At 35.3% G+C, this 433910-nt stretch overlaps 2 protein-coding genes and 2 long non-coding RNA genes across 7 annotated transcripts in view; 3 read left to right on the plus strand and 1 right to left on the minus strand.

Moving 5' to 3' along the window:
- Positions 1 to 1954, minus strand: part of LOC141397611 (uncharacterized) — a 9827-nt gene extending 7873 nt beyond the window's left edge. Inside the window, exon 1 of the long non-coding RNA XR_012411447.1 lies at positions 505 to 1954. This is a non-coding gene — a long non-coding RNA (uncharacterized lncRNA). The remainder of the gene's footprint in view (positions 1 to 504) is intronic.
- Positions 1955 to 31676: 29722 nt separating this feature from the next.
- LOC141397613 (uncharacterized) lies at positions 31677 to 106021 on the plus strand. Its single transcript, XR_012411448.1, has 2 exons — positions 31677 to 34263; positions 105454 to 106021. It is a non-coding gene; the product is annotated as an uncharacterized lncRNA (long non-coding RNA).
- A 223-nt stretch (positions 106022 to 106244) lies between these two features.
- Rim (Rab3 interacting molecule) lies at positions 106245 to 389032 on the plus strand. Of its 4 annotated transcripts, XM_073974149.1 has the most exons (23): positions 106245 to 107155; positions 112378 to 112582; positions 132747 to 132872; positions 133016 to 133423; positions 138886 to 139555; positions 247878 to 248980; positions 257878 to 258157; positions 258321 to 258665; positions 264499 to 265193; positions 270586 to 270723; positions 270855 to 270989; positions 271742 to 271930; positions 283421 to 283543; positions 289792 to 290130; positions 294815 to 295161; positions 296595 to 299479; positions 311268 to 311390; positions 311936 to 312110; positions 365881 to 366058; positions 366128 to 366298; positions 368205 to 368339; positions 374045 to 374488; positions 385692 to 386118. In XM_073974149.1, the coding sequence occupies exons 1-22, from the start codon at positions 107046 to 107048 to the stop codon at positions 374102 to 374104; spliced, it is 8940 nt and encodes a 2979-aa protein (XP_073830250.1). In that variant the 5' UTR covers positions 106245 to 107045; the 3' UTR covers positions 374105 to 374488; positions 385692 to 386118. The 4 variants fall into 4 exon arrangements, with proteins under 4 accessions (XP_073830250.1, XP_073830260.1, XP_073830271.1 ...); XM_073974159.1 differs by lacking the exon at positions 374045 to 374488 and having other exon boundaries at positions 296553 to 299479; positions 385692 to 389032; XM_073974170.1 differs by lacking the exon at positions 374045 to 374488 and having other exon boundaries at positions 385692 to 389032.
- A 22406-nt stretch (positions 389033 to 411438) lies between these two features.
- LOC141397633 (uncharacterized) lies at positions 411439 to 424275 on the plus strand. Its single transcript, XM_073974189.1, has 9 exons — positions 411439 to 411751; positions 419003 to 419460; positions 419522 to 419713; positions 422168 to 422515; positions 422583 to 422784; positions 422977 to 423102; positions 423161 to 423589; positions 423651 to 423887; positions 423953 to 424275. Exons 1-9 carry the CDS (start codon positions 411667 to 411669, stop codon positions 424123 to 424125), a joined length of 2250 nt encoding a protein of 749 aa, XP_073830290.1. The 5' UTR covers positions 411439 to 411666; the 3' UTR covers positions 424126 to 424275.
- The last annotated feature ends 9635 nt before the right edge of the window (positions 424276 to 433910 follow it).

Raw genomic sequence — 433910 nt, forward strand, 5'->3', positions numbered from 1 at the left:
ACATCTTATAGGTCATTAAAAAAATATTTATTTTATATTTTTAAATACACGTTCTTTAAGTAATATTTATTAAAGAAGCCACGTCCTATTGGTACTTGAAAAAAAATTTATTAAAAAATCCACATCTTATATGACCTTGAAAATTACTTATTAAAAAATCCACATCTTATAGGTCCTTAAAACAATATTTATTACAAATCCACGTCCTATTGGTCCATGAAAAAATATTTTAAAAAAAAACCCACGTCTTATAGGTCCTTGAAAAAATAATTTTTAAAAAAAGTTACGTCTTATATGTCCATAAAAAAATTTATTGAAAAATCCACGTCTTATAGGTCTTTGAAAAATATTTATTAAAAAATACATGTCTTGTAGGTCCTTGAAAAAATATTTTTTTAAAACATCCACCTCCAATTGCTCCTTGAAAAAAATATTTATTTAAAAATCTACTTTTTGTACCGTTCTGAATAAAATGTTGCTTAGAAATTATTGTTTTTTTATTACCTTTTTTAATCGTTACTGATATTAGTCAATCTTTTTTTCAATAATTTATTTTTCCTTTTTAATATTTTTATTTAATATTCGTCGTTTTTTTCTCTTTTGTATTCTTCCCAAATGGTTCTCTTATAAATTTCAATGCACAAACATTTGTAACTCTCTTTTAGTTATTATTAACAGCCGCTAACAATTCTCTCCCAATACAATCCACTTCGGTTTTCCGTTTCTCTCACATAACAATTCTCTTTGGTTTTATTTGCACAACGTTAACGTTTCAATACTCTTGAACGTATTTTTCTCTTGATTAATTTTCTTACACACTGTTTTCTATATTTTTTATTCTTTCTTTATCTCTTTTTCTACGAATTTATCTTCGATTTCTTTTTAGCTTTACGTTCTTTATTTTTACCATTAAAGATTTTTTGAGACACACATTTTTATAAAATCTAAATTTTTTTAACAATGAATTTTGTAGCCTCCAAGATGGAGTAATATATTTAGAAGTTTTAATGTATACTTTCAGGCGAATTAAAACACTAAGTTTAAGGGTTTTCAATCTTCTTAAAATACACTAAAATTGCACGTTTTGCTTTGCTTTTTTATAATTGACGTATAGGGATTTTTATCATTTGCTTAAGCATTTGCATTTGCATTTCTTTCAGCTTAAATTGTAGACAAAACTATTAACTAGAAAAATGTGTCCATGGACAAGACAAGGCTCTATATTTTTAAGATAATTGATATGTTTACGTTTCTGCTCAAATGTCAAGGGTTATGAAGATTTCCGTGTGTATTATGGTGTGTTTTTTTTCGTTTCGTTTGGCTTAATAAAAATACATCGGCATTTTTTCTGTTAAATAAACCTTGCAGCCTACGGCTATACTTTCATTTTGTGTAACTCGACTTTTTTTCACAATAGAATTCCTCCGTTTCCGTTCTATTTTAAAAATTTTACGAATATTACGATGTTTTTAGCACGCCACTGATATGTTGCAACATTGAATGTTTAATATTTACTCATTGAACATTTTATTGGTCCATAGAAAATTATGATGTTCGGTTATGGGCAAACTCTCAAATGTCAGTCAAAGCAGAACAACAAAAAAAGAGCACCTCTAGAGGAAGCTGTAAGGTTTTTGTAGTTTGTTGTTGCTGTTGTTTGCTGGCTATGTACTGTACCCCGTTGCCACCACCACTGTGGTATTTTGCATCCCACACCAGAAGAAAATTTTCCCTTACAAGAAAAGATTTATGTTTTATTTGTTGTACACGATTCGTTAAACATCATTCACATTCCATTATTTATTTTCTTTCGACTCGATTAGGTTTCGTTTGTTTTATTTTCCAAATTTCCGAATTAATTTTATTTTTGCAAATTTTATTCGCACTTTCACATTTGAGTTTTCGTTTTGTGTGATGTGAGTGTGTGTGGGGGGTTGAATGTTAAATTGTCAACATTAATATTTGATTAGAAGAGGGGTTAACTTTGATTTCATTTCATACGACTGCTCTCTCACTCGTGCCAAAATTGCTCTCTGTTTATATCACAGCCGCATCTAAATGTCATTTTTACAAATAGAGCCGCATAATTGCATAAGCGCAGGCGCTGAATTAATCTATTACATATGGAACAACTAATTATCAGAGACACCAACCAAGTATTTTAATAGCATTTGTAATAGATTATGTAAGAGTCATAATAGCCAACATATTCAAAGGGTTAACATTTCATTTATAGCAGCTGCGCCACTCTGTGCGGTATAGAAATACAGCAGCAAAGACAGACACCCGTCGCGACTAAGCTTATAATAAATAAATAAAATCTACATCTTTCCCATCTTCACATACAGATGGCGCTACATAATTTAGTCTAGAGTTGTTATATCTTGTGAACTAGTTCAGTACCGTAGTTCGTTTGCGTATGAGTTATTTCATGAAAACAAGGATAAAACTCATTCGCAGTTCATTCGTACAAACGGCCGTTGTCCACTGAACTATATTGTGAACTAGATTTTAACAGCTCTAATTTAGTCATAACGCATTATTGCCTTGAAATATCTAACGTGTAGTTTCAGAGAAACAAAAACCAAAACTGCTAAATTACTGTGGATACTGCTGAGAAATCTAAATACTATGTACATGGGCTTAAAAAACTATGAATAAATATACACCAGAGCCCTATTCCACGAAACAACTTGTCAACTTTTCACTTTGCACTTAGCAATACTTTTGACAATTCCGCAGAACCCTTATTTTCGATAAGTGATAAGTTGCTAATGATAAAGTGAGTTTGCTTAGTTTTCAAAAAATGTAGCTCTCTCTTTGATTCCTGTTCCACAAACGTTCTTTTTGCTAAGTGAAAAGTTTTTTTGATTTTGCAGATCAAATTGTGATAAGTTTGTCTTAAAGGGGTGTTTAAACTATCTATGAATGTCATATGAGATGTCAAATTTGCTTCCTGTGAATGTTGTACACATAGTGTGACCACTATGAAAATTTTCATCTATCAAAATGATGTGGCAACTCATATGTAAATTTTTCATTTAGGGAGCGCTCTATTCAGTCATGTATTTTCGTATGCATTTGAGAAATTTATTGTTAGAAGTAAACAATTTTACCAAAAATGCAGGAAATAGGTAAAGAAAACGAAAATGTGAGTGCGATTAAAGTTTTTAACAATATAAATTGTGTTATTTGCGTGATTTATATTTTGTATGCTAGTGTTAACGCAAAAACTAAAAGTGTTATGGACTTTGTCGAATGGATAAAAGAAGTGACAGCTCATATGACATTGATAGATAGTGTAAACACCCCTTAAATTTGCGAGGTAAACATTCTGTTTGCCAATGTACATTGTTAAAGCAAGTAAAGTTTTAAAAACGTTACGACGGGAGATTTTGTTCGGAAATAGTGAAAACACGGTTATGACAGGAAATTCTAAGGATTTTTCTGAATCAACCATTCTACTTCGAACTCTCACTCTCCGAAATTCCACCCTGCGAATAACCCCATTCCGAACTTCCACCCTGCGAACAACCTCACAAATCGATGTTTCTCGATTTTACACTTAGACTAAACTCTATTTGAGAGACTATTTTTATTTTATTATTTTTATTTTACTATATTATGGTGTAGACATAATATGGAGGGTATATTAGGTTTGTCATCTCCTTTGTAACTCATCGAAATAATCATTTGCGACCCTATAAGGTACACGTACATATTTTTGATCAGCGTAAAATTCTAAGTCGATTTAAGCATATCCGTCCATCCGTTCGTCCGTCTGTTGTAATCACGCTATCTTCCGAACGAGTTGAGATAGGGAGCTAAAATTTTGTACACACGTGTCTTAGATTAAGTTCGAAGATGAGCTATATCGGTCCATGTTTTGGTATAGCCCCCATATAGCAGTACCGTCCGATTTCAGCTATGTTAAGGGTTTTAGCCACATTTTCAAAACGAATTAGTTATAATTTGACGTTTAGGGTTCCTAGTGACCGAGAAACTTCTCCTCCAAAATTTACCGACATAGGTCGACCTTTTGTTATGGCCCCCACGGTGCTCTTGAATCAAATTTAAATGGAAGGTGCTTACACCTGGGAAGTTTTTGCGGATTCAGAAACTACAATGTTCATAGATGAGAAAAATCAAAAAACAAAAATAATCGCCGGAGCGCTTTTTAAATAAATCGCGATTCAAGTTGACATATTTAGGGGTTGTTTAGGTTTTTGCGATTTTGCTTGAAAACCACTTTCCTTTCAAAATGGCAATAAAAAAAATGTTGTAGCTATCAAAATTCTCTACAAGATTGGGCTTTATGATATTTTCGTAGGTTTTACAACTTTTGAGATATAGAAGTTGAAATTGGTACAATTCAAATTCAATTCAATTCTGTATCGTCTCCTTATAAAACAATGTTGTGACTGCAATTTCCCAACTTAAACTTATATTTCTAAAATAATGGTACAACCTAGGAAAAATTTCATAAGCCAGTCTTGTAGAGAATTTTCACAGCTATAAGATTTTCTCAGGTCCCATGCCGATAAGACTTGCCGTATTCAAGCAAAATCGGGAAACTCTAACAAAAAACCTAAAAATGTAAACTGAGCTTCTTTATCTCGAAAATGGTACAGCTTGAGAACAAATCATAAACGTCAATCCTGTAGAGAATTTTCTCAGCTACAACATTTTCTTTAGCTCCATTTCGATTGGACTTGCGGTTTCCAAGCAAAATCGTGAAAACCTAAAAAACACCTAAAAATGTGAATTTTGACCGCGATTTACTCAAACATCCCTACAGCGATTTTTTCATGTTTTTGGATTTTTCTCATCTATGAACATTGCTGTTTCAGAATTCACAAAAACTTCCCCTGTGTAAGCGGTTTTCATTAAAAGTTAGTTAAAGCGCCCTTCATGACATTGTTTTATAAGGGGGCGATACAGTGAGTGCATTGTCCCAATTTGAACTTCAATATCTCAAAAATCTTAAAATCTACGCAAATCCCGTAAAGGTGAATCTTATAGAAAATTTTCATAGCTACAACATTTTTTTCAGTCTCATTTTGGTAGGTCTTGCAGTTTCTAAGCAAAATCGTGAAAACCTAAACAACCACTACAAATGTCAACTAGAATCGCGATTTATTTAAAAAGCGCTCCGGCGATTTTTTTTTTGTTTTTTGATTTTTCTCATCTATGAACATTGTAGTTTCAGAAACCGCAAAAATTTCCCAGGTGTAAGCACCTACCGCCCGATTTCAGCTATTTTGGTGTTATTAGCTACATTTTCAGGCCGAATTATGCATAATTCAGTCAATCACCAAGAAAAGTCTCCACCAAAAAATATGGACATAGGTCCCATAAGAACGAATTAGTTACCTTGTGGAGAAAGAAAACTAATTACTCTATGTTAGCTCATGGTGGAGGGTATAAAAAGTTCGGCCCTGCCGAACTTAACGCTTTTTTACTTGTTTTATTTCGCTTCATTTTATTATATTTTGTTTTAATTTATTGTATTTTATTTTTATTTCACTTCATTTTATTTTGTTTTACTTTATTTTATTTATTTTTTTACTTTACTTTATTTTACTTTATTTCACTTAATTTTATTTTATTTCAATTAATTTTATTTTGTTTTATTTTAATTTATTTTATTTATTTATTTTTATTTTTATTTTCGAAAAATTTATTACAATTAAAAATCATAATAAAAAATTATAAAAAAGCACTAGCAACTAGGGCTATCGGCCTTACTTAATTTTATTTTACTTTATTTTAATTTAATTTATTTCATTTAATTTTATATAATTTTATTTTATTTTAATATATTTTATATTATTTTATTTTACTTTATTTTAATTTTATTTTATTTTATTTCACTTCATTTTATTTTGTTTTATTTTAATTTATTTTATTTTTTATTTTATTTTACTTACTTTTATTTTATTTGATCTTATTTTATTTTACTTTATTTTAATTTAATTTAATTTAATTTATTTCATTTTATTTTATTTTATTTTATTTTATTTATATCCTCAGCGTTTATGCTAATCGGTTAACAAATGGCTAAGTTATAGTGGTTTAAGTCTGAAAACCCCCACAAAAGAACTATAACTTTCTCATAATTTTGAAAATAATTATTGAACAAAACAAAAAAACATTTATTTTTGAAAATTATGAGAAATTCAGTTATAGTTTTTTTGTGGGGGTTTTCGGGTACCTCCCACACAAAATTTCGGAAAAGTTCAGTTAGGACCTGCTCTCGAATTGCTTTGATGTTTGTTGTAACAAATTGTGTTCACTGCCCCCTTACAAGTTACATTAGGGGCAAGTTCATACTTCCCGAGAAAATAGCCTGAAAGGTGCAAAAAAGCACCGATGACACCGTGTGTTGTGGTTGTTGCGCAAAATAACTGCCAATTCGGTCTAACATTTTGCCTTCGTAATATTTTGTCCAAACTTAGTTTAAATTTGAAGATAAGCCATATCGATCTAATCCTACAGGTACCCCCACAAACGTTCAAACATGTTCGGAAAAATGCTGCGCACGATTACACTTGATGGGAGTGACCAATTTGGTCCACACTTCTCACATCCTAATATATCTACCACCTATATAGATCAGGTTCGAATATGGACTATATTTGTCCACTCCTTCGGGTACCTCCCACACAACATTTTATTTATTTAAAAAGCGCTCCGGAAATTTTTTGCGCTCCGCACAAATTTTCCGAATAATTTCGAACTTTTATGGGGGAGGTACCGGAAGGAGTGGACCGATATAACCCATCATCTATGAACATTGCTGTTTCAGAATCTGCAAAAAACATCCCAGGTGTAAGCACCTCTCATTCAAAGTAGAGCACCGTGGTACATTTTCAGCACAGAACCTTCAGAACAATAAAGTTTTCATTTGAAATTTTCAAAAATAAAAATTATTTTGGAGAAAAAACGTCTAAACCATTTCGGAAATTTGTTTCTCTGCCTTCGCCATTTTTTTTATTCGTTTTTATTTTTCTATTTTAGATAAATTTGAGAAAATAATGAAGAAAAATTAATTTTTGTGCATCACATGAATTTTTCCTTATCATTAACGTAGTATAATTGTAGTCTCAGTCTTCATGGTTGCGAGATTATATACATAGGATAAGATACAAATGTGCTTTATCGTAATAATGATTTTAGACTCCACACAAGTTTGGACGATATTCGTTTTTGATAATAACTCTCGAACGGATCAATCCCTATGGTTCAAATTGTCGATCTAAAATAGGGCGGAAACTATTGAAAGGATTGACTCTCAAAATAATATCGAATTTCCAAAAACTCACACAGGCTGAGGGCACATACATATGGTAACATGGGGCGCCTTCGCCATAATATATTAATATAATGAAATATGTAAGGGGTGGGGCGCCTACGCCATGATAGGGGTGCGGTGGGTTAATGTTAGAAATTTGTCATGTTTAACTTAAATTCTTTATACCATAGGTATAAGACACTAGAATGTGAAATTAAAATCAAATATTATCCTAAACGTATCTTGTTTTAGTTATATTATGATTTTTGTACCTAAATTCAAGGTACCTACTTCAATTAACTAGAATCGGTTACTTTTTGTGAATTTTAAAATCATTTTTGATTATTCAATAGAAAACGTGTTCCTTTTTTGCATAATGTTCATATGTAAGGAAGAAGTATGGTAAATTACAGTTTTAGAGTCCGTTGGAGAATGTTCAATATCGATGGCGAAGCTGCCCCATGGGTGGGGAGGCTTCGCCACTTTTTAGACATATTGTAAATTCTCAAAAATAATATTTTAAAAACAAAATTATAATCATTTATACATCAAAACTTATAGTCAATATATGCTGATATTTGTACCAAAAATAATAGTTGAAAAAACTTTAACGATGTCGCTATGAGAACATTTTGAACAAAAACGTGGCGAAGGCGCCCCATGTTACCATATATGTCGGAAAAGGCGACTAAAACTTTTTTAATTATTTTCTAGAAAAAAAAAGCATGACTTTTTTAGTTCGTTTCCAATCGTTTACATGTTCACAAGTGGTCAATAGTATCAGCAAGAGTGGATTCCTTGTTGATTAATTTGCTTATTATTAGTGAATAATAATGTAAAATAATACAGTTAACTTAGGAAATATTAAAAGTCTAGTTCCGATAAGTTGCAATAACTAAGTCCAAAAATTATTAAAAGTCGAGAATTTCGCCGGAACACCTATCATGAAATTTTTCCGACTTATAGCATTTTGTCAGAAAAATGAATATCTCGACGAGCTGAGCCTCCCTCCGTCTGTCCATCTAAACCTAGTAATCACGGTACAGGTCGCAATTTCGATAGGATCGTCACAAAATGTTGGTGGTTAAAGGGGGGTCCGGATGGGAAGTTTGGTTATGGTCGGATAATATTGGATAATAGAGAAAAAACTTTTTTGGAGAAATAGTCAAGGTTTTATTCCAAAGCAAATACCTCAGCGTCTATAAGGGATATTTTTTCCTCTAGCGAGCATAAGACTTCTACAAGATGTTTCCACTTATTTCTATCATTACAATATGTTTTTATTTCATCAAAGGATATAATTAGTTTCTTGATGTCCGTGAGGATTGTTCGCCATGTTGTTATCGGTTTGCACCACCTTCTACTACCTTGGGGGTTCCATTCAAGCGCTACTCTGCAGATACTTTGCAGCGGTTTGCGTAGAGTGTGTCTGATTCATGTCCTCTTTTTATACCCTCAGCATTTATGCTAACGAGGGTATATATACTTTCATACAGGCAAAATATGCCTCATCGAAATAACGGTTTTAGACCCCAAGTATATTTGGACGAAATGTGTTTCAGAAAATTTGGAGTCGATTAAACAATGTCCGTCCGTCTTTCTGTCTGTCTGGCTGGTGCGCACGATAACTCTCGGACGGATGAGCCGATTTGGTCCAAAATTTGGCCTTCGTAATATTTTATCCAAACTTAGTTTAGGTTCGAAGATAAGTTATATCGGTCCACTCCTTCCGGTGCCTCCCCCACAAAAGTTTTAAAATGTTCGGAAAAATTGTGCGTATGATAACTCTGAAGTAGAGTATCTGATTTGGTCCGTACTTTGAACATCGTAATATTTCTAATAGACATAGATCAGGTTCGAATATAGACTGCATATGTCAACTCCTTTGGGTACCTCCCGCACAATATTTCAAAAAATGCAGTTTACGGCCTTGTCTCGAATCACTTTGATCTTTGTTGTAATAAATTGCATTCGCTGCCGCCATTACGACGGTACAAGGTTTTTAGGGCGCAAATCCATTCGTCCTGAGAAAATAGCCCTAAAGTTATAAAAACCCCTATAGAACCATGTAAAGTGGCTGAATGAAGCGCACGATAACTATCGATCGGATCAGCCGATTCGGTCCAAAATTTGGCTTCCGTAATATTTTTCCAAGCTTTGTTTAATTTCGGAGATGGGCACTATCGATGCGCAACTTCCGATAATATCTTACAAGCTTTTTTGAGCATTCAATCAGTTTTCCCAATTCGGAAAGAGGGTGGTTTTCAAAAACATCATCCATAACTAAGTTCAAATTGTGGCAAGCGCAAGATATACGTCTTTTAAAAGCCGAAACAACGTTGGGACCATTGTTGGTTACAAATACAGAATTTCCCAACTTGTCTTCAATATCAAACTTAGCAAGATAAACAACTGATTTTCAAAAAAAGTACTTTGCGTTAACCCGCTGAGTTGTTTTGTATTTGCTTCTCTCTCATGAACAAAACAAATGGCAAACAAACATCATATTTTTGTTCTGGTCTCTCCTTGACAAAACGGCAAAAAGTACAAGACTACAAAAACGAACCAAATAATTTTAGGAAAACTACAGTTGGTGAATTTTTTGGTCGGTTTTATATTCTTGTTCGATGTTTGTGTTTAGTATGGTCTCTTGCACGACTTCTAAAGGGAGCCCAAAAATTTAGCACGATCGTGGCACATAGTGCAGATCGCGTTTGGTCTTGTCGTGCAAAATCGTGCCTTGGAAAAAAGCACTGTCACGCACGGCCAAAAATTTATTCCGGCACGAAACGCACAAACACGGCGATTTTCGAGAAGGCACGAACACGCACTACTCACTGCACGACACGCGCCCACCTCTAGTGCAGACCTTGCCCATCGTACTATTTCCTCCAGTAATGTATCAGGTTGGAATTTGTACTGTATCGGTCCACTCCTTTGGGAAAAAGTGAAGTTTAAGAGTTCCTATCGCATCGTTTTTATTACTTTTTCTAGCGGCCTCATTTACAACGGTACACTTTTTTTCGGAGTGAGTCAATACTTCCTGAGATACTGACCCAAAAGCTCAAAGACCATGTAGGCCCAAACTGAAATGACTTTTGTGCAAATAACTCAAAAACTTTTTCAAAAATTTCATCCAAACCTAGTTTAACGTAATTTAATATTTCGAGTCCTTTTGGTTACTAAAAATGTTTGGTATATGTCAATGATTTGGTATAGCCCCACATTACGGTACCTACAGATTTGAAAGCAAATTCGTGATACAAAATCAATATATTTTTTATACGGCATAATTAATTAATGTGCTTGGTTTGGTTTTTTCGTCTGTCAGCACAGCTGACTGATACTTTCTTACTTGTTATTTTACAATTCAGCTATTTCAGTTGGATAATTATAAAGCTCTATCTTAAATATTGTATGCTTAACATTAATTAAGAATTGTATGCTTAACAAGAATATATGTATATACTTTATGGGGCCTGAGATGAATATTTTAATGTGTTACAAACGGAATGACAAAGTTATTAAGACGGAGGGTATAAAAATAACATTTCAATAGTTGTAATTATCGGTCATGTTCGAACATGTGGTCTTGTTTGAGTTATTCCAAGCATTGAAATCTATGTTCACATCGCCATATGGTTTTTTATGTCTTGTACGTCACAAACTCTCTTCCCAAAAATAAGTAAAAATACCCCTCAGTTTTGTTAAATTTAATTATACGCCACCTATGTAATGACGTATGTTTGTTTGCATTCTGTTGAATTCAATAACTTCGTAATGACATCAACAGTCATTACTTCACGCCAACTACTGCTGCTGCAGTTGGAGTCATTGTTTTATTTATGATCGTTTATTAAAGATACTTCGCCCACGATGGAATAACATTTCGTTTGTGTTATCCTTCACTGGCATGCCATACTAGAGGAAAGTTCAATGAGCAACTGTGTTGGTCGACAATAATAACAAAAACAACAAGAACCATACATTACACAAAACAAATTAGCAAATTCAAGGCGTGCAATATAACAACAATTTATACAGAAAAACAAGTAAGCAAAGGTTGTAATCGGTACGGGGACGACTATGTAATACCCTACACCACTACCTTTGTGCATAAGCTTTTCACTCGTAAACGTTTCGTTTAGGGAGATAATAAAGTTTTCGTCTATTTGGCTTTTATAACAAATGACTTAGGGCGAACTGAACAAAATACAGTCGAACTTCTCTATAACGTAGCACTTGGGGACCGGAGAATTACTACGTTATAGAGAAAATTCGTTATAGAGGAACAAAATGGCAAAATGGTTAATTTGATCTACATTCATGAGTAATAAAGGAACAAACGAGAATAAATGAATAAACATAAATTGAATTTTTATTTAGGATTGAAATAAGAAATGATTTTCAGTTGTTATTGATTTTGCCACTTTGATTTATCAATGTCCGTCCGTCCGTCTGTCTGTATGGCTGGCTGGTGCGCACGATAACTCTCGAACGGATCAATCGATTCGATCTAAAATTTGGCTTTCGTAATATTTTGTCTAAACTTAGTTTAAGTTCGAAGATGGGTTATATCGGTCCACTCCTTCTGGTACCTCCCCCACAAAAGTTCGAACGTGTTAAAAATTTGTACGTACGATAACTCTTGAAGGGAGTAACCGATTTGGTCCATACTTTATAAATAAATAAGAAAAACATATATTTTATAATAAAAACACATTTTATTTTCATATATCATAAATAAATAAAAATTATAAATAAATTAAATTGTCTTATTAAAAGATGTTTCTATCTCGACTTCTTCGTGCTCAATGCATGATTGTGTGTGGAGTTCGGCAGGTTCTAATAGTTCTATAACTTCACTGGAAAACATCTTGTGTGAAGTTTTCTTTAACGATCTTTCACTACTTATGAGTGGATCTGAAGTAAGAAGCAATCTTTGATAAATATCACGGTTGCATTCTTCCCTTAAAAATTTTCTTGAAAAATTCTGTCTGTATGACCGAAAATGTTTATTTCGAGCTTCTGCAGCCTCCTCCGACAATTGACCGATTGGCTGCAGTGCATTATCTATGATGGTCGCCCCATGTAATAGTAATTTATGCATTGTTGGAGTCATGGGTGGTGGGTAGCATTCTTGTTTTGCTTTCAACAAAAGGTCGTAACAAGGGTAATGCTTTGGGTTAGTTGCCCTTATTATTTCATATTGTCGTCTTGTTAGATCAGCTTCTACGAACATTTTGAGTGCTTGGAACGAGGTCAAAGGAGCAATTGTTTCATTGGTCTTGGAATAAGCTTTTCTATATTTACTAGCCTTTGTTGGTGATTTTCCTATTTCTTTGAGCAATTTTGAGGCAGTTCTTTTTCCATTCGTTTGCAATACGACTTGTGCGGCATGTATAATCATTTCATCATCAACATTTGATCGAAATTCCTCAGTTTTTCTTCTCTTGCTTCGTTCACTTGAATCCGAAAATGATTTGTTCGGACGACCTGGTTGATTAAGCGAATGCACTGGTATTTCAAAAGTGCCTTCCAGCCACTTCTGGTTGTTTTTCATAAAAACGTCTTCAGATTTATGAGCTTTTAGCCATCTCCTCTTAAATTCGTGTTTGATGTAGGAAAATTTATGCTTAAGGTTCTTTTTTCTTTCCACAGAGTCTCCGCAAGACAATAGCAAGTGGTTTTCTAAAAACTCCAATTTCTCATCCAAACTTGGTAAATTTTGTAGTTGCATTTGCTCAAACAGACATTTACGGGTCACTATTTTCACCCCCGACGAACTAGGTATCTCCATAGTTAACAAAAAACATAAAATAAAAAAAATGTTTTTTTAATTTTTTTTAACAAAATACTTTGAACTGCTGTATTTAAGAAATAGGCGGGATTCGGCGGCTATTGTTTTCTTTATAGAAAAGCTGAATGTGTAACGTATTCAATAAACAAAAAATATGACTTGGACGAATCCTGATCCATAACAAAATTGCTTTTGAAATTAAAAAAATTAAATTTTATTCTGTGAAAAAGAGGGTAATTCGCGGTGCCTTTGTGCCTAGCTAGTATTTAGAATTTTGGACTTTTGGCCGACTAATTACTAAATATCTACCTATGTGCGACGGTACAAGTTTCATCAGGGGCAAGTCCACACTTCCTGAGAAAATAGCCTGAAAGTTGCAAAAAAACTCTATGACACCAAGTGAGGTGGTTGGAGCGCAAGATAACTGTCGAACGGATCTGTCGATTCGGTCCAAAATTTGGCCTTAGTAATATTTTATCCAAACAGTTCGAAGATAAGCCACATCGGTCCACTCCTTCAGGTACCTCCCCCACAAAAGTTCAAAAATGTTCGGAAAAATTGTTCGTACGGTAACTCTTGAAGCGAGTGGCCGAATTGGTCCATACTTTACACATCCTAATATATCTACCAGATATAGATCAGGTTGAAATATGAACTTTATTTGTCCGCTCCATCCGGTACCTTCCACACAAATTTTCGGATAAGATCACTTTAAGATCTGCAATCGAATCACTTTGATTTTTGTTGAAGCAACTTGCATTCGTTGCCTCACAAACCCCCTATGACTGGAGATCACTTCCATAATGGTCAATGTCGATCCATTCCTTTAAGTATCTCCTCCGAAAAACTTTTGATCTTTAATCCTAATCAACATTTTTGTCGGTTCATACATCCAAAATTTTTAAAACCCCCTAAATATATGGCGAAAAACAAAAATTTTTTACAATCGATGAATCCGAGTTTCACCCTTTCAGAATTCGCGAACTGTTAACATATTCTATATAGTATGATATACATTCTTTAAACTGAAGTGTTTTAGGAAGAATCCCATAAGGTCGACCATTAAAATTAATTTACGTGGAAGCTGTGTTGGCATCAATGTAGAAAAATAGGTAAAAATGGGTTGAAGCCAACAAGTTTTTTTATGCTCCCTTCCGATTTTAGGCTTAACCTTACATTTTATAGACATATGCCCAAAGAAAGACTCAAAGAATACTTCATGGGCAATATGATACTTGTGTATCATTCTCCGATATATCCACCGCATCCACCTAAAATTTATGCTGACATTTTGAAGCCGGAATTTCGGGGTTTTTTGAATTGTTTTAATAATTCGGACGCGCAACAAGATAATATTCAAAACTCACATTAGGATTATAAAACTCGTGATTCTACGTCGTTTAATGCATATCTCATGTGGATTACGGTTAAAGTTCAAAAGTGTGGGTGAGAAGGTACTTAAAGAAATGGACCGAGTTGGTTCATTATGGAAGTGGATCTTATTTTGGGGGTCATATATTTTCAATAGATATCGCACCCACTAGTCATTTCAATGGGTCATCGTAATACTTTTGGACCAGTATGCCAGAGAGCATGGACTTGTCCACGAAAAACATAATATCGCTGTAAACAGGACCACAGCAAACAGCAACGGTATACATTTCCATAGGATCTTCGAACAGACCCTTAACTACACCTAGACACAAATGTTGGACTTTTGTGGGAGAGGTACCCTAAGGAGAGGACCGATATGGGCCGTTTTCAAATATGGACAAAATATCATAATATCGCCGATATATATATCAGGAAGAAATAATACGATGCGCAATGTTTGGACCAAATCGTTTGCTCTATTCAGCAGATATAGCGTGTAACATTTAAGTGACATTGTTTTAATTTTTGGGGGGAGGTTCCTAATTTTGTGGACCGGTTTTGCGCATCTACGAACTGAAACTGAAATATGACGGGCATTGGCAACATCATCCATTGTAAACTGTGGTGGTTCATCCTCGCCAGGAAGAGATCTAATGCGACGTAATACTCATCTCTTCGCCCTGTCACTCTCGGGGTGCTCGACAAACTGTCAATTGAAATAACTTGCTCACCTCTTCGGGCCAGTCAACGTAACGTCGCCAAACGTGACTGAGGTCCTATCTTCCCTTCTTTTAGAGTACCAAAATCAGTAGTATTCTTCCCCTCCGGTATCCGCATTAACCACCAACATTTCGGAATGATCCGATCAAAATTGCGACCTGTAGCGTGATTTCAAAAAATGGAAAGGTTAGATTTTAGGATGCGCGACCGTAATTCATCATCACAGCCGCTTCACTCGGAGGCCGTAGGTCCATTGTGTTCATCCTGAAAGTAGATAAAGGAATATATACGAAGGGTTCGTGATAGTAGAAGATAGTAGAGTAGAGAGTGTAGATTATAGAAATTGAAGAAAGTGAACATTTGTATTAGTGTTTGTTCTCACAATGAAAATCGATACATACACTTTTGGACGATTTCTGATTTAATAGTCCAGGATTTAAGTGATTTTAGCTCATATTAAATAGCAGAGCCTTCACTATCGCGAAGATCTCCGCTTAATAAGGCAAAAATAAAATAATTTCAGCATGAGCCAGGCTGGGATTTGAACCTGGGTCCCCGACAACCGAGTGTCAAGGTTAACGGCGTCTTAGCATTCTAAGCCACCATTAACTTGTCAAAAAAATGCAACAATGAGATTTATTACCGGCTATTGCGATATCTCCGTTATTTGGCCATCTACGCCAACCTACTTTGCATCATTGTAAAGAAGGGATTTTCTACTTTCATAGTCAAGATTTACTTTTGGAAAGTCCCCAACCAAAGCTGTGATATTTGTCATTATAATTAAAATCACAAAAATGAAAGGTGATACTTTCATTGCTTTTGCTATACACCTTATAGAAGCAGAGATGTTCGCTTTAAAATACGTTGATTTTTTTCTCCAAATAAGTGTTTTGCCCATTCCAATCCCTAAATATTACCCGACCATCATCAACATCAATAGGCTACTTCCCCTCCGGGACCCCCCATTAACCACCAAAATTTGGTGACGATCCGATCAAAATTGCGACCTGTAGCGTGATTACAAAGTTTAGATGGACAGACGTACAGACGGACGACTGGACGGACACACATAGCCAGATCGACTCAGCTCGTCGAGACATTCATGTTGGTATATATGGTAACTTTCAAATTTCCTTTTCAATACTATTGAAAAAAAAAAATTTTTTGCGAGCACATCCGCGATTTTTGGTTCTTACGTTAAGAAAAAAATTGTGGTTTCAAATATGTTCGCGTTCACAAAATTGTATGCTGCATCCAAAAGTTATAGGGGGTTTTGTTTCCTTATAAAGAAAAAATATTTCAAAATTCCCTTTGGGTTGTAACAAAAAAATGTATACATAAATCGTTAACAGAATTTGATATCTATCCGTAGATGCTAAAATATTTGCAAAATTTATTTTTATTTTCGCGGAAAATAAAAAAATAATGAAGAAATCCTGGGGTAAATTTTATTTATTCTAATTCAGAGTCCATAATAATCTCTAAAAAGTAAATTAAAAATGCGTACAGAATCTAGACAACGCATAGACAAATGTGAGACCAAAATTATAAAGATTGGGTTCATTGCATGCATATTACAGCAACAACAAAAGACGAAAACTTATTGTTGATATTTATTTCAAAAATATATATTTTGGTTTAATGCGAAAAATTGGAGAAATATTTTTGGGAGTTATTCTACTATTTCGCTAATTTTCCATACAAAACCTGAAGTATTAAGTAAGTAACCTGAAGTATTAAGTAAGTAAAAGTATTAAAAATACGTCAATATAAATTATTTTAGACAGATTCGTCAAGAACTGCGGATGTGCCACCACATTCTATTTTGGGATAAATAGGGATATTACTCCCGAATCTTTGTACTTTGTGACACATATTTTTGGCAAATATAATAGTCGCGTATAAAGGATTACATTTATGTAAAATAATCAAAGAAAATCGCGGTTCAATTCGCGGAATTGTCAAAATATATTTTTGCAGATTTTCCAACTTTCAAGGTATCTATATCCGGCGTTTTAGTGGATGGATTCGAACGCGGAAGGGCTTATTAGATCCGGCTTGTAAAAAAACTAAAATTACGCGGGGTTCAGGGGTACCTGTACGACAGTTGTAAATTTTAAAGCCAAAAAATAGGTTTTTTCAGAAAATTTACGCACCAAATTTTCGCCTTTGGACTCCTATTACTAGGAAGCTGTACGGAGCACACTCATGAGATATACATCGAACGACGTGGATTTGCGAGTTCTACAATCCTATACACAGATTTCGATTATTATCTAGTTGCACCCTCTAATTATAAGAAAAATTCGAAAAACACTGAAATCAAAATTTCAAAATGTCAGCATCGACTTTAGGAGGATGCAGTGTATATAAAGTCATACACTAGAATCATGTTGCCCAAGGGGTATTATTTAGTTCTTTTTTTGGGCATAGGTTTGAATTTTGCGTGGTTTGGCCAGAAATCAAGAAAGAACACAAAAAAACTTGTTTACTTCAACACATTTTTCCCATTTTTTTATATTACCACCAACGCAGCTTCCACGAAAATTATTTGTTATGGTCCATATTATGAGATCATGGCTAAAACACTTCAATTAATATAAATAAATTCATATTTTATAAAATATATTAACAGGTCGCGAATTATTAAATGGTGAACCTCAACTTCAACGATTGTAAAACATTTTTGAATATTACCATATGTATATGGGTCTACGACCATTATTTCGATGCGTTTTAAACTTTTGGCCAAAGTCAACTCATAACGCCCTCCTTACATAGTGGTGTAGGGTATAAAAACACAAATTATAAACAGCACAACTGCAAGCTCCTACTACTACTGCACTAATAATAAATGCAAGAACAACATTAAAGTTAAACAAACAACAAAAAACCACCAACACAAAGCAAGATTGTGTTGTGTGTGAGCAAGAACACACACACGAACATATGAAGGTTTCTTTTTTGTTGTTATTTCACTGAAACGGAAACAAAGAAAAGTCGGCAAAAAACATTTCAGGCAACTCTTAAAATGTGTTTAAAATAACAAACAAAGCATAAAAACCTACACACAGGCAAACACATGAACATTAATTGTATACAGAGCAAAGGATACCCAGACGCACACATACACACAAATACACTTCAACACATTATACAAGATTAGCAACAACAAAAAAGAAAAAAAAATTAAAGCAGTAGCCACCACAACACCAACAAAGAAAAGCAAAAATCAATAAAAAGCTCAATGACGTCAGTCTTGAGTATACACATTCATCGTGTGTCGTCGTCCGTGTCGTTGCCGTAGTCGTAGGACTACAACAAAATCCATAGCGCGCTCCTAGGATGCCTACATTAGTGTGTCTGTGGCTGTGTGTTATCTGTCAATGGGTTTCTTGTCACACGCATTCTTTTGAGACTGCTGGAGAAGCAGCATCCACAGAGTTTGCCTTAGACTAACTACTCTGGGCAAACACTGGCAGAGACAGCAACAACTATCATCAAAACAGGCATTCTTCCAGTGAAGAGGAAGCCCATAACAGCCATAGTACAGCATTAGAAATTTACACACACACACACCAAAATAAACTATAGATGTGTGTATGTATATCTTTCCCTACGGCAACAACACCACTTACACCTTTTTTAGGCACTTAGAAAAATTAACACAGACACACATCACACAGCGTCATGCCTTTACTCACTTGAGCATCATTATGAACGTTTTATTCACAGAGAGTGTAGAAAATTAACAGCAAAAATAATAAGAAACAAACACACGCACACACAGGACTATGACATATCTACACGTGCATGCATTAGCATCACAAAGAAGTTACCACTTCTTATTGTTTTTTTATGTGGGCTTAGGTGTTGTTGTCTCTCTTGCCTGACGCTATTCAAATAACACCTTTTGAAAGAGAAGAAGGCAAGAAACAGCAAAACTTAACAACACCTATGGGATTGGAATTTTGGATGAATTCAAATATTAAATGTTGCTCGTCGTCTTGATGCCATGTTTTTTATTTTTTTATTTTTTTGGTGACTGTGTGCGTTTGGGTCATACTGACATCAGCATTTGGTATAAAGAGAATAGCATCATGGTTTACATTACAAGATTAAACATCAATCTAGTTGTATTTTACCAGTTATTTTAAAGAGAGATTAACACTTTTTAGATTTAAAAGTACCACGACCTGGCAGAAGTGGATGAAAGATACCAAGCAACGGCCCTGGCCAGATTTAACATGGCCCCATTTACATCTCAAGTGGACACTGACATCCCGTGCTGTCACCTGGGGAGCTGCCTTTAACACCTGTTAAAGGTAGTGAGCTAACATGTGCCACGGGTTCAAGCACTTTAAAAACTTGGATTGGGCGTTGTACTAGAAACTCATCCCTCCAAGTTCGGCCTCTCCACCACGAGTTGTGTTAAAGTAAAACTGAACTGTTTCAGTTTTCTTTCGTTAATGAAGAAGACTAAAGACCAAATTCCAGCAATTTCGGTAAAACAATGTGGCTAACTTTCAAAATACCGAGATGCGGGAGGTGCCGTTCTATGGGGGCTCTATGAAGGCTTGGACCTGTACGTACAAATTTCGGGGGGAAAGATTTATATCACCAACGAAGACTAAATATCAAATTTTAGCAATTTCGGTGGAATATTGAGGCCACAAACTTTCAAAATACCGAAAATCGGGAGGTACAGTTCTATGGGGGGCAATATGAAGTCGTAAACCTATACATACAAATTTCATGTGGCAAGTTTTGCACCACCAACGAAGACTAAATACCAAATTTCAGCCATTACGGTGGAATATTTAGGCCACAACCTTCAAAATACCGACAAATTTAGAGGGGAAATTTGAATATCCCCAACGAAGACTAAATACCAAATTTCAGCCATTTCGGTGGGTTATTGTGGCCACAACCTTCAAACTAACAACAATCGGGAGGTACCGTTCTATGGGGGCAATATGAAAGCGTGGACCTATAGCTACAAATTTCAGGTGGAAAGCTTTACAAACCCAACGAGGAAGAGGTTGTGGCCAGAACCTTCAAACTACCGAAAAGCGGGAAGTACCGTTATATGGGGGCTATATGAAGGCGTTGAGCTATACCGACATATTTAAAGGGGAAAGTTGATAACCCTCAACGAAGACTAAATACCAAATTTCAGTCATTTCGATGGATTATTGTGGTCATAACAGGCAATGGGGAGGTACCTTTCTATAGGGGCTATATTAAGGCGTGGAACTGAACCACATTTCATATGGAACGTTTACTACCCTAAATGAAGACCAAATACCAAATTTCAGCCATTTTGGTGGATCATTGTGGCCACAATCTTCAAAATACCGGAAATAGGGAGGTACAGTTCTATGGGGGCTATACGAAGACGTGGACCTATACAAACAAATGAAGACGAAATATCAAATTTCAGCCATTTCGGTGGATTATTGTGGCCACAACCTTCAAAATACCGGAAATATGGAGGTACCGTTCTATGGGGGCTATACTAAGGCGTGGATCCATACCGACAAATTTCTGGGGGAAAGTATTATACCATCAACGAAGACTAAATACCAAATGTCTACCATTTTGGGAGGAATATTGAGGCCACAACCTTCAAAATACCGAAAATCGGGAGGTACCGTTCTACGGGGGCTATATTAGGGCGTGGACCTCTACCGACACATTTTTGGGGGAAAGTATTATACCATCAACGAAGACTAAATACCAAATGTCTACCATTTTGGGAGGAATATTAAGGCCACAACCTTCAAAATACCTAAAATCGGGATGTACCGTTCTATGGGGGCTATATGAGGGCGTGGGCCTATACCAACCAAATTCTAGGGAAAAGTTGTATACCCCCAAAGAAGAAAAAGTACCAAATTTCACCCATTGCAGTGTGATAATGAAGCTAGAACCTTGAAAATACCGAAAATCGGGTGGTACCGTTCTATGGGGGTTATATCAAAAGTGGACCGGCATATCCCATTTGCAATACCAAACATCCTAGAAGTAATAGGTTAGGTTTAATCTAGTAGAATAGGTGACGGCTTCACTCGGAGACCGTTGGTCCATTGTGTTCATCCTGTGTAGACTGTTGTTGAAGATTTAAAGATGATAGAGATGTGAGGATGTTGATGCAGTATGGCGAGATGAGGGTGATAGGTTAGAGATGATGGTGAAGTGAGTTGATGGTGTGGCGCAGATAGGATGGAGATTTAAAGTTTGATGGCAAGGTATGGATGCGAATGTGCTGGAAAAGTAGAAAGAGTCTGATTAGTATTAGTTGTTAAGGACCTTTGCCAAGCCATGATATATGTTTGGCAAAGTTGAGTAGGACGATGGGATCTATGTTAGACAGGAAGTTCAGAGTGTCTATCTCATATCGACAGTCTCTATCTCCTCCACATCTTCACATAGTCTGTAGTAGTTAATGCTACTGTCGTCCCATTTTGAAGTTAACGTCCTGTAAGGCTGCCTTCAAGCCCTTTCACTAATTCAGCTGCTTTCCTGATAGCAAGAATCTCCGCCTGAAAAACACTACAATTATCGTAGAGCTTGTATGAGTTTTTAATTAGTGGATTCTCGTAGTAGACGCCAGCGCCAGTACATTCTTCCATTTTGGAACCGTCTGTGTATATAGCCAGACCATTCAGAGGAGATATGCACTCAGCCCATGCGTCTCTGCTTGGGAAGTATGCTCCCACTGAAGACAAGGACGAGCTCTTGTCCTGCCCTTGATATTAAAATTATTCTTGGCGAGTTTAATGCCAAAACTGGAAAGAAGAATATTTATGGTTCAACATTCGGGAAATTCAGTCCCCGCAGTGAAACATCTGACAATAGATAGATACTGAAAGACTTCGCAGCGGCAACATATATGGTAGCTAGATGTATCAGATTTAAACATCTCGACATTCATAAGGGCAACTGGCTGTCTCCAGACCAAGAAATAAAATTGATCATGTTGTTACAGAAGAAGGAAGACATTCATCGAGCGTGTCGGATGCACGATCGCTCCGAAAAATGTTCCACTCATCTGGCCCAATTGTTTACTCAAAGCACTCCTTGTCCCGATAACATATCAACGCAATGGCAAAGTATTGTCCGCTCCATGCAAACAGTCGCAAAATCCAGAGACCTCCACCAAGGGTCCCATGGTATGACCAGGAGTGTCATGCCGCTACTGAAGAGAAAAATGGGCTACTCTGCAATCAGTAGCGATGCGCAGCACACGAGAGAGGTATCGGCAGAAAAGGGGAGAGGAGAAACGTCTTTCCCGGAGGAAATGGAAAAGCGGGAGTGTGAAAGAATCGAGATGTACAGGAGGAAGAATAAAGTCCAATAATTCTGCAAAAGAGTGAAACATCAACTTGATGGCTTTGGTACAGGCACATCCTCCTGTAGAGACCAGAAAGGTAATTTGGTAACTGATATAGATAATGTACTCATGATATGGAAATAGTATTTTTCCAAACTGTTTGTATCCAAAAGTAGGGAAGACGACGAAGATACCGCTGCTCCAATCCCAGAAGATAGCATTGAATGTATATCGCCCCACCAATATGAGGTAACGACAGCAATAAACCGGCTAAAGAATAATAAGGCAGCAGGAGGCGGTGACCTACCAGACGAGCTGTTCAAAACCGGAGGCGACACGTTGATAAGGTGTATGCATCAGCTAGTTAGAACTATCTGTTAGAAATATCGTGTACCTGACGATTGAAACCTGAGCATTCTGTGTCCCCTCCACAAGAAGGGAAATAAGACAGTGTGCTCAAAATAAAGAGACATAAGTCTGCTCCCTGTTGCTTATAAGATAGTGTCAGGGATATTGTGCGAACGACTAAACCCAATGGCCAACGAAGTAATTGGACCATACCAATGCGGCTTTAAACCTGCCAAATCCATCATTGCGGCAAATCCTGAAGAAGACCCAAGAGATGTAGATCGGCACCTACCATATTTTTCTATTATAAAAGCCTCGAAAAATGTACTTTAAGAAATCCATGTTTAGTTGGTCCTTGAAAACATATTTTTTAAAAAATCACCATTTTGAAAAAATATTCTTTAAAAAATCCACGTTTAGTTGGCCTTGACAAATATTCTTTAAAAAATTCACGTTTAGTTGGTCGTTGAAAAAATATTCTTTAAAAAATCCACGTTTAGTTGGTCGTTGAAAAATTAATTTTTAACAAAACAACGTTTGGTTGGTCCTAGAAAAATATTCTTTAACAAATACACGTTAAGGTGGTCCTTGAAAAAATATTCTTTTAAAAATCCACGTTTAGTTGGTCGTTGAAAAATATTCTTTAAAAAATCCACGTTTAGTTGGTCGTTGAAAAATATTCTTTAAAAAATCTACGTTTAGTTGGTCGTTGAAAAAATAGTCTTTAAAATGCATGTTTAGTTGGTCGTTGAAAAATATTCTTTAAAAAATCCACGTTTAGTTGGCCTTGACAAATATTCTTTAAAAAATCCACGTTTAGTTGGTCGTTGAAAAAATATTCTTTAAAAAATCCACGTTTAGTTGGTCGTTGAAAAATTAATTTTTAACAAAACCACGTTTGGTTGGTCCTTGAAAAATATTCTTTAACAAATACACGTTAAGGTGGTCCTTGAAAAAATATTCTTTAAAAGATCCACGTTTAGTTGGTCGTTGAAAAAATAGTCTCTAAAAAATCCAAGTTTATTTGATCGTTGAAAAAATATTCTTTAAAGAATTCATGTTTATTTGGTCGTTGAAAAAATGTTCTTTAAAAAATCCACGTTTAGTTGGTCGTTGAAAAAATATCCTTTAAAATATCTACGTTTACACGGTCGTTGAAAAATATTCTTTTAAAAATCCACGTTTAGTTGGTCGTTGAAAAATATTCTTTAAAAAATCCACGTTTAGTTGGTCGTTGAAAAAATAGTCTTTAAAATGCATGTTTAGTTGGTCGTTGAAAAATATTCTTTAAAAAATCCACGTTTAGTTGGTCGTTGAAAAAATAGTCTTTAAAATGCATGTTTAGTTGGTCGTTGAAAAATATTCTTTAAAAAATCCACGTTTAGTTGGCCTTGACAAATATTCTTTAAAAAATCCACGTTTAGTTGGTCGTTGAAAAAATAGTCTTTAAAATGCATGTTTAGTTGGTCGTTGAAAAATATTCTTTAAAAAATCCACGTTTGGTTGGTCGTTGAAAATATATTTTTTAAAAAGTCCAAGTTTAGTTGGTCCGTGAAAGAATAGTTTTTAAAAAATCCACGTTTGGTTGGTCGTTGAAAAATATTCTTTAAAAAATCCACGTTTGGTTTGTCGTTGACAAAATATTCTTTAAAAAATCCACGTTTGGTTTGTCGTTGAAAAAATATTCTTTAAAAAATCCATGTTTGGTTGGTCGTTAAAAAAATATTCTTTAAAAAATCCACGTTTGGTTGGTCGTTGAAAAAATGTTCTTTAAAAAATCCACGTTTAGTTGGTCGTTGAAAAATTAATTTTTAACAAAACCACGTTTGGTTGGTCCTTGAAAAATATTCTTTAACAAATACACGTTTAGTTGGTCGTTGAAAAAATATTCTTTAAAAAATCCACGTTTAGTTGGTCGTTGAAAAATTAATTTTTAACAAAACCACGTTTAGTTGGCCTTGACAAATATTCTTTAAAAAATCCACGTTTAGTTGGTCGTTGAAAAAATATTCTTTAAAAAATCCACGTTTAGTTGGTCGTTGAAAAATTAAGTTTTAACAAAACACGTTTGGTTGGTCCTTGAAAAATATTCTTTAACAAATACACGTTAAGGTGGTCCTTGAAAAAAAATTCTTTAAAAGATCCACGTTTAGCTGGTCGTTGAAAAAATTGTCTCTAAAATATCCAAGTTTATTTGATCGTTGAAAAAATATTCTTTAAAAAATCCACGTTTAGTTGGTCGTTGAAAAATATTCTTTAAAAAATCCACGTTTGGTTGGTCGTTGAAAAATATTCTTTAAAAAATCCACGTTTAGTTGGTCGTTGAAAAATATTCTTTAAAAAATCCACGTTTGGTTGGTCGTTGAAAAATATTCTTTAAAAAATCCACGTTTAGTTGGTCGTTGAAAAAATAGTCTTTAAAATGCATGTTTAGTTGGTCGTTGAAAAATATTCTTTAAAAAATCCACGTTTGGTTGGTCGTTGAAAAATATTCTTTAAAAAATCCACGTTTAGTTGGTCGTTGAAAAATATTCTTTAAAAAATCCACGTTTGGTTGGTCGTTGAAAAAATATTTTTTAAAAAGTCCAAGTTTAGTTGGTCTTTGAAAATGTAGTCTTTAAAAAATCCACGTTTAGTTGGTCCGTGAAAGAATAGTTTTTAAAAAATCCACGTTTGGTTGGTCGTTGAAAAAATATTCTTTAAAAAATCCACGTTTGGTTTGTCATTGAAAAAATATTCTTTAAAAAATCCACGTTTGGTTTGTCGTTGAAAAAATATTCTTTAAAAAATCCATGTTTGGTTGGTCGTTGAAAAAATATTCTTTAAAAAATCCACGTTTGGTTGGTCGTTGAAAAAATGTTCTTTAAAAAATCCACGTTTAGTTGGTCGTTGAAAAATTAATTTTTAACAAAACCACGTTTGGTTGGTCCTTGAAAAATATTCTTTAACAAATCCACGTTTAGTTGGTCGTTGAAAAAATATTCTTTAAAAAATCCACGTTTAGTTGGTCGTTGAAAAATTAATTTTTAACAAAACCACGTTTGGTTGGTCCTTGAAAAATATTCTTTAACAAATACACGTTAAGGTGGTCCTTGAAAAAATATTCTTTAAAAGATCCACGTTTAGTTGGTCGTTGAAAAAATAGTCTCTAAAAAATCAAAGTTTATTTGATCGTTGAAAAAATATTCTTTTAAAAATCCACGTTTAGTTGGTCGTTGAAAAATATTCTTTAAAAAATCCACGTTTAGTTGGTCGTTGAAAAATATTCTTTAAAAAATCCACGTTTAGTTGGTCGTTGAAAAAATAGTCTTTAAAATGCATGTTTAGTTGGTCGTTGAAAAATATTCTTTAAAAAATCCACGTTTGGTTGGTCGTTGAAAAAATAGTCTTTAAAATGCATGTTTAGTTGGTCGTTGAAAAAATAGTCTTTAAAATGCATGTTTAGTTGGTCGTTGAAAAATATTCTTTAAAAAATCCACGTTTGGTTGGTCGTTGAAAAATATTCTTTAAAAAATCCACGTTTGGATGGTCGTTGAAAAAATATTTTTTAAAAAGTCCAAGTTTAGTTGGTCTTTGAAAATGTAGTCTTTAAAAAATCCACGTTTAGTTGGTCCGTGAAAGAATAGTTTTTAAAAAATCCACGTTTGGTTGGTCGTTGAAAAAATATTCTTTAAAAAATCCACGTTTGGTTTGTCGTTGAAAAAATATTCTTTAAAAAATCCACGTTTGGTTTGTCGTTGAAAAAATATTCTTTAAAAAATCCACGTTTAGTTGGTCCGTGAAAGAATAGTTTTTAAAAAATCCACGTTTGGTTGGTCGTTGAAAAAATATTCTTTAAAAAATCCACGTTTGGTTTGTCGTTGAAAAAATATTCTTTAGAAAATCCACGTTTGGTTTGTCGTTGAAAAAATATTCTTTAAAAAATCCATGTTTGGTTGGTCGTTGAAAAAATATTCTTTAAAAAATCCACGTTTGGTTGGTCGTTGAAAAAATGTTCTTTAAAAAATCCACGTTTAGTTGGTCGTTGAAAAAATATTCTTTAAAATATCTACGTTTACACGGTCGTTGAAAAATATTCTTTTAAAAATCCACGTTTAGTTGGTCGTTGAAAAATATTCTTTAAAAAATCCACGTTTAGTTGGCCTTGACAAATATTCTTTAAAAAATCCACGTTTAGTTGGTCGTTGAAAAAATATTCTTTAAAAAATCCACGTTTAGTTGGTCGTTGAAAAATTAATTTTTAACAAAACCACGTTTGGTTGGTCCTTGAAAAATATTCTTTAAAAAATCCACGTTTAGTTGGTCGTTGAAAAATTAATTTTTAACAAAACCACGTTTGGTTGGTCCTTTAAAAATATTCTTTAAAAAATCCATGTTTGGTTGGCCGTTGAAAAAATATTCGTTAAAAAATCCACGTTTGGTTGGTCGTTGAAAAAATATTCGTTAAAAAATCCACGTTTGGTTGGTCGTTGAAAAAATATTCTTTAAAAAATCCACGTTTGGTTGGTCGTTGAAAAAATATTCTTTAAAAAATCCAAGTTTGGTTGGTCGCGTTTGGTTGGTCGTTGAAAAAATAATTTTTAAAAAATCCACGTTTGCTTGGTCCTTCAAAAAGTAATTTTTAGAAAATCCACGTGTGTTTGGTCCTTGAAAAAATTATTTTTAGAAAATCCACGTGTGTTTGGTCCTTGAAAAAATATTCTTTAAAAAATCCAAGTTTGTTTGTTCTTTGAAAAAGTAATTTTTAAAAAATCCACGCTTGCTTGGTCCTTGAAAAAATAATTTTTAAAAAATCCACGCTTGCTTGGTCCTTGAAAAAATAATTTTTAAAAAATCCACGCTTGCTTGGTCCTTGAAAAAATAATTTTTAAAAAATCCACGTTTGCTTGGTCCTTGAAAAAGTAATTTTTAGAAAATGCACGTGTGTTTGGTCCTTGAAAAAATTATTTTTAGAAAATCCACGTGTGTTTGGTCCTTGAAAAAATAATTTTTAAAAAATCCACGTTTGCTTGGTCCTTGAAAAATTAGTTTTTAAAAATAGCCACGTTTGTTTTGTCCTTGAAAAAATAGTTTTTTTAAAATCCACTTTTGTTTGATCCTTGAAAAAATAATTTTTAAAAAATCCACGTTTGTTTGTTCCTTGAAAAAATAATTTTTAAAAAATCCACGTTTGTTTGTTCCTTGAAAAAATAATTTTTAAAAAATCCACGTTTGTTTGTTTCTTGAAAAAATAATTTTTAAAAAATCCACGTTTGTTTGTTCCTTGAAAAAATAATTTTTAAAAAATCCACGTTTGTTTGTTCCTTGAAAAAATAATTTTTAAAAAATCCACGTTTGTTTGTTCCTTGAAAAAATAATTTTTAAAAAATCCAAGTTTGTTTAGAAAAAAAAAAAATTTAAAAAATCCACGTTTGTGTGTTCCTTGAAAAAATAATTTTTTAAAAAATCCACGTTTGTGTGTTCCTTGAAAAAATATTTTTTTAAAAAATCCACGTTTGTGTGTTCCTTGAAAAAATATTTTTTTAAAAAATCCACGTTTGTGTGTTCCTTGAAAAAATAATTTTTTAAAAAATCCACGTTTGTGTGTTCCTTGAAAAAATAATTTTTTAAAAAATCCACGTTTGTGTGTTCCTTGAAAAAATAATTTTTTAAAAAATTCACGTTTGTGTGTTCCTTGAAAAAACAATTTTTAAAAAATCCACGTTTGTTTGTTCCTTGAAAAAATAATTTTTAAAAAATCCACGTTTGTTTGTTCCTTGAAAAAATAATTTTTAAAAAATCCACGTTTGTTTGTTCCTTGAAAAAATAATTTTTAAAAAATCCACGTTTGTTTGTTCCTTGAAAAAATAATTTTTAAAAAATCCACGTTTGTTTGTTCCTTAAAAAAATAATTTTTAAAAAATCCACGTTTGTTTGTTACTTGAAAAAATAATTTTTAAAAAATCCACGTTTGTTTGTCCCTTGAAAAAATAATTTTTAAAAAATCCACGTTTATTTGTGTTGGAGTTATTGAATTTGTATGTTCCCCCTTCGCAACACACAACACAAGATATGCAACAACAAAACGATTGCACACACGGAATGTGCACACACAATGTAAATAGCCCTAGAATAAGTTCTCAACCTTAGCAAGTAAGCTGTAAATATTGTCATTCATGATCACTCTCAATAAAGCAACCACAACGAGATGAAGTGTGTCTCTTCATTTTACCGTCGGCAGCAAAAGAACAATAAATTAAATAGTTTCAACAATTTGTCCCTTGAAAAAATAATTTGTAAAAAATCCACGTTTGTTTGTTCCTTGAAAAAATAATTTGTAAAAAATCCACGTTTGTTTGTTCCTTGAAAAAATAATTTTTAAAAAATCAACGTTTGTTTGTTCCTTGAAAAAATAATTTTTAAAAAATCCACGTTTGTTTGTTCCTCGAAAAAATAGTTTTTAAAAAATCCATGTTTGTTTGTTCCTTGAAAAAATAATTTTTAAAAAATACACGTTTGGTTTTTCCTTGAAAAAATAATTTTTAAAAAATCCACGTTTGTTTGTTCCTTAAAAAATAATTTTTAAAAAATCCAAGTTTGTTTGTTCCTTGAAAAAATAATTTTTAAAAAATCCGCGTTTGTTTGTTCCTTGAAAAATAATTTCTAAAAAATCCGCGTTTGTTTGTTCCTTGAAAATAATTTGTAAAAAATCCGCGTTTGTTTGTTCCTTGAAAATAATTTGTAAAAAATCCACGTTTGTTTGTTCCTTGAAAAAATAATTTGTAAAAAATCCACGTTTGTTTGTTCCTTGAAAAAATAATTTTTAAAAAATCAAGGTTTGTTCGTTCCTTAAAAAAATAATTTGTAAAAAATCCACGTTTGTTTGTTCCTTGAAAAAATAATTTTTAAAAAATCCACGTTTGTTTGTTCCTTGAAAAAATGATTTTTAAAAAACCCACGTCTGTTTGTTCCTTGAAAAAATAATTTTTAAAAAATCCACGTTTGTTTGTTCCTTGAAAAAATAATTTTTAAAAAATCCACGTTTGTTTGTTCCTTGAAAAAATAATTTTTAAAAAATCCACGTTTGTTTGGAAAAGAAAAAAATTTTTAAAAAATCCACGTTTGTGTGTTCCTTGAAAAAATAATTTTTAAAAAATCCACGTTTGTGTGTTCCTTGAAAAAATAATTTTTAAAAAATCCACGTTTGTTTGTTCCTTGAAAAAATAATTTTTAAAAAATCCACGTTAGTTTGTTCCTTGAAAAAATAATTTTTAAAAAATCCACGTTTGTTTGTTCCTTGAAAAAATAATTTTTAAAAAATCCACGTTAGTTTGTTCCTTGAAAAAATAATTTTTAAAAAATCCACGTTTGTTTGTTCCTTGAAAAAATAATTTGTAAAAAATCCACGTTTGTTTGTTCCTTGAAAAAATAATTTGTAAAAAATCCACGTTTGTTTGTTCCTTGAAAAAATAATTTGTAAAAAATCCACGTTTGTTTGTTCCTTGAAAAAATAATTTTTAAAAAATCCACGTTTTTTTTGTTCCTTGAAAAAATAATTTTTAAAAAATCCACGTTTGTTTGTTCCTTGAAAAAATAATTTTTAAAAAATCCACGTTTGTTTGTTCCTTGAAAAAATAATTTTTAAAAAATCCACGTTTGTTTGTTCCTTGAAAAAATAATTTTTAAAAAATCCACGTTTGTTTGTTCCTTGAAAAAATAATTTTTAAAAAATCCACGTTTGTTTGTTCCTTGAAAAAATAATTTTTAAAAAATCCACGTTTGTTTGTTCCTTGAAAAAATAATTTTTAAAAAATCCACGTATGTTTGTTTCTTGAAAAAATAATTTGTATAAAATCCACGTTTGTTTGTTCCTTGAAAAAATAATTTTTAAAAAATCCACGTTTGTTTGGACATTGAAAAAATAATTTTTAAAAAATCCACGTTTGTTTGGACATTGAAAAAATAATTTTTTAAAATCAATGTTTGTTTGTTCCTTGAAAAAATAATTTTTAACAAATCCCCGTTTGTTTGTTCCTTGAAAAAATAATTTTTAAAAAATCCACGTTTGTTTGTTCCTTGAAAAAATAATTCTTAAAAAATTCACGTTTGTTTTATTCTTGAAAAAATAATTTTAAAAAATTCACGTGTGGTTGGTCCTTGATTATTGCCTAAAATATATCATGTGATTCACTTATTATAAGATTCCACTGTGTGTATTTTAAGAGTTTTTAACTTTGGTTCAATTCTGAAAATTATTGAAAATGTCAAAAATCCCTATGGGCTATAAATGGCATATATATTTTGTTTGTTGTTATTAAGGCGATCAAAAATGCACTACAATAACAATGGCTATTGAGAGTGAACTTTTGTTGTAGAGAGAACGAACCAAATTAAATGAAATCAAAAGTGCGACTAGGCCAAAACGAAAAATATGGTAATAGTTCATAAATGTCAATATTTCAATTGTAATGTGAGAAGGAAAACATGGTTATCTGTCCGATGTTGTTGGTGTTCTTGTGACTGCTGATGATGAGTGGACATGAGAGGATGATGATGACGACGATGATGATGGAAATAAAGCTAAACGAAAACGAAAGCTAAATCAAGTATGAAAAAATCAAGCAACATACATTAATGTGTGTGTGTGTGGGGATAATGTGGGGATATTCGTAGTGGTGAAAATGAGAAGAATTCCACAGTCATCGACTGTGACAGCATATGTGATTGGTGGTGAATTATGCGTACGGATGGATGGTGGCTTTCATCCAACACAAAAGGGGAGCTCTGGGATACTTAAAGTTAACAGCTCCACTATAAGGTTCAGTAGTCGTTGTCGTGTAGTGGTGTCGCCGTCGTCGTCGTCGTAGAGCGCGTAACACACAAATAAAATCTAAGAACCAGACACAAGGAAAAAATATAGAACAACAACAAAAAAAAATCTATAGAGAAAAAATTTTGAAGCACAAAAAAAAAAAATAAAGAAATACAGGAATATTGCAATATTAAAAAAGAATAATTAAACAAATAAAAAGGAAATTAATTTCATTTCTTGTTTATTCGTGAAAAGAAATTAAATTTTTGGAAAAATGAGAAAAGTCAAGAAAAAAATCCTGTGATACCTGTCAGAAGAAGAAAAAAAAGAATAGAAATTCACAAGGCAATGAGTGAAATGAATGCGTTCAGTGAAAAAATCTGTATACAATAATGGTCTCAGGCCAAACGTGAGGAGGCCAACAAATGTTGTTCTTGTGCGAATATACGAAATACACAGATTTTTCCCTGCAATAAAATTAATGTATGCTCCCTCCCTACGACGCCCCCTTAGTCCAATAGTGAAACTACAAAGTTTACCATATGAAATATAGTTAGAAGACAAAAAATTAAAAAAAAATACATCACGAAATCATCATTAATCGTTAATGAAATTTATAAAAAAATAAAAAATCCTACGACCAATAAAAAAAATTAGTGGAGATTTGAAAAATAATATTTTTTCGTGCCATTTGTAAAAATTTGTTTAAATGTGTGTATAACCATGAACATAAAGAGCAAGAATAAGCATTACGAGGAATCTATATGTAATACAGCAACAACAACAATATCAGTAAAAGGGCAATTAATTAGAGGAAAACGTAAAAAACGTATTTGTAAAGCTCAACGTTCTTGCTGAAATCTCTTTGTATATGGATGACACAACGAGAGAGAAATTGTGAGAGAGATTAATAATTCACCACATATGTTTAACATTCATTCCTCTCCCTAAGCGGTTATCATATGTTTGCTGAGAAGTTTGGCAATTTCCAGCAAAACCAAATAAAAGAAGAGGAGTCCTGGTCCAAAAATAATCTCTAAAAAAGTCACAGATTAAAGTTCAACTGGCTGTCAACAGTAATAAAAACAACAACAATACAGAAACTAAACTCACCACTACCGACCAACCTAACAGACATCATCTTTACATAGCCAGAACAGCCGCGGCAAACAAGTGCAGATTTACCCACACGCACAGTGGCAACATTTTCTTATCAGGCTCTCTCTATCTCTCTGACTTAGTCTCTCTAACTTTCGTTATTCATTGCAAAACTTAATAACAATCAACTCTCCTGGCCATTGACAGGCATTTCGAACACTGACAATAAGCCATAACACAAAAATGTGCGCGTAGGATTAGGCCAGGATAAAATTGGGCTAAAGAAAAAAAATTAAAATAAAATAAAAAATAACTCACCAAACAAAGTTGGATTTATAAAAAAGAAATAAACAAAAATAAATAGTGGCCAAATAAAAAAACAACAACTACAAGACAAATGAAAAATCTTGTAAAAAGTGTAAATATTATTTAAAAAATAAATAAAAAATGTAAATGAAAATCATGTAATTATTTAAAGAAAGAAAAAAAATAAAAATAAAATATTATGTGCCTCTAAACTAAATAAAAATAATAAAAATTAAATAAAAAACACTTAATATAAATTAAAAAATTAAACATCTTTAAACTCCCATTATCAAAAGAAAGAAAATCCAAAGAAAAATCTCTAGCAGCTGTAATTTGTTTCTATCACTCAAAACCACACACACTCAACTCTACAAACAAACCAACAAAAAAATTGGAGAGATTTTATTCAATAAATTATTAAACAGACAACAACTGACAGAAAGGCAAACTTCAAACCACCCTCAAACTCAATCAATAACAGAAGCAGGCAAACACGAATAAGAATAAAAAGACAGAGAAAGGAGACATAGTGGGGAAATATAACAACTTTTGATAACAAAAAAAAACACAAAGTTAAATATTATTTTTCTCTTGGTCTCTCGCTCTCTGCAAAATTCTACAACTTTCATTTGGAATAAAAAAAAACAAAAATAAAAAACCAAAAGCTTTGGCCTTTATCCCAACTCTTCAACTCCAACACAAAGCCACCAACAACAACAATAATCATATACCTACAAAAAGAAGAAAAATAAAAACCAAACCAACCAACAAAAAAGAAATCAAACTCATTATCGTACATTGTTGCATGCAACATGTTTTAATTAAAATAAAACAAAAATAATATAAACGAAAAATTCTCCCTCTCTTTCCACAAACAAAATAATATTAAAACATACATATTTAACAAAAATAATGTCTTTCATTTGCTGAATATTAAAAGAAAATAATTTAAAAAATTAACACATTAACATAAAAATACATCTAACAACTTAAAGTAAATCAACTACATACATAAAGTTTCAAAACAAAACAAAAAAGCCAAATGCAAATCTAAAAAAAATTCCTTCTCCTACTCCAGGATTATCATCATCTACTTTTCTTCTGCGGCATCTTAAATTAATAACAACGAATATTACAACAACGCTCTGTTTTTAGAAAACATTTCCAAAATAAAATACAACAAATATATAATTGTAAGTATTCAAATGTTATGGCGTATACTCAATATGTAAACAAAGTTATGAACAATAATTATACGTTCAGGGTTATAACAAAGACTTCCAATGAAGATAATTTTGACATGTTTCTCTATGATGATTCGAATTCAAATTAGTTCGAATTACCACAAAATCATTTTATTGAATACTATTTTTATTTGCTTAAAGAAAAACAAAATTGGTTCGAATAATAAAAAATAGAAGTTTAGTAAAAATGCCAACGAATTTTGTTTCAAAATGTTTTAGAAAGCATCAAAATTAAATTTCGAAAAACGATGTTTCATGTCCTGGCAATATATATTTTAAGAAAGCGATTTGCTCACAAATGTCCATTGTCAAAAAGAAACAAGTAAGATAGGGTTATAGTCGGACAGGACAAACCAACCCTACTCCACTACACCTGGGCACTATTTTTCAAGGAATTTCTTTTATATAATTGCGACATATTTTAGCCGCCCGGTCATACATACATAGGTTGATATACATGGTAACATACCGCCGTCATTACTGGAGACGTAAGGTATTATTTTCCTTATTTTATAATGATCCATCGGGGCTTTTTCGCTACATAGTATTGAAACGGTCAGCTGTGCCGACGGAGATATACCATCAGTCTCGGACACAAAGAAAATAAGTAAACTCAATACTTATAACATCTCTATGTTTTTTATACCCTCAGCCTTTAGGTTAAAGAGGGTATATCAGCAAAAATGTCTAAAATCGTCTTTTCCATTTCAAAAAAATCAAAAAAAAATTTTGATACTACATCTATGATTTTTGGTACATAGATTAAGAAAAAAATCGTCATTCCAAATCTGTTTTCGTTACCAACTTTGATTGTTGCGCGCAAAAGATATGACCGTTTTAATTATGCTAATTAGAAAAAAATTCTAAAAAATCGCGGCTTAATATAGTAAGCTGTTATATCCAATTGTCGTTAACTGAATTCGCACCCTTTGAGAATATGCAAAAAAAAATTCAAAAAGTTTCATCGGATTCGCGAAAAATTAAATTTGTTAAATAATTTCACGTATTTACAAACATATTATTGAAACAATAGCGCTTATACTTACAAAAAAAATATATAAAAAAATTATAGCAGCATCCGGACATTGTGAGGAATAAAATGAAACCTAAGTCGTGAAGTTTGGAGCTATAGTATTCGTGTTATTTGTAAAAATACAATGAAAATGTGACGAAAAAAAATAAAAATTATGTTATTCTAATTTTATTTTTTTATGGTTTTATAGGAAATGTTGAAGAAAAAATGATTGAGTTCTTCGTCATTTTCGTCCAAATTTCACGCAATAATGAACATATTCCGTTGCAACAACTTTTTCACTTATAGTTTTCCTATTGGCGAATATTTTTAGAACATTATATTAAATCACAAGGAATTCCAATTGTGGCATAACCTTAAAATAATGTTATATTGAATATTACAACATTTGAAACGCATAGAAACCGCGTAATAGTGGAAATCACAAGATGCGCATCCGATTTTCCAAAACAGCGAATCACTCCCTCTTATTTGATATACACTTTGTGAAATTCCATTTGACGACCACGATGTAGCATCAGTTGCATGTTAGGGTGCAAAAAACAGTAAAATGCCCATAATTTCCACGAAGTACATTTGCATTTTATGCGCATCCGATTTCAATGGACACCATTAAAAAATACATCATCCTATGTCATTTCAATGCGATCCATCAAGAACCGTGGATGTAGCATCGCACTCAGTTTTTAGAAAAAATCTATTATATCTCCGAATTCGCGAACGTTTTTCAATATCTGTTTTCGCACATTTTAAATATGCGTTTCGCTCTATTTATCTAAGTAGGAATAACACATCTAAAACGCGTCTAAATACGCGATATTTTCAAAAATATTTTTTGCATATTTTCGAAATTTGAGAGGTATCATATCCGCCGATCTAGTGGATGGATTTAGACGCGCAAAGGCTTGTTAGATTCAGAACGTAAAAAAACTAAATTCACGCGGGTTTCCACTGAAATCGAAAGGCATTTGTAAGTTTTGAATCCAAAAAACTGTTTTTTTAAAAAAAATTACGCACAAAAATTTCGACTTTAAGCTGAGATTGTTGTGAACCTTTGAAGGCTACACGCCCGAGTTATACATCAAAATATGCGTAATCGCGAGTACTGCAATCTCATAATCAGCTTTTAAACGAGTACAGTTGCGCGTTCCGATTAGAGCAAAAATTCAAAAAACCCAATTTTTCAGTCTTCAAAATGTCAGCATCCGTTTGAGATTGATGCGGTGGTTATATTAAAAAATCATACATTAGAAACTTCAACTCTGAAGTGTACTCTTTAACTTCTCCTTTGAGCATTAAGCTCTACATTGTGTTGAAAAGCCACTAATTAAAAATTGACTTAAAAAAACTCGTTTCCTTCAACGATTTTTTCCTCTTTTTTTACATTAATATGACCACTGCTTCCGCTCAAATTATAATTTTAAGAAATCCATCGGTGAATCGTGCTAAAACAGTTTATTTTACCTAAATGCGTTCAAAAGTTATGGTATATTACAACAATTCGCGAGTTACAATACCCCATACCTCAGTTTCAACATAAGTAAATTTTCTACAAAAAGGCCGATATACACTTTGATACGACCAAAAATGTGCCTCATCGAAATAATGGTTTAGACCCCAAGTATGTTTGTACGATATCCGTTTCAGACAATTTTGGGTAGATCTAGCAATGTCCGTCCGTCTGTCTGTCGGTATGTCTGGCTGGCTGGTGCGCACGATTACTCTCGAACGGATCAGTCGATTCGGTTAAAATGTTGGGTATCGGAATATTTTGTCCAGATTTGATTTAAGTTCGAAGATGGGCCATATAGATCCACTCTTTCAGGTACCCCCCCACAAATGTTCAAAAATTGTCGCAAAACTTGTGTGCACGATAACTCTCGAAGGGAGTAACCGAATTGAACCAAACTTTGCATATGACATACATCAGGTTCGAATATGGATTATATCGGTCCACTCCTTCAGGTACCTCCCACACAAAATTTGAAATAAGTGCAGCGAATCGTTATGAAATTTTTTGTAACAGGATGTTCGTGCGGCCCCCGTTAAGTCATTGTAATTTTTTCGAGAGCAAAGTCCATAGTTCCGAGATAATGGCGCATAACCTCAAAAAAAAAAAAAAAACGCTGCACTATGTCACGAGTTCAAATAAACGGTGGCCAAATATAAAAGGAGTTGGCGTTGTCAGATGAATTTTGGCATAAATACTTATAGTTCACTGACAATGTCGAGAGCAAAAAATTGGGAATTCTTAAGGTTCGGTATTTTGAATATTTTAGCTAAACTTCTCAACCAAATTGGTTGAATTTTGAGATGCGGGGTTTTCACTTTACAAAAAACTTTTCCGATAAAAGTTATGGACATAGGTCGTTTTGAGCCCATATAACGGTACCTCCCGATTTTCGGAATTTCGAAGATTTTACATATGTTTCACGCCCAAATACGCCGAAATTTTTCATTGAGGGTTCCCAATGGACCATAAAACTTTTCTGATAAAAATTATGTACATAGGTCCACGTTTTGATATAGCTCCAATAGAACGGTATCGCCCGATTTTAGGTATTTTCAAGGTTTTAGCCACATTAAACAACCAATGTAGATGATATTTTTGGTATTTAGTCTTCGCCAGGTCTTGCGAAATATTTTTAAAGAAAATTGATGGTATTGATTCACGTTTTGATATAACCCCCTTGGAACGGTACGGGTTTTTAAGGTTTTAGCCACATTATCCACCCAAAATTACAAAAATTTGGTGTTCAGTCTTCATATATTTTTGTGAGTTTATTGAATACATCAAAATTTTGTCTTCAAATAAGAGAATTTTACATAATTTTTTTGACCGATTAATGGTCAATAAACGGCACATTTTTTGTTAAAAGTCGAAATTTTGACTTTGTATTATTTTACTTGACGGTGTATTCTTTTTCGGGGACAAGTCCATACTTTTTGAGATAATGGCCCTGGAGCTCCAAAAAATCTGCCGGAACTAACTAAACTTGGTTGTGCCTAACATAACACTCGCGTACATACTTGGATTACGTCCAAATATGGAACGTACATCGTACCACTCCTTAGGGTATCTCCCACACAAAATTTGGAATATGTAAAGTTTAAGGTTTTTCATACCCTCAGCATTTATGCTAACATATACACTTTGGTTTTAGACCCCAAGTATGTTGGGACGAAATGTGTCTCAGACAATTTGGAGTCGATTTAGCAATGTCCGTCCGTCTGTCTGGCCTGTGCGCACGATAACTTTAGAAGATGGGTTATATCGGTCCACTCCTTCAGGTACTTACCCCACAAAAGTTCGAAAATGTTCGGAAAATTTGTGCGCACTATAATTCTTGAAGGGAGTAACCGATTTGGTCTGAAGCTTGCACATCGTAAAATTTCTACAAAACTTAGACGAGGTTCCAATATAGACTCAATCGATAAACTCTTTCGGGTACCTCCCACACAAAATTTCGGAAAAGTTCAGTTTAGGACCTGGGGCCTAATTCTCGCATACGTGATCGAGTTATTTCGATCGATATTTTCAGTATTTGGATTACGGCATCCGTTGTCGAATACACTTTCGAGTGGAATCTTGCGAGTTTTTGCCCGCCACACATTTGCTGTCGAAATTACTATTTTTGTGGCAAAAAACGAACTTTAATGGAACATTTTTGCAATAAAACTAATCAAAATCACATACTTATGACTTTTTCCAATAAAATGAGTAAAAAAATAGACAAAAGGTGACTTTTTCTTAAAAATTAAAAATATATTTTCCAATGCCAGAATGTGATTTTTATATTTTTACATAGTGGAATTTATTTCGGGTCACTATTACTTTTAATTTTTCACAATTTTCTATTATTTTATACAATTCTCATGCTTTCATTTCGTTTCAACGCGCACAACAACTTGTTTGTAATATTTTGTGTTTATCATATGTTTCGCCGTTCGATAACCGTATGTATCGATAACTTTTTTAAATAATTTCGATCGTATAAGGGAATCCAAAAATTTCGATCGTTCGTAATTTGTCTTCGAACAAAAACTCGTTCGATAACGGATGCGAGAATTAGGCCCCTGCTCTCGAATCGTTTTGATTTTTGTTGTAGCATCTTGTATTCACGGCCCCCATACGGCGGTACAAGTTTCATCAGGGGCAAAAGCCTACTTCCTGAGAAAATAGCCTGAAAGGCTCAAAAAACCCCTATGAAACCGTGTGTAGTGGTTGGAGCGTAAGATAACTCTCGAACGGATCTGCCGATTCGATCCAAAATTTGGCCTTCATAATATTTTGTTCAAACTTAGTTTAAGTTGCGGTACCTCCCCCATAAAAGTTCAAAAATGTTCGGAGAAATTGTTCGCACGATAACTCTTGAAGGGACCGACCGATTTGGTCGATACTTTACGCATCCTAATATAGCTACCAGATATAGATCAGGTTTGATTATGGACTATATTTGCCCATTCCTTCGGGTACCTCCCACACAAAATTTCGGATAAGTTCACTTTAAGACCTGCTCTTGACTAATTTTGATTTCTGTTGAAGCAACTTGCAATCGCTGTCTCATTTACAACGGTAAAAGTTTTTTTAGTGGCAAGTCCATACTTCTTGGGAAAACAGCCCGAAAGTTGTAAAAAAACCCTATTGCACCATATGTAGTAGTTGGAGAGCACAATAACTCTCCAACTGATAGACCGATTTGGTCCAAAATTTGGCCTTCGTTATTTTGTCCAAACTTAGTTTAACTTCTAAAATGGCCCATATCCGTCCTCTTCTTAGGATACCTCCCCCACAAAAGTTCAACATTTGTGTCCAACTGCAGTTTAGGTTCTGTTCGGAGATCCTTTGGAAATGTATACCGATGATGTACAGCCATATTATGTTTTCCGTGGACAAGTCCATGCTTCCTGGCATACTGGTCCAACAGGTGAAAACGTGAAATATCCCACTGAAATGACTAGTGGGCGCCATATCAATCGAAAAGATATGACTCTCAAAATAAGATCCACTTCCGTAATACACTATGTCGGACCATTCCCTCCTCCGCAAAACTTTTGAACTTTAATACTAATCTATATTTTTGTCGGCAAGTTCAAATGTCCAAAAAGTGCCACAAAATTCTGAAAATACCCTAAATACATTCGATCTGTCCGTAGATGAAAGGTCCAATTCACATAGGCTGAGGGTATATCTCCGTCGGGCCGACTGATACTTTTTTACTTGTTTTTTTAATTCTGGGCCAATTTCGGATTTGGATTCTCTAACTCATTTTTTGAGTTACCGACAAAAATCGGTAAAATGAAAACGCAAAATTATGAACGAAAATTCAAGTAAAAGTTGACATCACTCTTGCTATTGGTAGAATTTTATGACTACTATTTATTCATCACTAACTAACCGACAAACATCGTTAATTACCGAAATTATAAGCATTTTAATTTTACCGATTTTTGTCGGTAACTCAAAAATGAGTTGCAGAATCTCACTACTGATATGTGCATGGAAGTAATATTTCCATATCCCCAGTTTGGAACAATTCGGTCAGTCCTTTCTGGAAAATTCGGTCTGAAAAATTACGTCAAATTACCCAAACTCGGGCGATTATACCAAATTATCATATTTACATATCGCTTAAGTGTTCCATACGCCATTTGCCCGTTTTGAGATAATCGCATTTTAATGTTTTGCGTCACAACTGTGTGGAGCTGACTAAAGCAAATATTTATATTTTTGACTCGAAATATTAATAATAGTATATAGAACATATTTGCAAAAATTTAGAGGAATATGTATTGGAATATAAAAGTTATAGAGATTTTTTTAAAAAAAGAATTTTTGTCGATTTGTTCCATATCCGCACTTATGACACAAATGTGAAATATTGTAAATCACATGGAACAAAGTGACAAAAAAATGTTCCATATTTGCCTCAATAAATTAAATACTTCTAAATCGAAAATTAAAATTCTGATTTTTGAAATGTGTTTTTAAACTTCTAAGTTTTTAAAATATTAATTTCATAACTGAAAAAACTTTATGCTTTTCCGTCGAGGCGTGGATATCTCGGAAACTAGAGCAGATAGGAGAAATCCGACTAGAAATTCTTGGCCTCTAAGAACGCTATATTATACTAATTATACCTAAAAAAAGTACCTAATTATACCTGAAAACGTGAAATATCCTGAAATCTAGCGGTACCGTTATATGGTGGCTATATCGAAACGTGGACATTAGGGTTATGACTTTTTGACCTTTTTTCAAAAATGATTTCCTGCAGCAGGAATGAATGAACTTTTGCCTCAGCCGGGGCAGCCGGGCTCTGCTAAAAAGACAATAATAAATAAAAAACTTCACAGCAGAGCCCGACTGCCCCGGCTGAGGTTTAAACCTGGGCCCTCTCCAACAAACAGACAATGTTTTTGAGATCTCAGCGTTCTAAGCCACTGCCAATGTATCATATCAACAAACTAGTCGACATGATATCCAAAACTTCAAAAACTAAAAGCATTACAATTCGTGAAGGAAACCCCCCTTCGATTGTATATGTGTATGTATTGAGAAAATGATTCCTAGACAAGACACTAGGGTGACTTGATAAAGAAAAAGACTCCAATAAATACTAGAGTTGTGTAGTACCGGAACGAACTAGTTCATTGGAACTATTCCGAGACAGGAACGACCGGAACGATATCCGACTCGTTCGTTTATATAGTTCATTTCGTTCATCTCGTTCCTTTTGTTCATCTCTTTCCATTCGCTCATTTCGTTGTTTTTGTTCATCGGATTCAAACGTTCTTTCCTATTCCGTGTCTATTTTGTTTTGTTTGCTATTGACAACGCGTGTGTTTGTGTGTTATTAAATAGATCTTGCATTTAAATATCGACATGTGTAGGGAAATAAAATAGATTTTGAATAAAAAACAAGTGTGTGGTCCCGTAAAAATGCAAAACTTCTAAAATAAGAGAACTTAAAGATTTTGGAAAAAATCTTTAATTTACTCACATATCTTTAATATTATTCCTCAAATAATGAGACAAATAACTCGCCTTTATCAATTATAAAAATTAACAAGCAATGGTTACTACTCTTTAATAAAGCGCATAAATTCTATAAAATAAAAAAATATATAACACTAAAAGAACGGCAAAATAGAATAGATTGATGAAAATGAGCGATTTAAACAAAAATATTTGAGTTAAATGTCAAACGAGCGAAGGACTATATGGAACGAAGGAACGATATTAAGGAACTAGTTCCTTTTGGTAAAAGGAACGAGAAAGATCGAACCGCTCAGTGAACTAGATTGCCCAACTCTAATAAATACTTCATAATTACAAATTTGTAAAAATGTTTGTATAAATAGAAGTTATCAAAATCAGCCTTTTTCTTCTAGCCATTAGCATTCAAAATACGCCTGATGAGCCTGGCTTAACCACCAGGCGAAACGATCGTAGCGTAATGGTTGAGTGTGTGGTATTTCGCTAGAATTCATTTTTCAATACAAAAACTCCTTAGGCCATGTTAGCTCGATTAATCCAATTAATTAATTAAACTCTTTCATAAATAATGGCCTTCGTCCTATAAAGGCAATAATAAATAAAATAAAAATAGGTAAAAAAACTTTTTAAGTTAAACGGTTTTATGTTAAACATACATTGCAATGTTTAAGATAAATGTACTAAAAACCAAAAAATAATAAAATAGATACAGTCGTGGGAATTATAAACATATAGCATAGACTAGACTAAAATAAAACCGTGGGGCACGTCAATTGTCTACAATCGTTGATTAAAATTTTTGTTTTGTAATGTTACACTATAATTAGGCAGTCGTTCAACCGACAACGATGGACGTGTGATAAGTAGGGCTAGAATGTGGAAACAAGCTAGCAAGCTCGATTGTAAGCGAGTTTTAGGGTTTCATAGTGGTGAGCGAGTAGGACTTTATCGATTAAAGACAAACTACGAGCAGTGAAACGATCCCTCGCCAGCCAGCAGTGTGAATGTCCAACGATAAACTAGTTGAAACATCTCTTTTATTTACATGGAGTGTATAACTATTGGAATTTCCATGAGCAAGAAGATAGTAAGTAATTTCCTCACCGTCTGAGGGCCAACTGCCTAACGACGAATTAAACGATTCTTCTATCGCACATTAAGTCGATAATTTGTAGACAATTGACGTGCCCCACGGTTTTATTTTAGTCTAGTCTATGCTATATGTTTGTAATTCCCACGACTGTATCTATTTTATTATTTTTTGGTTTTTAGTACATTTATCTTAAACATTGCAATGTATGTTTAACATAAAACCGTTTAACTTAAAAAGTTTTTTACCTATTTTTATTTTCTAGTTTTTAGTTTTTATTTCGCATTCTGTTTAAATCATTTAGTGCTTCATTATTGCAAGGTTTCTTGCCCGTTAGTTTGTTGCAGTCCAACTGCTCTATACGTAGTCCCTGCAAAGATCTTACTCTACTAAGAGCCACGTAGGCTTGACCTTCTTCAAACAGTTTCGCACCTAAGTATACGACTGCGTGATCCACAGAGTTGGCCTGAATTTTATGTATTGTAGAAGCCCATGATACTATTAAAGGCAAAACACATCTGTGTGTATCGCTCACGTTGCTTTGTTAACCTGCTTCATATTCTTCAGGCGTTTTTGACGCCGTCATTTGTGTATATCGCTGACGTTTCTTTTTAACCTGGCCTCATATTGCTCAGGTGTTTTTGACGCTAATTGTTCCCGTCGTTTCTGTAATGGACTATTTTCATCACCTTCACTTTCTTTAGCTCGTTTTGCTTTATACTTTTCTTTCGCTTTTTGAAGCCTTCGTTTACGTTGTGTTGCAGTTTCTGTTTTATTTGTGTTTGTATTTTTTATATATTTTTACCATTTTGTTCCCACGAGTAATGGACTTTTAAACAGATTCAATTTCTAAATTTAAATCTTAATTATACGTCATTTAGTGGCCGCGCCCATCTTAAATATTGAGGTTGTATAGTGCACTGTATTCTTCTTGTCAAGCCCTTTTATTTGATACCCATATTGGTGGGATTGATAAACAATTTTTATCAGCCATTTGGTAGCGGCGGCCATCTTAGATTTCAATTTTGCATAGTAAATTGTATTCTACTTGTAGAGACCTTTCATTTGATACCCATGTTGATGGGATTGATAAAACCTAAGTTATCCGCCATTTTGTAGAGGCCACCATCTTGGATTTTAATTTTATATAGTACATTGTATTCTACTGGTTGAGCACTTTCATTTGATACCCATATTGATGGGATTCATAAAACCTACGTTATCCGCCATTTTGTAGCGGCCGCCATCTTGGATTTCAATTTTTTATAGTATATTGTATTCTGCTTGTTGAGCCCTTTCATTTGATACCCATATTGATGGGATTGATAAAACCTACGTTATCCGCCATTTTGTAGCGGCGGCCATCTTGAATTTATAATGATAATGAATAAACATAATTGTATTGTCACCAAAATCCAAAGTGTATACAAAATTCCAGATTAATCGGTTGACAGGAAGAGGGTGAAATTTGAATTACTAAATTTGATCCAAGAATAAATAATAAAACAAACGGGGTGAGCTAAATAAATTTTTTCAATTTCTGAACTGAAATCCAAACAAAACAGCAAAAAGATCATCAATATTAATTATTTTATTTTTTTTTTATTTTTAAGTTTTTGCCTTTTTAGGGGCGAAGGCCATTATTTGTGAGATTTAATGAATTTAATTAATCGAGCTTTTTATGACCTAAGAAGATTACATTGAACAAGTAAGAAAGTATCAGTCAGCTGAGCCGACAGAGATATACCCTCAGCATGTGCAAATTGAAACACTTTTTCAAAAAAAAACTTATGTATTTAGGGGGTTTCAAAATTTTAGTCGTATGAACCGACAAAAATGTTGATTAGGATTAAAGTTCAAAAATGTTGAGGAAAATGTACTTAAAGGAATGAACCGACATAGACCATGGGGGTGCCATAGGGAGTTTTTACACCCTACGGGATGTTTTCTCAAGAAGTATGGACTTGCCCCTGAAACAACTTTTACCATCGTGATTGAGGCAGCGAATGTAAGTTGCTTCAACCGAAATCAAAGTGATTCAATAGCAGGACTTAAAGTGAACTTATCAAAAATATTGTGTTGGAGGTACGGGATGGAGTGGACAACTATAGTCCATATTCGAACCTGATCTATATCTGGTAGACATTATGAGAATGTGTAAAGTATGGACCAAATCGGTCACTCCCATCAAGAGTTATCGTGCGCGCAATTTTTCCGAATATTTTTGAACTTTTGTGGGGTAGGTACCTGAAGGAGTGGACCGATATGACTTATCTACGAACTTAAACTAAGTTTGGAAACAATATTACGAAGGCCAAATTTTGGTCGAAATGACATTCCCGTTCGAGAAAATCCTGCGCTTTCACCCATACACATGGTGTCATAGGGTTTGTTTTTCAACTTTCAGGCTATTTTTTCAGGAAGTATGGACTTGCCCCTGAGGAAACTTGTACCTTCGTATAGAGGACAGTGAATACAAGATGTTACAACAAAAACCATGGCGATTCGAGAGCAGGTCCTAAACTGAACTTTTCCGAAATTTTGTGTGGGAGGTACTCGAAGGAGTTTACCGATTGAGTCCATATTGGAACCTCATCTAAGTCTGGTAGAAATTTCATAATGTGCAAAGTATGCACCAAATCGGTTACTCCCTTCAAGAGTTATCGTACGCACAAATTTTCTTTACATTTTCGAACTTTTGTGGGGGAGGTACCGGAAGGAGTGGACCGATATAATCCATCTTTGAACTTGAACTAAGTTTGGACAAAATATTACGAAAGCCAAATTTTGGACCGAATCGGCAGGTCCGTTCGAGAGTTATCATGCGCTCCAACCACTACACACGGTGCCATAGGGTTTTTTGTAACTTTCAGGCTATTTTCTCAGGAAGTATGGACTTGCTCATAATGAAACTTACAGCGTCGTATAGAGGACAGCGAATACAACTTGCGTAAACAAAAATCAAAGCGATTCGAGACCAGGTCCTAAACTGAACTTTTCCGAAATTTTGTGTGGGAGGTACCCGAAGGAGTGGACCGATTGAGTCCACATTGGAACCTCCTCTAAGCTTGGTAGAAATTACACGATGTGCAAAGTATGGACCAAATCGGTTATTCCCTGCAAGAGTTATCGGGCGCACAAGTTTTGCGACAATTTTTGAACATTTGTGGGGGAGGTGCCTGAAGGAGTGGACCTATATGGCCTATCTTCGAACTTAAATCGAATATGGACAAAATATTTCGATACCCAAAGTTTGAACCGAATCGATTGATCCGTTCGAGAGTTATCGTGCGCACCAGCCAGCCAGACAGACCGACAGACAGACAGACAGACGGACGGACATTGCTAGATCTACTCAAAATTGTCTGAAACGGATATCGTACAAACATACTTGGGGTCTAAAACCATTATTTCGATGAGGCACATTTTTGGTCGTATCAAAGTGTAAATACCCTCTTTAGCCTAAAGGCTGAGGGTATAAAAATTGATATCTAGCGAAGTCTTACACACACACACACATCAACCACTATGCGACGATCGTTTCGTTAGCTGGTTAGGCTAACATCATCAGGCATATTAGATGTTGTTGTTGTTGCTAGACAATTTTCGCCATTTGGAGCTCCTATTTATACATCCAAGATTGCAATTTTGCATTTGTGAAGTTCAAATTGAAGCTTTTCATTTCCAAAGACGACTCATTTGTCCCCCTTCTATTCCAGAAGTCAATTTTTTCAATTTGACCGATATTATAACCAAAGTATATGGCAACCCTTGAATTTAGAGGTATTTTCATAACTAGAAAAATTAAACTAAGACAATTTACTTTCGCTTAAAATATAACCATTTTTTGATATTTTTAAATACAATTGCTTCTTCAAAATTAGTCAGTTAGTTAAGAACCGCGAAAAATTTAAAGAATAAGTTGAGTTTCGAAAAATATGGAACGCTTAGAAGCGACTTGCATTATTAAATTTTTAAAACGATGTCATGAATTCTTTTATTTTTGTCGTTGGGCGCATCCACTGTGCGCTGGTCGCAGACAGCCTTTGTAGTTACAATTATTGTTTAGCTATTTTGAATTTAATCACTTTAGGCGCTAATTTGTTATACCCTCAACGACGACAATAACAACAACAGCAACAATGTAGCATTGCTTTACATTTTTATGTAAATTTAAAGAACAACACAAAACAAACCACCAACAACAACAATATTTTATTTAATTCATTTCGTTTTCTTCTTCTTTCATTTCACTTCAAGTGACCTTAGCCAACGTTGCGCTCTCCCATTCGTTTTTTTTTCGTTCAAAAGATGCCGTTTCATCAAAGAGAATATTTTATAAAAAACAACATAGTGAAAGTGTTCCACTTCAAAATTGTTGTTGTATTTTTTTCAAAAGAAAATAAAAATGATTTGTTGCAAATGTTGGCGTTTGTGTAAAGATCTTTGTTTGTTGTTGTTATATTGTTTGTTGGAAAAATCATCGCGAAATACAGGTACGAACGTCTGAATCTGTGCATAAAGTGTAGAAAAATCATTGATTAAAATCACAGCGTATGAAAAAGGTGTGCTTGAGAAATAGATGAAATTGTATGAACGTAATGGCAAAGGATGTAATGCTCGTTTCAAAAAAAAAAAAAAATCTGGCAGCAGGGTTTGTAATCTCTGCTCCATAATGTCACCGAAAATATCTTTCTAAAATACGCTGGAATACTGATGGAGCTTCTCTGAAGTTGTTATATGGCTGATTCAGAGAATTTCGGGTGCCTTCTCTGCATAAGCAGTCTCAGCATTTCATTATTGAACTCCCTGTGCACATTTTGATGTTCTATGCCATCAGTTCGATTTGGAAATTAAATCTTAAATAATTTCATTAAATTCACGGTTACGCGGATATCACTATTGAGTTTTTTAACCTTTTAGTAAAATGTTTAAACAATAACCGAATATTCAAATTTGGAAACACCCACGAAATTGGAGTAATGTTGTACATTAACTTTCGCTGGAACATGTGGGTTGTGGCCTTCGGCAATTGTCAATCATCACAAGGGGTAGGAGGCGGAAATGTTTTCGAAAAATTAAGTTAAAAAAATTATCATTGTCAAAGTTCATTCAATACGCTGTTGTGTATGGGAAAACAAGATTGTAGGATGGAGGACAACTTAGAAACTGTTTTACCAATGAAGTTGGTGGCAAAGGTGCGATGGCGCCCACCTAATGTGGGTGCAAGGTGATGAAACATTTTTGTACGCACTAACAAAATAACCCGCAAACCAAACATTTTCTCTTCTACAACGACTTTGAGAATTACTTGTTGTCGTTGTTGTAATTTAAAGTGAAAGAGAAGAAGAAGAAGAAAAAACGGCAACTGAATTGAAGGTTGTATTCTAACAAAAGGTTATTGCGGTATTTTTGTTACGATTTCTATTATTTTTTGTGGTTTAACTTGATGCCATCGCCTTTCCAAGGGGCCAGGAGGGCAATGCAATCAAGTAAATGTGGGCAAATAATGCCATCCATGTACCATGGCAAATCATTTGACATTTCATGAATGGCAAAAAGGAATGCATGTCAATAAACTGAGGTCAATAACAACATTGAAAAAGTTAACAACGGCAACAACAGCGGCAATTTGTACAGCCAAGGTAAATGCGTGAATATGTGAAAAGCATTTTTTAATTTAAAACGAAATGGTATGAATGCAATTCGAATTGCACTGAAACAGTGTTTCAATGTTTTTAAACATTAAAGAAGTGAGCAAAGGCTATAGTAGGGACGGGGACGACTATGTGATGCCCTACATCAGCATTAGGCAAAGGGTGCACGCACGCTCTTTGGGAGCGTACATTCATTCACGTATACGACATGTGGAGAGAACAAAACAATTTAGTCTCAACTGAGCAGGCAATGAAGAAGGTTGTGCGTCGCTTCTTTTGTTTTTTGTGTATGCGTTCCCTTAGCAAAACGACTATTAAGCATGTTATGTCTCCAATACTAAGGAAACAACGAAATGTGCGTTGGTATGGGTTGCCTGATGCTGCCCTACATCACTAAACCTTTGTATAATTAAACGGTAAACATTTCATTTAGGGAGATACTAAAGTTATCAGCCACCAAGATGGCTTAGGGCTAACCAGGGACGCAGTCAGAAATGCATCTCGATACCACCTGGGAGAGGGGGGTGATGTTTAAAGGACAAAATTTGATGTTTTATGAGCAAAATATACAAAACTTGTCTAAAAAATTACCATTTCGTGAGGAAATGGGTACAGCCAATTCAAACCAAACAAGTAAGAAAGTACCAGTCAGCTGTGTTGACGGAGATATATCCTCAGCGATTGACCAAAACAAAACAAAAAAAAAAGCAACAACAAAACCAAACCAAACACAATAATTATGCCATATATAGTAACCAAACTTCTTCATAAAGGACTCGAAATATTAAATTATGTTTGGAAGAAGTTTTTGAAAAAGTTTTAAAGCCATCTTTTACAATAGCCATTTTAGTATGTGCCGGCAGAATTTTGAAGCCTTTGGGACATTATCTCTAGAAGTATTGACTTGTTCCGCAAAAAAATTGCACCGTTCTAAATGAGGCCGCTAAAACAACCTAGTGTAAAGGAAACAAAACAATGCGAGAGGATTTCTAAAACTTCATTTTTTGCAAATTTTGTGTGGGAGGTACCCGCGGAAGTGGAACGGTATAGTCCATATTCCAAACTGATACATTACTGGATGAAATAATACGATGTGCAAAGCATGCACCAATCAGAAATTCCCTGTGAGGATTATCTTGCGGATTTGCCATTTTAATTGGTGCCGTCAGGGTTTCTCGAAGCTTTTAGGCCAATATCTCAGGATGTATGGACTTGCGCAAGAAAAATAAGTGTACCTTCGTAAAGGGAGCCGCAAGGACAACATTCTGAAAAAAATTTCAAAACAATCCGAAAAGAGCTAATAAGATTCTTTTCATCCAATGGAGTGGACCGATATAGTCCATATGCGAACCCGATCTATATCTGGAAGGAATAATACGATGTGCAAAGTTTGGACCAAATCGATTGCTCCCATCGAGAGTTATATTCACACCATTTTACAGAAAAATGTTGAACTTTTGCGAGGAAGATACCCGTAGGAGTGGACCGATATAGTCCATATTCCAACCTGATAGAAGACTAGATGAAATAATATGTGAGGAAGATACCCGTAGGAGTGGACCTGATAGAAGACTAGATGAAATAATATGATGTGGAAAGTCTGCACCAATCAGAAACTCCCTGCGAGAATTATCTTGCGGATTTGCCATTTTTATTGGTGCCGTCAAGGTTTCTCGAAGCGTTTAGGCCAAAATCTCAGGAAGTATGGATTTGCGCAAGAAAAAATATGTACCGTCGTATAGGAAGCCGCAAGGACAAAATACTAAAAAAAAGTTGCAAAACAATCCGAGATGAGCTCTTAAACTTCTCTTTATCCGAATTTTGTGTGGGAGGTACCCAAAGGAGTAGATCGATATAGTCCATATTCGAACCCAATATATATCTGGAAGGAGTAATACGATGTGCAAAGTTTGGACCAAATCGATTGCTCCCATCGAGAGTTATATTCACACCATTTTACAGAAAAATGTTGAGATTTTGGACCAATTTTGGACCAAATCGGTTCATCAGTTCGGGAGTTATCGTGCGCACCAGCCAGACAGACAGACGCCAGGCATGGCTAAATCGACTCCAAATTTTCTAAAACGAATTCCGTCCCGTTTTTCGATGAGGCAAATTTTTAGGCTGAGGGTATAACAAGTAAAAAAGTATCAGTCGGCTTTGCCAACAGAGATATACCCTCAGCCTGTGTGAATTGAAACTTTCATCCATTGGCAATATCGAATCTAATATCGTTTGTCAGATTTGTTTTTCCTTTTTGGAATTATGAACTTGGCGGCAAAACATATTTTTGGTTTGAAGCTCAAAAGTGTTGCGGAGGATGTACTGGAAGGAATAAACCGTCGTAGTCCGTCCATTTTTGAAGTGGATCTTATTTTGGGAGTCATTCCTTTCGATAGATATTGTGCCCACCAGTCATTTCAGTTGGTCATCGTATAACTTAGAGGTTTTGGGGCACAATGTCAGGAAGCATGGACTTGCCCATGAAAAACAGAATATCGCTTAAACAGGACCACAAGGAGTAGCATCGGCATAAACTTCCAAAGGATCTTCAAACAGATCCTAAACTGCACTTAAACAAAATTTTTTAATTTTTGTGGCGAAGGTACCCTGAGGAGAAGACCGAAATCGACCATTTCTGAAGTAAAACTACTAATGGACAAAATATTAGGAGATAGGCTGCCGTTCAAAAGATGTAGCGCCTATTATTTGAGTGACTTTTTTAACTATTGGGGAGGAGGTACCGGAAGGTGTGCACCGATATTGCCGATCTTTAAACTTAAACTCAGTTTGGAAAAATATTAAGAAGGCCAAATTTTGGACCGAACTGGCTGATCCGTTCGAGAGTTATCGCACGCATGGTGCCATAGGGGGTTTTACAGCTTTTGCTCAGAAAGTATGGACTTGCCCTTGAAAAAACGTGTACCGTCGTTATGGGGGCAGCGAATACAAGTTGTAACAACAAAGATAAAAGCGATTCGAAAGCAGGCCTGTATTTTTCGAAATGTTGTGTGGGATTTACCTAAAGGAGTCAACATATATAGTCCATTTAAATCTGATCTTTGTCACGAAGAAATATTACGATATGCAAAGTATGGACCAAATCCATTACTGCCTTCACAAGTTATCGTGCGACCAAATTGTCCGAACATTTTTGAACTTTTGTGGTGGAATTAAACTATGTTCGGACAAAATATTACGATGGCCAAATTTTAGAGCGAATCAGCAGATCCGTTCGAGAGTTATCGTGCGCTCAAACCACTACACATGGTACCATAGGGGATGTTTATACCTTTCGGGTCATTTTCTCAGGCGGCATGGTCTTGCCCCTGATAAAACTTGTACCGTTGTAATGGTGGCAGCGAGTACAAGTTGTTGCAACAAATTGATGTTGTTAGTTTAATTTATGGCGATGCCCCATTTACTACTTCGCCTGAGTCTAACTTCGTCTTATCGTCGTTGACTGCCAGGCCCACTTTGGTCGACTCTTTTTCAATTGTTGCAAAGGTCAATATCATCGGCGTAGACCAGTTACATTATATGTTTACTGTATATTGTGCTATTTTTATCTCTGACCGTATATGCATTCGCATCTCGTACGATTTTTTTTTTCGATAGGACTTGCGGTTTCCAAGCAATATCCAAAAACCTAAAAACCCATAAATATGTTACTTTTCATTTATTTAAAAATCCCTTCGTCGATTTATTTTAGTTTTCTCATCTATGAACATTGTTGATTCAGAATCTGCAAAAACTTCCCAGGTGTAAGCACCTTCCGTTTAATGTTAGTTAAGGCGCACTGTGCATGACATTGTTTTATAAAGAGGCAATACAGTCAGTGCATTGTCCCAATTTGAACTTCTACATCCAAAAATGGGAAAACCAAGGAAAAAGTTTTATAGGTCAATCTTGTAGAAAATTTTCACTGCTACAACATTTGTTCTAATCCTGTTGACAGACTTGCCGTTTCCAAGCAAAATCGTGAAAACCTAAAAAAAATCCCTAAAAATGTGAACTTTGATCGCAATTAATTTAAAAAGCGCTCCGGCGAATTTTTATTTTTCTTACTAGCAGACCCCGGTACGCGTTGCTGGCCCGTAATAAGTTTTAGTGACAACTTTTAATGGACTGTATGCTTGACAATTCAAAAATGGGTATTTTCTACCTCACTTCTTCCGTATATTGTCAAACCGAGGAGGATTTTAAATATGTATATATCAACCGATTTTGTGTGTAACATTTCTTTTCTCTTACGGACTTTGTCGAATGTTTTCGCCCATTGATGCTGTTTAGAATTTATTATCGTCCAAGTCCCCGTGTTTTTATCCTAAAGGGATCTAATCACAAAAGTAAAAAAAATGGTTATGTCGAATTATCCCGCTTATTGAGATTTATATGTTTTAGTTTTTGATGGCTGATGTACCGACCGCTGAACCTCACCATTTAAGGAAATTTGTAAATATATCGCTTTTCATGATCGGGGGCGCAACCAACGTTGTCGCGAAAATTAATTTGCAAGCCGATGCACTCATAAGTTTAGCAAATGTAGCAATTTTTAAACAATAGGGGACCACAGGACATTCCTGAAAATTGCATGAAATTAGCTTCAGTAGTTTTCATCCGTTTTCAAGATATAATAGCTTCGTTCCAGAACTTTTCTAATGATAAAAGTGTTACAAGAGGAAACTGTCGAAAATGAGTTCTATATACACATTTTTCCAAAATGTACGGGAACGGAAAAATGGTAGAAACGTAAAAAAAACTGGAACAAATGTCAAAGTCAGCAAATCAACCAATCAGAAGCCGGGAAACATGTTGCACATTTTTGCTCGCCCAAATTTGTCGTGTAAAACGTTTCTAAAGAGAAAGCTATTCAGCGCCATTTTGGTTCAAAAAGAAGTGAACATTTTGCACCTTTTTTGGTGTATGGGAACGCATTTTGGGGAAAAATGTGCAAAATGTGTTAAATGTGTAAAAACTTTTTAGTCCTGGAACGAAGCTAATATAATTAAAAAAGTGGACGTGGTTCGGTATTTTGGTTCCAAATATGTACCAAGGGTACACGCAACCCCATTGCCTCCTATAATTGCTGAATCTGGTATAATCATAAGTTTGGCTTATACATAGAGCGTTTAAAAGAAAGGCGTGGGGAAGGTACCCCACCTCCTCCAAAATGCAAAAACATACATAACAACGGCAAACCTTGAACTTTTGCTGTAAATTTCATGGAAATCGGTTCAGTAGAATTGAAGGTATAAAATATTAAAAAAAAAAATAAATAAAAAATATAAAAACAGGCGTGGTGGGATCTTTAGGCCCCTAAAAAGTACCTAGATTGTAGATTAATAAATTTCAATTTTTAAACCGATACATTCATAATTTCTGCAAATATGGCGTTTTTTTTAAATATCGCATAGGAGAAATACCTCGCCCCTCTGGAACTCAATAAACTATGTAGCCTGTTTTCGGGCCATTTAAATTTAAATGGTCTCCGAAAAGTGGGCGTGGTAAATTTTCTTTCCACGGTTCCCAAGCAAAATAATGAAAACCTAATAATGGCGATTTTTTGTTTTGATTTTTCATTGCTTTCTGAATCCGCAAGAACTTCCTAGGTGTAAGCATATACCATTTAAAGTTGGTTCAGGCGCAGCGTGATATATGTATAAGTGTGTTTTTCTTTATAGTTTTGGTTTGTTTATAAAGAACTACGGTTACCTTCCATGCTACAAAATTTCGCAACCCTGTTTGTTTAATTGATGCAAATAACTACGCTGTACGGGGTTTTGAAGTTTTTTATGCTACCATTCTAATCAGAAGTAATTTAATATCCCTTTCATTGATCGAATCGGATAAAGTCACCAAAAGCTATTCCTAAATGCGTTTGGTATTTCTTTCTTAATAAAAAATATTAATTTTTTGAAGAAATATCATGGTACAATAATACAGGTAGCATTATCATGCCAGCTGATGGTGTGTCAACTGCATTGAATTGATGTCAAATTTTGACACCTTATGTTACCAACAATTGCCGATGCGGCTACCTGTGTATTTGTACCATGAGAAATATGTATGTATAGGTAGCCAAAATGATCCATCTGTCCATTGCGAAATAATGAAAATATTATATAAAGTATCGAAATCATTCATTTCAATCGTTTCATTTCAATAGCACATTTCACATTTTTATTTGTTACTTCATTTTAGTTGACATAAGTCCAATATCTGGGGATATGTTTGTATATCTTGTTTCGTACACTTATGAATTATCTTTCCACAAAAAGTGTTGCTTCTAAAAGTCCCGTTATTTTTTATAATTTCCTTTCAAAAAGCCCAAATTTTTTACTGTTTGAAGTGTTTCATTGAAAGAGCACATTCTTTAATAATTTGAGTACGACTGCAAATTTTGAATGCTACTGTTACGATTCTTTAAAATTGGAACTAAGAAAAGCCATTCCAAGTTTAAAACGCTAAAATTAGTTAAACGATGTCTTTAATACGGGGAAATAAGACAATTTTAAAGGCTGTGGCCTTTAATTGTCTTTAAAACGTTAAAAAATTGGCATCAGTTGTCAGTTTCATGTTAGATTTATAAATATTTAATGAAAAGCGAATGATAGAAGACCAATGGTGCAAAATAAACTTGAGATTCTACTGAAATTTGGGTACAGTTCTTCTTGAAACTTCAAATTCCTATGAATCCTATTCCATAATAGGGCCCAATGTTGGCCTTAAGATAAGTTAACCATTACAATATTGGCCCAATTTTATTGCTTTGGGTCTGAGCCAGTATACTACTGGCTATAATGAATATTATATGGAAAAGCAAGTAGTCGTTTTCAGAAGCAAAAAAATCATTATTTGCAGGTTTCCGATGGTAAAACCTATTACTACTTGCATCTCCGGAAAAAGAAGAACTAAATAGACCATCAATATTGCGGAGTTGATCGCCTCATGCAATTGAAAGGTACAAAATATTACTGTACTAAATTTACGAATATTTCCAGTTTATGTCTGCTGCATAAATTCAAACTATTTTCTTTCTGTATTTAGGAAGGATGTGGTTTTTTCTTTATAGTATGTTGGCTCAGACGCAAAGCAAAAAAAAATCACCTAATATTTTAATGATCAACTTATCTTAATGCCAACATTGGACCCCATTATGAAGTAGGCGTCATAGAGTTATGTTTTATGCTTTAATAATAAAACACATTAATGTTGCTATTTGAATATTTTATTTAAAATTCATTATTTCGATTAAAGGCTTAATATTTAACCGATAAATAACATAACAACATTTAACCTTGAGATCTACTTAAGAACTAACTCTTTAAAAATAATAAATCTTATTTTATGTTGATGAGAAAATATAACAATAATGAATATAACAATATTATCGGTTATAAGAATTCAGGAGTAAAAGTTGGAGTAAATTGGGAGTAGAAGAAAATGATTATATTAGAGAGAGAGAGAGAGAGAGAGAGAGAAGTTAAATATAACAGTAAGTTTCTCAGAGAGCAATAATTAATAAGTTTGGATAATTGAGATATTAACTATGTTATTTAGTTTAAGAGTATTGAGTTAAGAAGAGTGGGGTATATGAATATGACTATAGGAATTTAAAGTTTCACGAAGGACTTTTTTCAAAATATAGGTCCATTTACCCGTCAAAAATTACAAAAATAGCACATATTTGGGTAACAAAAAATAAATTTTGGTTTCAAAAAATAGTTTTCACATGCATTCTAGAGTTGAAAATATTGGAAAAGCCTATAGGAGTACTTCTTTTATTTTTCTTGAAACTCCCAAGAAAATGTGCGGATTTTGCTTTATCTACATTCACATTGAAGGTTTTCCATTGAGGAAAATTATCGGTGGTTGAAATAAACCATTAGGCTTCTTAAGCGGAAATAGAGTTCAAATAAACCGCTTAAATTTAAAATGTGTGTAAATCGCGCAATTATCAAAATCATTTTGTCCGCATGTGATTTTCATGTACATCAAGACCATATATTTTAATTTGTATATATTTTTCGAAATATGATTTGGACGCTAAGATCTAGCATCGATTGTATCTTAGCATTAAAAAAACTTATAAAACATCGCTAATTTGTGCAAAGTGCATACAATTTTGTTCCGCATCCAGTTTCAGTGTCACCATGAAAATCTACATCGATATAAATCTATTTAAAGGCAATCATGAACCGTGGATGTAGCATTACACACTATTTTTGGGATAAACTGAATATAGCTCCTTTAATAGTGAAGTTTTTAAATCTCTGTTTCCGTAAAAACGAAGATGCTGCACTAATTTGTTCATTGCAGTGGAAAAGGCCAGCAGAATACGCGATTTAATGCGCGATATTTTCAAAAACAATTTTAGGTGATTTTCCTACATCGTATCCCGCGTTTTACTAGGTGGACTTTCACGAGTAATGATTTATTACATGCGCAACTTAAAAATCTAAAATTTGCAATCAAGTACGAAATCGAATGACAATTGTAAAAAATAGGCCAAAAAAATATGATTTTTACAAAATTGTTCGCACAAAATTTTCTTATTTGGATACAGATTTCTGTGAAGCTGTGTAGGCTACATTCACGACACATATATTAAGTAACTCAGTATCGCGATTTCTACAATCCTATATATGATTTTTTGGAAAAAGTGTTTGCGGAACGAAATTAGAAGAAAATTTCCAAAAAACACTAAAAATCTGGCTTCAAAATGTCAGCATCATTTAATGGTGGATGCAGATCAAATATTGAAAAGTTGTACATTGATGAGATGATCCCTATTTTGTTAGTTTCCACTTTTACTTTGACAGGAAAATCGGGAAAAGTGTGGTTTAATCACAAATCGGGAGAAAACAAAAAAATACACGTTGACTTCAAGGCATTTTTACCCATTTTTAGAATAAATACGGCCACAGCTTCCACGCAAATTAACTGTCAAGGCCAATATATTTTGCCAAGTCTAAAAACATTTCGTTTTATCCAAAAGTATTTAACCTGTATAATATACGACCACAATTCGCGAGTTATAAAAGGGTAAACCTTGGCTTCAAATATGTAAAATTTTCAAAAATATTGCCCATATATGCTTAATATGAATAAAGTTGTGTTTGTCAAAATAAGTATGTCTAGGACTGCAGTTGCTCCGAAGGCACGAATAGTAACATAACGGTATTTTTTGACGAACGAGCATACAAAATAATGGGATACTTTTATAGAGTGGGTGGAGTTGATCTTTATATTTCGTTTTTTAATAAAAAGTGAAAATCTCATAATTGAACAGATGCGATATATGTATATAGAAATATATAATGAAAATATATGAAAAAATTAATATTTCCGCCGGACACACATATTAACCAAAATATATGTGCCGTTATTTTCAATAACTACGAAACCACCTGTTGTAGTCAGTGTAGTTTTTCCATCCTCTTTAGGAAATTTACATTGCGTCATTTATACACAATTTAATTTACCCCGCCCCATCGTTGATATTAGGATGTCTGGCAGAATCAATTGCATACTACAAAAGTTCAATGATGACAAAAGACTACAAAGCAATCTAAGAGACACTAATTACAATGTGATCAATAGAATGGGGTCAATACGTCACAAACTGCAGGACATCACAAAAGCAATCGACTGGCAATTGATTGCAAAAGGGCCGCCGTCACCGTCATCGTATACAAACATACAGAGCATAGCAATAGCATGGTAAATAGAAAATGTTAACAACAAACGGGCGGTTGGTTCTATTGTTGTCTGTGGATTTATAATTTACGATAAAAGAAGGGATGATTCAATGGTGAAATTAATATTGTTGGTTGACTGTCTGCATTTTCTCGGCAGACTATTTTAATAGTTTTAACAACATCCCTTTTCAGATTTAATAACAACACTAATATATAATTGTTCCTCAAACATCCCAGAAGGGACAGGGGAGACTTCTCTCATATCAATGAGTGCACCCCGATTCATATTAGCTCAATGATATGAGACCTAGGGGTCTATTCTGTAACTTTTTAACAACTTTACTCATTGTTTATGTTACAATAATTTCATTTGTTTGTTTTATTGTTGTTACAAAAACAAAATAGATTTAAACAATGTCGATAGTTGTTAAAAGTTACAGAATAGGCCTACTACTGTTTACTGCCGAGTCCGAACGACGTGTCTAAGACACCACTTGTGGAGAAGTTTTACATGGCTGTAATACTCAGGAAATGTCGCCAACATTACTGAGGGGTATTTTGCCACCGTTGAAAAATACTTGATGTTGCCTGACGGAGGAATCGAACCCACGACCTTCAACGTGCAAAACGGGTGTGCATACCATTGCACCATAGTGGCACCCTCTAATAAATAGCCCATACAAAATAGACATTGAAGTATCAAAAAATTACACACAGCTGAATTTTGGTGGAGAGCTACGGTTTGCCATTAAAAGCAATGTCCTAAAAATCTCCATCAATCTCATGTGTGCAAAAACAGTTATTCGGGCTAAATGGTCAAAATTTAGAGATTTTTTAGGTTTTCGATTTTTTCTTGAAAACGGTTTGTAGACAGAAAAATTCTCTACAAGTTTTGTCTTTATAATTTTTTTCCTAGAAGGAACCATTCATGAGATATGTATAGCGTTTCTAAAAAACACCTTATTTATATGCACTTTTAAGGGAAAGAAATTATACCTAGCTTTTAAAATAAAATAAAAAAAAAAACAAGAAAGAAAGTATCATAGACATACTCTCAGCCTATGTGAATTGAAACGTTCATCAATATCGAATCTAATACCGGCTACGCAGATTTTGTGGTCCTGTTTGGAAATACATATGAACTTGAATGAATGGAACGACATAGTTCATTTTGGAAGTGGATCTTATTTTGGGAGTCATTTCTTTCTGGTGCAATGGTATGCACGCTAATGGTCGTGGGTTCGATTCCCAGGCCAGGCAAGATCAAATTTGCAACGGTGGCAAAATACCCCTCAGTGATGTTGGCGACATTTCCTGAGTATTTCAGCCTTGTAAAACTTCTCTACAATTGGTGTCTTAAGACACGCCGTTCGGACTCGGCAATAAACAGTAGGTCCCATATCATTGAGCTAATATGAATCGGGGTGCACTCATTGATATGAGAGAAGTCTCCCTTGTCCCATCTGGCATGTTTGTGGAACAATTACACTATGCAACACTGAAAATGCAAACAACTTCTTGTATGCATTTTTTGAAAGTACATATTTAGACTGCAAAAACCCTAGTAGGGTTTTGTCCTGTCAGATCCAGTTCGGATTTTATGGCCTCATCTAAACCGGGCTAAATCTACACTTTGCATTTATCAGGCCTGTATTTCAAAAACGAATAAGAATTTGGCCTTGCTGTCTTTAGCAATATTGTAGCCCTAAACTAGTAAAACTTATATTTTGAAAAAAAAAACACATAAGAAAAACTCCATATAGGGCCTCAAAATCTATAAAATATAGAAAATTTTACATCATTTCTGAACTTCTGGTCAGTATCGGCTAAACTATTGGGAGTTGAACCAAGTAACCGTTTGCAAAAATCTTCGAAATAAAGTTCTCAACAATTCTTTAGAACATTCTGAAACTCTAAAATGCTTACTTCATGTTGTTTCAGCGGTATTTTGCAGCATATCTTTTACAACACGTATTTCAAACACAGTTCACACCAACAGTTTATTCTCGCAAGGCGGATTTCACTACATTATTGACATTTTTATTAAATCGTCGTTGAAAAATGTACTGAAAACAAGGGGATAGAGGCATTTTACAACAATGACATGTTCTAAATAGTTGTGTACTACTTTCCAGGGAATATTTTCCCAAAAGAAAATATTCAGAAAAAATTAACGGTTTTGGAGATACGGTGCGAAATGTATAAAAATTATGGAATTTTTGCCTATATTTTGAAATTTGAGGCAATAAATGTAGTTTTTCGAGTTTTTTATTTCTCCAAATATTTTATTCGTGCCCTTATCTACAAATTTGCTTCAGAGGTCAGAAGAAGATTGGCATTGGTTTCAGAGATATAGCCCCGAATTTCTTTAAAAACTCAATATTTAACCATGTTTAGATGGGGCCATAAAATCCGAGTTGGATCTGACACAACAAAACCCAACTAGGGTTTCTTGTCGTTTGGGTCCGTACTTTCAAAAAAACCTCAGTTCGAATTGTTTGCACAAGATCACCTTAAAAATGTTGCACAGTGTTATACCCTCAGCCTTTAGGCTAACGAGGGTATTTACACTTTGATACGACCAAAAATGTGCTTCATCGAAATAATGGTTTTAGACCCCAAGTATGTTTGTACGATATCCGTTTCAGACAATTTTGAGTCGATCTAGCAATGTCCGTCGTCTGTCTGGCTGGTGCGCACGATAACTCTCGAACGGATCAATTCATTCGGTTCAAATTTTGGGTATCGAAATATTTTGTCCAGATTTGATTTATGTTCGAAGATGGGCCATATCGGTCCACTCCTTCAGGTACCTCCCCCACAAAAGTTCAAAAATGTTCGGAAAAATTGTCCGCACGATAACTCTTGAAGGGAGTAACCGAATTAGTCCACACTTTGCACATCGTGACATTTCTACCAGACAAAGATGAGGGTCCAATATGGACCCTATTGGTCCACTCTTTCGGGTACCTCCCACGCAAAATTTTTCTTAAGTGCAGTTTAAGGCCTGCTCTCGAATCGCTTTGATTTTTGTGGCAGCTACTTGTATTCACTACCCCCATTACGACGATATAATTTTTATCAGGAGCAAGTCCATACTTCCTCAGAAATCAGCACAAAAACTGCAAACAACCCGTATAATACCATGTGTCGTAGTTGGAGCGCACGATAACTCTCGAACGGATAAACGTATTTAATTCACATTTTGGGTCTGTCAATATTTTGTCCAAACTTAGTTTAAGTTCGAAGGTAGACCATATCGGTCCACTCCTTCCGGTACCTCCCCCACAAAGGTTCAACATTTTTCGCTAAGATTGTGGGCATGATAACTCTAGGAGGGAGTAACCGAATTGAGCCAAACTTTGATATTGATAATATTACTTTCAGGCATAGATCGGGTTCTAATATGGACTATATCGATCCACTCATTTGGGTACCTCCCACACAAAATTTGGAAAAAGTATAGTTTAACAACTCCTCTCTGATCTTATTAATTTGTGATGCAGCAGGTTGCACTTGCGGCCCCTGTTACTACGTTGTAATTTTTTTTTCGTGGGCAAGTGCATACTTCCTGAGATAATGACCCAAAAAGGTACAGAAAATCATACCGGCACTACCTAAACTGGCTAATGTGTAAAATAACCCTTTAAGAGAGAAATCGATTTAGCTCAAACTTTGTAAATTGAAAAGTAAAATTGTAATATATTTAAATTCAGAAAATTAAGTACTACATTTTTAATTATATGGTCTGTAAGGAAAATATCCATAGACTAATAAAGAAAAAAAATTATTTCCTAAAGATTTGTATTAGGTCCGAATATGTACTACATCGGATCACTCCTACAGGTACACCCTACCCAAAGTTTGGAAAAATGCACTCGTCTTGGATCATTCTGAATTTTGTTGCAACATGCAGTTTTTTGCGGCCCTTTTCATCCTGGAAAAATTTCCCATTAGCTAAAAAACCTGCAGAAGTATTGCGTTAACTTCTTCGGGTACGTAGCTGAGGGTATATCTCTGTCGGCTCAGCTGACTGATACTTTCTTACTTGTTTTTATTTTATTTCATTTCATTTTATTTTATTTTTTTATTTTATTTTATTTTATTTTATTTTATTTTATTTTATTTTATTTTATTTTATATTATTTTATTTCATTTTATTTTATTTTTTTTTTATTTTATTTTATTTTATTTTACTTTATTTTATTTTATTTTATTTTTTTATTTATATATTTTTATTTTATTTTCATTTTATTTTTGTTTTGTTTTTATTTTATTTTATTTTATTTTATTTTATTTTATTTTATTTTATTTTATTTTATTTTATTTTATTTTATTTTATTTTATTTTATTTTATTTTATTTTATTTTATTTTATATTATTTTATTTTATTTTATTTTATTTTATTTTATTTTATTTTATTTTATTTTATTTTATTTTATTTTATTTTATTTTATTTTATTTTATTTTATTTTATTTTATTTTGAATTAATTCTCTTTCGAGTTGAGCTATTCAGACCTAATAGGTACATTGAAAAATTAGGAATCCACCGAAGTCCCACACATTCAACCACTATGCTACGTTTCACGGGTGGTTAGACCGATCGGTTGTGGTTGAATGTGTGGGACTTCGGTGGATTCCTAATTTTTCAATGTACCTATTAGGTCTGAATAGCTCAACTCGAAAGAGAATTAATTCAAATATCACTCTAAAAATGACCTTCGCCTTAATAAGGCAAAACAAAAAAATGATTTCAGCATGAGCCAGGCTGGGATTCGAACCTGGGACCCCAACAACCAAGTGACACGGTTGCAGGCGTCTTAGCGTTCTAAGCCACCATCAACTTGTCATTCCGATGACAAATATTGATGATCAAAAACTTCTGATACAGAAGAACAAATAAAATAAAGGTGGAAAAAAAGCTGCCTTAGTATTTGTAATAAAGCATTGAAAAATAGGGTTACCAGCCAAGTCGGACTATAGGAAAGGTTTGGAATTAAATGACTAACATTAAAATAAATAAATAATTCGAATATACAAATTTCGAATGATTTGTGATATAAATGCTAGTCTCCAAGCTTAGCCTTCGTCCACCCACTAAAAAACACCATTCAATATGCCTGTTGATCGGTCTAACCACCCGTGAAACGTAGCATAGTGGTTGAATGTGTGGGACTTCGGTGGATTCCTAATTTTTCAATGTACCTATTAGGTCTGAATAGCTCAACTCGAAAGAGAATTAATTCAAATATCACTCTAAAAATGACCTTCGCCTTAATAAGGCAAAACAAAAAAATATTTTATTTTATTTTATTTTATTTTATTTTATTTTATTTTTATTTTATTTTCATTTTATTTTTATTTTGTTTTATTTTTATTTCATTTTATTTTATTTTATTTTATTTTATTTTTATTTTATTTTATTTTATTTTATTTTATTTTATTTTATTTTATTTTATTTTATTTTATTTTATTTTATTTTATTTTATTTTATTTTATTTTATTTTATTTTATTTGATTTTATTTTATTTTATTTTATTTTATTTTATTTTATTTTATTTTATTTTATTTTATTTTATTTTATTTTATTTTATTTTATTTTATTTTATTTTATTTTATTTTATTTTTATTTTATTTTATTTTATTTTATTTTATTCTATTTTATTTTATTTTATTTTTTTTTTATTTTATTTTAAAAATCCGTTTATGTTTTTTGTTCGACCTTTTCGTAATATTACATTACATTCATTTTAATATTATTTTATTTTATTTTATTTTATTTTTTATTTAATTTTATTTATTTTATTTTATTTTATTTTATTTTATTTTATTTTATTTTATTTTATTTTATTTTATTATACCCTACACCACTATGTGGGGAGGGTATTATAAGTTGGTTTTGGCCAAAAAGTTTGTAACGCATCGAAATAATGGTCGTAGACCCATACTTATATATATCAAAATGAATGTCTCGACGAGCTGAGTCGATCTGGCTATGTGTGTCCGTCCGTCTGTCCGTCTGTCCATCTAAACCTTGTAATCACGCTAGAGGCCGCAATTATGATCGGATCGTTACGAAATTTTGGATGTTGATGGAGGTCCCGGAGGGGAAGAAGCCTATTGATTTTGGTGATGGTCGCATAATATTTAGGGGTCGGAAAGGGCAAAAAACTTAGGTGGATAAAAAGACAACGTTTTTTTCCAAAGCCAATATCTCAGCTTCTGTATGGGGTATACCAAAAGCAAAACATGACAATGAAAGCAGAAAATATCACCTTTCTAATGATGTAAAGTAGGTGCTCGTAGGTGATCAAACAACGAAGATATTGCAAAAGTATCAAATAAAACCCCAATTTTCATTTTTGCGATTTTAATTATATTGACAAATATCACAGTTTTGGTTAAAAATTTTCCAAAAGCAAAGCATGACTATGAAAGTAGAAGATCCCGTCTTTACAGTGATGCAAACTAGGTCGGCGTAGATAACCAAATAACGGAGATATCGCAATAGTCGGTAATACATCCCATTTTTCTATTTTTTTGGAAATCACGCTACAGGTCGCAATATTGATCGGATCGTCACGAAAATTTTAGGGTTAATGGGGGTCTCACAGATGAAGAAGCATATTGATTTTGGTGATGGTCGGATAATATTTAGGGGTCGGAATGGGCAAACACTTATTTGGAGAAAAGTCAACATTTTATTTCAAAGCCAATATCTCTGCTTCCTTAAGAGGTATATCAAAAGCAAAACCTGGAGAGGAAAGTAGAAAATATCGCCTTTACAACGGTGTAAAGCAGGTTGTCGTAGGTGGTCAAATAGCAAAGATCTGGCAATAGCCGATAATGCATCCCATTTTCCGATTTTTTTGCAATCACGCTACAGGTCGCAATTTTGATCGGATGGTCACGAAATTTTGGGGGTTAATGGGGATCCCAAAAAGAAAGAAGCCTATTGATTTTGATGATGTTCGGATAATATTCAGGGATCGGAATGGGCAAACACTTATTTGGAGAAAGGTCAACGTTTTATTTCAAAGCGAATATCTCTGTTTCTTCTCTGGCAAGGAAAGTAGAAAATATCACCTTTACAACGATGTAAATTAGGTTGTCATGGCTGCTCAAACAACAGAGATGTCGCAATAGTCGGTAATGCATCCCATTTTCCGATTTGTTTGTAATCACGCTACAGTTCGCAATTTTAATCGGATCGTCACGAATTTTTTGGGAGTTGATGCGGGTCCCACATAGGAAGAAGCCTATTGAGTTTGGTGATAGCCGGATAATATTTAGGGGTCGGAATGGGGAAAAACTCATTTGGAGACAAATTCAAAGTTTTATTCTTTGTGAATATATTGGCTTCTAGTAGGGGTATTCCAACGACAAAGCCTGTCAATGGAAGAAGAAAATATTACCTTTACATTGGTGTAAAGCAGGTTGGCGAAGGTGGTCAAACAAGGGAGATACCACAGTAGTCGGTAATGCATCCAATTCTTCCATTTTTTTGCAATCAAGCTACAGGTCGTAATTTTGATCGGATGGTCACGAAATTTTGGTTGCTTATGGGGGTCCCAGAGACAAAGAGGCATATTATTGTTGGTGGTAGTCGGTTTATACTCCCTAAAAGAAATGTTTACCAGTGAAAAGCTTATGCACAGGGGTAGTGGTGTAGGGTATCACATGGTCGGCCCCGTCCCGACTATAGCCTTTGCTCACTTGTTTTATTTTATTTTATTTTATTTTATTTTATTTTATTTTATTTTATTTTATTTTATTTTATTTTATTTTATTTTATTTTATTTTATTTTATTTTATTTTATTTTATTTTATTTTATTTTATTTTATTTTATTTTATTTTATTTTATTTTATTTTATTTTATTTTATTTTATTTTATTTTATTTTATTTTATTTTATTTTATTTTATTTTATTTTATTTTATTTTATTTTATTTTATTTTATTTTATTTTATTTTATTTTATTTTATTTTATTTTATTTTATTTTATTTTATTTTATTTTATTTTATTTTATTTTATTTTATTTTATTTTATTTTATTTTACTTTATTTTATTTTATTTTATTTTATTTTATTTTATTTTATTTTATTTTATTTTATTTTATTTTATTTTATTTTATTTTATTTTATTTTATTTTATTTTATTTTATTTTATTTTATTTTATTTATTTTATTTTATTTTATTTTATTTTATTTTATTTTATTTTATTTTATTTTATTTTATTATATGTGCAAAGTATGGTCCAAATCGGTTCCTCCCTTCAAAAGTTATAGCGTGCACAAATTTTCTAAACATTTTCGAACTTTTATGGGGGAGGTACCCATATAACCCATCTTCGAACTTAAATTAAGTTTGGACAAAATATTGCGAAACCCAAATTTTGGACCGAATCGGTTGATCGGTTCGAGTGTTATCGTGTGCTCCCGCCAGCCAGTCAGACAGACAGACGGACGGACATTGCTCAATCTACTCCAAATTGTCTGAAACGGATTTCGCCCAAAACATACTCGTATTTGGGGTCTAAAACCATTATTTCGATGAGTCAAATTTTTGCTGTACGAAAGTGTATAACCCTCGTTGGTATAAATGCTAAGGGTATAAATAGCCCATTTAACCTACACGTGTAATCGAAAGCCCAACCGGAAAGACCCCCACGAAAACTTTCTGTTATTTTTTAATTTTTGTCAACAGTATGGGCTTGTTGCTCTTATTGCGGAAATGTATAATTTTCATGGGCGGCGGATTCGGTTCGCCGGTTACTTGACTCTTTGGAATTTTCGGGCCACAATGGACAGAAGATCACAAAGACTATTTACAGTAAAATACTGTACTTAACTGCACTTTGTGCGAAAGGTGTATGCAAGAGTGATCCTAAAAATTCGGGCATTCCAGGGCCCATATCGTGGGAAGAATTGGATTCTAAAAAAAATAAAAATTATGCTCTTGGACTACCCGTTATTAAAATTGCAGCACGTTTTGACAATACTGCCTCTATTATTTTGTCAACACGATCCAAGAAGTTACCTTAAACTGGATTAAAGGAAAATATTTTAAATTTTCGAGCCCACCCATCTGCCAAGTTTTAAGTTTTCGGATCATTACGTCAGGAAAGGACTTATATGGACTTGCTCACGAAAAATCTGGTATAGTTGTGATGAGGAACACAAGGATTACGTTCGAAAAAATACAAAACAATCCTAGAATGGGCTTTAACTGTTGTACGATATTGAACCTTCTGCAACTTCATATACGTTTGGAATCCATGAACAGACCCTGAAATGCTCTTAATAGTAAATTTTTGAACTTTTATGGAGAAGACACCCCAAAGAGTTGTCCAGTATAGACCTTCTAAGAACCTGATGTACGATTTTAATAAATATTGCAAAGTATCAGATGTTCAGACAGGACATGACTAAATCGACTTCAAATTGTCTGAAACATATGGGGCGTCCAAGTTTAGATACTCTTACATACACATGGGCATGCACATATAGAGTATCTTAGCACCATCCTCGTTGGTAACCCCTTTTCTTGGCATCTAAAAACCCAAAGTGACTTCATCTATACAAATTAAATTGTGGTCACATTGTCTTTCCTGTTTCATCACTTTGTTTTGCTAGTGAAATTTATTCATGACTTCATATTGTCATATCACGTCATACAAAATATATTTCATTCCCCGGTCCCTATCACGCTGGCCACGGGGCATGTAAATTGCAATATTTATTAGAGAAATTTCCCATATTTCATATAAACCGCCTACACGTAGGCGCAACAGTAGTTATTTACTCATACGGTCTTCGTAGGCTACGAAGAATGATGGCAAAAGTCACTATGAATTAGTAAAGTGTAGTAATATACACTGTTCACACACAACCACACTAACAAACTTGTATGGCGTATACATATGGATGACACTCATACGCCTCAGTGTCATATTAAAATATTACAACAATCATTGTTGAATGGATGGATGGTTGGATACCTAACATAAAGAATTGTTGTTATTGTTTCGACTAGTTGAGGGAAGAAGGAAAGGTTGGAGGTAATGAAAGGGACCCTTTGGACAGACAACAGCAATTTATCATATCTTATATGATTACTATGTGTCTGTATGTACATAAACATGTATGTAAATTGATAACCCGTTCGTTTTTTTGTTTTGCCAGTAAATGAAGAACAATTTTCATACTCCCACACTTCTCTGCAGCACCGCAGCAAGCGGCTGACCATCAAACATTAAAAATGAGATATCAAACCCCGAAGAGAAAGAAAAAAAAAATAAACGCAATATTATTATAGCATTTATGTGTATGGCTTTTCTATCGCAATGAAAATAACTACCAGAATGACGACAATGACAATGACGACGACAACGACGACTACAACATTGACTATGATACCAATGACAATGATGTTGCTCTGCAAAACAGACAGACAACAGCAATGGAAAAAAATTATAATTCATTTTTTCCCAGAAAAGGCAAAAAACATTGCGTCATTATTGTGAAATAATAACACATCATTACAATTACACTCTTCGGCGAAATTAAGTGTTGGATATTTTAGGCACTATCGTGAAAATGGATCGAGATTGTTATCTTAAGGGCATAGAAGGATTTTGACATACTTACTTGGTTACCATAGCTCGTTTGGTTTTGCAACTAGGCTCAAGAAAGACCAATAGAGTTTCGATGGGATAAACATAAACATTTCATAAACAAGCCTACACAGAAAAAAAATCCGGCGATAAAAAAAAATTGTCATATTGACAAAATTCGATAAAATTATTTGATCACAAAGTAAAAATACAACTAATAAAATATTTCACATATTAGCTAAAATATTTATCGATTTTTTATATTGAACTGATAAAATGGAATATGTGGAATATTTTGATAAATATTTTTGTCAATATGTGAAATATTTTATCAGTTGTATTTTTACTTTGTGATCAAATAATTTTATCGAATTTTGTCAATATGACATTTTTTTTATCGCCGGAAAATCGATAAATTTTTGATTGAATCTTTGAATTTTTTATCAAATGGCTAAATTTTTTTTCTGTGTATGTGAATTGAAACTTTCATCTATGGACAGATCGAATGTATTTAGGGTCTTTTCAGATTTTTAATGCCCTTTTTGGACATTTGAACTTGCCGACAAAAATGTGAGTTAGGATTTAAGATCAAAAGTGTTGCGAAGAAGGTACTTAAAGGAATTTGATAGATATCGCGCCGACTAGTCATTTCAGTGGGTCATCGTATAACTTTTGAACCAGTATACCAGGAAGCATGGACTAGTCTACGGAAAACATTATATCGCTGTAAAAAGGTCGACAACGAACAGCATCGGTATACATTTCCATAGGATCTTCGAACAGACCCTAAATTGCGCTTATACACAAATGTTGAACTTTTGTGGGTCGGGTACCCTAAGGAGAGGACGATATGGGTAATTTTTTAGTTGTTAAACTAAATTTGGATAAAATATTACGAGATCCAAATTTTCGACAAAATGAGTTGCGCCGTTCAGGTGATATTGTGAATATCATTTTAGTGACATTTTTTAAATATTGGGGGGGGGGGGGGGGGTGGGTGAAGTACAGCAAGTTGTGGACCGATATTGCCCATCTTCGAACTGAAACTAAGTTTGGAAAAAAATATGACAAAGGCCAAATTTTGGACCAAATCGGTTGATCAGTTCGAGAGCTGTCGTGCCACTACATATGGTGCCATTGCGGGTTTTTACAACTTTCGGGCTTTTTTCCGAACATTTATGAACTTTAATGGAACAGGTACCTGAAGGAGTGTACCGACATGGCTTATCTTCGAACTTAAACTATGTTTGGACAAAATAATACGAAGGCGAAATTTTGGACGAATCGGCAGATGCGTTCGTGAATTATCTTGCGCTCCAACCACTTCACATGGTATCATATGGATTTTTTGCACCTTTCACGTTATTTTCTCAGGAAGTATGAACTTCCTCCTGATGAAACTCTACCGCCGTATGGTGGGCAGTGAATACAAGTTGTTACAACAAAAATCAAAGCGATTCGAGAACAGGTCCCACACTGAACACTTCCGAAATTTTGTGTGAAAGTAACCCGAAGGAGTGGACCGATTGTGTCCATATTGGAAGCTCATCTAAGTCTGGTAGAAATTTTACGATGTACAAAGTACGGATCAAATCGGTTTCTCCCTTCAAGAGTTATCGTGCTCTCAATTTTTTCGAACATTTTCTAACTTTTGTGGGGAAGGTACCTGAAGGAGTGGACCGATATAACCCACTATCGAACCTCAACTAAGCTTGGACAAAATATTACTAACGCCAAATCTTGGACCAAATAGGTCCATCCGTTCGAGAGTTATCGTGCGCACCAGCCAACCAGACAGACAGATGGACGGACATTGCTAAATCGACTCCGGATTTTGCGAATTTTGTCCAAACATAGTTGGGGTCTAAAACCATTATTTCGATGATGTGCCCGTGTGAAAGTGTATATACCCTCGTTAGCATAAATGCTGAGGCTATAAAAATATCATACAATAGGAAGAGAAAGGAAAACTTTATCTCTGGCTTCTTTATACCCGTCATCATAGTCGAAAGAGTTTCTCGAGGGCATACAGATTTGGAACCTTAAAGCCTTGTAGTCGACTATACTTCTTGAATAAATAAGGTTCTTTGGAATATTTTCCAGAATTATACATACGGTAAAGCTCTAATACATAGTGGATTTTCCAATTTTTTGATAGTTTATAGTATTAGTAACTCACACCGTACCACCGAGTGCGTGTACCATTTTGCTCTATGAATAGCCTTGCTTCAACATTATTCATTCTCTGTGTGTAACTTACTCTTCCATGGATAAAGCATCCGGTTGATAATGCAACTACGCATTCGAACAGTGACTTTATCCGCGATTTGGGTAAAAACCACAGCCTTTGCGATTCTTCCACATGGGGGACAACACCAACTGCCAGGTGAGATCAATATATCTAGGATTAAGAATTTTTTGCTTCGGTCTTGCTTCTAACCCTCTGTTTTTGTAACTATTTTTTGTTCGTTCGTCTATATTCGTAATAATTTAGGCATCCATAGCTCAGCCCCCATATGACATACGGACCTAATTTTTCGTAGACGCGTTCCATATATAGTTAAGAATCCTCTTTTAAAAATCAAAGCTCAATATTTGCGCTGAGTTGAGTAAATCGATCTACAAAATTTGACAGTTCGTGTGAGAAGAATAAAAACTTTTACAAAAACAGGGGGTTAGCCACAAAAACTGCCGGTTGGAGAATAGGTTTTATTTCTTCCGAAGGTAGTCTTTGTGGCTCTTATTACAATGAAATATTTTTTTTCCTGGGCAAGTCTATACTTGCTGAGATAATGACCAAAAAGGTCTACAAATTCTGTGATAGCCAACTAAAATGTCCGATAAGTACGAGAACCTACGAATTGAGTATCCGATTTTGTAATATTTCCTTAAAGCAAGATACCTTCCCCACTAAAGTTTTTCATTTTTTGGTTAATTGTAATAAAAGCTTTGTACGAAAAGCGTTTTGAAATTTCCATCAATGGTAGTCTTTGTGACCCTGAATAAAATTGTCGTGGAAAAAATCTTAGTGTGACCAACTACAAAGGTTGGTGGGCTCGAGTGCTGGCATTGGTCCAACTTTGCACATCGTAAAATGTATCTCAATCTTAAATCAAAGATGGTTCATAGTGGATAACTTCTTCAAGTTATATCGACCGGAGTGACTACAAACTTAGGCAAAACTTTAGGTTCCAAAGTGAACTATCGACACATACCGTCCATAGGAAGTCTTTCCACAAATCTGTTTTTGAACTTAAGTCCAATTTGATTCCCCTTTTTGGATCAAGTTAAAATTTTTAAGAAAGGAATTCCTTCTGAGCATAACTTCAACAGTACAATTTTCTTCGAGGTTTATATTACTTAGTTACTTTACATAGTTGGCCCTAATAGCCGTACTGAGAAACAATTTCCATTCCTCTCTATTGGTTCCTTTACTTCTCCAATTTGGAATACCGTGTTTTTGATCTGGTCTTCCACTTTGTATACCCTACACCACCTTGTGGTATTTGTAACATGAAAGAGGAAACGAGATAGACCCATAGTTCCTTTTAGGGATATACATATAATCACTTTCTGAGACGATTTACGCATGTCTGTCTGTCCGTCTGTCCATGTATTTTTGTAAACAAAATACAGGTTGCATTTATTGTCCGATTCGCATGAAAATTGGGGAACACAGTTTTTTTGGCCAAAGGACGAACGCTATTTATTTTGGTAAAAATCGGTTCAGATTTGGATATAGTCCCCATATATATCTTCGCCCGATTTATGGCATTTCGTGCATGAAACACGCTGTATATGTCCGCTTTCAATGGAATTTGGAATGTGAGACGGAATTTAGTCTAGAAATAAGTGTGCTAAATTATATAGAAATCGGTTCAGATTTGAATATAGCCCCCAAATATATTTTCGCCCGATTTAAGGCATTTGTTGCACGAAACACACTGTATATGTCCGATTTCAATTAAACTTTGGAATGTGCGACGGTATTTAGACTAGAAATAAGTGTGTCAAATTATATAGAAATCGGTTCTTATTTGGATATAGCTCCCATATATATTTTCGGCCGATTTTAGGTATTTGATGCAAGAAACGCGATATATATTTCCGATTTCAATAAAATTTGGATTGTTTTCCGGGATTTGGCCTAGAAATAGGTGTGCCACATTATATCGAAATCGGTTCAGATTTGGGTATGGTTAGGTTAGGTTAGGTTAGGTTGAAAAAGAGGGGCGAATATAAGAATCGCCACATGCCCGTATGGGGCATACACTTAAGCCAGTATAGGCCTGTTGTGCGCTCTAATTTCGGAAGCCTAAGGGGAATAATTTTTTTATTGTTTAATTTATTAAAAAGAAAATAAATTTATCAGTTAAGAAATTCTGTGCCATTGACATAATCTCTTAAGTTTTTGAACTCGCTTGCCCTAATTTGGTGGAGTTCTGGTATAGTGTTATTTCCTAGAAATTGGTTTCTTAGCGTCGCGAAGGCTGGGCAATGACAGAGATAGTGTTCCAACGTTTCGTCGTCCTCTCCGCATGCTCTGCATTCGCTGCTTTCTGCACAACCGATTTTGTGCAGGTGTGCTTGTAGCCCTAGGTGTCCTGTAAGGATGCCTGTCAGTCTACTAATGTCTTTTTTACTCATTTGAAGGAGTTCCTTTGTTTTATCCTTGTCTGGGTTTCCCCAGAGGATTTTTGTATTTTTCCCTTTCTCTTCAGTATTCCAGAGGGATGTATGGGCGTTTTCTGCCCATGCTTTTAACTCTAGACGCGCCGCTTTTAAAGGCTTAGCATTATCTAGGCTTATCGTAGCTTGCTCTCTGGCTTGCCTTGCCAAGGAGTTGGCTATCTCGTTACCCCTAATCCCTTTATGTCCTGGTACCCATATAATGTTGACAGAACCATGGTGGGAGTAGTCGTTGATTGATTTTTTACACTGCAGGACAGTTTTTGATTTCACCGTCTTGCTTGTTATTGCTTTAATTGCTGCTTTACTGTCCGTTAGGATGTTTACAGTGATTGGCCTTGTGTTAGCTTTAAACCAGTTCAGACACTCTGTGATCGCTCGGATTTCGGCCTGTAGGATCGTATTATGATCCGGCAGTCGAAGGGAGATTCTAGTTTCCTGGTCTTCGATATATAGACCCAGACCCGTTCTCTCCCCATCTGTGAAACCACAGCTTCCAGTTGGCATCCGTTCCAGGGTTCCATCGATCCACATGTCCCTGTCTGGTATTAAAGATTTGGATATAGCTCTCACATATGTTTTAGGCAGATTTGAGGTATTTGATGCACGAAACACGCTATATTTGTCCGATTTCAATGAAATTTGGAATGTGTGACGGTGTTTGGTCTAGAAATATATGTGCCAAATTATATCGTAATCTGTTCACATTTGGATTTAGCTCCCATATATATTTTACCTATTCACAGTGGTGTAGAGTATCATATAGTCGGCCCCGCCCGACTTTGATCCTTTCCTTACTGGTTTACTTTATCGAAGCCTTCGGCCCGTATTTATATGCTTTTTTTTAGCAGGTTCATCATCGCTCATTCTTATGACACGGCCTAGCCAACGCAATCGTTGTATCTCGATACGTTAAACTATACTGATGTCGTTGTGTAGCTGATATAGCTCGAGTTTCCAAAAACTCTTAAAAAATTACTTCCAAAACATTATTTGTTACTAATGTCTATCAGTTACATACGTAATATTGCATAATACTGTTCGTCCCGAATAGCCCACAGTTCCCGTTCCATAGGTTGGACATTGGTAATGTCGGCTGCTTAGGCCTGTTTGTGTAGAGACTGGCCTTAGATGTACCTTATTTACTTTTGACTTTAAACTGTCGCTTCTTTAGATGACGTACTCGGCGATTTTTAATCTAAAAATTACTCTGGGAGAACCCTTTAAATTTACGTTGTGAACGTGACTTAACTTCCTCTACTACGTGGTGTCCCTCCCTTTAATTATCACCAGTACTTCTTTCAGAGGGGTGCGGCCGCTTTTCAGTATTTCCAAATGTACATCTTCGCCTTGCCGGATCTTTCCGCTTTTCCACCGACCAATTATCGGCGCTTTTCACCTTCAGTACACTGATATTTAAGGCGATCTTTTCAGATTCTGCACCCTATACATTCCTTGAAAATTTCAGGAAAATCGGTTCAGTAGTTTTTGCTGAAAAAAATTAAAATTGAAAATTGAAAAAAGTGGACGTGGTAAAATATTCTTTCCATAAAAACTTCTTTAACGTATGATTACTAACATTAATATCAATTAAATTGGCAACATTATTAAACAATCGTATGCATCGTAGACTATTCTAGGGAGATTGTGGGACCATCGTTGATAGGATTTAGATTTAGAAGAGCTTCATTGCTTACTGCTGCTTGGCGGCGTGGCGACGATAATCTGGAACGTTTTCGCTTTACTTACTTACTTAGCTGGCCCATTACAAAACATTTGTTCCATAGGGCGAACTAAGACAAGATCTCCATTCCTCTCTATTTGCTGCTTCGCACTCTGGAATACCGCGCCTTTTCATGTCATCATCCACTTGTTTGCGCCTTCTATTCCTTGGGCTGCCAATTCTGCGTGCACCGCCAAGCGGTCCGTATTTATACGCCTTTTTAGCGGGTTCATCATCGCTCATACTTATAATATGGCCTAGCCAACGCAATCGCTGCATCTCGATACGTTTAACAATATTGATGTCGTTGTATAGCAGATACAGTTCGTGGTTCATGCGACGTCGATATTCACCGTCAACGCAAATTGGTCCGTAGATCTTTCGAAGAATTTTTCTCTCAAACACATGTCTGCTTGCGCAAGTACCCAGGCTTCGGAGCCATACATCAGCACGGGTAGTATCAGTGTTTTGTAGAGCGTTATTTTTGTTTGACGAGATGTGGCTTTGTTTTTAAACTGCTTACTTAAACCAAAGTAGCATCTGTTGGCCAATACAATTCTTCTTTTTATTTCACAACTGATGTCGTTTGTTGTGTTTACGGAGGTGCCTAGGTAGACAAAGTCTTTTACTACCTCAATATTATAGGAACCAACTTCCACAGTCCGTCTGAGCTCAATGGACGCATTACGCGTCGACACCATCAACTTGGTCTTCTCTCCGTTTACCGCTAGACCCACTTTAGCAGATTATCCTTCGACCTTTATAAAGGTATCAGTTACTTCTTTTACTGATCGGCCCATGATGTCTATATCATCAGCATAAGCAAGTAACATGTGACTATTGGTGTAGATTGTGCCACTTCTTTTGACGTTTGCCTCTCGTATAACGTTTTCCAGCAGGATGTTGAAGAGATCACACGAAAGGCTGTCTCCTTGTCTGAAACCTCTTTTGGTACCAAACTCTTCGGAGAGGTTCTTTCCTATTTTAACTGAGGACGTCGTGTCAGTCAAAGTCAGTTTACGAGCTTTGCGGGGATACCAAATTCAGACATGGCTTGGAATACCTTTGAACGCAGCGGGCTGCCGAAGGCTGCTTTATAATCGACAAAAAGGTGGTAGGTGTCGATCTGCATCTCTTGGGTCTTCTCCAGGATTTGCCGCAGGGTAAATATCTTGTCAATGGTGGACTTGCCAGGTCTAAAGCCGCATTGGTACGGTCCAATTATCTCGTTGACCATAGGCTTTAGTTGTTCGCACAATATCCCTGACACGATCTTGTAGGCAATAGGGAATAGACTTATGCCCCTATAGTTGGAGCATACAGTCATATCTCCCTTCTTGTGGACTGGGCACAGGATACTCAGGTTCCAATCGTCGGGTACTCGTTCTTCCTGCCAAATGGTGCTAACTAGCTGATGAATACACCTTATCAGTGTGTCGCCTCCGGTTTTGAACAGCTCGGCTAGTAAGCCATTGGCTCCTGCTGCCTTATTATTCTTCAGCCGATTTATTGCTGTCTTTACCTCATCTTGGCTGGGCGGTATACATTCAATATCATCTTCTGGGATTAGGACTGTGGTATCTTCGTCGTCTTCGCTGCTATTGGATACCAACAGTTTTGAAAAATGTTCTTTCCATATCCTGAGTACACTATCTGTATCAGTTACCAAATTACCTTGCTGGTCTCTACAGGAGGATGTGCCTGTACCAAAGCCATCAGTTTGATGCTTGACTCTTTGGTGCCCTTATGAATATCGAGATGATTAAATCTGGTACTGCTAACTACCATGTTTTTTGCAGCTGCAAAGTCTATCAGGCTCATACCATTGTCAGATGTTTCACTGTGGAGACTGAATTTCCCGACTGTTGGGCCAAAGATATTCTCCTTTCCAATTTTGGCATTAAAATCGCCCAAAATGATTTTAATGTCATGGGCAGGGCAACGGTCATATGTTTCTTCTAAGCGCTCGTAAAATATATCTTTGGTCTGTTCGACCTTTTCTTCAGTGGGAGCATGAGCACAAATAAAGCTGATGTTGAAGAATTTAGCTTTTATTCGAATTGCAGCAAGTCTTTCATTCACTGGGGTGAAGCTGGATACCAGATGTTTTAGTCTCCGACTAACTACGAATCCGCAACCAAACTCATGCTTTACGTCATGGCAGCTATAATACAGTGCGTCACCTTTAGGTGTTGTTGTGACGCCTTTCCCAATCCATCGTATTTCCTGTATGGCAGTAATATCGGCCTTGTACTTTTCAAGTACGTCTGCCAACGCGAAGACTGCACCTTCTCTATACAGAGTGCGAACATTCCAGGTGCAGATTCGCAGATCATGGTCCTTAAAACGTTTGCGGGGTTCGTCAACTTTAGAGGGGTTTGTTTTTCTTTTATTTCGTTTTTTCATAGTAGGATGTTTTTTTTTAGGGGAGGGTTACTAACCCGACGCCCAAACCCAAGTTTTTAACGTTCTTATGGGTGAACGCGCGGCACATGTTAGCTCACTACCTTTAACGGGTGTTAAAGGCAGTTCCCCGTTTTCGCTTTACTATATCGAATTTCGGTCCATCAATTCGGTTTTACCAATTGAAAACGGTAAGTCTTATCGAAATGAGACTAGAGAAAATCTTATAGCTGTAAAAATTCTCTACAAGATTGGCTTTCGTAAGTTTTTCCTAGGTTGTACCATTTTTGAGATATATAAGTTGGAAAATTGAAGTCATGATATTGTTTTATAAGGTGGCGATACAGTCATTGTCCCAATTTAAACTTCTATATCTCATAAATTATAAAGCCTACGAAAATATCACAAAAGTCAATCTTGTAGAGAATTTTTACAGCTACAATATCTTCTTTAGTTCAATTTTGATAGTTTTTGCAGCAAAATCGTGAAAACTTCAAAAACCCTAAAAATGTAAACTTAAACCGCGAGTTATGGAAAAAGCGCTCCGGCGATTTTTTGTTTTGTTTTTTGTAATTTCAGGATCCGCAAAAAATTCCCAGGTGTTAGCTCCTTTCATTTAAAGTTTGGTTCAAGAGCACCGTTCTATATGTATATCTAAATCGATATAAATAAAAATCAAATGTCGTTCGTTGGTAATGACATCAGTTGAGAACGGCTGGATCGATTTGGATAATTCTTTTTTTGAAATGTTCGCCATAACACAACTTAAGTTTTTATGCTAAGAAAATTTCTGCTAGTCTGCTAGTTTAGAATAAATATTAAGATACACAAAACTCGGAATAAATCCTTTACTCCATGCCATAGTTATTGGGTTAACTAGCCACACAGACCAGTCCGAAATTTTTAGTTCTTATTTCTTACTTTACACGTAATGCTGCAAACGGTTTATATTCTAATGGTTTAGGTCTTGGAAATAAAAGAAGACATTCACTTATTCTTGGCCAAAGAAAGACATTTTAAAAACATTGCCCATAAGCCTATACACACTGCCCGTTAACTGTTGTAAAACAACCACACACATAGTTAAATTGTGTGGTGATTGCACCAAAATTCAATTCAATAGCCTTTCAAAACACACACAAAAAAACAAAGATTTACTTTTACCACGCAAATATGGTCATTTGTTCGAAACAAGAGCAACAAAAATGCCTTCATTAACAGCTGCCATAGAATTTTTGCTGCTCTGTATCTGATAGGTCAACGTTATAGAATAGAACTGGCTTCATTGTGGTTATTGTTGTTGCTGTTGTTTGTTTTTCATACTCCTTTGTTCAATTCATTGCCATTCATGAGTTTTGTATAGCATGTTTTCGTTTTTTTGGTTTCACATTTACGTGCCATGCAATGGCCTGCTGCTGCCTGCCTGGTGGTGTATTCGGGCAGTTATCCTTGATTCACATTTGCCCTATTCTTTATGTGGCACTTGTAACACCAACAATGGTGGAGGGTTTTAACAGAGTTACTCTGTGGTGGGGAGGGGTGGTTGGGGGTGTAGAGTACGAATTTCACCACAGCTGTTAACAGAAAATGTTAATAAACTAACATCATTTGTTGAGAAAGAGAGGCAGAGAAATTCTTAAGTTTTGGGGCTCTTTGTTATTCTCGTGAGTATTTTTTTGTTTTGGGGGATAGTGGTGAAAATCCCTTTGGGGGAGCATAGAAATGTCATTCTCTCTCTCTCTCTCTCCATTAAGCTTTCCTTTTTTCACTGTCACATCTCAAAAAATATTTGCCATTTCTTTGTGTGTATGTATTGCTGCCGCTGCTTATGTATTAAAGTTCACTTTTAATATCCTTCAACATATTTGACACATAAATAATAAACATGTGATTTCCATTTTGTTTTTTGTTCGTTTCGTTCAAAGGTCCCTTTTGATAAGAATCTTTCTTTTGTTTAAATTCTGCAATGGAAGTGCCTTTGTTGTTTCCATTTTGTCTCAATTTATTATTTATTTGAGTTTTTATGCTCGATTTTATTATGATTACGACGATAATTTGAATGATCTTTGCCTTGCCTGGTTGGTCTTTTATATTCCGCTTGTTAATTACTATTATTACTACCGGAAACGGATGTGACCTATTTAGAGAGAGCAAGTCTTAATTTCCCTTTTAAAGTTTGCAACATTTCATACATTGTTCTTTGGCCGTTGTTCGGAAATAATGACAAGATGAGATTGATGTTCATTAATGTAATGGTCTTTCAATATGGAAAGTAGGACAGTTAGTTAATCCACCTCATGTCCTTGGTTATATAGCTAAACAAGTAATAAGTTGATATATGTACGCCAGTCGTGTTAATAATGATATATTCTTACATTATAAGATGATGTAAAGGGAGTCCTTATAAACGAGCTAAAGGGATTCCTTATAGACGAAATACGTCTTTATAGAGGAGTTCAAAGGAATTTTTATAGATGGAGGGAGTATATATAGGCGACCAGAAGGGAATCATTATAGACTAATTCTCAGGGAATTTTTATTTATGAGCTGAAGGAAGTTGTTATGGACGGACTGAAGGGAGTCTTTATAGACGAATTGAATATAGCATTAATAGACGTGCTTAAGGGGGTCTGTATATATGGGCTAAATGGTGTCTTTATTGACGGCTGAAGGGAATCAATTTTTCTCAAGTGTAGTTTGACCATTTTTTCACATTTTTATATTTTTTCCAAACTTATTTAACTTCACTAACTTATTAACTTATTTAACTTCACTCGCTTCACTGTGGCAACAGAAGGTATACAAACTTTGTCAGAAATGCGACTCTTTGAAATAATGTCAGACAGGTTAGAGTCGATCTATATCGGTCCAAACTAGGATGAGTTCGTCGAGCAAACCCCAGTGAGTCCCGGAGATAACCCTGGAAATTAACAGGTTAGTCAATGAGCACAGGTGGCTAAATAGTATAACGAGTGGTTTTCCAAAGGCTGTGGTTAGCTCAGTCGCTGCCAGGGTCGACTCAAAGACCCACAAACCTTAAGTAATTCGAATCACGATGGAACTGTGCTTCAGAATTTTATTTATATAATTTCGTAAACATTAGTTTCAGATAGTATGGAGATTAGCTGATGTTGTAGTATATGTTGGTAAAGTTGGGGAAAAGCCTCGGGTGGAATCGCTTTGAATTGGTCGGTATCAAGTAGGCGGTAATCGGCTGATAGCAGATGGCGTTGGTCGTTGACAGTCAGTCGATAACACTCGGTTCGGCAATGGTGAGATCGGCAATCCTCGATCGGCAATACTCGGATTTAGCAATACTTGAGTCGGTAGTTCCCGTTGTTGCGGGTATCGCATGGCTCAGTATTATTCGGATTGCTGTCGGATCGGCAGTCTTCGGGTGTGGAGTTCGGCTCGGTAGTCGTCGGGTGTTGGGTTCGGCTCGGTAGCCTTCGAGTGTGGAGTTCGCTTCGCTAGTCTTCGGGTGTTGAGTTTGGTTTGGTAGTCTTCGGTTGTTGGGTTCGTCTCGGTAGTCTTCGGGTGTTGGGTTCGGTTCGTTCCTATTCAGATTGTTGCGAACGAGTCGCAAGGAGAAAACGAATCGACAGGAGCGAACGAATCAACAGGAGCGAACAAATCGCAAGGAGCGAACGGATCGAACAAATCGCAAGGTCGGTTGAATCAGATAGGACTGCGGACAATGCCACACGTCTTTTCTTTCACTTCGGTTAACGTCAGCACTCGACAAATGTGCGAATAGAGTTGTAATTATGCATGTAACAACATGCATAATGCAAGGGTAATATTGAAGAGGCGGCGGGTAATGTAGCGGTCACGTTACAATAGTCTGAACAATTGTAACATTGAAGCCAGATTAAGTGAATTGTGGGCAAAGGTTACGTCCCTCTATCCAACCGTGGTGAAAAGGAAGTCATGTTTGGCGACGTTGCGCTAACTGATCTAAAGAGGTACGCAAGTTATTTTAATCGACACTATGTCAACCATCCCCGGACTTACAGGGATAAGAAATGAGTACTACGTCGCATTAAATATCATCCTGATGTGGAGTAACCAATGGAGGAGATTGTAAATGCTATTGGGAACACCAAATCATCTAATGCGTTTGTGCCCATATTCCAAGCTGGATCAATCAGAAACTCCATGCGAGAATTATCTTGCGGATTTGCCATTTTGATTGTCAGGGTTTCTTGGAGCTGTTAAGGCATTATCTCAGGAGGTATTGATTAGCGCCCGAAAAAATTATATCCCTGTAAAGGGAGCCGCAAGGACGACCTGCTGAAAAATTTTTTAAAACGATCCGCGAGGTGCTCTTAAACTTCACTTTATCCGAATTTTGTGTGAGAGGTACAAGAAGGAGTGGACCGATATAGGCCGTATTCGAAAACAAACATACTTGAGGTCTAAAACCTTTATTTCGATGAGACACAGTTATGGTCGTTCAAAGTGTATATCGATGCTTACTTCCTCAACCTCGTATCTTAAAAAAAAAAATGCGATTTTGACTTTTTTATATCAAACGATTGCTATTTTTGTGTTTTATTACTGCAACCACTTATTATCTCAATATGTTGCGCGGTTCTCTAAATATGTACACAATATATTCCCGTATCTCAGTCACTCCTTCTTTTATAACTGCCTCAAACTCGTATCTTAATACCTTAGCAATAATGTCTGACTGACAATCAATGCCCGGGCGAAACGGCGGAAGCTAGGATCTTGAAATTATGGGTTAGGGTTAAGGCCTCGACACATAAGAAGCATGGCATTCTTGCGTAAGTCATATCTGGTAAAAGATTAAAGACCAAGTTCGACCTAATAAAAAGATTTCTGAATCACATTTGAATTAGGTCGAACTTGGTCTTTAGTCTTTTATCAGATATGACTTCAGCAAGAATGTCATGCTTCTTATGTGTCGAGGCCTTTAGTCCTGGCGTTGTTTGGCGTTGAGTGAACGGATAAAAGTGGAATACATACAAACATATGTTTCCAAAATACCCCAAAGGGACAAGGGGGGTTTCTCTCCTATTAATGAGTGCACGTCAATTAATATTGTCTCAATAATGTGGGAAATACTCCTTATCGCCGAGCCGTAATGGTGTGTCTTACGACACCACTTTCTAGTGAAGTTTTTCAAGACATTACATTACAAGACATTACACTGAGGGGATTTGCCACCGCCGAATCTGAGACAATCTGAGTGCAAATCGGAGGTGCTTCTCACTGAACCACGATGGTTCCCAATGCCTATGCAATAGTTACCACAAAAACAGACAATCTTTATGGTGGTAAGTGAACGATAAAAGTGAAATAATGATATTTATTGTGTATGTCACTGATTGTGTGTATGTTGGACGTAGATAGAAGACCAAAAAAGAGGATATACTTGTCTCGGCGTTTGTTGCTATCACATGCACTTTTGTTGTTACGGGCCCACAAACATTAGATTTGATTTACTGCCTCAAACTCGTATCTCAATAAATGCGTTTTATGCTTAAACTTAAAAAGATTAGCATATTACTCCTACTAATATGCATAGATGTACTTAATTCCCTAATAATTTTTTGTCTCTCCTGAAAAGTTGTATATTTTAAGATACGAAGTAAGGCATCGACATACCCTTTCTATCCTAAAGGCTGAGGGTATACAAATTAAGTTTACATTTTATTATGTCTGGATTCTTCGTCTTGCGTTGCCAACAGCAAATTATCCTGAAATGCCTAAATCAAACATAAATTTTTACCGTTATCTTTATAACCTGACATTCGACTAAAGATCGTGTTAATTATGCAAAAACTCCTTCTAATAAGGCTGATCATAGTGAGTATTAAGTAGCATCGTCTGTTGAATAATGACTATGTTGGAACAAATATTCGTTTTAATTGTAGGTACAACGGTTATTTTAGGAATATTTTACTAGAGTTTGGCAATCTAGTTCCTAGTTTAGTGTACTAGTTCCAAAACGTATGAGTAACGTCATACAAACTACCCTGTGATGGGGATGATGTGGGCCATTGGAACTGCGTAGTAAACTAGATCGTTCAATTGAACTAGATTGGCACAAGTCTACATTTTACACAAAATGTTTTTCAAATTTAAAGGTATCTGACATTTATAATTTGCCATAACTTGAGTTAGTTAAGTTTAGCTTAATACAATTGTAATGTAATTTTTTAAAAACTTTTTAACCGACGCAAATAACCGTTTTTTCGGTTAACCGAAAATGAAGTTTTTGGCAAAAACCGGTTTCGGTTTTGTAACTCACAACGGGATAACGGGTTAACCGGTTTCGAATTTGGACACCCTATTTGGGCACTAATTGTTGCAACTAATTGTAGAGGAGCCTGATATGCCGCATTCTTATCTTCGGTAGCAGCACGACACTCCTGGTCACGGGTTTCTTGGTGGAAACCCAGCTTTATGAATGTCGAGATGCTTAAATTTTGTGCTACTAACTACCAAGTTGTTTGTCAATTCCGAGGTCGATCACCCTCATTCCGCGTTCAGATATTTAATTGTGGAGACTGAATTTCCTGACTGTTTCACCAAAGAAATCATCATTTTCAATGTTGGCATTAATACGGCTAAGATCATTCCACTAAGTTCTTCATTTTACTCTAAGCCCTTCTAAAATATAGTATTTTTAGTTTGTTCGTCCTCTCCAGTCTCAAATAAAACTGATGTTGAAAAAATTAAGATTTAACTGAATTGTAGCAAGTCTTTCATTCACCGGGGTGAAGTTGAAGATTCGATGTTTTTACCTCCGACAAACTTTAAATCCGCAACCCATTAATGCACAAAGTTCCCTGACGACTTTTGTTCGTACTTTTTATTTGTTTTAGAAGAAGAGTAAGAGAAATAAACCATTTCAACAACAACTTTTATCATTTATAAATTAACTTAAGTTTTGCAGACCGTTATACACGCAGAGAAAAAAATATGATTGATCCAACAATATTCGAAGAGCAAAATATGTATTGTAAAGATATTGTTAAATTCCAAATGTAGTATTGTGATTCCAACAATTGGGTTTTGTTAAATCCAAAAATTGTTTTTTTCAACTGGACAATAGTTCTCCCTTTTTTTTCGACAATTGTTTCTCTTCTCTCGCTATTCGATGCCGTGTTGAAAAAAACAATTATGGTGAGTTTTGTTTGTATGACATGATGCCTTTATATTTGTTTTTGTGTGTATGTATACCAACAAGGAGACTCTTGTTTTTATTTGTTTCTGTTTTGTTTCATTCTTCTATCTTCATTGTGCTTTGAGGTTTGGTGTTATACCGGAGTTTGTTTAATTATTCCTTATGTCGTGGTGGGTGCTTGTGGCTTTTTGTTTGTCTTTGTTGTCAGCCAATGCAGGAAACTATGTATTGTGTTCATTAATGATTGCAATATTATACGCGACATTTATATCCAAGTTATGCGAAAAGTGTATATGAGAAGTATATGCACTCAAATCAAAAATTTCTGGGCTGGTTTTCTGGGTTGACAATACTTTTTGTAAACAAAATTAGATTATGATAGTTCCTACAATCGGTATTGTTAACGATTTTTACAATATTGCGGAAATTCGAAAGTTGTTTTTGTTTTCTATGTTTGGAACAAAAGATGGTATTTTTGGATTTGGATTACAATGTTTGAACAAAACAAATACATTTTTGGAACCAAAACAGATATTTTTGTTCCAACAAAAGCGAAAAATATTTTTTCTCTGCGTGTATCGGACGCTATGCACTGGGAACACTTATCGTGTGATATATTTTATTACTGCTCTTGGTTAGACGTTGTTTGTTGCATTTGAGACAAATGAATTTTTCTCTTTTGACTACAATAAGCACATCATCTTTGGGTTGGATTGAAGTTAATCGTGTGATATTTTACGTCGTAACGAGTATTATCGAGTTAACATATATTGAAAGCAATGAACTTCTGGAGGAAGGCTATCCATATATTTCCAAACATTGTGGCTATATACCGGCGGCAAGTTAGTAATTTTATACAATTTGGATAATATTTTATTAAAATCCATGCATTTACCACAAAATTCCCAGAAAATTGACGAAATTGGTCCACCATTTGCGTTAACGCATTATTGTCCTGTAAGCAGCCACTAACAAGTCCATCAAATAAACCGACGTTTGTGGGGATATATAGAATACCCGACTCCAGACGATTTTTTTTCACGACTCCGACTCCGGGTCGACTCCGGGAGTGAATTCCTATACCAATAAAAATGAATAAAATGTGCACAATTTTTAAATTTTTCCTATATTTTGGCCTATATAGGCTAATGTGTTAGTGTTTCTTTACATATTCATTAGAAAGGGCATTCGTTCGAATACATTCAAACATATCAATATTGTTTCTGCCGAATCTTACATTGAAAGATAGAAAAGTTAGAAAGTTTTTGTCGGTTTTCCTTTTTTTGGACGAGTATATACTGGACGGAATTCTTCCTCGTGAGATAATCTTTAAGCTTTCAAAGTAGGTGAAAATGAAGGGGCAATACAAATCACAAGGACTACATGCAATAACAATTATAAGCAATTCATGACTAAGTTTCAAACTGGATGTAAGCCAACATTTTAGTGTGCATAGCCTTAAAGGAGACCCCCAGTTGTAAAGCTAAATAAAAACATTTTTCATGATTTTTTTTTTTCGAGAATACTGCGTAACTTTTTGGCAGAATTTTTTCTTCATCTGAAAGAGAAAAATATTACGAAGCTTTGAGCTCGTCTACGAAACCCTGTTTTTATTAAAGCATTTTGCGATGCCAACTCTAGCTCGAAAACTAATAAACCAAATGTCATATATTTTTGTGACCGATTTCGAGAAAAACACAGTTTATATGCTGCATACAAAATAAAATAAATTGTTCCCATCCAACGCTTATACCAAAGCAATATTTTTCCGATCGACTTAAAAATTTGATCACATATTCTACCCCTTAAATGCAGCGCCCACATTTTGAACTTTGGTGTGGAGTGGGTAATTTTATATAGTTAATCTATTAATTGTATATTAATTGTATATGTGCAAAATTTACCGAAATACATAAACATACGGTCTTTTTTGAGAAAGTAACGGGTAAAACTGATAAAGGACAATGAAAACGTGACAATATCGATTTCTTGGATATGGGAAAGCTACACATAATTTTCGGTGGAACATTTTTGTAGAAAATTGCATTTTGTTTTACTTTTTGAGTTCAAGAACAAAAAGGACATGGAAGAAACTTTGCAACATATTCGACAGAAATGACCCTCACCCCATTTAACTGAAAACATGTCATCTAAAATTGATGAAACTATATCTCTAAACAGAGATATAAAGCTATTTTCTCAATGATTGATGGGGATCAATCAAAAATTCATTATATCATAACTCAGAAATTGCAGCTATTGGATCCTTTGGTGTTCTCAATTGGGCTTTCATTCTGAAAAGGAATTTTTCCACCCCCAGATCTTGACTTCCATTTTATATCACAGGGTATTCAGTAAGATTTCCCATAGAGACCACCATGTTTTTAATAGAAGACAAGGATGACTTCTCAAAAAAAGAAGATGAGAATACCAATAGACCTTTGTGAGAAGACCAGTAAGAAAGAGGTTAAAGGTCCAGTCTTAATACTATTATCATAGAACTGTACTTTTGTTTGCAAAAATGAAAAGAACCAATTTTATCAACAAAATAGGGATGAATAGACTACACATCAGAGGATAGTAAATATCCTGTGAATGGTCTTTAACTTAGTATAATATAGCATTTGCATTTTTCTTTTAAAATAAATAATGATTTTTAAAAGAAATTTCTTGCTCCAAATTTAATGTTATATTTCTATAACGTGGACAAAATTTTGCCCGGAGTCGAGTTATTTTTTCGACTCAGATTCCGACTCCAGCAAAATTGCTCGACTCCGACTCGTAGACTCCGATTCCGACTCCGAAACCCTGATCCTAACACCAATAAAAACATAAATTTCATCCATACCCACTTTTAACTCATCATATTTCTGAAGAGCATATGGTAAATTTCAAATTTCTGTTGCAATTCCATTGGAAGAAATGTTAAAAAATTTTTTGCGAGCACATCCGCAATTTTTGGAACATAGATTAAGAAAAAAAGTCGTGGTTTCAAATCTGTTCGCGTTCACAAAATTGGATGCTGCGCTCCAAAGTTATGGGGGGTTTTATTCCCTTATAAAGAACAAATATTTAAAAAATCCATTTTTGCTGTAATAAGAAAACGTATATATAAAGCGTTAACAGCATTTAATATCTATCCGTAGATGCCTAAATATTTACTAAATGTATTTCTATTTTCGCGGAAAATCAAGAAATACTGAAAAAATCTTGGTGTAAATTTAATTTATTCTAATTTAGAGTCAAAATAAAGCTCGAAAAAATAAATTAAAAATACGTACAGATTCTAGAAAACGCGTAGAAAAATATAAGACCAAAATTTTAACAATAGGATTTATAACTGCCATATTACAGCAACAACAAAAGACGAAAACTTATTGTTGGAATATTATTTCAAAAATATATTTTTTTGTTTAATACGAAAAATAGAAAAAACATATTTGGGAGTTATTCTACTATTTCGCTAAATTTCGATACAAGGACTGACGGACTTCGCTGAAACTTCTTCAAGGAAAATGCGATGACAAACCCGAAAGTGTATTTGCTTACTTTGATAAACTATAGGATTATGAAATAGAAAGTAATATTGAAATTACAACCAAAGAAAAAACATAAAAGTTAAAAAACATATAATTCGCGAATTCGTTAAAATCAGTTAAGGCGCATGCGTTTTTCAGATACAGCGAGTTCATCTCTATCAATATGTAACGATTTTACCACTTTTCATTCAGCGGCCAAAGTGTGCCGTCAGCTGCATCTTACTGTTCAAAAAACCTTTATGCGGGTAAAAATTGCGCGATGTGCATAAGATTATAAGGCGCATCCGATTTCAGTGACCGCCTATAAATAATACGTCATTATAACAAATTTTAAACAAATTCGTCAAGAACCGCGGATGTGCTACCAAATTCTATTTTATACGAAATACGAATATTACTCCAGAATCTCGGTAATTTATGCCACACGGTTTTGGAAAATAATATAATCGTGTATGAAAGATTCCATTTATGTAAAAATAACCAAAGAAAATCGCGGTTCAATGCGCGGAATCATCGAAATATAATTTTGCAGAATTTCCTACTTTCAAGGTATCTATAACCGCCGTTTTAGTGGATGGATTTGAACGCGGAAGGGTTCATTAGATCCGGCGCGTAAAAAAACTAAAATCACGCGGGGTTCAAGGATACCTGAGTCACAGTTTTAAATTTTGAAGCCAAAAAATAAGTTTTTAAAGAAATTTTACGCACCAAAATTTCAACTTTGGACTCTTATTACTAGGGAGCTGTATGAAGCACACTCATGAGATATACATCAAACGACGTGGAATCACTAGTTCTACAATCCAATAAATAGTTTGGGAAATTATCTGATTGCGCCCTCCAATTATAAGAAAAATTCAAAAAACCCAGATTTCAAAACTTCAAAATGTCAGCATCGATTTTAGGGGGATGCAGTGTATATATCGAAAAGTCATACATTAGAACCATGTTGCCCAAGGGGTATTCTTCAATTCTTTCTTTGAGCTCAGGTCTGAATTTTTCGTGGTTTGACCAGAAATCAAGAAAGAACACAAAAAAACTTGTAAACTTCAACACACTTTTACCCATTTTTTAATATTACCACCAACACAGCTTCCACATAAATTATTTGTTATGGTTCATTTTATGCGAACCCGGCTAAAACACTTCAATTAATATAAATATATTCATATTATATAAAATATATTGACAGTTCGCGACTTATTAAATGGTGAACCTCAACTTCAACGATTGTAAAACATTTTTGAATATTACCATATACATTCGATTTTATAATAATATGCCCGAGAATGTCTTATGTAAAAATAGTTCAAAGAATTTTATTGGGGTCTTTGTGGACTGGGCTTACTGGGTGAGGCCCATATCCATCCCCTTTCAATTCGGTAACATGGATCTACTATACTAAACGTTTCGATACCGGTTCACTGTCATCTATATACAACATATCATCTTTATATTCTACTTCTATATCTGTGCCAGCAGAGAAGTGGCTTCATGTTCGTATTCACTGACAATGCAAGGAACTACAATAATATTGGTCGTGATTATATCACCATTCCATGCAAGATCGTTGTTGATATAGTCAATGTAAAAATTAAAGCATAGATTTAGTAACCTGGCTGCATAGCATCCGTTTTATCGGACGCTTTAAAAAATATTCATTTTCTCTCTATTAATACAAATTAAATATCAAACAAAGGCAGAAATCTTTAACTTGGGGAGGATACGAAATAATAACGCGCCAAAAACTAAAATGTACTGACTTTTATAAAATTTAATACACATTTACTAACCTGCCTATTAGATTAATTGGTTCGATTTTTTAATATTTTTCACTTTTTTGCAATAAACAAGCACTATAATATTGAAATTTGGGGAGAATCACTTCATAATTATAAATTTTTGTTATGTTGTCAATCATCCTAAACAGTTTTATACCAAACATCAACCTAAATAAAGTATTGGAGCAAGAAATAAGAACGACCGTTTAAACGGACGCTATGCAATAATGGGCTAACCCGGCGCGCTCAATCTAAGCTTTTATCGTTCTTATCGGTGGAAGTGTAGCACATTTAGCTCACTACCTTCAATAAGTGTTCCCCAGTCGACACCACGGGAAGAGTGAGTTTATATTTTTGAGATGAAAGTGGAACCAAGATAAGTCCTTGGCGTTGCCATTTTAAAAACGTTCAGGGCCGTTGCTGGGTATTTTACATACATTACGTCATCTGGGAACATATATCAGGATGTATTTGATTCTGTTAGGAAAAACATGATTACAAAGACTATCCGCTTTAAAATTTGAAAACAATGCGAGAGGTTATCCGCTTTAAAATTGCAACACGATTCAAAAAGTGGTTTGAAATTAGAAGATTAAAGCGGGAAAGCCATGAACTGTTTTCAGAGAGTCAATTATCTAGATACTTATTGGGTCCATCAGCAACTATAGTTTGTCAGCAATCTTCGGTATCAATTTGAAAACCATGCACGGGCAGCCCTTATACTACATTTACTTTAATGAGAGAGATACTTTATTGAAACTTCTTGTGCGTTTCGAAGAGATATTATTAGCCTGGTGCAGAGATTGGCACATAAAGTATCGAATATTGGAAAAATGGAATCCCAAGTTGAAAAAAAATCTTGCAGCCTTCGGAAGGGATAAATATGATATTGACATATATTATACTGATATGTCAATATCATATTTATCTCTTCTGAAGGCTGCAAGATTTTTTTCATAATAATCTTGAAAATTATGCAAAAACAAAGAAAAAAACATCTGGTGATAGAAATCTTCTGTGCATTGTATTCTTATTAGACTGCACATTTTTTTCCTGATTGGTAAAAATTCTGATCCAAAGCATTGGGGCAAAATGTCATGACAAAAAATTGGTGAAAGCGTGTGTCACTCCCTGGTAAATGTCATCGGTGACTCACCTAAATTTTCATCGATTATATGTCACTTGCAGCCATGATTCAACTCATGATTTGTCATCGAACATTTTGCTGGGATTTGAAGCTTGTTGTCGAAATAACCCACTACCTTCGAATATTGCCCATATGACCGAACATCCTCGATTAGAGATGTGCTCAATATTTCAGCAAAAATTTTTAACACATATTTCTCTTTGCAAAAATTACATTAGATTCCTAAGGACTTATTATTAAATAGTTATTGTTTTTTTTTGTAGAGGTATTAAATTCTTCAATATATTTTGATCTGAAAATTCCAAGATTGAAACATAATTCCCAAATACTCAGTATGGGAAAAGAAAATCCAATGTAGAGTTTTGAAAATCTAGTTCCTTTGAACGTCCTAGTTCACAATATAGTTCAGTGGACACCGGTCGTTAATAACGAACTGCGAATGAGTTATATTATCTTTGTTCTCATGAAATAACTCATACGCAAACGAACTATGGTACTGAACTGGTTTACTACATTTAACAACTATAATCCAAAGAAATATGGCATTAGCGAATTGGGCCGTATATGTGCTGACAATGATCATACGACTACCTTATATGCATGCCTTTACTTAAGAATCCCGCTCATAAAGGCAAAGAAAATCCTATTATTGGATATAAATAACAATTCAAAACTTCATCTCCAAATTAAACTTTCAAACTATAACAAAAACTCTAACTTATATATAAAGTGAATACTTAATATATAGCATGCATATATATGTGTGTGTGTTTTGCCTGCTGACATATGTGTGGCACACAAAAATATTTTCATGCCACACCATACCACAATGTTGCAATGCAGTTTTATTTATTATTTATGCATGAACTAGCAGGCAAATACATGTTGAGTAAGTTGTGTGAAAAAATAACACGAAGACAACAGCAGCAACAACAACCACACTCAAGAAACCATATACTACAACAACAACGTTCTATGCATACTTAATATGAAAGCAATTTGCCTCATGCTTTACTTGTCATTTCCCAAGCTGATGGTTGTAGTGAGTGTTGTGGCTCCCACTGTTTGTCACAATGATGTTTCATTTTCACAACGACGTTTTCATGAAGTAAAGACGGCGATGAAGAAGAAACACGCTGGAAAAAGGTCAATTACCCATAGTTTAAATTTCTAAGTTTTTTGTCATCTCCTCCCAAACCATTTCCTAACTACTAACCCCTTTTTGCCAGGAATCTTTATTTTTTTGGCTTCGTTCGCTCGTTCGTTTGGTCATAATTTTGCATGTTTGGCTTATTATGTTTGACTGCTGCTGTTGCTTCGCTGTTCCACGCCAAAGATGATGGCTATGAGTAACAAGCAAAAACTAAGAAGTGGAATAGCAATACACCAGAGTATTGTCAGGGCTATCATAAATATCGATTGACATCTTATGGCTGCTGGCATCATTTTGCCAACAGTCGTCGGTTATAAACTTCAGCTGCTGATGGGGCTGATCTTATTTATCAGTATTCTTAATGTTCGTGTTGTTGTTGTTTGGTTTGGTTTTATTGCTTCGTTATTGGGAACCATGTTCCACTATTATTAGTTTTTTGTTTCTTTTTTTCTCAAAAGATTTATTTTCGTTTTTGTTCCATGAGTTTCTTGGGATACTTTAGAAATTATATAATTTTCTTGTCTTAAGATTTGAATGGATTTTAGCCTTTGTCTTCGTTGTCAAGAAGACAACAGTTTAATTGTGCATCAAATGAAACTCGAGCACATCAGAAGGCCTTTTGCACGAAAAGCTGACAAAGTGGTTAGTTTTTTTTTTGTATAATTTTTTGAGTTCTTTGGTGTGAAAAGAAAGTACATGGCTAAGATAGTGATAATTACCCTATATAATTGGAGGTTTTCTGGAGCATTCTTCTTCTTTTTTTATAATATTGAATGCTGTTAAACAAGTAGATTAGAAATGTAAAGACTTCAAAACAGGGACGTAATCAAGGGGGGGGGGGCTCCCAAAAATGAAAAATGTTAATACACTTTTTCAACATTCTTCTTCAAAAATGTCACATTGGCTCTAGGGGGAAACCAAAATCCGCCCCAACAAAAAACAACGTGGATTTTTAACGAATATTTTTTGAGGGATTATCAGACCTACAAACGTGGATTTTCAAAGAATATTTTTTGAGGGATTATCAGACCTACAAACGTGGATTTTCAAAGCATATTTTTTGAGGGATTATCAGACCTACAAACGTGGATTTTTAAAGAATATTTTTTGAGGTATTATCAGACCTACAAACGTGGATTTTCAAAGCATATTTTTTGAGGGATTATCAGACCTACAAACGTGGATTTTCAAAGAATATTTTTTGAGGGATTATCAGACCTACAAACGTGGATTTTCAAAGCATATTTTTTGAGGGATTATCAGACCTACAAACGTGGATTTTTAAAGAATATTTTTTGAGGGATATCAGACCAACAAACTTGGATTTTTAAAGAATATTTTCTGAGGGATTATCAGATCAACAAACGTGGATTTTTAAAGAATATTTTTTGAGGGATTATCAGACCAACAAACGTGGAAATTTAAAGAATATTTTTTGAGGGATTATTAGACCAACAAACGTGAATAATCTCTCAAAAAATAGAATATTTTTTGAGGGATTATCAGACCAACAAACGTGGATTTTTATAGAATATTTTTTGAGGGATTATCAGACCTACAAACGTGGATTTTCAAAGAATATTTTTTGAGGGATTATCAGACCTACAAACGTGGATTTTCAAAGAATATTTTTTGAGGGATTATAAGACCTACAAACGTGGATTTTTAAAGAATATTTTTTGAGGGATATCCGACCAACAAACTTGAATTTTTAAAGAATATTTTTTGAGAGATTATCAGACCAATAAACGTGGATTTTTAAAGAATATTTTTTGAGAGATTATCAGACCAGCAAACGTGGATTTTTTAAGAATAAATTTTCAGAGATTATCAGACCAGCAAACGTGGATTTTTAAAGAATATATTTTCAGAGATTATCAGACCAATAAACGTGGATTTTTAAAGAATATTTTTTGAGAGATTATCAGACCAATAAACGTGGATTTTTTAAGAATATTTTTTGAGAGATTATCAGACCAATAAACGTGGGTTTTTAAAGAATATTTTTTGAGAGATTATCAGACCAATAAACGTGGATTTTTAAAGAATATTTTTTGAGAGATTATCAGACCAATAAACGTGGATTTTTAAAGAATATTTTTTGAGAGATTATCAGACCAATAAACGTGGATTTTTAAAGAATATTTTTTGAGAGATTATCAGACCAATAAACGTGGATTTTTAAAGAATATTTTTTGAGAGATTATCAGACCAATAAACGTGGATTTTTAAAGAATATTTTTTGAGAGATTATCAGACCAATAAACGTGGATTTTTAAAGAATATTTTTTGAGAGATTATCAGACCAATAAACGTGGATTTTTAAAGAATATTTTTTGAGAGATTATCAGACCAATAAACGTGGATTTTTAAAGAATATTTTTTGAGAGATTATCAGACCAATAAACGTGGATTTTTAAAGAATATTTTTTGAGAGATTATCAGACCAATAAACGTGGATTTTTAAAGAATATTTTTTGAGAGATTATCAGACCAATAAACGTGGATTTTTAAAGAATATTTTTTGAGAGATTATCAGACCAATAAACGTGGATTTTTAAAGAATATTTTTTGAGAGATTATCAGACCAATAAACGTGGATTTTTAAAGAATATTTTTTGAGAGATTATCAGACCAATAAACGTGGATTTTTAAAGAATATTTTTTGAGAGATTATCAGACCAATAAACGTGGATTTTTAAAGAATATTTTTTGAGAGATTATCAGACCAATAAACGTGGATTTTTAAAGAATATTTTTTGAGAGATTATCAGACCAATAAACGTGGATTTTTAAAGAATATTTTTTGAGAGATTATCAGACCAATAAACGTGGATTTTTAAAGAATATTTTTTGAGAGATTATCAGACCAATAAACGTGGATTTTTAAAGAATATTTTTTGAGAGATTATCAGACCAATAAACGTGGATTTTTAAAGAATATTTTTTGAGAGATTATCAGACCAATAAACGTGGATTTTTAAAGAATATTTTTTGAGAGATTATCAGACCAATAAACGTGGATTTTTAAAGAATATTTTTTGAGAGATTATCAGACCAATAAACGTGGATTTTTAAAGAATATTTTTTGAGAGATTATCAGACCAATAAACGTGGATTTTTAAAGAATATTTTTTGAGAGATTATCAGACCAATAAACGTGGATTTTTAAAGAATATTTTTTGAGAGATTATCAGACCAATAAACGTGGATTTTTAAAGAATATTTTTTGAGAGATTATCAGACCAATAAACGTGGATTTTTAAAGAATATTTTTTGAGAGATTATCAGACCAATAAACGTGGATTTTTAAAGAATATTTTTTGAGAGATTATCAGACCAATAAACGTGGATTTTTAAAGAATATTTTTTGAGAGATTATCAGACCAATAAACGTGGATTTTTAAAGAATATTTTTTGAGAGATTATCAGACCAATAAACGTGGATTTTTAAAGAATATTTTTTGAGAGATTATCAGACCAATAAACGTGGATTTTTAAAGAATATTTTTTGAGAGATTATCAGACCAATAAACGTGGATTTTTAAAGAATATTTTTTGAGAGATTATCAGACCAATAAACGTGGATTTTTAAAGAATATTTTTTGAGAGATTATCAGACCAATAAACGTGGATTTTTAAAGAATATTTTTTGAGAGATTATCAGACCAATAAACGTGGATTTTTAAAGAATATTTTTTGAGAGATTATCAGACCAATAAACGTGGATTTTTAAAGAATATTTTTTGAGAGATTATCAGACCAATAAACGTGGATTTTTAAAGAATATTTTTTGAGAGATTATCAGACCAATAAACGTGGATTTTTAAAGAATATTTTTTGAGAGATTATCAGACCAATAAACGTGGATTTTTAAAGAATATTTTTTGAGAGATTATCAGACCAATAAACGTGGATTTTTAAAGAATATTTTTTGAGAGATTATCAGACCAATAAACGTGGATTTTTAAAGAATATTTTTTGAGAGATTATCAGACCAATAAACGTGGATTTTTAAAGAATATTTTTTGAGAGATTATCAGACCAATAAACGTGGATTTTTAAAGAATATTTTTTGAGAGATTATCAGACCAATAAACGTGGATTTTTAAAGAATATTTTTTGAGAGATTATCAGACCAATAAACGTGGATTTTTAAAGAATATTTTTTGAGAGATTATCAGACCAATAAACGTGGATTTTTAAAGAATATTTTTTGAGAGATTATCAGACCAATAAACGTGGATTTTTAAAGAATATTTTTTGAGAGATTATCAGACCAATAAACGTGGATTTTTAAAGAATATTTTTTGAGAGATTATCAGACCAATAAACGTGGATTTTTAAAGAATATTTTTTGAGAGATTATCAGACCAATAAACGTGGATTTTTAAAGAATATTTTTTGAGAGATTATCAGACCAATAAACGTGGATTTTTAAAGAATATTTTTTGAGAGATTATCAGACCAATAAACGTGGATTTTTAAAGAATATTTTTTGAGAGATTATCAGACCAATAAACGTGGATTTTTAAAGAATATTTTTTGAGAGATTATCAGACCAATAAACGTGGATTTTTAAAGAATATTTTTTGAGAGATTATCAGACCAATAAACGTGGATTTTTAAAGAATATTTTTTGAGAGATTATCAGACCAATAAACGTGGATTTTTAAAGAATATTTTTTGAGAGATTATCAGACCAATAAACGTGGATTTTTAAAGAATATTTTTTGAGAGATTATCAGACCAATAAACGTGGATTTTTAAAGAATATTTTTTGAGAGATTATCAGACCAATAAACGTGGATTTTTAAAGAATATTTTTTGAGAGATTATCAGACCAATAAACGTGGATTTTTAAAGAATATTTTTTGAGAGATTATCAGACCAATAAACGTGGATTTTTAAAGAATATTTTTTGAGAGATTATCAGACCAATAAACGTGGATTTTTAAAGAATATTTTTTGAGAGATTATCAGACCAATAAACGTGGATTTTTAAAGAATATTTTTTGAGAGATTATCAGACCAATAAACGTGGATTTTTAAAGAATATTTTTTGAGAGATTATCAGACCAATAAACGTGGATTTTTAAAGAATATTTTTTGAGAGATTATCAGACCAATAAACGTGGATTTTTAAAGAATATTTTTTGAGAGATTATCAGACCAATAAACGTGGATTTTTAAAGAATATTTTTGGGGGTTATAGGACCACAAACGTGGATTTTTAAAGAATATTTTTGAGGGATTATAGGACCACAAACGTGGGTTTTTAAAGAATATTTTTGGGGGTTATAGGACCACAAACGTGGATTTTTAAAGAATATTTTTGAGGGATTATAGGACCACAAACGTGGATTTTTAAAGAATATTTTTTGAGGGATTATCAGCCCAACAAACGTGGATTTTTAAAGAATATTTTCTGAGGGATTATCAGACAATCAAACGTGGATTTTTAAAGCACATTTTTTGAGGGATTATCAGACAATCAAACGTGGATTTTTAAAGCACATTTTTTGATCGATTATCAGACCAACAAACTTGAATTTTAAAAGAATATTTTTTGAGGGATTATCAGACCAACAAACGTGGATTTTTAAAGAATATTTTTGAGGGATTATCAGACAAACAAACGTGGATTTTTAAAGAATATTTTTTGAGGGATTATCAGACCAACAAACGTGGATTTTTAAAGAATATTTTTGAGGGATTATCAGACCAACAAACGTAGATTTTTAAAAAATATTTTTTGAGGGATTATCAGACCAACAAACGTGGATTTCTAAAGAATATTTTTTTTAAGGATTAGCAGACCAAAAAACGTGAATTTATAATGAATATTTTTTTTAAGGATTAGCAGACCAACAAACTTGGATTTCTAAAGAATATTTTTTTTAAGGATTAGCAGACCAACAAACGTGAATTTATAAAGAATATTTTTTTTAAGGATTAGCAGACCAACAAACGTGAATTTATAAAGAATATTTTTTGATCGATTATCAGACCAACAAACTTGAATTTTAAAAGAATATTTTTTGAGGGATTATCAGACCAACAAACGTGGATTTTTAAAGAATATTTTTGAGGGATTATCAGACAAACAAACGTGGATTTTTAAAGAATATTTTTTGAGGGATTATCAGACCAACAAACGTGGATTTTTAAAGAATATTTTTTGATCGATTATCAGACCAACAAACTTGAATTTTAAAACAATATTTGTTGAGGGATTATCAGACCAACAAACGTGGATTTTTAAAGAATATTTTTGAGGGATTATCAGACAAACAAACGTGGATTTTTAAAGAATATTTTTTGAGGGATTATCAGACCAACAAACGTGGATTTTTAAAGAATATTTTTGAGGGATTATCAGACCAACAAACGTGGATTTTTAAAGAATATTTTTGAGGGATTATCAGACCAACAAACGTAGATTTTTAAAAAATATTTTTTGAGGGATTATCAGACCAACAAACGTGGATTTCTAAAGAATATTTATACCCTCAGCCTTTAGGCTAAAGAGGGTATTTACACTTTGATACGACCAAAAATGTGCCTCATAGAAATAATGGTTTTAGACCCCAAGTATGTTTGTACGATATCCGTTTCAGACAATTTTGAGTAGATCTAGCAATGTCCGTCTGTCTGTCTGTCTGTCTGTCTGTCGGTCTGTCTGGCTGGCTGGTGCGCACAATAACTCTCGAACGGATCAATCGATTCGGTTCAAATTATGGGTATCGAAATATTTTGTCCAGATTCGATTTAAGTTCGAAGATGGGCCATATAGGTCCACTCCTTCAGGTACCTCCCCCACAAATCTTCAAAAATTGTCGCAAAACTTGTGCGCACGATAACTCTTGTAGGGAATAACCGATTTAGTCCATACTTTGCACATCGTGTAATTTCTACCAAACTTAGATGAGGTTCCAATATGGACTCAATCGGTCCACTTCTTCGGGTACCTCCCACACAAAATTTCGGAAAAGTTCAGTTTAGGGCCTGGTCTCGAATCATTTTGATTTTTGTTTACGCAAGTTGTATTCGCTGTCCTCTATACGACGCTGTAAGTTTCATTAGGGGCAAGTCCATACTTCCTGAGAAAATAGCCTGAAAGTTACAAAAAACCCTATGACACCGTGTGTAGTGGTTGGAGCGCAAGATAACTCTCGAACGGATTTGCCGATTCGGTCCAAAATTTGGCTTTCGTAATATTTTGTCCAAACTTAGTTCAAGATCAAAGATGGATTATATCGGTCCACTCCTTCCGGTACCTCCCCCACAAAAGTTCGAAAATGTTCTGAAAATTTGTGCGTACGATAACTCTTGAAGGGAGTAACCGATTTGGTCCATACTTTGCACATTATGAAATTTCTATCAGACTTAGATGAAGTTCCAATATGGACTCAATCAGTAAACTCCTTCGAGTACCTCCCACACAAAATTTCGGAAAAGTTCAGTTTAGGACCTGCTCTCGAATCGCCTTGGTTTTTGTTGTAACATCTTGTATTCACTGTCCCCTATATGAAGGTACAAGTTTCCTCAGGGGCAAGTCCATGCTTCCTGAAAAAATAGCTTGAAAGTTGAAAACCAAACCCTATGACTCCATGTTTATGGGTGGAAGCGCAAGATAATTCTCGAACGGAAATGCCGATTCCGGCCAAAACTTGGCCTTCGTAATATTGATTCCAAACATACTTCAAGTTAGTAGATAAGCCATATCGGCCCACTCCTTCAGGTACCTACCCCACAAAAGTTCAAAAATATTCGGAACAATCGTGCGCAAGATAATTCTTGATGGGAGCGACCGATTTGGTCCACACTTTACACATTCTCATAATATCTACCAGATATAGATCAGGTTCGAATATGGACTATATTTGTACACTCCATCCCGTACCTCCCACACAAAATTTGGGATAAGTCCACTTTAAGACCTGCTGTTGAATCACTTTGATTTTTGTTGAAGCAACTTACATTTTTCATTTTTCAGGGGCAAGTCCATACTTCTTGAGAAAACAGCCCGAAGGATGTAAAAACCCCCTATGGCACCCCCATGGTCCATGTCGGTCCATTCCTTTAAGTACCTTTTCCGCAAAAATTTTGAACTTTAATCCTAATCAACATTTTTGTCGGTTCATACGACCAAAATTTTAAAACCCCCAAAATACATAAGTTTTTTGTGAAAAAGTGTTTCAATTTGCACAGGCTGAGGGTATATCTCTGTCGGCAAAGCCGACTGATACTTTTTTACTTGTTTTTTTAAGGATTAGCAGACCAACAAACGTGGATTTTAAAAGAATATTTTTTGAGTGGTTATCAGACCAAGAAACGTGGATTTTTAAAGAATATTTTTGAGGGATTAGAGGACCAGCAAACGTGGATTTTTAAAGAATATTTTTGAGGGATTATAGGACCAGCAAACGTGGATTTTTAAAGAATATTTTTGAGGGATTATAGGTCCAGCAAACGTGGATTTTTAAAGAATATTTTTGAGGGATTATAGGACCAGCAAACGTGGATTTTTAAAGAATATTTTTGAGGGATTATAGGACCAGCAAACGTGGATTTTTAAAGAATATTTTTGAGGGATTATAGGACCAACAAACGTGAATTTTTAAGGGGGGTGAACCAAAATTTTGGGGGGTGGAAAATTCCAATTGGGGATGAAAGCCCTTGGTGAGTATATACAGAACCCCGAAGGACAGATTCGCCGTGAGTCGAACTTTCGCGATATGGACATACAGAACCCTGAAAAGCAGATCCGCCGTGAGTCGAACCTTTGTGTTATGACGGGTTGAATTCTGGGATGGTGACCCATTATTGCAAGCGTAAAAAGTTACGTAACTGAATTTCAAGTGGTTTAAGGGTGCTACTGGGTCAGTATCTGCTAAGTCAAATCGTTTTAAGACGATTTCTGTAGAACATTTAGTGTCTTACTTTTATCCTGCTTTATTGTTTATGTCCTTTTTGTTGAAGAAGGTATAAAAATATACTTTAAAGAAATGGAAAGATACAATTTCAGGGTTAAAATATTAAAAAAAAAACCTCAGCCGATTTGGCTAGGGCATATCACGAAAATAATCTTACGCCGACATAGCACATACTGTCCCAGTAGCACCCTTAAACCACTTGAAATTCAGTTACGTAACTTTTTACGCTTGCAATAATGGGTCACCATCCCAGAATTCAACCCGTCATAACACAAAGGTTCGACTCACGGCGGATCTGCCCTTCAGGGTTCTGTATGTCCACACCAAGGGCTTTCACCTCCAAAAAGAATTTTCCACCCCCCAGGTCATGATCATAATTTTTTTTCACGCACAGAAATGTATCCTCACAAACGTTAAGAAACGGTTCAAAAATACGGTTTTTTTGTTCCAGCACCATAACCGCTTAAAACGTCTAATGCATATTAGTCATATCTGTTTGACAATTTTAATAGCTTTCTAATGATATACATATACGGTTATTCGGTTCATAAAAACCGGATAAAAATTCGGTTTTAATATCAGAATAACCGGTTCCATAATTCGGATATCCGGATATTTATTCCAAAAAATAATGAAATTAACGTGCTTAGCAAAACAAGATAAACTGTTTTAATGACTCCGAGAATTCTAGGTCATCAATAGGTTAACAATAATACATATATTTGAATAAATAGATAGAGGGCTGTCTGAGCAAGATTCGGGTAAAAGTGAAAAACGACCGCTTAAACAAGATCTTATCGATTTTATGTCTTTGGGAACCGTACCTAAAATCTTCCGAGCGACATTTTTGTAGAATATTCCGAAGCGGAAAAATGTCATCTTGTGCCACTTTTATTGCGGTTCTTGAAATAAAGGACGAAAAGCACATTGAAGGAAGCATGTTAGAAGGTCGAAATGTTCTACGAAAAAATCCTCATTTGATTTGACTGAAGACATGTCATCTTAAATACAAGCTTAAACAACAGCGAACATAGATATAACGCTCATTCCAGATGGCTTTTAGGGTCTCCAGCAAAATATTCATCACGCCATATCGCGAAAGTTCGACTCACGGCGAATCTGTCCTTCGGGGTTTTGTATATACTCACCAAGGGTTTTCATCTCAAATAGGAATTTTCCACCCCCCAGACTTTGAGCTCCATTTTGTTGCACAGTGTTATCTGACCAACAAACGAGGATTTTTAAAGAATATGTTTTGAGGGATTATCAGACCAATAAACTTGGATTTTTAAAGAATATTTTTGGGGATTTTCAGACCAAAGCCTATTTTTTGAGGTATTATCAAACCAACAAACTTGAATTTTTAAAGAATATTTTTTGGGGAATTATCAGACCAAAGAATATTTTTTGAGGGATTATCAGACCAACAAACGTGGATTTTTAAAAAAATATTTTTTGAGGGATTATCAGACCAAGAAACGTGTATTTTTAAAGAATATTTTTGAGAGATTATCAGACCAAAAAACGGGGAATTTTTAAAGAATATTTTTGAGAGATTATCAGACCAAAAAACGGGAAATTTTTAAAGATTATTTTTGAGAGATTATCAGACCAAAAAACGGGGAATTTTTAAAGAATATTTTTTTATGATTAGGAGACCTACAAGAGGACATCCCTTTGTGTGTCTTTTCACCATCTTCCTGGAGAAGAGTATACGAGAGATGGATGTAAAAAAACAAAGCAAATAAAAAATAGTTCAATCTGCTACTTTTGGGCTATTTGGTCGACTTTTGTGAATGAATAAAAAGTTAATTTAAATTCATTATTTTTCCCAACGTTTCGTCGGCTTGTTTCCAAAAGTAGCAGATAGTACATAATTACCATTGGTCAACAACAACAAATACAAAAAATAGTTCAATTCGACCGGGCCGAACTTTTATGTTGACAATTTTTGATGGACAAATATTGTGACCACTGGGAATCTCAAATGTCAAATAACAGGTAGTTCGGTCGACAAATGTAGCTAAAATCCTAAAAATACCTTAAATCCGAAGGAACCGTTATATGGGAGCTATACTAAAACATGAAGCTATGTTGAAAATTTTTGATGCAGAACTTTTGTAACCACTGGTAACCTCAAATGTCAAATACTATCTTTTATTTCGGTCAAAAAATGTGGTTAAATCTATAAATAAGCCCCCATATGACTGGCCTACCAATTTTAGATTTGTAGAACGTTTAACTCAACTTTTTTACAGATTTTTATATATGTATATTTTTGGGAAATAGATAACACCATCCCAATAATTTCTGGACATCACATTTCTGGACATTCAAGTAATCCGTAAATTGTATATAGGAACGAATGTTAGTTATTTATTTCCAAACTTAATGTAACAACTTGTAATCACTGCCCTCCAAACGACGGTACAAGTTTTATCAGGGACAAGTCCATACTTCCCGAGAAAATAGCCTGAAAGGTGCAAAAAACCCTATATCACCGCGTGTAATGGTTGGAGCGCAGTATAACTCTCGAACGGATTTGCCGATCCAAAATTTGACCTTTTTAATATTTTGTCCAAACTTAGTTTAAGTTCGAAGATAGGCCATATCGGTCCACTCCTTCATGTACATCCCCCACAAAAGTGTTCTGAAAAATGGTGCGCACAATAACTCTTGAAGGGATTGACCTGTTTGATCCATACTTTACACATCCTAATATGTCTACCAGATATAGATTAGATTCGAATATGGACTATATTTTTCCACTCCATTGGGTACCTCCCACACAAAACTAAGTTCACGTTAACACCTGCTCTTTGTTGAAGCAACTTGCATTCGCTGCCTCCATTACGACGGTAAAAGTTTTTTCAAGGGCAAATCCATACTTCTTGAGAAAACAGCCCGGAAGGTGTAAAAAACCCTATGGACCATATATATTGGCTGGAGAGCACGAACTGGACAACCGATTTGGTCCAAATTTTGGCCTTCTTCATATTTTTTCCAAACTTAGTTTCAGTTCGGAGATATTTAAATAATGGTAATAAAATGCTATGCACGATATCTCTTGAACGGGCTGAGGGTATATCTCTGTCGGGAAAGCTGACTGTTACTTTTTACTTGTTCCTAAGCAAATCCATGCTTTCGGCCATAATGACACAAAAGCCAAAAAAATCCTACAGTGATCAACAAAAATGGCTTTTTGGCACTATAACTATCGTAAGGAGTGACATCTAAAATTAGATCCAGCTCACAGGCGGACTATGTTGGTGTATTCATTTAGGCACTTACATCGCAAAATTACAACACTTTTGCGCTTTAATCCAGTTTAAGGCCATTTCTCGTATCACATGGGTATATACCCTTTCCTATGCGATCCGATAAATGTCTACGTCTCTTCTAAAAATTGTATCCCTACTGAACGTGTGACATTAATTTTTAATGATATTAAAAAAATATATTTTCTAACTATAATTAATTAATTTCATTTTTCCTCTCTTTGCAGATTCACCAAACATATGGGGAATTATTTTTTACCGCAACTGCAAACATTATTTAATATTTTAAAATAAACATTTGCATACAAAATATAACTTTTTCAAATATAAACTCTGCAGCAATGCAAACAACAACAAAAAACGAAACTCAAATACAATAACAAAAAAATCAGTGAAAAGAAAGAGAAAAAAACCCAACAACAAATCAACAGCAAAGGAACTTTAGTTACAAAACAAACAAACAAAAAACGTCATAAAATCCTGCAGGCAATAAAACCGACCGAATAACTACCAACATTCCGAAATCCCATAGCATTCTGTAAATATGGAGGAAACTGCAACCGAACAACTATTCAACGAAAACAAAATTAATTAAAAAAAACTACAACTAATAAATAATAAAACAGAAAAAAAATACAAAAAGGCCACAACAAACAACAACAGTCGCTAAACAAAACTATAAAACAAATATTTTTCTAATATAACAAAAAACTCTATAAAACATAAATTCCATAAATTTAGTCTGTGATTAAACTGAATTCGAATTAAAATTTAATTAAAAATAATAACAAAAAAGATTAAAAATAATACAACTACAACTCAATATATTGGACAAAAGGAAAAAAATTAATAAAAAAAAATCTATAATAAATAATAACTATATACACACATATAAAAAAGAATGAACTATACATTAACTTAAACTAACAAAAGAAAAAACTAGTTTAAATTTAAACAAAAATTAAAAGCTTTAAATACAACATTAAAATATTATATTATTATTTATTTAATATTGAAAATATTAAAAAAAATATACTAAACCAAAAACAAAAAAGAAACTCTTCCATTATTATTTAATATTTAAAAATTAAAAAATATACATACAAGTTATATAATAATAAGAAGAAGCAGAAGGAACATACGATTTCATAAACAACTAATCAATAATCTAACGCACTTAACTTATATAAGTAAGCAAATATATTCTTTTTTTTTATAAAAATAATAAATAAACAAAATAAAACCCAATAAGAAAATAAAAAGAACTACTAATCAACGAAGTAACTAAAGGAGGAAAATCTTAGAAATATATTTATTTTTTCCAAAGATAAAGCTTTAAGCCTTACCATAAAAAAACACAAAACAACACGACAAAAAGCATAAAGAGAAAAGAAAGTAAATGACTCACAACATCTACAATAAAAATAATAAATTTTTAATAAACAAAACATTTAGTTATTGTATAATATCCGAATAGTTACAAGCAAATCTTAAAAAATATACGTAATTAAAAACCAAAAATATATCTTCTCTCCATTTGCCATTGCAAAAATACCACATATATACAACAAAACAACAGTGTCCAAGCAAAATGTCCTTAACAACAAAAACAACAACAATAATAATAAAACAAACATTTGGCTTATAGTTAAAATTATCACCAATAATTGAATTGAAAAGTGGTTAAACAAATTCATAAAATCAATTCACTACAACAACAACATAAGAACAATAAACAGCAGCAACAACAACATATACATTACATTACATTTATCCTGAGATATCGATATTGTGAGAGATCAAATCGTTTCGCACCAACATGGATGACATGCCAGATTTATCTCACCTAACGCCTCACGAACGCATGCAAATCGAAAATGTTCTGAGGCGCCAAAAACAAGAGGAGGAACAGCAAAATGAAATTATGCGGTATGTGTAGATTTATTAACAAGTCTAAAATATCGGTCATTGTGATTTGCCGTAATTAATATATTTTGAACTTTAATGGCATCCCAGCAAGAACTGTCATTGCAAACAAGTACATAATCGGTTTATATAGAACGTGTTAGTAGTCGTAACCACTCACAAGTCAACCAATAAGTCATTACTTTAACAAGGGCATGTGATTCCAAATAAGTAGTTATTCTATGACCACCAGAAGTAGACAAATAAGCTGAAACAAGTAAAAAAATTTCAGTCGGCTTTGCCGACAGAGATATACCCTCAGCCTGTGTATATTTAAGCAATTTCCTAAAAACGTATGTATTTAGGTGTTTTTAAAAATGTTGGGCGTTTGAACCGACAAAAATGTTGATTAGGATTAAAGATCAAAAGTTTTGTTGAAGAGATACTAAAAGGAATGGATCTACATTGACCATTATTGGAGTGGATCTCCAGCCACTACATATGGTGCCATAGGGGGTTTTTCCACCCTTCGGGTTGTTTGCTCAAGGCCAAGTTTTGGACCGAATCAGCAGATCCGTTCAAGAGTTATCTTGCGCACCAACCACCTCACACGGTATCATAGGTGTTTTTTGCAACTTTCATGCTATTTTATCAGGAAGTAAGAACTTGCCGCTAATGAAACTTGTACCGTCGTATAGGGGGCAGTGAATAAAAGTTGCTAAAAGAAAAATCAAAGCGATTCGAGAGATGGCCCTAAACTGAACTTTTCCGAAATTTTGTGTGGGAGGTACCCGAAGGATTGGACTGATTGAGCCCATATTGAAACCTTATCTAAGTCTGATAAAAAGTTCACGATGTGCAAAGTATGGACCAAATCGGTTACTCCCTTCAAGAGTTATCGTGCGCACAAATTTTCCGAACATTTTCGAACTTTTGTGTGGGAGGTACCGGAAGGAGTGGACCGATATAGCCCATCTTCGAACTTAAACTAAGTTTGGGCAAAAAATTACGAAAGCCAAAATTTGAACCAGGATTTATCTTGGTCCCTCTTTCATCTCAAGTGGACACTGACCTCCCCGTGGTGTCACCTGGGGAACTGCCTTTAACACCCGTTAAAGGTAGTGAGCTAACATGTGCCGCGCGTTCTCCCATAAGAACGTTAAAAACTTGGGTTTGGGCGTCGGGCTAGTAACCTCCCCTAGAAAAAACAGCATACTATGAAAAAACGAAAGAAAAGAAAAACAACCCCCTCTAAAGTTGACGAACCCCGCAAACGTTTTAAGGACGAATCTGCACCTAGGATGTTCGCACTCTCTATAGAGAAGGTGCAGTCTTCGCATTGGCAGACGTACTTGAAAAGTACAAGGCCGATATTACTGCCATACAGGAAATACGATGGATTGGGAAAGGCGTCACAACAACACCTAAAGGTGACGCACTGTATTATAGCTGCCATGACGTAAAGCATGAGTTTGGTTGCGGATTTGTAGTTAGTCCGAGACTAAAACATCTGGTATCCAACTTCACTCCAGTGAATGAAAGACTTGCTGCAATTCGAATAAAAGCTAAATTCTTCAACATCAGCTTTATTTGCGCTCATGCTCCCACTGAAGAAAAGGACGAACAGACCAAAGATATATTATACGAGCGCCTAGAAGAAACTTATGACCGTTGCCCTGCCCATGACCATAAAATTATACTAGGCGATTTTAATGCCAAAATTGGAAAGGAGATTATCTTTTACCCAGCAGTCGGGAAATTCAGTCACCACAGTGAAACATCTGACAATGGTATGAGGCTGATAGACTTTGCAGCTGCAAGAAACATGGTAGTTAGCAGTACCAGATTTAAGCATCTCGACATTCATAAGGCACCTGGCTGTCGCCAGATCAAAGGACAAGAAATCAAATTGATCACGTTGTGATAGATGGAAGACATGCATCAAGCGTGTTGGATGTACGATTGTTCCGAGGTGCAAACATAGACTCGGACCACTACCTTGTTGCAGCAAAGGTACGTACCAGATTAAACGTAGCAAACAAAGTGCGAACAAACACAACACGGAAGTTAGACATCGGTAAGCTGCAATCACAACAGATAGCCACAGCATATTCCACTCAACTGGCCCAACTGCTTAATCTAAGCACTCCTCGTCCCGATAACATATCAGGACAATAGCAAAACATTGTCCACTCCATGCAAACAGCCGAAAAATCAGTACTTGGATACCAGAGACTTCCACCAAGGAATCCATGGTATGACCAGGAGTGTCGTGCTGCTACCGAAGAGAAAAATGCGGCATATAGGGCTACTTTACAATCAGTATCAACGCGTAGCGCACGAGAGAGGTATCGGGAGAAAAGGAGAGAGGAGAAACGTCTTTTCCGCAGGAAAAAAAGAGAGATGGAAAAGCGGGAGTGTGAACAAATCGAGATTTAAAGGAGACAGAATGAAGTAATATTCTACCAAAGAGTGAAACATCGATCTGATGGCTTTGGAACTGGCACATCCTCCTGTAGAGACCAGCAAGGTAATCTGGTAACTGATACAGATAGTGTGCTAAGGATATGGAAAGAGTATTTTTCCAAACTGTTGGTATCCAATAGTAGCGAAGTCGACGAAGATAACACAGATCCAATCCTAGAAGATGGTATTGAATGTATACCACCCGGCCAAGAAGAGGTAAAGACAGCAATCAAGAATAATAAGGCAGCAGGAGCTGATGTCCTGCCAGCCGCGCTGTTTAAAACCGGAGGCGACACGCTGATAAGGTGTATGCATCAGCTAGTTAGCTCTATCTGGCAGGAAGAACGCGTACCCGACGATTGGAACCAGAGCATCCTGTGCATAAGAAAGGAGATAAGACTTTATGCTCCAACTATAGGGGCATAAGTCTTCTCCCTATCGCCTACAAGATAGTGTCAGGGATATTGTGCGAACCACTAAAGCCAATGGTCAACGAAATAAATGGACCATACCAATGCGGCTTCAGACCTGGCAAGTCCACCATTGACCAGGTACTTACCCTGCGAAAAATCCTGGAGAAGACCCAAAAGATGCAGATCGACACCTACCACCTTTTTGTCGATTATAAAGCAGCCTTCGACGTTCAAAGGTATTCCAAGCAATGTATGAATTTGGTATCCCCGCAAAGCTCATTCGGCTTTGTAAAATGACTAACTGACACAAGATCTTCTGTTAAAATCGGAAAGAACCTCTCCGAAGAGTTTTGTACCAAAAGAGGTTTCAAGCAAGGTGACAGCCTTTCGTGTGATATTTTCAACATCCTGCTAGAAAAGGTTATACGAGAGGCCAACGTCAAAAGAAGTGGCACAATCTACACCAATAGCCACATGTTACTTGCTTATGCTGATGATATAGACATCATGGGACGATCAGTAAAAGAAGTAACCGATACCTTTATGAAGGTCGAATGAGAATCTCCTAAAGTGGGTCTGGCGGTAAACGGTGAGAAGACCAAGCTGATGGTGAAGGGAGTAACTCCTGCTATGGTGACATTTGCGGTATTAATCCTAAAAAAATACTTAAATAGCTGTTTCATGAATGAAACTCATAGTGAAGTTTTATGTAGAATTTTTAATCTTTGACACTTTTCACCTAGAACCAAGTTTCATATTACTTTCATGTATTAACTAGAAAAAAGAAAGAAAAAAAAATTTCATAAAAAAATTGGGAAACATTTACATATTTTTTCAGCAAAATTGATACTGCTATTTTTATGATATATAATGTAAATAGACATTTCCTTTCTTTGATGGCCCATAGTGAAATTTGACGAATATTATTTTTGTCTTTGACGTCATCTCTCTAAAATTATGTTTTGTGGGACAATTTTGAATAAACTCAGATGAAGTCCGACTTAAACCCTAAAACGTGTTTTTCATTTTTAGAGATTTCTGGCACATTCACAATTTTGTAGAATATTTAGATTTGATATGATTGCATTTTAAAGGAGTTTTTGAACGATTTTCGAAAAAAGGACCAAAAAGACCCCTTTGATGAACCGCATGAGGGTTAAAATTTTTAACAAAAATATTGCCTACATCCTCCTCTATGAAGTTGCCAAAGACGCTATATACCTAAAATGCAATGATTCCATAATATCTTAACTCGAATATTTACAAAAGACTAGAAATGTGCGGTACTTGCCCCGCCTACTTTGGTTACTTTCCCTAAACTTTCTGTAAACTTTAAAAACACCGATACATGTGTCTCATACTTTTAGCTCTACTTTCATAATCTAAACGGTTTTTCCCATCATTTTGAAAAAAAATGAATTTTGTTGCACAGTGTTATAAAATAACTGAAGAGCACGATAACTTACGTATTGAGTATACGATTTGGCCGAAACATTGAACATCGTAAAATTTCTTTCAAGGGTACATCAAGTTCCAAAAACTGTTTACATCGGACAACAATTTCGGGTACCTCGATTACAAAAGATTAAAACTTAAAGTTTTGTTCAAGGATCGTTTTGGAAGTTTTGCAGAAGGTGGTCCTTGTTATCCTGTTTGCAGCAATATGATGTTTTTTGTGGACACATGATTCATGCTTCCTAACATTATGGCTAAAAAATTATAAAAAAAACCTACGTTGACCAATTAAAATGTCTGATTGATAACTATCGAAAGGTATGACTCCCAAAAACAGATTCAGTTCCATAACGGACTCTGACGGTCCATTCCTTCAAGTACCTCCGAAATGTCCAACCTTTGCACTTTAATCCACTTTATGGATTTAATAGTTGCGATCATAACTTCAACACAATATTCTTTTGCTACGGCAAATTAATACTTGCTGAGATATGGGCCCGAAATATGCTTGATTTAACTGAATTTTTGTGTTGGAGGCGTATGAAGAAGTGGGCTGGCCTTCATAAATTTGGTTGTATTTACTTTAATTGAGCAGTGTAATCAATCACCGAAAATTGATTTTATAATAACCAGGGAAATCCTCTGGGCAAAAAATTGTCATAATAGGTCCATCTTTTGGTGGTTGCCCCCAAAAAAAGAACTTTAATTTAACACTTATTGTAATAAATAATCCAAAGTCATTATAGGAATTGGCTTTTTCGGTAGTTTGGGTAGGTGGTGGTGGTAAAAGTGGTCTTACACATTCTTCTCAACCATTTAATATACTTCTTTAATACTAGAAATTTACTTTTAATGATACATAAGTTTGTGTAAATTTTTAATAGCATCATTATATTTTTTCATTTATTTTAGACGAAAACAAGATGAGGTCATATCACTGGAAATGCAAATCCGACAGCGTTCAGAACAGCAGAAAAAAGCTGGCATCGAACTTGAGGCAACATGTCATATTTGTCTTAAGACCAAGTTTGCTGATGGTGTTGGACACATTTGTCATTATTGCAATACAAGATGCTGTGCAAGATGCGGCGGCAAAGTGACACTGCGCAGCAATAAGGTAAGTTCAGAATTAAAAATTAATCAATTTTGATATAACATTATAAAAGTGTTGAAGGTTAAATTTTTTTAAAAGGTTGTAAATATTATTGCCTTTAAGTAATAAATGAATTTAAAGCATCACCATGTGTCATGATTTGATTTAAATAACCGTTTATTAATAACCTGCTACTTACATATATATTTTTAATTTTTTTTTTAAATAATATCAATAGTTAGTTATTTTTTTCATTTCGTGCTATGTCACAAAAAAGTGTCCTTCGCAAGGACTTACAGGTCCATAGTAAGTTTTGCCAAAAAATGTGGAGAGAACACAGAATTACATGGTGGCTTTTTAGTCCTTTATGATGTGGGCTAGAATCTCTATTGTGTTGTGTGTTGTTTTAAAATAACCTTCAGGATATATTACTTTCTTGTTGTTCACAACGAAAAAAACACAAAACAGGACATACACACAATCACACACTTACTTGCCCACTTACAATATGCATATTTATACACTTACATTTGTTACGTATGAAGTGTGTGTATGTGCCTGGTTTTGTTGTGTATGGATATAAATAAGGCTAAGAGAAAGAACAAAAAAATCCCACAATGGAGATAATTGAGTAGATAAAGTTACGCAGTTAACAATTTTTCAAAAAAATAGCCCAACACCAGCAGGAAAAAGAACAACAACAAGAACAACGATAGCTGCAAACGAAGATTGCCACAAACAAAACTGGCTGACAATCATTGTTGTCGAGTATCTCGAGGATTTGCGTAGACTCATGATAGGATATTTGGCGTCAATTCGAACATATTTCAAATTTCTGTTTCATTGCGTAGTCACATGGCAAAGAAATCAGTATTTGGCTTAAGTGCCCCCCACACACACATACATACATATTTATATTTACATATAGTCATATATCATTGCTGTATTTGTTTTTGTTGCAATAGGTTTAAATCTTAAGTTTCGTTTTGTGAAGTAAACGAAAACATTACACAAAGGGATGATAAAAAAGTTCAAGAAAGGCAGAGAAAGGAAAGTTGTAAACATTTTTGAGTCCAGTTTCCTAAAGTGGGCCAGTTTTGACACGTACTAAAAATATTAGACCAAATATTTTTGATCCTTAAAAAAACCTTAAAAAATAACTTTAAATAACACTATGCAACACTGAAAATGCAAACAACTTTTAGTAAGCATTTTTTGAAAGTACATATTGAGGCCACAAAAACCCTAGTAGTGTTTTGTCCTGTCAGATGCAGTTCGGATTTTATGGCCTCATCTAAACCGGGCTAAAACCACAGTTTTTTGCATTTATCGGGCCTTTATCTCAAAAATGATTAGGAATTTGGCTTTGCTGTCTTTGGCAATATTGTAGCCCTAAACCAGAACTTATCTTTTGAACAGACCACATAAGAAGAACTCCATCTAGAGCATCAAAATTGATAAAATATAGAACATTTTACATAATTGCTGAAATTCTTGTCAGTATCAGCTAAACTGTTGGCAGTTCAACCAAGTAATCTTTTGCAAAAATCTTTCAAATAAAGTTCTCAACAATTCTTCAGAACATTCTGAAACTCTAAAATGCTTACTTCATGTTGTTTCAGAGGTATTTTGCTCTATATCTTTTACAACACGTATTTCAAACACAGTTCACACCAACAGTTTATTCTCGCATTTCGGATTTCACACATTATTAATATATTTATTAAATTGTCCTTAAAAAAAATATACTGAAAACAACGTGATAGAGGCATTTCACAACAATGGCATGTTCTGAAGAGTTGTAAATTACAGTCCAGGGAATATTCTTCCATAAGAAAACATTAAGAAAAAATTAACGGTTTTGGATATATGGTCCAATTAGGGTTTTTGTCGTTTGGATCTGTACTTTCGGAAAATCCTAAGCTCAAATTGTTTGAACAAGATTACCTTAAAAATGTTGCACAGTGTAAGTAAAGGTTCTGTTTTACAGATATTCTTATATCCTCAGGCTATGATTTAAATAGAATCAATGAAAAAGTCGTTATGTCCGACAAGGGTGAACTTTATCTTCAAATATATGACCAGATTTTTTACTTTTTACAATTATCGTCAAGCTTATATGAGTTTTTAATTAGTGGATTCTCGCGGTAGACGCCAGCGCCAGTACCTTCTTCCATCTTGGACCCGTCTGTGTAAATTGCCAGACCGTCCAGAGGAGATATGCACTCAGCCCATGCGTCTCTGCTTGGGAAGATAACAGTTAAGGAGTCAAACTTGAATGAGGTAGGCATATAATCGCTTGCGCAACCACTGTCACCTAACTCAGTCGACTACCAACTAGTTTTAGGACATTCGAGTGTCCAAAGTGTGAACCACGCCAACACCCTGACTCCTGGAATCTAAAAGCAGTTCTCGCCGCCTGAAACTGGATTAGGATGTCCAGAGGTTGGAGATCCAGGATGACGTTTAAAGCAGCTTGAGGAGTGCTTTTAATCGATCCGGTAATCAGTAGTGACGCGGTTATTTGTACACTTGATAATTTGGAAAGTAACGCTTTGTTCCCAAGAGCTTGACACCAGACCAGTCCACCATAGGTAAGTATGGGCAGGACCACGGTTACATACAGCCAGTGTATGATCTGAGGTCTCAATCCCCAGTTCTTACAGGAATAGAGTGGCATGAGTCCTTTCTTCGTTCGCTCCTCTACGTTTCTTTTCCATGACAAGCGATGGTCCAGAATAGTGCCGAGGTATTTAGCTTCCGTAGAAAGTTCCAGGGCCACCCCGTCCAGGACTGGAGGCTCGAAATTGGGAATATTGCGTTTCTTAGTGAATAGTTCAAGCTCTGTTTTTTTCAGGTTTACTCCCAGACCGTTGTTCTGGGCCCAGTTTGCAAGTTGTACTAAGGCTCTTTGCATGAGCTCAGACAGGGTTGGCAGGAATTTGCCACTTATCAGCACAACCACATCATCAGCACAAGCAACCACCTTGATGTTCAGCCGGTCGAAGCACACAAGTATATCATTTATTACCAGAAGCCATAGCAGGGTGTGAGAGAACTGCTCCCTGCGGAGTTCCTCTGTTAAAAGATTTCCTCATAAATCCATTCCACAAGGATGGAGGAAATGCTTGTGTTGCTGAGAGCATTGTGAATTGATTTAAGCTTCACGTTATTGAAAGCCCACTCTATATCGAGGAAGGCCGGATAGGTGATTGGACAAGAGTCCACATAGCTCGTCAGAAGTGTTTTGGTTAGGGAATCTACAGCTCTCTCAACCTCTTCGACAGTATGGAGAGTGTTACTTCCACTTCCACATAGTTTTGAGGCCGTCAGAGCTTCGAATTTACCCCAATCCGTCCTCCTGGGATTTCTATGAGGGTTCTGTGTTACCCCAAGTATAGAGATTTGAAATAGTATCATCCTGTGATCCGAAAAGGAGCACTTTTCTTATACTTTCCAATTCTCTACATCGGAGTCGTCCATGTTGGTCAGGGTTATGCCAATGACTTCCCCCCTTAATTTATTTTGAAACGTGGGAGTGTTACCCCTATTACAGATTCTTAGATTATTTTTAAAATAAAATTGAAAATGCACTCACCTCTGGCGTTTGTGTCACTGCTTCCACAGTGGATGTGGTGGGCATTGGCATCACATCCAAGGACGACCCAGCCTATGCTCCCTAGTTCATCCACTAGATCCTGAATGACCTTGCCTGGTGGTTCGGGGTCTTCGTAAGGCAGGTAAATTAGGTTAATATTATTTTTAGCAACTATACATGTCCTCACCTTGTCCCCATTTGAGGCATCGAAAACTGAATAGTTCTTGCCGCTAAGCCCACTCATCTTATTTTTATATAAATAAGGTTCCTGGACTAGGGCTATATCGATTTCTTGAGTCGAGAGGTTTTTCAGTAGTTCAGCAGCAGCAGCTTTGCAATGATGCAGGTTTATCTGAACAAAGCTAAGCTTTTGCCGCTTCCTACCTACTGGTGCTTTGGTGGGATTCGGAAACATAATCGTCCTAATCCAAAATTCAGCACCCCTCCTCGACTCCTTAGAAAGTCCTCTCCGGACTTGTCCGTGGCGAATTTTATGACCAGTCCGTCGTTCTTCTTAAAGGAAGGAGCTTACACCTGGGAAGTTTTTGCGGATTCTGAAACTGCAGTGTTCATAGATGAGAAAAATCAAAAAACTAAAAAAAATCGCCGGAGGGCTTTTTAAATAAATCGCGGACAAAGTTCACACTTTTAGGGGATTTTTAAGTTTTAACGATTTTGGGTGAAAATCGCAAGTCCTATGGAAGTGAAGCTAAAGAAAATCTTGTAGCAGTGAAAATTCTGTACATGATTGACCTTCGTGATATTTTCGTAGGTTTTACCGTTTTTGAGATATAGAAGTTCAAATTGGGACAATGCACTGACTGTATCGCCTCCTTACAAAACAATGCTATGACTACAATTTCCCAACTTAAACTTATATATCTCAAAATTGGTAAAACCTAGGAAAAAATTACGAAAGTCAGTCTTGTAAAGAATTTTCACAGCTATAAGATTTTCTCTGGTTCCATTTCGATAAGACTTGCCATTCCCAAGCAAAATCGTGAAAACCTAACAAAAAAACCTAAAAATGAGACCTAAACTTCAATATCTCAAAAATGGTAAAACCTATGAACAAATTTTTTCTTTAGCCCCATTTAGATGGGACTTACCGTTCTTAAGCAAAATAGTGAAAATCCAAGAAACCCCTAAAAATGTGGACTTTGCGATTTTCTCTTGTTTTTTGATTTTTGTCATTTACAAACATAGCTATTTCAGAATCCGCAAAAAACTTCCTAGGTATAAGCGGCTTTCATTTAAAGATAGTTATAGCACACGTGCATGATATTGGTTGGTTGGTAAGGAGACGATACTGTCAGTGGGACCTTTTCACACGTCCGTGAAGTTAAGAACTGTCCCTCATCGGAGGGTTAAAATATTTGATCGTAGGATTTTTAGAGCTTTTTTATTACTGTGCCAGGAAGCAAAGACATGGCCACAGAAGTTCATTCGGTTAAAATGTCAAAAAGATCCTCTAGACATGCACTTAACATTTTTGAACTTTTGTGGGGGACGCACCCGAGGGTACTGTCAGATATATACATTCTTTGATCGTGATGTGCGTTTGAAAAAAATTGGATATCCAATTCGTTAGTTATCGTGTTCGCCAGCAGTTTTAGATGAGTTTAGATGAGGCAGGATGTAAATTAGATCCGTTAATATGTTCAAGAGTTATCATCAGCCATCCACAGAGAGTTGAACGTAACGAACAGCCTAAAGGCTGAAATACTTGTTTCTTTCAGACAATTTTTAAGTGTTCTCTTTAAAATTGGAAACTAATAAATATAAAATAAATCTCCCCATCGATCACGGGCAGTGGGTTAATTACTACAACAGCTTACAATAAAACACCAACAATGAGTGGCACATGTAAATATTTTCGATATTGCATTGAAAATGTTGCCAAAAAAATAAGAAGAATGAACGACGAACGAAATGAGTCCATAATGTTTTGTTCATCATTCAATTTCTTATCTCATTTCCTTCGACACAGAATTATATTCAATTCATTGTTGTTTAAACAAGAAGGAGAAGGCGAAGAAGAAGAGGAAGATGATGACGAAGTACAGGAAGAAGAAGCTGAACAACAACAGTTATTGGCTCTTTGATAGCAAATGACCTAATTTCAATGCATTGTTGTTGTTTTCTGTTCTCGAACAACGAACAAAAGTTCATACTCCCAAACCAATATTATTTCAGTCCATGTCAAGTCACTCACCTCCCTACACCCCTTTGCTTTATCATCCAACTTTTATTTAAATATCAATGCCAATTTTATGGTAATGTTAAGAAACCTCATTGAAAATTGGCCAGTTCAAAAATGTAGCTCGTTTTTTTCTTCTCAGCGAAAACAAACAAAAAATACATGAAATAAGAAATGAAGCTGAAATTGCAAATGAATTTTAGATGTCGATACTACGTATTGAAATGAAAAATTTGTCGATTCCTATTGTTTTTTTTTTTTCGTTCATAAAAGGTGGTCAATCTGAACTTCTTCTGCGCATTTCATTATTTATTATCAAGAAGTGGGAATGTTTTAAATCATAAAGAGAAATGAAGAATTAATGAACAAATAACTGATTGCGTGGGTTAAAATGCAATAACTGATTGGCTGAGAATTTTCATTGAAGAACTATAAAGGCTATAATCGTGGATTACAATCCAGTATGTATACATTTAATAACATATAAACAATTAACAAATAATATATAGTAACCAATTAAATAATAAGTAATATCTCAGAAAAAATTTGGAAGCAGTGTGAGTCGTATAACCTTTTACAAGGTAATCTTAATAAGATACTTTCTGCCTTACCGGAAAGTTGGAAATTTCTGTACCATTGGGAACTCCAAATGCAAAGTCACAGCCAATTCGGCCTAAAAAATTTTTGTTGATGATCATTTGGCTTAAGGTCATTAAAAAGCTGTTCTGTAACTTAATTTTTTAAATTATTTTTTATTTTTAACTTTTTTGTAACGAACATTTTTTTGACCATTGAGAACCCCGTAACCTCATTACAGTCAATTTAGGCCAAAAATGTAGATACAATCTTTAAAATGCCTGAAATCGGGTGGCATCGCTATATGGGGGCTATACCAAAACCTTGATCTATGTCCACAATTTTTGGTGGGGAAGTTTCTGTATCATTGGCAACTCTAAATGCCAAGTTACAGCCAATTCGGCCTCGAAATGAAGATAAAATCCTTAAAACACTTGAAATCGGGTGGTACCGTTATATTAGGGCTATACCAAAACCTGGACCACAATTTTTGGTGCAGAAGTTTCGGTACCATTGGGAACTCCAAATGACAAGTTACAGCCAATTCGGCCTAAAAATTATGATAAAATCCTTAAAACACTTAAAATCGGGTGGTACCGCTATATGGGGGCCTATGTCCACAACCTGGACCTATGTCCACAATTTTTGGTGCAGAAGTTTCTGTACCATTGGGAACTCCATATGCCAAGTTACAGCCAATTCGGCCTAAAAATGGAGGTAAAATCCTTAAAACACTTGAAATCGGGTGGTACCGTTATATGGGGGTATACCAAAACCTGGACCTATGCCCACAATTTTTGGTGGGGAAGTTTCTGTACCACTTGGAACCACAAATGCCAATTTACAGCCAATTTGGGCTGTATTGTCGTCCAAATCTGAAAAGTGTGGAACGTTTCAGTTCGATTGGACAACTGCAACTTTGTTAAAAATGAGTTACCAAATTTGAACTAAATCGGGTGGTACCGCTATATGGGGGCTATAGGAAAAACCGGACCCATATAGGTTTCGATTTCATATTCATGTATTGTCATCCAAATCTGAAAAGTGTGCAAAGTTTCACTTCAATTGGTCAACTGCAACTGTGTTAAAAATGAGTTACTAGATTTGAACTAAACGACACCAAAGCAAGTTAAATAAAACACTGTAAAAAAACAACAACAAAACCAAACAAAACACAATAATTATGCCGTAAATTACATATATTGATTTTGTATCACGAGTTTGCTTTAAAATCTGTGCACACACTAATGTGGGGCAATACCAAATCATTGACATTGTGATTGTACTGAGCAAAAAGTCAACTATACCATATCGTCGGTGTCATGCTTAAGTGTTCCATACGCCATTTTTTACTTTTTGAGATACAGGTGGTTTCTAGGGTTTTCCGGTATGCTCTTTCTGAATTTCTAGTCGGCTTTCTCCTATCTGCTCTAGTTTCCGAGATATCCACGCCTCGACGGGAAAGCATCAACTTTTTTCAGTTATGAAATTAATATTTTAAAAACTTACAAGTTTAAAACACATTTCAAAAATCAGAATTTAAATTTTCGATTTAGAAGTATTTAATTTATTGAGGCAAAGATGGAAAATTTTTTTGTCACTTTGTTCCATGTGATTTACAATATTTCACATTTGTGTCATAAGTGCGGATAGGGAACAAATCGACAAAAATTCTTTTTTTGAAAAAAATCTCTATAACTTTTATATTCCAATATATATTCCTCTAAATTTTTGCAAATATGTTCTATATACTATTATTAATATTTCAAGTCAAAAATATAGATATTTGCTTTAGCCAGCTCCACACAGTTGTGACGCAAAACATTAAAATGCGATTATCTCAAAACAGGCAAATGGCGTATGGAACTTAAGCATGCCACCGACGATATGTATACGGTGAAAATCGAGCCCCCGGATTTTGACTTGATTTTTTTTTCAAGGATTTTTAGATATTTTGGCATATAACAACCAAACCACTGAGATTTTCGATCCAACACAAAGACAACAATTGTAGCCAAGACATAATAAAGAACTCTCTAGTACATCGCAAAAACATTGGAACGCTCCTTCGGACAGTTATGGCCTCGAGAAGGTGCACATTTTTCGGAAAATATCGATAAATGACACTGTGCTACAAAATGGGACTCAAATTCAGTGGGTGGAAATCCCTTTTGGAGATGAACACCCTTGGTGAGTGTACTAAGAACCCAAAAGGAAATTTTCACCATAGGTCAAGTTTCCGAGATATTGCGTGATTAATGGTTTAATTTTGGCCCCTTAATTTGTGAGAAAATAGCTTTATATCTCTCTAAAACGTTATTGTAGCTTCATTTTGACATTACATGTCTTCAGTCAAATCGAATGGCGAATATTTTTGTAGAATATTTCATCCCTCTAATTCCATTCCTTTTATGTTCTTTTTCGTCCTTTATTTTTTGAACCGTAGTAAAAGTACCACAAGACGAGATTTTACAGCATCCAAATATTCTACAAAAATGTTGTTCAGAAAATTTAAGGTATGGTTCTCATTGATGACCAATCGATATTTCCCCGTTTTTATGGTCCTTTTCGACATTTACCCGGTTTTTTGTTCAGAAAACTATGTTTTGTTTTTATGTATATTCGTTATTGGTCTGTGGTGCTTCTGAAATACTTACCATAAATAGCTCTTGTAATGACGAACACGTTAATAACAAATTTTATTAAAGGATAGATCCGGTTATCCAAATTTTTGAACCGGATATTCTGATATTAAAACCGATTTTGGAACCCGTTTTAAGTAACCGATTAACCGTATATGTATATCATAAGAAAGCTAATAAAATGGTCAATCAAATGACAGCAAGTAGCTGATTACAACTTTGTTGGTTCCGAAGCTAGAACAAAAAAACCGCTTTCCTAAACAGATTTTAATGTAAAATATCAAGTTCTTAATATTTCGTAGAGTAGATCTCTTGATTGCTACCTATTTCCACCTTGGCTCTTGGTTTCCGTTAATTGGAAATTTTTTCCGAAGCGAAATGTGTAAAAACTTTCTGCCCATCCCTGCAACCTTCTGAGATATATCAATATTTTTATGAGTGGTCAATTTGATATTAGTGAAAAATTGTATACTGTATTTTCTTTTATTTAATGACTGTCTTGCAGCTTCATTTTAACATAGAGGGAGTAGAAATAGGTTGACGAGTGTACAAGTACTTATGAGGGCATATGAATGAAGAACTACAATTTTGGTCCATATCGGATTTGGATATAGCCCCCATATATATCTTTCACCGATTTTGCTATAAATTGGTCTAATTCAATTCCAAGGATTTTTAAAAAAATACTTTTCAAAGGACCCTATATAAGCGTGGATTTTTTTTAAAAAAATATTTTTTTCGAAGGACCCTACATAAGCGGTGATTTTTAAAAAATATTTTTTCCAAGGACCCTACATAAGAGTGGGTTTTTTAAAAATATTTTTTCCAAAGACCCTACATAAGCGTGGATTTTTAAAAAAATATTTTTTCCAGGAACCGTGGAAGCGTGGATTTTTAAAAAATATTTTTTCCAGGAAACGTGGAAGCGTGGATTTTTAAAAAATATTTTTTCAGGAACCGTGGAAGCGTGGATTTTTAAAAAATATTTTTTCCAGGAAACGTGGAAGCGTGGATTTTTAAAAAAATATTTTTCCAGGAACCGTGGAAGCGTGGATTTAAAAAAAAAAAATTTTCAAAGGACCCTACCGTAGATTTTTAAAAAATATTTTTTCCAAGGAAACTACCGTTGATTTTTAAAAAATATTATTTCCAAGGACCCTACCTTAGATTTTTAAAAAATATTTTTTCCAAGGACCCTACCGTAGATTTTTAAAAAATATTTTTCCAAGGACCCTACATAAGCACGGATTTTAAAAAAAATATTTTTTACAAGGACCCTACCTACATAAGCGTGGATTTTTAAAAAATATTTTTTTCAGGGACCCTACATAAGCGTAGATTTTTAGAAAATATTTTTTTTTCTATGGACCCTACATAAGCGTCGATTTTTAAGAAATATTTTTTCCAAGGACCCTATATAAACGTGGATTTAAAAAATATGTTTTTCCAAGGACCCTACATAAGCGTGGATTTTCAAAAAAGATTTTTTCCACGGATTTTAAAAAAATATTTTTCCAAGGACCCTACCGCGGATTTTTAAAAAATATCAGTTTTACCGATTGTGACAAAAATCGGTTCAGATTTGGATAAAGTCCCCACATACATATGTATATCTTTCACTGATTTTGCTATGAATTGGTAATTTTTTCATGAATAGCCTTTAAATTTAAGATGGGATATTTTCTTAAGCCCCTGTTCAGTTTTAACGATTTTGACATATATCAAGGAAAGATGAACCGATTTTTGTTAAGATCGGTAAACTACTCGGGGGCCTACGAAATTATCACATATTAAATTTGAAGGCTTTTCTATTAAAATTGACCGAGTTATAGCAAAATCCGGGAAAGATATATATGGGGGGCTATATCCAAATCTGAACCGATTTTTGCGAAGATCGGTAAAACTACTTAGGTTCCAAAGAAAATATCACTTATTAAACTTTAAGGATATTGGATTAAAATTAGCAGAATTATAGCAAAATCGGCAAAATCTATATATATAAAAATGGTGTAAAAAATGTATAGTAATTCATAAAATGAGAACGGCTAGGCCGATTTCTGTAAAATTTTTTGTCAGTTATTCGTATTTTCGAGGAGAAGGTCTTTACGGAAGAAAACTTTGGAAAATCTCTCTGGAAAAGTCGGAAAATTGGAAAAATCGACAATTGAGTTTTTGTATGAAATTTTATTCCTTAATAGCGAAACGAAGTTCGCCGGGTCCGCTAGTATATATATATATATGGCGAATAACAAAATTCCTTTACAATTCCATTTGAAAAAAATTAAAAATTTTTTTACGAGCACATCTACGATTTTTGGTACAGAGGTAAAGGAAAAAATCCGGTTTCAAATCTGCTCGCGTTCACGAAATTGGCCAATGCGCGCAAAAGTTATAGCGGTTTTTATTCTCATATAAAGAAAAAATATTTAAAAATATCTCTTTTGTTGTTATGAGAAAATGTATGCATAAATCGTTAACAGTAGTCCATATCTATTCGTAGATGTTTAAATAGTTATTAAATTTATTATTATTTTCGCGGAAAGTCAACAAATAGTAAAAAAATTTTGAAGTAAATCCAAATTATCCTGTCCCAGAATCCGTACAAACCCTCAAAAATAAATTAAAGAATATATGCGGAATCTAGACAATGCGTAGAAAAATATGATACCAAATTTATAGAGATTGGGTACATAAATTGCATATTATAGCAACAACAAAAGAGAAAAACTTATTGTTGGAAAATATTGTTGCAAATATTTTTTTGGTTTGATTCTAAAAATTAGAAAAAAATATTTGGGAGTTCTCCAACTATTTTGCTAAAATCCCATAGAATAATGAATGTATACAGTTAAAACTTCATCAAAACATATGGTTTACCATCGCGAGAGTTTAACTGATTACTGTGATAACTTATAAGGGTAGGAAATTAAGAGTAATATTGAAATTACAATCATTCAATTAATATTATAATTAAAAAGCCTGTTATTCGCGAATTAGTTAAAGTCGGTTGATGCGCATCCGTTTCTGGATACAGCGAATCAATCTCTGTCAAAATTTATGCATATTTCGATGTTTCACTCAGGGGCCATTGTGTGCCACCAGTTGCATCATACACTGCAAAAAACCTTAAAGTTGGTAAAAGTCGCGCAATGTGCATACGATTTTGATGCGCATCCGGTTTCGTCAGCGCCTATCAAAAATACGTCCAAATATACCAATTTTAATTAGATTCTTCAAGAACCGCGGATGTGCCTCCACATTCTATTTTTGGTAAAAAACCCATATTACACGCGAATCTCTGTAATTTATGACACGCGTTTTCGCAAATATTATAATCGTGTATAAAGGATTCCATTTACGTAAAAAAATTTCAAGAAAATCGCGGTTTAGTACGCGGATTTGTCGAAATAATTTTTGCTGCTTTTCCTATTTTCAGGGTATCTATATCCGCGGTTTTAGTGGATGGATTCGATCGCGGAAGGTCTCATTAGATCCGTCGCGTAAAAAAACTAAATTCACGCGGGGTACAAAGGAAATTGAATGGCACTTGTAAATTTTAAACGCAAAAAATAGGTTTTTTAAAAAAAATCACGCATCAAATATTGGCCTTTAGACTCCAATTACTAGGATGCTGTAAGGAGCACACTCATGAGATATGCATTAAACGACGTACAATCACGAGTTTTATAATCCTAATGTGAGTTTTGAATATTATCTTGTTGCGCGTCCGAATTATTAAAACAATTCAAAAAACCCCGAAATTCCGGCTTCAAAATGTCAGCATCAATTTTAGGTGGATGCAGTGGATATATCGAAAAATGATACACTAGTATCATATTGCCCATGAAGTATTCTTTGAGTCTTTCTTTGGGCATATGTCTATAAAATGTAAGGTAAAGCCTAAAATCGGAAGGGAGCATAAAAAAACTTGTTGGCTTCAACCCATTTTTACCTATTTTTCTACATTGATGCCAACACAGCTTCCACGTAAATTAATTTTAATGGTCGACCTTATGGGATTCCTCCTAAAACACTTCAGTTTAAAGAATGTATATCATACTATATAGAATATGTTAACAGTTCGCGAATTCTGAAAGGGTGAAACTCGGATTCATCGATTGTAAAAAATTTTTGTTTTTCGCCATATATATATATATATATATATATATATATATATATATATATATATCGTTAATCGGGGTACAAAGGAAATTGAATGGCACTTGTAAATTTTAAACGCAAAAAATAGGTTTTTTAAAAAAAAATCACGCATCAAATATTGGCCTTTAGACTCCAATTACTAGGATGCTGTAAGGAGCACACTCATGAGATATGCATTAAACGACGTACAATCACGAGTTTTATAATCCTAATGTGAGTTTTGAATATTATCTTGTTGCGCGTCCGAATTATTAAAACAATTCAAAAAACCCCGAAATTCCGGCTTCAAAATGTCAGCATCAATTTTAGGTGGATGCAGTGGATATATCGAAAAATGATACACTAGTATCATATTGCCCATGAAGTATTCTTTGAGTCTTTCTTTGGGCATATGTCTATAAAATGTAAGGTAAAGCCTAAAATCGGAAGGGAGCATAAAAAAACTTGTTGGCTTCAACCCATTTTTACCTATTTTTCTACATTGATGCCAACACAGCTTCCACGTAAATTAATTTTAATGGTCGACCTTATGGGATTCCTCCTAAAACACTTCAGTTTAAAGAATGTATATCATACTATATAGAATATGTTAACAGTTCGCGAATTCTGAAAGGGTGAAACTCGGATTCATCGATTGTAAAAAATTTTTGTTTTTCGCCATATATATATATATATATATATATATATATATATATATATATATATATGGGGGATATATCATCATCTTTCTACGAATACCAAACCTTGTTACATGTTGTTCCCTAAAAGTTCTACTCCACTAAATTTGAAATTTCACTAAAATTTAGTACGTGAGGAAAAATAGAATACCTCGGTACGAGTAAACTCTATGGTAATATGTTAAAACGTTTCTTACAAGCAATAATTCTACCTTCCCAACAAAAAAACAACGAACACAATATCTATTCTAATTTCCAAGAAATAGCTATTTCTATCTCCAGAAATTTGCAAAATTATTTATTTTCTAAAATGGGGAAAATGTTGTCTTTAGAAGCACGCCACGCCTACACCTTCCAATATTTTGACCTATTTTGTTGGTTTTTAACGTCCACAGTTGGTCCGTGTCCCCTGGACGTGCTGTGTGTTGATACCATAAACAAAGCCCTATCGCCATTCACTGCCCATTTGGCATGAACTTTTCCATCTAAATATATACACGATAGTCGCTTTCTTTGAACCCTCGTTTGGTATTTAAAGTCGCGAAGAGTTCCTTCTCATTTTAACAGCTGATCTTGTGTCAGTTAATGTTATGCTGCATATATGTATAAGTTTAGCAGGAATGAAAATACTCAGGTTTGGAAAACATTTCAACTTATGGGATTGGCGAAAGAGAGTTTGTGGTATGTCGGGTTTTCAGTTGTCTTCTACATGATTGAGCGTAAAAAGTGAACATTTATTCTATAGTAGATTTGCCAGGTCTAAAACCGTATTGATATTACCTGATTTTTATACCCTCATCCTTTAGGCTAGAGAAGGTATATAATATACACTTTGATACGACCAAAAATGTGTAAAATAACGGCTTTAGATCCCAATTATGTTTAGCAGAAATTCATTTCTGACAATTTGGAGACGATTAAGCCATCTCCGTCTGTCTACCTGTCTGGCTGCCTGGTGCGCACTATAACTCTCGAACGGATCTACCGATTCGAACCAAATGTTGGGTATCGTAATATTTTGCCCAAACTTAGTTTAATTTCGAAGATGGACCATATCGGTCCACTCCTTCGGGTACCTCCACCACCAAGGGTCAAAATTTTTGTGTACCTCCCACAAAAAATTCGAATAAAGTGAAATTTAAGAGCTCCTCTCCGATCGTTTTCAATTTTTTTCAAGTGGTTTTCTTTGCGGCTCCCTTTACGCTGATACAATTTTTTTCTTGCGCAAGTCCATACTTCCTGAGATAAGCTCCAAGAAATCCTGACGGCAGCAACCAAAATTGCAAATCCATAAGATAATCCTCGCAGGGAGTTTCTGATTGCTGCAGCCTTTGCACATCGTATTATTTAATCCCGTCATGTATCAGATTGGAATATGGACTATATTGGTCGACTTTTTTTGGTACCTCCCACACTAAATTCGAAAAAGTGCACCTTAGGAGCTCCTCTAGCATCGTTTTCATTCTTTTTTCTGTAGGTTGTTAAGCGGCCTAATTTACAACGGTACAATTTTTTTTCTGGAGTAAGTAAATACTTCCTCGTCCAAAAGCTCCAAAATCCTGCCGGCAGATACTAAAATGGCTAAAAAACTAGTAGCAGGTTTCTTGGGTTTGTGAAGGCCTGGCAATGACAGATATAGTGTTCCAACGTCTCGTCGTCCTCTCTACATGCCCTGCATTCACTGCTTTCTGCACAATCTATTTTGTGCACGTGCGCTTGTAGTCCCAGGTATATATAGATCGGGTTCGAATATGGACTATAACGGTCCACACCTTCGGGTACCGCCCACACAAAATTCGGATAAACTGAAGTTTAAGAGCTCCTCTCGAATCGTTTCGATTTTTTTCAGTGGGCTGTCCTTGCGGCTCAGGTGACGTAGGGGATGGAAGATACCAAGCAACGGTCCTGACCGGTTTTAACATGGCAAAGCCCAGGATTTATCTTGGTCCCTCTTTCATCTCAAGTGGACACTGACCTCCCCGTGGTGTCACCTGGGGAACTGCCTTTAACACCCGTTAAAGGTAGTGAGCTAACATGTGCCGCGCGTTCACCCATAAGAACGCTAAAAACTTGGGTTTGGGCGTCGGGTTAGTAACCCTCCCCAAGAAAAAACAGCCTACTATGAAAAAACGAAAGAAAAGAAAAACAAACCCCTCTAAAGTTGACGAACCCCGCAAACGTTTTAAGGACCATGATCTGCGAATCTGCACCTGGAATGTTCGCACTCTTTATACAGAAGGTGCAGTCTTCGCATTGGCAGACGTACTTGAAAAGTACAAGGCCGATATTACTGCCATACAGGAAATACGATGGATTGGGAAAGGCGTCACAACAACACCTAAAGGTGACGCACTGTATTATAGCTGCCATGACGTAAAGCATGAGTTTGGTTGTGGATTCGTAGTTAGTCGGAGACTAAAACATCTGGTATCCAGCTTCACCCCAGTGAATGAAAGACTTGCTGCAATTCGAATAAAAGCTAAATTCTTCAACATCAGCTTTATTTGCGCTCATGCTCCCACTGAAGAAAAGGACGAACAGACCAAAGATATATTTTACGAGCGCTTAGAAGAAACATATGACCGTTGCCCTGCCCATGACATTAAAATCATTCTAGAAGATTTTAATGCCAAAATTGGAAAGGAGAATATCTTTGGCCCAACAGTCGGGAAATTCAGTCTCCACAGTGAAACATCTGACAATGGTATGAGGCTGATAGACTTTGCAGCTGCAAAAAACATGGTAGTTAGCAGTACCAGTTTTAATCATCTCGATATTCATAAGGGCACCTGGCTGTCTCCAGATCAGAAAACAAGAAACCAAATTGATCATGTTGTGATAGATGGAAGACATTCATCGAGCGTGTTGGATGTAAGATCGTTCCGAGGCGCAAACATTGATTCGGACCACTACCTTGTTGCAGCAAAGGTACGCACCAGCTTAAACGTAGCAAACAAAGTACGAACAGACACAACACGAAAGTTAGACATCGGTAAGCTGCAATCACAACAGATAGCCACAGCATATTCCACTCAACTAGCCCAATTGCTTAATCAAAGCACTCCTCATCCCGATAACATATCAGCGCAATAGCAAAGCATTGCCCACTCCATGCAAACAGCCGCAAAATCCGTACTTGGATACCAGGGACCTCCACCAAGGAATCCATGGTATGATCAGGATTGTCGTGCTGCCACCGAAGAGAAAAATGCGGCATATAGGGCTACTTTACAATCCGTAGCAACGCGTAGCGCACGAGAGAGATACAGGGTGAAAAGGAGAGAGGAGAAGCGAGAGTGTGCAAGTCCACCATTGACCAGATATTTACCCTGCGGCAAATCCTGGAGAAGACCCAAGAGATGCAGATCGACAGGTATTCCAAGCCATGTCTGAACTTGGTATTCCCGCAAAGCTCATCCGGCTTTGTAAAATGACTTTAACTGACACGAGGTCCTCAGTTAAAATAGGAAAGAACCTCTCCGAAGAGTTTGGTACCAAAAGAGGTTTCAGACAAGCAGACAGCCTTTCGTGTGACCTCTTCAACATCCTGCTAGAAAAGGTTATACGAGAGGCAAACGTCAAAAGAAGTGGCACAATCTACACCAATAGTCACATGTTACTTGCTTATGCTGATGATATAGACATCATGGGCCGATCAGTAAAAGAAGTATCTGATACCTTTATAAAGGTCGAAGGAGAATCTGCTAAAGTGGGTCTGGCGGTAAACGGTGAGAAGACCAAGTTGATGGTGTCGACGCGCAATGCGTCCATTGAGCTCGGGCCTACTGTGGAAGTTGGTTCCTATAATATTAAGGTAGTAAAAGACTTCGTCTACCTCGGCACCTCCGTAAACACAACAAACGACATCAGTTGTGAAATAAAAAGAAGAATTGTATTGGCCAACAGATGCTACTTTGGTTTAAGTAAGCAGTTTAAAAACAAAGCCACATCTCGTCAAACAAAAATAACGCTCTACAAAACACTGATACTACCCGTGCTGATGTATGGCTCCGAAGCCTGGGTACTTGCGCAAGCAGACATGGCAGTGCTTGGTGTGTTTGAGAGAAAAATTCTTCGAAAGATCTACGGACCAATCTGCGTTGACGGTGAATATCGACGTCGCATGAACCACGAACTGTATCTGCTGTACAACGACATCAATATAGTTAAACGTATCGAGATGCAGCGATTGCGTTGGCTAGGCCATATCATAAGAATGAGCGATGATGAACCCGCTAAAAAGGCGTATGATTACATGCCACATATCGGTGCACGCAGAATTGGCAGGCCAAGGAATAGATGGCGCAAACAAGTGGATGATGAGATGAAAAGGCGCGGTATTCCAGAGTGCAAAGCAACAAATAGAGAGGAATGGATCTCTTCTTAGTTCGGCCTATAGAACAAATGTTCTGTAATGGGCCAGCTAAGTAAATAAGTAAGTCATTGCGGCTCCCTGTACGACGTTACAATTTCTTTCTTGCGCAAGTCCATACATCCTGAGATATTGGCCAAAAGCTCCATGAAACCCCGACGGCACCAACCAAAATGGCAAACCCGCAAGATAATTCTCGCAGGGAGTTTCTGATTAGTACAGACTTTGCACATCATATTATTTCATCCAGTCATGTATCAAGTTGGAATATGGACTATATCGATCCACTCCTTCGGGTACCTCCCACACAAAATTCGAAAAAAGTGAAGTTTAAGAACTCATCTTGCATCGTTATTTACAACCGTAAAAATTTTTCCGGGTTAAGTTAATACTTGCTGAGGTAATGGCCCAAAAACTCCAAATCCCTGCCGGCACACAATAAGATGGCTATTGTGCAAGATAACTCTAAAACTTTTTCAAAAATTTCTTCCAAACTTAGTTTAACGTAATTTAATATTTCCGTCCCTTATGAATAAATTTGGTACATTTTATACAATCGGCATTACTATTGTGTTTGGTTTGATTTTGCTGTTCTTTTTTTTTGTCAGTAGCTGAGGATATATCTCAAATTCACAAGAGCCTTTATTGAGCGATTGACCATTTTTCTGGATCTTGCGAGAAAAATCCATTTTTGGGCCCAGGAGTTCATGATATATCAAATGATAGTTAGTGAAAGAAATGCCGCAGGGTGCCTCAGTCTCACGGAATATAACTTGGCGATCTTGTATTATTCTTCCACGCACGGCTTTATTTTTTTCCGGCCTTCGTTTTTTGGCGAGTGTCGGCCACGATTGAGTTCAGGTCACTGTAAACAAACCAACGCATGGTCGTATGTCAAACTATCCTGAGTTGGTTTAGGCTAAAAACGGTCAATTTTTCCAAAAAAAAAAAGACAAATGACGCCTGGCGACACTGCTTGCTGCCTAGGCCAGAATGTTTTCCAGTTCCCCTCGTATACCACAATTCCAATCATTACCTTATATACATATACGCTACCGGAGTTTGAGCTAAAGTGATTTTATTCAACAGCTAACCATTAGCGGATACAATCACCAACACTGCGTGCAGAACTTCGCTAGCCATGTCTTGGTCTTTCCTGGTATATTCTATTATAGCCAAAATAGTAGATATCGTATGAACATATAACAACTTTTGAATGCGTATCTATTTTTGAAATGTTTGACTCCAGCAAAAATACAACATCCTGCCTTTGTAGTATTGTGCGACTTAAAACCTTCTCCTATTTGTTATTTTCAATTCCAATTTATTGGCATAAATTCAATTGAATTGCTCAACTGGTCATAACTCGTACATTGGATTTTTAATTGTTTTAGTTCGTTTTTTTTTTGTCTTTGCTCATGTTGGCCTCGCTGGAGCTATTCTCTCTGGTCGTTAAAATGCTTCACACATCACTGTCAAAGTTGTTTTAAATTGCCAACTATCTTCTTGGGAACAAACATGCTTAACTTACCCTAACACGCCCTTCCTTCCCCTTGGTTCTACAATGCAGGTTTATTTGGCATTGTGTCAAACTCTGTGAACAGCAGCAAACTCAATATCCATTCGAGTAAAGTCCTTTAAATCAATTGCTTGGACGACTATTGTCATGCCCGACATATCGCCTGGCAGTCAGTTCCTGTTGGCATTTATCAAGAAGGGGTTTGGCGTTAGCTGAGCTTTTTTGTTTTTGTCCACTGGGCAACAACAGCAGCAATTAAATGAATTGAAATCGAAACTAACCCAAAAGCAAGTCATTGAACTTTTGCCAATTGTTTTGTCGTTTTGCTGTTGTTTGTATTAATTTGTTTTGTCCCCCTCGTTGTTTCCGTTTCCGGTGTTTGTGTGTGTGTGAGTTTGTGCTTTTTGATATTCATGTTTCACTTTGTTGTTTTCTCGTTTTAGGTCATTTGGGTTTGCATTCTGTGCCGTAAAAAACAGGAATTACTATCCAAGACTGGCCAATGGATCAATAAGGCAACCATACAACAGGATGGTTTCATACGACGCAATGAACCGGATGGCAGCAGTGTAAGTACAATAAATTTTGCTTTAGAACTTCTTTTTCATGGCAAGCAACAATAACAAAAACAAATGAAAACGAACATTAATTTATGCAAACTCCTTTTTTTGTTTTTGCCTCTTCATTCTGTTTGTCTTTTTGATTGTTTTAGGATATTTCCCAACAGGCTGTGGTTGATCCTCATGATACGCTCGATAAACGACCAAAATTGGAGCGTACCCGTAGTGCTGCCGAAAAAGAAAATTTGCCTTTACAACGTTCGGGTAGCATGCTGAAGCGACAATATTCCCAACAAGAACAAACAACGAATCAAAGGGACATGATGGGTCCCAATATGGGTATGGACATCATGAGTCCGGGCCAAAGGCAACGTATGCAACCGATGACGCCACAACAAATGCAACATCAACAACAACAGCAGCAGCAACAACAACAAATGTCACAACAGGGCCAGTACAGAGGTCAACAAAGTCATTATGGTGGTGGTGGTAGTGGTACGGGTACAAGCGGCCAGCCTGGCATGCATCATCAAAAGGATGAGGATCCGAGATTATATCAGGTGGGTTTTTTTTTATTTTATTTTACTACAAAAGGAACAACAACTAAACTAATATAATTTGGAATGGAAACACCTTAAGAAGGTACTTTATTTAATGGATGACCTATCCGAAGGTTTTATATTCTGTGGAAGACCCTCGAAGACTTTTGGATAGGATACCACTAAGGAGGTCTTCGGTTCGTTAGAAGAACACTATGGAGGTATTTTCTCCGACAGAAGACTTCCTAGGAGGTTTCATTTCTTCGAAAGACCAATAACTAGCTCTAATATTTGACAGGAAACCACTAATGAGGACTTCAATCCAAAGACGAACACAAAGTAGGTCTTCGATTCAACAAATGACCGCTACATAGGTTTTATATTCGAAAGAAGACCCCTAAGAAGGTGCTCCATCACATAGGTGCTAAGAGGTCTTAGAAGTTTTCTATTCTACAGAAGACCACTTGGAAGGTCTTCTGTTTGATTGAAGAACACTTAGAAGGTCTTCCGTTGCACTGAAGACCTCTAACAAGGTCTTCTGTTTGATTGAAGACCACTTAGGAAGTCTTCTGTTCGATTGAATACGACTTAGGAGGTATTTCGTTCGACAGAAGAACTATGTAGGTCTTCTATACGATAGAGAACAACTAAGGATGTCTTCTGTTCGATTGAAGGCCACTAAGGAGGTTTACTCTTTGACAGAAGACAACTACACAGAAAAAAACCGGCAATAAAAAAATCTTCATATTTACGAAATTCGATACAATTATTTGATAAAATACAATATAACTGATAAAATATTTCACATATAGACTAAAATATTTATCGATTTTTTATATGGAATATGTGGTATATTTTGATAAATATTTTTGTCAATATGTGAAATATTTTATCAGGTGTATTTTTACTTTGTGCTCAAATAATTTTATCGAATTTTGTCAATATGACAATTTTTTTATCGCCGAAAATCGATAAATTTTAGATTGAATCTTTGAATTTTTTTATCAAATGGCTAAAAATTTTTTCCGTGTAAGGAGGCTTTCTGTTCGATAGAAGACCACTACGAAGGTCTTCTGTACGATTGAAGACCACCAAGGAGGTCTTCCGTTTGATTGAACTAAGAAGATCTTCTGTTCGATAGAAGACCACTAAGTCTTCTGTTCGATAGAAGACCACTAAGTCTTCTGTTCGATAGAAGACCACTAAGTCTTCTGTTCGATAGAAGACCACTAAGGAGGTTTTCTGTTCGATTGAAGACCACTAAGAAGATCTTGTGGTCGACAGAAGACCACTAAGGAGGTCATCTGATCGATAGAAGACCACTGAGGAGGTTGTCCGTTCTACAGAAGACCACCAAGAAGGTTTTCTGTTCGATTGAAGACAACTAAGAAGATCTTCTGGTCGACAAAAGACATCTAAGGAGGTATTATGTTCGACAGAAGACCACTAAGGAAGACGTCTGTTCGATAGAAGACCACTAAGGAGGTTTTCTGATCGATTGAATACAACTAAGAAGGTCTTTTGTTCGACAGAAGAAAACAAAAGAGATCATTAAAGAGGTGTTCAATTCGATATGAGACCACTAAAGAAGTGTCCTCTTCGACAGAAGAAACCTAAGAAGGTCTTCTGTTCGACAGAATATCACTAAGGAGGTGATCTCTTCGATAGAAGACCACTAAGTAGGTGTTCCGTTCTATCGAAGACAAGTAAGAAGGTCTTCTGTTCGACAGAAGGTCACTAAGGAGGTCTTCTGTTCGACAGAATACCACTAATGAGGTCTTCTGTTCGACAGAATACCACTAAGGAGGCCTTCTATTCGCCAGACGGCGAAGGTCTTCTGTTCGATCGAAGACCACTAAGGCAGTTTTCTGTTCGATTGAAGGCAACTAAGAAGATCTTCTGGTCGACAGAAGACATCTAAGGAGGTCTTCTGTTCGACAGAATACCACTTAGGAGGTCATCTGCTCGATAGAAGGCCACTAAGGAGGTGTTCTGTTCTATCGAAGACAAGTAATAAGGTCTTCTGTTCGACAGAAGACCACTAAGGAGGACGTCTGATCGACAGAATACCACTAAGGAGGTTTCCTGTTCGACAGAATACCAATAAAGAGGTATTCTATTCGCCAGAAGACCACTAAGGAGGTCTTCTGTTCGATAGAAGACCATTTAGAAGGTGTTCTATTTGACAGAAGACAACTAAAAAGTCTTTTGTTCGACAGGAGACCACTGAGGAGGTGATCTCTTCGATAGAAGACCACTAAGAAGGTGTTCCGTTCTATCGAAGACAAGTAAGAAGGTCTTCTGTTCGACAGAATTCCACTAAGGAGGTCTTCTGTTCGCAGAATACCACTAATTAGGTCTTCTGTTCTATTGAAGACGACTTAAGAGATCTTTCGTTCGACAGAAGACCACTAAGGAGATCTTCTGTTCCAACGAAGACCACTAAGGATAACTTTAATCCACAGAAGTCCTCATCAGGGGATTCAATTCCACAAAAGGCCACTAAGTAGGTCTTCTATACGATAGGTATGGACCACTAAGAAGGGTTTCCCTTCGAAAGACAGAAGACCACTAAGGAGGACGTCTGATCGACAGAATACCACTAAGGAGGTTTCCTGTTCGACAGAATACCAATAAAGAGGTATTCTATTCGCCAGAAGACCACTAAGGAGGTCTTCTGTTCGATAGAATACCACTAAGGAAGTTTTCTGTTCAATTGAAGGCAACTAAGAAGATCTTCTGGACGGCAGAAGACATCTAAGGAGGTCTTCTGTTCTAGAGAATACCACTAAGGAGGTCTTCTGTTCGATAGAAGACCACTAAGGAAGTTTGCTGTTCTATTGAAGGCAACTAAGAAGATCTTCTGGTCGACAGAAGACATCTAAGGAGGTCTTTTGTTCGACAGAATACCACTAAGGAGGTCTTCTGTTCGACTGAATACCACTAAGGAGGCCTTCTATAAGCCAGAAGACCACTAAGGTGGTCTTCTGTTCGACAGAATTCCACTAAGGAGGTCTTCTGTTCGACAGAATACCACTAATTAGGTCTTCTGTTCTATTGAAGACGACTTAAGAGTTCTTTCGTTCGACAGAAGACCACTAAGGAGATCTTCTGTTCCAACGAAGACCACTAAGGAGAACTTTAATCCACAGAGGTCCTCTTCAGGGGATTAAATTCCACAAAAGGCCACTAAGTAGGTCTTCTATACGATAGGTATGGACCACTAAGGAGGTCTTCTGTTCTAGAGAATACCACTAAGGAGGTCTTCTGTTCGATAGAAGACCACTAAGGAAGTTTGCTGTTCTATTGAAGGCAACTAAGAAGATCTTCTGGTCGACAGAAGACATCTAAGGAGGTATTTTGTTCGACAGAATACCACTAAGGAGGTCTTCTGTTCGACTGAATACCACTAAGGAGGCCTTCTATAAGCCAGAAGACCACTAAGGTGGTCTTCTGTTCGACAGAATTCCACTAAGGAGGTCTTCTGTTCGACAGAATACCACTAATTAGGTCTTCTGTTCTATTGAAGACGACTTAAGAGATCTTTCGTTCGACAGAAGACCACTAAGGAGATCTTCTGTTCCAACGAAGACCACTAAGGATAACTTTAATCCACAGAAGTCCTCATCAGGGGATTCAATTCCACAAAAGGCCACTAAGTAGGTCTTCTATACGATAGGTATGGACCACTAAGAAGGGTTTCCCTTCGAAAGACAGAAGACCACTAAGGAGGACGTCTGATCGACAGAATACCACTAAGGAGGTTTCCTGTTCGACAGAATACCAATAAAGAGGTATTCTATTCGCCAGAAGACCACTAAGGAGGTCTTCTGTTCGATAGAATACCACTAAGGAAGTTTTCTGTTCAATTGAAGGCAACTAAGAAGATCTTCTGGACGGCAGAAGACATCTAAGGAGGTCTTCTGTTCTAGAGAATACCACTAAGGAGGTCTTCTGTTCGATAGAAGACCACTAAGGAAGTTTGCTGTTCTATTGAAGGCAACTAAGAAGATCTTCTGTTCGACAGAAGACATCTAAGGAGGTCTTTTGTTCGACAGAATACCTCTAAGGAGGTCTTCTGTTCGACTGAATACCACTAAGGAGGCCTTCTGTTCGACAGAATACCACTAATTAGGTCTTCTGTTCTATTGAAGACGACTTAAGAGTTCTTTCGTTCGACAGAAGACCACTAAGGAGATCTTCTGTTCCAACGAAGACCACTAAGGAGAACTTTAATCCACAGAGGTCCTCTTCAGGGGATTCAATTCCACAAAAGGCCACTAAGTAGGTCTTCTATACGATAGGTATGGACCACTAAGAAGGGTTTCCCTTCGAAAGAAGACCACTAAGGTGGTTTTCTCTTTTATAGAAGACCACTTACAAGGTCTTCTCTTCGATTGAAGACCACTAAGGAAGTCTTCTGTTCGATAGAAGACCACTTAGAAGGTGTTAGAAGGTGTTCTATTTGACAGAAGACAACTAAAAAGTCTTTTGTTCGACAGGAGACCACTAAGGAGGTCCTCTGATCGACGGAAGACTACTAAAATGGTCTTCTGTTCGACTGAAGGCCACTAAGGAGGTCTTTTGTTCGATTGAAGACCACTAAGGAGGTTTCCTGTTCGATAGAAGATCTTTACGGATGTCCTGTGTTCGATTGAAGGCCACTAAGGATGTCTTTCTTCCGACAGAAAACCACTATGGAGGTCTTCCAATCCACAGAAGACCACTAAAGAGGTCTTCTCTTCGACAGAAGACCACTGAGGAGGTCTTACGTTTAACACTAAGGAGGTCTTCTCTTCGACAAAAGACCACTAAGCAGAAGACTACTAAGACCTCTAAAGGAAGTCTTCCGTTCTACAAAAGACCACTAAAGAGGCCTACTGTTCGACAGAAGGTCATAAGGAGGTCTTCTGTTAGATAGAAGATCACTAAGGAGGTCTTTTGTTTGATTGAAGGCAACTAAGGAGGTCGTCCGTTCGGCAGAAGATCACCAAGGAGGTCTTCTGTTCGACAGAAGACCACTAAGGAGGTCTTCTCTTCGATAGAAACCCAATAAGTAGGTCTTCCTTTCGACAGAAAACCACAAGAGAAGGTATTCTATTCGATAGAAATTTACAAATGATCGAGGATCATTGAGAATGACTTTGTATTATATAAAAGACCACTAAGGAGTTCTTATATTGTATAGAAAGTCACTTAAGAAGTCTTCTATTCGATCGAATAAAGGTCTTCTAAGGGGGTATTCTTTCTACACTACACCACTAAAGAAGTCTTCTTTTATATAGAATATAAACAGATCCTCTATTCAATAAAATACCATTAAGGGGGTCTGCTCTTTTGTAGATTATATATTCTACGCTATATGGGACTATTGAGAAAGTCTTCTATTTAAGAGAAATCCTCTATGGTGGTCTGCTATATGAGGTAAAATATTCTTTAGAAAATCGTTAACGTTCGATTTTTTTGTTCTTTAATAATTTCAGGGTGAAATTGATGGTCTCATGAAACAACATCCGCATTTGGCTCATCCCAGTCAGAGACAGCAACAACAGTATCAATATCAGCAGCAACAACAACAACAGCAACATCAGCAGCAACAGCAACAATATCGTATGCAACAGCAATCACAACAACAACAGCAACAGCATCAAATGCGTGCACAACAACAGCAACAAGGCCCAACAAACTCTTCCTCCTCCTCCGTTACCTATGCAACACTACAACATCCGCAACAAAGGCTTCCAACATCCTCATCATCCGCAGCAGTAGCACAACAGCAACAACAACAACATCATCCAACACATCCCCACCATCATTATGGTGGTGGTGGTAGTGTAGGTTCATCATCAATCACCGGCCAACATGCTCCCACATCTGGTGTCATTTCCTCTAACGCCGCCCTTGCCTCCGTCTCGACCTCTGCAACATCCTCTCAGGGTTATCAAAAGCCTCCGCCAATACAACGTAATCTAACCATAAGTGGTGGACATGCCATGGATCCATCAACATATAATGCTCGCCGTCACCTAAGCGTTAGTCAGTATGCCACACAACAGCAAAGAAGTTTTAGTAGTTATGAAGATGAAATACAACAACAACAACAACATTCGCAATATCCAACAACGACGGGTCTATCATCATACGATTTGGAAGGTAAGTTAGATCGTTGTACCATTTTGCAAGGATTGAATTGTGTATTTGTTTTACTTAACCAACCAACCCCCTGTCTCTAACTCCACCATACCAAACAAAACAAACAACCAAAAAACACCTGTTTAACATTTTTTGTTTTATTATTTGTTTATTGTCCTTAAAAGTGTGTATGCATAAGTCCTCTCTTTACAAAAAAAAAAAAGATATGAACTACCTATCTTTCTGTCTCTCTCCTTCTCTGTATACTGTATATGGCTAACTAACTGTATTAACCAAAAGATCCTTGAAAACACTAAATTAATTTAATTGTTTTATTTTTTTCGAGAGAGAAGTTCTCTCTATTTAGTTTAAATTACATTTTTTATCTTCAATATCCCTAATATTTGCAAATAAACATAGAATTTGGAATGTGAAGAACATATCTAACCCTGTCTTTACGTAACATAATAATTCAAAAATATTTGTTGGGAATTTTATAAATATTGAATTAATTAAAAATTAAACTGAAACTTAAGTTAAATTTAAGATTTTGTAGGATTTTAATTTTTTTCCTTCTTATATTTAAGAATATATTTTTCGTTAGTTTTTACATATTTAATATAAAAAGTATTCGAAATATTTTATGTATACTAATGTTTTTTTTTTAAATATAAAAATGTTTTATTAAAATATCTTATACATATTATTATTTTATTTCTAAATAAGGAAGATAAGGAAAACCTTAGACTAGATACTAAAGGAAATCTCACAAGGAGTTGTGGTTAGATTAAAATATAAGTATACTAGCGCTCTCTTAGCCACTAATATAAATAATATAAAACTTGAAAATCTCATATTTACAAAAACCACTTACTTCTAAATTTAACCTTTTTCTGATTATGTCATTCTATACTTTTTTGCAAGAGATGTCAAGAATTACTTATGTTTATATTTAATCAGAGCTGGGGTATTTATAAAAAAGGAAGGTTAGGTTAGGTTGAAAAGAGGGGTGATGCAGGATCACCAAATGTCCGTGCGGACATACACTTAAGCCAATAAGGAGGCCTGTTTTGCGCTCTAATTTGGTGTCAGGATGAGGTTGTATAAGCCTATGCAACACTGCAAATGCAAACAACTTCTAATACATTTTTGAAAGTACATATTGAGTCTACTAAAACCATAGTAGGGTTTTGTCCTGTCAGATCCAGTTCGGATTTTATGGCCTCATCTAAACCGGACTAAAACTATTTTTTTCATTTATCGGGCATTTATCTCAGAAACGACTTGGAATTTGGCCTTGCTGTCTTTGGCAATATTGTAGCCCTAAATAGGCCAATTAAGAAAAACTCCATCTAGAGCATCAAAATCGATAAAATTGAAAAAAATTTACATAATTGCAGAAATTCTGGTCAGTATCAGCTAAAATATTGGGAGTTGAACCAAGTAACCTTTTGCAAGAATCTTCCAAATAAAGTTCTCAACAATACTTCAGAACATTCTGAAACTCTAAAATGCTTACTCCATGTTGTTTCAGCGGTATTTTGCTTCGTATCTTTTACATAGCGTATTTCAAACACAGTTCACACCAAGAGTTTGTTCTCTCATTTCGGATTTGACCACATTATCGACATATTTATTAAATAGTCGTTGAAAAATATACAGAAAAAAAAACATTATAGAACCATCTTACAGCAATGACATGTTCTGAAGAGTTGTGTATTACATTCCAGCAAATATTTTTCCAAAAGAAAACATTAAGAAAGAATTAACGGTTTTGGAGATATGGGCGAAATGTATACAAGTTATGGAAATTTTTCATATTTTATAAAATTTGAGGCAATAAATATAGTTTTTCGAATTCATTATTTCTACAAATATTTTAGTGTTGCCCTTGTATACAAATTTGCTTCAGAGGTGAGATGAAGATTCACATAGGTTTCAGAGATATAGTCCAGTAAAGCGATTCTGTAACTTTTTTTAATAACGAGCAGACATCGGTAGTTTACAAAAATATTCGGTTTAGTTAACGATTGTGCTATTCTGTAACTTTACGTTAACCATTGTAGTACATGCCGACGAATATCGATGGAAAGGCAAATTGTCAAATATTATATTTTGATATTTATTAATGTATTTTTGAATTAAAATACAAATGCAGGCATAAAACGCATCAGGGAGGGAAAAAGGTCCGCAAGTATCCCAACAATGCGTAACATAAGTGTACTTTCAATTTCTAAAGCGTCAAGGGTATGTATGTATGTACTTCTAGGAGGTAAATAAATCTCATAGATTTTCGTGGTTATATTCCAGAATATGAATAAACATGTTATTCGAATCCACGTAATAGCTCGGCAAAGCGTTATATGTTTGATGTGGGCAGGACAGAGTAATCAGAATCATTAATCAAAAGTCCACTTTGAAGTGAGTTGTGTTTTTATGCATGGTCAGTAGTGCGATTCTGTAACTTTTTTTAATAACGAACCGACATCGGTAGTTAACGAATATATTCGGTTGAGTTAACGAATGTGCTATTCTGTAACTTTATGTTAACGATTGTAGAAATCGTTAACTCATACCGACGAAAATCGATAGGAATGAAATGTCAAATATTATATTTTAATATTTATTAAAATATATTTTGAAGCTGAAAACATTATTTCGTCGCGAGTACAAAACATAAAGCGTTTAAGAAGGAAACAATTCAGATTTTTGAAGGAATTTGGCTCAAATGTGTGTCTTTTGGATGAATACGGATGCCAGTAAAGAAGGATTTCTTAAGATGTTTTGGAACAACTTTACTTTACCCTGAAACCTCGGATTTTTTTGGAAACAAAAATTTTGATAGATCTTGTCTTCCTGATTACGGCAATATATATTTTTCGGCTGGGACGTACCCGGTTATCCGGTTATTTGATCCGTAAGTTTAAATAAAAACCCCACCCGTAGAACCGGTTATTTTGAACCGATTTACTTGATATGGGTATCATATGAAAGCTTATGAAAATGCCTATCGAATGGTATACGGGTTTATACCCGTCATGTAACCAGTTCAACAGATATATCCAAAAAACCGTTTTTAAAACCGGTTATTTTATAAAAATGTTAAATCGTTAAAAATAACCAAGTTTTTCCTGTATTTTAAAGTTTTCCTAGACAGACGGCCTTCGGCCGGGGCTTAAGATTTTCATCCCTGGGGTATGTCCAAAAGCCGGCTACGCAATCCAAAGTTTTCCTACATCCAAGTTTTTCCTATATTTTAAAGTTTTTCTAGACTGCCGGCCTTCGGCCGGGGCTTAAGATTTTCACCCCTGGGGTATGTCCAAAAACCGGCTACGCGATCCAAAGTTTTCCTACATCCAAGTTTTTCCTATATTTTAAAATTTTTCTGGGCAGCCGGCTTTCGGCCGGGGCTTAAGATTTTCACCTCTGGTGTATGCCCAAAAACCGGCTACGCGATCCTAAGTTTTACTAAATTAATTTTATTCCATTACATTAACATGGCATTCTATTGTAAAAATTTAGTTTTTTATAGAAAGAATAATGTAAATAGTTGAAGACCAATATCTCCGGCTCCATATATGGTACCGCTGCGAATAGTATCGCGTTGGAAAGGTTACAGTGCAGGCTACAAACTATGTGATGTACTTCATAATCGGTTATTTTTTATGTTTTTAAATTTTTTTATAAAATAACCGGTTTTTTGGATATATCTGTCGAACCGATTAAATGAAGGGTATAAACCCGTATACCATTCGATAGTCATTTTCATAAGCTTTCATATGATACCCATGTCAAGTATATCGGTTCAAAATAACCGGTTATACGGTGGGTTTTTAATTCAAATTTACGGATCAAATAACCGGATAACCGGGTACGTCCCAGCCGAAAAATATATATTGCCGTAATCAGGAAGACAAGATCTATCTATAACAAAAATTTCAGCGTTATCCGAGCCTTAAGGGTAAAGTAAAGTTAAGCCGATGTTTTTATTGTGTGTGTGATTTAAAAGTAATAAAAGTGATAAAACCATCATTAATCTTTTTTAAAAGCGCAGTTGTATTTTTTTAATTAAAAGTTGGGATCATATTTTGGGTTGTGGTGCTCTGTATGGAAATTCAGCTTTGATATTTGACATGACTTAAGCCCCTTCAGTGATCGTGGATCCACGTTACCGTCATTTGAGTTTATATATTCACATATTCAATTCACGCCCACATTAAATGAAATTTCTCATAGCGGAGAGTATGAAAAGTTCGAAAATCCAAGCTTATACGCCATTTTTAGCATTCTGATTGTTAGTGATGCTGAGTTAAAATCTATAAGATTATCACAGAACAAAGTAGGTTATAGTAATACTATTCACGTGTTGGCCTCAATGCTAAATTAAAGCCAACGAAAGCCTCCTAGAAAGATAGTGTTACGGACATTGGTATAGGTCTTACATAGCAGTACCACACTTGAGTTCTTTTGAAGCATTAGCTAACGTTTTTCCTCTTTAGTAAGTAAAACAAAGGTTAGCGTAGTCTTCATATGTAGGATAGCATGGGGCAGCTTCGCCACTGTTGCGTCTTCGCCAACGCCGATTTAATTGATGCTACATGAAGGTGGTCTAAAGGAAATTTATGAGTTAATCGAAGATCAAAGAGAACTTTGATGATCTTTATGCAGTTTCAATAAAATCGGCGCTGGCGAAAGCACAACAGTCGCGAAGCTGACCCACGTTATCATACATAATTAACCCTTATGTAAACGCTTTAAGATGATTTTTATCAATAAGGCAAAATTTACCTTGTGTACACTCCTCATTAACATAACATATGCTCATATAAAAACGACGTTTTTAAAAGAAATCAACAAAATATTGCAATAATGTACTGTCGTTAAGACTTAACAACAATTTTTTTTTGGTTGTTAACTTAACAATAATTTTCGGTAATTAACGACAAAATTTACCGACAAAAATTGTTAAAATTGGTATACAGAATAGCACTTACCGAAAATTATCGTTAACTATCGACATTTGTCGTTAATTCTGTCGTTAAGGAGTTACAGAATCGCACTACAGATCAAGAAATTTTTAACACCGCAATAAAACGAAGAGTTAATTTTGCCGTATGAATATTGAGCTTTGAAATTTGACATGACTTACAATGATGTACGTGGATCCACGTTACCGTCATTTGAGTTTGTATATTCACATATTCAATTCACGTCCACATTAAAACATTAAATGGAATTTCTCATAGCTGAGAGTATGAAAAGTTCGGAAATCCGAACATATACGCAATTTTTAGCAATCTGATTATTAGTGATGCTGAGTTTAAATCTATAATACTACCACTGAACAAAGTAGGTTATGGGAATACTATACACGTTTTGTCCTCGTAGAAAAACAATGTTAAGGGCATTGGTATATGTCTTATATAACAGTAACACACTTGAGTTCTTTTGAAGCTTTAGCTACCGTTTTTCCTCCTTCATAATAATGATAGGGTAGCATAGGGCAGCTTCGCCAATGTTGCGCCTTCGTCAGCGCCGATTTAATTGATGCTACATGAAGATCTACAACTTTCTCTTTGGTGATCTTTATGCAGCTTCAATAAAATCGGCGCTGGCGAAAGCACAACCGTGGCGGAGCGGCCCCATGTTATCCTACATAGTAAACCCTTATGTAAATGCATTAAGAAGATTTTTCTTAATGAGGCGGAATTTACCTTGTGTACCTCGACAAAAATCGTTAAAATTTGTATACAGAATAGCACCTACCGAAAATTATCGTTAACTACCAACATTCGTTGTTAATTCTGTCGTTAAGGAGTTACATAATCGCACTACAGAATTGCTTTAAAAAGTCAATATTTAACCCTGTTTAGATGGGGCCATAAAATCCAAGCTGGATCGGACACAACAAAACCCAACTATGTTTTTTGTCGTTTAGGTCTGTATTTTCAAAAAATCCTCAGCTCAAATTTTTGGCAGAAGATTACTTTAAAAATGTTCCACAGTGTAATTAAGTATATTCATTAGTTAAATTCCTGATTATTTTATTGACGTTAGTCTAGGATTTCTTTCATATTGACATAGTCTCTTAATTTTTTGAGCTCGATTGTTCGGAATTTGTCGAGTCCTTGTATTATGTCGCTCCCTAGTAGCTGGGTTCTCGAGGTAGTGTTCCAACGTTTCGTCGTCCTCTCCGCATGCTCTGCATTCACTGTTTTCTGCACAACCTATTTTGTGCAGATGTGCTTGTAACCTCAGGTGTCCTGTAAGGATGCCCGTCAGTCTACTGATGCCTTTTTTACTTCGTAAAAGTAGTCCCTTTGTTTTGTCCTCGTCTGGGTTCCACCATAGAATTTTTATGTTTTTTCCCTTCTCTTCTCTACTCCATGCCCTTAGCTCTATACCCGTCGCTTTTAAGGGCTTGGCATTTTCTAGGCCCACTGTAGGTTGCTCCCAGGCTTGTTTTGCCAAGGAGTTTGCTATTTCATTACCCCTAATCCCTATATGCCCTGGTACCCATATAATGTTTACAGTGCCATGTTGGGAGTAGTTGTTTATAGACTGTATACATTCCAAGACAGTTCTAGATTTCACTGTCTTGGTTCTTATAGCCATGATGGCTGCTTTGCTGTCCGTAAGGATGTTTGCAATAGTTAGCTTTGTGTGAGTGTCAAACTAGTTCAGACACTCTGTTACATACTTAGATGGCTTTTATTTTAAATAGAACGTCTTGTTCCATAAGCCAAACTAAGAATAGATTTCCAAACGCATCGAACTTTTCCTTTACTTCTCCAATTTTGGATGCCATGTTTTGTGATATCTTCTTCAACTTGGTCTTTCCATCGGAGTTTTGGCCTTCCCTTGGGGCGTATACCGTCGAGTGGCTCGTATTCAAATCCCTTTTTGGCGGGGACATCTTTATCCATCCTGCTGACATGGCCAAGCCAACGCAATCGTTGTAGTTCGATACGTTTTACTATATCGATGTCGGTCGGCTGGTATAGCTCGTGGTTTGTACGACGTCGGTATTCACCGTCAACGCATATTGGTCCATAACTCCTTCGAAGAATTTTTCTCTCAAACACACCAAGTTCTGCCTCATCTGCTTTCGCAAGTACCCATGCTTCAGATCCATACATTAGTACGGGTATTATCAGTGTCTGGTAGAGTGTAAGTTTTGTTTGACGAGAGGTGGTTTTGCTTTTAAACTGTTTACTTAGACCAAAGTAGCATCTGTTGGCCAATATTATTCTTCTTTTGATTTCAAAACTGATGTTGTTCGTTTTATTTATGGCGGAGCCGAAGTAAGTAAAGTTATAGCACTAACTTTATCTTATCGCCGTTGACTGCCAGACCCACTTTGGCAGACACTTTTTCAATTTTCGCAAACAGCTGATCTTGTATTAGCCAATGTCATCCTACATAATCTTATAAGTTTTGCAGGGATACCAAACTCAGACATGGCTTGGAACACCTTTAATCAAATTGGGTTGTCGAAGGCGGCCTTATAGTCAACGAACAGGTGTTATGTGTCGATCTGTCTTTCGTGGGTCTTCTCCAGTATTTGGCGCAGTGTGAAGATTTGGTCAATTGTCGATTTACCAGGTCTAAAACCGTATTGGTATGACCCGATTATGTTATTGACCATGGGTTTTAAACGTTCACACAGTACACTCGACAGCACTTTGTATGCGATTGGGAGCAGACTTATGCCTCTGTAGTTTGTACACGCCGTCTTGTCTCCTTTCTTGTGTACGAGACATAGGAGGCTGAGGTTCCAATCGTTGGGTATGCTCTCTTCCTGCCAAATCTCGGTAATTTACTGATGGATATTTCTTATCAGCATGTCGCCACCGGTCTTGAACAGTTTGGCGGGCAGCTGATCAGCTTCTGCTGCTTTATTGTTTTTCAGCCGATGAATTGCTGTCATGACCTCGCTTTGGCTAGGTGGAAGACATTCAACGTCGTCATTTGCGATTGGTTCTGCTGTATTTTCATCGCCGCCCATATTCGATACTAAGAGCTTCATGAAATTCTCCTTCCAGATCCTCAGTACGCTATCTGTATCAGTTACCATATTCCCTTCATTATCTTTGCAGGAGAATGTGCCTGCACCATACCCTTTAGTCTGGTGTTTTACACTCTGGTAAAATTTTCGGACTTCATTCTGACTCCTCAACTTCTCGAGTTCATCACGCTCACATTTTTCTTGCTCTTTCTTTTTTTTCTGAAAATACGCTTCTCCTCTTTTCCCGATGCAGGGTTGCTCTGTATGCCGCGTTATTTTCTTCGGTAGCCTTACGACACTCCTGATCGTACCCAAGTGGTTTTTGGTACCCAAGCACAGATTTTGCGGCAGTTTGGAGTGAATGGGCAATTCTTTGTTACTGCGCTTCCACATTATCGGGACAAGGAGTGCTGTCTTCCAGCATGTGAGTCAGTTGAGCGGAATAAGCTTGTGCTATCTGTTGTGTTGCAGCTTCACTATCATGTTTTTTGCCGCTGCAAAATCGATCAGCCTCATTCCGTTGTCGGATGTTACCTCATGAAGGCTGAACTTTCCGATCGTGGGACCAAAGATATTTTCTCTCCCAATTTTAGCATTAAAGTCTCCTGTAACAATCTTAATGTCATGGCAGCGGTCATATGCTCTTTCTAGGCGCTCGTAGAATATATCCTTGGTCTGTTAATTTTTCTCTTCTGTCTGGGCATAGCACAGCTTCATCCGTATAAACAAATTTGTTTCTAAAGCCCTAGTCGGTGCGCTCTTCATTGTCCCGCTAATGCTTAGGCAACATGTTCTTTGGACTTTTTGCAATATCTTAACATTGCATTTTTTGTCCATAGCTGTCCATCATACCACAGACGCGTATGTAAGGATTGGTCTAATTACGCCTCTGTATAGCTCCTAGGATTAAAGCCCCATTTTGAGCTTATTGCCAGTCTCCATGTTCAACATCTTTGGGCCTTATTGGCCCTTTCTTGAATATGGTATTTCCATTTAAGTTTCCTATCCAAAATTACTCCTAGGTATTTAACTGTGCGAGAGAACTGGTTCCTCGAAGTTTCCCACATTCGTTTTTCTAGTGAAAATACACATTCCCTTTTTTCCACGTTGACGTTCAGACCTCTCGGTCTGGCCCAGTTGTATGCAATTTTGAGAGCCGTTTCTGTTCTTCTGCAAAGTATTATAACGTCGTCTGCGCAACGGACTGTGTCAAATCCTTCTTCGGTTAAGGTCCTTAAGAGACTGTTTGTTGTAGTAACCCACAAAAGAGGTGATAGTACCCCTCTTTGTGGCGTTTCTTGTCCGACTTTGTTAAAATCGCCTTCGATATCAATGCATACAGCAAGTGCATACATCTTCATTTCAAAGGTTCTTTCTATATGGTGTACTGCCTTTAACGTATGTGTGTTGTTTGTATTTAAACAAATCGTCGACCGTCCGTTCCATTGTCTTGAGTAAGAATGAAGTTAAACTTATCGGGCGATAAGATGTTGGTATTGCGCAACTTGCCTTGCCAGGTTTAGGGACAAAAACTACCCTTGTTTCTTGCCAGGCTAGCGGGGTGTAAGCAAATTTTAAACAAGCGTTGAAGATCTCGACCAGTTTGGACGCAAAAAGGTCCACATCCCTCTGTAGTAGGGGCGCGAAGATCTGGTCTGGTCCAGCTGCTTTGTATGGTGAAAAGCTCGTGATAGCTTGTTCGATCATCGAGATGTCGATTTTAGGTGCATCTTCTGATGAGTAAACTCACTCAGTCGATGCCTCGGTGGTAGTCATGGTGTTCGACGGGAAGTGCGTTTTCATGAGAAGGCCTAGAGTATCTTTTGTTGTTTCCGTCCTTTTTCCATGTTCATCGACCATTTGCTCGGTCTGTGTATGGGTTTTGGACATAAACTTCTTAGTTTTCAAAACGTCGTTAACGCTATCCACCTGTTCGCAGAATAGCTTCCAGGAGGTACGTTTGGCGTTCCTTGTAATTTTGTTGTATTCCTTTTGCCTGGTAGTTGTCCCAGAATACAGCTGCTTTTTTACGTTTTGCCCTATTATAAAGTCTACGGACCTCCTTGCCCTTGTTCCGAATTTCCCCTGTCATCCATGGTTTTTCGTAGGCGGATTTCCTCTCTTGAAGGGACAACTATCTTCGAATGACTTTACTAGTGCCTCGGATAACTTGTGGATATTTCTATCTATGTCCTCCTTACGTAGGCATTCCTTATCTGCTTGCCCTAGTCTTTTACTCGTTTTCCGAACTCAGTCCAATTTGTATTGGATTTGTATCGGAAGGTTATAGGGTTTAGCTGTGGCCTCGCTATTTTAAATCTAATATACCTATGGTCTGAGAAGGAGTATTCCTCCAAAACCCTCCACTCATGTACCTCGTTTATTAGATTTTCATATCGTTATGTCTAATACTTCCTCCCTAACTCCATCAACAAAGGTTGGTGTATTTCCTGTGTTAAGTGTAATCAGGTCGTTAGTATTTAAGTAGTCTATAAGGGCTTAACCCCCTTTTGTTAGTGTTAATACTACCCCACGAGATGTGGTGTGACTTAGCGTCGCCACCTACTAGTACTTCGTTACCTGTTTGCTTGATCCTTCTCACGTGTTGCTGCAATTCTGACGAAGGTGGTAAAGTCGGGGAGTCGAACGCCAGGTATAGTGACGCTAGGTATATATTTCCATTCCCCTGCTTCAATAGTGTAAAGAAAAAAGAAAGTATAAGTTTTTGTGGAATATAATGCAGGTCCTCGGGCGGGATCCCGTATTTGTTTAAAAAAGTTGATAATTTATATGATTCAGTCCAGAAACGTTACTTTTTTATGATCCAAGGTTCCTGGACTAAACCAATATGTATATTACCTTTAGTTATTTTGTTCCATCAGGACTAGTGTTGCCGTCTCGCTCCTATGGAGGTTGACCTGGATAACCTCAAACTTTGGTCCTCCAGTAGGTTGGCTTCCTGTGAGTCGCTGATTTCTTCTTCTGCTCCTCCCTCCTTAGTGTCTTTTGGTGGTTTGACCTCCTGGGTGGTTGTTTTGGCATTCTCTTCATCGCCCACCCTTGCCTTTCCAATATTGAAGTAGGCTGAGTTTGAGACGAAATATGCCTTTCCCTTAGTCTTGGCGAGCCCGGCAAGTGAGAGGTCGTCGATCCCCACCACAAGGAGAGTGCCGTCTTCTCCCTGTGGAAGACCTCCTACCTCTTTACTTCCAAAGTCTCATTTTGGACACCAAGGACTTCGAGTATACGCTCCGTCTCGAGCTTGCAGCCGTACCACTTGACGTATACCTACGCTTTGTTCAGATGTGGAATTTCGTCTTTCCTCAACAGCTTTAGTCTGCCACGTTCCCATGGAGTTGCTATGCTGCTGGCTACCTCCACGAGAGCAGCCAAGTTTATGTGTGGTACATTAGGAGGCCCCCCTGGGCTCACAGCAGTCGATTTTAATTGAGACATGCCCTTGAAGGATTTGTCCCAGTAGTTTGTCGTTAATCAATTTCTCAATCTCCGACAAATGGTCCTTGTATAGCCTTCCAGATCCTTTGCTGTTGTCGATTACTGCATCGCAGAGATCGTCCCTGTAGTACCTCTTGGCTACCTTGGCGTAAGTCGATGGCGGCTCCCTTCCGGTGTCTGCGTCCATCTTCCTCTTCTGGATTGTCTTACACTTCCTTGTTGAGTCTCCATCCATTTCAGAAGATTCCGAAGTCGCGCTCACCCTCTTCGTGTCCGAACTCGCCTCAACAGTCTCAGTTGAAGGATGCTTTTGGCAGTCTCCTCTGCGTTGGTCCTGATGAGGTTTGTCCTGGTTTAACGGTGCTCTGCTGCTCTTCGCAGCTTCCAAAGAAGTGGAGGGAGTGTCTGTGATACCCTTTGAAGCATCCCGCTGTTGCTCACTCTTTAGTCGGGCCTGGTTCCTCTTGTTCTCACGTCTTTGAGCTCCTGACCACTGTACTCGCTTCGTTGTTAGCTTTGCGATACTCTCGCTTACTTCCTGCACCATCTTGTGAACTTCTTCCTTTATGGGGGTTTTCACAACGGTGATGTTGGTTTTGCCGCAGCTGTCGGATTCGGATTCAGGGTCGCTGTCATCCTCAGATGGTTGGGTCAAGTTAATTCTCTCCCTGTTCTGCCCTTTATCCTCCTCCGTTGTAACTCGAGGTTGTGTGCTTGTAGCATTACCTTCGAACACAGATGCCAAGGTACCTACATCTGTTAGAGATATTTGCTCACGATCGCATGATATCGACGAGGTTTGACTCGTAGGCAGATCACTAGTCCCCGCCGGTACTGGGTTTATTAGGCCCTGCACCGTAATTTTTTCATTTGTTTTTCATCCTTCCATATTTGCTTTTTATTTTAAGGGAACACCCCTGCAGTGAGTTTTTTGTCCGCGGGAAACTCGAGGTTTCAAGAGGTGGATTATCCCATCACTCTGCCCCAGGTTCGCCTTGCAACAAGTATTGGACAGAGTGGTACGACCATCCACATCCCCCTATCCGCCGATGGGGACGCGCCCGATAGGAGAACTGAAAAAAACACCCTCGGAATAAAATAAGGAAAGTTTGATAAAATGTTATAGATGTTTACCTATTTAATACGATGCAGGGTAATTCAATCGGTGAAATCCGGTGGTACTTATGTATTGGAAGTTTATGAAAATCTCAATGTATGCCCACCATTTTTTAAGGAATTTTTTATTCAGAAATAAATGAAAATACAAATGTTCAGTAATATCTACCGAAAATATTGCAAAATCTATCAAAATGTCAGTCAAGGTTACCCACAAACCAAAAATTGGAAATTACTGAAAAATATATTGAAGGAAATCTTCGAAATATTGTCAATAGAGATGTATCTATATGTGGGGTCTAGGACAAAACAGGGACCTGATATGAAATTGTATTGATGATTACCCACTATCAACCTCGATAGTAAAGAAAAATCCAGAGATCGGGGTCTTCAAAACGTTTGCTACAGGTTCACAGTAAGCGCAATGCCTTAATATGTGACCTTTCTCATAGTTAAATATGGCAATTATTGTTTATTTTGACAAGAGCTACGGCTTTTAAACTCCGAGGAGAGAATCAACATTTAAAAAAATCCTGAAAAAATACTAATTTTCGGCAAAATGAACACCGTGATTCTATGTTTTTAGGGATTATTAAAAATTCAATACTGGGAGACACAGGTTTTTTGTGGGATATTTTATCTAACAGTGGTGCCCGCATACAGCTCTATTTTCACGCCTACAAAATTTCCTTCGTGTTTTTGCTATGGCCACAGAAGTCTCCCTTGTCCCCTAGGGGATGTATGTATGCTATAAATGGTCAAATTTAACATCCCCCACTCCAAACGTTTCAACAAAAGGCTTAAAAGACTTCCATTGATGGATATTTGTAAAATGGCTTATATATGTATTTGTGTGCTAATATATGTATGTCCATGTGAGTGTGTGTACGATTATATGGACATGTAATTTAAACTATTGTTGCCTCTGACCTGAAAACACAATTTGGCAAACAAGATATACAAAAAAACTCTCACAAACAACATTGACGACAAAACAACAGCAACAACTAAAACTTATAACAGCTAAACAATAAAACTGGGCGATAGAGAAAGTTGGACAACACATTCAAATAGCCAAAGACACGGTCATACAACCATCGAAATGTGTATATATAGATGCATTTACAAGCCATAAGGGAGTAAAGTAGATGGGCATAAAATGGCCAGTGGCAACAAAAAAAAAAACGGCTAAAAACCATTACAACGAGACACAGTGTTGCGAAAACTAAGCCAAACAGAATTTTTGGTTAAATTTAAAGAATAAATGAAGCGAAAATATGCCATTATTGCAACTGACCAACACTGTGGTTTAACTAAAATGAGAAAAAAAACTCGACTCTTTTTTGAGACCAACTTCTCTGTTATCAGATTTAGGGTCAGGGCTGTTTTTTGTTACTTTCATAAGCAATTGGAGCAAACGGCCATTGGACAAGTGAACCAAGCAGAGCAACTTTAAGATTAAATTTGCCCCTGCCATCCCCATTGCCATTACACTTTACTACCATGGCTATCAGTTTACATGCAACATTTCCTTTGCCAGAACAAAAAACCAAGCATAACGTTTTTTTCTTTCCTTATATCCTTTTTTACAGTCTTTGTTTGGTCACATTTTATTTTTGTCTTTTTCTTTTCGTTTTTCTTGCCATATTTCTGTGCAATGTGCTACTGCTTTTATTATTAGATTTCTTCAAAACATACAAATGTGCCAAAGAACCAAAGCTGATGGTGGAGGTCGTGGCGTTTTCGCCATTTCGACTGTTTTCTCCTCCCTTTTATGGTTGTGTAGTTTGTTTCAAATCCTTGTTTTTTTGGTGTCTTCTAAGAAGTGCGCCAAATGTTCTGGGTATTTGTAACCAACCACACACACACACAATCGCAGGTTCCAACTTCAAACTTAAGTATGCTTCCGCAAGATTTATGATCCTAATTAAGGAAAAATAAAAACAACAGTAACAAACATTTTAGACAAATATGTTGCGGAGTTAGAAATATCCACACTCTAATGAGCATGAGTAGGACATGCCGTGAAAACAACAAGAGGTGGGAGGTTTAAAGGTGGTGGAGTAAAAAATACGATTTTAAAGTATATGTTACGCCTTAAAGGATATGTTTATGGAGAAAAATTTTGTGTATAAATCAAATTATAAAAGGGATATACAACTTTCTAGTTCCAGCTAAGTGCCGAACATAGTAAGACGCCATCAATACAAAACCCTCATTCACAGAATATATGGAAGGTGGATAGGGGAGGATTTTTATAAATATTTTGCCAAGAATCATCAGGTCTTTAAGGCGTGGATTTTTATTAATATTTTGCCAAGGATCATCAGGTCTATAAGGCGTGGATATTTATTAATATTTTGCCAAGGATCGTCAGGTCTATAAGGCGTGGATTTTTATTAATATTTTGCCAAGGATCGTCAGGTCTATAAGGCGTGGATTTTTATTAATATTTTGCCAAGGATCGTCAGGTCTATAAGGCGTGGATTTTTATTAATATTTTGCCAAGGATCGTCAGGTCTATAAGGCGTGGATTTTTATTAATATTTTGCCAAGGATCGTCAGGTCTATAAGGCGTGGATTTTTATTAATATTTTGCCAAGGATCGTCAGGTCTATAAGGCGTGGATTTTTATTAATATTTTGCCAAGGATCGTCAGGTCTATAAGGCGTGGATTTTTATTAATATTTTGCCAAGGATCGTCAGGTCTATAAGGCGTGGATTTTTATTAATATTTTGCCAAGGATCGTCAGGTCTATAAGGCGTGGATTTTTATTAATATTTTGCCAAGGATCGTCAGGTCTATAAGGCGTGGATTTTTATTAATATTTTGCCAAGAATCGTCAGGTCTATAAGGCGTTGATTTTTATTAATATTTTCCCATGATCGTATATTTTGCCAAGAATCGTCAGGTCTATAAGACGTGATTTTTTATAAATATTTTGCAAGAACTGTCAGGTCTATAAGGCGTGGATTTTTAAAAATATTTTGCCAAGAATCGTCAGGTTTATTAGGCGTTGATTTTTATTAATATTTTGCCAAGGATCGTCGGGTCTATAAGGCGTTGATTTTTATTAATGTTTTGCCATAGATCGTCAGGTCTATAAGGCGTTGATTTTTATAAACATTTTCCCATGATCGTCAGGTCTATAAGTCGTGGATTTGTATTAATATTTTCCATGAATCGTCAGGTCTATAAGCCGTGGATTTGTATTAATATTTTCCATGAATCGTCAGGTCTATAAGGCGTGGAATTTAATTAATATTATGCTAAGGATCGTCAGGTCTATAAGGCGTGACTTTTAGAAATATTTTGGGTGGGTTTTTTATACAAAGGATCCTCAGTTCTATAACAGGTGGATTTTTATAAATATTTTGCCAAGGATCGTCAGGTTTAGAAGGAGTGACATTTTATAAATATTTATTAAAGGATCTCCAGATTTTTAATATAATTGCAGAAAATTTAAATTCATGTTGTGCCACGTATCCACTACCATTTCACTCCAACAACTATTGGCATGCCACACCTCACACTTTTCCATTTTTAAAATGTGTTTGCCATTGGTTCAGTGGTCGTTGTTTTCTAAAGTTTTCTATGTAAAACTTGAACTGTGTGTGCTAAATTGTGATAATAAAGTTTTCGTTTATTACAACTATAAACAATGTTTTAGTTGTTGTTGTTTGAGATGTGTAGAAAGTTTAAGTCCTGTTTTTCAATACCATAAAATAGGTATGTCATAAATAAGATTTAATTATGAATAATTATAACAAATAACTAACACCTAGAAACTGGGCCATAATTTAACATCTGCTGGGGAGATATGTTGCTTTAATTTAGAAAAAAATGGAAGAAAATAAATTTGTTAGAAAAAGAAGTTACCAATACTTCGAAAAAAACTATCATTTTGGTCGTCGCAAAAATATTCCTTAACACTCCACGTTTGGCTAGGCTGATAGTTGTAGACAAAATATTCGTTAAAAACTCAGTTATTCTTGAAAAAAACATTCTTTAAATATCCACGACCTGGCAATTCTTGGAAAAATATTCTTTAAAAATCCAAGTTGAAGCTATGCCAATTTAAAAAAAAATTCTTTAAAAATTCAAGCTTAGCTGGGCTATTAGTCCTTGAAAAAATATCCTTTAAAAATCCTCTGATTTAAAAAAAAATATATTTTTTAAGAACATCAAAAAACTTGGATTTTTTAAAAAATATTTTTTTAAGAATATCAGCAAACGTGGATTTTTTAAAAAATATTTTTTTAAGAATATCAACAAACGTGGATTTTTTAAAAAATATTTTTTAAGAATATCAACAAACGTGGATTTTTTAAAAAATATTTTTTAAGAATATCAACAAACGTGGATTTTTTAAAAAATATTTTTTTAGAATATCAACAAACGTGGATTTTTTAAAAAATATTTTTTAAGAATATCAACAAACGTGGATTTTTTTAAAAATATTTTTTAAGAATATCAACAAACGTGGATTTTTTAAAAAATATTTTTTAAGAATATCAACAAACGTGGATTTTTTAAAAAATATTTTTTAAGAATATCAACAAACATGGATTTTTTAAAAAATATTTTTTAAGAATATCAACAAACGTGGATTTTTTTAAAAAATATTTTTTAAGAATATCAACAAACGTGGATTTTTTAAAAAATATTTTTTAAGAATATCAACAAACGTGGATTTTTTAAAAAATATTTTTTAAGAATATCAACAAACGTGGATTTTTTAAAAAATATTTTTTTAGAATATCAACAAACGTGGATTTTTTAAAAAATATTTTTTAAGAATATCAACAAACGTGGATTTTTTTAAAAATATTTTTTAAGAATATCAACAAACGTGGATTTTTTAAAAAATATTTTTTAAGAATATCAACAAACGTGGATTTTTTAAAAAATATTTTTTAAGAATATCAACAAACATGGATTTTTTAAAAAATATTTTTTAAGAATATCAACAAACGTGGATTTTTTTAAAAAATATTTTTTAAGAATATCAACAAACGTGGATTTTTTAAAAAATATTTTTTAAGAATATCAACAAACGTGGATTTTTTAAAAAATATTTTTTAAGAATATCAACAAACGTGGATTTTTTAAAAAATATTTTTTAAGAATATCAACAAACGTGGATTTTTTAAAAAATATTTTTTAAGAATATCAACAAACGTGGATTTTTTAAAAAATATTTTTTAAGAATATCAACAAACGTGGATTTTTTAAAAAATATTTTTTAAGAATATCAACAAAAGTGGATTTTTTAAAAAATATTTTTTAAGAATATCAACAAACGTGGATTTTTTAAAAAATATTTTTTAAGAATATCAACAAACGTGGATTTTTTAAGAATATCAACAAACGTGGATTTTTTAAAAAATATTTTTTAAGAAGATCAACGAACGAGGATTTTTTAAAAAAATATTTTTTAAGAAGATCAACAAATGTGGATTTTTTAAAAAATATTTTTTAAGAAGATCAACAATCGTGTAGTTTTTAAAAAATATTTTTTAAGAATATCAACAAACGTGGATTTTTAAAAAAATATTTTTTAAGAATATCAACAAACGTGGATTTTTTAAAAAATATGTTTTAAGAATATCAACAAACGTGGATTATTTAAAAAATATTTTTTAAGAATATCAACAAACGTGGATTTTTTAAAAAATATTTTTTAAGAATATCAACAAACGTGGATTTTTTAAAAAATATTTTTTAAGAATATCAACAAACGTGGATTTTTTAAAAAATATTTTTTAAGAATATCAACAAACGTGGATTTTAAAAAAAAAAAATATTTTTTACGAATATCAACAAACGTAGATTTTTTAAAAAATATTTTTTACGAATATCAACAAACGTGGATTTTTAAAAAAAATATTTTTTACGAATATCAACAAACGTGGATTTAAAAAAAAAATATTTTTTACGAATATCAACAAACGTGGATTTAAAAAAAAAATATTTTTTAAGAATATCAACAAACGTGGATTTTTAAAAAAAATATTTTTTAAGAATATCAACAAACGTGGATTTAAAAAAAAAATATTTTTTAAGAATATCAACAAACGTGGATTTAAAAAAAAAAATATTTTTTAAGAATATCAACAAACGTGGATTTTAAAAAAAAAATATTTTTTAAGAATATCAACAAATGTCTCGTCTATAAAGACTCCCTTCAGCTCGTCTATAAAGACTCCCTTCAGCTCGTCTATAAGACTCCCTTCAGCTCGTCTATAAGACTCCTTTCAGCTCGTCTATAAAGACTCCCTTCAGCTCGTCTATAAATACTCCCTTCAGCTCGCCTATAAAGACTCCCTTCACCTCGTCTATAAAGACTCCCTTCAGCTCGTCTATAAGACTCCCTTCAGCTCGTTTATAAGACTCCCTTCAGCTCGTCTATAAAGACTCCCTTCAGCTCGTCTATAAATACTCCCTTCAGCTCGCCTATAAAGACTCCCTTCAGCTCGTCTATAAATACTCCCTTCAGCTCGTCTATAAATACTCCCTTCAGCTCGCCTATAAAGACTCCCTTCAGCTCGCCTATAAAGACTCCCTTCAGCTCGTCTATACAGACTCCCTTCAGCTCGTCTATAAATACTCCCAACAGCTCGTCTATAAAGACTCCCTTCAGCTCGTCTATAAAGACTCCCTTCAGCTCGTCTATAAAGACTCCCTTCAGCTCGTCTATAAAGACTTCCTTCAGCTCGTCTATAAATACTCCCTTCAGCTCGTCTATAAATACTCCCTTCAGCTCGTCTATAAAGACTCCCTTCATCTCGTCTATACAAAATCCCTTCAGCTCGTCTATAAATACTCCCTTCAGCTCGTCTATAAAGACTCCCTTCAGCTCGTCTATAAAGACTTCCTTCAGCTCGTCTATAAAAACTCCCTTCAGCTCGTCTATAAGACTCCCTTCAGATCCTCTATAAAGACTCCCTTCAGCTCGTCTATAAAGACTCCCTTCAGCTCGCCTATAAAGACTCCCTTCAGCTCGTCTATACAGACTCCCTTCAACTCGTCTATAAATACTCCCTTCAGCTCGTCTATAAAGACTCCCTTCAGCTCGTCTATACGAACTCCCTTCAGCTCGTCTATAAATACTCCCTTCAGCTCGTCTATAAATACTCCCTTCAGCTCGTCTATAAAGACTCCCTTCAGTTCGTCTATAAAGACTCCCTTCAGCTCGTCTATAAAGACTCCTTGCAGCTCGTCTATAAAGACTCCCTGCAGCTAGTCTATAAAGACTCCCTTCAGCTCGAATATAAAGACTCCCTTCAGCTCGACTATAAAGAATCCCTTCAGCTCGTCTATAAAGACTCCCTGCAGCTCGTCTATAAAGACTCCCTTCAGCTCGTCTATAAAGACTCCCTTCAGTTCGTCTATAAAGACTCCCTTCAGCTCGTCTATAAATACTCCCTTCAGCTCGTCTATAAAGACTCCTTGCAGCTCGTCTATAAAGACTCCATTCAGCTCGTCTATAAAGACTCCTTGCAGCTCGTCTATAAAGACTCCCTTCAGCTCGACTATAAAGACTCCCTTCAGCTCGACTATAAAGACTCCCTTCAGCTCGTCTATAAAGACTCCCTGCAGCTCGTCTATAAAGACTCCCTTCAGCTCGTATATAAATACTGCCTTTAGCTCGCCTATAAAGACTCCCTTCAGCTCGTCTATAAATACTCCCCTAAGCTCGTCTATAAATACTCCCTTTAGCTCGCCTATAAAGACTCCCTTCAGCTCGTCTATAAATACTCCCATCCGCTCGTCTATAGAGAATCTCTTCTGTTTAGCTATAAAGACTCCCTTCAGCTCGTATATAATGGTTCCCTTTAACTCATCTACAAAAACTTCTGGTCGTCTATAAATATTCCCTTCCGCTTGTTTATAAATTCTATAAATTCTCCCTTCAGCTCATTTGTAAAGACACATTGAATGTTCTATAAAGAATTATCTTTTGTTTGCTTTTTTCCACCCGGCTGTTCTACATTTAGTCTTCTAAAAATATTAACCTTTTTCTGTGTGTTACATTGCATTTGTAAAAGCTTCACTTCTGCTGTTTAAATCATGTACTCGTTCATTTCCTCCCCCAAAGGAAAGCTTTTTCTGAACTTATTTTCTCTTTTGCTTACCAACACTAAACCGGAAATTTCAAACAGCTGATTCCATTACAATGTTGCATTTATAGCGGCAAAACCTTCCACAATAACCATATGACCATTCACAATAGCATTTCATGTGTCAATAATGTTCCACAAATTTGTGTGAGCGGCGCATGTCTTAGATTTCATTATCATTCCCACGCATGGAATGGAATACGAACAAATATGCAAAGAAATAATTTGTGCTCTCTGTTTGTACCTAACTCTCTTTGGAGCTCTCTCATTGAAATGGCGTTAATTTTCCAGTTATTTTATATGAATGCCTTTACACATGTTTTGGCGTAAACATCCTCCCCACCACCTTCACTCACTCACACACACACATTTGCAGTTGCAGAAAAGTATGCTATGCTGTTGTTGAAATATTCATGTGTAGTCCTACATTACGTTCAAGAAAGTTGAGACAAAGTCAAAATGAAAGCAAAACAAACACACGCAAACACACATGGGTATGTTACACATGTTTTGTATGTGCAGGAGCAGACGAAGAAGCAGAAAAAAATAAACCACCAACGAAATTTCATTGTCATTGGAAGAATGCCTTCATAGTTTAAGTAAAGTGTTTTAAGGTTTTAATTTCTTCACAGTTTAAGAATAAGTAAAAGAAGAGTAGGAGTGAAGTTTGCCAAAATAGATCATGAATCAAATGTTATAAAGTTAATAAAATTAACCCGCTTATAAAATGTTGTCCCACAATAAAAACTGTCTCCTAAAATATCACTCATACGCCATAGGTTCCTGCATAATCACACCAACATACTCCTCTAACTCCTGGCTTATGTACGTACTGCTACTTCTGTTCCGAGTCGCCCACATTTTGCTTTGACTTTGGTTCTTTAGCCTTTAAGGCCAAAGTACGAGCCACCACTCACTACCCCACCTCCACATAGTATTCCAGCAGTAGTAGCGCCAGTGTGTTGTTATGTCCGCCTGCCTATGCGTGTATTTTGAGTTCACACACGTGTGTGTGTCTTTTTATGTGTGTTCAAACACATCTCCATTAATTGGTTCATGGCTAATAGTACGCTTTTATTTTCTATTTTACTTTCACTTTCATTCTCTTTACGCTTGTGATTTGTTGTTGCTACTGCTGTTTGTTGTTTTCGTGTTCATTAATGTTACTTTACCTTCGTTTTTCTCATCGTTGTTGGTTGTTGTTCTCATTGACAGCCATCATCTCATCGTGGCCAAGAATGTCATAAGAGAGGGAGAGTTGGCTAATACTTATTTCGTCTCTCTCTCTTGGTAGCATTTAACTTCATAGCAATGCCAGATGGTTGTTTTTTTTGTTTATAAAAGGTAGAAACGAACGAGTCTTATAACTCTCGAATGGATCCAAAATTTGGCCTTCGTAATAGTTTGCCCAAACATAGTTTAAGTTCGAAGATGGGCTATATCGGTCCACTCCTTCCGGTACCTCCCCCACAAAAGTTCGAAAATGTTCGGAAAATTTGTGCGCTTGATAACTTTTGAAGGAAGTAACCGGTTTGATCCATACTTTGCACATCGTTAAATGTCTACCAGACTTAAATGATGTTCCAATATGGACTCAATTGGTCCACTCTTTCGGGTACCTCCCACACAAAATTTCGGATAAGTTCAGATTAGGATCTGCTCTCAAATCGCTTTGATTTTTGTTGCAACAACTTGTATTCTCTTCCTCCCATACGACGTTACAAGTTTCATCGGGGGCAAGTCCATACTTCCTAAAAAAAACAGTGAAAGATGCAAAAAGCCCTTATGACACCGTGTGTAGTTGTCGGCGCGCAAGATAACTTTCGAACGGATCTGCCGATTCGGTCCAAAATTTGGCCTTCGTATTATTTCGTCCAAACATAGTTTAAATTCGAAGATAAGCCGTATCGGTCCACTCCTTCAGTACCTCCACCACAAAAGTTCAAACATTTTCGGAAAATTTGTGGGCACGGTAACTTTTGAAGGGAGTGATGGATGTCATCCATACTCTGCACATCCTAATATATCTACCAGATATAGATCCGGTTCGAATATGGACTATATTTGTCTACTCCTTCTGGTACCTCTCACACAAAATTTCGGATAAGTTCACTTTAAGACCTGCTCTCGAATCACTCAATTACGACAGTAAAACTTTTTTCAGGGGCAAGTTCATATTTCTTGGGAAAACAGCCCGAAAGGTGTAAAAAGCCCCTATGTCACCATATGTAGCGGTCGGAGAGCACGATAACTCTGGAACTGTTCAACCGTTTTGGTCCAACATTTGGTCTTCGTCATATTATATCCAAACTTAGTTTCATGGGGCAATACGGGTCAACAACTTCCGGTACTTCTCCACAATATTTAAAAAATTTCACTAATATTCTAGGACGATATCACTTGAATGGGGCAACCAATTTGGTCCAAACTTTGGATCTCCTAATATTTTGTCAAAATTTAGTTTAACTTCTAAAATGGCCCATATCGGTCCTCTCTAAGGGTACCTCCCCCACAAAAGTTCAACATTTATATCTTAGTGCAGTTAATTCCTAATACACATTTTTGTCGGCAAGTTCAAATGTCCAAAAATGGCCACAGAATTCTCAAGAGACCTTAAATGCATTCGATCTGTTCGTAGGTGAAAGTTTCACTTTACATTGGCTGAGGGTATATATCAGTCGGCAAAGCCGACTGACACTTTTTTACTTGTTTTGACAACAAAACGGAAGTATTGAGGACGAATAAAATAACGACATTATTGATGATGAAGTGATTCTCCCCTCAGTCCGTCTATAAAGACAACCTTCCACTCTTCTTTAAAAACTCCCTTCTACTCGTCTATAAAGACTCCCATCTACTCGCCTTTAAATACATTCCACTCTATAAAGACTCTCTTCCGCTTGTCTATAAAGACTCACTTCAGTCCTTGTATAAAGATTCCCTATAGGCTGTTATTTACAAAACAAAAATATTCTTAAAAAATCCACGTTTTGCTGGGCCGTTAGACCCTGAAAAATATTAGTTTAAAAATCCTCGATATGCTGGCTCTTGGAAAAATATTTTTTTTTTAAATCCACGTGATTACTGGTCCACAAGTCCATGAAACAATATATTTGATTCGACTCCAACTCCATACTACGGAGTCGACTACGAGAGTAATTTCCAATACCACTCAAATTAATAAAATATGCACTTTTACATTTTTACTGCACTGAGAGATCTACAAAAGTTTTTGGAATAGTTTTATTGAGTTGTCTATAGAAGACCTGAGAAGACCTTCAGTTGTCTAAAGAAAATGAAGATGTCTCTATTTGCCTCCCATGGTTTGTAAAAAATCTTAAGCTGAAAGCACCATAAGATGTCTTCGGATTTTAAAAGACCTCTTCTCTTATCAATATGAGACGTCAAGAGATCTTCAATTGTATTTATTATACTTGAAGGGGTCATCTGAAGACAATTGTCAATTGTCTACTGAAGACGAATATGTCTTCACTCTTACACAGAAGAGCTCCAAAAGTCTTAAGTTGTCAAAAAAGATGAAGATGATTTTGTTTGTTCACAAAATACCTCAAGAAGTCTTCAGTTGTGTATAGAAGATATCAAAGGTCTTCAGTTGCCTAAAGAAGATCTCAAGAGGTCTTCAATCGCCTATAGAAGACCTCAAGAAGTCTTCAGTCTACAAAAAACCTCAACACTTCAGTTGTCTACAGAAGACCTCAAGAGTTGTTCAGTTGTACGTGGAAAATCGCAAGAGGTATTTTGTCTATAGAAAACCTCAACAGGTCTTCTGCCTAGAGAAGACCTCAAGATATCTTCAGCGGTCTTTAAAATATCTAAAGGGACATTCAATCGTCTATAGAAGATCTTAAGTGTTGTGCAGTCTATAGACCTCAAGAGCTCAGTTGGCTACAGAATACCTCAAGAGGTCTTCAGTTTTCTTCAGAAGACCACAAGAGGTCTTCAGTGGCACTTAAAATACAATTCAGCAGTCTGAAGGAGACACAAAGACATCTTCAGCTGTCTAAAAACCCCTTAAAAGGATTCAGTTTTCTGCAGTTGACCTGACCTGACGACCTCAAGAAGTCTTTAGTTGTCTCCCGAACACCTCATGAGATCTTCAATTTCTATAGAAGACCACAAGAGATCTTTAGTCGTTTACAGAAGACCTTAAGAGGTCATCAGTCGTCTACAGAAGACCTCAAGAGTTCCTCGGAGGCCTATAGAGGAACATCTATTGTAGACCTCAAGAAGTATTCACTTTATAGAAAGCTTCAAGAAGACTACAGAAGACTTCGAGGGATCTACAGTCGTATATAGGAAACCTCAAGATGCCTCAAGTTGTCTCCCGAACACCTCATGAGATCTTCAATTTCTATAGAAGACCACAAGAGATCTTTAGTCGTTTACAGAAGACCTTAAGAGGTCATCAGTCGTCTACAGAAGACCTCAAGAGTTCCTCGGAGACCAAAAGAAATCTTTAGTCGTTTACAGAAGACCTTAAGAGGTCATCAGTCGTCTACAGAAGACCTCAAGAGTTCCTCGGAGGCCTATAGAGGAACATCTATTGCAAACCTCAAGAAGTATTCACTTTATAGTAGACTTCAAGAGGACTACAGAAGACTTCGAGGGATCTACAGTCGTATATAGGAAACCTCAAGATGCCTCAAGTTGTCTCCCGAACACCTCATGAGATCTTCAATTTCTATAGAAGACCACAAGAGATCTGTAGTCGTTTACAGAAGACCTTAATAGGTCATCAGTCGTCTACAGAAGACCTCAAGAGTTCCTCGGAGGCCTATAGAGGAACATCTATTGTAGACCTCAAGAAGTATTCACTTGTCTAAAGAAGATCTCAAGAGGTCTTTAATCGTTTATAGAAGACCTTGAGAAGTCTTCAGTCTACAAAAGACCTCAACACTTCAGTTGTCTACAGAAGACCTCAAGGTCTTCGGTTGTACATGGAAAATCGCAAGAGGTATTTTGTCTATAGAAAACCTCAACAGGTCTTCTGCCTATAGAAGACCTCAAGAGGTCTTCAATTTTCTACAGAAGACAACAAGAGGTCTTCAGTGGCACTTCAGCAGTCTTCAGGGGACACCAAGACCTCTTCAGCTGTCCAAAAAAGACCTCAAAAAGCTTCAGTTTTCTGCAGAAGACCTGACGACCTCAAGAAGTCTATAGTTGTCTCCCGAACAACTCGTGAGGTTTTCAGTTTTCTATAGTAGACCACAAGAGGTTTTTAGTCGTTTAGAGAAGACCTCAAGAGGTCATTAGTCGTCTACAGAAGACCTCAAGAGTTCCTCGGAGGCCTATAGAGGAACATCTATTGTAGACCTCAAGAAGTATTCACTTTATAGAAGACTTCAAGAGGACTACAGAAGACTTCGAGGGATCTACAGTCGTATATAGGAAACCTCAAGAGGTCTACAGTTGTCTTTAGGCTATCTCAATAAGTTTTTTTTTCTGTAGATGACATCGATCGATCTTCTGTATGTGGAAGACCTCAATAGATTTTAAAGAGTTATAGAGTAGATCATCCATAGTAGGCCTCAAGAGGTATTTTGTTGTCTACAGAAGACTTCGAGAGGTTGTCTCATTAGGTCATGAGAAGACTTATATAGAAGACCCCAAGAAGTATTTTATCTATAGAGAATTCAAGCGATCTACAGAAGACCTCAAAAGGACTACAGAAGACCCCAAAAGGTCGAAAGAAAATCTCTTGAGTTCTACCATAGGACTCAAGAGGTCTTTAAAAGACCTCAAATTGTTTTAGAATACCTCGTAAAGTCTTTAAAGGACCTCAAGTAGATTTACAAGACGACTCAAATAGTTATTCTGTCTGTGGAAGAGCACAAAAGATCTGCTTTCTATTGATAAACTCAAAAGGTCTTGTGATTATAGAAGAACAGTTAGAGTCTACATTAGACCTCAGGAGCTCTTCTGTCCAAAAAGACTTTATTAAGTCTTTTGCTTGCAATAGACGACATCTGAAGGTCTTTATTAGTCTACAAATGACCTCCGGAAGACCTTAATACGACAATAGATGACATCTGAAGGTTTTTATTAGTCTACAAATGACCTCCGGAAGACCTTAATATTCCATGACTCTTGTGGCTTTTGAACCTCAATCAACACACAACAAATCGTAGACTTCTTGAGGATGTCTTTTCAAGGAGCCACTAAGGACCCTCAGCTTTCAAGCTATGAAAAATGTATCTCATCGAAATAACGGTTTTAGAACCCAAATTATTTGGGCTATTGCCTTGTCCGTTCGTTTGTCTATAGAGATGTTTGGCTGGAGCGCATAATAACTTTTGAAACGTTGGTTCTTGTAATTATTTATTCAAGTAGAGTTTAAGTTCGAAGATGGACCATATCGATCCACTACTTAGAGTACCTCCCTCACAAAAGTTCAAAAATGTTCACAAAAGTTGGCCGAACAATAATTTTCGAAGAGAGTTAATGATTTGGTCTAAGCCTAGCACATCGCAATATTTTTTCCAACATAGATCGGGTTGGAGTATGGATTATATCATTCGATTACTTCGGGTATTTCCCACACATAATTTCAAAATATTTCGGAAACGTACAGTTTAAGCAAATGGGCAAGTCCATACTCCCTGAGATATTGGATCAAAAGTTCTAAAAAGAAACTCTGTCGGCTAAAACAAATATATGTGATGAGATAGATAACTTACGAGTTGAGTATTCAATGACGTCTGAATATACTGTAAAATGTCATCCAAACGTAAATCTAGCTCCAAGAGGGTCTATACGATTCTACTTTTTATTTTCTAATAGTCCTTCAAAAGCTATATCTTTGTACAATAATTTTGAACATACAGTTCAACTTCGTTTACCCGATATGGTGGGGACAGGAGACATTAAGGATAATTGCACAAATCGATAATCCGTAACTGAGACTACTAAGCAAAAAAAAAACTCATTACAAATCTCCTTACTTAATAGACAGTTATTTTTTGGCCACTGAAATCCGCCGGCGACATGCCCCTATTATAATAAAGGGTTACTAGGAGACGTGGGTAGATGTATATTTCCCTTATACTATGTACATAAAGCCTATAAAATATAATAGTGCAAGGAGGAATTTCATCCACCCAGAATCCAGAACGGAAAATAAAGTGGATGTGTTCGCATAACGAGGACCTCTATATCTTTTTGCAAGAAGGTACTCTATTCACCTATAACTAGACAGCGGAATTTTATGCAACCCCTATTTTTGGTCCGATTCATGTCAAATTTTGGGACTGGGCATATTTTTGGCTTCTGATTACATTGCAATCGAAACATATGACATATGCAAAATTATGCAAAATGCATAAATTTTTGCAAATGCAAAATTTATGCATTTTACATATTTTCTTATGCAACAAATATTTCAATAATAGGTACAGAAATGTCGATGTCTACAATTTTTCTGTTTAAAATTCCCTTCAGACAAGTCAATAAAATAGAGAAATGTATAACCACAGCCACAACCTTCAAAATACCGAAAATCGGGAGGTATCGTTCTATGGAGGCTATATGAAGGGCTGAACCTAAGCCGACAAATTTTAGGTGGAAAGTTTAATACTCCCAACGAAGACTTAATATCGAATTTCAGCCATTTTGGAGGGATTTTGAGGGCACATCCTTCTAAATATCAGAAATCGGGAGGTACAATTCTATGGGGGCTATATGAAGACGTGAACCTATGCCGACTAATTTCAGGTGGAATGTTTTATACCCCCAACGAAGACTAAATACCAATTTTCAGTCATTTCGGTGGGATATTAAGGCTACAATTTTCAAAATACCGAATATCTGTAGGTATCGTTCTATGGGGGCTATATGAAGACGTGGACCTATACCGAGAAATTTCTGGTGGGAAGTTGTATAACCCCAACGAAACCCAAATACCAAATTTTAGTCATTTCGGTGGGATATTAAGGCTACAATTATCAAAACACCGAATATCTGTAGGTATCGTTCTATGGGGGCTATATGAAGACGTGGACCTATACCGACAAATTTCAGGTGGAAAGTTTTATACCCACAACGAAGACAAAATGCCAAATTTTAGTCATTGCGGTAGGATATTGAGGCCACAACCTTAAAAATACCGAAAATCGGGAGGTACCATTCTATGGGGGCTATATGAAGACGTGGACCTATACCGAGAAATTTCTGGTGGGAAGTTGTATACCCCCAACGAAACCCAAATACCAAATTTTAGTCATTTCGGTGGGATATTGAGGCCACAACCTTAAAAATACCGAAAATCGGGAGGTACCATTCTATGGGGGCTATATGAAGACGTGGACCTATACCGACAAATTTCAGGTGGAGTGTTTTATACCCCCAACGAAGACTAAGTACCAATTTTCAGTCATTTCGGTGGCATATTGAGGCTACAACTTTCAAAATACCGAATATCGGTAGGTACCGTTCTATGGGACCTATATGAAGGCGTGGACCTATGCGGGCAGATTTCAGTTGTAAAGTTGCATACCCCTAACGAAGACTTAATACCAAATTTCAGCCATTTTGGTAGGATATTTAGACCACAAATCCTTGAATATATTTTTGCATATGGTTTTGCATATGCTCTTTTTATGCAGATATGTACAAATATGTCAAAATATGCACGATATGCAGAATATGCAAAATATGCAAAAATTTCTGGGCCTAATTCGTTTTATTTTCTAATAAAACGAGTTTCTGTCTAATCAGATTTTCTCTACGACCATCCTAACCATATATGCATTTGCATAGGATTCCGCAGTCTACTTATAACTCAAAACGAAAAATTATAGCAAAATCGGTTGGAAAATGTGTTTGGAGTATGGATTATATCATTCGACTACTTGGGGTATCTCCCAAACAAAATTTCGAAAAGTCCATACTCCCTGAGGTAATGGATCAAAAGCTCTAAAAAGAAACTCTGTCGGCTAAAACACAATTAGGTGATGAGATCGATAACTTACGAGTTGAGTATACACTGAGGTCGGAACATACTGTAAAATTTTCACCAAACGTAAATCTAGCTCCAAGAGGGTCTATACCGGACCACATCTCGGGCGCCTCTCTCACAACAGTTTAACATTTTAGTTTAAGTCCAGTTTGAAGGCTGTTCGATGATCCTTTGGGCATTCTAACCGATTTTACATTTTTAACATGGGCAGTTCCTAGCATCCTGAAATAATGGCTCAAAATTTCTAATTTCTACTGGGACCAACTAAATTGGCTTTTAGGAGCAATAACTATATGAAGAAATTACTCCCAAAAGAAGATCCACTTCCAAAATGGACTATGTCGGTATAATCTTTCAGGTGTCGGTATAATCTTTCAGGCAAATGTTTAACACTTATAAACTTTAAACAAAATTTAATACTCGTATATTAATTAGAATAATATAGAATTTAATCGGAAAATCCACAATCGTTAAAATAAATACTCCAAACGTTTGAATATTTTTCGGATAGTTCATACGTCCAAAAATTGAGAAAATTCTGAAAACCCCATAAAATATAATTTTTGGGGAAAAATTTCGGTTGTATAGCCGTGCCATTTACAATCGTTTAAATAAATATCCCAAATATTTGAATATTTGTCAGCTAGTTTATACGTCCAAAAATTGACACAATTCTGAAAAATATAATTTTTGGGGAAGGGTTTCGGTTGTGTAGCCGTACCTTTTACTTGATTTAATTCGATTTTGTTTCTAAAGGTTGACATGATTTAGGGAATACATTTGTGGCAACATTATGTCTTTACACCATATCATTATCACAATTACTATGTAATTTCTTGAAATATGGCAACACTTTGACGGGAGCAACATCAACAAAAGCATATGACTGACAGACACACATTGAATAACATATTGGAAATTTTAAACCCACAATAAAAACACGAGAACCTAGAGGAGCACCTCTCCCTCTCTTTTTCAGAGTGGCTTAAATGCATCTATGTGTGAGTGAGAGAAAGTTGGCTTATAAGTGCGTTTGCTTGTGCCAGTGTATGTGTGTGAGTGGGTTTTTTTGGTTTTGTATGAAATCGAAGCAGTCTAAATTAGTTTTCGATGAACTTGCAAAGAGCATATAAACATTTTACGGTTTATTTACTTTATAAGATATAAAAATAATAAAACAAAAAAATAGCAACACACATATATAACAAACATAAAAGCCAAGAAAAAAATATCTAAAATTATATACATATATATTTTGTTGTATACTTTTTATGGAAAATGAAAAAGAAAATAAAGAAATTTAAATAAGAAAAATAAAAATAACACAAGCTTAGCAACATAAATTAGAATGAAAGAAAAAATGTGAAAAATCATCTATTTTTTTATAAACAAGTGGAAAGTAAAATAAGCAAAAAGTGAAAGTGATTGCATTATCAGTTGTTAAATAAAATTGTTTAATTTTTTAAAAAAGAAAAATTGAAAATATTTTTTGCAACTTTGGGGGTTTTATTGTGTGAATTTTTCCCAAAACGCCCCCCCATCTTCCCACTAACCTTGATTCAATTCAGCAGCTAAGCAGCAGCAAATGAAAAAAAAAGAAAATACTAGTAAACGTAAAAATATTTTTTACTACCAAATAACCTTCAAATCAAATACAAAACCTTCAAGCCAACCAAAAAAATCCAAGAGAGAAATAAAATTTAACAAAAAAGAATAAAAATTAAATTCAAATGTAAGCAAGAAAATATATAATTCTATATACGGAAAAAGAATATGTATAAGAAAAAAATGTTATTTAAGTGCGAAGCCATTTTGCCATTTGCTGTGTTATGGATATTCTATTTTTTTCTTCGTCTTCCAAGCCTATTTTAGGCTCTGTAGTTATATTTAAACATAACCTTTATGTTTATGTTGTGTGTGGAATTTTGAAATCTTTACAAATTTGGATGTATTTTCTAATACCTGGCCGTCTGGTTTTATTAGACAATTTTCCAATTGTTATAATGTTATGTTTTTTTTTGTTTTGTTAAAAATCAATAAAAGTAAAACAAAAAATACAAAAAAAAAATTTTCCCCATATAATATGGCAATGGCTACAGCTACCAACAACAATAAGCAGAACAACCATCAGCCACCAACTACAACTGCAAGAACAACAACACAAACAACAAAGCGGATGCTAGTATCGTGTATATACATACATATATACAACGTACTCTCATCTATATATAATATGCTGCAAATAGAAGAAGCAGTGGAAGAAACAGAATAACAACACACAAAAAACATTGCCTATAAAAATGTAAATGTCTATCGGTGTGTTTGTGTGTGTATTTTTGTGTGACATTGTGCGTGAGTGCGGGCCTATCTGTTTTCTTGCCGTTTTTTTTTTTGTTTCTCCATTCGTATATGTATGCCAAGTGGGCACAAGTGTATGCGTGCATTATATTCTAGCCACCAGTCATTTATGTGTTTGTGTGTTTCATTCTCTTTGTGTGTTAAAAAAAATTACAAATCCATTAGTTAACCTGATTATCAAAAACAAAAAAAAAACAAATACCAACATTAAATTAAATTTTAAACGACACCGACATGAGATAAAATTAACCAATCTCCCTCTCTCTATATCCTCTACGATACAAGGATATCACTTTTAATTAAAAATATCCTGCTGAAAACAAAGTATTGATAATTGAGGATAATAAAAATAAATCAAAGTCAAACCAAGCCAATCCAATCCGCCCGCTCGCCAGCCATCCAACCAACCAACGAACCAATCAACCAGACACAATCCAACAAACTGCCATTCGTTGTTAATGACAAAATAAAGAACACGTGGGCGTATGAGTGTTGCCGTCTATGTTATTGCATGACGTATACGCAATGGGGGTTTCCCATTTCTTTGTTGGTGTAGTTGATAATAATGACAAATATTGTTTAATTTGATACAGCGTAACAACGGGATAATGAACTCATTGTGTGACAGAGGTCGTGTTCTTTATATCGATACAAGTTCTACATGAGAATTTTTGAGATTTTCGGTGTTTAAAGGAGGAAATAATGAGGATGAACATAAAATCATCTTAAGTTAAAAAAATCTTTCACAAATTACACGAATCTCCCTATCATTTACTAATACTTACTTACTTACTTAGCTGGCCTTTTACAGAACATTTGTTCCATAAGCCGAACTAAGAAAAAATCTCCAATCCTCTCTGTTTGCTGCTGTATTTTCCCAATCTGGGATGTGTAGCTTTGTGATATCTCGTTTCACTTGTTCGCTCCAACGAAGCTTTGGCCTTCCAGATCTGCGAGAACCTCCATGCGGCCCGTATTTATACGCCTTTTTAGCGGGTTCATCATCACTCATTCTTATAACATGGCCTAGCCATCGCAATCGTTGTATCTCGATTCGTTCAACTATATTGATGTCATTGTATAGTTGATACAGCTCGATGTTCATACGACGCCGATATTCGCCGTCAACACAGATTGGCCCATAGATCTTTCGTAGAATTTTTCTCTCAAACACACAAAGCACTGCCTTATCTGCTTGAGCAAGTACCCATGCTTCGGAACCATACATTAGCACGGGTAGTATCAGTGTTTTGTACAGTGTTATTTTTGTTTGACGAGAAGTGGCTTTATTCCTAAACTGCTTACTCAGCCCAACGTAGCATCTGTTAGCCAACACTATTCTTCTTCGTATTTCACAACTGATGTTATTTGTTGTGTTTATGGCGGTGCCGAGGTAGACGAAGTCCTTTACTACCTCAAAATTATAGGTACCAACATTCACAGATGGTGCGGTGTTTATGGACATATTACGCGTCGATACCATCAACTTGGTTTTTACGCCGTTTACTGCCAGACCAACTTTAGCAGATTCTCTTTCGACTTTTGCAAAGGTGTCAGTTACTTCCTTTACCGATCGACCCATGATGTCAATGTCGTCGGCATAAGCCAGTAACATGTGGCTGTTCGTGTATATTGTTCCATTTCTTTTGACCTTCGCGTCTCGTATGACCTTTTCCAGTAGGATGTTAAATAGATCACACGACAGGCCGTCTCCTTGTCTGAAACCTCTTTTGGTAGTAAACTCTTCGGAGAGGTTCTTTCCAATTTTAACTGAGGATCTCGTCTCAGTTAATGTCATTCTACAAAGTCGAATGAGCTTTGCAGGAATACCAAAATCAGACATGGCTTGGAACACCTTTGAACGTATAGGGCTGTCGAATGCTGCTTTATAATCGACGAAAAGATGGAAGGTGTCGATCTGCATTTCTTGGGTCTTTTCCAGGATTTGTCTCAAGGTAAATATCTGGTCAATGGTGGATTTGCCAGGTCTAAAGCCGCACTGATAGGGTCCAATAATTTCATTGACCATAGGCTTTAGTCGCTCACACAATATGCCAGATACTATCTTATATGCAATAGGGAGCAGACTTATGCCCGTATAATTGGAGCACACAGTCTTATCACCCTTCTTGTGGACTGGACATAGGATGCTCACGTTCCAATCGTCGGGTACGCGTTCTTCCTGCCAGATGGTGCTAACTAGCTGATGCATACACCTTATCAGCGTGTCGCCTCCGGTTTTGAACAGCTCGGCTGGTAGGCCATCTGCTCCTGCCGCCTTATTATTCTTCAGCCGGTTTATTGCTGTCCTTACCTCATCTTGGCTGGGCGGTATACATTCAATACCATCATCTGGGATTGGATCTGTGGTATCTTCGCCGTCTTCACTGCTATCGGATACCAACAGTTTGGAAAAATGTTCTTTCCATATCCTGAGCACACTATCTGTATCAGTTACCAAATTACCTTGTTGATCTCTACAGGAGGATATTCCTGTACCAAAGCCATCAGTTTGATGCTTCACTCTTTGGTAGAATTTTCGGACTTCGTTCTGTCTCCTGTACATCTCCATTTGTTCACACTCCCTCTTTTCCATTTCTCTCTTTTTCCTGCGGAAAAGACGTTTCTCCTCTTTCCTTTTCTCCCGATACCTCTCTCGTGCGCTACGCGTTGCTACTGATTGTAAAGTAGCCCTATATGCCGCATTTTTTTCTTCGGTAGCAGCACGGCACTCCTGGTCATACCACGGATTCTTTGGTGGAGGTCTCTGGTATCCAAGTACTGATTTTGCGGCTGTTTGCATGGAGTGGGCAATATTTTGCCATTGTGCTGATATGTTATCGGGACGAGAAGCGCTATCATTAAGCAATTGGGTCAGTTGAGTGGAATATGCTGTGGCTATCTGTTGTGTTTGCAGCTTGGCGATGTCCAACTTTCGTGTTGTGTCTGTCCGTGCTTTATTTGCAACGTTTAGACGGGTACGTACCTTTGCTGCAACGAGGTAATGGTCCGAATCTATGTTTGCTCCTCGGAACGATCGTACATCCAACACGCTCGATGAATGTCTTCCATCTATCACAACGTGATCAATTTGATTTATTGTTCTTTGGTCTGGAGACAGCCAAGTGCCCTTATGAATATCGAGATGCTTAAATCTGGTACTGCTAACTACCATGTTTTTTGCCGCTGCGAATTCTATCAGCCTCATTCCATTGTCTGATGTTTCACTATGTAGACTGAATTTCCCAACTGTTTGTCCAAAGATATTCTCCATTCCAATTTTGGCATTAAAATCGCCTAGAACAATTTTAATGTCATGGGCAGGACAACGGTCATATGTTTCTTCTAAGCTCTCGTAGAATATATCTTTGGTCTGTTCGTCCTTGTCTTCGGTTGGGGCATGAGCGCAGATAAAGCTGATGTTGAAGAATTTTGCTTTAAATCGAATTGTAGCAAGTCTTTCATTCACTGGAGTGAAGCTGGAGACCAGATGTTTTAACCTCCGACCAACTACAAAACCGCAACCAAACTCATGCTTTGTGTCATGGCAGCTATAATACAGTGCGTCACCTTTAGGTGTTGTTGTGACATCTTTCCCAGTCCATCGTATTTCCTGTATGGCAGTAATATCGGCTTTGTACTTTCCAAGTACGTCTGCCAATGCGAAGACTGCACCTTCTCTATAAAGAGTGCGAACATTCCAGGTGCAGATTCGCAGATCATGGTCCTTAAAACGTTTGCGGGGTTCGTCAACTTTAGAGGGGTTTGTTTTTCTTTTCTTTCGTTTTTTCATAGTAGGCTGTTTTTTTACTAATAGTCCTTCAAAAGCTTTATCTTTGTACAATAATTTTGAACATACAGTTCAACTTCGTTTATTCGATATGGTGGGAACCGGAGACATTAAGGATAATGACACAAATCGATTATCCGTAACTGTGACTACCAAGCAAAAAATCTAATTGCAAATCTCCTTACTTATCCATTATTTTAACAGGGTCATGTTGCCAGAAGTAGGCAGTTATTTTTTTGGCGATGTGTAGTGATATTCTTTACTGGGTAGATGTATATTTCCCTTATACTACATGTATAAAACCTATAAAATATAATAATTAGTGCAAGGAGGAATTTCATCCACTCAGAATTCAGAATGGAAAATTAAAGTGGATATTTTATCAGAAATAGGATCTCTATAATTTTTTGTATGAAGGTACTCTATTCACCTATAACTCAAAACGAAAATTACAGCAGAATCGGTAGGAAAATGTGGTTGTAATCTAAAAAAGTAAAAATCAGATGGTACTGTCATATGGGGGTGACCAATATTTTTGGATAAAAATAGAGTAAATATGCACATTGATGAAAAGTTTCAGGCCAAAAAGGGGACGGCAATTTTGTAATACATACTTTAAAAAAATCAACTAATTTTAAGGGGTTATGGTCAGTTGCAAATTTTTAAAAAATCGAAATTTGTATTGGGTCATTCTAAAGTATAGGAACACTAGAATATTCGACAAAAATTGTCTGAGATATGGGTGTTAAAAGAAAAGAAGCCGTTCTATTGCTTGAGCGTTTTTTGAAAGCGTTGTCCACTGTAGCTCGAAAACGGATGATTCGATCTTCATATCTTTTTGTGGGATTATTATAAATATAAAAATCTTGTCCTAAAGCGAGAGACTTTTATAATTTTGACTTTAACAGTTCACCAATTTTTAAGTGCATTTTAATACAACACACCACACTGTGGGGTATTATGTATTTGTGAATTTGTATGTTACATGCAAAAGGAAACGGGATAGAACTCATTTTAGGGTTAAAGACGCACTTTTTCCGAGATGGTTCCAGATTGTCTAACAAAACATCATTTTAGAAAGAAAGCGCGAAAGACGAAAATATACTTCATCAATTTTTAATACAAGTCGCCGAAGACATGAAATCTGTATATATAATATTTACTAACTAAAAACATCGCAATCAATTTTAATAAAAACAAGAAAAAAGTATCAGTCGGCTTTGCTGACAGAGATATACCCTCAGCCTAATTACGACAGATCAAATTATTTAGGGTCTTTTCAGAATTTGGTGGCCCCTTTTGGACATTTGATCTTGTCGACAAAAATGTGGAGTAGGATTAAAGTTTAAAAGTGTTGCGGAGGAGGTACTTGAAGTAATGGACCATAATAGTCCATTGCGGAAGTGGACCTTATTTTGGAAGTCATATTTTTTGGATAGATATATATATAGATATATAGTCATTTCAGTGGGTCATCGTATAACTTTAAGACTAGTATGCCAGGAAGCATTTTCCACGGAAAACATAATATCGTTGTAAACAGGACCACACCGTTCAGCATATGTATTCAAATCCAAAGAATCTTCGAACAGACCCTAAACTGCACTTAGATACAAATGTTGCACTTTTGAAATTTGGACCAAATATTAAGAGATCCACTGTTTGGACCAAATTGGTCAATTGTTTGGCAAATTGGTCAAGAGATATCGTGCATATCATTTTAGTGAAATTTTTTTAAATATTCGGTGAAAGTTGCCTATCTTCGAACTGAAACTAAATTTGGACAAAATATGACGAAGGCCAAATTTTGGATCAAATCGGTTGATCAGTTCGAGATTTATCGTGCTTTTAGGTGTTTTTTACACCTTTCGGGCTGTTTTCTCAAGAAGTATGGACTTGCCCCTGAAAAACCTTTAACCGTCTTAAGGGAGGCAGATAATGCAAGTTGCTTCAACAAAAATAAAAGTGATTCGTGAGCAGGTCTTAAAGTGAACTTATCCGAAATTTTGTGTGGAAGATACCTGAAGGTCCATATTTGATCTTGGTCTATATCTGGTAGATATATTAGGATGTGAAAAGTATGGACCACATCGGTCACTCCATTTAAGAGTTATCGTGCGCACAATATTTCCGAATATATTTGAACATTTGTGGGGGAAGTACCTGAAGGAGTGGACCGATATAACTTATTATCGGACTTAAACTAAGTTTGGACAAAATATTACGAAGCCCAAATTTTGGATCGAATCGGCAGATCCGTTTGAGAGTTATCTTGCGCTCCAACCACTACCCACATTGTCATAGGGGGTTTTTGAAACGTTAAGGCTATTTACTAAGGAAGTATGGACTTGCCCCTAATGGAACTTGTATCGTCGTATGGGGGACAGCAAATACAAGTAGATAAAACAAAAATCGAAGCGATTCCAGAGGTGGTCCCAAACTGAAATTTTCCGAAATTTTGTGTTTGAGGTACCCGAGGGTTGGACTGATTGAGTCCATGTTAAGAAGACCTCATCTAAGTCTGGTAGGAATTTCACGATGTGCAAAATATGGGCCAAATCGGCTACTCCCTTCAAAAGTTATCGTGCGCACAGATTTTCCGAACATTTTCGAACTTTTGTGGGGGAGGTACCTGAAGGAGTGGACCGATATCGCTCATCTTCGAACTTAAACTAAGTTTGAACAAAATATTACGAAGGCCAAATTTTGGACCAAATTATTATGCGCTCCAGCCAGCCTGTCAGGCAGACAGACGGACATTGCTAATTCAACTACAAATTGTATGAAACGGAGTTCTAGAACCGTTTTTTCGATGAGGCACATTTTGCCGGTATAAAAGTGTATACATATACCCTCGTTAGCATAAATGCTGAGGGTATAATAAAAATCTCAAAAATATATTTTTATATCCTCAGCCTTTAGGCTAGAGAAGGAATATGGTAAAAACCAAAAATGTTTTGTCCGAGTTTCATCCATTCAGAATTCGCGAACTGTTAACATATTCTATATAGGATGATTGAAAGTCTTTAAAATGAAGTGTTTTAGGAGGAATCCCATAAGGTCGACCATTAAAATTAATTTACGTGGAAGCTGTGCATTTTTGTGTATTTTTGTAACGTATTTTTTGCGTGTAAAATTTACAAGTGTCATTGAATTTCCTTTGAACACAGCGTGAATTTTTTTTTTACGCGACGGATCTAATGAGCCCTTCTGCGATCGAATCCATCAACTAAAACCGCGTATAAAGACACCTTAGATATAGGAAAATCAACAAAAATATATTTTGACAAATCCGGGTACTAAACCGCGATTACGCGATTAAAATATTTGCAAAAACGCGTGTCATAAATTAAAGAGATGCGCGGTTCTTGAAGAATCTATTTGAAACAGGTGATGCGCATCAAAATCGTATGCACATGGCGCGACTAAACAAACTAAACAAAGTTTATTTTTTATTGATAGGGGAGGGTGTAAGTTAAATTTAAAAAAAATGTTTGGAGTCTTAGGTTACAAATTTATGTAGCAACAAATTTTCAAAAATTATTTTATGTTTTTATGTATTTTTTTATGTTTTTAGTGCAATATACTTTTATTGAATGGAGCGTAACTACCAAGGTCCACCGAGGTTCAGTCCAATTTTTTTTACTACTTAATTTGGACTTCCTAGATTCCGAATAACCACAATTTAGCTGCAAATAGCTGCAAATCTTGCTGATAAATGGTCTTGAAAAATAGCTTAAATCCTCAAAATACCCAAAATCTGTCGGTACAGTTATATGGGGGCTATATCAAAATGTAGACCTATGTTCGCAATTTTTGGTGAAGAAGATTTATAACCAACGAGAACCTCCTATGCCAAAATTCAGCTTATTTGGTCTTGAAATTTAGGCAAAATCCTAACAATACCGAATATTGGGAGGTACCGTTATATGGGGAGAATATCAAAAGGTAGACCTATGTCCACAAATTTTGGTGGAGAATGTTTGTGTCCACTGGGAACCCCAAATACCAAATAACGCCTAATTTGACCGAAAAATTTAGCTTTAAACCCCCAAAATACTGAAAATCGGGAGGTACCTTAAAAGGGGCCTATACCCACACGTGGACCTATGTCCACATGTTTTGGTGGAAAGGTTTAGTGATCACTAGAAACCCTAAGTACCAAATTACAACTAATTTGGAAGGAAAGGGTGGCTTAAATCCTCAAAATACCGAATATCAGGAGGTACCGTTATATGGGGGCTAAACCAAAATTTTAGCCGATGTTGTTCATATTTAGTACATTATTACTCACGGACACAGACTGAGTTTGTGCAAAATTTCAGAAAGATATCTCCATTCGTTTCCAAGTTATTAATTTCGCGCCGCTAGATCAGTGATTTCGACCACTGTGTGGCGGTACACTTTGGCCGCTGAGTGAAACATAGAAATATGCATAGATATTGAAAGAGATTGATTCGCTGTATCCCAAAACGGATGCGCATCAACTGATTTTAACTAATTCGCGAATTACAGGCTTTATAATTTTCATATTTTTTGAATGTTAATAATTTAAAAAAATTTCAATAAGCAACTAAGCTTTTGGGATGGTAAACCATTAATTATCGTATGGGATTTTAGCGAAATAGTTGGAGAACTCCCAAATATTTTTTCTAATATATGTATATTTGCAAAAATATTGTTTAACAATAAGTTTTTCTCTTTTGTTGTTGCTATAATATGCAATCTTTATAAATTTGGTTTCATATTTTTCGACGCATTGTCAAGATTCCGCAGATATTTTTAAATTTATTTTCTTACGCTTTGTTCGGACTCTGGGACAGGATAATTTGGAATTACTTTAATATTTGTTTATTATGTGTTGATTTTCCGCGAAAATAATAATAAATTTAGTAAATATTGAAACATCTACGAATAGATATGGATTGCTGTTAACGATTTATGCATAAATTTTCTCATAACAACAAATAAGAGATTTTTTAAATATTTTTTTTTTTTTTTTTTTTGTATGAGAATAAAAACCAAAAATTGTAGATGTGCAAGTAAACAAAAATTTATTTCAAATGGAATTGCTAAGGAATTTTGGTTTTTACCATATACCCCCATTATTATAAGTCTTCTTTTGTTATTGATTGAATTTTACGGACACATGTATAGCGTTCCGGTTAACTTAAAGTTAAAAGTGATCATTAAAATTCAAGGAGGACTTTCTTGGCATACATTTTTAATGTTAAAATTATATTTTTAATACCTCCAAATTGGTTTATTTTGCGTTTTCAAATCCACCCAATAGTAAAAGAAGACATGTAATAATGGCCCATACACTTTGATACGACCAAAAATGTGCCTTAACGAAATAACTGTTTTAGACCCAAAGTATGCTTGGACGAAATTCGTTTCAAAAATTAGGAGTCGATTTAGCCATGTCCGTCCGTCTGTTTGTCCGTATGTCTGGTTGGCTGGTGCGCACGATAACTCTCGAACGAATCAACCGATTCAAACCACATTTTGGGTATCGTAATATGTTGTCCAAGCTTAGTTAAGGTTCGAAGATGGGCCGCATCGGTCCACTCCTTCGGGTACCTCCCCCACAAAAGTTCAACAGAAAGTTCAGAGGTTGATCTCCTTCAGCTAATTTGGTGCCGTGACATAAATCCCAACGGACATAACTAACAAAACGATTTTGGGAGTTATGACCGTCTTGGTTACATAACTCCCAAATTTTTTGGAAGCTATTTCACTATTTAATAAAATAAAAAGTTTTTGTCAAAATAAACAATACTTTCTGAAAAGCGAATAGTGCCGAAGGCAAAAGTATTTTTGAAAAAAAATCGCGCGATTTTCTTAACAAATATTTTCACAAATAAAGAAAATACAAATTTGATGTAAAAATATGCAAATACTTTGAAAATCGCTCGATTAAAAATATTATTTTTTTTTACCACTCCAAATTAAGAAAAAAATTATATATACATGTCTATATTTAAAAAATTAAATATTTATCATGTATACAAAATGTCTTCGTCGAATACCGTAGTATGGTAAAACTTCTCCGAACTGCTACTGACATAATTTCGGGCATAATTTCGTTTTTAAATAATTTTATGAAACCAGGATGATTTTGTGGATACTTCGGCATTGGTTGGCACTCAAGCCTTCTCAAAGGTATAACCCCGCTTACATTCTAACTTCTAATCTAAAAGCAATGACAAATTTTTGAAATTAAGAAAAAAATCGTTGGGAATTGTATGCAGACATAACGCCCAAAATCATTTTAGGAGTTATGTCCGGGCACCTTTTAATTTCATTTGTTAATGCTTGTGGATGTTTGATGAGAGGGACGGTTAGGGCCAACGTAAGGAAGGATCCATGTTGTAAATTTTTTAATAGAACATTTTCTATTCAATGGATACACCTTTTCAAGTAAACCAAATTCCAATTCCAATAATCAACGCCAAAGAGTGATTCCTTGGACGCAGTTTAAGGGTGACCTCCAGTTGTTAAGCCCAATAATTTTTTATGATTTTTTTCTAGAAAAATATGCAATTTAAAACGTGTTTTTCTTGAAATGACATTTTGACTGTAGATCAAAAACTAAACAATCGATTGTCAAGCTTGAGCTTATCAAGGACATCAAAAACTAGTGCGTCAATGATCGATTCTAATTAAAAAAAAAACTTTTTTATGATCGAAAACCCTCAGGTTTTCAAGCCAATAATTGATACTATGAGTATGATTCCACAATTTCGGCAAGACATAATATTTGTTAAAAAATTAGATTTTTTACTTCAATGCAACAAAGCACATTCAGCCATTTTAACAGTCTTTCCCTTGTGAAAAACAATTTAAACAAAAAATTATCACTTGGGACCTATTTAACTGAAATTCATAATTAGTAATAACTGTTACAATCAATGCTCCCTTCACTGTTTTAAGCGATGACACATATTTTTTCTTGGCGTCAATAATTTTAAATTGAAATAAAAAGAAAATAAAACAATAACTACAACAAGAAACTGAAACATGCATCCTTCTTAACATTTACTGACCTTTGTTTCTGGCTTCGTCCTTTGGTGCTGTATGTGATTCCTTTGTCATGTTTGTTTGCTCTCTTTTTTTTTTGTTTTTCTCACACCACTCTCTGACAACAATTCTCCCCAAAAAATTGGACTTTTGTCAATTTTTTTGCAAATTTGTTTGTTGTTGTTGTTGCTCTTGTTTTTTGTTCTTTTGACCAAGAGTGTAAAGTGCCTAAAATGGCTTTGTTTGTCGCCTACTCAATGGGGTTCTTTATTGTCGCACTCTGATATATGAATTGCCATTAGCAATGCTGTAAAATTGTTATACATTTTATTTCTATTTTGTTGGACATAATATTAGTCAATTTTGTTGTTATTTTTTGAATAAGATAAATTTCATGGAATTTAAGGGAAACTTTGAAAAATATGGGAATATGAATAGAATATGTGTTGGATGTAAGTTGAGGAACCAAATTCCTGCAAAGACTTTCGATCTATTTAGCAGCAGAAACTTCCGCGTTAAAGCAAAATATCTAATAACGCTCCAAACATTTCGTTATGTTTTCGGCTTTAGTTTGGTATGAAATCTCACAAAGTAAATTCTTTTTTTTACAATTTATTCGTTTACCAATAAACAATAATTTAGGAATTTCCTGCACGCATATGGCATGCATAACAGTAGCAGCAACACTCAATTCTAAATATAAATCACCTTCCTCTTGTTTTTTATATAAACTTCAAACATATTTAAGAATTACCAGTGATACCAAAATCCAAAATAAAAAATTATAACAATGTGAAATTTAATTTAAGTAATTGTTAAAATAAACCATATAACAGAAAAAGTAAAGTACATAAAAAATAATTTGAATAATTTACAAGTGGATCATGTAGTAGTCTTTTTTATATGTACAATGAAACAATTAAATATTAACAAAATAACAAATACTAAAACAACAAACCCTAAATAAAAATAAAAACCGAATTACATCAACTTGATTGGACTGCAACCACAACAACAACAACAAACATAAATCAAATTTTAAATCACCGAAAACAAACATCTGTAAATCAAACAACATCGGATTAAGAGCATATTGTCCAAGGTATGTCTGAGTTGAAAACTGTAACAACTATTTTTTTGAAACAAAAAAAAAAACAGAAAATAATACAAAAATGAAAAAAATAAATCAATAGACTTTGCCAAATATTTAAATTTGAAACTAATCTCTAGCCACACGTGAACATAGTTACACAATATATGTATGTATATGTACATATGTATGTATTTGTACTGTATAGCAAGCGAATGAAATATGTATTGTCCTTATTTTTGTTTTCTGTCCAGTGGCATTAAAACGCTTATAAAGCATAGCTAGATGGTTTTTTTTTTGTTTATTTCCAATTGATTTTCCATTTGATTTAAAGCTTGACTCAATCAAACAGAACACAATAATCTAGTTATATGTTCTTCGAATATATTTTCATTTTCAATGGAAACATTATTCTATAAAAAATGGATAACAAGATTAAAGCTATTCTATAGAAAAGTTATTCGATAACAACATTTTCTAAAGAAACTATGTTCAACAAAAGCCATTTCTATAGAAAAGTTGTTTGATAACAACATTTTCTATTGAAAAGTTATCCGATAGCAACATTTTCTATAGAAAATTGTCCGATAACAACATTTTCTATAGAAAAGTTTTCCGACAACAACATTTTCTCTTGAAAAGTTGTCCTATAACAACATTTTCTATGGAAAAGTTGTCCGACAACAACATTTTCTATGGAAAAGTTGTCCGATAAAAACATTTTCTATAGAAAAGTTGTCCGATAACAACATTTTCTATAGAAAAGTTGTCCGATAACAAAATTCTCTATAGAAAAGTTGTTCGATAACAGCATTTGCTACAGAAAAGTTGTCCGATAACTACATTTTCTATAGAAAAGTTGTCCGATAACAACATTCTCTATAGAAAAGTTGTTCGAAAACAACATTTACTGTAGAAAAGTTGATCGATAACTATATTTTCTATAGGAAAGTTGTTCGAAAACAACATCTTCTATAGAAAAGTTGTCCGATAATAACCTTTTTTATAGAAAAGTTGACCGATAACAACGCTTTCTATAGAAAAGTTGTCCGATAGCAACATTTGCTATAGAAAAGTTGTTCGAAAATAACATTTTCTATAGAAAAGTTTGTCGATAACAACATTTTCTAAAGAAACTATGTTCAACAAAAGCCATTTCTATAGAAAAGTTGTTCGATAACAACATTTTCTATAGAACATTTTTTCGATAACAGCATATATTATAGAAAATTTGTTCCTTAACAACATTTATTATAAAAAGGTTGTTCAGTTATAACATTTCCTATAGAAAAGTCCTATGGAAATGTGTTTCGATAACAACATTTTCTATAGAAAAATTTTTAGGTATCCACATTTCTATAGACAAATTTTTCGGTATCCACATTTGTTATAGCAAAATTGTTTTATAAAAATATTTTCCACAGAAATGTTGTTCGATAAAAATATTTTTAATAAAAAATTGTTTAATAAAAGTTGTTCTAATACAATATTTTCTATAGAAAATTTATTCGATTACTACATTTTCTATAGAAAAGTTGTTCAATAACAACATATGCCATAGAAAATTTGTTTGATAACAACATTTTAGATAGAAAAAAATGTTCGAGAACAACATTTTCTATAGAAAAGTCGTTCAATAACAACATTTTCTGTAGAAAAGCTATTCAATAACAACATTTTCTATAGAATAGTAGTTCGATAACAACTATTTCAATAGAAAAGTTGTTCTATTACAACATTTTTTATCGAAAAGCTAATCGATAACAACATTTTCTATAGAAAAGTTTTTCGATAACAATATTTTGTACTGAAAAGCTGTTCAATAACAACATTTTCTTTAGAAAAGTAAATCGATAACAAGATTTTCTATAGACAAATTGTTCTGTTACAACATTTTCTATGGAAAATTTAATTGGTTACTACATTTTCTATAGAAAAGTTGTTCGATAACAACATTTTCTATAGAAAAGCTGTTCAATAACAACATTTTCTTTAGAAAGTAAATCGATAACAACATTTTCTATAGAAAAGTTGTTCTATTACAACATTTTCTATAGAAAAGTTGTTCGATAACAACATATGCCATAGAAATTTTGTTCGATAACAACATTTCACATAGAAAAGGTGTTTGATAACAACATTTTCTATAGAAAAGTTGTTCGATAACAAAATTTTTTGTAGATATGCTGTTCAATAACAAAATTTTCTATAGAAAAGTAGTTCGATAACAACAATTTCTATAAAAAAGTTGTTCGATAACAACATTTTCCATAGAAAAGTTGTTCGATTACAACATTTTCTATAAAAAAATTGTGCGATAACAAAAATTGTCATTGAACAAATGTTCGATAACAATAACATTTTCTATAGACATTTTTTTCGATAACAACATTTTTTATAGAAAAGTTGTTCGATAACAACATATGCCATAACAACATTTCCCATAGAAAAGGTGTTTGATAACAACATTTTCTATAGAAAAGCTGTTCAATAACAACATTTTCTTTAGAAAAGTAAATCGATAACCACATTTTCTGTAGAAAAGTTGTTCTATTACAATATTTTCTATAGAAAAGTTATTCGATTACTACATTTTCTATAGAAAAGTTGTTCAATAACAACATATGCCATAGAAAATTTGTTTGATAACAACATTTTAGATAGAAAAAAATGTTCGAGAACAGCATTTTCTATAGAAAAGTCGTTCAATAACAACATTTTCTGTAGAAAAGCTTTTCAATAACAACATTTTCTATAGAATGTTAGTTCGATAACAACTATTTCTATAGAAAAGTTGTTCTATTACAACATTTTTTATCGAAAAGATGTTCGATAACAACATTTTCTATAGAAAAGTTTTTCGATAACAACATTTTCTATAGAAAATCTGTTCAATAACAACATTTTCTTTAGAAAAGTAAATCGATAACAAGATTTTCTATAGAAAAATTGTTCTGTTACAACATTTTCTATGTAAAATTTATTCGGTTACTACATTTTCTATAGAAAAGTTGTTCGATAACAAAATTTTTTATAGAAAAGTCGTTCAATAACAACATTTTCTATAGAAAAGCTGTTCAATAACAACATTTTCTTTAGAAAATTAAATCAATAACAACATTTTCTATAGAAAAGTTGTTCTATTACAACATTTTCTATAGAAAAGTTGTTCGATAACAACATATGCCATAGAAATGTTGTTCGATAACAACATTTCCCATAGAAAAGGTGTTTGATAACAACATTTTGTATAGAAAAGTCGTTCGATAACAAAATTTTTTGTAGATATGCTGTTCAATAACAAAATGTTCTATAGAAAAGTAGTTCGATAACAACAATTTCTATAGAAAAGTTGTTCGATAACAACATTTTCCATAGAAAAGATGTTCGATTACAACATTTTCTATAGAAAAATTGTGCGATAACAAAAATTGTCATTGAACAAATGTTCGATAACAACATTTTCTATAGAAAAGTTGTTCGGTAACAACATTTTCTATGGGAAAGTTGTTCGATAACAACATTTTCTATTGAAACGTTGTTCGATAAAAACCTTTTTCTATTGAAAAGGTTTTCGATTACAACATTTTCTTAAGAAAAGTTCTTCGTTAACAACCTTTTCTATGGGAAGGTTGTTCGTTAGCAACCTTTTCTATGGAAAAATTATTCGACAACAACCTTTTTTATGGAAAAGTTGTTCGAAAATACGATTTTCTATAAAAAATTGGATCATAACAACAATTTATCTAGAAAATGGTTTGATAGAATAATTTTCTATAGGAAACATTTTTTAGAGAAAAGCTTTTTCTAAAGAGAAAATATTCTATAACAAAGTTGTTTATGGAAAAGTTGATCGATAACATCTTATGAACTACTTTCTCTATACAACAACACATCTTAAAATTTCGTGTCAATCCCACTGTACTTATTATTTCCATTGAATTGAATGAAACCAAACTTATTGAATTATACGATCCATGATAGACGATTGGTGTTGGTGTAATTTCTGTTACAATCGTACGGCTTATCTGTGGTCTTTGTTTTCTTTGGTGCTTATAAACGATTTGTAAATATTATACAATAGCAAATAGAAAGTGGAAAAATTGCATAGCAGCTGTGGTTCAAGAACAGCGCGTACGCGAAGAACAACAACAACAACAATGAATGATTAGAATGGTAACAAAAATAAAAGTGCATAGAAAACAAATGCTAAATAGCAAATAAAAAGTCAATTGTTATTGAGTAATGGAGCAAGAAAATGCCAATGCAAATACATACATAACAGCCAGCTGTTTCACATGCTCTCATACCACACAAACACACATGCACCCACTACTTCACACACACACGCACATTTGCACTCAAAGCGACATATCATAGCACATACCCTTTGCCCATTTTCTTTTCTATTTGTATTTCCCCATTGAATCTACTAACGAACGAGAACTAAAAACGTGACAGTGACTGACTGACACAGTTGCAAGTAAAATAGAATTGGTTTTTCATGCCACGACGACGGCTGCTGTTGCCATTTGCTGATTCTGTTAAAATAAGCCTGAATTTTATTTTTGGTATGAATGAAGAATCTTTCAAAATAATACGAACACATTTCCTTCGTTTAACTTTAAATATCCAGATATGTGTCTAATAATGATTTGTGTTTATTGAGATTTTGTGTGGGTGTGTGTGCTTTAAATTTTCTATTTTTAGAGATTTCTTGTTAGTTCAAATGTGAATATGATTGGCAGTAAAAGTGTGGGTTACAGTTCCTTGAATACATTTAATACTATAATTTTAGTTTTATTTTTAAAATTCCTATCCTTCTGGTTGGAAAACATTATATCATTGAGATATTCCTCGAATATATTTACCTTGGAAACAAACGATTTATGAGGAAAATTGTCAATGACAATACATTCTGTAGAAAAGTGGTTTTCTACAGAAAAATTGTTGGATAACATTATGTTATATATATATTCAATAACAACATTTTCACTAGAGTAGATTTTCGATAACAACATTTTCAATAAAAGATTTTTCTTTAGAAAAGTTATTCCATAACAACGTTTTGTTGTCCGATAATAATTTTTCCTATAGAAAAGTGGTTCGACAACAACATTTTCTCGAGAACAGTTGTTCGATAACTATATGTTCTATAGAAAAGTTTTGTATATTAAAGTTGTTCCATAACAGCATGTTCAATAGAAAAGTTTTTCGATAACAACATTTTCTATAGAAAATTTGTTCGATAACAACATTTTCTATAGAAAAGTTGTTCGATTACAACATTTTCTATAGAAAAGTTTTTCGACAACAACATTTTCTCTAGAAGAATTTTTCGATAGCAACATTTTTAACAACATTTTCTATAAAAAAAATTGTTAGATAACAACATTATCTATAGAAAAGTTGTTCGACAACAACATTCTCTATAGAATAGTTCTTCGATAACATCATTTTGTATAGGAAAGTTTTTCGATAATATCACTTTCTATAGAAAAGTGTTTCGATAACACCATTTTCATTACTTTCTACAAAAAAGATGTTCGATAACAAGATTTTCTACAGAAAAGTTGTTCGATAACAACTCTTTCTATAAAAAAAAAATTCGATAACAAAATTTTCTATAGAAAAGCTGTTCGAAAACAACATTTTCTATAGAAAAGTTGTTCGATAACAAAATTTTTTATAGCAAAATTTTGTCGATAACAGCATTTTCTATAGAAAAGTTTTTTAGTAAAAACATTTTTTCTTAGAGAATCGAGAAAATGTGTTCGATAACAAAAGTTCTTCGATAGTTACCTTTTCTATAGAATAGTATTTCGATAACAAAATTTTCTGTAGAACGACATTTCTATAAAAAAATTTTTTTCGATAACAACATTTTCTATAGAAGAGTTGTTCGATAGCAACATTTTCTATAGAAAAGTTGTTCGATAACCACATTCGATTCAATTTTTTATAGAAAAGTTTGTCCATAACAACATTTTCTATAGAAAATTTTTTTGGTAAAAACATTTTCTATAGAAAAGTTGTTCGATAACAACATTTTTTTGAGAATCGAGAAAATGTATTCGATAACAAAAGTTTTTCGATAATTACCTTTTCTATAGAATAGTTTTTGATAACAAAATTTTCTATAGAAAAGTTTTTCGATAACAAAATTTTCTATGAAAAGTTTTTCGATAACAACATTTTCTATAGAAGAGTTGTTCGATAGCAACATTTTCTATAGAAAAATTTTTCTATAACCACATTTTCTGTATGAAAGTTGTTCGATAGCAGCATTTTTTATAGAAAAGTTGTTCCATAACAACATTTTCTATAGAAATTTGTTCGATAACAACATTTTCTACTCAAAAGTTGTTCGATAACAGCATTTTCTATAGAAAAGTTTTTTGGTTAAAACATTTCCTATAGGAAAGTTGTTCGATAACAACATTTTCTATAGAAAAGTTGTTCGATAACCACATTTTCTATAGAAACTTTGTTTGATAAAAACATTTTTTCCTAGAGAATCCCGAAAATGCGTTCGATAACAAAAGTTTTTCGATAATTACCTTTTCAATAGAATAGTTTTTCGATAACAAATATGTCTATAGAATAGTTTTTCGATAACGAAATGTTCTATAGAAAATGTGGTTATCGAACCACTTTTCTATAGAAAATGTTTTTACCATAAAACGTTTCTATAGAAAATTCTGTTATCGAACAACTTTTCTGTAGAAAATGTTGTTATCGAACAAATTTCTACAGAAAATTTTGTTATCGAAAAACTTTTCTATAGAAAATGTTGTTATGGATCAACTTTTCTATAAAAAATGCTGCTATCGAACAACTTTTATACAGAAAATGTGGTTATAGAACAATTTTTCTATAGAAAATGTAGCTATCGAACAACTCTTCTATAGAAAATGTTGTTATCGAAAAACTTTTTATAGAAAATTTTGTTATCGAAAAACTTTCCTATAGAAAATTTTGTCATCGAAAAACTATTCTATCGAAAAGTACTTATCGAAAAACTTTTGTTATCGAACACATTTTCTCGATTCTCTAAGAAAAAAATGTTTTTATCAAACAACTTTTCTATAGAAAATATTGTTATTGAACAACTTTTCTATAGAAAATGTTTCTACCAAAAAAAAATTTTTATAGAAAATGTTGTTATCGAACAAATTTTCTATAGAAAATGTTGTTATCGAAGAGTTGTTCGATAGCAACATTTTCTACAGAAAAGTTGTTCGATAACCATATATTCTGTGTGAAAGTTGTTCGATAGTGGCATTTTCTATAGAATATTCGTTCGACAGCAACATTTTCCATAACAGGATTTTCTATAGAAAATGGTTCGATAACAAAGATTTATATAGCAGAGTTGTTCGATTGCAGCATTTACTAAAGACAGTTTGTTCGATAACAATTTTTTCTATAGAAAGGTTGTTGGATTGCAACTTTTTCTATAGAAAAGTTGTTTGATAACAACTCGTCTATAAAAATTTGTTCGATAACAACTCTTTCATTGGAAAAATTGTTCGATAACTACTAGTTCTATAGAAAATTTTTTCGATAAAAACATTTTCCAAGAAAAACATGATCCATAACAACTTTTTTGTAAAACAAAGTTTTCCGACAACAAAATTTTCTATAAATAGGTTTTTCGATAACAACCATTTTGTACGATAATATTCATTTGATTACAAACATAGCCGTTCACAAATATGATTGTACAATGTTCGACGCAATCAGACTCCTGTTTATATGTTTCCTCGGGAGAATTTGGGGGAAATAGGTTTTGTTTCATACTCTCCAAAAGTTGACGAGAAGAAGAAGTTTAAAAAATGCTTAGATCTTAGAAACGAATTATTTCCTTAGGGGTCCAGTTGTTAGACTGATATTGGCCAATTTTTTCTTATCAATACGTTCACGTCCAACTTGAACACAGCGGAAAACGCATGCAACACAATTTTATAACGAGAAAATAAAAACACAAGAAAAAAGAAAGAAAACAAGAGACACAAAATCGAGAACACTGAAATGGAATTGCATTTTAGTTTTATTTCTTTTCTTTTCGACAAATAAGTTACAGTGGCCCAGTACCCATGGCCCACATTTCCATTATTTTTTGCTGGCGTTTTTGTCTGTTGTTGTTTTTGTCAGCATTTCTTGCCCTATACAGCAACAACGTACTATGGTTGGCTGTTGTTGATGGCTGTGTTCCACTTGATTCTTCTGGTCACGTTAGAAACAATACGAAGAAAAAAATACAACAGCAAAGGTACTAAGGTACTGTGGCACAAACAGAACAAAAACAACACAGAGACATGAAAACCAAAGAAAAAAACTACGATAACCGCCAAATGCACGAACAAGTAGTGATTACGACAAAGGGGAATAAATAAAAACCACAAGATAAAGTTAAACACAATAACAAAACTATAATAGCAATATAAAGAAAAACAACAACTAAAAACCAGACCAGTAAAAATTGAGATTGTCAAAAAAAAAAGAAACAACCAACAACAACGCTGAACTTAAAATGCGGTAAACCACAAACAATAGGGCAAGATAAATACCTTTTTTGTCAGTTAACTGCAGTAGACTGGTAGTTGATGCAATAAATGGAAAATTTGCAATCATTATATATGTATGTGTGTGTGTTTGCATTTGATTTCTATGGAACTGTAATGATACAGTTCGAATTTTTTGATAACAAACAACACGAATTTGAAGCTGCAATAATCTCTTGGAACATGCAACGATTTTTTTAGTGTTCCTCATATAGCGGCCTATATGACGTATGCTTCACGTATACATCATATTGGAGTCAAGTATACGACCATGATGTCCATATTTTGTTAAATAGAGGGTTGATGAAAAATATTATTCTTAAAAGTAGCAGAATTTTACCTATTCAGATTTAAAAAAATCTAAAGTGCCGAGCTTTTAATATCCTATACAACAACTAGTGAACATAAGTTTCTCGTATAAGTTGCTCGTGTACTCTAGGGTTATGACGTTTTTACAACTTCATATACCTGTATCGTAGCGTGATGAATTTCTACATAAGATTACATAAAATCTTAATTATAAGGTGATTCGGTGAAAAAAAAAACCTCACGCACAAAATGATTTTAAAATTTGAATTTATCAGAATTATGGGCAATTTTTTGAAATCGCTGCAAGCAGATATATAATTAAAAATAAACTTTAGAGCCACATGAGATAACAAAACTGACATAACATTTTTTTCTCACTAATTTGTTTTTATTCTTCGAATTATAAAAATGTCGTAAATGCTTTTTCAAAGACAATTTGTTTTTTTTTTTTAGCAAAAACAAAAATTAAACTTTTTTTAAAGTGGTAGGTACATTACATCGTGAAATTTCTACTAGGCTTAGGTGAGCTTCCAATATGGACCCAATCCGTCCACTCTTCGGGTACCTCCCACACAACATTTCGGAAAAGTTCAGTTTAGGACCGCTTTGATTTTTGTTGTAGCAAATTTTATTCACTGTCCGCTATACGGCAATACAAGTATCATCAAGGGCAAATCCATACTTCCTGAGAAAATAGCCTGAAAGTTGCAAAAAAAAAAACGCCTACGACGCCGTGTATAGTGGTTGGAGCACAACATAACTCTTGAACGGATTTGCCGATTCGGTCCAAAAGTTGGCTTTCGAAGATAAGCCATATCAGTCCACTCCTTCAGGTACCTCCCCCCAAGAATTCAAAAATGTTCGTAAAAATTGTGCGCATGATAACTCTTGATGGTAGTGACCGATTAGGTCCATAATCTTTACACATCCCAATATATCTACCAAATATATATCAGGTTTGAATATGAACTACATTTTTTCACTCCTCCGGGTACCTCCCACACAAAATTTTGGATAGGTTCACTTTAAGAACTGCTCTGGAATCACTTTGATTTTTGTTGAAGCAACTTTCATTCGCTGCCTCAATTACGGTTACAAAAGGTTTTTTTAGGTGCAAGTCCATACCTCATGAGAGAACAGCCCAAAAATTTTAAAAACCCTCTATGGCACCATGTAGTGGCTGGAGAGCACGACAACTTTCGAACCAAATACTGAGTTGATCCATACTTTGCATATCGTAATATTTCTTCGAATATTAGATGGGATTCGAAAGTGGTGCTTGTAGGTCTACTCCTTCCGGTACATCCCCCACAAAAATTCGAAAATATTAGCTAAAATAGTATGAGCGATATCTCATAAACAGAGCAACCCAGTTAAGGGTCTGTGCGAGGATCCCTTGAACATTTTTACATAGTAGTCCTGTTTACTGCGATATCATGTTTTTCGTCCAAAGCTTCTGAATTATATGGCAACAAACTGAAACGACAGGTGGTCGCGATATCTATCGAGGGGAATGACACTCAAAATAAGACCCACTTTCTAAATGGAATATGTTGGTCCATTCCTTTAGATACCTTCCCGGCAAAACTTTTTGAGCTTCTATCCAAATCCATATTTTTGTCGGTTTATACGTCCAACATTTTCAACACCACTTAAATATATACGTTTTTTTTTTGGGAAAAAATGTTTTACACAGGCTGAGGGTATATCTCTTTTTATACCCTATACCACAATGTGGAAAAGGGTATTATAAGTTTGTTTTGGTAAAAATTCATGTAACACCGCGAAATATTCGTCGGAGACCCCCAATGTGGTATACCAATCTTCATATCTCGACGAGATAAAGCGATTTTGAGATGTGTGTCTGTCCGTCCGTCCGTCCGTCCGTCCGTCTGTCCATTATAAATTGTAAACACGCTCCAGGCCGCAATTATGGACCGATCGTCACGAAATTTTGTATGGAGGTCGGGTTCAGATCAGAATAGATCCCTATTCTTATTGGTGATGATCGTGAAATATTTAGCGGGTGAAATGGACCAAAAACAAAATTTTTATCCGATTTTGTAGCGGCTCTGTATGTCGCAATTATAGTCCGATCGCCTCGAAATTTTAAATAATGTAAGATTATATGACAAAGAAGAAGCTTGCAATTTGAGATGGTGATCGAATGATGTTTAGAGGGTTAAATGGACCACAACTTTTGTGTGAAAATTGTGAACATTTTTAATATACCGGTAATATCTTTATTCCTGGACCACACATTCCGCCCACATAAATAATATTTGGAAGGACAACTCTTGCCCTTTCAATTAATGCCAATTATGTTGATTTATGTGGTCAGATAACAGAGTTACAGCGTACCATATCCAGTGTTTTGCTTGTAAAGTAATCAAAATCATACTAGAGGTCGCAATTATAGATCAATAGTCACGAAATTTTGCACGAGGTCGGGGTTTAGGTCGAAGAAGATGCCTACAATTTTTGATGATGATCTGATATTATTTAGCGGGTGCAATGGACCATTACTTTTGTATGCTAAATAAAAACATTTTATTTTTGGTCCATATTTGAATCCCTAGAGGCCATATACCAGCAAAGTCGCCTGTATATGAAAAATTAACTACCGATCTTTCCTCTGATGAAAATTGCAATAATATGTGTGCTTGGTAACGGACCTACTACCTAAGATATAATGAGTTTTGTGAAGAGAACCACATCTTCCCCCCATGCTACAAATTGTCTCTATCATGACAGACAAATTCCCAGTTCTTACAAATTGCGTGGAACCCCATCATATTACCTGTCCAATTGTCCAAAATTAAAAGATGTAGCAGAAATTGCTAAACAACGCCAATTTTCAAATTTAAGAATATTTCTTAAAATGTACTGTATATAATTGTTCCACAAACATCTCAGTAGGGACAATGCGAGGACCCCGATTAATATCAGCTCAATGATATGTAGACAGCGGAATTTTATGCACCACCTATACATGACAAGATAACAGAGTTACAGCCTAATATACCCTGTTATTTGTTTGTAGTGTAATAATAAACTCGCTAGAAGTCGCAACTATACATCAATAGTCACGAAATTTTGCACCGGGTAAGAGTATAAGTCAAAAAAGATGCCTACAATTTTGAATGATGATCTGATATTCTTTAGCGGGTGAAATGGACCATTACCTTTGTATGAAAAATATAAAAATTTTATTTTTGGTCGATATTTTAATTCCTTGAGGACATATATATTTCGCAAAGTAGCCTACATATGGGAAAAAACTACTGACCTTTCCTCTGATGTAAATTGCAATAAAGTGTTTGCTAGATAACGGGCCTACTGCCTAATATATAATGGGTTCTGTGTAGAGACCCACATTTTTATCCCATGCTACATATTGTCTCTCCAACAGTTTATGTAACACCACGCAATATTCGTCCTAGACGAGATAAAGCGATTTAGCGATGTGTGTCCGTCCATTAAAAATTGTAAACAATCTTAAGGTCGCAATTATGGACCAATTATAACGAATTTTTTAAGGCGGTTGGGTTCGGGCCAGAATAGAAATTATTAGTTTTTGCTGATGATCGTGAAATGTTCAGGGAATGAAATGGACCAAAATGGACCAAAAAAACAAAATAGGTCAAAATAATAACCCGCAAAATTTTAAACAAAGTTTGAGTTTATGATGAAGGAGAAGCGTACAAACCAACGTGAAGATCAGATAATACTTAGCGGGTTAAATGGACTGAAACTTTTGTGTGAAATTGGTAAAAATTTCAATAACGTAGCGGTTAAACAACGGAAGTAGTAGTACTACATAAGTGGGTTTCGTTACATTTTAGTTTGTGTGAACTAAATTTTCCTTTCCTGCTACAAAAATGTCTTTGTCATGCTAGATAACTTTTTGGTTTTGGTCATAAGTATCGCTCTCCATACGATTGTCCAGGGATAGTGGTATAGGGTATCCCATTGTCGGCTCCGTCCGACTATAGACTTTTCTTACTTGTTTTACCTGTTTTAATTAAAATTTATTTAAAAACAAGTGAACCAAGGCTATAGTCGGGTCGGGCCGACTATGTGATACCCTACACCACTACCCCTGTTCATAAGCTTTTGACTAATAAAATTCAATTGGGATAGCTTAGCGCCTTTGCTCTGAATGTCTTCATTAACACAGGTCAATTTTTTTGAAACGCATTTAAGTGCATCGACAGTACAACCCAAATAAAAAATGGAAAAGTGGGATGTATACCAACCATCAATAGGCTTCATTCTCTGTTAGACCCCCATCAAAATTTCGTGAGGATCCGATCAAAATTTCGTAGTGTGATTGCACAAAAATGGAAAAAGGGATGCATTACCGACTATTGCGATATCTCTGTTGTTTGACCACCTATGACAACCTACTTCACATCGTTGCAAAGGTGATATTTTCTACTTTCCTTGCCAGGTTTTGCTTTCGATATACTTCTTACAGAAGGGAGATATTAACTTTGAAATAAAACTTTGGTCTTTTTTCCAAATATTTTTTTGTCACACTCCGACCCCTGAATAATATCCGACAATTATCAAAAATCAAAAGGTTTTTTCCTCTGTGGGACCCCCAATAACACCCAAAATTTCGTGACGATCCAATTAGAATTGCGACCTGTAACGTGATTTCCAAAAAAGTGGAAAAATGGGATGTATTACCGACTATTGCGATATCTCCGTTATTTTGATACCTACGCCAACCTGCTTTACATCATTGTAATGATGGAATTTTTTACTTTCATTGTCAGACTTTGCTTTTGGAAGGTCCCGAACCAAAGCTGTGATATTCGTCATAATTATTAAAATCTCAGAAATGAAAAGTTGTGTTCTATTAGCGGCTTTTGCGATATCTTCGTTGACCACCTACGACAACCTACGTAACATCGTTGCAAAGGTGATATTTTCTACTTTCATTAGCAGGTTTTGCTTTTGATATACCCCTTTTAGAAGCGGAGATATTCGCTTTGAAATAAAGTGTTGACTTTTTCTCCAAATGAGTTTTTTGCCCATTCCGACCCCTGAGTATTATCCGACCATCACCAAAATCAATAGGCTTCTTTCTCTGTAGGATCCCCATTAGCCCCAAAATTTCGTGACCACCCGATCAAAATTGCATGATTACAAAAAAATGAAAAAATGGGATGTATTGCCGACTATTGTGATATCTCCGTTATGTGGTCACCTACGCCAACCTACTTTGCATCACTGTAAAGATGGGATTTTCTACATTCATAGTCAGACTTTGTTTTTGGAAGATCCCCAACCGAACCTGTGATATTCGTCATTATTTGGAAAATTGCAAAAATAAAAAGTTGAGTTCTATTAGCGGCTATTAGCGGCTATTGCGATATATTCGTTGTTTGATCACCTACGAGAACCTACTTTACACCATTAGAAAGGCGATATTTTCTGCTTTCATGGTCAGGTTCTGCTTTTGGTATACTTCATTTCATATTGAAGCTGAGATATTCGCTTAGGAAAAAAACTTTGTCTTTTTCTCCAAATAAGTTTTTTGCCCATTACGACCCCTAAATATTATCCGATCATCACCAAAATCAATAGGCTTCTTCCCTCCGGGACCCCCATCAACATCCAAAATTTCGTGACGATCCGATCAAAATTGCGACCTGTAGCGTGATTACAAGGTTTAGATGGACAGACGGACGGACTGACGGACGGACACACATAGCCAGATCGACTCAGCTCGTCGAGACATTCATTTTGGTATATATAAGTATGGGTCTACGACCATTATTTCGATGCGTTACAAACTTTTTGGCCAAAACCAACTTATAATACCCTCCCCACATAGTGGTGTAGGGTATAAAAATTCAAAACAATTCTGAAGTTCTTATTGTTATTATTATAAATTTCTAAAAAATTCAGGTCTTAAAGATCTGTAAAAAAAATATTCCTAAAAAATTTTACAATGAATCTTACAAAATTAAAAATAAAAAAAAATTCAAAAATCTTCTTGATAAAATTTAAAAAAATCTTTAAAAAACTCTTAAAAAATATTAAACCAATTAAATGCAAGCGTTTTATTTGAGAGATCCCATCATGATGAAGGATATACTTATTGAGACTAAAAGAAAGATTATTTTCCAATTTTTCATTGCATTTATAAATAAAACGCTGTAACTTAATTTTTTTCAATTATTTTTTTATTTTTAATTTTTTTTTAGTAAATTGTTTTTGCTATTCCGAACAAAATTCTCCGAACTTCTGAACAATCTCCACCGAACAACCTCCTCCGAACAACCTCCTACGAACTTTCCTCTCTCAAGATGCTATTTCCACCTTCAACGGAACCCCATAACCAGATTACAACCAATTTAGACGGAATATGTAGATAAAAACTTCAAAATACCTGAAATAGGTTGGTACCACTATATGAGGGCTGTACCAAACCCTGGACCTATGTCCACAATTTTTGGTGGGAAAGTCTCTGTACCATGGGATTGTTTTATTTTTAATTTTTTTAGTAAATAGATTTTAGTATTCCGAAAAAACTGCTCAGAACTTACGAACAACCTCCTCCGAACTTCCCCCTCTCAACATGTCATTTTCAACGGAACCCCATAACAAATTAAAGTCAATATTTAGATAAAAACTTCAAAATACATGAAATCGGGTGGTACCTCTATATGGGGGCTATATCAAAACGTGGACCTATGTTAACAATTTTTGTTGAAACTCCAAATGTCAAGTTACAGACAATTCGGGCTAAAAATGAAGATCAAATCCTCAAAATACTTGAACTCGGATGGTACCGCTATATGGGGGCAATACCAAAACCTGGATCTATCTCCACAATTTTTGGTGGGGAAGTTTATAAAGATAAAATCCCCAACATACCTGACATCGGGGATGTTACCGCTATATGGGGCCTATAGGAAAAAATGGACCCATATTGTCATCCAAATTTGAAAAGTGTGCACAGTTTTAGCGATTGGTCAACTGCAACTGCGTGGAAAATGAGTTACTAGATTTGAACTAAACAGACACCAAATCAAGTTAAATGAAACACTGTAAAAAATCATTTTGAAAAAAAAACTAATCTTAACAGAATAAAAAACTACTTAAAAATTAAAGAAATATTATTCTTAACAAATTTATTCCTAAAAATTTTAATTTTCTTAACAAAACCCCGTATTTGTTTTAAAGTGAAAATATTATTGGGAAATTATTTTCTATTAAAAGAAAATCCACACGACTTGATGGGCTTTGAAAACATATCATAAAAAATGAAAATAAATATGTAAGTCATAAAAGTTTCTTCTTAAAAAATCCACAAATCCAAAATTATTATAAAAAAATATATTGTTTCTAAAAAAATACAAACATTGTTGACAACGTTATAGAAAAAAGATAAAATTTGTTCTTCAAAAAAAAAAAAAAAAAAAAACTATTAAAAAAAATTAATTTTTAAAATTAAAATATTATTGAATTTTTTTACGAAAAATTTAAAATATTCTGCAAAAGATTATTCGTAAAAAAAACACACTTACACTCAGCCTGTTTGAATTGAAACACTTATTTCCCCAAAAAAACGTATATTAACGCATATTAACTTGCCGACGAATTAGGATAAAATCTCAAAAGTTTTGCGGGGGAGGTACCTAAAGGAATGGATCGACATAGTCCATTTTCTTAGTGTGTCTTATTTTGGGAGCCATTACTCTCGATAGGACCATTATGAGGAAACATGGACTTACCCACGAAATACATCAAATCGCTGTAAACAGGGCTACTAGGAGTACCTTCGGTAAAAATTCGAACTTTTGTGGGTGAGGTACCGGAAGAAGTGGAACTATAAACACCATCATCATATTTAATCCAAAGTTTGGGCCAAATCGGTTGGTCCGTTTATGAGATATTGCGCTTACCGTTTTAGAGAATATTTTCGAACTTTTGTGGGGGAGGTACCGGCAGGTGTGGACCTATACTAATATAGTCATATTAACTCAGTATTCTGTTCGGGAGTTTTCGTGCGCACCAGCCACTAAGCATTACACATGCTGGCCGTAGGGTTTTTTACATTTTCGGGTAATTTTCTCAAGAAGTATGGACTTGCCACTGACTAGGTGCCTTAAGAGCAACATGTTGCAAGAAAAAACAAAACGATTCGAGAGGAAGTCCTAACCTGCACTTTTCCGAAATTTGTGTGGGAGGAGGAGTTGACATATATAGGAGGAATTGACATATGTAGTCCATATTCTAACCTGATCTATGTATCGTAGTAATATAACGATGTTCAAAGTATGGTCCAAATGGAACCTTCGAGAGTTATAGTGAGCACCATTTTAGCGAAATGTTTTGAACTTTTGACGGGGAGGTACCCGAAGGAGTGAACCGATATGGCCCAACTTCGAACTAAGTTTGGACAAAATATTACGAATGCAAAATTTTGGACCCGTTCGGTTGCTTCGTCCGAGAGTTATCGTGCGCACCAGCCAGCCAGTTGGACAGATGCACGGACATGGCTAAATCGATTCCATTGCATTCCCAGCCTGATACATGGCTGCATGAGATAATACGATGTGCAAAGTCTGCACCAATCAGGAACTCCCTGGGCGAATTATTTTGCGAATTTGCCATTTTTGTTGGTGCCGTCCGCGTTTCTTGGAGCTTTTAGGCCAATATCTCAGGCTCGTAAAGGGAGCCGCAAGGACAACCTTCTGAGAAATTTCAAATATAATCCATATTCGGACCCGATCTATATCTGGAAGGAGATCGATTGCTCCCTTCGAGAGTTATCGTTCACACCTTTTTACAGAAAAAGTTTGAACTTCTGTGGGGAGGTATCCAAAGGATTGGAACGATGTGGCCCACCTGCAAAATATTACGATTTGGTTCGAATCGATTGATCCATTCAAGTGTTATAGTGCGCACCAGCCAGACAGACGGATGCGCATGGCTAAATCGACTCCAAATTGTCTGAAACGAATTTCGTCCAAACAGGCTTGTGGTCTAAACCCGTTATTTCGATAAGTCACATTTTTGGTCATATCAAAGTGTATATGACGAAAAGTCAAACAAATTTAACATTGATGAAGCCAAGGTTTGCACTGTTATAACTCGCGAAATATTGCAGTGTACCACGAAATATGACCATAGTTGGATCAAAGAAAGTGTTTTTAATCAAAGCTCAAAAAAGTGGCTAAAAAAGTTCATTTGCGCGGAAGCTATGACCGCGTAAATGAATAAAAATAGGTAAAAACTCGTTGAAGCAAACGAGTTTTTTTACGTTGTTATTCGATTGGCGGTTAAACCGTTTAAATTACGGATATCTATCCAAAGTAAAAGTAGAAGAATACAAAATGAAGATTACACTTCTAGTGTATCACATTTCAAAATCTCCACTACATCCACCTTTTATGAATGCTGACATTTTGAAGCCAGATTTTAGCTGTTTTTTTGTATTTTTGATCTAACTGCGACGCGCATTAGGGTATTTCAGAAAACATATAATAGAATCAAAGTACTCGCGATTACGCATAATTTGATATGTATATTGTCTATGTAGCACAGACATCATCACAGTAATCCACTGCCAAAGGCCAAAATTTAGTGCGATATTTTTTTCGAAAAACCCTATTTTTTGGGTACAGTATTTACAATATCTTTTTGATTGTGAAAATCCGTCCACTAGAACGTCGAAAACAGCAACTGCAAAAACCGAAAAATATGCGTAAAATATTTTTGAAATATCGCGGATTTAATCGCGTTTTCTGTGGATCGTTTCCTTTTCAATAAAGAAACTGACACATCACTCGCGTTTTTGCGAAAACAGCGGTTTAAAAAAATTAATGGAATGGGAGCTGTATCCGATTTATCCCAAAAATAGTGTGTGATGCTACATCCACGGTTCTTGATGGATTTGATCGAAATATGTTTAGATCAATGTATTTTTTCATGGATGATAGTGAAATCGGATGCGCATAAAAAGTGTATGCACTTTGTGCAAATTATAAGCGTTATACAGTTTGTTGCACACTAAACTGCAGACGATGCTACATCTTAGCGGCCAAAGTGAATCCTGGCAAATGTGTGCATATTAAAAGAGAAGAATTAGCTGTATTGGTAGACCGCATGCGCATCAAGTGATTTTGAGGATTTCGCGATTTACACGCATTTTAAAATGAACATTAGCCGATACAGTTTTATTTCAAGATTATACCCCATTTAAAGGAACCCAACATTTATATGAAAGATACCCATATCTTCTGCTAGATGTTAGAGTGTATTCGAGAAGTGAGTAGAATAATAAATGTGATTTTTTGCGTGAAATTTAATTAAAATAAAAGAATAAGTCCGACCTATTTTTCTTACACTTTCTTTAACTAACTCAAAAAATAAATTTTAATAAATATTTTCTTTTACAAAAATTTTATAAATTTCCTCAATATATATATTTTTGTTTTTTGCTATAATATGCAAACCGCTAAACGGATTTTTATAGTTTTGGTTTCATTTGAATCTTCGCGATGTTTAGATTACGTACATATTTTTATATATTTTTCAGATGCATAAACAGTTTGAATTTTATTATCAATTGTTTTGAATGCTTTCCTAATTTCCGCGAAAATTTACAACTTTTTCACTAAAGTTATGGGACCTCAGTAAACATATAGTATGTAGGAAGCCATAAATTAAAAATGTTTCTCGATATAATGAATAGCGTTTTTATAAGATTTTTCTAATAATCAGAATTGAAACCGCCATAACTTTTGCGCGCAATATCCAAAATTAGTATGTCGAACAGATTTGAGAATGGGAATTTTTTCTCAATGCATGTACCAAAAATCGTTCATGTAGCGTCAAAACAAATTTTATTTTTTTTTTTCAAATGGAATATTAAAAAATTCTGACTTTTCCTCATATACCCGATCTAGCCTTAAGCCTGAGGGTATTTAAAATGCACCTCTTGATGGTCTCTTAAAAAATAATTCATTTAAAATCGAAGCCTTTTAAGTCTTCCAAAAAATTAATATGTAAAGTATTATCCCCACCTGCAAATTTCAGAAAATCGAAAAATTTCTATAGCACGGTGCACCTTAACTTACTTTAAATGAAAGGTTCATACACCTGGGAAGTTTTTGCGGATTCTTAAACTACAATGTTCATAGATGAGAAAAATAAAAAAAAAAACAAAAAAAAATCGTCGGATGGATTTTCAAATTAATTGCGGTCAAGTTCGCATTTTTAGGGTTTCTCGGTTTTCGGGATTTTGCTTGGAAACCGCAAGTCCTATCAAAATGGGATGAAAGAAAATATTGTAGAGGATTTTCACTGCTACAACATTTTCTTTAGTCCCATTTCGATATGACATGCCGCTTCCAAGCAAAATCGAGAAAACCTAACATAAACCTTAAAATGTGAACTTTGACCGCGATCTATTTAAAAATCCCTCTAGTGATTTTTTCTTGTTTTTGCGGTTTCCAAGTAAAATCGTGAAAACCTAAAAAGTCCTAAAAATGTGAACTTTGATTTATTTATTGAAACATTTTGTAAAGTAAGCCTTAAGGCCAATAAGTTTTACAATATTTATAAGAAGAGTTCCTACTCCAGATCCTACTTTTATTTAAAAAGCGCTCCGGCGATTTTTTTGTTTTGTTTTTTATACCCTACACCACTATGTGGGGAGGGTATTATAAGTTGGTTTTGGCCAAAAAGTTTGTAACGCATCGAAATAATGGTCGTAGACCCATACTTATATATACCAAAATGAATGTCTCGACGAGCTGAGTCGATCTGGCTATGTGTGTCCGTCCGTCAGTCCCTCCGTCCGTCTGTCCATCTAAACCTTGTAATCACGCTACAGGTCGCAATTTTGATCGGATCGTCACCAAATTTTGGATGTTGATGAGGGTCCCGGAGGGGAAGAAGCCTATTGATTTTGGTGATGGTCGGATAATATTCAGGGGTCGGAATGGGCAAAAAACTTAATTGCGGAAAAAGTCAACGTTTTATTTCAAAGCGAATATCTCCGTATCTATAAGGGATATATTAAAAGCAAAGCCTGCTAATGAAAGCAGAAAATATCACCTTTACAGTGATCTATGGTAGGTTGTCGTAGGTGGTCAAACAATGAAGATATCGCAATAGTCGCTTATAGAACCCAAGTTTTCATTTATTCGATTTTAATTCTAATGACGAATAACACAGCTTTTGTTGGATACTTTCCAAAAACAAAACCTGGCTATGAAAGTAAAAAATCCTGTCTTTACAATGATGCAAAGTAGGTTAGCGTAGGTGGCCAAATAACGGAGATATCACAATAGTCGGTAATACATCCCATTTTTCCACCTTTAAAGAAATCACGCTACAGGTCGTAATTTTGATCGGATCATCACCAAATTTATTTATTTATTTATTTTGGTGATGGTTGGATAATATTTAGGGGTCGAAATGGGCAAAAAAACTTTTTTTGAGAAAAAGACAATATTTTTTTGTTAATTTTCTCGTTTAGAGTTAAGCTTGATGATCTGAAATTATTTGCAAGTGAAAAAGGAAAGCCAAGGACTCGAACCCACATAGTCACCAAATTACGTTACCTGGTTTCATTGGTGGTAAAGCAAATCTTCGGACGTATCGACTATGCAATGGCTTCTCTGTCCTAGAACTTATCGTTTTTCAAATGCAAATGTGTTTTTGTACATTAAAGCGGATACTTGGCCACAGAAATGAATTCTTCATGACAAACGCTTTTTGCGCTGACTTTGAAGTTATGAGTTGGCTTTGAACGCTAACACGCCATGACAACATTTTTTGATATGTTTTTCAAGGACGTGGGTTCAAATCCCAGCCGGGCTCAGCCTGTTTTTTATTTTTTGAAATTTTGCCTTTTATGGCGAAGATCATTTTTTTAATGATTTTTGTTAATTTTCTCGTTTAGAGTTAAACTTGATGATCTGAAATTATTTGCAAGTGAAAAAGGAAAGCCAAGGACTCGAACCCACATAGTCACCAAATTACGTTACCTGGTTTCATTGGTGGTAAAGCAAATCTTCGGACGTATCGACTATGCAATGGCTTCTCTGTCCTAGAACTTATCGTTTTTCAAATGCAAATGTGTTTTTGTACATTAAAGCGGATACTTGGCCACAGAAATAAATTCTTCATGACAAACGCTTTTTGCGCTGACTTTGAAGTTATGAGTTGGCTTTGAACGCTAACACGCCATGACAACATTTTTTGATATGTTTTTCAAGGACGTGGGTTCAAATCCCAGCCGGGCTCAGCCTGTTTTTTATTTTTTGAAATTTTGCCTTTTATGGCGAAGATCATTTTTTTAATGATTTTTGTTAATTTTCTCGTTTAGAGTTAAGCTTGATGATCTGAAATTATTTGCAAGTGAAAAAGGAAAGCCAAGGACTCGAACCCACATAGTCACCAAATTACGTTACCTGGTTTCATTGGTGGTAAAGCAAATCTTCGGACGTATCGACTATGCAATGGCTTCTCTGTCCTAGAACTTATCGTTTTTCAAATGCAAATGTGTTTTTGTACATTAAAGCGGATACTTGGCCACAGAAATGAATTCTTCATGACAAACGCTTTTTGCGCTGACTTTGAAGTTATGAGTTGGCTTTGAACGCTAACACGCCATGACAACATTTTTTGATATGTTTTTCAAGGACGTGGGTTCAAATCCCAGCCGGGCTCAGCCTGTTTTTTATTTTTTGAAATTTTGCCTTTTATGGCGAAGATCATTTTTTTAATGATTTTTGTTAATTTTCTCGTTTAGAGTTAAGCTTGATGATCTGAAATTATTTGCAAGTGAAAAAGGAAAGCCAAGGACTCGAACCCACATAGTCACCAAATTACGTTACCTGGTTTCATTGGTGGTAAAGCAAATCTTCGGACGTATCGACTATGCAATGGCTTCTCTGTCCTAGAACTTATCGTTTTTCAAATGCAAATGTGTTTTTGTACATTAAAGCGGATACTTGGCCACAGAAATGAATTCTTCATGACAAACGCTTTTTGCGCTGACTTTGAAGTTATGAGTTGGCTTTGAACGCTAACACGCCATGACAACATTTTTTGATATGTTTTTCAAGGACGTGGGTTCAAATCCCAGCCGGGCTCAGCCTGTTTTTTATTTTTTGAAATTTTGCCTTTTATGGCGAAGATCATTTTTTTAATGATTTTTGTTAATTTTCTCGTTTAGAGTTAAGCTTGATGATCTGAAATTATTTGCAAGTGAAAAAGGAAAGCCAAGGACTCGAACCCACATAGTCACCAAATTACGTTACCTGGTTTCATTGGTGGTAAAGCAAATCTTCGGACGTATCGACTATGCAATGGCTTCTCTGTCCTAGAACTTATCGTTTTTCAAATGCAAATGTGTTTTTGTACATTAAAGCGGATACTTGGCCACAGAAATGAATTCTTCATGACAAACGCTTTTTGCGCTGACTTTGAAGTTATGAGTTGGCTTTGAACGCTAACACGCCATGACAACATTTTTTGATATGTTTTTCAAGGACGTGGGTAACGTAATTTGGTGACTATGTGGGTTCGAGTCCTTGGCTTTCCTTTTTCACTTGCAAATAATTTCAGATCATCAAGCTTAACTCTAAACGAGAAAATTAACAAAAATCATTAAAAAAATGATCTTCGCCATAAAAGGCAAAATTTCAAAAAATAAAAAACAGGCTGAGCCCGGCTGGGATTTGAACCCACGTCCTTGAAAAACATATCAAAAAATGTTGTCATGGCGTGTTAGCGTTCAAAGCCAACTCATAACTTCAAAGTCAGCGCAAAAAGCGTTTGTCATGAAGAATTCATTTCTGTGGCCAAGTATCCGCTTTAATGTACAAAAACACATTTGCATTTGAAAAACGATAAGTTCTAGGACAGAGAAGCCATTGCATAGTCGATACGTCCGAAGATTTGCTTTACCACCAATGAAACCAGGTAACGTAATTTGGTGACTATGTGGGTTCGAGTCCTTGGCTTTCCTTTTTCACTTGCAAATAATTTCAGATCATCAAGCTTAACTCTAAACGAGAAAATTAACAAAAATCATTAAAAAAATGATCTTCGCCATAAAAGGCAAAATTTCAAAAAAGACAATATTTTTTCCAAACCGAATATCTCAGCTTCTATGGGGGTATGCCAAAAGCAAAACCTGCTAATGAAAGTTGAAAATATCGCCTTTGCAACGATGTAAAGTAGGTTGTTGTAGGTGGTCAAACAACGAAGATATCGCAATAGCCGCTAATAGAACACAACTTTTCATTTTTGCGATTTTAATAATAATGACGAATATGACAGCTTTGGTTGGGGACCTTCCAAAAACAAAGTCAGACGATGAAAGTAGAAAAACCCATCTCTACAATGATGCAAAGTAGGTTGGCGTAGGTGGTCAAATAACGGAGATATCGCAATAGTCGTTAGTACATCCCATTTTTCCATTTCTTTGTAATCACGCTACAGGTCGCAATTTTGATCGGATCGTCACGAAATTTGGGGGGTTAATGGGAGTCCTACAGAGGAAGAAGCCTACTGATTTTGATGATGGTCGGATAATATTCAGGGGTCGGAATGGGCAAACAACTTATTTGGAGAAAAAGTCAACGTTTTATCTCAAAGCGACTATCTCCGCTTCTATAAGGGGTATACCAAAAGGAAAGCCTGCTGATGAAAGTAGAAAATATCACCTTTGCAACGATGTAACGTAGGTTGTCGTAGGTGGTAAAACAATGAAGATATCGCAATAACCGCTATTAAAACACAACTTCTCATTTTTGCGATTTTAATAATAATGACGAATAGCACAGCATTGGTTGGGGACCATCCAAAAGCAAAGTCCGACTATGAAAGTAGAAAATCCCATCTTTACAATGATGTTAAGCATGTTGGCGTATGTGGCCAAATAACGGAGATATAGCAATAGTCGGTAATACGTCCTATTTTTTAATTTTTTGTAATCACGCTTCACGTCGTAATTTTGATTGGATCTTCACGAAATTTTGGGTGTTAATGGGGGTCCAACAAAGGAATAAACCTATTGATTTTGGTAATGGTCGGATATTTTTCAGGGGTCGGAATGTGATGGTTGATGGTTGGCATACATCCCACTTTTCCATTTTTTTATTTGAGTTATTCTGACGATGCACTTAAACGCGTTTCAATACAATTGACCTCTATTAATGAAGACATTCAGAGCAAAGGCGCTAAGCTATCCCAATTTTCATATTTTGAATTTTACCAGTCAAAAGCTTATGCACAGGGGAAGTGGTGTAGGGTATCACATAGTCGGCCCCGTACCGACTATAGCCTTGGTTCACTTGTTTTTTTTTTATTTTTCTCATCTATGAACATTGTAGTTTCAGAATCCGCAATCCCAGGTGTAAGCGGTTTTCATGGAAAGTTAGTTAAGGTGCACCGTGATAGCACTTGTGGTAAAAACTTAAAGCCGATCGGAACAAAATTGCAGATATAAGAGTGTTGAAAAGAAATATTTATTTTATTTTACAGTCCTTATGTTTTGCATACCCTTTCCGATTAAAAGGTCTGCAAAAACGATAATAGTTTTCTTTAAAAATATTCACGAAAAATAGATTTAGATAAACAAATCCTTTAGCAAATGCACACCCTAATTGTGCTTGAAAAATATTTTTGAAAATTCTACGATTTGACGGTTATTTTAAATAAAATATTTTTTCTATAAAAGTTCATCGAAAAAATCTTACAAATCCACAGCTTCTTTGATGATATTCTTAATAAAATTACCAGTTCCGCCTGAAGATCTGTTAAAAATGCACGATTTCCTTGACAGTCTATGAAAACTATTCTTAGAAAATCGACTTTGTCATTTGCCACATTTTTTAACAACTGATGGACTTTGTCAAAAACTACAAATAGCAACCTTGATTTATTTGTTTCTACTAACACTTAAAAAATCTACAAATACTAATAGCATTGATGACATTGAAAAAACAAGAATAACTTTAAAGGATTCCCCAAAGAATTGCAGCATTCTAAACTGCAGCGAAAATACTTCCATTCAATTTTTTGGCAATTATCTGATTGTCATTTTTCTATTGCCACAATAGAAATTCTATAGCAAAAAAAATGGCACTTCATTATCGTCAGCTTGTCAGCAACGTTATGCGGTCAATATAAATTTATACCACAATTTTACAATAGTTGTTGCTGTTGTTCTTGTTGGTTGTCCCCATATCTCTGTCTATTTTATGGACTCTGACTACTGCTGCGGTGTCACAACGGAAAAATAGACGGAGAACTAACAATATCCCATTTAATGTATTTAAATTATGGCACACTTTATTTTATTTTGTTGGTTGGCTGTTGTTGATGATTTCGTTTTTTTTTTCAATTCTTTGTCATTTACGGTCCATGCCCATTAGAGAGGCGCCCGCACACACACACACACATTATTGTGCATGTAAGCGTAAGCGTAATAAATATAGAGACCAAGTAAAATTTATGAGTGCGTATATATGCGAAAGCTTACTGACACATAAACGCACTCATAAATGTCTAATGACACTGTGGTTATGTATGTGTGAATGTGTGTATGCAATTTGTTGTGGATTTCTTGATGCTGTGTATGGTTGCGAGTGTGTGTTTGCGTGCGCTTGAGTGTAATGAGCAATAATGCAATGTAATGTTAGGTACTTTAAATAATTGTGGCAGGATATATGTAAGTAGTTTGAAAAATTAGTTTTAACAGTTTTTTTTTTATTTTTCTAAAATTAATTTTTGTGGGAAGAACAAGATTTGAGGAAGTACTGCTTGGTATGGTAGTGTATGTTTATTTTAACAGTGACAAATGAAATTGGGTTTTAAAGTCAAAGAAAACTTTTGAAACAATCTAACAAATGTAGCCTGGGGACAGTTTTGAACATTTTAATTATAAAATATTTAAATGGGATACGACATACATAAAGAAATATTCCCTCAGAGGTATTTCATTTGATTCAATTTGTTTATTTTATTTATTAACAGAATATTACAAGTTTTGATATGCAAATTTAAAAACAAATTGATTTGTAGCCTTTGGTGATAAATGTACACATTTTCAACATATTTGTCAAATTGCTTTTTTCTAAAGCAATAGTAATTTAGAAATTGAGAGTGCTAGAAGGTCCCTTTAAGCAACAATTTTGTGCATAAAATGGAATTTGATTGTAATGTTTTCTTTTTATACCCTCAGTATTTATGCTAACGAGGGTATATACACTTTCACACGGGCAAAATGTGCCTCTTCGAAATAATGGTTTTAGAACCCAAGTATGCTTGGACGAAATCCGTTACAGACAATTTGGAGTTGGTTAAGCCATGTCCGTCTGTCTGTCTGGCTGGCTGGAGCGCACCATAACTCTCGAATGGATCAACTGATTCGGTCCAAAATTTGGCTTTCGTAATATTAAGTCCAAACTTAGTTTAAGTTCGAAGATGGTAGGTACACCACAACATTTCAAAAATGTTTGGAACATTTGTGCGCACTATAACTCTTGAAGGGAGTAACCAATTTGGTCCATGCTTAGCACATCGTGAAATTTCTATCAGACTTAGATGAGGTTCTAATAAGGAACATCCCACACAAAATTTCGGAAACGTTCAGTTTAGGACCTGCTCTCGAATCGGTTTGAATTTTGTTGTAGCAATCTGTATTCACTGCCCCCATACGACGGTACAAGTTCCATCAGGGGCAAGTCCATACTTCCTGAGAAAATAGCCTGAAAGTTGCAAAAAAAAACCTCTATGACACCGTGTGTAGTCGTTGGAGCGCAAGATAACTCACGAACGGATTTGCCCATTCGCTCCGAAATTTGGCCATCGTAATATTTTGTCCAAACTTAGTTTAAATACGAAAATAAGCTATACTCCTTCAGGCATCTCCCCCTTAAAAGTTAAAAATTCTTAGGAAAAATTGTGAGCACGATAACACTTGAAGGGAGTGATCGATTTAGTCCACAGATGTGGATTGTATTCCCACACTCCTTCGGGCACCTCCCACACAAAATTTCGGATAAATTCACTTTAAGACCCGCTCTCGAATCACATTAATTGTTGTTGAAGCAACTTGCATTCGCAGCCTCCATAACGACGGTAAAAATTCTTTCAGGGGCAAGTCCATACTTCTTGAGAAAACAGCCCCAAAGGCGTAAAAAACCCTATGGCGCCATATGTAGTGGCTGGAGAGCACTCTCGAACTGATCAACCGATGTGGTCCAAAATTTTACCTTCGTCATATTTTGTCCAAACTTTTTATCTTATTTGAAGATGGCAATACCCGTAAACAACACCAGGTGTTTCCCCCTAATATTTAAAAATGTCACTAAAGTGGTATGCACGATATCTCTTGAACGGGGCAACCAATTTGGTCCAAACTTTTGATCTCCGAATATTTTTTCCATATTGGTCCTCTCTTTAGGGTACCTGCCCCACAAAAGATCAACATTTGTGTCTAAGTGCAGTTTAGATTCTGTTGGAAGATCCTAGTGGACTATGTCAGTCCATTCCTTCAAGTACCTCCTCCGCACCACTTTTGAACTTTTGTAACGTGGTTTTGTCGTCGGCTGGGGTAAGCTCAGTCGCGTCCAGGGTCTCCATAAGGACCCACTAAACCTTACGAAATGAGAAGACTAGTATTCTCCCTTTCCTGGGGGCTAAATCGGGATTTATTGAATAAATACTAATTTACAATCTACTTGTGTTCAAATACGATAAGAATGAATTCAATGGGTATATATTTAGATTAATAGTTGGCGTTGGATTATGCAGACTCGCTGGGATATAGCAGCTGAGGAGCTCGTGTTGAGTTACTGGCTTCTTCTACGAGGGAAACAGCGTTGTTTGTGATGTATTCGGTGTTCGGCTGTAGATGATCGGGAAGACGATGAATTCGGTGTTCGGCTACAGATGATCGGGAAGACGATGAATTCGGTGTTCGGCTACAGATGATCGGGACCGCAGTGGGTTCGACTGTTGATGTTCGGGTACACGATCGGTTCGGCGTTCGGCTGTTGATGTTCGGGAACACGATCGGTTCGGCGTTCGGCTGTTGATGTTCGGGAACACGATAGGCTCGGCGTTCGGCTGTTGGTGTTCGGGAATACGATGGGTGTCGGCTTCGGAGCTCGGCTGATGATGTTCGTGAATACGATGGATGTCGGCTTCGGAGCTCGGCTGTTGATGTTCGGGAATACGATGGGTGTCGGCTTCGGAGCTCGGCTGTGGATGTTCGGGATAGCGGTGTGTTCGGCAGTCGGCTGCTGGTGTTCGGGAATTCAACGGGTTCGGGGTTCGGTTGGTGATGTTCGGCAACACGATAAGCTCGGCAGTCGGATGTGGATGTTCGGGAGTACCATGAATGTCGGCTTCGGCGCTCGGCTGTTGATGTTCGGGAGTTAGTCTAGGCTACGATCTAGTATCTACCATGCGCTACTGAGTACGAAACAGCTGACCCGAAGGCCCTGTGGAACAGCTGGCACGAATGCCCTGTGGAACAGCTGGCACGAATGCCCTGTGGAACAGCTGACCCGAAGGCCCTGTGGAACAGCTGACCCGAAGGTCCTGTGGAACTGCTGACCCGAAGGCCTAGTGGAACAGCTGACCCGAAGGTCCTGTGGAACTGCTGACCCGAAGGCCCAGTGGAACAGCTGACCCGAAGGTCCTGTGGAACTGCTGACCCGAAGGCCCAGTGGAACAGCTGACCCGAAGGCCCTGTGGAACAGCTGACCCGAAGGCCCTGTGTATGTATCAGCCACCACAACTTAATGGGTAGCTCTCAAAAAGTATTCACAACACTAGGCACCGAGGCGTAAGTTGGCGGACTTAGAGCAACCTTCTGTTCCAGCCCGTGTAGCAAACTCCCTGCAGTAGTAAGCTCCCCATTCTCAAGTAAACCTGAAATACTTTAGTGGCCCGGAGTACAGAGTAAATGAGAATTATTCACAGTGTGCGTTAAAATTGTAACTGCGAAACTACACTGGAATTGAATTCTCCTTTGGGTTACATCTTAAAACACAACATGTAAACGGATGGAATGTAATGACTGCTGCCCATTGAATGGCTGTTCAGTATGTCTGCAGCGTACTGGCTGGTGGTAGCCGGTACTGTGTTGTTGTACTATGTATGTACGTGATAGTATTGTCACGTTACACTTTCATCCTAATCCACATTTTTGTCGGCAAGTTCAAATGACCAAAAAGGGGCCACAAAATTCTGGAAAGACCTTAAATACAGTCGATCTGTCCGTAGATGAAAGTTTCAATTCACATAGGCTGAGGGTATAGGTTAGGTTTAAGGATGCACAGCCATCTAGTGGTATAGGTGACTGCTCCACTCGGAGACGGTTGGTCCATTGTGTTCATCCTGTGTGGGCTATTGCTGAAGATTTAGAGTGTTGATGTAGTTTATGAGATGGGGATTATAGGGTAGAGGTGATGAGATGATGGTGAGTGTAGGAGATGTTCAGTTGATGGTGCAGCACAGATAGGATGGAGATGTAGAGAGTGATGCCAATGTATAGCTGAAAGTGTTCTGGAAGAGTGAAAAGAGTCTGATTACTATTGGTTTTTATGGACCTTTGCCAAGCCATGATAGATGTTTGGCAAAGTTGAGTAGGACGATGGGATCTATGTTAGACAAGAAGGTCAGAGTGTCTATCTCATATCTACCTAGTGTTCGGTATCTCCTTGTTTGCAACAAGGGGCACCTACAAAGCAGATGTTCGACAGTCTCTATCTCCTCCGCATCTTCACATAGGCTGCAATAGTCAGTGCCACTGTCGTCCCATTTTGAAGTTAGAGATCTCACTCTGCAGTGACCTGTTATAAGTTCATCCCTAACTTATCAAGTGAGAGGAGGGAAGCCGTTCTTCGACGAGAAACCACAGGCCAGATTGCCTTGGATACCCTACCACCAGGTTCCAATAGCCATCTTTGATGTGCTCTCTCATTGAAGATTTCCCGAAGTTTGCCGATGTAGTGGCACATCGGTGGCCGAACGGTTTCATCAACTGATAAGTCGATAGACCTGGAGCCACCTCGAACCAGTTCATCTGCTACCTCGTTTCCCATAATGTTGCTGTGACCCGGTACAATATGGTGTATATCCTGCAATCAGGAATAGCTCTTGAATTTATGGTCCATGACTTAAGAGCCTTGAGCGCCGCTTGATTATCGACATATATATAGTCACCGGTCCTGTAAGGCTGCCTTCAAGCCCTTTCACCAATTCAGCTGCTTTCCTGATAGCAAGAATCTCCGCCTGAAAAACACTACTGTTATCGTTGAGCTTGTATGAGTTCTTCATTAGTGGATTATCGCAGTAGACGCCAGCGCCAGTACCTTCTTCCATCTTGGACCCGTCTGTCCAAATTGCCAGACCGTCCAGAGGAGATATGCACTCAACCCATGCGTCACTGCTTGGGAAGATAACGGATAAGCAGTCAAACTTAAATGACGTAGGCATATAATCGCTTACGCAACCATTGTCACCTAACTCAAGTCGACTATCAATTAGTTTTAGGACATTCGAGTGTCCAAAGTGTGAACCACGCTAACACCCTGACTCCCGGAGTCTAAAAGCAGTTATCACGGCCTGAAACTGGATTAGGATATCAGGAGTGCTTGAGGAGTGATTTTAATCGATCCGGTAATCAGCAGTGACGCGGTTCTTTGTACACTTGATAATTTGGAGAGTAACGCTTTGTTCCCAAGAGCTTGCCACCAGACCAGTCCACCATAGGAAAGTATGGGCAGGACCACGGTTACATACAGCCAGTGTATGATCTGTGGTCTCAATCCCCAGCTTTTCCCAATGGAGTTCTTACAGGAATAGAGTGCCATGAGTCCCTTCTTAGTGAATAGTACAAGCCCTGTTTTTTCGGGTTTACTCCCAGACCGTTGTTCTGGGCCCAGCTTGAAAGTTGTACTAAGGCTCTTTGCATGAGCTCAGACAGGGTTGGCAGGAATTTGCCACTTATCAGCACAACCACATCATCAGCATAGGCAACCACCTTGATCTTCAGCCGGTCGAAGCACACAAGTATTTCATTTATTATCAGAAGCCATAACAGGGGTGAAAGAACTCCTCCCTGTGGAGTGCTGAGCGCCGGCTCAGCCACATTCTGTAGCATTGACGGTATTATACCATCCGGTCCCGGTGATTTATAAGGCTGGAAACTGTTGATCGCCGTAGATGAAAGTTTCAAATCACATAAGCTGAGGGTATATCTCTGTTGACAAAACCGACTAATACTTTTTTACTTGTTAATTTAAAGCACAATCGTTATACACTCCACCATAATATGGAGGGTATAATTAAATTCTTCATTCCGCTTGTAGCACATCGAAATATTCATCGGAGACCCTTTAAAATATGTATATTCTTGATCAGGGTAAAATTCTAAGTGGATATAACCATGTATCTCTTTCCGTCCGTCCGTCTGTTGAAATCAAAATACAGCTCGCAATTTTATAGATAAAGCTTTGTAATTTGGCATAGAAGTTTCTATTACTCCTACAATATTTGGTATTGCAAATGGGCTATATCGGTCCACGTTTTGATACAGCCCCCATAGAACGGTACCACCCGATTTTCGGTATTTTGAAGGTTATAGATTCATTATCACACCGAAATGAGTGAAATTTGGTACTTAGTCTTCGTTGGTGTTATAAAAATTTCCAACAGAATTTTGTCGGTATAGGTCCACGACTTCATATATCCCCCATAGAACGGTACCTCCCGATGTGCGGTATTTTGAAGGTTGTGGCCTCATATTCCACCGAAATAGCTGAAATTTGGTATTTAGTCTTCATTTGGGGTATAAAACTTTCCATATGAAATTTATCGGTTAGGTCCAAGCCTTTATATAGCCCCCATAAAACGGCACCTTCCGATTTTCGATATTTTGCAGGTTGTGGCTTCAATATTCCTCCGAAATGGCTGAAATTTGGTATTAAGTTTTCATTTGTGTTAAAAAACTTTCCCTACCAAAATTTGTACAGGTTCATGCCTTCATATACCTCCCGAATTTCGGAATTTTGAAAAATAGCTATGTACATTCTTTTAACAACATTGTTGTTATTGAAAATTAAATGTCAAAGAAAACATTGAATAATAGGGTCGTTCTTAAATTTTTCTCAGGAAAAACATAAATACCTTTTTAAATTCCTCTAAGATAGAAATCAAAATGTTAATATAAAGCATTCAGAATTGTCGTAGGTCCTTTTTGTTACACGTTTAGGATGAAAAGAAGTATTTTATGGTAGCAAATTGCGAAGTTTCAAATTTCATGAGTAGACCCTATTACATTTTAAAACCCAACTTTACAAAAAAAGGAAAAATACAGCTGATTGTCACTTCTGCCTTATATAAATGTGTCTTGACCTACATATATGCACGCAGGACAGTTTGTCATTCGGCCATGTGTGTGTGTTGTTTAAAGTGACTTAAAAAAACATTGCAGAAAAATTTTAATTTACTTGTGAACATATTCGTTCGATCATTTTTCACAACTTTCGACGTAGATTATCACGGCAAGAGTGCATCGATCAAATTAAATCTTTGTATGTCGATAAAGGTGCAATCTATAGCACTATTAAAAATTGGTTTAATGAATTCAATCGTGGCCGACACTCAACGAAGGTCGTGAGGGTTGCCCAAAATCGGGAGTTGTGCCAGAAAAATTCTAAGCCGTGTGTGAACGGGTAGTGCAATATCCATGTTATATACAGTGAGATAAAGACACCCTTGTATTGATGCAAAGGCTCTTGTGGATTGATGCAAAGAAATTGAGAATAACAAGTAAAAAAGTATCAGTCGGCTTTGCCGACAAATCGGCAAAAATGTCTAAAATCGTCTTTTCCATTTCAAAAAAATCAAAAAAAAAATTGATTAATTATGCTAATTAGAAAAAATTCTAAAAAAATCGCGGCTTAATATAGTAAGCTGTTATATCCTATTATCGTTAACTGAATATGCAAAAAAAATCGAAAAGTTTCAATGGATTCGCGAAAAATTAAATTTGTTAAATAATTTCAAGTATTTACAAACATATTTTTGAAGCAATAGCGCTTATACTTACAAAAAAAATATATATAAAAAAAATTATAGCAGCATCCAGACATTGTGAGGAATAAAATGAAACCTAAGTCGTGAAGTTTGGAGCTATAGTATTCGTGTTATTTGCAAAAATACAATGAAAATATGACTAAAAAAATAAAAATCATGTTATTCTAATTTTATTTTTTTATGGTTTTATAGGAAAGGTTAAAGAAAAAATGTTTGAGTTCTTCGTCATTTTCGTCCAAATTTCACGCAATAATGAAGATATTCCGTTGCAACAAATTTTTCGCTTATAGTTTTCCTATTGGCGAATATTTTTAGAACATTATATTAAATCACATGAAATTCCAATTGTGGCATAACATTAAAATAAAGTAAAAGTAAATATTACAAATCTTGAAACGCATAGAAACCGCGTAATAGTGGAAATCACAAGATGCGCATCCGATTTTCCAAAACAGCGAATCAATCCCTCTTATGTGATATACACTTTGTGAAATTCCATTTGGCGACCACGATGTAGCATCTGCTGCATATTAGGGTGCAAAATACAGTAAAATTGTCATAATTTCCGCGAAGTTCATTTACATTTTATGCGCATCCGATTTCAATAATCACCATTAAAAAATACATCATCCTATGTCATTTCAATGCGATCCATCAAGAACCGTGGATGTAGCATCGCACTCAGTTTTTAGAAAAAATCTATTATATCTCCGGATTCGCGAACGTTTTTCAATATCTGTTTTCGCACATTTTAAATATGCGTTTGCTCTATTTATCTAAGTAGGAATAACACATCTAAAACACGTTTAAATACGCGATATTTTCGAAATTTGAGGGTTATCATATCCGTCGATCTAGTGGATGGATTTAGACGCGCAAAGGCTTGTTAGATTCAGAACGTAAAAAAACTAAATTCACGCGGGTTTCCACTGAAATCGAATGGCATTTGTAAATTTTGAATCCAAAAACTGGTTTTTTAGAAAAATTTACACACAAAAATTTCGACTTTAAGCTGAGATTGTTGTGAACCTTTGAAGGCTACATGCCTACATGCGAGTTATACATAAAAAAATGCGTTATTGCGAGTACTACAATCTCATAATCAGTTTTTAAACGAGTACAGTTGCGCGTCCCGTTTATAGCAAAAATTCCAAAAACCCAATTTTTCAGTCTTCAAAATGTCAGCATCCGTTTGAGATTGATGCATTGGTTATATTAAAAAATCATACATTAGAAACTTCATCTCTGAAGTGTATTCTTTAACTTCTTCTTTGAACATTATACTCTACATTGTATTGTAAAGCCGCTAATTGAAAATTGACTTAAAAAATCACGTTTCCTTCATCGAATTTTTCCTATTTTTTTACATTAAAGGACCACAGCTTCCGCTCAAATTATTATATTAAGAAACCCATCGGTGAATCGGGCTAAAACAGTTTATTTTACCGAAATGCGTTCAAAAGTTACGGTATAGTACAACTGTTCGCGAGTTACAGTACCCCATACCTCAGTTTCAACATAAGTTAATTTTCTACAAAAAGGTCGAAATATATACCCTCAGCCTGTGTGGATTGAAATACCTTTTTCCCAAAAAAAAACCCATGTATTTATGGGGGTTTTTAAAATTTTGGGCGCATGAACCGACAAAAGGATGGATTGAATTAAAGCTCAAAAATTTACGGGGATATCGATAGATAGAGCTTTTTTATCACACTAGCCTACGAAAAACAGAATATCGCTGTAAACAGGGCCACTAGGAAAACCTTCGGTAAAAATGTCCAAAGGATCCTCAAACAGTCCCCTAACCACACAAAAATGTTGAACATTTGTGTGGGTGGTACCACAAAGATTGGACAGATAGGGCCCAAATTTGAACATAAACTAAGTTTCGACAATATTTAGAGATCGAAAGTTTGGACCAAATCGGTTGCTACGTCTATGAGAAATCGCGCGTACCATTTTAACGAATATTTTCGAACTTTTGTGGGGGAGGTACTGGAAGGAGTGGACCTATAATTTCATTTAATATTCGAAGAAATATTACAATATCCAAAGTGTGAATTCGTAGTATTCGGTTCGAGCTCTCCAGCCTCTACATATGGTACCATAGGTATTGCTTTACAACTTTCGGGCTGTTTTCTCAAGAAGTATGGACTTGCCCCTGAAAAAACTTTTGCTATCGTAATTGAAGCAAGTTGCTTCAACAAAAACTAAACTCGAGAGCAGGTCTTAAAGTGAATTTATCCAAAATTTTGTGTGGGAAGTACCCGATGGAGTGGACAAATATAGTCTATATTCGAAACTGATCTATATCTGGTAGATATATTAAGATGTGTAAAGTATGGACCAAATCGGTCACTCCCATCAAGAGTTATCGTGCGCACAATTTTTCCGAACATTTTTGAACTTTTTTGAGGGAGGTACAGGAAGGAGTGGACCGATATGGCTTATCTGCGAACTTAAACTAACTTTGTACAAAATATTACGAAGGCCACCTTTTGGACTGAATAGGCAGATCCGTTCGAGAGTTATCATGCGCTCCAACCACAGCACAAGGCGTCATAGGGTTTTTTTTTTGTAACTTTCAGGCTATTTTCTTAGGAAGCATGGACTTGCCCCTGATGAAACTTATTCCGTTGTATGGGGGCAGTGAATACAACTTGCTACAACAAAAATCAAAGCGATTCGAGAGCAGGTCCTAAACTGAACTTTTCCAAAATTTTGTGTGTGAGGTACCCGAAGGAGTGAACCGATAGAATCCATATTGGAACGTCATCTAAGTCTGGTAGAAATTTCACGATTTGCAAAGTATGGACAAAATCGGTTAATTCCTTCAAGAGAACTTTTGTGGGGGAGGTACCGGAAGGAGTGGACCGATATAACCCATCTTCGAACTTGAACTAAGTTTGGACAAAATATTACGAAAAACAATTTTGGACCGAATCGGTTGATCCGTTCGAGAGTTATCGTGCGCTCCAGCCAGACAGACAGACGGACGGATATGGCTAAATCAACTCCAAATTGTCTGAAACACATTTTATCCAAACATAATTGGGGTCTAAAACCATTATTTCGATGAGGCACATTTTGCCCGTATGAAAGTGTATATACCCTCGTTAGCATAAAAGCTGAGGGTATAAAAACAATCGTGGTGCCTCAAACGCCATTTATAAGATCGTCACAGATTACGAATCTTGGATATGCGATAAGCGTATGAACCCGAAACAAAATAGCAATCGAGCGTGTGGATCTTCGAAGGCGAGCCAAATCCTATGAAAGTAGTTCATGGAAGAAGCACTTCAAAGGTAATAGTAACCTATTTCTTCCGCAAAACTGACCATTTGGTGGCTATGCGGCTTGAGCAACGTAGCACGGGTAATTCTGAGTGGAACACTACAATTTCTTTAGCTGAAGTCTCCTGAGAAATTCGAAAAACGAACAAAAGAAGCTACTTTTTGACCGGATAAAACGTGGAATTGATGGGTCATCCGTCTTACATCCCTGACTTGGCACCCAATGACTTCATTTAATTCCCGAATAATATGAAAAAGGCGTGGTCAACGGATTTCGTCGCCAGAATATGCTGTTGAAGCGTTCAAAGCGTTGATTTGTAGGTGTTTCAATCTGTGTAGAAAAAACTTTGTTGTTGTATTTTAAATTGAACTCTTTTTAATCATTACAGGGAGTCACTTTAGAGTCCCCTTCTGATCACACAAGCGACTTAATCAGTTTTTGATCAACAAAAAGACTCTAAAAAGACTCCGCAATGTGGTTATTTAAAAAACAATCTTCCAAATGCTAGCTGGGAATTAGAAAAACAATAAAACTATTTTGGTTGGAAAATATTCGCATTTTCATTGTTAGTCCGAAAAGTTATCGGCGACCCTCGTAATTTGTTTTCTACATTTTTTGTCGCTACATTTTTTCTCTCCTAGCAGAAATTGAGTAAAGCAAAAATTTTAGATTTAAAAATTGTCTACAAGAATGGTCCTAATGATTTTTTTTTTCTTTCCTAGAAATTAACATTCTTAATATATAGCGATTTAAGGGTTACTTTATACTTGTGCGGAGTTACCCCACGCCGTTTTTTCGTATCTCATCAACTTTCGCGGTTATAGGCCTCCAAAGGTTTAAGGCTTTGATGTAAAAAGGGTCATTTAGTCAGGACTATATCTTCCAAACCGTTAGGAAATTTGAATTCATCTCAGAGGCAAAGTTGTAGCTCTTGTCTTAAAGAACAAACGTTGTGAATACATATAATCCATCAAACTTCATCTGCAAGGTCAAAATCGTCGTAGTCAAATTTATTTAAAATTTTTTTTTCAAGTTTTGTTATACAGCTCTCAAACCGATCAAATTTGAAGCAAACAACCAACTACAAAGATGTACCTCAGATCCTAGAATCTTCACATGTTCTAAAAAGTTGTTAATTTAAATCTTAGGTACATATTTGTGGTTGATTGTATCCTCAATTTTTGGGCGGTTGCGTATCTTTGGACCAGAGTCGGAGAAAAATGTATAAAAATTGGATATTTTCAAAACAATTTTGCTATTTTTACCATTAAGAACCGTTCATACCCATTTCGTATGTTCCAGAAAGTTGTTTATTGATGCCTTTGGACAATATTGTGGTTGATTGATTTCTTGAATTTTGAACGGTTTAGTATCTATGTGGCAGAAGCCGAGAAAAGAGAATAAAAATCGAAATTGTTTTGCTATTTTGACCATTAAGATCAGTTTCTATAGAGTTCGTATATTCTAGAAAGATGTTTATTGAGATCTGAGGTACATTTTGTAGTTGTTTGTTTCCTTTAAATTTGATCGGTTTGATAGCTGTATAACAAAACTTGAGACATAATCTTAAAAGAAATTTTACCATGGCGATTTGGCCTTGCAGATGAAGTTTGGTGGATTATATGTGTTCACATTTTTTGTTCTTCAGACAAGAGCTACAACGTTGCCTCTGAGATAAATTCAAATTTCCTAACGGTTTGGAAGAAATAGCCCTGACAAAATGACCCTTTTTACATCAAAGCCTCAAACCTTTGGAGGACTATAACCGCGAAAGTTGGTGAGATAGGGAAAAACGGCGAGACACGTGTCTTCTCGTTTTTTGTGTTCTATCACACGGTGGAGTCAGAATATGGTTAATAAAACATGACTCCAAAAAATACACACAGTGTATTAGGTTATTATAGAAAATTTCATGGACTATTTTTTTTTGTTTTTTTTTTTTTGCCTTAGCCATTTTTGGTTAGGGTTAGGTTAGGTTAGGTTGATAAGAGGGGTGATCCTAGATCACCACATGCCCATGTGGACATACACTTAAGCCATAAGTAGGCCTGTTGTGCGCTCTATTTTTTTTTTTTTTTTGTGTTATGGAGGATTATCTTTTTTTGACTTAGTCTAGGATCTCTGTCCTATTTACATAGTCTCTGATCTTTTTGAACTCGATTGTCCTAATTTGATCGAGTCCTGGTATAATGTCATTCCCTAGTAACTGGGTTCTCAGATTTGTGAAGGCTTGACAATGGCAGAAGTAATGTTCCAAAGTTTCGTCGTCCTCTCCGCATGCTCTGCATTCACTGTTTTCTACACAACCTATTTTGTGCAGATGCGCTTTTAGACCTAGGTGACCTGTAAGGATTCCTGTCAGTCTACTAATATCTTTTTTACTTAGTAAAAGTAATTCTTTTGTTTTGTCCTCGTCTGGGTTTCCCCATAGGATTTTTGTGTTTTTTCCCTTCTCTTCACTACTCCAGAGGGATACATGTGCATTTTTTGCCCATGTCTTTAGTTCTAGTCGCGTAGCTTTAAACGGCTTAGCGTTTTCTAGACTTACCGTGGGTTGCTCCTTGGCTTGTTTTGCCAAGGAGTTTGCTATTTCATTACCCCTAATCCCGGTATGCCCTGGTACCCATATAATGTTTACCTTACCGTGTTGGGAGTAATTATTTATAGATTTAATACATTCCAAGACAGTTCTAGATTTCACTGTCTTGGTTGATATAGCTCTAATGGCTGCTTTGCTATCCGTAAGGATATTTACAGTGGTAGGCCTTGTGTGAGTATCAAACCAAAGCAGACACTCTGTTATCGCCCGGAGTTCCGCCTGCAGGATCGTGTTATGATCCGGCATTTTTGGTAAGGCATAAAGTTTTTGAGAGAAAATCAAAAAAAAACCTTAAAAATCATTAAAAATATGGCTGTTACTTGAATAAATTTTTAGGGTGACGATGATGACTTTTAGATCATTAGTTGTAATGGTATACCGTTCCTCTCCACCAAAATTCAGCTGAGTGGGCACTTTTGCTATTTTATTATTCGAATGTATTTCAAGGTCAAAATGAAGACGACTCATTACTTTGTAATGAGTAAAATAATAAATGTTGTCTGCAAATTTAAATAATGGTAATTTGTTGAGATAAAACAGGAGGAAGCTTAGACTATGTTTATATTATAGCCTTTTGCAGGGTTAACCATCTTTATGAGGATTTATTTGAAATAAAATCAATGGAATTGACATTTGAAACCCAGTGGGTTTGTTAAATCCGGTTATATATAAAAGTACTATTAGTTATATTACTTTGTAATGAATTATTTGGCTTCCAAATTTTTGCTGGGTTTATATAACATTAGGATATTGTAAATAAGTTAATTTAAGTATTTTATTAAAATTTTGAACATAGGTCTCATAGGAGTTGCGCAGACGAATATAAAATTTAATTTTAAGATATAATTATTATTACAAACCCTTTTCTATATAACTTCCTTAGTTTCAATTAAATATATAAATTACTTTTATTAAACTTCCATTTTATAATCCTTTTTTTCCTAAGAATTTTGTAGCAATATTTTCCAGTGTACTTTAAAAAATTAAAATCCTACAAATTCTCCACAGTTTCAAGTAGAGAAAAAAAGAAACAGTAGAAATTTTGTTTTCATTGATTATTTCTTTTTCTGCGTACTAATGAAAAGTCCCCTTCTAATAACTTTTATTTTACACTGTAACACAAACAACTAAAAACCTACATTTTCTTCTAATTAGATATGTGAAACTTTTATGAACCGAACAAACAAAAATACTAATCAGAGCAAAAAAAGAAACAAATAACAAAATGACATCCATTAATTTGATCATAATGTAACTCTAACGAAATTAACTAATGAATTTTTTCTCCACTTTTTTCGTTTCTTTTTATTTTCTCCATTTTTATATATAAACCTTATATATAAATAAAAAAACCCACATCCTCACCTTGGTCCAACTCCCACAACAACACAACACACAAATGCATTGATTGAATTCCCCCCACCAAAAAAAAATATAACTTGTTTCCTACCTCCTCGTCGTGTTTCCATAAACGATGATGTTGTACAACAAATAATGTTTGGTGAAATCTAAAATTGAATGACAATGATGACAACTATGATAAACTCAACAACAACGACGACAACTAACCATATTGATGATGAAACTGATGCGGCGGCAAATAATAAACAACAACAATGCTGGCAATGATGATGCACTCGCCATAATGTATACCATGTGCCTCACTTCCTTTGCATTTATATATCAACGTATGGCTGTGTGTGTTTGTGTTTATACCCCTTACCCACAACTATTCCTGTCCCGTAAACCAACAAAAAAAAATTCAAAACCAAAAAACAAATACGTTACCCAATTTCACCAATCAATGACGGCGGCATCATGGTCTCCCACCTGCAACCTTTATCTTCTGTGCTTCCCCATGTGTGGGTGTATGTGTGTGTTTATGTGTACTTGTGTGTCGAATATTCCACGATATGTGTTCGCCGCTCACTCGCTGTGTGTGCCTCTGCTGTATTGGTTATCGTTTACTATAACACTACGACGATACTTGGCTACTCATCAATGGACATTGAACAACTAACCGACTGGCCAACAAATGTTAATTGTCACCGATCTCCCCACTCACTCCCCCCAAAACAAAAACGAAAACATCTTCACTTACACGATGTATCACACAGGTAAAAAGCCAACAGGCGGCCCACAAAGTAATGTCGGCAGTGTCGGTGTCCACAATACATTGACGTCGGGCGATTTACAAATTCATGCAAATGTAAGAATAATCTCAAATGTAATTTTTTTAATTTATTTTTGTTGTTTTTTATTCGTTTTTGTTTTTTCTAAAATAGATGTTTCTTTTTTACTTAGTTGCTCTTTTAATTTTTTTAATGTATGTGGGTCATTCCATGCGTAAATTAAATGTAATTTTTTCATGAAAAGTTTCCTATTGGCGTTTGAGATAAAAAATCGCATTTTCTGTCAAATGGTATAGATTTTAATATCATAAATAAAAATGCAAATAAGATGACAAATTTTTAATGAAAGTTCGAATAAAGATCAAGATTAATGCCAAACTGTGAAAATATAGTCGGGCCCGAATTTATAATTAAGGGAATTAATAAAATAATTAACCAATGCTTATATGAGCAATATTTTTGAAAATTTATCATAGTTTATGCCAAGGTTTATAACTCGCGAATTGTGGTTGTATATTACACAAATTAAATGCTTGTGGATAAAATGAAATGTTGTTAGACTTGGCCAAAAAGCTTGGCCTTAAAAGATAATTTTCTGTGGCTATTTTTATGTTTCACGATTTACCTATCGAAGCAAAAGTAGAAGCCAATTAAATAAGGATCATCTCAACAATAAATAACTTTTCAAAATTTGATCTGCATCTACCAAAAAATGATGCTGACATTTTAAAGCCAGATTTTAAGTGTTTTTGGAAATGTTCTTCTACTTTCGTTCCGAAAACAGGTTTAAAAAAAAAAAACATGTATACTGTTTATGTAGAACTCGCGATTCTGAATTATTTGATATATGTGTTGTGAATGTAGACCTCCACCAAGGTATCCATGGTATGATCAGGAGTGTCGTGCTGCCACCGAAGAGAAAAATGCGGCATATAGGACTACTTTACAATCCGTAGCAACGCGTAGCGCACGAGAGAGATACAGGGAGAAAAGGAGAGAGGAGAAACGTCTTTTCCGCAAGAAATAGAGAGAAATGGAAAAGCGGGAGTGTGAAAAAATCGAGATGTACAGGAGCCAGAATGAAGTCCGAAAATTCGACCAAAGAGTCAAGCATCAAACTGATGGCTTTGGTACTGGCACATCCTCCTGTAGAGACCTGCAAGGTAATTTGGTAACTGATACAGATAGTGTACTCAGGATATGGAAAGAACATTTTTCAAAACTGTTAGTATCCAATAGCAGCGAAGACGACGAAGATACCACAGGCCCAATCCCAGAAGATGGTATTGAATGTATACCGCCCAGCCAAGATGAGGTAAAGACAGCAATAAATCGGCTGAAGAATAATAAGGCAGCAGGCTTGCCAGCCGAGCTGCTCCAAACCGGGGTCGACACGCTTATAAGGTGTATTCATCAGCTAGTTAGCACCATCTGGCAGGAAGAACGAGTACCCAACGATTGGAACCTGAGTATCCTGTGCCCCGTCCACAAGAAGGGAGATAAGACTGTATGCTCTAACTATAGGGGCATAAGTTTATTCCCTATTGCCTACAAAATCGTGTCAGGGATATTGTGCGAACGACTAAAGCCTATGGTCAACGAGATAATTGGCCCATACCAATGCGGCTTTAGACCTGGCAGGTCCACCATTGACCAGATATTTACACTGCGGCAAATCCTGGAGAAGACCCAAGAGATGCAGATCGACACCTACTACCTTTTTGTCGATTATGAAGGAGCCTTCGACAGCCCGCTGGGTTCAAAGGTATTCCAAGCCATGTCTGAATATGGTATCCCCGCAAGGCTCATCCGGCTTTGTAAAATGACTTTAACTGACACGAGGCCCTCAGTTAAAATAGGAAAGAACCTCTCCGAAGAGTTTGGTACCAAAAGAGGTTTCAGACAAGGAGACAGCCTTTCGTGTGATCTCTTCAACATCGTGCTGGAAAAGGTTATACGAGAGGCAAACGTCAAAAGAAGTGGCACAATCTACACCAACAGTCACATGTTACTTGCTTATGCTGATGATATAGACATCATGGGCCGATCAGTAAAAGAAGTAACTGATACCTTTATGAAGGTCGAAGGAGAATCTGCTAAAGTGGGTCTGGCGGTAAACGGTGAGAAGACCAAGTTGATGGTGTCGACACGCAATGCTTCTATTGAGCTCAGACCGACTGTCGAAGTTGGTTCCTATAATATTGAGGTAGTAAAAGACTTCGTCTACCTCGGCACCTCCGTAAACACAACAAACGACATCAGTTGTGAAATAAAAAAAGAATTGTATTGGCCAACAGATGCTACTTTGGTTTAATTAAGCAGTTTAAAAACAAAGCCACATCTCGTCAAACAAAAATAACGCTTTACAAAACACTGATACTTCCCGTGCTGATGTATGGCTCCGAAGCCTGGGTACTTGCGCAAGCAGACATGGCATTGCTTGGTATACTTGAGAGAAAAATTCTTCGAAAGTTCTACGGACGGAAAGTTCTACGTTGACGGTGAATATCGACGTCGCATGAACCACGAGCTGTATTTGCTATACAACGACATCAATATTGTTAAACGTATCGAGATGCAGCGATTGCGTTGGCTAGGCCATATCATAAGAATGAGCGATGATGAACCCGCTAAAAAGGCGTATACTCGTAAATACGAACCGCTTGGCGGTGCACGCAAAACTGGCAGGCCAAGCAAACAAGTGGATGATGAAAAGGCGCAAATAGAGAGACATGGAGATCTTTTCTTAGTTCGGCCTATGGAACAAATGTTCTGTAATGGGCCAGCTAAGTAAGTAAGTTGTGAATGTAGTCTACACAGCTTTACAGAAATCTGGATTCAAAAACGAAAATTTTGTGCGAACATTTTTCTGTCATATTTTTCGGGTCTATTTTTTTACAATTGACATTCGATTTCCTCGAGTTACCTCCAGTTACCAAAATCACCTTGCTGTTCTCTACAGGAGGATGTGCCTGTACCAAAGCCACCAGTTTAATCTTTCTTTCTTCGGTAGAATTTTCGGACTTCATTCTGGCTCCTGTACATATCGATTTTTTTACACTCCCGCTTTTCCACATATATCATTTTTCTGCGCAAAATACCTTTCTTCTCTCCCCCTTTCTACCGATACCTCTCTCGTGTGCTACGCGTTGCTACTGATAGTAGAGTAGCCCTATACGCCACATTCTTCTCTTCATTTCCATCGTGGAGGCCTCTAGTATCCAAGTATGGATTTTGCGGTTGTTTGCATGGAGTGGACAACACTTTGCTATTGTTCTGATTTATTATCGGTTCGAGTTGGGCCACTTGAGTGGAATATGCTGCGTCTATCTGTTGTGATTGCAGCTTTTGGTGACAGCCAGGTGCCCCTAAAAATGCGAAGACGCTTAAATTTGGTGCCGTTAACTACCATGATTTTTGTCGCTGCGAAGTCTATCAGCATAATTCCGTTGTTAGATGTTTCATTGTGGAGACTGAATTTACCGACTGTATGGCCAAATATGTTCTACTTTCCAATTTTGACATTAAAATCTCCTAGTATAATTTTGAAGTCATGGGCAGGGCACTATCTATGTCGCAAAATGTTCAACATTTCGATCCATTGACTTGAGCTTCAGGAATATTTTCGGACCACTTAAGGTTTAACCCCAGTTATAGAGCCAAAAGAAAACCAATATTTTTCACAGAAAACTATAAAACTTGTTCGTACCCTCAGCACTAATTCTAACGAGTGCATACATACTTTCATACGGGCAAAGAGTGCCTCATCGAAATAATGGTCTTAGACCCCAAGTTTGTTTGGACGAAATCCGTTCCAGACAATTAAGAGTCGATTTAGCAATGTCCGTCCGCCTGTCTGGCTGGTGCGCACGAGAACGTATCAACCAATTCGACCCAAATTTTGGGTATCGTAATATTTTGCCTAAACTTAGTTTAAGTTCGGAGATGAGCCATATCAGTCCACTTCTTCGGGTATCTCCCCCACAAAAGTTCGAAAATGTTCGGAAAATTTGTGCGCACGTTAACTCTTGAAGGGAAGGGTCCATGCTTTGCATATCGTGAAATGTGTACCAGACTTAGATAAGGTTTCAATATGGACTCAATCGGTCCACTCCTTCGGGTACCTCCCACACAAAATTTCGGAAAAGTTCAGTTTAGGGCCTGCTCTCGAATCGCATTGATTTTTGCTGCAGCAACTTATATTCACTGCCACCCGTACGACGGTACAAGTTTCATCAGGGGCAAGTCCATACTTCCTGAGAAAATAGCCTGAAAGGTACAAAAAAAACCCTATGACACCGTGTGTAGTGGTTGGAGCGTAAGATAACTCTCGAACGGATCTGTTGTTTCGGTCAAAAATGTGGCCTTGGTAATATTTTGTGCAAACTTAGTTTAAGTTCGAAGATAAGCCATATCGGTCCACTCCTTCAGGTACCTTCCCCACAAAAGTTCAAAAATGTTCGGAAAAATTGTGCGTACGATAACTCCTGATGCGAGTGACAGTTTTGGTCCATATTTTACACATCCTAATATATCTACCAGGTATAGGTCAGGTTCGAATATGGACTATATTTGTCCACTCCGTCGGATACCTCCCACACACATTTTTGGATAAATTCACTTTAGGACCTACTCTCGGATCACTTTGATTTTTGTTGAAGCAACTTGCATTCGCTGCCTCTGCCATACTTCTTGAGAAAAAATCCCGAAAGTTGTAAAAACCCCCTATGGCATCATATGTAGTGACTGGAGAGATCGAACCGAATACTGCGTTCGTCCACACGTTGAATATTAGATGAGTATTCGAAGGTGGAAGGAGTGGCCCTTCCGATACCTCCCCCACAAAAGTTCGAAAATATTCGCTAAAATGCTACTCAAAATATTGTCTAAACTCAGTTTAAAAAAAACCCCTATCTATCGATTTCCCCTCAATTTTTTGCGCTTTAATCCTATCCATATTGTTTTGAAAACCCCCCTAAATACGTAATTTTTTTGGAAAAAAAATATTTCAATCCACACAGGCTGAGGGTTAGGCCGGGGCGATTTGTATGAGATTGAACTGACTGTGAAAAATAAGATATGCCCGTTTAAATTTGAAAATGTAAGAAACCCAGATTTTCACTACTTTTAACGTTATAATAAAATAAAACGAAGTGACCCAAACGAAGAAAAGGCATTTTCGTTATCCATGGATCAAAACACGATAGAATTTCGCATCAGAACGCTTGAATATTTTTGTGGTCAACTTTTGTAGCACAGTGCCATTTATCGACATTTTCCGAAAAGTTTACAAATTTTCAAGGTCAAAACTTCCTGAAGGAGCGTTCCATGTATTAAAGAGTTCTTAATTACTGTCTTGGCTACAATTTTTGTCTTTGTGTTGGATCGAAAATCTCAATGGTTTGGCTGTTATATGCCAAAATGAAAAAAAAACGTGTATAAAAAACTTAAACTCTACTGATACTTTTTTTACTTGTTTTTTTTCTCTCACTTCCCACGTGTAAGCTCATTTAAAGTTGGTTAAGGCGCACCGTGATCAGTTACTTGCCTTACTGATCGTCCCTGATGTCTATATCATCAGCATAAGCAAGTGGCTATTGTTGCAAATTGTGCCATTTTTTAACATCTGCATCTCGTATAACCTATTCTAGCAGTGTGTTGAATAAGTCACACGAAAGGCTGTCTCTTTATCTGAGATCCCTTTTAGTACTTAACTTTTCGGAGAGGATCTTTCCTATTTTAAGTGAGGTCCGGGTATCAGTTAAAGTTATCTTACAAAGCCAAATGAGCTTTGAGGGGACACCAAATTTAGACGTGGCTTGGAATACCTTTGAGCGTAAACGAATGTCGAAGGCTGCTTTATTATCGACAAAAAGGTGGTAGTTGTAGATCTGCACCTCTAGGATTTATTAGACTTCTCTCAAATCAATGAGTGCAATCCGATTCATATTAGCTCAATGATATGGGACCTACAGTTTATCGCCGAGTCCGAACGGCGTGTCCTAAGACACCACTTGTAGAGGAGTTTTACATGACTGAAATACTCAGGAAATGTCGCCAACATTACTGAGGGGTATTTTGCCAATGTTGCAAATTTCATGTTGCCTAGCCGGGGAATCGAACCCACGACCTTCTGCGTGCAAGGCGGGTGTCCATACCATTGCACCACGGTGGCACCCCTGCAGGATTTGCGACAGGTTAAATATCTGGTCAATGGTGGACTTGCCCGGTCTGAAGCCGCATTGGTATGACCCAATTATTTCGTTCAATATAGGCTTTAGTCCTTCGAAGAATACCCCGATTCTATCAAAGCACACAGTCTTATATCCTTTCTTGTGGACGGGACACAGGATGCTCAGGTTCCAATCGCCGGTACTTGTTCTTCCTGCCAGATGGTGCTAAGTACCTGGTGCGTACTCCTTATCACCATATCGCCTCCATTTTTGAAAAGCTCGGCTCGGTAGGCCATCGGCTCCTGCTGCCTTATTATTCTTCAGCCGGTTTATTGCTGTCTTTACCTCATCTTCAATACCAATTTCAGGGATTGGATCTGAGGTATTTTCGTCTTTGCTCGTATTGGATACCAACAGTTTGGAAAAATGCTCTTTCCATATCCCGAGCACACTATCTGTATCAGTTACCATGGTAATCTGGTCTTTACAAGACCAGCCTCAAAATTTTCCTTACAAAGGTTTTTATTTACCGAATAGCAGAGCCCGGTCGCGTTGCTGGCTTGTCGTCATGAGTTTTAATAACAACTTTTTATGGATTTTATGCTTGACAATTCAAAAAAAGGTACTTCCTATTACACTTCTTCGGTCCAATCCGAGGAGAATTTTAAACTTATCAACAGATTTTGTGTGCAACCTTTCTTTTCTCTTACTGACCTTGTTTTTCGCCCATTGATGCTGTTTAGGATTTATTATCGTCCACGACCTCTGTCTTTATCATTATAAAACAATAGGCCCCCGAAATTCGTCTACAAATATATAACATTTTGGACCAAGGGACATTCCTGAATATTTTCTAAAAATTTCATGAAATTAAGTTCAGTAGTTTTGGCAAAATAAAGTATTGAAAAGAGTGGGCGTGGTTATCAGTTTTCAAGATATATATATAAAATTGTTCCATAAACATCCCAGTTCGCACAAGGGAGACTTTTCTCATACCAATAAGTGCACCCCGATTCATATTAGCTCAATGATATGGGACCTACAGTTTATCGCCGAGTCCGAACGGCGTGTCTTAAGACACGACTTGTAGAGAAGTTCTACATGGCTGGAATACTCAGGAAATGTCGCCAACATTAATGAGGGGTATTTTGCCACCGTTGAAAATTGTTTGATGTTGCTTGGCCGGGGAATCAAACGCACGACCTTCAGCGTGCAAGGCGGGTGTGCATACCATTGCACCACGGTGGCATCCGTTTTCAAGATATAATATATTTAAAAAAGAAGGCGTGGTCCGGTATTTTGCCTCCAAATATGTACCTAGGGTACACACAACCCTATTGTCTCCCAAAATTTATGCTGAAATCGATATAATATGTTTGATTTATACATATAGCGTTTAAAAGAAATACATGGGGAAGGTACTACACCTCCTCCGAAATTCATAAAATATACATAACAACGGCAAATATTGAGCTATTGCTGTAAATTTGATAGAAATCGGTTTTTGCAGAAAAAATTAAATTGAAAAAAGTAAATTTTTCTTTCCATAAAAACCTAAATTGGGTTATGACAGCATTTGATTTTTATTTAAAAAGATATGGCGTTTTCTTAAATATGGCAAAGGGAAGTACCCCGGCCCTTTTCGAAATTCAATTTGTAGCCCATTGTACATTCCCTGAAATTTTCAGGAAAATCGGTTCAGTAGTTTTGTAGATGTATCATATTTTAAAAAGAGGGCGTGGTCAAGTCTTTGGTTCCTAAAAAAGTTGGTAAGGTCGGAGACAAAACTACAATTGTCTCTTAAATTAATTTCCAAACCGATACATTTGAAATTATTGTAAATATAGCATTTTTAAAGAAATATGATATAGGGGAAGTACCCCGCCCCCTTCGAAATTCAAGAAAATTTTTATCCCATTTTAACCGGGGGCCATCCCTGTACATTCCCCGACAATTTCAGAAAAATCGGTTCAATAGTTTTTGTAGAAAAGATAAAAATGAAAATTTAAAGAAAGTGGGCGTGGTCAAATTTTAAAAAAAAAATAAGAAGAAAAAATAAATAATCATTCGAATCCCACTACCAAATAGGACTTACAATTTTTGTAATTGATCGTGGTTTAATATAAAAAAATTTCAAGAAAATCGAAGGGGGTCAATCATTGTTAAAAATTGATTTTAAATATTAAATCGCGAAAATTGTATCCAAACCCACTGTGCAAATTTTTTTTCTATTTTTTATTAATTAACTGATAAAAACAAAAAAATATACAAAAAAGATTTTTTCAAATAGGACCAATACTAAAGAAGTTATGAGTATTTCTTTGCATATAGTTTTTACAGAATTAGACTTTCTCAAAACGCGATATCCCTGGAGCTTTCCGATTTCACTCAGAATTCCCCATATAGATTCAAAACTTCGTCCATGGTAATCCGGATTATTATAAATGCAACATTAAACAATGTTTGCATTTCTTAAGTCGGACAGTCAAAATGACTTTATAAAAATAAACACATTTTTCTATATAATTTGGAAAATATTGTTTTAGCTTACATGGAATGACCCATTGGTTTTATTTTTAAATACATCATTTACTTTTTTTTTTATTTTTTTTTTTATTGTGCACCCAAAAATCTATTCAAAATTTTACTAACAATTTTCATTAAATGAAAACTGGAATGAAATTCTGTATATTTTATACAAATATTTTTTTCGAAAATTTTTGGCACCAAAAGAATTCAAATTTCAAACTTAATTAAATTCTAAAAAAAATAAAAAAAAATCTTTGTGTATGTATGTGTTTTGTTATCATATTTTTTATTTTTTATTTTGAGTGTGTTAATTTCGTTCTTTCTACATTTTCAATGTTAATTTTTTTTTGGTAATTATTTTAAATCTCTGCCCCGAGTGGACAGTATAACCGGCATTAATTTCCATTGCACCATAAACCAGCAAATGCACCACTGTTTAAAAAAACGCTCTTGTTGTAGTAGAGCGTTCCAATACACTCAATGATGATGCTGATTTTTGTATGTGTATGCGTGTGTTTTTACAAGCTGTGAAAGAAGCTATGTGTTTTACACAACTTTATTTGTTGTTGATCATGATGATGATGATGTTGTTGCTGTTTGTACAATGTGATCCTTCCTGTGTGTTTCTTGTCTTGCCTAATGTGTTCTTTATTATCTCTTGTGTTGTAACTTTTTTTGGTAATTTATCCTGTTCCTCACTATCTCAAATAATTTTTCAAAAATCTCTCTCAGTTTACACTATACACCAAAACTTCCACATGCTTTCACTTTCACGCCATTTTTATGTATAACACAAAATGAAGTTTAATTCTCTGGATGACGAGAATAGACCAACCTAAAATTTTACTTTTAATTTTTAAGTTTTCTTTTCTAATTGCCATTTCCCTTTTTCCCCAAAAGATTTTCGACTGATGTTTTTTGTACAGTGATTTTTTTTCTCAAAATTTCTTACTTCGTATGGCTATGAAAATGTGGAAAATTTGCATGGATATCGTAACGCTGTTTTCCCTCCTTCCTCTGTAATTCTCTCTATGTCTGTTTATCTCTTATTGAATTAAGATTGATTTCGTATATTTCTATGAACTAATTAAATATTTGTATATGCTTATATGTATTTCTCTATGAATTAATTGACAAATTTCTTCCAAAATAACACATCTCGAAGACATGACACGCTACATTTGCTGCAGCCACAAACACCTTTGAAAACTTGTTAAATCTACGTTTTGCTATAACATCTCTTCTACACAAACACACACATAATGAAGACATGTTAAGCAAATTTCAGTTACATCACAACTCACATAAACACCCACACACACTCTTTTACAATACTCCTACTTTTCCAACTTTTTAAAGTATTTATAATTATTCTTTTACACTTTTGTATAGGTTACAGGTTAAGTACATAATTTTTATTATTGTTATATATGGTATGTGAAATAATATCCAGAAGTTAATGTTATGCAAAAAAAACATTTGTTTAATATAATAAAATTTAATTTGTATTTTTACTTTGTATTGCAAACACATAGTTAAAACCGTGTACCTTAAATAAAGATGCGAGATTTGTTAATTACGAGTTGATTTAAATGATCGAAGATATTTGAAAATAAAAAATAAGCAATGGAAATACCACATCTCATCTTGTCAACTCTTTTTTAGTTTTGTGATAATTATTCGTATCTATAGAACAGAAAATAAACTGCATATTGCAATTTTAATGGTAGATCAGGGTTTTGAGAATTTTTCCTGGTCGACTTTGCCGACAGCTGCATACATACCCCTAGTCTATGACTGTACAAAAAACAATAACAGAGTAGTGGACCTAAAAGTCCTATGAATATATTCCTGATTTAAAAAGAAATATCAGTAAGAAACAAGTAAAAACGTATCGGTCGACATTGGCGACAAAGATATAACCCCAGTCTGTGTGGATTGAAATACTTTTTTCCAAAAAAACTTACGTATTTAGGGGGGTTTTCAAAACAATATGGATAGGATTAAAGCGCAAAAAAATTGCGAGGATATCGATAGATAGGGCTTTTTTTAAACCGAGTTTCGACAATATTTAAGCAATGCCGTTCGTTGGTATTGTTGAAGTTACGAAGTTTTTCGGCAAATCACACACACACGACCCGAACGCAAAGAAAGAGCATGCATGAGAGAGCAAATGTTTTGATTTGTTCTTGTTTTGTAGCTAGCGTGCATACAAACTTACTAACACATTGTTATAAAAGGCCAATGTTTTTAATACATTCACATTTTTGTCTGCGCTCTTCTTGGTCGGCACTGATTTAGAGTACTATTTTAGCGAATATTTTCGAACTTTTGTGGAGGAGGTATCGGAAGGTCCACTCCTTCCACCTTCGAATTTCATCTAATATTCGAAGAAATATTACGATATCCAAAGTGTGGACGAACGCAGTATTCGGTTCGAGCTCTCCAGTCACTACATATGGTACCATAGGGGGTTTTTTACTACTTTCGGGAATTTTTCTCAAGAAGTATGGACTTGCCCTTGAAAAAAACTTTTACTGTATTAATTAAGGCAGCGAATGCAAGTTGCTTCAACAAAAATAAAAGTGATCCGAGAGCAGGTCTTTAAGTGAATTTATCCCAAAATGTGTGTGGGAGGTACCCGACGGAGTGGACAAATATAGCCCACATTTGAACATGACCTATACCTAGTAGATAGATTAGAATGTGTAAAGTATGGACCAATCGGTCACTTCCATCAAGAGTTATCATGGGCATACATTTTCCGAACATTTTTAAACTCTTAAGGGTGAGGGTACCTGAAGGAGTGGACTGATATGGCTTATCTTTGAACTTTGAAAAAACTTTTACTGTATTAATTAAGGCTGCGAATGCAAGTTGCGTCAACAAAAATCAAAGTGATCCGAGAGCAGGTCTTTAAGTGAATTTATCCCAAAATGTGTGTGGGAAGTACCCGACGGAGTGGACATATATAGCCCATATTTGAACCTGACCTATACCTAGTAGATATATTAGAATGTGTAAAGTATGGACCAATCGGTCACTTCCATCAAGAGTTATCATGGGCATACATTTTCCGAACATTTTTAAACTCTTAAGGGTGAGGGTACCTGAAGGAGTGGACTGATATGACTTATCTTTGAACTTATACTAAGTTTGTACAAAATATTACGAAGGCCAAATTTTTGACCGAATCGGTAGATCCGTTCAAGAGTTATCTTGTGCTCCATTCACTGCACACGGTGTCAAAGGGGTTTTTTTCCAAATTTCAGGCGAAGTGTGGACTTGCCCCTGATGAAACTTGCACTGTCGTACAGAGGACAGTGAATTGAATTGTTACAACAAAAAGCGATTCGGAGATACCCGGAGGAGTGGACCGATTGAATCCATATTGAAACCTTATCCAAGTCTGCTAGAAATTTTACGATGTGAAAAGTGTGGACAAAATCGGTTATTCCTTTCAAGAGTTATCGTGCGCACAAATTTTCAAACTTTTGTGGGGGAGTTACCGGAAGGAGTGGACCGACATAACCCATCTTCGAACTTAAAATATGTTTGGACAAAAGCCAAATTTTGGACCGAATTGGTTGATCCGTTCGAGAGTTATCGTGCGCCAGCTAGACAAACAGACGGACGGACATGGCTAAATCAACTCCAAATTTTCTGAAACGGATTTCATCCAAACATGCTTGGGGTCTAAAACCATTATTTCGTTGAGGCACATTTTGCCCGTATGAAAGTATATATCACCAATATTTTTGAAAACCAAGGTTTACCCTTTTAGAACACGCGACTTGTGATTGTATATTATACAAATGAAATATTTTTGGAAAAATATTGGCCTTAAAAGATAATTTGCGTGGAAGCTGTGGCTATATTTATGTTAAACAAGTAAAAAAGTATCAGTCGGCTTGGCCGACAGAGATATACATACCCTCAACCTGTGTATATTAAAACCATTTTTTCCCAAAAAAACGTATGTATTTAGAGGGTTTTAAAAATTTTGGGCGTATGAAACGAAAAAAATGTTGATTAGGATTAAGGATCTAAAAGGAATCGACATTGACCGTTATGGAAGTGGATCTCCAGTCACAACATATGGTGGCATAGGAGGTTTTTACACTCTTCGGGCTGTTTGCTCAAGAAGTATGGACTTGCCCCTAAAAAAACTTTTACCATCGTAATTGAGGGAGCGAATGCAAGTTGCTTCAACAAAAATCGAAGTGATTCGATATCGGTTCTTAAAGTGAACTTATCCGACATTTTGCGTGGGAGGTACCAGATATAGTGGACAAATATAGTCCATATTCGAACCTGATCTATATCTGGTAGATATATTAAGATGTGTAAGGTATGGACCAATTCTGCCACTCCCTTCAAAAGTTACCGTACGAACAATTTTTCCGAACATTTTTGAAATTTTGTGGGGGAGGTACCTGAAGGAGTGGACCGATATGGCTTATCTTCGAACTTAAACTATGTTTGGACAAAATATTACTAAGACCAAATTTCGGCAGATCCGTTCTAGAGTTATCTTAGGCTCCAACCACCTCACACGGTGTCATAGGGGTTTTTTTGCAACTTTCATGCTATTTTCTCAGGAAGTATGGACTTGCCGCTAATGAAGCTTGTACCATCGTATGGGGGGCAGTGGATACAAGTTGCTAAAACAAAAATCAAAGCGATTCAAGAGATGACCCTAAACTGAACTTTTCCGAAATTTTGTGTGGGAGGTACCCGAAGGAGTGGACCGATTGAGTCCATATTGAAACCTCATTTATGTCTGGTACAGGTTTCACGATGGACAATGTATGGACCAAATCGGTTACTCCCTTCAAGAGTTATCGTGCGCACAAATTTTCCGAACATTTTCGAACTTTTGTGTGGGAGGTACCGGAAGGAGTGGACCGATATAGCCCATCTTCGAACTTAAACTAAGTTTGGGCAAAATATTACGAAAGCCAAAATTTGAACGGAATCGGTTCATCCGTTCGAGAGTTATCGTGCGCACCAGCCAGCCAGACAGACGGACAGACAGACAGACAGACAGACAGACGGACGGACATTGCTAAATCAACTCCAAATTGTCTAAAACACATTTCGTCCAAACATACTTGGGGTCTAAAACCATTATTTCGATGAGGCACATTTTGCCCGTATGAAAGTGTATATACCCTTTCCAGCCTAAAGGCTGAGGGTATAAAAATGGGTAAAAATAGGTTGAAGCCAATTTGTCTTTTTTTGTTTTCTCTCGATTTGTGAGAAAGCACACTTCTCACGATTTTCTTGTCAAAGTAAAAGTAGAAGCCAACTAAATAAGGATAATCTCAATAATGTATTTCTTTTCAAAATTTCATCTGCTTCTACCATTAAATAATGCTGACATTTTGAAGCCAGATTTACAGTGTTTTTTGAAATTCTCTTCTAATTTCATTCCGCAAACAGGTTTTTTCAAAAAATCATATATAGGATTGTAGAACTTGGGATTCTGAGTTATTTGATATATGTGTCGTGAATGTAGTCGACACAGCTTCATCGAAGTCTGCATCCAAATGCGGAAATTTTGTGCGAACATTTTTCTAAAAATCATATTTTTCGGGCCTAATTTTTACAATTGTCATTCGATTTCCTAGCACTTTATTGCACATTTTTGTTTTTTACGTTCCGGATCCAATACATTCCCCGTGAAAAAAAAACGCGAGTTACGAGAAATCTAAAGTAAAAAAATCGCCTAAAATTGTTTTTGAAAATATCGCGTAATTTTATATATAGCGTTTTCAAACAAAAACAAATTTTTTTATGAAACATTTGTGCTTATTTTGGCTGTAACTTCGAAACTATAATATCAATCTGTATGATTTTAGTCTCATTTGATTCGCCGTGAAGTTTTGATCCACAACAAATTTTTATGTAATTTTATGACCGTTATGGACCATTATTTTTAAAAAACTTGACTTATATTCAATAATTTATCCGTTTTATGTACATTTATCGAATTCTGAGTAACATTTTACATGTATTATGTAATCTACTCGCTGAAGTCACTTCGAGAGAAGTTTATAGTAACAATTGTGCTCATTAAAGTAATTAGCATTTTATAATATTTTTTTCTTAAAACCCAAAATAAAACCGCCATAACTTTTGTCCGCAACAACCAAAAATTGGCTCGCGAGCAGATTCTTACTACTTCTTAACCTACATATGTACCAAAAATCTTTGATGTAGCGTGAAAAAAATTTAAATTTTTTTTTGAAATCGAATATGAAATAATTGACAATATTTGTGATATATTCCCACGTTAGCATAAATACAGAGGGTATAAAAAAGTTAGGGTCTGGAGGTACATCTTTATATAGCAATAAATTTTCAAAAAATTCAATTTTTATAGTGTTTTTATGGGTTGTACGCGCTTGTTCCATAGAGTGCATCTTTTAAACTTGGCCGAACCTCTGGATACAGAATAACCACATTAAGGTAGCAACTATTTGGAAATCTTTTGATAACTGCTCTTTTAAAATATGGGATTTTACTTGAAATTAATACGAATTTAGCTGTGCATTTGTATGGGAGCTATATCAAAATATGGACCTATCTTAAGAATTTTTTACAAGGTGAAGTTCTACCCTCGAAGACCCTAAAATACTATAATAATTGTTCCACAAACATCCCATACGGAACGAGGGAGACTTCTCTCATGTCAATGAGTGCACGCCGATTCATATTAGCTCAATGATATGGGACCTACAGTTAATCGCCGAGTCCAATTGGCGTGTCCTAAGACATCTCTATGTAGAGAAGTTTTACATGGCTGAAATACTCAGCAAATGTCGCCAACATTACTGAGGGCAATTTTGCCACCGTTGAAAATTTTGATGTTGACTGGCCGGGGAAGCGATCCCACGACCTTCTGCGTGCAAGGCGGGTGTGCATACCATTGCACCACGGTGGCACCCATCCATAAATACCATATTATAGCTCAATCTGTTAATAAATATGGGACAACAAGTAAGAATTCAACGAATCGGGGGGTACCATAAAAGTGGGCTACATCGAAACATAAATCCGTATTGAAAATGTTCTGTAAGAAGATTTTACACGCAGTGAGAACACGGAATGCAAAATTACAGTCAAGTCGGTTGAAAAATGTGGTCATGATATTCAAAATACCTTGAATCGGTAGGTACGGTTACAAGGGGACTATATCAAAACGTCCACTAGGAACCCTAAGTACCAAATTACAGCTAATTTGCTACGAAAATGTGGCTTAAATCCTCAAAATACCGAAAATCGTAAGGTACGGTTATATGGGGGCTATACCAAAACATTAGCCGATATTGTTAATACTTCCATTATTACCCACAGACACAGGCTGTGTTTGTGCAAAATTTCAGTAACACATCTCAATTCGTTTGCAGGTTATTAATTTCGCGCCGCTAGATCATTGGTTTGGACCATTGTGCGTTTGTAGGATAGTTATAATACACAGTGCGACCTTCTTATAACCTTTTTGTGCTTAAATTATGATCAGTAGAGCCTATTCACGTGGTATGGCTTTATTTAACCTCCACCACAATGTGGAAAAGGTATTATAAGTAGGTATGTTTTTTCCGAAAATTCATGTAACCCGTCGTAGACCTGTAGGTCGAGTTCCAGCCAGAATAGGTACGATCACCACCAAAGATCGTGAAATATTTAGGTGGGGAAATGGACCAAAAACAAAGTATTGATCCAATTTTGTAACGGCTCTATATGTCGCAATACGAATAATAGTCTGATCGGTGTGAAATTTTAAGTACGGTTTGGGCTTATGACAAATTAGACGCTTGCAACTTCCACCCCGTAAGTTATATTTAAGAGAGGAACTCTTGATCTTTCCACTGATGCCAATTATGTTGATGTAGGAAGTCAGATAACAGAGTTACAGTCTTGTATGTACAGGGATTAGAGTTGTGTCGTTCATGAACGAACCGGTTCAAAGGAACGATTCCGTGAAAAGAACGAACCGATAGGTATCCAGCTCATTCTTTTATATCGTTCATTTAGATCCCCGATGGACGAGTCATTGCTGCTTACAAAACAAAACCACAACCATTAGCTTTGCATACACACAAGCACACAAGCAAGCAAAAAAAAAGACAAATGCATTGGTTTTGCAGTCAAGCTCTAAACAAACGCTGCGTTAGCGCAAGCAGCACAAATTTCCACACAAAACAAACAATGATTCAGAGAGCTACTCTCGCTCAGTGACAGCACATCTCGGTCATATCTTTCTTTTGCATCATTCGTTCATCTGGTTCTTTCCTATCAAATCCAGAAACAAAACCACCCACAATGTGTCATTGGTGAACGAACATTTTCAAAAGAACGATTCGGTGAAAAGAACGACGGAGTCATATGCAGCAGAGAACGAACGACTTCAAAAGAAAATAACACAGTCAAATGTATTGTTGAACGAAAAAGAGCCAACGAACGAACTAAACGACCCGGATCTTTTTGGTGAACGGAATGAAAAAGATCGATCCGCTTAATGAACGAGATTGCCCAACACTAACAGGGATCCCAGTGTTTTAATTGTGTGTAGTGGAACCAATTCACGCTAGAGGTCGCAGTTATAGATTAAGCAATAGGGTCAAGAATAATTATTTAACGGGTGAGATTGAACACAATTTTTGTGGGAATATCTCAACTTAATTTTTGGGCCATATTTAAAATTCTGACTTTGCCAATTGGAAGTGGTGTAGGGTATCACATGATTGGACCTGTCCGACTATAGCCCTCTGTAACTTGTTCTTGTATAGATGGGTTTCGTCTCAGCTGGATGGATTTGTTTCGTTGGATTCGCAAGCAATCGTCTTCGTCCGTCTGTGCTTAGGGGTAGTTTACACTATATGTAAATCTCATATGACATGAAATTTTCCATCGTTATATGTGTAATATTGGAGATTTTCCTTACGTCATTAACTCTGTGCGTCCACACCAGCAAACATGTAAAAAACTACGTCTCCACATTGGCTCCGTGGCTAAATATGGAATGTTTTTATTTCGTGTCATATGACAGTGATAGATAGTGTAAACTACCTCTTAGCGAGGATACCGAGTCGCCTCGGCGGTACACGGATGGTAAGAGTCGGATCGATATGCAGCAATAGTGGTAAAGTTGGTGATACTCGGCTTATATAAGTCGGGTTGAAGCGACTCGGTCAGAGTAGTCGTGCAGATATTACTAGGCCCCGACGCACAGTGGTTCAGAATCGTTTTTTTCTGGTCAAAATTCTGTAACTTTTGAACGAATAGAGATATTTGCACAATTCTTTTTTTCTGTTAGATAGATAACACAATCAGCTTTCCGGTGAATTATAAGATGTCAAATTCGGTCTGTTAGTTGCAGAGGAATTCAATGTCAAAGTTAAACTTTTGAATTTTTTTTACTATTTTTCATCAAAATATCAGTGCTTTTGTGTTTTTATATGTTCTTATATATAAAAGATGGTCAAACGCCAATAAATAAACTATAAAAATGCAAAAAAAAATTTAAAAAAAGTTAAAAAAAAAATTCACAAAATTTTCACATAAAAAAATACAAAAAAATTAAATTTTTTCAAAAATTAAAATAAAATGCTCCTTGGGTGTTCATAAAACTTATATAACTCATATGAAAATTCATATACTCCAAACAATTTTAATTTGTGTAAAAAAGCTGTAATTCATATGGGAATTTGTATGGAAAAACACAAATTTTTACCCATGTAATTTCAATAAATTTAAAAAAGTGTTAAACGGACGGAACGGGACGGGAACAAAAGTATACATGGGCTGAAAGAGGAGACTCTCGGGCATATTTCTGTGGAAACAGAACATTGTTCAAGTTGTTCCATAAAAGTTCTAGTCCACTAAATTTGGAATTTCATAAAATTTAGTACCTGAGGAAAAATAAAATAGCTCATGTTGTGTAAACGCCACGGTAATTTGTTTAATTTATTTTTAAAGGCCACAATCCTGCCTACCTAACAAAAAACAGCGAACGCAATATATGTTATAGTTTTCGAGAAATAGCTATTTCTTTCTCCAGAAGTTTTCAAAAATTACGTATTTCTCAAACATGGGAAACATTTTCGTCTTTAGGGGCACCCCACGCCCGCACCTTCCAATATTTTGACCTAATTTTTTGGTTACCTTGGTTTCAATATGTTTACTATCGAATCCCATGTAGAAATTAAATATCTGTTACAAAACAAAATTTTGATTTTTGGCCAGGAAAACCGTTTCTTGAACCATTGTGCGACGTCAGGTTCATGAAACTCTTGGGGTGTTCGTATTGACCATACCCGGCTTGGTTTATGATACTCGGCTTGCTGTAGTTGGACTGATGATACTCTGCTATAGTAGTCTTTTTATGGAAGTTCAGTTAATTCTGCCGAGTCCCTGAAATTATTCGAAGGAAGCGAACGCGTCGCAGAAGCCAATGAATCGCAGGAAGCGAACAAATCGCAGATGCCAACGGATCACAGGAACGAATCGATGATATTCTATGGTGGAGGTATAACAATGGCAATGCACACTTAAAGCGCACTCCAGAAGTACGTTAAGGTGGGGTCTTCTTTGAGAGGACCTTGTGGTATTCTATGAGAAAACCTTGTGGTATTCTATAAAAAGACATTGTAGTCTTCTTTGAGAAGACTGAGAAGACCTTGTGGTCTTCTATGACAACACCGTGCGGTATTTTTTCAGAAGACCTTGTTTTTTTTTTTTTTTGAAAAGACCTTGTGGTCTTCTAAGAGAAGAGCTGTTGATCCTCTTTGGGAAGACGACGGTACAATTTTTTTCTTGCGCAAGTCCATACTACCTGAGATATTGGCCTAAAAGCTCCAAGAAACCCTGACGCCACCAACCGCAGAATAATTCTCGCAGGGATTTTCTGATTGATGCAGACTTTGCACATCGTATTATTTCATCCAGTCATGTATCAGGTTGGAATATCGGTCCACTTCTTCTTGTACCTCCCACACCAAATTCGGAAAAAGTAAACTTTAAGGGCTCCTCTCGTATCGTTTTGATTTTTTTCCGTAGGTTGTTTCAAAGGCCTCATTTACAACGGTATACTTTTTTCCGGAGGAAGTCAGTACTTCCTGAGATAATGGCCCAATAGCTCCAAAACTCCGCCGGCACATTCGAACCAAATTTTGGGTATCGTAATATTTTGTCCAAACTTAGTTTAAGTTCGAAGATGGGCCATATCGGTCTACTCCTTCGGGTACCTCTCCCACAAAAGTTCAAAAATTTTCTGTGAAGTGGCGTGAATGATAAATCTCGAAGGGAGCAATCGATTTGGTCCAAACATTGCGAATCGTATTATTCCTTCCAGATATATACCGGGTTCGAATATAGACTATATCGGTCCACTCCTTCGGGTACCTACCACACAAAATTCATATAAAGTGATGCTTAGGAGCTCCTCTCAGATCGTTTTGAAATTTTTTCAGTATGTTGTCTTTGCAATTGTGCAATTTTTTGCTTGCGCAAGTCCATACTTCCTGAGATATTTGCCTTAAAGCTCCAAGACCCCTAACGAGGCCTTCTGTTCTACAGAAGACCCCTAACGAGGCCTTCTATTCTATAGAATGCCCCTAACGAGGGTTTCTATTATATAGAAGACTCCTAACGAGGTCTTCTATTCTATAGAAGACCCCTAACGAGGCCTTCTATTCTATAGAAGACACCTAACGACGCCTTCTATTCTACAGAAGACCCCTAACGACGCCTTCTATTCTACAGAAGACCCCTAACGACGCCTTCTATTCTACAGAAGACCCCTAACGAGGCCTTCTGTTCTACAGAAGACCCCTAACGAGGCCTTCTATTCTATAGAATGCCCCTAACGAGAGCTTCTATTATATAGAAGACTCCTAACGAGGTCTTCTATTCTATAGAAGACCCCTAACGAGGCCTTCTATTCTATAGAAGACCCATAACGAGGCCTTCTATTCTAAGAAAATCCCTCGCGAGGACTTCTATGCTATAGAAGACTCCTAACGAGGCCTTTTATTATATAGAAGACCCCTAACGAGGCCTTCTATTCTATACGAGCCCTAACCACAATTAATTCGTACACAGAGCATATTTCAACAATGTGTTATTAAAGTATGTATATTAGGGTGACCAAAAAACAATTTATTTTATTTTGGAGCTCTTACCTCCCTAAATTTGTTTCCATTTGATCCAAAAACCTTATATATGAAATTTTACGGCGGTCGGTTAACTTTAACCCGTGACAACAGAGCGATCTTTGTTTCTATTGTAATTTGTATGGAGCTATAGGTACATTTTCACGAAAATTCTCTAAAGGCCGCAATTATGGTCCAATCGACGAAAAAACTCGACCAGTTCATTATTGTGGCTAAAAAACAATTTCTACAAAAATTTGTGACGATCGGTTAACGATAACCCGTGCCCTCTGGTCGCTCTTTATTTTCCACAGTATTTTGTTAGGGGCCAAAGGCGAATTTTCAGAAAATCGATCTACAGGCCACAATTATTTTCCAATCGATGAAAAAAATTTACCACATCATTATTGTGGCTAAAAAACCAATCCTACAAAAAATTATGAAAATCTATTCTCTTTAGATATATATACGATGTTAATTAAGTTTAATGTTAAATAGTGAAAAAATACCTGGTGTACGAATTAATTGTGGTTATGGCTCGTAGAAGACTCCTAACGAGGTCTTCTATTCTATAGAATACCCCTCACGAGGGCTTCTATGTTATAGAAGACTCCTAACGAGGCCTTCTATTCTATAGAAGATTCCTAACGAGGTCTTCTATTCTATAGAAGACCCCTAACGAGGCCCTTTATTCTATAGAAGATCTAAAAAAAGATTCTGAACCACTGTCGTCATTAAAATATATCGACTTTAAATCAAGGGTGTTTTGCTTATTCCAGGATTTTTATAGACATTGTCTGGGAACAACAACTCATAGATTATTCACCATTATACATATGTCATCAACATTTACCCGTGCAATCACAGTTTCCGTATAAGGAAGAAGTTTGGTAGAGACTATAGGCTGATCCAATATCGACTAAATAACTGAAAACCTTTTTGCACAAAACTTATTTGTTTATTACAGATAATTCGTTCAAGAACTTTACATTTCTCAAATATTTTAAACATGGGAGCACAAACATACTTTTAACGTGATAAATATTTTAATGAATAATAAATTAAAAAAAAATCTTAGATGCCTCATCAACTTCTGGATATTATTTATGAAACATACAAATTATTATCAAACATAACAATGTTCCACTAAATAATACATAGGGTATTCTGAAAAGAAAATTGTAGATTTTACATAAAAGCGTTTGTTATAATTTATAAAATTTCCAACAATCTGTTTTACCAATATAACTTATTGTCATTTTATAAATATAAGAAAATTGTGATTATTTTGGACTCTTCCATCCCCCGAATCCCTTCAAAACTGTGTGTAAAAAATAAAGAGAGGATTTATACCACAAATCAGATGCAACATTTGTACCTTCTTATACCCAATTCTATGTAAAAAAACAAATGCCAATTCCCCGTGATGAAACTCAACCCAATCAAAACAAATACAAAAATCAACGACAAATCTACAACAACAAATTTTGTGATCTTCAATACTACTACTTTTACAAACTTTCCCCCTAATTACAGCCACATTGCGTGATGACTTAGCCTGGCGCCAACAAAGAAGTCTCAATGAACGTGATCTGTTAAGTGTCAGCAGTTCATACGGGCCTGACTATCGTTTGACCAGCAGCAATCGTTTGTATTCATCGGCGGATCGAGATCGTTATGAATTGCATCGTGAAAGACTGGAAAAATATCCTTTAACGCGCACGGCACGTTTAGACGTCCAACAACGGAACACATTTAATCGCACAAACCACGACCGGTCGGCAGTGCCGACATCGTCTTCGATCTATGGTCCCTTGGGATCGAGTAAAATACGAGATATTGGCTCAGATTCACTGTATGGGGGAGTGAGCGCCAGGCGAGCACCTCCCTTGGCTGCAGCGGCCCAACGTAGCGGCGTCGGCAGCAGTTACTTGCACAAACAACCACAAATTGTGATCGGCGATACGCCATTAAGCGCTAAGACATCAGCCACAGCATCATCACTGTATGAACGTTATATGGGTAGCAGTAGTGGAGCCAGTGGTGGTGGTGGTGCTGGTGGCATTGGCACAACGTCAGCCATGACAACTTCTTCATTAAGCACAACTGATGGGGCCACTCGTAGTTTAAGTCGCGAACGTAGTCTAGTCGATAGCTATTGGGATGATGCAGCTACACCAAGCTCAGTTTTGGCCACAAATAAAGCTCAGGATTCCCGTCGCTTTACCGAGCGTAGAATAAAGAAAACTGTGCGCTTTGATTCGCATGACATAGACAATACATCATCGGGTGGTGATACGGGACTGCATGTAGGCAGTACCACATTGCCACCGGTGACCACGATATTACCCTCAACAGCCGTTGAGGTGGGTGCAGCCACAATTTTGACCAGTGCTAAATTACACGCACAACACTCCTCGTCAGCTTCATCTTCCTCTGCTACAAACACTGCCACAAATCTACTAAACGATACAATTTCTTCCACAAGTGCAAATGCTGCCAATCAACAACAACAACAATGGTCTCGCTGGGAGGCAGAACGTCAAGGTAGCCAAGATTCCGCTACCAAGGATTCGGGAATTGATACAAGCAGTACTTTCACCAGTAGTGAAGATTCGAATCGTGGTGACGGCCCCAAGGTAGCTACAAACTGAAATTTAAATTTCAAACTAATTTTGTAAAAAGAAGAGAATGAGAAGAGTATGGAAATTTGGACAAAGTGTGTCTCTCTTGTGTGTCTCCCTTGCGTATTGTGGAATTGAATTGTGTTTTCTTTTACGTTTATCTTGACCCCATCAACAATCTATCTCAAACCCAAAAAATCTCTCTTGTTTTGTGATAACGTCCTGCAATCGTCTGCTGTATAATGAAATTATCCTTTTTTGTATTATAATTTCCAATGAAGAAAACTATTCCACAAATTATTGGGAAGGAAATTATATGATGGGTTTTTTATATGTTTATTTCAGAAAAAAATAAATAAAAATTATTTTTATAAGAAATTTTATTTGTAAATACAGTTTCCAATATTTTATATTGTTTTTATATTATTTTTTAAAATATCTCTCTGTATTTTTCCAATGAAACATGTCACACATTACACAAACAACTATACCTATATATAATACACATTATTTATATCTTTAAAATATATATACATAATTGTCTACATATTTATTCTACACTTTCCAGCACCATAAAGCTTTTACTGTTCTAGCTAATCAATGCATGCTCGTCTATATACCTATTGTCGTCCACAACTGTTCTACAATAATGCACCTGCACAATATATTTAATTGCATTTTTAGTTTTAAATTAATTCCCTTATCGAAATGGAATTAATTTGTTTTACTTCCAAAAATTATAAAATTGTTTACAATACATGATAAATATTTTTAATTATACATATCTTACTGACTCAGTGCGAAAAAAAATTCAAAAAGGACTAATTTTGACACTAAAGAAAGACGATGTCAAGATTGTTTGGTTGATTCACGCTCTGTATTGCGGATGATTCTCTGCTATCAGTTTCAACTACTTAAGGAAGCACGGAGGTTGATGTACAGAGTTCAAATTGCTCAAGAGGAATGAAATAAATTATGGAATTTCGTTCTGTTTAGCTTCTATTTTTTGAGAAGCGATATTCTCATCTAGTATTGCTTGATAAATTTAGTAGTATAGGGTGTTTTTTTTAAGCTCGATAGAACTTGAAATTGTAAAAAATAACACAAAAAATTAAATTGTAATCAAAATTTTTTTTTATTCGAAAGATCAATACGTGACATTAACATTTGAAAATGATTTCGGGCATATGGGCACCGCGGCTGTTCTTGACGAAGTGCATTCTGGACGTCCAATTTTTGGCCACTTTTTCGAGCACTGCTGGCCGTATGTCACGAATAACACGAACAATGCTGGCCTCCAAGGCATCAATTGTTGCTGGTTTATCAGCATAAACCAGTGACTTCACGTAGCCCCACAGGAAATAATCGAGGGGAGTCAAATCGCACGACCTTGGAGGCCAATTGACAGGTCCACTTCTCGAAATCAACTTATCGCCAAATTTTGATTTCAATAAGTCGATGATTGCGTTCGCCGTATGGCACGTAGCGCCATCCTGTTGAAACCACATCTCCTCCGGATCAATGTCATCCATATTTTCAAACAAAAAATCATTGATCATGGTGCGGTAACGATCTCCATTGACCGTAACGCGAGCTCCGGCCTCATTTTTGAAGAAATAAGGTCCGATGATGCCACCATCGTGAAAACCGCACCATACGGTGCATTTTTCTGGATGTAATGGAGTCTGCAGGGTCTCTTGTGGATTGGTCTCACTCCATATGCGGCAATTTTGCTTATTAACAAACCCGTTAAGCCAAAAATGCGCCTCATCGCTGAACACAATTTTGCGATAAAACAACGGGTCATTTGCCAACTGCTCTAGAGCCCAATCCTCCCAATTTTCAAAGTAAATTTGGATAATTTCGTAGCGTTGTTCAAGCGTGAGTCTATTCATGATGATTTGTCAGAGTATACTGAAACAAATAAAAAAAGTTTCATCAAAATTTAATTTTTTGTGTTACTTTTTACAATTTAAAGTAGTAGTATTAGTAGTAGTAGTAGTATTAGTAGTAGTAGTATTAAATATATTTAACAGAGTTGTACTTTTGGCTGTTAACTTTAAATTTAAAAATCAATCACCATAGGAAAGAGGAAAGTTATAAAATCGCAATGACAAATGTACAAAAGCCTTAAAGTGTTACTATTGAAATATAGATGGGGCTGAAACTGTAATTATTAAAATGTTGATTGCTTCAGTCTCCCAGTCTGATGCTGAAAGCGTCCCAATGAAGCATCATAAATAAAATGTTGTGGAAACTGCTAAGACAAATTGTATCAGGAATAATGGATTGTTGAATCTACTAGGGTAATCTGAATCTGGGATCTGCTAAGTATGAGGATTATGGGTTCCTGAATTTTGATCAGGTATCAGTTTGTTGAATCTGCTAAACTGCAATGGTGGTAGGAAGATGGCGTTGAACTAGTTATGTTGGATGTTGAAACCGTAGACTTTCTTCTGAACCTCCCCCTGGAGTAAAACTTCATTGGTGTTGAAGTGAACGGCATGATTTGTTGGATCCAGAAATGATGTTTATTCACACTCTGTAGATACTGATGATGCACGATTATCGGTTTCATGTACTTCAGAAGCATTGAAGTTGATATGTAGTGTTCAATTTGAGTGATGATGCACTATTATCGGTTTCATGTACTTTAGGAAGCATTGAAGTTGAACCGTCGTCTTATATGGCCATCTGTATAGGTCATCTGTGAAACAAGACGATTACGAAGATTGTGAGCTTCCACAAATTAAGAGCCTTTTGGTTTTGTTGTTGCAGTCCTCGGCTGTAGATGGTAGAAAGTGGTCGTGTTCAAAAGTTTAAAAGTGTTACTATTGAAATATAGATGGCGTTGAAACTGTAACTATTGAAATGTTGATTGCTTCAGTCTCCCCCTCTGATGCTGAAAGCGTCCCGATGAAGCACCAGAAATAAAATGTTGTGGATTGTTGAACCTGCTACATTAAACTGCATCTGTGTAAATGAGTTGTTGGATCTGCTGTGTAAACTGTATGAGGATGATTAGTTGCTGAATATTGCTCAGGTATCAGATTGTTGAATCTGCTAAAACTTCAATGATGGTGTGAAGATGGCGTTATAGTAGTTTTGTTGCATGTTAAAACCATGTTGCAGATTTTCTTCAGAACCTCCCCCTGGACTGCATTGTTGTTGAAGTGAACGGCATGATTTTGTGTATCCAGAAATTATGTTTATTCACACTCTGTAGATACTGATGATGCCCTATTATCGGTTTCATGTACTTCAGAAGCATTGAAGTTGATATGTAGTGTTCAATTTGCGTGATGACGCACTGCTATCGGTTTCATGTATTTAAGGAAGCATTAATGTTGATGTGCAGTGTTCAAATTGCGTGATGATGCTCTATTATCGGTTGCATGTACTTCGGGAAGCATTGAAGTTGATATGTAGTGTTCAAATTGTTCTACAAGAATGAACCGTCGTCTTATATGGCCATCTGTATAGGTCGTCTGTGAAACAAGACGATTACGAAGGTTGTGTGCTTCCACAAATCACGACTCTTTTGGTTTTGTTTTTGTAGTCCTCGGCAGATGATGGTAGAAAGTGGTCGTATTACATGGCCACTGAGTTGGGCGCCAATATAACAACACGATTTTATGGATTGTTTGGTTGATTCACTCTCTGTATTGCGCATGATGTTCTGCTATCAGTTTCAACTACTTAAGATAGCACTGAGGTTGATGTACAGAGTTCAAATTGCTCAAGAGGAATGAACGAATTTATAGAATTTCGTTCTGTTTAGCTTCTGTTTTTGAGAAGCGATATTGTCATCTAGTATTGCTTCATAAATTTAGTAGTACATAGTTGTTTATATTACTTACTTACTTAGCTGGCCCATTACAGAACATTTGTTCCACATGCCGAACCAAGAAAAGATCTCCATTTCTCTCTACTTGTTGCTTCGCATCTCTTCATCCACTTGTTTGCGCCTTTTTCATCTCTTCATCCACTTGTTTGCGCCATCTATTCTGCGTGCACCGCCAAGCGGTCCGTATTTATACGCCTTTTTAGCGGGTTCATCTTCGCTCATTCATATGATATGGCCTAGCCAACGCAATCGCTGCATCTCGATGCGTTTATCTATACTGATGTCGTTGTAAGCAGATACAGCTCGTGGTTCATACGACGTCGATATTCACCGTCAACGCAGATTGGTCCGTAGATCTTTCGAAGAATTTTTCTATCAAACAAGCCAAGCACATGTACTTGACTTCGGAACCATACATCAGCACGGGTAGTATCAGTGTATTGTACAACGTTATTTTTGTTTGACGAGTTGTTGTTCAGATCAGGCAGTAATCATTTGCGACCATATAAAGTATATACATATATTCTTGATCAGGATAAAATTCTAAGCCCTATCCGTCTGTTGTAATCACTCTAGCGTTCGCAATAATTGAGCTAGAGCGCTATATTTTTGCAACCGAGTGTATTTTTTCCAAAGGTAGGTCAAGTTCGAAGATGGGCTTTATCGGAACACTTTTGGTATAGCCCCCATATAACGGTACCTTCCGATTTTCGGTATTTTGAGGATTTTAGCAATAATTTTTGACCGAACTACCTGTAATTTGACAGTTGAGGTTCCTAGTGTTCACAAAACATCTCCACTAAAAGTTTTTCAAAATAGGTCCATGTTTTGGTACCGCCCCCATATAGCCGTACCACCACCCCATTTTCGGTAGTTTGAGGATATTAGCAAAATTTTTGAACGAACTACCTGTAATTTGACAGTTGAGGTTCCTAGTAATCACAAAATATCTCCACTAAAAACTATCAACATAAGTCGATGTTTTGGTATAGCCCCCATATAACGGTACCTCCCAATTTTCGGTATTTTGAAGATTTTAGCAACAATTTTTGACCGAACTACCTGTAATTGGATAGTTTAAGTTCCAAGTAATCACAAAATATCTCCACTAAAAACTGTCAACATAGGTCCATGTTTTGGTATAGCCCCCATATAACGGTACCTCCCGATTTTCGGTAATTTGAGGATTTTAACTACATTTTTTGATCGAACTATCTGTAATTTCACGTTTGGGTTTTCCAGCGGTCACAAAGTATATCCACTAACAACCGTCAACATAGGTCCATGTTTTGGTATAGCCCCCATATAGCGGTAGCTCCCGCTTTTCGGTATTTTGAGGATTTTAGCTAAAATTTTTGATCGAACTACCTGTAATTTGACAGTTGAGGTTCCAAGTAATCACAAAACATATCCATCAAAAACTGTCAACATAGGTCCATGTTTTGGTATAGTCCCTATATAACGGTACCTCCCGATTATCGATATTTTGTGTGTTTTAACTACATTTTTTGATCGAACTATCTGTAATTTCACGTTTGGGGTTTCCAGTGGTCACAAAGTATATCCACTAAAAACCGACAACATAGGTCCCTGTTTTGGTATAGCCCCCATATAGCGGTAGCTCCCCCTTTTCGGTATTTTGAGGATTTTAGCGAAAATTTTTGATCGAACTACCTGTAATTTGACAGTTGAGGTTCCTAGTAATCACAAAACATATCCACCAAAAACTGTCAACATAGGTCCATGTTTTGGTATAGTCCCTATATAACGGTACCTCCCGATTTTCGGTATTTTGAAGATTTTAGCTAAAATGTTTGATCGAACTATCTGTAATTTCACGTTTGGGGTTTCCAGTGGTCACAAAATATTTCCACTAAAAACTGTCAACATAGGTCGATGTTTTGGTATAGCCCCCATATAACGGTACCTCCCGATTTTCGGTAGTTTGAGGATTTTAGCTACAATTTTTAACCGAACTACCTGTAAATGACAGTTGAGGTTCCTAGTGATCACAAAACATCTCCACTAAAAACTGTCAACATAGGTCCATGTTTTGGTATAGCCCCCATATACCGGTACCTGCCGATTTTCGGTATTTTGTGGATTTTAACTACATTTTTTGATCGAACTATCTGTAATTTCACGTTTGGGGTTTCCAGCGGTCACAAAGTATATCCACTAACAACCGTCAACATAGGTCCATGTTTTGGTATAGCCCCCATATAACGGTACCTGCCGATTTTCGGTATTTTGTGGATTTTAGCTACATTTTTGATCGATATATCTGTAATTTGATAGTTGAGGTTCCTAGTAATCACAAAATATCTCCACCAAAAACTGTCAACATAGGTCCATGTTTTGGTATAGTCCCCATATAACGGTACATCTCGATTTTCGGTATTTTGTGGATTTTAGCTACAATTTTTAACCGAACTACCTGTAAATGACAGTTGAGGTTCCTAGTGATCACAAAACATCTCCACTAAAAACTGTCAACATAGGTCCATGTTTTGGTATAGCCCCCATATAATGGTACCTGCCGATTTTCGGTATTTTGTGGATTTTAACTACATTTTTTGATTTAACTATCTGTAATTTCACGTTTGGGGTTTCCAGTGGTCACAAAATATTTACACTAAAAACTGTCAACATAGGTTCCTGCTATGGTATATCCCCCATATAACGGTACCTCCCGCTTTTCGGTATTTTGAGGATTTTAGCTAAATTTATTGATTGAACTATCTGTAATTTGGCAGTTGATGTTCCTAGTAATCACAAATATCTCCACCAAAAACTGTCAACATAGGTCCATGTTTTGGTATAGACCCCTATATAACGGTACCTCTCGATTTTCGATATTTTGTGGATTTTAACTAAATTTTTTGACCGATCTACCCGTAATTTCACGTTTGGGGTTTCCAGTGGTCACAAAGTACATTCACTAAAAACCGTCAACATATGTAGGTCCATGTGTTGGTATAGCTCCCATATAACGGTACCTCCCGCTTTTCGGTATTTTGAGGATTTTAGCTAAAATGTTTGATCGAACTACCTGTAATTTGACAGTTGAGGTTCCTAGTAATCACAAAATATCTCCACTAAAAACTGTCAACATAGGTCCATGTTTTGGTATAGGCCCCCATATAACGGTACCTCCCGATTTTCGATATTTTGCGGATTTTAACTACATTTTTTGACCGTTCTACCCGTAATTTCACGTTTGGGGTTTCCAGTGGTCACAAAGTACATCCACTAAAAACCGCAACATAGGTGCATGTTTTCGTATATCCACTATATAACGGTACCTCCCGATTTTCGGTATTTTGTGGATTTTAACTACATTTCCTGATCGAACTATCTGTAATTTCACATTTGGGGTTTCCAGTGGTCACATAGTATATCCACTAAAAACCGTCAACATAGGTCCATGTTTTGGTAGAGCCCCTATATAATGGAACCCAGATTATCGGTATTTTGATGATATAAGCTAAAATTTTATGACCGATCTACCTGTAATTTAACAGTTGAGGTTCCTAGTAATCACAAAACATCTTCACAAAAAACTGTCAACATAGGCCCATGTGTTGGTATAGCCCCCTATATAACGGTACCTCCCGATTTTCGGTATTTTGTGGATTTTAACTACATTTTTTGACCAGACTACCTGTAATTTCACTTTTTGAGTTCCCAGTGGTCACAAAGTAAATCCACTAAAAACCGTCAACGAAGGTCCATGTTTAGGTATAGCCCCCTATATAACAGTACCTCCCGATTTTCACTTTGATATAGCCCCATATAAGGTTGCCTACCGATTGAATACATTTTTATAATTTTTTACCTTATTTAGGTATCAGTAGTCACAAAATGTCTGCGCCTAAAGTTGTGGACAGGAAAGAAAATAATTATTCCGTTTTAGTTCAGAATGGTGGAGGGTATAAAAAGTTCGGCTCGGCCGAACTTAACGCTTTTTTACTTGTTATACTTTATATATAAAATAATAAGCTTTTTTTAATGTTTCATAGGTAATTTTTCAGATTATAAAAGTTTTTTATACTGTAAGGTTTTATAATAGTCAATGGGAATATTTCGAAGTAGTTATTTTTTAAAAACAATTTTAAGCTGTTTAACAGTTTTGTATAACAGTATAACAGATTCATGAACAGCCTCTCAGAGTAATTTAGATACTCAGTTGAGCCAATTTGAATGTTTCCTAGCCTAACATGAGTTTGATAGTTTGCAATACTGTATTGAAATAATATTTCTCTAATTTTTTACTAAAAATATAACATTTGAATTTTTAGGAAGTAATATAAAATAATTTAATTCCATTTCGGCAATTGCATGCATTTTTTGTTTACGAATTTAATTTATATATTTTATTTTGTTTTTTCATATAATTTTATTCTCAATATATATGTCTGTCACAGTGTATAAAAATATCATACATACTCTCCAAACTTTATTCTGTTTGATGTCTTTTGTAAATAAAAAAGTTTCAACTACGTATGTGTTCTCTGACAAAATGTGCGTTTCTTTCAATTCAAAAAAATTGTTTAAATAATTACAAAATATAAATTTTTGGTGTAAGCCTGTGAAAACTTGAACTCTAGACTAAGCTTTGTTTTTTTATGAACTGAAGCAAAAACAAACTCTAGACAAAAACATGTTAATATGAATTTACAAACTCTATCTCTACAAGGAATAAGTTCAACTTTGTAAAAAACTGTTTATTTGATTTTTATTTTGCAAGAATTCTCCATACTAACCCTATGAAAAAAATTATTTATTTTATTTAAAAGTATTTTATTTTTCGTTCTTTAAGAAAGAAGAAAAAAAAACAAAAAAATGTCTTTGTCAAAATCATAATTATAATCGAAATTTACCATTCCCAATATATTTAAAACAAAACTCGAAATCAAAAATTGACCACTTTTGCAATCTCACCCTCACCTTGACCACAACTATGACCCAACCGAATGTCCGTCCCTCTCCATAATCGACCATCCAAACCAAAATTCCACAAATCAAAAAAACTTCGCTCCAAAAATAAAATCAAAACCTATAGCAACCGGTGAATTGGCAAATATCGGCGGATAATGCTCGCATGATTGGTCATATGATATTAAGAAAATACTATGATGGCGAAGATATTTTAGGCTTAAAAGTTCTGGGTGGCCAACCTTTACCATATGAAAATAGTACAGCCGTTGGCGTTGCTGGTGGCAATAATGGAGGTGGTGGTGGTGGTGGCGGTGCTGCAGCTGCTGCATCTGTAAGCTATGGTGCTATAGTGGAGAAAGTTAAACGTGGATCGGTGGCCGATACAGAAGGCCGTATTCAACCAGGTAATACAACAACACCAGCCAAAAACAACAGCACAACTCCTAAAATGCAATTTTTTATTTTTTTTTTCTCATTCCTTCCTAACAAACTACAAATACGTCTCTTCATTACTCACTTCATCACTGATCATGTGCTCCCTAACTGTGTTCATATCCTGCATCATAGGCGATGAAATTGTTAAATGGAATGGTCATAACTTACAAAATAAAACAGCCGATGAAGTCTATGATATTATTGATGAAAGCCGTTTGGATGCCCAAGTTGAATTGGTTGTCTCACGGCCCATTAATGCTTCCAATTCGACAACAACGTCCGCTTCGGCCGTCATTGGCCAGAGCGGTAGTGGCAATTTATCCTCCACATCAGTGCCAAATGCTGCCGCCCATGGTGGTGCGACAGCCTCGTCTTCGACTACAACGGCATTACGTAAAGTACCCAGCAGCACAATTGCCAGTTACATAGCTGGCAGTGCTGTGGTCAGCAGTGGCGGCCGTTATGTTCAACGAAAAGGTATTTAATTTTTTTTTTAAGTGAAAGATAATTTTTTATATTTGTGTACGTGAATGTGTAAATTTTTGGGAATAAAAATGAAATAGGGAACATTTGTTTGAAAAAGTTTGATTTATGTTATGGTAAACTTGTGATATCTCTTATTAAAAGAAAAATAAAAGAATCAATCAAATCATGGACTTCCCCATTAAAAATATACATATAATTTTAATAAGAACTGTACAAATAAAAACAACAACAAACAAATCATGAACAGATACGAAATTTTAAAAAGAAGTTGAACTTTTGTAGCAGCCGAAAGAGGTTTTGAAACATTTCAGCGTAAATTTGTAGGCGTTTGTTTAGTAGGTACACTAAATATTGGATCTTATTATTCTACTGGCAGAAGGAATCAACCGACCATAATCCTACACCACTTGATAGGCATTTTCGGGCTAATATCGATGGAAGTATGGATACGAGACAAAGGGAGTTTTTATAGATGTGCAGATGCAAATCTTTACATACGATCTGAAGGGCTTTTATAGACGACCAGAAGCAATTCTTTTTAGACGCTCTTAATGGATATTAATAAACGCCTCTATAGGCAAGATATAGCGGTATTTAAAGATACCCTGGCTAGATTATTTATAGACATCCTGAAGGTAGCCTCAATAGACGTTACGAAGGGGTCTCTATGGGCAAACTAAAGGGAAGTTTATTGACTAGCAGAATTGAGTTGTAATAGATCATCATAAGCGAGACTCTGTAGTCTTAAAGGAGTCGTATGACCTCTCTATACAGATCACAAAGACTACCTGAAGTGCTTTATAAACATTGGTCTTAAACATATGGACATTTCGAGACCCATATCTCGGATATTATATGGCTTTGGTCATGATATGATCGTGTCAACCAGTCATTTTAATTGGTCCTCGCAGGATTTTTTAGTAAAATCGAAGACAATATGAGGTCTTCTATAGACGGAAGAAATCTTAAGGTCTTCTGTGGACTGAAGAGGTCGTGAAGACGAAAGATCTCTTGAAATCTTCTATTGCCCGAAGGCCTTTTGATCTCTTCAATAGATAGAAGACTTCTAAAGTCTACTATAGATAGCAAATCGCTGAGGATAAGAGCCTCTGAGGTCGAATATAGACCTCTTGAGGGTTTCTATAGACTTCTTGAGGTATTCTATATACAGAATAGCTCTTGAGGACCGAAGACCTCTTGAGGTCTTCTATTGACGGAAGACCTCTTCAAGACAGAATACATCTCGAGGTCTTTTCTATACAGAAGGCAGCTTGAGGTTTTCTTAAGACGGAAGAAATCTTAAGGCCTTATATGGACTGAAGAGGTCTTGAAGACGAAAGACCTCTTGAAATCTTCTATAGCCAGAAGACCTCTTGCGGCCTTCTATAGCAAAATAACTCTTGAGGACAGAAGACCTCTAGAGGTCTTCTATAGACAGAAATCCTCCTGAGGGAAAAAGTCTTCCTAAGGTCTTCTATAGGCAGAAGACCTCTGAGGTTTTCTATGGACAAAAAAATTCGGAGGTCTTCTACAGACAAAAGACTTCTTCAGGGCCTCTTGAGGAAAGCCTCTTGAGGATAGAACACATCTTGAAGTCCTCTATAAACAGGACAGGATTTGTGGACAGAGGTGTTCTAGAAGCCTTTCAAAGGTAAAAGAGTTCTGAGGTCTTCTATTGAAAAAGAACTCTTAAGGCCTTCTATAGGCAGAAGATCTTTTTATGTCTTCTATAGACATAAGACCTCTTAGGCAGAAGATCTCTAGAGGAAAGAAAACTTTTGAGGTCTTCTATAGACAGAAGACTCTTCAGGTATTCAATAGATAGAAGGCCTCTTGAGGACCGAAGACAACTTAAGGTCTTCTATAGGCAGAATAGCTTTTCAGGACATAAGACCTCTTCAGGCCTTCTATAGATAGACTCTTGAGCTCTGAGGTCTTCTATAGACAAGAATTTTTGAGGCCTTCTATAGACAGAGATCTCTTAAGGTCGTCTATAGACAGAAGACCTCTTAAGGACTTCTGTGGGCAGAAGACTTGTAGAGGAAAGAACACATTTTGAGGACCTCCTTTCTTGAGGTCTTCTTTAGACGTACGACTCTTCAGGTCTCCTATAGACAGAATACCTGTTTATATCGTCAATAGACAGTCCTATTGATGTTTTCTATAGGCAAATTACCTCTTACCATAAATTTTTTTAAAATTCTTTCTTAATTTCCGCGAAAATTTACAACATTTTCACTAATGTTATTGGACCTGAGTAAAAATATAGTATGTAGGAAGCCATAAATTAACAATATTTCTCAATCAATAGCGTTTTTATACCCTCAGCCGTTAGGCTAAAGAGGGTATATACACTTTAATACGACCAAAAATGTGCCTCATCAAAATAATGGTTTTAGACCCCAAGTATGTTTGTACGATATCCATTTCAGACAATTTTGAGTGGATCTAGCAATGTCCGTCCGTCTGTCTGTCTGGCTGGTTGGTGCGCACGATAACTCTCGAACGGATCAACCAATTCAATTTAACCAAACTTTGCATATGGTAATACGAACTCTAGGCATACATAAGGTTCGAATATGGAGTATATCGTTCCACTCCTTCAGGTACTTCCCACACAAAATTTGAAATAAGTGCAGTTTAGTGACACCTCACGAATCGTTATGAAATTTTTTGTAACAGGATGTTCGTGTGGCCTCCGTTACGTCATTGTAATTTTTTTCGATGGCACGTCCATAGTTCCCGAGATAATGGCGCATAACCTCAAAAAAAAGCTGCACTATGTCGCGAGTTCAAATAAACGGTGGCCAAATATAGAAGGAGTTGGCGTTGGCAGAAGAATTTTGGTATAAATACTTATAGTTCACTGACAATGTCGAGACCAAAAAATTGGGAAGGTCGGTCCACGTTTTGGGATAGTCCCCATGCAACGGTACTTCTTAATATTTCGGTATTTTGAATATTTTAGCTAAACTTATCAACCAAATTGGTTGAATTTTGAGATACGCCCGATTTTCGGTATTTTCAAGGTTTTAGCCACATTAAACAACCAATGTAGCTGATATTTATACCCTCAGCATCTATGCTAACGAGAGTATATACACTTTCATACGGGCAAAATGTGCCTCGAAATAATGGTTTTAGACCCCAAGTATGTTTGGACGAAATGTGTTTCAGACAATTTGGAGTCGATTTAGCAATGTTCGCCCGTCTGGCTGGTGCGCACGATAACTCTCGAACGGATGAACCGATTTGGTTCAAAATTTAGATTTCATTATATTTTGTCCAAACTTAGTTTAAGTTTGAAGATAAGCCATATCGGTCCACTCCTTCAGGTACCTCCCCCACAAAAGTTAAAAAATGTTCGGAAAAATTGTGCACACGATAACTCTTGATGGGAGTGACCGATTTGGTCCATACTTTACACATCCTAAAATATCTACCAGATATAGATCAGGTTCGAATATGGACTATATTTGTCCACTCCTTCGGGTACCTCCCACACAAAATTTTGGATAAATTCACTTTAAGACCTGCTCTCGAATCACTGTGATTTTTGTTGAAGCAACTTGCATTCGCTGTCTCAATTACGGCAGTAAAATTGTTTTCAGGGGAAGTCCATACTTTTTGAGAAAACAGCCCGAAAGTTGTAAAAAACCCCTATGGCACCATATGTAGTGGTTGGAGGGCTCGAATCGAATATATTACCGAATATAGCTATGTTATGTTTTTCGCAGGTTAGTGTGATAAAAAAAGCTTTATCTATCGATATTCCCGCAAATTTTTGAGCTTTAATTCTATCCATACTTTTGTCGGTGCATACGGCCAAAATTTTGAAAACCCCCCTAAATACATAAGTTTTTTTTTTTTGGAAAAATGATTTCAGTCCACAAAGGCTGAGGGTATATCTCTGTCGGCAAAGCAGACTGATACTTTTTTACTTGTTATAAGATTTTTCTTATAATCAGAATTGAAACTGGCATAACTTTTGCGCGCAATAACTGAAATTAGTATCTCGAACAGATTTAAGAAAGGGAATTTTTTCTCAATCCATGCACTAAAACTCTTTCATGTAGCTACAAAAAAATTTTAAATTTTTTCAAATGGCATATTAAAAATTTTTGACTTTTCCTCATATAAATATCATAAGTGCGTCTTAACTAATTTTAAATGAAAGGTGCTTACACCTGGGAAGTTCATAGATGAGAAAAACCAAAAAATCGCCGGAGGGTTTTTCAAATAAATCGCTATCAAAGTTCACATTTTTAGGAATTTTTTAGGTTTACACGATTTTGTTGGAAACCGCAAGTCCTATAGTAATCGGACTAAAGAAAATGTTGTAGCAGTGAAAATGCTCTACAAGATTGACCTTAATGGTATTTTTGAATGTTTTACCTTTTTTGAGATATATAAGTTTAAATTGTAGACTGTATCGCATCCTTACAACACAATGTCAAGTACGGTGCCCCATTTAATAACGTTGAATGAAAACCGCTTACACCTGGGAAATTTTCGCGGATTCTGAAATAGTAATGCCCATAGATGAGAAAAATCCAAAAACAAAAAAAAATGCCTGAAAACCTAAAAATCTCTAAAAAAATTTGAACTTTAAGCGCGAATTATATGAAAATCCCACCAGCGATTTTTTTCTAGTTTTTGGATTTTTCTTATCTACGGACATTCCCAGGTGTAAGCGGTTTTCATTTAAAAATAGTTAAGGGCACCATACATGACATTGTTTTATAAGGAGGAGATACAGTCAATGCATTGTCCCAATTTGAATTTCTTTATCTCAAAAATGGTAAAAACCTAAGAAAAAGTCATAGTGGACAATCTTGTAGAGAATTTTCACTGCCACAATATTTTTTTAGTGCTAATTTATTTGAAAATCCCTCCGGCGATTTTTTTTTTGTTTTTTTGTTTTATTTTTTCTCATCTATGAACATTGTAGTTTCAAACTCCGCAAAAACTTCACAGGTGTAAGCACCTTTCATTTAAAGTTAGTTAAGGCGCACCGTGAGAAAAATTAATTTTTCAAATGCAACATAATTATTAACCGCCTATCTGAACATTGAGAACACATTTTCCACGTTATTTGAATATCGTTAAAGCATTATCCACGTTATCCAAATGTAATTAAAACATTATACATGTCACCTAAATATCTTGGTAACATTATCCAGGTTATCAAAATGGGATGCACACCTTGTTCATGTTATGTAATTGTCATTAACTCACTTGGGATATGCCTAATTTATCCATAATTAGTAATTTTATGTGAAAACATTATTCAGTCCCTCGGATTAATGTGGAAATATTATACACATCAGTGTGAAAACTGTATCAACATAATGTTTTAAAACTTTGTGCTTGGCCTGAACGCTTAAAACCATTTGTGAGTTATCTCGTTAAAAAAATTAACTTGTTATACCTATAAGACTGGGATTCGTATATGTGGGAACTGTGGTAAAACCTCTACATAAGAAGTTTAAAATTAGTAAAATCAGGAACTAGAAATTTTGAATTTCAAGAAATTATCACCCAAGCAATGGCAACAGCTCAAGCTTTTTCCAATTTATGCTGATGAAATATGTTGGTGGACCAAAACAATTAATAAATATTGGTGGCAAATATTTTAAAAGACCTTGTGAATAAAAAATACATACATATATGCATATGTAGTAGATAAATAGTATACAACTTATCTTAGAGCAAATTAATTTATATTCCACATTAATTTTTAATTTGTTTTGTTTATTTTTTTCTTCTTTGCAAAATCACATTGCCTCTCACAACAACACAACCAACCAATCAACCACCACAGCACCCTTAGTTGATGATATAGAAGTTCATCGTAATAAGCCGAGTGTACTTATAACCTCGCCTGGATCACCCGATTTTCATGCCAACAACAGTAGTGGCGGTAGTAGTAGTGGCGGTGGTCTTAACCTAAGACATAGTGCGAATGTACGCAGCTACGAGACAGCAGGCACAACAACATCAGCAGCAGCCGCAGCAGCTCAACAACGTTTGGGACCAAAACACTTGTCGAGTGCCGCCAGCACAAGCAGCAATCAATCGGTCAGTAGTTGCAGCAGCGGTAGCAGTAGTCACACATCCCACACAGCACCACCGCATCGACCACCGACATCGTCATCATCATCATCGATACAAGGCGGAGCAACAACTACGACGGCGGGCCATCATCATCACCATCATTGCCATCAAATACCACCATCGTCATCGCATTCGCCGTATACATATGGCTCAGGTTTGGGACCACACAACCACCACCAGCAGCAACAACTCCTCCTCTTACAACAGCAGCAGCAGCTACCACATCAGCAACACGCCTCACTGGCTGGAGCTATGGTTGGACCCATACCCGCACACATTGAAGGTGAACTCCAGATGAAATTGGGCTATGATCAAACGTCATTACAGTTGATTGTAACGATTGTTTGTGCCACTGGTTTGACGTTGCGTCAAACTGGTGCAGCCAGAAATCCTTATGCAAAAGTAAGTAGCGGGAAAGTTGTGGATTTTGTTTTTGTTTTTTTTTTTTATTTTTACACAGTTGGTTCAGAAATGTGGAGTGGGGTAACGGTTTTTCAAATCATAGGAATTTATCCCACTGTAATTTATGTTTCAAAAGACATTTTGGGCATTACACATTATCCACGTTAGCCATGGAAACATTATCCACTTTATCCGATATCGAGAAAACATTATCCACCTTATCCGATTTCGAGAAAATATCATCCACGTTATCTTTATAAAGAGAAAACATTATCGAGACATTATCAGAATATTACGAAAACATTATCCACATTATCCGAATATCTCGAGAACATTAAACACATATACAAATATTGAGAACACATTCGCGAAAACATTATCAACGTTAGCAGAATTCGTAAAACATTACCCATGTTATCCGAATATCAAGAAAACATTGTCCACGTTATCCGAACATCGAGAAAACTTTATCCGCGTTATCATAACATCAAGAAAACATTATCCAAGTTATCCGAATATCATAAAACACTATCCTCTTTATCCGAATATCATAAAACATTACCACGTTATCCGAGTATCGATAAACATTATCCACTTTATCCGAATATGGAGAAATTATTATCCATGTTATCCGAATAAAAAATTTACATGTTATCCGAATATCGAGAAATGCCCAAATATTGAGAAAAGATTATCCGCATACCCAAAAATATCGATAAACTATTACCCACGTTATCCGATTATCGTAATAAATTATCCACGTTATCCGAATATCAAGAAAACATTATCCATGTTATCCGAATATCAAGAAAACATTATCCACGTGATCCGAATAGCGATAAAACATTATTCGAACATCGAAAAACATTATCCATGCTGTCGAGACAAAATTATCCACGTTATCCGAATGTGGAGAAAACATTATCCACCTTATCCGAATAGAGGCAAAACGTTATCCACGTTATCCTAATATCGAAAAACATTATCCAAGTTTATCGAATATCGAAAAAAAAACATTTTTCACGTTATCCGAATATTGAGAAAACATTATCCACGTCATTCGAATATCGACAAAACATTATCCACGTTATCCGAATATCAAGAAAAAACAATTCAAGTTATCCGAGTATCAAGAAAACACTCTCAAGTTATCCTAATATCGAGACAAAATTATCCACGTTATCCGAATAGCGACAAAACATTATCCACGTTATCCGAATAGCGACAAAACATTATCCACGTCATCCAAATATCGAAAAACATTATCCAAGATTATCTAATATCGAAAAAAATAACATTTTACACCTTATCCGAATATTGAGAAAACATTATCCACGTCATCCGAATATCAACAAAACATTATCCACGTTATCTGAATATCGAGAATACATTATCCGCGTTACCCGAATATAGAGAATACATTATCCAAGTTATCCGAACATCAAGAAAATATTATCCACGTTATCTTAATACCGCGAAAATTTTGTTATCAGAATATCGAAAAACATTATCCACGCTATCCGTAAAGAGAAAAAAACATGATCAACGTTATCCGAATATTGAAAAGCATTATCCATATTATCCGAATATTAAGAAAATACAATTCAAGTTATCCGAGTATCAAGAAAACACTACTCAAGTTATCCTAATGTCGAGACAAAATTATCCACGTTATCCGAATGTCGAGAAAACATTATCCACGTTATTCGAATAGAGACAAAACGTTATCCACTTTATCTGAATATCGAAAAACATTATCCAAGTTTATCGAATATCGAAATAAAATTTTTCACGTTATCCAAATATTGAGAAAACATTATCCACGCTATCCGTATAGCGATAAAACATTATCCATGTTATCCGAATATTGAAAAACATTATCCGCGCTATCCATGTAGCGACAAAACATTATCCACGTTATCCAAATATCGAAGAACATTATCCATATTATCCGAATATTAAGAAAATACAATTAAAGTTATCCAAGTATCAAGAAAACACTACTCAATTATCCTAATATCGAGACAAAATTATTTACGTTATCCGAGTGTCGAGAAAACATTATCCACGTTAACAGAATAGCGACAAAACATTATCCGAATATCGCGAAAATATTATCCAAATTACCCGAATATCCCGAAAACATTATTCACATATCCGAATATCAAGAAAACATTATCCACGTTTTGCGAATAAAGAAAAAACATTATCCGAACAACGAAAAACATCACCCATGCTATCCGAATATCAAAAAGCATTATTCAAGTTATCCTAATATCGGGAAAACATTATCCACGTTATCCGAATGTCGAGAAAACATTATCCACGCTATCCGTATTGCGACAAAACATTATCCACGTTATCCGAACATCGAAAAACATTATTCAAGTTTATTATTATCCAAGTTTATTTATTATCCACGTTATCCGAACATCGAAAAACATTATCCAAGTTTATTATTATCCAAGTTTATTATTTTTCACGTTATCCGAATATTGAGAAAATATTATCCACGCAATCCGTATAGCGACAAAACATTATCCACGTTATCCGAATATTAAAAAACATTATCTGCGCTATCCGTATGGCGACAAAACTTTATCCACGTTATCCGAATATCGAAAAAAACATTATCCATATTATCCGAATATCAAGAAAATACAATTCAAGTTATTCGAGTATCAAGAAAACACTACTCAAGTTAAGCTAATGTCGAGACAAAATTATCCACGTTATCCGAATGTGGAGAAAACATTATCCACCTTATCCGAATAGAGGCAAAACGTTATCCACGTTATCCTAATATCGAAAAACATTATCCAAGTTTATCGAATATCGAAAAAAAAACATTTTTCACGTTATCCGAATATTGAGAAAACATTATCCACGTCATTCGAATATCGACAAAACATTATCCACGTTATCCGAATATCAAGTAAAAACAATTCAAGTTATCCGAGTATCAAGAAAACACTCTCAAGTTATCCTAATATCGAGACAAAATTATCCACGTTATCCGAATGTCGAGAAAACATTATCCACGTTATCCGAATAGCGACAAAACATTGACCACGTTATCCAAATATCGAAAAACATTATCCAAGTTTATCTAATATCGAAAAAAAAAACATTTTACACCTTATCCGAATATTGAGAAAACATTATCCACGTCATCCGAATATCAACAAAACATTATCCACGTTATCTGAATATCGAGAATACATTATCCGCGTTACCCAAATATAGAGAATACATTATCCAAGTTATCCGAACATCAAGAAAATATTATCCACGTTATCTTAATATCGCGAAAATTTTATACAAATAACCCCAATATCCCGAAAATATTATCCACATATCCGAATATCAAGAAAACATTATCAACATCATCCGAACAAAGAAAAACATCATCCATGCTATCCGAACATAAAAAAAATATATTCAAGTTATCCTAATATCGAGAAAACATTATCCACATTATCCGAATGTCGAGAAATCATTATCCACGATATCCGTATAGCGACAAAACATTATCCACGTTATCGGAATATCGAAAAACATTATCAAGACAAAATTATCCACGTTATCCGAATGTCGAGAAAACATTATCCACGTTATCCGAATAGAGACAAAACGTTATCCACTTTATCTGAATATCGAAAAACATTATCCAAGTTTATCGAATATCGAAATAAAATTTTTCACGTTATCCAAATATTGAGAAAACATTATCCACGCTATCCGTATAGCGACAAAACATTATCCACGTTATCCGAATATTAAAAAACATTATCTGCGCTATCCGTATAGCGACAAAACTTTATCCACGTTATCCAAATATCGAAGAACATTATCCATATTATCCGAATATCAAGAAAATACAATTAAAGTTATCCAAGTATCAAGAAAACACTACTCAATTATCCTAATATCGAGACAAAATTATTCACGTTATCCGAGTGTCGAGAAAACATTATCCACGTTAACAGAATAGCGACAAAACATTATCCGAATATCGCGAAAATATTATCCAAATTACCCGAATATCCCGAAAACATTATTCACATATCCGAATATCAAGAAAACATTATCCACGTTTTCCGAATAAAGAAAAAACATTATCCGAACAACGAAAAACATCACCCATGCTATCCGAATATCGAAAAACATTATCCACGTTATCCGAATATCGAAAAACATTATCCGTATTATCCGAATATCGAAAAACAAGTTATCCTAATATCGAGACAAAATTATCCAGGCTTTCCGAATGTCGAGAAAACATTATCCACGTTATCCGAATAGCGACAAAACATTATCCACGTTATCCAAATATAGAAAAACATTATCCAAGTTTATCGAATACCTAAAAAACATTTTTCACGTTATGGGAATATTGAGAAAACATTGTCCACGTCATCCGAATATCGATTAAACAATTTTCCACGTTATCCGAATATCGAGAATACATTATCCGCGCTACCCGAATATCGAGACAACATTATCCACGTTATCCGAATATCGAGAAAACATTTTTCTCGTTCTCCGAATATTGAGAAAACATTATCCGAATATCGAAAAAACATTATACACGCTATTCTAATATCGAGAAAATATTATCCGTTATCCGATATCGAGAAAATATTATCCACGTTATTGGAATGTCGTAAAAAACATATCCAAGTTATCAGAATATCACGAAAACATTATCCGAATACTGACATGGAAGCAACATTATGGGGCGAAAATGGAGCAACATTATCAACGTTAACCGAATATGGAGAAAAATATTAGCCACGTTAACCGAATATCGTTAACCGAAGACACGTTAACCGAAGACATTATCCGTGTTATCCTAATATCGAGAAAACATTATCCATGTTATCCTAATAGCGAGAAATCATTATCCAAGTTATCCGAATGTAAAACACTATCCTTTTTATCCAAATATCATAAAACATTACCACGTTATCCTCGGATAAAACAAGTTATCAGAATATCGAAAAAAATTTTACGTTATCCGAATATTTAGAAAACATTTTCCAAAATCCCTTAACATATTATTCAGACTATCCGAATATGAAAAAAACATTATCACTGTCATTCAAACGACTTGAAATAGTTGCTCAAATTATCCGAAAGAAATCATTATGAAAATATTATCCACATTAACATTAAATATAGTTCCGACGTTATCCGTATATTCGAATATCATTAAAATATTTCAACGTGATTGAAATTTCTACACATTCTCGACATAAATCAAATCAAACCTTCGTCCCTTCATTATTATAATATCTAAAAACATCCAACCGCATTTCAGAATCAACTCTATTTATGTATTTTTATTATTTTTATAATTATTTATTTAATCTCTTCGTTCCATTTAAAGGTGTTCCTTTTACCCGATCGTGGTACAAAATCCAAAAGACGCACGAAAACATTAGCCAGTACCTGTGAACCACGTTGGGGTCAAACATTTATCTACAGTGGTTTAAGGCGTTGCGATTTAGCCGGCAGATATTTAGAGGTAATCACAGTGCTACAACGAACCACTCCAATGGATGGGAGAACATTCCAGAACTTTATTAAAAAAACTGTTTTTCAAAATTTTCCTCCCTCCCCCCCAAAAAAAATTTCGTGCGTACTCACAAACTTTAGGTTACTCTATGGGATTACGTGCGTTACGGTGCTAATGACTTTATTGGCGAAGTGGTTATTGATTTGGCCCATCATTCATTGGATGATGAAGCGGATTGGTATAAATTACAACCACATCAGGATACCTCATATCTCGTATGTTCACAACATGAATTTATTAATTATTATTTTTTTTTTAAATTTTGAGTTTCAGAGATTTTTTTTTTTTGGATTCTTGTGAAAGTAAATGTTTTAGAGTGAACGTAAGAAAATGTTAACGAATGTAAATGTTTAACGATTAAAAGGTTTTGTAATGACAACAATAATAAATTTAAAGGGATTAGGAATTTTTAATAGGCCTCCAGAGAGCCATTGTCATTTGAAATAATTTGCAACACTTTCATATGTGTTTTTGTGAAAAACAAAAAAAAAATCGATGAGAAATGGAAGTGAGGCAAGGAGGTCTTAATGTGTAACAAATAAAAATGCATTCGAACAGGGGTGTTATTGTAATCTTCAATTGAATATTTCAATTCAATATTTATGTGTTTGAAGATCAAACAATTTTGTTTACTCTTTTCGACTGTATTTTCTCCCTAGTGAGTTTCAAATTTCAACACAAAATATAATGAGTTGGTTTTGAAGGGAAATAAATTTTACAAAAAAAAAATTAATTTTGCTGTAAAATAATTAAAAATTTATCATATATATTTTTTTCAAAAATAACTAAATTTCCATTAAAGCAACATTTGTTCATTTTATACATTAAAACAAATCCCTACCACTACAAAAGAACAACAATTATAACTCATCTCATAATATTTTCTATTTCCCTCATGCCTTTTTTGTTTTTCGTTTTTTATTTGTGTTTACAAATTTTCCTTCCTTCCAAAAATTGAAATCTATAGTTACGCAGTTATGATTCATCCCGAGATGTGGACATAGTGATATTGACACCCAGTGATCATTTATCGCCACCCAGTACAACATCGCGTCACAGCGATTCGGATACAATGTCTGAAATAGATTTACAGTCACAGCGAGATGGTGCCAGCATTTCATCGATGGGTAGTTCAGCAAGTACACCACCACCTGAGGTAACCAAAATTTATAAAACAAAAACAAACTAACAAAAATAATAACTACTAATACTACTTCACAAACAACAATCAACAACAACCAATCTAAAACTACTACTATTCTAACTACGTTCCGTTCCCTATTTTGGTACTTTACTTTAAGTACTAAATAAGAAAATATGAAGAACCACAACTCTCTCTCTCTAACCAACACTTGTGCCACCCTGTCTCTCTTTATAAGTATTTGCTCTCGCTGTCTTCTATTTCTTGTAATAATTACCTTATACTGCGAATAATTTTGTAAGAACCATCTGCAAACTTTGTCTTTCTGTCACTCTCTGTAGAACTACTAAAAACATCTACTTCTGTATAAAATAACTTTTGTAACTATTGTGACAATGTTGAGCCCTTAATGTCTACTATACGGCTCCATAGTTTTCGTTTAGTCTCCAATCAAATAATATCAGAAAAATAAAACACTTCTATCTCTCTTTTTAATATCCAATTAACCCATTTAGGACCAATAACAATATTTTAAAACTATTTAATATTTATTTATTGTATATTAAAATAAAAGCATTTGTTTGTATGAAATTCTGTGATTTTCTACTTTCTGTTGTAAAAAAGAATTGAAAACAAATTTGGAATTCTAAAATGGCTTTGTGCATACCATTTTCTTTCTAGAACTTCTAAATGTGTGTGTGTCTGTGTTTATATGTTTAAAAATATTTTTTGTTTATCTTACATGAATTCATTCATCAATCATTCAAAAATCATTGCCCTATATGCATTTCTCACACGAAGTTCCAAATTCCAAGTTGGGATGACCTTTTAAATTAAATACACTGAAAAAATATGTCAATAAATAGGAAAAGAATCAGAGTCAAACGGTCCGACTCTTACTCCCACGATATTATCCCTGACTCAAAGCTTTACAAAGGTACTTCGTATGTTCTGTCGACATATCGTCGGTGTCATGCTTAAGTGTTCCATACGCCATTTGCCCGTTTTGAGATAATCGCATTTTAATGTTTTGTGTCACAACTGTGTGGAGCTGACTAAAGCAAATATTTATATTTTTCACTTGAAATATTAATAATAGTATATAGAACATATTTCCAAAAACTTAGAGGAATATGAATTGGAATATAAAAGTTATAGAGATTTTTAAAAAAAGAATTTTTGTCGATTTGTTCCATATCCGCACTTATGACACAAATGTGAAATATTGTAAATCACATTGAACAAAGCGACAAAAAAATTTCCATATTTGCCTCAATAAATTAAATACTTCTAAATCGAAAATTAAAATTCTGATTTTTGAAATGTGTTTTCAAACTTCTAAGTTTTTAAAATATTAATTTCATAACTGTAAAAAGTTTATGCTTTTCCGTCGAGGCGTGGATATCTCGGAAACTAGAGCAGATAGGAGAAAGCCGACTAGAAATTCAGAAAGAGCATACCGGAAAACCCTAGAAACCTTTATCTCAAAAAGTCAAAAATGGCGTATGGAACACTTAAGCATGACACCGACGATATACCGAGGATATAGAATGATAGCTCCAAGGAAAACACGTCATCAATTTTCAAAAAAAAAAATCTTTGAGTACCTCCATCACAAAAGTCAGGAGTATTAAACTAGTTAAAACGGTCGATAACTATCGAAAGGAGTGACTGCCAAACTAAGATGGAGTTTCAAGATACCTCCTCCAGAATAGCTCAACGCCTCGTGCTGAAATTTGTATGTGATCATGTTTGCAAGAGTATACTTTATTTCCGGTGGAAGGCGATACTTCCTGAAAAATGGTCTCTGAAATGTCCCAAAACATAGGCCCACTGTTGCAGTTAAGTCAAGTAGTCTTTGTGCTCCCTATTCCAGCCCCATTTTTTCATACAATAATACATATATTAATCATAATATAAGGGCATAGTCTAAACCAAGTTTAAGGCCACTCTGCATACTTTTATCGAAAATGTCATAATAGTACCAAAAATCTCGCGAAACTGGCGTTCCTCTTACTCGGGCATTCCCACGTATCTATAAAATAACTCAAGAGGCCCTCCTCAATTGTCTACATCAGACCCTATCACTTTAAAGCGAAGTACACACGATCAGTTTTGACTGTCAGTTTTGCTCAAATAATCGGTTGGTTGCCGGTGTGGCCGTTAATTTTTGACAGCCATCAGGCAACCACCAAATGTTTTGATGTTGCTGGACAGTTTGACAGTAATCGATATTTCCGAAAAATCGACAGTCAAAACTGATCGTGTGTACCGCGCTTAAATTGCCTTCCGTAGTCTACTAAAGACATCAAGAGGTCCCCCGTTGCTTACGAGGTATGCAGGAAAACTTTCTGGCCTAGGCAACACCGCGTGTTTCCAGGCGCCATTTGAATTTCTTTTTGGAAACTTTGACAGTTTTTAGCCTAAACATACTCAGGACAGTTTGACATACGACCATGTGTTCTGTTGTTTTTAGTGACTTGAACAATAATCATTTTGCAAAAAAATGGAATTTACTTGAAAACATTTTCGTCCGATTATTTTTCACAATTTTCGACGTGGAAAATCACGGCAAGAGTGCATCGATCAAATTAAATTTTTCTATGTCAATAGAAGGCCATCCTATAGCATTGTGAAAAATTGGTTTAATGAATTCAATCTTGGCTAACACTATCCAAAAAAACAAACGTCGTGATGGTGGCCCAAAATCGGCGTTGTGCCAGAAAAAAAACCGTGCTTGAACGGTATCCTTGGCCATTTCTCCCATCAACTAGCATTTGATATTGCATGAACACCTGACCGCAAAAGTGATTTTTTTCTCGTTAGAACCAGCAAAATTGGACAATTGTTCAAAAAAAAGCTCTTGTGGATTGGTACAAAGAAATAGTGAATAAACGACATTTCGTATAGAAAACCTTAACAGGTCTCCTGATATTTGTAAAAGATCTCAATAAGCCTTCTGTTGATCTAAAGAAGAACTCAAAAGCATTCTGATATCGATAAAGACCACAAAAACTTTTAATATCTATAGAAGACCACATGAGGCTTTAAAAGAGCCTCTGTTGACGATAGAAAACCACAAGAGGTCTTCCTGACCTAAAGAGATTCCCTGTTGTTTATGGAAGACCATATTTACAGAAGACCTCGGGAGGCCTTATATTATCAACCGAAGACTTCCAGAGTGGTCTTCTCTTGTCTAATATGTGCGTCAGGTCTTCTGATATCTATAGAAGACCTCAAGAGGTCTTCAATTGACTATAGAAGAATTCAAGAGACTTTCTGTTGACTACAGAAGACTTCCAAAGGCTTTCTTCTGTCAATAGGATAAATCAAGTCGCCATATGCTGTCTCTCGAAAATCTTAACAAGTAGTTCTTTATCTATAGGAGGCCTTCTATTGTCAACAAAAGGCATCAAGCGATTCTTTGTTGGCTATGGAAGACTTAAATAGATCTTCTGCTATCTCTAGAAGACAAGATGCCTTCTATAGCCTATAGAAGACTTCCAGAGCCTTTTGTTGTCAGTAGAAGACTTCAAGCGGCCTTTTGTTGTCTACTATATACCTCAAGGTATCCTCTGTTTTCTACAGATGAGCTTAAAACGTCTTCTGATATCTATAGAAGACTTTCAGCACCCTTCTGATATCTACAGAAGACCTCAAGATTCCTTTTGTCGACTATAGAAATTTTCAAGAGGCCTTCCTCTGACAACGGGAGACTTTCAGAGCTTTATTTTATCTTTCAAGATATCCTCGCTTTCAAAATATCCTATGTTGTCTATAGAAGACCTTTACAGGTCTTTTGGTATCCGGCTTCTTGGGGTCTTCTATAGATATCAGAAGGCCTATTAAGATATTTTAGAGACAAAAGAAGACCCCAAGAAGCCTTCTGTTGTCTATAGAAAACCCCAAGAGACCATCCGTTGACTATAGAAGACCCCAAGAGGCTTTCTGAAATCTATAGAAGTCCTCAATAGGCCTTCTGTTGTCTACTATAAACCTTAAGAGATCCTCTGTTGTTTATAGAAGATCTCAAGAGATCCTTAGTTGTATATTGAAGACCATAAGTGGTTTTCTGATATCTACAGTAAACCTCAGGAGCCCTTCTGCTGACTATAGAAAACCTTAACAGGTTTTGTGATTTCTATAGAAGACCCCTTCAATAACCTCAAATGGCCTTCTGATATTTACAGAAGAACTCCAGAGGCCTTCTATTGTCAACAGAAGACTTCCAGAGTGACCTTAAATCTTCTGATATCTCTAGAAGACCTCAATAGGCTTTCTGAAATCTATAGAATACTTCAAGAGGTGTTCTGCTTTTGATAGAAGTCCTCAATAGGCCTTCTTTTGTCACTTTAGACATCAAGATATCCTCTGTTGTCTAAAGAATACCTTCACAGGTTTTCTGATATCTATAGAAGACCTAAGTAGGTTTTCTGACATCTATAGAAAACCTCAGAAGGCTTTCTGCTTTCTATGGGAGCCCTTAATATACTTTCTGTTGTCCTCTATTGATCAATAGATCCTCTGTTGTCAATAGAAGGCCCTTACAGGTCTTCTGGTATCTATAGGAGGCCTCAGGAGGTCTACTTTTGTCTATAGAAGACCTTAATAGTTCTTCTGATATCTATAGAAGGCCCCAAGAAGCCTTCTGTTGTCTATTGAAGACCTCAAGAGACCTTCCGTTGACTCAGAGAGGTCTTCTGAAATCTATAGAAGTCCTCAATATGTTTTTTGTTGTCTACCATAAAACTCAAGAGATCCTCTGTTGTCTATAGAAGACCTTTACAGGTCTTCTGGTATCTATAAAAGACCTCAAGAGGCTTTCTGCTTTCGATAGAAGTCCTCAATAGGCCTTCTGTTGTCTATTATAGATCAAGAAATCCGCTGTTGCCTATAGAAGAACTTTACAGGTTTTCTGGTATATATAGAAGGCCTCAGGAGGTCTTCTTTTGTCTATAGAAGACCTTAATAGGTATTCTGATATCTATAGAAGGCCCCAAGAAGCCTTCTGTTGTCTATTGAAGACCTCAAGAGGCCTTCCGTTGACTGTAAAAGACCCAAAGAGGTCTTCTGAAATCTATAGAAGTCCTCAATATGTCTTTTGTTGTCTACTATAAGCCTCAAGAGCTTCTTTGTTGTCTATAGAAGACCTTTATAGGTCTTCTGGCATCTATAGAAGACCTCAAGAGGCTTTCTGCTTTCGATAGAAGTCCTCAATAGGCCTTCTGTTGTCTACTATAGATCAAAAGATCCTCTGTTGCCTATAGAAGACCTTTACAGGTCTTCTGGCATCTATAGAAGACCTCAAAAGGCTTTCTGCTTTCGATAGAAGACCTCAATAGGCCTTCTGTTGTCTACTTTAGATCAAGAGATCCTTTGTTGACCTTTACAGGTTTTCTGCTATCTTTTGAAGGCTTCAAGAGGTCTTCTTTTGTCTATAGAAAACTTGAATAGGTCTTCTGATATCTATAGAAGGTCCCAAGAAGCCTTCTGTTGTCTATTGAAGACCTCAAGAGACCTTCCGTTAACTATAGAAGACCCCAAGAGGTCTTCTGAAATCTATAGAAGTCCTCACTTTGTTTTTTGTTGTCTACTATAAACTTCAAGAGATCCTCTGTTGTCTATAGAAGACGTTTACAGGTCTTCTGGCATCTATAGAAGACCTCAAGAGGCTTTCTGCTTTCGATAGAAGTCCTCAATAGGCCTTCTGTTGTCTACTATAGATCAAAAGATCCTCTGTTGCCTATAGAAGACTTTTACAGGTTTTCTGGTATCTATAGAAAGCTTCAGGAGGTCTTCTTTTGTCTATAGAAGACCTTAATAGGTCTTCTGATATCTATAGAAGGTCCCACGAAGCCTTCTGTTGTCTATTGAAGACCTCAAGAGACCTTCCGTTAACTATAGAAGACCCCAAGAGGTCTTCTGAAATCTATAGAAGTCCTCACTTTGTTTTTTGTTGTCTATTATAAACTTCAAGAGATCCTCTGTTGTCTATAGAAGACGTTTACAGGTCTTCTGGCATCTATAGAAGACCTCAAGAGGCTTTCTGCTTTCGATAGAAGTCCTCAATAGGCCTTCTGTTGTCTATTATAGATCAAGAAATCCGCTGTTGCCTATAGAAGAACTTTACAGGTTTTCTGGTATATATAGAAGGCCTCAGGAGGTCTTCTTTTGTCTATAGAAGACCTTAATAGGTCTTCTGATATCTACAGAAGGCCCCAAGAAGCCTTCTGTTGTCTATTGAAGACCTCAAGAGACCTTCCGTTGACTCAGAGAGGTCTTCTGAAATCTATAGAAGTCCTCAATATGTTTTTTGTTGTCTACCATAAAACTCAAGAGATCCTCTGTTGTCTATAGAAGACCTTTACAGGTCTTCTGGTATCTATAAAAGACCTCAAGAGGCTTTCTGCTTTCGATAGAAGTCCTCAATAGGCCTTCTGTTGTCTATTATAGATCAAGAAATCCGCTGTTGCCTATAGAAGAACTTTACAGGTTTTCTGGTATATATAGAAGGCCTCAGGAGGTCTTCTTTTGTCTATAGAAGACCTTAATAGGTCTTCTGATATCTATAGAAGGTCCCACGAAGCCTTCTGTTGTCTATTGAAGACCTCAAGAGACCTTCCGTTAACTATAGAAGACCCCAAGAGGTCTTCTGAAATCTATAGAAGTCCTCACTTTGTTTTTTGTTGTCTACTATAAACTTCAAGAGATCCTCTGTTGTCTATAGAAGACGTTTACAGGTCTTCTGGCATCTATAGAAGACCTCAAGAGGCTTTCTGCTTTCGATAGAAGTCCTCAATAGGCCTTCTGTTGTCTACTATAGATCAAAAGATCCTCTGTTGCCTATAGAAGACCTTTACAGGTTTTCTGGTATCTATAGAAAGCTTCAGGAGGTCTTCTTTTGTCTATAGAAGACCTTAATAGGTCTTCTGATATCTATAGAAGGTCCCACGAAGCCTTCTGTTGTCTATTGAAGACCTCAAGAGACATTCCGTTGACAATAGAAGACGCCAAAAGGTCTTCTGAAATCTGTCGAAGTCCTCAATAAGTTTTCTGTTGTCTACTATAAACCTCAAGAGCTCCTCTGTTGTCTATAGAAGACCTTTACAGGTCTTCTGGTGTCTATAGAAGACCTCAAAAGGCTTTCTGCGTTCGATAGAAGTCTTCAATAGCCCTTCTTTTGTCTACTATTGATCAAGAGATCATCTGTTGTCTATAGAAGGCCTTTACAGGTTTTCTGGTATCTATAGAAGGCCTCAAAAAGTCTTCTCTTGTCTTTAGAATACCTTAATATGTCTTCTGATATCTATAGAAGGCCCCAAGAAGCCTTCTGTTGTCTATTGAAGACGTCAAGAGACCTTTCGTTGACTATAGAAGACCCCAAGAGGTCTTCTTCTGTCTATAGAAAACCTTAATAGGTCGTCTGATATCTATAGAAGGTCCCAAGAAGCCTTCTGTTGTCTATTAAAGACCTCAAGAGACCTTCCGTTGACTATAAAAGAGCAAGAGGACTTCTAAAATATATAGTAGTCCTCAATATGTTTTCTGTTGTCTACTATAAACCTCAAGATGTCCTCTGTTGTCTATAGAAGACCTTTACAGGTCTTCTAGTATCTATAGAAGACCTCAAGAGGCTTTCGGCTTTCAATAGAAGTCCTCAATAGGCCTACTATTGTCTACTATAGATCAAGAGATCCTCTATTGCCTATAGAAGACCTTTGCAGGTTTTCTGGTATCTATAGAAGGCCTCAGGAGGTCTTCTTTTGTCTATAGAAAACCTTAATAGGTCTTCTGATATCTAAAGAAGGCCCCAAGAAGCCTTCTGTTGTCTATTGAAGACCTCAAGAGACCATCCGTTGACTACAGAAGACCCCAAGAGGTCTTCTCAAATCTATAGGAGTCCTCAATATGTTTTTTGTTGTCTACTATAAACCTCAAGAGATCCTCTGTTGTCTATAGAAGACCTTTACAGGTCTTCTGGTATCTATAGAAGGCCTCAGGAGGTCTTCTTTTGTCTATAGAAGAGCTTAATAGGTCTTCTGATATCTATAGAAGGCCTCAAGAAGCCTTCTGTTGTCTATAGAAGACCTCAAGAGGCTTTCTGCTTTCGATAGAAGTCCTCAATCGGCCTTCTGTTGTCTACAAGAGATCCGCTGTTGCCTATAGAAGACCTTAACAGGTTTTCTGGTATCTATAGAAGGCCTCAGGAGGTCTTCTTTTGTCTATAGAAGACCTTAATTGGTCTTCTGATATCTATAGAAGGTCCCAAGAAGCCTTCTGTTGTCTATTGAAGACCTCAAGAGTCCTCCCCAAGAGGTCTTCTGAAATCTATAGAAGTCCTCAATATGTTTTTTATTGTCTACTATAAACCTCAAGAGATCCTCTGTTGTCTACAGAAGACCTTTACAGGTCTTCGGGTTTCTATAGAAGACCTCAAGAGGCTTTCGGCTTTCGATAGAAGTCCTCAATAGGCCTTCCGTTGTCTACTATAGATCAAGAGATGCTCTTGACCTTTAAATGTTTCCTGCTATATTTAGAAGGCCTCAAGAGGTCTTATTTTGTCTATAGAAAACCTTAAAAGGCTTCCTTATATCTATAGAAGGTCCCAAGAAGCCTTCTGTTGTCTATTGAAGACCTCAAGAGACTTTCCGTTGACTATATAAGACCCCAAGAGGTCTTCTGAAATCTATAGAAGTCCTCAATATGTTTTTTATTGTCTACTATAAACCTCAAGAGATCCTCTGTTGTCTATAGAAGACCTTTACAGGTCTTCGGGTTTCTATAGAAGACCTCAAGAGGCTTTCGGCTTTCGATAGAAGTCCTTAATAGGTCTTCTGTTTTTCTACTATAGATCAAGAGATCCTGTGTTGACTATAGAAAACCTCAGGAGGTTCTTCTTTTGTCTATAGAAGACCTTAATCGGTCTTCTGATACCTATAGAAGGCCCCAAGAAGCCTTCTGTTATCTACTGAAGACCTCAAGAGACTATAGAAGTCCTCAATATGTTTTCTGTTGTTTACTATAAACCTCAAGAGATCCTCTGTTATTTATAGAAGACCTCAAGAGTCCTTCTATTTTCAACAAAAAATCTCAATAGGTCCTTTATTGTCTATAGAAGACTTTAAGAGGTCTTCTATTGTAAACAGAGGAGACCTCAATAGGTCTTCTATTGTCGACGGAAGACTTCCAAGGCCTTCTGTTATCGAAAGAAGATCTTAAGTGGTTTTTACTTATATACAATATACCTCAAGAGATCCTCTGTTGTCTACAGAAGACCTTAACAAATTCTTTGATATCTATAAAAGACCTCAAGAAATATTCTGATGTCTATATAAGACTTCGATCGTTTAAATCAAGTTGCCTTCTGTTGTCTATAAAGGCCTTCACTGGTCTTCCTATATCAATAAAATTCCTCAAGAGGCCTTCTGTTGTCTATAAAAGACTTCATGAAGCTTTCTAATGTTAAGAGAAGACTTCAAAAGGCCTTGTATTGTCTATAGGAGACCTTAACAGGCCTTCTTTGTTGTCTATAGACGACTTTAAAAGATCTTCTGATGCCTATAGAAGACATCAAGAAGCATTGTGTTGCATATAGAAGGTTTCTAGAGGCTTTCTGTTCAATAGAAGACTTTCAGAGCCTTCTATTGTCAAGAGAAGACTTCAAGTAGCCGTCTGTTGTGTACTATAGACATCCAGAGATTCTCTGTTGTCTACAGAAGACCTTAAGACCTATAGAAAACTCTGTTATCAAAATAAGACCTTAAGTGACATCCTGTTGTCAACTATAGACCTCAAAACATCCTCTGTTGTGTAGCCTTCTATTGTCAACAGGAGACATCAAGAGATAATTGGTGTCTATATAAGACGATAAAATGTTTTCTGATATCTACAGAAGTCCTTAAGAAATCTTATGTTTTCTATAGAAAATTTGAACCTTGCTATTGGTTACCTGCTATTGGTTACAGTACAAAATTTATAATTTTTGAACGTATAGGTATATTTTAATATTTTTTCGTTCTTCAGGTTTATATCAATTTAAACACTCTCAAATCGGTATTTAATATAAAAGGTGTTCAATGTAGCGTGAGCATTATTTGAAGGATCTCTTGCTTACTTTCCTTATATTCTAAACAGAAAGTTTTCTTCCATTAGTAGAACTATTAATAGATTTCCAAATGCGCCGATCTTCGTCATTATTTCTCCAAATTCGGACGTCATGTTTTGAGATATCATCATCAACTTGGTCTTTCCATCGAAATCTTGGCCTTCCCCTAGGGGGGTATATTGTCAAGTGGCTCGTATTTATGAAGTGTCTCAATTTCTTCAAACGCTTTCAAGTTCAATACTTCGTTAATACCTTAAAGCTCATAAATCATCATCTTCATAACTCATTTTCGCTCCTTTTCATCGTTCTTAAATGATGTGTCCCGTTCATGTTGTGTTTGAAAAACAGCCTGTTTCATTGTTTGTATTGAAATCATTTCATCAAATTCAAACTCATGAAATTATTCTTCATTCATATGTTAATTCATTTCAAAATTATTTAGATTGGATTTTCTCTTCAACCTTTTAAAAAAAACAAAAGAAAAAACTTGCATTTGTTTTTCGATCAATGTTGTGTAAAATTTTGTTTCTCTCAAAACCACAACTCTTTAACAAAATAAAGAAGATAAGAAAAGAAACATGAACAAGAAACAAAACAGGACATTTACAAAACTGTGAACTGATATTCAACACCAAACAGACAGTAAAAACTAATATATGTTTTTTATAATAACAAATAACAACATAAAAAAAATATTAAAAAAACCAATACGTAATATAAGAAAAAACTGTATAAACAACAACAAACGTACAGTGGAGAACACAATGTAATGAAACTTTTTTTCCATGTAAAGGATAAAAAACCAAATAAACACAAAACTGTGACAAAATCTTGTTTAAGGCTTCACCTACAAATGCTATCTGTGTATAAGTTGAGCACCCAAGCATGTTTTGAATATTTATTATAAAAATGTAGAAATAATTATTTTCAGTTAATCTTTTTTTCACAATATGCATAATTTTTGAGTTTCAAAGCTTAAAGCTTGTATTAATGTAGCTTTTTGTATAAATATTAGAACAACTCAAAGTCCAACAATACATTTCACAGTGTATCACAAACTATGACCCTATGCAATGAAAAAAAAAACTTTAGTCTCACTTACACTCAAAAACTATTTACTCTCTATCTCTCGGTTATACTTATCACTAAATATCCCAAAATTTTTATTGTATTTTATCTCTGTGTGTTTTTCTATTTGTTTCGTTTTCTTTTATTTGTTTTTTACAAAACTCACCAACAAATCTTGTCCACTGTCCTGCAATACCCTCGCTTTGTTGGAAACATCATTCGTCCCCCCCAAATTCCATTCCAAATTTTCTTTGTGCTATGAATTCCATCCCATTTTACAAAAACAAATCTCCCATGATTCAAAATAATTATTCTCATACGCTCCACATCAGATTGATTTAGAAGAGCGTCGTTCAAGACGTGATATGTCACCGCAAGGTCGCAAAAGAGTAGCCGGCATGGTAGCTCGTGATTATCGTACCGTTTCGGGAATTGGACTAAGTTATCACAATCAGGTTTGACACTTATTTTGTTCTTCAATTTTCTTTTGAGTTTATTATTTATTAGTAAAAAAACAACACAAATGATTTTTGTTTTTTATTGGAAAAATCTTAAAAAAAAATCTTGTTACCTCTACGTTTGAAAATATCTGTGGATCAGACGAATCTAAATCTAAGTCTAAAAAATAATAATAACGAAAATTTGTTATGGGATCATAGGTGCATTTTCACGAAAATGCTATAAAAACCGCAATCGATAAAAAAATGTTTTATCAGTTTGGCTAAAAAGCGAATACTACAAAAATTTGTGAAAATCGGATCGGAACACGTTCTCCGTTTCCAAGGTTTGACTTCTTCTACGTAGTTTTTTCCGTCTGCTATTGTTGAGTTTGTTGTTTGAAAATATTTTTAAAAATCCCCGCTTAGTGTCCTTTTGATGAGTGGAAAATATTTTTAAAAATCCACGCTTAGTGTCCTTTTGATGAGTGGAAAATATTTTTAAAAATCCACGCTTAGTGTCCTTTTGATGAGTGGAAAATATTTTTAAAAATCCACGCTTAGTGTCCTTTTGATGAGTGGAAAATATTTTTAAAAATCCACGCTTAGTGTCCTTTTGATGAGTGGAAAATATTTTTAAAAATCCACGCTTAGTGTCCTTTTGATGAGTGGAAAATATTTTTAAAAATCCACGCTTAGTGTCCTTTTGATGAGTGGAAAATATTTTTAAAAATCCACGCTTAGTGTCCTTTTGATGAGTGGAAAATATTTTTAAAAATCCACGCTTAGTGTCCTTTTGATGAGTGGAAAATATTTTTAAAAATCCACGCTTAGTGTCCTTTTGATGAGTGGAAAATATTTTTAAAAATCCACGCTTAGTGTCCTTTTGATGAGTGGAAAATATTTTTAAAAATCCACGCTTAGTGTCCTTTTGATGAGTGGAAAATATTTTTAAAAATTCACGCTTAGTGTCCTTTTGATGAGTGGAAAATATTTTTAAAAATCCACGCTTAGTGTCCTTTTGATGAGTGGAAAATATTTTTAAAAATCCACGCTTAGTGTCCTTTTGATGAGTGGAAAATATTTTTAAAAATCCACGCTTAGTGTCTTTTTGATGAGTGGAAAATATTTTTAAAAATCCACGCTTAGTGTCCTTTTGATGAGTGGAAAATATTTTTAAAAATCCACGCTTAGTGTCCTTTTGATGAGTGGAAAATATTTTTAAAAATCCACGCTTAGTGTCCTTTTGATGAGTGGAAAATATTTTTAAAAATCCACGCTTAGTGTCCTTTTGATGAGTGGAAAATATTTTTAAAAATCCACGCTTAGTGTCCTTTTGATGAGTGGAAAATATTTTTAAAAATCCACGCTTAGTGTCCTTTTGATGAGTGGAAAATATTTTTAAAAATCCACGCTTAGTGTCCTTTTGATGAGTGGAAAATATTTTTAAAAATCCACGCTTAGTGTCCTTTTGATGAGTGGAAAATATTTTTAAAAATCCACGCTTAGTGTCCTTTTGATGAGTGGAAAATATTTTTAAAAATCCACGCTTAGTGTCCTTTTGATGAGTGGAAAATATTTTTAAAAATCCACGCTTAGTGTCCTTTTGATGAGTGGAAAATATTTTTAAAAATCCACGCTTAGTGTCCTTTTGATGAGTGGAAAATATTTTTAAAAATCCACGCTTAGTGTCCTTTTGATGAGTGGAAAATATTTTTAAAAATCCACGCTTAGTGTCCTTTTGATGAGTGGAAAATATTTTTAAAAATCCACGCTTAGTGTCCTTTTGATGAGTGGAAAATATTTTTAAAAATCCACGCTTAGTGTCCTTTTGATGAGTGGAAAATATTTTTAAAAATCCACGCTTAGTGTCCTTTTGATGAGTGGAAAATATTTTTAAAAATCCACGCTTAGTGTCTTGTTGAGGAGTGGAAAATATTTTTAAAAATCCACGCTTAGTGTCTTGTTGAGGAGTGGAAAATATTTTTAAAAATCCACGCTTAGTGTCTTGTTGAGGAGTGGAAAATATTTTTAAAAATCCACGCTTAGTGTCCTTTTGATGAGTGGAAAATATTTTTAAAAATCCACGCTTAGTGTCTTGTTGAGGAGTGGAAAATATTTTTAAAAATCCACGCTTAGTGTCTTGTTGAGGAGTGGAAAATATTTTTTAAAATCCACGCTTAGTGTCTTGTTGAGGAGTGGAAAATATTTTTAAAAATCCACGCTTAGTGTCTCTTTGAGGAGTGGAAAATATTTTTAAAATCCACGCTTAGTGTCTTGTTGAGGAGTGGAAAATATTTTTAAAATCCACGCTTAGTTTCTTGTTGAGGAGTGGAAAATATTTTTAAAAATCCACGCTTAGTGTCTTGTTGAGGAGTGGAAAATATTTTTAAAAATCCACGCTTAGTTTCTTGTTGAGGAGTGGAAAATATTTTTAAAAATCCACGCTTAGTGTCTTGTTGAGGAGTGGAAATATTTTTAAAAATCCACGCTTAGTGTCCGTTTGATGAGTGGAACATATTTTTAAAAATCCACGCTTAGTGTCTTGTTGAGGAGTGGAAAATATTTTTAAAAATCCACGCTTAGTGTCTTGTTGAGGAGTGGAAATATTTTTAAAAATCCACGCTTAGTGTCCGTTTGATGAGTGGAACATATTTTTAAAAATCCACGCTTAGTGTCTTGTTGAGGAGTAGAAAATATTTTTAAAAATCCACGCTTAGTGTCTTGTTGAGGAGTGGAAAATATTTTTAAAATCCACGCTTAGTGTCTTGTTGAGGAGTGGAAAATATTTTTAAAAATCCACGCTTAGTTTCTTGTTGAGGAGTGGAAAATATTTTTAAAAATCCACGCTTAGTTTCTTGTTGAGGAGTGGAAAATATTTTTAAAAATCCACGCTTAGTTTCTTGTTGAGGAGTGGAAAATATTTTTAAAAATCCACGCTTAGTTTCTTGTTGAGGAGTGGAAAATATTTTTAAAAATCCACGCTTAGTTTCTTGTTGAGGAGTGGAAAATATTTTTAAAAATCCACGCTTAGTGTCTTGTTGAGGAGTGGAAAATATTTTTAAAAATCCACGCTTAGTGTCTTGTTGAGGAGTGGAAAATATTTTTAAAATCCACGCTTAGTGTCTTGTTGAGGAGTGGAAAATATTTTTAAAAATCCACGCTTAGTTTCTTGTTGAGGAGTGGAAAATATTTTTAAAATCCACGCTTAGTGTCTTGTTGAGGAGTGGAAAATATTTTTAAAAATCCACGCTTAGTGTCTTGTTGAGGAGTGGAAAATATTTTTAAAAATCCACGCTTAGTGTCTTGTTGAGGAATGGAAAATATTTTTTAAAATCCACGCTTAGTGTCTTGTTGAGGAGTGGAAAATATTTTTAAAAATCCACGCTTAGTGTCTTGTTGAGGAGTGGAAAATATTTTTAAAAATCCACGCTTAGTGTCATGTTGAGGAGTGGAAAATATTTTTAAAATCCACGCTTAGTGTCTTGTTGAGGAGTGGAAAATATTTTTAAAAATCCACGCTTAGTGTCTTGTTGAGGAGTGGAAAATATTTTTAAAAATCCACGCTTAGTGTCTTGTTGAGGAGTGGAAATATTTTTAAAAATCCACGCTTAGTGTCCGTTTGATGAGTGGAAAATATTTTTAAAAATCCACGCTTAGTGTCTTGTTGAGGAGTGGAAAATATTTTTAAAAATCCACGCTTAGTGTCCGTTTGATGAGTGGAACATATTTTTAAAAATCCACGCTTAGTGTCTTGTTGAGGAGTGGAAAATATTTTTAAAAATCCACGCTTAGTGTCTTGTTGAGGAGTGGAAAAATATTTTTAAAAATCCACGCTTAGTGTCTTGTTGAGGAGTGGAAAATATTTTTAAAAATCCAAGCTTAGTGTCCTTTTGATGAGTGTAAAATATTTCTAAAAATCCACGCTTTTGATGAGTGGAAAATAGTTTTAAAAATCCACGCTTATTGTCCTTTTGATGATTGGAAAATATATTTAAAAATCCACGTTTAGTGTCTTGTTGAGGAGTGGAAAATATTTTTAAAAATCCACGCTTAGTGTCTTGTTGAGGAGTGGAAAATATTTTTAAAAATCCACGCTTAGTGTCCATTTGATGAGTGGAAAATATTTTTAAAAATCCACGCTTAGTGGCCTTTTGAAGGGTGGAAAATATTTTTAAAAATCCACGCTTAGTGTCCTTTTGATGAGTGGAAAATATTTTTAAAAATCCACGCTTAGTGTCTTGTTGAGGAGTGGAAAATATTTTTAAAAATCCAAGCTTAGTGTCCTTTTGATGAGTGTAAAATATTTCTAAAAATCCACGCTTTTGATGAGTGGAAAATAGTTTTAAAAATCCACGCTTATTGTCCTTTTGATGATTGGAAAATATATTTAAAAATCCACGTTTAGTGTCTTGTTGAGGAGTGGAAAATATTTTTAAAAATCCACGCTTAGTGTCCTTTTGATGAGTGGAAAATATTTTTAAAAATTCACGCTTAGTGTCCTTTTGATGAGTGGAAAATATTTTTAAAAATCCACGCTTAGTGTCCTTTTGATGAGTGGAAAATATTTTTAAAAATTCACGCTTAGTGTCCTTTTGATGAGTGGAAAATATTTTTAAAAATCCACGCTTAGTGTCCTTTTGATGAGTGGAAAATATTTTTAAAAATCCACGCTTAGTGTCCTTTTGATGAGTGGAAAATATTTTTAAAAATCCACGCTTAGTGTCTTTTTGATGAGTGGAAAATATTTTTAAAAATCCACGCTTAGTGTCCTTTTGATGAGTGGAAAATATTTTTAAAAATCCACGCTTAGTGTCCTTTTGATGAGTGGAAAATATTTTTAAAAATCCACGCTTAGTGTCCTTTTGATGAGTGGAAAATATTTTTAAAAATCCACGCTTAGTGTCCTTTTGATGAGTGGAAAATATTTTTAAAAATCCACGCTTAGTGTCCTTTTGATGAGTGGAAAATATTTTTAAAAATCCACGCTTAGTGTCCTTTTGATGAGTGGAAAATATTTTTAAAAATCCACGCTTAGTGTCCTTTTGATGAGTGGAAAATATTTTTAAAAATCCACGCTTAGTGTCCTTTTGATGAGTGGAAAATATTTTTAAAAATCCACGCTTAGTGTCCTTTTGATGAGTGGAAAATATTTTTAAAAATCCACGCTTAGTGTCCTTTTGATGAGTGGAAAATATTTTTAAAAATCCACGCTTAGTGTCCTTTTGATGAGGGGAAAATATTTTTAAAAATCCACGTTTAGTGTCCTTTTGATGAGTGGAAAATATTTTTAAAAGTCAACGCTTAGTGTCTTTTTGATGAGTGGATAATATTTTTAAAAGTCAACGCTTAGTGTCCTTTTGTTGAGTGGAAAATGTTTTTAAAAATCCACGCTTAGTGGCTCAAATTCCCGAGTAAGTTCACTGCAACAGCTGTTTGAGGATCGTTTTGAATATTTTACCGAAGGTAAAAGCGATATGATGTTTTCCATTCCATTCTTGCATGACATAAAGGTCCACATGCTCTAAAAAATCTTTCGTGTAGCTAATATTTTTGGGTCAATTGTTTAACACATGGGACTTTAGGCTTTGAAAACATTTATTAAAACATCACTGGTGGAGAATTTGTTATCATATTTTGTTGTCGTTCGGCTGGTATATAGCAAGCAGTTATACAATGGAGTGTATTCCATAACCATAGTTTTATGTATTTCGACATTTTTTCAACCATTTTTCCGATAATGCATCAACTCAAATTTCCCTAGAAAAATTAAGGAACATTTTGTGAAATAAATTTTTTGACATCTCATTTAGTTTCCCCCAACATTTTGGCACATTTTCCACTAACAACATCTAACTTCAATTAACTTTTAAACCTAATTTTTTCGTTTACTCTACAGCTGTAAGAAAAGCTATTTTCTTGTTATGCCAAGAAATTTTTTTCTAAACCTCCCTGTTGTTTTTTTTTCATTACTTACATTTCTCAATGTGAAGTTACTTCAAAGCTGCTTGTTTCCATTCATTTGTTTCTTTCCATGTGTTTTTTCCAAGTAGTTATTTGAAATTTACAAAAAAAACAATAATTTTTAACATTTTAAGGATTTCTACAGGATAATTTCTTAATTTTATGTTTATTAAAAAAAACAAAGAACAAACTTTTAAAGAAAAAATAATAATTTATTTTGAAAATCTCCAATAAAACAATTATTACCTAATTTTTTTTTTCAAAAAAATTTATTAATTTAATTTTGCTATTGTTACATTTAGGCTCCCGGTGCTCCAAGTGGCTATTATCGTCGTAATGGTGCTCCAACCACTGGTCCCGGTGGCATGAGTCTTAGTCAACGTAGCCATTCTGCGGCACCCGGTGATGTATATCACAGCGGTTATTATCGCAGTACTAGTCCAAGACGTGGTTCCCTGTCACCACCAGAATATCGAGGACACGATATAGGTAGTATACCACCATATAGTGGTGTAACATCATCGATTGCAACGCCCTATGATAGTGGTGTCGGTACATCGGCATCACAACAGCAACGCTTCCAATCGCGCTCGGCGACTGCCACACCAACGGGTTCACCAAAAAAGAGACAACTGCCAAAGGTGAGTACATACGAAAAAGACCTCAAAAAGGTATTTTTTGGATGAGATAGAGACCTAATGCTATAAATAGAACAACACTTAACGTTGTTCTCAAAAAGCAACTATATGTGAATAAGCTCTGCTAATGGTATTCTATAAATAGGACACTTTTGGAAGGTCCTGTATGTATACGGGCTTGATAGGGGTCTTTTACATATGTATGTAGGACTTCTGTCGATAGGAACCAAAATAATTGCCTTCTATAAATGGAGGTTTTCCATGAACACCAGACCTCCTTAAGGTCTTCTATAGATACGAGGCCTTTTATAATACTTATATAGTTGGAGTCCTCTTGGAGCTCTTCTACAGCTAGGAGATATACAAAAGGTATTCTGTAGCTGGGGTGCCACCGTGGTGCAATGGTATGCACACCCGCCTTGCACGCTAAAGGTCGTGGGTTCGATTCCCAGGCCAGGCAACATCAAATTTTCAACGGTGGAAAAATACCCCTCAGTGATGTTGGCGACATTTCCTGAGTATTTCAGCCTTGTAAAACTTCTCTACAAGTGGTGTCTTACGACACGCCGTTCGGACTCGGAAATAAACAGTAGGTCCCATATCATTGAGCTAAATATGAATCGGGGTGCACTCATTGATATGAGAGAAGTCTCCCTTGTCCCATCTGGGATGTTTGTGGAACAATTATATATATATAATTATATATATTCTGTAGCTGGGAGACCACTTAAATGTTTTGTGTAGATGGGAGACAACCTTAAGGTCTTCTTTATATAAGGGAACTCATAAAAGCCTTTCTTCCATATACAGGGATCCAAACAGAGGTGATATATAGACAGAGGTTTTCTGTTAGGACCTCTAAGATCTCCTATAGACGAGAGAGCTTCTAACGGTCCCCAACAGGTAAAACACTTCCTTCAAACGGTCCCCAACAGGTTCAAGGCCTTCTAAAGGTCTGCTCTAGTTAGGAGACCTTCTCCTGCAGAAGACCTTTTAAAGGTCTGCTAAGAACAGGAGACCTTATAAAGGTGTCCTATAAGTAAGAGACCCCCTAACGTTCTCTTATAGGTAAGAGACTTGTGAGACTTCCTATGGATATAAGACCTTCTAAAGGTCTGCTATGTATATTGGACCTTCAAAAGGTCTCCTGTAGATAAAGTCAGCTATGGATAGGAGACCTTCTAAAGGTCTCCTATGGATGGGAGACCTTCTAAAGGTCTCCTATAGATGGAAGGCCTTCTAAAGGTCTTCTATAGATGGGAGGCCTTCCAACGGTCTCCTATGGATGGGAGGTCTGCTATGTATATTGGACCTTTTAAGGTCTCCTGTAGATAAATTTAGCTATGGATAGGAGACCTTCTGAAGGTCTCCTATGGAAAGGAGACCTTGTAGAGGTTTCCTATGTCAAGAAGACCTTTACTATGGATACGGGACCTTCCCGAAATCAGCTATAGATAGAAGGCCCTCTAAAGGTCTCCTATGGATGGGAGACTTTATAAAGGTCTTGTGTAGATGGGAGGCCTTCTAACGGTATACTATGGATGGGAGACCTTCTAAAGGTCTCCTATGGATGGGAGACCTTCTAAAGGTATCCAGTAGATAATATACCTTCTAAAGGTCTCCAGTAGATAATAGACCTTCTAAAGGTCTGCTACGGATAGGAGACTTTCTAAAGGTCTTCTATAGATGGGAGTCCTTCTAACGGTCTCCTTTGGATGGGAGACCATCTAAAGACCTCCTATGAATTTGATACTTTCTAAAGGTATCCTATAGGTAGAAGACCTTCTAAAGTTCTCCTACAGGTAGGAGGCCTTCGAAAGGTATCCTATAGATGGGAGATCTTCAAAAGGTCTGCTGTGTATATTGGACCTTCTAAAGGTGTCCAGTAGACAATAGACCTTCTAAAGGTCTGCTACGGATAGGAGACCTTCTAAAGGTCTTCTATAGATGGGAGACCTTCTAACGGTCTCCTATGGATGGGAGACCATCTAAAGGACTCCTATGAATTTGATACCTTCTGAAGGTCTCCTATAGGTAGGAGACCTTCGAAAGGTCTCCTATAGGTAGGAGACCTTCGAAAGGTCTCCTATGGATGGGAGACCTTCTAAAGGTCTGCTATGTATATTGGACCTTCTAAAGGTCTCCAGTAGATAATAGACCTTCTAAAGGTCTGCTACGGATAGGAGACCTTCTAAAGGTCTTCTGAAGATGGGAGGCCTTCTAACGGTCTCCTATGGATGGGAGACCATCTAAAGGCCTCCTATGAATTTGATACCTTCTAAAGGTCTCCTATAGGCAGAAGACCTTCTAAAGTTCTCCTATAGGTAGGAGACCTTATAAATGTCTCCTGTGGATGGGAGACCTTTTAAAGGTCTGCTATGTATATTGGACCTTCTAAAGGTCTCCAGTAGATAATAGACCTTTTAAAGGTCTGCTACGGATAGGAGACCTTCTAAAGGTCTTCTATAGATGGGAGACCATCTAACGGTCTCCTATGGATGGGGGACCATCTAAAGGCCTCCTATGAATTTGATACCTTCTCAAGGTCTCCTTTAGGTAGAAGACCTTCTAAAGTTCTCCTATAGGTAGGAGACCTTCTAAAGGTCTCCTATGGATGGGAGACTTTCTAAAGGTCTGCTATGTACCTTGCACCTTCTAAAGGTCTGCTACGGATAGGAGACCTTCTAAAGGTCTCCTATAGATGGGAGACCTTCTAACGGTCTCCTATGGATGGGAGACCATCTAAAGGCCTCCTATGAATTTGATACCTTCTAAAGGTCTCCTATAGGCAGAAGACCTTCTAAAGTTCTCCTATGGATGGGAGACCTTCTAAAGGTCTGCTTTGTATATTGGACCTTCTAAAGGTCTTCAGTAGATAATACACCTTCTAAAGGTCTGCTACGGATAGGAGACCTTCTAAAGGTTTTCTATAGATGGGAGACCTTCTTACGGTCTCCTATGGATGGGAGACCATCTAAAGGCCTCCTTTGAATTTGATACCTTCTAAAGTTCTCCTATAGGTAGAAGACCCTCTAAAGTTCTCCTATAGGTAGGAGACCTTCTAAAGGTCTGCTATGTATATTAGACCTTCTAAAGGTCTCCAGTAGATAATAGATCTTCTAAAGGTCTGCTATAGGTAGAAGACCTTTTAAAGTTTTCCTATAGGTACAAGACCTTTTAAAGTTCTCCTATGGATGGGAGACCTTCTAAAGGTCTGCTATGTATATTGGACCTTCTAAACGTCTCCAGTGGATAATAGACCTTCTAAAGGTCTGCTACGGATAGGAGACTATCTAAAGGTCTTCGATAGATGGGAGGCCTTCTAACGGTCTCCTATGGATGGGAGACCATCTAAAGGCCTCCTATGAATTTGATACCTTCTAAAGGTCTCCTATAGGTAGGAGACCTTCTAAAGTTCTCCTATAGGTAGGAGACCTTCTAAAGGTCTTCTATAGATGGGAGGCCTTCTAAAGGCCTCCTATGAAATTGATACCTTCTAAAGGTCTCCTATAGGTAGAAGACCTTCTAAAGTTCCTATAGGTAGGAGACCTTCTAAAGGTCTCCTATGGATGGGAGACCTTTTAAAGGTCAGCTATGTATATTGAACCTTCTAAAAGGTCCAGTAGATAATAGACCTTCTAAAGGTCTGCTACGGATAGGAGACCTTCTAAAAGTCTGCTATGCAAATTGGACCTTTTACGGTCTCCAGTAGATAAGGTCTTCTAAAGGCCTCTTATAGAAGAGTGACTTCTTAAAGGTATTCTATAAGTGCGAGACCTTCTAAAGGTCTCCTATAGGTAGGAGACCCTCTGAGGAATAGGAGACCTTCTTAGGCTTCCTTTGGATATGAGACCTTCTGAAGTCTGCTATAGATAGGGGACTTTCTAAAGGTCTCCCATGGGTAGGGGGCAATATAAAGGTCTCCTATGGATAGGAGATCTTCTATGGGTTTCCAATAAAAAGGAGACTTTTTAAAGGTCTCCTATGGATAGGGAAACTTCTAAACGTATTCTAGATAGGGGATAGGGGACCTTCTTAAGGCCTCCTAGAGATAGGACACCTTCTTAGGTTTCCTATGCATATAAGACATTCTAAACGTCTGCTATGGATAGGAGACGTTCTAATGGTATCTTGTGGACAGGAGACATTCTAAAGGTATCCTATGGATAGGAGACCTTCTGAAGGCCTCTTTAGAATAGGGGACCTTCTTAAGGCCGCATAACGATAAGCGATCCGAGGCTTCCTATGGATATAAGACCTTCCAAAAGTCTGCTTTAGAAAGTCTCCTATGGATAGGAACCTTCTTGCTGTCTATAGATATGAGACCTTCTAAAGGTCTCTTATGGATAGGTTTCCCATGGATGTGAGACCTACTTATGGTTTCCTATATACCTCCAAAGATCTCCTATACATAGAAGATCTCCCAAACGTGTGCCATACATAGGCGACCTCGTAAAAGTCTCACATAGATAACAGATCTGCAAAATGTCTCATAACGACAGAAGACTTTCTAAAGGTCTTCTTTAGACAGAAGACTTCTGAAGACTTCCTTTACATTTCATGTAAGGATAGACTCTTCAAAAGTGTTATTTGTAATCCGGCGTAGTCCTTCATACTTACCCTTATAATTCACCTTCCCCCATTACATACTTCTAATATCCCTCTTTATCAATCTCTCTCCTTTCAGGTACCCCAAACATCACGCAGCGCCATGATACGTGATCGTTTGGGTCAAGAGTTTGACGAACGTTTATCTTCGGGTAACGGTCGTTTTGGTCGACATCGCACACGTCAACCGCATCATCAACCACTATATCGTAGTACTGGTGGTGGTGGCTGGGAGCGACACTATACCGGTCTGTCGGACAGTGATCTGCATTCGATGGAGACACGTATGCGTCCGCGGCATTCGCTATCGCCGGATAAAGATTATATGGGTGATTTTGGTGATTCGGATATTGAGTCATTGGTTAGTGTGACCTCCAGTTCATTTTCAACACAATCGGAAAGGTTAAGAGGGTCTCGAGGACTCAGGTGAGTACTGAATTTTCGAAGAAGAATAGACATACGCAAATACGTTTGTATTCTTCGTCAAATCAACAAAAAATAAAGCTTTTTTCACTTTGTTATTGGAATAAAATTTTTTCTACTTCAAATATGTAAAAAAGCTTAAAGCTTTTACAACACCAAAATGATATTTTTTTTAACTTAAAATCAAAAGCTTAAGAGAAAATGAAAATTGTGAAATGTGCTTTTTGCGCTTTGTGAAAAATTAGGAATTCAAAACCAAAACACGGGTTTTTGGCATTAACAAATTAAAACAATAAATATGCATCTCACCCCGCTCCCTACTCCTGACAAAATAATAAGGAAACGAAAACAAAACATATCGTACCCAAAATCTGGCCATAGCTCAAAACTCAAAACGAATCTCCAAAAACATATCTGGCAAATTAACGAAAAACGAATTGCAACCAAATCCCAAAAATCTTTACAAAATTTACAACAACAAATACAAAAAACAAGCCAATACATGCCAACTTTCTTTATGTTTACTATGTCTTTGTTCTTTTTGTTCCTGTCTTTATGTGTTACGTTTTTTAACAATCAACCGAAAAAAAAACAACCAAAAATACTCAACTATGATTTCAACTCCTTATTCAACCACGACCTCAACTACCACCAACCACCACCACCCACCAACAAATAACAACAACAACAACGAACGAACGACTCAATGACGCCTGCGCTTAATTTTGTGTTTGAAATGCTTCTAAAAATGCCTACGAACGACAACCACAACAATAACTATCACTGTGTCTTTTTTCCATATCATTTAAACATTATTTTGCTTTCGCTCACAAACTAACTCTTCTCCATAAATTCCTACTCTCCCCCATATTACCACAAATTCCCCTCCATTTCATCACTCCCTGCTCTCATCGCTCCCAATCTCTTTCAATCACGGACATCATTACCATTCATTTTGTTTCTCTTTTGGTTATGTTTTTCTTATCATTTGGCTTCTTTGTCTCTTTCTCTATCTCTCTCACTAAATTTCTCCACAAAATCTATCACAATCAACAACAAAAACTCTGCTCCTTCGTTTTGGCTTGTCACCCACCCACCACTTACTTTGCATGTACTTGCCTTGCGTGTGCAATAATACACAACACCAACACTTGCTCACACACACACATACATATACGCCACACACACACCAACACTCCAAATAATAATAACACTTTTTCTCAAATTTTCTTCAACAATGGCAACACTGAAACCCCCCTAATTCTCTCCTCTCTTGGAAAATGTTACAAAATTACATTAACTCTCCCACACACACACACCCGAAATGAAAATCTAACACCAACACACACCCACACAAAAATCCTTTTGCAAAAATAACCTTTCCAAAGTAACAGTAGCTTACCACGAAATTGGCGCTCTTATTTTGGACCGAACAGTATGCAAACTGTCGGTCAGCCAATGCGTTTAGGTGGCGGCGACGACGGCGGCGGCAGGGGTGGCTTCTTTGAACGCTTTCGCTCGAACACCATCGAAGTGGATGACTGCGACTATTTGCCAATGGGTGCGGCGTTTCATACACCACCACATGTCCAGACGACAACGCAACAGATGCAACTGCTCGAACAGCTGGAACACCTACAACGTCTTGCCGAATTGGCGGCCAGTGAATCACCACCGAATACGGCAACCGCTGCAGCGGCAGCAGCAGCCCATGCTGCGGCAACGGCTGGACTAACACCAGCACAACAACCACAACTGCCAACACAACTCATGGTGACCGACAATAGTGGCGATTTGGTCGAGCAATATTTTCTCGATCCAGCCAATCCCAATATCATGCTGATAGACAACAGTGGCAACGCCCAACTCGTTACACAAGATCCTCTGACACTTACACAACAACAACAGCAACAACTCAATACATTTAATCCACCTCAGTACCCACCTCCTCCACAAACACAACAACAACCACCACCACATGCGATTCCCACCATACAATTTCCCGAATATCAACCGCATGCTGCCAATTTCACGCATTTCCCTTCCGATCCCGGGTTTGCACCCGATTGTTGTATAGACGCTTTGGAAGCGGAGGCGGCTGCCGGCAGTGGCGGTAGCGCGACTACATTGCGTGGTCTTAAGCGTCTGACATCGCCCGTTGTGAACTTTTTTCGCCAACAACCGGCTCGCATTGGCCTAACAGCTGATCCGGCTGCAGCCCACGTTCATGCTCACACCGTCTCTTCGTCACCCTCATCCTATGTTGGTTACATACGCGATCATTACGACAACACCTGTAGTCACTGCCAGAATGGCAGCCAACCGGTGGTGCTATCGACCAATGCAGCCCTGGCCTCATCGGGCCTTACCATTGGACCCTGTCCCGATCCCTATTGTCTGGTAGACGCCCACCCCCATCCCCAACATAATCCAATCACCTATCCCTATACAGCTGAGCAGCTGTTGCGCAGACCATCGCTTTCGATGTTTCAACCGTCATCCTCAGAGCCTTCACTGCCCACCACTGATCCGGCAATGTGCGGTGAATGTGTGGATCAGCATTTCGTTACTGGCCTAACGGGGCCACAGCTAGACCTGGGCGCGGTGCCCACATACCATGTTCATACCCCAACTCCAACAGCGCACAAAAAGGCTAAATCCTCCCTGGCCCCTCCACCCCAATTGCCCACGCAGTCCGTGTTGCGTTTGTCGCGTCAACTTAGCGAAGATGCCCTGGTATCGGCTGTACCCATTGCCGAGGGTCGTGCACAGCCGCCGTCTATTCTCAAGAAACCTAAAATCGGCATACCTACGGGTCGTACCTCGCTCGATCGGCGAAAAATGTTTCATGAGGGTCAATCGCGTTCCTTGGACTATGACGACTTGCATGCCAAGAGCTGGGGTAGACGACGCATTCGCTACGAGGACGAAGTCTATCCCGCCCAATTCGATGAAGATCTATCGCGACGCTATGGTTCGGAGACCAATATACGTCAATCGTACATGGGGGCCAATGTAAATCCATCGAATCCTTTGAGCCACTCGCACTTCCTAGTGACAGACGACAAAATTGTGACCATAACCTATGACTCGGACGTGGGCTGGACTAGGCGAGGTGTGGCTCCTTCGCAATTTCGTGACTCACGTCGACGTTACGACATGACCAGGGGGCGCAACCACATGTCCCTCGACCTAGACCGTTCCACACATGAAAAACTCTATGGACCATCGGGACCGTACATGAAACGCCGTCGAAACTTGCCGCACCCTCCCAGCGCACAAAACGCCCACAACTTTTCTCCCGTCGACGACCATGGCCAAATGATGGGCTCTGATCCACACACGTCCGCATCAATGCCGCATGGTGGAACTGGTGGCGGCAGCGGCATGGTCAATGGCCACGGTAATAGCGGCGAGCGGCCAGGACCTGTTGGCGAACAATACGATAGCAGTCGTTCGGGGGGACCACGTCAATCAGCCATGGCTACTGCCTCGTCAAAGAGGAGTAGTCGCCACCAACAACAACAATACGAAACAGGCAGCGATCGCAGTAATCTCGTCAGTATTAATGATCAGCCCGAGTACTTTGAGTACGATGATTACGGTGATCGTGTCGCCGCCCACAACACCTCACAACAACAGCAACAACAACATTCGAACACGAATCGCCAGTATAGTAGTAGTGGTAGCGGTAGTAGTGCTATGCCAGTTAGTGGTAGCGGTAGTCTTAGACAAAGAGGGAAAGAAGTTTTAGACCAACAGTCATTGAAGGCTGGCAGTGGGAGTGGCAGTGCCAGCGGTGGTGGCACTGCGACTGGCACTGCCGGCGCTGCTATGGCCGGTAGTAATAATGCTAATAATGCTGCTTCTTCTTCCTCTTTTGCAAATTCCCATCATGGTGTCGCAAATTCCACAACATCACCCAATAAACGTGCCTCATTGAAACATTCAACCACCACAAACGACGCTAACGTTAACGCTGACGGAACGATTTCATCATCTACAACAATCATTCAAACCACAAATCTCACCACAACAACAACAACTACCACATCATCATCAACGACAACGAATGCCAATGCAACGGCCACAACAACGGCGGCGGCGTCAACGGATAATACAACTGCCCAAAATTCTGGCGATCCAACATCGGGTGGTGCGAATGCTGATGCTGATCCCGATGCGGCTGGCGATGTCATCGATTGGGATGCAATTGATGCAATGTTGGACGATGATTTTAGTGAATATGTCGATCCGAAGCCGGATGGTGAAGGTGCTGACGGCGCTAAAAAAGAAGAAGGCAATCCAGATGATAAAGTTGGTGAGTACAAATTACATCTGAATGTATACCTTTCAAAATAGCAGGGAGGGTAGATTGAAAGCTTAAAAGACGTTTAGCGGCACCGATTGGGTAACAACAGTTTGCCGGTGTGATCCTTATCTATCGGGTCTTGACGCAAAAGTCTTACCTTCCGGGTAAATGTCTTTACTGCCTAAATAGGACCACGACTCGGCTCAGGTTGACATTTTTACCATAGTTTAAATTAATTTAAATTAAAATCAAAATTATAATATAATGAAGATATAGATTAAAACTAAAAATAAAATTTAAATTAAAAATAAAATGAAATTTAAAATTACAGTTCAAAATTAAATTAAGATAAAAATAAAAATTATATCCAAAATAAAAATTTTAATTTAAATAAATTTAAAATTTAAATTAAAATTAAAACTAATATTAACAATAAAATTAAAAATTCAATTACAATTAACATTTAATATAATATTAAAATTAATAAAGAAATGTAAGGCACATCTAAAATAAAAGTTTTAATTTAAATAAATTTAAAATAAAAACTAAAGTGAAATTATTATAATAATTATTTTACACCCTTCGGGCTGTTTGCTCAAGAAGTATGGACTTGCCCCTGAAAAAAAAACTTTTACCATCGTAATTGAGGCAGCGAATGCAAGTTGCTTCAACAAAAATCAAAGTGATTCGATATCAGGTCTTAAAGTGAACTTATCCGAAATTTTGTGTGGGAGGTACCGGATGGAGTGGACAAATATAGTCCATATTTGAACCTGATCTATATCTGGTACATATATTAAGATGTGTAAAGTATGGACCAATTCGGCCACTCCCTTCAACAGTTATCGTGCGCACAATTTGTCCGAACATTTTTGAACTTTTGTGGGGGAGGTACCTGAAGATGTGGACCAATATGGCTTATCTTCGAACTTAAACTATGTTTGGACAAAATATTACTAAGGCCAAATTTTGGACCGAATCGGCAGATCCGTTCTAGAGTTATCCTGCGCTCCAACCACCTCACACGGTGTCATTGGGGGTTTTTGCAACGTTCAGACTATTTTCTCAGGAAGTATGGACTTGCCCCTGATGTAACTTATACCGTCGTATGGGGGGCAGTGAATAAAAGTCGCTAAAACAAAAATCAAAGCGATTCGAGAGATGGCCCTAAAGTGAACTTTTCCGAAATTTTGTGTGGGAGGTACCCGAAGGAGTGGACCGATTGAGTCCATATTGAAACTTTACCTAAGTCTGGTACACATTTTACGATGGGCAAGGTATGAACCTAATCGGTTACTCCCTTCGTGCGCACAAGGTTTGCGACAATTTTTGAACATTTGTGGGCGAGGTACCTAAAGGAGTGGACCTATATGGCCCATCTTCGAACTTAAATCAAATCTGGGCAAAATATTTCAATACCCAAAATTTGAACCGAATCGATTGATCCGTTCGAGAGTTATCGTGCGCACCAGCCAGACAGACAGACGGACAGACAGACAGACGGACGGACATTGCTAGATCGACTCAAAATTGTCTGAAACGGATATCGTACAAACATACTTGGGGTCTAAAACCATTATTTCGATGAGGCACATTTTTGGTCGTATCAAAGTGTAAATACCCTCTTTAACCTAAAGGCTGAGGGTATAATTAGCAATCAACATTATGATTAAAACAAGTAAGAAAGTATCAGTCAGCTGAGCCGACAGAAATATACCCTCAGCCACGTACCCGATATAGTCCATATTAGAACCCGATCTATGCCTGAAAGTAATATTACCAATAGCAAAGTTTGGCTCAATTCGGTTATTCCCTCCTAGAGTTATTATGCCACAATCTTGGCGAAAAATTTTGAATCTTTGTGGGTGAGGTACCGGAAGATGTGGACCGATATATGCTCTCTTTGAACATAAACTAAGTTTGGACAAAATATTGAAAGACCCAAAATTTGAACCAAATATGTTGATCCGTTCGAGAGTTTTGCGCTCCTACTACGACACTTGGTATTATATGGGTTGTTTGCAGTTTTCGTGCTGATTTCTGAGGAAGTATTGACTTGCTCCTGAAAAAAATTATATCGTCGTAATGGGGGTAGTGAATACAATTGGCTGCAACAAAAATCAAAGCGATTCGAGATCAGGCCTTAAACTGCACTTAAGCAAAATTTTGTGTGGGGGGTACCCGAAAGAGAGGACCAATAGGGTCCATATTGGAACCTCATCTATGTCTGGTAGAAATGTCACGATGTGCAAAGTATGGACTAATTCGGTTACTCCCTTCAAGAGTTATCGTGCGGACAATTTTTCCGAACATTTTTGAATTTTTGTGGGGGAGGTACCTGAAGGAGTGGACCGATATGGTCCATCTTCGAACTTAAATCAAATCTGGACAAAATATTTCGATACCCAACATTTGAACCGAATCGATTATCCGTTCGAGAGTTATCGTGCGCACCAGCCAGCCAGACAGACGGACAGACAGACAGACGAACGGACATTGCTAGATCGACTCAAAATTGTCTGAAACGGATATCGTACAAACATACTTGGGGTCTAAAACCATTATTTCTATGAGGCACATTTTTGGTCGTATCAAAGTGTAAATACCCTCTTTAGCCTAAAGGCTGAGGGTATAATTACATAAAATAAAACTAAAATTAAAACAGAAATTAAAATTAAAATTGAAATAATAATTAAATTTAAAATAAAAATCTTCATTTTTAAATTAAAACAAAACATAATATTTAAATTAAAAATAAAATAAATATTAACAATAAAATTAAACTTAAAATTACTTTTACAATTAAAAATCAAATTAATATACAAAAAATTATATAAAATAAAAAATCAATTTTTAATTTAAATTAGAATTTAAAACAAAATTAAAACATTAAAATTAACATTAAATTTAAAATTAAGATGTAACTAACTACAACATAAATTTAATTTAAAATATAGTAACATAAAAAATTCAAATTAAATTAAAACGAGTAAAAAAGTATAAGTAGGCTTTGCCGACAGAGATATACCCTCAGCCTGTGTGGATTGAAATACTTGTTTTCCCAAAAAAAAAAAACATGTTGGGCGTATGCACCGACAAAAGTATGGATAGGAATAAAGCTCAAAAATTTGCTGGGATATTGATAGACAGGACTTTTTATCACACTAGCCTACAAAAAAGATAATATCGCTGTAAACAGGGCCACTAGGAGAACCGTCGGTAAAAATGTTCAAAGGATCCTCGAACCACACAAAAATGTTGAACCTTTGTGTGGGTGACACCACAATGATTGGACAGATATGGCCAAAATATGAACATAGACTATGTATCGACAATACTTAGAGATCCAAAGTTTGGACCACCTTCGGATTTCATCTAATATTCGAAGAAATATTACAATATTCAAAGTGTGGACGAACGCAGTATTCGGTTCGAGCCCTCCATCCACTACATATGGTACCATAGGGGGTTTTTACAACTTTTGGGCTGTTTTCTCAAGAAGTATGCCCTTGCCCCTGAAAAAACTTTTACTGTCGTAATTGAGGCAGCGAATGCAAGTTGTTTCAACAAAAATCAAAGTGATTCGAGTGCGGGTCTTAAAGTGAATTTATTCAAAATTTTGTGTGGAAGGTACCCGAAGGAGTGGACAAATATAGTCCATATTCGAACCTGACCTATATCTTGTAGATACTTTAGGATGTGTAAAGTATGGAACAAATCGGTCACTCCCATCAAGAGCTATCGTGCGCATAATTTTTCCGAACATTCCGTAACATTAACAAGTAAGAAAGTATCAGTCAGCTGAGCCGACAGAGATATACCCTCAGCCTGTGCAAATTAAAACACTTTTTTCACAAACAAACTTATGTATTTAGGGGGTTTTAAAATTTTGGTCGTATGAACCGACAAAAATGTTGATTAGGATTAAAGTTCAAAAATTTTGATGAAAAGGTACTTAAAGGAATGGAGCGACATAGACCATGGGGTGCCATAGGGAGTTTTTACACCCTACGGGCTGTTTTCTCAAGAAGTATGGACTTGCCCCTGAAACAACTTTTACCATCGTGATTGAGGCAGCTTCAACAAAAATCAAAGTGATTCAATAGCAGGACTTAAAGTGAACTTATCAGAAATCTTGTGTGGGAGGTAAGGGGTGGAGTGGACAAATATAGTCCATATTCGAACCTGATCTATATCTGGTAGACATTATGAGAATGTGTAAAGTATGGACCAAATCGGTTACTCCCATCAAGAGTTATCGTGCGCACAATTTTTCCGAATATTTTTGAACTTTTGTGGGGTAGGTACCTGAAGGAGTGGACCGATATGGCTTATCTACAAACTTAAACTACGTTTGGAAACAATATTACGAAGGCCAAATTTTGGCCGGAAATGGCATTCCCGTTCAAGAATTATCTTGCGCTGCCACCCATAAACATGGTGTCATAGGGTTTGTTTTTCAACTTTCAGGCTATTTTTTCAGGAAGTATGGACTTGCCCCTGAGGAAACTTGTACATTCGTATAGGGGACAGTGAATACAAGATGTTACAACAAAAACCATGGCGATTCGAGAGCAGATCCTAAACTGAACTTTTCCGAAACTTTGTGTGGGAGGTACTCGAAGGAGTGTACCGATTGAATCCATATTAGAACCTCATCTAAGTCTGGTAGAAATTTCATAATGTGCAAAGTATGGACCAAATCGGTTACTCCCTTCAAGAGTTATCGTACGCACAAATTTTCCGAACATTTTCGAACTTTTGTGGGGGAGGTACCGGAAGGAGTGGACCGATATAATCCATCTTTGAACTTGAACTAAGTTTGGACAAAATATTACGAAAGCCAAGTTTTGGACCGAATCGGCAGATCCGTTCGAGAGTTATCTTGCGCTCCAACCACTACACACGGTGTCATAGGGGTTTTTGTAACTTTCAAACTATTTTCAGGAAGTATGGACTTGCCCCTAATGAAACTTACAGCGTCGTATAGAGGACAGCGAATACAACTTGCGTAAACAAAAATCAAAGCGATTCGAGACCAGGTCCTAAACTGAACTTTTTCGAAATTTTGTGTGGGAGGTACCCGAAGGAGTGGACCGATTGAGTCCATATTTGAACCTCATCTAAGTTTGGTAGAAATTACACGATGTGCAAAGTATGGACCAAATCGGTTATTCCCTGCAAGAGTTATCGTGCGCACAAGTTTTGCGACAATTTTTGAACATTTGTGGGGGAGGTACCTGAAGGAGTGGACCTATATGGCCCATCTTCGAACTTAAATCGAATATGGACAAAATATTTCGATACCCAAAATTTGAACCGAATCGATTGATCCGTTCGAGAGTTATCGTGCGCACCAGCCAGACAGACCGACAGACAGACAGACAGACAGACGGACGGACATTGCTAGATCTACTCAAAATTGTCTGAAACGGATATCGTACAAACATACTTGGGGTCTAAAACCATTATTTCGATGAGGCACATTTTTGGTCGTATCAAAGTGTAAATACCCTCTTTAGCCTAAAGGCTGAGGGTATAAAAATGAAATTTAAAATTAGGATATAAATTTAATCTAAAACTAAAATTTAAATTAAAGGTATAATTACAGTTTTTTTATCTTGATTTTAATTTATACTTTAATTTTAATTCTAAATTTATTTAAATTAAAATTTTAATGTTTCTTTAATTTTAGTTTTATTTTTAATTATAATTTTAATTTAGAGTTTATTTAAATAAAAATTATTATTAAAAATAAAATTAAAACTGAAAGAAACATTAAAATTTTAATTAAAATATTTTTTAAATAGAATTAAAATTAAAATATAAACCAAAATTAAGATAAAAATTAAAATTTAGATTAAAATTGAAATTAAGATTTAAAATAAAAGTACAATTAAATTTAAAATTATAATTAGAACTAGAATAAAAATTAAGATTATAATTGAACTTTATATTGAAATTTAGTTTAAAATTATGTATAAGATAAAAATTTAAATTGAATTTAAAATTAAAATTAAATTTAACATTAATATTAATATTAAAATAAAAACCAGAATTAAAAATAAAAATAAAATTGAAACTGGAATTGAAATTAAAATATAACACGAAATTAAAAAAAAATTAAAATTCAACCTGTAATTAAAATTAAATTCATATTAAAATTAGGATTAATATTCAAATTTAATTATTAGTACAATTAATGTTTAAATTAAAATAAAAATTTAAATTAAAACTTTTTATTTTTAAAGTAAGACCCAGCTTATTCACAGATTTGTTGTTTTCTAATTTTAAAAACAACAAGTTTTTAAAGTGGGGTAGTTAAAATAGATTTACTTTAGGGAAGGGCAGAGAATACTAGTTTCGTCCAACGCCACTTGGACAAGTTCTCTTAGTTCTTTGCATTGAAGCCAAGAACTCTTCCCCAATTTTAGGACGAGTTTAAATTAAAATAAAAATTTAAATTAAAATGTAAATTAAAACTTTTTATTCTTAAAGTAAGACCCAGGTTAATCACAGATTTGTTGTTTTCGAATTTTAAAAACAACAAGTTTTTAAAGTGGGGTAGTTAAAATAGATTTACTTTAGGGAAGGGCAGAGAATACTAGTTTCGTCCAACGCCACTTGGACAAGTTCTCTAAGTTCTTTGCATTGAAGCCAAGAACTCTTCCCCAATTAATTTGGTTTGCATATGCGGCTACGAGAATTTTTGAATGTTTCTATTGAATTCGCATTTAAACGAATTCGTCGGTCACATTTATTCTTGAGCTCTAGTCGTCCTAAAATTGGAGAAGAGTTCTTTGCTTCAATGCAAAGAACTAGGAGAACTGATGAGTCCAAGTGGCGTTGGACGAAACTAGTATTCTCTGCCCTTCTCTAAAGTAAATCAATTTTAACTACCCCACTTTAAAAACTTGTTGTTTTTAAAATTTGAAAACAACCAATCTGTGATTAAGCTGGGTCTTACTTTAAAAATAAAAAGTAAACACACATCACAACAAAACTGCCAAAGTGAATCTAAAGTAAATTAAAACTAAAATAAAAATTACTATTAATAATTAAATTAAAATTAAGATAAAAATTAAAATTAATTTTGAAATTTAAATTAAAAATAAAGTTCATACTAACAATAAAATTCAAATTAAAAATTAACTTTTAAAAAATTAATTATGTACATTAAAATTAATATTAAAACTAAATAAATGTAAAATTAAAACTAATGTTAAACTTAAAGTTAAATATAACATTAAAATTGATATTAATGAAAATTAAAATTAAATTTAATAATTAAAATTAACATCAAATTTCAAAATTATAATTAAGATTATAATTTGAATACATTTTAAATTAAAACTAAACTTAAAATTTAAAGTAAAACCATTATTTCGATGAGGCACATTTTTGGTCGTATCAAAGTGTAAATACCCTCTTTAGCCTAAAGGCTGAGGGTATAAAAATGAAATTTAAAATTAGGATATAAATTTAATCTAAAACTAAAATTTAAATTAAAGGTATAATTACAGTTTTTTTATCTTGATTTTAATTTATACTTTAATTTTAATTCTAAATTTATTTAAATTAAAATTTTAATGTTTCTTTAATTTTAGTTTTATTTTTAATTATAATTTTAATTTAGAGTTTATTTAAATAAAAATTATTATTAAAAATAAAATTAAAACTGAAAGAAACATTAAAATTTTAATTAAAATATTTTTTAAATAGAATTAAAATTAAAATATAAACCAAAATTAAGATAAAAATTAAAATTTAGATTAAAATTGAAATTAAGATTTAAAATAAAAGTACAATTAAATTTAAAATTATAATTAGAACTAGAATAAAAATTAAGATTATAATTGAACTTTATATTGAAATTTAGTTTAAAATTATGTATAAGATAAAAATTTAAATTGAATTTAAAATTAAAATTAAATTTAACATTAATATTAATATTAAAATAAAAACCAGAATTAAAAATAAAAATAAAATTGAAACTGGAATTGAAATTAAAATATAACACGAAATTAAAAAAAAATTAAAATTCAACCTGTAATTAAAATTAAATTCATATTAAAATTAGGATTAATATTCAAATTTAATTATTAGTACAATTAATGTTTAAATTAAAATAAAAATTTAAATTAAAACTTTTTATTTTTAAAGTAAGACCCAGCTTATTCACAGATTTGTTGTTTTCTAATTTTAAAAACAACAAGTTTTTAAAGTGGGGTAGTTAAAATAGATTTACTTTAGGGAAGGGCAGAGAATACTAGTTTCGTCCAACGCCACTTGGACAAGTTCTCTTAGTTCTTTGCATTGAAGCCAAGAACTCTTCCCCAATTTTAGGACGAGTTTAAATTAAAATAAAAATTTAAATTAAAATGTAAATTAAAACTTTTTATTCTTAAAGTAAGACCCAGGTTAATCACAGATTTGTTGTTTTCGAATTTTAAAAACAACAAGTTTTTAAAGTGGGGTAGTTAAAATAGATTTACTTTAGGGAAGGGCAGAGAATACTAGTTTCGTCCAACGCCACTTGGACAAGTTCTCTAAGTTCTTTGCATTGAAGCCAAGAACTCTTCCCCAATTAATTTGGTTTGCATATGCGGCTACGAGAATTTTTGAATGTTTCTATTGAATTCGCATTTAAACGAATTCGTCGGTCACATTTATTCTTGAGCTCTAGTCGTCCTAAAATTGGAGAAGAGTTCTTTGCTTCAATGCAAAGAACTAGGAGAACTGATGAGTCCAAGTGGCGTTGGACGAAACTAGTATTCTCTGCCCTTCTCTAAAGTAAATCAATTTTAACTACCCCACTTTAAAAACTTGTTGTTTTTAAAATTTGAAAACAACCAATCTGTGATTAAGCTGGGTCTTACTTTAAAAATAAAAAGTAAACACACATCACAACAAAACTGCCAAAGTGAATCTAAAGTAAATTAAAACTAAAATAAAAATTACTATTAATAATTAAATTAAAATTAAGATAAAAATTAAAATTAATTTTGAAATTTAAATTAAAAATAAAGTTCATACTAACAATAAAATTCAAATTAAAAATTAACTTTTAAAAAATTAATTATGTACATTAAAATTAATATTAAAACTAAATAAATGTAAAATTAAAACTAATGTTAAACTTAAAGTTAAATATAACATTAAAATTGATATTAATGAAAATTAAAATTAAATTTAATAATTAAAATTAACATCAAATTTCAAAATTATAATTAAGATTATAATTTGAATACATTTTAAATTAAAACTAAACTTAAAATTTAAAGTAACATTTAAATTGAAATTTAAAAAAAAAAATTAAGATGTAAATTTAAATTAAAACAAAAATGTAAATTAAAATTATAATTAAAGTTTTTTATTCTTATTTTAATTTATACTTTAATTTTAATTCTAAATTTATTTAAATTAAAATTTTAATGTTTCTTTTAATTTTAATTTTATTTTTAATTATAATTTTAATTTAAATAAACTTTAGATTAAAATTTTAATTTAAATAAATTTAGAATTAAAATTAAGATAAAAATTAAAATTTAGATTACTTACTTTATTAGCTGTCCCATTACAAAACATTTGTTCCATAGACCGAACTAAGAAAAGATCTCCAATTCTCTCTGTTTTGTGCTTCGCTTTTTGGATTACCGCGCCTTGTCATCTCATCATCCACTTGTTTGCGCCATTTATTCTTTGGCCTGCCAATTCTGCGTGCACCGCCATGTGGCTTGAATTTATACGCCTTTTTAGCGCTCATTCTTATTATATGGCCTAGCCAAATTTAGATTAAAATTGAAATTAAGATTTAAAATAAAAGTACAATTAAATTTAAAATTAGAACTAGAATTAAAATTAAGATTAAGATTATAATTGAACTTTATATTGACATTTAGATTAAAATTTAGTATAAGATAAAATTTTAAATTGAATTTAAAATTAATATTAAAATAAAAACCAAAATTAAAAATAAAATTGAAATTGAAATTGGAATTAAAATTAAAATATAACTCAAAATTAAAATACAACCTTTAATTAAAATTAAATTCATATTAGAATTAAGATTAATATTCAAATTTAATTTTTAGTAAAATTAAAGTTTAAATTAAAATAAAAATTTAAATTAAAATGTAAATAAAAACTAAAATAAAAATTAATATTAAAAATTAAATTAAAATAAGGACAAAAATTACAAATAAAATTAAATTTTAAATTTAAATTTCAAATAAAGTTCATACTAACAATTAAATTCAAATTAAAAATTACTTATTAAAATATTAATTACATTGAAATTAATATTAAAAAAAAATAATTAATTAATTAATTAATTAATTAAAATGAAAACTGATATTAAAATTAAAGTTAAAATTTACACTAAAATTAATCAAAATTTAAATTAAATGTAATTTTAATTTAACTTTAATCCTAATAAATTAATTTAAATAAATTTAATTTTTGATATTTTGCCTTTTAGGGGAAGATCAGTTTTAATGATTTTTTATTAATTTTCTCGTTTAGAGTTAAGCTTGATGATCGGAAATTATTTGCAAGTGAAAAAGGAAAGCCAAGGACTCGAACCCACATAGTCACCAAATTACGTTACCTGGTTTCACTGGTGGTAAAGCAGATCTTCGGACGTATCGACTATGTAGTGGCTTCTCTGTCCTAGAACTTTTCGTTTTTCAAATGCAAATGTGTTTTATACATTAACGTGGATATTTGGCCGCTGAAATGTATTTTCTTCACGACAAACGCTTTTTTGCGCAGCCTTTGAAGTTATGAGTGTTGGCTTTGAACGCTAACACGCCGTGACAACATTTTTGATATGTTTTCAAGCATGTTGTCAGCGGCCAAATATCCGCGTAAATGTATAAAACACATTTGCATTTGAAAAACGAAAAGTTCTAGGACAGAGAAGCCACTACATAGTCGATACGTTTGAAGATCTGCTTTACCACCAGAGAACCCAGGTAACGTAATTTGGTGACTATGTGGGTTCGAGTCTTTGGCTTTCCTTTTTCACTTGCAAATAACTTCCGATCATCCAGCTTAACTCTAAACGAGAAAATTAATAAAAACTAAATTTAAATTATAAATTTAAAAATTAAAATTTAGATAGAAATTGAAAATTCAAATTAAAATGTAAAATCAAAATTAAAGTAACAATTAAAATTAAGATTAAAATTTAAATTAAAAATCAAATTTGAATTTAAATTAGAATATAAATCAAAATTAAAATTATAATGAAAATTAAAATTAAAATTGAAATTAATATTGAAATTAAAATGAAAACGAATACTAAATTAAAATTTAAATTAAAGTTAAATTTAAATTTAAAATCAAATAAAAATATAATTAACATTAACAATTTAATAATAAAATTAAAATCAAATATATAATTATAACTAACATTAAATTTATAATTAAAATAAAAATTATAATTAAAATTAAAATTAATACTAAAATTAACATTAAATGTACAATTAAAATAAAAAATAAAATTATCAAAGAATTCTTTAGGAAGTTTCCTCTCCATGGGAGACCCATTTCCCATTTAGGAGGTCTTCGGTCTTTATAAGACCCATTTGTTAGTACTTCTATCTAAAAGATGTTCTACTATAGAGGTCTATCTATAAAAAGGGCCTTTAGCTCGACTTATAAATTACTCCTTTTAAGAGATCTTGTACAGTCATAGGCTGAGGGTCGGCTGAGCTGACTTATTCTCTTTTCTGTGTTTTTTAAATATTTTTTTATATTTTAATATTAATGTTTACATTTCTCTCTCTCACAGATGGCAGTCTATCCGATACGGCGCAAGATCGTAAAAAAGGTGCTGCGGACCAAGAACGTTCCCCCAAAAGTGGCAGTGGCATGGGTAAAAAATCGAATTCCACATCACAGCTGTCGGCAACAGGTATGAGCGTTTTGTTATGTTCCAAAATTCTGTTCACTTTTATCTAACAGTTTACTTTTGTATATAAGAAAAAAAATGAACTAAGTAAACCACAAAATTTCAAATCATACCACTACTTAAAACAAAAAAAAAAAAACACATAAGCTATTGTAGAAACTTCGTGGCCGTTATTTGTTTTGAGAAAAAAAAATCAATCGTATTTTTTAAAAACAATTAATTATATTTTACCAATTAAATGTTTTAATTTTCTTATTTAGTTTGGCATTCAGTTAGAACTCATTTTCAAATAATTTATTTCAATAAAATATTTTTAAGTTTTAATTTCACTAAACTTTCCTTTAGTTGAGTTACTAAAAACAATACTAACAAAATCGTTCGCTTAACAAAATTCGTTTTCTAACCACAACCAATTTGAATGTTTAAATATTGCATTTAACAAAAACAACAAAACAAACCACCTAAAATCATTTAGTATTTGTTTATAAACAAAAAAAAATATTTATACCTGAAAAAAAACTAACCAATTTCAAAAATATAACGAAAAGGTCGTAAAAGACGTATGGGCTTTGGAAAGAAGGGAAAAAGCTCATTTACGGTGAATCGCAGTGAAGAAGTAATACCAGGTGAGATACGAGGGGTACTGTCGCGTGGCTCATCTTCTGAAGCCGATGGTGGTCCAGATGGCTTAGGTCCAAATACTGGAGCCGATAGCGGGGACAGGTTCGCAAATAAATACTACTATATATTTTATTTTTCCTTTAAGTTTTTTTCTTAGTTATTTTTGAAACTATTTTGTATCTTTTTATTTTTTTTTTATTCGTTTATATTTCTACTCAACTATAACGATGATAAACATTAGCGCTTAAGTCTTGTACAAATATTCAAATTCAACATAAAAGCTTAACCAAGCCTAAAGCTGTGAAATAAGCTTTTTTGTATTTATATTTAAGACTTAATCTATAAGCATTTAATAACAATAATAAAATAAATATATTTATTATATTTGGTATATAAATTTGCGAAACCATTTACAACAACCACATTCCTAAGTCGTAAAGAACAAAAACTGCGTTAACCAACAACAAATATCCCAAAAACAAAAAATTCCAAGCCAAAAAACTAATTCCAAAAATAATTAAACACGGTCGTTATCGGCAAAGCTGATAGTTAAATACCCTGCATCACTGCATATCGTAATCAAAAGATCTCCGATGCTGGGAAGAATACATATATAACCCACACTTTTGTAATTAGCGACACCCGAACGAATTTTCTATAAACAACATATAACATGTTGAAGTCTTTCATCAACAACCGCAGAACACTTGAAGTCCCCCATAGTTAACAGAAGATATTTTGTGGTCTTACATAGACAAACGCAGTCAACAGAAGACTCATTGATGTCTTCTAAAGGCAACATATGACCTTCGAAATTGTCGCTTCGAACCATGGATGAATGTCTTGTTTAGGAACAAGGCTCCAGTTGGAGCCGTTTTTGATACAAATGACACCTTACGGAGGGTTTCTATCTATAGAAAACCCCCTTTATGATGTCTTCCGTCTATAGAAGACACCTGTAGGAGGCCCTCTATACATAGAAGACACCTCTTCGAAGCATTCAGAAGTTCTTCTATCTATAGAAGATCCTTTTAGGAGGTCTTCTAAGTATAGAGTATCCTTTAAGAAGTCTTCTATCTATAGACTATCCCTTTAGGAGGTCTTCTATCTATAGAAGACCCCTTTAGGAGGTCTTCTATCTATAGAAGACCCCTTTAGGAGGTCTTCTATCTATAGAAGACCCCTTTAGGAGGTCTTCTATCTATAGAAGTCCCCTTTAGGAGGTCTTCTACCTATAGAACACCCCTTAAGGGAATCTTCTATCTAAAGAAGATCCCTTAAGGAGGTCTTCTTTCCACAGGAGACATCTTAAGGAGGTCTTCTATCCATAGACCCCTTCAGGAAGTCTTCTATCTATAGAAGACACCTTTAAAAGGTCTTCTATCTATAGAAGACACCTTTAGGAGGTCTTCTATCTATATAAGACACCTTTAGAAGGTCTTCTATCTACAGAAGACCCCTTTTGGAGGGCTTCTATCTACAGAAGACCGGCTTAGGAGGTATTCTATCTTCAGAAGACCACTTTAGGAGGTGTTCTATCTATAAAAGACCCCTCTAGGAGGTGTTATGTCTATAGGAATCCCCTTTAGGAAGTCTTCTATCTATAGGGGACACCTTTAGGAGGTCTTCTATCTATATAAGACCCCTTTAGGAGGCCTTCTATCTATAGAAGATCCCTTTAGGAGGTGTTCTATCTATAGAAGACTCCTTTAGGGGGTCTTCTGTCTATAGATAGGAGGTCTTCTATTTTAGAAGACACCTTTAGCAGCAATTATATGTACAAAATCCCCTATAGGAGGGCTTCTATCTACAGAAGACCCCTTGAGGAGGTCTTCTATCTATAGAAGACCCCTTTAGGAAGTCTTCTATCTCTAGGAGGTGTTCTATCTATAGAAGGCCCCTTTTAGGAAGTCTTCCATCTATAGAAGACACCTTTAGGTCTTCTATCTATACAAGACTTTTTTAGGAGGTCTTATATCTATAGAAGACCCCATTAGGAGGTGGTCTATCTATAGAAGACTCCTTTAGGGGGTCTTCTGTCTATAGATAGGAGGTCTTCTATTTTAGAAGACACCTTTAGCAGCAATTATATTTACAAAATCCCTTATAGGAGGGCTTCTATCTACAGAAGACCCCTTGAGGAGGTCTTCTATCTATAGAAGACCCCTTTAGGAAGTCTTCTATCTCTAGGAGGTGTTCTATCTATAGAAGGCCCCTTTTAGGAAGTCTTCCATCTATAGAAGACACCTTTAGGAGGTCTTCTATCTATAGAAGACCCCTTTAGGAGGTCTTCTATCTATAGAAGACCCCTTTAGGAGGTCTTCTATCTATAGAACACCCCTTTAAGAGGTCTTCCATCTATAGAAGACACCTTTAGGAGGTCTTCTATCTATACAAGACTTTTTTAGGAGGTCTTATATCTATAGAAGACCCCTTTAGGAGGTCTTGTATCTATAGATGATCCCTTAAAGATGTCTTCTATCCATAGAAGGATCCTTTAACAGGTGTTCCATCTATAGAAGATCCTTTAGGAGGTCTTCTATCTTCTATCTATACAAGACCCCTTTAGGAAGTCTTCTATCTATAGAAGACCACTATAGGAGGTCTTCTATCTAAAGAAGATCCCTTAAGGAGGTGTTTTGTCTATAGAAGACCCCTTTAGAAAGTCCTCCATCTATAGAAGATACCTTTAGGAGGTCTTCTATTTATACAAGCCCCTTGATGGGGGCTTCTATCTATAAAAGAATCCTTTAGGAGGTCTTCTATCTATAGAAGACCCCTTTAGGAGGTCTTCTATGTATAGAAGACCCCCTTAGTAGCAATTCTATGTATAGCCCCCTTTAGGAGGGCTTCTTTCTACAGAAGACCGGCTTAGGAGGTATTCTATCTTCAGAAGACCCCTTTAGGAAGTTTTCTATCTATAGAAGACCCCTCTAGGAGGTGTTCTATCTACAGAAGACCCCTTTAGGAGGTATTCTATCTATAGAAGACCCCTTTAGGAAGTCTTCTATCTATAGAAGACACCTTTAGGAGGTTTTCTTTGTATAGAAGACTACTTTAGCAGAAATTCTATGTATAGAAATCCCATATAGGAAGTCTTCTATTTACAGAAGACCCCTTTAGGAGGGCTTCTATCTACAGAAGACCACTTTAGGAGGTGTTCTATCTATAGAAGACCCCTCTACGAGGTGTTCTATCTATTGAAGACCCCTTTAGGAAGTCTTCTATCTATAGAGGACACCTTTAGGAGGACTTCCATCTACAGAGGACACATTTAGGAGGTCTTTATCTATAGAAGAAGAAGGTCCCTTTTAGGAAGTCTTCCATCTATAGAAGACACCTTTAGGAGGTCTTCTATCTATAGAAGACCCCTTTACGAGGTCTTCTATTTATAGACGACCCCTTTAGGAGGACTTCTATCTATAGAAGACCCCTTTAGGAGGTATTCTATCTATAGAAGACCCCTTTAGGAGGTCTTCTATCTATAGAAGGCCCCTTTAGGAGGTTTTCTATCTATAGAAGGCCCCTTTAGAAGGTCTTCTATCTATAGAGGACCCCTTTAGTAGGTCTTCTATCTATAAAAGACCCCTTTAGGAGGTCTTCTATCTATAGAACATCCCTTTAGGAGGTCTTCTATTTATAGAAGATCCCTTTAGGAGGTGTTCTATCTATAGAAGACCCCTTTATGAAGTCTCCCATCTTTAGAAGACCCCTTTAGGAAGTAATCCATCTATAGAAGACACCTTTAGGAGGTCTTCTATCTATAGAAGACCCCTTTAGGAAGTTTTCTATCTATAGAAGACCCCTTTAGGAGGTTTTCTATCTATAGAAGATCCCTTTAGGAGGTCTTCTATCTGTAGAAGACCCCTTTAGGAGGTCTTCTATCTATAGAAGGCCCCTTTAGGAGGTGTTCTATCTATAGAAGACCCCTTTATGAAGTCTCCCATCTTTAGAAGACCCCTTTAGGAAGTAATCCATCTATAGAAGACACCTTTAGGAGGTCTTCTATCTATAGAAGACCCCTTGAGGAGGTTTTCTATCTATAGAAGATCCCTTTAGGAGGTCTTCTATCTATAGAGGACCCCTTTAGGAGGTCTTCTATCTATAAAATACCCCTTTAGGAGGTCTTCTATCTATAGAAGATCCCTTTAGGAGGTCTTCTATCTATAAAATACCCCTTTAGGAGGTCTTCTATCTATAGAAGATCCCTTTAGGAGGTCTTCTATTTATAGAAGATCCCTTTAGGAGGTGTTCTATCTATAGAAGACCCCTTTGTGAAGTCTCCCATCTTTAGAAGACCCCTTTAGGAAGTAATCCATCTATAGAAGACACATTTAGGAGGTTTTCTATCTGTAGAAGGTCCCTTTAGGAGGTCTTCTATCTATAGAAGACCCCTTTAGGAGGTTTTCTATCCATAGAAGACACCTTAAGGAGGTCTTCTATTCATAGAAGACACCTTAAGGAGGTCTTCTATCCATAGAAGGTCTTCTATGTATAGAAGACCCCTTTAGGAGGTGTTCTATCTATGGACGATCCCTTTTGAAGACCCCTTGAGGGAGTCTTCTATCTATAGAATACCCTTAAGGAGGTCTTCTATACATAGAAAATACCTTAAGGAGGTCTTCTATCTATAGAAGACCCTTTTAGGAGGTCTTCAATCTATAGATGATTCCTTTATGAGGTGTGCTCCCTTTAGGATGTCTTCTGTGTTCAGACGGTCCCATTAGGAAGTCTTAAATCTATAGGAGGTGTTCTATGCACAGAGGACCCCTTTAGGCGGCCTTCTATCTACAGAAGGCCCTTTAGGAGATAATTTCTATGCATGGAAAGCCCCTTTAGAAGGTGTTCTATATATATGTGTATAAGACCCCTTTAGGAGAAATCCCTTACATAAGGTCTTCTATCTATTACAACAACCCTTTGGTGGTATACTATCTATAAAAGAGGTTAGGATCGTTTATATCTGATTTTTGATGTCCAAGAGTTTGTGATTTTTCGATATTTCCATTTTCCAAAAACCGCTCATTTCAGCTTCGAACACCAACTTATTACGAAAATTCTTTATATGTTGTATGCAGTGATGCAGGGTATACCGAGAAAACGACTATTTACAAAAACAACAACAACAGCTACAAATTTTTTCCAACAATAACATATAAACAACTAACTTCCCCTATAAAATATATTATTTCAAAAAATATGTTTTAATTCAATTTGAAATTCCAAACAATCCAAAGTCGATACGTATTTTTAGGCTTTTACTTTGGCTGACAATTATAAAAATTGTAATTCCGAATGATAAGCCAATGATAATTCTTGGAAAAAGCTTTCACAGGATTCTATTACTGGCTCTAACAAACACTTTAGACCTCATCCGTAACGTTCCCCATACCCCAATAACGCAGAGCCAATTGCCAATCCATGTCTTTGATAAGCTTTTTCCCTAAGAATTATCTAAACAAAAGTAAATTTTAGTTAAAAATTTCATTGCTTCCTTTTATTGAAAACAAAAGATACCCAAATCCTCTATTTAAGTTCATTGTAGCCGTCTTATTCTAACCACATTCATTATTATTTATGCAAGAAAACAACCCGCTAGCATTAAAAATTTATTTATTTCCTATTTACAAATATTTAACTCCCTCTTATTTGGGTCATTTTTTTGAAACCATTTATTATTATACTATTTGCCAATTCTTAAGCTCCAATATTTATTTTTATCTAGAATTTGTTCCCGTTCGGTTCTGTCCTTTCCATTTATTTGGTTATTGCATGCGAATTGTTTTAACAATCCAGTTAATAATTTTTATTGCAAGTTTAAGTTTTGCTACACCATTCCAAAAATATCTATACATATGTATATTAAATTTTATCCTTAGAAACAAATACCAGGAAACGTGTCGGTAAGCTTTATTGTTTTAGTTCTTAATAAAGTTATTATTAAATCATGTTTCGTATTATAATTGAATTTAAAGGGTTAAAGTAAATATTGTAGCTAAATAAAGTTCTCGAAACCAGATCTGAAGCCAGTACAATACAGAACAAGTTGCGTTTAGCAATTTCATAATAATGTAAACCACAGACAGCTATCTCCATTATCTTGTTAATTACCACAATCTATAAACTCCCAGCAATTCTCTATTTTGTATATCTTCTATAAAAAAATATTGCATATTTAGACTATATAACAAAATTTCGGATTGTTGTTGCAATTGTGTCTTTTCGAGCCACTATTATTCAAAAAGGTTCTCTGTTCAATACTTTTTGCAAAAATGGGTCATTTTTCAAGACTATATCTTCCAAACTGTTAGGAATTTTGAATTTATCTCAGAGGCAAAGTTGTAGATCTTATCTTAAGGAACAAAAATTGTGAACACATATAATCCATCAAACTTCATATGCAAGGTCAAAATCGCCAAGGTCACATTTCTTTTAAAAAAATTTCTTGGGTTTTGGTCTGCAGCTATCAAACCGATCTAATTTGAAGCAAACAACCAACTACAAAAAAGCCTGACTGTAAAAGTAGGCAATCCCATCTTTGCAATGATGCAAAATAGGTTGGCGTAGGTGGCGAAATAACAGAAATATCACAATAGTCGGTAGTACATCCCATTTTTCCCGTTTTTAAATCACGCTACAAGTCTGACTTTTGATCGGATCTCACAGAAAGAGAAGCCTAGTAATGTTGGTGATGGTCGGATAATATTCAGGGACCGGAATGGTCAAAAAGCTTATGTGGAGAACATTCAACGTTTTATACATATGCGAATTCCATATGCGTATTCCAAAAGGAAAGCCCGTCAATGGAAGAAGATAAGATTTCCTTTACATGATTGCAAAATATATTGGCGTGGGTGGTCATACAACGGAGATATCGCAAAAATCGGTAATGCATCCAATTTTTCCATTTTTTGTAATCAAGCTACGAGTCGCAATTTTGATAGGATCGTCACGATATTTTGGTGGTTAATAGGGCTCCCAGAAAGGAAGAAGCATATTGAGTTTGGTGATGGTCGAACAATATTCAAGAGCCGGAATGGGCAAAAAAACTTATGTGGACAAAAATTAAAAGTTTTGTTCTTATGCCAATGTCTCCGCTTTTAGTAGTGAAAAACCCGGGAAAGTCCTACAATGGATGAGGAAAATATCACCTTTATTATGATGCACTTTCCCGTTTTTTATTTTAATTGTACTGATGAGTATCCCAGCTTTGGTTGGATGCGTTTCAACAATGAAGATATGTTCCCAATTACTTTACCATGCTTGGTGAGCACGTCCGCCTTGCGCTCATAAAGTCTGCGGTTCGATTTACAAGCCCGGAAGTGTAATGTAGGCGACATTTCCTATGTAGGTCCCATATCATTGAACTAATGTGAATCGGCGCACATACGGGTAATATAGGCCAAAAGTTGATCAAAACTTAACATATAAAAATCGCGTTTTTAAAAACAAACTATTGGTAAACAGTCACCTGACCCTTTTCCCCATTCGCTATGACCATCCGCAACTATCTGCGGTTAACCAATCCAAAGCAGCAGCCGTTTGAACTCAACTATAATGAGAACAAAAAAATTATGTTTAAATATTATAAAATGAAGTGAACATTGAAATAAAAATATTTTCGCGAAAATATATAATTTTCAAGGTTTTTTGTTTTTGTATATTCTCCGTACAAGATAAGCTTATAAAAGTTCCAAATTGTATTTGCAGTTTCACTCTTTAATAACGTTTGCGGACCATAGTTACTTTTGATGTTTTATGCAAGATTCTGCATATTATGCTGATTCAAAGATAATACGCTACGCATAGTTGGGCCAATCTGAAAAAATCATATTTTTCTCCACTGCAATCATGAAAACCTTTAAATTTGTTTCTGCAGTTAAATTGGAATAATTTATGTAAAACAATTTAAAAAAATTAACAAAATATTTTGGCAACGTTTGCCAAAACTCATTTTTGATCTGTCTTAAAGCCGCGGCTCTTTTTTTATCAGACTAAATCAAAACTTTTGATTAATGTTTGCGCCATTCGGAAAAATCACTGGTTTTTCTGAAGTAAAATTTAAATACGTTTACAGTCCTTACAACATCCTAGTAATTGGACTCTAAACGCGTAAATTTGATGCGTCAATATTCTTTTTGCGTATAAAATTTACAGGTGTCATTCAATTTCTTTCATTCAATCTTCTAAGCCCTTCCGTGTTCAAATCCATTCACTAAAACGGTGGATATACATACGTTGAAAATAGGAAACTCTGCAAAAAAAATATCTTGACAAATCAGCGTACTAAACTCGAATTTCTTTACAAATGTTGACATAAGTGGAATCCTTTATACGTGATTATAATATTTGCGAAAACGATTGTCATAAATTACAGTGATAAGCGAGTAATATGTTTTTTTACGCACAATAGGATGTGGAGGAACATCCGCGGTTCTTGGAGAATCTATGTGAAATAGGTGTATTTTAACGTATTTTTGATATATGCTACTAAAACCGGATCCGCATCAAAATCTAATGCGCATTGCGCGACTTTTACTCTTAATTTCTTATCCTTATAAGTTATCATAGTAAGCAACTAAGCTTTCTCGATGGCAAACCTTACTTCTTGATAAAGCCTAAGAAGTATACATTAATAATTGTATGGGATTTTAGCAAAATAGTGCGAGACCTCCCAATTTTTCTAATTAAACCAAAATATATATTTGCAACAATATATTCCAGTAATAAGTTTTTCTCTTTTGTTGTTGCTATAATATGCAATTTATATACCCAATCTCTATAAATTTGATTTCATATTTTTCCACGCATTGTCTGTAGATATTTTTGATGTATTTTTTTAAGGTTTGTAAGGATTATGGTACAGGATAATTTGGATTTAATTCAAGATTTGTTTTTAATTTTTTTTTGATTTTCCGCAAAAATAAGAACAATTTTTAGAAATTATGGTGCTTCTACAGATGGATGTCGAATGCTATTACTGATATCCGCATACATTTTCTCAATACAACAAATAGGAAATTTAAAAATATTTTTTTATAAGAGAATAAAAACCGCCATAACTTTTGCGCGCATCGGCAAATTTTGTGAACCTCCATACTACAAATCGTAGATGTGCTCGCAACAAAATTTTGTTTTTTTTTTTCAAATGGAATGGTAAAGGAAATTTGGTTTTTACCATATAAATCTGAACCGATTGTATCATTGTCTTCTAAGCTAGTTTTGTAGGTTTGTACCAATATTCAGCTTGATCGGACCTATACTACGCTTTTAGTGCATTATTTACCTCATATCCGATGCTAATATATATGGGAGCTATATCCAAATCTGGACCGATTTTCATTATTTTCTAAAAAAATAGTCCTTGGACCATTATTAACTTAGCTTTAATATGTATATTGTTCTTTATGATGGAATCTCCTAAATAAAACGCTTGCCGTTTAATATTTTCACCATTTTTAAGCGTTTTATTTGAGATATTCCATCATGAAGAAAAATATACATATTGAAGCGAAAAATTATTTTCTAGTTTTCAGTGCAAAAAAAAAAATAAAAACAAATAAATAAAATAAATAAAACACTGTAACTTAATATTTTTTAACTTTCATTAAGAACCGTTCATAGACAATTCACATGTTCCAGAAAATTGTTTATTGATGCCTTTGCTACATTATTTTAGTTGGTTGTTTTCTTGAATATTGAACGGTTTAGTATCTGTGGACCGGAACCAGAGAAAACAGGATACAAATCACATTTGCTTTGCTATTTTGACCTTTAAGAACCGTTTATACAGGATTCGTATATTCTAGAAAGATGTTTATTGAGATTTGAAATAAATTTTGTAGTTGCTTGTTTGCTTCAAATTTGGTTTGATAGCTGTAGACCAAAACCAGAGAAAAAAATTTAAAATAAATTTGACTTTGGCCATTTTGACCTTGCAGATGATGTTTGATGGATTATATGTTTTCACAAATTTTGTTCTTTAAAATAAGAGCTACAACTTTGCCTCTGAGATAAATTAAAATTTTCTAACGGTTTGGAAGATATAGTCGTGACTAAATGACCCCTTTTTACATCAAACCTTTGGAGGCCTATATCAGCGAAAGTTGATGAGATAAGGAAAAACGGCGAGACACGTGTCTTCTGTTTTTTGGTGTTCTATCACACTGCGGAGTCAGAATATGGTTAATAAAACATGACTCAAAAAATTACACACTGTGTATTTGATTAAAAATGTGCTGCAAGGGGTAAATTAATTATATCGACTTCGTTATTATATAATTATCTCATAATATCCTTGTTATTTGACAATAAACCTCGAAGTGGGGACAGCAAAATTAAGACCGAAATTCTGCCCTAAGGTTAGTAAAAGCAAATATAAAATTGTGTACCAAAAGAATTAAGTTTACATTTTATTAAGTTCGGATACTTCGTCTTGCTTTGCCAACCTCAAATTATCGTGAAATGCCTAAGTTGGTCCAACTTAGTCATTTGAATAATGACTAAGTTGGACCAAACATTCGTTTTAAATTGTAGCTAATATAGCTCTAGTTCACTGTATTAGTTCCAAAATGTATGAGTAGCTTCATACAAACTAACGTATGATATCACGTATACGCAGATTTTTCATACAAATGGTGTGTACCATTGGAACTGCGTAGTGAACTAAATTGGCACAACTCAACATTTTACACAAAATATTTCTAAAATGTGTGTTAGTTAAGTTTAGCTTACCTTCAAGAATACAATTTTAATGAAATATTAAAAATATTACTATTTTTTTAAAACCCGGTTAACCGACACAAATAACCGGTTTTTTCGGTTAACCGAAAATGACGTTTTTGTCGAAAACCGGTTTCGGTTTTGTAACTCAAAACCGGGTAACCGGTCAACCGGTTTCGGTTTTGGACTCCCTACTCGATTGGTCAACTGCAACTGTTTTAAAAATGATTTACTAAACGGACACCAAATCAAGTTAAATAAAACATTGTAAAAACTGGGAATTTCTGTATCATGATTCCAAATCTGTTCTTTCTGATTGTAACATGGAAGTAGAGTTGTATAATCTTGTTCATAATTCACTGTCCCAGCCCCAGTCCCAGTTCAAAAAAAAAAATAAATAATTATAATAACAGTAACGTCGTACCAACTACCGTGTGAAATTAAGCATACACAGTTTTTTTCATACAAACGACCGAAGTCCACTGAACTAGATAGTGAACTAGGCCGTTTAATTGACCTAGATTGTCACAACTCTACACGGAAGGTCAATGTAGAAAACCCACTTATATGTTAGACAGTTATATAACAAATTTTTTATATAATTTGCATCAAGCCAACCTCATTTATCGGAATATGCGGCCCAGAATTTAAAATATGCAATTAAATTTGTGTATTTTGTCACAACAATCATGGTCAATTTCACCCGCTAAGTACTATCCGACCACTATCGAAAGTTTTTGGCATATTCCTCTCTTACCTCGTGCCAAAATTTTTCAATATTGAACTATAACTCTGTACTCTAGCTTGATTATGATTACACTATACACAAATAAACTCTAGGATCCCTGTATATGGTAAAAACCCAATTTCCTTTGCAATTCCATTTGAAAATTTTTTTGCGAGAACATCTACGATATTTGGTACAGAGGTTAAGGAAAAAAATCTGGTTTCAAATCTGTTCGCGTTCACAAAATTGAAAAAATATTTTAAAAAATCGTATTTGTAGTTGTGAGAAAATGTATGCATAAATCGTTAACAGCATTCCATATCTATTCGTAGATAATTAAGAATTTACAAAATCTATTTTTATTTTCGGAGAAAATCGACAAATAATAAAAACGTCTTCAAGTAAATCCAAACTATACTCTCCCAGAGTCCGTACAAGCCCTCAAAAAATAAATTAAAAAATATCTGCGGAATCTAGACAATGCGTAGAAAAATAGAAACAACAAAAAAGAAAAACTTATTGTTCGAAAATATTGTTGCAAATATATATTTTGGTTTGATTCGAACAATTAGAAAAAAATATTTGTGAATTCTCCAACTATTTCGCTAAAATCCCATACAATAATAAATGAGTACAGCTAAAACTTCGCGAAAGCTTAGTTGCTTAATGTGATAACTTATAAGGATAGGAAATTAAGAGTAGTATTGAATTTACAATCATTCAAAAAATGTGAAAATTAAAAAGCCTATTATTCGCGAATTAGTTAAAATCAGTTGATGCGCATCCGCTTTTGGATACAGCGAATCAATCTCTTTCAATATTTATGCATATTTCGATGTTTCACTCAGCAGCCAAAGTGTGCCTATAGTGGCATCATACAATGTAAAAAATCTTAAAGTGGGTAAAAGTCACGCAATGTGCATACGATTTTGATGCGCATCCGGTTTCAGTAGCACCCATCAAAAATGCGTAAAAATACACCTATTTCAAATAGATTCTTCAAGAACCGCGGATGTGCCTCCACATTCTATTTTGCGTAAGATGCCCATATCATTTGCGTATCCCTGTAATTAATAATCGCGTATAAGGGATTACTTTTACCTAAAAAATTTTAAAGAAAATCGCGGTTTAGTACGAGGATTTGTCAAAATATATTTTTGCTGATTTTCCTATTTCCAAGGTATCTATATCCGCGGTTTTAATTGATGGATTCGATCGCGGAAGGGCTCATTAGATCTGTCGCGTAAAAAAAATAAATTCACGCGGGGTTCAAAGGAAATTAAATTCCACTTGTAAATTTTAAACGCAAAAAATACGTTTTTTAGGAAAATTCACGCATCAAATGTTGTCATTTGAACTCCAATTACTAGAATACTGTAAAGAGCACACTCATGAGATATACATTAAACGACGTAAAATCACGAGTTCTATAATCGTATTATGATTTTGGAATATTATCTTGTTGCGCGTCTGGATTATTAAAAAATACCAAAATTTTATGTGGATGCAGTGGAAATATAGAAAAATCAAACACTAGTATCATGTTGGCCATGAAGTATTCTGTGATTCCTACTACATAGGTCTATAAAATGTAAGGTTAAGCCAGAAATCGGAAGGGAACATAAAAAACTTGTTGGCTTCAACCCAATTTTACCCATTTTTCTACATTGATGCCCACACAGTTTCTACGAAAATTAATTTTAATGGTCGACATTATGGTACCCTCCTAAAACACTTAATTTTAAAGAATTTCAATCATACTATACAGAATATGTTAACAGTTCGCGAATTCTGAATGGGTGAAACTCGGATTCATCGATTGTAAAACATTTTTGGTTTTTACCATATACATATGTACTAGGCTGTAACTCTGTTATCTGAGCATGTACATCAACATAATTGTCATCAATTAAAAGGTCAAGGGTCAAAAGGTCTTCCAGGAACAAAGGTATAGTCATTATCCTAAAAATTTTACAACATTTCACACAAAAGTATGGGTCCATTTAACCCGTCCTAATCTACCAAATCTACTATATAAGACGAATTTTATAGTGTTTTATTAAACCCTCCACCATAATATGGAGGGTATAATTAAATTTTTCATTCCGTTTGTAACACATCGAAATATTCATCAGAGACCCTATAAATTATATATTCTTGATCAGGGTAAAATTCTAAGTCGATATAAACATGTCCGTCTGTCCGTCCGTCCGTCCGTCTGTTGAAATCAAGATACAGCTCCAAATTTTAAAGTTAGAGCTCTGTAATTTGGTATAGAAGTTTCTCTTACTCCTAGGATGTTTGGTATTGCAAATGGGCTATATCGGTCCACGTTTTGATACAGCTGCCATAGAACGCTACCACCCGATTTTCAGTATTTTTAAGCTTATAGCCTCATTATCACTCCGAAATGGCTGACATTTGGTACTTAGTTTTCGTTGGACGTATACAACTTTCCCCCAGAAATTTGTCGATATAGGTCCACGCCTTCATATAGCATCCATAGAACGGTACCTCCCGATTTTCGGTATTTTGAAGGTTGTGACCGCAATATTCCACCGATATTTGGTACTTAGTCTTCGTTGGTGGTATAAAACTTTCCCCCATAAATTTGTCGATTTTCTATATTTTTAAGGTTGTGGCCACAACAACCCACCGAAGTAGCTAAAACTCGCCGGTATAGGCCCACGCTTATATAGAGAACGGTTCCTACCGATTTTCGTAATTCTGAATGTTGTGACGGAATATCCCACCGAAAGACAGAAATTTTTTATTTAGTCTTCCATGGGGTTATTAAATATTCCAGTAGATAATTATCAGTATAAGACTACGTCTTCCTATAGAAGCGTATCTCTTAATTTTTGTTATTTAGGCATTTTAAAGTTTATATCTACATTTTCGGCCTAAATTGACTGTAATTTGGTTATGGGGTTCTCAGTGGTCAAAACAATTTCTTTACAAAAAAGTTAAAAATAAGAAATAATTTAAAAAAATTAAATTACAGTGTTTTAATTTTAAATGCACTAACAACTAGAAAATAATTTTTCGCTTGGCTTCAATATGTATTTTCTTCTTCATGATGGAATCTCTCAAATAAAACGCTTGCATTTAAATTAAAAATGGTGACAAAATTAAACGGCAAGCGTTTTATTTGGGAGATTCCATCATGAAGAAGAATATACATATTGAAGTTAAGCGAACAATTATTTTCTAGTTTTCAGTGCATTTATAAATAAAATACTGTAACTTATTTCTTTTTTAATTATTTTTTATTTTTGATTTAACTGGAACGCGCATTCGGGTATTACAAGAAACCAATAATAGAATTAAAGTACTCCCGATTACGCATAATTTTATATGTATGTTGACTATACAGTCCACTCAGCATCACAGTTATTTACTGCCAAAGCCAACATTTAGTGCAATATTTTTTCTACAAAAACACCTATTTTTTGGGTACAGTATTTTCAATATTCTTTTGTGTGTGCTGGTACCCCGCTATAGTTTACTTTCAGATAATATAAATCATAGATCATGCAACTCCATCCACTAGAGGGGCGGAAAACAATTGCGACAAATGTTTTTGAAAATATCGCGGATTAATTTGCGTTTTCTGTTGATCGTTTCTTTTTCAGTTAAGAAACCGACACACCACACGAGTTTTTGCGGAAACAGAATTTTAAAAAGTTTAGCGGTATGGAAGCTGTATCCGTTTTATCCCTAAATTGGTTGTGAGTGTACATCCACGGTTCTTGATAGATTTTATTAATTAATTAATTATATGTATAAAAAATTCCAGTTGGGCAATTAATACGCTGTGGCTCCACATAATTTGCAATAATGCAAAAACTGGACTTTCTCTGTCATGATAGGGACAATTTGTAGCATGTGAGGAAAATGTGGTTCTCTATCTTTCAGATATATTATTGCAATATACATCAGGGGAAAAGTCAGTAGTTGTTTTTCCATATGTAGGCTACTTGGGCGGTATATGCCCTCCAAGAATTCAAATATGGAGGAAAAATAAAATTTTTATATTTTTTATACAAAAGTAATGGTCCATTTCACCCGCTAAATAATGTCATATCATCATCATCATCCAAAATTGTAGGCATCTTCTTTTACCTAAACTTTTAACTTGTGCAAAATTTCGTGACTATTGCGCTACAATTGCGACTTCTAGCGTGTTTATGATTACACTACAAACAAATAACTGGATATATTATTCTGTAACTCTGTTATCTGACCATGTACACCTAGACAATTGGCATCAATAGAAATGTCCAGAGTTCCTTTTCACAGTACAGCTTACTCTGGGTAAGTAAGATGTACTGTGAAAATAAATATATATTTAAGCTGTAAATTTAAGATTTAAGCTGTAAATTAAAAAATGTTCACAATTTTCACACAAAAGTTGTGGTCCATTTAACCCTCTAAATTCTTTTTTGTCATATACTCGACCTACAGAGCCGCTACAAAATTGGATAAAAATTATGTTTTTGGTCCATTTTACCCGCTAAATATTTCACGATCATCACCAATAACAATAGGTGTCTACTCTGGTCTGAACCCGACCTCCATGTAAAATTTTGTGACATCGCACAGTGCAAAATATGAGCACTTTAGCGGAACTTTATTAATAACTTTTAAAGGAAAGGGCGTAGATTCCTAAGATTTTGCATAAATGTCTCTCATATTAGTGGATAGTGTGGAGCTCAAATTGGGCCACATAGGCCCGCGGTTTCCCGTAGCGTTCATGTAACGCCGGCTGCCGTTTGTACGTTTTAGATTCATTTTTCAATAGATTTTGCTGCAAATTGGTATATTCAGTTTTCAGCGGATAGAAAACTTATGTACAAAATATTTCAATATAGGTTCGTGTTTAGGTATAGCCCCCATTGAACGGTACCGGTGGATGGGACATATTTTAAATGTTACAGACACATTTTCCAATGTATTTGGTTGTATTTTGGCATTTTATGTTCTTCGTAGATAGAAAACCACTGTGCGAAATCTCAGCCTCGTAGATACGCCTTTTTAGTATAGCCTGAATATGCGGGTTCCCTCATGTTAGGTATTTTAAATGTTGAAGACAAAAATTGCAACGGATTTTGATGCAAATGTAATTTTAAGAGATTAGCGAATAAACATCCTCTTCACATAAAATCTGTCAACATAGGTCCACTTCTGGGTGAAGCCCCACAACCCTACACATCCATTAAGGAGTAAAATGTCAACAATTTTTTGTTTTCATTGTGCACTCTACAATTATTTTATTAATAATGTGTCTCAGATCAAGTTCATGTTGGAACTGCATTACAATTTTTAACGTATATTGGTACTTGCACCACAGCATCCAAAAATGTTGCATTTTATATAAATCACCAACATTTTCAGGTCAAAACTATGAAAAATTGCGAGACTATTCTTAATTTAATAGAAACAATCATTTGTTAGGATTAGTAAATCCATTTCTTCAAAACACCGTCAACAATGGCGTCCATTGCCGCGTTTACCTTCCACTTTGGAAAATGCAATAAAATGAAATTTCCGAATTCATTTAAAAAAACTTGAATTTCTCCGAAGACCGCACGTTTCCGCAGCTGTTTTATGGCTTTGCGAACAGAGGAGACCCCAAACTTTCAGATCGTATATATCTTAACACGGACATTTACGGAACTCACTTTTGAAATATCCACGGAAAATAAAAAATAATTTTGAAAACTTCAAAAAAGCACTCCTTTTCTATCAAAATTGCACGAAAGCAATAATAGTTTTTTGCAGTTTAAAGAGTAAAATATCGTAATTGTTTTGTAAAATATTAAGAAAAATAAATCATGGCATACTGACTTACCATTTGTCAGCGCCACGCTATTTTTTAATGAATCCAAATTATATTTCTTAGAAAAAAATTATGAAACAAAAGTGCAACTTAAAGTGCATTTTTAAGTCGTTTCGCGGAGTAAATCGCCAAACTGAGTATGGATCAATTGCAGTGGAGTTCTTAGAGGTAGTTTACACTATCTATCAATGTCATATGACACGAAATAAGAACATTCCATATTTACCCACGGAGGCAATGTGGAGACGTAGTTTTTTTACATTTTCGCTGGTGTGGACGCACAGAGTAAATGGCGTAAGGAAAATCACCAATATTACACATAATAGCGAATATATAACGATGGAAAATTTCATGTCATATGATATTTACATATAGTGTAAACTACCTCTTAGCTAACGAAGTCAATAAAAATTTAATTAATTTTATGTACTTTCAAAATTCCTTAAAGTTCCACTAAACTTCCCATATTTCGCACTGTGCATCGGTCCACATTTGCGGCCTGGTGTTTGATTACAATTTATAATGGACAGACGGACACACATCTCAAAATCGCTTTAGCTCGCCGAGATATAAAGATTGGTATACGATATTGGGGGTCTCCGACGAATATTTCGCGGTGTTACATGAATTTTTTGCCAAAAACAAACTTATAATACCCTTTCCACATTGTGGTGTAGGGTATAAACACTGAAATAAAAGAAGAAAATGTAATTTTTATGTTTCTTTTTGGCTCTGTTACCTGGGCCCTATTCCACGAAACAACTTATCGCTTTTCACTTTGCATTTATAAAAAAGTAGCTATTTTGATTACTTTTAAATCTCTTATTGTACTTAGCAAATTTGGCTATCACTGTTCTCTTTCGCAAAGTGGTTGTGCTCTCTTGCTTCATTTTTGCGCCATCTTGGTAAGCCTCTCCGTTCTCTTGCAAAGTGTGGATGCTATTTGTTCCACAGAACATTTGATCATCTTTGCATTATTTTCTACTTTTCAATGATAAATAAGACACTTAAAAATGGGACGCGAGAACAAAAATGAAAAGAAACTGGTGTTATTAAAAGTGAGTAATGAAAAAAATAAAATAAAAAAGTAAAAATAAAAATAAAACAAAAATAAAAGAAAAATAAAATAATAATAAAGCACAAATAAAATAAAATAAAATAAAATAGAATAAAATAAAATAAAATAAAATAAAATAAAATAAAATAAAATAAAATAAAATAAAATAAAATAAAATAAAATAAAAATAAAATAAAATAAAATAAAATAAAATAAAAATAAATATAAAAATAGAAATAAAAACGATATGAAATAAAAATAAAATAAAATAAAAAAAATAATTTATATTAAATAAAAAAATAAAATTAGAAATAAAATAAAAAACTCTGAAAGATAGTTTAGTCTAAATGTAAAACCGAGAAACATCGATTTGTGGGGTGTTTCGGAGGGGGTTGATCGGTGGCAGGAAGTTCGAAATGGGGTGGTTCTGAGGTTGGAAGTTCGAAATGGGGTGGTTCGCAGGGTCGAAGTTCGAAGGGTGGAAGCTCGGAGGGTGGAAGTTAAGAATCGGGTGGTTCGTATGTTGGAAGTTCGGAATGGGGTTGTTCGCAGGCTGGAAGTTCAGAAGGGTGTGGTACGCAGGGTGGAATTTCTGAGGGCGATGATTCTTAGGGTAGAACTTCGGAATGGTATCTTTCGGAAATTGGAAGTTCGGAATGGGGTTGTTGGCAGGCTGGAAGTTCAGAAAGGTGTGGTTCGTAAGATGGAAGTTCTGAAGGAGATGGTCTTAGGGTGTAAGTTAGGAGAGGGGAAGTTCAGAGGGCGTGGTTCGGAATGTGGAAGTTCGAACAATTTATTCGATCCTTTTAATTTCTTAGCATTACCGTGTTTTCAATTATTCCGAACAAAATCTCCCGTCGTAACGTTTTAAAAACTTTACTTGTTTTAACAATGTACAGCGGCAAAGAGGACGTTTACCTCGCAAATTTTAGGCAAACTTATCAAAATGTGGTCTGCAAAAACAAAATGCAAAGTTTTCTGTGGAACGAAAGATCACATTTTTTTGTACAATCTTAGCAAAATACACTTTGCAGTTACAACTTTTCACTTCGCAGAAGAGGACGTTTGTGGAACAGAAATCAAAAAGAGAGCAAAATTTTTTTGAAAACTTAGCAAACTCAACTTATCTTTAGCAACTTATCACTTATCAAAAATAATGGTTCTGTGGAACGAAAAAAATTGCGAATTGTTAAAAATATTGTTAAGTGCAATATGAAAAGTTGATAAGTTGTTTCGTGGATCTACAATTTTTCCGTCCCTTTCCTTTTCTGGTAAAACTGATCCTGAGAGAGCAATTTTGACAGTTTTCTCTTTTACCACTTTTACCATTAAAAAAGTAAAGGAACTAAGCTTTAGATAGCTGATAAAAAATACAAAAAAGATTTTTTTCTATTTGGACCAATATTAAATACGTTGTGAGTATTTCTTTGCACATAGTTTTTACAGAATTCGACTTTTTTTCAAAGCGAGATATCTCAGGAACCGTTAGCAAAAAAAGTCTGAAAATATACGGAAATATTTTGATGATGAGCAGCATCGCCACAGCAAAAAATAAATCAATAACCACTTTTTGAAAAACTCTCCGATTTCACTCAGAAATCCCCATATACACTGGTGTGCGAAATAATAGAGCCACTGAAGTTACAACGCATTAAACGTTTCTAAATCACTTCTGAAACGTGTTTTATGGCGCAAATTGCATTTTTATAGTGGAACATTATCCCATAAATATAATTCAGTTAACATTTGTCCAATTTGGGGGTTGACCTTGTGTTAGGCAGGGCAGAGCCTGTAAAGAGCTGTGCGAAATAATAGAGCCACTTTAAGTAAATAAGACAATTTCTTAACGAACTTTAAACTTGACCTTCAACATCATAGGGAAAACTTTAGTTTTCCTTCCTAACATTATTTTCCTGAATGAACCTCTACCAAAAATTAAAATTTTAATTCCCCTTCTAGAGTTAATGGGGCTGAAAACCCATATGGACCTAGAATCAAAGATAATGCCCTATAAAGACCTCCAACATATTACAAATATCAATAATATTTGTGATTGTGAAGAAAATGTGCTAAACTATTATCAAAAATAAGAAAACATCAGAAACCCGTCAAAAAAGTTAATATTTTTATGATTTTAGATCAAAAAAATTGGAGGTCCTGTAAGGAATGTTACCCTTTGTAGCTCCTCTGCTCCAATAAACGAGCAAATAATGGATGGCTATTAACTCTAACAGATCTTAGGTGTTATTAAGGAACAGCCTAAAACAATTCATGGGTACAGAAATCACGAATCCTTAACATAAAGACAGAATATGTTTACACGTGATCGTAGATGAACGCGTGGGTTGGCCTATGGCTGAACATTTTCCTTGACAGGTGGTATAAAATTTATTTAATTTGAACGGACAGCTTCGGATATCATTTTCATTCACCACTGGTAGCCGGGACATTTAGTAAAGCTAACCTCGATGTTTTATAAGGCCTGAAATACTCAGCAATAAAGGAGGTAGCCAGAGATGGGTATTCTTCGAGAACTGTTATGAACATACTCTGTCTTTTTGTTTAAGATTCGTGATTTCTGTACCCATAAATTGTTTTAGGCTGTTCTTCAATAACACCTAAGATCTGTTAGAGTTGATAATAATCCATTATTTACTAGTTTATTTGAGCAGAGGAGCTACAAAGCCTAAAATTTCTTACAGGACCTCCCATTTTTATACCCTATACCACAATGTGGAAAAGGGTATTATAAGTTTGTTTTTGTAAAAATTCATGTAACACCGCGAAATATTCGTCGGAGACCCCCAATATGGTATACCAATCTTCATATATCGACGAGATAAAGCGATTTTGAGATGTGTGTCTGTCCGTCCGTCCGTCCGTCTGTAGGTCTCAATAATAGTCCGATCAACGTGTAATTTTAAATAAGGTAAGAGTATATCACAAAGGAGAAGCTTGCAATTTGAGATGGTGATCGGATAATATTTAGAGGGTTAAATGGACCAAAACTTTTGTGTGAAAATTGTGAAAATTTTTAATATACAGCTTATATCTTAATTCCTGGAAGTGACATTCCGGACAAGTGAGATATACTTGAAAGTGGAACGCTTGACCTTTCAATTGATGTCAATTATGTTGGTGTGCATGATCAGATAACAGAGTTACAGCCTAATATATTCCGTTATTTGTTTGTAGTGTAATAATAAACTCGCTAGAAGTCGCAATTATACATCAATAGTCACGAAATTTTGCACCGGGTAAGAGTATAGGTCGAAAAAAATGCCTACAATTTTGAATGATGATCTGATATTACTTTTGTATGAAAAATATAAAAATTTTATTTTTGGTCGATATTTTAATTCCTTGAGGACATATATATTTCGCAAAGTAGCCTACATATGGAAAAAAAACTACTGACCTTTCCTCTGATGTAAATTCCAATGAAGTGTTTGCTAGATAACAGGCCTACTGCCTAATATATAATGGGTTCTGTGTAGAGAACCACATTTTTATCCAATGCTACTTATTGTCTCTCCAAAAGTTTGTGTAACACCACGAAATATTCGTCCTAGACCCCTTATTTGGTATGCCGGAATTCATATCTCGACGAGATAAAGCGATTTAGCGATGTGTGTCCGTCCATTAAAAATTGAAATGGACCAAAAACAAAATTTTAACCAATTTTTTAGCGGCTCTGTAGGTAAAAATAATAACCCGCAAAATTTTAAACAATGTTTGAGATTATGATGAAGAAGAAGCGTACAAACCAACGTGAAGATCAGATAATACTTAGCGGGTTAAATGGACTGAAACTTTTGTGTGAAATTTTTTCCTTTCCTGCTACAAAAATGTCTTTGTCATGCTAGATAACTTCTTGGTTTTGGTCATAAGTATTATACAATACATCTCTGATATTTGATAATTAAATTTTCACAATCATTGAAAAGAAGTTCCGTAGAGAGCGATTGTCCAGGGATAGTGGTATAGGGTATCCCATGGTCGGCTCCGTCCGACTATAGACTTTACTTGTTTTGATCTAAAATCATAAAAATATTAACTTTTTCGACGGGTTTTTGATGTTTTCTTATTTTTGATAATAGTTTAGCACATTTTCTTCACAATCACAAATATTATTGATATTTGTAATATGTTGGAGGTCTTTATAGGGCATTATCTTTGATTCTAGTTCCATATGGGTTTTCAGCCCCATTAACTCTAGAAGGGGAATTAAAATTTTAATTTTTGGTGCAGGTTCATTCAGAAAAATAATGTTAGGAAGGAAAACTAAAGTTTTCCCTATGATTTTGAAGGTCAAGTTTAAATTTCGTTAAGAAATTGTCTTATTTACTTAAAGTGGCTCTATAATTTCGCACAGCTCTTTACAGGCTCTGCCCTGCCTAACACAAGGTCAACCCCCAAATTGGATAAATGTTAACTGAATTGTATTTATGGGATAATGTTCCACTATAAAAATGCAATTAGCGCCATAAAACACGTTTCAGAAGTGATTTAGAAACGTTTAATGAGTTTTAACTTCAGTGGCTCTATTATTTCGCACACCAGTGTATATTCCTGATCAGGGTAAAATTCTAAGACGATCTAGCAATGTCCGTCTGTCGACCCGTTGTAATCACTTTTTCGTCCACAAATAATTCAGATAGAACGATAAAATTTTGCACCCGAGGCTTTATACATAGGTCCACGTTTTTGGTATAGCTCCCGAATATATGTAACGTATTTTGAGGATTTTAGCTACATTTTTTGACCGAACTAGCTGAAATTTGACATTTGAGGTTTCCAATGACCAAGAAATTTTTCCACCAGAAATTTTCAAGATAGGCCTACGCTTTGGTATAGCCCCCATATTACGGTACCTCCAGATTTAAGGTATTTTGGGGATTTTAGCTACATTTTCCGCCCAAATTGCCTCTAATTTGGCACTTGGAGTTTTAAAAGGTCGAAAAATATTCTGCACCAAAAAATGGTGGAGATAGGTCCACGTTTTGGTATAGGCCCCTTGTAGCGGTTCCTTCTGATTTAAGATATTTGTAGGCCTTTTTCTAAATTTTCTGACCGAATTAACTGAAATATGACATTTGTTGTTTCCAATGACCAAAAAACTTCTTCACTAAAAATTACCAAGATAGATCCACGTTTTGGTATAGCCCCCATATAACGGTAACTCACGATTTCAGGGATTTATTATGGGGATTTTAGTTAAGCAACATATTTGGGGTGTATTTGCAAAAAGGATTTTTAAACATATCCATAAAATCGTTTGTTATAACTAATTGATGGCTATACTGTTTGAATTCTGGATAGCAGCAGAGGAAAACCAGTAAGGAAAGGATCAAAGTCGGGCAGGCGGGCCGACTATATTATACCCTACACCACTGTGAATATGTAAAAAATATATGGGAACTATATCCACATCTGAACCGATTTCGATATAATTTAGCATACTTATTTCTAGACCGAATTTAGTCACACATTCCAAATTGCATCAAAATCGGACATATATAGCGTGTTTGGTGCAGCAAATATCTCAAATCGGCCGAAAATATTTATGGAAGCTATATTCAAATCTGAACAGATTTTCACTAAAAGCAATAGCGTTCTGCCTATGACTAAAATAATTGTAGTCCCCAATTTTCAGTTGAATCGGACAAAAAATGCGACCTGTTCGTTGCGAACAAAAATACATGGACAGACGGACGGACATGTATAAATCGACTCAGAAAGTAATTATATGTATATCCCCAAAAGGAACTGTGGGTCTATTTCGTTTCCTTTTGTATGTTACAAACAAATGCACAAAGACATAATACCCCTTACCACAGTGTGGCGTATGGTATAAATATACACTCCACGTCAGTAGAATAGAACACCTTAATTTTTGTTAATGTTAGCTTCTTTATCGCTAAGCGAATGAATCTAAGTTTTTAATCTTATAGGGATTTAAAGTCGATAATGTCCCGTATAAATGATTTTCGCGAAATGATTTTCTTATAATTTTTCCGATAGTACTATAAAAAATAGGCATTTATTTTTGGTCATAAGTAGACATCGGATTTTAGCATGTTTTTTATTTCTTATCCGATTGGACTCAAATTTTGGATCTAGGCGTTTTGAGGGTCAATTTTTCGATATTTGGGGTCATATCAAAAATATGCAAAAAATATGCAAAAAATATGCAAAATATATGCAAAAAATATGCAAAATATATGCAAAAAATATGCAAAATATGCAAAAAATATGCTAAATATGCAAGTGTTTTTTTGACAAAAATCGTCAATTAAACTTGGAAAATCATCAAAAAAGCATTCTAAATTAAGTTTTTTGACGTTTAACATAGTTTTTTGCAGATTATTATGTTATTGAGACTCTCCAGATATTCCGCCACAGCAATAAATCTAGACTAACAAGACTTAAATCAGTTTTCACAAGGTAAGAAAATGTCAAATAACCCAGCATTCCTATTACAACATAATTTGCTTCCTATACAAATGTAGATAGATAATGGAAAAATTTCAAAAACTCAATCAGAAATGTCAAAATCAACGTGTCCAAATATGGTGATAGTTTTTAATCGGCCAAAATTGTCTAGCAGAAAAACAAAGGAGCTAGAGTTAGTCATCGCTATTTTTGTTTAGATAAAAGCGCAATTTTTTCTAGTTTTTGGAAAAAGGGTTCGTTTTTTAGCGAAAATGGGAAAAAGTACTAAAGTACCATTTACGATTCCAGGTTCTGGAATATAACTATAATTAGAAGTATACGTTTTGAATATCCACATATTAGATTTTAATATATTTATAGTGTTTAGTCCTTTATTCAGTTTATACAGACATAAATTGGCAATTTTTGTTCTTTATGGTCAAAATGCTTCTTTGGAAAAATGCTCTAACTGCCGCTTTAATATTGATGACATGGTTTTAGTTTAATGCACTAAAAATACATAATTTAAAAATTTCGGTCTATATTGTACGCATAAATGTTCACTCCTCGGCGAAATTAATGCATTATTGTTATACCCATCCACGATGAATAATAAGAAAAATGAAGAACTTCAATGATTAGTGCAATATGACATCACTTAGAAAAACCACACAATAGAGTGGTAGTGGTAAAATAAGTCAAAAACCTTGGAATTGTCTTTAAAATGGCAAAACCACTCACATATTTCTGCTAGAAAAGTATTTGGAATGCTAAAAAATATAGTTCATTCATTCCTGCTACAGGAAAACAATTTTGATAACACAGTCGAAAAGTCATAACCCTTTTGTATACACAATATTTTAATTTATACCTATCCGTGTACTCGATAATTTGTACTAATTATTACCAATGCTTTGAATTTTGACAGTTGTTTAATAGAGAAGTTGGTAAAAAATTGTTTCAGCAACATTTAGTAAAAATTATCGAGTACAAGGACAAACCTTTCATGACACATTAGTCTTGTTGTATAGGATATAAATAAATATATTAAGAAAAATATTCGCGCAATATTGTCATTAAAGTTGCCAAATGCACTATACACCTAAAATGCAAAGATTTTAAGGAATATTAATTTACAAAACGATGAAATAATGCATCTGTCTCTAGGTTTGCTTACATCCTGATGTAAACTTTAAAAACGCCATATTTCTAGCACTACTTTCGTAATTAGCAGTTACAATTTAAAAAAGTATTATTATATAACTTCCACGAGTGATTTAACACTTTACACCTTACAATTCGTTAATCCGAATATTTTGATAATTCGGACACCGCCGAAACCTGTGGTGTAGGGATTATCGCGAATCAACTGTATATATGGGAGCAATATCCAAATCTGAATCAATTCTTACCAAAATAGGGATCGCCCTAGGGCCAAAAAATCCCCAATTTTTATGCGAAGTGGTCTAAAAATGTGACCTGTGCTTTATTTTCAAAAAGACATGGCGAGATGGATAAGTGCGAATCTATGCAGATCATCAAAAGGAACTGTGGGTCTATTTCGTTTCATTTTGCATGTTGCAAACTCATTCACTAAGACATAATACCCTTAGGGTATTAAAATATAGTTATCAGTGCAATCATGAATAAAAATTCCGTGCAGAATTTTTTTCCTTTCCCCAATTTCACAATTTTTTTATTTCGTGTTTTAGGTATCGTTCGGCTACAGGCTTTTTTAAATAAAACTAGTTGTTTATTTCAATTTTGTTTTTATTATCCAATATTTCGATTAGAATCTCCAATCATCTTCAGGGAATTGAAAGAGAGTTTGGTTTAATTGCTTCCAAGAGCTTTCTTCAACTCTTTTTTTTATTTCCGTATTTATGCTCAAAAAGGGAATATTTTTGTCGATTCGACTAGTATACGCCATAATGAAGCGAATCTAGTACTTTTCAACTTTTAACAAATATTGATTTTAAAAGAATTTCACTTTTAGAAATTATTTTCCGTGTGGAAAATTCAGAGGGAAATATTCATGATGGCGCCGTATATATTTGTTATATGTTTTTAATTAAATATGAAAGATTTTATGAAATATTCAATATTTCCTTAGTCTTAATTTCTAGCTCATTTGTTATTCTGTCAGACAATTTTGGCCGAGCAGAACCCATCAACATATTTGGATACATACATTTTGACATTTCTGATTGAGTTTTTGAACAAATTTGTATTAGAAAGCAACTTATGTTGTAATAAGAAGGCTATGTTATAGGACATTTTCTAAGTCTTTTAGTCCAGATTTATTGCTGTGGCGGAATAATAATTAATAACATGATAATCTGCTAAGAAATCGACGTTTAACGGCAATAAACTTAATATAGAACACTTTTTGATGACTTTCCAAATTTTATTTGATGATTTTTGTCAAAAAAATTACTTGCATATTTTGCATATTTTTTGCATATTTTGCATATTTTTTGCATATTTTGCATATTTTTTGCATATTTTGTGCATATGCAAAATATGCAAATATGAAACCCTATAAATAATTCCGCGGACACCGAAATAACTGCGTCAAAGTGTTTAAATTAACAGATAATTGCAACATCTCGGAATATCAATAGGAGTCAAGCAGTTATCTCATATTTCTTCACAATAAGATAAAACATGACACAGACAACCTCGAGGATACAATCGAGTGCTTCGGATGCTGATAAGATGGAACATTTTCAAAATAATTATGAAAAACGTCAAAGTTTCGTATAAAACCTTGATGTTTTGTTCAATAAAGTGATTTTTACGCGAAAAAGTCAGTCGTTTAAAGGTTTGGAAATATGCTCCACATTTAGAGGAAGATTATCTGATATGAAAACATCCACTATTTTAATAAACTGATGGAAAAATTTAGCACTTTATAAAAGCACTATACGAATCTAAAATCTCAATTTCCACGACTGTGTTTTACCGCGAAAACGGTAAGTTCAGTTAATAAAACTACTATATTCGTAAACTCCGTTAAGAAGAACATTAGCTGGTCCATTTATATTAGAACATAACACTGTTGAGAACAGTCGCAGACACCGAAATAAGGACACATATAAAATTCAAAGTCCAAAGGGTGTGTTCAATTTGAAAAATGTGCTAAGATTTCCCTCAGTGTATAAAATAGCGGATGTTTTCATATCAGATTATCTTCCTCTAAATGTGGAGCATATTTCCAAACCATATGGACTATATTTGTCCACTCCTTCGGGAACCTCCCCCACAAAATTTCGGATAAGTTCACTTTAAGACCTGCTCTCGAATCTCTTTGATTTTTGTTGTAGCAACTTGTATTCACTGCCCCGCTTACGACGCTACATGTCTCATTAGGGGCAAGTCCATACTTCCTGAGAAAATAGCCTGAAACACACCCCTATGACACCGTGTGTAGTGGTTGGTGCGCAAGACAACTCTCGAACGGATCAACCGATTTGGTCCAAAATTTGGCCTTCGCAATATTTTGTCCAAACATAGTTTAAGTTCGAACATAAGCCATATGGGTCCACTCCTTCAGCTACCTCCCCACAAAAGTTCAAAAATGTTTGGAAAATTTGTTCGCACGATAACCCTTGAAGGGAGTGATCTATATGGTCCATACTTTACACATTCTAATATATCTACCAGATATAGATCAGGTTCGAATATGGACTATGTTTGTCCACTCCTTCGGGTACCTATCACACAAAATTACGGATAAGTTCATTTTAAGGACTGCTCTCGAATCACTTTGATTTTTTTGAATCAATTTGCATTCGCTGCCTCAATTACGACGGTAAAAGTTTTTTCAGAGGCAAGTCCATACTTCTTGATAAAAACAGCCCAGCCCGAAAGGTGTAAAAAAACCCTATGGCACCATATGTAGTGGATGGACAGCACGATAACTCTCGAACTAACCGATTTGGTCCAAAATTTGGCCTTCCTGATATTTTGTCATATTTTCAATTCGAAGATAGGCAATACCGGTCCACAACTTCCGGTAGTTCCCCCGAATATTTAAAAATGTAATCTAAAGGGTATGCACGATATCTCTTGAACAAATTTGGTCCAAACTTTGGATGTCCTAATATTTTGTCCAAATTTAGTTTAACTTCTGAAATGGAGGTACCTTAGGGTACCTCCTCCACAAAAGTTCAACATTTGTGTCTAAGTGCAGTTTAAGGTCTCTTCGAAGATCCTTTAGAAATGTATACCGATGCTGTTCTTTGTTGCTCTGCTTACAATGGTATTATGTTTTCCGTGAACAAGTCCATGTTTCCTGGAATACTGGTCCATAAGTTATATGATGACCCACTGAAATGACTAGTGGGCGCGACATCTATCGAAAAGATATGACTCCCAAAATAAGAGAAACTGAAATGACTAGTGTGCGCGATATCTGTCGAAAAGATATGACTTCCAAAATAAGATCCACTTCCTTAATGGACTATGTCGGTCCATTTCTTTAAGTACATCCTCTGCAACACTTTTGAATTTTAATCCTAATCCATATTTTCGTCGCCAAGTTCAAATGTCCAAAAGAAGGCCACAAAATAATGAAAAGACCATAAATACATTCGATCTGACCGTATATGAAAGTTTCAATTCACATAGGCTGAGGATATATCTCCGTCGGCACAGTTGACTGATACTTTCTAACTTGTTTTAATATATGTAGCGAAAAGTCCCGATTGTTCATTATAAAATACGGAATATAATACCTTACGTTTCCAGTAATGACTGTGTATGTATGTTTTTTTATCACTGGTATGTTACCATGTAAATAAACGTATGTATATATGACTGGGCGGATAAAATGAAATTCCTTGGAAAATAGTGCCCAGGTGTAGGGGAGTAGGGTATCATATGGTCGACCCTGTCCGACTATTACTCTCTCTTTCTCTCTCTCTCTCTCTCTCTTACTTGTTTTTATACCCTACACCACTATGTGGGGAGGGTATTATAAGTTGGTTCTGGCCAAAAAGTTTGTAACGCATCGAAATAATACTTATATATACCAAAATGAATGTCTCGACGAGCTGAGTCGATCTGGCTATAAGAGTCCGTCCGTCAGTCCGTCTGTCCGTCCGTCCGTCCGTCCGTCTGTCCGTCTGTCCATCTAAACCTTGTAATCACGCTACAGGTCGCAATTTTGATCGGATCGTCACGAAATTTTGGATATTGATGGGGGTCCCGGAGGGGAAGAAGCCTATTGATTTTGGTGATGGTCGGATAATATTTAGGGGTCGGAATGGGCAAAAAGCTTATGTGGATAAAAAGACAACGTTTTTTTTCCAAAGCGAATATCTCATCTTCTATACGGGGTATAACAAAAGCAATATACCTGACAATAAAAGTAGAAAATATCACCTTTCTAATGATGTAAAGTAGGTTCTGGTAGGTGATCAAACAACGAAGATATCACAATAGTCGCACATAAAACTCAAATTTTCATTTTTGCGATTTTAAGTATAATGACGAATATCACAGCCTTGGTTGGGGACTTTCCAAAAGCAAAGCCTGGCTATGAAAGTAGAAGATCATATCTTTACAGTGATGTAAACTAGGTCGGCGCAGGTGACCAAATAACGGAGATATCGCAATAGTCGGTAATTCATCCCATTTTTCCACTTTTTTGGAAATCATGCTACAGGTCGCAATTTTGATCGGATCGTCACGAAATTTTGAGAGTTAATGGGGGTCACACAGATGAAGAAGCCTATTGATTTTGGTGTTGGTCGGATAATATTTAGGGGTCGGAATGGGCAAAAAACTTATTTGGAGAAAAAGACTACGTTTTTTCTCAGCTTCAATATGGGGTATACCAAAAGCAGAACCTGGTCATGAAAGTAGAAAATATTGCCTTTTTAATGATGTAAAGTAGGTTCTCGTAGGTGATCAAACAACGAATATATCGCAATAGCCGCTAATAGAACCCAACTTTTTATTTTTGCGATTTTAATAATAATGACGAATATCACAGCTTCGGTTGGGGATCTTCCAAAAACAAAGCCTGACTATGAAAGTAGAAAATCCCATCTTTACAGTGATGCAAAGTAGGTTGGCATAGGTGGCCACATAACGGAGATATCACAATAGTCGGCAATACATCCCATTTTTTCATTTTTTTTTTTTTTTTGTAATCACGCTACAGGTCGCAATTTTGATCGGATCGTACGAAATGTTGGGGGTTAATGGGGATCCTACAGAGAAAGAAGCCTATTGATTTTGGTGATGGTCGGATAATATTCAGGGGTCGGAATGGGCAAAAAACTTATTTGGAGAAAAAGTCAACGTTTTATTTCAAAGCGAATATCTCCGCTTCTAAAAGGGGTATATCAAAAGCTAATGAAAGTAGAAGAAAGTAGAGGAATGGAGATCTCTTCTTAGTTCGGCCTATAGAACAAATGTTCTGTAATGGGCCAGCTAAGTAAGTAAGTAAGTAATGAAAGTAGAAAATATCACCTTTTCAACGATGTTACGTAGGTTGTCGTAGGTGGTCAAACAACGAAGATATCGCAAAAGCCGCTAATAGAACACAACTTTTCATTTTTGCGATTTTAATAAAAATGACGAATATCACAGCTTTGGTTCGGGACCTTCCAAAAGCAAAGTCTGACAATGAAAGTAAAAAATCCCATCTTTACAATGATGTAAAGCAGGTTGGCGTAGGTATCCAAATAACGGAGATATCGCAATAGTCGGTAATACATCCCATTTTTCCACTTTTTTGGAAATCACGCTACAGGTCGCAATTTTAATTGGATCGTCACGAAATTTTGGATGTTATTGGGGGTCCCACAGAGGAAAAAACCTTATGATTTTTGATAATGGTCGGATATTATTCAGGGGTCGGAATGTGAAAAAAAAAATATTTGGAAAAAAGACCAACGTTTTATTTCAAAGTTAATATCTCCCTTCTGTAGGAGGTATATCGAAAGCAAAACCTGGCAAGGAAAGTAGAAAATATCACCTATACAACGATGTGAAGTAGGTTGTCATATGTGGTCAAACAACAGAGATATCGCAATAGTCGGTAATGCATCCCTTTTTCCATTTTTGTGCAATCACACTACGAAATTTTGATTGGATCCTCACGAAATTTTGGGAGTTGATGGGGGTCTAACAGAGAAAGAAGCCTATTGATGGTTGGCATACATCCCACTTTTCCATTTTTTATTTGGGTTGTACTGTCGATGCACTTAAATGCGTTTCAAAAAAATTGACCTGTGTTAATGAAGACATTCAGAGCAAAGGCGCTAAGCTATCCCAATTTTAATATTTTGAATTTTATTAGTCAAAAGCTTTTGAACAGGGGTAGTGGTGTAGGGTATCACATAGTCGGCCCCGACCCGACTATAGCCTTGGCTCACTTGTTTATTTGCTTTTTTTGACAAATGGGAATAAGTTTTTATTCAAGTATAATAAGTAAGTCAAATATTTAGGATCGCGAATTCGTTTATTTTATTTTCAAAAGTTCAGAAATTCTGGATTGTCTTTGAAATAACAGGGTCCTTTCTTTCAAATTTCAATCCTATAACTTATTTCAAAAGACGGTGAATGATATGAAAACTGGCATTTTTTCTTTCTAATTTCAATCCTATAATTTATTTCAAAAGACCGTGAATGATATATAAACTGAAATTTTTTAATAGATGTGGGAAGATGGGCTCTATTCGGAGTCGAATAATGAAACGTAAATGTCCTTTACTTCTGTTGTGCCTTTTTTATTTGTTTCGTGATATATATAGATTAATTTCCAGGTGTATATAGATTAATAACGTACAAGAAAGTGGAATAAAACAAATTAATAAATTAACAAAGATCATGGATAGTTATTGATAGCTTTTTAAAATATGGAAGGTGAAAAACATACCATAATTGCTTCAGACTGGTTCTATATTTCTACCCGCTACAATAATATAAATTATTTTCAATTTGATCACACAATATAAAAGTGAATATTATGAATGAAATCCAAGGTTATATTAATACCAGGCATTTCAATTATTTTATCAATATAGGTTCTTCCAATCGATTTCAGTGAAATTAAAAAATGTGCAACTATTTAATGTAAACCTACATGCAAATGTTTAGATATGCATGCCATAATAATTAAAAAAAAAAACAAGCATTCGTCTAATGTTTATCATCTTTATTGCAAACTGCAAAACAAGACATTCGACACAGAAACCACTTTAATTTTATTTATTTATTTTTTTTTTTCTTAATTATTAACAGGGAGATATAGGATTTTTCATTCAAAACAATTTTAAATAAATATTTTATAGCAATGTTTGCCACAAAATATGTCTGACCTAACACACCAAACATTACCAAGGGAAGACCTTAGAAGCATTTTTGGTAATAACTCAACGCAATTGGCCTATCTTATGCAAAACAAAAAAAAAGTTATTTGAAAAATTATTGATTTCAATACTAAGGTTTAACCGTATCGTATGTTAGAACACATTAATATATATTTAAATTTAAACAAAACTCATTTAAGTGATTAAAATAATTTATTAAATATATTCATCTAATATTCAAAACCAAATATATACCACATTTATAATTCACAAAAGCCTTTTTGTATTGTGTTGCGTTGTACATTTTTTTGGTTGTTATTTCTTTGTCAAGCTTTGTTAGTTTCTGTTTTCTTTTTGTAATATTGTTTTGTTTTGTTTAGATGCTTTATAACTTGTTCAAATTATTGTAAATAGATTTATATGTTTTGTTTAATTATATAACGGCTGCCAAAAAAATAATATAGAAAGTATTCTAAAACTAAAGTGACGTATAGTCGGCATTGTTCGACTTCATCGAGAAAAAAAAAGCAATACACCATCATCAGGATTTTTAATATATTTTTAAGAAACACAATTAATAAAACAATAAAATTTATATTTATTAAATTGTTGAGATAATACAAAAGCCTAAAAACGGGTTACGAAATAGGGTTACCAGCCATTGGAAAAGTTTGGAATAAAATAACTGACATTAAGGGCGTAAGAAAAACTACCAAATTTGAATGTGTTTTTAATTTTTTTTTTTTTTTTTTTTTTTTTAAGTAATATTTCCAAAACTAAAGTTTGGTTGTATTTCATGCGCACACATTTTCGTTTCGAAATGCATAAATAGGGAGTAATTCGTATATACAATTTTCGTATGATTTGAATATAAATGATGGTTTTCAAGCTTAGCCTCCGTTCACCCACTAAAATAACATTCTAATACGCCTTATTTAAAAGTTGCATTTCTTACGACCTTCACACGATGCTCCTGAACCAACTTTAAATGGAAGATGCTTACACCTGGGATGTTTTTGCGCATGTTCATAGATGATAAAAATCTAAAAACAAAACAAGTAAGAACGGCATTAAGTTCGGCCAGGCCAAACTTGTTATACCCTCCACCACGAGTTGTATTGAAGTAAAACGGAACAATTATTTTTCCTTTCGTTTACGAAGAAGACTAAATACCAAATTTCAGCAAGTTCGGTATAACAATGTGGCTAACCTTCAAAATACCGCAATTCAGGGATACCGTTCCATGGGGCTATATCAAAATGTCGATCTATACCTATAAATTTCTGGCGGAAAGTTTTTAGACTCAAAGAAGACTAAATACGAAATTTCCGTTATTCCGGTAAAACCTTCAAAAGATACGCTTCTATGGATGATACAGGAACCCGCGGACCTACGAGTATACTGATAATTCTCTTCTGGAATATTTTATAACCCCATGGAAGACTAAATAACAAACTTCAGTCTTTCGGTGGGATATTGACGTCACAACGTTTAGAACTACGAAAATCGGGAGGTACCGTTCTATGGGGGCTATATCGAAACGTGGACCTATACCGACGAATTTCAGTCAGAAAGCATATACCTCCAACAAAGATTAAATACCAAATTTCAACCATTTTCTTGGGTTGCTGTGGCCACAACCTTTAAAATACCGAAATTCGGGAGGTACCGTTCTATGGAGGCTATATGAAGGCGTGGACCTATACCGACAAATTTCTGGCAGAAAGCTTTATACCCCTCAACGAAGACTATGTACCAAATTTCAGCCATTTCGGCGTGATAATGAGGCTAAAACCTTCAAAATACCGAAAATCGGGTGGTACAGTACTATGGGTACTATACTAAGGCGTGGACCCATACCGACAAATTTCATATGGAACGGTTAATACCCCAAATGAAGACCAAATACCAAATTTCAGCCATTTCGTTGAAATATTGAGGCCACAACTTTCAAAACACCGGAAAGAAGGAGGTACCGGTAAATAGGAGCTATACTAAGGTGTGGACCTATACTGACAAATTTCATATGGAAAGGTTAATACCCCAAATGAAGACCCAATACCACATTTCAACCATTTAGGTGGAATATTGAAGCCACAACCTTCAAAATACCGGAAACAGAGATGTACTGTTCTATGGAGGCTATACTTAGGCGTGGACCTGTACCGACATATCTCTATGGGAAAGTTTTATACCCCCAACGAAGACTAAATACCAAATTTCAGCCATTTCTGAGGAATATACTAATGCGTCTACCTGTATGGACTAGTTTCTGGGGGAAGGTTTTATACTCCCAACGAAGACTAGATACCAAATTCCAGCCATTTTGGTGGATTATTGTGGCCACAACCTTCAAAATACCGATAATCGGGAGGTACCGTTCTATGGGGGCAATATGAACGCGTGTACCTATAGCGACAGGTTTCTGGGGGAAAGTTTTATATCCCCAACGAAGACCAAGTATCAAATTGCAGCCATTTCGGTGTGATAATGAGGCTAAAACCTTCAAAATACCGAAAATCGGGTGGTACCGTTCTATGGGGGCTAAATCAAAACGTGAACCGACACCATTTGCAATACCAAACATCCTAGGATTAATAGAAACTTCTATACCAAATTACAAAGCTATATCTTAAATATTGCGAGCTGTATCTTGATTTCAACAGACGGACGGACGGACATGGTTATATCGACTTGGAATTTTACCCTGATCAAGAATATATATATTTCGATGCGTTACAAACGGAATGACAAATGTAATTATACCCTCCATATTATGGTGGAGGGTATAAAAATCGCCGGAGCGCTTTTTAAATAAATCGCGGTCAAAGTTCACATTTTTACGGTTGTACTTACTGGAAACCGCAAGTCCTATCGAAATGGGATTAGAATTTCAAATAGAGCCAATACACTTCTCCTCCTTATAAAAAATGCGATGATTTTAATTTCCCAACTTAAAATTATATATCTCAAAAATGGTACAACCTAGGAAAACATTACAAAAGCCAATCAAAAATGGTACAACCTAGGAAAACATTACAAAAGCCAATTTTGTAGAGAATTTTCACAGCTAAAACATTTTCTCTAGTCCCATTTCGATAATACTTACTTAGCTGGTCTATTACAGAACATTTATTCCATAAGCCGGACTAAGAAAAGATCTCCAACCTTTTCGTCGTATTTCACAACTGATGTTGTTGGTTGTGTTTACGGCGGTGGCGAGGTAGACGAAGTCCTTTACTACCTCAAAATTATTGGAACCAACGTCAACAGTTGGCCCGATCTCTATGGACGCAGTGCGCGTCGACACCATCAACTTGTTCTTCTCGCCGTTTACCGCCAGACCCACTTTAGCAGATTCCCTTTCGACTTTAGCAAAGGTGTCAGTTACTTACTTTACCGATCGACCCATGATGTTAATGTCGTCGGCATAAGCAAGTAACATATGGCTGTTCGTGTATATTGTTCCACTTCTTTTGACCTTCGCGTCTCGTATAAACTTTTCTAGCATGATGTTGAAGAGATCACACGACAGGCCGTCTACTTGTCTGAAACCTCTTTTGGTAATAAACTATTCGGAATGGTTCTTTCCTATTTTCTTTGAGTACCGAGTATCAGCTAATGTCATTCTACAAAGCCGAATGAGCTTTGCAGGAATACCAAAATCAGACATGGCTTGGAACACCTTTGAACGTATAGTGCTGTCGAAGGTCTTTTCCAGGATTTGTCTCAAGATAAATATCTGGTCAATGGTGGATTTGCCCGGTCTAAAGCCGCACTGATAGGGTCCAATAATTTCCTTGACCATAGGCACAATATGCCAGATACTATCTTATATGCAATAGGGAGCAGACTTATGCCCCTGTAATTGGAGCACACAGTCTTATCTCCCTTCTTGTGGACTGGACATAGGATGCTCACGTTCCAATCGTCGGGTACGCGTTCTTTCTGCCAGATAGTGCTAACTAGCTGATGCATACACCTTATCAGCGTGTCGCATCCGGCTTTGAACAGTTCGGCTGGTAGGCCATCGGCTCCTGCTGCCTTTTTATTCTTAAACCGATTTATTGCAGTATTTACCTTATCTTGGCCGGGCGGTATACATTCAATACCATCCTCTGGGCTTGGATCTGTGGTATCTTCGCCGTCTTCGCTGCTATCGGATACCAACAGTTTGGAAAAATGTTTTTTTTTATATACTGAGCACACTACCTGTATCAGTTACCAAATTACCTTGCTGGTCTCTATAAGAGGATGTGCCTGTACCAAAGCCACCAGTTTGATGTTTCACTCTTTTGTAGAACTTTCGGATTTCATTCTGGCTCCTGTACATCTCGATCTTTTCACACTCCCGCTTTTCCATTTTTCTCTTGTTCCTGCGGAAAAGACGTTCCTCCTCTCTCTTTTTCTCACGATACCTCTCTCGTGCGCTACGCGTTGCTACTGATTGTAGAGTAGCCCTATATGCCGTATTTTTCCTTCGGTAGCAGCAAGACACTCCTGATCATACCATGGATTCCTTGGTGGAGGTTTCTGGTATCCAAGTATGGATTTTGGGCAATATTTTGCCATTGTGCTGATATGTTATCAGGACGAGGAGTGCTTTGATTAAGCAATTGAGCTAGTTGAGTGGAGTATGCTGTGGGTATCTGTTGTGATTGCAGCTTACCTATGTCTAACTTCCGTGTTGTATCTGTTCGTTCTTTATTTGCAACGTTTAGACGGGTACGTACCTTTGCTGCAACAAGGTAGTGGTCCGAATCTATGTTTGCTCCTCGGAACGATCGTACATCCAACACGCTCGATGATTGTCTTCCATATATCACAACATGATCTTTGATCTGGAGACAACCAAGATGCTTAAATCTGCTACTGCTAAATACCAAGTTTTTTGCAGCTGCAAAGTCTAGCAGCCTCATACCAATGTCAGATGTTTCACTGTGGAGACAGAATATCCCGACTGTTGGTCCAAAAATATTCTCCTTTCAAATTTTGGCATTAAAATCGCCTAAAATAATTTTAATGTCATGGGCGGTGCAACGGTCATAAGTTTCTTCTAAGCGCTCGTAAAATATATCTTTGTTCGTCCTTGTCTTCAGTGGGAGCATGAGCGCAAAAAAACCTGATGTTGAAGAACTTTGCTTTTAATCAAATTGCAACGGGTCTTTCATTCACTGGGTGAAGCTGGAGACCAGATGTTTTAACCCCCGACCAACAAAAAAAGCCGCAACCAAACTCATGCTTTGTGCCACGGCAGCTATAATACAGTGCGTCACCTTTAGGTGTTGTTGTGACGCCTTTCCCAATCCATCGTATTTCCTGTATGGCAGTAATGTCGGTCTTATACTTTTCAAGTACATCTGTCAATGCGTAAACTGCACCTTCTCTATAAAGAGTGCGCACATTCCAGGTCTTAAAGCGTTTGAGGGGTTCGTCAACTTTAGAGGGGTTTGTTTTTCTTTTCTTTATTTTTTTTTTATAGTAGGCTGCTTTTTCTAGGTGAGGGTTACTAACCCGACGCCGTAACCCAAGTTTTTAACGTTCTTATGGGTGAACGCGCGGCACATGTTAGCTCACTACCTTTAACAGGTGTTAAAGGCAACTCCCCAGGCAATGTCTCCAGCTATTTTTTCTTGTTTTTTGCTTTTTCTCATCTATAAACATTTGCTGTTTCAGAATCCGCAAAAACTACCCAGGTGTAAGCGGTTTATATTTAAAATTAGTAAAGGCGCACCGTACATAACGTTGCTTTATAAAAAAGGCGATACAATCAGTACATTGTCCCAAAATTTCTATATCCCAAAAACGTTAAAACCTACGAAAATATCATAAAGGTCAATATTGTAGAGAATTTTTACTGCTACAACATTTTTTCTAATTATTCCATAAGGACACACTAAATCCTTTCTTGGGGGTGAAATCGGATATTTATTGATGTAAAACTATGCACACCCGCCTTGCACACTTAAGGTCGAGGGTTCGATTCCCCGGCCAGGCAACATCAAAACACTTTTCAACGGTGGCAAAATACCCCTCAGTAATGTTGGCGACATTTCCTGAGTATTTCAGCCATGTAAAACTTCTCTACAAAAGTGGTGTCTTAGACACGCCGTTCGGACTCGGCGATAAACTGTAGGTCCCATATCATTGAGCTAATATGAATCGGGGTGCACTCACTGATATGAGAGAAGTCTCCTTTGTCCCTTATGGGATGTTTGTGGAACAATTATTATAAAACTAAATTATAATTTAAATACAATATACAATGTTTTCTAGGTAAAGAGCGGCTATCAGAGGAGGGCCCGGAATGTTGTTGGCCAGAGCTTTGGATGTAGGTGTTTTGTTATAGATGATTCGTAGACAACAGTGTGCTCGACATTTGGATGCGCCCGATTTCCAGACGATCGAATTGATCGAACTAGAAGCCTCGTTCCTCGGGTTTTATAGATGATCGGGAATTATATGATTCGCTGCTCGGTTGAATGTACGTTATTTGAATATGACCGGGAAATCGATGATTCGTTGTTCGTGTTGCTGTTGTTAGGGTACATAATCTTCGCGTTAATTTATTAGCAGTTGATGATAGAAGGAGGTCGTGTTACATGGCCGCTGAGTTGGGCGCCAATATAACAACACGATTTTGTGGATTGTTTGGTTGATTCACTCCCTGTATTGCGGTTGATGCTCTGCTATCAGTTTCAACTACTTTAGGAAGCACTGAGGTTGATGTACAGAGTTCAGATTGCTCAAGAGGAATGAACTGTCTCCTTATATCGCCCAACGTTGTGCCGCCAATAAAAAAACACGATTTTCGTGGATTTCTTGGTTGATTCATCCTCTGTATTGCGGATGATGTTCTGCTATCAGTTTCAACTACTTAAGGAAGTACTGAGGTTGATGTACAGAGTTCAAGTTGCTCACGAGGAATGAACGAATTTATTGAATTTCGTTCTGTTTAGCTTCTATATTGAGAAGCGATATTGTCATCTAGTATTGATTGATAAATTTATTAGTACATAGTTGCATATATTGGTAGTATTAAAATGTTGATTGCTTCAGTCTCCCCCTCTGATGCTGAATGCATCACGATGAAGCATCAGAAATAAAATGTTGTGGAAACTGCTACGGCAAATTGTATCAGGAATAATGGATTGTTGAACCGGCTACATTAAATTGCATCTGTGTAACTGAGTTGTTGTTGTAACCCCTACGGGTAAAGTTGTATCGGTGGAAAGAAAAGAAAATAAAGAGAAGGCATCTAAGCATCCACATCCAGCCCTAGAAAGCGAGCCGCCAAGTCCACAGTCACTCCGGTGTCAGGTCCGTCGGGTTTGCAGGACATGGGAAGAGGTGCCGTGTGATGTGCGGTGATTGGCATGTATCTGTTATCTCAGGATTCAGGACGGAGAGATAACTGTTGAGGTACCTAGAGATTCCAGACCGAAGTTGGGATAGTATCGGTCTGGTCTCCCCAGGTATTGTCCTCTCACCTTCATGAATGGGGGGGGTCGCCCACCTAACACTACACTGCTTGTGTAGGATGATATTTGGTCCTCAACTACTTTTTTGTCCTCGGAATTCTACATAAGAATGCCTTCAGGTCATGTAGTTTACCAACCATCTCTTTAGGTAGTTAGGGAGAGAGGTCTCCATAACGTCCTTTAGAAGTATGTTGTGGTTTACTGTATCGAATGCCTTAGACAGGTCCAGAGCCACTAATAAAGTTGTTCTGTGCGGTCTCTTACTGTTTAGTCCTTCCGTAATCTTGGTCGTGACTTCACTGTGGGCTGTTGTCGTGCTTCTTCCGATTCTGAAGCCATGTTGGTGGTCGACCAGATGGAAGTGCTCAGTGAAGTACGGTAGGAGGATGGACTGAAGGATCTTCACGACCGGGGATAGGAGGGTGATGGGTCGGTATGAGTTGCCTAAGTGCGCAGGTTTACCCGGTTTAGGCACTTGGACTATTTTTCCGATCTTCCACATATCGGGGACCTCGAAAGTGCTGAGACAAAGGTTAAAGGTGCATGCAAGATAATTTTCACCGCGTTTACCAATGTGCTTCAGCATCTTCGTTGCCAAGCCATCCGGACCAATTGCTGTGGAGCTTTTGGCGGCATTAACTTTTGTAAGCACATTATTCGTTGTGGTGGTGGCTGGGTCCGTATTTGACATTAGGGCATGGTAAGATCGGCGAACCCTTCTTCTTTCGCGGTCAGGTGTTGGTGGATGTTCAGCGAATTGCCTGCAAAAGATGGCTGCTGTCTTAGATAAAATTTTGGGTGTGTTTCCTCACAGCAGTTGGATCTATGTTCCGGGACCGACGCAAGGAACACCTTGACCAAGGACTGCTACACCCCCAATATAGGAATCAAAGTATGTGTAATTGAGTTGTTAGATCTGCTGTGTAAACTGTATGAGGATGATGAGTTCTTGAATTTTGCTCAGGTATAAGATTGTTGAATCTGCTAAAACTGCAATGATGGTGTGAAGATGGCGTTATAGTAGTTTTGTTGCATGTCAAAACCATGTTGTAGATTTTCTTCGGAACCTCCCCCTGGAGCAAAACTGCATTGTTGTTAACAGACTTTCTACGGATCCTCGCCCAGGAGTAAAACTGCATTGTTGTTGAAGTGATTTGGTGGATCCAGAAATGAGGTTTATTCACACTCTGTAGATACTGATGATGCATTTTTATCGGTTTCATGTACTTCAGAAGCATTGAAGTTGATACGTAGTGTTCAAATTGTTCTACAAGAATGAACCGTAGTCTTACATGATCATCTGTATAAGTCGTCTGCGAAACAAGACGATTGCGAAGATTGTGTTCTTCCACAAATTACGAGCCTTTTGGTTTTGTTGTTGTATTCCTCGGTAGCGGATGATTGAAAGTGGTCGTGTTACATGGCCACTGAGTTGGGCGCCAATATAACAACACGATTTTGTGGATTGTTTGGTTGATACACTCCCTGCATTGCGGATGATGTTCTTCTATCAGTTTCAATTACTTAAGGAAGCACTGAGGTTGATGTACAGAGTTCATATTGCTCAAGAGGAATGAACTGTCTCCTTATATCGCCCCACGATGTGCCGCCAATAAAACTACACGATTTTCGTGGATTTCTTGGTTGATTTACTCTCTGTATTGCGGATGATGATCTGCTATCTGTTTCAACTACTTAGGGAAGCACTGAGGTTGATGTACAGAGTTCAAGTTGCTCACGAGAAATGCACGAATTTATTGAATTTCGTTCTGTTTAGCTTCTATTTTGAGAAGCGATATTGTCATCTAGTATTGATTGATAAAATTAGTAGTACCTAGTTGCTTATATTAGTAGTTTTAAATATATATTTTTTACAGAGGTGTATTTTTAGCTTTTAACCTTAAATTTAAAGATCAATCACAATAGGATATATGAAAAGTTATAAAATCACAATGACAAGTGTACAAAAGTTTAAAAGTGTAACTATTGAAATATAGATGGCGATGAAACTGTAATTATTGAAATTTTGATTGCTTCAACCTAGTAAACGTAAAATTATTGAAATCGGTTATAACTTTGTATAAGAAACAGAATGAAACACCTCAATTATATTCACGAATAACGGATCACACTCACACTTTTCGTGGCCTTTCTAAAAGACGATGTCAAAATCTGAATATCACACCAAAATTATTTTGTTAGGGAATGACACTCTCTATTGACAGTCATAAAACCCGATTACAATCTCGATTTTATTTGACTTCAAAAGTTTGGAATCTTACTGAAATGTTTAGATTGACTAAATGTCTGATCACCAAGGAAAATGCTTAGATGTGGTAATTCTGCAGAAGGATCACTGTTGGTGAGAAGTTGCAAGATAACGCTCGAATTTTTACATCCTTCCCAGAAGGCCACAAAACTTTAGAAAACATGACTTGACACTCTACTGCAGCATCCGGCAAAAAGGGGGCACACGCGCCCTTAGTGAGAGTAACAACAAAACAACCACCATTTAGTCTCCTCTCAGAAGTCAACGAAGAAGGTTGTGCCGTCGCTTTTTTCAATGATTTTTAATTTTAGTAATGCAATAACCCACACGATGTTTGTGGAGAGCGCGAAATTTACGCTCTCGATGTCGTATGCGTGTGACCGCATATGCTTCATTTGTATGGGTGCCGATAACTGCTCTACTGTTCTCTATTGCCTCTGTTGTAAGGAGCCCCATCTACAATTTAACACTGGTGTACACTAAACCGTTAGTTGTTAGCATGAATTAACTTGACGGGCATACTTTTAGGTAAAAAAAAATGATATGTCATAAAAGTTCTAAATCTGACCACATTAAGTTGATGTTACTTGACTTAAAAATTTGAAAATAATTTATTTACTTTTTCTTTAAAATCAGAGAACAAAAGTTGACATCTTACGGGAAGTTTAAAATCGAAAAGTTATAATTATAAAAGTTAAAATCGACAAGAATAATTTTAAAATGCTCTAATTGTGTGTGCAAAATGGTGTACAGTAGTTTTCACTTAGCTGCATTAGTTTTAGCTGTGTTTTGGCGTTAGCTGCCCAATTTAATTTTTCTTGCGTAGAACAAATTTGACATTCTATCTCAAATTTTATTTAAGATAACTGCATTTATGGCTTACGTGCACAAAAATAACTGCAATTTTTCAAAGTGCAGGTAAGCGAAAACTTCTGTACCTACAGACATTTTCTGATGATGGTGTAAGTTTTTAAAATTTGAACGATAGATGTTTATTCCTGGACCAGATCGTTCTCCTTTGAAGCTTAGAGGGTATCAATGTTATTTCATGGTAAACAAATCACCTAATAAAACTAATTTTTATTTTAAAAATTAGAGGATAAACAACAATTGCAACACATATTCCCACCACCGTTTTCCGCTTTTAATATCGAAATTCGCCTTATTATTTGTGTTTCTCTTTTTTTTGTTGTTTATTTCCATTTAATTGAAACAGAACAAAATCAGGCACGTGATAGTAGCACCACCACAACCAACAATAATAACACCACCTCAACTACGAACACCACAGCCACTTCTTCACAACAACATCATCAACAACAACAACATCATTATCATCAATTGCATCCACTTCACTATCAACGTCAGTCGCGTGGTTCGGCTGGTAGTATACAAAGATCTGTTGAGGTGCCGCCATCATCATCTGTAATGCAATATCGCGCCGGTAGTATACATTCGATCTCAAGCTCAGAAGGCTCATCGTAAGTTTTCCCTAAAAAAAAACAAAACCAAAAAAAGCTAAATCACAAATGAAAACCTAAAAGAGAGCTTTGTGCAAAAAGTTATTCGTTTCCTGCTCTCTTTCTCTCTTTGCTACCATAACTTCTGCTATCTGTCTCTCTCTACCTATCTTTCACTCTAAATTACACTATCTGTCAATGTTGTTCTCCTCCAAAAAACCAAAAAGATGCTACAAACCATTTTGACTTGCTATCAATGTGTGTGTGTAATATAAAGAAGAAGAAAAATAAATAAGAATAAAGTGAAGTTGGCTGTAATTAATTGTCCACTTTTGTATTTAAGCCAATTTATGATTTTAATTTTATTTCTTTTTTATTATTATTATTATTATTTTTACTTTTAGTTTTCTATTATTTGTGTGCAAACCAATATCGATGCATTTAATAATGTAATGGACCTGTGATTTTGTTGTGTAGGACACTCCTGCAATTGCTCTTCCAGTCTATATCTTTCCTCTCTCTATCTCTCTCTGTATCTATCTCAACATTTTGCTCTTTATATGTTTTTTGTTCGGTAACAGTAAATTCAAATTTGTTTGCTTTCATATATTGTTGTTGTGTTGTGTGTGTGCATAATTTAAATTGCTTTCAGAACAATTTTGCAAATACAACTCTGTAATGAATGAAATTATGTAATTTTATTTTTTAAATATATTTCGTATTTAGTTTTTTCTTTTTAATTATTGATGTAATTTATTTATATTTTTTAATTTAAAATTTAAATATTTTGTCCATAGAAAAACCCAATCATCTTTATATTTTCTTTAGGTCTCATGTACAAACTCTAAACAAACTCTCAAAACTCGTTCATTTATTTATCATCCACTTAAGCATAGTACACACCGGCCAATAAAACTGACAGTCATCGAGGTCTATTTTGTTAATGTCAAAGTCTAGCTGAATAATTACTTTCCTAATCTCTAAATAATACTTTACATATTGTATATCAAGCATTATTACCTAAACAAAAGTTTTTATTTGCCAGAAAATTGTAGCAAAAGTTCGTTGACTGTCAATTTTGACTGATGGTGTGTACTCCCCTTTAATATTTAGAAATCTCAATAAACTGAATACATCCAACATCAGTAAATAAACGAGAAATATTATTGTAAACGACATTAAAATTCGTAATTAGGACATGAATATGTCAGCATAATAATATCTGTTTTTGACGATTTTTTATGATATTTTTGTATATAAGGTTGCATATTCAATTATGTATTTAAAATATTATTGTTCAAATATTATAAATATCGAAAACAGCAAAAATGTAGTAAATTTGATGGGTTTCAATTCTATTTTCAAAGAAAAAAAACAAATTAGTACTAAAGAAAGACAATGCGGAGATTGTTTGGTTGATTCACTCTCTGTATTGTGGATGATCCTCTGCTATCAGTTTCAACTACTTAAGGAAGCACTGAGGTTGATGTACAGAGTTCATGTTGCTCAAGAGGAATGTAGGAGTTTATTGATTTTTATTCTACTTAGCTTCACTTTTGAGAAGCAACAAAGTCATTTAGTCATGTATGATAAAATTTAGTAGTACATAGTTGCTTAAAGTATTAGTATTAAATATATTTACAGAGGTGTATTTTTAGCTGTTAACTTTAAAAATGTAAAAATCAATCACAATAGGAAATATGAAAAGGTATAAAATCACAATGACAAAAGTACAAAAGCTTAAAAGTGTTACTATTGAAATGTAGATGGCATTAAACTGTAATTATTAAAATTGTGATTGCTTCAGTACAATAATAATGCATATGGGGATTTCTGAGTGAAATCGGACACTTTTTCAAGATGAGTTTTTTGATTTCCTTTATATTTTGCTGTGGCGATGCTGCTGATTAACAAAACATTTTAGTATATTTTCAAATTTTTTTGACTAACGGTTACAGAGATATCGCGCCTTGAAAAAGTCAAATTCTGTAAAAACTACATGCAAAGAAATACTCATAACTTCTTTAATATTGGTCCAAATTGGACCATCTTTTTTTGATTTGCACAGTGGGCTTCAATGCAATTTTCGGTATTTAATATTTAAAATCAATTTTTAAACATGATTGCACCCTTCGATTTTTTCAAAAAAAAATTATGTTAAACTACAATCAATTACAAAAATTTTAAGCCCTATGTGGTAATGGGATTCGGACGATTACTATTTTTTCTGAATTTTTTTAAAATTTGTCAATACAATTTTTCCTTTATACCTATGTCCAAAATTTATTATTTTATTAAAAAAAAATAAAAATTTCATTTGTAAATATTTGTTTTGATTTTATATTTATGAATTTATCTCAAACATCTTAAAAACTGCGTCATTTTTCGATTTTGAAAATGCATCAGCGAAAATTCCATTAAAGTCCACTGTGGATTTTTTTCTATTTTTTATGATAAATATATAATATATTATGATAAATATGTACACTTAGCTTCAAAAATACAGGAAATACAAATTTAGGACGAAGGTATTCAGGAAAAATTGTATTGACAAATTTTAAAAAATTCAGAAAAAATAGTAATTGTCCGAATCCCATTACCACATAGGGCTTAAAATTTTTGTAATTGAACGTAGTTTAACATAAAATTTTTTTGAAAAAATCGAAGGGTGCAATCATGTTTAAAATTTGATTTTAAATATTAAATCCCGAAAATTGCATTGAAGCCCACTGTTCACTTTTCTTTTAAATATTTCTTTCGATAGCTGATAAAAAAACAAACAAATCAAAAAAAAGATGGTCCCATTTGGACCAATATTAAAGAAGTTATGAATATTTATTTGAACATAGTTCTTTAAAAATGCGATAATCTCAATAGGCGATATCTCTGTACCGTTGGTCAAAAAATAATTTTAAAATATACTAAAATGTTCTGTTGGCTAGGAGCATAAATTGAACCAAAAACAATTGAAATCAAAAATTACTTTTCTCCGAACTGTCCGATTTCACTTGGAATTTCCCATATATATTATGGGTTTTTTACACAACATGTTATTCTACATATGTGTTTTCACTTTGCATATAAATTTTGTATATAAAAAGTGACAACTCATATGTAAAAAACATATCGTGTAAAATACCCATTAGTATCCTCTAATATTACAGAGTACAGCCCGTTCCTTTTATCGCCGAATCCGAACGGCATATCGAAAAGCGTATAAAAAAGTGTTTTTATTGCCGAAATACTGAGTAAACATGGCTTAGCTACACATCGTAATCAACAAAATTAAACCACTGAAAAATTATTTACTTCTTTAAAAATTCCTTATTTGTGTCTCTATAAAATGTTAGTAAAACATTTTACCACATGACATACTATGTATTTCAATACACATTCTAAAGATAACTTTCCACGCTTCAAAATGTATTTGGAATGGTTAAAATATTTGAACGTGCGGAAGTTAGCAACGTTTAAATATCCTACTCCAACTTCCATAATTCTGATTGCCATTATAACACAATCTACATATGTCTGTCTCAATTTTACATTCTAAATGAACGACTTGGCTGAAGCTTATATTTAGGCGGAATATATAAAACATGCAAAACCGGATTCCGAATTCAACCTAAAAACTAAATGCATGTGGTATTTTTCTCTAAGAAGGATTTGAAACCAAAGTAAACAAGAAACAATATTAGAAATGTCAACCTATAACAATCTGGTGTAGATTGTACAGGAAAACACAACGAGGATTGATGTTGACTGCCGGAGAAGGACTTTGTCTCATTGTGATCTTATCTGATAGTTACATAACGTGTTAGAATGGAGACCATTCCATGTGATCTTATCTGATGGTTATGTAACGCGTTAGATTGTAGATCACAAACTGAGCGACTTTATTGAAATTTTTTTTTTTGCTTAGGTACTAATTTTGAGAAGCGACTAATACGTCTAGAACAGAGTTATGGAATTTAGTAGTAATAATAATGAGTTGTTTCACAATAGTAGTAGAATAAATTATTCACGTGGTTGCATTTTGTCAGTTAATTTTAAAACTCATTGCATCAATCACAATGGGAAATTGGAATATTTACAAAAATCACAATGGCAAAGGTACAAAACTGTTATAACTATTACTATGAAATGTAAATGGCTTAAAACTGTAATTATTAAAATATGGATTGCTTCAGTCTCCCCCTCTGATGCTGAAAGCGTCCCGATGAAGCATCAGAAATAACGTATTGCTGAACTTCTATTGTAACCTGCATCAGGATTGTTGAATCTGCTAAGGGTGGACTGCATCATGAACAATCGGTTGTTGAAGATGCTAATGTGCAAATAGACTGTAGTAACTGTATGAAGATGGCGTTGGAGTAGTCGTGTTGATGTTTGAACAATTTAGGAGACCTTCTACGGAACCTCACCCTGGAGTAAAGGTTAATAACTAACGGCAGAGGTGGATGCATGATTTGCCTCCCCCTGGAGTAAAACTGCATCGTACACATACATACATTGTTGGTGATTCATCAAGCTTCTTTTCAACAGGCATTTTCTTATAGTAGTCATCTTCTTTGGATGATTTTGTTGTTGTTGTCCTCGGTTATTGCTCACATATTATGCTTGGTGTGGTCGTGATACATGGCCCCACGTTGGTCGCCATTATAACAATCTGGTGTCGATTGTACAGGAAAACACAAGCGAGATTTGATGTACACTGCCGGATGGACAAATTGTCTCTGTGTGATTTTATTTGATAGTTACATAACGTGTTAGAATGGAGATCACCCGTTGTGATCTTATCTGATGGTTATGTAACGCGTTAGATCACTAACTGAGCGACTTTATTGAATTTTCTTTTGCTTAGGTACTAATTTTAAGAAATGACTAATACGTCTAGAACAGATTTATGTAGTATACTAGTTTCACAATAGTAGTAGAATAAATTATTTACGTGTTTGCATTTTGTCAGTTAACTTTAAAATTCAATGCATCAAACACAATGGGGAATTGGAATATTTACAAAAATCACAATGACAAAGGTACAAAACTATTACTATTGAAATGTAGATAGCTTAAAACTGTAATTACACTATGCAACACTGAAAATGCAAGCAACTTCTAGTCTGCATTTTTTGAAAGTACATATTGAGACTACAAAAACCCTAGTAGGGTTTTGTCCTGTCAGGTCCAGTTCGGATTTTATGGCCTCATCTATACCGGTCTAAAACTACACTTTTTTGCATTTATCAGGCCTTTATCTCAGAAACGAATAGGAATTTGGTCTTGCTGTCTTTAGCAATATTGTAGCCATAAACTAGTAGAATTTATCTTTTGGAAAAATCACACAAGAAAAATTCCATCTAGGGCATCAAAATCTATAAAATATAGAAAATTTTACATAATTGGTGAAATTCTGGTCAGTATCAGTTAAACTATTGGGAGTTGAACCAAGTAACCTTTTGTAAAAATCTTCCAAATGAAGTTCTCAGCAATTCTTCAGAACATTCTGAAACTCTAAAATGCTTACTTCATGTTGTTTCAGCGGTATTTTGCATCATATCTTTTACAACACGTATTTCAAACACAGTTCACACCAACAGTTTATTCTCGCATTTCGGATTTCACTACATTATTGACATTTTTATTAAATCGTCGTTCAAAAATGTACTGAAAACAACGGCATAGAGGCATTTTACAACAATAACATGTTCTGAAGAGTTGTGTATTACATTCCAGGGAATATTTTTCCAAAAGAAAATATTCAGAAAAAATTAACTGTTTTGGAGATACGGTGCGAAATGTATAAAAATTGTGAAATTTTTGCATATATTTTGAAAATTGAGGCAATAAAGGTAGTTTTTCGAGTTCATTATTTCTCCAAATATTTTATTCTTGTCCTTATCTACAAATTTGCTTCAGAGGTCAGAAGAAGATTCGCATTGGTTTCAGAGATATAGCCACGAATTTCAATAAAAACTCAATATTTAACCATGCTTAGATGGGGCCATAAAATCCGAGCTGGATCTGACACAAAAAAAAAACCCAACTAGGGTTTCTTGTCGTTTGGGTCTGTACTTTCAAAAAATCCTCAGTTCGAATTGCTTGCACAAGATCACCTTTAAAATGTTGCACAGTGTTATTAAAATATGGGCAGCTTCAAACCTTTATTTTCACAAAAAAAAAAAAAAAATATTTAGATTTTTCTTGATTTTTTTCGACCTTTGTACTTGTACTAAAAAGGCAAGTTTATTTGAGCTTGAGTTCCATTTCTTGTTGCTGTTATTTATTTTTCCAATATTTGCAAAATTTACTATCGACGAGGATGGTGAACTTTATCGTAGTTTAAGTTCATGTTGACACTCAATTTACTTATTTCCCTGAAGAAGCAATTTAATAAATTGTGAAATATTGGAAAACTAAATAACAGCAACAAAAAACGGCCCTCAAGCTCAAATAATCTTGTCTTTTTAATAAAAAAATGTAAGTCTCCGGACAAGATTTATGAGATTTTAAGGTTCTGGAGAGGTTGCACAGTTTATATTGATTTTGAAGCATAAATTAAACCAAAGAAAGTGGTATACCACATCATTCGCTCAAAGATATACATCTATATCTACTTATATTTCTATACCTTAGATCTCCTTTCGGGTTCAAGTGGGTCATTTTCAGTTTTTCATAAGTCTTATAATAATGGCATCACGAGAAAGAACGTGAAAATCGATGCCATTTACGAATTTGAGAATCCATTTGATTTTCTCAGTTGAAAGTTCTGAAATTCAAACACCTAAGGAATGTTTCAACATTTTTATTTACCGGGGGGTAACTTAAGATCTAATGTACAGTTGTACAATGTACATCCTTTTGGGTGAGATTTTTTAATTATCAATTTTCCAGCAGCGAACGAATTGAACAATTCTGTGATCTTTTGGTATTTTCCCTATGATAGTGTCTATCACAATAAAGGCCACGACACCACGCATGCATGTCGTTGAGCTCAACAAGTAGACAACGCCACTTGCAAAGTTTTCTATTCATTATAAGAATAAATGAGAATTACTACTGTGCTCCATTAGGTTAAATTCAATTATCATATGTAGTTCTTAAGTAAAATAGAATTTATTAAAAATCAGTGCCTTACGAGAACTCACTAAATTTAGACGCCAGCGTCTTTTCTGTTTGGCCTTGCTCTAACGCATGCATTTTCGTTAAGATAGTTTAATTAGCCCAAAGAGCTTTCGCATAATAATTATGTCAAAGACACTTAGTACAGATCCACCTGATTGCGGAATATGAATACAAACATCAATTTCCATTAATTGATTTTTGTGTTGAAAAGTTTCAAAATCAAAGCTCCGCTATGCCCGCTCGAATTCGAGTAGAGAATGAAACTCGTGCGCAAGTGCTCCTGCGTAATCGAGCATACTTTATTTTTCTCGTTTTCGAGGGGGAGAAATATACGCTCAAAATCAAATAGATTCTCTTTGAGCACTGCCTCCAATCTGTACCAACAAAGCATTGAATACTGCGGTGCTTGTATGCTCTCATGTATGTAGGTTTTACCGTTTTTGAAGTATAGTAGTTTTGACTTATAATAGTGGTTTTGCACGCATTTTATGGAAGCAAAGCGAATTTCGCACTTATCTTCAGTGTTTTTAGCTGCCAAATAGTGGCAGTTATGCGGTTCACCTACCAAAGAAAATGTCAAACAATTGACCTTTATATCTGATAATCAGCTATACGTTCCCTGAAATCCGAGAACTATTTTAGAAAGGAATTTTGAAGTACATTGAAATATATCATCAAAAAAATCCTTATTTTGCATCAGTTCATAAAAACACAAATGTAATTAATTTACAATTCTTAACATTTGCTTCCACACTTTTCATTCTATTTCTGTTTGAAAGAAAGTATTGTCAACTTTTCTTTTGTGGTTGCAACTACCTGCAGAAATAAAATATAAGAAACAGTCCTTCAAACCCAACCCACTTCTGATAATTCTCACCATATGTGTTATTGTTCTAATTAGGTATTTAATCAAAAAATTCAGGTACTTAAGTACGTAGAAAGAGCTTCGACTCATAATATCATCGCAGGATTTTCACGAAATTTTCTAGAATGTGTCGTGGTACACAAAGGCATGAATTTGGGAAGTGGAACGGTACCTCTCCTATTAAGAAAAACTAAAGAAGACACAACTTTCGTTAATCGTTTGATTGATTCACTCTCTGTATTGCGGATGATGCTCTGCTATCAGTTTCAACTACCTAAGGAAGCACTGAGGTTGATGTACAGAGTTCAAGTTGCTCAAGAGAAATGAACGAATTTATTGAATTTTATTCTCCTTAGCTTCTACTTTTGAGAAGCGACAAGACGTCTAGTCATGGATGATATGATATAATATGAAAAGGTGTAAAATCACAATGACAAATGTACAAAAGCTTAAAAGTGTTACTATTGGAATATAGAGGGCGTAAAAACAGAAATTATTAAAATGTTGATTGCTTCAAAACGATATATTTACAAGGCATAAAAAGCTGCCATTAGAAACAAAACGACGGGCCAGCAACGCAGTTAAAAATATTTTCAATGTCATGTTTAGTCATGTTTAGAGTCTCTTGATCAGTATTTATCGTCTTTATCAGTACATTCTAGCTCTTGGTTTCGACAATCAGGCAAAAAACAAAAATTATATTTTTACGCTGGTTAACAGTGAAAATTTGCCACTTTTAGAGAGTCTCTGAAGGGCTATATCACAACATATTCCTCAATATAAATATTTCAAAAAAGCCAAAAAAAAAAACTTAAAAATACCCTAATTAGAAGAGCGGAGAAATATTTAAAAGTACTTTGACTTTTGTATACAAATCTAATAATTATTGCTCTGTTCCAGAAACTGCAAGAAGCTACTATTTTTTACTACGATAACATTTTTTCCTTTATGTTATCGAAAAAAAAAAAAATAATAAAAATTAGTAGATTCTTGCAGTACTGGAACAGACCATATGTTTCTAATTTTCTCAAAGCTTTATACCATAATCATTTTTCACATCATAATTCATTGAAATTTATACACATACATCACAACATGTTCATACGGTTAAACTTATGACTACATATGTGTGTGTGTTGAAAACTTCTCTTAAGCCTTTCAACATTTTTTTCTTTCGATGTAAAGGTCTGGTTGTAAATATTTCACACAAAAAGCAAAGCATGCTGTACAAAAAAAAACCTGCTGCAAAAAAGCAACAACAAATTTACACTGTGCAACAAAGAAAATAATGCATGATAATGCATCAAAACAGGAATTGTCAAAAGAACATAATTTTTTTATAAACCAAAAACAAAATCTTTACTTAAAATTGCCTACTATATCTCCCTGTGTATACATACAATATTATATAAATATGAGTTTCAATTATCTTTTTATTATTACTTTCACTTTAACTAAATTTTCCAAAACTATTTTTTTTTTTTCAATAAAGACAATATTTTTTTCAATTAGTAATATATTTTTTCTTTACAAAATTCCATCTTAAAAACTACCTAAAATAGATTCTCTCCAACCATGAGAGCGGATGAACAAATCAATCAATTTGTCGAAGGTCTTGGACCAGGCCAATTGGTTGGGCGCCAAGTACTAGGTGCTCCCTCGTTGGGTGATATACAGTTATCGTTGTGTTATCAGAAAAATTGCCTAGAAGTAGAGGTTATTAGAGCAAGAGGTTTACAGGTAAGTGGTAATTGCATGATACGGAAAATTAGGATATTTAATCAAATTGTTTTTTTTTCTCCTTTTCAGCAAAAACCCACCTCGAAAATGTTACCAGCACCATATGTCAAAGTTTATTTAGTTTCGGGTAAAAAATGCATGGACAAAATGAAAACTTCCACGGCTCGCAGAACGCTGGAGCCACTGTATCAACAGCAATTGGTGTTCCAGAATTGCAATACAAAAGGCTGTATTTTACAAGTGAGTGGATAAGAAATATTTAAATTTTTCTATAGAAAGAAGAAAAGATTTTTCTCAGTGTTAAAAAACACTGAGAGATTTGCCACAGAACATTTTCTTTGGGCTAAACCAACGCTGAGAGATTTTCTATAGAATGGAGAGAGATTTTCTACTGAAAATTTTCTCTGCGTTGACCCAACATAGTTGGATTTTTTTATAGAAAGTTTTTTTTATAGAAAATTTTGTCGGTGTTGACCCAACCCAGTTGGAATTTTCTATAGAAAATTTTCTCTGTGTTGACCCAACACAGTTGGAATTTTCTATAGAAAATTTTCTCTGTGTTGACCCAACACAGTTGGAATTTTCTATAGAAAATTTTCTCTGTGTTGACCCAACACAGTTGGAATTTTCTATAGAAAATTTTCTCTGTGTTGACCCAACACAGTTGGAATTTTCTATAGAAAATTTTCTCTGTGTTGACCCAACACAGTTGGAATTTTCTATAGAAAATTTTCTCTGTGTTGACCCAACACAGTTGGAATTTTCTATAGAAAATATTCTCTGTGTTGACCCAACACAGTTGGAATTTTCTATAGAAAATTTTCTCTGTGTTGACCCAACACAGTTGGAATTTTCTATAGAAAATTTTCTCTGTGTTGACCCAACACAGTTGGAATTTTCTATAGAAAATTTTCTCTGTGTTGACCCAACACAGTTGGAATTTTCTATAGAAAATTTTCTCTGTGTTGACCCAACACAGTTGGAATTTTCTATAGAAAATTTTCTCTGTGTTGACCCAACACAGTTGGAATTTTCTATAGAAAATTTTCTCTGTGTTGACCCAACACAGTTGGAATTTTCTATAGAAAATTTTCTCTGTGTTGACCCAACACAGTTGGAATTTTCTATAGAAAATTTTCTCTTTGTTGACCCAACACAGTTGGAATTTTCTATAGAAAATTTTATCTGTGTTGACCCAACACAGTTGGAATTTTCTGTAGAAAATTTTTTCTATGTTTGTTCCCAACAAAGTTGGAATTTTCTATAGAAAATTTTCTCTCTGTTGACCCAACACAGTTGGAATTTTCCATAAAAAATTTTCTCTTTGTTGACCCAACACAGTTGGAATTTTCTATAGAAAATTTTCTCTTTGTTGACCCAACACAGTTGGAATTTTCTATAGAAAATTTTATCTGTGTTGACCCAACACAGTTGGAATTTTCTGTAGAAAATTTTTTCTATGTTTGTTCCCAACAAAGTTGGAATTTTCTATAGAAAATTTTCTCTCTGTTGACCCAACACAGTTGGAATTTTCCATAGAAAATTTTTTCTATTTGTCGACCCAACACAGTTGGAATTTTCTATAGAAAATTTTCTCTGTGTTGGCTCCCAACACAGTTGGAATTTTCTATAGAAAATTTTCTCTTTGTTGACCCAACACAGTTGCAATTTTCTATAGAAAATTTTCGCTGTTTTGGATCCCAAAACAGTTTGAATTTTCTATAGAAAATTTTCTCCGTGTTGGGTCCCAACACAGTTGGAATTTTATATAGAAAATTTTTTCTGTATTGGCTGAACACAGTTAAAATTTTCTATAGAAAATTTTCTCTGTGTTGTCCCAACACAGTTGGAATTTTCTATAGAAAATTATCTCTGTGTTGACCCAACACAGTTGGAATTTTCTATAGAAAATTTTCTCTGTGTAGGGTCCCAACACACTTGGAATTTTCTATGGAAAATGTTCCCTCTGTTGACCCAACACAGTTGGAATTTTGCATAGAAAATTTTCGCTGTGTTGACCCAACACATTTGGAAGTTTCTATAGACAATTTTCTCTGTGTTGATAACATATTACCTGTGTGTTGCATACTTTTAGGCGTACGTTTGAAACATCTGTTATACCACTTTCCCTCCTTTCTTTTTCCAGGTTACCGTTTGGGGCGATTACGGCCGCATCGAAAAGAAAGTCTTTATGGGCGTTGCCCAAATAATGCTCGATCAAATCGATCTCTCGAATGGCATTGTGATTGGCTGGTACAAACTATTCGGCACCACCTCACTGGTCAGTTGTCCTGCCAATACAGGTTTATCTAGGCGCTCATCACTAGCATCGCTTGAATCACTTAATTTAAAATTTTAAACAAATGAACAAAACAACAACAAAATTTAGACAAATTTCCCCCCTATTTACATCGAACACCCATAACACGCTAGTAGTAGTGCCAATCTAACACTTCCATACCTACCCACACTAAACCAAAAGATCTTCACCCAGCATTATGGCATAATTTCGAAAAAAAGAGCCATAGCATTGTTATTGTTTTTCTCTTTATTAATTAATTACACCAAAGTTATTTGCATTAAGTAATCCATACAAGAAAAAGCAGAAGAAACAAAACATATTTACCCCTATACATATACATATATCTACAAACATTCCACAAAGTAGTTTTGATTCCAATCAACCTTTACAAAAAAAAAAAAAAAAACAAAAAAAAAAAAGTTATCCACAAGTTTTAGAAATGCGTTACTGTTTGAAATTCGAGTATTCAAGTTATGGTTATGCATACCAAGTTCTATATACATACATACACACATATATTTAATGAAAAAATAACCAAGGCGCCTATTTATATATTTTTAAAGTAAATACCACATTCCTCCTCACCTTGTTATTTATATCTACCAAACCCATAATCCACCAAGTAAACAAACAAAATCTACATATTTTTTGGCATATGAAAAGACAAAAACGAAACCTAGCTAGACAAAATTTCAAATAGTAAAACCAAAATAAATTCATCTACATACAACGTAGTACATTTTAGGTATGTTTCTTCACCTTAATTCTTCTTATCTCTACTTTACTTGTTCACTGTAATTATATCTCCCTTTTTTTAAAATAATAATAAGTTTTTATTTTTGTAATATTTTAAATTGAAATTTTGTAAATATTCCACCAATCACTTGTTTGGAAATGTTAAAGCAAGTTTTTTAAAAATTTAATAGTTTTTTCTAGTTTTTATTATTTTGCTTAATGCATGCATAGATTTGAATTTTTTATATTTGAATTTTTTATATTTTTTAATTAAATTTGAAAAAAAGTAGAAAAGAAGAAGGTCGTCTTTATAGACGAGCTGATGGCCGTCTCTATACACGAGCTGAAGGTCGTCTTTATAGACGAGCTGAAGGCCGTCTCTATACACGAGCTGAAGGTCGTCTTTATAGACGAGCTGAAGGTCGTCTTTATAGACGAGCTGAAGGTCGTCTTTATAGACGAGCTGAAGGTCGTCTTTATAGACGAGCTGAAGGTCGTCTTTATAGACGAGCTGAAGGTCGTCTTTATAGACGAGCTGAAGGTCGTCTTTATAGACGAGCTGAAGGCCGTCTCTATACACGAGCTGAAGGTCGTCCTCATAGACGAGCTGAAGGTCGTCTTTATAGACGAGCTGAAAGTCGTCTTTATAGACGAGCTGAAGGTCGTCTATAAAGACGACCTTCAGTTCCTCTATAAAGACGACGACGAGCTGAAGGTCGTCTTAATAGACGAGCTGAAGGTCGTCTTTATAGACGAGCTGAATGTCGTCTTTATAGACGAGCTGAAGGTCGTCTTTATAGACGAGCTGAAGGTCGTCTTTATAGACGAGCTGAAGGTCGTCTTTATAGACGAGCTGAAGGTCGTCTTTATAGACGAGCTGAAGGTCGTCTTTATAGACGAGCTGCTGAAGGTCGTCTTTATAGACGATCTGCTGAAGGTCGTCTTTATAGACGATCTGCTGAAGGTCGTCTTTATAGACGATCTGCTGAAGGTCGTCTTTATAGACGATCTGCTGAAGGTCGTCTTTATAGACGAGTTGAAGGGAGCCTTTACAAACGAGCTGAAGGGAGACTTTATAGATGAACTGAAGGTCGTCTTTGTAGACGAGCTGAAGGTCGTCTTTATTGACGAGCTGAAGGTCGTCTTTATAGACGAGCTGAAGGTCGTCTTTATAGACGAGCTGAAGGTCGTCTTTATAGACGAGCTGAAGGTCGTCTTTATAGACGAGCTGAAGGTCGTCTTTATAGACGAGCTGAAGGTCGTCTTTATAGACGAGCTGAAGGTCGTCTTTATAGACGAGCTGAAGGTCGTCTTTATAGACGAGCTGAAGGTCGTCTTTATAGACGAGCTGAAGGTCGTCTTTATAGACGAGCTGAAGGTCGTCTTTATAGACGAGGCCGAAGGTCGTCTTTATAGACGAGAGCTGAAGGTCGTCTTTATAGACGAGAGCTGAAGGTCGTCTTTATAGACGAGAGCTGAAGGTCGTCTTTATAGACGAGTTGAAGGGAGCCTTTACAAACGAGCTGAAGGGAGACTTTATAGATGAACTGAAGGTCGTCTTTGTAGACGAGCTGAAGGTCGTCTTTATTGACGAGCTGAAGGTCGTCTTTATAGACGAGCTGAAGGTCGTCTTTATAGACGAGCTGAAGGTCGTCTTTATAGACGAGCTGAAGGTCGTCTTTATAGACGAGCTGAAGGTCGTCTTTATAGACGAGCTGAAGGTCGTCTTTATAGACGAGCTGAAGGTCGTCTTTATAGACGAGCTGAAGGTCGTCTTTATAGACGAGCTGAAGGTCGTCTTTATAGACGAGCTGAAGGTCGTCTTTATAGACGAGCTGAAGGTCGTCTTTATAGACGAGCTGAAGGTCGTCTTTATAGACGAGCTGAAGGTCGTCTACAAAGACGACCTTCAGCTCGTTTGTAAAGGCTCCCTTCAACTCGTCTATAAAGACGACCTTCAGCAGATCGTCTATAAAGACGACCTTCAGCAGATCGTCTATAAAGACGACCGAGCTGAAGGTCGTCTATATAGACGAGCTGAAGGTCGTCTTTATAGACGAGGCCGAAGGTCGTCTTTATAGACGAGAGCTGAAGGTCGTCTTTATAGACGAGAGCTGAAGGTCGTCTTTATAGACGAGAGCTGAATGTCGTCTTTATAGACGAGAGGTGAAGGTCGTCTTTATAAACGAGAGCTGAAGGTTGTCTTTATAGACTAGAGCTGAAGGTCGTCTTTATAGACGAGAGCTGAAGGTCGTCTTTATAGACGAGAGCTGAAGTCGTCTTTACAGACGAGAGCTGAAGTCGTCTTTATAGACGAGAGCTGAAGGTCGTCTTTATAGACGAGAGCTGAAGGCCGTCTTTATAGACGAGAGCTGAAGACCGTCTTTATAGACGAGAGCTGAAGGTCGTCTTTATAGACGAGAGCTGAAGGTCGTCTTTATAGACGAGAGCTGAAGGTCGTCTTTATAGACGAGCCGAAGGTCGTCTTTATAGACGAGCCGAAGGTCGTCTTTATAGACGAGCCGAAGGTCGTCTTTATAGACGAGCCGAAGGTCGTCTTTATAGACGAGCCGAAGGTCGTCTTTATAGACGAGCCGAAGGTCGTCTTTATAGACGAGCCGAAGGTCGTCTTTATAGACGAGCCGAAGGTCGTCTTTATAGACGAGCCGAAGGTCGTCTTTATAGACGAGCCGAAGGTCGTCTTTATAGACGAGCCGAAGGTCGTCTTTATAGACGAGCCGAAGGTCGTCTTTATAGACGAGCCGAAGGTCGTCTTTATAGACGAGCCGAAGGTCGTCTTTATAGACGAGCCGAAGGTCGTCTTTATAGACGAGCCGAAGGTCGTCTTTATAGACGAGCCGAAGGTCGTCTTTATAGACGAGCCGAAGGTCGTCTTTATAGACGAGCCGAAGGTCGTCTTTATAGACGAGCCGAAGGTCGTCTTTATAGACGAGCCGAAGGTCGTCTTTATAGACGAGCCAAAGGTCGTCTTTATAGACGAGCCGAAGGTCGTCTTTATAGCCGAGCCGAAGGTCGCCTTTACAGACGAGCCGAAGGTCGTCTTTATAGACGAGCCGAAGGTCGTCTTTATAGACGAGCCGAAAGTCGTCTTTATAGACTAGCCGAAAGTCGTCTTTATAGACTAGCCGAAAGTCGTCTTTATAGACGAGCCGAAAGTCGTCTTTATAGACGAGCCGAAAGTCTTCTTTATAGACGAGCCGAAGGTCGAACTGAACGTCGTCTTTATAGACGTCTAAAAAGACGAGCTGAAAGGAGTCTTTATAGACGAGCTGAAGGGAGACTTTATAGACGAGCTGAAGGGAGACTTTATAGAAGAGCTGAAGGGAGGCTTTATAGATGAGTTGAAGGGAGCCTTTATAAACGAGCTGAAGGAAGTCTTTATAGACGAGCTGAAGGGAGACTTTATAGATGAGCTAAAGGGAGACTTTATAGATGAGCTGAAGGGAGCCTATATAAACGAGAGGAAGGAAGTCTTTATAGACGAGCTGAAGGTAGTCTTTATAGACGAGCTGAAGGTCGTCTTTTTTATAGACAAGCCGATGTTCGTCTTTATAGGCTAGCCGAAGTTCGTCTTTATAGACGAGCCAAAGACGAACGTCTTTATAGAGAAGACGAAGTTCGTCTTTAAGACGAGCCGAAGGTCGTCTTTATAGACGAGCCAAAGGTCGTCTTTGTAGACGTGCCGAAGTTCGTCTTTATAGACGAACCGAACTTCTTCTTTTTAGACGAGTCGAAGGTCGTCTTTATAGACATAGAGGGTCACCTACAGGGGTCTTCTATACATAGAAGACCTCCTACAGGGGTCTTCTATAGAGAGAAGACATCCTACAGGGGTCTTCTATAGACAGAAGACCTCCTACAGGGGTCTTCTATAGACAGAAGACCTCCTACAGGGGTCTTCTATACACAGAAGACCTCCTTCAGGGGCCTTCTATAGATAGAAGACCTCCTAAAGGTGTTATATATAAGTAGATGACTTTCTGTTGATAGAGTTAGTCATGGTTTAATAGAAATGAAGGCTAGGTCAAAAGAAATATTTGCTATGTTAAAGACAGTCAGGACCGCTGTTTGGTACATATCATATATCTCCATTTATATTATAGAGGCTTTGAAGTGTTATGGGAAAAGTCCCGAAGAAGGAAAGTCCAAAACATTTTGAATTGTTTTATTTGTAATATACTTTTTTATATTCTTGCTTTTTTCACATATTTTTTCTATTTTAAGTTTTTTCTTACACCTTGGTAAAGTTGAATTTCCAAATGTATTACGAACACACAGCTTGTTTAGAATCACATTGTTTTTTCAATCAAAACGTTTTGCAACAAATTTCATTAGCTTGAACCATTCCTGCCATTAAAATTGTTGCCAACAGTTTGTTAACCCTACTTTGTAGATAGCTAACGCCAAAAATTAATTGTTGCTCTTACCCCAAAACCCCCCCTAATTGCCATTCAATTAATCAAACCTAACACCATTTTAACATTAACATAACTAATTCATTTTATTTTATTAAACTAAATGTCGAGATAACAACAACAATTTCATTATATCATCTAGAAAAATATTCATGAACAAATAATTTAAATTAAATTCATATTGATTACAGCAAAAAAAAAACATTAGTTATAAAAAATGGCTAGAAATGCTAAAAGAGTCTACAATAATGAAAATTAGTCTTATAATAATATAGATAACCAAGATTAGCATCAAACAAAAAATGCTATTAATTACATCAATACTTATATTCTTCATCCCGAAAATTAGCCAAAGTTCAAAGGTTACAGAGAGTTACCCTTACAAATAGATCCCGTTTAGAGCAGCAGAAACTTAAGAAACAAATCAAATCGACATAGTTTCCCATTGATATTTTATTTCCATTCCAAAACAAATGATGAATTGTGTTTTTTAATGAATTTTTAAATTCTTAGGGTCGTCCTTGTGTTTGGTTAGCTGGCGATGCCATACCGGAAGAAGAAGAAAATCAATGAAAATAACCAAGAAACACAAAATGAATAAATGTATGTTTGTAATAAAGAAAGAATGGGGTCACCATTGTAAGTAATGGTTGTGAAGGATGCAAACAAACAACACTACACTTTCAAAACCACCAACATACAACCAAATAAACAACATCAGCAACCACAACAACTACAACAAACAATCAACAAAAAGGGTTGTTATGCCACTCAAACACTAATCAAAATACAATGAAATCTCCTAAAATGATGGCAAAACGAACTTCATTTCACATCAACACAACACATCCTTTTCAGGACAACAAACGAACAACACATACAGCGTAATTTACATTTTATACACCCACACACGTACATACATACGTACATTATTTTACAAACAGAAACGAGGATAACGTGAGTTATTTTTATGATTTCTTATTTCATTGAAGTTTCCTGTATTAGCTAGAAAAACAACGGAGCACCTTGTTTATAAAGCACACCAAAAGATTTTTTTAAGGATTTACCATATTTTAGTAATTAAATTGTTTAAAAATAAAAAAAAATAATTATATAGATAAATCAAGGTTTCCTTTATAAATATTTTGAAAAATTCAAATAAAATTTAATATATAATAATTGCTAACTTTTTAAATATATCGTATATGTACATATGTAACACAATTTATAATTTAGTTTTAAGTATTTCTTATAATAATACTGAATATTGATTTGTATTCTAAAAATGTACAATTACACTGTGCAACACTGAAAATGCAAACAAATTATAGTGGGCATTTTCTGAAAGTACATATTGAGACTACAAAACTCCTAGTTGGGTTTTGTTTTTTTAGATCTATACCGGGCTAAAACGACCTTTTTCGATTGATCCGGGCTTTATCTCAGAAACTAATAAGAATTTTCCTTTGTGGTCATCAGCAATAGAAAAACCACACCCTGCGCATCAAAATTTATAAAATAATGAAAGTTTACATAATTTCTGGAATTATGGTCAGTAACAGCCAAACTATTGAGATATGAACCAAGTAGCCTTTCGCAAAAAAATCCAAATAATATGCTCAGCAATTCTTCAGAATATTCTGAAACTGTAAAACACTTATTTCATGTTGTGTAGGCGGTAGTTCATACCACACTTTCTACAAAACATATTTCAAACAACGTTCACACAGGCTGTTTATTCTCATATTTGAAATTTCAATGCATTGCACAGTAGATCCACCCATTGGCCAAAAATAAAAAAAATTAATGTCAGAATTTTGGTACACTCTGACAGCTATGACATGGACCTTTATAAAAATATATTATTTTTTGTTTCATTCGAACGCGATATTTGTAAGAATAGCTTCAAAAGTCGGAATATTTGACTAATATGTTTTGTTGCGAATACAACCTATATTTTAAGTGCAAGTAAATATATTCAAAATATCGCGAAACTAATAAGTATAGCAAAATATTATAATGGATTTTGAAGGAGGAGGTAATAGCTTAATTTTCATTAAAAAATAGTGTTTAAGCGTGTTGTGGAATTCTAGTTAGCTGCATATTTTCTTAGCGTATTTTGTAATGCCAATTCAATCATATACTTAAATTTGACCTAAGGTTTTAGTCATGATGCGCACCAGTGCCCACCTCGGGTATACTTTTCCAAAGTAGGTCATTGGTTTAAGATTATTCAGTATTAAAATCAGCTGCCATCTAGTGCCAGACTATAAATGGTGGGTCGCTGACTAAACCTGGCCTAGAATAGGGTTTCTATGGATATATTAGCGTATAACTCTGTAATCAGACCACGTACATTAACATAATTGGCTTCAGTGGCAAGATGAAGAAATCTTCTTCCAAAGTTGTCTCACGTTGGCGTTACTTGCCTTCCAGGAAGAACGCTATAAGATCTATATTAAAAATTTTACCAATTTTCAGACAAAAATGTTGATTTTTTTAATCCGCTAAATTGGGTGGATTTTATGTTGTTTTGGAGATTGTTTTGTTTCCCCAAGCCCATTTTTTCATAATAAGATAATCTGGTCCTTTGTTCATGTCATTTTGTATTAACAGCATAAAACAATTCCTACCGTATACCCCCTCCAGAGGGGGAAAGGGGGGAGAATGTTACGCTCGTGGTTTCTTAAAACACTCTTCGTAGCAGCACAAAGCTGTAACCGACGTATTGGCTTGATTTTTTTGATTTTTTTTGGCCACTTTCACCATACAAGTGGATCCACTGTGCATAGGGGTTTTTTACAACTTTCGGACTGTTTTCCCAAAAAGTATGGACTCGTCACTAAAAAACTTTTACCGTTGTAATTGAGACAGCGATTGCAAGTTGCTTCAACAGAAATCAAATTTAGTCAAAAGCAGGTCTTAAAGTGAACTTATCCGAAATTTTGTGTGGGAGGTACCCGAAGGAATGGGTAAATATAATCCATATTAAAACCTGATATATATCTGGTAGATATATTAGGATGCATAAAGTATGGAACAAATGCGCACAATTTTTCCGAACATTTTTGAACTTTTGTGGGGGAGGTACCTGAAGGAGTGAACCGATATGGCTTATCTTCGAACCTAAACTAAGTTTGGACAAAATATTATGAAAGCCAAATTTTGGATCGAATCGGCAGATGGTTCGAGAGTTATCTTGCGCTCCAACCAGCACACACGGTGTCATAGGGGTTTTTTGAACCTTTCAGGCTATTTTCTCAGGAAGGTTTTGCTCCTGATAAAACTTGTACCGCCGTATGGGAGGCCGTAAATACAAGATGCTACAACAAAAATCAAAACGATTCGAGAGCAGGTCCTACACTGAACTTTTCCGAAAATTTGTGTGGGAGGTACCCGAAGGCGTGGACCGATTGAGTCCATATTGGAACATCACCTAAGTTTGGTAGAAATTTCACGATGTGCAAACTTTGGACCAAATCGGTTACTCCCTTCAAGAGTTATCGTGGGTACAAATTTTCCGAACATTTTCGAAATTTTGTGGGGGAGGTACCGGAAAAAGTGGACCGATATAACCCATCTTCGAACTTAAACTAAGTTTTTAACAAAATATTACCAATTGATTGACCCGTTCGAGAGTTATTGTGCGCTTCAGCCAGACAGACGGACGGACATTGCTCAATCGACTCCAATTTGTCTGAAACACATTTCGTCAAAACATACTTGGGGTCTAAAACCATTATTTCGATGAGGTACATTTTGCCCGTATGAAAGTGTATATACCCTTTCTAGCCTAAAGGCTGAGGGTATAATGAAGACACGTGTCCCGCCGTTTTTCCCTATCACTTCAACTTTCGCGGTTATGGGCCCCCAAAGACCTGAGGCTTTGATGTCAAAAAGGATAATTTTTGTCAGGCACATATCTTCTAAACCGCTAGGAATTTGAGTTTGCTCGTGGAAGCAAAGTTTAAGCTCTGGTCATACAATATAATAGTTGTGACCACATAAAATCCATTCAACTTCTTCAAGATCAAATAACAAACTACAAAAATGTTTCTTAGATCTCAATAAACAAGTTTCTAAAACATGTGAACTCTGTAGAAACGGTTATCAATGGCAAAAATAGCGAAACAAGTGCGATTTTATCCTCTTTTCTCGGTATCCGTTCCATAGCTACAAAAACCCTAGTAGGGTTTTATCATGTCAGATCCAGTTCGGATTTTTTGGCCTCATCTAAACCGGGCTAAAACTACAGTTTTTTTCATTTATCGGTCCTTTATCTCAGAAACCAATAAGAATTTGGCCTTGCCGTCTTTGCAATATTGAAGCCCTAAACTTGTAAAACTTATCTTTTGAACAGACCACATAAGAAAAATTCCATTTAGGGCATCAAAATCGATAAAATATAGAAAATTTTACATAATTTCTGAAATTATGGTAAGTATCAGCTAAACCATTGGGAGTTGAACCAAGTAACTCTTTGCAAATATCTTCCAAATAAAGTTCTCAGCAATTCTTCAGGACATTCTGAAACTCTAAAATGCTTACTTCATGTGGTTTCAGCGGTATTTTTCATCATGTCTTTTTCAACACATATTTCAAACACAGTTCACACCAAAAGTTTAATCTCGTATTTCGGATTTCACCATTTTATTGACATATTTATTAAATCCTCCTTGATAAATATACTGAAAACAGCGTGATAGAGGCATTTTACAGCAATGCTACGTTCTGAAGAGTTGTGTATTACATTCCAGAGAATATTTTGCTAAAAAACATTAAGAAAAAATTAACGGTTTTGGAGATATGCTGCGAAATGTATACAAATTATTGAAATTTTCGATATTTTATAAAATTTGAGGCAATAAATGTTGTTTTTCGAGTTCAGTATTTCTCCAAATATTTTATTCTAGTCCTTATCTACAAATTTGCCTCAGAGATCCGAAGACGATTCGCATTGGCTTCAGAGATATAGGCCAGAATTGCGTTAAAAAGTCAATATTTAACCATGTTTTAGATGGGGCCATAAAATCCAAGCTGGATCTGACACAACAAAACCCAACTAGGGTTTTGTCGTTTGGGTCTGTACTTTCAAAAAATCCTCAGCTCAAATTGTTTGCACAAGATTAACTTAAAAATTTTGTCAGTGTAATTTAGCAAAGATATCAGCAAACAATTTTCTGGAATATACAAAATATCTATAAACAGTTCTTAAATTCCAAAAAAAAAACCAAAAACTTTTGAAAATATTAGATTTTTATACTTTTTTCGCCTATTCTGGTCCACAGAATCCAACCGCCCAAAAATTAAGGATATAGTCAACTACAAAAAATTTACCCAAGACTTCAATAAACAAAAATGTACCTAAGATTTCAATAAACAACTTTCTAGAACATATAAAGATTCTAGGAACGATTCATCAAGCTCAAAATTCGATTATTTTAAATCATTCTTTCCTGTTCAGTAGGCCAATTCTGTAAGTTTTAACAACTTTCGATATTGTTTAAATTTCTTTGTAACAACAATAAAACAAACAAATTAAATTGTTGTAAAATAAACAATGAGTAAAGTTGTTAAAAAGTTACAGAATAGGCCTACAGATCCGTAAATAACAAACCTTTCAAATTTCCTTGAGTATTGAACAATTTGTTATTTCCACACCTGATCAGGGGGAACCATTAATAATAATTTTATTGTCTGCGAATTTCAGCTTAAAGAATCATTCTTAGAATCTTTATATGTTCTAGAAATTTGTTTAGTGAAATCTGAGGTACATTTTTGTAGTTAACTGCATCCTTAATTTTTGGGCGGTTTGGTATCTGTGGACGAGAATAGGAGAAAAAGGTATAAAAATCTAATATTTTCAAACGTTTTTGGCTGTTTTCGTATTTAAGAAGCGATCATAGACATTTCGCATGTTCCAAAAAGTTGTTATTGTGGTTGATTGTTTTCTTGAATTTTGAACGGTTTAATATCTATAGAGCGGAAACCAAGAAAAGAGGATAAAAATCGCATTTGTTTTGCTATTTTGACAATTAAGAACCGTTTCTACAGAGTTCGTATGTTCTAGAAGTTGGATACTTACTTAGCTGGCCCATTACAGAACATTTGTTCCATAGGCCGAACTAAGAAAAGATCTCCGTTTCTCTCTATTTGTTGCTTCGCACTCTGGAATACCGCGCCTTTTCATCTCATCGTCCACTTGTTTGCGCCATCTATTCCTTGGCCTGCCAATTCTGCGTGCACCGCCAAGCGGTCCGTATTTATACGCCTTTTTAGCGGGTTCATCATCGCTCATTCTTAAGATATGGCCTAGCCAACGCAATCGCTGCATCTCGATACGTTTAACAATATTGATGTCGTTGTATAGCAGATACAGCTCGTGGTTCATCCGACGTCGATATTCACCGTCAACGCTGATTGGCCCGTAGATCTTTCGAAGAATTTTTCTCTCAAACACACCAAGCACTGCCTAGTCTGCTTGCGCAAACATCCATGCTTCGGAAACATACATCAACACGGGTAGTATCAGTGTTTTGTAAAGCGTTATTTTTGTTTGACGAGTTGTTGCTTTGTTTTTAAAGTGCTTACTTAAGCCATAGTAGCATCTGTTGGCCAATACAATTCTTCTTTTTATTTCACAACTGATGTCGTTTGTAGTGTTTACGGCGGTGCCGAGGTATACGAAGTCTTTTACTACCTCAAAATTATAGGAACCAACTTCCACTGTTGGCCCGATTTCTATGGACGCATTGCGCGACGACTCCATTAACTTTGTCTTCTCGCCGTTTACCGCCAGACCCACTTTAGCAGATTCCCTTTCGACTTTTTCAAAGGTATCAGTTACTTCAAATTCAGACATGGCTTGGAATACCTTTGAACGCAGAGCATACAGTCTTATCTCCTTTCTTATGGACGGGGCACAGGATGATCAGGTTCCAATCGTAGGGTACTCATTCTTTCTGCCAGATGGTGCTAAGTTACTGATGAATACACCTTATCAGCGTGTCGTCTCCGGTTTAGAACAGCTCGGCTGGTAAGCCATCGGCTCCTGCTGCTTTATTATTCTTCAGCCGACTTATTGCTGCCTTGGCATCTTGGCTGGGCGGTATACATTCTTCGCCGTCTTCGCTACTATTAGACACCAACAGTTTGGAAAAATGCTCTTTCCATATCCTGGGCACACTATCTGTATCAGTTACCGAATTATCTTGCTGGTCTCTACAGGAGGATGTGCCTGTACCAAAGCCATCAGTTTGATGTTTCACTCTTTGGTAGAACTTTCGGACTTCATTCTGGCTCCTGTACATCTTGATTTTTTCACACTCTCGCGTTTATACGTTTTTCTTCTCTCTTTTTCTGCCGATACCTCTCTCGTGCGCTATGCGTTGCTCTTGATTGTAGAGTAGCCCTATATGCCGCATTTTTCTCTTCGGTAGCAGCACGACACTCCTGATCATACCATGGATTCCTTGGTGGAGGTCTCTGGTATCCAAGTATGCATTTTGCGGCTGTTTGCATGGAGTTGGCAATATTTTGCCATTGTACTGATTTGTTATCAGGACGAGGAGGACTTTCATTAAGCACTTGGGCTATTTGAGTGGAATATGCTGTGGCTATCTGTTGTGTTTGCAGCTTACCGATGTCCAACTTCCGCGTTGTATCTGTTCGTGCTTTATTTGCAACGTTTAGACGTGTACGTACCTTTGCTGCAACAAGGTAGTGGTCCGAATCTATGTTTGCACCTCGGAACGATCGTACATCCAACACGCTTGATGCATGTCTTCCATCTATCACAACATCATACATTTGATTACTTGTTCTTTGATCTGGAGACAGCCAGGTTTCCTTATGAATATCGAGATGCTTAAATCTGGTACTGCTATCTACCATGTTTCTTGCCGCTGCAAAGTCTATCAGCCTCATACCATTGTCAGATGTTTGACTGTGGAGACTGAATTTCCCGACTGTTGTGCCAAAGATATTCTTGTTTCCAATTTTGGCATTAAAATCGCCTAGTATAGTTTTGATGTCATGGGCAGGGCAATGGGCATAAGTTTCTTCTAAGCGCTCGTAAAATATATCTTTGGTCTGTTCGTCCTTGTCTTCAGTGGGAGCATGCGCGCAAATAAAGCCGATGTTGAAGAATTTAGCTTTTAATCGAATTGCAGCGAGTCTTTCATTCACTGGGGTGAAGCTGGAGACCAGGTGTTTTAACCTCCGACCAACTACAAATCCGCAACCAAACTCATGCTTTGTGTCATGGCAGCTATAATACAGTGCGTCACCTTTAGGTGTTGTTGTAACGCCTTTCCCGTTCCATCGTATTTCCTGTATGGCAAGTACATCTGCCAATGCGTAAACTGCACCTTCTCTATAAAGAGTGCGAACATTCCAGGTGCAGATTCGCAGATCATGGTCTTTAAACCGTTTGCGGGATTCGTCAACATTAGAGGGGTTTGTTTTCTTTTCTTTCGTTTTTTCATAGTAGGCTGCTTTTTCTAGGGGAGGGTTACTAACCCGACGCCCCAACCCGAGTTTTTAACGTTTTTATGGGTGAACGCGCGGCACATGTTAGCTCATTACCTTTAACGGGTGTTAAAGGCAGCTACCCCAGGTGACACCACGGGGTGGTCAGTGTCCACTTGAGATGAAAGATGGACCAATATAAATCCTGGACTTTGTCATGTTAAAGCCGGTCAGAACCGTTCCTTGGTATATTTCATCCCCTACGTCACCAAATCTTGGCTTCAGCTATGTTAAATTTTCAAAAATATTGCTCATATACACTTTGATACGACCAAAAATGTGCCTCATCAAAATAACGGTTTTAGACCCCAAGTATGTTTGGTATGGATATTCGTTTCAGACAATTTGGAGTCCATTTAGCCATGTTCGTCCGTCCGTCTGTCTGTCTGTCTGGCTGGTGCGCACGATAACTCTCGAACTAATCAACCGATTCGAACCAAATTTTGGGTATCGTAATATTTTGTCCAAACTTAGTTCAAAGTTCGAAGATGGGCCATATGGGTTCACTCCTTCAGGTACCTTCCCACAAAGGTTCTAAATTTTTCTGTAAAATGGTGTGAACGACAACTTTCGAAGGGAGCATATGGACTATATCGGTTCACTCCTTCGCACAATAATTCTCGCAGGGAGTTTCTGATTGATACAAACTTTGCACATGTGTCAGGTGGGAATATGGACTATGTCGGTTCACTCGGGAAGCTACCACACAAAATTCGGAAAAAGTGAAGTTTAAGGGCTCCTCTCGCATCGTTTTGATTATTTTTCTCAGTAGGTTGTTATAGCGGCCCCATTTACAACGGTAATTTTTCCCCGGAGTAAGTCAATATTTCCTGAGATAATGGTCCAAAAGCTCTAAAACCCTGCCTGCACATACTACAATAACTATTGTGCAAGATAACTCTAAAACTTTTCCAAAAGTTTCTTCTAAACTTAGGTTAACGTAATTTAATATTTCGAGTCCCTTATGAAGAAGTTTTGTTACTAAAATGTTTGGTATATGTCAATGATTTGCTATAACCCCACATTCCGTTACCTACAGATTTTGAAGCAAACAATCAATAGATTTTATATACGGCATATAATTACACTGTACAACACAAAAAATAATTACACGATAATTCGGCCAGATTATGAAAGAGGGCCGAAAAAAAGAAGACACGTGTATCGGCGTTTTGAAAGTTTACGTCGGGAAGTAACCTAAATAGGCGCGGCCATTTCTACAGGTTTTGAAATATTCGACATCAGATTCCTTGGAATTCTAGCATTTTAGGTATAAAGTGTCTTTGGCAATATTACTGACAACACTGAGGGATATCTTTTAATGAAAAAAATTATTCCGCATGCAAGTCACTAAACGGGTCTATCTGGTCCAAAAAACGTTAAAAAACTCCTTTAAAATGTGATCGTATCAGATAAAAATATTCTACAAAATTATTTGTCATAAAATTTTACTATAGGTCCCCGAATACACCAAAATTCTAAATCGTACCTAAACGCCAGGAATCGGCCAAAAATAAAATCACATTTTAGGGTTAATGTTGCACTTTATCTGAGTTTATTAAGTTTTGTCCCACAAAACTCTATTCTAGATATAAAACGTCAAAGACAAAAATATTCTCCATCAAATTTTAATTTAAATTTGCCAACAAAACACCCAAATATTTTTTGAATAAATTTGTTTTGTTCTTTTTTCGAGTTGATGCATGAAAGTAACATGAAATTTAGTTTTAGACGAAAGGTGTTAAAAGAAGAAATATTCTACACAAAATTTCACTCTAAGTCCCAGAACAAACCAGATATCTAAGAAAAATACTTTGTTAAGAAAATTACGGTACGAAATTAGCTATTATATGTAGACTTTTTGTTAAACTCTTAGACTCTTAATTAAAATTTATTCCATACTGAGTCAAAATCTCCTAAAATACTTAACTTTTTGGGGATTGTGTCACACATAATCTTCTGAAAGAATTTATTATGAAAAACATCAATAAAATATATATTTTGACCGCAAATAACGAAAATGTGAATAAAAACGGTAGAATACGGTTCTAAATCATATATAAAAAGCGAAGCTTCTGGAGATGTTAAATATTATAGCTACAAATTTCTTTTGTTCAAAGACTAATAGTGAAATTTTATTTGGGACATTTCTTCCTTTGGCACAATCACCAAAAAGTGAAGAATTTTAGCAGTTTTTGACTCCGTATGGAATAAATTTTAATTAAGAGTCTAAAAGTTTAACAAATAATTTCTACATATAATATCTAATTTTGTAACGTAATTTTCTTAACAAAGTATTTTACTTAGATATATAGTTTGTTCTGGACTTACAGTGAAATTTTATGTAGAATATTTCTTCTTTGAACACCTTTCGTCTAAAACTAAATTTCATGTTACTTTCATGCATCAACTCGAAAAAAGAACAAAAAAAAATTTTTTTCAAAAAATATTTTATTTTGTTGGCAAACTTGATGCATATATTTTCTTGATATATATTGTAAATATATATTTCATTTATTCGGCGACTTATATTAAAATTTGATGGAGAATATTTTTGTTTTTGACGTCTCCTATCTAGAATGAAGGCTTGTAGGACAAAACTTAATAAACTCAGATAAAGTACAACGTTAACCCTAAAATGTGATTTTTTTGGCAGATTCCTGGCGTTTAGGTACGATTTAGAGTTTTAGTGTATTCAGGGACCTATAGTAGAATTTTATGACAAATAATTTTGTAGAATATTTTGATCTGATACGATCACATTTTAAAGGATTTTTTTTTGCGTTTTTGAAAAAAGGCACCAAAAAGACCTCTTTAGTGACTCGCATGATGGTTAATTTTTTTCATAAAAAGATACCCCGCATTGTTGTCAGTAATATTGCCAAAGACACTTTATACCTAAAATGCAAGGATTCCAAGGAATCTGATGTCGAATATTTCAAAACCTGTAGAAATGGGCGGTACTTGCTACGCCTATTTCGGTTATTTCGCGACGTAAACTTTCATACACGTGTCTTCTTTTTTTCGGTCCTCTTTCATAATCTGGCCGAATTTTCTTGTAATTATTTTTTGTGTTGTACAGTGTAATTATTTGGCTTTATCTTTTTTTGTCAGTGGCTGCGGGTATAACTCCATCAGCACAGTTGACTGCTACTTTCTAACTTGTTGATTTGTTGTTTTGGTGCTCTCTCATCGTAAGAGGAAGTTAATTGAATTCTGAGTAATGAGCAATTATATTTGAAACATTCAATATTTTCAAGTATTTATTTTCGCTAATGTCTCCTTATAATATTTTTTTTTAAATACTAAAAATTATCGGACATAAAAAATATTTTATATGTATATATTATTTTTTTAATCAAAAAGTTAAATTAAAAATAATAAGAAAAAAATATTGCGAATCTAATAGGAGCATGTAAACAATGAAAACAAAATATTCTATTTTTTTAATTCTGTATAAAAGTATTAATATAGATGTAAAATATAATTCTTAAGCATTTCCAGCCATTTCTTGTAAAGTTTTTCAAATACATGTTGTTCATAAATATTTTTCTAGATTTTATTTGAAATTGATTTTAACTAAATATTTGTCCCTATAAATTATGCTAATGCCCTACTATGAACTTTACAGATGTCTGCCACTTAGCGACCTAATATTGGATAAAAAGAAAACCAATGAAAATTAGCGACGATGACAAATGTGATGATGATGGTGATTACAGAGATTTACCTAAAACTCATCAACACTGAGGCGATACCATGTTTGCAGCAGCAACAACAACAACACAGAGGATCAGTAAACAGAAAAGAAATATTTTTTTTATTTCTTCTTTCTACATAAAAGACGAAACCAAAGGACGAGCATTTCAACACATCCACATACATATTAACATAATAAATATAATCTAACAAATCAGGACATTTAAAGGTTTAAAACAACAACAACAACTCTAAGAAGAAGAAGAACAAACAAAACGGCTTAAAATAAAACAACTACAACATGAAAGAATCTTAAGAAACAACAACAAAGAAACATTTTGAAGAAAAAAACAAGAAAATTGCATTTAATACCACAAATTAAATTTAGTAAAAAAAATCAACAACAAGAACAACCTTGAAAAAAACAACATGAATGAATGAGTAAAAAAAATCTTCAAACAACAACCTTGTAATATATTAAATAAAAAAAAACATATTTGTTAAATTTAACTTAACAACTAAAAAAATATATAAATATATATAAAAAGAAAATCTTTATTACTCCTTGAGAAGTAAAACAAAATCAGAGTAAAAAAGAAGAAAATAATTTATTATTACCAAACAAGAAAACAAACCAAAACAAAAAATTGATAGTTAATATTTACTATTATTATTAAACTATAATAAAACCAAAACAAAATAATATAAATTATAATTACTACAAAAGAAAAATATATAATTTTTAAGTATAAATAATAAATACTAAAACAAAAAAAAATCTTTAACAAAAAACGACCATTCTTTAATGAACAAAGAAGAAAAACCAAATAACAAAAAAATATTATTATTATTATTATTAAAAAGAAATTATTATTATATTATTACTAAATATTAAATTAAAAAACCAAAAAAAGAACAACAACAAATAGCAAAAACAAAAACTAAACTAAAATGAACAAAAAATTTGCTAATTTAAAAACTAAATAAATAACTAAATTCTACTACAAAACAAACCACTCTCTGTAACACAACAAATCAGTCAGTCAGTCAGTTAGTCAAATATTATTTTCTCAGAAAACAAAAATAATTTAGTAAAAAAAAATAATAAAAAAATTAATTACAAAAACAACAAAAACATACTTTGTATATAGTTTATCCATACTAATCAAATAAATAGTAATTCAAGCAGAGTTTATATTAAATGCTAAAAAAGTATATATATTTATTATATATAATAAATAATACAGCTATTGATTGATTTCCTATTATTATTATAAATTTTGAAAATGACAAATAATTTATATTCAAATAAAATGTAATATAAATTCAAGATAAACTTTAAAAAAATACAATTCTATATTTCAATAACAAATCTTTGCTACTTCGCTCTATGGCAAAATATCATAAAATTTTAAATGAATTCCCAACGCATGCAAACTTATTACAAATTTTGGATCAAGTGACGTTTTCTTGAACATTGTTCTTGAAATGTCTCCGAAGAAGGACACAATTAGGTTTCAACTACCGGCGATATTTTTCTTTTTGGGGACTGCCCCACAATTAAACATAGCCCAAATATATAATGGCCTTTTTTGGACCTTTTTTTAGAGACTGTTCCTGTTTCCAATATATGCTCGTATAAGCAAGCATAAATATATATTGAGGCACATTTTGGATTTAGCTACCTTTTCGGGGAGATTTTTTTATTTACAAACAGTTCCGAAAATATTGTCGCAGTGTGTAATTTTGAGACTTTAAGAGGTTATCCCTAGTTGTGCAGATTAAAAAAATAATTTTTCATAAATTTTTCAAAGAAACTACCACTAATTTTAATACAGATTTTTCCTCCCTGAAATAGCGCATCTCTAGTTTTGTGGTAAATGTAAGAGCGTTTTGCGGTGCCAAGGATAGCTCAAAACCAGATGGGCCGATCTTCCTATATTTTTTGGTGGGCGTTTTAAAAACCTAATAATCTTGTCTTTAAGCGAAATAGAATTTAAACAAGTAAAAAAGTGTCAGTCGGCTTTGCCGAGAGAGATATACCCTCAGCCAATGTAAAGTGAAACTTTCTTCAATGGGCAGATCGAATGTATTAAGGGTCTCTTCAGAATTTTGTGGCCCTTTTTGAACATTTGAACTTGCCGACAAAAATGTGGAATTAACTGCACTTAGACACAAATGTTGAACTTTGTAAGGGAGTTACCCTTAGGGAGGACCGATATGGGCCATTTTAGAAGTAAAACTAAATTTTGTCAAAATATTAGAAGAACCCAAATTTGGACCAAATTGGTTCAAGTGATATCGTCCTAACATTTTAGTGACATTTTATTGGAGGAGAAGTACCGGAAGTTGTGGTCCGGAATTGCCCCATGAAACTAAGTTTGGATAAAATATGACGAACACCAAATTTTGGACCAAATCGGTTAAACAGTTCAAGAGTTATCGTGGGGTTGTTACAACTTCCGGGAAGTATGGACTTGCCTCTAAAAAAACTTTTACTGTCGTAATTGAGGCAGCGAATACAAGTTGCGCCAACAAAAATTAAAGTGATTCGAGAGCAGGTCTTAAAGTGAATTTATCCAAAATTTTGTGTGGGAGGTACCCGAAGGAGTGGATAAATATAGTCCATATTCGAACCTGATCTATATCTGGTAGATATATTAGGATGTGTAAAGTATGGGCCAAATCGGTCACTCCCATCAAGAGTTATCGTGCGCACAATTTTTCCGAACATGATTGAGCTTTTGGGGGGGGAGGTACCTGAAGGAGTGGACCGATATGGCTTATCTTCGAACTTAAACTAAGTTTGGACAAACTTTTACGAAGGCCAAATCTTGAACCAAATCGGCAGATCCGTTCGAGAGTAATGTTGCCCTCCAACCACAACACACGGTACCATAGGGGTATTTTGCAACTTTCAGGCTATTTTCTCAGGAAGTATGGACTTGCCCCTGATGAAACTTGTTCCGTCGTATGTTACAACAAAAATCAAAGCGATTCGAGAGCTCCTAAACTGAACTTATTCGTGGGGAGGTAAATTTTGTGTGGGAGGTACCCGCATGAGTGGACCGATTGAGTCCATATTGGAACCTAATCTAAGTTTGGTAGAAATTTAACGATGTGCAAAGTATGGACCAAATCGGTTACTCCCTTCAAGAGTTATCGTGGACACACATTTTTCGAACATTTTCGAACTTTTGTGGGGGAGGTACAGGAAGGAGTGGACCAATGTAACCCATCTTCGAACTTAAACTAAGTTTGGACAAAATATTACGAAAGCCAAATTTTGGACCGATTCGGTTGATCCTTTCGAGAGTTATCGTGCGCTCCAGCCAGACAGACAGACGGACATGGCTAAATCAACTCCAAATTGTCTGAAACACATTTTGTCCAAACATACTTGGGGTCTAAAACCATTATTTCGATGAGGCACATTTTGCCCGTATGAAAGTGTATATACCCCAGTGTTGCTGAATTTGCTGATTTATCGTCATTTTGACGATTTTTTGGCCCAAAATTGAGAAATGACGATTTGACGATTTTATGGTCCAAAATGACGATTTTTCACCTAAGCCAGAAATGCATGAAATAAAAGACGATAACTACATTTTGACCAAAGTTTCACGAAAGATTTTAAGGAAAAGCAATGCCCCAAACTCGATTTTTGAGCTTTTTAATGTTTTATAGCAATTTCCAGACGGATTGGCTATATTTAGGCACATATCTGGCATATCTAGGAACACGTATTTCATAGTTTTTGCCCCACATTCAAATTACATGAGCTGAAAATTTTCGCTTAGTTTTGGTAATGGATGAAAATCTTCCTTAAAAAGTTTTCGAGATAATATATTACTTATATATATTTTGTTATAAAAAATATGAGTCCAGCTTTATTAACTTCCTACAAATGCCCTCTTTAAGCTGTCAGCCAGTTTTGAATGAAAATTTTTATCGATTTTCGACTGCCCAACAACCAAAATGTACGTGTACGGGCAAATATGGACAGTCACACTGTCAAGCAAGCGATATTTGAGCTAAGCTACCATTTAAAATGACAATGTGTACCAAGCTTTACCATACTGCATTGCTTCAAACTCGATAACCATAGGAAAACTATCATCTTCTGAAAGCTGTTTTTATTGCAGTATTTAAGTGATATTGGGTTAGATTTATTGCTGTGGATTGTATATCTTATGTTGTCAGTCTCACTCACAAAAATAGCAGCGAAAAATCGCATTAAACGGTAACCAAACCGAGTTTTGGACCATGTTGACGATTTTTTGACGATTTTTCAAATATTGTTGACGATTTGACGATTTTTTTGACGATTTCTGATCAAAAACTGTCGGCAACGCTGATATACCCTCGTTAGCATAAATGCTGAGGGTATGACCTATAATGGCCTACGCTCTAAATTATTTGTTGAAAATTGCAATGAAAGTCACTGTAATTTTTTGTTGATCTCTTAGATGTGCGTTGCAAAAACTTTAATTCTTATAAATCACATTGTGAGCGTTTTCACAAAGTGCCTAAAAAATTAAAAGCGATAAGTCAGACGGTATGTGTTCAGTAAGTTCATGTAAATATGTTGGAATAAAAATGAATTTTCCCTTCATATTGAAAATGCGGTTTATTAAACACACAAATGTGAGTACAATTACAATAAATTGTGTTTAAAATCGCAAGAAAAAATGTGTAAAGTTTTAAGCACATTATGCATAAATTCATACAACAACAAAACTGTTGAAAATTACGCATTTTTGTGTCGCATCTTTTTGCCTATCATTATCATTGTAAAATTCAACAGAAAAAGTTTAAAGTGTACGACAGTTTCGAATGCTTTATATTTACATTTTGATTCAAATTTGTTCTATTTTAGATTATTTTCAAAATGTATTTATGTTTTTCCTCAGAAAATTTTTAGAACGACCCTATTCTTCAGTATTTTCTTTGACATTTAATTTTCAATAACAACTATGTTGTTTTTGTAAAGTTGTTAGTTGTTGTAAATCATGCATCTACATTATATAAATAAGGTATATTTACAAATCAAATCGTATCCACATTTTTTAACGTTTTTTTACATTTTCAAAATAATGACTAGTTTCATAAAGACAATTCGAATACAAATTCGTTCGAACTAGTAACAAACTTCTGTTTTTTAAAAAAAAAAATATTTGATATAGTTTTGTTTTCAATAAAACAATCAACATGAGTTTATTAGTAATTCGAACGAATTTGAATTCGAATCGATTTAGAAAAACAAGTCATACATTTCGTAAATCTTAAACCAAACCATTGAATTTTTTGCAAATTGTTTATATGTATTTTTTTTATAGTTTTATTATTTGGCCTGTTCCCGTACTTTATAAAGTGGTAAAACTCGTAAAAGTTGTAAAAGTCGTAAACGATTTTCATACAAATTTTGTGTACGGGAACGCAAAATGTGTAAAAGTGGTAAAAATTGTAAAAACTTTTTAGTTCTGGAACAGAGCTATTGTTTATCAATATTTCTCGAGATTAGGTTGAGGGAAAAAAGACATAAATGTTATGCTACAATTTATAGAGCTGTCTAAAATATAACAGAAGTCGAAGTCGCTTAACAGTTTGGCTATGGCCATTTTTATTGATTAGAATATCCCTTTCGGTGCTTCTTTTTTGTTTTTGATCTGAAAAATATATTTTTCCAATTTTATATATACTTAAGCCCACTATATGAATAATCAAAACTAATTTTTTAACATTTTGTTTGGAAAAGTGGTTTTTGGACAATATGCCATATGGCATAGTATGTATTTAAAGGAAAAAAAACAAAACTAAAATATTCAAGTTTTTAATTAAATTTCATCTTTCAGAAGACCAGGAGGCCTTATAGAAGAGGAAGAGGTCTTCTTATAGAAGAGCAGGACGTCTTCTCATAAAAGAGCAGAAGGTCCTCTCATAGAAGGGCAGGATGTCTTCTCCTGGAAAAGCAAAAAGTCGTCTCATAGAAGGACAGGATGTTTTCACATAGAAGAGCAGGACGTTTGCATATAGAAGGGCAGGAGATCTTCTTATAGAAGAGCAGGAGGTCTTCTTATAGTAGAGCAAGAGGTCTTCTTATAGAAGAGCAGGAGGTCCTCTCCTTGAAGAGCAGGAGGTCCTCTTCTTGAAGAGCAGGACGTCTTTTCATAGAAGAGCAGGAGGTCTTCTTGTAGAAGAGAAGGAGGACTTCTTATACAAGAGCAGGAGGTCTGCTCATAGAAGAGCAGGGCGTCTTCTCGTAGAAGAGAAGGACGTTTGCATATAGAAGGGCAGGAATTATTCTTATAGAAGAGAAGGAGGTCTTCTTATATAAGAGCAGGAGCTCTGCTCATAGAAGAGCAGGACGTCTTTTCATAGAAGAGCAGGACGTTTGCATATAGAAGGCGGGAGGTATTCTTATAGAAGAGAAGGAGGTCATATTATACAAGAGCAGGAGGTCTGCTCATAGAAGAGCAGGACGTCTTCTCGTAGAAGAGAAGGACGTTTGCATATAGAAGGGTAGGAGGTATTCTTATAGAAGAGAAGGAGGTCTTCTTATATAAGAGCAGGAGGTCTTCTCATAGAAGAGCAGGGGCCCTTCTTATAGAAAAGCATAAGATCTTCTCATTGAAGACCAGAAGGTCTACTTATAGAAGACATGAAGGTTTTTCATAGAATATCTGGAGGTCTACTATTAGAAGATTTTGGGGTCTTCACATAGAAGGTCTTCTTATAGAATATCTGGAGGTCTTCTTTTAGAACATTTAAAGCCTCTTATAGAAAACCTAGGGTCTTCTTATAAAAAACCTAGGGTCTTCTTACGGAAGATTTGAGGCCTTCTTATAGAAAAAGTGGAGGACTTCTTATAGAAGACCTGAATGTCTTCATATAGCAGATCTGAAGGACTTCTTATAGAACACCTGAATGTCATCCTATAGAAGGGCTGGAGGTCAGCTTGTAGAAGACGTGGGGGCCATCTTATATAATATCTGGAGGAGTTATTTTAGAAAATCTGCAAGAATTGTTATACATCATCTGGAGGTTTTCCTATGGTGGATCTGGAGGTTTCCTTATAGAAGACCTGGAGGTCTACTTATACAAGATCTGGAGGTCTTCTTATAGAAGACCTGGAGGTCTATTTATACAAGATCTGGAGGTCTTCTTATAGAAGATCTAGGGGTTTTACAATAGAAGATCTGGGAGTCAAGCAAAGTGAAACATTTCCGTTGGGAAAAATCTATGCCATATGGCATAGTATGAAATATAAAGAATCTGGCAGCTCCATTGAACTATATTTCGGATTTTTTTTTCGTTTTAATTATTAAGGCAATGATTCTCTACTAAATTAAGTACAAAAAGTTAACAAAAAATATTTTTGTTAATAAAATATATAAAATTATAAGATGGTATTTTCATGCAAATTTTAAATCGAACGAGGAGCGCTTGCTCCTTGAGACATAACAATGTACAGAGTCCACCAATCAAAAATTTTTGTCGAATTATTTTTAGATAACACTTCAGGGAAAAATACAAAATTATTAAAAAAAGAGTATGGCATAGAATCACCGAAAGGGATATCTACAATTTAACAGCGTGACTTCCTGCTAAAATAGACTAATAAATGTATAGACAGAGAAATTGTAGTGTGCTTCTTTTTTCTACGTGTCGCCCTTACGGAAACTGTGGCAGCTTTGTCACTCAATTGCACAATGTTTTGGGGTAAATTGCAATATTTTGTTGAATATTATTATATGTGGATGTAGATCCGGCCAAACAATACCCAAATATTGTCTTTTACCAGAATAAATAGTTTAAATATTTATAGCTATTGCCATTTTAATGACGTCGAAGTACTACCATAATGTCGCCTAAAAATATGCTCTAGTTTCCATAAATAATCATTCACAATAACGTGGATTCGGACCAACTAATTGATAAATTAAACATTCACAAATTTCAAATAATTTAGAATTCTTTTAATACAATTTTCTCAAAGTATTACCCTTTCTAAAATTATTTTCAAAACTTATTATCTATCTATTTATATAATACAACATTATAAAGATCAATATATTTAAAAAAAGAGTACCTAACAAAGTTATAGAATGAGCTGTAAAAAGAGATACCTGCTTGAAAGTTACAAAAAAACAAACATGAAATAAAACAAACAACATCCATTACAATATAGACACATACATTATAAAACCAACAACAACAACAACCAAACATGTAATAATCAATAAACAGAATTCCCATGTTTTATAGTCCAATTTCATATTTAAATAAGAAATATAAAATAATAATAACAATAAAAAATGGTAATCAATGAAATATTTTCAATAAAACTGCATAAAACAAAAAAACATTTTATATTTATTTTGGTTTTATTTTTAAATATTAATATCATTTTTAATGTCTTCGAAGGGCTAGACATTAACATAAGAATATAAAGAGAATAAAAAGTAATGCAAAACGAATAGAATTTTAATAACAATTTAACATTTTTGGTTTTTGGTAAACAATTTTTAGCGACCTGTTTCTCTAAGCAGATTTGAAAATTAAGCCATTCCAATTACTTTAAAACTCCGGTAATTATAAAAGATTTGAAATTTGAAAATAAACAATGAATCAGTTATCTTTCCACAAAAACGGACTTTTGTTAATAATTCGAAAGAATTTAGTTTCGATTTGTCTCAGAGAAACAGGTAATTATTAAATATGAAAATATTTATAATTTTGTAATATTTTCATGGGTTTTCCAATTTTTTGCCGTCACAATTTTGTTAAATCCTTTTTAATAGTTCATATTTCTCAAATATTTAAAAGCTCCATTTAGAATTTATAAAAACGTAGTAAAGTTGTAGATAATTAAAGTTTTTCCTATGTGAAGTGAGAAGGCAAAAAACTTACTTAGAACGCACAATAATTGAATATTTGGTTTCATAGAACGTTTTCCTTTTAAATTTAATTTAAATCGTAATAAAAGATCGGATTATTCTTTCGGTTCATAAATCTTTCTCAATATTTAAATTTAAATTCCAAAGCATAAGCAAATGAAATGAATGTTGGATTACACATACATTTTTCACCTTCCGATCGACTATTAATGAAAATACACACACCGTATCTCAACAAACCTACATAAATACTCACAGAATCTATAATGAAGAAAATATCCATCCATTAATAATACAAAATAAACAGAATTTCCTATAAAGGCGCGAAAGAGAGAGAGAAAATATATTTTGTATATATCCAAAAATTTGATAAGGTTTTTAAAGAAGAAAAAAATACAAAAGAATATCTCATTTAAAGACATTAAAAATGATATTTATAAAATTTGTGAAATTTCTTCTTTTTACAAATTATAGCCAAAAAATAACAAAATTAAATTTTCTTCATAGTATTTTTACAGTGTTTTATTTTCAATACAAATAATAAATTTGAAAACACAAAGGTGTTTTATATTTGTTTCATTAATTTTTTATTCGTTATGCCCACATTTTTCAATTTTAATCTTTTCTACAAAAACTACTGAACCGATTTCCCTGAAATTGCCGGGTAATGTACAGGGGTGGCCCCCGGTAAAAATAGGCTACATATTTTGTTGAATTTCGGAAGGGATGAGGTACTTCCCTATGCCCTATTATTTTAAGAAATGATATATCTTTACAAATCAAAATCAAATGTCGTTCGTTGGTCATCAGTTGGAACGGCTAGACCGATTTGGATAATTCGTTTTTTGAAATGTTCGCCATAACCAAACTTTATACAAAGAAAATTTGACCACGCCCACTTTTTTCAATTTTCAACTATAATCTTTTTTACAAAAACTACTGAACTGATATTCCTGAAGTTGTCAGTTAAATTTCGAAAGGGGGTGGGGTACTTCCCTTTGCCATATTAAAAAAACGGCAAAACTTTATGAATAAAAATCAAAAATAACCCAACATAGCACTGTGGTCGAACTTGTATGGAAACGAAATTTTCAGTAAAGGCTAGTTTAGCAACACAAATAAAAAGGAGCAAAAACAAGTAAAAAGTCGTTAAGTTCGGCCGGGCCGAACTTTTTATACCCTCCACCATAAAATAGTCTTAATTAATAAAATGGAATAATTAGGGTCCTTTTACAATTTTAGGTGGAACAACTTTTCGACAATAGATAGACTCCTACTGTCTCCCACTATTGCTTAAATTACACTGTGAACACAAATGTTGGGGCAGAGATAATTTCTTTTGGAGATGAAAGCCCTTGGTGTGTGTATATTAAAACCCCGAAGGACCGATGCGCCGTGAGTCGAACTTCCGCGTTATGGCGTGATGAAGTTTTTCAAGAGACCCTGTAAGCCATCATGAATTAGCATTATATCTTTGTTTGTTGTTTTTGTAGAGCACTTAAGCAACAGTGAACAGAGATATAACGCTAATTCCTGATGGCCCACAGGGTCTCTAACAAAAATTTGTCCTTCGGGGTTCATAATATACTCACCAAGGCCTTTCTTCCCCAAGAGTAATTTTCCGTGCCCCAGACTTTCACCTCCATTTTGTTGCACAGTGTTATCTAATCTAATCTAAAAAAATGTTTTCAGCTAGGTGAAAGGTACCACCTACGGGGCTATATCAGAGAGTCAACCTATCTTTAAATTTTTTGGCGGAAAAGTTTTATAGCTGCATGGAACTTCAAGAGTCAAATTGAGGGTAATTTCATCAAAACAATGTAGACCCTCAAAAATGGACCCATGTTGACGAATTTTAGTGAAGAAATTTCGTGACCACTGAAAATTCCCGAAAATCGGGAGGTACAGTTATATGGGGGGATATACCAAAACATGGACCTATATTGACGATTATTTTTGAATAGACAAAATTGTAGCTAAAATTCTCAAAATACCGATCATTACAGCTAGTTCGTTTAAAAATTGCAGCTAAAATTCTCAAAATTCCGAAAATCGGGAGATACCGTTATATGGGGGCTATACCAAAACATGGACCTATGTTGACGATATTTCGTGGAGATGTTTTATGACCACTGAGAACTTCAAATGTCAAATTACAGATAGTTCGGTTAAAAACTGTAGCTAAAATTCTCAAAATACCGAAAATTGGGAGGTACCGTTATATGGGGGCTATACCAAAACATGGACCTATGTTGACGATGTTTGGTGGAGATATTTCATGACCACTGAGAACCACAAATGTTGTGGCTAAAATTCTCAAAATACCGAAAATCGGGAGGTACCGTTATAGGGGGGCTATACCAAAACATGGACCTATGTTGACGATGTTTCGTGGACATGTTTCATGACCACTGAGAACTTCAAATGTCAAATTGCGTAGTGCGGTTAAAAATTGTGGCTAAAATTCACAAAATACCGAAAATCGGGAGGTACCGTTATATGGGGACTATACCAAAACATGGACCTATGCCCATATCCTTTGGGATATAAGTTTGTTGATCACTAGGAAACCTAATTGCCAAATTTTAGCTAATTCGGTCTGCAAATGTGGCGAAGAACGTCAAAATACCTCAAATTCGGAGGTACCGTTATATGGGGGCTATACCAAAAAGTGGACCGATATAGCCCATCTTCGAACTTGATTTGCCTATGGAAAAAAGACCCTCGGGTGCAAAATTTCAGCACTCTATCTCAATTATTGCGGACGCTAGAGTGATTACAACAGACGGACAGACGGACAGACAGACGGACAGACGGACATGGCTAGATCGTCTTAGAATTTTATCCTGATCAAGAATATATATACTTTATAGGGTCGCAAATGATTAGTTCGATGTGTTACAAACAGAATGACAAACTTAATATACCCTCCATACTATGGTGGAGGGTATAAAAATCAACATAGGTCCAACTTTAGGTATAGCCCCCATAGAACGGTACCCCCGATTTCTGGCATTTGGGGGGTCTTGACCACATCTTTCAATGAAATTGGCTGAAATTTGGCTATCGGTATTCCCTACTGTTAGAAAATCTTCTTGCACAAATTTTTTTAATTGGGTCCACGTTCTGATAAGGTCCCCGTATAATGGTACCGCCCGATTTTCGGAATTTTGAACGTTTTATATAAATTATTAATTCGAAATGGCCGAAATGCCACTAAATCTTCCCTGGAGGTAGGCTACCCCCCGAAAATTGTCGATTAATGTAGGTCGACCCTTTGATGGTGTCCCCATAAATCGGTACCGCCCAATATTCGGTATTTTTAGGGTTCTAGAGTTAATAATCAATCAAAACGGCTGAATTTTCCAAATTTTACATTGAGGACCACATTTTGACGTATCCTTCATATAACTGAACCTAACAGTATCTCTTCTATATACTTAAAAAGCTGAAATATGCTGGTGACATTTAAAAAAATGACAAAAATACCCTGAAAGGTACCCTTAGTATTTTGGGAACAAGTTCCAAAGTTGCGGAAAGATGCAGCTGATTATTTGAAAATAGAAACAATAGACTACTACTTATCTTTTGAAAAAAAATTCGTTGGGGGGAAAGAGGGAGGAACATAACTAAAACTTTACGTGAAATTTAATTATACTGAAGAATTGACATTACAAAAGTCCTTCAGTCAAAACACGTATTCAATAATTAATCCCAAAAATTAACAAACGCTAAACTGCATAAAAATTAAGTTAATACCTTGTTTTTTCAATATTCGAATTAAGTTTGGTCTATATAGAGTTCATTTAGTTTTTTTTTTTTTTAATATTTTACTTTCACCTTACTTTTGCATTGAATTCGACTCGAAATCCAACCTGTTAAAATTTATCTTTTTTGATGCTATTCTCAAGGAGTACAGTAAGAAGTAATCAATAACAAATTTATTTTAGAGAAATTTAACATGTTAAGAGTAGACATGAACACATTTGGTAACAAAAATTATACTTTAATTTTTTTAATTTTGGCCAATGGCAGCGACCACTGTGCATAGGTTTTAATGGAAAGAAAATTTTACCACGCCCACTTCTTTCAATTTTCAATTTAAATTTTTTACAAAAACTACTGAACCGATGGCCCCCGAAAACAAGCTACATATTTTATTGAATTCCAGATGGGACGAGGTACCTCCCCTATCCCATATTTTTTTAAACGCTATATTTGCAAAAAATTGCAAATGTATCGGTTTAAAAATTTACGAATTTCTACAATCTAGGTATTTCTTTGGGGCCTAAAGACCAGACCACGCCTGCTTTATTTTTGAATATGTTATATCTCAAATATTACTGAACCGATTTCCATGAAATGTGCATCAAAAGATCAAGGTTTGCCGTTGTTATGTAAAGACCCGACCACGCCTGCTTTATTTCTGAATATGATATATCTCAAATACTACTGAACCGATTTCCATGAAATTTGCATCAAAAGCCCAAGGTTTGCCGTTGTTATGTATATTTTATGAATTTTGGAGGAGGTGGGGTAACTTCCCACGCGATTTCAGCATTAATTTTTGGGAGACAATGGGGTTGTGTCTCCGACCTATGTACCTAAGTTACATCGGTCCTCGTCCACTTTTTTAAATATGTTTTATCTTAAAAAACTCCTACCCCCACTCCCACGCCCACTCTTTTTAATGCATTTTTGTTCAACCCTACTTACTTAGCTGGCCAATTACAGAACATTTGTTCTATAAGCCGAACTAAGAACAGATCTCCAATTCTCTCTGTTTACTGCATCGCTTTCTGGAATACCGCACTTTTTCATCTCTTTATCCACTTGTTTGCTCCACCTAAGCTTAGGCCTGCCAATTTTGCGTGCACCGACATGTGGCACGTATTTATACGCCTTTTTAGCGGGTTCATCATCGCTCATTCTTATGATATGGTCTAGCCAACGCAAACATTGCATCTCGACATCAGTATAGATGTCGTTGTATAGCAGATACAGTCCGTGGTTCATACAACGTCCATATTCACCGTCAACACAGATTGGTCGATAGATCTTTCGAAGAATTTTTCTCTCGAACACACCAAGCACTGCCTTGTCTGCTAGCGCAAGTACCCAGGCTTCTGAACCATGCATCAGCGCGGGTAGTATCAGTGTTTTGTAAAGCGTTGTTTTTGTTTGACGAGATGTGGTTTTATTCCTAAACTGCTTACTCAGCCCGAAGTAGCATCTGCTGGCCAAGACTATTCTTCTTCTTTTTTCACAACTGATGTTATTTGTTGTGTTTGTGGCGGTGCCGAGGTAGACGAAGTCTTTTACTACATCAAAATTAGGTAGGTATCAACAATCACAGATGGTACGAGATTAGTAGACGTATGACGCGTCTATACCATCAACTTGGTTTTATCGCCGTTTACTGCCAGACCGACTTTAGCAGATTCTCTTTCGACTTTTGCTAAGGTATTAGTTACTTCTTTTACCCATCGACCCATGATGTCAATGTCGTCGGCATAAGCCAGTAACATATGGCTGTTTGTCTATATTGTTCAACTTCTTTTGACCATCGCGTCTCGTATGACCTTTTCCAGCAGGATGTTGAAGAGATCACACGACAGACCATATCCTTATAGTTTTTTTTTCCTATTTAACCTGAGGACCGAGTATCGGTTAATGTCATATTGCAAAGCCGCGTAAGCTTTGCGAGAATACCAAAATCAGACATGGCTTGGAACACCTAGGAACGTATAGGGCTGTCGAAGGCTGCTTTATACTCGACAAAAAGATGGAAGGTGTCGATCTGCATTTTATGGGTCTTTTCCAGGATTTGTCGCAAGGTAAATATCTTGTCAATGGTGGATTTTACCGGTCTAAAGCCGCACTGATAGAGTCCAATTATTTCATTGACCATAGGCCTTAGTCGTTCACATAATATGCCAGATACTATCTTATAGGCAACAGGGAGGTAGCTCCCTTCTTATGGACTGGACATAGGATGCTCAAGTTGCAATCGTCGTGTACGCATTCTTCCTGCCAGATAGTGCTAACTAGCTGATACATACATCTTATCAGCATATCACCATCGGTTTTTATCAGCTCGGCTGTTAGGCCATCGGCTCCTGCTGCCTTATTATTCTTCAGCCGGTTTATTGCTATCTTTACCTCATCTTGGCCGAGCGGTATACATTCTATACCATCTTCTGGGGTTCTATCTGGGGTGTCTTCGTTGTCTTCGTTAGTATTGGCAGCAGTTTGGAAGAATGCACTTTCCAACTACTCTCAGAACTCTATATCAGTTACCAAATTACCTTGCTGGTCTCTACAGGAGGAGGTGCCTGCACCAAAGCCATCAGTTTGATGCTTTACTCTTTGGTAGAATTTTCGGACTTCATTCTGGCTACTGTACAAATAAAAAATGGGTAAATGGGATGTGCGCCAACCTATTTTGCATCATAATAAAGGTGATATTTTCCACATCTATTGACTGGCTTTCCTTTTGTAATACGACTACTAAAAGCGGAGATATTTGCATAAGATTAAATCTATGAATTTGTGTCCGAATAAGTTTTTTGCCTGTTAACCTCCGACATTTCGTGATCCTATCAAAATTGCAACCTGTAGCGTGATTACAAAAAATGGAAAAATAGCATGCATTACCGACTTTTGCGATATCTCTGTTGTTTGGGCACCCCAACCTACTTTGCATCATTGTAAAGATGGGATTTTCTACTTTCAAAGTCAGGCTTTGTTTTTGGAAAGTCCCCAACCAAATCTTTGATACTCGTCATTATAATTATACAACCTACTTTACATGGTTAAAAAGACAATATTTTCTACTTTCATTGTCAGGTGTTGCTTATATTGAAGGTAGGTATACCAACCTTATAGAAGCTGAGATATTCGCTTTGAAAAAAACGTTGACTTTTTATCCAAATAAGTTTTTTGACCATTCCGACCCTAAATATTATCTGACCATCGCCAAAATAGGCTTCTTCCCCTCCAGGACCCCCATCAACACCCAACTTAGGAAAATTTTTCTAAAGAAAGTTAAAACGGAATAGTTATTAAAATTTATTGAAACCATTTTCGTATGGCTGATGTCATCACTTATACGCAACCTATAAAATACCCACTTTAAATTATATCAAATTATTTCGCAAAAAAAATCCTTTTTCTTGTGAACACATTTTTTGTATTTATAAAAAAATTTGGTGACGATCCGATCAAAATTGTGACCTGTAGCGTGATTACAAGCTTTAGATTGACAGAGGGCCGGACACACATAGCCAGATCATCTCAGCTCGTCGAGACATTCATTTTTATATATGTATGTATGTATAGCTCTACGATCATTATTTCGATGCGTTACACTAATTTATAAAACCCTCCCCACATAGTGGTGTAGGGTATAATTGTTCGCAAATGTGCAGTTAGGCATATATATTAGGCATAATTTTTTTTAAATTTTTAGCGGGTCCTTACGTGGAATTGAACATGCGACCTGCATATTTATAGTTCGACACGTTACACGCCCTGCCTTGCCAGATTGCCTTGCTTTCCTGCTTCATTTCTAACATAACAAAAATAAATGAATAAAGAAGAAAAGGGCAACCTAGTTCGAAACTTGATCAGCCTTCTTTATTCTTTTATTTTTATTATGTCAGAAATGAAGCACGAAAGCAAGGTAATCAGGCGAGGCTGCTTATGTACTCAGGCCTTAAGAGTTGTTTAAACATCAGGCACAACAACTCATAGTGTTTTTATAATTTTGCTTGCTTGCCGACGCTGAGTATCGAACTCTTTTCTATATTAGACTAAGAAACCAGCGGATAAAGTGTTCGATTGTTTCAGTCTCATCCTCATCTTCACATAGGGGTTATGCAGCAATGATCCCTACAGAAATTCTGATCTCAAAGTGGCGAAGTGAGTTTTACGTCCTGAGATTATCCGCCAGATTGACTCCGATACCTTGCATAGGTCATGCCATTAAACGAAACAGTCATAAGTTAAGGTAGGACAGACCACTGGCCCATACAGCCAAGGCATGAAGACAGCAATACCCCCGCTTTTTTCTGGTAAATAGTAGCAACTCTGTTTTGGCCGGATTCACACTAAGGACGTCACGATGTGCCCAAGGAGGAAGTTGTACTAGAGAATCATACATCAGTTCAGAAATTTCCCACTAGTTCCTAATCTGTTAAGCACCTTGGGTATCCCATTCACCACCAGAGGTCACAGCAAAGATGATAGAACTTCTACCTCTAACGCATTTTTTGGTTACGGACAAAAATCGGTAAAATTAAAATGCTTGCAATTTCGATAATTAACGAAATTTGTCGGTAAGTTAGCAACCAAGGTAAAGTTGTCGCTAAGTCCTATCGATAGCAACTGTGTTGCCAACTTTTATTCATATTTTTGCGTTGCGGCGTCCACTCATTGATATGAGAGAAGTTTCCCGTGTCCCTTCGGGGATGTGTACGGGAACATATGTATGTTACACAGAAATAAATATATTTTTATTCTTTTTTATAGAATGAAATTACTTCCAAGAACTGAATACAACTTTTTCTACAGACACAAGATAATGTAACCCAGTCATGAGATCAACCCATTTTATTTTCTACTGAGAAAAGAACTCATGATGGGTCTTATATAAAATATCAATGTGCTGTCAAAATCCTATTGGACTTTTAAAAAAGAATTCTCGAACCCATGATTGTATGAGTGTTGACATTACTTATACGCAACCTTTGAAAACATGTTTTTCAATGTATTCAGATTATAACACAGAAATAAATTTCGATTTCTTCATAATTTTCCCTTGATTCGTTTCTACAGAAACAAAATGTTGGTAAAGGAAGCCTCTTTATAGACCGATGCTGCTCAAAATATTTTGCGCATTAGTCTCTCTGAGCGAGTCTTTCCTTTGCTAACCTAACGCAGATGAGAATAATGAGAACATGTATTGTTTTTGTGGCCACCTTAACGTAAATGCGTGATCTTGGCTGTCACAGACCTAACGATGTCGTCTAGTCTCAGTAACCTTCATAATATTCCTTGAACTGTGATGTCTTTTACACAACATATAAAATAGAATTTTAAATTCAATCGAACTGTATTTCAGAAATAATTAAATTTTTCTATATAAAAAAATATCTTCGATAACTTAGGAAAATTTTTCTAAAGAAAGTTAAAACGGAATAGTTATTAAAATTTATTGAACCCATTGTCGTATGACTGATGTCATCACTTATACGCAACCTATAAAATACCCACTTTAAATGATATCAAATTATTTCGCAAAAAAATCCTTTTTCTTGTGAACACATTTTTTGTGTTTATAAAAGAGTACCTCGGAAACTTTTTAAATTATTATATAACTGAATATTACTTTATTTTAGAAAAAAATCCTAAATAATAGCACAGCATTTCTGGATCGGGAACATGAAATATATCTAACAGTTGGATTTTTAAATAATATTTTTTTCTATGACACTTGTGAATAATTTTGAGAATGTTTTTTTTTCTCCTGAACTTCTTAATTTTTATAATTTATTATTTTTCCAAGATATTTCTAGATTTTTTTTAATTTCTAAATGATTGTATTTTTTTTAATATTTTTCTTTATCTTTTTAGCAGTTTCAATAAATTCCTCAATTCAAATAAAATGGCAAATGTAAACTCATAAAAAAATTAATAATATTATTTGTAAAATAAATTAAAAATATCAACTAACAACAAAACATCACATTTATTATTTATTTAAATAATAAAATAACAATATTTTCTCTAATACCAAAAAAAACATATGAAGATAATGATCATACATACATAGATACTTAACATACAAATACACCCCCTACCAACATAGTTACACTTGGCATAAATTATTTATTATTATTATTATTATGAAAATTAAAGAAAAAAACTAACAAGCAAAAAATAAACAGTTATATATATACAAAACATACATTATTATATATTTACTTATTATTATTATGATTATTAATTATTATTATTATAAAAAAGCAACAACAAAGGTAATGAACAAGAAATTTACATGAAAACCAACCAAAAAATAACGACACGAAACAAACCAAAACAAGAACAACAACAACAACACTTATTATCTCGACCATGAAACAAAATAGTCGAGAAACGACAATAAACTGTGAAAAAAATTGTGTTTAATATTTAACAAAATAAATACAACATAAAACTAATAAAACCCAAAAACCAAATCTCTAAAAAATTATAACAAAAAATCCAAAATTAAAAAAAAAAAAACAGATTCTCTTAAAACAAAAACAACAACTAAAAATTTATTTCATTATGTCTTTAAAATAAAAACAAACAAAAAAAAATAAAAAAAGAATACAACCAAACCAAATAAATAAACCAAAAACAAATCTAGTAAAAAAAAAAACACTACACTAACAAACAAAAATCTCATAAAAAGAAACAAAACCAATGTGAACATATTGCATTATAAATAAAATAAAATAATAATATTATAAACAAATTATAAAACCAAAAACAAATTATTATGAAAAAGAAAAGAAACTTTAAAAAATATGAAAAAATTGTTTTCTAATAAAAAAATAAAAACAAAAAAAATCTGTCCATGTGGTGTTTTAATTTATGGGATTCACAATTCAATTAAAGCGTTAATGGTTTTGGACAGCATAAACAATGAATTTCATTCATTCAACAATATTTTTTCAGAGTCATTTGGGAGATTACAGCATTGACGCGGGATCTCTTATCTTCATGTGTAGTGATAAGAGATGCATTGAGAAAATAAAAAAAAAGAGTATTGAAAATAATGCGGTACACTACGACCGGTCATAAAACAAAAAAAAAAAAAATAAATGATAATAAAACATATGTTTGTCGAAAATTGTGTGGTATTCCTTGAAAAATATTCTTTAAAAAATCCACGTTTATGGCGATGATATTCCTTGAAAAATATTTTTTAAAAAATCCAGATTTATGGCGAAGATATTCCTTGAAAAATATTCTTTAAAAAATCCAGGTTTATAGCGAAGATATTCCTTGAAAAATATTCTTTAAAAAATCCACGTTTATGGCGATGATATTCCTTGAAAAATATTCTTTAAAAAATCCAGGTTTATGGCGAAGATATTCCTTGAAAAATATTTTTTAAAAAATCCAGATTTAAGGCGAAGATATTCCTTGAAAAATATTTTAAAAAAAATCCACGTTTATGGCGATGATATTCCTTGAAAAATATTCTTTAAAAAATCCAGGTTTATGGCGAAGATATTCCTTGAAAAATATTTTTTAAAAAATCCAGATTTATGGCGAAGATATTCCTTGAAAAATATTTGTAAAAAAAAGCCACGTTTATGGCGATGATATTCCTTGAAAAATATTCTTTAAAAAAATCCAGGTTTATGGCGAAGATATTCCTTGAAAAATATTTTTTAAAAAATCCAGATTTAAGGCGAAGATATTCCTTGAAAAATATTTTTAAAAAAATCCACGTTTATGGCGATGATATTCCTTGAAAAATATTCTTTAAAAAATCCACGTTTATGGCGATGATATTCCTTGAATAATATTCTTTAAAAAATCCAGGTTTATGGCGCAGATATTCCTTGAAAAATATTCTTTAAAAATCCACGTTTATGGCGATGATATTCCTTGAATAATATTCTTTAAAAAATCCAGGTTTATGGCGCAGATATTCCTTGAAAAATATTCTTTAAAAAATCCACGGTTATGGCGAAGATATTCCTTGAAAAATATTCTTTAAAAAATCCACGTTTATGGCGATAATATTCCTTGAAAATATTGTTTTAAAATCCACGTTTATGGCGATAATAATCCTTGAAAATATTGTTTAAAAAATCCACGTTTATGGCGATGATATTCCATGAAAAATATTGCTTAAAAAATCCACGTTTAAGGCGATGATATTCCTTGAAAAATATTGTTTAAAAAATCCACGTTTATGACGATGATATTTCTTGAAAAAAATACTTTAAAAAATCCACGTTTATGGCGATGATATTCCTTGAAAAATATTGTTTAAAAATCCACGTTTATGGCGATGATATTCCTTGAAAAATATTGTTTAAAAAATACACGTTTATGGCGATGATATTCCTTGAAAAATATTGTGTAAAAAATCCACGTTTATGGCGATGATATTCCTTGAAAAATATTGTTTAAAAAATCCACGTTTATGGCGATGATATTCCTTGAAAAATATTGTTTAAAAAATCCACGTTTATGGCGATGATATTCCTTGAAAAATATTGTTTAAAAAATCCACGTTTATGGCGATGATATTCCTTGAAAAATATTGTTTAAAAAATCCACGTTTATGGCGATGATATTCCTTGAAAAATATTGTTTAAAAAATCCACGTTTATGGCGATGATATTCCTTGAAAAATATTGTTTAAAAAATCCACGTTTATGGCGATGATATTCCTTGAAAAATATTGTTTAAAAAATCCACGTTTATGGCGATGATATTCCTTGAAAAATATTGTTTAAAAAATCCACGTTTATGGCGATGATATTCCTTGAAAAATATTGTTTAAAAAATCCACGTTTATGGCGATGATATTCCTTGAAAAATATTCTTTAAAAAAGCAACGTTTATGGCGATGATATTCCTTGAAAAATATTGTTTAAAAAATCCACGTTTATGGCGATGATATTCCTTGAAAAATATTCTTTAAAAAATCAACGTTTATGGCGATGATATTCCTTGAAAAATATTGTTTAAAAAATCCACGTTTATGGCGATGGTATTCCTTGAAAAATATTGTTTAAAAAATCCACGTTTATGGCGATGATATTCCTTGAAAAATATTGTTTAAAAAATCCACGTTTATGGCGATGATATTCCTTGAAAAATATTCTTTAAAAAAGCAACGTTTATGGCGATGATATTCCTTGAAAAATATTGTTTAAAAAATCCACGTTTATGGCGATGATATTCCTTGAAAAATATTGTTTAAAAAATCCACGTTTATGGCGATGATATTCCTTGAAAAATATTCTTTAAAAAATCAACGTTTATGGCGATGATATTCCTTGAAAAATATTGTTTAAAAAATCCACGTTTATGGCGATGATATTCCTTGAAAAATATTGTTTAAAAAATCCACGTTTATGGCGATGATATTCCTTGAAAAATATTGTTTAAAAAATCCACGTTTATGGCGATGATATTCCTTGAAAAATATTGTTTAAAAAATCCCCGTTTATAGCGATGATATTCCTTGAAAAATATTGTTTAAAAAATCCCCGTTTATAGCGATGATATTCCTTGAAAAATATTGTTTAAAAAATCCACGTTTATGGCGATGATATTCCTTGAAAAATATTGTTTAAAAAATCCCCGTTTATAGCGATGATATTCCTTGAAAAATATTGTTTAAAAAATCCCCGTTTATAGCGATGATATTCCTTGAAAAATATTGTTTAAAAAATCCACGTTTATATCGATGATATTCCTTGAAAAATATTCTTTAAAAAATCCACGTTTATGGCGAAGATATTCCTTGAAAAATATTGTTTAAAAAATCCACGTTTATGGCGATGATATTCCTTGAAAAATATTGTTTAAAAAATCCCCGTTTATAGCGATGATATTCCTTGAAAAATATTGTTTAAAAAATCCCCGTTTATAGCGATGATATTCCTTGAAAAATATTGTTTAAAAAATCCACGTTTATGGCGATGATATTCCTTGAAAAATATTGTTTAAAAAATCCCCGTTTATAGCGATGATATTCCTTGAAAAATATTGTTTAAAAAATCCCCGTTTATAGCGATGATATTCCTTGAAAAATATTGTTTAAAAAATCCACGTTTATATCGATGATATTCCTTGAAAAATATTCTTTAAAAAATCCACGTTTATGGCGAAGATATTCCTTGAAAAATATTGTTTAAAAAATCCACGTTTATGGCGATGATATTCCTTGAAAAATATTGTTTAAAAAATCCACGTTTATGGCGATGACATTCCTTGAAAAATATTGTTTAAAAAATCCACGTTTATGGCGATGATATTCCTTGAAAAATATTGTTTAAAAAATCCACGTTTATGGCGATGATATTCCTTGAAAAATATTGTTTAAAAAATCCACGTTTATGGCGAAGATATTCCTTTGAAAACTATTCTTTAAAAAATCCACTTTTATAACGCTGATATTCCTTGAAAAATATTGTTTAAAAAATCCCCGTTTATAGCGATGATATTCCTTGAAAAATATTGTTTAAAAAATCCACGTTTATATCGATGATATTCCTTGAAAAATATTCTTTAAAAAATCCACGTTTATGGCGAAGATATTCCTTGAAAAATATTGTTTAAAAAATCCACGTTTATGGCGATGATATTCCTTGAAAAATATTGTTTAAAAAATCCCCGTTTATAGCGATGATATTCCTTGAAAAATATTGTTTAAAAAATCCCCGTTTATAGCGATGATATTCCTTGAAAAATATTGTTTAAAAAATCCACGTTTATGGCGATAATATTCCTTGAAAAATATTGTTTAAAAAATCCACGTTTATGGCGATAATATTCCTTGAAAAATATTGTTTAAAAAATCCACGTTTATGGCGCTAATATTCCTTGAAAAATATTGTTTAAAAAATCCACGTTTATGGCGATAATATTCCTTGAAAAATATTGTTTAAATAATCCACGTTTATGGCGATAATATTCCTTGAAAAATATTGTTTAAAAAATCCACGTTTATGGCGAAGATATTCCTTGAAAAATATTGATTAAAAAATCCACGTTTATGGCGAAGATGTTCCTTGAAAAATATTCTTTAAAAAATCCACGTTTATGGCGAAGATATTCCTTGAAAAATATTCTTTAAAAAAATCCACGTTTATGGTGAAGATATTCCTTGAAAAATATTCTTTACAAAATCCACGTTTATGGCGAAGATATTCCTTGAAAAATATTCTTTAAAAAATCCACGTTTATGGCGAAGATATTCCTTGAAAAAAATTTTTTAAAAAATCCACGTTTATGGCGAAGATATTCCTTGAAAAATATTCTTTAAAAAATCCACGTTTATGGCGAAGATATTCCTTGAAAAATATTCTTTATAAAATCCACGTTTATGGCGATGATATTCCTTGAAAAACATTGTTTAAAAAATCCACGTTTATGGCGAAGATGTTCCTTGAAAAATATTGTTTAAAAAATCCACGTTTATGGCGATAATATTCCTTGAAAAATATTGTTTAAAAAATCCACGTTTATGGCGATAATATTCCTTGAAAAATATTGTTTAAATAATCCACGTTTATGGCGATAATATTCCTTGAAAAATATTGTTTAAAAAATCCACGTTTATGGCGAAGATATTCCTTGAAAAATATTGTTTAAAAAATCCACGTTTATGGCGAAGATGTTCCTTGAAAAATATTCTTTAAAAAATCCACGTTTATGGCGAAGATATTCCTTGAAAAATATTCTTTAAAAAAATCCACGTTTATGGTGAAGATATTCCTTGAAAAATATTCTTTACAAAATCCACGTTTATGGCGAAGATATTCCTTGAAAAATATTCTTTAAAAAATCCACGTTTATGGCGAAGATATTCCTTGAAAAATATTCTTTAAAAAATCCACGTTTATGGCGAAGATATTCCTTGAAAAATATTCTTTAAAAAATCCACGTTTATGGCGAAGATATTCCTTGAAAAATATTCTTTAAAAAATCCACGTTTATGGCGATGATATTCCTTGAAAAACATTGTTTAAAAAATCCACGTTTATGGCGATGATATTCCTTGAATAATTTTATTTAAAAAATAAAGGTTTATGGCGAAGATATTCCTTGAAAAATATTGTTTAAAAATCCACGTTTATGGCGAAGATATTCCTTGAAAAATATTGTTTAAAAAATCCACGTTTATGGCGAAGATATTCCTTGAAAAATATTCTTTAAAAAATCCACGTTTATGGCGAAGATATTCCTTGAAAAATATTGTTTAAAAAATCCACGTTTATGGCGAAGATATTCCTTGAAAAATATTCTTTAAAAAATCTACGTTTATGGCGAAGATATTCCTTGAAAAATATTCTTTAAAAAATCCACGTTTATGGCGAAGATATTCCTTGAAAAATATTCTTTAAAAAATCCACGTTTATGGCGAAGATATTCCTTGAAAAATATTGTTTAAAAAATCCACGTTTATGGCGAAGATATTCCTTGAAAAATATTCTTTAAAAAATCCACGTTTATGGCGATGATATTCCGTGAAAAATATTCTTTAAAAAATCCACGTTTATGGCGAAGATATTTCTTGAAAAATATTCTTTAAAAAAATCCACGTTTATGGCAATGATATTCCTTGAAAAATATTCTTTAAAAACCACATTTATGCCTGAATTATTCCTTAAAAAATATTTTTTAAAAAATTCACGTTTATTCCTTAAATATTCCTTGAAAAATATTTTCAAAAAAAAATCCACATTCATGCCTGACATATTTCTTGAGAAATATTCGTTAAAAAATCCACGTTTACTCCTAAAACATTTCTCAAAAAAATGCTCGTTTGTGCCGGAATTATTTCTTGCATAGTATTTAATCCATGTGCGAACATATAATGCTCCTCATAACTCTTTGAGTATTAAACATTTCACTTGTCCCCAAATGGGTTAATACGCATTCATTCATTCTCCCAGACAGTTTTGTTGTGACAACAACTTTGTATCAGCATAAACAAAATCGAACTCAATATTAGGTTTTATTTGAGAGCAATCGCAGACATATGTTTTCTTTTCATCGAAGAAAAAACTGTTCTTTCAATTGAATCTTTTCGATTCGTATCAGTTGTGATTTGAACTTTAAACGAATTGGAACGTTTTCTTCTTCTAAGCGGCATTAATTTCCACAGAACGTTTTCAAACTGAAACTTAATGGACAATGTGTTGTTAGAAAAATTTTCAAGTGAAGAGGAAGTAATTGAAAGAAAAAGAATTCCTTTAAAACATGACAAATCAATTGAAAAAGTTATTGATTTTATTATTTGTCTGCAGTCAAATATTTGAAAGTGCAGTTGCAGTGGGACAGAACGGTGTGTAAAAAATAATTAAAATGACTTTTTTAAAAAAATAAATATAGCCAAATAAAGTGACAATTTGATATTAAAAAATTATGCAAGTTTTATAAAATTAAGGACTTGATAACGTAAAGAAAAAATTAAATAAAAATTGTTTAACCTATTATTTAATAATAATAATTAATTAACAATAAATTAAAAATTAATTTCACAACTAATTTCCGGCTTTAGAAAAACTCAAAATTTGGTCATACATATTTTATATGTCAAAATGAAGATAATCTAAGCTGTGCGTGTTCTACTTTACATTCTTTATCAACGAAAAACTCGCTCTGTTATCTCGATGACAAATGTCTATAATGGAATTTTGAATGTACCAATTCTTAAGGCAAAGAAACAAACAAAAAATGTAGGCATAACCCAAAATGACCCAGGTTTTAATTAATTTAAAACTAAAAATAAAGAAAAAAGTTGTTGAAACGAATTCAGATTCAAAATATTCAATCTCAAATAACAATATAAATGTTGTTGCATGGTTGGTAAAGGTGACGATTACACAATGCAACTGGAAAATTACTCAAGGGTTCTGATGTAAAAATTGGGGTGGTGAAAAAAAATAAGCTATGGCCGTTTAAAGTTGCAAATGTAAGAAATCCTCTTTTTCTCTACATCTACCGCTATAAAATAAAACAAGTGAGCAAAGGCTATAGTCGGGAAGGGGCCGACCATGTGATACCCTACACCACTACCCCTGTGCATAAGCTTTTCACTGGTAAACATTTATTTTAGGGAATATAATCCGACTACCACCAAACATAATATGCCTTTTTCTCTCTGAGACCAACATAAGCAACCAAAATTTCGAGATCATCCGATAAAAATTACGACCTGTAGCTTGATTGCAAAAAATGGAAGAATTGGATGGATTACCGACTATTGTGGTATCTCCCTTGTTTGACCACCTCCGCCAACCTACTTTACACCAATGTAAAGGTAGTATTTTCTTCTTCCATTGACAGGCTTTGCCGTTGGAATATCCCTAATAAAAGCCGATATATTCACAAAGAATAAAACTTTGAATTTGTCTCCACATGAGCTTTCCCCCATTCCGAGGCCTAAATATTATCCGACTATCACAAAAATCAATAGGCTTCTTCCTCTGTGGGCCCCCATCTACCCCCAAAATTTCGTGGCTATTCGATCAAAATTTCAACCTGTAGCGTGAATACAAAAAAATGGAAAAATTGGATATATTACTGACTTTTGCGATATCTCGGTCGTTTTCCCACCTACGCCAACATACTTTGCATCAACATAAAGGAGATCTTTTCTTCTTCCATTGACGGAAGCGGAGATATTCGCATAAGAAAAAACTTTGACTTTTCTCCACATAAGCTTTTTGCTTATTCTGACTCCTGAATATTGACCGACTATCACCAAACTTAATAGACAAAAATCAATAGGGTTCTTCCTCTGTAGGACCCCCATTAACCCCCAAAATTTCGTGACGATCCGATCAAAATTGAGACCTGTAGCGTGATTACAAAAAAAAAATTGAAGGTAGTACCGACTATTGCGATATCTCCGTTATTTGGCCACCTACGTCTACCTACTTTGCAGCATTGTAAAGATGGGATTTTCTACCTTCATAGTCAGACTTTGCTTTTGGAAGGTCCCCAACTAAAGCTGTGATATTCGTCATTATTATTAAAATCGCAAATATGAAAAGTTGGGTTCTATTAGCGGCTATTGCGATATCTTCGTTGTTTTACCACCAACGACAACTTACGTTACATCGTTGTAAAGGTGATATTTTCTACTTTCATTAGCAGGTTTTGCTTTTGGCATACCCCCTACAGAAGCTGAGATATTCGGTTTGGAAAAAAACATTGTCTTTTTCTCCAAAAAAGTTTTTTGCCCATTCCGACCCCTAAATGTTATCCTACCAGCACCAAAATCAATAGGCTTCTTCCCCTCCGGGACCCTCACCAACACCCAAAATTTGGTGACGATCCGATCAAAATTGCGACATGTAGAGTGATTACAAAAAAAAAATTAAAAAATGGGATGTATTACCGACTATTGCGTTATCTCCGTTATTTGGCCACATACGCAAACCTGCGCTACATCATTGTAAATATGGGATTTTTTACTTTCATAGCCAGACTTTGCTTTTGGAAAGTCGCCAACCAAAGCTGTGATATTCGTCATTATAACTAAAATCGCAAAAATGAAAAGTTGGGTTTAATTTGCGGCTATTGCGATATCTTCGTTGTTTGCCCACCTACGACAACCTCCTTTACAACCTTTACACTGTTAGAAAGGTGATATTTTCTACTTTCATTAGCAGGTTTTGCTTTTGGTACACCCCATATGGAAGCTGAGATATTTGCTTTGGAAAAAAACGTTGACTTTTTCTCCAAATAAGTTTTTTTGCCCATTTCGATACCTAAATATTATCCGACCATCACCAAAATCAATAGGCTTCTTCCCCTCCGGGACCCTCATTAACACCCAAAATTTGGTGACGATCCGATTAAAATTGCGACCTGTAGCGTGATTACAAGGTTTAGATGGACAGACGGACGGACGGACACACATAGCCAGATCGACTCAGCTCGTCGAGACAATCATTTTGGTATATATATGTATATACGACCATTATTCCGATGCGTTACAAACTTTTTGGGCAAAACCAACTTATAATACCCTCCCCACATAGTGGTGTAGGGTATGAAAACGAAGTAACCCAAAGAAACCAAAGATATCTTCGATTCCGATGAACCCCGACAATACAGAATTTTTACATCGTTCAAATTACTACTAAAATCCGGTTATTATAAAAATTTTTTGTTGAAGCGAATTTGCCTTCGAATCGTCTTAGATGTGCCTTGCAGTGTATCGTGCTGCCCTTTACCGCAATCTGGGCCTTATAAAAATTCGGACGGCTACACTATATCGACCGTAGTTGAGCAAAAACTACTCTGGTTTATTTTAGCAGCTGACGCTCCTCAGCAGCCATAGATGGGAGATGTTCTCAGAGGACCTTATACACAAGATAGTTGTTTATGGCATCTGCGACTGCGTCCGGGTGAATGTCATTTAAATCTGCTTCATAGGCTTGTTGATCTAGGGGTTCTCTCTTTCTAGAACCTTAAGATCCCCCCTGACATGCCTCTCACGATAATACGCGACCAAGTAATGCAAGTCAGTCGTCACACGCGCAAACTTTGTGGTAAAGTAAATTGAGTTTTTGGGTGAGAGCGGGGACGAACGAGTACAGATTGGCTCTTTACGCGTGTGACTACTGACCAACGAAAGCATGCCGTTGTGTTGCTGTACTGTACTGAATCTGCTCATGTAGATAGTCCACTGAAGGGTGCCTCGTCCCTGTTGCAGTTCTCAGGGCTGCATTCTGATAGGTTTGAATATTTTTCCATGCATATATTCGCAGACCACACTGGTTCTAAATAGCTTACCACAGACAGACCTATTACGTTAAATGTGGTCAACAAGCTTTCTTTATCTGCATCCCAAGGACTACCGGCTAGGGTTTTGAGGACCTTGTTCCTACATATCAGATTGTCGCAGATAGCTGTGGCATGCGCGGACGACATGAACAGAATTTTGAGGTGGTTTGTGGTCGAAATTCTCCTACCATCGATCATGACATTCAGCTATGTTCTCATCTCTGCCGTCCATGTGATGAACAGAGTGGCCTTGGGTGGAAAAGTTGGTAATATCAGTCAACTAGTTGGTCAGCCTTTCACTAATGACTAGACAGCGGAATCGTATGGAAATGCATATATTGCTAGGATGGCCGTAGAGAAAATCTGATTAGACAGAAACTCGTTTTATCACAAAATAAAACGAATTAGGCCCAGAAATTTTTGCATATTTTGCATATCGAGCATATTTTTACATATTTGCATAAAATGAGCATATGCAAAACCATATGCAAAAATATATACAAGGATTTGTGGTCTTAAAAATCTCACCGAAATGACTGAAATGTGGTATTAAGTCTTCGTTAGGGGTATGAAACTTTACACCTGAAATTTGTCCGCATGGGTCCACGTCTTCATATAGCCCCCATAGAACGGTACCTCCCGATTTCCGATATTTTGAAGGTTCTGGCCTCAACATCACACTTAAATGGATGACATTTTGTATAAAGTCTTCGTTGGGAGTATAAAACTTTCCACCTGAAATTTCTCGGTATAGGTTCACGTCTTCATATAGCCCCCATAGAACGGTACCTGCGGATTTCTGGTATTTTGAAAGTTGTGGCCTCAATATCCCTCCGAAATGGCTGAAATTTGGTATTAAGTCTTCCTTGGGGGTATAAAACTTTCCACCTGAAATTTGTCGGTATAGGTCCACGTCTTCATGTAGCCCCCATAGAACGGTACATCCGGATTTCTGGTATCTAGAAGGTTGTGGCCTCAATACCGCTCCAAAATGGGTGAAATTTGGTATTATGTCTTCCTTGGGGGTACAAACCTTTCCACCTGAAATTTGTCAGTATAGGTCCCCGTCTTTATATAGCCCCCATGGAACGGTATCTCCCGATTTTCGGTATTTTGAAAGTAGTAGCCTCAATATCCCCCCGAAATGACTGAAATTTGGTATTAAGTCTTCCTTGGGGGTATAAAACTTTCCACGTGAAATTTCTCGGTATAGGTTCACGCCTTCATATAGCCCCCATAGAACGGTACCTCCGGATTTCTGGTATTTTGAAAGTTGTGGCCTCAAATCCCTCCGAAATGGCTGACATTTGATATTAAGTCTTCCTTGGGGGTATAAAACTTTCCACCTGAAATTTGCCGGTATAGGTCCACGTCTTCATGTAGCCCCCATAGCACGGTACCTCCCGATTTCCGGTATTTTGAAGGTTGTGGCCTCAATATCCCGCCAAAATGGCTGAAATTCGGTATTAGGTCTTTCGTGGGGGTAAACAACTCTCCACCTAAAAATATGCCCAGTCCCAAAATTTGACATGAATCGGACCAAAAACAGGGGTTGCATAAAATTCCGATGTCTACTAATGACATCAGGAAAGGTACCTCACGACAAGATCCGATATATTACCCCACCTTGGGGTACGATTGGCGTCCACCCATATAATTCATTTTGCAAAGTTTCAAATATAGCCGGAGGATTGTCTGCTCCATGTCTTCAAACAGCGTGGAATGCTTGACAGTATCAAAGGGTTTTGATAAGTCAAGCGCCACCATCACTGTTCTATAACACACGGCGGTCTCTGATTGAGTCCTCCACTGTGTAGAAATGGCGTGCAGCGCTGTTGTTGTGCTGCTTACGGAATCCATGCTGATGATCGGCAACTGAATAGCTATTTCCGTCACTGGGCAGGAGAAAAGCCTCAAGGGTTTACGGGTGACAAGAGCGGTGACTGTACGATTCACCTTTGCTGTCATCCTTGTCTGGCCTCAGCAGCGGGACCAGCCTGCCCATTTTCCAGACTTCGCGAAACAATATGGGTGGGTAGCCACTGATTGAAAACTTTAGTGAGATACTCGACTTCCTGCACATCCACCTGTTTCAGCATTACCTTGGAGATTCCATCAGGACCCAACGCCTTGGATGATTTAGCGTTCCTGATGACACTCGCAACATCATACATTTTAAATTGTCGTAGTTCCTCCTTGACAGGAAGAAATCTTGTTTTTTCTTGTGAATCGGGTCAGTCAGTGTAACGTCGCTAAACGTGACTGAGGTCCCATCTTCCATCTTTCCAGGATTCGAGAGTAACATGATCGTTGCTCACAATTCACTTATTCCGGCTCCAATGTTTCAACTCTTCAGATGATTTAATCATTTGTTCCGCTTATGCTCCCGGACCAACCTGTTAACTTCCAAAGTCAGCTCCCTGACTGGGGTTGGCACGACGAAGCTGAGAAGTTTGGTCTCTTTTCGGGTATTCAACCAGCAGGCTGCAGCTGTGATGATGACGTTCGGGTAGCTTTCTGCAGATCTCTAAAGCGGTTGTTAGTGACCTCTCTGAAACTCTTCCAATTGGCTTTCCCATGATTGATGAACGTGCGGCATTCAGAGGTGATGAAATCGGGCGATCTGCAGATAGAGACAATTACGGAGATATGGTCTGATCAGTTGACGTCATTTTTCAGAAACGATGGTTACGTCAGGCGAACTGTGACACTCTCCGCTAATTCAGGTAGGGGCGACCTCATTGAGCGTGCAAAACGTATAGCTATATGTATATCTGCTCAGACAGCGCTATAATCCTCTGGTCGTTTCAGTGGACCGAATGCTACAACTCATGATGAGCATTAAAGTCCACCAAGACCAATTGTTTGAAACCTTCCCAAAACGAGCTAAAGCCAGGAGTAAAGCTATTTATCGGCGGGATGAATACGTTCAGCAAGTCTAAAGTCCACCAAGACCAATTGTTTGAGACCTTGCCAAAACGAGCTAAAGCCAGGAGTAAAGCTATTTATCGGCGGGATGAATACGTTCAGCAACTCTACCTTGACAGTTCCATACCTGACTGCTACACCTATACGTTGCATGTACGGCTCAAACGAGATAGGTATGTATTGATAAGACTGGTGGAATAGGAAAGCTAATTGCCCACCTCCACTTCTGGTGCGATCCTTCCTCAATACATTATTACCATCGCTGTAAACTGCAATTGTTGGTGAGCTTGGTTTGCGACAACGCCGCGACCATGACATTCTTCCGACTCCACTATTTCCTCGATCTTAGCTCGGAATCCATTGCCATTAAATTGCAAAAAGGATGCATTTTTAGGGATTGGAATAACAACGGCTGCTGTTGGGGGGGCTGCCGCGAATTTGCGTAATCTGATGACGATGACTCACAGGGGGCTGTGTTCACACAACAATCAGCAACATAGTCGTAGTCCCTAGCATGGACTAGTACAGAACAAACCCCTGAGATGCACTCAATCCCAACATCTATTGCATCTGTGGACGTGACCAACCGAGCACATATAAATTACAAAAATTAAATTTTGTCCATTGGACCCTCTTCGGTCCTAGCCAGATAATGTTTAACAGCTGCTGTGTTCACCTTATCATTGAATCGCCTCAGTTCTTACGCTGCTTCAGTAGACGGTATACTGCTACCCTATTGGTTTTCACACTATATTCTGATTCTGATTACAATGCATCTCGATTGTTTCACACTTATCAATTGTTTTATTTTTTAATTATTTTACCCTATTTTAATTAATTATTATTCGTTTATTTTTAATTGCCACAGTAAACAATGCGCCACACGATTATTATGACGAAGATGATGATGCCGATTTTGTGCCCGTTGAACCGTGTAATGTTGTGCGACCCGGTGATCCCGATTTAACCACATACGACATATTACATTCGTATCGTTTCGATGAGTATCAATACGAAGCGCAGGGCGTCACACAAATCGGTGGCTCAACGAGTTATCAGCACGCCTATCACATCAGTGAATATTCGAATATGACAATTGAATCATCGCGGGCATTTCCCAAGGGTATACCAAATGAATTTTCATTTGAATGTACATTCCGAGTGCCACAACAACAGCCACGCTACGAATGGTATCTGTTCGAGTTGAGCAACTATGAATACGAATCGCAGATGAGTGTTACAATTAATCCGGGTATAAATGCCATTGAATTTTCATTGCCTAAATTTGATGGTTCTCTACAAACGGTGACATTCGAAGAGTTAGAGGTAAGATTTGTTTCAAGGATTAAGAAAATGTGGAAATTATTTTTTTTTGTTTCTTCAACAGATCTTTGATCGTTCCTGGCACAAAGTTATGTTGGGTGTAAGCCAGGATGGTGTTCGATTGTGGGTAGATTGTAAACCTGTACCAGATAATCGTGGTAGCTTCAAGGCACCTTTGGATGTCCGTGGTCCCATTGATGCCACTGATGGTGCCTTTACTGTGGCCCGCACTTGTTCAAGCAGGGAAACTGTACCGGTAAGTAGACATATGCAAAGCTATAGAAACAAAAATTCTGAGAAATAAGGATCAAATGAAGTCCTTAAGTAGTCTTCTGTTTATGGAAGACCTCAGGAAGTCCTCAAGACCTTAAAGTATCTTAAAGGTCTCAAGAGGTTTTTTGCATAGGTGACCTCAAGCGTATTTTGTCAAGAGATCTTCTGTCTGTGGAAGATCTCAAGAGATCTTTCGTCTTTAGAAGACTTCAAGAGGTTTTTCGTTTATACAAGGCTTCCGTTTATACAAGGCCTTATGTCTATAGAAGTCCTCAAGAAGTCTCCTGTAAATAGGAGGCCTTCTGTCTATAGAAGACCTAAAAATATCGTCTGTCTAGTGGAGACCTCTAGAGGATGAGCGTTAGCCTATAGACGACCTCCGAACGTCCTTCTGCATATAAAAAACCTCAAGAAGTCCTATGTCGTCAAGAGGTCTTCCCTCTATAGAAGACTTCAAGAGATCTTTTGTCTATAAAATACCTCAAGAGGTCTTCTGTCTTTAAAGGATCTCAAGAGGTCTTCCGTCTATACAAGGCTTCAAAAATTATTCTGTTTATCGAAGACCTAAAGAGCCCTTCTGTCTATCGAATATTTCACAAAAATTCTATCCATCGAAGACCTATATAGGTCTTCTATCTATCGAAGAGTTCAAGACGTTTTCTGTCTATAGAAGGCCTCAAGAGGTCTTCTGTCTATAGAAGACCTCAAGTCATCTTCTGTCTATAAAATACCTAAAGACGTCTCCTCTCTCAAGAAGTCTTCAGTCTGTAGAAGACCTCAAGAGGTATTCTGTATATAGAAGACCTCAAGAGGTCTTATGTCTTTAGAAGATATCTTCTGCCTATCGAAAACTTCAAAAGGTCCTCTGTCTATCGAAGACCTCAAGAGGTCCTCTATCTCTCGAAAACCTCGAGAGGTATTCTGCCTATAGAAGACTTCAAGAGGTCTTCTGTCTATAGAAGACCTCAAGAGGTCTTCTGTCTATAGAAGACCTCAAGAGGTCTTCTGTCTATAGAAGACCTCAAGAGGTCTTCTGTCTATAGAAGACCTCAAGAGGTCTGCTGTCTATAGAAGACCTCAAACTTCTTCTGTCTATAAAATACCTCAAAACGCCTTCTCTCTCAAGAAGTCTTCAGTCTGTAGAAGACCTCAAGAGGTCTTCTGTATATAGGAGGCCTCAAGAGGTCTTATATCTATCGAAGAGGTCTTCTGTCTATCGAAAACCTCAAGAGGTTATCTGTCTATCGAAGACCTCACGTGGTCTTCTGTCCATCGAAGACATCAAGAGGTCTTCTATCTATCGATGACCTCAAGAGGTCTGCTGTCTTTAGAAGACCTCAAGAGGTCTTCTGTCTATAGAAGACCACAAGAGGTCTTCTGTCTATAGAAGACCTCAAAGTTCTTCTGTCTATAAAATACCTCAAGACGCCTTCTCTCTCAAGAAGTCTTCAGTCTGTAGAAGACCTCAAGAGGTCTTCTGTATATAGGAGACCTCAAGAGGTCTTATATCTATCGAAGAGGTCTTCTGTCTATAGGTTATCTGTCTATCGAAGACCTCACGTGGTTATCTGTCCATCGAAGACATCAAGAGGTCTTCTATCTATCGATGACCTCAAGAGGTCTTCTGCCTATAGAAGACCTCAAGAGGTCTTCTGCCTATAGAAGACCTCAAGAGGTCTTCAGCCAATAGAATACCTCAAGAGGTATTCTGCCTATAGAAGACCTCAATAGGTATTCTGCCTATAGAAGACCTCAAGAGGTCTTCTGCCTGTGGAAGACCTCAAGAGGTCTTCTGCCTATAAAAGACCTCAAGAAGAATTAAGGTCTTCTGCCTATAGAAGACCTCAAGAGATCTTCTGCCAATAGAATACCTCAAGAAGTCTTCTGCCTATAGAAGACCTCAATAGGTATTCTGCCTATAGAAGACCTCAAGAGGTCTTCTGCCTATAGAAGACCTCAAGAGGTCTTCTGCCTATAGAAGACCTCAAGAGGTCTTCTGCCAATAGAATACCTCAAGAGGTCTTCTGCCTATAGAAGACCTCAATAGGAATTCTGCCTATAGAAGACCTCAAGAGGTCTTCTATCTATCGAAGACCTCAAAAGTTCTTATATATATATAGAAGACCTCAAGAGGTCTTTTGCCAATAGAAGACCTCAAGAGTTCTTCTGCCTATAGAAGACCTCAAGAGGTCTTTTGCCTATAAAAGACCTGTAAAATTCTTCGATCTATAGAAGATTTCCACAGATCTTCTGCCTATATCGAAAACCTCAAGATGTCTGCTGTCTATGGAATACCACAAGAGGTCTATTGCGCATAGGAGATCCCAGAGCTCTTCTGCCTGCAGAAGATTTCATGAAGGCCTCCTGCGGAGGACCCTCAAAAGGTCTTTTTGTCTCTAGAAGACCTTAAGCCATATTTTTGCCTTTCCCACTTTAGATCGACTTACAATGGATGATATTCAGCTGTGACAAGGATAAACCTGCCACTACAACCTGTGATGATTTACCGCAATATATAAAAACGAACAGAAGCCGTAATGAGTATGAGAGACCCACAACATCGACCACAAGTCGTTATAAACCCGATAAGTTCGAAAGTACAACTACTCCGGATCCTTTCAAGTTTGGATTTTTGGATACTACAACGGAAAAATGGTGGAATATTGAGAGTACACCAAAATACCACCTTCATGGTAACGAAGATATAACCTGTCCCGAACAATGTCCACGTGGTCCACCTGGCCTACCAGGACCACCCGGTTTAAGGGGTTGGCCAGGACCTGCAGTAAGTTTGAGCACACATTTTCTTTAATTCATAGGATGAATGAACATTTTAATTCAATTTTTAATAGGGTCCTCCAGGTATTCCCGGAAATCCAGCTTCATCTATAGGTGCTTATAGTCAATTAGATGGTTTAAAAGGTGAAAAAGGAGATGCTGGCTTAAATGGATTACCAGGGCTGTCGGGGGCACAAGGTCCTCCAGGTCCACCAGGACTTAAAGGTATTGCTGGCCTACCAGGACCTCAGGGACCACCTGGTTTTGGTATACAAGGTAAGGAAAATTGACTTTCTGGACTAACTTTCTAGACCATAAAGATAGAAATTTCCCAACACTTGGAACGGATATGAGTTATACTTGGCGCTGGCGATAACCCCTCAAGGAGAACAACTGATCTCTTCGTCTGAAGTTCCCCATCCTCGATATTGTGATTATGTAGGAAACTAATTTATTATTTTCTTGTAGGTGCAACCGGTGAACCTGGGCCCAAAGGTGACAAGGGTGAAAGAGGTTTTCCTGGCTTGGATGGCCGTCCTGGTCCACCAGGGCCTCCAGCAGTGGTAGAGGGACAATTGGGTTTGGCAGTTCAAGGTAAACCACTCAGATATAAACAATAGTTTGATTTAAATCCAACATATTTCCCTCACAGGCCCTCCTGGTGCACCTGGCACTCCAGGAGAAAAAGGTGAAAGAGGATTACCCGGCTTAGATGGTGCTGATGGCCGTCCTGGACCACCAGGTCCACCTGGCCCACCAGGGCCAGCAACAACCCACACATCGTCTAATTGGGATACAAAAATGGGTCCTCCTGGTCCAATGGGACCAGCTGGTATGCCAGGAAATCCAGGACAACCTGGACAGCCGGGTCCTCCAGGCCTGCCCGGTGCACCTGGCCTACCTGGTCTACCGGTTGAAAACATTAACTACAACTTTGATGAGGGACGCATGAGAGATATTTGTATGAGTGTGGTACGTGATTATATTAGTGAAATATCCCATACACTCATCGGACCACCTGGTCCCCCTGGGCGTAGGGGCATTAGTCGTCCTGGACCACCTGGACCTCAGGGTATACAAGGTATGTCTTGGGAGCACATAAAAATGCAATTTACTTTTATGATTTTCCATTTTCCATGCAGGTGAACCTGGTCCCCGTGGTCCCCAGGGTGAGCGCGGTTACCCTGGCATCAATGGCCATCCCGGGGCCCCTGGAGAAATGGGTCCTCCCGGACGTGATGGTGAAAAGGGAGATCGTGGTTATCCCGGTGAGGGTCGTGAGGGACCCATGGGACCACCTGGTGCCCCCGGTCCAGCAGGTGTGGGCATTGATGGAGCCCCTGGTAGACCCGGCGAACGGGGTGATACTGGCAAACCAGGTTTGTGGGCACAGAATTGTATTTTTTACCTTTACTAAAATATGTGTTTTTGTCTTTATTTTCAGGTGAACCTGGTGCTCGCGGTCCACCTGGCCAACCAGGCTCTTGTCCAGATTGTACTTCATACATGGCGGCATATACCTATCCTCTGCAATTGGCCCAACAACAGTGGAGCAATAAAGGTCCCCAAAATAACAAGGGACCCCAAAATTACTATAATAAGGGACCGAATTATTGAAGAGAGGGAAGGAAAGAAGAATTAAGGCAAGAATATGATGTGTTCAAGAAGCTCCGGCCATAGTCATTATGGTCTTACTTTTGTAATTCTTTAGAATTAAAAGAAATAATTTTAGTTTGAATAAAGACATTAAAAGAAAAGTTCAAAGGAGTTATAGTTCATAGGGAGGGATAAAGGGGAAAGTTGTCTTCACTTCAAAGAGTACTACCCTGTTCAGACCTATTCAACGGTGGCAAATATACCTACAAGTAAAAAAGTATTAGTCGGCTTTGCCGACAGAGGTATACCCTCAGCCTATGTGAATTATGGACAGATCGAACGTATTTAGGGTCTTTTCAGAATTTTGTGGCTTGTTTTGGACTGTCGTTAAGTTCAATGTGGATTAGGATTAAAGGTCAAAAGGGTTGCGCAGGAGGTACTTGAAGGAATGGACTGACATAGTCCATTATGGAAGTGGATGTTATTTTGGGAGTTATATCATTTCGATAGATATCACGCGCACTAGTTATTTCAGTGGGTCATCTTATAACTTATGGACCAGTATGCCAAGAAGCATGGACTTGACCACGGAAACATAATATCGCTATTAGCAGGATCACAACGAACAGCATCGGTATACATTTCCAAACGATCTTCGAACAGACCCTAGACTGCACTTAGACACAAATGTTGAACTTTTGTGTGGGAGGTACCCTAAAGAGAGGACCGATATGGGCCTCTATTATTAGTTAAAGTATATTTGGACAAAATATTATTAAATTCGAAGTTTGGACCAAATTGGTTGCCCCGTTTAAGAAATATCTCACATAATATTTAAGTGACATTTTAAGACCGGTATTCCCCATCTTCGAACTGAAACTAAGACTGGAAAAAATATGACGAAGTCCAAATTTTGGACCAAATCGGTTGATCACTTCGAGAGTTATTGTGCTCTCCAGCCACTACATATGGTGCCATTGGGGATGCTTACACCTTTCGGGCTGCTTTCTCAAGAAGTATGGACTTGCCCCTCAAACCAATTTTAACGTCGTAATTAAGGCCATGAATGCAGATTGCCTCAAATCAAAGTGATTCGGGAGCAGGGCTTAAAGTGAACTTATCCGAAATTTTGTGTGGGAAGTACAAGAGGGAGTGGACATATATAGCCCATATTCGATCCTGATCTATATCTGGTAGATATATTAGGATGTGTAAAGTATGCACCAAATCGGTCCACAATTTGCAAAGTATGGACCAAATCGGTTACTCCCTTCAAGAGTTTCCGTACGCAAAAATTTCCGAACATTTTCGAACTTTTGTGGGGGAGGTACCGGAAGGAGTGGACCGATATAACCCATCTTCGAACTTAAACTAAGTTTGGACAAAATATTACGAAAGCCAAATTTTGGACCAAATCGGATCATACGTTCGAGAGTTATCGTGCGCACCAGCCAGCCAGACAGCAGACGGACGGACATTGCTAAATCGACTCCAAATTGTCTGAAACACATTTCGTACAAACATATTTGGGTGTACAACCATTATTTCGAAGAGGCACATTTTGCCCGTATGAAACTGTATATATGTATGTACATACCTCGTTAGCATAAATGCTGAGGGTATAAAAAGTAAATTACACAAAATAACAAGGGAAATTGGGAGAAGACCTTTGCAGACGTTTAGAGGAATTGTGATAAAATTATAATTAAAACAAGTAAGAAAGTATCAGTCAGCTTTGCAGACGGAGATATACCCTCAGCCTCTGACCAAATACAATAATTATCCCATATATAAAATATATTGATTTTCTGTCACGAACTTGCTTCAAAATACGTGCAATCCGTAGGTACCGTAATGTGTGGTTTCCAAATCATTGACATATACCAAACATTTTTGGAAAGTAAGTCTTGTGCCAGACTATGCAAATTTTCATGAAAATGGGTAATGGGTAAGAAGGGAGAAAGGGAGCTCCTTCACCTCCGCCTTCTCCTAAAAGCTAAACAATTTTCATGTGTTATTTTCAGTGTCTGAGTAAACTTCATATAGAACATGAAATAATAAATTATGTTAAACTAAGTTTGGAAGAAATTTTTGAAAAAGTTTGAGAGTTGTCATGAACGCTATCCATTTTAGTATGTGCCCTCAGGGTGTTTTGGATCCATTTAGTCATTATCGCAGGAAATATGGACTTACTCTGGAAAAAATTGTACCGTTGCAATAGGGACCGTGAAACAACCTTCTGTAAAAATTAAAATAAATCCGAGACGAGCCCTAATACTGCACTTTTCCAAAATTTTGTGTCGGAGGTACCCGAAGAACGGAAATATGGACTTACTCCTGAAAAAATTGTATCGTTGCAATAGGGACCGTGAAAACAACCTTCTGTAAATTTAAATAAATCGGAGACGAGCCGATATAGTGGATTTGTAGTCTAGCGACTTCAATGAGTGATCCGATACACATAGGAGTCAATTATTATAGATGTTATTTATAAATATGGACGAATGCGTAAGATCCCATAGCTTATGTATTTCTATATTTTCGTGACTTTTGCACATTATTTCAACTATGTTCGACTCAATATTCAAAAATAAGCAAAATTTCCTTTTGTTTCTGCTGTTTTTATAATGAAGTATGACCAGTTATCTCTTTTCTGTGATAGCGTTTTTCCTTAGCGCTAAGTTTTAATAATTTGCTATAAAATATAATGTTTTTGCACACAGGAACAAAGATTTTGTTCGCTTTTATTAAAATGTATACCAATATTGCAGAAAAAGTTCGATAATGACCTGTTTTTTGGCAAAGTATTTAACAAAAGTTACAAAAACCGAATATTTTTGACGCATAGAAAACAGGGTTAACAACGTTTTCTTTGTTATTCTCGCTTATAGGGTTGCCATGGATCCATGTTACATACATTTTTTAATTGCCACAGGACCAACATATTTTAAGTATTTGGTTTTTTGGATATTGGGCAAGAGAGGTAGAAGTTAAACAGTTCCGGATATATCACCTCCGGATCAACTCCCTGTTTCACACTACGTGGCTTGGAATTCATGTTCCTGAAATCCGCGTACGACTGACGTTCCACCTTCAATTTACTACCCAACGTTTCAGTGCTTGACAGTATAAAAGTCTTTTGACAAGTCGAGCGCCACCATCACTGTTCTATTGCGCGGTTTGCTCGGATTGAGTCATCGACCAATATGTGTGGAGATGGCGTGCAGCGCTGTTGTCGTGCTGTGCTGTTTACTTAAACCATGCTGATGATCGGCAACTGGATAGCAATTTCTGACGATGGGGAGGAGTTAAGCCTTAAGAATCTTTGCTACGGGCGACATTCATGCTTGGTTTCAGTAGCGATGTGGGTGGCTAGCGACTTATTGAGACAATCCAATATCGATGAACCCGTGGTACTGTGCTAAGTATGCCAGCCTTGCACTCAGAAGGTCTGCAGAACATCAATATTTTCAATATATTCAATATCAATATTTCAGCAATAAAAAACTTCTCTAAGAGTGGTGCCTTAAAAATAGGTCCCATTTCATTAAAAAATTCTGCACCTATTAATATAACGAAAGTTGCCGACATAATTTGATCACCTGAAGAAAAAAAAAACTTCGGTTCATACAATTTTCCCTGAGTTGACAATCCCTGGCCGATTGTTACTAAGGACGTTCCGGAGCGTAGATACGATTGTCGTGAGAATGACTATTTTTAGTGGTGTAAGTGGTAGCTCCCCAAGTGACACCATGGGGAAGTATTGCGGTATCCTGGATTTTACCATCACTTACATTAGCCCCAACATACAAATTTCCTTCCTTATAATAAAACACATTTTTCGGTAATTTTTTATAATTTTCTGTTTTGCGTTTTTTTATTATCATATTTTGTTATTTTTTATTTTTTTTTATTATTTTATAGTAATATCAATAAGTTGTTGTTGTTGATTTGTTTGTTTCTTATATATTTGATACATTATTTTGTTTTTGTTTAAAACTTTATTTCGTTTAACACAAATTTGTTTTTATAAAAAATAGTAATTATTATAATAAAAAATAAAAACAAAATTGCACAATTTTTGGTAATTTAGTAAAAAAAATAATAAAAAATATATTGACTTAATATTTAATATTGTGGTTCTTATTTTTATTTTTTCTAGAAAAATATTAAGATTTAACAAGACCTTATTATGTTTATGAATAGAATGTACAAAAAATGGCACATGAGCTGATTTCTTTATTTTTTAATTAAAAATAATATTTATAATATTAATATTATTATTAATTTTATTAAAAAAATATAAATTAAATATTTAGTTTGAGATGATTTTTTTGTTTATACTTAAATCAATACATTTTTGTTGTTGTAAATTTTTAATGTTATTTTGTAGTATCAAAAAATTATTATTTGTTTTTACAATACTTTGTATATAAATTATTTGTTTTTAATTGTTAGTTTGTTGTGTTTTTTTTTTTAATTTTTTGTTAGTTTTATATTTCAAATGCATATTTCATATTGTGTAGTGTCTCTTATAACTAATTCTATGTGTGTGAGTGAGTGATTTTGTCTAAAGCAATATTTAGCCAAGGCTTAAAGTCCAGATGTTTTACTACAAGACTTTTTTTGGGGTATAGTTGGTGTGTGTGTGTTTGTATTTTTTTCCTTTTCTTGTCACAAAATCGTTTGTCTTTTTTCTAATTTCGAGTTTTGTAAGTTTTATTGTCCTTAAAATTATTAAAGAGAGTTTGCTTTTGGGTTTAATAAAAATAACTTTTGACTGATTAATTTTTTTTAGAAATACTTTGAAATTTTTGAAATATTTTTGAAAGTGAAAACGAAGTTATACCAGAGAGCTTTTTTAAATATATGTATGTATGCATGCAGGGACGGGCGGAGGGAGATATGCCCACCACAAATATATATATTTGTAATTATAACCACAAATTGTACCTTTGGCGAACAATTCAAACCGATCCTAGAACAGCTCTTAACCTGTACTTAAGCGAACATTTTTGAACTTCAGTGAGGAAGGGACTACACCATTTTCACATGTAATTCGAAGAATTTCGGTTGTAATTTGATTATTTCATTTATAATTCGAAATATTTCACTTGTAATTTAAAAATTCCAATAGAATTTCGAATTGTTTCATTTGTAATTTGAGAATTCCATTTGAAATTCGAATTATTTCATTTGTAATTTGAATTTTTTCATTTGTAATTCGAATTATTTCATTTGTAATTCGAATTTTTCTATTTATAATTTGAATTTTTCTATTTGTAAATCGAAGTTTTTCATTTGGAATTTCAAATGAAATAATTCGAATTACAAATAAAAAAAATCAAATTTGAAATGAAATCATTCGAATTTCAATTGGAATTCTCAAATTACAAGTGAAATGTTTCGAATTACAACTGAAATTATTCGAATTACAGCGAAAATGGTGTAGAAAGATTTGTCTCATATAGTCAATCTTTGAAGTGATTTGATTTAAGTTTGAGAGAAATATTCCCCACTATGGGGAATATTCAATCTTTCTGAAGTTCGAAAAATTAAATAAGAACGGAATTCATAAACAAATAATTGTTGACCTATCGGATGACTTGTTTGTGTAAGCATTTTGGTTTGATATTAAATTTAATCTGACGTTTTACAATTTTGTTTTTTATTTGCATTTCTATTTACAATGTACAAAATATTATTGTAAAAATGTCAATTGAATGTTATAGAAAAGTATATAATAACACTATAAAAATAAGATCAGTCATTAAAATAAAAACAATACTAAATAGAATAAATAAACTACAACTAGTCATATTCAAAGGGATCAGGCTTTTACCATACATATAATATTTCAATATTGAGCATTTTGGATATTGGGGGTTATCATGTACGGCAATTCCCCGTGAATTTTTCACTTTCTCCCTTAAGTTGCAACGGCTGAAAGACAAAACTCACGGGGAAATTTCATTCATGATAACCCCCATTATTTTAAGCTTTACATTAAAGTTGTTTTATTCCCGTCTAAAGTAGTTCAATTGAAAAAAAAAAAAAATCATTAAAGAAGGAAACAGTTTTAGAGATATACCCTCAGCTAGTGACATAAAGAAAAAGAGCACACCCAATATGGACTGTTTTTTCTCAACCAAAATCTTTTACTTCTGACGTCTAAAAAATACCTTTGCTTTTTCTTATATTTAAAAAGCAGTGTCCATTTCTCCTACATAACTCTTGTTCAAAAGATTCTCCATTAACATTCCATGATTTCGTTGACATTGCCTGAAAACGGACATTTATGGGTTATTCATCACTACCTTCTGTCAATAATTGCCCCTGATATCACAGTTTCCAAATATTTTGTCCAGATTTGATTAAAGTTCGAAGATGGGCCATATAGGTCCACTCCTTCAGGTACCTCCGACACAAATATTCAAAAATTGTCGCAAAACTTGTGCGCACGATAACTCTCGAAGGGAGTAACCGAATTGAACCAAACTTTGCATATGGTAGTACTACCTTTAGGCATACATCAGGTTCGAATATGGATTACATCGGTCCACTCCTTCAGGTACCTCCCACACAAAATTTGAAATAAGTGCAGTTTAGTGACACCTCACGAATCGTTATGAAATTTTTTGTAACAGGATGTTCGTGCGGCCCCCTTAACGTCATTGTAATTCTTTTCGAGGGCAAGTCCATAGTTCCCGAGATAATGGTGCATAACCTCAAAAAACGCTGTACTATGTCGCAATTTCAAATAAACGGTGGCCAAATATAAAAGGAGTTGGCGTTGGCAGAAGAATTTTGGTATAAATACTTATAGTTCACTGATAATGTCGAGATCAAAAAATTGGGAAGGTCGGTCCACGTTTTGGGATAGTCCCCATGCAACGGTACTTCTTAATGTTTCGGTATTTTGAATATTTTAGCTAGACTTATCAACCATATTGGTTGAATTTTGAGACGCGGGGTTTTCACTTTACAAAAAACTCTTCCGATAAAAATTATGGACATAGGTCCACGTTTTGATATAGACCCCATATAACGGTACCTCCAGATTTTCGGAATTTTGAAGATTTTACATATGTTTCACGCCCAAATACGCCGAAAATTTGTTTGCACATCGTGAAACTTCTACCAAACTTAGATGAAGTTCCAATATGAACTCAATCAGTCCACGCCTTCGGGTACCTCCCACACAAAATTTCGTAAAAGTTCAGTTTAGGACCTGCTCTCGAATCGCTTTGATTTTTGTTGTAGCATTTTGTATTCACTGTACGACGGTACAAGTTTCATCAGGGGCAAGTCCATACTTCCTGAGAAAATAGCATGAAAGATGCAAAAAGCGCCTATGACACCGTGTCTAGTGGTTGGAGCGCAAGATAACTCTCGAACGGATCTGTCGATTTGGTCCAAAAGTTTGCCTTCGTAATATTATGTCCAAACATAGTTTAAATTCGAAGATAAGCCATATCGATCCACTCCTTCAGATACCTCCCCCACTAAAGTTCAAAAATGTTCGGAAAAATTGTGCGCACGATAACTCTTGAAGGGAGTGACCGGTCTAATCCATAATTTGCACATCCTAATATATCTACCAGATATAGATGAGCCCATTTTAATATAATTTGGCAAACTTATTTCTAGTCCAAATTCGATGACACTTTCCAAATTTCATCAATATTAGACCAAATTAGCGTGTTTGATGCACCAAATACCTCAAATCGGGCGAACATAATATATTTGGGAGCTGTATCTAAATCTGAACCAATTTTCACCAAAAGCAATAGTGTTCTTCCTATGGCTAAAAAATGATTTTCCCCAAGTTTAAGCTGAATCGGACAATAAATGCGACCTGTACGTTGCAAACGGACATATATCTAAGAGGAACATACGGATGTACACACACATAATACCCACACCACAATGTGGTGTAGAGTATCAAAACAAGAAAAAACTTATCAGTCGGAGTTGTCAACAGAAATATACCCTCCCTCCTCAGACTGTGACATAAATAAAATAAACACCCCCCGATCTCTTAGGTGCGGCGTCTATAGAATTTATTGATTTTAAAGCAAGAGAATTCTGTAAAATTCCATTATTTTTTAAAGAGTGTGGTTTTAGAATTTTGTGGCCGTTTTTAGGTAGTGTAGGACTCTTTCGAACTTTTCGGGCCATATCTTGTCAAAGTGAAAATTTTTTGTCTAAGCTGTCTGAATACCTGCAGAGTGCATTAGTAAAACTCATCACAACTTATCAACTTTCAACTGTCTTTAAGCAAAAATTTGTGAACTTTTGTGGAGGAGATAACCGAAGGTGTGGACTCTTCAAACTAAATCTAAAGCTGAAAACACATCCAACGTTTGGGTAAAGTTTTGTGTCGTTTTTATTCAAATTCAAATTCAAACATATCAGCGCTGGACTTTGGTGTCGCCCTGTTGTTGTTGTTTTTTTCTCAACGCCCAACACAAAACTTTAATCAAACGTTGGATGTGTTTTCAGCTTAAGTTTGGAGAAAATATTACGATGTGCAAAGATTGGACCATCGAAAGATATCGTGCAAAGCATTTGAGAGAGCCACTATCGTGCAAACGAACAAGACATAGCTAGATCGAGTCCAAGAAGAGGATAAATAAAAATGTTAATGTATTCAAAAATATTGGCAACTTATGTTATGTGGGGTACATACGGTCAATTTTGCTTAAATAATCGGTTGCTTGGCAGTGTGGCCGTTCACTTTTGTCAGTCATCAGGCAACCACAAAATATTTTGTGGTTGCTGGACGGTTGGACAGTTATCGATAATTCCGAAAAATCGACAGTCAAAACTGATCTGTGTACCCCGCTTTAGTAAGTTTTTTTTTGCAAGCAATATTCCAAACAAAAACAAATCCAAACATTTCCTTGCTCTTGTACGATCTTTCTTTGAAATCGGTCCGTATATGTGTGAATTGCGGAAAAACTTCGTAACCTTCACAATACTAACGATCAAATATGGTGTAAAGCCACTATTTCAATCAGGCACATTTTTTCTCCTATCAAACTCTCTTTAGCCAAGGTCCAGTAAACTAAGATCAGTGGGGCACCACCATTGGTCTTTCAAGCTGAATGCGCCTTTCACATTGAGGTCTAGTCAGGGACCAGGCAAAGTATCATGTTTTTGTAGAGAAGAACAGTACAGAAGAATCCAAAGTACAGAGATGGCGACCATTTACTACCCACAAGAAAGAAAAAAAAAAAACACATAAGAGTTGGACAATAGTCTTTTCCTGATGTCGAAAAATCCAATTTGATACAAAACTGTAGCAGTAACGAAGCAATCTTTAGCTCTCTTTAGAAACCCTTACGATCGATCGATGCAAACTAAAACGAAAACCATGTATTTCCGTTACGGGATAACAAAGGTTTCAATTCACTCATGGTGGTAAAATAGCATTGTAGATCTTGTACATGTTGTTAATATCAGGTCTGTCTGGTTACATTCCCAGCAAAAATTGTCCAGCAAGAACTTTCTTGCAGAGTAAGGAGTTTTTATTCTCTTTTGCAAGAAAAATGTAAAAAGTAAACAGACACCTTCCCTGCAAAAACCAGCAAGCAATCAGCTGATTTGCCAAAACAGGGATTTGCCATTAAAGGAACCAAACACGCAAAAATTTTGTATTTTATTAAAAATAAAAAAGAAAAAGACGAGAAGAAAAATAAATTTTTCAATTTGGAATTTGGTTCGCCAAAAAAATAAAATAAAAATAATAATTTGTTACAAATTATAGGGTAACCAGACAAACCTATTGTAGATCTACAACT

Source organism: Musca autumnalis, unplaced genomic scaffold (genome assembly GCF_047663935.1).
Source record: "Musca autumnalis isolate F117 unplaced genomic scaffold, ASM4766393v1 scaffold_1, whole genome shotgun sequence".
NCBI classification, from domain to species: domain Eukaryota; kingdom Metazoa; phylum Arthropoda; class Insecta; order Diptera; family Muscidae; genus Musca; species Musca autumnalis.

Excerpts from the sequence above, each read along its gene's own strand:
- Rim (XM_073974149.1), top strand. The coding sequence starts at position 107,046 with ATGGATGACATGCCAGATTTATCTCACCTAACGCCTCACGAACGCATG. Across the intron at positions 132,873-133,015 it reads ATGAACCGGATGGCAGCAGT|GATATTTCCCAACAGGCTGT; the intron begins GTAAGTACAATA and ends TGATTGTTTTAG. Across the intron at positions 283,544-289,791 it reads GACTAAGTTATCACAATCAG|GCTCCCGGTGCTCCAAGTGG; the intron begins GTTTGACACTTA and ends TGTTACATTTAG.
- LOC141397633 (XM_073974189.1), top strand. The coding sequence starts at position 411,667 with ATGACAAATCAATTGAAAAAGTTATTGATTTTATTATTTGTCTGCAGT. Across the intron at positions 411,752-419,002 it reads AGTTGCAGTGGGACAGAACG|TAAACAATGCGCCACACGAT; the intron begins GTGTGTAAAAAA and ends TAATTGCCACAG. Across the intron at positions 422,516-422,582 it reads GGGGTTGGCCAGGACCTGCA|GGTCCTCCAGGTATTCCCGG; the intron begins GTAAGTTTGAGC and ends AATTTTTAATAG.